Source organism: Typopeltis vanoorti, chromosome 8 (assembly GCF_054136105.1).
Source record: "Typopeltis vanoorti isolate ZY-2024b chromosome 8, IOZ_Tvanoo_1.0, whole genome shotgun sequence".
In the NCBI taxonomy this organism is placed as follows: Eukaryota; Metazoa; Arthropoda; class Arachnida; order Uropygi; family Thelyphonidae; genus Typopeltis; species Typopeltis vanoorti.
In genome coordinates this window covers 49,991,113-50,567,828 of record NC_143556.1, presented here as the reverse complement: position 1 = coordinate 50,567,828, position 576,716 = coordinate 49,991,113, and the positions used below count along the sequence as shown (strand labels likewise).

At 35.6% G+C, this 576,716-nt stretch overlaps 1 protein-coding gene across 4 annotated transcripts; it reads left to right on the top strand.

The window, feature by feature from the left end:
* Window positions 1-256,801: 256,801 nt before the first annotated feature.
* EndoB (SH3 domain containing GRB2 like, endophilin-B) lies at window positions 256,802-534,412 on the top strand. 4 transcript variants are annotated; one of them, XM_090397228.1, is made up of 10 exons: window positions 256,802-256,889; window positions 282,275-282,416; window positions 311,579-311,704; window positions 349,414-349,547; window positions 369,669-369,761; window positions 405,440-405,586; window positions 487,205-487,294; window positions 487,404-487,504; window positions 504,112-504,295; window positions 533,140-534,412. In XM_090397228.1, the coding sequence occupies exons 1-10, from the start codon at window positions 256,818-256,820 to the stop codon at window positions 533,158-533,160; spliced, it is 1,110 nt and encodes a 369-aa protein (XP_090253354.1). In that variant the 5' UTR covers window positions 256,802-256,817; the 3' UTR covers window positions 533,161-534,412. The 4 variants fall into 4 exon arrangements, with proteins under 4 accessions (XP_090253354.1, XP_090253355.1, XP_090253352.1 ...); XM_090397229.1 differs by lacking the exons at window positions 405,440-405,586; window positions 533,140-534,412 and adding exons at window positions 446,765-446,800; window positions 525,978-526,280; XM_090397226.1 differs by lacking the exon at window positions 533,140-534,412 and adding an exon at window positions 525,978-526,280.
* The last annotated feature ends 42,304 nt before the right edge of the window (window positions 534,413-576,716 follow it).

The window sequence follows — 576,716 nt, the reverse complement described above, 5'->3', positions numbered from 1 at the left end:
ACGCGCAAACGATTCCTCACACACAAGTCGACCCCGCAGCTACTGAAATATATGCTCTTTCTATGCTCTCCTCAAAACTAATACGAACATTTTGAAATATTCTATTTTGAACCTCGTTAAAAATTATTCTAATTATGTGAATGTTTTCAAATAACAGTTTTCTTATAATTTGTATTACATTTTTATATATTTTCATGATTACATAATCTACGAAGCACGTAGATTTAGAATATGCTAATTCATATTTGGTAATAATTATTTCCTATGCAATAATTTAGAATTGCAAATCATTGAACACATTTTCTTCTTTGATTATTCTAATTTTTTGATTCGAAGGTGTAGAAGAGATGACTTCACTGGTATATATATATATATATATATATATATATATATATGAAAATTTAACTTCTGTCATTAAGTTAGCTCTCAGCATCTCCAATATTCTAGCTCCCACTGATAAGATTCTTAATACCAAACTCAACCGATCCGAGTAGCATTTTCCCCTATAATTCATTGCCTTAAATACTTCCAAGAAGGAATTGTGTTGTGCATTATGGAACAGCCGGGCAACTTGAGATAGTCAAATGCTTTTGTATACAAGCTGTGTTGTAGTGAAGATATTTTACGTTCAAACTTTGTTCACTAATGCTTGAGCAAAATAAGGAAGAAAAAAAGAATATATAATTCTTCTTTTCTTACTGTTTCTTCACTGTTTGCTTACTTGGGAAATGGAGTAAAACCAGGTTTAAAATAGCTTGGCATCTTTAACTTATATTATACCCAAGGTAAAAAACTTTCTACATATATATATATATATATATATATATATATATATACTGAAATTTTGAAACAGCAAAAAGACTACACATCATCTAGTTTTCGAAGTACAGTGTAAGCACAAAGACTGTTTAGTAAAATATGGGATAATAATAGCCCGACAATAACAGCAGATTTTATAAGTGGTAATACGTATTGCATGATATGCAGAAATCTAAGAAGTTTGAACCCACTTCTTTAATGAAAAATGAGTTTATAAATGTTCTTACAATTGCATACCTAGAATTAAATTCGAAGTTAATTATTTATAAAGCCATGTATCTAACAAGATCTGTTGAAATTGCATTTGAAAAACCTCACAATATACTTAAAAATTGTAATTATATTTATAATTATATATGCAATTAAAATTAATCTAAATTCTTCTTATTTCTATTCATAACTGCATTTACTTAAACATACCTTTAATTTTTTACATACTTGTCGTTATAAATTTTATTACAAGTTGAACAGTTAGCCGGAATGGCAGAAGGAGCTAGAAGTCCTTTTTAGGGTAACAAATGGCAATGCTGTAGCCAATGAAGTTTTAACTGCGGCTCGGCAATTGCCATTACCCAGCCATGACTAGAGCTTTTTAGCTCAATAACACTCCATCCACACGGATGTTCTTCATTTAGATGACGGAATAAAGAGTCAAGGACTCAGTACATCGCCTAGTTCTTTTTTAAGAACATTAGGGTAACAAATGGCAATGCTGTAGCCAATGAAGTTTTAACTGAGGATCGGCAATTGCCATTACCCAGCCATGACTAGAGCTTTTTAGCTCAATAACACTCCATCCACACGGATGTTCTTCATTTAGATGACGGAATAAAGAGTCAAGGACTCAGTACATCGCCTAGTTCTTTTTTAAGAACATTAGGGTAACAAATGGCAATGCTGTAGCCAATGAAGTTTTAACTGAGGATCGGCAATTTCCGTTACCCATCCATGACTAGAGTTTTTTAGCTCAATAACACCACATCCACACAGATGTTCTTCATTCAGATGACGGGATAAAGAGTCAAGGACTCAGTCCATCGCCCAGTTCTTTTAAGAACTTAAGAACAGTTAGCCACACAGATGTAGGCAAAGCAGAAGTTATAGCATACAATTTAGAGGAGCAATGCAAGCCTTCGTATGGAAACCTTGACTTTGACCACATATATAAGATTCACAGCAAGGTCAGACACTCACACAAACTGCTGAGATATATGACATTATTAAAAAATTAAAGAACAAAAATAGCTCCTGGGCCAGACGGCATTACTAATCGGGTGATCAAACTTCTGCCCCGAAAAGCAGTAGTGCACCTAACCAGTATAATAAATGCAATTTTAAGATTCCACTATTTTCCTTCCACCTGAAAACTGGTTGACGTAATTCCTATACATAAGCCAGGCAAAGACCCACACCTACCGCAAAATTATCTTTCAATCAGTCTCATCTCCAATCTGGGTAAGGGTGCAGAGAAGGTCATCCTCTCACGACTCCAAACCTTAGTAAATGACCTAAACATCCTACCTAAAGAACAGTTTGGTTTTAGGTAACACCATAGTACTACCCAGCAAATCCACAAAATTGTCGAATACATCACCACCAGCTATAACTGGCGCCAGTGCACAGGAGCTGTTTTTCTAGACTTATCCAAAGCATTTGACAAAATCTGGCATTTTGGACTCCTGCACAAACTTATCTCAGCCGGTACCTCACTAAAAATGGTTCATTTAATCCATTCATATCTTCAGAATAGATCAATGCAAGTAAAAATCAACGGTTCTACATCCTCCCAGCGCAACATCTTTGCTGGAGTGCCGCAGGGATCTCTACTGGCTCCATTACTGTTCTCTATATACATGTCAGACATCCCGCACAATCCGATGACTTCCATTTTGGCCCTGTATGCGGACGATACGGCAATACTAACTAGATCTCTCAGACCCCTTTTCATTACCAGAAAGCTTCAAGAAAACATTCTAAAGCTGGAGGGTTGGTTCTCTAAGTGGAGATTGGAAGTCAACCCCCAGAAAAGCTCAGCCGTTCTTTTCTCAAAAAGGCCAATGTCTCCTGTAGGAGATGTGTTACTATTCAATACTAAAATTCCCTGGCAGACAGAAACAAATTACCTGAGTGTAATTCTAGACAAAAAGCTATCTTTCAATCAGCACACCAAGTCTACGTGCACAAAAGCATCTAAAGCCATAGCTCAGATCTATCCGTTAATTAATAGAAATATCAAGCAACAGAATCAAATTGCAACTATACCAGATGATGATTCGTCCTATAATCACCTACGCCTCTCCAGCCTGGAGCAACACATCTAATACTAACATTTTCAAAATACAAAGAGTGCAGAACAAGTGGTTGAGAATGATTCTGAACGCTCTGTGGTATGTTAGAAACAATCAACTTCATAGATATATTCCCTATATTTTCTCTTTTCTACAATCCTTAGCATCCAAGTTTTTCGTAAAGACGTCCACACACCCCAACGATTTGATTCAGCAAGCTGGAGCATACGAGGTAATGGACATATTCAAGTATAGAAGACCAAAAGCTATATTAGCATCCCATAGCGATGCATAATCTTCATGCCCATTCAGGGCAGGCAAACTGCTCATAAATTTTACCTTCACTGTAACCACAACAGATAGCGGGGAATATGAAAAGCATCTTGCTTCACCGCTAAAGACATAAATGTCAATTGTTAATTGTCAACAGTTAGCAGGGGAAATGGTAATCGACCGTGAGATGCGGTGATTAATACCCTTGGAGTGTAATGGATGACAATGCTGTAGCCAATGAATTACTAACTGAGACTCGGCTATTGCTGTTACCCTTCTGCCATGATCAGAGCTTTAATAGCTCAATAACACCTTATCCCTACACTGTCCTCTACAGATAACGGGGAAGATGAAAAGCATTCTTGCTTCGCCCCTCTTATAAGGAACAGTTAGCAGGGGTATGAGAAAGAGAAAAGACCTCAAACCCTGGGAGGATAATGGATGGCAATGCTTTAGCCAATGAAGTTCGAACTGAGTCTCGGCTATTGCTGTTACCCTCCTGCCATCATCAGAGCTTTAATAGCCCAATATTACTCACCTGCCATGATCAGAGCTTTAATAGCTCAATAGCACCTTATCCCTACAATGTCCTCTACAGATAACAGGGAAGATGAAAAGCATTCTTGCTTCGCCCCTTTAAGCCAGTCCTTATAAGGACTATAACAGTTAGCAGGTTTAGTAATCCAATTCTGGATTATTAATACCCTTGGAGGGTAATGGATGGCAATGCCGTAGCCAATGAAGTTCTAACGGAGGCTCGGCTATTGCTGTTACCCTCCTGCCATGGTGAGAGCTTTAATAGCTCAATAACACTTTATCCTTACACTGTCCTCTGCAGATAACGGGGAAGATGAAAAGCATTCTTGCTTCGCCCCTTTAAGCCAGTCCTTATAAGGACTATAACAGTTAGTAGGTTTAATAATCCAATTCTTGATTATTAATACCCTTGGAGGGTAATGGATGGCAATGCTGTAGCCAATGAAGTTCTAACTGAGGCTCGGCTATTGCTGTTACCCTCCTGCCATGATCAAAGCTTTAATAGTGTCAATAACACCTTATCCCTACACTGTCCTCTACAAATATCGGCGAAGATGAAAAGCATTCTTGCTTCGCCCTTTTAAGCCAGTCCTTATAAGGACTATAAGAACAGTTAGGAAGTTAGGTAAACTAGTACACAATATATTACTTATATTTTATTTAAATCATCACATCCGTGACATTTTTCCATGAACATCATGTAATAAATTTTAATTCAATATAGCAGTAATTCTCAACCTATGTACGCGTAAGACGGTGGTACGTGAGCCACTGTATTACTGGTACATATAATATCTTGAATTAAATATAGTGGTACGCCACTGGAAAAGGTTGAGAACCCCTGATTTAAAGCATTTTATTTGTCATTTAAAACATAATTTCTACTTTGAATTAAGTTTTTTTTTTCGGGGAGTGGGGGTTGAAATCCTAATTTCCAAACTATCTGTAAATTAAGTGTAAAAATAGCTTATATATAAAAAAAATTCGCCCTAATCGTGGACATGAAAAACTGAACAAAAGTCAAAGACGAGACATTGGAAAAGAGTGACTTCCACTCTCATCAACGAAAGGAACCTTCTCGTATGGACTATTTTTAATTAAAGGTGGATCACGACACTGGAAGCTCGGGTTTTTAGGGAAAAAATGTTTTTCAACACATGGCTAAAGAACAGACTCATTTAACACAAAAATACTGTATAGTTTACGACAGTAGAACAGTGGTAAGTAACCCCATTTCCCACAATAGAGATAAACCAAATCCATCAAATCTATTCATATTAGGATAAATCCTTACAAAACAATCTTTTGTAAGTAAACAAAAAGAAAAGAAATATTCCTTCTAAAACGGAACTTTTTTTTAATATTAACACTCTCTTCTCACATTTTGTTCAGCACACAGATATCAGAACACATTCTTCTTTAAAATTTTGAACTTGTTTATTCAAAATAGATTTTGGAAGTAGTATCATATCATTTAAAATAAATTAGAAATCTATACAGGAATACGCCTGTATGCTAAGATCAAGTAAACAAAAATTGACAATTGACAATTGACATTTAGGTGAAGTAAGATGCTTTTCATATTCCCCGCTATCTGTTGTGGTTACAATGAAGGTAACATTTATGAGCAGAATGCTCGCCCTGATTGGGCATGGAGATTATGCATCACTAAAGGAGGCAAATATAGCTTTTGGTCTTCGATATTTGAATATGTCCGTTGGATCGTATGCTGTAGCTTGTTGAACCAAATCGTTGGGATGTGTGGACGTCTTTAGGAAAAACTTGGTTGCTAAGGATCGTAGAAAAGAGAAAATATAGGGAATATTTGTGTCTCTGTGGAGTAGATTGTTTCTAACATACCACGGGGATTCAGAATCATTCTCAGGCACTTGTTCTGCACTCGCTGTATTTTGATGATGTTAGCATTAGAGGTGTGGCTCCAGGCCGGAGAGGCATAGGTGATTATAGGACGAATCTTCATCTGGTATAGCTGCAATTTGATTCTGTTGCTGAGTTTGCTATTTCTATAAATTAGCGGATAGATCTGTGCTATGGCTTTAGATGCCTTTATGCATGCAGACTTGGTGTGTTGATTGAAAGATAGCTTTTTGTCGAGAATTACACCCAGGTAATTTGTTTCTGACTGCCAGGGAATTTTAGTATTGAATAGTAACAAATCTCCTACAGGAGACATTGGCCTTTTTGAGAAAAGAACGGCTGAGCTTTTCTGGGGGTTGACTTCCAATCTCCACTTAGAGAACCAACCCTCCAGCTTTAGAATGTTTTCTTGAAGCTTTCTGGTAATGAAAAGGGGTCTGAGAGATCTGGTTAGTATTGCCGTATCGTCCGCATATAGGGCCAAAATGGAAGTCATCGGATTGTGCGGGATGTCTGACATGTATATAGAGAACACTAATGGAGCCAGTAGAGATCCCTGCGGCACTCCAGCAAAGATGTTGAGCTGGGAGGATGTAGAACCGTTGATTTTTACTTGCATTAATCTATTTTGAAGATATGAGTGGATTAAATGAACCATTTTAGGTGAGATAAGCTTGTGCAGGAGTCCAAAATGCCAGATTTTGTCAAATGCTTTGTCAGAAGTTTGGATAAGTCTAGGAAAACAGCGCCTGTGCACTGGCGCCAGTTGTAGCTGGTTGTGATGTATTCAACAATTCTGTGGATTTGCTGGGTAGTAGTATGGTGTTGCCTAAAACCAAACTGTTCTTTTGGAAGGATGTTTAGGTCATTTATTGAGGTCTGAAGTCGTGAGAGGATGACCTTCTCTGCAACCTTACCCAGATTTTTGAGATGAGACTGATTGGACGATACTTTTGGGGTAGGTGTGAGTCTTTGCCTGGCTTATGTATGGGAATTACGTCAGCCAGTTTCCAGGTGGAAGGAAAATAGTGAAATCTTAAAATTGCATTTATTATACTGGTCAGGTACACTACTGCCCTCCGGGGCAGAAGTTTAATCACACGATTAGTAATTCCGTCTGGTCCAGGAGCTTTTTTGTTCTTTAAATTTTTAATAATGTCATATATCTCAGCAGGTGATGTTGATGCAATATGGTCAGTGCTGGTGGTAGGAAGTTTCAGTGAGTGTCTGACCTTGCTGTGAATCTTATGTATGTGGTCAAAGTCAAGGTTTCCATACGAAGGCCTGCATTGCTCTTCCAAGCTGTGCGCTATAACCTCTGCTTTGTCCACATCTGTGTGAGCAAGGCCCTGATCAGTTAATATTGGGGGAAGGGATCTGCCGTTGTTTTTGGTATTTTTCAGTAGTCCCCAGATGGAGTGATCACTAGGTGAAATGGAGGATAACTTTTCATCCCATACATAGTCTCTATGAGCTTTCAGTGCATCTCTTACTGCCCCATTTAGTCTGTTTAGATTTGTTTTATCTTGTGGTGCACACGTGTTACGGAATCTTTTTCGAGCTCTGTTTTTGTCTCTGATTAAGTTCATGATGTCTTCAGGCAAACGATCTGGCTTGCGGGCAGATTTGTAGGAGGAAGCTACCTTTATAGCAGAATTAATTTGTTGTGTGAGATTTGTAACTGCAGTTTCTACTTCTTCTTTTGTGCGTATGTGAGGAACAGGTCCAATATAATCCTTGAGTGCTGCTGACAGTCTTTCCCATACAATGTAGGAGTGAGAAGGAGGACACAGGGAATAATGATTTCCCAGCTGTAGTAGAATTGGATTGTGATCGGATGATAGTTCATCCATAGATATGATACTGTACTGAAGTTTAATATCCTGCAGGATAGCTATATCCAGGATGTCAGCAGTGCCGAACGTACTGAGATGAGTTGGTTCGGTGGGGCCTGCCACAACAGCGTTGCGTGATCCTAAGTAATTGAAAAGGATGCAACCATTCTTGTTTGTCGTTGAACAATTCCACGCAGGATGCTTGGAATTCAGATCCCCGGCAATAATGGTGGGCCCTCTGATGCCTAAGATGGCATTTAGATCAGAGTGAAGTAGAGATTTTTGGGGAGGGTTGTAAGCTGAGTAGATTTTCAGTTTGCCAGTGGAGCTGGTGGCTACTTCCACTCCTGTGATCTCAAGGTTAGTGGTTGAAGGAATGCTCACAGAGTGGTGCTTAATGTAGTTTTTAATGAAGATGGCAGTGCCACCGCCTCTGTAGAGTAGTCTGTCATTTCTGTATAGGTGATAGCCCCTTATTGTAGGATTGTCTGAGGGTCTTAGATGAGTTTCACTTATTAGAATAACATCTGGCTGATACCTAGATGTGAAGGCACGGAGTTCCAGGATTTTGTTTTTGAGGCCATTTGCGTTCCAAGCAACTATTTGAAGAGATGCTGGAATGAGTTTGTTACTATTCATTTATGAGAGCTGTGAGGATGACCTGTGTTTCACGAAGAAATCTTTTAGTGGAGGTTTCAGTAGGGTTTGATAGGCTAAAAGTTTGTAGCATGTTTGCTAGTGAGGCCGTGATAATGGCTGTTAGGTTTTTAGGTGCTCTTGGTTGATTTTGTTCTGGAATTGGCGTAATTGTACGGGTCACATCGGCATAACTTCTTGTTTGCTTTTGGTTGGAGGTCTCCGACTGTGGCCGCTGAGTCTCCGGTTTTGATGTCTGGGCCGCTGGTGTTCTTGTACTGTAGGAGGAGGGCTGACTGATTGCCTCCATCCGTCTGTTCTTTGGGTGTTGAGTACATCCTTTGTAGTTCGCCGGATGAGGGCCACTGAAGTTGGCACATTTGGCCGAGGTGGTCCTTGGCTTAGTGCAGGTATTGGTTGGGTGGCTGTCTCCACATTTTAAACATCTATATTTCGCTCTGCATAGATTCTGGGGATGGCCAAACTTTTGGCACCTGTGGCACTGCCCAGAAGATGATCTTTTACGGAGTGGTTCCGGTGTGACGATGAGACCACAGACTGTTTTCAAGTTGTAGATATCCTTATATATTTTTTGAATCTCAACAAGGACTAATGGCATGGGAGTTTTGTCTGTTTTGTACATTCTGCTGACCTTGACTGGTGGCAGATCCTGAGAATTTAGGTCAGCAGCAATTTCTGCTGTGTCAATGTCTTCACAGACACCACGAAGGACTACTTTTAGATTTTTTTCTGTACTGAGCGCAAAGGTATGATACTGGATGCCTCTGTCGTCCAGTTCCTTGGTCAACCTTCTATAGTCTGTCACTGTTGCTGGCTGGATCTTTATGCCTTCATCCATGTTTTTGGCCTTAATGAAGCCAATATGCAGATTGGACATTGTGGATAGTAAAGCTGCCCACTTTTGTTTTTCTCTAAGGATGACCGGAGGCACCTTTTCTTTGGGAGAAGTAGCGGCGTCCGAACCCTGAGAATCCTGTTCCATTACAGTATTGTCATTGTGTGGTTCTTCTGTTGTTCTTCGCTTTTTGCGAGCACGCACCTCTACAAAGTCTGAAGGAGTAGAAGGCATCGACTCTAAATGATCTTCAGCGACAACTTTGCGAGCACGCACTTCTACAAAGTCTGAAGGAGTAGAAGGCATCGACTCTAAATGATCTTCAGCGACAGCGTCTGAGACACATTCAGGGGGAAACGTGTCATACAGTTTAACTTTTCCCGGCCAATTATCACTCAGTAGCTTTCCCAGTCTGAGGAATTCCATGTAAACTTCTTCGAATTTGGTCTCATTCAGAAGCTTAGCCATCTCAAGAATTTAATATGTGTTGAGACACAGATGGAGAAAGAGTAGAGATCCCTCAGGTGCCGCAAGCAGGCAAAGATAATCCTGTGGACTTTTGAGGGTCCACTAGCAAATCCCGTAGACACTCTTAGGTGTCTACCAGCAATAAATGTTACTCTATATATAAATATCCCGTAGATCAAATCGATCTACCAGCATCGGTAGCAAATATTTCACCTTAAAAATCCTCAGAAAATGAAGAGCACTTACCTCTATATATATCATTTATCATTCAAAACTATCGCACTGAACTGATACGCGAGCCGCCATTTGCATTCGATCGAAAATCACCGTAAACAAAAAATTTAACTACTCTGGAGTTAATAAACATAAAAGATGTGCGAAACAAATCGGTGTCTTTTTGTATCTAGAAAAGTCTGATTCATTATTTGAAAGTTTATCGATAAATGAAAACAAGAATACAATTACAAAACTATAATTAATATTGAAATTAATAAAGAATATTAATATTGAGAGTTATGTGAATTTATGAAACTATTCAAAATAATTTTAAACATTTTCAATCAATAGTTTAGTAAGAATGTAATGATACACCATCATGCACTGGTGTTCGAAAGCTAAGAACGAAAACTAAGGATCACAACTATTTCTGAAGATTGCAGTCGCAAATTTAGACGAATCAGCTTGTAACAAGTTATAAAATCTGGCTCGAGTAGAACACACATTCAAAATTTCGAATCACGCGCAAAGTGATCATGTGGTAGCACTCAACAGGATCAAGGGGAAAAGGCTGCGGTAAGCGAATTGTATTTGAAGAAAGTTCTTTTCGTGAAGGAATAAAGTTGCAAACTTGAATTTCTAGTAATGTCTCAAAGACATCATCTAGATGATTTCAGGTGGTGAAGAATTATTGGAAAGCTTGAAGAAGGCTGCAGAATTACTGATATTTCCAGAAAGTTTGAATCTCACATAGTGCTATTCAAGTTCTGGGCAACATTTCCGACTAATGTAATGTAATGTGTTCCAGACGTTTGATAAGAGGTTGCCTTCGCTCTACCACGGAGCATGAAGACAGATTTTGGTTATAATATCAAAACGTCCTCAACGCACCACGGCAGGTCAGTTTGCAAGTCGGCTCCATTCAAGCACTGGTGTGGATATCTCGGCCAACTGTGGCAAGACATCTCCGACAAATGGGCCTATACGCTCGAAGGCCTGCAGACTGCGTCCTTTTATCCACAGCTCATCTTAGAGCATAAAAATTAGAAAAGACACCAATGGACTAATGTAGTCTTTGCAGATGAGAGTCGTTTTAGTCTTTCCTCAGATTTTTGACGAAAGTTGTACTGCTTACTTACCATCGTGAGAATATTCTTGAACGAGATAGATACGGCAGTGCTAGGGTCATGGTGTTGGGAAGCATTATTCTTAATGAACGCACCGAACTACAGGTGTTGGAAAAAGGGACTATGACTGGTGAATGATATTGCAACGAAGTTCTTCTAGGTCATGTTCTAATGCTTATAGATGCTGTAGGCGAAGAATTCATTTTTATGGATGACAATGCCACACCACATCGTACGCGAGCAGTTGAGATACTTCTGGAGATCGAAGATATTAGTCTAAAAGAGTGGCCAGCATGCTTTCCAGATCTCAACCCAATAGAACACGTTTGGGATCCAATAGGGAGACGCATTGCAGCACTAAATTCCTTTCCAGAAAACAAACAAGGCCTTTTGTCTTGCTCTGAAGGGGGAAGCGGACCAGTTTGCCTCAAAAACTCCTGAATCACGTGTTGCTAAGCGTTGTATTACGTTGTGAAAGCTGCATTGCAGTTCGGGGTGGACATATTCCATAGTGAAATGTGTCTCCGCATAATATTCTGTAAGTACTGTAAATTAATTCCTGCACTACGTCCTTAAGAAATTTCTAACATTTACTAAGCATACTGTAATTTAATTTGTAGAAATTTATAACACATTGTTTGTGTAATACAAACTGTTAGCTGGCAATGTGCCGGCAATATATATGACAATTTATTTCCAGTATATATAAATACATGCTGACAATAAATTTAAGTCCACATTTGAATGTGGTCATGAAAATGTTTTCATATAAGGTACAAATGTAGTTCGTCCTTAGCTTTTGGACACCAGTGTGTATATATTTTGTATATAAAAGAGTAGATTATTCTTTTCATATTTAGTATATGCATTTTACAAATTTCATTATGATAAGAGATCGAAGTGATAAAAATATTTCTATATATAAAATATATATGGGAACTGGTAGATTAGTTCTTTTGATTTGAGTATATATATTGTATTTAATGTATATTGTAGGAAAGATCAATTTTTATTTTCATTTTTAATATTAATATATGTCTTTTATACAAGCAGTGAACGACATATTCATTTCATTAGTAATAATATATAATCACCACTGAATAATTGGTTTATATATGTAATTTTTCCCTAGCCATTGATAAAACTTAATACAATCGGATTGTTCTACACTTTCAGATATTGTAAAATCTCTACAAAAAAGAGATAAGTAAAAATAAAATAAAATACAAACTTTTTTATTGGTGTTATAGTAACAATAGATTAACCCGGCTTGCGACTGGTTCTCGCTCTCCAACCTAACAGGCTGTGCATTAAAATCCCACCATAGACAACACGGATGTTTTGCGAATATCATTAGATAGCAGATAAATTTCAGCACCAAGTGTGGAGATTACCATCTTGCTTATTGGAGGCCTGAAATGGCTTGATTAAAAAATCCATGTTTGATCAACAAGGCTTCCGGAGTGCTGATATTTAACTTACCTGTGATACTATTGTACAATAAGTATTCAACTTTTTTGTGGGTTCGATTCACATTAAAAAATACATCGATTTTCGTCAATCAATGGATGTCCATCTAAAAGGTTGGAAGATCTCGTAAAATCACAAGTGTAAAATTACCTTAGCATTATTAAACTTAACGATTTCCATTTCCATTATTCCACATAAAGCAATTATAGTAGGCAAGAAATTGACTCTATAGGTCAGTAATAAATAAAGAGCTCGTGATCAAAGCGGATGTAAAATGACTGTTTACATCTCGTAGGGCTTCCCCTTTTTTCTTCCCCTCGTTTAGAATGATCCGTGTCTGATTAACAAGATTCATAAGCAGTGAATTCATTTGGTTTGCTAGGTGAGTTTATTTTTGATTTTTATAACCATAAATTTAGTTATTTTTTTCTTTTCCAACTTAATTATCTTCTTCCGGATTTTTCTAATTCTTTTCTTCAAAGATTAAAGTTATCTTTGAAAGTTAGCAGTGGCCAATGTCTCAGAGGGCTAATTTTACGCAGATCTGGATTTAGGGAATAAAGATACACGATGCCGTCCTCCTGCGTGATCTGTCAATTCATTTAACGGACAGAATAAAAAAAAAACACGGTAAACGATCGGGTTTTTTTTCCCATTGTACTTTCGTTTAAAGAAAATGTATGTTTGGTTTCATTCAAGCTGTTATCGGTAAACTAGTTTAGAATTATAGAAACAATGAATACCATATTAACCCGTTGGTCGTCACTGCCCAGGCATCGTACCACAGTATACAAAACAGTGTAGATAGAAGTAATGAATGTCTTGTGCAGAGTACTTCCTAAAATTTAAAAATAACTTGAAATAATACATGGAATTTTAAAAATTTACTCGTTCACTGCTTCTAATTAATGCGAACAATCTTAACGCATCCGAGTAGAGTTCGTGCTATCATCTTGGAAAAATAGCACCTAAAATTTGAAAAGAGTTTTATTTGTTTACCTCACTTGGTGTCCTTTCTACATTAAACATTTAAAACGAAAAGGATCTCAGTTATTTTCTACAAGAGGTGAAGCTCTTATCTTTCCGGTTTTAAAATTAAAAACCTAGTCTCACAGTTATTATAAAGCTTCATTGTAAAACTAAGCTACTCCGCTAACTTCAATCGTAATTTAATGGTACTTAGAAAATTTAATAGGATTAAAGTGTCAAAACATTTTTTTTTATTCTTGTTGAAAATATTTCAGAGAATAATCTGCTCTATCTGTTTCTCTAAATGGCTCTGGGATCAAACAATGCCATTTTTCAATTCCTTTCAGGCCTCCAGTAAGCGAGGCGCTGGTCTAATAACAAGCGATGATATTCCTGCGCAATTTAAAGAGAGCCATAAATGCCCAAAGCGGAATTGGAATCCACAGTTTGTTTGGGCACATCTTAATGAGTTCATTTTGTAAAATTTAATTTAGAATAGCAAATGGCGTAGTTTAGAAATATAATATATTTCAAAATTGAAATTGAAATATTGTACTGAAGTTAATGAAAAGTAATATTTCTTTTTATATATATTTATATTTATTTTTTAAATAACATTATTATTTTATTATTAGCAATTATATTGTTTATTATGTATTGTTTATTTCCCATGCATTCTCAATGAAGTTCAGATGGGAGTTTTGTGGTGGTCAGGTGAAGATGGTGGAAGTCGCTGACAGCAACACAAAGTTGCCTTGGTGTTGTACTACCAAGTGGTCATTTACACTTGGATTCGCCGATAGTTTTTCGGTATATATGAAACTGATAGATTCGTAGTTCTCGATCTTAGAGTTTTGCTTACTGGTAGTTGAACAACAAGGGATTTGTATCCCCTTAATTAATTATATTGTTTATTAAGGGTAATTCTTTTGGCTATGAAATATAACGTTAAACTTTCACGTGATCAACAAAATATGAATGTGTGCGGAGGAAAGGGAAATAGTTGTGAACATTTCATTGACATGATAGACTGACAGCAACATAAAAAAATAATGTTTTTAATTTTTTATAAATTTTAAGTTTCTGTGAAATTTAAATTTCTAAATTTTTTTAAAAGAAATTATTTCCTTTGATTAATGTTTTAATGGATTATGAAAATACTTTTGAGTATAATAAAAACGACAAAACCAATTTTATTAAAGATATTTTTGCAGAAAAAAAAACAGAAAGTGTTCCGCGAAACTTGGTGATTCTCCGGAACACAATTGAAGGCCAATGGGTTAAACGATGGAAGGTGTCAGAGTAGGTAGTGTCCCACCATTCCTCCATATTCCTTTACGTTCCCGTAAGCCGAATATCTCGATAGAACTTCAACAACGCAAGAAAAGAATATATTCCATCTTTAACCGAAATCGAAACGATGCCAGCTGTAGAGATATCTGCGGATTAGAATATTAATTATTTTGTTCTCCACTTATTCCTATTTTCAGATATATTTTTTTTAATTATTAGATTTCACTTTGTATCCTGTTGAATAGCTCCGTCGAATACAAGATGTGGACCGATGATATTGTTCTTAGAATTAGCGCGTCGCATTTTGGATTTAATGATTTTTGCAAGGAGCCTGTGTAGCTCAGTGGATGTGGCGTTTGCATACCACGGCGCTTGGCCGCACGAAGGAAGACTTGGTTTCGAGGCTAGTCGGCGACTAGAGGAAATTTTTCTAAGCCTTTTTTCGACCGGTTCCCGAGTTAGTCGATCTCTGGCACGGGCAAGCGGGTTTTTCCTCCCGGAAACTCGGGTTTTTCGTCCTGTAAACTCAAGAAAAATCGACTAGAACCCACATTATTTCAGACATTAAATATATTGTGTTAGGGTTAGGGACCACGAGATGGAGGCACATTTGAGCCGTCTCTCTTCACTGTGTACCGCTTAATTAGTGATAGCCTTGGGTCATCTATCTCTGATTGGTACCAGTGGAGATTGAACTGCCCGCTCAGTCTCCAAAAGTTAGATAGGGCTAAATGGCCTCGCCTACTCCCGTATACGGGAATAAAAAAAAGGCGTTAGCTGATTTTTTTTTATGATTTTTGCAATTCGTTAGTAGAAAGCACTAGTGTGTTACTTATTTTTTAAAATTTTATTACAGGCAGCTGACAACAGATATACGCCGAGTGGCCATTTTATTAGGACCAACACCCATTTAAGAAAAATAACCAACCGTTCTTTTTTTTTTTTTCTTATTGATGTATCAGAATGGATAAAATGCTCAAGTGACTTTGAGCACTGTATGATTGTTTGGTGCAATTATTTCACAAACGTCTACTCTTCTGGAGTTTTCACGCACAACAGTGTTTAAAGTGTACCAAGACTGTTGCAATAACTAGATAACTTCAAGCCAACGGCAGTCCTGTGCAACAGCTCACTGATGCATGAGGTCAAGCATGGTCAAAAATGGAAGGCATTGCAAAACGTGACAGGAAGCTCAAAACTAATGAAACAAATCACAGCTCAGTACACAATAGTAGCTAGAGCATCACGCTGTCACAGATGGGGAAAAGGAGCAGGCGACCATCCCTGGTCCCAGTGCTGTCAGCTAAGAACAGAAAGAAACGGCTTCATTGGGCACGTTATCACCAACACTGGACAGCTGACGATTTTAAAAAATATCCCGGTACCATGAGGCCATGGACCTTTCCTGTCAAGTAGCATCAACTCGGCTGGTGGCGAGAGTGTAATGGTGTGCGGAATGTTTTCTTGGCTCTGTTAGGTCCCCTGATTTTAGTCGAACACTGACTGAATGCTACAGCCTATCTTAACATCTTCATCACAAAAGTGCGTAGCGTATTTAAGTGGTTCGAGTCACATGACAGCGAGTTTACTTTACTTCATTGGCCAGCTCAGTCCCCCAGACCTCAACCCAATCGATCATCTGTGGGGAGATGATGAACGAGCAGTTCACAGCAGCAACGTTCCACCATCGTATCGGCAAAAGTTGAACGATACCATTGTGACAATGTGAACAAACATCTCAGAGGAAAGTTTTAGTGGAATCAGTTCCACAGAAAACACAGGATGTTCTTGGGGAAAAAGAGATCCCATTTATTATTAATTACATTTTTGTGTGTTCAATGTCTGGTTTGTCCCTTTAGGATGGCTAGTAAAAAATTTCTAGAAGAAAGATTCTGCCAACATGGTATATTGTTCTCACATTAGTATTCTTCTTCAACAACCCACCAGTTCCTTAAGTCCTATGAAGAATATGCAGACGAGATCAATGAGGTTGATTAATGATAGCCGTCTTACTGATTCTCTGCACTTCCTGTTTCACAGACATCCATTCTCTGCTGATTTCTTCTTCGTACTGATGTTTACTTCTGTAGCTTTTTAACAGATACGGCAGTGGCAATTCCTTCGCATTTCACTAAACGTACTAACCCACGTACGCCAACCAACTCTCTCCATTTGAACTTCGAATCCAAACTTATAGATCAAACTCGGTTCTCTTTCATTGCATATATTACCGTTTTCATTTTCGAAAAATCCAATTTATATATATTTCGAAAAAAAACGTATTTTAGAAAACCTAAAATATTTATTAAAACAGCATATTCTTTGCTGTTCTTTTGAATAATATTCGTCCTTGAAAATTACATCAAAAAAAAAAAAATCAGCTAACGCCTTTATATTCCCGTATACGGGAGTAGGCGAGGTCAGCAAATTTAGTCCTATCAAACTTTTGGAGACTGAGTGGGCAGCTCAATCTCCACTGGTACCCAATCAGAGATAGATGGCCTAAGGCTATCACTAATTAAGCGGTAGGCAGTGAAGAGAGACGGCTCAAATGTGCCGCCATCTCGTGGTCCCTAACCCTAGCACAATATATTTAATGTCTGAAATAATGTGGGTTCTACGGTCGATTTTCTTGAGTTTACAGGACGAAAAACCCGAGTTTCCAGGAGGAAACCCCCGCTAGCCCGTTCCAGAGATCGACTAACTCGGGAACCGGTCGAAAAAAAAGGCCTAGAAAAATTTCCTATAGTCGCTGACTAGACTCCAAACCAAGTCTTCCTTCGTGCGGCCAAGCGCCGTGGTATGCAAACGCCATATCCACTGAGCTACACAGGCTTGAAAAAAAAAAAAAAAGAAATGAAAATTACATAAACGTTTATTGAAAAAATGGAATATAATTAATGTAAATATTGTAATAGTAAAATATAAATGTATTATATTTCAGTAGATTGGTGAGACTAGGTTGTTGAAGGATGAACAACATTTTGTGCTTCCGACTACTTAAAAGAAAAGCAACAACAAAAAAGCAGGAACTTCAAGAAGTATATGACAGATAACAGGGACTTTGAGAGTCCCTATAGGTTATTGATTTTTTTATTTTCTTTCTCTCTGTCTCGTCCTGTTATTTGGTTACGTGGATCAGTGGGCTTTGGAGTAGTTGTATTCCTAGCTCTACAGTTGATCTCGAGATTTCCATTTAATTTGAATTCAAACCTGCAGTCGTCAATATCACTTACCCTGAAATGTACGCTATTTTAGATAACATCCTTCGTAAGGCACACAAAGAAAGCAAAAACACAGTCGAATATTTCATTGAATAATGCGACTTTCTTCGCTGTATTCAAAGAAACAACTGCATAGAGTTTGTAAAAATGTACATTCCTTTAAGTGACATGTTGAATTTAATTAACAGCATTGCATTATTTTCGTTCCGAAAATTATCCTAATGATCATGACAACAACAACAAAATAACCAATTAAATAAAGACAAAAAATTCTCTGATCCATCGGAGAATGTCATAATTACAGCTGATGTCTGTTAACTATAGATATCGATTGAAAATAAAACTTAGGTTTGAATGCCTTTGAATATCCCTTCTGATTTAAGAGATTTAAATAAAAGGTCAATTAACTATCCCATCAAATGTAGGTTTTAGTGAAGGGAAAGTGGATTTTTTCGTTCCTCATTATACTGGCCTATAATACGTTAGCATCATTTGATTCCGAAGTTATTCTAACCAATCAATCAACCATAAGATAAAGTCACGTTTTTTTTTCTTTTTTTCAAATGTACAGCTGGAGATTTACAATGGAATAAAAGTCAACAAATCATAACATATTCAAATACTAGTTCTTGTTTTGCCTCAGATCCCTAGCGAATGATTAGGAGATTAGTAGAATATTTCGAAATAATAAACGCGAGGCAATACAACACAAAACGTTCCCAAGTAAATATTTTAAAGTTTGAATATTTTATTCTTTGATTATGGTGAAAAGTCCCACTACGTCATTATCACGATGGTACCATTCTATTTGTCCCCCTTCTGATTAAAACCGTTCAGAAATTTCTTCCCTCTTCAAATCGTTTTCCCTGAGTCAGCACACCACTGCTGGTGGCAAAAGGGAAATGCCCACACAAAGTACTGAAGGTGAAAGATTTCCAAACATTCATCGTTGGAATTGTAATTAAAAGTAGGCGCCACTAATACCTACATTTTCCTCCAAAGGAAAACAACATTAATTAGTGTACATTCTGCTATTGATTTATTCTGCAATATAATACAAATGTACGATTCTAGTCGATTTTTTGAAAATAAATCAAATTAAGTTATAAACAGGATTTTTTAATCAATATATAAATATTCAGTTTTATTAATTAAAATCTTATTTTTAAAACTGTGTAAGACTATACAAACATTTATCGGCGGTACATTATAACCATCATTCCACAGTAGTGAACCACACAACTTATGGTTCTTGAGATTATAATCCACTGGTTCTCGGATGGGACGAAGAGCCCCTCCCCCCCCCCAAAAAAAAGTTGGTCACCATACATTTTTAGTCTATGTCTGTTTAATAAGTCAAATGTTTGTAAGACTAAATCTTCTAGGAGGACTAAAAAACTCTATTTTAGTAACAGCGAAACCGGAGAATCCAGTGATAAATTAACGTAGCTTAGCAGCTTTTTTCCTGACATTTTTTATAGTCAACGAATTGTCTGGAAAGCAACTGACCAGATTATTAAAACATAAATACAACATGGTCTCATTTAATGACGCCTGGAACTACTTGCCTTATTTATTTATTTATTTTTAGGTGTTATTCAAACTGTATAATACCTATCAAATTTACTATGTCTCGATATTACGTATTCTTTTCCAATGCATTATCTGGACTGATTTTTATTAAAATCTTGTATTTGGTATTTGAAAATTAGTTTTGATCTCAAACTATTCTTAGGAATACTCTTCAAAATAAAAAAAAAATCAATATGTTACAAATGGCAAAAAATCATCTGTCTACGTTGATTCCAGAACAGTTCTAACAGCAATTTCCGTGATGATGAATGAAGTTGAAGTTCCTTCCCTCAACTCTGTCATCATGAAAAGCACATTTTTATAATTGTCTCCGATCATTTTCACACTTGTGATTTTCTGCTATTTATAATATTTTAATAAAGGATGGACACGAATAAATGTTATCATAGTTTAATATTATTTTTTCATTTTAATGCCTTCTTATTTTAAGTGAACCTTATTTACGTAAAGATGCTCATATATTACTTCAGGTTACTATATAATATATGTTCACTGGGCATCTACAGATGCTGTGTGGTCACTCCGATGCTCGGTGATGTGTCACACCTGGCCTCGCCATATTGTACTGTTGTTTGTTTTTCTGCAGGCCTCAACTCTCTGAAGATCAGTCACTCCACACACACACACACCATTCATCCATCTCAATGATGGTCTATCCCTTCCTCTTTTTCCAGGAACTTTACCTTCTATTACTGTAATGAGAAGTTCCCCTTCCATCCTTTCTATGTGTACGAAATATTTTAACTTTCTTCTGTCAATATCCTTAAGGAGCCTTAAAGTTCTACTGATCGTTTCTAACACCCATTCATTTGTACGCCTTTCAGTATATGATATCCTTAACAGCTTCTGTATCACCACATCTCAAAAGCAGATATCCTTTTTTTATCTGAATTCTTTGGGTTCCAAGTCTCACATCCATAAGTCGCTGTTGGAAAAACAACTGCATCCAAAATCCTCAACATTGTTCTCATGGAGATATAACTATCCTTCTAGATTTTAGACAATCTCTGACTGTTTGTTTCAACCATTTCTAATCTTCTTCTGCCGTCTTCTGAACAGCGATTTTTTAAATTAATAATGGATCCCAGGTACTCAAACTTGCTGACTTCCTCAATTCTTTCTCCATTAATGTACACTTGTTTCTCAAGAGCTTCCCTGTTTGCATGTGCTTTGAGAACGATAATCTTTGTCTTTCTAGGATTGAAGTCCTCTGTTATTACTGATCTTGTAAACTTTGTCAAGAAATAGTCCTTCGATGTCATTACAAAGGAGTACTGTATCATCAGCATACCTCAGATTACTGATCAATCCACCTCCTATCCTAATTCCTCTCCTGAGCTCATCCAATGTTTCACACATGCGGAGGACATATATACTAAACAGAGGAGAAAGTAAACATCCTTGCCTAACTCCTTTTCCAACTTGAAGCCAGTCAGTCAATCCAACACCTGTTCTTACCGTGGCTTCTTGCTCCTTATACAAGTTAGCTATCAACCTAACAGTGTGTTGAGGAAAACCCATTCTCAAAACCAGTACTTCAGGTTGAAAATATTAATTCCAAATATAAACTTAAACGTAAGAAATTGAAATAGTTTTATTACATATGAAGAAAAAAAAAACATTATTCCATTCAAATTACTGTATAGAGAATTTTTATAAAAAAATATTTTTGTATTATGTTCTATTAGTTTTTGTATAATAATTCAATAAATTATATTATTTTACCAGCGTTGCAAATATGTTTCATAAACGTTATATTAATCAAAAATCTCTCAATAAGTTTTTTTCGTAAATGCCGTATTATTAAGAAAATGAGTTCTAAATATCATGATTAAAATGTAGTAATTACTGAAATTATTTAGAATTCAATCCGTCGACACCTACTATACTTGGAAGCGACTCATCTTCCAGGTTATATTGTTGGCAATTTTTCTTCTTTTTAATTTTTTTACCATAAAAATTATTTCGCAAAGCTTGTTATACATTGGTAGATCTTTTGGTCCAACTATAATGCTTATAATTATTATTATAAACTGAAAACAGGACTTTTATATGATTATATAACTACAATAGTAATAAATAAATGTAATAATTAATTGTATTAATCAATTAAAATTTAATATAATTTAAATGCAATTAATAATTATTTTGTTTACATTTAAAATAAAAATGAATAATAATAATAATAATAATAATAATAACAATAATAATACAGCGAATGGTTTCTTTTCATAAAAATGTTATTAGTTTATTTAATTAAATTGGTCTCTAATTTTTGAAAAAATAAAGAGTAAACATCAATTTTAATTAGCGAAATCGTAAAAATAAAATTTAATAAATTTATAATGGCAAATGGAAATAATTACAATTAAGATTAAGTTAATTACACATCACGTGCATGTTGAAGTGCGCGTTATAGTTATTTGAAGTTATCGTAACCTGATATGTTATTTCACTGAACCTCTGGTATATACTATATCTACAGTCCGCCTTACCTATCTTAACTATATTCTGCATGATTACTTACGTAAATGATTCGGTGCATTTGTAAGATCCGGACTTCCATGCCAGAGATGACTAACTTTCGATTCTCCTCTATATTGATCTTCGCCTCTGGCATTTTCTTTCCATATTCTGTTGTCTTTACGGCTCTCCTAATTCGAATGACCATGCTAACCTCTTCAATTTCTTTTTCTTTCTTTTTCCCCATCTCTCAAAGTTTATTCCCTACAGTATAACTATAATAAAGTGAGACCCCCTCCCTTGGAGACAATGCTCAATGCTCATACAATGGAACCAATCAGGCCAGAAGAGAAGCCGAATCATTTTCTGTGAATAACGATCTACCATAAATTGTTTACTTGCCAACTAGAATACCAGATAATCCTCATTGGGCTGTTTCTTAGCCCGGCTCTACCCTCCCCGCGTTCTTTCCAGCTACACTAAACATGTTAGCTCTCCTCATGGTAACTCTGACCATAAACTTCTCCTTGTTTCCTTTTCTACAGATCGACTTTCTCCCAGCCAATCTCAACCTCGTGTCCTATGGCAATACAGTCATGCCAACTGGGATGACTACAGGGATTTCTATGCCTCATTTCGATGGTATGGTTACCTGCTCCTTTCTTCTGATTCAAACACCGGCTCGAAAAATAGCTGACACAACCCACAATCTTTGCTGGAATTAGAGCCTTTACCCACACACTTTACGTAAAACTTCCTACCACTGTCCATGACCTAGTTATCCAACGAGGGTATCAAAGCCTAATCGAGGTTAACTGGCTAAGAAATAGCAACTTCGTACTTAGCCTACATCACAGCTCAAAAATCACCAACAAATTCCAGGCCCAAATACATGCTAAAACCTTGTGCTTCAGAGTTCACATCCATACTTTATCACCTACAGCTAAATGTAGCCTTCATTGGCCTTTATCCCCACAGCTTGCATGTAATCAAATTATTCATCACTATTATCCGTGGCACTTGTCGAAAATACTCTCGAAATAATTGAGCAGGTCATTAACATGCACCACAACTACCTAGAGCTCCATAAGTTAATTAGTGATTCCCAATATAGATTCTACCATTTTCATTCTACATCCGACCACCTTGCTAACCTTATCCACCTTTGCACATTAGTCATAGAAAAAATTGGAGAAATTCATGTAGTCGCTCTTGATATTTCCAAGGAATTTGATCGAGTTTGTCATGAAGTGCTTCTCACCAAGTTACCATCTTATGGTCACCCTTCTACCCTTTGCAACTAGATTGCCAGTTTCTTCGTTTCTTCTCTCTTTTGTTCACTGCATATCATTGCGATGGTTTCTTCACAATCCATTTCATCTGTCAAAGCAGCTGAACTCCAGATTTCTTGTGATTTAAGTCCATCCTCTTCCTTTTGTACATTAATGACCTTCTTTCATTGGCTTCAAATCTTACCTCTGGCTCATTTCTCAAAGACAGGGTTTATTGGGATCATGCTGATAACTTGCCAGCGCTGATAGACAGCATAACAGCGTTGATTCCTGTAGTGTATGTGCTGTATCAAGACACATGGATGCGCCTTACACAACTGTCTGGGAAATGCTACTAAAGATTCTGCATTTCTACCCATTCAAGTTAACCCTGACACAGGAGTTGTGCCCTCAGGACTTTGAAAGTCGAGTGACATTCGCGTTAACATTCCTTGTTCGAGTAGAGTTGGGCGTGCTTGGCCATGGCTGATTTTGTGCTGACAAAAGGTTAACTTTCAGGTGAATGGAGATATGAATAACCCACTTGCCGGGTATGGACTAAGCGATTTTGACCCGCATGCAATCCAAAAACTCCTTTCTATTCATGCAAAGTTACTGTCTAGTGCGAGTTTACAGCTTCGTTTATCATTGGTCCATTCTTCTTTGAGGATATTCGCCAGTCGGTTACTGTAACCTGTTCAGTTACTGCCGAGAGGTATCTCGATATGATAAACAATTTGTTTGCGCAATAGCTAAAGCAGCGCCTGTGCATGGATTCAGTGAGTGATTTTAATGGGAGATGAAGCCCCTCCATACATTGGTCGATCCGTGCAAGAGGTTATTGGAGAACATTTCACGGAAGCCATGTTCCTCACTGCATGCCAGCCACATTTTCCTGATCCCTCCACCCTGGGATTTCTGGCTTTGGGTATTTCTCAAAGACAGGGTATATGTCATTCTGATAATTTACCAGCTCTGAAAGACAGCATAACGCAGCATGTATGTAACATTAGCGCCACCAGCTGCGATCTGCGTTGAACACACTGTGCGCCAAGGATGCAGTTTGTGGCACACTGGGAAGGGCAGCACACTGAGAAGTACAGCCAATGATATATATATATATATATATATATATATATATATATATATATATATATATATATATATATATATATATATATATATATATATATATATATATATATATATATATATATATTAAACAGGAGAACTGTTTCTTTAAGAAATATTAAAGAAGGATTTTAAAAGTCACAGAAGAGTTGGTTTTTTGGCTTTAGGAGTTTAAATCATCACAGAAAATGAATTTCGTCATATTTTCATGCATTTTATGGAAGCTGTTTCCATAGACATGCATAATATAAGGGATTTAAAAAAATAAATTATTCATAATTCACCTGACAGCATTTTAGTCATATCTGCCTTCTCAACTTTCTTCTCCCAAAGTTACCGTTTTATTTGCAAAATTCCAAAATTCTAGACTCTTTTACAGTCACTTGATCGCATCCATAGATAACAACTGTTTTTAATACTGTACTTCCTCGGGTTTTTTTTTATCCCTTAAAAGAGGCAGATGGTCAGAGAATACCTGAAATTAAGCGACACAATACACTGTTCTCACAATCTTAGTTGCAAACCAAATCTCAACCCGAAGCATAGTGATATTTTCAGTACTACTCTTAATACTCATTGTTCTTACATTTTGAGTACTAGCAGATTGTTCCAATAAACAGTAGCGGAGGAGTTAATAATAAAGAAGAAAAATAAATATTTTCTGTGCGCTTTGTGTGCTTGGAATTGGAACTTTGAAGGGGTGGCTTGTTTGGTTACGCCTTACGATATTTAGAGAAAAATGTGAGAGTTATTAATTTTGATAAACAGTCCATGAAAGATATCTGTAAAAATACATGCAAGAAACCAACGGGTATCATGGGAAAGCGCGAATTAGCGAAAGTGGGTTATTAATCAATTTAATTGCTTTTATACACGGAGCCGAGGTTTCATGGATGTTTTCCCAGATGTCAGGACTGTACCTAATGTTTAGTGATGATTTAGGATTAGTAATGAGTTTTTTTTGTTTGCATCAAGCTTTTCTACATATCTGAACAATTCTGAATTAAATATAGAAATACCTGGAACGAAGATGAAGCAATACAGGTGATAGATGACAGGTTGGAAGTTAAAAGTTTTTCACGATGCGACAAACTTTGTGTTATTATAATTTTATTTACAGTGAAGTTAAAAAGAATTATATATTCTCTTTGATGAATTAGTCGGGAAATCAGTATTGAAAGACCTGGCTTTTTTTTTGAGTTACGTACAGTGGATAGTTTACCAAATGAGAACAACAATGTCTTCATTAGTACTGTGGATTGTTTTGCAAGTTAACTGGAGAAGTTTATGGAGATATTTAAGGAAGAAAGAGAGCTTAAGATTAAAGGCGTTAGAAATAACAGTCGGTAAATTTAATTACAAGAGAGACAGCACACAAACTATAATCAGAGAGTACTTATAAAGTATTTTTGTCGAAGTCGATCAAACATCGTACACAGATGCCATGATGACCGCTCTTCTTTTCGGAAACTTTTCCATAACATTTATCTCAAGATGGATAGCGTAAGAGCATGGAGATTTTTTAAGGATGTATGTAAGTAGAATCCATACTGGATTGGCGTTGAATGTGCAAAACTATTACATTACTGATGTTTAAAGTAATGGAACTAAGATCACAATAAAATCGTTCTTCAGGTATATTTCCTCACCGTACAAACGCAGATGAATTGGCAACATAAGAGATGGTGAATGAAATACATTTGGGAAAACTCTTTACCAAGACATACAGTTGAAAACTATTTCTAACGAAGAAGAAGAAGAAATAACTAGAATTAAGATATATAGAAAGTTATCGTTTTGGTCATAACCGCAAAATAACTTCAGTTAGCAAATAAAATGAGGACATGTGTTGCATGTTATGCTCAATAGATTATCACAACGAAGTAATTTGCATCTTTGAAACTTATTTAATGTTCACAGCTTGTTAATCTTATCTACATAATGTATTGTGTCTGCAAACTGTGTGTGTTTTTCTGATATGCCTGTTTTGTCGGAGGATAAATCCTGCTACCTACATATCAGACTACCTAACTCACTTTCGGTTGAAAAGACCACATTCCTAGACGGGATTCGAACCCAGATCTTACAACCAAAGGACATTCCAAACCGACTATGCTATGAAACCTCTGTATTGCTCAGGGTAAATCACTTCATTTTAGTATGTTTCGATTCTGTATAGAAACAGGATATCAGTACAATAACAAAACGAATTCAACTAAACATTCTTCAGCATATTCATTGCAATAATTCAACTGTTGGAAAGAGTATAAATGAACAATTTCTATTTGTAAGTATAAGCACACAAGAGAGAGAGAGAGAGAGAGAGAGAGAGAGAGACGATTCACGATACACAAAACGTATCTTAATCTCCAAATTTAATTCTAGATGATTTCAAATTCTTTCCTATGCTGAACGATACCCTGAACAGCATTCATCACAAATCAAAGAAACTGATGCTGCCTTTGGAACCAGTTACAAAATAGGAGTTCAACAGATGTTTTCAACTATTGCTTTATCTTTAGGTGTCCCTAAAGTGACTAGTTTTAGACAACAGTCAATCAGAATGTATCAATAAATATGTTTTGTGTTTTTATTATCACATATTACTTTATAACCACACCACGTATTCAGTAACGTTACTAAAATGCTACTTTTAAAAGTAGAAAATTACAGGTGGTTGACATCAGAATATGCATTAAAAGTAGAATTATTTAAAGGCACTAAAATGTGTTACAGAATGTCCCGAAAAGAACTCACTATTAGGGAGAAACTAGAGGTAGTGTATTGTTTAATTTGTTGTTATATTTAGCTACGTTGCACTACTTTTATATACTTTGCGTTCATAGTAGCTCATAATTTTAAAAATACATTTCTTATTACTATATAATCAGAGGAAAATGATCCTGCAGATACTGACGCTGATGTCAATATTACATCGTTATATTACATTTTATACGTTCATCTGCTTCTTCACTAATTGATTGAGATTATCATTACATTAGCATAGTTAATTGGACTCTATTGCAAAACTTTGCGTCATCAGTCCATAGAATCTGTGGAATGATGAAGAAAATTTCAATCTCGGAGACCTACCCTAACCCTGATGTTTACAACCCTCCCTTCATTTATTAATAAAGGATTTTTCCGAATGATGATGATATCACCACTGTATTTTTATGCAAAAAATGTCTAAAAATTTAAAGAGGTATTCAGCTTTTACAGAATTTGAAATATTTATTATAATTTCTAAAAGGAATTCTAGATTTAATCCAAGAAACAGAAAATCCTGAGCACGTAAATCTATGTCATTTAAAACAATTCTGAGATCGTTCTCAGAATTGTTTTAAATGACATAGATTTACACACACACACACACACACACCTAAAAGTTATCTTCTCTCTTTATAAACTGAAGTTCTGATATTAAGCACTTGCAAATATTTTGAATTGTAGATAGAATGCTACGTTACACTAGACTGAGAACATCGTTAAGATATCTGGTAATTAAACTGAAGGAACGTAGGTGTGAAAATGGTATAAAAATTATGAAATTATTACCACGACCTTTCCTCCAACTAATAATTGTACATACTTTCACTGTCAGTACAAAACTCTGATACCTGAGTATATTTTCGATAGAATGAATTCTACCGTTCTTCTCACAATCAATCACGGAAGTCAGACATTAACTCTGATCAGCTAGGTTTTTTTTCGCTAACTGATTAATTTTATCAAGATTTATCAAAATTCATTGTGACTTCAAATTAAATTCTTCCAGAAAATTACGTAAATATTTATAAATTACAGTATATATATATATATTATTGTTTTGTAAAATAGTATGTACTTCAAGATAAAAATATATTGAGAAATGTTTGTGAATAACCAAAAACACTATGGCTTACTATGGTTCATTTAGTTATCGAGCTATCTCTTTTTATATATATATATCTCTTTATATATATATATATATATATATATATATATACATACATATATATATATATATATATATATATATATATATATATATATATATATATATATATATATATATATATATATATATATATATATATACTGGTACGACCACAGATGTGAGCTCGCTGGACACTTCTGCGCATGACAGACGAAGGCGAATCTATTCTGGTAATAGGGTAATCAGTGCGTTTAGTGGGATGAGAGTTTATTATTATACGTGAGAAAATTAGGTTTTCTTTAATGAAAATTCTAGTTTTTTCTAGAATTGTACCAGAATTTCCAACTTATATTACAGTTGGAAAATTTTAGATAAAAAAACCACGATTTTGCATGTTGATGACGAATTCGTACATCGCCTTGTTCTTACTTTCTCCCCTTCAACATGAATTGACTCTTCTTGGCAATCTGCCAGCAACGGCTCTCGCCTCTGTGGTTGGACAGTATATATGTTAAAAATGTAGGCAGCATATCACCTCTCTTTATCACTGATAATTGGCTATCCCCCGACAGGTAATGAGAGCACTGCAGTCAACTACAGCTCGTGTTCCTAACTCAAACTGGAATTAATGTGCGAAATAGTGCGAGTTTATAGTTTTTTTTTTTTTTTGTATGGCCAGATTAAACATATGAGTTTTCTTGAGGAAACTCTATTCGCCTGTGCCATAAATTTTCTTCTATATTTCCCACACAAGAAGTTAGAGAACCCATAGTACATTAGTACAATGTGTGGATTCCGGATCCAAAGAGAAGAAATCCCAAACCTATCTTTTAGGCAGCTATTATACATCAAGAATACATTATTTATAAATTTTGTATGTTGTAGTGCTTGGAGAAATCTGGAGGAGGACAAGGACAGAATTCTTACAAAACGGAGGTAGAAAATGGAAGGAGAAAATAGTACAGAGTTTTTGAGTACTGAATAACTTGCACTTCACTCACTCACTCACTCATCTGTTTCTTTATTAATTTGAATGAGAGTAAAAGAAATATAGATACCCGTTCTGTTGGGTGGCATCTATCAACCTACTTGTAGGAAATGCAAAAATGAAAGTCTAGAGAAATAGAAAAACGAGTGGGAACTGATTAAGTCAATTTTTATCTTTTGAGTACTGTCAGGGATGTTTAGAGAGGATCTATTCCCAGAGTGGGAACACTATACTAATGTTAGGTAGATTTATCATGTATATACAGTATGCAGTTGCTTGAGATAGAAATAGTACCGAAAGAGAATGAGGATCCTGAGTTTTTATAGGAACAATGGAAAAGAAGAACGTGAAGAGTTCCAAAAGGAGAGCAATCCGTCCGTGTTATGTATTTAAAAATATACTACAAGAATCTTGCATCTTGCAGGCACAGGTATTCTCAAACAGGATTATTTTTTTCTCACTTTTGGATATTGGGAGCTCTTTCTTATTTAGTTGTCAGCATCACTTCTCATTGAAATCAAAGAGAAAAAAGAAGCGTTAAGAGTTGCTTTATGCCAATATTCAGAAATCCGAAATTGCTGAGCACTGTCAATCATATTTGTCAAAAAAGAATTTTGCAATAAAAAATCCTTGAATCCTAAAAATTAATGACAAGAATACTGAATACAGTCAAAATTGTCAGATGAACAAACAATTTATCACGTTCTTGGCATAGTGACAAGTTTCGCCTGTATTCGACTAATAAAATTTGATCCTTCGCCTGTTCAAGCATCAATAGAACATGAATGTTTTCCATTGGTTCTATTAGTTAAAAATGATTATTTACATTTTGTCAGCAGATTAGTATCTGTTCTTTTTTGAGCTGAAGGAAACGCAACTTCAAACCTATATTTTCAAAGACAGTCATAGGGCTCAGTCAGGCTCTGCTCTACTGTAATCCTCGTATATATTCCAAAGTGGATCATAAAAATGAATAAAAGACAGAGCAGTAACAACACAGCATATCACTATAAACAAGATGATAACAATAATAACAAATTCAAACAGAAGACGATTTCTAGAAGAACATTGAAAAAATAAAACATTACTTGAAGAAACTGGCACAAAAAACTCAACTGCTAAAATTTGCTCTGGATGTGACCTGAAGATACTTATACCCGACAGCTGTTTTCTACTATCGTGGGTCGATCTGCAATGCTGATCGTTGATATTCACCACTGAGAGCAGTTTTATGCACACACACAGAAAAGACAAAATCTACCAGCATCAAACAAATTCCCAGCTTCTTTTCAGTGAGAGAATGAATAGAACAAAGTTTGCTGAAAGCACTTATTGTTCCATGCTCAAACAACTTCAAAATATACGTAAAAAAGAAATATTATTGCCTCTATAAAACAGGATTGTAAACCTGCTGCTAAAATGGAAGTTGTCTACAATAATGTGGAGTTTGAACAGAGGAAGAATCTCTTAAAAATGAAGCTAAAGAACAATGAATGAAATATGTCAAGGTTGTTACAGTTTAGTATTTCGACAAAGAAACTAAGATTATGCACAACGTGTTATTTATGTTCATATGCATGTTTCCTGTGACCAATTTGCCTGTTTTGTTGGTGTAAAAAACCGTAAAGGAAAGCTGCAGTCCATTTTGTACCCGATGTGTTAAAAGAGACCTCTGCATTAACATCCATCTCTTCTTATGGATGGTCATACTAGTTGGTTATATTATGTGAAACTTAGGGGATTAAAGAGTTTTAAGATGTGTTCTTTCTTATGGTTATATCAATTGCTTTAATATCATTTTTGTTCTAGGGGTTTATCTCTCCCACAAAAAAACACATATTGATATCGGTCTGCATTAGTGTACAGAAATGATTTTTAATATTCATCTCAAGTATTAATACACATAAGTAAATTAATGTTATTATTACACGGTGCAGTTTGATGTATGTTATATGATGATGAAACTATTTGTTTCAGAACCTAAAAACAAGAGATCCCTGAAACGAAAACTTCCCTTGTTTCGTGCTAGACTTATGGAAAGAAATTTCTGCTTTCATGTTCATCACATATTAGCCCAATGCAGAAAATGGTATATTGACATCCACTGGGGGAAGGAGATGGACTGAGTCCTTGATTCTTTATTCCTTCACCTGATTGAAGAAAATGTGTGCATGGGGTATTATTGAGCTAAAAGCTCTAGTCATGGCAGGGTAACGGCAATAGCCGAAACTCAGCTGAAACTTCTTTGCAAACAAATGATTCTTGTTACAGCATTGCTATTCGTTACCCGCTCACAATCATTAATTGACAATTGACATTTATATCTTTAGGGGTGAAGCAAGATGCTTTCCATATTCCCCACTATCTGTTACGGTTACAGTGAGGGTAAAATTTATGAGCAGTTTGCTTGCCCTGATTGGGCATGGAGATTATGCATCGCTACAGGAGGTTAAAATAGCTTTCGGCCTTCTATATTTGAATATGTCCGTTGCCTCGTATGCCGCAGCTTGCTGAACCAAATCGTTGGTATGTGTGACGTCTTTAGGAAGACCTTAGATGCTAAAGATTGTAGGAAAGAGAAAATATAGGGAATATTTGTATCTCTATGAAGTTGATTGTTTCTAACATACCACGGAGCGTTCAGAATCATTCTCAAGCCCTTGTTCTGCACTCATTTCATCTTGATAATGCTAGTATTAGAGATATGGTTCCAGGCTGGAGAGGCGTAGGTGATTATAGGACGAATCGTCATCTAGTATAGTTGCAATTTGATTCTGTTACTTAGCTTGCTATTTCTATTAATTAGCTGATAGATCTGAGCGATGGCTTTAGATGCCTTTGCGCACGAAGACTTGATGCGTTGGTTGAAAGTTAGATTTTTGTGGAGAATTACGCCCAGGTATTTTGTTTCTGTCTGCCAGGGAATTTTAGTATTGAATAGTAATACATCTCCTGTAGGAGATATTGGCCTTTTCGAAAAACGAATAGCTGAGCGTTTTTTTTGGGGTTGGGGTTGACTTCCAATCTCCATTTGGAGAACCTTTAGAGGGTTTTCTTGAATCTTTAGAAGGTTTTCTTGAAGCATTCTGGTAATGAAATGGGGTCGGAGAGATCTGGTTAGTATTGCTGTATCGTCTGCATACAGGGCCAAGATGTAAGACATCGGATTAGACCTATCCAAAGTTTGTCAAATGCTTTGGATAGGTCTAGAAAAACAGCTCCTGTGCACTGCCGCCAGTTATAGCTGGTGGTGATGTATTCCACAATTCTGTAGATTTGCTGTGTAGTACTATGGTGTTGCCGAAAACCGAAATGTTCTTTGGGGAGGATGTTTAGGTCATTTAGTGAGGTTTGGAGTCGTGAGAGGATGACCGTCTCCGCAACCTTACCCAGATTGGAGACGAGACCGATTGGGCGATAATTTTGCGGTAGGTGTGGGTCCTTGCCTGGCTTATGTATAGAGATTACATCAGCTAATTTCCAGGTAGAAGGAAAATAGTGAAATCTTAAGATTGCATTTATTATAATGGTCAGGTGCACTACAGCTTTTCTAGGCAACAGTTTGATCACCCTGTTTGAAATGCTGTCTGGTCCAGGAGCTTTTTTGTTCTTAAAGTTTTTAATAATATTATATATTTCACCAGGTGATGTGGATACAATGTGGTCAGTACTGATATCAAGAAGTTTGAGTGAGTGTCTGACCTGTATATGAATTTTGTATATGAGATTGAAGTCAAGATTTCCATATGAGGTTTGCACTGCTCTTCCAAATTTCTTGCCATGACCTCCGTCTTGTCAGCATCAGTGTGTACAAGGCCCTGGTCAGAGAGTATTGGGGGGGGGGAAGAGATTTACCTCTTTTTTTGATATTTCTCACTAATTTCCATACAGAGTGATGAGTAGGTGAGATAGAGGCTAACGTTTCTTCCCATAGATGTTCTCTGTGAGCCTTAAGTGCATCTCTCACAGCCCCAGTAATTCTGTTTAGATTTGTTTTATCTGGTGGCGCACGAGTGTTACGAAATCTTTTCCCGGCTCTGTGTTTTTCTCTGATCAAGTTCACAATGTCTTCAAGCAGACGACCAGGCTTGTGGACAGATTTGTAGAAGGTGGCTACCGTTATGGCGGAGTTAATTAGTCGGGAGAGGCTTGTAACTGCAGATTCTATGTCTTCTTTTGTACGTATGTGAGGAAAAGGGCCAATACTATCCCTGAGCACTTCCGACAATCTTTCCCACGATATATAGGAGTGAGGGGAAGGAGACAGGTATTCTTATCTTCCCATCTGAAGTAGTATTGGGTTGTGATCAGATGAAAACTCATTTAATGATCTTAGGTTATATTGAAGATTAATATCCCGCAGGATAGCTATACCCAGGATGGTCGCAGTTCCAAAGTACTAAGATGAGTTGGTTCGGTGAAGCCTGCCACAACAGCATTGTGTGGTCCTATGAAGTTGGAAAGGATGCAACCGTTCTTGTTGGTGGATCTGCAATTCCATGCAGAGTGCTTGGAGTTCAGATCCCCGGCTATAATAGAAATTCCCTGACGCATAATATGGCATTTAGGTCAGAGTGTAATAGAGGTTTTAGGGGTGGGTTATCAGCAGAGTAGATTTTCAGTCTGCCAGCCGAGCTGGTGAACACCTCCACGCCCGTGATCTCAAGATTAGTGGTTAGAGAGTTGTTCACAGAATTGTGCTCGATGTAGTTTTTAATGAAGATGGCAGATGGGCCTCGTCAGAACTGTAGAGACCAATCTGTCATTTCTGTATAGGCGGCAACCCTTTATTGTAGGGTTATCTGAGGGTCTTAGATATGATTCACTGATTACTATAACATCTGGTTGATATCTGTTAGTGAAGTCTTGAAGCTCCAGAATTTTGTTTCTTAGGCCATTTGCATTCCATGCAATGATCTGCAAAGAGGCTGGAATAAGTTTGTTTCTGCTCATCAGTTAGCGCTGTGAGAATGACCTGTGTTTCACGGAGAAATCTTTTAGTGAAGGTTGCTGAAGGGTTTGACAAGCTGAAGTCTTGTGGCATGTTGGCCAGAGAGGCTGTAATAACAGCTGTTAGGTTTGTAGGTGCTGATTTGTTTGTATGGGCCACGTCAGCATAACTTCTTGTTTGCTTTTGGTGCACTCTATCTTTGAAGGTCTCTGACTGTGGACGCTGAGCCTCTGGCTGTGGTGCAGGGGCCTCTGGTGTTCTTATACTAGAGAAAGAGGGCTGTTTGGCTGATTCTATCCGTCTATTTTTTTGGTGCTGAATGCATCCCTTGTAGTTGGCAGGATGGGGGCCACCGCAGTTGGCACATTTAGCCAGGGTTGTTTTCGGCTTTGTGCAGATATTGGTTGGGTGACTGTCCCCGCATTTCAGACATCTAAATTCAGCTTTACATAATTTCTGGGCATGACCAAACTTTTGACACCTTTGGCACTGCCAAGAAGATGCACTTTTTCGGAGTGGCTCTGGTGTGACAATGAGCCCGCAGATTGTTTTCGAGTTGTAGATATTTTTATATATGTTATGGATCTCTACGAGGATTAACAACATGGGAGATTTGTTGGATCTGAATATTCTGCTGAACTTAACAGGAGGTAGATCCTGTAAATTAAGATCATCAACTATATTTTCTGTATCAATGTCTTCACAGACGCTACGGAGGTCCACTTTTAAATTTTTCTCCGAGCTGAGTGAAAAGGTATGATATTTTATACCTCTATTGTCCATTTCTTTTGTTAGTCGCCTGTAGTCTATAATTTTTGGCCTTTACATAGCCATCCTACACATTGATCTTAAAGCTGCCCATCTCTGCTTCTCTCGTAATATAATCGGAGGCACCTTTTCTTTGGGAGAAGCAGTGGAGTCCGAAACTTGACCGTGTCGTTCCATTATTATTATTATTATTATTATTATTATTATTATTATTATTATTATTATTATTATTATTATTATTATTATTACGGGAAGCTTTAGAATGTTTTCTTGAAGCTTTCTGGTAATGAAATAGGGTTTGAGAGATCTGGTTAGTATTGCCGTATCGTCCGCATACAGGGCCAAAATGGAAGTCATTGGATTGTGTGGGATGTCTGACATGTATACAGAAAACAGCAATGGAGCCAGTAGAGATCCCTGCGGCACTCTAGCAAAGATATAGCGCTGGGACGATGTAGAACCGTTGATTTTAACTTGCAGTGATCTATTCTGAAGATATGAATGGATTAAATTAACCATTTTTAGTGAGGTACCGGCTGAGATAAGTTTGTGCAGGAGTTCAAAATGCCAGATTTTGTCCAATGCTCTGGATAGGTCTAGGAAAATAGCTCCTGTGCACTGGCACCAGTTATAGCTGATGGTGATGTATTCCACAATTCTGTAGATTTGCTGGGTAGTACTGTGGTGTTGCCGAAAACCAAACTGTTCTTTAGGGAGGATGTTTAGGTCATTTAGTGAGGTTTGGAGTCGTGAGAGGATGACCTTCTCTGCAACCTTACCCAGATTGGAGACGAGACTGATTGGACGATAATTTTGCGGTAGGTGTGGGTCCTTGCCTGGCTTATATATAGGGATTACATCAGCCAGTTTCCAGGTGGAAGGAAAATAGTGAAATCTTAAGATTGCATTTATTATAATGGTCAGGTGCACTACAGCTTTTCGAGGCAACAGCTTGATCACCCTGTTTGATATGCAGTCTGGTCCAGGAGCTTTATTGTTCTTTAGTTTTTATAATAATATCATATAATTCAACAGGCGATGTGGGTGCAATATGGTCAGCACTGGTGTCTGGGAGATTTAATACGTGTCTGATCTGTCTGTTGATTTTGTATAAGTGATTGAAACCTAAGTTGTTATAAGAAGGTTTGCACTGCTCCTCTAGATTCTTTACTATGGCTTCTGCCTTATCTACATCTGTGTGAACTAGACCCTGATTAGAGATTATGGGGGTGGGAGAGATCTGTTTTTATTTCTGATGTTTCTCAGTAACGCCCATATAGAGTGATCAATAGGTGAGATAGAGGCTAACTTTTTATCGCAAACTTGGTGTCTATGAGTTTTAAGTGCATCTCTCACTGCCCCGTTCAATCTATTAAGAACTGTTTTGTCCTGAGGAGCGTGAGTGTTACGAAATCTCTTCCTAGCTCTGTTCTTCTCTCTGATCAGGTCCATAATATCCTCAGGCAAACGACCAGGCTTGGGAACATGTTTGTGAAAATCATTAAGTCCTTAAAAGGATTGGCTTAAAGGGGCGAAGCAAGCATGCTTTTCATATTCCCCGTTATCTGTAGAGGACAGTGTAGGGATAAGGTGTTATTGACACTATTAAAGCTCTGATCATGGCAAGAGGGTAATAGCAATACAGGCCTCAGTTAGAAGTTCATTGGCTACAGCATTGTCATCCATTACCCTCCAAGGGTATTAATTTAATCACTGCATCTCACAGTCAATAATTCAGAGGCACGAAAATCATTAATTCTCATCAAGCATTTATATATACATATATTAAGGCTATTATTATATGGTGTGTTTATTACTTTTTGATTATTTAAGAATAGCTTTAAAATATTTATTTACACCATAAATATTGGAAAGTTAATAAAAGGCACAATCAATTTTATATTTAAAAATTCTTTTAATTTCTATTTTTACATTAATACTGAAAAATACTGATTGCATTTTCGGAAATGCGGTCATAATTTCTGAATGCTAATCGCATTCACTATTTGATATCCTCTGATGGTGTCCGTGAATCCTTTGCATCGAATTATACTACATTCTAATGGTTAAATGAGAGTAAGTAAATGACTACTATCCTGTACATAACTAATTATCGATACGAAATATAAATGTTTTTTTCAATTAACAAACAAACAAACAACAGAAAATGAAGAATGGCACTTAAAGAAGCATTGTAAATTCGTTACTTAGCAACCATTGCGATTTCTTTATTTAGCTGTTTTCACTGAATTGGCAATTTACACTAATATTCACGAGCGCATGCGCATGTTTCATATTTTGTTTATATTACAAATTCATTTCTAACTAATAAAGTTAGCAATTCAAGTTTTTAAAGTTTATTAAGTAGAAGTCAGAGATGTTCTTAGAGAAGTTAGGAAAGTAGTGATTCAATTTGAGGAACGTCATAAATCAAATTTATAAAAGTACGAATCCTATTTCAAATACGTTCTCATATAAGCTGTCTCATTTAGGACAGAATTTAAGGAGACTGGTCTAAAAGCATTTTTTCTGAAAGATGGATTTCATCACATTTTCTTTATTTTTAAAATCACTTTCTTACTCACTTCCGCATCAATTATGCTATTTCTTTCCATTTCAAGACACGATTTTGAGTTCAAAATTCTTCCTAGAAACTGCTGTAATAGCACTTGTATTTTTATTTCAAAGAAAATTATTCGGAACAAAAAAAAAAAAAAAAAAAAAAAGAGAGACTTTATATTCACGAAACAGACGCCAAATAATTAAAGGAACACAAATGACTATTTAAATGATTCCAGATTGCTTTCCGGTGTGCATACCGAGGAGAAAAATCCACGCACGTATTCTCTAAGTCAAAAAAAAAAAAAAAAAAAAGCAAAAAAGCAAGATCGTAACTTTTCGAAAGGCTGTAACTTCACAATTACGTCTTTACTGGAATTTTGCCAAGCCAACACAAAATGGCGTGACGTAAGCGACATTTTATTTGCATTAAGTTGAGAGGGAAAAAGAAATAATAAAATAATCTCTTTTTATTTTAACATAAGAATTCTGTAATCAACTTTGCTTTGGATTTCATATTAAAGTAATTTCTTCCTCGGTGGTGTTTATTAATCCCTAACCAAATATGAATGGAGGAAACGTAATAATAATGCAATAAAAGGATTAGTTTATATTTTTATTTCCGCTCCATCTACACAGCGTGATGATTGGACCTACGGAAAGAGAGGTTTCTCATTCTGTTATAGCCCCTTTCAACCCTATTTAGATTCGCCTTAAAACTTGCCGACGTTAATGGCACTGGCGATAACTACGGCGATTGACGTCATCACTATGACTTAAGCACGAGGAGTTTCAATTAAAAAAAAAAAAGGTAAAGGGAAAAAAAAGAGAAATAAAAAAATCTGCGAAATATTCTTTTCGATGTCGAATACACCAAATGCCCTATTTCTTAGCGTATACAAGAAATTCAATTCTTGCTTTTATCGTTGTATATTTTAAAATTATTATTTATATAATATATAAATAGCTACTCAGCATCTTTTTTTATAGTTGAACTACAGACTCACAAAACCTGATACTTCCGGTGGTCTCAAAATACTACTACTACTACTACTACTACTAATAATAATAATAATAAATGAATAAAAATAAAAATAAATAAATAATTAAATCCCTGCATGAGACCACTGTTTTGCTTATTGGAGGCCGGAAGGGATATATATATATATATATATATATATATACGTAGGCTGTTCAATAAGTAATAAGACTATATTTATACAGAAAACAGATTACCTTTAATCATCATCATTTACATGGTCTTGAAGTAACTACTGTGAGACGCGATGCATTTGTCCCAACGTTGCGCCCACTTCTTAAACGCATGTGAAAGTCCGTTTTTTGAGAGTTCTTTCAAAACCGCCTCCGCAGCTTTTACACATGCTTTGTTGCTTTCAAAATGGCGGCCTCTTAATGATTTCTTGAGCTGAGGAAACAGCTAGAAATCGCACGGTGCGAGATCAGGACTGTATGGAAGGTGTGGTAGGATATCTGTGTTGTTCTTCTGCAAAACGTCCACTACACAACCAGCAATATATGGCCTTGCATTATCGTGGTGCAATAAGAAGCCATTCTTCAGCAATGGACGCTTCCTTTTGACGTGCTTGATGATAATCGCTGCTGTGTTGATCATTGTCTCTGTGATGGACGTTGAAGGTGTTCCCTCACGTTCAAGATCTTCCACATTTTGCCTTCCTTCCTTAAAAGTTTTACGCCAGCGAAAAACACTTGCCCTCGACATTGCTTCATCGTGAAAATCTTCGTGTATCATGTTAAAAGTGTCCGATGCTGATTTTTGCAAACGCATACAAAATTTAATCGCATAACGCTGTTCCAAGGACGCTTCCATTTCGAAGACTGGTCACGCCTCTTAGGCGCGCCGAAACAAGCTTCCGTTATTCATGTGACACTCTGGCACATCAGCCCGTATACGCCATCTATCAACCCCTTTTGTTAATACAGATAGCAACATTTCTTTATTCCACAGAAATTAATATTGTGATGAGTGGTTTCGCCACAGTAAAATTAATCTTATTACTTATTGAACAGCCCACGTATATATATATATATATATATATATATATATATATATATATATATATATATATATATATATATATATATATATATATATATATATATATATATATATATCGACCTGGTTGGTGTAAAATGCTTGTTTTCTACCAACAAGATGCGAGTTCTAGTCTTTGCTTGATGGATGTTTGTGAATGTCTTAAGTGGAAAATGAATTTCATCACTCGATATGTCACACTACTTCTTGCTCTTTTGGAGGCTTGAAATGGCTTGAAAAAAAAAATTCTAGATATGGACGATGAAGAAATATTTATTATAAAAATGCTAAGTAGTACACTGTACTAATGTATTAAATTTAGAACAACTCATTCCTGGGAATGATATATATATATATATATATATATATATATATATTATGCATATCCTGTACATACTCTATTTTATTTATGCAATATAACAATATCTTAAATCACTTTATTGAAAAAACGTTTTGCCTGTTCCAGGCTAAAATATAATTAACTTTTCATTATAAACTAAATATAACAAAATTAATACTGTACTTTAAATAAAATATTTCATTTATTAATTGCAAAAATAAGAGAAAATTTTAATATATAATATAATATAAAATTCTTACCATAATGATTTAAAGATAAAGTTCGGTGAAGTGTTTCATACGAATTGGATCCATTCAGTAAAAAGTTCTGCCTGTAATATTCTAATCAATAAAAAAAAAAGAAATAATTAATATTCATAAAATGAAGGAATGGTTAGTTGATTTTATATGAAAAGAAATGAAAGAACATAGTTTTCTTAACCAACTTCCTCACTAATAACTTGGAAATGTTTTTGACGCGTAGAAGGCAGCGAGGCGTGGGACAAAGCGAGATACACGAAATTAATCAAATTAAATTTGATGTTCGCAGATTCACTCCAAAGGCCTTCAAGGCACGCAGACTTAGCCTGGAGTTTGATGAATAGTAGCACTCGGAATTTCTGATATGGCTTTGTGGCTTTAGCAAGTTAACTGAATATGGAAATTAAGTGCAAGTAAGGAGATAATGTGCACGAGCTCTTATCGCGAAAGAATGGATGAGGATACAATTTATTGTAGCAGAATTAATGATAACATAACGCGTAAAGAGAAGTATGCTTATGTACATAATAGAGTGAATAAAGATGATGAAAGACCCAACTGTTGCTACAAGCGTCAAAAAAAAAAAAAAAAAGGAAATTCGAGGCCATATTTTAAATTTAATTTTCTGCATATTGCTTTGACTTATCCCGTTCTAAAATAAGGATTACTGTTTCCGAAAAAAGAAAAAAGAAATATCCAAGTTAAGAATAATTTGAAACAAAGTGAAAATATGAAGGTAAAATACAAAAAAGTGTTTATTATCATTTTTATTTGGCATATATATATGTATTCATGAGCATTGACTGGGTTACTTTGATAGATTTAGAAAGATATTTAATGACTAAAAAACGAGAATAAATTAAAAGCTTTAATGATACAACTAGTTTCGGCTTTTTACAGTCTTCATCAGGTATCTTTTTAGGAAGAGGAAACAATAATAAAAACTGAAGATACTAAGAAACTGAGAAGCACAGATAAATTGCATTTAAAATGAAAAACGTTGTATTAACATTCAAGTTGTTCTATTTTACGTGCCATTGTTTGCTGTATGCGTGGTAGCAGACTCTCGAGAACGCCAGTACTGAACAACAGCAGTATGGCTATCAGGGCTGTTATAGCTTAAATTGTTGTTTAAATGTGTTCAGAATTAAGGACGATCTCCCTGGATTCCACTATCTTTCTTTCAAATTCATCATGGCAGCGGAAATGTTTTCAGATCTATCCCAGGAAACTGAGTGACCTTGAAAATCATCATGAGGATTGTTAGAGAAGAGAACATGGCTGGATAAGGCACTGGCATGTGATCTTTTATAGGAGATATCTCTCTTATGTTCTTCCATACGAAATTCAATAGACTTATTAGTTTGACCGTAATAAGGAACACTACAGTCACACCATGGTTTAGATACGCCAGGGTATTTCAGATTGTGATGCTTAGGCTTAGGATGGCTTATAAGAGATCGGATTTGTGGAAGTGTAGTGAATAACGTCCTGATGTTGTACTTCTTGACTTTAGCCAATATATGTATATATGTTGCGTTTCGCATGATATCAGAAATGTTGAATGGATTCAAATACTGTAAGGAGAATCCCATCGAACATTTCTGATATCACGTGGAACATTGTTACATTAAAGGCAACACATCGTCTGGAACAATCCACTGGTAAGAAGAATTAGCGGTCAATGTATATTTAATGGGGATAAGACCCAGAGCAGTCTCTATATCAAGATACCGCTTCCACTACCTGTTTTCGGCCAACTGTGTAATCTAGTTGCCGGAAAACAGGCTGGATGGTAATAAATTTTGGTTGTGTGTGTGTGTGTACAATGAATTCTTAAGGTGTTTTTCATAATTTTTCCATAGCTGTCGACACTAGCGTTAGAGTATTCTAAGATTGAATTTATGTCCCCTCCAATGGAATAAAGAACTGTTGTGGGAGTTTCAGAGTCTCGGAGTGGCATATCAAATGTTAAGATTTATCTGAAGATGGTTATGGTCTTGGGATGGAAGAATCTTCCATGTGTGTGTGTGTGTGTGTGTCTCCTGGTATTGTCATGAAGCAAAATCACTTCAACACTGAAGTAAATGTGCATGTTTATTTTAATTGCCGAATAAACATATCACGACATGATATGGCATTGACAGCACCGTCACAGGGTGTAGCTGTATGACCTCGGTACTTCAGTATAACGGATAACCTTTGGTCAGAGAAATCTGGATTCGAATTCTGCCTATGACAAGAAGAACCCTTATTATGGATATTCGGTTGTAGCGGAGTGAGCAGGTTTCATAGAGGCAGGGGAGGAGGACTCGTATATGAGGCCTGCTTCTATATCATACATCCGTAATTAAAAACAGCCTAGACCAGAAGACCGCACTGTCATTGCCAAATTTGCCAAAATGATTTCTTTGCTACCAAAAATTTATATCATTAGCAGTATAACGTTTATTTTTTTTTATCCATGCATGAAGTGTTCTTATTATTAACTTATCGTCCGAATTATTCTATGGATGAATTGCAAATAAATGTCATCCGGTGCTACCACAAAAAAGTTCACCATACTTAATATTTCCTACTCAATGGATATAGAGAAGAAACACGTTACTTGTGGAATGCTGCAACAGGAAATACAGTGTTGCCGCCTATCGGGAAAAATTATGTAAAAATATATTAAAGATTCATCTCTCATTTTTATCTATTCGGAAATGTTCATATCGCCACATAAAAATCTTATTAATTGATTTTGATTCACTTTCTTATTTATATATTTAATTATTATATATACATATATTCTTCTTATATATATCTATCTCCAGCTTCTCCCTCACACACATGTACAAGATTAATGAAGCTTGCTTAGCTTTCTATTGGCACTACGAGCTGTAAATGGCCTTTTTCTCACCTTCCCTCGATTATCCATTAGGAGAAGCTCTTGGGTAATACGATCGCCTCCCGAAAAGAAGATAGAGAATCAATAAATCAATCCATGAAGACTGGATTCTATATATTTTTGTTAAAGTAGATAAATGGTGGTGTAAGTAGTCGAGGAGAGGGTGTCTTGCAGTTCTTGACACAGACATGATACAGGAGGAGCAAAGAAGAGAAGAATGGTATTTAGTTCTGATTATTGATCTATTTGGGATTTAAGATATATACGTGAAGTATTTGAGTTCCAGAGACTGACGCTGGAAAAGGCTTTGGTTACAACATTGATATCTCGCGTGTAATTCAGAACACGCAAACTTTAAATGGAGAAAGTAAAGTGGGATTATTAACACAATAAGTAAAATTCACGATGGAAGCGTACTGGCAGATTAGAAAGTGATATACAATTCTGACAGCTTTAATCTCGAAGTTGCTCACCAATTTTCATCATAATAAATACATTTGGAACCTTTGTAGCTTAGTTCATCGAAGTCCTTTGACTGGAAAGATCTCTGGTTCGATTCCCGTGAAAAACACGAAGAACGTTAATAAGGTTTTTTCAACGGTAGGTAAATGCTGGTCTCAGGGAATGGCAGGGTTTTCCATCCGCCCAGACAGACAATCGGCTACTGAATACACACATTCACAAACACACACAAACAGACTATGTAAATAGTCTTCATCGCTGAATTATAACATTAATTAGGTTTCTATGAAATCGAATAATCTGTCCGTGACAGGTTACTGGGAGGAATATTGTTGGGATTTCCTATGCAGATGACCTGTTCATCTATAATAAGCATTTTGCTAAAAAATGAAATACTATTAATTTGAGTAAAATACTATTTAATTGGAGTGAGGGATACGATTCTCTTAAAACTGTTATTGTTGCGTGCAGAAATTTATTCGATGACTGACTGTATATGATAGATGATTTTCCGGTAGAAATAAAAAAAAAAGAATAGAACTGTTTATCAGAAAATTTATGAACCATGGTTTTGTTAAAGTACTTGAAAGAGAAGATAGGTTCCTTCATTGACCTGAATTCTGTTTAATGGAGTATTGAAAACTGCGTCACCATATAATAAAGTAAAAGCTTTGATTGCTTCGGACTGAGCTTCCTTAGTTTAGTCGATTTCGACGCTGTAGTTTAGTTGGAAAGACGGGTTCGTATCCTGTATTTCCAACTTTATCAGAGTTTTTCAATTGACGGTGACTTAGACGGTCTCAAAAGATAAAAAATATGCACTATAACCAACGGATTTATACTGGTTTAATAAGATGGTGCCTTACCTACCCATATAGGCCTCATGATGGTTGTATCATCATACGCTAAATAATCAACTCGCTTCTGGTCTATTGTTAAAAACGCTGATGTGTATGTTAATGATATCGTAATCGTTTGTAAAGGATTTTGGTCCAATATAGAGCGGCTGGACTTCTAAGTTACTGTTCATCAGATACGTAAATACAGAATATACTTTTGGTAACATGATTTCAAATGAGAACTGAAATTGATTTATAGGAACACGTAATAGAAAACGTTTTTTTTTTAATTAGTTTCTAATAGATTGTAGGCTGGAGAAATTTTTAATCAGCGAAGTTCAGAAGTCTGTTATCATTTCCTGTGTAATTTCTTTGTAATAATAAACCAACCAACTATAATTTTTAATTTCGACATTTATCAGAAGAAAAATATTCGTATTTCAAATAAATCCGTAAACACTGATTATTAAAATGATTGTTTTCGTTCCAGTTGTTATTCCTGATTTGAGTGCTGCAGTTTTCATTTTCGCTTTAATTATACCTTTGTTACAAAAGATAACAAAATGTCTTCACAAGAGATTTGCAATAGAAAGTCTTTCGTTTCTTTGTATTTGAAATATTCCAAATTTAATATTCAGGTCGTTGATCTGCTCATGTTTCCGTGCACCATTTAATATGTGCCTACATCGGAATGCTTCATTATTTTCCTATTAATAGAATCCTATTGAATCAATAAAAATGAAGCCTTTATTTCCATCGCACTGATATCCCAATTATTACCACCATCTGTTGCTAAATCAAATATGCTCGTGCTTGCCCGACCTCTAATCTTTTCATTAATGACATCCCTTTGCTAGGATGGATAGTACGTTACTTGCTTCACTACCCTTCCGCTTAAATTATTAATCAATGGCACGCAACTGGCTGCATGGGATTGTTTATGCTTTCAAACTCCAGACGTCAGCGTATTCTACAAGACAGTTAAGTAATTGGGAAGCCTTTCAACAAAGAAACGTAATTTTAAAGATATGGATTTCTGAAATGTCATACGTACTAAGTATGACGTGTTTTGTAATAATAATTAACACGTTATCCTTAGAGAATAGACTTTTGAGAGCAAATCCGGTGAATTTTTGTTGGCGGCAACATTATAATTTTTATATCTCTCACAATCATTATTTTTAGTTTATTATATATATTATATTTATATATATTATATTTATATATATACTGTATATACAGGGTGTTCGGGATAAATTTGACAGTTTCGTAAGGAAAAAGAAAATCTTCTTTGTATCTATTAAATTTAATGAATTGACAAAAAAACATTACAGGCAGAGTTAATTACAATACTATCAACAAGATTTACTCAAAATAACCACCATTAGCATCGATCACAGCTTCAATTCTGCTTCGGAACCTCGAACAAGCTGATGCTACAGTCTCCCTGGGAAGGGCCGCAAAAACTGTTTTAATTTTATCCATTAACTGGGCTTTTGTATTACTGGAAGTGCGATTGGTGTCTTTTTCAACTGCGCCCCATACAAAATAATCCATGGGGTTAAGGTCTGGGGAGTTTGGAGGCCAAACATTTGGACTGGTGAAGTCGTAGAAATTTTCAGACAACCATTTTTGACTTTTCCCAGAGGTGTGGCAAGGGGCCGAATCCTGCTGCCATACATACGGCCTACCATTAGCTACCCTTGTTATCCAGGGCTTGACTACAGTTAGCAACTCCACGAACAAAGCCCGAATTCCAATGCCAGGGTTCTTCAACACCTGTTCCTTCAGATTTGCGAGGAATTCTGCTGTACGAACGCAATCAGATCGTCTGCTAGGGATCTTTCTTCTTGCTACATCCTCGTAGTCACCATTGCAAGTCTCTAGTTCATACCTGATTGTTTTTACTGTATTCAGGGAGCATTGGGCAGCAGTCGTAATATCCTTATTTTGATGGCGGGCACGAATCATCATGATACAAGTTATTCTCTTCCATGATTCAGGTGGGTTCCAGCTATCCATCCTTTCTGACATCTTGTATATGAATGAAGAAGGGTCCAAACTTTTAAATGAAGAGAAGTGTGTGTTAATACATGTAACTTACGGAAAAATATAATTAATTATAAATATGTCAAATTTATCCCGAACACCCTGTACATATACATAGAAATTATATAGTTTTTAAATAAATAAATGAAATATATTTCAAAAAAATAATTTCTTAATGAAATTTGATTGGTTCAGACACCTATTGATTATTTCAATAAAACTAAATTAAAGGAAATAAATAATGTCCAGTAGGAGGGCGGAGAAGGGCCAAGAGGATTGATTCATTCAATCTAATACCCTTGGAGGGTAATGGATGGCAATGCTGTAGCCAATGAAGTTCTAACTGAGGCTCGGCTATTGCTGTTACCCTCCTGCCATGATCAGAGCTTTAATAGCTCAATAACACCTTATCCCTACACTGTCCTCTACAGATAACGGGGAAGATGAAAAGCAGTCTTGCTTCGCCCCTTTAAGCCGGTCCTTATAAGGACAGTAGGAGGGCATTGGTTAATCGACCGTGAGATGCGGTGATTACCCTTGGAGGGTAATGGATGGCAATGCTGTAGCCAATGAAGTTCTAACTGAGGCTTGGCTATTGCCGTTACCCTCTTGCCATGATCAGAGCTTTAATAGTGCAATAACACCGTATCCCTACACTGTCCTCTACAGATAACGGGGAAGATGAAAAGCATTTTTGCTTCGTCCCTTTAAGCCAGTCTTTATAAATAATAAGTAGGCATTATATATTTATTTAAAATTGACAAACTCCGAGATATTTCTCTGACAAATTGAGAGCATCGTCATCAAATTGCAGCGAAACATGTTGAAGTTTGACTAATTTTGCATAAATCTACTAACATTAATTGTTTCTGTATCTGTTGTTAATACATAAAAAATAGATTAAACTGGAAAAGAGATATATCTGAAATTAAAAAATATTAAAATAGGATAAATAACAATTAGAAAAAAATTAAATCAGGAGTAAAATGGGAACGTAAGTGTTGATCTATAGTACTAAACCCTTTTAGTGAAGAAATCTTAGACAAGGATCTGAACCTGGACTTTTTTCCAACTAAGGGCATTGCTGATACTGATTGGGGTGCTAATTGCTACTATTATTTAAATTTAAACAAAAATGTTTCTATATTAGTTATTTAAATAAAAAATAAAATCAGAAGAAATGCGTTTAATAGATGCTTTTATCTATATATGCAACTAACACGATCAAAATTAAAAGATTAAATTAGAACATAAAAGTGTAACGAACGTGATCAATGTTATAAGTGAAATGTTTGTCAGACTAGAATTTTGGTTCTTTTGAAATTGACAAAAAATCTACTACGTTAAATTATGAACAACAGACAGTGCGGTTGTTTTACTTTCTAGAATTATGTGGTACTATACTCACGGAATTATATTCAGTAATTAGGAAATTAAACTATAAATTCTGAAATATAATTCTTATAATTTTCGGTATGAAATATTATGTTATTTCATTTTAAAATGCAGACATCATCCGGAACATCGGAATACATCCATTGTACTCCGTCTTTTTGATTGATTGATATAATTGTCCTAAAAAGGACTGAGTCCTTGATTATTTATCCCTTCATCTGAATGAAGAAAATCTGTGAGGATAGGGTTTATTGAGCTAAACGCTCTAGTCATGGCTGGGTAAACGGCAATAGCCGATCCACAGTTAAAACTTCATTGGCTACAGCATTGCCATCCGTTACCTGGAAGTCCTAAAATGACTCATTATGGCCTCTTCTGCCCTCATCTAAGTAAAGCCGTCTCTAAAAATTCGGACGATCCCTAGACCACTCCATAGTGGCCGAAAGACCGTCCAGCTCAGCGTTGGCTCCACTCAGTGACGGGCTCCCCCACCACCGAGCAGAACCGCTCATATTCCAGGGAAAAGCATCCACCGACACAGCTCCTCACCGGGCCATGCCGGAGAACACCTTCCCCGGAGATTCAAAATGCTCTCTCAGGTCAAACCCCACTCAACTTCGGAAGAAACCTAGCCAATGCCCAATTGCAATAATAATGATACACTTTTAAATCTTGATTGATTGATATCTAACTTCTAACTTCTACGCTGAATGGAAATTAATCCCTTGGATCTTTATCCCGTAATCGTTATTTTTTAATTGTTCAAAGAAAGAAAGTTTTGAGCACTTGGCTCGCCCTAATTAGGGCTGTGTAGAAATATTTCAATCTGTGATCAGGGCCGCCTTTGGGCGTTTATGTTTCCATCTGTCTTTTTCATCGTAGTCTAATGACTCACGAATGAGTAGGTTGGGATGGAGTGATGCCTGAGCAAAGTACTTGGTTGCTATCTGGAGGAGAAACGTAGGTATGTCTGGCAGGTTTCCGTCTTGGTGCAGGATAGTGTTCCCTACAAACCATGGGGCATCGAAGATCATTCGGAGGAATTTGTTTGGATTATTCGTAATCTTTTGACGTTTCTAGAGGAAGTGTGGCTCCACGCTGGTGAACCGTAATTTAGTATGGGTCTGATGATTGTTTTGTATATTCTTAGTTTGTTTTCTGGACTCACTTTGCTTCTACGGTTGAGTAGAGGGTAGAGTTGAGCAATTGCTGAGTTAGCTTTGTTGCAGGCATGAGAGATGTGGGAGTTGAAGTTGAGTCGGTTATCTAGTTTGATTTACAGGTATTTTACTTCTTTTTGCCATGGGATATCAGTATTGAACATCGTGACAGCTCCGTGATGGTTTGCTTTCTTCCTTGTACATAGTATGGCAGTGCTTTTGTCTGCATTGACGTCAATTCTCCATTTCCGAAACCATTTTTCAAGATTCGTTGCTGCGTTTTGTAGTCGTTGTGTGGCTAGGTATGGCCTGAGCGATCTGGTCAGTATCGCCATGTCATCTGCATAGAAAGCCATGGCAGTTGATGCTGTGCTTGGGACGTCTGAGATAAAAATGTTGAAGAGCAGCGGCGATAATAGCGATAATAGCCTTGCGGGACACCTGCTTTGATACTTCTTGTAATGGATCTGAAGCCACGGAGTTTCACTTGAAATTTTCGGTCTTTCAGGTAAGAGTCTATGATTTGGATGAGGTTTAGTAAGTATTCTTTGTGCCACACTTTATCGAAGGCTTTCGCCACATCCAGGAAGATTGCACCTGTATGTTGTGTCCAATTAAATCCGATAATTATGTATTCTACAAGTCTGTGGATTTGTTGAGTTGTGCAGTGACCACTTTGAAAACCAAATTGTTCTTTTGGGATTAAGTCTAGATTGTCCGTTTCGTTTTGTAGGCGTTTTAGTATTACTTTTTTCAGCGATTTTCCCAAGGCCTGACAAGAGGCTGATAGGTCTGTAATTCTGGGGGAACTGAGGTGCTTTCTCCGGTTTGTGGATGAGGATTATATCTGTCTGCTTCCAGCGAGTGGAAAATAGTTGAGTCTTAGCATCGCATTGATGATAGCCACTAGATGCATTATTGTTTTGTGAGGGAATGCTTTTATAATTTTGTTTGAAATCTGATCAGGACCTGGTGCTTTTCTGTTGTTGAGGTTCTTGATAATTTGGTATATTTCCTTTGGCGCAGTATAGCTTGTGTTGTCACGGCTGGTGGTATGATGAAGTGCATAGCGTACTTGCCTGTGGATTTTTTCAATAAAGCGCAAGTCCGCATGAGTGTAGTTTGATTGAAATTGCAGCTCCAGGGTTTCTGCAAAGGCTTCTACTTTTTCATCGTATCGGTAGACTATGCCTCTTTCTCCATGGATTGGTTGTATGTTGGGGTGATCGCTGCGAAGGGCTTTAGTCATTTTCCATAATGAGTTGTCTTCAGTGTTTAAGGAGCCTAGTGTCCTCTCCCATAGTTGATTCTTATGGCCTTTGATCGCATATCGGACTAGGTTTGTTGCCCTGTTTAGCTCTTGTTTATCCTGGGGTGATAGTGTTGCATGGCATCGACGTATGATCCTGTTTTTGTTGCGGATAAGCTTTAGAATCTCTTCTGGGAGCAGATTAGTTTGAGCTGGAGCGGTAACGGTGGAGGCTGTTGCAAGACCAGTTTGGATTGTGCTTTCCAGTTTATTGATCGCTGTGTCTACTTCTTTGGGTGAGGAGATGGTCGGGACAGGGCCTGTGATATTGCAGAGAGTTGCGTTGAGCTTCTTGAGATTTGTGTAGGATTGTCCGGGGATGGTTTCTGCTTCCCCGCCAAGGCTAATCAGAACTGGATTGTGGTCTGAGCTAAGATCATTAATAACCTGTAACTGGAACTGGTGTGGGGTGATCCTGAAGATGGCTATATCCAGCACGTCAGGTATACCCAGTGGTCCGTAGTGTGTTGGTTCAACAGGACCTGCTATGGTGATGTTTCTTGTCATAGCGAATTTGTGTAGGCTCTTCCCATTACTATTGGTGTTTCTACTGTTCCACGCTTGATGTTTTGCGGTTAGGTCTCCCGCCACTATTGTTGCTTCGTTTGTGTCAAGGAGCTGGGAGAGGTCTGAGGCTAGGAGTGGTTTGACTGGAGGGCTGTAGACTGAGTATAGTTTTAGAGTATCTGTGTTGTTGGTATGTATTTCAATTCCAGTTTCTTCCAGGTTTGTAGTTGTTGTTGTCTTGATCTCATTGTATCTTATGCTTTTTTTTAACAAATATAGCCGTTCGGCCTCCTCTGGCATTGAGCGTGTCTGTCCTAAGTAGTGTGTAGTACCTTATTTCGGGGTTGTCGCAAGGCCGAAGGTGCGTCTCGTTGACTAAAAGGATGTTTATCGTATATCTTTCAGCAAATTCTTTTAGTTCTAGGAGGTTGTTGTTTAGTCCGTTAGCATTCCAATATGCAATCTGTATTGAGTTAGCTATGGTAACCGTGTTATCCATTAATCATGGAGAAGATGACTTGTGTGTTTTTGAGGAATTTGTTGGTGTCGGCCTGATTGGGATTTGTTTTGCTAAAGGCCGTTAACATCTCTCCTAGAGTGGCAGCTAGGATTGCTGCGGGGTTTTGGTTGCAAGATGCCGGTTTGTTACTTGTAGAGACCGCAGATGTGTACGATTTCTCGGGAGTAACAGCCCGCGTTCTGATTTCTGGTGTAGTTTGCTTCTGAGTGCGCGGGGGTAGTGCCTCTCTAGCCTTCTGCAGGTTAGATGGGTGGAGTGAACATCCCTTGTAGTTTGCTGGATGTGGACCGCCACAGTTTGCACACTTAGCGGGCGCGGTTTGACGCAAGTGTGCGAGGGATGGTTGTCACTGCACTTGTAATCAACTTTACATAATTTTTGTGCATGCCCATATTTTTGGCACCGATGGCATTGACCAGCGGAAGCCTTTCTTTTGAGAGGTTCGGTCTTGATGACTAAGCTGCAGACTATTTAAAGGTCATAAATTTCTCTATGGTCTTTACTGATCTCGACTAAGACCAGAGGCATGGGGCGCTTGTCTGCTCGGTACATGCGCGATATCTAAATTAGCTCTAGGCCTTGTGATCTGAGGTCAGTAGCTATTTCTTCAGCTGGTATGGTTTCAGCCAGACCTCTGATAACCACTTTTAGATTTTTTTTCACTCTTAAGCTGAAACGTGTGATATGGGACTTTCAGTTCATCCATAAGTCTGGTGAGCTGGTGGTAGTCTGAAGTTCCTTCTAGCTGAATCCGGATTCCTCCATCTGTACTCTTGGCTGATGTAAATTTGATGTTTGTGTTCTTCATCGTCTTTGTAATTAAAGACCATTTTTCTTTTGTTCTTAAAATTACTGATGGAATCCTCTCTTTGGGTTGTGCCCTGGAGTTGGTCTCTATTCTTTCATCAGGTTGTGCTATTAAGTCCATTGGAGCTGTTCTTTCCAAGGATTGAGGTATTATTTCAAGTTTGCAGCTGGCGACTCCTTCTTGCGCGTCTTTCTGCTGACAACCTGACAGTCTGTAGAGTTATCTGAGTCCACTAGGGGCTGGTCGTTAACTGGCGACATAATCTCTCTGGAGTTATCTTGAGAAGTGCTGGGGAGAGGGTCAAAGGATCGATAATCCTCTGTTTCAACCTCTTCTATTTGATGGATTGCTACCTTTCCTGGCCATTTCCTTTGCAGCAGGCCTCCTACATGTTTGAAGATTGCCAATAGCTGTTTGAAGTCGAGCTCATCATATGGAGAGTTCCATAATTTGGCCTAAGAGATAATAGCAGTTGCTCGGGTTTCCTGAGTAGTTTGCGAGTAATCCTGTAGATTTTGAGAGTCTACTAGCTAATCCCGTAGACAGCTTAGAGTAAGCGTCTACCAGCAAAAAGTTAGTTTATTATAGATGACTATCCTAAAAAAGGAAAAAGGAGTTTCGGGAACTTACTTGGACACAGTGCAGAGACCTACCTCCCTAAAATACCATTCATCCATCACTGGTCCTCATTGCGGATGGGGCCTGCCGGCCATTAGACCTCTGCATATTTCATACAGAGGGGGAGATAGTAGCTCTCGAACTGTGTTAGTTCCAGTGCAATGCGAGCTTCCCGAAAAACTTTATATAAAATTCAACTAGGCAGAGTCTAAAGGAATACGTCCGATCACAACAACAGCAAGAACAGAATTTTTTTCGACTAATCAGATCATAAATCCTAATTGAGGTAGCTGGGTGGGTATTATGCCCACTCTTGGTGAGCTTTTCTAGTGATTTTCATTTTAAGATAACTTTTGGTCTTCTGTGTTTGAAGTGGTCTGTTGGGCTGTAGTTTGATGCCTGTCTTAGTAATTGGTTTTTGTGGTTTGTTGTCATTGCGAAGAATTTTTCTGCGACGGTTTTCATGAGTGTCTTGATGCTTGGTAGTTTAGTATCGCGATGAAGTTGAGTGTTTCTGAAAAACCAGGATGCGTTTAGTGCCATCCTGAGACACTTGTTCTGAGTTGTTTGCAATTTTTTAATGTTTCTTTCTGTCGTTTGTCCCCCGGCTGGTGAGGCGTAGATTAATTGGGGGTTTTATTACTGTCTTGTATATGAGGATTTTGTTATTTTGGTTTAGGAAGCTTTTCCTGTTTAGGAGTGGATACAGCTGTGCTATGGTCTGGTTGACCTTTGTGATGATGTAGTCGGCGTGCGTCTTTAAATTTAATTTCCTGTTCAGGTGTACTCCTAGGTATTTTGCTGTCTTCTGCCAGGGGATTAATTTTCCAAACATTTGAATGTTGTCTTCAGGTTCTGTTTTCCTTCTGCTGAATAATACTGCAATACTTTTTGTTGGATTAATTGCTATTCGCCATTTGCTGTACCAGCTTTCTAGGGTGTTGGCTACGATTTGAAGTTTCTTGGTTGCGAGTATTGATATTGATATGATATGTCCTTATAAGGACTGGCTTAAAGGGGCGAAGCAAGAATGCTTTTCATCTTCCCCGTTATCTGTAGATGACAGTGTAGGGATATGGTGTTATTGAGCTATTAAAGCTCTGATCATGGCAGGAGGGTAACAGCAATAGCAGAGCCTCAGTTAGAACTTCATTGGCTACAGCATTGCCATCCGAATCAATCCATTGATATGATAGTTCTTAAAGTTCTTAAAAGAACTGGGCGATGGACTGAGTCCTTGACTTTATCCCGTCATCTGAATGAAGTAAATCTGTATGGATAGAGTGTTATTGAGCTAAAAAGCTCTAGTCATGGCTGGGTAACGGCAATAGCCGAGCCTCAGTTAAAACTTCATTGGCTATAGCATTTAGCATTGCCATTTGTCACCCTGTAAGTCCTAAAAAGGACTTTTCCGGGAATCAGGTGTTCATTTCCCGCACCCCATTGATATGATATAAAAAATAGTTTATTATATATACTATTTATTATATATATGTAAACTGGTGTATTATTAGATTCTAAGAAAATTATATATTTTTTCAATTAATTAAAACTAATATTTTTATAAAATAAATTATTTTTAAGTTTATAATGTATTTATTTGAAAAATTATAAAAATAACTGCACAAACTTAAACAAGAAATGATATTGTTTACTCCCTGGAATGAATGGTCACAATGGTTTGTGATTTTGCTAAGCAACTGTAGTGATACTTGATATATTTTTCTGAAGTTGCAACAGTGGTCATAATTTCGTGTTTATTGCGATGTATGCTGTACAAAGGCATTAATTGTTTTACTCCAGATTAAAAACGTCAAGATGTGACCTTCAAAATGAAGCCTTTAGATGTGAAGTAATTGGCACGAAAGGTACCTTACAAAAGCTAAAGATAGACAGTTTGTCATTACGGTTTTGCTTTCCTGAAACCACGACAAAGTGGACAAAAGGAACGTGGAACCTGACGGACGTGTTCACAGTAGAGTGGTGATTAATTGAAGAGTAGATAAACTGGAAAGGGAAGGTGATTGGTTCTTATCTGTTTTCCCCATCTCGAATTGAGGGGAACCCCTTTAGATCATATGGCTTGCTGTCTTTTCACTTCGATTTGTTCCCTTTATTCTTATAGAGAACTGGAGGGCGTGAAGCAGATTTTAAGGGCATGAAAAAAAAAGGGGGGGGGAGTATTTAAACTGAACTGAAGAAAAATTTTTCATTTTTTTCCCTCTTGAAATTGATTTCGATCGATAGCAAAGTACGTTTATCAAAAAGATAACCGTCTGTCATTTTGTCTCATCCATCACCCAAGTTTCTATGTTATTGTGATGATAAATGAAGATATTCTACACTATATCTATTTCAGAAGACTGCTTTCGAAGGCACAGATCGTTGACTCGTCTACTGAAGCATAGTACGAGAGTTAAGACTAACCAAATCAGTAATTACAGTCTTAAGCCTAACTGCCTATAGTTAGGCCTAAGTGTGTAATCCAATACATGATCGATTTATCGGTCATTTGAACAAGGAAATGTTCCTGTTTCCTTTTCAGTTTCGTCACTCGCTTACTTCACGCGTAGTATTTTAAGTCTTTTTCCTATGGAAAGACGAAAGAACCAGAAAATATCCAATCCGGATACAGAAATTGTAAATCATTTCAATCAAGTCCTAATGCAATTAGCTAACCCTACTGATTGAATGGAATTCAGGAATAATTACGTATTAAAAATTCCTTGCTAATGATAAAGGAAAATATTTTGTTAAAAGACATAAATCTAATTTCTGAACTTTTTTACTAGATTTCCTACCTAAACGTCAATATAAATCAACAGTAATATCACATGAAATCTTAAACCCCATAAAGAAAAATTTCCAATCCACATCGATCATTCTGAAATAATTTTGGAGGTCAGTTTAGTTCAGATTTTTATTATTTTTATGTAATTTCTACACACAAAACATTTCACCCTATAGAACATTAATACCGTGAATGAAATAAATATTTTTAATTTTTATTACTTTTAAATAATTTTAAATATTTCTTAACTTTTATATTTTTTTAAATATGTTATTTATTCTTGATATAAATGTTCCAAAGATGTCCAAAATTTTCTTTTAAACATAAAGGGTTATTAGCACACCTTTTATTGAAATTCATACGATGTATACTTAAAATTGGCGCTGTTTGAATTTATTTACGATGGCTCTCTAGAACGGTTTTGAATGAATGCAAATGGCGGCTCGCGTATTAGTTCAGTGCGATAGTTTTGAATGATAAATGATATATATAGAGGTAAGTGTTCTTCATTTTCTGAGGTTTTTTTTAAGGTGAAATATTTGCTACCGATGCTGGTAGATCGATTTGATCTACGGGATATATATATATAGAGTAACATTTTATTGCTGGTAGACACCTAAGAGTGTCTACGGGATTTGCTAGTGGACCCTCAAAAGTCCACAGGATTGTCTTTGCCTGCTCGGGGCACCTGAGGGATCTCTACTCTTTCTCCATCTGTGTCTCAACACATTTTAAATTCTTGAAATGGCAAAACTTCTGAATGAGACCAAATTCGAAGAAGTTTACAGGGAATTCCTCAGACTGGGAAAGCTACTGAGTGATAATTGGCCGGGAAAAGTTAAACTGTATGACACGTTTCCCCCCGAATGTGTCTCAGACGCTGTCGCTGAAGATCATTTAGAGTCGATGCCTTCTACTCCTTCAGACTTTGTAGAAGTGCTCGCAAAGTTGTCGCTGAAGATCATTTAGAGTCGATGCCTTCTACTCCTTCAGACTTTGTAGAAGTGCGTGCTCGCAAAAAGCGAAGAACAACAGAAGAACCGCACAATGACAATACTGTAATGGAACAGGGTTCGGACGCCGCTACTTCTCCCAAAGAAAAGGTGCCTCCGGTCATCCTTAGAGAAAAACAAAAGTGGGCAGCTTTACGATCCACAATGTCCAATCTGCATATTGGCTTCATTAAGGCCAAAAACATGGATGAAGGCATAAAGATTCAGCCAGCAACAGTGACTGACTATAGAAGGTTGACCAAGGAACTGGACGACAGAGGCATCCAGTATCATACCTTTGCGCTCAGTTCGGAAAAAAATTTAAAAGTAGTCCTTCGTGGTGTCTGTGAAGACATTGACACAGCAGAAATCGCTGCTGACCTAAATTCTCAGGATCTGCCACCAGTCAAGGTCAGCAGAATGTACAAAACAGACAAAACTCCCATGCCATTAGTCCTTGTTGAGATTCACAAAATATATAAGGATATCTACAACTTAAAAACAGTCTGTGGTCTCATCGTCACACCGGAACCACTCCGTAAAAGATCATCTTCTGGGCAGTGCCACAGGTGCCAAAAGTTTGGCCATGCCCAGAATCTATGCAGAGCAGAATATAGATGTTTAAAATGTGGAGACAGCCACCCAACCAATACCTGCACTAAGCCAAGGACCACCTCGGCCAAATGTGCCAACTTCAGTGGCCCTCATCCGGCGAACTACAAAGGATGTACTCAACACCCAAAGAACAGACGGATGGAGGCAATCAGTCAGCCCTCCTCCTACAGTACAAGAACACCAGCGGCCCAGACATCAAAACCGGAGACTCAGCGGCCACAGTCGGAGACCTCCAACCAAAAGCAAACAAGAAGTTATGCCGATGTGACCCGTACAATTAGGCCAATTCCAGAACAAAATCAACCAAGAGCACCTAAAAACCTAACAGCTATTATCACGGCCTCACTAGCAAACATGCTACAAAATTTTAGCCTATCAAACCCTACTGAAACCTCCACTAAAAGATTTCTTCGTGAAACACAGGTCATCCTCACAGCTCTCATAAATGAATAGTAACAAACTCATTCCAGCATCTCTTCAAATAGTTGCTTGGAACGCAAATGGCCTCAAAAACAAAATCCTGGAACTCCGTGCCTTCACATCTAGGTATCAGCCAGATGTTATTCTAATCAGTGAAACTCATCTAAGACCCTCAGACAATCCTACAATAAGGGGCTATCACCTATACAGAAATGACAGACTACTCTACAGAGGCGGTGGCACTGCCATCTTCATTAAAAACTACATTAAGCACCACTCTGTGAGCATTCCTTCAACCACTAACCTTGAGATCACAGGAGTGGAAGTAGTCACCAGCTCCACTGGCAAACTGAAAATCTACTCAGCTTACAACCCTCCCCCAAAATCTCTACTTCAGTCTGATCTAAATGCCATCTTAGGCATCAGAGGGCCTACCATTATTGCCTGGGATCTGAATACCAAGCATCCTGCGTGGAATTGTTCATCCACAAACAAGAATGGTTGCATCCTTTTCAATTACTTAGGATCAAGCAACGCTGTTGTGGCAGGCCCCACCGAACCAACTCATCTCAGTACGTTCGGCACTGCTGACATCCTGGATATAGCTATCCTGCAGGATATTAAACTTTAGTACAGTATCATATCTATGGATGAACTATCATCCGATCACAATCCAATTCTACTACAGCTGGGAAATCAAGAATTCCTGTGTCCTCCTTCTCACTCCTACATTGTATGGGAAAGACTGTCAGCAGCACTCAAGGATTATATAGGACCTGTTCCTCACATACGCACAAAAGAAGAAGTAGAAACTGCAGTTACAAATCTCACACAACAAATTAATTCTGCTATAAAGGTAGCTTCCTCCTACAAATCTGCCCGCAAGCCAGATCGTTTGCCTGAAGACATCATGAACTTAATCAGAGATAAAAACAGAGCTCGAAAAAGATTCCGTAACACGTGTGCACCACAAGATAAAACAAATCTAAACAGACTAAATGGGGCAGTAAGAGATGCACTGAAAGCTCATAGAGACTATGTATGGCACGAAAAGTTATCCTCCATTTCACCTAGTGATCACTCCATCTGGGGACTACTGAAAAATACCAAAAACAAAGGCAGATCCCTTCCCCCAATATTAACTGATCAGGGCCTTGCTCACACAGATGTGGACAAAGCAGAGGTTATAGCGCACAGCTTGGAAGAGCAATGCAGGCCTTCGTATGGAAACCTTGACTTTGACCACATACATAAGATTCACAGCAAGGTCAGACACTCACTCAAACTTCCTATCACCAGCACTGACCATATTGCATCAACATCACCTGCTGAGATATATGACATTATTAAAAATTTAAAGAACAAAAAAGCTCCTGGACCAGACGGCATTACTAATCGTGTGATTAAACTTCTGCCCCGGAGGGCAGTAGTGTACCTGACCAGTATAATAAATGCAATTTTAAGATTTCACTATTTTCCTTCCACCTGGAAACTGGCTGACGTAATTCCCATACATAAGCCAGGCAAAGACTCACACCTACCCCAAAATTATCGTCCAATCAGTCTCATCTCAAATCTGGGTAAGGTTGCAGAGAAGGTCATCCTCTAACGACTTCAGACCTCAATAAATGACCTAAACATCCTTCCAAAAGAACAGTTTGGTTTTAGGCAACACCATAGTACTACCCAGCAAATCCACAGAATTGTTGAATACATCACAACCAGCTACAACTGGCGCCAGTGCACAGGCGCTGTTTTCCTAGACTTATCCAAAGCATTTGACAAAATCTGGCATTTTGGACTCCTGCACAAGCTTATCTCAGCCGGCATCTCACCTAAAATGGTTCATTTAATCCACTCATATCTTCAAAATATATCAATGCAAGTAAAAATCAACGGTTCTACATCCTCCCAGCGCTACATCTTTGCTGGAGTGCCGCAGGGATCTCTACTGGCTCCATTACTGTTCTCTATATACATGTCAGACATCCCGCACAATCCGATGACTTCCATTTTGGCCCTATATGCGGACGATACGGCAATACTAACCAGATCTCTCAGACCCCTTTTCATTACCAGAAAGCTTCAAGAAAACATTCTGAAGCTGGAGGGTTGGTTCACTAAGTGGAGATTGGAAGTCAACCCCCAGAAAAGCTCAGCCGTTCTTTTCTCAAAAAGACCAATGTCTCCTGTAGGAGATTTGTTACTATTCAATACTAAAATTCCCTGGCAGTCAGAAACAAATTACCTGGGTGTAATTCTCGACAAAAAGCTATCTTTCAATCAACACACCAAGTCTGCATGCACAAAGGCATCTAAAGCCATAGCACAGATCTATCCGCTAATTAATAGAAATAGCAAGCTCAGCAACAGAATCAAATTGCAACTATACCAGATGACAATTCGTCCTATAATCACCTATGCCTCTCCGGCCTGGAGCCACACCTCTAATGCTAACATCATCAAAATACAGCGAGTGCAGAACAAGTGCCTGAGAATGATTTTGAACGCCCCGTGGTATGTTAGAAACATTCAACTCCACAGAGACACAAATATTCCCTATATTTTCTCTTTTCTACGATCCTTAGCCACCAAGTTTTTCCTAAAGACGTCCACACATCCCAACGATTTGGTTCAACAAGCTACAGCATACGATCCAACGGACATATTCAAATATAGAAGACCAAAAGCTATATTGGCCTCCATTAGTGATGCATAATCTCCATGCCCAATCAGGGCGAGCATTCTGCTCATAAATTTTACCTTCACTGTAACCACAACAGATAGCGGGGAATATGAAAAGCATCTTGCTTCACCCCTAAAGACTAATTGACATAAATGTCAATTGTCAATTGTCAATTTATTTACGATGGAAACTATTTCAACGTTATATGAAGTACAGTGATTCTATATAATGTATAGGATAGGATATTAGGAAAGTATAATATATCAGTGCAAATTGTGAAGAGCCGCCAGATAAGTCAAATTTCTTAACATTCAGCAATTAAGAAAAGATTTCTCTTCTGATAACATCAACTTGGTCATAAGATAAGATTTTGAGATCGGAAGAGAGCACTACTGAAGCAACCACGTTGCGGAATCTGTCAAGTTTAGAAAGTAATTCACTATTGTAACAGTATCATTACAAGATTTAAACCGTCATGGATTAAAATATACATACGGTCTGCATTTCACATACATGTGACGATAGTATATGAATAACGTATATGGACTTCTAAAAGCCTTAGTACATGTATAAATACTTTGTTAATTTGAAATAAATCTGGAACATTTCACTCCAAGTCACCAATTCTCGTCTGATCACTGAAGTTAAGCAAACTTGATCCCAGTTAATATTTGGGAGGGTGCCCACCTAGGAATCCTTGGTGCTGCTGGAATTAATTATGCCGGCCTGGTTGGCCGATTGGTTAGCGTATCTGCTCTTCAGCCAAAAGGCTGCGTGTTCGAATCCCGCCGTGGGCATGGATGTTTGTGAAAAATACTAGTGGTTGTGGTGGGCAGTAGATGGAGTTGGTATAGATGATAATGGTGTTTGTGGTTGGTAGAGTAAGTTGTAGAGTAGGTGCCCTCCCTTGATGAGTCTTTGGACTCCCTGGAGGTGTCACGTAATAATAATAATAATAATAATAATAAAAGTCAAAAAATACTTGAAGTTATTTAAACTTATAATTGATTCCAATCGAGACTGTTTCTAACGTCGCTTTATTGCAATTTGTACAGAAGGGAAAAATAATAACAGCATTTTCTATAAGAATGGAAAGATTGTTTAAAATATGATATAGAAATCTGCAAGAATGAAATTTATTTTTTTTTATTTTATTTGTGGAAGGAGAGAGCTAAAGTAGCGATTGATTGCTATTGAGTAGAACGCGGTGAAGAGCATTGACAAGTGTAATGAGTGTGTTTTTCTTTATCATACTTATCATTGATATTTCGGGTAAAGTTAACAATCAAGTGAATTAAAACTACTTATTCAAATATAAATACTAACTATACTACATTGTTTAATGATTGAAACAGGAACTTTGATTATCAGTCCATTTCTTCATTAGATGTTCTGAGGAGTTGTGTAAGATTTTATACCAATGCTAGGAATATAATAAATATCGCGACGTTACGCTAATGCTCAAAGAAGTAAAAATCTGATATATGTATTAGCTCTATTAGATCCATAGCGTCTTAGTATTCAAGACTCTGAATTTAAATATGGGAATAGAAGGTTCTGTAGGTGATTAGAATAATATTAGATTCTATATAATATGCTATGGATTCTATAGAATATTCAATGGAAATTGAATTACCACTCAGTAGTAATTCCAATTTCATTGAAATCTGTCCAGTGTGATGTGGCTGGTGAAATCTGTCTGTACTTAGCAATTCAACTTTAAGAATGTGTGTGATATGTTTGTGGGGGGGGGGATTGTTACAGAACAGAGGTGCCAATTCCAAGTACACTTTTATTATTGTTAAATGAGGAAGCGAGAGAGAGTATTCGATATTGATTTGGTAATTTTGGAACAGCTATTAGCTACTCTTTTCGATCTGTTTAAGGAATGTTATTTGCATCAACATGAAAGAAACAGCGAGAGAGAGAGAGAGAGAGAGAGAGAGAGAGAGAGAGAGAGAGAGAATACAGTGCATATAATCTCACTCATTCCCTTACTTTCTGATGTAAAGGACCTCCTCGTTGGCATGTAGAACCACTCACAGACTCACAGGATGGGAATGGTTCTGCAATTAAAAGGACTTCATTTTTCCAGTGAAATGATGAAGATTTAAGGAAACATTTACCTGGGAATTAATTAACATGGAACGATAAACAGTTCAGAAATCACGAGAATATATATAAAAATCTGTACTTACATTCTGTAGATCTGGGAAAAAGCATATGACAAGTTGCAAAGCGAAAAGCTTTTCAAAACACTACACTTATATGTGGTGAATGGCACATTATACAGACCAAACACATAGTGAATATTTGAGTTGTAAGTCAGCTGTTGAAATGACCGAAGTATAGGAATGTAGTTTGATGTAAAATCAAGTTTAAGATAATAAGTGTACTATCTCCATTCTTATTCATCATCTCTATGGATCACATTATGAAAGAAAGTAGCATTAAATCTGATATCAGAATCAGAGATATCCAACTTAGCTCTTCGCTTTATGCAAATTATGCACTCTTGTGTTCGTTAACTAAACTGAATAACAGTTGTAAAAATTGACCATGAAATTCAGTGATAAAGAAGACCAAAGCTATGAACATATGCAAGAAACTCTCGACAGCATTTTCAATGGAGAACCTATGAGCCCAAGTAAAATATTTCTGCTATTAATGGGAATTTTTAGTGACGATGACAAATTACATGGAAATAGACAATAAGGCAAATAAGTAAAGTGGTATAGTGAGAAGAAGCAGAAGTAGTACAGTGGGGAGCTACTTGAATAAATGTATATGGTATAAGAAAGAATTTAGCCAAAAATAAAAAATAAATAAAATAAACTAGTAATACAGAAGATAGCGCTGAAACCAAATTGAACTTATGGATCTGAGATTTGCGTCAGAAATACAATTTATCAGTGACTGAAGACTATGGTATACGACTTCTGAGAAAAATTGGTGAATGAACAGATAGCATCAGTGGCAGAATATATTAATAATGAAGGAAGAAACTTGATGCACTTAGCATTCATGAATGAACAGGGGTAATCTAAGATGGAATGGTCACGTAAGAAGAATGGGATGACGAAGTTTAGCAGGAAGATGTTTCATGTCAAGATGGCTAGAAAAAGAGAAAGATAAGATTTAGATGGAATGAATTAGAAGCTCCCTAGAAGACAAAAATATGAAGACAATATTCGAGGGCTGACAAGTAACAGATTAAATTGGACAAAAATTATCGATAGGAGATTAGTATTAATGTAGACTTAATCGTGTGGTACTGTCATAATAACCTGTATGTCGTCTTGAGGGTACATATCAGGAAATTGATGATGATGATGATGATGATGATTTGATGTAATTATCCCTCTGTAAAAACAATAGTCATAGCACATCTTGAATATTGTTTTCACGTTTGTAGTGTCCATGTAAGAATAAACATATCTACATGCTGAAGAAAGTACACAGGAGAAAGGAAACCAGATTCCCTATCAGTTCGATTGACTGCTCTTATAAAGACAATGATTAATACATTTATTAACCTAAAAGTTGACGGGATTGTAATCGATAAAACTGACGGGAACGAAGTTGAGTTTAGCATTTTTACATTTTTCACAGTAATTTCCAATGGCTGTGGGGCAAGGCATGGTTTTCAAAATAATATAGGTTAAACTTAAGAAGTCTTTCTTTAAGCAAAAGACTTACTCAGCCACTGAAACCCTTCCAGAAACTTAGCAGTAGCAAATAACCACTCAGTAGCGTAGAATAGGATGAAAACAATACTATATTATTAAATGTAGAAGCATAAGCAAACATAAACAGTATTAGGTCAAGTAACAAAATAAGAAACATTCAAATTTTCTTTTTTTAATATTTGGATATTTGGATAGAAAACATGGATGGACCCACAGTATCCTCCATTTTAGTAACTTATTTATTTATTCCAAAATAGTATTAAAAACAAATGGCTTCATAAGCGTTGTAGAAACTACAGCACTTGGAATTTAACGTTATCTGAAGCAATGAAATAAAGAATTTTATATATATATAAAATGAAAAGGTGTAAAACTATTACTTATTGAGAATATGGTATGGAAATAAGTTTATAAAAAAAAGGGATTTATAATAAATAATTATTTTTGGAGTTATGTTCAAAAGTTCAGAAGCTTTAGTCAGGTACTAAAGAATGTTCATTTAAGATAAATGATATTTCTTTAGTTTGTATATAATTTGCCTTTTTTTTACTTAGGTACAACACTTATTATCAATAGTTTTTTATTACGTACACACAATATTATAATTGCGAACACTCCGTTATATTTTATTATTTTGGTATAATATTTTTGTATCGTTAATGGTTGTGTGAGGCTTGAGGATTCTATTTATATATTCTGCGTCCGATGCTGTATGAGTTGCTTCCTTTATCGGATTTCATGCTCTTAGAACGAAATGGAAATGTATTCGGAAATATAAATAGCACTTGAAAAAATAAATGAAAAGTAAAAACTTACATTCAGCGTTATGTAATGCATAGCGCAAAGAAACGAAGAAATCTTAAAAGGCCCATATGACGTGACATATAAAAAGGACATTTATTCTTAACAACATAGTACACACGTTGCCGATTTTATTTAAAGATCGTTAATTTCTTTGTTTATCATCGCACGCAGAATTTATTAGTTTATATCTTAAATTATTATGTTATTTAACTGTATCGAAATTAATAAAAATATTATAGAAAATAAATTTATTAAATTGAATTTAACTCTAAATATTATTAAGCTATTTTAAACACCTTTTATATTTGTTAATATAATTTATATATTAGCTACGTCGAAAAGTTTGTGTTGATGTTGATAGAGATAGATAGATAGATGTGGTCGACCGTGAGATGCGGTGATCAATACCCTTGGAGGGTAATGGATGGCAATGCTGTAGCCGATGAAGTTCTAACTGAGGCTCGGCTATTGCTGTTACCTTCCTGCCATGATCAGAGTTTTAATAGCTCAATAACACTTTATCCCTACACTGTCCTCTACAGATAACGCAGAAGATGAAAGGCATTCTTGCTTTGCCCCTTTAAGCCAGTCCTTATAACGACTTATGTTGATAGGTTGGTTATTATTTGATCGATCGCGAGATGCGGTGATTAATACACTTAGAGAGCAATAATAGATGGCAATCATGTAGCCAATGAAGTTCTAGCTGAGGCTCGGCTATTGCTGTTATCCTCCTGCAATAATCAGAGCTTTAATAGCTCAATAACACCTTATCCCTACACTGTCCTCTACAGATAGAGATACATATATCCCTACACTGTCCTCTACGGATAACGGGGAAGATGAAAAGCATTCTTGCTTCAAGCCAGTCCTTATAAGGACGATATAAGAAGTTTGTGTTGAGAACCTTAAGATCGACCATGAGATGCAGTGATTAATATCCTTGGAGGGTAATGGATGGTAGTGCTGTAGCCAATGAAGTTCTAACTGATGCCCAGCTGCTGCTGTTACCCTCTTGCCATGATCAGATCTTTAATAGCTCAATAACGCCTCATCCCTACACTGTCCTCTACAGATAACGGTGAAGATGAAAAGCATTCTTGCTTCGCCCCTTTAAGCCAGTCCTTATAAGGACTATAAGGAAGTTTGTGTTGGAAGCACGTTAATTGATTTTTGGCTTTTGATGTGGACGGACGTATTATTTTAGGCTGAGCCTGATTAGTTTGTTTACAAGGTTTTTCACGAAACGCTCGTTGCGCTGGCGCAGACACAGTTTGTTTCCTACTGTCTTCCCCTCTGCATGAAACATGCAAGAGATCTAAATGGCCGGCAGGCCCCACCCGTAATGAGGATCAGTGGTGGATTTATGTTTTTATTTAGGGAGGTAGGATTTCAATGTGTGGCCAAGTGATTTCGTGACACTCCTTTTCCCTACTGTAGGATAGCTAGTTGTATTTTATTGCTGGTAGACACCTGAGAGTGTCTACAGGATTTGCTAGTGGACCCTCAAAAGTCCACAGGATTACCTGTAACCTACTAGGGACACCTGAGCAATACCTATTCTTTCTCCATCCGTGTCTTTACACATTTCTAAATTATTGCTGTCATGGCAAAACTTCTGAATGAGGCCAAATTCGAGGAAGTATACAAGGAATTCCTCAGACTAGGAAAGCTTCTGAGTGATAATTGGCCGGGAAAAGTCAAGCTTCTTTGAAACATCCCCCCCCCTCCCCACAGCAGTCACAGAGGACAATATGGATGACAGAAGCGAAGATTCCATAACTCTGACGCAATCAGATTTTGCACACTCCCCAAGTATGGAAGATGCTACATCCCAAGACAGCAGTTATCAGACCTTGGAAACAGATACAGAATTCCAATTGGTCAAAAAGAAGAGGAAAATCTCCACCAATGTTGAAAAACCCAAAACAACAAGGATAGAAGCATCCAATGGTCCTAAAGAAAAGATACCGCCAGTCATCTTAAGGGATAAGGAAAAATCGATACATGTCTCGTCAGCCTTCAGAGAACAAAACATCTTATTCTCATGGGCAAAAATTCAGATGAGGGAGTTAAAATCAAACCCACTACTCTCATCGATTACAGACAGATGACCAGATTTATGAACAAGGCTAATGTTCCATACCACACCTTCACTTTACCCAGTGAAAAGAACCGGAAGGTGGTTCTACGTGGGACAGCTGAAGGTATCACTCCTGAAGATGTAAGCACTGATCTCTCCAGACAGGGCCTGTCCCCAGTAAAAGTGAGCAGGATGCTCATATCAAATAAAAGACCAATGCTTTTGGTGCTGGTGGAAATAAGCAACACCAAAAAAGAGATCTATGAACTGACAGCAGTATGCGGACTCAAGATTTCAACTGAGCCTCTTAGGTAAAGAGCATCTGCAAGACAGTGTCATAGATGCCAAAGGTTTGGACATGCCCAAAATTATGTAAGGCAGCCTTCAAGTGCTTGAAGTGCGGCAAGGGACACCACACCATCACATGCACCAAACGATGCTCAACTCCAGCCTGCCGTGCAAACTGCAGAGGACGTCACCCCGCCAACTACATGGGATGGCTTTCCAATCCAAAAAATCGAGGATCAACAAAAGTCAATCTTGCTCCTCCACATAACAACATTTTACGCAACCCAGAAGATTGTCCCGAGTCCGAAACACCTCACCTTCAGTCTCACAGGAAGGAACAACCATGACCAAAACATATGCTGAGGCTTCAAGAACTAAGCCTCCTACATCTCTCGAGCTAGAAAGCTCCAACATAGCATCCGTTTTAACAGTCTCACTTGATACCATGCTGCAGGAATTCAGCAAGACATGTCCATCACCATCTTCCAGAAAGAGATTCCTACAAGGCACTCAAACCATTATAACAGCCATCTGTCATAAGTAAAAAATTCAAACCAAAAGCTCTTAAGATAATCGCATGGAATGCAAATGGATTGGTGAACAAGGTTTTGGAACTTCAAGAATTTGCAACTCGTCTGAGTGCTGATATCATCTTGATTGGTGAAACACACCTAAGACCAGCTAATAACCCAAAAATACGTGGATACACTATGTACAGAAACGACAGAATTGGAGCAAGAGGTGAAGGCACAGCCATATATATTAAGAGTTATTTGAATTATAATACAATAGACAAGCCCAAAACAGTAAACCTGGAGGTGACCGGTGTGGAGGTACATTCATGCAATGCTGGGAGTCTCAAGATCTATGCTGCTTATAATCCTCCGAGTATTCCTCTGCTGACAACAGATCTGGACTCCATACTTGTTTCAAATGACTCCATAATAATAGCAGGAGACCTCAACTCAAAACACATAGCTTGGTACAGCTCTTCAACTAATACCAAAGGCCACACACTATTCAACTTTGCAATACTCAACTCTGGTGATGTGGCCGGTCCTACCGAGCCCACTCACTTCAGCTCTTCAGGTAGCTCGGATGTACTAGACGTAGTCATCTTTAAAAATAGAAGATACCAATTCAAATGGGAATCAGTTAACGAATTATCTTCTGACTGCAGTCCCATAGTGCTTAATCTAGGTTCATCAGATCAATTCTCTCCTCTGCACACATTCATACCATGGGACAAGTTAGCCAAGGTTCTTCCCGATCATATTGGTCCGGTGCCCAAAATTAGTAAAAAGGAAGAGATAGACTCAGCAGTAAATAACCTAACTCTGCAAATTCAGAAAGCAATAGAATCAGTCAGACAATCCACTGTCTTCCACCCAACCAACTGCATCCCTGAAGAAATAGAGCCAGAAAGAGATACCACAATATCAGAGCCCCACAAAACAAAACATTGAACAATCTAAACAGGCAGTTCCGGGAAGCTCTTGAGAAACACAGAAACCATCAATGGGAAACCAAATTGGGTAACATCAATACTGAAGAACATTCTGTATGGAAACTCCTAACAGCGATCCACACCAAAAAGCAACTCACACCCCTATACAAACCAAGAAAGGGATAGTTCACAAAGATGAAGAGAAAGCTGAAGCACTAGTAGATAACCTCGAATCTCAGTGCAATTCATCTTATACAAATCTAAATAACAACCTTATGTACAAGATTCATCGTCATGTTAGGACAACCTTAAGACAGAACACTGTTAATTCCGAACATATCATTCCTACAAATCCGGCAGAAATGATAAATATCATCTCCCATCTAAACAGTTAAAAAGCTCCAGGACTAGATGGCATCTAACAGAATAGTAAAACTACTCCCAAGAAAGGCCATAGTCCATCTCTTCAACATTGCAAGTGCCATCTTTAGATTCCAGCATTTCCCTACTACATGAAAAACCGCCGCCATCATGCCATTAAAGAAGCCAGGAAAACATCCTCTCCTTCCCGAACGCTACAGACCTATAAGCCTGTTGTCCAGCCTCGGAAAGGTGACAGAGAAAGTGATCCTCTCAAGATTCCAAGCAGAATCAGATAAGTTAGGAATTTTGCTTAATGAACAGTTCGGCTTCCGCATAATACAGCTTAACAAGTGCACCGGCTGGTAGAAATCATTACTGAAGGTTATAACTGGAAACTCAATACAGTTGCCATCTTCATCGTCGCAGAGAAGGCGTTTGACAAAATATGACATCAAGGCCTTCTCTACAAACTGATAAAATTTAACTTGCCAATCAAGTTAATAAAAATAATACACTCTTACCTGACAGACAGATATATGCAGATATAAGAGCCCAATACTGGCAACTAGAAGACTTCAAACAAGCATACACATTTTAGAAAAGTGGATCGCACTGGAGGATCCACGTTAACCCCGAGAAAAGCTCAGCCATACTGTTTACTAGAAAGAAAATCCATACCATGGAGGACATTTATTTATTGGGAGTAAAGATTCCATGGCAGATTGAAGTTAAATATCTTGAAGCGATTCTTGATAGTACTCCTATTCAGCAAACATACAGTATAAGTTACATTACCTCGAAGACAACCAAAGTCTTAGCACAGCTCTACTCTATGATTAACAGACAAAGTAAACTGGACACGCAAACAAAATTAACAATTTTCACGATGGTAATTCGACCGGTTATCACTTACGCATCCCCCGCATGGAGCCACATCGCGAATACAAACATTCTGAAACTTCAGAGATTACAGAATAAGTGCCTGAGGATGATTCTGGATGCCCCTTGGTTTATAAGAAATACTCAGATCCATAGAGAAGTTAATATCCCTTCTACTAACTGAGGCTCGGCTATTGCTGTTACCCTCATGTCATGATCAGAGCTTTATAGCTTAATAACACCTTATCCTTATACTGTCCTCTACAGAGAACGGGGAATATGAAAAGTATTCTCGCTCTGTCCCTTTAAGCTAGTCCTTATAAGGATTAAGGAAGTTTGTGTTGAGTGAAAGTGTCCTACTTAACTTCATTATACTATGGGTGGTTTTATTTTTAATTTAATAATCGCTTTCGTTCACTAGACGTAGTATTAGCACAAGATTGGAAACGAATGTAACATGATTCTGGGCTGGTTGATTATTATTATTTGCCTTCTCTCTCTCATTCATTCATCTCAGTATCACTTCGACGCCCTGTTTATTCTGCATTTATTTTGTACAGATAATTTCATAACAATTTGTCACTAGAATTTTTAATTCCTTCACATTCTCATTAACCTCTCGGAACACGTGCGATACCAACCCTGTGTAACAGCTACTATTTCTCTCGGACACTAATAAAAGCAATTATTCTGAAACATCACAGTTCATTTCAGAAACCATTGGAACAAATCATTTCAATCACAAGCATCATCATCATCATCATCATCATCAAATTCCTGCCATGTACCCTCAAGGGGTGTACAGGATATGACAGTACTACATGAAAAAATTACATCATTACTAACTTCCTATCTACAATTTTCCTCCAAATCAGTCTGTTACTTGTCAAGACTCCAACATTATCAGATCTTATATTTCTATCGTCCAAGGCACTTTGTACCGTATCAATCCACCTATATCTTGGTCTTCCTCTGGGTCGTTTTCCTGCCAACCTGGCAGAGAACACTTGTTTTGCTAATCTTTCCTCTCCCATTCTATTTAAGTGACCATACCATCTGAGATTAGCTCTGCTAACGCATTCCTGGATGCTGACAATGTCAAGTTCTTTCCTAATATCCTCATTTTTAATATGATATTGCCATTGATGCCATCTGTTCACGCCTCTAATCTTTCTCAGAACTCTCATATCTGCGGTCTCTAGTCTTTGGTCAAGTGTTTTACTTCTGACCCAGCTCTCAGATCCATAAGTTAATATTGGTTTGAACACAGTCTTGTATACAGCTAATTTAGTGTTCCGACTAATTTCTTTCTTATGCCATATGAATTTATTCAATTGACTGCCCACGATACCAGCTTTGCTGATTCTGTTGTCTATTTCTATATTTAGTTTACCATCTTCAGTAAAAATTGTGCCTAAGTAGCTGAAATGTTTTACTTGTTCCACAGGTTCTCCATTCACAACACAGTTGACATTTTCAATGATTCTGCCTATTTTCATTGTCTTTGTCTTTTTATTGCTGACCTTCATACCATATCTATTACAACAGCTATTCAATTTAGTCAGAGAATCTTGCAGACTTGTAGCGGATTTATTTAGAAGTATAACATCATCCGCATAAAGCAAAGAGCTGACATTAACATCTCCAATTTTGATATCAGGTTTAATACCACATTCCTTCATAATGTGATCCATATAGATAATGAATAACAGAGGGGATAATGTACATCCTTGTCTCACACCAGATTTAACATTAAACCATCTTCCTGTACTTCCTTCAATTCTAACTGCTGACTCACAACTCAAATAAAGACTAAGTATTGCTTGATATAATGCCCCATTGACACCATATAACTGCAGCGTATTGAATAGCTTCTCTCTTGGCACCTTGTCATATGCCTTTTCCAAATCGACAAAACTTAAATACAGATCTTTGTTATATTCCCATGCTTTCTCGACTATTTGTCGTAAAGTGAAGATCTGATCCTGACAGCCTCTATTTGGCCTGAATCCAGCTTGTTCTTCACCAAGCTTTTCTTCCACAATTCTTCTCAACCGTTTCTCAAGTATACTTGCATAGATCTTGCCAGGAACACTCAGTAGGGAAATACCTCTGTAATTCTCACATTCAGTTTTATTTCCCTTTTTATATATGGGTACTATGAGAGCTCTACTCCAATCATCGGGAATTCGTCCCTCTGTCCAGGCTTTCTGAACTATGCAGTGCAGCCACTGTAAGACTCTTATACCACCATACTTCAGCATTTCTGGTCGAATATCATCTACTCCTGCTGCCTTTCCACATTTCAAGCCTTTGATGGCTTTTTCTACTTCAAGTATGGATATGTATTCCTGACTGCATGCCTGGTCAGTGTTTTTTATCACTGTGCTGTCATCACTGCTTGTTTCATTTAGCAGTTTTTCAAAGTAATTACTCCATACTTCAAGGATATCTTTTTCTCCTGTTTTCATTTCACCTTTATCATCTCTAATTCCTTTTACAGCACTCTTTCCTCCATTCCTAAGCTTCTTCAACAACCTCCAGAATATTTTGCCACCTTCTTGATATTTATTTTCTATATTCTTGCCAAAGTCCTCCCATGACTTTTGTTTAGCTAGTTTTACACACTGTTTAGCTTTCTTACATTTGTCTCTGTATTCTGTAAGAGTAAAAGCTGACTTATTTGCCAGGAACTTTTGATATGCTTTCTTCTTCTCCTTCACTGCCTCTTTAACTTCCTGTGTCCACCAGGGAGTTCTGATTTTTTTATCCTTGCACACAACCTCACCACATGCCTCTCTGGCAGAATCAATCAATGTTTCCTTCAGAGTTTGCCACTGAATCTCCAAGGTTTGATTCCTGTTCTCAAACTCTTTCATTTTCTTTTCAATAATATTTCTGTATTTTAGTCTACAGTTCACATCCGAGAGCTGCTCAACTTTTATTCGCTTTAAAACTTTCTTACATGTTATTCTTTTCAATATGAAATTCAATTTTATCCTGCTCAAGACTAAATAGTGATCACTTCCAATTTCAAATCCTCTGTACACTCTGGTGTCCTGCACCACGGAGAAAACATCACTATCAACAATAACATAGTCAATGAGACTTTTCTTATTCCTAGCCTCTTCTCTCCATGTGAATTTGTGCACATTTTTATGTTGGAACATGGTGTTAGTAATAACCAGTCCATGTCCTGAGCAGAAATCCAACAGATATTTGCCATTATTATTAGCTTTGCTCTTTTCTCCAAATTTTCCCAAAATATTTTTGTATGTCTCACAATCATTTCCTACTCTACTATTTAGATCCCCAACAAGGACCAACTTTTCCTTTTTCATTGTGTCAGTTGCTTTTTCTAAAGCCTCAAAAAATTCCTCCACTTCTACCTTAGTAGAACCTTCTGTGGGACCATAGGCACAAATAAGTCTCATTGTCCAGTTCCCCATTCTCATATTTGCCCACATTACTCTACTTGAGACTGACTGCCATTCAAGAAGATTAGCCTCGTATTTTGTGTTGAATACTATGGCTACTCCTTCTTTTCCTTGATTGTCATTGCCTGAATATAACATTTTGTATTTATTGCTCAGAAAGATCTCACCAGTTTTGGTCTTTTTTGTTTCAGTCACCCCTATTATGTCTATCTGGTACTTATCTAATTCCTCAGCTAGCTCCATTTCTTTGCCATTCAGGCTTCTTACGTTGATAGTACCGATCTTTAACTCTGGTGATGTTGAGTTGGGGTTTATTTTCAGATTTGTTCCAGTAGCTGACTTTTCGCTGTTCGCCCTGGTTCCCTGGCGAAAACAACGGGGGCCTTGTTTAACCGGGCGACGCCCCAGCCGGCATGAAATTTTGTCATGTTGTACCATCATTTTTTATTTTGGTTTAACCAATAAGAATACAATTTGGTCGGCTAAATCCCAAATTGCCAGCCCATCCTCGTTCGTTCAGTATCAAAGTAGATACCCAACAGGGTGCACCACGAGAAGGTGAGGATTGGACATTAGGTCAGAAGCCCTGGTCGCTTCTACGCATTCCTTTAAAGGCTATGTGGAGGTCTCCTCTCAGTTATACAGCTTTGACCCTTAAGCACCCCTTACACAAGCATTACATTTTTATTGCTCAAGACGAAAACTGTTGTAATATAACGAAAAGTCAATTCAAACTCATTAATCGCCCTCTCACCTCATCCTATTTGATTACTTATTTATTCTTTGGCTCATTCTTCTTTAGAGTAAGTCACAAAAACCTATGAAAACGTCAATATTAGGCTTGCAATTTTCGTATCAGACACGCTTGTGATTGTAACAACTGCAGTGTTTTGGTGAACACGGAATAGTTTAGAGTAGTTGTGGTCTAGAACATGTTCATTAAACTTAAACATGGGTTAAGTGTTAAAAAAGTTCGGCATTGTCGTATTTCTGCAGAATCGAAGTATTTGCATAATGGAACTGTTTCTCTTGGAAGACCTTTTAAAGGGAGATGATAACAGTGTGCCTGATTCTTCTAGTTGCGATTGCCATTAAGGAATTGAACGTAACTCCTTACTTATCAACTATATACTAATAGTTAGTGGAAGGATTAAGCAGTTGAGATACTGCAGATGACAATGGTCAATGAAAGAACAGTTTAGCGAAAGGTTTTAAGCTTAGATAGAACATCTGACCTGCCATCACCGATCCTTTATTGATATTCAGATGATGGAACTTCCATTCGTGTTAGATAATGTAAGTTCTAAATGATATACAAGTTGTGAGGGATTAAGCTGAAATATCAGCTTTCTTTATTTTTTCGATTCTCATATCATCCAAATTGCTTTCATCAACTAGTGATAAGTTCGTCAGTTTGTTAGACTAATATAAACAGAGATATAGTGGAAATTGACTTTTTTGGCCAAAATTATTTTGATAATTCCTAGATTTACTGTCTCTCACTATCGGCAGGAAAAGTTTGGAATTATATAGATCCTTATCATGCTCCCGAATATCTAATAAATCTTTCATTTGTTGTTGGATAACACTTACATCAAAGAAAACCCTACAGCCAAATATCTTTCTTCATACTGAATATTCACATAAAATTGTACTGATGCAGCCAGAAATATAAAGTGAAAACAATATTATTACTGTTATTGTTATTATGTGATACCTCCAGGGAGTCCAGAGACTCATCCAGGGAGGGTACCTCCTCTACAACTCTCCGTCTCCACCGTATTATCTACACCAACGCAATCTACCGCTCATCATCACTAATATTTTCACAGAAAATTACAAACATCCATGCCACGGCGGGATTTGAATCCACAGCCTTTGGGATGGAGAGCGGATACGCTAACCGCTCGGCTAACAAGATGGTAGTAGTATATGTTGGGAAGCTCTTCCCCAGCGTTCCCCAGCAAATATATTGGAACAACTGGCATACCCTCACTTTTCAAACAAAATTTATTCGCATACTAAATAAAAAAAAAATACTAAAGAATTATTGTCCCTTTTCAAATTTTTATATATTCTAATTGTCATCTTATAGGCAAGCAAATGACAGGAAAAGCAATTATTAGTTTAAAATCCAAAATAACTTTAAACCGTTACTTTTTTATTTATGAGTTTATTAAGAATATAAAATACACTTTTCTAAAATACTAGAAAAGTGTATTTTAGCAAGAGAAATTTATTGATTTTTTTAAAGTCAAATATTAAGTGTAGTTAAAGAGACATAATTAATTTTAGGATCTTCGAATATGACGACTGGGACAGCGAATCGGTGTAAAAATATCACAGATTTCGGTAGCAGCTCTTTCCTTGGGAATACTGAGATCAACCTCCCTAGAATATTTTTACATACGCTGAAATGATGTTCCTAAGCAACTCTTAATTCTTCACATATAAAACGTTTCTGTATACTAACACGTAAACGTCAATGACAAGCTAGAAGAGTTCTTGTGGAGCGATTCTAGCAGAATTCATATTGAGCATCGCCGATAAGGCGTTGGGCTATTGCGAGAATTGACTTTTAATAGAGACCTCTATTAATTTGGAGACGACTGAGATGACAGCAGTAGATCAATAGTATAGATTTACCATTCTTTATTTTTATTGTTTAACATAAACTAATTTCTTTCCACGCTGCAGAATATATGCTTATAGATCCAAAAATGTAAAACGATGACTAAAGACAGAATTAAACTCTAGAGCATAAAATATGAGACGATTGAAGCGATACCACTGGAATCAAAAGCTTTTTTGTTTAGTATTGTTAGGTTGTTCAAGATTTATTGATCTTATTAAAGAAAGATTATGAGAATCATTGAGCAAAGTATTGACGATAATAGAAGGAAAACTTTATGGCTGTCGATATAGAAATCGAAAGAGAAGTATTATACCAGGAGACGAGCTTTGTCTTTTGGCGATGTTGTAGAGAACCATCCGGGATATGGAGGAAGATGGAGGAAGAAGGAACTTTTAAACCACAAGATTGGACACAAAAGACTAGTACATTTTGGACTTTTCGAACTTAAGCAGAAGTTATTTAGAGCGAATTAAACTGATATTATTCAGCGACCGAAAACCAGTATTTCGGCGTTGAGAAGCAACTTTAAAATTTTATAGAAAGCATATTATTAGCTTTTCTTGATGGTTCAGTTAAATCCATTTGTTTGTTTATTTCACAGGCTGCTGATTGGAATCCTTCGTAAGGGATGGATTATTGTAAGTCTTTTCTGACAAGCTTTTATAGTTCTTTAAGTTTATAAGGTCTTTAAATTTTAAAAATATTGATATTCGTTAAATTATGTGACTGTAATTACCCTAAAAGTTTGTTTAGTTTTCTGCCTATAAAAAAGTAAAACACCGTTGTTTGGTTTAGACGTTCCCATATTTTTATATCTTGCTTCCGTATTTATAATCTTATATCAATACAATTTTATATAAATACGTTTCTTGAGAAAACTGTTCGCTTTTCCTCCTCAAAAAAGGAAGACCAAGTTTAAGCACCTTTAGTGTAGTTTGATACGACATTATTGTGTCAAGTCGTGTCTGAAGGTTTTGTTAGTTCGTATATTCACGTGACTGCTCTTTCAAGAGACTTCAGCATGCATTACGTTTGTCAGAATTAAAGGTCTGAAACATCTGCGAGGTTCATGTTGACAAGACAACCATGAGCAACAAATGTAGATGTTCACAAACTGAGTGAAAAATTTATCTCGTTGTAGCAGGGAGACTTCATTAAGTCTTTGCTACACCAGAGAGAGCAACCGATTTTTTTACTATTTTTCCCAGGAGTAACATTCATCAGTCCTGCTACGATTAAAGGAAATTGAACTGAAAAATTATATCTCAAGGAATTTCACAGAAATGGGGGGAATATCCGGGTAAATCTTACAGCATACAAGAGTTTCGTCGTTGAGAAAAACATCATACGAAATCCAGCAGTAAACACGAATCTCTCCAACACCGCTGCAAGTGTGTACAAATGTCTCCGGAGATTTATTCCTAGGGGCCAGGACTGACGGCAATAAAACGCTCAAAGAAGTACGGTATTTACATTAATGCGTGACTCGGCGACAGAGCGGGAGGATTGAATAGCGAAAGGGTATTCAATTTTGTCGTATTCCGCCAGGCGCGATGGAGAGAGCAGTTAGCGTCAAAGGAGAAATATTAAAAGGCAGTAAGAAGATACACAATACCTGGTTCGGCACAGATCTTTTACTGGTGATAGTAGTGCGTCTCAAAAGATGTCGCTCCTGTCACAAAAAAAAAAACCGTTTTGTGAACATCTAACTACAACAAGCTGGGTCTCAGAGCACCCTGAGAACACCGTTCGGATAGACGCTTTTTTTTCATTATTATTAATTCCTAGTACAGAGTATAAGTATTGAAAGGAGAAACAACATGTTAAAATGGTCATTAGTTCAGCGATAGAAAAGACTTAAACAACAAAGGACTTAAAATTCCAACCAAATGTGAAGTATTATTCATATTTCATTAGTTGGAATGATTTAAAATACTTAATGTAAAAAATATTCTCTTCAAATGACATAAAAAACGATCTATAAGAGAGCGCATTTTAAGTCATTTGTAGATCATGATATCAATAGAATAAATTTTAGATTAAACTTTTTTACCTTGGGTATACTATACGTTAAAGATACCAAATAATTTTTATAAACTTAGTTTTAATCCTTTTTCCCAAGTGAGCAAACAGACAGGTAAGTCACGTTTGCGCCTGAAGTATTTTCAGGTCTGAGACAACTCGTGGTAAAGGTGGAGTAAGATCTGATCACTTTTCCTTATTCCCCTATATCACTTTTCCTTAGTATCTCCCATAATGCAAAGCACATCTCCTTGCGGACATGTATGATGCTATGCATTAAGGCAGTGCTTCCCAAACTTCTGGATGTCAGGGCCCCCTTTGCAAAAATTAAAATATTTCACGGCCCCCCCCTCGAAAAAAAATCGTAATAGAGAGATATATTATAATAATATTTATTGTATTTATATTCAATACAAAACATACACAGCGAATATTGCAAAAATCAAATGCATATATTACATTTTTTGCTTCTTACCGTTTGGTTCTGAAGACGATGTGGGCTGTTCTGGTAAAATATGAAATACTGTCCTTTATTTTTTTTGAGTCTGTTTCTGCTTCTTCTGGTTGTTCGCGGGAATTTTTTTTATTTTATTTTTTATCAGCCACTTATCCATCTCAGGGTTAAATTTTTTAACGTAGAAAAGATCAAATAATATCACCACTTACCGATACTGACACACCACAGACTAACAACATGAAATTAGTGAATATTACCTGAATAAGGGAATCCCCGGACCAAGAACATGCTTCTCTTTTGTGACTTTTCTCCCTGTACGGTAATTAAGCCTAACGCGAAACAGACAGCAAAGGCAGATTATTAAAACGTGCATATGATTGGTGCGATATTAACAAAAGATCGCGCGACCGAAAGATAAAAGCATAGCTGACAATTGAGTTGAAATGCTAACTCTCTTTAACCGAATTCCATATGTGAAACTGCCATAACATTCATTATATATATATATATATTACTTAGTTTTAACACTTTTACGAATTTTAACACGTTCGGTTGAATTTTATTGCTGCCTTGCGACATCGAACTCACACACATCTAATTAATAACAATAGTTTTTAGTTAGATGCTGTGTTTGCCCATGCAACATATGGTTTTGTTTCAGTCTATACAGCATAGTTTCTGTATGAGGGGACATGTGACTCATTAATTAGTGTGTTTTTATCCCAGTTATCTCTAATTGCACTATTTGTTGAGAAATATATTACACAGACTCCTCATACCTTATTCACTGGCATAATAAAAGTACTTGTTTTTATTGCCTCTGCAGTATAGTGTCTATTAGGGAGGGATGTTGTTTACCACTGCAAGAGAGTTACTATCTCCCTACATGAACTTGTTTAAGCTTTTTTTCATGTGTGAAGTATATGCGAAACTTTTATTGGTAACAGAAAACTAGCTCGGATGATAGTGATAATATAAAACGAGTTTTGATATGTATATATAAAGTCAATATCAACAGTCCCTGATTACAAACGCGTGATGAAACAGACAGGAAGATTTGGAGCTTCCCTGGAGAGCATTCGAAGTAAATACAATTAACCACTGCTTTGAAATGAAACATATGAATAAGCAATATTTACTAATATTCATTAAGCGCCGAAATACGCAGGAAGCAAAGTTTGTGAATTTTCCATTAAAATATAAAAAATAACAAATAATAAATAATAAAAGTTAAAAACGTTATTTTTAAAATAAAAAAAATCATCTTAGTCTTAAAACATTTTAAATTTGTTTTCATTATTTCACGGCCCCCCTCAACAAAACCTACGGCCCCCAAGGGGGCCGCGTCCCACAGTTTGGGAAGCTCTGCATTAAGGGAAGGCCACATAAGAGAAGGATGAGAGAAAAATGTAGATCTCTACATCTTTCTCTCTTCCGGAGATTTTTATTTAATAAGGTCAAAGCACCTTGTGGCAACTTGTTTAGGTAAAATTTATAAGTTCTGAATTACTTCAACCTTGGCATCTTAGGATCTGGGTCCCACTGACGATGCCTCAATAAAGGTCGAAACCGGTCTGGGTAGTGTCCCTTCCCTTAATGCATAGCATCATACATGTCCGCAAGGAGATGTGCTTTGCATTATGAGAGATACTAAGGAATAGTGATCGGATCTTATTCCACCTTTTCCACGGGTTGTCTCAGACCTGAAAATATTTCAGGCGCAATCTTGACTTACCTGTCTGTTTGTTCACTTGGGAAAAAGGATTAAAACCAAGTTTATAAAATTACTTGGTATCTTTAACGTATAGCATAAATTTTATTTAAATTTAAAAATAAAATGCAAATTTGTTGCTTCAGTATATTGTAATATCTTATTTGATAACCAGAAGAAAAGAGAGTTTCTTTAATTGTTACGTAGAGAAAGCCACCCGTCTGCAATTGATTGGGAATTGATGACGATGTTCCTGGTTTAATTGGGTTAGAATTAAGGATAAAACAACTAAGTTATGATGTTTTTATGTTTGCTGTTTCTGGTGGCTTTGCATGTTCTACAATAATAAAAATCAGTTTCTTTTTGTAAGATATTATTGTTGGATTCAAAATCTATTTCACTTAACTGAAGGGCAGATGTTGGGGGGGTCCTACTAACTGTTTCCAAAGGCGTTGATCTTTTTCAGCTTCAGAATTTAATAAGAATGAGGTTGTGATATACTAGTATGTTTCTATATAAAATATAAAAGTAGATAATTCATTTTTTTACATAAAAAAGACAAAAATGGGTATTAACTGTTTAAACTCGAGATAAGCTATCTATGATAGATTTCATCTCTACTTTCGTGGGGATGATTACACAAAAAGTTTCATTTTTAAAATACCTTTCCACATGGAATATATATTGTATCATGTTAGATAACTTGGTAATTAACTGAAATAAACGCACACATGCATAATTATCAACTTTATTACAATGGACTACCTGAAAATAAAGGAAAAAGTATGAGCTGCAACTTCGTACTGTGCAACTATTTAAATGGCCTAAGTATTTCAAGTATTAGCAATAGTTATTATTACCACAATAATATATAACAATATGTCACACACTGTTCATTCTAGGTTGTTGACTACTAAGCAATGGACGTGATCTCAGGAACTTGAAAAAGCATGCTTGTAGGGTACCACTTGAAGGGGGGGGGGGATGTCGGCATTCCAGGAAACTACTGATATTGTACTCTTCGATGAAGTTCTGTAATTAAGGTGTTTGGAGAGTGGAAGAAAACGCGGCAAAACAGTGATCGCCTGGTGGGACTCATTTCTCTTTGATATTTTTGGTGAACGTAGGTTGTTCCAGTTTGTGCAAGCGTGAAGACAAAAACCTGTGGAATAGCTCTCCATAGAATTTAACCAGGAGATGAGTAGGGGGGGGTCCAGCCAATCCAACGTTTAACTGGTAGCAAAGTGTCGGTCAAAAATGGACAAAGATTATATCTCAGAGATAGAAATGGAGTTCTCGTAAGACAATCAAAGAATTTGCGGGAAGATATTAAAGATATGGCTAGAGTGGGATGAATGAATTTAGAACAGGCTTCAGCAGTGGGCAGGAAAGAGAAAAAACGTTTTTAAAAGTTGAGAAAAATATCTTTGATAGGATCACGTACAACGTAATCTTAACACTCCACATCAGTCCAATAATAAGGTGCTTAAGATGTTCTTTCAATGGAAGATAACATCTAGCATTTCCCTTTTTTTATTTTGTTTAATATGTAATTAGAATATCAAAATTTGCGATAAAGAAATAGAAAATGGATAACGTCTTGGTGAATAAATTAAATAATATTTCAATTATTCATCCTAACGTCTAGTTATAAGTTTACAATGAATAACTAGGATGCATATTTATAAAAACCTGGTAACTTTCCGATTATCAGGCTTTTATAAATATTCCTCTTAAAAATTGAATCATTTTTATTTTTATTCTTCATCTTTTCAGCGAATTGTTTTCTTTAAACACACTCATGAGAGAGAGAGAGAGAGAGAACATCGAAATCGGTTTCATTCAAGATATAATAATCCATTACCTACACACACACACACACACACACACACAAAGTATCATTCTTATAATAAATGATTACAGCATTTTATATCGATGTAATTTGAGCCTAACACTTGACTGAGAAAATGAAAGGTTAAGTGTAAAGCGGCAGCTTCAAATAGCAAACTTCGAACTGTCACTCAGGAACTGTTACTCTAGTGAATTGAAACAAGTAACGACTATCGAAATTTGAATATTACAACAGCGGCGAAGGCCCCAAGAGAATTGCGGCTTTAAAGTAACTCCACGCTGAAAGCAGCACAAGTGGGATGAATTATTAACAAGTAGTTATGAAATTTACACCAACTCGCTAATTGCATCCGTCTCTACTACCTAATTACCTGTATGCTAATGACGTTTGTAATTGTCCTGCGTGCCTAATTAGGCGTAAAATGAACCATTAATTTGTTCTAAGTCAATAGTTGAACACGATACTGGAAGGCCTAAATAATAAGCTGGCTCACCTCATCAATTGGCAGCTAAACAATGTTCAGGACTGAGTCACTAATTACAGTCACAAAAGTCGTTGTTTTTTTAATCGAATCAGCTGCTTGATGGAGAATAATTTCAAGTTCATTTCATCCACCTACAAGTTCTCCGAAGTTAGAACTAATGTTCGTGTATGTGAAGAAGGAGTTTCTTGTCGTGTTTGGAGATCATCAACCACATCATTATCTCACTGTTGCTTTTGTTTTGTTTTTTTCCCCCTTTATGAGTATGTTTCAGAACCTTATGTTAACATTGTGCGTGTGCAATCTCGCGATTCGTCTCTCTTCTTTTCGCCTACTTTAACCTCATAACTCTCTTCTTTGCTCGTTTCTTCTACTGCTCCACCTGCTTAATGGGGTCATTTATCTATGTCGGTGTCATGCGATGCTTTTTGTGTCCTATCTGCTACTAAACCGATACATACATACATACATACAGAGAGAGAGAGAGAGAGAGAGAGAGAGAGAGAGAGAGAGAGGCTAAAGCAAAACAACATGTTGTGGTTCCGTATTTCTACAAGACGACTTAATTTACGAATTTCATTTTTATGAAAATTCTTATATATAAAATAAAAATAATTAATTATGTCTAAAATGTAAAACATAATTCCATAATTAACTTGTCTTATAACTTCCCTAGGAATAACTAATTACAATAAATAACTTTCTGAAGAATATAAATTGTGTTGATTAGTCGTAAAGTGTGTAGTTATTCACGACAAATAAATACAAGGAATGCAGAACATCATGAAAAAACAAAAAGTATAATTCTATGGGGAATAATTGAAATTTACAATTTAAATGAGAATAACTAATTGTCATGAAGAATAACTAAATATATATAAATTCATAAAGAATAACTAAATATATATAAATTCATAAAGAATAACTAAATATATATAAATTCATAAAGAATAACTAAATATATATAAATTCATAAAGAATAACTAAAACATTTAACACGAGGAATAACTATCTATATAATTTTATAAGGAATAACTATCTATATAATTTTATAAGGAATAACTATATAAATGACATAACTATAGAAATAATTATATAAATGACAACTATAGAAATAACTATATAAGGAATAATATATAAAAATTCATGAAGAATAACAAAATATATATAAATTAATGAAGAATAATTAAAACATTTAATTTCATGAAGAATAACAAAATATATATAAATTAATGAAGAATAATTAAAACATTTAATTTCATGAAGAATAAATATACATCTAACTTTATGAAGAATAACTAAAACATTTAACACGAGGAATAACTATCTATATAATTTTATAAGGAATAACTATATAAATGACATAACTATAGAAATAACTATATAAATGACATAACTATAGAAATAAATATATAAATGACATAACTATAGAAATAATTATATAAATGACATAACTATTGAAATAACTATATAAGGAATAATATATAAAAATTCATGAAGAATAACAAAATATATATAAATTCATGAAGAATAATTAAAACATTTAATTTCATGAAGAATAAATATACATCTAACTTTATGAAGAATAACTAAAACATAGAACTTCCTTATGAATAATTAAGTTGTAAAACTTTTAGAACTATAGCTGTAGTTACACACCTTACCAGGAATGTAACTAAGATAGAAAATTTCGCAAGAAATTTGCTTCAAGTACATAATTTCTCAAAGAATATAAATAAAGTACATGATAAATAAAACGTAAAGTATAATGCATAATTTGAGATTGAATAACTTAAACATAAATGAGTAATTCGCGACGACAATAGTTAAAATACAGACCTTCATAATAAATATGCATATCACGTAACTTAATAATGAATAGTTTGAGTAGGATTGTTGAATAAATTGATAGGGTGTAACTTCCTAATCAATTGGCAGTAGGCAACTTGAATAAATTGGGATGCAAACTTTCAAATTTTAGTAATGAATTGACAGAATTAGATAGTTACGTATTTTTACCATTTTCTAATTAGAAAAGCAATTTGTAATATTGCTTTAATAACTTATTCTCGAAAACTGCTTTCTTATTACAGTTATCTTCTTCAAAACACAATCCAGAAAGTATCTCGAACAAATTCTGTTACGCATTATCCGATTGGGTCTGATTACAGCCGTAAGCTGCATTTAAAACCCTCACGTACTTAAAGCAATTGGCTTTTTAACGCAAGTCTTGCTATACCAGAACCCTAGACAAGAAACCCCACACTACGGCATCACCTTACGTGTTCGGAAACTTGCGGAAACTCTCATCAACATCAAGCGATCGATACTTCGGGGCAGAATTGAGCAAAGTGTTCCGCCGTGTTCCTGTGCAAGTTTTTGTGTCGGTCTCTCGACAATACCTGACACATTCGGTCTTTGGTAAGCAAAGCCAGCGATACCGCAAAGTATTTGCGTGCAAGTGTAGGTGTGCGTGCTAGTTTTTATTACTTGAAATGCTAATTATGTGGCGCGCCTTATTTTATTTTATTTTTTTATCTTAAGTAGGTAGAGAGGTAAAAATCCATTTCAGTGTTTGGCAGAAAGCACTTTCTTTTAGATAATATTTTTATTTGCTTGTATTCAATGAGATGATAAATCTTGAAAAAAAAAAACTAATGGTGGGAATCATCTTTAGAAAAAATCGTTTTATATTTCTTACATTTGTCTTTGTAACATGCTTAGAATGATGTAGTAGGCTTCTTGGTATACTTAGAATGAGAGAGAGAGAGAGAGAGAGAGAGACTAAAGTAGCATAATCGACATTTCTACAGAGGTTGACCTAATTTACTAATTTCATTTTTATAGAAATTTGCAAAATAAAAAATAATTATGTACAACTGTAATACAAAATTTAATTCTGCTATATATAACTAGCATGTATAATTAAGATGTAAAACAATTACACTACGAATAACTAATCCGAAGAATAAATATTTCAAGAATATAAAATTGTGTTATTGTGTGATCATTTGAAGTCTCTAGTTCACAAAAACAAATGAAAAATCAGACTTATAATTCCAGGTGGAATAACTGAAATACTGTATATAACTTCATGAACAATACCTAAACCTAAACCTCAGGGACCACATATAACTTTCTATTGAATTATTAGGCTAATAGCTTCACAAGAAAATTAAGATACAAAACTTAGAAAATCATTTACATCATTATGACAAAATTTTCAGCTTAAAGATATAAAATGCAGCAAGTATTATCCGTTGATATACAGAAAGAAATCATTTGACAACCAAGCGATACATTCTGCCAATCCCCATATAATAAATAGAAGGAATGTACTCAGATGCATTCAAAGAAGGGAAAAACTGCCAACTTCCAGGGGAAAATGTATCTTGAAATTTCTGTACTATTTACTGAAGGAACTATTTCCCGGGCGTGCATAAATACACCATGAAGCAGCCTATGCAAATAATTGCAGCATTGTGCGCAATCATCTGCGCACAGTGATGCAATTATTTTTATATCACGCATTGATATAAAATATCAATGCGTGATATTTTGTCGAATGCGAATGAGAATATCATTATCATTATTCCTGACACTTCCAAGGAGTCCGAAGACTCACCGCGGGAGGATACCTACAACTGTCTCAACCAGTACACCGAATCTCTACTACGAATCATCTCCATCAACGCCATCTACCGCCCACCACAACTAGTATTTTTTGTCCGTAAATTGCGTGTTCTGAAGGGCTGATTTGCCTGTATGCGGGATGAAAAATCCGAGTTTCCGGGAGAAAAAACCCTGCTACCTCCGTATGAGATCGGCTAACTCACCTTCGATTGAAATCGTCCAGATAAAGATTCCTCCCGTTTTATAATATTGAAATTTATAATTTATAATATTGAAAGGACGACATGCCAGACTAACATTACATTCCTGTTACTCTCCTAAAAAAAAGGAAGAGAATGCACGCAAATTAATCACCAGTAAATTATGAAATCACGTGTCATACCGATGTTTCGTCATGTGGATGACTTGTGAAAAACAGAACTTGGCAGTAAAACTTCAAGTGCTGAAGAATGTATGTTGTGACGCACTCTGGAGTCGTCAAAAGCATGTTAGTTAAATTCTATATTTCTATTCTATTTGTATTTCTATTATACTAGCAGAGTAACTCAAACTGACAATTTTCCAAGACAATTCTCAGGGATATAAAAAATTGTGATACAAACTGTGTATCACAATTTGATACACACTTAGATGAGTTTGATCCTTATTTGGATCTCATGTTATAATAAAAGCAAAAATATAATTTCCTGTACACATTTGTAAACTATTTATAATTTTAAAATATTTCCAAAGACTTAGACGATTTATCAAGATATACATCTGGAATATAACGCGCTGTTATTACTTTTAACTAGGGGTACAATTCGAAGAGGTTTGGAGCCTTATTTGGATCTCCTATTACAATATACATATAATTAAAATATAAAGCTTTTTGTATGCATTTTTAAATTATTGAAAATTTGAAAATATTTCTAAAATTTTAAGAAATTCAGCAATTAATTAGAATATTTCAATATACCATTTTTATTTTAGGATAGTTTACAATGAAATTTTATTATAAATAGTGTATCTTTGCTTGATCCAATACTCTTGGAGGGTAATGGATAGCATTGCTGTAGCCAATGAAGTTCTAACTGAGGCTCGGCTATTGCTGTTACCCTCCTGCCATGATCAGAGCTTTAATAGCTCAATAACACCTTATCCCTACGCTGCTCTCTACAGATAATGGGGAAGATGAAAAGCATTATTGCTTCGCCCCTTTAAGCCAGTCCTTATAATGACTAAGGTATCTTTGCTTGTTGGATTAGAGTTGGTCAGAACCGATCGTGAGATGCGGTGATTGATTAATACCCTTGGAGGGTAATGGATGGCAATGCTGAACCAATGAAGTTTAACTGAGGTTCGGCTGTTGCTGTTACCCCCTTGGGCGATGAGATTCGAGAGTTTTTGAGTTCGCTCTCTTAAGGTGTTTGCCTTATGGGAGCAATTTGAGTCTCCGGGGAAAGTATTCTCCGGCACGGCCCGCTGAGGGGCTTTGTCGGTGAATTATTTTCTTCGGAATTTGAGCGGTTCTGCTCGGTGGTGGGGGAGCCCGTCAATGAGTGGAACCAACGCTGAGATATGGACGGTCTTTCGCCCACTATGGAGTGGCCTAGAGATCGTCCGATTTTTTGAGATTTCACCTTTATTTACATAGGCAGTGATTAATAATATCCTGAGAGGCAGTGTGACCACATCTAGTACTTTCGTACTAGATCTAGTACTTTTTATAAATTTTTAGTGTTCTAGTACGTTCACCAACAGATCTAGTACTTCCTTCCTTCCGAATAATAATAATAACAACATGAGAGTTAGACATATAAGTTTAATATTTTTCTCTTCTCCCACCTCCCCCATATGTCACATTCGGTGACACAAGCATGATTTCTCTCTATTTTTTTCTCCCCTTCTCACTGTTCGCTAACCTTCTCTTCCCCACCCCCAAACCCATACTCACACAATCCGATTGGTATTAGCTAATGAAAATATATTCTTTGCTATTCAAACACCTCTCGCGCGCGTCATAAGATCACTACAGCAATTAAAACAAGTGGAAAAATTAAATATTTTAATATGAGTAACCACCTTTTATTTATGCACAGCGTCATTTGGACCCCATTGAAAAGATAAATCCAACCGACAATGGGCAGTTTTTAGACATAGAAATGTATATCTAGGGGCGTCACGAAGAGCTTGGTAGAGAATGATAACTATTGAAGACTGTAGAAGCATTTCAAAAAAGGTTTTTCTGGAAGAAAGTTTTTGAAATGAAAAATGTTGTAGGAGAACAAATATTCCCTAATTTAACAACATCAGTTAAAGCTGTACTGTGCCTCCCTCATTCATCAGCAGCAAATGAAAGAATATTTTCAGCAGGGAAAATAAATAGGAATAAAATAAGAAATCAACTACAAACTCACTTGATGAATGGACTCCTTTTGACAAAAGAAAAATTGAAACTTTCATCAGCTACAGATTTTACTATTTCTGAAGAGTTAATTAATTTAGCAAAATCTGCTAAAAATAATGAATAAATACTTCCAGTGTTTTTCTTGTGAATGGGCACCCCTGTATGTATATATATATATATATATATATATATATATATATATATATATATATATATATATATATATATATATATATATGTATGTATGTATATATACATATATATATATATATATACACATAATACACATAATATATATATATATATATATATATACATATATATATTTACATATATATATATATATATATATATATATATATATATATGTGTGTGTGTGTGTGTGTGTAAAAAGCATATTAAATAACTGAAAATTTAATGTTACGTTATTATAAACACTAAACAATATGCATTATATTATTATAAACACTAAAAATTACTAAAAATTATATATTAAATTAATATACATATTAAGTGCTAGAGTTACAACTGGGACTTCTGTTATGATGAATGACAACTGCAGCTCTTGGACTCATAGTGAGATGAGTTTTGACTTTTTTCTTTTCATTTTTGTCGTAAGTGTGTTAATTTAGAGGTTTTACATCGAGTTCATCTATGATAATAAGGTAGTGATATAGTAAAATGCCCAAAACAGAGTGAAACGAAAGCAAATAAAAATCTAGTACTTTTTTTTTTCAGATTTAGTACCTTTTTCTTGCATAAGTTGGTACGAAATATTTTTGATGAGTGGTCACCCTGCTGAGAGGGTAATGGATGGCAATGCTGTAGTCAATGAAGTTCTAACTGAGGCTCGGCTATTGCAGTTACCCTCTTGCCATGATCAGAGCTTTAATAGCTCAATAACCTTATCCCTACACATAACGGGGAAGATGAAAAGTATTCTTGCTTCTCTCCTTTAAGCCAGTCTTTATAAGGACTATCTTTGCTTGTTTATATCAAGAAATTAATAATTTGAATATTAAACCGATGCAAGTATTTAAAGAACATGCAGTGATTCTTTTTATAAACTGCTGGTTTCTTTTAATACAGGAAAAGAGATGAGCTATTGAAATAACTTTTATTTTTTAAGACTTGTCTTTTAGAAGTAACTGCAACCAAAGAGGACACGTGGACTTTTTTTTTATCTTTAACGGCTATTCATCTCATCTTGCGGTCTGTCTGATGTTGTGCGCTAAATGATTGTTATTTCACTTCCGTTCATGTAAGGAGAAACTTATCTCATGATGTGATTGTTTGATGGCTGGTTGATTGGTTAGTTCGTTGGTAGTTGGAATTACATCCGAAGCAAAGTTTGCGAAATGTGAGTAGATTTTTCGGGAAGAAAACCCGCTATTCCCGAGACTGGCTAACTAACCTTCATTTGAAAAAAAAATCGTTATAAATGCTTTTCTCGCACTGACACGAGAAATCCTCCATAGCTAAGTCAGTGTCGATGATGCCGTTTTCTAGGAAACAAAAAAGATGGGTCGAATCCCATTTCGAACGAAAAGAACCCTTTATAAGGTTTTAATTTGAAAGTGAGTTACCTTATCTCATACTGAAGTAGAAAGCTTCTTTTTTCCTTAGGGAAAATCGGATGTTTTGTTCGCAAAACAGGCCAACCGGCTAGAAGAACACACGCCAACAGCCAATGCCACGGAAGTCATCCGTGATTTCCATGTTCCTTTTAGATGTGCTGTAAAGCAGAGACAAAAATGAAAGGAATAAAACGTTTAAAAATTGTTGCATAACCAATGATAATGGTATGAAAATGGAAAGAAAAACAGAGAGAAAATACGGATGTACAGTTTGAAAAATGTTCTTCATTATATCATAATTCAAGCCATATTATAATGCAGTGGATTGCAGTAATGGATGATAGTTTTTTTCTTCTTTCTCTTGATTCTTACCCCGATCTCTACAATATCTTCTTTTCTGAAGATGAGCATCTGCATTTCTCACTCCTTTTTTGGGTTGTTGTTGCTGTTGTTGTTGTTGTTGTTCTGTTAATTTACACATTTACAACCATTCTACATCATTTCAGCATTCTTTCGTTTCTTCATTTGCACATCATTGTCTCCTTGCTATACTTTTCGCCCTAATATTAGTGATATCAAATTGATAATTTTTTTAAATGACTACTTCACACTTGTCTATTAAAAAAAGTAACGACAGTCATTCGAGATGTTTGCAATTTAAACGATAAAAAAACAGTTTTGTTGTTTACGCGTCATGCAATGCATTATTCATTCATCAAAAACCAATTTTAGAGAAGTGTGAAAAGGAAAAATTCGACACATACGAAAAAAAAAAGTGAACGAGAACGGAACAAAAGATAGTATAAATGAAAGAAAGAAAGAAACGAATTTCGATAGGAACAGAACGTAAAAGAGAACAATTGTTATTCATGAGGCTGCTAAATGCACTCCTGTCACAGCTCCATACATTGTGAAGTTTGCTTCTGCCCTCTCCATAGAGAGAGTGTGCATTGGTCCTTATGTAACCAGCTCCCAATCCCTTCAACATTAGCCTCGATACCAGGAAACGAAAATTACCGTAGAAAGTAATACAGGAGGTAGAACACTGAATCATAAATCCTTCATAAGACACTATCGATCAGAAACGTTATTATAACAGTTTTCTAGGATCAGCCAACCGTGAATTTACGACGGTACTTATGATCAAGATGACGGGGGAATAGGCATGATGAACTCACCCTAGGTATCTTTACCGTCTGCTCTTGATAAGAAGAAATCACTTTTGATAAGCTATAAAATGACTAATTTCGTGACGAAATTAGTCATCGACTGTCTCCTTTGCGGAAGCAATTGAAATGTGGTTATAATGTAAACAATATGGCTTCCTCTATTGATGACGTCACTCGGTTGTCATAAATATCGCTAAAGCGTAAAATTATATTACATTTTCGTGCAATAGATTTTTAATAGCATATAAATTGCGACATCGTTTAGATTTAAGTTGTATCGTTCTTCTGGATTTAACGCATTAGTAGCTACTAATTATATTGTCTGTTTCCAAAATGAAAGACAATTAATCTTGTTTCAAATTATTGTAGACTATTATTAATGGTTGAGGTAGAATTCAGTGTAAGATTTTTATTATTTAAAAGTTATTTTCGTGAGAAAATTGATGCGAAAATAACTCTTATTCCCATGTTCTCGACGAGTGACAGAGATGTATGAGATAGAAATGAGGGATGATCTTTTTCATTTTTGACAGCTTTATTAAGGGATCGAACGTCAATCTAGAGAACTACATAATGAATTTTGAGTCGTCGCTAATCACTTAGAAATACATGCGATAATTATATAAAGTGTTCTAAAATGTCATTTTCTGGTTTTCAATATGAGATTTTCATCTGGTCAGTGTAATGATGACTAATCATTATATTTCTGGTCTGATTGGCCCAATTGGTGACATTTCCGCTTTCTAAAACGTGGGCTGTGTAGGTTCGAATGCCACTGCAGCGTGGGCATGTTCGCGAATGTCTTTAAGTGGGCAATGAAGTTGATTGTCTCATATTAGACCACCATTTTGTTTATTGGAGACCTGAAGTGGTCTCTCTGAAGTTATGTGTTAGAGTAGGGTTGCTAGATAACTTAATCATTGGACCACTGATGGTACTTATATACTGTTAGTTTACATCGTTTGTCGTTGATATTGATATTAAAATGTATCAAGTGACCATTGACTTGAACAATGTAATATAGCTAAAGGGCGTAATAGTTCCCAGGATAGTTCATTGCTCTCTCTCTCTCTCTCTCTCTCTCTCTCTCTCTCTCTCTCTCTCTGTATGTGTGTGTGTGCGTGCGTGTGCGCACGCGCAGTCCTATCGACAACCCCGTGGAGGTATCCTTTTCAAAGACAAGCAGCTACTTGTGCATATAATTGACCCGGTTGATTTCTTACTCTAACGGGTACATAGACAGAATTGATAACACAGTCCAACACAATTTTTGCTGACTTTTATATGAGACTTGTTTTTTACTAATTTGGGTGAGCTGATTTCAAATGTCAAACCTATTTTTCTCTATCACGTCAGGTTTTTCCTCTATGGCATTTTCTTTTTGCTAATTTGTAAGTTTTTGATAGTTTTAAGGAGGCAGTACTATTTAGAGGATAAAAAAAAAATCGATTTTTTAATATTATTTTCTGAAAGTATGTACTTTTAAAAATCTGTTCCTAACTTTTTATCAAGAAATTCGAAAAATTCCCTAAGATATAGCCTATTTTTTTTCAAAACGGTGCGCAGATCAGAATCGGAGCGCTCACCGCTCTCGCTTGTTAGTAAACGAATAAATGCGTAAGAACCTGCAACGGTACGTACTGGCGCTTTGAATGCGAAAGAGGCCGATACTTAGATACTTAATTACTTAACAATATTCATTAAAATTACAAGAATATTTATAAAAAAATAACAATTTTACTCACACATGAGTTTCAGGGAATAAATTTTTGTTTGTAGCAATTTCTGCTGTGTGTTCTGTTTTGGCAATCCCTTTGAATACTCCAACAGTAGTCGGCCATCATGTGAGAATCCCATCTTCCTTGGTACCGATCTTCCATAGTTTTTAAGTCTTGATGAAATCTTTCGCCTTGTTCATCGCTTACAACACCTAAATTCTCGGGAAATCTATCAAGATGACTGTATAGGAAATGAAGCTTTATGCTCATGTTGCAACCTAGGCGCTGGAAAATTTCAAGCATTGTTTCCACTAGATCTTTTTAATTGCACGCTTTTTTTGTTTCCAAGAAAATTATTCGCAACCATCGTAAATGAGTAAATGAAAAAAAGATTGACTGATTTCGATCGTTCTTTGTCCGCTATGCTGCCTAAAACAAATGAATGCTATATGCGTCATAGCGGACAAAGAAATCGAAATCAGTCAATCTTTTTTTCATTTACTCATTTACGATGGTTGCGAATAATTTTCTTGGAAACAAAACCTCTCTCGCATTCAAAGCGCCAGTACGTACCATTGCAGGTTCTTACGCATTTATTCGTTTACTAACAAGCGAGAGCGGTGAGCGCTCCGATTCTGATCTGCGCACCGTTTTGAATAATAGGCTATATCTTCGGGAATTTTTCGAATTTCTTGATAAAAAGTTAGGAACAAATTTTTAAAAGTACATACTTTCAGAGAATAATATTAAAAAATCGATTTTTTTGATTCTCTAAATAGTACTGCCTCCTTAAAACTATCAAAAACTTACAAATTAGCAAAAAGAAAATGCTATAGAGGAAAAACCTGACGTGATAGAGAAAAATGGGTTTGATATTTGAAATCAGCGCACCTAAATTAGTAAAAAACAAGTGTCAGATCATAATCAGCAGAAAATGTTTTTTTTTTGTTGGCCAGTGTAATATATTAATTCTAATGGGAGCAGTTATGATTTTTACTCAGGATGGATATGCAATCTTCAGCGTTCAATTTGTTTTAGAGATGCATTTTTATATTTTCATACTTTGAATTGAATTGACTGAACCATAATCACGCCTGCTTAATGATTTTAACTTTAGTAAGTCCATTGTAAGTAAATATATGAAAACATAGATACTTAGGTCATATTATAAATATCACAAATTTTATCTTAAGTTTGTATACTTATGTTATATACTTATGTCGTGAATATTAGAGTCGGTTAGAGTAAAAGAATCTTATATGTGCGTTGTCTCTTTTTATTGTCTTTGTTTGCCAACTTTGTTTTCTACTACTTCTTCTTTTACTCTGGATGCCGTCTTGCCTAATTGAACAATAAATAATGAGATTAGTTCCATGACGGTGCTGTATTGATTGAGGAATGTGAATGAGTCAGACGTAATCGGTAGGCCTTAATGAAGGTAGAAGAATCCTGCTGTGATTAAAGTGGCCACACCCGTCATTACATTTTACTGGTTTTCTAGAGTACAGTCTTTGTTTCCCTTAGGGTTTTAATACATGTTGAAGGATGGTTTGTTGAGATTGCGTTCTTTAAACCGCAGTGCTTTGGAAAAACGGAGCTATTTTTGATTTAAAAGAGAAAATTCGTTCTGAAAAGAATTCTTCTTTAACTGAAGCGAAATCTTAGAAAGGAACACGTACATCTTATCCATCCATACACGTCTTCATTAAAATTTCAGAGCCTCTGGATATTTTAGCACATTTTTCGCTGAGTGGATGTAAATAATATCCTTCTATACGAAACGACTACCATTCATAGCATCACTGATCATTCTTTCCTATCAAATATTCATTTTTCTGTTTATTTCCCTTACTCTAAGAAGGACCGTGTCTGTATATAAAATATATTTCTAGCTTTTAGCTTTTTTCTGGGAAAATGTCTTTTGAACACTTTACAGAATTCTCTTTTCATACATGTCTGAGCTCACGATATGGAAAAAAAAACTCGAAAAGATGTTCTTTGTTATATAACTACTAACAGAGCCTATTCATCTCTGACAGTGAACGGTGCATTCATCTCGCGCGCGCGTGTCGAAATCTGTTGCTAAATTTTTTTTTTTTTTCTTTTATGCGACTCTCCGACGTACAATGAGAACATTTTATTACAAGTATTTATGAACTATAACATCGGCAACATTGATTTAGGAAATCTCGTGGCTTTTGATAAAGGAAGCACGTGCAACCATTGTTGCTCCAGTCACGTGGAGTGGAAAGCTATAAAAAGGAAAGCTCTTGTGGAACTATTCTTTGTTGGTAGTCTGCAAGCAGAAAAAAAAATGTCCATGGCTTCTTGGAAAGCGATTCTGTAGCGTGTAAAGTGTTCAACGAAGGATAAGCATGCACTCTCCTTATAACGGTCATCGGATAAGATGTATCAGCTATAACGACATCCCTAGTATTACAAGATTATTGTGCATTTCATACAATGTCCCAAGTTCAGTCATAAAATTATTTATATTTCTATCTTCACTGAAATATATTGCGAAATATATTTCAGTAAAATTCCTTGGGTTTCTTGGAATTAACCGCTTTTTTTTTTTTTCTTGTGTCAGTATGTTTGGCCCATGTAGATGAGAACTAATCTATATTGCTAAGATGATGAGTCCATTGTTTCGTATGATTTTTCAATTTATTCTTAGCCTTATGTCAGTACGAAATAACTCCCACCGATATTGATTAATTTATATGACCTTTCCAATCCTCTAGTATGCAATTCTCGTCATCTCATCCCACCTCACCCCATAAGTTCCTTGAGGTGGGATTAGAAAGACGAATCGAATCTTGAATGGGAATCCTTAATACTCTATTCAATGTCCTAGTCATGTCACGTGTTCAAATAACCAATAACAGAATGTCTATTGAACTACTTTAGGATCCTATCGTTGCTTACATCTTTCAATGGTCAGCTGCGTTTATCCATATAACCATACGAGACGTGATTTTTCTGTTTATCGAACCATTCTCAGTAAATCCTGGTCCTGGTTTTCCTTTTTGTGTCGTTTCAAACTGTAGGTGACTTTGTAGGCATTGCCCACAAAGTATTCCTGGTGGGAGTTTTACAGGGTAATTCACCGCGCCTCCCCTCCCTGGGGAGGGGAAGCGCCGATTTCCTTTAATTTTATCCAGCTCGGGACCGGCATATGGCTGGGACGTATCCATGACTGTAATCCATGTGTGTTCACGGGGCCGGTTTGCCTGTTCTAGGGGACGAAAAACCCTAGTTTCCGGGTGAAAAAAAATCCCCTACCACCGTATGAGACCGGCTAACTCACCTTTAGTCTAAAGAGACCAGATAAACGTTCCTCACACTGACGGGAATCGAACCCAGGTTTTTCCGACCAAAGGGCTTCGTCTATACTGACTGAGCTACGGAGGCTCAGTCAGTAAACACCAGGGGTGTAAACTGATCCATTGTCATACCAACATGTGATACGTTATCATCATAGCTTCCTGTAGCACTCTCCTCATCTATTTATAAACAGCACCTTCCACGTATCATTACCTGCGTGTACTTGATCTCTGTTTTGGAGATGGATCTGCTATTTCGGCGAACGTAAGTTCAGGGCAATCGAATGATCGATGGCAATGATTAAAAAGATTGCAATTAATTACGAAAGAACGATCACATTATTTGAAGAGTGGGCACGTGCTATGTGGCATAAAAGTGGATTAAAACGCATCTTTGTAGCACCTGAAGCTCCTGCACTTGCACAAAAGCTATTCAAATAACCAACAGAGAACCGCCCCCCCACACACGAAGCATTTCTTAAATTTTAAATCCCTAATGATTTCCCTTAAGAGACACGTTTCTGTAAGATGTTTAAACAAGATGCTAATTGTTTTACCGACAGAGAACAGCACGACACGTGCGGCAATCGAATTCAGGTTAAAAATAAACCCTCAGCTGTTCATCTACCTGTCTGCCTACTCAGGTAGAAAGCGAAGTGCGCGCGTGCAACTTAAGGACACTTTACTGCCACAATAATCTAATTTATTTTATCCACTTCTAGGTGCTTCGTGAGAAAAAACTTTTCCAGACAGCAAGGAATTTAATATAAAATTCTTACAAGTGTGTTGTCGCTAGCAATGTCCAGGCCCATTAAAGCTGTGACATAACGAACTTCCCACTGCACACTACTTGGATAATGAAAGAAATTTGATAAGAAAAAAGACGGTTGGAAATTGCATTTCTTAAGTGCACAAATCCTTTCTTAATGGGACAATCCAGAAAGGAACATAAAATAAAGAACTTTTCACAAGAATATAAACTTCTCTCTCTCTCTCTCTTTCTCTCTCTCCACTACTTGTATTATTTGTGTCATTGAATTCGTCTAAAAATCGAGACGTAAATGAAAGAATTCACCATAAAATATTAATACCAGAATCACTTACGTTTAATATTTTTATTTGTAAAATTTTCGGCTAAGTTTCATAGCCATTGCCAATACAGTTATAGCAAAACTCTATAACTGTATTGGCACGTGATATTGTGTGCACTATCGCCTGCAGGAGAATAGCTCCATCTCCAGTAATAGATATTCACAATAAATAACAATAAATTAATTTAGTTAATTATTTTTAAATATAAGCCAAATTTAATTACGATTAAGGATTACATGAATGGTTCATAAAACTTCCAAAATTGAGAAAATTTCCAAAATCGAGAAAATTTAAGGCAATTGCTTTTTTTCCGGGTTCGGGATGTGAATGTGAACTTTCAGAAAAAACAAAGCAAGATTACTTCGACAGATTAATTTATTGTCATTTATTTTGAATATCTATTAAGGCAGATGGAGCTATTCTCCTGCAACCTAGAATGCATATAATATCACGTGCTTTCATTTAAACTATTGTTATTTTCCTTATTGTCAATACAGTTATAGAGTTTTCCTATAATTGTATTGACAATGGCTATGAAACTAAAGTGATTTAGGTATATTTTATGATGAATTTTTCTTATTGGTTAAAAGAGGAATTTACGTCCTATTAACATCCGAAGAGATGACGCTTTATCCGATTCGAATATGACAAAAAGTCCATTAATAATGAATTTAAATATCCGTCATAAAGTAATTTGGTTGTTTCTGATACATGCTTTTAGTTGTGTATATATATAACGCTTTTCTCAAAGAGTATATCACACTTATCTCCTTTCTTTTATCTTTCTGTATTGAAATGATATCGGTGTTGACTCAAATGTTTCAATTAAGTTTTAGATCTACCCATGTGGATGAACATAGTGACCTACTAGTGAAACAAATCAAATCGAGAAATAATTACCGTGGTTCTCCGTATGACATCTCCACTGAGAGAGCATTAGTGATCTATATACATAATCGTAAAGCGCTGCACTCTTACAGAGACATCTAAGGAGATAACATCATCTAAGGAGTATTAAGAGATATCTTATTGATCTAAGTTGAATGCACTTCTTTAGATTATTAAGATATAACATTCAGTGAGGTAATTGTAACTATGGCAACTGGTCACTATTAATTTATTAGCGCGACATCATATCAATCATCATCAATGGATAAGTTTTTGTCCTTTTTAAATTCGTCCGATGGTTTGTATAATCTGATGTAAACATGTTTACAGTTAACTCAACAATTTATTGGCGCAATATAGGTAACGCATCCGGCATTTCAGTGAATGAAGATTTTCTAAAGGTCATTTGTAAAGATCTTTGAATTCAAATGAATGCCTTTCCGGCTGCATATCTCTCCTTTATTACAATAGTACGTGAAGTTTGAATTTGATGAGCTTCAATTCTGTTTCTTAATTTTAATCATTTTAATAATTGGTCATTAATAGGCCAGTAATGATGCAACTTCTTGTCCAATACTATTTAAATCGAATACACGAAGTTCAACCGTATAATCCACTTATTGAAGATTTTGAGTAAAATTACTTTCAAAACAAGGATTATTTTCTTTTAATTCTGCTCATTTCCTTATCAATGACTCTACTAATTGATAATTTATTTTTAACACAAAGAAAATAAAGGCTGTAATAAAGTATATCAATTAAATTACGAGTAATTAAAAACCACAATCGAGCATCAATTTGTTAAAAGCTCATCAATGACACTACATACATTGCACATGACACAAATATACAAAAAAACAAAAACGGCTCACGCAAAAAATAAAACACAAACCTGTAACATAATTGACATTGTCACTTCAAACGAAAAGGCAGCTCATATGGGTGAGAGATTACATTCATCGGGCGAATCTGATCAATATTATATGGTTGCACGTTAGCATACATTGGCTATTATACATAATAAATTTTCTATCCCGCTTTGTTATAAAATTTCTTAATTACATTTTTCATTTCTCTTTTAAAGGACATAAGGATATAGTGGATAAGGAACTGATGGAAGTATTCCCAATGTTCCTGGTAGAACTTCTCAAAGAAGCAGAAGCAGAGGAATTCTTGCGAACTCTGAAATTTTTGGCCTTCTTTTAGTGTGTTACTTAAAAGATGTAACAATTCTGATTATTTTTTCAGTTAAGGCATTACGTTTTATATATATAACGAAAGGCATTTCTATTTCCTGGACTATTTTCGTAGTTGTTAGTAGAGTGCAAATGATTATTTAATGTGACTTGTATTCAACACACCTCTTTTCTGCTTCCTTTGCAGAACATGTAAATAGATTGTGCAATTTCAATTTTATTATTCTTAGATACTAATCTGGATACACTTGTAATTTTCTATTCACCGTTTTGACATAAATAAACATATTAGCCCAAAACAAAAGACTGTATGATTCAAAAAAGATGACGGGGGCATAGGAAGAAGAAAATTTAGTGTCATTTTGATGGTTCTGCTGTTTTATGGAAGATTTAATTTAGAAAGAAACTCTTTCAATTACTTCTTTTCAGTTGAATAGTGTTTCAAGTGAATAGGAAAGATAGAATATTCCACAGAAAAAAATGTTATAAAAATTTTTAAATAAAAATGTTTTATAACATACAAGTCATTTTTAGTCATGTTATGAACATTAATGCAGCACAAGGAAACCATTAGTGTTTTTGATAGTGAAAAACATTAGTTTTCCAATTCGGTACCAGGATGTTGACATTTTCCATAAGAAAGAAAACACTCAACACGAGTTGAGTGTTTTTTTATTTTATTTTATTTTTTTGAGAAGAGGTAACCGTCTACTATTTCCGTATTTTTAATATCTTGTTTACATATATCCTCTAAGCCAATTTCAAGCTACGATATAGTAGACCGAAAAAGAGTGGCGGAGACGTGGCTTGACTTTATTGTCACTTAATATTCTTTCTTTTGCTACGGATACTTACAGAATGACAGATATTTTGATCGATGCAACCGACTCCTTCAGTCGGATACCTCTTTCCGTCTCCTGCCACAATATTGTGTGGCCACCACACACACACACACACACACACATACACGCACGTGAAAAGTGACAGCCGCCCATGCAACGATAAATATAGGTACGGTCAATAAAAAAAAGTTTGAATGTAGAGCAGTTTGTATATTCGGTGTACGACTGTGTTAGAGTTCGTGTACGATCCCCAGGGGCAATGCACACAGATAATGACCCTCCTTAGTAGTGGCAGGAACTCGGCTAGGCTTACCAAGAGAGAAGCACTGTTGATATCAAGTTGTAGTGCGCATGCCCAGTGATGTAATATACACCACTCCCTGTCGGAATCGTATTTTGCGTGCGGTTTTTCGATAAATCTCTCAGACTAATGCCTTTTCTTCTAAGTCCTATGTAGAATCGATTTGGTTTAGTTATTCTGGGCATCTGGAGTCTTACTTTAGAAGATGCAGTATGGAGAATGCTTTCTTTGAAGATAATTCCATTTTAGCAGTGGTCATGGTGCGATCAATGTATTAGACTGACATCTTTGTGAGACATCTTATTGCATACATTTCCCCTCTTTTCCATTTGTTTTTCGCTGGGATCATTGGGCCAAATGATATTTCAAAGTGTTCACTTGTAAATTGTCATCATGCACGATAGTTCAACAGCAACATATATTTACCTTCGCCATCATTAATCTACGACTACAATATGTAAATCAATAAATACAAATACTTAGTTGCAGAATCATTTTACATACATTGGTGATTTAAGTCAAGTATTTGATAGACTATAGTTAAAAGACATAACCATGTTATAAATGAAAATACGAGTATACCCAAACAAATTTCTGAGCCAATTAAGAATATATACAACACAAATAATAGTTCCATAATAAATACAGAGAAATAAAAAAAAAGAAAATATTTAGGAATATAATTAAGTAACTATGGCATTACACAAAATGAATTTTGGTAGTAGAATATATTCATGACTCAACAGCCTCATCTGGAAAAGAAGAATAGGGGATCTAAGTGAAGAAAGAAAGAAAAGTGAGAATCTACGAAGTAGTCAAACCAATAATAATAATATCCTCGTATGCATCAGAAACACGTGGAGAAACTACAGATAGTAAGCGAATTAGTGAAACGATTAGGATGAAAATATTAAGAAAAATTTAAGGTATAAAAACAAAATCGGCAACTCACAAATCAGAGTAAAATTGGTCTAACTGTTGACAATAAATGATTGCATCCGAAAATGGAAAGAAGAAGAATGAGAAAATAATATAGAAATAATTCGGGATAACGTATAGGCAAAGAAATTAAAGAACTGGATACCCAAGGGAAAGAGAAACCGAGGAAGACTGAGAGGATGACGTGATGATCTTCAAAACAGCAGCACTACAACCAATTATGTTTAATAGTAAAAGAAGAAGTTGATGCGCTAAGCAAAGGAAATAAAAGTATTATTAAAGCATAGATCGAAGTTAGTTTTTTTTTATTGTTTTACAGATTGGTGTAGCTCATAAAATCAGTAATGCCTCAGGAATGAATGATCATAATGCTTTGACGTATCAATCAATTTGGATAACGTCTAGCACACTAATGAACGAATGCATTTCAGCAATAAACGGATATGCATGAACGAAAGAAGAAAATACCAGAAGAGCTAACACATTACATATTTATCGAAGCGATTGCCTAATAAAGAAGAGATTGGTTTGGGAAACAGTTTATCCAACTCCTTTTCAATGTTATCAAAGACGTCATATGTATTTTTATTTCTACTTTATCCTAACTGTTGATAATATCCTTCTATTTTGGAACGCTATAGTGGCCAAATTACCTTCGCTTCGCCAATATTTTCCCCTCTGTCCATATTCATTACAGAACGGAGTGAGCTATCACAGATAAACTGGCAGTTTTTCTACCAAAAAATCCTTTTGAATATAGCACGAGAATTCCGTTATAACTTAATGATGATGCACATCTAAAGAAAGATTTCAGAGAAGATAGGGAGCTATTGGACACAATTTATGCGGCCCAAATAACGGTTTATATTCTACTGGAGGACCATATGGTGTGCTTACAAATTTCTCTATCATCAAATGCATATTTCCTAAGCATTGGCTGGAATGCTTAGGAAAGGAAAAGTCAATTTTAAAGGCAGTCCTCTCTTTCTTATTCTTTTTTATCTTTCTTTCCACTTTTTATCTTAATTCCTTTGCTACTCCTTACTTTATTTTTTCCTCTTTCTTTCATTCTTCTTAATTATTTCTTAATGTTTTTTCTTCATTCAGGTACTTCTTCAGCTGAAATTTCTTAACTCAATTTTTAACTATCTCTCTCTCTCTCTCTCTCCTTTGTTATCCACTTTTATTTATCTTGATTTTTAATTCATTACTAATTCATTCTCTTTCTCTTTTTGTCCTTCTTTCCTATATTAATTTTTTATTATACACTTCTTTTACTTTCGTTCTTTTTTTTATCTTTTTTTTTCAGAATCTCTCTCTCTTGCTGTCGTTTTATAAAAAATGAAATCATTTCTATATTCTATTGCACAAAGACTTTTAATTTCAATGACGAATTACGCTTCTTTTTTACTTCTCTAGTTGGCCTTTTTATAATTATTTCTCCTTAGTACAGTCATGTTTGTCGATTCACACGGGGGATTAGACTGAAATTATTGTATTTAAGTTTGCACTTCATGTTCTCTTTACAAAGGAACTTTACAAAGTACTGAAAAAACTTTTAAAAGTTTTTTTCAGTAGTTTGTTAAAAGTAATATTGAATATTAGTCTGAATTGTATAACGAACTTTAAAGCTACAGACGTAATAAAACTACTGAAAAAACTTTCCTGTTATGTATTGTGATCACATCGCAATTGTAGCTCCGAATGTACTTGATATTTTTCATTTCTACCATGCTGAACTTCAATTTGCATATTACCATGGTTACTAATATGCATCTGAACTTCAGAGAAATGATGTACAGGTTTTTAGTGCGGTAGTGCAGGATAATCGTAGTAACAAATTCCTCTCGGTTTTTAAGATGCTCAGAGTAAGAGTTAAATACGTAATTGGATACAAAAATGTATTAAATTATGAATAGGTCTTGAGTTATGCAATCTAGTTTAAAGTACAGCTAAGAATCAACAATGGATTTTCAAGTCTGCATCTTTCTTCTCCCCCCCCCCCTCTCAAATCCATTCTCTTCACACTTAAAATTGATGCGCTACCAACTCCCATTTTCGGTTCACTTGCACCAGAAGATTGTATGTGGATGTGTGACAGCGATTCCGTACAAGGAATTCTGTTTTTCCCTTTTCAGTCATTCGTCATGGCGAACGACGGAGAACATACCGCGAATGCCGGGTGGAGACACGTGCGGCGAAAATTGGGCGAGGAGCGCAGGAATGCTGATAAAGAACACGACGGAGAGAGAGAGAGAGAGAGAGTGATTCCACGTGTGCATTTCCGCAGACTTAGATGCATTCGCGAGGGTGGGTGACCTGTGTTCGAATGAGAACGCAGAATGTTATCATGAATATTTCTAATGACCTCCAATTAAACAGAAAATGGAGGAATTCAACGAACGAAAGTCAAGTAAAAGAAAAAGTAAAGAATGTAATGAGCTCAGTTAAAAAAGAACTCCTCTCTCTCTCTCTCTCTCTCTCTCTCTCTCTCTCTATATATATATATATATATATATATATATATATATATATATATATATATATATATATATATATATATATATATATATATATATATATATATATATATATATATATATATATATATTTCAATTTATTCGCTTCCTTTCTCTTCTTTTTTATTTCATTGTTTCGTTCGTTTAATTTCTATTCTTCTAGTTTCTCTGAAAGATTAAAATACTCCTTTGGACAAATATTTTATAATTTTCAAAATCTGTTTTTTCCAGAGATGATTTTGTCACTTTAAATTTATCCGATTGTTTCTTTTATTTACGTGTAGAGAGACTGTGGCCTTTCTGTTTTCATATTTTATTTTTACAACATTGTATTTGCATGCAGCATTCATTCAAGAGACTCAAGTTCTTCCTGATAATCTTAAACTGATTTACCAGAATTCATACTTGGATGACTGAAAAAATTATAATTTAATATAAACAATATAGCAAATATATTAACAAATAAGATATTTATTAACAATAAATATCGCATTATAATAAAAATATTAAAAAATAAGCTGTATCTATTAAACACCATTTGATTTTTATTACATAAATTTTACAATAAAAGTAACAAGAAAATTTTAACTTTTTTTAATGCTACTATTCCGATTGTAGTGATCAGTCGGAATGGTAGTATTTTGTAATATGCAATGCGAAAAGTTGAATTATTTTTAAACTATCGGCAAAAATAGAGCAGTAAACGGCTTAAATGTGTGCTAAATCTGAAGGTTCAGTGACAATAGGCAAGCTCTATTCGGCTGTCGCATAATAGGACGTCTTACCTGCTATGCAGAGGTGTTCTGCAAAGAAGCACGATTTACAGGGGTAAATGAGAGGACATCATTTAAAATCCACATTACTGCATGCGTTATTATCTGATCTCTTTTTACTGCTTTCACCTTATCTAAACTTTTTTTTCATCATTTTTTTAACGTACAAATAATTCCCCGCTAATTTTACTAAAAGTTTCCTCACATTGTATTTAGATTTTAGCAGAGAAGCGCATGCTTTTCTTCAACCCTTACTATCGACTTACTCAAAATGACAGTTCTAGCCTAGGCGATTTATATTTTCGGTCCAATGAACAAAGAAGAAAGACGAGAGATAATAACAAACGAAAAAAAAAACAAAAAAAAAAACTGACATTCTGTGCGTCGTATATCGTGGTCGGTTATGGAAAATATAACAAAAGTCTACATTACCAATATGTATCATAAGAACAGACTTTATTGATTTAGACATTACAGAAAATTGCGATGACTTTAAAGATTATGCACAAATTACCACAATAAGTCTTTCTTGCTAGATTATCGTACGGCATTCTGGTTTCTATCGCTGATAACGTGAAATCCGATTTAATGTGCCTTAGAGACAAGCTTCTTGCTAAATGACATGCGTGGCACTCCCCCAAGAGACAAAAGAAATAATAAAAATAATTGCACGCTCTGAACCGCGCGAGCAGATTGTTGATGATTTCATGTTGGAATATCGAACAAAGAAATTCTTCGTAATTAGCACACAAATTGGATTGAACTAAATAAGCCAATAAAGAAATTTAAAACAAGGTAGTGAAGAAAAAAAAATAAAAAAATTTTTAGTACGAACTTAAAAAAATTATCTCGCTTAGGTAGATTTTAACACTCAACTTTAAAAAAATTCTTTTTGAAGCACAAGATGAATCAATTTACTTCTTGGCGGTTAACACGGCGTGCCTGTGATAAACGGGAAAAGCTGTCTAGGTAATAATTTAAAATTCAAGACCTTAGGCTTGTAACGTATTGTGAAGATGCGAGAAATAAGGTCACCCTTTCATCCTAACATGAATTACAGAGAATGGCTTAATCTTAATACTTACAAGAAGAACTTGCAGAAATTTCAATATTTTTCAATAATAAACTATCTTTGGCGGTATTTCTTACGCATACAAAAGAAAGAAATGTTGAACGTGGTGATGTATCGCAAGTATGGATATTTAAACACACTTTTTTTTCCCTTTTTTTGAATTTATAATCTAACATTCCGCATTTTCTTTTCTTAACAAGACATCTATGTACTACGCGAGTTCGTCTGTTATTTCCTTCATTCCATTTTGACTTTTATAATATTCTTTCATGCGTCATATTTTTTTCATTTTTCCATTTTTCTGCATGATCTGCTAGACTTCCATTTATTCTAATATAATTCAATTTCTTTATAGGTTTCTGCTATTGACCAGTGCTTCGGAAATGCAGTTTTCTGTATATTTTAATATATATCTAACATTTCATTGTTAAATTTAATACAAGACTATGTATGTGTGTGCTATATATATATATATATATATATATATAAGAATTGCTCACCTGGAGCGCTGGAAAACAGCGCCACCTATCACTTTCGGGTGATTTTTCCGGTCATGCTTTCCTATGTGAATATGGTTGATTTTGATGTTCTCTACCTCCCTCGAAGTTTGTACGCTGAATTTTGAATCACCCTGTATATATTCTCCTATTGTCAATACTCAAAAGAAAGAAAGAAAGATATTGCCATTTTCGTATTAGTTCAGGTCTCTCTCTCTCTCTCTCTCTCTCTCTCTCTCTCTCTTTCTCTTTCTCTCATTTTTTTTGTCTATTTGTCTATATCCTGTTTCTTGAACATTTATATTTATTTACATGTTTCATTCTTTTCTATTGATTATTTAAGAGTTTAATCGTTTAAGCTTGCATCTACTATGGCTTTTCCAGCAACGATATATCCTAATTTAAAGGGGGGGGGGGCAATCGTCTTCATTCGCGAACTTTTAACTTCTAACGGATGGTTGATTAATTTTCATCTTCAGCGAAGATTATAACGATTTGAAGGAGACTGTCGTCTACTCCAAAACAAGTTATAAAGCTAAAAGTAATCCAGAATACCTGAGTTCTATTTTATTTCTTGCCAAGTATTTAACAAAAAAAAAAAAAAAACTAAAATAGAACTGGGATATTCCGACGGAACAGTCAGTCACAGCATTTACAGATTTGCCTCAGATGCTTGTGATTTAGGCTTAACAGAATCCGATTCATTATAATACAAGCATAGTATAGCTAACAGCACAGCTATGTTGGTAGACAGCAGTTTATGAAATGTTAATAACAGTCAACAGTTATAAAACATTTTTAAAGATAGTATGAAGCTTTAATTATAAGAACACATTTTGCTTGCGTTTTATTGTATAGTATTTGTTATATAGTAATGTGCTAGGATTAGGCGAAGGCGTGTGAAATATTTGAAGTTAACATACTATTTTGCGACAATCCTGTGTTCTACTATCAAATATTTATCAGAAACTAGAAAAAAGCTAATTTCTCAATATTTATCTATTACACCATTTACGACAAAATTCCAAATAATTTCGATAGTCTGGTTGAGATATATGCTGAATATTGACATTTTGTAATATAAGTCGGTTTTGGTTGCCTCCTAATACCAAAACAACAGCATAATCAAAAATACAACTGCACTTCATGCTTATTAATAATTTTTATGCTCTATTTTGCTTTTTTTTCTGACAAATTACTATTTTTTTTTCTTTTAATTCAGCAACCTCGATGCATCCTGCCTCCAGGAGGTGTTTGTATAATGATACAAACATGTAATGATACAAATATAATGGTGTTTGTATAATAATAATGGAAAAAAAAACATATTTCCTGCATTACCCAAATTTTGTGCTAATGTTTGCAAATACCATTGTTTACATTGTACGATAGCTCACTCCATGAATTTAGTGGTGCGTAATGGGATAGTATGGTGCACCAACGGCATACTTGATTATAGCAAGAATAGTACATTCTCAAAATTTGTTAGCTAACAGAGTTACTTTCAACACGTAGTTCGTAGATTTTTCAAATTAGAATTCCATCTGGGAATAGATTTTAATGACTATAAAATTACATTAAGGTCTTATCAACTAGAGATGCATGCCCTCCCTTCCCACACACACGTAGAATGCTCACAGGTACAAATAAATTAGTTCACTAGTGCAGAGGATTTATTTGCTCAACAAAAGTCTAACCACCATAGATCCGTTACATGAGTAGAGTCAACAATCTATTATTTTAACAAGAATCTCGTATCTTTATTGCATCTTTAGGAAATCTTAATAATCCTTAGTTTAAATTACAAGTATTTTCCTTTTATTTTAATAAGTGCTATCAAATAGAACGAACTGCAAAAATATTTAATAGTTTTGCTGATATAAAAATCATCCTCCAAAATGGATTGTTTATTTCGGTACTTCAAACAATATGGAGAAGTATTGAATTGTAACTATGGCAACTAAACTTATGATGATGATGATCGTACCGAATGGCTAATCACATCAGTAAGAGACAACGTTTTTAATAACCTGTGTCCATGTGATAGTAGAACATCACAGCCCCTCGGGGGGACTGACTATGACGGCGTTCTACTTTCATTTTTGACATTAACCAACGTTCTCTTTTGATAGTACACGTGTTTTAAACTGAAAGAGAAGCTTAACGCTATTCTAGATATAATACTTATTGATTCATGTGTCATGCCCACATTCCACTTTGTATGGGATCCTCTTAGAAATATAATGGGAAAGGAGAAGTGTCCGAAAAGTGAGATGTGCAATAAGCTGTGGCTTGACGTATCTAATATACTTGCAAAACACGGCCGTTTGTCATGCCCAGTCTGCCATTAAATAAGAATTGTCATCCAGATATGTCACATATGTATGACGTAACAACATGTTTGGTCTGGCGAATACGATAATTAGTTTTTTTTTTTCCAACGTATCAACAACAGGAATTGTCATGTTTGTGTATTGTTCATCTTGTCAGTTTCGAAAATTTATGTTTCTGAAATCCCATTTAGAATACTGAGAAGGTGCATCGGAAATCGATTGTAAAAATATAGATTAGTATTCACTCAAAGGAAAATAGTTACATTTGAAAGGTAACATGATTATGCTTCTGTTAAAAAGGATTAGTAAAGGGGAGTTATTGTAATTCTTTAAATCTCTCTAATACTCTGCCGTTCAGATAATAATCACCAATAAAGTACAGTTGATGCAAATAAAATAAATGTGGAAAAACAACAAGTGGTCCTTACAGAATAAATTCAAGTAAGTTCTAGGGGATGTTGTATATATATATATATATATATATATATATATATATATATATATATATATATATATATATATATATATATTTCCCCTTAAGTTATATAGAAAGCAAACCTAACCAGTGTACAATAATAAATAAAATATGTTCGAGACAGTTTTATATTTTTAGTTAAAAAACTGTATAAAATTTAAAAGATTCATTAAAAGATTTTTATTAATAATAATACATGAAATAAAAAAGAATAATAAAAACTATAATAACGAAAAATCCAGAATAAGAAGAAAAGAAGTGCATGTACTTTGGAAAACTTTAAATATCAGGAAACAAGTAATTTGATATTTAAATTTCTAGGTTCATTTGAACCCTATTTTCTTTTCCATAAAATGTTTGGTTTCTTTTTATTTCATTTAGAACACACAAATTATTAGGCTTTATGTTGTGCCATATGAAGCTTTATTTATGGAAACCGCATAGTTTGAAATGAACTGACTGATGTCGCGAGTTCCGATTGTTTATTTTTCTTGTGATATCAAATTTTGTTTCCTTTTATTTGTATCGTTTGTAATCTATTAAAAAAGTTTTGTTTTCTCAGAAAGGAGAATTCAGCATCTTAATAAGATTTTTTCTTAACAGATCGAATTTGATATTTTTAAACAAGAGAAAAGTTGGAGTATAAAGGATGCTGTAAACATAAATTCTGTTGAGAGTACGGTACTACAACTACATTATGAAATTATATATTGTTATATATTTTGACCTAAAGTGGAAGAATTTCTTGTAGAAGATTAGTTTGGTTTCAGGAAAGGTAGGGGAACAAGCGATGCGATTGGACTGTTAAGAATAGTAAGTGAAAGAAGTCTAGAAGTGAATAAAGAAGTTAACATCTGTTATATAGATTTTGAAAAAGCTATTGACTATGTAAAATGGGAAATGGGATAAGATAGTGGAATTAATGGAAAAGATTGGTATAGATTGGAAAGACAGAAGGCTAATTATTTCACTATATATGAGACAAACCGCCATGGTGAGAGACATATATGGCACAACAGAACCAGGTATCATTCGATGAGAGGTAAGACAAGGCTGTTCTCTGTCACCAATTTTGTCCAACATGTATTTAGAAGAAATGCTAGAAGAAGCACTGGAGAATTCGGAAGAAGGAATAAAGATTGAAGGTAGACAGATATTTGCAATAAGATACGCAAATGACAAGGCATTACTATCAAACACTGAAACAGGACTACAACATCTGTTGAACAGATTACCGGAATCCTGTATCAATTATGGAATGACAATTAACATCAGAAAAACAAAGGTGATGAAAATAATAAGCGAAGAGGAAAATATGGATATCAGAATAAATGGAGAAAACTTGAATTAAGTAAAGACATTTAAATATCTAGGAAGTGTTATTAGCAGTGATGGAAGATGTAAAAATGATATAAAGGCAAGAATAGCGATGGGAAGAGATGCCTTTAATAGAAAATGGAATTTATTCAGAAGTAAAATGGACAGAAACCTAAAGAAAAGACTAATAAAATGTTATGTGTGGAGTGTTGCCCTCTATGCATCTGAAACTTGGACATTGAAAAAAGAAGAAGAAATTAAGATTTTGGAAAGTTTTGAGATGTGGATTTGGAGAAGGATGAAAAAAATCAAATGGACAGATAAAATAACTAATGAAGAGGTCTTAAACAGAGTAGAATAAGAAAGAAGTCTGTTAAGGAGGATAAAAAGAAGCAAAGGAAACTGGATCGGACATATTCTGAGAGGGAATGGAATTACCAGAGATGCCATCGAAGGAAAAATAGAAAACGATCCAAAGGAAGAGTAAGGAAAACAATGCTAGATGATATTCTCAATGGGGACAGGTACACAACCTTGAAAGAGAAGGCTCAGAACAGAAGATAGTGGAAGGAAAGCTTCTGCTACTAAAAGAAGAACCTGCTCAATTGCAGAATACTAAAGAAGAAGATGTATTTTGAAATTCAGTTATAATATTGTGATCTGGAATGTTCAAAGAATATGCAGAATGTTTGGAATTTTATAATATATTTTATTTATCGTAGTTAAGACTGTTGTTTTTATTTAATAACATTCATTTATTTATGTGTATATATTTTACACATGTATACAAGTACAAGCTCTTCAGATTTATATGTAATATTATTATAGAAAATATTTAAAGGTGTATGAAAAAATATTTTTATAGTTTATTAAATTTTTAAGATTTTTTAAAATTAAATTATAATTTTAAATAAAATAAGTTAGATTGTTATTTTAGAGAAACGTAATGAGGGTCAAGAATTTTAATAGACAAAAATCTTTATTTTGTCTATTAAAAAATCTTTTTAATAGACAAAATAACCACTAAAATATGTAGTAGTGTTTTGAATAGCATTTAAATTATGTACAATTTTAAAACTTTAAATGAATAAAATAAAACAATGCCAAAATATGGACAAAAACAAAATTCAGTTCTGATCCTAACATCAGCATCAATATGCTCTCCCCCTTTAAAACGTTTACACAACGGAAAAATCGTACTGATTTCCAAATTTCTTAGAATTACAAAACATTTACTTTCTCATGCAATTCAACATCTTTATTTTTCAATTATTCTACAAGAAAAGCAAAGAAAAACGTGTATTTCAATTACAATAAGACTTGTCTTAATCACATATAGCTTATGTTATTTTCTGTTGCCTTAATCGATATAGTTTATCTTATTTTTGTTTGTTTGCAAACGTTTATTTGAAAATGTTTGGAAACAATTATATACAAAGTCGAATTTCAAATTGGATTTGAAAAAAAAAATCCTAAATCATCACTATTTTATTATTTAACCAGACTGCCTGATAATATGTATTTAAGATAAAAAATACCAATTCATTTCTACAAAATAAGGTTTAATATTTTAAGATATTAATAATTTTTTCCATCGTTTTTCTCTTATATTGCCGCAACTTATAAAATCAGAAGCTTTTGAATTTTCTGCCCTTAAAACGAAGTGGGTACTCTTTCAACTACTAACATCTCAAACATTTAAGAAAATCCAAATAACTGACGAAACAAGCTCGACTTTAAAAATAGATGTCTTTTTATGATTTAACAATTATGACATTCTCCCTGCCAATTCAATTAGATCCTTTTTAAACCTTTTCAGCTGTTTACCCCGGCGAATGTAACAACCATGGTAATTAGTAAAACAGTAAATACAGAGGCAACCTCTTTTCGCATCACCATCTTAAGCTAATTCTTAATCCTTTCAAAAATTCTTTCGCTACACAACTAACGACGCACAGGATTAATGTTTAAAAGTGCTCTCTTGGTACAGCAAATAAAAAATATTTAGAAAGGTGTTGGCTAGGAAACCACCTGAATGTAAGAGAAATAAGCAACTGTTCTTCTGTTTTCTGAGACGTGAGAATTAAAGTTTTCAGAGTAGAGAAAAAGAAAGAGAAAGACTAATCCTTTCCTCATCATCGCCGACATGTCGTCTGATGTAATTATACGACACCTCGGGCGCGGCCTTAATCCAGATGCCCCTCTAGATTGCTGCCATAAGTCTCACGGAGAAGAGGTAATTACTGTTACGGACGAGAGAATTCGTTCTGGCGACATTATGCCGAACGCAGGTGTGTGTGTGTGTGTGTGTGTGTGTGTGTGTGTGTGTGTGTGTGTGTGTGTGTGTGTGTGTGTGTGTGTGTGTGTGTGTGTGTGTGTGTGTGTGTGTGTGTGTGTGTGTGTGTGTGTGTGTGTGTGTGTGTGTGTGTGTGTGTGTGTGTGTGTGTGAAAAGATGAAAGAGCTTCACTCGTTAAGCCTTGAATTGTGTCACCTCATAAAAAAAAAGTGGTTGCTAGCATTTCAACAGATTTCTTTTGCCATTAATACTCAGTTTACTCACCCGTAAAGCGTATCTTTAAGCTAATCCTTTCTTGAATGCGATGAAAATATGTTCCGATGGAAACAGTACAAAATGAAACCAAAAAGATGAGTCTGGTCGAATGTTTATGTGATTGAGAGACTTACTCTATTTGTGCATTCAAGATCTCTTTAGTACCTGATTTTGAACAGGTTATTTTATTTCTGTTTTAAATAAAACACAAATAAAATAAAATAACTTAAATAAATAATTAAGTCAATCAAGCTATTGATTATTTAATAAGTAAATATCAAAAGTTTTATAGATATTTGCTTCTATGGATGAATGATAATTTACAATGTACACACCCTGTAAATGTTGTTTTCCTGCATAATAAGTAAGATATACAAAACATTGATATATGCATAGGATTTATTTATTTATTTATTACTAGGGATCTCCGCCCCTTGATGCCTACGGCGCCCCCCCCCCTCGAGTTACGGATAGGCCGGTTCTCCTTGAATTCTGATGACTCGAATTTTGAAAACTCGAAAGGGGGTCCCCCCGGCGCCCATCCCCCCGAGTTCCGGACTGGTAGGCCGGTTCTCCTTGAATTCTGATGACTCGAATTTTGAAAACTCGACACTCAGGGTAGCCCATGAGTTTCAAAACGTTTCAAATAACTTGACAAAAAACGTGACACAAAAACGTTACAAAAAAGTTTATCATTTTATATTATAGAGTAGATTATTGTCAGTGCGGTTATCCTAGTGGCTATGCGCTTCGCAACCATGTGCCTGCGAAAGGAGTGTCCTGGGTTCGATTCCCGTTGCCGACGTGAGGAGCTTAAGGATCTTTCTCAGACATACCCAAGTTAGGTCTTGGGAATGGACAGCAGGGTCTTTCTTTGCACAAGCAGGCAAACCGGCCGCGTGAACATACGAGCTACAGCCACAGGATATACCGGGACGCATAGGGTAGTCATCTTACCCTCGGGACAGGTATGACTGAAGGGCTCAACTTAGCCTTGTAAGGCCAGTAGGCCTAATACGTAAAAGGGTGAAGAAGAAGATTATTATTATCATTATTTGAGCCTCCGTAGCTCAGTTAATATACACGAAGCCTTTTGATCTGAAAGACCTGAGTTTTATTCCCGTTCGTGGTGGCATGAGGAATCTTTATCTAGTCTCTTTCGACTAAAGATGAGTTAGCCGGTCTCGTACGGATGTAGGTTTTTTTTTTACCCGGAAACTCGGGTTTTTAGTTCCCCAGAATAGGCAAACTTTCCTCGTAAACACACGCATCTACAGACATAGGACACTCCTGGAATAAGGATTGATCGACCTACTCCGTGGGATTTCCGGTTTCGAATCGTAACGGGCCACTAGAGACTAATTTGTTTGTTATTATTATTATTATTATTATTATTATTATTATTATTATTATTATTATTATTATTATTACGTGTATTTAGCCTGAATATAAACTGGGGCGCTAAAATAAAAGATACAGATATTATTCATAACCTTATATTAAAATATTCAAGGGCCAACTTATTTCGATAAATAGGAGTATAATCTTGTTAATGATATTTCCGCCTTTACTTCGATCATGGAATTTAGAATTAAAAAGAAGTCTTTTGGATAATATGGATAATATTCACATTTTTTAAAAATTATTTCATTAGTTTAATTTATTATTTTAATTATCCCTGAAACAACATAGCCTTTTTCCTGTCTCAAACTTCCTCTGCTCAAAATATTTACCAAAGATTTTTAATAGGTAATAAATTAAGAATTTAGTCGCAGTGGTGAATTATGTAACATCTTTGGCTTTGTTTATAGTATTCTTGAGGACAAATATATTTAGTATCTATTTTATCAAGAGAGAGACTAATGATACAGGAATATATCTCCGATTCTTGATTCACCAAACAATAAATGAGGTTGTTATATATTGCGCAAATAACGGATAGAGAGAGAGAGAAGTTCATATTTACTGGGAAAATAAAAGAGAAACAGGTCTTAATGCACGTGAAAGATAATAGAAAGAGTACAAATAGTCGGTGTTTTCATAAGGAAGACAAGCAATCTAATAACTTTAAGAAGCTCAGAGGAAAATATGGCAAGATAAAGGAAACAAAACAAATATACTTATCTATCTCTATACAGAGAGAGAGAGAGAGAGAGAGAGTGAGTGAGAGAGAGAGAGAGAGAGAGAGAGAGAGAGAATATCTGTAGAAAAATAAAAAGAACAAGCTGAAAGCTTGTGCAATAGGAAATAACGTGAATCAGTAATCATTGATTTGATTGTGTCCTCTTAAAATCGGAAGACAATTTTAGAGGGATTTTAATCCACGTTTACAAATTTGAAGAGAGAGAGAGAGAGAGAGAGAGAGTGGCGATTTTTTGGATGTGATACATTTTGGCGGGAAGGAGAATATTCCAAATGATACCTTCTTGAAGAATACTTTAACGAGAAGGGTCTGAATTATAAGTCAGATTAGGAGAATAAATTATTTTACGAGACAACTGACAGAGCTTTCTTGTCCATAGTCAAAAATAGTCTTGCAATCTACAAAATAAAATTTTAATAAGAATGTCTACATTAAATCCTGAAATTCCAGTCTTCATACCATTCTGAAATAAAGTGAGAGAATACTTTCATCAGCACAGCCATCGATGGGATGAAACAACAGAATCATAAATTATATTGATATAATTTATGATTCCATTCGATGAAAACAATTTTCACAGTTAACTTTGAAGATTTTTTACGAATAACTACCTCGAAATTTGTTGTATTAATGTGTGATTCCTTAACTCATTTAGTTAATCAGAGACTTTGTACACTTCAATATATAATCGAATAAACATTTCAATTATGAGACACATTACCACCATAAAACCATATTATTTATTCCTGATGTGTGTATTGTTATTATTACAGTAAATGTTTAAGCAATGTATGCATTAAAGTTTTGCTGATCTATGTCGTTTAACTGGCTTTGTAAACGAAATTTCGTTAAGTTTTTCCATACAAAATTTATTTAACGTCAAACAAAATATGAAAGAGATGAAAGACACAACACGTAGATAACAGCCAAGAAAATTATTATGAATAATATATTAACGATCGTTTTCCTGAAAAAATAAATTGCCTAAATATCTGAATATTTGAAGACTATTTATTTTTAACTTTAAATTAAGATTTTTATAGAAATATCTGTTCCTATAGCTGGTAGTTTTATTACAATTCAGCTGATACAAATTCTGTCAGTGGAGAGAACAATCAGTGACTAAATTGCTTCAACAATCAACAACTACATCGAATGGAAATCTGCACCTAGTATGAATACAACGATATCAAGTTAAACAATTCCAAGAACTCAAACTCTTATAAAATTCCATTATTTTAAATGAATCTGCTGATCAAAAATCCAAAGGACACATAGTAAGAAAGTAAAAGCAATTATCTGTAATGATTTCATTTTTAACTGAAATTCAAATCATGGAAAGTAGATATAATTTTAACAGATGTCTGTTGTAGTACATAAGATTAGAAGCAATGAATCTTAACAAATTACACGGAAGTGAGGAGATGTATTCAGTGGTAAAGGCTTGCACGAGAATGTTCACTCTCGAATTAGCGCCACTGATAGTGTTAAGAGTGATGATAACGGTAAAAGGCTGTATGCAGGAAGTGAAATAACATTATCTAAGGAGTGTTGACATTGCCCAAGGCAAAGCCAAAGTTAGATTCAATTTTCGGATGAAGTCAAAACGAATTACTTCGAGGAACCACTCAACAGTTAAGCCAATAATGAGAGAAAACATACTCCATAGCGAAAAGTGATAAAAGTAACGAAATATCAATTGAAAGGATGTATCCTTAGGGTAAAATGCCTTAGGAACAATCTGTACCATGAGAGAGCCAACAGCGACACTTGCGTTCGAGTGGTACACACTTAGATATATACACGCATGCCATCAACCAATAGAAATCGAACGTGTTATAACAATTTTAAAGTGCCCTGTTGAATTTATGATCAGACTTCGAAAATCAGGAAACAGTAGGTTAGACGAACGAACAAAACCAGTCAGGTGTGTGTGTGTGTGTGTGTGTGTGTGTGTGTGTGTGAGAGAGAGAGAGAGAGAGAGAGAGAGAGAGAGAGAGAGAGAGAGAGAGAGAGAGAGAGAGAGAGAGAGAGAAACGATGTGCTCACCTATCCATAACTTCATTGAGTAAAACCATAATGAGAATAACAGAACACACACAAAAGAGCGACACCCCCCACGTTGCTAGAGACTTGGAAAATATGCGAATATTTAAGCACTTCTCTTCAGGATCTGGAGTTTAAGGAGGAACAGAAAATAATTCGGTCATTCATAGAGCCGCGCATTAACTTATCTGAAAGGAAACTGTAACTATAGCAACGGAAAAGAAAAATCTTTACTAAAGCGTCAAGGAAAAAAAAAATCGAAGTGTACAACATGGAATAATCAGAAACCGTAGAGAGACTAAAAAGAGGCTTAAAATCCCCCCCCTCCGGAAACAAAGCACCTGAATGCCTTATTATAATATCTAAGCGAAAACCATAACGGCGATAGCTGCGTCGTCCGAATCTATGGGCCAGCAGGCAAGGAAGAAGATAAAAATATATCGAACACGTATTACCATACACACCGTGCCAAATGTATGCCGCACATTAAATAGGAAACCAGCCGCCGACGATGCCATCCGAACTACTTGAATTTCAGGAAATAGGGGATTGCTTGTTTCAGAAAAGGTAGCGCATCTGAGGGCGACTATCAGCGGAAACAGGTCCAAAACCAAGTAGGACAAATCAGATTCTTTTTTTTCTGAATTGAGAGTAAACGTGGTTATTCAAAATTCAAATTCAGAAATATTTTCGTCATTTATTTATTTGTAATTAATTTCGAAGTATTCAAATTCATTTCGAGAACGATTTGATTCGTTTGTAATTAATTCCAATGTTTTACTGAATTTTTTGTATAAAATTCCAAATTGAATTTTAGCATCATATTTTTATAATAATATTATTATAATAATTAGAAGGTGTAAATACTAAAAATTTAATTATTACTTAAAAGTATAATATATATTTAACAATTATTTTTAAACAAAGCTACTTAATTTAACTTACAAAATCTTGTAAAAGTAGGCGTTATTTTCTTATTAAAATTATATATAGATAGAAGAAATAAGATTAGGCGATTAAGCAGCAACTTTCGTTGTTTACTTAGCTTTCTAAATATCAAGAAGAAACTTTCTTTATCTTTCTAAATAAATTCTAAGAAAAAAGTTACTTTTATAATTTTTCTATCACCACTAAGTGAATTATAAGTTCTGTTCATTCCAGTTGTCCCTCCATTCTTTCCCAGTATCTTAATCTCGTGCCCAGAGCTGCCTCAATCAGCTGCATCAAAAAGAGAAGAAAATAAACTTCCCTTCTTTCGAACAAGGGGAGTGTTTTTCTCCTCTTTTCTACACCCCATTTATCTTCCCATTTTATCCGCAAGAAAGGCATCAATAATTCACAGTTTCTTCCTCGTTGGCCTCAGGCGTGTATTGCTGCCATTGGTTGAATATCGATAAAACGCTCACCATAATGGAGGGAAATTGATTTAAAACAGACAAGATGTTCGCTACCCAGAAAAGATGTTTGGATACGTGTTAGTGTCTAAAGGAGCTACTTAAAACGGCAACAGACATGCAGCGAATTATTTAAAAGATATTGGGAACTTTCCATAAAGAGAGTTTACTTGTAAAGTACACAAAAAAGTATTAGTATAAAAAAAAGATTATTTTATAATTTGTATAGTATTCCATGTTTTTATTTAAATATATCAATACAAACTAAATATCAATGGAAAAAAAAGAAATTTAAAAGAATATATGAATTTTATTTTAATGAACCTATTCATTTTTATTATAATAATATATAATAATAATATTATAATAATATACTCTTAAGGCTTTTGCCTTAAGGGAGCAATTTGAGTCTCCGGGGGAATTGTTTTCCGGCACGGCCCGCTGAGGGACTTTGTCGGTGAATGAATGCTTTTCTTCGGAATATGAGCGGTTCTGCTCGGTGGTGGTGGTGTGTGGGTGGAAGGCTATCACTGAGTGGAGCCAACGCTGAGATGGACGGTGTTTCGCTCACGATTGAGTGGCCTAGGGATCGTCCGAATTTTTAGAGATGGCTTTACCTTTAAACATGGCAATGCTGTAGCCAATGAAGTTCTAACTGAGGCTCGGCTATTGCTGTTACCCACCTGCCTGCCATGATCAGAGCTTTAATTGTTCAATAACACCTTATCCCTACACTGTCTTCTACAGATAACGGGGAAGATGAAAAGCATTCTTGCTTCGCCCCTTTAAGCCAGTCCTTATAAGGACTATGTATATATATATATAAAATATATCCAATTAGGTTTAGGACTCCAAGGTAACGGATGGCAATGCTGTAGCCAATTAAGTTCTAACTGAGGCTCGGCTGTTGCTGTTATCCTCTGAGACGCTGAGTTTCGAGAGTTTGAGTTTCGCTCTCTTAAGGTGTTTGCCTTGAGGGAGGAAATTTGAGTCTACGGGGAGGGTGTTCTTCGGCACGGCCCGGTGAGGGGCTTTGTCGGTGGATGCGTTTCCCTGGAATATGAGCGGTTCTGCTCGATGGTGGGGGAGCCTGTCACTGAGTGGAGCCAATGCTGAGTTGGACGGTCTTTCGGCCACTATGGAGTAGTCTAGGGATCGTCCGAATTTTTAGAGTTGCCTTTACTTAAATATCGGCAATGCTGTAGCCAATGAAGTTTTAACTGAGGCTCTGCTATTGCCGTTACCCAGCCATGACTAGAGATTTTAGCTCAATAACACCCCATCCACACATTTTCTTCAATCAGATGAAGGGATAAAGAGTCAAGGACTCAGTCCATCACCCCCCCCCCCAAAAAAAAAATTACCCAATTATTTGTATCAGATGCTTTTCGTCTTAGGTGGCATCATCAGGAAGGTTCGCAATTAATGATCTCTCCATAATACAGCACTGAATCTTCACAGGGATTCCAAGTACCAAGTGCAGGGGAAAAATTCTCTATGTATTGTTCAAGTTTTCCTGTTCTGCGGAACGAAAACCCGAGTTTCCGGGTGAAAAATCCCTCTACCACTGTATGAGACCGGATAAGGGTTCCTCACGTCATGGAACTAAAATCAAATCTTTCCGACCAAAGGGCTTCGTCTATACCAACTGAGCTACCGCGGCTCTCAGATGCTTTCACAAAAATTAAAACTGCTAGCAGATATTTATATTATATCGTCACTGTTAATAGGCCAGGAAAAAAATTATTCCTATTTCAAAATTTGAAACTTTTGTTCTGGTTGCTAATAATGCAAGATATTGCACTAAGGCAAGAATATTTTTCTTTTTCAATACTCTACTCTACTCACTTATAAAGATAATGCTCTTTATATTCTGGCTACATAGACTTCAAAAGCAATTTTATTGTAGTTTGTGTAGTTTCCAGACAAAAATTCGAACAATTATAATTTCAATATTTAAATAGTTCTTATAAGAACTATTTAAATAGTTCTACACACTTCCAAGGATATAGTTTCATTAGTTTTCACTGGATATTTATAAAATGGATATTTCTGTAGTATTTATTTAAGTGATATTATACACTATATTACAAAAAACATATGCTTCAAATATTACGCACCCCTGATAGAATTTACGGTACTGTAAAAACGCATAAAAGGCATGTTAATACCCTCAGGAATGCAGAAGTGTAGAATACTGGAAGTGAAGTGGATTTGAATTGAGCCAATTTGGCGAGGTGTTGACATACTAGTTATCAAAGGTTTGATTCGATTGCAGACATTTAGAGCATCTAAAAATAACTACGAATAACGCATTTAAAAGATGGAAAAAGTATTATTGTGTTTGAATTGCTTTCCTAATCAAACGTTGTGATGTAAAGAACAATAGGGTACTTTTTTTCAAGCCGCTTCAGGCCTCCACTAAGCAATGTGCCATGCAATAGATAGGATAGGATTCAAACCAAAGCCTATTGCTTTCAAAGTGCATATGTGTTATCTACTTAGACGACAAGATCAGTACCTGGTTCAATCACTGAGACTGCTCTGGGAACATAGCTCTGAGGAAATGTTCACATTAATATTAACAAATCAATTAATATTAATATTATCACAAAATCCCGAAACGAACCAAACACCAACAATTAAAAATATGTTAATCTAATATTATTACTTTATTATTTACAAGACAATGGTAAATTATCAAACCGCTAAATAGATTAAGAATATTTAGTGTGGTAGACACGAGATATATTATAACACCTGGTGTTATAATGCGTATCATATCAAAGATCTGATTATCAGATTTTTGAAGAAATTTGAGCATAGTTGATGTGAGATAACTGCTTACTTTATTGTTGCAATGAATGAGATTTCTTAGCATTTCCAGAAAAGGTTTGAATACTCTGACGAAGCTGTTATATTCCACTACAAAACCTGATAAGTTTTTTGCTGTTGTAGTATGGGAGTTATGCCGCCTAAGCAAAGGATTTTTTATACCTGCGTCGTTTTTTTTTTTTTTTTTTTTTGAGTGTTGGAAATTCGTCTTGCATGTAACGAACGCCGTTACTCTAATAACAAGTAGTTTTTTTTTTGTTTTTGTGACGTTCTCTTGAGAAAGTGTACTACAAAATATAAGAAACTAGTCAAGTAATAATTAGTACATTTCTTAACAACTAACACTGTCCGTGTGGTAACTAAATTACATATTAGATTCACGTGTATCTAAGTCATTTTCAGATGTATGAAAACGAATCTAAAATCCTTTTGAATTTAGAAAGAATTATAAAGTCAGTTAAGGCTGAGACTAATCTACTACAAAAACTAGCCATTTGGACGAAATAATGCACTCAATATACCCGTGTGTCCATTTAGTTATGATTACAATGTCTGCTCAGGACAGTGATGCTCTTAATCAAGGTTAAAGATAGGAAAATAGCATATTGAGGTGTAAATAGTCGTGTAATATTTGGGACACATTGTGTATATCAAAGTGTATCTGGTTCTTCAATAGTTAACTGCCTTTTTCAATTGTTAAAAAGTTGTTCTTCTCATTTGGATATTCACATTCTTTAAAAGGAAACAGTGCTAGTGATTTTATTTAAATAATCGTGCGTGTGTTGTTTTTCATCATGTAGCCTTCAAAAAGTGGAGTTCCATTAACAAGTAATTTTTTTGTCTTCTCACACACATTCTCTTGAGAATTAAATATTCCAGCATTCATTTCTTCCTCGAAACATAATCCCTGAACAATTTACTGTTTTTAACGAGTTATCCCTCTTAACATTATGCAAATAATGCGTCGATCAGAGCAGGAAATAAACTCGCATTTCACAAAGCAATGAGATCTTAAACCGATAACAGCTTTCTCATACTGCTGAATTGCATGCTAAAGGTTGAAGTGCGAACACGTGGGTGCGGCGTTTGCGTGCTTCAAGTTGATGTTTCCTGTTCCTTGGAGAATAGAACTTATCCATAAATCTCCTAATGGCCAACATATCAGTGTCGGGCTATGTACTGTCTAACTTACGACCACCTTGACGAACACGCCCGGCGAACAGGATATTAAAAAAAGTGTAAAAAAGAAAACAATGTCTTTGAAGAGTACGTTTTAGGGGTTTATACGAGTTTATTACATGGTAAAGGAGAACGGAGAGAGAGAGAGAGAGAGAGAGAGAGAGAGAGAGAGAGAGAGAGATACTTGAGAGTGAATTGAATTTGGTTTTGTTATCCTTATGCCATTCACGCATGCGTATTTTATGGAACCAGTATAGCTAACTACGCATGCGTAAAGTACCAAGATAGATGCCTATCTAAATAATATATTCAAAATATATTTCCTAAGTTTCAAATCACTGAAGGCTGCTCTGAAATTTTAAGTCTTACCCAACTCTTTCCATTTATTATTTCTCCTAATCTTCACAAACTCCAGACTTTCCTTCCACAAACGACTTCTTCTCTAATAATAATTTCCAGAATAAATTGAATGTCTTTAATGGGTTTTCCCCTACATATAGAATATACGGCGAATTGTCTGCACAGTAAAGGAAGAAAGTTCGTGGGAATCTTGTGAAGTTATTAAGGACTAATTAATGAGGGTGGAGGATCAGGAAGTAGGCGTCACATTTTGATTAATGATTAAAGGTGTGTGTGTGTGTGTGTGTGTGTGTGTGTGTGTGTGTGTGTGTGTGTGTGTGTGTGTGTGTGTGTGTGTGTGTGTGTGTGTGTGTGTGTGTGTGTGACAACGCGAAGGAATTCTTCCCACATCACGAACTTCAATTTCATAGCAACCACTTCCTAAATTAGCTTAAATTAAAAAAAAATAAACTATTGTCTACAAGGGACGGAAATGAAAATGAGAGAAACTATTGACTGCTTTTCATGTGCTGCATATGTTCCATTGACTAATGAATCCGAATCAGATATATATTTTCCATTGTTTAAAGCGTTACCGTGTAAAATCGAGACAGTTTGCATTTTTGCCGAGATCTTGGTATCATAGAAGTTTAACTTTGAGATAGAAATTACACTGTACGTTTTTAACGTACAGTATAATATCCCAATAAAACTGATTACTCCGATCCTATACAAATGAGTAGAAATGTGAGAAGTGCGTAGGCATATCGATAACTTGTCATCCATGAAGTAGTCCTTAATAACATTTAGAGTGGTGATAATTTTACTTGTGATGAGGAACAATCGATCTTATGGTTGTTAAATAATACCAACTGAGGAAACGAGTCGAATGTATTATTCTTGTTAATTGGGTGTACTCAAACTCATTTTACATCTTTTTTGAAGGGTAAAAACCCTTTTGACCTTCGTAAGAATCCGATGAACACGCCTTCAGTTGTGCAAAGCTTTCTGTATTGTATTAATACGGGAAAAACACTTTGCTCGCGGATCTGACCATTCGTTTGAAGGAGTAGTAGAGTAGAGTTGTTATTAAGACAAAAGGCTAACATGTCATCAATTCTAAAGGAATGTCACCAGCGCCATCGATTTCTGATATGTATCCTTAAGGAGTATACAGGATACTAGAAGGCACTAGATAATTCAACTTCCATTATCAATAAAACTTCAAATAAACAATTTTCCTCCAAATCAATCTATTATTTTCCAGAGCTCCAGTATTGCTAGAATCTCATATTTTGGTATTTTAAGGTTCTTCTGAATGTATTCAGTCTACCTAAATCGTAGTCTAGGTTTAATAATGTTAAGTTCCTTTCTAATGTCTTTATTATTAATTTTATCATCATCATTATTATCGAAGTTATCTGTTCCTCTCCCATATTTTTTTTTTTTATCAGAACTCTCATATTTGAGGTCTCTAGCCTTTCATAAATCGTTTCGTTTCTAATCCCTATGATATCTATAAGTTAAAAATTGGTTTTGAATACTTTTAATGGTTTGGATAATTTCATGTTTGTTCCATATATAATTTGTTTCTCCCGTTATCTATTTTCATATTTAATTTGCAATGAAATGCAATTCACCACCAGAAATATTAATTAACAACGAACATTGTTAATTGATATTTCTGGCGGTGAATATTTCTGGTAATATTTTTAGCAAACAAGATACAGTTTCCCGGATTTGAATAATTAGAAAACGTAACAGGATGGAATTTACACCATCCATTACATTTCACCTTTTCCACCAACACTATAGCATTGAAATAAATCTTTATTATCCTTAGCCTCTCATATACCTAATTCTAGTGACTCACGATGGCACGATTAATATCATTCTGTCTATCATTCTTTCTCGTGTTTTTCATTTTGTGGGATATTTCACCTCCATACATGACTGGTAATTTAGATTAGAAGGTCTCACGTAGGTCACTCGCATTCTGGAAAGGATTAAAACCCAGGTTAATCCACCCATCCATTCAAAGAATATTACTGATATCAACTAGCCTATGGTGGCTACTGCCTTGTTATTAACAATAATATTTCTAACGCCTCTTATAATTAAAAACATAATCCGTAGGCCTAATGAAAATTGCTTTGGTAACCATACGTTTAGGGTAAGGTGGTTAATAGTATGCCTATTTTCTGCGAGTTTTCGGGAGGAAAACTCTTCTGCTTCCATCTGAGACCAGTTAACTCGTCATCAGTTTAATGCACCCCCTGAAAAAAAAAGATTCTTTCAGTCCTAGAAGGTATTTAAACCCAGGTTCCTCCAACCAAAGGACATCGCGAAACCAATTGAGTTTCTCTCCCTTTATATTTCAGCATTGTACGATTCAAAGTTTGTTTACTTGTCTCTTACATATCAACTTGAAGCTCTGAGGCTTAAAAAAATTCGGTTCATCCCTTTCTACTAGAAAATGTCGTTTTTTTTTCACTAGAACATATAGACCGCTTATTTGTATATGAAAAATACTTCCAAACAACCATTATGTTAAATATATTTCTACTTGTTTGAACCATATTTATTCTTTCTTTATCTATATATCTGCTTATAGTAGATCTCTCTCTTTCTCTCTACGCATATCGGAGTAATGATTATGTTTTGGAGTTTTCCTTCTATACTCTGTTGTTTATGCATGTAATTCTGTCAAAAACATAATTTATTTTGCAGCCATAATCAATATCATTTTTTCCTGATATCAGCAAATCTATCGTGCTATAAGACCATTGCAAGAGAAGAGTGGAGAACCACTTTAAAGCACAAAGACACATCAGTAGTTTTATTTTATTTTATTTTTTTTATAAAGAGCATCTACCTCGTTTTCCAGAAGAATGTTCTATTTGCTGAAAAAAGATGAGTACAGTTACGATGGAAACCCACATAATCCATGTTTTCTCCTTTATCTGGAAGCTTTACAAAGTTCGATAATAAGAAATTTCAATTCAGAAATGTAGCTAGAAGCTTAGGTCTGGAAACGAAAAATCTCCTTGGAGATTCTATTGCTTTTGTCAAAGTTTAATCTCTGGCCACGACGTATCGGATTCTGTGGTGTTGTTTTTCAGTAGTTTAACGAGACCAATATTTATGAATCGATTTTATAACCCTTAAGACGCTCTGACAAATATATTCGATCCCTTACTGCCCACCAAAAGTTTCATCGTTTAGAGAATGAATAAACATACGTATATATTAAAGAACTACACAGAAATGATTAACATTATAATCCCTATTCTAACACGTTTTTGAGTACATGGCGTAATGCATGCTTATGGTTAAATTTAAATGGTTTTCTAATATAATTTATATTTTTATTACAAACTATATTGTAACTTTTATTATACTTAAGAAAACACTTTTAAATTTTTTAAAATTTAATTTTTAATTCAAAATTATTTACACACATTTAAATTTTTCATATTATAATGTTACAATAAATTTGTATGAGAAAGCGTTATTCAGAATCCGGTGGGAGAATCGACCGTGAAATGCTGTGATTAATGATTAATACCATTGGAGGGTAATGGATGGCAATGCTGTAGCTAATTAAGTTCTACCTGAGGCTCGGCTATTGCTGTTACCCTCCTGCCATGATCAGAGCTTTAATAGCTCAATAACACCTTATCTCTACACTGCCTTCTACAGATAAGGGGGAAGATGAAAAGCATCCTACTTCGCCCATATAAAGATAAGGACTATAAAATATATTTTAATATTATCATTTTTTTTATTAAAAATTTGAAATCTACCTTCTAATCAACGTCATCAAGAATACTGAGCGCAAAACATAATGTAAAACTTCTATTTTTACTTATTGATATCACAAAAACGAAAGAACTTAACTCATATAGTACAAGTCACTGATACAAGAGTCTGAACAATAAGCTGTTGTAAAAAGAAATAGCAAAGCAGTTGGTCACGATCTCAAGTGTCGCGAATAGATTTACCTATAAAATATTTGCATCTTTTTTTCTTGACGAAACGATATGAAAAATGTATTCGTTCACATAAACCCTACGTACACATGAAAGATATTCAATCTCAGAAATTCGGTGCCATAGTAATTCTCACCCCATTATCCTGTGCAGTTTTTCTGTGTAGAATCGCTCTACGTTCAATTTACGCGTCACTATCTTTTTTTTTTTTTTTTTTGGCCAGATGGGTGAAGCAAGAATGCTTTTCATATTCCCCGTTATCTGCAGAAGAAAATGTGTGGATGGGCTATAAGCTCTGATTGTGGCAGGAGGGTAACAGCAATAGCCGAGCCTCAGTAAAACTTCATTGGTTAATGATCAGCATTGCCATCCATTAGCCTCCTGGGCATCCATTTTAGTCGCTTCGTACGACATGCATGGGCTGCCGTGGGATTAATAAGTAAAACCAACTCTAAAAATTAGGACGATCCCTAGACCACTCCATAGTGGCCGAAAGACAGTCCTACTCAGCGTTGGCTCCAATCAGTGACGGGCTCCCCCACCACCGAGCAGAACCGCTCATATTCCAGGGAAAAGCATCCACCGACAAAGCCACTAACCGGGCCGTGCCAGAGGACACCCTCCCGGGAGACTCAAATTGCTCCCTCAAGGCAAAAATCTTAAGAGAGAGAAACTCAAACTCTCGAAACTCAGCGTTCCATTTGGTCGCCTCTTACGGCATGCTTGGATTTGCATCCGCGCTATTCTTTCCCGGCCACCACACGGGGTTCGTCACTATCCTTATAAGGACTGGCTTAAAGGGGAGAAACAAGAATGCTTTTCATCTTCCCCGTTATCTGTAGAGGACAGTGTAGGGATAAGGTGTTATTGAGCTAATAAAGCTCTGATCATGGCAGGAGGGTAACAGCAATAGCCGAGCGTCAGTTAGAACTTGATTGGCTTCAGCATTGCCATCCGTTACCTTCCAAGGGAGACGTTATCTGATCCTTATAAGGACTGGCTTAAAGGGGCGAAGCAAGAATGCTTTTCATTTCCCCCGTTATCTGTAGAGGACAGTGTAGGGATAAAGTGTTATTGAGCAATTAAAGCTCTGATCATGGCAGGAGGGTAACAGCAATAGCCGAGCCTCAGTTAGAACTTCATTGGCTACAGTTTTGCCATCCATTACCCTCCAAAGGTATTGGATTGAATGTTGAATGAATCAATCACCGCATCTCACGGTCGAGATTCCATACCTTATGTGATCCTTATCCTTATAAGGACTGGCTTAAAGGGGCGAAGCAAGAATGCTTTTCATATTCCCCGTTATCTGTAGAGGACAGTGTAGGGTAAGGTGTTATTGAGCAATTAAAGCTCTGATCATGGAAGGAGGGTAACAGCAATAGCCGAGCCTCAGTTAGAACTTCATTGGCTACAGCATTGCCATCCATTACCCTCCAAGGGTATTGGATTGAATGAATCAATCACCGTATGTGTAAGTAAAGGTGATATCTCAAAAATATCGGACGATCTCTAGGCCACTCATTCGTGGGCGAAAGACCGTCCAAATCTCAGCGTTGGTTCTACTCAGTGAAACTCGAGTACCGAGCAGAACCACTCATATTCCGAGGAAAATAATTCACCGGCAAGTACCCCTCAGCGGGCCGTGCCTGAGAACACTTTCCCCGGAGACTCAAAGTGCTCCCTTAGGGCAAAACCTAAGAGAGCGAACTCATTTACCCAGGATAACAGCAACAGCCGAACCTCAGTTAAACTTCATTGGTTCAGCATTGCCATCCGTTACCCTATATGGGCATCTCATATAAAATCAATCACCGACTATGTAAGTAAAGGTGAAATCTCAAAAATACGGACGATCTCTGGGCCACTCCATAGTGGGCGAAAGACCGTCCTAATCTCAGCGTTGGTTCCACTCAGTGACGGGCTCCCCGACCATTGAGCAGAACCGCTCAAATTCCGAAGAAAATAATTCGCCGACAAGTACCCCTCAGCGGGCCGTGCCGGAGAACACTTTCCCCAGAGACTCAAAGTGCTCCCTTAGGGCAAACCCTAAGAGAGCGAACTCATTTACCCAGGATAACAGCAACAGCCGAACCTCAGTTAAACTTCATCGGTTCAGCATTGCCATCCGTTACCCTATACGGGCATCTCATATAAAATCAATCACCGCATCTCACGGTCGATTGTTCATCCCTCTCCCCTTATGTGATTCGTTTTGCCTTACAATTATTTTAAGATATTTATGAATAAAAGAAAATACTGTGTTGTACAATATTATAATTAAGAATTAGTTTTTGAAAAAAAGAAATAATAAAAATTAAAGGAAATTCATTATAACTATATTTAATAAAGAGTTTTATATAAATTATCGATAACAATTGAGCTAACGTTTCGCCATATCCGAAATTAACACATTCTAGATGATCCTATCTACAGATAGTACTTATCTGAAAATGGAATATCATTGAATTCTGTTAAATAAAAAGTTGGTTTATTTTTTACCATGTGATGTCTGAATGTTATAGCGCCATATTTTATTCAAACGCATTCTTAATATAGAAAAATACTTTCATTAGCCTTGAAACGTTTTGCGCTATCTAAAATTGCAGCACGGACATATTTGCATTCCTTCTCGCAGTTATAGTTACTAAAAAAAAAGAGAAAAATAATTTAGAAAATGTTTCATTTCTACCATTTTTTTTTTATTTCTTAAAAACAGTTTGCAACACAGACGTACAGAAGTTATAAGAAATCAACCACGGACCTCCTCACGAAATTAAGTAAACAGCATTGTGTGACATGATACAAGAAGGGAAGTACAAAAAGAAAAATGAGTATCACGTAACTTATTTTACTTCTGTTTAATATATTCATTCTCTGGATTTATGCCAAATAAGAGTTGCCAAGATTAGACTTTTACCTTATGACAAACAGTCAAGAAACCATGGGAATATAATAAGGATTTTTAATTAAGTTTTGTTGATCTAAAAAAGTAAATGGTGCAGAAAGATCATAGATTATGTTTGAATTACATTTCGGAAGTTAGAAATGAAGCATATCCAGGAAGATAGATCGATGCATTAGTCTGTTTCGGTATAATACCGCCTGTGTTATTTATGATGTATATGGACCACATTATTAGAGAAAGTGATGTTCGAATAAAAGTATTAAACTTTACTTGATGCGGGTAATAACAGCCTACTGTAAATCTGCTGCAAGTCTTCAAGTATCGCTAGCCAAATAGGCAGAAACCTTGAAAACGTCAATTGCATTCTCAGTAGTGAGTGAGATAAAACAGGTTACGTATTTCAGATATTTGAACACGATATTTTTTTAGTAAGCATGAATATATAATAGAATTAGTAAAGCTGGTATTCTGAAGCCACCCCAATGACTTTATATGAAATAAGACCGAAATCAATCAAAGCACTAAATTAGCTGTATATAAGACGGTATTCAAATCAATTTTAGCTTATGGATCTGAGAATATCCATTTAGAAACAGGACATTTAAGCAGCTATTAGACCTCTGGAAAAAGATCCAGAAGAAGACCGAGATATAAGTGAGTCAATGCAGTTAGAAGTGTCTCAGAAAATCGACATGTGGGAGTTGATAAAAGACCAAATAACAGAATAGTTTGGAAGAAAGTTGTAGATCGCAAACTAATCATGAAATCTTGTATTAGAGTGTCATAATAGCCTGTACACCTCTGAAGTGTATACAACAGAAGGTGATAAGAATTATGTCCATTAATAACATGCATGCATAAATAGGAAATATCCACAGCCCGAAATCCATTATCTTTATATTAGATCCAATAAAATATCTAATATTTTTTACTTAATTAGAATCGCTTCATTTAGTTCAGCAAACTATATGCATGCATTATGTATAAATGAAGAGCGACAAAAATATACAGAAAAAAGCCTGTCTTAGTTATGTAAATTTTCGTAAATGCTGGTGTATGGTACTTCAGACTTCCAATTAGCATGCTGATGGTATCGCACTAGCATTGAAAATCATCTGATGTTAATGCAAATGATTGTTTTGTATCACAGGTTCATTATTAATGCCTAAATGGGAATCTCTCTCATCTGTGCCGAAAACAGACAAGTCCTAGAATTTATCTGTATATGCATTCTAGTTTTTAAGGGAAATTAGTTTTAAATGAAACTCATGGCTAATTACGAATTAAAACATCCACTTCAACCCACATTAAAATGACATTTCGCCCACCCCTCCAAGGAAAATGCAATTTTTCATTTAAAAAAAATAATAGCCCATTTTCACTTATCTTCCATACCTGAAATTTCTAGTCAAGACATTACCTCCCTCAGAAGCCATTAAAATAAAGATAGAGTAAGCAAAAAGTTGAATAATAAATCTGGAAACAAATAAAGAGAGAACTCCTCTAACAAGATTGATGAAAGTTTGTCAGAGATCAAGGAGTGACATTGATTGACCGATCGCTAATAACCTCTCCGTATGGGAGATGACTTTGTAGCATACAGTAAGAGCGTTCAGTTTATTGGAGAAAGAGCTATGCTTGTTATTTTCTTTATCCACCGCTAACATCATCTGACAGGTTGTTTCATATCTTTGAGCACAAGATTTATCGCAATAAGGAACGAATTTACAACTTTATCTACTGACGAAAAGTTTAAAAAATGACCGGTTAGTAATGTAAACCCGTTCATTATGAGCGAATTTAAATCAAGACTGAATGAATGAAGTAGTTAAGTGAATTGTTTAGAACTTCTAATGATAAATATTTTTATTCAGCCATTTTTATCTGTTTGTAAGAGAGAAATGTAGTCTACATTAAAAATCACGTTTTTGTTTGTGCGGTTATGCAACAATCGAAACCATAGTAGTTTTATTCTAATAATGCAGCCATAAAAATCAAAATACACAGTTTTATATAACTTGAAATTGACATAACACCTGATGAAAAAGAAGTAAAGTAATGTGGGATGTATTATTGCCATAACACATTGTTGTAATGCAACTTCAAACTGACATAACAAGTGATAAATGCATGTTTCAGAATTTAATGTATAATCCATTGTGACTATTCACAGTTTCTACTAAATACTAAAAAAGCTAGCGTATCGTCTGATGCCTACAGGAAACGTATTAAAAATGGAATATTTCTGAACTACATTCCTATAATAAAATTGCCTTTACAGCATTTTTTACGATAAAGTATTCAGTTTTCAGGAACGGGTCTGTCATTTTTTCCCCCTTATTCCGGCTGCATTTGATGGTCTGGTCACTGAACAAAAGACGAATTAAACCATAGTTGGAGCTACTTAGAGAATGTTTACTTGAAATCTGTCAAGTAGCCTCACTCCAAACATCTGATCCTCCCACCCATCACCAGGAGTTGACAGATTTCATAACATTCTTCATCGCGTTCACACAACTTTCAAGACATAAATAATTGAAAATATGGATTCGGTGAGGGAGATATCGTGCTGTAATCCAATTTAATCATTTGTTGGGGAATGAAATCGCTGTCAATGCGAATCCTCAATTTTTTTTTTCGGTATCCAGTGGCGGTATTGTGAGTTGGGGAGGAAGCGAAAAAGCAGAAAAACGGATTGATATAAATATTAAAGGAACTTCGTCACTTTTTTCCGGCACTTGTATTGGTGAATTTTCTGTATTCCATAGTTGTTGGTTTTTTTAAATTTTGTTTTCATCGCTAGTTCTTATTTTTCTCAACAGAGGACGCTTTTTTTCGGTTCTTTCATCCTCTCCGTGAATGAGGTCAACCGTTCTTCTCGTGTAAATAACTTTATTTGACCAAGGCTAAAGCCAGCTCTACTTTTGTACTCTTAACCTCTCCCAGGAGCTGACAATGCTTCGCCCATAGGTACAAAATAGATCAAGGAAGTGCTTAAGATGGATTTAAAGTGACGATCTATCAACCCCTCCCGGTACCAACGTTCTATTTTTAAAGATGACGGATCACCCACCCCTAAAAGAGATTAGTGGTGGAAGAGGACAGTGAAATGAAAGAAAGAATCGACCCTGTTACCTTTGGTGTTTACCTCAGATTCTGACGGATATAAAGTACTTTATTTTCATTTGTTTGGAAACTTTAACACACAATTGACAGAGGAGAATACAAATTGAGACAATTGCTTCTAAGTACCTTTTACATCATTTGCTTTCTCGTTTTATACAATTCAGTGTTATACTAGTCAAAAGAGTTATTGCTTTTATTTTGCTCCAGTTCGTTAACACCAAAACTGGGTTTTCCTACTTTGTCTAACTCTAACTGGGCGGAGAATTAGTTTCTAAATACTAGTATAACACTTTTATCCTTAGGAGTATACAGCTGGAGAATGAAAAAACATATTTCTTTATTTTTAAGAAGACTACAGAACAACTTTCTGATCGTTATTCTCCTCATTTTCCCCCTTTGAAACCCATGATGATACCCAGATTTTTCTACCCTAATTTCTGATTAGATTCTCAGCAGTGGCGGTTCGTGGCTTGAAATCGTGGGGGCGCTGCAACTTTCGAAATATACATACACACTGTAAGTACAGTGTATATGCGTTTGGATAAAATATCAAAATTATGGTAAAAATTAAAAAAAAAAATTAAACACGAAAAAATATTGTTTATTATCGATAAAATTATACAGTTTGGTATAATTCAAAATTCGAAATTAAAAATAAAATCCATTATCATAACCCCAATAATGTTCTAAAATAAAAACTATAACAAATGTTATGTCTTTAATTGTAATGTCCAAATATTTAAAGAGACGAAGTAAACACGATAAGCACTACGAACACTCAACTACTGGCGCAAACTGCATATAAACAACAGTGGAACTGCACGACGGACAGTGCCGCATTACGCTAATAGCTCGCATCTCACTATGACGTGCATATGCTTGCACGCGTAGCAATATGACACTGTGGTAAACACAATGCTGCTAGCGTCCTTCGCCCTCCTAAGTGCTACAAGATGGATTTTTATTATTTTTTATACAAAATAAGAGAATTGTATAGAAGTGTTGATGATAAAATTAAATATTACAAGCAAATATAAATAAGTTAATAAATATATATATATATATATCCAGAAAAATTGGGGGTGCTGCATTTCCGCATGTCTATGCACGAGCTGCCCCTGAATCTAAGTAACAATTGGATGATAAGTGTTTCTAATAATATCAAAGGAGTGAATTTCGGATCCTTAATACTTCTTTGATCATATGATCCTCCCTTTTCCATAGTTGATCATAGAGTCCTCAGTTTTCCATTTGATACTATGATCTCACTTTTAATATGTTTGATCTCATGATTCTTAGTTTTCCATATTTCATCCCATGGCTCTTCATTTTACATCTTTGAATATTTGATCGTCATTATACGCACTTGCGTTTTTCATTCTATTATGATATTACTCAAGTTTTTCATCTTTGTTATCATTATTTCATTTAGTGTTTATAATCCTAAACCTTCTTCATTTAATACTTTTAATCCTTTGATTTCATTATGCTATCTTGATCCTTGTGATCATTGGCTGTTTCTCATTTCATTTTTATTCGGAATTTGAATAAAATATTGTTTTAGCACCTTCCTCATTTGATTCTTATGATCTGTAACACCTTTTTCTTTCGATTCTTATGATTCTTAAAACACCTTCTTCATATTTTCCAAGTAATAGTTACAATTCTTAATTGTTTTATGTAAATATTTTTATTTCGTGTACCATCTTTAATTTTTATTGAATGCTTATGATCTTCCGTTGTCATTCATAAAACCGTATGATTTGTCAACATTTTTAATTATTCCCGTTTGATTCTTCCAACCTCATCATCATCATCATCAAATTCCTGACATGTACCCTCAAGGGGAGTGGGTGTGCAGGATATGATGATACCCAATAAAAGTTTACATCATTACTAACTTCCTATCTACAATTTTCCTCCAAATCTGTTACCTGTCAAGACTCCAACATTATCAGATCTTATATTTCTATCTTCTAAGGCACATTTTACCGTATCAATCCACCTATATCTTGGTCTTCCTCTGGGTCTTCTTCCTGCCAACCTGGCAGAGAACACATGTTTTGCCAATCTTTCCTCACCCATTCTGTTTAAGGGACCATACCACCTGAGATTAGCTCTGCTAACGCATTCCTGTATGCTGACACTGTCACGTTCTTTCCTAATATCCTCTTTTTAATATGATATTGCCATTTATGCCATCTGTTCACGCCTCTAATCTTTCTCAGGACTCTCATATCTGTGGTCTCTAGTCTTTGGTTAAGTGTTTTACTTCTAACCCAGCTCTCAGATCCATAAGTGAAATTGGTTTAAACACTGTCTTGTATATTTAGTGTTTTGGCTAATTTCTCTCTTATTCCATATAAATTTATTCAGTTGACTTCCTACCATACCAGTTTTTGTTGTCTATTTCCATATTTAATTTGCCATCTTCACTAAAAATCGTGTCTAAGTAGCTGAAATGTTTTTCTTGTTCTCTTCCAAACGCTTTAAAACATGAAATAATAATATCTAATAAATCCCACATTGCAAATAGAATGGGAATCTTCACTACTCAGTCGTTTTGTGGTTTAATGATTTCGTACTGTATTTGTCATCCAGACTGGATGTTGCTCGTTAGCAAGCAAGGCATTCTCCTTACCACAAAAGATTATGTTCACACGTTAGCCATAGTAAATAAATGATTGGGATTTTATTGAGCCTGTTGTAATCTTGCTACAAATTACCGCTTGCGAGTGATGGTAATTAATTTACTTAAAAGCTCTTTGTGCTTGATAACAGACTTTGGGTTGGTTAAGACGACATCAGCCACATTTAAACCAATTCAAATAATAAATATTAATGAGAACAGCTGAAGCGCAAAATAAAGTTATTTGACAGCAGTAATCTCGTTACCAGGCACTCATTCTTATTAGAGATCGCGGTGTTTATGTAATAATAATGAGAAGTTATGTAAAATGTGCCAAAACGAAGTACTCTTACTCATCTATTTCGTAATTCCCCTTGTCCGTTCGATGCTAACTAATGCTATTCTTGTCGTGGTTAATTATACTGTCTGGTCGCACAATATGTTAATCTCTAACACAATAGATCTCGCTTCTAAAATGGAAATCCTTTACAATTACACCTCTGAGTGGATTTATTTGATCCATGAACATTCTTTGCAAAATATGGTTGGAATTACGATGATGTGAATTCAGCGAGAAAGTTTTATCTTCAGGTTGGATTACAGTGCGTATATTTTAGGTAATTAAAAAAAAAAGGAAATTATGTGTAAAAGAAATGGAACGTATGAGAACAGTTCTGAGGCTCGTGTAATAGATTTTAAGATTGTTAAAAAACAGTAATTAATTAAATTTTAATTGTTAAATTATAAGTCTTCCTGATAGATGGCGCTAAGAAATTTATGACAGTTCTGTCTACTCCTGTCTGTATTTAAATAAAATTGCTCAGAATTATATTAATCTTTAATAAAAAAATACAGATAAAACTAATATTATCCGAGAAAGTTTTATTATTCCCATGTTCTTATACTATATATATATATATATAGACTAAAATTCCAAGTTTTCTTACGCTATTAGTCAATTAACAAAATAAACATGGGAGTTGACAATTATTTTACCCACAGTACATCGAATTTAGTGACACTTCAGAAGTTACGTATATTTGCTAGTTGCAAAAGTTTTTATACGTATAGCAACTTAGAACTATGTTCTATTATTTGACATAGGATATGCTAAAATACACACACATAAAACAAGAGTTGTTAATTAGCAAATTTTGGAATTTAAAAGTACCACTTCAAACACATGCAATTTTTTTATGATCGTGTATGCTTATCCTTATAAGGACTGGCTTAAAGGGGCGAAACAAGAATGCTTTTTATCTTCCCCGTTATTTATAGAGGACAGTGTATGGATAAGGAGTTATTGAGCTATTAAAGCTCTGATCATGGCAGGAGGGGTAATCCATCGTGTATGCATTATGCACTAACAAAACAAAATTTTATAACAACTTTATATAAAAAATAAAAGGGTGTTATTAATTTAATTAAAATTATAGATTTTTGATATATTAGAGATTTTTAATTAAATAGATAATAATTATACAATAGTTTAACATATTATCATTTAGAAGAAAACGTATTCTATTATTCCAATTAAGGACATACATAGCCATATATAAAAATAAGAAGAAAGAAGTGTTAAATAAAATCAAAATCATTGCTCATTCAACATAGCGAATTATCATTAATTCAATGTGAAGAATGGAAATATTGCTATACATTTGTGATGAATGTTAAAAAAGAAACGACATTTAAATTTATGAATTTTAAATCTTATTCAATTGCTTAAAGTGTTCAAGTGGCTCAAATATCTATGCTTATGCTAGCTGAAGCAAAAAAAAAAAAAATTAAATTACGAAAATCCAAAATCGGCTTTTATTAATAAATTTATATAAAAAGTAAAAAGGTGTTTTAGAAATTGTAAATAAAATTGTAGAATTTTGAAAGTTTAAATTTTTTATTTAAAATGTAACTATTATATAACTTGTTAATATATATTATAATTAGAAAAATTATATTTTCGCTTTTAATCAGTTAAGGATGAATATACCCAAGTGAAAAAAAATATAAGAAAGAGGTTAATTTATGCGTGATTAGGAAAAATTGGCAAACGGGTTTAGACTAATGTAATATATATGTTTAAAACATTCATGAGCCGGAATGATATAAAAATCTTAAAACATGACGAGTAATGGATTTATGATTTACTTGGTAAGCTTATGAAGTAAATGGATATTGTGGTCATTGTCCAGTAGACAATCCTCACTAATATGAAGAAATAAGTAAGACAATTATTTGATGTTGTACTTATAGCAACTTCAATATCGAAACTATAAATTAACGTATTGGTTCTCAGTTTAAAAATAGACATTACTGAAACCAGGTCATGCAGGATGTTTGAAATATAGACAATAACGCGAAGTTAGAAAAGAAAGAATGGACGGAAACAAAACGAGTATTTCAGATTAAAATAATTTATTATCTTTTAAAATCAAAATAAATGCAGCAATCCACGGATAGAATAAAAAGATATTTTAAAAAAATCTGCTTTTTCTTCTCCCTCTTTTTTTTTAAAAAAAAAATCTCTGTTTTTGTCTTTCACTCAGTTCTTTAATTTCTATACCACTTCATCTATCTATTCTTGTCTTTATTTTTATACATATCTTTACTTAGAAACAATTTTTAATGAAAGAAATCGATTTTTTTTGTGATAACTTACATGGCATCGATGTTATCATGTTATTCTTCTAGAGTTATGTTCACCTGTTTGAAAGCCTTGACCTGAATCTGTCACAACTTCATCATGACAGTCGCGTTGTAAAGATCAAAAAATATCTTAGCTGAACAAAAAAACAAGAATTGTCCTTTTCCAATATCAATATTAAAACCTAAGCAATGCAGTACGCGATCTTTTACATGTGTTTACAACTGTATTCGCGTACTAAAAGGCTAAAGCTACGATAAACATACCATTAATGATCCTTCTGCTGTTAGCTACATACATTAAGGTAGTCCTAAGAACATTAGCGAAGGCGAAATACACACACACACACACACACACACAACACGTGAGTAAGAATGCTGAAGAGAACTCATAACAACCGCATGGCAACAACGCTAAGTGTCGATTCCTTAAGAGAACAAGACGACAGTTAATTAGTCATCTCCCGCCAAGAGTGTTTCGGCGACAGGAAATGAATCTTAAAAAAAAAAAAAAAATTGCACTTACCGTCCGAAAAAGCTCGGCACTCCGTCAATAGAATGAGACAGGTAGTAACCGTTGCGAAAAAATCCATCCTTGTAGCTGGAGCTCTACCAGCACCTTCGTTCACACTACCACAACACGTTTACCTTCGCTCCGGCTGTCTGTGTCCATGCAACAAGGCATACGTGCGTGCGCGCTCAAATACGATAGGCCTACAATGACATGACGTTCATCGCTAAATGCTCCCCAAAAGCGCCTTCTGCTTGCTTCGACGTCTGCTGAACTTCTGAGTGCTGCTCACAGGTGGCTCGCTTGTTATTAGCCGCAACTGAAACCACACTTGACCGCTGGGGGAGGGAAGACTTAACGATGAAAAGTCTGTAAATCTCTAGTTGTCGAAAACTTGACGCCAAAAATTACTCATTTTAGGTATTGATTTCGCTTAATAAATCTTCCATCCTCACGATTATGAGTGATTTCTTTTTTTTTTTTTTTTCAATGTTCTAAATTTCATATTGATTTTTATGTTCAGTCTTCGGCGTGAATCTCCACATTTTTTTATTATTATTGTAGTTATTTGCTATATGAATAATAAAAAAAAAAACCCGTAAGCCCTATTACGTTAATTCCTTCGTTTCTTACAGCGACAGATTGAAGTAAAGTTGTTTTAATTCCCATCATGTAAAACGCAATCACCCAATTAATAAAATTAAAGATAAAATTACAACCAATTAATGATTTACATTTATATATAACCAGCGATTTAGCACTCTGAAATATCTCATATATAATTCCCTGAAAGTGAATCGTATTTTTAGCATAATAAAACTCGAATGCAGGATATCTGGAAGTAGTGATGGCATATTTAGTTCTGAGACGAAGTAAGCATAGCTTGTTGTTGCTATGGGAACACCTTATGTCTATCTAATGACGCCAGTAATTCAAAGAAACTATTTTATTCGAGAGAGAGAGAGAGAGAGAGAGAGAGAGAGAGAGAGAGAGAGAGAGAGGACTTAAATGCGTAATGATTAATACTTATTAAATCCATTAAATAAAAATCAAGATGATCTTGCCGTTGGTTAAAATTTATTATTATTATTCAGTATTACTACTATTATTAGTAGAAGTTTAATAGCACTTGTCTCTGGGAAAGGGAGTTAATTATATTTCACATGATCTTTTTATTTTCATCTTTATTTTATCCAAGCTTGAGCAAACAAAGTTTGCAAGTGAAATATCTTCAGGAGGAGACCACTTATGTTGTCAACTGGGGCAATTGAAAACATATTAAATTGCATTAATTGACGTGCAATTTTTGTTTGCTTACGCTTGCTAAAATAAAGATGAAAAAAAAAAGAATATAATTTATTATTATTATTATTATTGCCACAATTGGGAAGAATTATATGACTCTTGATGCGGTTTATCTTTCACCACGGCATGCTATCAAAATATACAAAAAAGATCAAATGTGTATCATCTTACGCCATGTAATCAACGTCTGAAAAAAGAATATACGAAATACAGAATGTATCCATCTTCAATCAGAAATATGCCAAAAATAACTTTAAGTATAATAAAATAAAAAATAAAGAAAAAAAGTAAATACACCTGAATAACACTAAATTTCATACTCAGTAAAACGCCATCTTGAGCCTCCGTAGCTCAGTCAGTACAGACGAAGTCCTTTGGTCGGAAAGACCTGGGTTTGATTCCCGTCAATGACATGAGGAACCTTTATCTGGTCTATTTCGAGGTAAATTAGCCGGTCTCATACGGAGGTGGGGTTTGTTCACCCGGACAGGCAAACCGGTCACTAGAACATACGCGATTTACAGAGAAGAATACTTGGAGACACACACAGGGGATAATCGCCTTATCCTCGTATTACGGTTTGGAAATCCAAGGATACTTGGAAGGCTGTGGGCGCTTAAGTGCTTGTTAAAAGCCACTAATGATGATGATGAAAACATCATCTTCTGCATCAATAATTATCAGAACCTTGCCAAACATTATTTAAGCGACAACAACTACTGGAAATATTTAATTACACATAAAAGGAGAAATTGCAAATTCAAATGATCTACACTTGATCGTGAAAGCCACACACATTCAGGTACAAAACGAGACGTTTCTCTCTTCCCTTCCCCAGATATCATAGAAAGGTCTGAATAGATACACGTCAAAAATTAGTTTTTAGATGTTCCCTGAATTTGATCATATATGATGTAGGTTTTCCCCCGGAATTACTACCAAAGCCCTTGAGGAAATGAGGCCATTGTGATATGTCTGTAAATTGACTGTATTATATGACTGTAAACAAGCGAACCAATTTGCGAGAAAAAACTCTTATACATTCCATAAGAGTAACTCACCTTCATTTTAAAAAGGCCTTATAAATGGCTAAGCGAGGACAAAACAGGTCAGACCATAAGCTATGGATACGATGATGATGATGATCATAGTGGTCATGTTTACCATCATCCATGCACGGGGTAATCTGGAGGGGACATTGAAAGAGAAAGATCATTATTTTTAATAAATCAAACACTTATATAATTCCCATCAATTCCTGATTTCATATTAGAATTTTTATAATAATAACTGATTAATGGTATTTCTTGTCAATCGTTTCTTAATTCACAGATCAGTAATAATAATGCATAAATATAGCAGTAGTAATAGAACCTCAAAATAAAAATATCCAGATCGTTGGTACTTGTACAACTTTTTCATATACCTTTGTAATAAAATAAGGAAAAAATGCTGGCCTAATTGGTCGAGTAGTATTGTTGTGTTTGTGTTTAAATAGAAGATGATTTTCATCACCCAGTGTGAGACGTCTCCTCGCTTATTGGAGACCTGAAGTGGATTGAAAAAAGTTCTTCCATGTTTAGTCTATAGAGCGCGGGTTTTGGATTTCGTAAAATACAAACTATATGTCAAATTAATTTAAAAAATAGAAGAAATCTTTAGCCCAACCTTTGTATGAATCTACTATAGGTTTAACGGTCTGTAAAATGTCAGCAGATATAAAATATTTTAGAATGCAGAACCTTTAAGTTTATCATCTCTGTAAACACGTGATTCATTAATTTTTTACTGCACATTCAAGCACTCTCTAAGAAAGATCAACGGTCAGCACTTAATAATCACCATCGCACTACAAAACAACTTAAGCCTAAATTCACACGATCTCGTGCAAATACGTTCTGCCTCAAGCAAGTGAAATGCAGTTTTTAAGCCACCAACCCATAGGACTTTTGCAAAATAGACAAGAAGTGGTCTTTTTTTTATCTGTTAAAACTTTCTTTTTAATAGAAAAGCAAAGAAAGATAATGATGCCGTCCTCTGAGGAGAAAAATTGCTGATTATTAGTGTACAGAACTTTCAGAAGAATAAAAACTCAGAAGGAACTAACAAGATGTTTAATGCCCAAGAATACGATGCAGTTGACCTTCTTGTGATGTAATGTGAATCTTAAAAATATGCAATAAGTAAAGATTAGTTGAAAATATACGGGTAACATGATGAAGAATTCCTCTGTAAGGTTTCATAATTAGAACTCCCAGGAAAGTGGTAATTATTACTTACTTCAGAAGAAACAGAAAAGATTGTTAGAAACTAGAATTAACTTGGATTTAAAACGTAATATTTTATGTAACTTATTATGCAGAATTGATGTTAATCCTAAAAGGGAGCCGAAAATCCCTGATGAAAAAAAGAAGTGCGTTTTCAGATACGAAGCCTAAATGAACTTTTTTTAATATAAATTAAACTTATCGTTATCATCAAAATTTATTCATCTTTACTAATTATCCTAAGAATTAATGATTACATACATTTATTATTAAAGGTTGATCGGTTCAATGCTTTTTTCAGATTATAGTGTTTTGGTACATTCGCTAAAACTAAAAGCCAATGACATTAGTGACATTTAACTTATAGCAGTCTGTGTTCTTAATTCTTTAAGAAGCCATTTTGGCGTTGTGGATAAAGAATAAATCAGAATTTGTTTTATTAAAAAGTGCGGCTCCTTTTATTCTTTTTGAGTGTGAGCAGGGGTGCGTTTTTTTAACTAAAGGCCGACACTTCTTTTCATAATCACTTATGTTTTCCTTCTCGGTCATTATTTACATGGTTTTGTGCTCTTATATATAGATATAAGTGGCAAAATTTATTATATTTCTCCGCTGAACAACAGATGGCGCTTCAGGATAGAATTCATTTTTTTGCATGATGGAAGAGATACTCGTAGTAAATTGAAGCCTGTATCTCTGTAACACACACACACACACACACACGCGCGCGCGCGCGATATTTATTTTCAATACTAATTATACAGAAGCTATGAGTTATCTATGTCAAAAGACTAAAAAACTAAGCACCATATTAGTATCTGTTGTATAATGAGTAAGTAAATTGGTATTGCATTCGTTTTTAATTAATATTTTTCGTAGTTAACTGTGTGAGCAGAAGACACTAATATTGTTTTTTTTTTATTGCTTGCGAGAAGCTGTATTTGAGAACTACTCAAGTTCTTTGCTGTTTTAACTTTATCAAATTTAAGTTTATAATATCAAACTTTATCAGTAATATTTTCTTGTTTCTTATAACATTTCCAACAGGCTAAGAAAATTCTAGCATTACTGGCATTTACCCTGGAAAGCAAATACAAATACTTGCATATTACCAAATGGATTTGGTAATATACAAGTATAATTTTTTTAAAAAATTAATACATGTATTGAATTTTAATTTAATTTCTTAATATATATATATATATATATATATATATATATATGTTAAAGATACCAAGCTATTTTAAACCTGGTTTTACTCCATTTCCCAAGTAAGCACACAGACAAACAAGTCAAGCCTTAATGCAAAGGGTCAATATTAAGATTAGTGATCAGAGCTTATTCTACTTTTACCATGAGTTGCCTTGGTCTTGCACTACCTGCAGGGTCAGCTAGACTTGCAACACTTGCAGGCGCAAACTTGACTTGTTTGTCTGTTTGCTTACTTGGGAAATGGAGTAAAACCAGGTTTAAAATAGCTTGGTATCTTTAACATTTATTATTCCCAAGGTATATATATATATATATAATTGATATATAGATATACAAGTTTTAATATGTCCTAATTAATGCGCCGATAGAGAGGTTAATACTATCTACATGTCTATTGGATCATCTCAGATGGTAAACTCGAGTTTCCCTGAATGAAAATCCTGCCATCTTCGTATAAGACCGGCAAACTCACCTTCAGTGGAAAATTTCTAGGACTTTGTGTCCTAGACAGCGGGATCTATATGAATAAATACAGCATATCAACTATACTGTACTCATTCTTTCGCACATAAATCAGCGTGCTAATTTATAAGAAATATCTTCGACAAAATGGTTATTAGATGTATTTTCAGTGATATTTTCATATATTTATGTTCATATTTATATATTTATATTTATGTTTGTGTTTATTTTCAGTCCACACAAAGCATTGACACTACCCATCCTTATTTCATATAATACTGGAGATATGTGACGTTCCTCCCACTCGGAGTTGCGGGTCTATAGAACTACAACTCCGAGTTGCGGTTCTATAGATCCTCAAATATATAAGTAAGTTGAAGAGTGACAGCATCCAGAAAACTGCCAATATTTTAGTCTGTTCGTAGCAGTGTTGTAGTTAAGGTGTTCCAAGGCTGGAAGAATATACGAGGTGTGGCTATTAAATAACAAGAGTGTTTCCAAAATTGTGATTTATCATTACAATAGTACAACTTAATTGTTATCCCCTTCAACATACTCCCCTCCTCTATCTATACACCGTTTCATAAGATTTGTCCATTGTTGTAAGCAGTGATGCAAGTCATCAGGTGTTATCTGCTTCAGTAGCGCTGCCGTTTTCTCCTTTACCTCATCCACTGACTGAAAATGATTTATGCGGATTTCAACTTTGGAAAAAGGAAAAAGTCGCATGGAGCTAAAGTCCGGAGAGTAAGGTGGATGGTCCAACGCTGGGATCTTGGATGTCAGATCGGGTCTCTTCTTCTTCTTCACTCGTTTTTTTCAGCTTGACCAGCACCTCAATGTAATAATGGTGGTTCATTGTCTGACCCTCTGGTACCCATTCAACCATTACCACGCCATTGATGTCAGTGGATAAGGTAAAGGATAAAACGGCAGTGCTACTAAAGAAGATAACACCTGATGACTTGTAGCACTGCTTCCAACAATGGAAAATACGTATGTATGCAAAGGTGAATAGATAGAGGGGAGTATGTTGAAAGGAATAACAATTAAGTTGTACAATTGTAATAATAAACCATATTTTTGTAACCACTCTCTTTATTTAATAGCCACACCTCGTACTTCCTAGAACCGCAACCGTGAATGAATGGTAGATGTCCCAAATGATGCTGGGACATCTACCATTCTACCTCAAAAAATGCTTGCACTAAATGTAGGTTGTCCCATCTTATACAAACCCATTGACGAAAACTGGGGGACGAATTATGGTTTTTCCACTGACCGCAGTCGAATTTACTCTCCTTTAAATGGACCTCCAATTTAGACACCAAGTGTCTATTCTTACGTCTATGTTTGAATCCGAGAGATATCATTGGACCATTGAAGATTAACAAAGAAAGTTGCCTTTAAGGATGAATCTCGTTTCCACGGATGTCATGGGAAGTAGCTGGAGAGTTAGGATAAAAACTGGGAGAGGAATCATCCCAATTTCTTAGTCCATTAGAAACAGGCAGGAGGCTGCAAAGGGTAGAGAGGACGTTTTCCTGGGAATATCTTGGAACCCTGACGTCTACAGTCACCATTAAGGGAATTTGCACTGTCTTCCTAGATGGCACAGGTCTGTTCCAGTAGTATAATGCTCCGTGTCACGTTGTTGGTTGTTCGACAACGTGTTACGTTGTCGAACGACCTAACGCAACAGCGACTCCTTTCCATGTGTTATAAGGGCTCTGAATTTGCCGATTTAAGTACAACAGTTCTGGGATTAAGATGATCCCAAGATCCGGCATTTGAATTTCCCACTCCGAACACTCGTAGATTTACGAGAAACAAACTTACGTGATGATGCTTCATATCTTGTAACTTTCTAAGGTTTCATAGAGTCCATGCCACTATGCGCTGTGGCAGTCTTGGCAGAAGAAGAGGGCCTATGAACTATTAGGAGAGGTGGTTATAATACATTGGTGTCCAAAAGCAAAGGACGAACTACATTGTTTCTGCATATGAAAAAATTTTCATGACTCCAGCCAAATGCGAACCTAAATTCATCGCAACAATATTAAGAAATTATATTATACAAAAATGTGTTATAAATTTCGTATGGATTGTAATAAAGTTTTGACAAAAGTTACTAATTTCCTAAGGACGTAGTTAAGGTATTAATGTAGAGTTTTTGCAGAAACTATGCGGAAAGACATTTCGGTATGGAAGATGTCCGCCAAGAACTGCGATGCGGCTCTCACAAAGTCGTACTAAGTTTAGCACCAAGTGATTCAGGAGTTCTAGAGGCAAAACTGGCCCACCCTTCTCCTTCAGAGTAAGGATAAGGTCGTGTTTGTCTTCTGGAGGGGAATTTCGAGCAGCAATGTTTCTCCCTATTTAGTCCCAAACGTGTTCTATGGGGCGGATATCTGGGGATCGTGCTGGCCACTCGATTCAATTAATATCCTCAGTCTCCAGAAGTATCTTCAGTGCTCGTGTACAATGTGATGTGGCACTGTCATTCACAAATTGAATTCTTCGCCTACAGCACCACGGAAAAATCGAACAGACGTTTAAGAACTTCGTTGAAATCTTGGTCACCAGTCATAGTCCCCTTTTTCCAGTACTTATAGCTTGGTGCGTCCATTAAGCATAATTCCTCCCTACATTATGACTCTAACACTGCCGTATATCTACCCCTTTCAAGAACATTGTCGTAATGGTGAAGAGTACCACTTTCATGTCAGATCAAGTGTGGATCGGAGGAAAGATTAAAACGACTCTTATCTGTAAAGACTATATTAGCCCATCGGCGCCTTATCAATATTTATGGATACAACACCACTGAAAACGTGTTTAACGAGCAGCTGTGGATAACGCCTTGCCACAGTTTGGCGAGATGTCCGTGTACCAGTGCTTGAATGAAGCTGACTTGCCGCGATTATGTTTTGCTGTTATAACCAGAAATCGCTCTTCCTGCTAAGTGATAGAGAGAGGATGACTTCTTAGCAAATATCTAAAACACCTTCCATTGGTTTGAAATACTGCCCAGAGCCTGGATACAATGCGATGTGAGATTGCAATCTTTCTCTGTCAATATCAGCAATTCTGTGGTCTTCTTCAAGTATCATCTTGAGGTTGTATTTGAGACCTTCCAAGCCATCCAAGTTTGCAACTTTATCCATTCCTGAAAAGAACTTTCTTCAAGCATAATTCTCTTAGCTCAACCTTTTGCCTTTTATATCTCTATTTATGTTGAGTGCTACCACGCAACCTCCCCTTCTCGCGCGATTCCAAAATTTAAATACCCGCTTTCTACTCGAAATCGTCGGTTATACATGTTACCACAAACTGATTCGTTTGAATTTGCAGAAGTAATATTCAGAAATGGTGGTCTTCTTTAAATTTTGGACAACAGTGTATTTTGTTTGACTGGACATTATAAAATACTGGGATGCAATACGTTATATCAGTATTATATGAAGCTAGTCTAAATAATTATTTTATCTGACAAGGCAATAGTATTCGTTTACTTGTTTGCAGCATAAATTTAGTGTTCATATAAGAAAATAATTAATTTATATATTTTGATACATTCTTGTAATGTTTTCGAAGGAAACACACACACACTCGTTGTTTCGTATATACCGTCGAAGATTTTCTAAAGGCTTTTTGATCAGAACTGAGTTAGTCATCCTAAGATAAGAGATATGGTTCGTTTTTCCTACGAGAAAATTTTTTCTGATATTTTTTACTCAGAAAAACAAACTGGTCAACCAATCCATGCAAGTAACAAAAATATATTATCCTTTAATTATAAACAACATTAACAAAACACTTCGAGAATTTTAAGTAGCATTTTGATTACCATGAGTATTCATTCTAAACGTTGTAATTTCATGAATATTCCAAACTTTCGTTAAATTTATAATTTGACCCTGAACTTTATAATTTCATGAGTATCTTTAAATTTTATAGAATTTTAGATTGTTAAGAAAATATTATCAAAATTAGAAATTTCTTTTAGAATTCATAAAATACGTAATTCCATTTCTTCTTTAAGTTGCTGCACATATTCTCCTTTTGGGAAAAATTACTTTGTTGTCAGTCATACTTTCTTCCTGTAAATATTCTCCACCAATGGGTGCCCATATCTGTTATACTGAACTTCCGTATATATTGTAACTTATAGTGTATATAAATTATACTGTAATGTAAAATTTATATACATTATATACCTCCTCCCCCCTTACAACTACAGTTGTTACTGCAATAACTCAATATGTGTGAATTAAAATCCAGTACGCATCCTTATAACAAACGTTATAAGGATGCGTACTGGATTTTGCTAATGAAGGGGCTGAAAGATAAATTTCATGGTGTAAAAGTAACGCACGTAGTCTAAGGGAAAGCGCAATTATCTGTTTTGTGCGAGGACTATTTGCAAGGAATAAGGAAACTAAGAACACAGGAGATTCTTTCTTGGATATTTTTAGCTTTGATTTAGGAGAGCTTGGGTAAAATCAGACGTTAGAAGAACAGAAGGTCTGGTGTTCGTTATCAAAAAAAGTTATCAGATATCAGAAGCAGTTGGAAAGGGAGAGAGAGAGAGAGAGAGGATAAATCAGATGTGCAGAGGTCAACCGAGGAGGACGAAATAACCAGCGATAAAAAGAACTCTCTTTCTCTCTCTCTCTCTCTCCTACGTTCGTTTTCTCAGTAGTTCGGAGACGTAATCAGGCGACGAATTCGCTTAGATTTATGTACTTTCTTAAAGCATGCTGTAATTTAATAATACCAAAAAATAAAGCAAGAGAACAATATTTCAAAAAGGTACCTATGTGTAGCAAAACCGACAAAATCACAAGACACGCTTGTTTAAGTTCCTGTCTGCACGCACACACACACACACACACACACACACACACACACACACACACACACACACACACACACACATACACACACACACACACACACACACACTCTTTATCACCTCGATACTCTTTTTAAGCCCTAATTAACTTTTGGAAATCGGAGTGCAGCTGGCCTCTACCTTTAAATGTCAATGATAACTGTTCCCATGTCTATCGGTAGGTGTAGAATTTAGGCAGGATGAAAGCGCGGTAGACGACTTCCCCATTTTGTGATCCTAAATCCCAATATTCACATTTTGTCTGAAAGTCACTTCTGCAGTCGAGTTTAGAAGTTAAAACCTGAAGTTTATATCTCAGAAATGGGATGAAAAAATTGCTCTAGTCAGCTACTAGAATTGAACTATTAAGGTCCAAAATGACTGTAGACAATGTCATTTGTCTTCCCGGAAACTCAGTGTCGTCTCCTAAAACAATAGGAAAATCGAAAGAAACTCTCTTCTAACAGAGTGATTAATCTTATTTTTATTAGCTAGGAAATATAATTAATGCATCTATTACTTCACAATAACACTCATTGAGCCTAATACCTCAAGGCAAGATAAGATGATGCATATATTAATATATTCCTGTCAAAAGGCCTTAAGTTATACTGTTAGATGTTGAATGAATAGAAAATTGCGTGCATGCTTTTATCAGGAAATGTATAAAACAATGTAAATATCATTGTTTATTTGTTAATTATTATCTATTGACTAAAACACTTACATAAAAGAGAATGTGATATAAAGTGGAATTACATTAAACATAGCAGAAAATATTCATTTGTTCTTATTTATATATTATCTATTCTTCATTAACTATTAATAAAAGCATTTACTACATACCGAAAGTTCAGCAATAAATAAATAATTGATGAGAAAGACATTATTTCTTCAAATAAACAGTATTTTTATTTATTTCCACAAATAACATTTCTTTTAATGTATCTAATTTATTTATAGCATTATTTTCCTTTGTGCCTTATTACCCAATTTCTTACTTTAATCAATTAATAAAATAATTCAGCAGAAAAAACTAATTCTGTTTATCATAGAAGCTTTATTTATGATAGAAAAGTCACGCCTATTGACTACGCTATTCAGTTTTTCAACTAACAACCGATTCATTGAAACCAATTTTTTTTCACCCACTAGCACATTCATGGTTGCCATAGTTACGAAATCTTAGCAATTATATGCTGAAAGTAATTTTTTTTAAAAATCTACATCTGATCTTCCTGCTTTCCTGACGATGTTTGTCTCAAGTATCTTATGTACGCGAAATAGTTGTGTCGATGGTTAAGAATTAATAATTAAAAAGTAATTATTAATTAAATTAATAATTAATTTTGCACTATACGAGATTTTATAGAAACCTAAGTATCGTGTTATACTTAGGATTACTTATACTGTGTCTTCATGAATTTAAAGGTGTTTTGTTTCATACTCTCAATGCTTACAGAGAAGATACATTTACAGGGATTTGGACAAGGTTATTCGTATTCAATTAACTTTTATCCTGACTTTGGAAGTAACAATGAGAACAAGATGAAAAGAAAAATTTCCAGACAATACAAAAGATCGGGTGCTCGTAGCAAAATTGAAAGGATGGCGCTACATGTGCACCATCTCGTTTAAAATTATTTCGAATCTAGGGTTTCCCGTGTACAATAGACAAATCCGGCCGAGAACATACACGCCACAGTGATAAACAATGCCTGGCATTGTTAGACTCCCAATGAGTGAATCGAATTTAATTTTATATATACCAGTTTACAAAAAATAAGCAATTTATTTTCATAGATCATAACAAATTCAGTATCCATAGAAACTTGACTAGAGAGAGAGTCAAAATCTCAATAATGCATTTCCTCCAAGATATTCAATCAAAAGAAGGAACCATAAATTTACAAGTTAAATTAATAATACGTTCTACAAGGATCAGCATAAGCTGCCATACTTCCCTTCAGATATGTGACTTCATCAAATTCGAAGCAAGTTTTGTTTATTCCTCACCATCAGTTAATCAACTCAAGAATCAAATAAATCTGCAATATTTTAAAATAGTATTTTGGAGAAAAACATTTTTCGATTATTTTTCGTCAATTAGTTGAAAATTTATTTGAATGCATAAATAGTTCTGAACGAGCGTTGTTACTATTCAGTATAAGGCTTTATTTGATGCTAAGAAAAGATGAAGTGGGTGTATAAATTTACAAGGAGCATCCGTGATCCAGTGTTTCCATGGCAACGCATCACTACTTCCAAAGCATACAAAAAAGCGAGAAATATTCTTCATCAAATAAGATATCTTGTTATTTATTTATCAAGCTTTAGGGATGTCTCATTTTATATCATCAAGGTAGGCTATGAAGAGACAAAAAAAATTCCAACACCTAATCCAAAGCTTTAGAAAAGGAGTGTTCTCTCTTTAAATTACACTTTTCTAATCTACTTATTCGAGAAAGTAAGAAATAAGAAGATAACTAATGAACACTAGATGGATGTGTGGCATTTATTCAAAATAATCCACTCCTCTAAGAATATTATCAACTGCCCAGCTATACCTTCTTAACGATTTCCATTTTTCTTCCAGAAATTAATATCATCAGGAAACATTTTGAAGTCTTTGATAGTTTTTCATGAATTGAAAAGTAAAAAAAAAATCAGTTACCTGCATTTAATAGCATTCTTTAACAGCTAAATGCTATATTTCTGTAATTTATATGCTAGCATGACGTTGATATACAAGAGAGTAACCTACTGCCATCTAGCGGAATACGAATGCACTATAAGCAACTAAACCAATATTTGTGCACATCATGCACAGTTCCTAAGAGATTTCGCTAAGAAATTATAAACCCTTAACTCTCATTTAAGAGATGAGAAAGATGAAAGGGGGAAAGAAGAGGAGGAGAAATACAGCTATCAAGAGTTAATAAGCAGTAGAATTACAGCTTAAACAACGTAGCACTCTTCAAAGATGATTTAATTCCCAGTGATGGGAAAAGTTCCTATAAAGCAGTTACGGAGCCTGAATGTCGTTTCACATTGCGGGGCTCTCAATGTCGGCTTCTTTGATGTCCATGTCCCCTGCCACGTACTGTATCTAGTGAAAACGTAAGGCAGCAACCATTAGATTTTGCTCAGACAGTAATTTGATGCCTGGAAGTAGCTTTGTTCTTGCATTCTGATGTAGTTTCCTCTTTGAAGAGACTTCATCTTTTTCTTTATTCTGCATCTTATTCCAGCAAGAAACCTTTTTTGCTTTCGTTTTTTTTTTCGTCCCTTGCATATGCTTTTGAGAAGAACTTAACATTTATTATTTATTATGTTTTTCTTTCTTGTAAGTTTATAATTTGCTTTTCCTAGGAATATTTAGAAACTGTCACAATATACCATTATGAACTACAAAATAAATGTAGACTTAAATTAGTGTAAAATGCAAAATAGTGTAAGGTTATAGAATGAGGGAAACTACGACTAACGTAATTTTAGAAGTTTTTTTAAACCAAATTATTCCGAACGATTTATAATGGGTTGGTGTAGCCTTCCTAAGTCACTATGGTTTACTTAATAGGTATAAAAACGCAAAGACTTACATTTTTATTTGTACGATATCGGATCTATTTTAACATCGTTATTTTCTGAAAAATATTTCGTTCTTGGGGGAATTTTGGAGATAAAAAAGATTTGTTAATCCGCAAGATGAGGCATTGTTTTGAGACTGTAAGCTAAGAAGAAGAGATATAGAAGAAGAAGCTATCTTGTGATTAAAAAGGACCAGCAATTTATTTTGAATGATCCCCTTATCGGATCAAAGAAGATGCTAAAAGAGTGGGAAGTGGACAGAACGTGCAATGAGTATTAATATAAGAGTAACCAAGGGAATAGGAGTTGATTTTAGATCGCTTTTATTAGATAACATTTGCAATATTTTTATTTATGTAAAAACGGTTACAGTTTTCATATTTATTACCTTCATAATTTATAAGATGATTATATGCTTTATATAAGTACACACGTATTTTAGATGGTTATGCTCATAAATTCCCCTACACTATAAACCTTGTAAGATAATCCTTATCTTCCAAACAACAACAAAACACCTTCTGATAATCCCTTATCTTTTTATGTCTATCCAAAAAAAGCAACCATAGCGACAAGCGGAATTCTCCGACTAGACAGGACTTCGCTATAAACTTTATTCGGTGTGGTAGAGGGTTTACGTTAAAAAATGAACTTAAACATCGTTGCTTGTGAGATAACTCTATATACAATCATTTCATGTCTTTATAAAATTACTTGATGTTTTGTAAGATAATGTACATTTAGGATAAAAGATGTAAGCGCTGTCTCTCATTTCTGCGAATATAAAACTTTTCCCAAGGTACTTGATATGCGTTACAACAGAAAAAGAGCACATTTATCCTACATTCACCACACTTATCGTTTCGAAAAGGCAATGTGCATCTTTTACATCACTCTTTTGACAGCAGACCGGATATGCAAAGTGAATTTAGAGTTCACTTCATGACAGTATAAATTGAGAGAGAGAGAGAGAGAGAGAGAGAGAGAGAGAGAGAGAGAGAGAGAGAGAGAGAGAGAGAGAGAGAGAGAGAGGGAAGCTTGCAAGAAAGTCTTTTTGCAAGCCTGAATCATCCAACTGTCTTTTCACGAGGAATAAAATATGGAAATTCTTAGCAGCAACTTCACGGGACAGAAAAGCCTTAACAAAATCTATGAAAGTATAGTTGAAACACCCCTGAATATATTTTTTTACCCAACGAAAGAAAAAGTCAGGCTATCGACTTCAATACTTTTGAAATATCTACGAATGCGGATGGAATAGTAACTAAATAGCCTGTGATGAGATTGGAAAGTCAAATAAAATTCCATCCAGTATTGGTATCTAGATCAAGAAATTATTTGATAGTTAATGAATAAAGAACAGCATTAAAGCAATGTCTCCATTCTTTCATTCTTTTTACTTTTTTAATACATTCATTCGAACCAGCACTAAAATGACATAGCAAAGTCGTTTTCAAGCCATCACGAAACAAGATGTTTATGAAGTGGGTTGTTCTATAGACCTGACCAGCAAGGCAACTGAAAATGTGTGGAGAGAGCACGTTGTAAGTTGAGTGGGCTCGTAGGATTATCTGATCTGATTATCCCTTTCAGTCGTTTCCGACAGTAGGTGACTTTGTTTCACAAAGTATTCCTGGCGAGAATTTTTACAGGGTAGTTCGCCATTGCTTTTCCCAACCCCCCAATTTTATCCGGGCTTGGAACCGACATACGGGTGGGACGTAATCATGACTGTAATCCATGTGTGTGTGTTCACGGGACCCGTTTGTCTGTTCTGGGGGACGAAAAACCCCGAGTTTCACGGTGATAAAACCCCCTACCTCCGTATGAGACCAGCTAAACTCACCTTTAATCGAAAGAAACCAGATAAAGATTCCTCACGTCACAGACAGGAATCGAACCCAGTTCTTTCCGACCAAAGAGATTCGTCTGAACTGACTGAACTGAGGCTCCGTAGGCTTATTTGCACATATTATGAAGAATCGAAAACCTTCAGTTCTCGGTTCGTTACTAACTGAGCTACGCAGTTCGATTGATGGCATGATTGGGTCTTTCCTAAATGCGACGGGATTCGAACCCGGGTCGTTCCAACCAAATGAATCCGTCGAAAGTGAGCTAAGGAGGCTAGATTATATTACAGCTCATTAAATTGCAGAAAAGAAAATATAACTCGCGACATATATTGTAAATGATTGGCCGAGGATCAGTCCTTGAGCACTAGTGTTTGGGAATTTAAGATGACAGGTGAATGTCATCGCCTGGTATGTGAGACCATTATTCTGCTTTTTGAAGAATGAAGCGGCTTGGAAAATTCCATGTTTAGTCTGTAGAGAAGGATTTACGATTCATCTAACTGTTTTCTCTTCAAAGGTATTGTATGTTCTGTAGATTTTTAATCTTCATAGGTGAGATTGATATAATTAGAAACAGATCGGTCTGTTGATGTTATTCAAACATCTCTTTGCTATACCTTCAGTTTATGTATTTTAATGATACAAAAGTGTTATAAAGGCCAGCAAACAATTGTCATTCTATCTAATGTACAATCTACGAACAATCCTACTATCTCTAAATTCTTAATTATATCATTCAAATTCCTGGTATGCACCATCTTGGGGGTGAGGGTCTACAGGATATTATGATAGTAATACATGAAAAAGTTAGATCATTATTAACTTCCTATCAACAATTTTCCTCCAAATTATTATGTTTTCCTTCAAGATTACAATACTATCAGATCTTTTTTAATTACATATGAATATAAAAACGTAAATTGGCATTTACTAGTCTCAGCCATTGCTCATTTTCAAAAGTGAAGATGAAAAGGAAAATATGTAAGCAACAAAACTAAAGTTCGCATATGAGCAATGACGTATGTCAGAGCCTACAGGTAAAAAGGGAATAGTCACTTTTATTTTGTAGTTACTTTTTGGCATTGTAAACTGTCTATAATAGCGAAGTATTTTTACTTTTATGAAAGTAGATGTAACGGCCACTTAACGCACATATTTCCCAAGTGATCTTTTTTCTATAAATTATTTTATTCAGTGAATTCACAGAACCGAATATCCTACGAAAGTACAGACCAGTTTTCGTTTACTGAATACGTAATTATTTTGTCAAACACAGATTTGCTTTTATAAAATAAATATGACGAAATATTTTCCCCAACATTCCACCACTGAGTTTTTAACAAGATTGCGCATTTGCACATCTACTTCATTATTTAAACGCGATAAAATTTTCAAAGACCCTTAGTGCAATCGCCAGTGACCCCGAAACGACGGAGACTTCTTCCACCACTTAATTAACAGCAGCTCTTTGCCCCGAAGAGATGAATCCAATTAATTGAAATATATTTCTGAACTATGTCGTGCACTTAGCGACTCCCCACCAGTTTTCATGACATACAACTACGAATTAATATAAGATATGCACATAATAATCGCTCCTTTCTCATTTGCAAGCCTGGTATCATCGTTGCAAGCATCTCCGAACACCATCTGGCGCTGACAGGCAGCCGAGATCTCCCTCGAATGCATGACCATATGGAACAGTTCACCTCAATTCATTAAAGTTTTAGTTGGGCCATGGCATACACGTATATTTAGAGAAGCCACCTTTGAACGGATCACACTTTACCATTAGGATATTCAAGGCTCGCCTACAGCATCAATCTTGAGTGCATCTACTGTAATTGAATATCCAAGTATCCTTTCTTGTGTGTTTTGTAAAAAAAATAAGGTTAAAAAATTATTTTCATACAAAATTATTTTGCGCGCGAGCCACACACACACACACACACACACACACACACAATGTAATAACGAATGTTAAATGGATGCAAATTTTCTCAATGTAAATAATTTAAATGCTCTCAGTACGTAAGATTGCTGATCATTCCAGTGACATAATTGGTTTCGCTCAGGTAATTGGATTTGTTTTCCACTGTTAGTTCTCTTCATAAGGAAAAATGAAAGGGGGAAATAATCAGGACATTTCGATTAAAAATAAAACAACGAAAAAAATGAATGCTACACATCTTTACATGGTGTGCAATTATATTTCAATATTCCACTCGAACTGTAATTCGAAATGAACTAATTTATGTGAAAACGATTAAGCAGCAGCTCATAATAAAAGTAAAACAAGACTCATAGAAAAAATGTCCACAGATCCTTATAAAGAATTCCGAAGAAGATCAAAAAATGATTAACCCATAGAAAGAAAAAAAACGAATATTCTCTCTCTCTCATTTAGTTCAGAGAATCGCTACTAGAGGGCGCACGAAACACTAGTGTACAACAAAGGAAGCAAAATGCAGACTTCCTAAATTTCAACCTGATCAGCTGACTCTTTCTGTATTCTTTCACTGTATTCTTTATCTATTCTTTTCCCCTTTTTATTCTCTCTCTCTCTCTCTCTCTCTCTCTCTTGCTTTCTATTATGTTTAAATAGACTAAACATAAACTAATTATAGGATTATGGAAGATTATTCTCACTATTCAATGTAGGTGGAATCAATTGCAATAAGATCAACGGAATATTGCAATGTTCTGGAAGACGATACCACATCGTCTCACAAAAGCTTTATGGTATACACTAAGTGTATACGATAAAGCGTATACACTTAGGTATAAACAAGTGAATATAGTACAACGGTGTTCATGAAAGCATGGGATTTTATCAACTCCGTAAATTCAAAATCTTTGTCCATTTGTTGGCTGTTGTACACACACACACACGCGCAATTGGCGAAAATACGCACAATGACTCCAATCAGGAATCCAAGGATGTGGTTTATGGTGTCTCGTCTTTCATTTGCTATAGTAGTTCTTCTCTTATATACGTTATTATATATGTGCACTCATTGTAAACATTCCTTTCCATTTAATTAATGAAGAATTAAGTAAATAATCAAAAAAAATCAGAGCGAGAACGCATCTGATGTGTTACTCACCGAAGAATTAATTAAAGGAAATTTTATTATAAAAGTGATATCCCCCGCTCAGCTTTTCGACCCCTAAATTCGGTAAAGAATTTGAAATGAAGCTGCTTTGCGCTTGATTCCGACTTTCACTTTCTCCAATTCAAATACTTTTTTTTTCCATTCAAAACATTAAAGAATTTAATTGAAATTCGAAGAATTTTCTAAGTCGAATAATGTTACAACTTGGATTTTTAATTATGAAACCAGTTGATGCCGAGCATCCGTTTAGAAGAGTCAATGGTAGTTAATATTTTGATAACATTACTGTAAAACTCAGTTTCTCCCGCAAGCCTTAGTGTTAGATTCTCACCATTAAATGAAATCATCAGTTACGATAGGTAATGAATTAATATGTGGATATTATTTTCTTTATTAAACCTAGAAAGTCATTAATAAGGATGTTAAGAAAAAAATGGCATAGCGTATAATCAGGACCGCATAAGATTTCGAGAAGTCTGCTTCCATCAACATCTCTTCATTTATGAACATAATTAGCAATGCTTTTTTATAATATGGTCACTACAAATAAAATCCAATCTATATAAAACGGTAGAACTCATTGCAATGTGATACCAAAAGAAATACAGGATTTACTAAGGGAACTACTACATAGAACTCATCAACATCCGTAAAACTAAGAAAGAAAAATCGAAAAATTACAACGCATTTGATGTGAACCGACATTGTCTTACTGTTACTATCTCTTTGCTAGTAAAACAATATCTGAAAATCATTCGCCTTGCTTGTAAGATAATTTCAAGGAACCATTATGACGTCATCAGCGAAAAACCTTAAATTATGCAAACTACTTCAGAATGTAAAATAGCCCATTTCATATATTAGATAAACACTGAGTTTGGTCTTTATTTAATTCGAACCTATCCTAATCAATAAAATAACAAAATTATTACAACAAATTAAGCGAATTTCCAGTTTAGCGCTAAAGGAATTTAGCGCTAAACTGGAAATCGATGGGTAGCTGGTCTTCATCTTTTTAGCTGTCAACAATAGCTGAGCTCATGGCTACCCATGATTTGAAAGCCATTGGAAGTAAATTGGTTTCTCTCTTTCAAGAAGAGAGAAACCTTCCTGCGTGTTCCAAAGATTCACTAGCTGGAAACCAGCCGAAAAAATTTCTCTAGGCGGAGAACAAAATCCAAAAGAATAATTCCTCTTACTTCAGTTTCACATTATGGAACTAAAAACGTTGCCAAAAGAGTACACAGGCATCCTCAACCTCCTACATAGTATTAGTCATTTCAAAACTTCTGCACATCGTATTCCTATTGTTAAACCAAACATTTATTTAACAAGATTTAATTACAAACCATTCACTATAACTTCCATTTTGCCTTATTACTGTTGTCCAATCTTTGAATCAATCTTATACTCCTGTCAGCAAACTTTTGTTAATGTGTGTGATCAGTTGGGTCACTTTAGCAAAAACATGGAAAAAGGTTAATAAATACTTCCCGTTGGGCTAGAAGTCGGAATTGTTCGTAGGATAAAGAAGCTTTGCCATAAGATCAGATACTTTACTTAAAGCATACGTACTGCCCTGCAAAATGGGAGCGATGTCTTATGAAGCATATAATCATATTCTTTATATTCTTGAAATCCCATTTCGTGGAAGAAGAACACCAGAAACAGAAAACCGGCACATGAGCTGTTTTTAGTCTGGTTCGCAGCCAATGTGAAAATATAAACTATTCCATCATCCGATTGGATGATGCAATAGTTGCTACTGTACACTTTGAAATGACCCTCAAATTAAGTGACTCTAAATGAGAAAAAAAGTCACTTTATCTAATCCGTTTTATTATATTTATAAACATTATAAAACACGTTACTTCAATTAAATGAGTATTCACAACTCAGTTGATTTTCAAAATAGTTTTCATTATTCTGTATTGCATAATTGTTCGATCATAACAAGAAGAGTCTTAATATTAATAATAAACTCGAGTTTTATCTGCCGCATAGACTAGGTAGTGTACAGCGCCCTCTTACGATGAGTCCTGGGATTCCATGGTAGTGTCATTTAATAATAACAATAATTTTACGAGTTTGGGGAAATATTATATACAGATAAGAACGTACATTCATTTTTATTAGGCACTCATCGTAACATCCAGAAACAATCAATCCTCATATCGCTGTTCCACTTTCCTTGAGATTTCTCAAGGAAAGTGTCAGTTTCTTGGTTACCAAAACGAACGAAACCTTTCTCCACATTCTTTGGTAATAGTCGAGAGAGTTGTAGGGAAACTGTTAAAATGTACATGAAATGAATTTTCATATTTACAACCTGTTTAACTTGTTCAGCGTGTTACTGGCAATGTTTTGATCATTTTGATCCATGTTATCCTAAAGTACATCCTCTGTCCAAAAAGAAACCGAACATTTCGAAAATAGAAGAAACTAGTGGCGCCACCTGTTGTATCTTTTTGTTGTCGAAATTTTCAACCTTTATTAGCGTTGTGTGAACTGTGTATGACATTTGTTTCATTAAAAGCCGAGTTACAGTGCCAAGAGTGACAGCGTGTTTTGACGAACGGTCAGAAAATGAGTTTCAAACAGAGCTGCGATTGACTTGTGTGTTAAACGTGGTAAACGTTTTACCGAAACGCATCAAATGCTTCAGAAAGCATACGGTCATGAATGCTTATCCCGTACTCAAGTTTACGAGTGGTTTAAGCGATTTCAAAGTCGTCGTGAGATGATTGAGGATGACGAAATGCTGGGCCGTCCAAAAAATAGACTGAGCGAAGTTAACATCCAAAACGTGGATGTTAACTTCGCTAAGATTTAATCCACAAAAACCCGAAATCGTCCGTACGATTGATTGAAGGTGAATTGGGGATTCCAAAATCAACTGAATTTACTAAGACCCAAACCGAGTTTGGATCTTAGTAAATTCACGCTTCTAATTAAAAAATTAAATAAAAAAGCCAAGCTTCTTTATTTCAATATCGCTCATTATTTCTTCGAATTCTTCATCTGATCTCAATGTTCTATTTCATAAAGCTCAGAGTTCTGTAAATCAGAAGGATTTTTTTTTAAAAAATCAACTTTCTTCACTTTGAATGTAAAATGTTATTGGAATCTTTCTTCAACAGAGACTTATCTTCGTTCCCTCTTTTGTATCCACTATTGATGACGTGGTTCCCTCTTCGCATACAAAAAAGAAAACTTTATGTTTACTGAAATAGCAAACATAATAAAGGATTTCATATTTCCAAAAAACAGGAACACTGTTCTTCATATTTGATCATATTAAGCCGACGTTCAATATTTTTGCATCTTTCTTCAAATGAACTAAATAGTGAGAACTGTAAAAGACCACTTTTGGATTTTTATCTCAATTCATATTACTTATTAAAGGGACCTCAATTATGTTGCTGAAAAGTCGATACTTGACACCGAACAAACACATTCAGGTCTTGGAATCAGCAAGCAGGAATTGCAATAAAACAGGTTGAATTAGGTTTTTTGGTTTGAATTACGGCCAATGAAACAAAGCAGTTGTCTATTAATTGTGTTTGTTTTTCTGGTCCGTTTACCTGCTAAGGTCAGAAACTCATGACGAAAACCTTAGTGCCTCCGTATCAGAGCAGCTACCTTACCTACAGTTAAAAAACTCTTATACAAGTTTTTTCACTTCCCAGACGGGATTTGAACCCAGATATTTTCCCACCACAACTACATTGCCAGTATGGAGAACATATAAAATATTTAATATAACAAAACCACTGCAGGAAGCTTAATTATTTTATTTTAAAGGTTTAAATTATTTTAAATGGAAGTCTTTCTTCAACTGGTTTCGCAATTAGCAGAATGCTTTTCAACACAATAGAGGTCTCTATTGCCAAACATACTTCCTCACTGCTTCTTTTCGTAATCACTGGAATGGAAAGAAGAGAAAATTTTGATTTAACTCCACCAGGACGCCATAATTATCACGATAGTACTGGCATGCATTCAAAACCATCTCTTTACCACTTCAACTTCCCATTACGTAGTGTCTTAATATAGCTCTAATGACGAAGTTTTTTTCCCAAGAAAAGTTCTTTAAGAATACACTTGGCTGATTCTGATTTAATTTTTCTTTCAGTAAAGTAATCCTCATAACCGTGAGGAAGCTTGAATTTAATTTACCGTGCAGTATGTACAATATGAGAAAAAAATATTTTTATGAGTAGTTGAAACACACTTGAACTTTCATAAATAAGTCCGAGAAATTAAAAGCGAATATTGTTCGTCAGTGTCATCTCTTTTTAAACGCACATCCAATATTCTAGGATATTAGAATTTGTTTATACAGAAATATCGAGAGCCCCTTCACTGTAACATTTCGTTACAGTGAAGGATCCCAAATCTCAAAGGAATGAACATAACAGTATTGTAGTTACCTCTGCGACCACAGTCCAGCACTTCTATGTTGGTATAAATGAATTAATCTCGCTGCGAGCTCTTCTATAACATCAGCCGTTTGTCCTATTTCCATGAATTTTTCTTAGACAATCCCACTATACTGAACTTGTGTACATTCAACTCTTATGATGTTTTCGTCTACTTAACATCCCAAACATATCAAACGTCTTCAACAGCCTATGTTGAAATGAGGAAGTCGTTACAATACAGATTTTCATAATTGAAACTATCGATGATCTTGGTTCTTTCATATTTATAGTATACTCTTAACATTTCGTATGACCTTGACCACTGTATGAGACCTTTGATTAAAAAGCTATGATAAAGGTTCTTGGCGTCATAGACGGGATTCAACCGTCTATTAACCTACGGAGGCCCAAATTCATCTATCGAATTATGGGAATTCGAATCCATCCCTTATTAGTTGAAGCTGTCCGTTGAAGGCCGATATCTAAGAAGTAACTTACGTGCTGACTGACCGCCCCTTTAAGCTATTTTCCCGATATTTTTTTTATTAACCCTGTGATAATGAATTTTTTTCCTTTAATCAAATTAAAGGAAAAATTAAACGAGCCATTGAATTAGAAAAAATTCTAATTCAATGGCTCGATATACCTTTAGATGACAGCTTGTTTATCTGAATACAAAACATTCAATGACTTTACCAATAATGGAAAAGAAAGACTACAATACGTCAGTGAACTCTTGGCATCTACATTTTAAATTTCTATTAACATAATGGCCATGATAGCTGCTCTTACAGTTTCCTACATTCCCATAAAAGACTTTTATAAGCCAAAAATTGCAATTAAAATGGGTCTTCTTTGATACATATTTTTTCCCTCTTCTGTCAAAATGAAAGTAGCGCCACCTGTTACTAACTTTGATTCTGAACTCATATGCCTCATCGCGCTTCCCATCTTCAGAACAGAAGGGTGGTAACAGCTGATACTACCTTTGAAAGATCGTAAAGGACAGAATCACCTCTGAATACACCCAACAACAAAGACGCTTCACAATAAGAAGCGAACACCTTTATCGCTGCAAGTGCCTACTGGCATTGCTACTGAGATAAAGTTGGAGACGTATGAAGAAAGAAAAAGAATACATAAAAAAGAGCTGAAGGCAAACAAAGAGAGGGGGAGAAGTATGAAGAAGAAGAGGAAGAAAAAAAAAGAGAGAAGAATAAAAAAAGAAAGAAAGATTGGCGTGTTGAATATGAAAAAATTACAATTATAAGTATGGACTAATAAAAAAAAAAGTTTACGATAATATCGTATGGAAAGAGATGCTATAGTAATAGTTGTAACCATGGTGACAAAATACGCTACCACCAACTGTAATTGTAACCATGACAACCACACCAGTACAAAGCCGTGAAAAGTCGTGTAATGGTCTCATTTTTTTCCGTTTGCTTTAGAGAGGAAATTGTTACATTGCAATATATTAATTTTCTAAAAAAAACAGTGTCACGGAAATATCAGAGATGCTTGTCGGTTTTTTTTAACAGTAAAATACATAAAAAGTCACATGTGATGCATAAATATTTTTTTTTTATTTTCATTGACCAATGTTTAATTTTTAGGGAAAAAATATTTAAACTAGATATGAACATTTTATTAAAAATAATTTATATCTAAATTGCTTTGGAAGAATCCGTCCATAGCGATAGAAAAATTCATTAAATAGTGGTTACAAGGAAATAATCACTGATTCTACCAGGTGTGATCCTCCCTCACATAATACTTGAATGTAATAAGTATAGAAAAATCCCAAATGATCATAAACGAGAGGCATAACGTGCCTAACTGTAATATTATTTCTGGTCATCTTTCATTCCTACATGTGACCTTAGTAGTAAGATTTAGTGCTACATAAGAATAGCACTGGTACCGCTAATATATCTGAGTATGGGATATTAATAAATATAGCGAGAGATTGCGTCTTCTAGTTTACTCACGTGAGGTTGAAAATTATCGCCAAATAAAACACGGAAAATAATTAATCTACGAACCTTTTGAGAGGTCGTTAATAATGTTGCATCCAATTCTTCTTAAAAGTTCAAGATTTATTAAATTCTTTTCTATTAAATCAACCATGTCGATCTTATAGTACTACCAAGGGAGTGTAACGTAGATTGCCTCCTCGCGGTGCACCCGGCGTAACGCTAATTAGTCTCCAGCGACAGATGGCTCCGTACTCTCCTAGTAGGACTCACGGACACAGGCTCTCAAATAACTGACATACACCTACCGAAGGCCTGAGAACCAAGAATATGGGCTCACTCTTAAAAATATGTCAATTAAATATAGAAAGCATAAGTGGGGCTAAATGAAGATCCTGAATTACCATCAAATAGATGTAGTTGCAATACAGGAGACGATCTAGACCTACTAACGAGAGGGAAAATACATGGATATAATATGATTAATTGTATAAACCATTTCAAATATGTTGTGGTAACATATATAAAAAAAGACATTTCAAATTATAAGATCTGTGAACCAAGAATTAGCAAGGACATATATAGTGTATCTATTATAATATCTGGTTATACTATAACCAAGAGGCCTCCCTTAGTTAAATGGTCTGATCAGGTACTATCCCAACAACAACATCCAAGAATAATCCTGGAAGATTTTAATAGTCATCACTCCCTTTGGGGCTATAAAGAGAGGATGACCCAAACGGCACTTTACTAGCTAATTGGATGGAAAATAAGAACCTCTATCTGATCTTTGATGCCAGATATAAACTGAGTTTTCACTCCTCTAAGTGAAAAAGAGGATATAACCCGGGTTTGTGTTTTTGTACTGCGGACGATAATGGCGGCTACATCCCAATCTCTAGGAAAGTATTAGATAATTTTCCAAATAGCCAACATCGACCTATAAAAAACAATTGAAAACAATATCGGTATTCGTGAACCTCTCTGCTGCCTATGACACAGTGTGGAGAGAGAGGGACTCATTTTAAATTTCTCAGAAACTATCCCATCACCAAAACTAGCTAACCTACTTAATCAAATACTAGCAGACAGATGGATACAGTATCTCTCAATGAATCCAAAAGTAAATTCTTTACATTGAAAATGGCCTACCTTAGGGGTCAATTCTCCTTCCATTGACTTTTCTTTTGTTTTTTAACTTATATATTAGTGATATCCCAGTAAAAACATCAAGGACATTGATGTATGCTGACGATATTGCTATTGTAACTCAACATTCTACATTTCAAAAAGCTGAAAACATCTTAACTGAAGATCTGGTTGTGCTTGATAAATATTTTAGACGATGGCGATTACAACCCAACCTGAACAAAACTGAAACCGCATCCTTTGATTTAAGTAATATCCGCTAACTATATCCCAAGAGTTTACTTCAGAAATAAACTGTTGAAATTTTACAATCATCCAAATTACTTAGGAGTTAACCTAGACAGACGTTTGACATTTAAATATCATCTAGAAAATATCGCTGAAAAATTAAAAACCCGCAATAATATAATGCATAAACTTGCTAGTACTTCTTGGGAAGTACACTGCAACTACCGCACTGTCTTTGATCTTCTGTTCAGCCACACTCCTGGGTGGCTGAACAACGCACATGCGTCTATTAGTCGATGTGCAGCTGAATCAAACTATGAGGATAATCTCTGGTGCTTTAAAATCTATTCCCGGATCCTGACTCCCAACCCTTAGCAATATAGCCCCTCCGTCGTTTCGTAGGACCCAAGCCTTAAGCAAATTATGGACAAAAATAGTTGGAAACAATTCTTTGCCTATCTACCAAGACATTTCCTTTCATACCTCACAAAGAATGAAATCCAGGCGCCTTGATTGGAAGTGTGCAATGCAAATGAACGACCAGAACTTCGACTTGTACGAGTCATGGGGAGAATATTGGCTTCAACATACCTTCAATCTTCAAATTCCCACTTTAAATCCAGCATCTCGTCTGGAGGGCTTCGATCTCGCTAGATATATATGGACCACTTTAAATAGCATCAGAACAGGATATGGGAGATGTAAATATCACGTGCATAAATGGAACTGGTCCGACACTACAAACTGTGAATGCGGAAGCAGGATTCCGACTATCAATCCTATGGTGCTTGAGTATCCTATCTACTCATTCTCAGGCACTGAAGAGGACTTTTTTAAATTGATCCCAGAATCCTTGGAGTGGATCCGGGATTTAAAGATTAAGCTTTGATTTTTAGTCATTTTAATCTATTGTAACCTTTTTAATATGATTTTTGCAATTGTTTTTATGTAATATGTATGTAATATCTTGAGACCTGTACACATACGCTAAATAAATAAAATACGTACTGCCAAGAAATACTTTCCCATCACAAGCAATGAAAACTAACTTAGAAATGTCTTCGGATCTTTCCCAGAGCCTCTACTTATCATCCAACAAGAATTTAGTAGACAACAGAGCGAGTTGTTCCAGTTTCAGCTTTATGCGTGCTCCAAAAACAATTGTAAGACAATTCTTAACAATTTATTAAGAAAAAAGTCATAGATTGTTGTGAAAGGTGTTTATTTTCTCTTTCAAGAAAACTAAATATCTTCATGATATGTCAATTACAAAATGTTTATCAAAACATCACCCTGAAGCCTTAGGAACGATGCAAAGGCGATTGACTTTCTCTGGAAACCTAGAATCACAGCTAGAGCTATTTTTATCAAGGTACTGTTAATGAATCCTCCTAAAATGGCACGCTTACGTCAGTTACTATGGCAACTACTAGACACACGTGCCGGTGTGCAGCAAAGAATTGCTAAAAGGAGACGTTCAAGATGTTAGTAGGATATCGAAACATACATGTTTAAGTGACGGTGGACTGTGAAAAACGTTTCTCTTGTTAAATGCATGATGATGAACGATTTATGTCGCCAAAAAGAGAAATGCGTTTGATCGTATATTTTATGCTATCATATAAAATGTGTTTTTTTGCTATCATATTTTATGCTATCATATAAAATATATATACGAATAGCTATCCTTATAAGGACTGGCTTAAAGGGGCGAAGCAAGAATGCTTTTCATCTTCCCCGTTATCTGTAGAGGACAGTGTAGGGATAAGGTGTTATTGAGCAATTAAAGCTCTGATCATGGCAGGAGGGTAACAGCAATAGCCGAGCCTCAGTTAGAACTTCATTAGCTATAGCATTGCCATCCATTACCCTCCAAGGGTATTGGATTGAATGAATCAATCACCGCATCTCACAGTCGACTGATTCACGAATAGCTATATAATAATACGGAGCCTTATCAACTTTATCTATAGAAGTTACAAAAAGGTGTTTTTATTTTTAATAAAAATCTCTAGAGAAAATATAGATATAATAAACTTTTTAACTTAAAGATATTGTATATTAGAATAACCAAGTAATTTTATAAACTAAGTTATTTTAACTCCTAATCTTAAGTATGCAAACATTTAAGTTTGCGCCTGAAACAGAGTTCAAGTCTAAAGATAGTACAACACCAGGGCAACTCATTTTAAAGGTGGGTAAAAAAATGTATTACATCTATATCTCCTCCAGAGATTTTTATTAAAAATAAAAATACCTTGTTGCAACTTCTATAAGTAAAGTTGATAAGGCTCCGTATTACTAAAACTTTGGTATTTAGGGTCTAGCTACTCACTGAGGAGACCTCAAAAAAGGTTGAAACCAGTCTGGGTAGCGACCCCACCCATAATGCATTGCAGTATACATCTTCTAGTGAGATGTACTTTATGGGAAAATACTAAGAATAGTGATCAGAGCTTTACCCACCTTTACAGTGAGTTGCTGTGGTGTTGCACCATCTTTAGACTTGAACTTTGTTTCAGGCGCAAACTTAATTGTTTGCATACTTGGGATTAGGAGTTAAAATAACCAAGTTTATAAAATAAGTTGGTTATCCTAATATACAATATACCCAAGTTAAAAAATTTATTATATATATATATATATAACAGAAGTCGCTGTAGATGGCGCTCTAGAGTTGACACGTATTATATAACCTTCAGGTGAAGAATTAGAATCATTAAATGACATTAAATCCCTGCCATTCATTTTAATACTGTCCACTATTTTAATTAGAAAATGGTGGACTCCACACTGTTAGAACATCTTGTTTTCAGAAATCAACTTAGTGATACTTGGTGATTGATGAATGGATGCAACCTCTGAACATAGTCGGGTCGCTCCTCATCCATTGGACGGAAACTGCAAGGATGTTAATGAAATGTTCCATAGAATCATTCTATCTTATCAGTTTTCTACGTTTTGCTAGGATACTCTAAACTGCTTAGTCATTCTATTCTAGTTTCAACCTTTATCCTTTTGGTGAAGAAGGCAATTCATTTGTCCATTTTGGAAATTTGATCCTTCATATGGATTTTCAAGAAATGATATAACGAAATCGTTTCTAGAAAGAGTCCGGATCTTTCTCATCAACATCCAGACATGGACAGAGGAATGATCAGTGCCTTGTGTATCTAATAACCACGAGAGAGCATCAGCCACCGTTTTCCAATTTTATCAGGTCAAGCAAATCTGACTGCTAAGTAGCATGACTTGTTTTCGCGAAGCAGCGTCCAACCATTTTGATTTATACGTCGTGCAAAGCTGATTCTTCTAAAGCGCTCGTATATTTGTAAGCATGCGTTTACATGCTTTTTATTTTTTTAAAACTCCGCATACAAAAAATATACCTTTCTCCTCAATTAATTCATTATTTTGTATGCGTTTCTCAAAATGCTTTAGCGTATAAACGATTCGTTTTTTTTGGTCTAACCTTCTCCGTTTTTTTTCCTTCATCTGAATGGCATTTTCGATCTTTAATAAAAATTTGTCCGCCATCTTATTTTCAGAAAATGATTCAAAACGAATGACTACAATGACGTATTTTATAATCATACTGATTTCAAGTGAATCAACAACTAAAGTTTGATTGATGAGCATTTAGCTCTCCGTCTTGTAGCATTTATTTTGCCAACTTTTGCTCATCAACCCATGTGACTTTGATGAGAATCAACTCAGCTGCAGAAAAGATAATCAGAAGAGTACGAAAAAAGGCGATTAATATACCCATGGAATTGTTCATTAGATGAAGGAGTCAATCTGGCTTCTCTAGGAAGACGTCCATTATCTCAACTAGGAAGCATAACATTGGACAAAATAAGTTAATAACACTTTACTAAGTCAAATATTTCGATGTGAATTACACAGTTCAAACAAGGTAGAATATTTTCAAATGACACGAGCCGCGAGCTAGTTTATTACAGTAAAATACATTGCGAGATCTAATTAAAAAACTACTATGTATTTTTTTAGCTTGCGATTTAATTATTCATATTTTGAAAGTAACTATTCATCGCGCGCATAATATTATTTAATATCCATAAAATTCTGTACAAATTAGATGTGCAAGCCAGTTTTGGTTTGCACATCTAATAAATACACATAGTTACAAATAAACATTTGTAATTTATTTATTATTAATCAAATCTCTTTCACACGTTAGCGATTATAAGACTTTGGAATAACCACTTTTCATCATGGGCTCCTATTCCTTGTTATTCATGTCAAAAGTAGACACGAGATGACATAAATGGCGGAGGCGGTTGATAAGGTGTCATACGCACATTCTTTATTATAAGAGCCTCCCAACAACTTCAGTTAAATTCTACCATATTACCACGACAGATTTGCCAATATACGAGAAAGTAATTACTAAGAGACACGTCTGTCACTCAATGTTATTGACTGCTAAGTAATTTCAAATAACCTTTGACGTTAGAGACGAACGACTCTGCCATTTAATGTCGAAGTGTTGATAAGTTAAGATGAAAAAATTGGTTTTCAGTGGTCTGGCTACAATGAGTACATAATTCTCTTTTTTTTTTTTTCAATCCGCATATTTAAACTTAACTGAATATTTCGCTGAAACTTTGGAGTTAGTGAATGATAATATAAGAGTAGACGAGGACTTTCTTAATATTACATCACGCATCACGGAGATTTATGGTGGGTTTCTGGATGATTAAGATGATATCAAGGGAAAAGAATGTCATTTATTAAGGTGGAGTCAAGTATGAGTGATTTTGCGTGCGTATCACCTTGTTCGTACCAGCAATAAGTTCTTATTTAAGATTCACGTGATGCTTGTAGAGAGGCAAGGAAGCAGACAACATCTCTTTAGCGATCTCCCACTAACATGATACACTTGGAAGTTAGGAAGCAAACTTGACGCCAAAATACTTCAGGAAGTTCTTAAGGCTCTTCGAGAAGGCCTTAAATCCAGACATTTTTCATTATCCCATCATGAAACGTGAAAACTCATTCATACTCGAAGTAAACATCAATATTATGGTTATAGAAGTGTTTTAATTTCTATTTTAGCAATAGACTAGCTCTGAATATCGTTATAACAATATTTCTGTTATCAACATAAGATTATTTCTAATATAAACAAATTTTTATATTTATTTATATTTTTGGTCTTCAGGATTTTCATTTAATTTGTTTTCTGTTTACTATTTAGTTACGTTAATTCTTTTATTAGCTCGTTATAACCTTTTTTTTTTCAATTTATTTTTGATTCTTCCTTTCTTCCGTTTCTTTGTTTTTTTTTAGAAAAGAGATAAATAGAGAGAGATTTCATACATTCCAACTAGTGAAAAATTATTTCAAAAAAGTCTTAAAATATTTGATTTATTCTTTTAAAATTATTTTTAACAGTTAAAAAGTTAACCCTAGGAATATGCAAAACAAAATTTTAAAAACTAATCATTACGAAATATTTACATTAAATATTAAATATTTTAAGATTTACGTCTTTAAAATATTATTTTATTTTATTTTTTAAATACTTTGATATTTTTAATTTACTTTTAAAATAATTGTTAAATTGATTTCTTAAAATTTACTTTTATAATTTAAAAAAATATTTTCTTGTTTTGTAAATACGGTTTTTTAAAACTTTCAAATATTAAGTACTTTTTTTATTAAAATCGCCTAGCGTCGTATCACTGCATATACCACAAAATGCTTTTTCCAGTTACTCAATTTTTAACTATGTTTTTTTCTTAGCTCTCTCTAAAAAGATTTGTACATTTCATTTTTCTGTCTCTTTTTTTTTAGAATTGTTAGTCTGTTGTGAAATATTATAGAATATGAATCATGATTGAAAAAAAAGCAATAGTGTATCATACAGTTTCTCGTTTAACGCGAGATTCGTTTAGCGTTATTTTCGTTCAGGAATATGCGCAGTCCAGCACTGTACCGTACCGCATTCAAAACAAATCGACAGGATGGCTGTTAACTGTGTTCCTCTGAATGACTAAACCAGATGAAAAACTAGCTATTCCTGAGGGAGAACCTTTCCTTTTCCGTACGAGACCGGTTAATTTACCTTGCCCTGAAAATTCCTTACAAAGATTTCTCAAATCATCAAGGGGAGGATTAGAACTACTCAATTCTTTCAAACTAAAAGACAGTTGTCGCGAATGATCTACGGAGAATAGTTTAGTTTATATACGAGAAAAATCTTCTACATAATTTTAAGGAAAAATGCATCTCTCTGATTTATGTCTGTCTGTGCCATCACCACATTTCGGCTTCCATTCCCGATTTTTTGTTTTGTTTTCACAAAAGAAGCTTTGGTTATTTACACTTCTTGTTAGTCGGATCTAAAATATTTTGCAAGTTGAACAATCAATTCTAGAGAACTGAACTAACCATATCATTAGTACTGCTCCTTCTTTATCCTCTTTCCATCCACTGCTGGATATAGGGCTCCCCATACGTTTCCATTTCTTTCTGTGTTTAGCTCTCTAGAATCTCATGCCGAACTGTTGTAGATTCCCTCCATGTTGTTCTTGGAGACCTTTCATTCTCTTTGCTTCTCTTGTTATCCACACAGTGCTTAATTCTGTCTATCTGTCGTCTATTAATATGATAAAATGGCCATCCCATCTTAGATTTACATGCTTTACAATACTTCATGATATCAACTGCCTTGATCATCTCTCATCTTTTATTTTTAATTCTATCCCATTGGCACTATTGTATCATAAATACTTTTGACGCGTCAAAATGATGCTGTACACATAATGATACAAACTGTTAATGAAGATTGATCCCTTTATGCGAATAAAGGGATCAAGACTATCAAAGGTGCATTATTCGTGGTGATGGGTAAACATCATTTTGTTGGATTTATTACACGTTGATCATGCAATAGACTTTATATGTCTTCGTGTGGTAAAGTGCATGATTTCAAGCTGAAAAATATTCAATTAAACAATTTCGAAGTTAGAATGACTAGAAACATATTCCTGAACGAAAATAACGCTAAACAAATCTCGCGTTAAACGAGAAACTTTATGATACACTATTGCTTTTTTTTTTCCAATCATGATTCATATTCTATAATATTTCATAACAGACTAACAATTCTAAAAAAAAGAGACAGAAAAATGAAATGTACAAATCGTTTTCATTAATTTTCAATCTCTCTTCATTCAACTGTTTGGAAGTGACGAGTCAAATCATTTGACAAAAGTAATCCATAATTCATTGTTCACTTGTGAGCTGTCACGAGCCCGAATAGTAATCACAGTTTAAAGCTTCAATGAATGAAATAAGATAATGTAGCATTAATCCATCTAATCAACTAGTTTGAGATGCTAGTGATATTTCCGAATCTCCAACTTACACCATCCATTCGCTTTTCTTTGCTTTTTATTCGAAATAGTTTATGACTACTTTAAAAACTTTTCATCATGTTTGTTTGTTTTTTTCTCAAACCATTCTCGTTTTTTGTCCCAAATTAATGAATACACTGCATCGTCTGACACATACACCTCCCAGTGACATTAACAATTCGTTATAATGACAAAAGATAGCTATCCTCTTGGCTGCAGTATTTTAAAACGGCTACACTATCCAAATTTGTAATTAATTGGCTTTTGTAAATCTTTCTTCTGTGTCGTGCAAGCTATTCAAACGAACTCTGTGAAACCTTAATAGAAAATGCTTTCTTTAGTGTTAATATTAAATTTATTCCCTCCCCGTCTTCATTATACGTTACATTCTTTAGCCAAGGGGGATTAAATATTTTATAATCAGCTTATATCATGGAAGAGACAGTTGCCCTTGTAATTAGCAACTTAAATGAGAAATTCCATGGATACAAGAACATACAAAAAAGAGTAAATCATTACCGAAATGGTCTGTTCTTGAGACTTAAAGGTGGATGTGAGCTGTGAAGTCTTTAAAAAGGCAAATTAAAATTATCAAGGTTAGAATGAGGCTTGGGAGAATGTCACCTGGAAAACGTCTTAGGTTGATTACAAAGGAATGACTGCAGATAGCTATTTTTTTTTTCATCGTTTAATATATTTGGATTTAAAGGATTGAGAAACACACCGCATATTTTGATACTGTGGATTAATGTGCAAAAACGTTGATTAAATAAGTTTCATATGATTTAATAAAAGCGAGATATGAAAAACAATTCATGGGAAACTTAACTGATAGCTAAGTTTCCCATGACACTTGGTTTAACTAAATTATTTATCATATAATTTAACAAAATAAAAGTTTAATAAAATTATGTAATTATTTTTGAAAGATTTCCTATATTTAAATTTTATAATTATATTATTAGTCAAAATTTTATCTTTTATTTTAAGAAAATTTTAAAAATTTTAAAATAAAACAAAAGAGAACTAAGACACCAATAATAATATTTTATATCAAATATTAATTTTAAAAATAATAAAAATATACATTTATTCAAAAGTGGTGTGAGACAGTGAGATGCGGTGATTAATTAATACCCTTGGAGGGTAATGGATGGCAATGCTGTAGTCAATGAAGTTGTAACTGAGGCTCGGCTTTTGCTGTTACCCTCTTGCCATGATCAGAGCTTTAATAGCTCAATAACACCTTATTCGTACACTGTCCTCTACAGATTAATATATTTGTTTTTGTTTTATTTTATACATTATATAAATATATATTAATATTAGAAGTAACCGTTTCCAGTTGCTTCAGGCAATAAAATTTTAATGAATTTCATAAATCTTGTATAATGATTTATATTTATATAATTTTTTTAAATGTTTAATATGCAGTTATTTGTTATTTTCGGATTTTGATCATTTTCAATTATTGTGGAAACAAAATGTATTTGCATGTACACTAAGGTATTTACGTTTACACTGTGAGCCTTCAGAATAGTCTCGACATACGCCGGTCCCTTTAGTAGGGTTTCCAGATTATGTAAAATAAAATGAGAACAACAAAAATTAAATAAAATTAAAAACATTAAGCCTGCATACCCACGGCATAATGTTAGTATCAAGATGGAGCGGACTGAGGTCAATTTCTGTTGATTCCACTATTCATCTCTACAGCTCATCGTAGCATCTAAAAATGTTTTCCGATTTGTTCCAGATCACTGGATGAATGACAGGATCTTGCTCATTAGGGAGGGAACAGAATCAAGAACGTGATTAGTCCTGCTATATACGTTGTTTCTCATATGCTCTTTCATATGCAACTCAATGGATTTCTCCGTCTCACTAAAATAGGACATATTGCAGTTACATCCACGACAATCAACTTCTATACTTTAGGCTGTCATGTTTCGGTTTAGGTGTACCGAATAAGGAACGTAGTTTAAAAAGAGGAGCAAGGAAGTGCGTATTTTAAATTTCTCGAGAATTCTTTCAAAGCAGTGTAGAGATATAATGCTTTTCACATCAGTACTATCTCCAGTACGATGAGCAGGTGGATTAAACACTAACAGCCTACTTAGGATAGCCGTTTTTTTTTAAAGTTTGTAAGAAGAAACTGTAGTTCTTTGGTGATCTCTTCTTCTTCTTCACTAAGGAGGGAGCGAGCAGGTTTACGCAAAGTACCTAGAAATTATGCCAAACTTTTGGGGCGGGTAACGATGTAATGGTGCATGAAGGTATCTGTGGGTTTTCTATAAACAGAGATCTTCAATTTTTCTGACACACGAGTGAGGGTTGAGTTCAGGAACGAAGGAATCGTTAACTTCCAATTCAGAGGTAAATTGTATTCTTGGCTTTGATTGTTGAAATGGTTGGGTAGTCAGAAAGTAGTCAGAATTTATACAATCGGTCAGGAGTGACATAATTTTTTTGTCACAATTTCATTTTTGTTTTGAAGATGAATGTCTTTACCCATTGAAACAAAGTCTTCCGAATTCTTGAGAAAGGAGATAGTTGAGCCTGTTTAATTTTTTTAAACCTTGGCCAAATGTTTTGAATGCTTGTATGTGGGAGATTCATCCCCTCTACGATGGATCTTAGTGGAGTGTTTTCCTTATGTATTTTAGAAAAACCATATAATTGGGGGGGGGGGGTGAGAGGATGAAGTAAACGAAGAGATAATCTTAAGTCTCCAGGAAATTCCGTAGTGGTTCTTCAGGAGATTGTTAGTACGATTATGAAATTGATGAGTTAGATCCCTTTCAAGAATTTAGTGTCTCCCAGTAGTAGTGTGTAACATTTTGTTGTAATCCTCAGTATCCAGGATGACAATCGAGTTACCTTTGTCTGCAGGTAGAATTATAATATCCTTATAATTTAGATTCACAACTACAACAGGGTGTCCGTTCAGTTCTTTTCAAGAAGTGTATATCATCATTATACACACATATATTATATTATTTTGTATTATATTACAGATGTATATATGGTAGAGTTAACTAAATTTTTTAGTATTTTCAGACCTCTATATCATGTTCACTTTCAGGCTCACTACACCACTGAAAACTAACCATGTCATATTAATGTGCAATACACTTTTTTTGGCTAGATGGGTGAAGCAAGAATGCTTTTCATATTCGCCGTTATCTGTAGAGGACAACGTAAGGATAGGGTGTTATTGAGCTATAAGCTCTGGTCTGGTCATAGGAGTAACAGCAATATCCGAGTCTCGGTTAAAACTTCATTGGCTACAGCACTGCCATCTGTTACCTTACGAATTCTCTCTAACCTACCAATACATTTTTGGAGAAACATGCAGCATTATATTACAATAACATTGAAGTAATAAACTGGTATTTTAAATTTATCAAACTTATTTTTTAATAACATAAAGATTATTAGCGAACTTTGATCATAATTTCATTAATATTATTTATTATTAATTTTTTTAATTAATTTTGCTCCTTACCTTTTTTATTAAATTGATTCTTATTTCTAATTGAACGCATTTATATATGGTTCAGTATATATTCAACAGATGGCACTGCTTATGTTCTGTCATATATGACAATGAATATATACAATTATAACAGCATTTGCAGGAACTAAAATTGAAAGCTATTTAATGAGAATGAAATGCATTAGAACTGTTGTGTTGTCTTTCGTTTACATATAGTTTCATATCATGCATTAAAGAGCATAAATATATATTTCGATTAAACCAGAACACGCTGAGTGATTATTTTAATATCATTCACATCTTAATTGAAAGCAAAATGTGAATATTGTAAAGTAGACTTATAGTGCCATCTAGTGTTCTTATTTCAAACTATTATCTTACAATGATTCAGCTCAGGAATAATATACATTTATTACATTGTCGGAGATTTGGCTGAAATCTTTGTGAATTGTAAATGCAATAAAAACCAAATATGGGGTAATTATGAATTAAGGTGTATTTATGAATTTCATTGTAAAAATGAGTGCAAAACCATTAGTGAGGCAAGGATAGTGTTAATAATAGATTTATTTAACTGGAAACCATCTATCATAATATCTCTCTTATCTGCTTTTGTATTATCCATTTCAACTGACTTAGAAATTCTTGCAAATATTATTTTTACCTTTTCATATTTTCTTCGTATTTAAATGAATCTATTTTCAGTATTTTCGTCTATATTTGCAAGCAATTTATTTTTTTCATTATTTTTCCGGACATGTTCTTGTATAAATCTTACGCTTTGACCTTTCTTTACTTTGGTTTAGTTTAGCATTCAATTTTTCTATTTCTTATTTATTATATACTTTTTTTATTTATTCTTCTATAATCGAGGCTTACCTTTATCCTTAAATTTAATGTATTTTCATTAATTTCTGAAAATACAGATTTCACTATATTCATGACTTCTCATTTGTATCTTCTTATTTTTCCATTGCCTAATCAAGTACGTTTTTATTTCGTACTATTGAGTACGAAATGAAATTTCGTACTATAGGGTTTAATTTTAAAATCTTCGTCCATTCTTTGTTCGATAGTGCATTCTACGAATGATTAGGAATAATTTTACAGAATTCTAATTATTATAACAGATATACATTTTCATTCGACTGAAGTACTCTTTACTGAGTAAGCGTTTGTCTCCTTCTTCATCGTCTTAATTACATTTTCTTGGGAATACAGTGGCACTTAAAGAATATATTGTGTATGATGTTCTGCAAAGTCTATTCAACTTACTTCGCCAACGCTTATCAATCCCGAATTACATATTTGTTCGTTTTTAATTTATATTCATTCTTATCCATTCTTCTTCATGTTTAATTTATCTTGGTGTATGCAACATAGGACTCACTGCTATCCCTACACTGAAGGAAAAAACTCAGGTGAATCAGGAGGAGATACTACGGCTGTTTCATACACTAAAAATGAATTCGACAATAAGAACTGATGGGATATCAGCATGGATGCGAAAAGTGTGTTCAAGTGAGCTGGATGCTCCTTTAACCTGACTGTATAATTTGAGTCTCAGCACAGAGAAGATTTCATAGGGGAAGAGAGAATGTGTGGTAATCTCATTGCAAGAGGGCGGTGCAAAAAAGTGTGTATAACTATCGACCCATTAGTATTCCTAGAGTGGTGGTGTAAATTTTGGTAAGAGGCTACATACAGAAATGGGTTGACAGAGAATCAATACTTTTGCAATGAACAACATTAGTTTATCAAGGGAAAGCCATTCTTGAGTAGCTTGTTCATATTTTATGATAATGTTATGGTTGAGTTGTTGAGTTAGAGAAGGGAATGGATACTCCATGATACTTCTTGACTTTGATAATGCTTTTGACGGGATACAGCATGGAAGACTATTGCATAAATTGGAGAATATGGGACTGGATTACAAATGATTAGTTTGAATAAAAGAATGGCTGACTAATAGTTATCAAAAATTGGTGCATGGAGGATGTTGGCCTACAAGATTTAAGGTGGCTACTACAGGGATCACTCTCTTGGTTCATTGTTATTCAGTCTTGATTTTAATGACTTAGGCAAGGATTTGACATGAGACATCGATTTATTTGCTGATGTAAACATAGCCAGGGTAATCTGGAAGGTAATTAACACATGTAGTAGTTGCGGAATGATGTGAATAAGTTGGAAATGTGGGCATGTGAAAACGGCTATCAGTTCAATGTAGGTAAATGAAGATATGCACTTTGGTGTAATGAGATACTGTATATTATTATTATTATCATTATTATTATTATTACGTGATCCCTCCAAAGACTCATCGAGGGAGGGCACCTACTCCACAGCTCTTTGTCTCCACCACTCAATCAACTACAACGAACCGCAACTACCATCATCATCTACACCAACGCCATCTACTGTCTACCTCCACCACTAGTATTTTCACAGACAATCACAAACATTCATGCCCACAGCGGGATTCGAACCCGCAGCCTTTTGGCTGCAGACCGTATAATCTAACCTCTCGGCCAACCATGCCGGCAATATCCAATGGTATATGATATTGGCAGGATTATGCTAGAAGAATTTGACCAAACTATGTATCTTGAAGTTTTAATAGATAGGAAGTTGAAGCTCGGGGGGGGGGGGCTTATAGCTCGAATATAGCTCCGAGGATGATTGTATTGCTGAAATGAGCATTAAAATGGATGGATGGAGAAGCCATTTTTGTCTTTTTAAATTAATACGACCTCATATGGATTATAAGGTCGTATTCGAGATACTACCTCGTAGTCCATAAAGAGCAGATTTGTCTGCTCTCTATGGTAAATATGTTGAGATATTATTATGATAAATCTTTATCACTTATTTCCTGTTTGACGGGAAAATTTACTTGTGTTTATTAATAAAATAAATGACAGCATTATTTATTGACAACGAATATTTTCTGTAATTCACAACAAAAGAATATTCCTGTAACTATCAAAGTAGTTGCTATTTTCATAACGATGACATAAAATATTATAAAGGCTCGCGTGAGATTCTGTTGTTAGAATAGAGTACGTGAAATGTATATTTTTGCACGTAGATTGCCCCAAACCAATCAGACGAATCAGTGACGTCATAGACAAATGACATCACATCCACTTCAGCCTATGAAATACTTATAGCACTTAGAGTTGATTTTTTTGCAACTTTCGTTAATATAATATATAAAATCACTTATCAGATATTTATTAAATAAATGTTTATTTGCAAAGAAAGATTCAGACAAATGCAATCTTTAGCTAAATATTTAAATTATAAAAATATCAGAAAGAAACAAGGAAATATATATATAAAAATAACAGTTGCTGCGTGTGTTTGATTAGATGCAGATTATTCTTTCTATTTTCTGTACTCGGGTATAAGTTAATGCCATTTTCAGAAACTTTCACTGGAACAACAGACCGTATAGTGATGCTTTACTTCATTTGATATACAACAACGACATCATCTGTGTCAGCACAAAATTCCGACGATCCCCAAGTCTGTGGAATAGAATCAAACTAACTGACATTCTCCCTTCCCATAATACCAAAACAAAGCTTTGTCTTTGCTTAAGCAACCACTACAAGAACAGAAGGTTTTGAAGGGAAATATCAATAACAAAAGAACATCACGCTTCGATGCAATTCAAATATGCTGTCTTGGGATTTGAATTTCACACTAAATTTCTTTCACACATTTTTCTTGACAACAAGGAAAAAGAGAGAGAGAAAAAAAAAAGAATTTTTACGGCATCTAGAAAATATCATGCTGAAGCCCAGAATAATATATATATTTTGCATTAATAAAAAAACTATGACAGTTCGTTGTCAACCTGCGAATACATAGCTGTCGAGATAAAAGAAATTTAATTTAAAAATAATGAAAAAAATGAATACTGGAAAAAAAAAGTGCCTAACTAAATAAAGCAGAATAACTTATCAATATTCCTGTTATTCTTGTCACAATACATAAGAATAAATGAGTGTATATAATAATAATAATAATAATAATAATAATAATAATAATAATAATAATAATAATAATAATAAGCAACTCACTTCAGGTTCAGAACTAGGTTCAGAACTTATAGGTTCAGGTTCAGAACTAGGTGACTTAGAGAAGACTAATCACCGGATAGTATGTACGGAATGTGGAAGACGGACTGGGATTTCCGATCCCAAATCCCTTTTTTCGCCTTTCTATGATTCATCCTTTTACTAGTTCTCCAATTCGACGCTCAATGAATAAAGGGGTGAGAGAGTTGAAAATTTGGATCTGACCAAATTCTATCGAAACTGTAACTTTGTATCATCGTATATTATGCTGGTGTATATATGAAACATAGATTTGAAACATTTTTTGAGACCGAACATGGAACGTTCAAGCAAAAAGAAAATCACAAATATTCATGTTTGCTGCTGGATTCGAACCCGCACGCTCGAGTTAGTATTGTAACTTCAGTATATGGAATATACTAAACTTACAATAAATACAAAAGGTTTAAATTTTTAATTTAACTTGATAACTGCACTTAATTAGTTGTAAATAGTTGTAAACACTTGTAAATAGATGTGTTAGGAATATGTCATATACGTACATAAACAGCATTACCATTGGAGAGAAATGGGAGCAGCACATAAGAACCCATTTCATGCTTCTTCTCCTATTTATAGATCTTGAAAAGATGATATATTTTTGCATCATTATGACAACTTCCATGAAGCTACGTCTGTAGAAGAAAGATTCCATTATTCACCGGATAGATGAATATTTTTTACACTTTTTTGAACTCTAGTTTAATTATTGATGATGATGCATATAAGCCGGATTTGCTTCTGATGACAAACAAATCCCACTACTCAACAAAAATTTCCCGTAGAATACGTGAGTATATACAGTACTACTTAGGACTAGCTGCCTCTAGTTTAACACCCACAGTAGTGTATTGAACTCTATTGAACAGAAATATATTGAACAGCAATATAAAAGACGTAGACTCGCTAATTATCGATTCCCAAAAACGTTCAGAACTAAGGGAGTGCAGCCTTTTCCCTTTGCAAATGAAAAGCACTAGAGGACATTTTATTTAGGAAAAAATGTAAAATCTTTTCCTTTTCAAGTTTTTTTTTCCCATATTTTCTCTGTTATCGACTATCTTGCTGGAAATAAGTCAACGGACACCACTGTGGGCAGAGTGCATCATGCCATGTAACGAGTCAGGTGTTTGTAGCCGGTATAATTGGAGGAATATAATACTTTCAAGTCAGTGCAACTGTATCCGAGTGAAATGGCTGCGAGAAGGGAATTGAAGAAGTTTTAAAGAGGCATTGTGATAGGATGCCATGGTGCACGCCTATCTGTTCGGCAAATTGTTGACGAATTGGACCATCTTAGGTCAATAATAAAGGATACCATACTGAGATGGAAACACAGGGAGTCAACTGCAAGCGCTTCCCGCAGTAGACGAGTCACCACAACCACGTAACGTGACCTTAGGGTGATACAAAGAATAATATATAAAAACCGCCATTCGCCAGTAGATATGTCGAGTGCGGAGTTCCGGGCATTGACCGGAACACGAATCTGCACAAACTCATTCAGAACCCAGGCTCGCAACATGGGTTTCCATGATAGGACAACAATATGCAAGGTCTACATTATCCAAACTGACATGTAGTGTCGTCTTCATCGGTGCACAGAGCGTGTACAGTGGACTTTGAAGCTTGGAAAGCTGTGTAACGGAACGACCACTCTCTTTCAACCAGATGGACTGGTGGGAGTGTGGCGGATGGCCGGAGAACGTCTCTTACCAGAATGTGTGACCTCAACTATAAAATCCGGAGTGGGCGATGTGATGTCCTGGTTTTCCTGGTTTGGTCTTGGACCTCTGTTTGTGGTGCCACGAACATTGAACTCCGAGAGGTATCTGAACATTCTGAAGAATGCAGTGCTTTCTACTTTGTGGCGTTTCTACGATCTGTCTATTTTTCTCTGTCAGCAAGACAATGCTCCATGCCATAGGGCTGCTGCTATAACTACGCGGTTTGGGGACATGAACGTTACCACACTTGACTGGCCTCCATAGTAGAGCCCTGATCTCAACCCTACTGAATATCTCTGGGATGAACTGGAGGGTCGCGTGAAGTCAAGGGACGTGCTCCCCACAATACATGCCTACACGAAGAATGGTCAAAAATTCCCATTAATCGCTATTGTACGCTTGTGGAAAGGATGCCCGTACGATTGCTGCAGTCATAGCACCTAAAGGAGGTCCTACATCTGTGGGCGCCATGGCTGTTTGTTCCTTACACTATGGTGTCCGTAAACTTCTTTCCATGCAGTGTATCTCATCTGTAAATTATGCTATGAATGAAATTAATATTAAACCTGATATTAAAACAAGTTTACTACGAATCTTTAGGGACTCTTTTCAGCTTAAATGAATGAATTTGCTAAGAAATTTGGTATGAAGATGAGTAATAAATAAAGAAACATATGAATATAGGCAGGAATATAAAAATCACCTTCATTCTCTTTGATTAACCGCTAGAATAAGTACATAAAAAGTTTCCGCTATTTACGTACACATTTCAGTGAATGCGGTACATTAAACAAGGAAATATAAAATATAATTAAGTTTGGTATGATGAGGAGACCAAACAGAAAATGCAGCTGTTTAACTGTGACTTCTGAAGTGAAAATAAAAAGAGGAATTAGACAAGGTTGTATCCTTTCACGAAATCTATTTAATATCCATAGCGAGACAGTGATGAAAAAGATTGAAAAACAAAAAATAGGAATTAGTATCAATGGTGTAAAATACAACAATCTTAGATATGCTGATGATACCATTCTAATAGCAAAAAACAGAAACAAATTAATCAAATTACTACAGCTACTAATTGAAGAAGGTAAAGAATTTGGATTAGATATAAATGCAAAAAAAGACCAAATTTATGAAAATCTCAAAAGTAAGCAGATCCGAGCCAGAAATATTCATAAACAATATGAAAATTGAACATACAACAGAATACAAATATTTAGGCACCTACTTTACTGCAGATGGAAAGCAAGATAAAGAAATAAAAATAAGAACAGAACAGCCAGAGCTAAAGATGCATTCTGGAAAAATAAAGATCTGCTCAGAAGTTCTGTGTCGAGACAAAGAAAAGAATGATAAGAACATTAGTGTGGCCAATTTTCACATATGGAAGTGAGACCTGGATATTCAAGAAGAGAGTAAAGCAACAGATAATGGCGTTTGAAATGTGGTGCTATAGGAGAGCTCTGAAGATCCCATGGACAGAACATGGGATAAATACTGATGTCCTACAGAGAATGAGAACACGGAGATTTTTATTACAGGAAATGATCCAGAGAAAGATGAGATTGGCAGGACATGTACTGAGAGATTCAGCAGGACAGAGGATACTGACAGTTTTAGAAGTAAAAATTATGGGAAAAAAAGGATCAAGAGGCAAAAAACGAAGGACATGGCTTGAAGATATAAGACCATGGACAGGATCACAAGGCTATGCAGAAACAAAAAGGAAAGCCACCAACAGAGAGAACTGGAAGGACATGGTGCTGCACCCTCTCACTGAGGAAGCTACATGAAAAAGAAGATGAGGAGGAGGAAGTCAAATAAAAGTATATGGAAAAACGGAGAAATTAGCGTACATTCCGAGATTACTAGATTGCCATATCTCACAATATATTCATGTAAAATTATCCTATATACAGTCATTTGATTAATAGCATATGTATATCGTCTACACCTATATTTTTCTAGTAACCAGTATGGCTATGGTCCTTGGTTATTCACATTGTACAATTCGTCCTAATCTATCTCCATTTTCTGTTCTGTATTCTTAATTTGTTTCCTTAAATCTATTATATTATCGCTCTTGCAGTCTCTATATTATGACTTGCATTCTAATTGTATTATATTTATATCATTACGTGTATTGCTATAATACATTACGAAATTGCTATTGTGCTATATTTATATCATCACTTATGCTACTGTTCAGGTTGAATAAATTTCAAATTATCCCAAACAAGAAACTAGCATTATATACGACAGGGATTAAACTGACTTTAATACACGTCTGCGGCAATTAGATCCCGCATAAATAAAGATGCCCCTTTAAGATCAAAGTCTAAGGTTAAGGAACTGAAGAGATGGTATCAATGGAAGAATCATATTCAAAAACCATAATAACAATAAGAATATTGGAAATAAATCTTAGATTATTAGTATTTTTGAATGTGTAAATAGAGCTAGTATATTTTGAGATAGTATAGTCACATGGGAAATAATAACGAAGCGATATTTCAACAAATCAGATAAAAATAAGAGATAGAGGTATTTGGAATAATTGGTGTAAGACCAGGAATCTTAAAAACAATAGATCAAATTAGAACAAAAATATGACCATGAAACTAATACTGTGTTGGACTTTCACAATATCCAGTATATCCTTTGAGGATATACCAAAATTAATATTTAATAAAAGGTGGTTAGTCTTGTGCCTAAAATTTGTGCCTTAACTCTGTTACTAGTATGTCTTTGTGTTTATCAGAACTTTCCAGACCCCCCCCCTCGTATCCTGTTTCTCTATTTGAACTCCTCTATTATTTACAGCTGCACTAGAGGAAGTATTTAGAAGCGTTGACTGGGAAACAAAAGGAATAAACATAAATGGAGAAAGGCTGCATCATCTGAAATTTGCAGATGATATTGTTCTAATAGCAGATCATCTTGAAGATCTGGAAGAAAGGATAAATCAGCTAAATGAAGCCTCCAGAGTAATTGGATTAAAAATAAATAGAGGAAAAACAAAAATAATGATGAATAAATATATTAACCATAGAACTGTCAAAGTTGAAAACCATGAAATAGAACAAGTTACTTCATATGTATATTTTCTTTGGCACTCCTTTGAGGAGTGCCAAAGAAAATAGATTGAACGAAGAATTCACCTTGGGTGGATGGCTTATTGTAAAATGAGAGACATATTCAGAAGTGATATCCCTATGAGTCTAAAAAGGAAATCTTTCCACCAGTGCATACTTCCTGTCCTAACATATGGAGGAGAAACATGGACTTTAACAGAAGCTCTAAACAAAAAAGCTGAGAACAACACAACATCGCATGGAAAGAAGTATGCTAAAAATAACATTAAAAGATAGGAAGATAAATACCTGGATAAGATCTCAAACAGGTGTCATGGATATTGTAAAATACATTAAACAGGCTAAGTGGAGATGAGCTGGCCATATTGCCAGATGCAGTGACGGGAAATGGACTAGAAAAACAACAGAGTGGAGACCAATGGATGGGGCAAGACAAAGAGGAAGACCGAGAAGAAGGTGGAGAGATGAACTGGAACAAATTGCAGGAGTGAGATGGATGGGAGAAGCAGAAAACCGAGTGGTCTGGAAAACCATGGGGTTTCGTATAAGACCTTCGTATAGTAGTGGACAGAACCAAAATGTTGAAGAAGAAGAAGAAGAATAAAAGAGTCAATTGTTGATTGCATTTATAAATTTCATTAGCTTTTGTCTAAACGGCAGATTATTTTAATATGCTTGATAAAGTATATATAGATTCAAAAAATACCTAGACACTTCTATTTTCAAAGAAAGATATTTTACGGGACGAAATATAAATAATATATTCAGTTATAAAAGTTTTGGAATTATGATTTTGTTTTCGATATAAAAATTTCATAAGAAATTGAAACTATATTAACCACTTGCATACTTAAAATGGGTTTCTTCCATGTGCTGAAAATGATCTCCAAAGAAACTTAAAAAGAATACTTTCTCGATATTCCAAAAACATCTTAGGTTGGATGATAAATCAGGAAAGGAAAAAAACAACACAGTTTCAGATTTTCTTTCACAACTTAATCTCCTATCACCAATTTCACATTCTACTTCTTTAAAAAAAATTGTATACCAAAAGCACTAGTACGAACTTTCCAGTGTGTAGAAAATTCAGGAAATGAACTTAAAAATAAATTTATCCTAGTTGATTGTCTCAGAGAATACCGCATAACATATGAATGTAATTTCCGAATGAAACAACAGAGGGAGCTACGAAAACAAATTTCATCAATTTCGATGACGTGAAAAGAGATTGGAAAGGCCGTTCGTAAGGCAAATTAGATTTTTGAAATACGAATAGAGAAAAATATGTTGGCTGAGGGAAGAGACAAGAGAGAGAGAGAGAGAGAGAGAGAGAGAAACGGAAATTTGAAACTCCTGAACTCTGACAATATTATCAATAAGCAAAGATGTTTAATTACAGAATAAAATGAAGTCGATACAACAAATGAATATAATATGGAAGAAGATTGTATCCTCTGCTTAGCATATAAATAATTAATTTCTTTTTTTAACTTTTTGCTCCATCACATTACTATTTTATAGTTTCTGCAACCTCGAGAATGTGGAACTGCTATAATTAAAAAATATTCTATAAAGATTAAGCGTATTCAACATATTTTAAGAACATATATAGCTTATGCTTTTAAACACCAAAGAGTGAAATGAAAAGGCGATAGTAACTATGCAACAGTGATCACGTATTCTCCTTTTGTATATCCTCTTACATTTGGAAGGTTCCGTTACTATGGCAACTGGAAGTAATAAAAGGCAGTTATATGGAGTTACATGGAGACATTCAAAGATCGTATCTTTTAATTTGGTAACACGACTTTGCATTTCTAAGGTTGCAAGTGTTGCAAGTCGGTAAATACAGCAATCTATGTACGAATTGGAAGGTCTAATCTGTCATTTTTTAAATAATTGATACTTTACACTTTCATTAAAATTATTTAATAATTTTAAATTATTATAAATACATGATAGATGCTGAAAATGATAAACATGTTATTCAATATTATGTCTAAATAACGTATAAACTTAAATTCATAAATAAAAACAATGTACAATGAAACACGATGTCTATGGAGAGCTGTAGACTCATTGTAAATTTAGACTGACCTAGTTTTCGATCATTTATCCTTTTAAAGAAACATTAGCATGGTTATCAAAGTGCAAGAGAAACTGGCTGATAACAAATACCGTCGCTTATGTCCACCATAACTATGGTTAGCTTTAATGTAAGCCACAAAGATGAGGGGGGGGGAATTATATTCTTTATTACATTTAAGAGAGAAATTCCAATATAAGTTACCATAACTATATATATATATAATTTTCAGCAATTGCTTTTAAAAAAAAAACTACATTTAAATGGAGAAGAAAATTAAACATGAAAACATTGTTGCTATGGTATTTCTAGGCATAGAAATTGATTAGATAAGAATACGTAGTCACATCACGTTTGTTTTCAAATTACTACGTCATCACATGGTGTTTAGTACGTGAATTCCCAACAAGGCAGTAATATGATACGAATAATATTTTCGTTGCTTCAATATTATGAGGTAAAAAAAAATATCGACAAACAGTAGTATTAGCCACTGTAGATCTAGTTGGAACTTATTCAGGTCACTATGTTTATATATATATATATATATATATATATATATATATATATATATATATATATATATATATATATATATATATATATATATATATATATATATATATATATATATGCACTTTTTGGTAACTTAACATATCAATAGGTAAATTCTGAACATTTTGATTTTTTTAACATAATATAAATATTAAAATCTTCTTCACACCATATTGGTGATGCAACATATTAGAGGAAAAAAGCAAATTAAAATAAAAATGTAGGCATTAAAATGGAGAATTTTATAGATTCAGTGATATTTTATAGCTAAATATTGAAAGAAACTGAAGTAAAATTGCGGAAATTTTCCCCAGAGCATATTGAGAATTTAACTTTGGAGTTGCCTCTGATCTATTAACCTCTCCGGTAGATTTCGAGATTTAAGCCCCCCCCCCATCTCTATTTCGCTATAAAATATCTCTGGATCCATAAAATTCGCCATTGTAATATCGTATCTATGCTAATCTGAAACTTTTCGGCTGTATATTTTAGTAAAATGTTATATAATTCTTTATAACTAATTATTTTAATCTGAATTTATAAAAATGATAAAAAAAATTAAAATCTTAGTGCAAAAAACGAATTGATGTTTAAATAAATAAATAACAGTAGTAAAAGTAAATTTAAAGAGAGTAACATACTCTTTTTATGAAATCGCAGAAGTATATTTCTTCAAATAGGAGTGTGTGTGTGGGGGGGGGGGGGGTTCTAAGTACTTTTGACTTCTAACGTTTTAATAACGATTTGTGAATTTCTGCTTATAGCTCAATCACGAAAATGAAGACTTATCGTATTACCTTAAAGCAACTCACATGTTCCTTATTAAGAAAATCGAAGCACATGACCATTATGGGTAAAAATTATTTCAATTTTTATGCAGCAATGCTAAACCGTGAGTGATACAACATTTTGCTGTTTTTTTAACATTGTAATCAAACTATCGGTTTTATGTTGTAATAAAAAAATAAATAAAAACAATATACTGCTCTATCATCATTTCAATCAACCTTCTGCTTTGCTGAGTTTATAAAAACTGTGATAAAATTATCAAACTATAACGCATCTGATTATTTTTAGCTTAAAAAAAAAAAAAAAAAAAACGAAATTCTCCTGTTTCTAATCGCTATCTCCTGTTCACATAATCGGTAATGGTATACGTTATTTCATGGCCATGGAGGAACCCAAACCCTCATTTCTATAGGCTTAGAATTATTCATCCCATTGTAGGATATTCATGTAATAATAAACGTCGGAAGAACAGTAATTCCAAGTGAATAGTTGTCAAGGTTTCAACATTCACATTCAACAATATGAATCTTGATAAAATGCTGGGGATTATGAAAAATTTGAATACTGCGGTAAAATTAAAGATAAGACATTTGATTAATAGTAAAATAATGACAATATTTATCTTATCTTACAATATTTAATGTATCTCTTTTAATAAAAAGAATTAAATTAAGGGAGTTTAAAAGGAGTGAAGACTGATAATTTGAATCCCGTTTACCTTGGCAAGCTCACTAGACACAGAAGATATTAACAGAAATATTTTATTCCCAACAGAGTTTTCAAATATATAATGTGCAGATATCAAAGTCATGAATTTCGCGCCCTTTTAATTACTATGGAATTAAAATTTACGGAATTAAATTTATGGATTTAAAATTAAAATTACGAAATTATGGATTATTATTATTATTAATTTGATTTGAACATGTCTTTAATTTGCAAGTACTACTATTTAATTCTACTCGTAACCTGAAATTGTTTGTGCTGAAAGTCATAAATAGAGTGAACTGTCGTCACCAACGAGCGAAGAACAAAGGACGTCGCCATTTTAAGAGTCGCAATGTAGCTACTACAGGGAACAAAGTCTAAAGGTCACCAAAATATCGAAGATAACCAAGCACAACGAGCTGTAACAAGTGCAATAAGCCATTAAGCGATGAAGGGAACGGGCCCCATTGTCCTGGTTGTAGTCGAAGACAACACCATCAGTGCTCTGGGATCTCAGAAAGCAAATTGAAAGTAAAAGGGGGCTGCAAATCGAACCGAATGGCGCTGTCTACAGTGGCGTCAAAAATGCAGAACAAAAAACAGACACCGAACAGAAGCAATGACACACAGCAAGGTAAGTCCCTTCCTGATCCTGAAACTATCGACAACTTAAATTCGTTCAGACTTATGGTTAAAGATTTGCTAAATATTCACATGGAACAAATCAAAAAAAAAATTCGAACAAAGTCTAAAGGTCACCAAAATATCGAAGATAACCAAGCACAATGAGCTGTAACAAGTGCAATAAGCCATTAAGCGATGAAGGGAACGGGCCCCATTGAGTACGAACATTATATACAGTTTAATAATGACAGTAGGGAAGAGTAACTTGGAACTGCGAGAGACATAAAAACGACACGACGATAGTGGTAGAAGCGCAAGAAACCCTAAAGCGCGAAAATGAAGAATTGCGGAAAGAGGCAGACACTCTCAAGTTCCAAATCGAGCATATGCGACAAAAAGAAGGAAAAAAAGAGCTACAAATAGAGGGAATACCAAAGACAGAAAACACAGAAGATTTATGCTCCATAGTGCAAGTGAGTGGCACCAGTATCGGCATTCCAGTCACAACAACGGACATCACCTCTGGTAATCGAGGACCACAAAAAAGTAAAGAGAGACCGCCACCAATCATAGCTCGATTTACCAGCAAAAGTCTGAGAGACCGCATTCTAGCAGCAAGCAAGAAAATAAAGCCAACAACATCAATCCTAACTGACAAGCAACTCTCAACACCAATCTATATATATGAACACTGTACCCTATACTTTAAGCTAACCCATTCCGGAATAGAAGGAACTCTACTCCTGTGGTTGAAAGCATGCATGGAAAACAGAAAGCAGATCACATCAGCACACAACTACCGGTAACCTGTCGAGCACCACAAGGAACTTCCTTTTCTCCCATTCTGCTTAACATACACACACATGATATTAGCCAACTTTCTCTAAAAAGTAATATCTTCCAACACAAAGACGACACTGCCATAGTATCTATTCAAAATTTCGCAAACACAGCTTACACAATTATGCATCACGACATCAATCTGGTCACTAACTGGCTAACTGAAAACGGCATCTATATAAATCCTGAAAAAAAAACAAAGGAAATTATATTCATACTCCGCTCCCCCACCAGGCCGAACTCATAGAAACTAAATACCTCACTGTCCGACATGCATTCTCCTTTACACAAAGCACTGATCCTAAAACAACATCCATCAGCCAGGTGAGAGCAGATTAAGAACCTAAGAGAACATTTTAAGATACTCTGTTACATCATACGCATTCTGAGCATACTACAAAGTTAACAGATTACAATGGCTGCAAATTACGCTACTACCCATATACGGTACTAATCGGTACTAATGTGCTACAGGTTGATCAACTAACTTCTCGTGTATGGGTTCAACATTTAAAAAAAAACATTAAAATAAAATAAAATGGTAAAACTGATATTCTGAGAACAAGGAAAAGAGCTCACATTCATACGACCCACAATGACAGGCACAAAATATTCAAAGTGAAACACTTATGCCAGTACACACTCATCCGAAAACACTCATTTAGTCCAACTTACAGAGTAACCAGAACAACATATCGGATAACAAAACCACAGTACAAAACTACATAAGTTTGAAGTATAATAATCAGTATGGAAAAGTCACCCAAAGCTTCTACATACCTGAGATGATCACTACCGTTCGTCGAGAGAAACCTAAAGACCCACGGAGAGCTGAAACGGGCACTACATAGATGTTATAGCGAGACGGAAAATTAGAGGGAAATTACTCAAAAAAAAACTATAAATAATTCCCCTGAAACACCAATATAAGGATACAAAGAAAGCATTTATCAAAAACGAATGTACTCAGTAATTTTTATACTACATTTTTTACTGATAAACATGTAACAATAATGTTATTAATATATTATATATTGTAAAATATGTACATAATATATATTATTATTATTTATACATATTTATATTTACTTAACATTCTGTAATGAATATTTGTTGTGAACAGAAAATGGGATAGTAATACTTCAGTTGTATATACTCTGTGTATGCGATGAGGAAAATAAACTTTGTCATCATTATTATTATTATTACTATTATTTCAAGTTAAATACATCGATGTCCAGATGAAAACCAACTCAACCTGAGCATTAGAGCAGCGAACAACTTATTATTATTAGAAAAATCCCTTACGCGAAGAATGCAAACCCAAGTTTCGAAATATAGAACAGGTGTTCTTCGGACTTGGGGGAGAAGCACTTATTTAACGCAATTTTACGTTTATCAGGTTAAATTCGCCACTTTTAGCTTTCGAAACGTACACAGCTAATCCTGTAAAATACACGATTAACAGAAAAAATGCATTTAATTGGTAGAGAAGACAAATTCATTGTGACATGGCCTAACATGATGAACATCCTTTTGGGAACAGCCTCGACAACAACACGTTTTTTTTTTTTTTTTTGCATACGTTTTAGTGCCCACCTGGCATATGTGACTGAAAATAACGTAGTCCATTGATCTGTACAGAAATAATAATAAAGTAAGATCTAGAATGGTGTGTGATCTCATTTTAACAACACAACCTACGTCTGCTTATGGGAATAGCAAATTTCGTGATTTAAAAAAAAATCAGAAAATATTCAGAACTCTTTCCTTATACAATAAATACTATAAAAGCATGTGATTCAGAGGAATGTATGTTTCTTTAGCTTCTTTCTGGTCATGCCCTTGGTCTTGCAAGTTGGTTCATTATAAATCCATCTTCACTGACCGTGAGTAATGATGGAAGATGAACCTAAGTGTGTGATGTATTTTTTCTACTCATCACTATCACTCTAACTGAATGCTAATTCTTGACTCTGAAGACAGCATAACACAAGAGAAATATTAAAACTAGTAAAACAAACTTAATAAAATGCACTGATGTTTTTTTTTTCTTCCCCAACTACAATTTAATTCAAGGCTTTTGACAAGAGAAGGCAGAAGATGAATGTCTCCCCGCCACACACACACACACACACACACACACACACACACACACACACACACACACACACACACACACACACACACACACACACACACACACACACACACACACACACACTCGATAGTCTACATCCTGCAGACTGACTTATAATTTGATCGGCCGATCGGTCGTTATCAATATAAATTAATCTCCCACGGATGTAGAATTTGATTTAGTTTCTTTCAATGATAAAGATGTTAAGCAAGAAAACCTGATTTCTCCAATGGCTATAGTTTTAGGAGTTTTGTTACTTTTGATTAGCTTACAGTTAAGGCCACAGGTTCTTGGCAAGTTATCATTCAACAACCACAATAATACGATTAATACATTTTTCAAAAAAAAAACCAGCTAAAGCCTTTTATTTCCATATAGGACTAAACTGGCGAGGTTGTTTTAGCCCAATTTAGCTTTCGGAGAATGAGTGGGCTATTCAATCTGTCAATCAGAGATAGCTGGCGCAAGGTTATCACAAATTTAAGCGGCCGCAATGAAGAGACGGCTAACAAGTGCCAATATCTCATGGTCTCTAATCCCCATTATATAATTTTTAATGTCTGAAATAGTATAGGTTCTAAGGTCAATTTTCTTGCGTTTATGGGACCAAAAACTCAAGTTTACAGAAGAAAAATCCCTCTTGCCCGTGCCACACATTGACTAATTGGTGAAGCTGTCGATGAAAGGCTTAGATAAATGTTAGTCTGTGACTAGACTCGAACTCGCGATGCTCTTTCTTCAGGCGGTTTAGCGCAAACACCACTTCTACTGGGCTTCGTTAATGCAATGTTATATGATTTAGTACTTACTCAAACTCCTTAAAAAAAAAAAAACAATTTAATTAAAATTTTATATTTGAAGAGATTTCTATTTTGTTCTTTATTTTTCAAAATTAAGTGACATATAAAAAAAATATAGGAATGAAAATTTGAGAAACACATTCGTAGTATTTTACAGAATACCGCTGATAAGTTCACCGCTTATGCTATTTTAATGTGGTATTATTACTGTTACGTTTACTATTATTATCTGAGATCACCAAGAAGTCAAGGAACTCATTGAGGGAGGCTAAGCATCACCTAAACCAGCTGTTATGCTTCCCTTAAACTCATTCCCACTAGATGCCCTCATTACTCCAACAGACAAACTATTCAACCCACTCACTGCTGTGTGAGAGAAAATTGTAGTTCTTAACCCCTTTCTTAACAGCGAACTTCGCTTAGCTTCTTAGCTTCATGGATGCCCCTGTGTTCTCTCCCTGCCTTCCACATAACGAAAAATTCCATCAGACGATATTCTATAGCACCAATTAGTAAGTTTATTTACCTAGGTCATATCACCTTGCTTTCTTCTGCTAACCAGTCTGAAGTCCACATAATCTAAATTCCATAATCACAATATAATTTTTGTCATTTTTCTTTGCGCCTTCTCCACAGCTTCTTCATCCCCTTGGAACACAGGGGAAAAAATCTGCGCACATTACTAAAGCTGCGGCATTAACAAGGTCTTCAAAAGAGGTATAATGACTTATTTATATATATACTTATTATAATGGTGGATAGGCCATAATACATCAGCAATGTTTTGTTTTGTTTTCAGTTATATCCTAAATAGCAAAACCGATATTTATTTTACAATCTATTGCAATATTTATATGGAAATAATTTCTTAATTTATAATAATCATAATTTTACTTTTATTACGGAAAACGAAAGTTTTTGATGTAGTAAATAACTACATCAAAAACTTTCGTTTTTGCCCGTGTCACACATCGACTAACAGGTGAAGCGATCGAGAACAAGCTTAGAAAAATGTTTTTTTTTTTTTTTAGGTAAAATTGTAAAACTCATTTTTAGCGTAAAATTGCAGTAAAAGTAAAACTACTTCAAAAATGCCATCTATGTAAATTAGCGGTAAATGTGGTCTCCGAATATGTGGTGATTTCTTGTTTCTACCACAAGAAAAGACCACATAATGGCGATAATAAGAAGAATAACTATAAGAAAATATTTCATATTTATCGTATGTTTTTTTTTTTTTTTGGAAAAAGTGCACGTGATTATTTTCTTGCTATTTTTGTCAACTGAACACTGGAAATAATGCGAACGACCATCAGCAGTGTAGTTCTAACGTTTATGACAAGTTGACTTAGAAGATTGTACCCAGTGTTACCTGGAATTTCCGCCATTTTCTATTACAAATCTCCACGTGGGCTGTTTTCAAGATACGAGAATATATACACTTCATATTTTATATATGATTAAAGATTTTCATATGATTATCTATAAAGCAAATTCATTCAAAGAGTGTCATTCAAGTAATTTGCGAAGTATTCTAAGAAATAACATTTTGAAGAAAAATAAAAATGATGGGATATGGAAAATCAGCAGATGGATTTTGGTTTCGGTTTTATTCAAGTTATTTCAAATAATTATCTTGAATTACGCTATTCGAGAACAAACGAGATGTAGGCTAAGCGATTAGACAAAAATAACACAAAAAATTAAAAATGACATTGATTTTCCAAGGTAATGCAATATTTAAGTGAAGAATGCATAAAGGATCTCTTATTTTGTCCTGGCATTAATATTGTACAATAAAATAAGACAATAAAAATAAAAAAATTTTTTATATTTTTAGTAAATCCAATATAATTAAGAATCCCATTACTTGCGTTTCTTGTAATAGGAAACTGAGAAGCAGCTATGAACAGAAGAGGTTTATATAGAAGAAGTGATGTAAATTTGATAAAGTGATATTTTACCGTAGTGTATACAGTATTTTACCGTATTTTCAGAACTGAAAACAGGTGACATTATAAAGTTTCATTGTTCACAAGATTACAATGGAGATGCATATAACTTGTGAAAGTATTTGATGCTAATATGTACACAAGTATATAATGTAAATTAGTAGGAATGAATAAGATTGTTTTTAAAAAAAAAAACAGCATAATACTTCTAGTCCAAGAATCTTTTATACGCAGAACGACAAATTAAGAAAAAAAACATTAACGAGTGTGAGGAGTTGGTTAAAATCATAATTTTGCAGAGGAAGAAGTCTTGCAAACGGTATAAGATATCAAAATTAGTGTTAATGTGTTAACTGACAGACAACATAATCTGATCAAAGAGACATCCAAACTCCCTGAAGATTTTCAAAATTATAATTTTGAAAATCTGATTTTCAAAAAAATAAGGGAACAACATCTCTCTTGGAAGATTTTTACGGAAGTAATTAATACCACCTTATATAAAAACAAAATTGTAATGGTAGACGTTTTCGATTTATATAGAGCATTTGACACTTTCACATATAAAACCTTATTAAAAAAGCTAAAATATGTTGAAATAGATGGGCTTTGCCACGTGGTTTAGAAACCACCTTCATAATAGAAAATAAAACAATTGCATCGGACCAAACCGGTAGAGAGCCACCAGTAACCTTTGGTAGCTCTACATAGGGAGTTGTTCTCTCCCAATGTCTATTCAACATCTACATGCATGGTATCTACCAGCTACATCTCAGAGCCAAGATGTTGCACTAAGCAGATGATAGAGATATACAATCTTCCTCCATTTTTCTCGGATATAAGTATACAAAAGGAATTAGAGATCGTCCCATATCGTAACTGACTTTCGCAAACATTTTCTTCAGATGGGTATATCCATCACTTTTATTTCTCACATCCCTGATTGAGATACAGTATTTTAAAATCACTTCTTTCATGAGCTCATATCTTCTGCTGCAGTTCGAATTTTTTCAAAAAGGAATTCATATAATCAAAGAGCCAGCAGTACTCGAAGTATTAACCAAACACAATGGAAATTTCCGTTTTTATCCAAAATCTATAAGAGATAAACTGCATACCAAACAAAAACCTAAATAAATCTAATTTCCTCACTACATGCAGAGCACACCAAAAATGGGCATCTTTATCCATTCATGAAAACTGCGTCTTCTGTAACATATTCAAATGCATAAAATTCATTCAAAATTGTGGATAACAACTACCATGTTCGAGCAACTACTTTATGTAACTTAGCTAGAATACTACTCAACGATCAGACCTCTCCAGTACGTCGCGACAAAAAAGTACTGAATAACTACTACGATATCTCTTGAGGAATAAACGGCTATCGAAGGTTAGTATTATTTTCTTTGCGCGACCGCGAATATCAGGGCCTCCAGAATACACACATACATATATACCGGACAGATGTAACGTCCCAAGACACTTCAGCAAGCTATAACCAAACTGCTGTTTTAAACTAAGGCAATAGTCTGACTTCTGAAGGAAAGAAAATTACGAAAGACAAAATTTTTAAATTAACAATATATAATAAAATAAAAATAATGAATAATATTTAAAAATAATAATATGTGAACATTAAATCAATTACTACTAATTCAGGGCAGAACAGTGTTGTTATTTTCCTCTACTCTTTACTGTTTATTGACTAAACTTTTGTTGTGTGTGTGTGTGTGTGTGTGTGTGTGTGTGTGTGTGTGTGTGTGTGTGTGTGTGTGTGTGTGTGTGTGTGTGTGTGTGTGTGTGTGTGTGTGTGTGTGTGTGTGTGTGTGTGTGTGTGTGTGTGGAATTTTCGATTTCTGTCACAGTGTTCTATTCGTATATAGTATACGTCTTGCAGATGTTTTCCAGACTCTTGTAACTGTAACTCGATTCTCTTTAAGAATTTCATGATGAATTAGCATCTGAAAAATTTAAACTTTCTTTCATCTCATGGATTCTTATAAAAGAATATTAAAGTGCATGCCTGGAAACATTCGACAACCATAATGAAGTAATATACATTGATTGAAGAGTGATCAACGCACACCGTCTTTTCCAAAGTGAATCGTGTCCTATATTGAGTAGTGTTTCTAGCCGGACAAAATTGAAGGAATATGATGCTCCCAATTTAGCGCAAATCTGGACGGGTGAAATGGCTATGAATACTTGGCCAACGCACGTCAACAATCAGTGATACCATATTGATATAGAAGCGCAGTAAGTCAACTGCAAGTGGTACACGCAATAGACGATTCCCCGCAGTCATCAAACTTAACTGTAGAGTCACGTTTGATGAGTGTGGACAACACACTGAATGCGGAGTTTCAGGCATCAAGTGGGACAGGAATCCGCACAAAAACGAACGTCGAAACATGGGTTCTATGGAAAGACAGCAATACGCAAGCCTGGCATTACCCAAACGAACATGCAGCATCAACTGGAGTTTTCAAAGAGCGTGTACAGTGGTAAATTGAAACTTGGAAAGTTGTGTTATGGAGACAGAAATCATGCTACACCCTCTATGTGTGGGGCGGATGCCTGGCGAACATTTTTTAATAGATTGCATAACTCCAACTATGAAATTTGGAGGTCACGGTGTAAGGATATGATTCAGTTTTTCCTGATCTGGTGTCGAACATATGTTTGTGGTAAAACAAAGTTTGAACTCCGAGAAGTATCTGAACATTCTTGCAAATACAATGCTCCCTACTTTGTGGCATTTCTATTAATCATAAGGCTACTGTTGTAAGTGTGGGGTTTATGGACACGAACAGAATCGCATTTAACGAGACTCTCCACACTTCCCAGATTTCACTCATATTGAACATATGTAGATGAACTGGATGGTGAAATTTTCGGGTGAGATTAAGGGACGTCTACCCCCCCCCCCAGCACAATGCAGAACCTCATTAGATACCTACAGGAAGAATGGTCCAAAATTCCCATTGATCATCGTACGCTTCCCGGTAGGACTGCTGCAGTGATAGCAACGAAAGGAGGTCTTACACCTTATTAAGGAGAGTACCATGGGTGTTTGTTCCTCACACTTCTTTCCAAGCAGTGTATAATAATCAGGGAAATATGTGTGAAATGATAGGAATTAACGTGAACTCATCAATGAAATGTTGCACAACATCGTACATAAAACTACCGTGAGAGATCTAAAAATGGAGTACTTTAAGAACAATAATGGTACTTGAAATAATTTTGGAATAGTTTTGGACGATATTATTATTTTTGTAATACGTACCTGCAGTTCTATATTCCAATCAAATAAGGAGAAAGCCTGTTTCCTAGTTATTTACTCATCTATTTCTTCAACACATTCTTCCAAGGTCATCTGGTGTATTTCATCACAAAATCTATGATTGTCGAATTCCATTTCAACAATCAGCTAATTGTTGACTCATTGTTTTCTCTCTCAGATATCCAGAAATACTAACTCCATTGTGACGTAGGCAAAATCTACCTTCACAAAGTATAAAATAGAGCAGCAGTATTTGGAAAATATCAATTTCTATTTTAGTTCGCCATGTTCTGTTGAATTCATTTCCATTGACTGGAAATTAGCAAAACAATTTCAGGGTATCAGTCCTCGTAAACTGTACATCGTTAACGAGGACTGGGTAGGGAGGAACTTGTAGACATGCAAGAAGATGTATGAAATTTGTGACAGCCATTATGTAGTTGTGGTAGTGGTGGAGGATCGTACGATAACAGCGTGCTGATGGAGCGGAAGAGGGTGGAGCATGAGCATGTAACTCCTAGGTCAGTGTAGTCTCATTCCCCTCATGAAACTGCGCTGAATCATAGTGATAAGAAACAGGCGAAAAGCTGCAGAAATTTCATACCAGTGTAAGTGGATCTTACATTAGATCACACTTTTGAAGTACGAAGTTCTAATATCGGGAGTATAAGATAACAATTCACGGAACATTTTACTTAATTTCTTAGTTGAATTACTCTGCTACTTCAAGAGACAGAAGCCGATGGCATAATTCGTTACAATTATCGAGAGAATGGTGGTTTCGTAGCCTCCATTGCTTAGGATATGATATTAACCAACGTAAAAATTAAAAAAATCCCATTTCCAAACGGTTTATTTTTATGCGCACAGGACTTTTTCTGACTTATTTTGGTGACATACGGGATTGAAAAGTCAAGCGTTATCTTATGGAAATCTGTTATTAATTATTAATAGCTGGACTCAATCGGTAGCGGTTTTTGATACAACTGGCGCTTGACGCCTGTTGCGATAAAACGTAATTGCAAAATGGCAGACGACTTTGGCTTGAGAAAGAGAGTTTTCTGGCCTTTTGTCTAAGAATTTTTGATTATGCACGTTTGAATTTTTACAAAAAAAAAGTCCAGGAGGTGCGCAATATATGCTTCAACTGTATTAAGAAATGAAATGGCAATATTTAGCTATCGGTTGATGTTTTGTTGGTCAGCTATCGCTGTGCGATTACCTTTGTAAATTAGTAGTAGTCAACAAGAGGAGTATATATTTCATGGCAAGTAGTTAACAGAAAAACCAGAAAAGGTAATACCTAATTTAGTTTCCAAAAAGTCCTCGTAACAGATGAGAATGCATAAAATAAACTTACCTTGATTAGAATTATTTCCTTCGATAGTAAACCTTTATTTCAAAAAAAAAAAAAAAAAAAAACATGACAGACTATAGACTAAACTTTCTTACCTGAGAAATTGACAGGCACGAAAAAAAATTAAGAGGTACTCTTTAAAATAATTTCTGATGATTTATCTCTAGCACAGCCCATTTATTTTGAACAAGATAGTATTGGGTTCCTTCGAGAAGCCAAAGACTTTGTGTGTTTTCCCACTTAATTTGAACAACCCTTTAGTTTTACCTTACACGAAGTGGCTTTACTATCTAAATATCCTTAATTTAATTCCTTACCATTTCCTTTAAATCTTCTGTACATATATATTACTACTATAACCACTTAGAACATGGCAATAGTGTGCGCTCATTGTAATTCATTAATTTATTTTAAAGCTAAACAATATTAATCTAGTTTTAAAATCTAGCTCTACTTTAAAATCGGTCAATATACAACTCTGTATTTTTAACGTAATTAAATTATTACCTTAAAAATACTGATTTTCTGTTTAGACTTTAATCACAAAAATGATGAATTATCGTTGACATTTGGCGAATTTCTTCATTGCATTATATTTAATTGCTATTTAAGCAATTAAATATAATTACTAAGATAGTAAATACTAGTTTTCAAACTAGTATTTACTAATTTGTATTTACTAAAAATTAGTATTTATTCATTTTCGAAAACTCGATGCACATGACCATTATGAGTAAAAATTATTTCAATTTTTATGCAGCAATGCTAAACCGTGAGTCGTACAAACTTTTGCTGTTTTTTTAATATTGTAATCAAACTATCGGTTTTATGTTGTAATAAAAAATAAATAAAAACAATATACTGCTCTATCATAATTTCAATCAACCTTCTGCTTTGCTGAGTTTATAAAAACTGTGATAAAATTACCAAACGATAACGCATCTGATTATTTTTGGTTTAAAAAAACAAAACAAAAACGAAATTCTCCTGTTTCTAACCGCTATCTCCTGTTCACATAATCGGCAATGGTATACGTTATTTCATAGCCATGGAGGAACCCAAACCCTCATTTCTATAGGCTTAGAGTTATTCATCCCATTGTAGGATATTCATGTAATAATATACGTCGGAAGAACAGTAATTCCAAGTGAATAGTTGTTATGGTTTCAACATTCACATTCAACAATATGAATCTTGATAAAACGCTGGGGATTATGAAGAATTCGAATACTGCGAATAATAAACGAGGAACAAAGGACGTCGCCATTCGGTCCGTTTTGCAGTCCCCTTTTACTTTCAATTTGCTTTCTGAGATCCCAGAGCACTGGTAATGTTGTCTTCCACTGCAACCAGAGCAATGGGGCCCGTTCCCTTCACCGCTTAATGGCTTATTGCACTTGTTACAGCTCGTTGTGCTTGGTTATCTTCGATTCCTCGGTGACTTTTAGACTTTGTTCCCTTTAGTAGCTACATTGCGACTCTTAAAATGGCGACGTCCTTTGTTCTTCGCTCGTTGGTGACGACAGTTCACTCTATTTATGACTTTCAGCACAAACAATTTCAAGTTACAAGTAGAATTAAATAGCAGTACTTGCAAATTAAAGACATGTTAAAATCAAATTTATAATAATAATAATATTATTATTAACGTATTCCATATTTCACAATTACAAAAAATATTCATCTTCTTTTTATTTTTATCCTTATATCTGTTGCGACAATGTTCATTGCAGTCCTCTTTCCACTACTTCCTCGATTCTCCAATTGGTACTGATTTGCATTATTGTAGCATCTTAGAATTGCTCGTTTTTTGCATTGTGTTAACATTTCGTGTTTGCTAAATTCACTAGTTGTAAAACTAAAATGTTTACAACTTTAGTCACAATATTTAGTCTTCTTTCTGATACTTCTGTTTAAACATCCAGTATTCTTGTTTGCAGCAAGTAAATTTTGCTTCGTTTTCTGTTATCTCCGTTTGAATTAAAAGGCTACGAAATTCATGACTTTACTATTTGATTAATAATAAAATAATCACAATATTTATCTTATCTTAATGACAATATTTAATTTATCTCTTTTAATAAAAAGAGATAAATTAAGGGAGTTTAAAAGGAGTTTTAATACCAGTGCTTTGGGGTCTCAGAAAGCAAATTGAAAGATAAGCTCACGAGACACAGAAGATATTAACAGAAATATTTTATTTTCAACAGATTTGTCAAATATATAATGTGCAAATATCAAACCTCACCTCTGGTAATCGAGGACTACAAAAAAGTAAAGAGAGACCGGCACCAATCATAGCTCGATTTACCAGCAAAAGTCTTAGAGACCGCATTCTAGCAGCAAGCAAGAAAATAAAGCCAACATCACTCCTAACTGACAAGCAACTCCCAACACCAATCTATATATATGAACACTGTACCCTATACTTTAAGCTCAATCATTCCGGAATCGCATTAAGTCTACTCCTGTGGTTGAAAGCATGCATGGAAAACAGAAAGCATATCATATACTTGGGATCAGCGCATAGCAAAGAGCTACTGGTAACCTGTCGAGCACCACAAGGAAAATTTCTTTCTCCCATTCTGCTTAACATACACACGCACATGATAATAGCCAACTTTCCCTAAAAAGTAATATCTTCCAATACGCAGACGAGGTGGCCATAATGTCCATTCACAACTTCGCAAACACATCTTACAATTATGCATCACGACATCAATCTGATTACCAACTGACTAACTGAAAACGGCATCTATATAAATCCAGAAAAAACAAAGCAACATAGAAACTAAATATCTCAGTATCCGATATGCATCCTCTTTTACACAAAGCACTGATCCTAAAACCACATCCATCACACAAGTGAGAACAGCACTTTATCTTGGACTTCACTTCGATGCTGCTAAAAGTGGGAATAGCCAAGCATATTATCTACACAACAAACTGGGGATAATAGCGAGCAAACTATATCGATTAAAAGATATTGCACCGACATATACAAAACATATTAACGTATAAGGCATTATGTAAAAACATTTTAAGATACGCTGTTACATCATACGCATTCTGAGCATACCACAAAGTTAACAGATTACAATCGTTGAAAATTACGGTACTATAGTACGCCCACAGATACGAGACCCTTCGAGACTTCTGCACATGTCAAAAGAAGGAGAATCCATTCTGATAATAGGGTAATCAATCCGTATTATGGGATGAGTGTTTATTATTACACGTAGGAAAATTAACTTCTCTTTTATGATCATTGTAGTTTTTAAGTGGCAACTATTTTGCTTGTATGACAGTTGGAAAATTTTACGTATAAAGCACGTGATTTCGCGTGTTGGTGATCAATTCGTACATTACCTTATTTCTTTCTCTCCTTCACCATGAACTGACTCTTCTTGGCAGTCTGCCAACGACAGCGCTCGCTTCTGCAGTACTAATATGCTATAGGTTGATCAACTAACCTCTCGTGTATGGGCTCAACATTAAAAAAAATTAAGATAAAATAAAATGGTGAAACTGCTATTCTGAGAACAAGGAGAAGAGCTCACACTCATAAGACCCGCAATGACAGGCACAAAATATTCAAGGTAAAACACTTATGCCAGTACACACTCATCCGAAAAAACGCTACTGTTGTTCAACTTACAGAGTAATGGGCACAAGATACCGGATAAAACCACAGCCGAAAACCTACATAAGCCTAAGTAAGTTTGAAGTATAATAATCAGTACGGAAAATCCACCCAAAGCTTCTACATACCTGAGATGATCACAGCCATTCGTCGAGAGAAATCTAGAGACCCAAAGAGCTCTGAAACATGCACTACATAGATATTATAGCGAACCGAAAATTAGAAGGAAATTACTCAAAAAAAAAAAAACTATAAGAAATTCCTCTGAAACACCAATAGAAGGATACAAAGAAACAAATTTATCAAAAACGAATGTACTCAGTAATTTGTATACTAAATTTTCCAGTGATAAAAATGTAACAATAATGTTTTAATAGTATACAGGGTGGTTCAAAATTCCACGTACAAACTTTGAGGGGAGGTAGAGAACATCAAATGCGACCATATTCACATAGGAAAGCATGATTGGAAACGCCTCCGGAAGGTGGCGTTTCCGGTCATGCTTTCGGAAGATACAGAAATAGCACAAGGCAGTAAGAAGTGTAAAAAACGTTCTTAGGCGTAACTGAACAGTTCAGTAGTACTTGGATACATAATATGGTAAACGAGGTGCATGACTGCCATCTCAGCGTTCGTAAAACGACGCATGTTCTTCGTACGACGTCGAAAGCTTGAATGAGAAAGCCCCAATTGCTCACCTGGAGTGCTGGCGAACAGCGCCACCTGTCACTTTCGGGTGGCGTTTCCGGTCATGCTTTCCTATAGTAAATATGGTTGATTTTGATGTGCTTTACCTCCCCTCAAAGTTTCTACGTGGAATTTTGAACCACCCTGTATACAATATGTAAATACGCTATATAATAACAAACTTTTATATTGATATTAATTTACTATTATCCTTGTTAATATATTATATATTGTAAAATATCTGTAGTAAGTTCATAATATATATAAATTATTATTATTTATGCATATTTTGTATTTATTTAGAATTCTGCAATGAATATTTTTTTGTGAACAGAAAATGTGATAGTAATACTTCAGTTGTATATACTCTGTATATGTGATGAGGATAATAAACTTTATCATCATTATTATTATTACTAATATTTCAGGCTTAACACATCGATGTCGAGATGACTTTCATCTCAACCTAAGCATAAGAGCAGGGAACAATATATTATAAGAAAATGCCTTCACACAAAAAAAAAAATGCAAACCCAAGTTTCGAAATGAAGACCAGATCTCTTCAGACTAGGGGAGAAGCACTTAACGCAATTTTATGAGGTTAAATTCTCCACTTAAAAAACTTCACAGAAAATATGCAGAACTCTTTCCTACAAAACAAATACAAACAAAATATGCAGAACTCTTTCTTTATACAATAAATACTATAAAAGCATGTGATTCAGAGAAATGTATGTTTCTTTAGCTTCTTTCCGGTCATGCCCTTGGTCCTGCAAGTTGGTTAATTATAAATCTATCTTCACTGACCCTGAGTAATATGATGTACTCTTTCAACTCATCATTATCTCTCAAACTGAGGGATAATTCCTGAATCTGAAGACAGCATAACAAAAGAGAAATTGGAATCTAGTAAAATAAATTTAATAAAATGCACTGATGTTTTTTTCCCCAACTGCAGAATTCTATTAGTTCTATCTTTTGGGAAACTGGTCGGTAGCTGGTCTCCATCCGTTGTCATCAACGACAATTTAGTTCAGGGCTTTCGACAAGAGAAGGCAGAAGACGAAAACCCCAACTCGATAGTCTAAATCCAACAGATTGACTTACAATTCGATCGGCCAATCGGTCGTTATCAATATAAATTAATCTCCTACGGATGTAGAATTTGATTTAGTTTCTTTCAATGATAAAGATGTTAAGCAAGAAAACGTGATTTATCCAATGGGTATAGTTTTAGGAGTTTTGCTACTTTTGATTAGCTTACAGTTAAGGCCACAGGTTCTTGACAAGTTCAACAACCACAATAATACGATTAATACATTTTTTCAAAAAAAATTAGCTAAAGCCTTTTATTTCCATATAGGACTAAAATGGCGAGGTTGTTTTAGCCCTATTTAACTTTTGGAGACTGAGTGGGCAGTTCGATCTGCCAATCAGAGATAGTGGCCCAAGGCTCTCACTAATTTAAGCGGCTCGTAGTGACGAGACTGCTAACAAGTTCCAATATCTCGAGGTTCTTAACCTTAACACAATATATTTAATGTCTGAAATAGTGTGGCTTCTACGGTCGACTTTCTTGAGATTATGAGACAAAAAACTCGAGTTTACGGGAGAAAAATCCCTCTTACCCGTGCCACCCATCGTGTTCTTCTTCCTGCTTTGTCTCTTAAGATCATTTATCATTTCCTCAGCTTGTTCTTTATTTTTTTTTAAAGAAACACGTCATCTAAAAAACGTAAATGATTGAGATTTTTTCACTTTGATACTAATAACATAGTTTTACCCTGAGATATTCTTAAAGATTTCTAATATAGCAGAAAACAATTTGGGTGATATGGGATATTCTTATCTTATTTCTCTCCCTATACCAAATTCCTATCACTGATGTTCTAGTTTTATATTAGTTGTTGATGTTAATAAAGGAACAGCAACACTCCTGGAAGATTTCACACACCTAATGAACACCACATAAGATAAAATCAGAATAATATTAGTCGTTTTCATTTCATATTTCAGGTTTAAAAACTAAAAACGAACCTAGAAAAGGCGTTTGCCACACCAACACACAAAATGTTGTTTAACAAACTAACACATATCGGAATCGGTCTTCTACTCTAGTGGTTAAGCATACATGAAAAACAAAAAGCACATCACAGTATAGGATCAGTGCAAACAAAAAAGTACCGGAAACCTGTGAATTACCAAAATGACCAGTTCTATCTCCAATTCTGTTCAACATATATACACACACGATATTAGCCATCTTCCCCTAAAAAGAAAAATCTTCCAGTACGCAGACGACACGGTCATAGTATCCATTCACAACACACAAATATCGCTTACACAAATATGCAACACGATATCAATCAAATCACTAATTGACTAACTGAAAACGGCATATATATATATATATATATATATATATGCCGTTGTAATATATGTAATATATATATATATTACAACGATTGTAATATATATATATATTACAATCGTTGCAAAATAACAGATATTCGGGGAACAAAGAATTAAATTAAAGAGAACAGCCCACACTTATGCTGGCAGCATGGACAGAACACAAAATATTTAAGGTGAAACACTTAAGCCACTACACAGTCATGCTAAAACATTACTTCAGTCCTACCTGCAGAATAACCAGATTGTGGTCTTGTTATATCAGATAACAAGACCACAGTCAACCAACTACATGACATGTAACTACAATAATCACTACGGAAAAGCCACCCGAAACTTTTACATACCTTTGCCAGCAAAGGTTGGTCGATTGGTAGAGACTCTGCTACTAATGGCTCACGAAAAAAGTTAAACAAGTTTGAGCTCGGTAAGCAGTTGGGAGAGGATCAATCGTTCGATGCTGTCGGCACGCTTTCCCTTGATGAGTCTTCAGACTCCCTGGAGGTGTCACATAATAATAATAATAATAATAATAATAATAATAATAATAATAATAATAATAATAATAATAATAATACCTGACATGACGACAGAAACTTGGAGACGTACAGAGAGCTGAAACAGGAGCTATATAAATATTACAACGAGAATGAAAATTAGAGGGAAATTACTCTCCATTACTCTCTCTCTCACACACACTGTTCTTCCACTGCTCCCGGAACTGAATTATAAATAACTACTCCATCTAGATTTCTACTGGTTTGAAAGTTTTCACAGACAGTATTCAATATCTATTACTTCATATCACGGTTTTGACAAAAGGTGGAAGCCAATAATATTCTTGTATCTGCCGAAGGAAGTACTTCTAATTCGGGACTATTTCTTTGCAATCCACAATTGTTTGTTCCGCTGCCAATTGACATTAGTCTGAGTTATAGAATTTCTATTCTACATTTTAAACACATAAAAGCCATTTGTTTTCATAAAAAAAGTCCAAATATCAGACTTTTTCTGCTAATTTTGTTTTCTTTATAATATAAATATAACTGAATATAACGTTTCTCTTAGAAATACTAGCAAATAATCTTTTCACCTGGAAGTAAAGGCTAAAAGCTTTTATTTTTTTTTCTTTATTTACTTTTCTTTTTTAACTTTATTTTTCCAAACATTGACTGGGTAGAAGAGAAATCTCATGATAAGAAAGAACAGGCATTTATTGAATCGTTGAAAGACAACTTTCTCAAGCAGCATGTGAAAGAAGGAACTCGAAGTCAAAGTGTGTTGGATTTGCTCATAGCGTCAGAAGGGATCTCTGCCAAGAATATGGATATTTTACCACCAATTAGTGACAATGATCATGCTGTACCCTCTTGGGTGGTATCTACTTCTATTGAAGCTCCGATTAAAACAGGCTACATGCTGAACTACAAAGCTGGAAATTATGATCAACTTAGGGGAATACTATCTTTGGTCCCATGGTATCAGTTACTGAATGGAAAAAATGTCAGTAATGCATTGGGATCTTTCAAAAAGTGCTTGAATGAGGCGGTATCTCAATGTATCCCTAGTATTCAAAGAATAAATAGGTTGGGAGTGAAATGGATGTGCAAACATATTAAGCAACAGAATCCACCAGAAGAAGATGATGTGGAAAGAATATCGAGAGAATAAGAGTGATAGGAATTATGAAGTATATAAAGCTCAGTCCAGAAAAGTAACGAGTATTCTGAGAAAAGCTAAAACGGAGTATGAAAAGAAATTGACCATGCAAGCTAAATGCAATCCAAAAGAATTTTATCGTTATACCGCAAGCAAAAGAAATAATGAATGCGGAACAATAACTTTATTGAATGCAGATGGTACACAAATGTCGGAAGCTAAGGAGGTTGTTCAGTTAATGAGTGCTCACTTTGCTAAGATATATCAACCAGGTATATGTAGCATGGTGCATAGTGCTACGTTGGATGAAGAGTTAGAAGTTCATGAAAGTGAGCTGAAGAGCTGTGGCATATTCCATCTGTCCCCTATTGAATTTATTCAATAGGGGACAGATGGAATATCAGCTCGTTTGTTAAAGAAATGTGTGGCATTTCACACATTTCTATAACTTGAGACTCGGCTCAGGAATGATACCACAGGAATGGAAGGAATGTATGACATTTCTATTGCACAAGGGTGGTGCAAAAACTGATGTATTTAACTACCGACCTATTAGTATCTCTGGTGTGGTAGTGAAGATTTTAGAGACGTTGGTAAGAATTCGCATACAGAAATGGGTAGACAAGCATTCGATACTCTGCAGGGAACAGCATGGGTTTACTAAAGGAAGGTCATGTTTTAGCAATTTGCTCATATTTTATAACAACGTTACGGCCGAGTTGGATAAAGGGAATGGATACACTATGATAATGTTGGATATTTCTAAGGCACTTGATAGGATACCACACGAAAGGCTGTTGCGTAAACTAGAAAATATGAGATTGGAATATAATCTCTTGACTTGGATCAGGGGATGATTGACAGACAGATATCAAAAAGTGGTATACAGTGGGTGTGAATTTGTCAGATTTAAGGTAACCATTTAAGATGAGTTACAGTGGTGTACCTCAGAGTTCAGTCCTTGTTCAATCCATACATTAATGACATCAAGCATTCAGCAATTACAAAATGATTTGAATAGACTGGAAATCTGGACTAACGAAAATGGCTACCAGTTTAATGTTAGTAAGTGTAAAGTTATGTACTTTGGCTTGATTAGAGTTCCAGCGGCATATTATATTAGCGAGGTTATGCTTCAAGAAACTGAAGAGGCAAGGGATCTTGGTGTATTGGTGGATAAGAATTTAAAGTTCAAAGGTCACATAGCAAAAGTTTCAAATAAAATTCCCAGGATAATTGCTATGTTGAAGCGAACCTTGACATGTAAGGATAAGGAAGTTATTTTGCCTCTTCATAAGGCTTTGATAAGACCACACCTGGATTACTATGCGCAGATTTGGTCTCCCTGTTCCAAGGGGATAAAGAAGTTGTGGAAAAGCTGTGCAAAGAAGAGTTACAGATTATATCCTGATTATGGGATTTAGATTATGAGGACAGATTGCGAGTATGTCGATTGTAGACTCTGGTTAACAGGAGAAAGAGGGGTGATGTGATAGAGGTCTATAAACTTTTGAATGGGTGTTATAGCATTTCAAATGATGAAATGTTTCGTTGTATGGAAGGTGGGGAGAGAACACGGGGCATCCATGGAAGTTAAATTTGTTCACAGTCAAGAAAGAAGTAAGAGCTAGATTTTTCTCACAGAGAGCAGTGAGTGAGTGGAATAATTTGCCTTTAGGGATGGTGGGTGGATCTAGTGTGAATGAATTTAAGGGAAGGTATGACAGCTGGTTTGGATGATTTATAGCCTCCCTCGATGAGCCCTTCACTTCCTGGAAGTCTCAGATAATAATAGTAATAATAACAATAATAATAATAAAATCTTGTCATAAACGGTCTCCCTGAAACTGCACCTACAGAAACGTAGTTTTAATGTTAGGCCATGCTATTGACATTCCCCTACAGTCTAACGCCATTCAGATCATAAACCTCATTCCCAGGAAGAGCAATAGACAATGCTTGCCACGACCCGCTTCAGTCATAGTTCGTCTTACAAGAAGGTCGGTCCACAACATATAATCTCATAAAAGTCAGCAGATTGCAAAATGAGCGAAATATTCTTGAGGAAGTCACAAACTTTAAAGTATCAAAAAAAAAAACCAAATGATCCGAAGACATGCATAGTCTGAAACTGTGAAAAAGGAGACCCCTAAATAGGTCAAAAAGAAGATAGAATAATACCAGAATATATACTATTGATTACCAGGAACGGTACTATTGATTCGCTCGATGCATGGAAGCAACACAAAAATCAAACTAGAGTACTCTCCTTCTTGAATATTACCATCAGAAGAATTCGAAAACATAGGTTAATGTTAAAGGCTTATCTGAAGAATTACATTGGTGTTATTGATATATTGGTCCTAACGGAAGTATCCGGTACTATAAATATGAAGCAGATGTCTTCCAAATTCCAGGCTTTAATCAACATCAGATCCTGCCGACAAAGAAAACGACGGAGCGGAAATTAATATTTAACGAATATAAATTAATAGGAAAAGAAACTATTTAGAAGTTTAAGCATTCTGAAATCCTTGTAAAAACCTAAATGGTTTTTAAAGGCTACCAAAATTAAACATAATAAAATTCCTGAAAGAACTCAGTTGCAGGCTTTCACGTGAAGAATTATTCGCAACAGAATACCTAACGATAATTGGTAATATAAATGTAAATATTATAAACGAAAACCACCACCACAACACAGCACTGTACAATACCTAGATATGCTATGCATGTGCAATTTAACAATAACCATAACATCATGTACCAGAGAACAAATAGTCGTAAATCCTATCACCACGATCTTATTCCTTAGATCGTATGAACATTCAAGAACCACCAACTGGTTACACTGCAGCAGTCATAAAGTGCAACTTTGCAGACCTGCACACTAAGACCAAATCCATGCAATGATCCATATCTGAAAAGCAACACAATAAAATAATAAGAAAACATAATCAACCATGAAATAAGAAAAATCTACTGGAAACATATGGCGTCACCAGTTCTAATATATACTTTTTACAACAACATTAAACACACACTGGAGAAAATCTATAAGAAAGCTACAAAAACAGTCCGAATTCCTTCAAAATAACCCAAAATCCTCAAGGAATAACACAAAACGTAATCCTAGGAATAATGAGATGTGATGGATATTCGATGGAAATCATTACAGCGATATCCAAATAACGCAGCTTTAAAAACGGAATATAAGATATCGAGGAATCCTCTTACAACGCTGACAAGAAATGCTAAAAGAAACTGCTACAGAGACAAATTAACCTCTGCACAAAATAGCATGAAACAAACCTTGAAATTGATCAACAAGATGAATATATTGTGCTCCCTGTACCACTGCCTCTGAAACCATAAAACACAGCTTCATGAAAGAGGCTAAATCTATCCAACATCTAGAAAACGACCTTAACCAGTACTTTGTAGAATTCTCCAAGAATTACAAAGAAAAATCCCTCCAATCACAAAATGCAATACTCCTCGGGCCAAAAGCAAAACAGACAGTATGGTTCCAAACCATAAAAGAAGCAGACCTTTTCTCTGTAATAAATCAAATCAAATCGAACAAAAGCCCAGGAATAGACGGCATCAGACCTCAAGATATAAAGCAACACCACGTAGCGTTGGTCAGAACTTACGAAAGTTAATAAATAAAATATTTAAAACAGGAAAAATACCAAGTGTGTTAATGACTGCTATAAATACCCCCATAACAAACATAAAAAAAGAAATTTCATGAGATCATATCTTCTGTTCCACTTGGAACTTTTTCAAAAGGAATTCATATTATCAAAGACCCAGCAGTACTCGAATGATATTACCAAGCACAGTTGAAGTTTTTATCCGAAATCTATTAGAAGAGATAAACAGGATTTCAAGAAAAGCTAAATAAATATAATTTCCATACTACATGCAGAGCGCATCAAAAATGGAAATCCATATCCATATATGAAAGCATAACTGCGTCTTCTGTAACTTATTCTAATGCATAAAATTCATTCATAATTATGGAAAAAAATCTACTCTGTTCGAGCAACTACTTTATGTATCTTCACTTAAATAGTACTCAAAGATCGGGCCTCTCCAGTACGTCACGATAAGAAAAAGTACTATTTATTGACTAAACTGTGTGTGTGTGTGTGTGTGTGTGTGTGTGTGTGTGTGTGTGTGTGTGTGTGTGTGTGTGTGTGTGTGTGTGTGTGTGTGTGTGTGTGTGTGTGTGTGTGTGTGTGTGTGTGTGTGTGTGTGTGTGTGTGTGTGTGTGTGTGTGTGTGTGTGTGTAATTTTCGATTTCTGTCACAGTGCTCTGCGTTGTGCTATACGTATGTAATATACGTCTTGCAGATGTCTTCCAGATTTTTGTAACTTTAACTCGGTTTTCATTGAGAATTGATTGATGGATTAGCATCCGAGAACATTCTTTCGTCTCATGGATTCGAATAAAAGAATATTAAAGTGCATGTCTGGAAGCGTTCTACTTATCCTTAATGAAGGAATATACGTTGATTGAAGAAAAGTCAACGCACACCGTCTTAGCCAATTGCATCGTGTCATATATCGAGTAGAGTGTTTCTAGCAGAAAAAAATTGGAGAAATATGATGCTCACAATTTAGCGCAAAAATTGTATGGGCGAAAAAGCTGCGAATATAGAACTGACGGAAATTGAAAGGGGCATTGCGATAGGAGGCCATAATGCTGGACTATCTTTTCGGCAAATTATTGACCTACTTGGCCATCCCACGTCAACAATCAGTCATATCGTATTGATATTGAAGCGCAGAGAGTCAACTGCATGTAATACACGCAATATACGATACCCTGCACTCATCAAACGTGACTGGAAAGTCACGTTTGATGAGTGTGGACGAAACATTGAATGCTGAGTTCAGGCATTAAGGCGTCAACTGGAGTTTGGCAGAGAGCGTGTACAGTGGGAAGTTGAAACGTGAAAAGTTGTGTTATGGAGACAAGAATCATTCTACTCTATCTATGGGAAAATGGAGGAGTGTAGTTGGGGCGGATGCCCGGCTAACATCTTTTGATAGATTGCATAACTCCAGCTATGAAATTTGGAGGTGACGGTGTAAGGGTGTGATCCAATTTTTCCTGATTTAGCGTCTAACTTCTGTTTGTGGTGCAACAAAGTTTGAACTCCGAGAAGAATCTGAACATTCTTGCAAATACAATGCTCCCTTCTTGTGGCATTTCTATAGATCTTGGCCTTGTTTCTTTAACAATAGCAATGCACCCTCTCATAAGGCTACTGCCTTAACTTGCGGCTAATGGACACGAACAGAATCACATTTAACGAGTCTCCACACCGCTCTGATTTCAACCATAGACATATGTAGATGAACTGGATCGTACGGTGAGATTAAGGAAATTCCCAGCACAGTGCAGGACCTTACTAGTGATGCCTACAAGACGAATTGTCCAAATTTCCCATTGATCATCCTACACTTGTCGAAAGTGTTACCCGTAGGTCTGCTGCTTTAATGACAACGAAAGAAGATCCTACATCTTATTAAAGAAGGTGCATGGGTGTTAGTTCCTCACAATATTCTGACCATTTTCTTGCCCCGTCGTACAAACAACTACCTTGGGAACGCTAAAAATGGAATACTTCAAATACAACAACCGTACCTGAAGTAGTTTTGGAATAGTTTTCGTTTTGGATTATATTATTATTTTGCACAATACGTAACTGCAGTTGTCTATTGGAACCAAATAAGGAGTAAGCCTGTTCCTAGTTGTTTACCCATCGATTTCTTCAATAAATCTTGTAAGGTCATCTGGTGTATTTCATCACAAAATCTACTATTGTCGAATGCCATTTCAACAGTGAGCGAAAAGCTTCAGCGTATTTAAAATTAAAATGTAATTTTTGAATCATCAGCTATATTGTTTTCTCTCTCCAATATCCAGAAATATTAACTCCATTGTGACGTAGGCAACATCTACATTCACAGAGTATAAACAGAACAACAGTATTTAAAAAATATGGATTGTTATTTTAGTTCGCCATTTTCTTCTGAATTTATTTCTAGTCTGAAAAACATTGGAAATTAGAAAAACAATTTCAGGGTAACAGTCTTCGTAATCTGCAAATTGTTTAAGGACTGGGTCGGGAGGAACTTGTGGAAATGCATGAACATTATGATATTTGCGACAGACTATGTAGTTATGGTGGTGGTGGTAGGAAATTCGATCACTGAATGGTTGCGGATGAGGTTGGAACATAAGGCATGTGACTTCTATGGTCAGTGTAGTGTCATTCCCTCATGAAACTATGATGAATATAGCGATAAGAAACAGTTGAAAGCTGCACAAATTCATATCACTGTTCGTTGCGTCGGAATGAGTTCCGCAGGGATTAATTTCTGCAAAGTGGATCTTACATTAAATCACACTTTTGAAGAACGAAGTTGTAAGATCTCGATGTAACATAAGATAAAAATATAAGATAACAATTCACGGAATATTTTACATAATTTTACAGTTGGGTTATTATACTACTAGACAGACGCTGATGGCATAATTCCTTACCGTTACCGAAGAAAGGTGGTCTCGTAGCCTCAGTTGCTTAGGATATGATATCAACCAACGTAAAAAAATCAAGCGTTGTCTTATGGAAATCTTTACAAATAATTAGAGACGTCGGAGAGGATCGTCCAAAGATCATCATTTAGCGTAGTGGTAAGCTCTTCTTCTAGCGTACGAATAGCCTCGTTATTGTGGGCCAAGAGAAAGCGAGTAGCGGTAATTTGCTCACGTAATAAAGCGAAGCTAGTACGTCTATATATGTGGAGAGCTTTAGGAGAAGTGAATCGGTGCTTCAATTTTACACAACTTCCAAAAATCCATAAACAGAATGTACCATTACGTCCCATTGTGGAGGGCATCAATTACCCCACATACAAACTAGCCAAACATTTAGCCAAAGTGCTCACACAATATACTGGCAACACACCTTCACACATTAAAAATTCAGTCCACTTTAAAGCCAGTATAGAAAACCTCTCACTCCAACATACTGACATAATGGTCAGTTTTGATGTCTCCTCCTTATTCAAATGTCCCACTCAAAGATACTTTGGACCTCATCCAAGGCAAATTTCCTCCCGATATTTGCCCTATTTCAGTTCACGATGAACTCAGGATATTTCGTTTGTCAAGGAAAATTCTACAAACAAATAGAGGGGACTGCCATGGGTTCACCACTGTCCCCACCTCTGTCCCCACCAACTTCTTTATGGAGACCTTCGAAGAAAAAGCCTTAAACTCGGCCCGACTTAAACCTATTGTTTGGCTACGCTATGTAGCCAAACTATAGGTTTAAGACGGGTTTAAGTCGCTATTTGGCCGCATGGCCTAGGCACACTCGAAAACTTCCTTTCACACACCTAAACAATCAACACCCTAGGATCCAGTTTACCTTACAAAAAAAAAACAATAACAATCTCCCTTTCCTATATACGCTGATTACACGCCAGCCTAATGGATCCTGGTTTTCTCAGTTTACAGAAAACCTACACATACAGGTAGATACATTCACCAGCATTCACACCATCCCCGCTCCCAACAATATGGGATTATATAAACCCTATATAACAAGGCAAAATTAATCAGTTCAGATAACAATGTCCTTACTACTGAACTTATTCATATTCTTAACACCTTCTTTGTAGCCAATGGATAAAACCCCCATAAAATCCAAAAAATATTAAAACTAGTTAACCCCAACCCTCCCCCCCTCGACAACAAGACTACTCTAAATCTGTCACTATTCCTTATATTCGTGGTACTTCTCAAAAGTTAACAAAAATCTTAAAAAAATATGACTTGACAACTTGTTACAAGCCATATCAAAAATTGGCATCTCTTATCCGCTCTCCCAAGGACCAGCCACTTCCTCTAGACCTACCTGGAGTTTACCAGGTCCCTTGTAGTTGTAAACTGTCTTACTATGGCCAAACAGATAGGACTGCTTAGGGTCACAGTTACGATGGTACGGGCACCTGATCAGAATGCCACAAGAGAGGCTCCCACAGCATGCCCTCTTTGCTAGCCTGCGAGTCCGTGGAAGGCCAAGGACTGGCTGGCTAGATTATATCCAGAACTTTGGGTGGTCACGTCTGGGAGTCCCACCAGAACACTTGAGCATGGTGGCGAAGGATCATGACCATTGTAAGTTCCTTTTGCAGCTGCTGCCTCCACAATCCAATTAGGAAAGGTGGGCTTTGAAGATGAATCGATAGGATGGATTGTTTCTAGTGTTCGGTATTTTCTCGGGAGGAAAAAAAATTATCCACCTAACGTTTGGATATGCTGCTTATATCCAAACTGGTTTGCATCACCCCGTCTTCTAAACAATTAAGAATGCTGCTGGATAGTAATCGTCAATACGGTTGACTACAATGGAAAAAAGAAAAAACGAAGATGTTTCTAAGTTCGATAAAGGGCTTATTGTGAGTGTCCGTCTGGCTGTAGCCACAGTTGTGAAAACAGCAGCGCTGACTGATTTCTCAAACGGTGAGATATCTCGAGTGTTAAACAAAAGGAGAAATAGCCATTATTTCTTGCCTAAGAGGCTACTCTGTGGTCAGAATTCAGTCGGTCAAGAAGAGTTCGTGGGCGTATGAAAAGGCATATACGGACAAACAGAATTCCTGTGCACTGCAAAGTACGAAGCATTTAATGATGGCTGTTCTCCATGTCTATCTTACAGAACTATGCGCAAGGAATTGAAGCAGATCGCTGTTGCATGACTAAATGGAAACGGTTGAACTCTGAGAACATCTGGAAAGTTCGTCTACAGTGGTATCTACACCATACCAGGCGTTCACTAGACAGTCTTTTAATTGTCTCAGATTTGAAGGACGAGGACTTTGCTAACCAGAATCTGTGTTTCTAACGTTTTATACATTCTCATTAGGGTTCTCATTCGAGCTGTGTGGCAGCCGGGAAGATCGTGGAAGTCGCTCTCATGCTCGCTGAACAATTCTTGTGCGATCGACAGCAGCATTGTCGTCCATAAAACAACCGTCAGGTGCTGGATAAATATCATCATTGCAAGATGAACTTGATCGACAACGATGTTCAGATATTTCTTGGAAGGTACCAGAGCTTCCATCAAATATCGGGGAATCTGTACCGTACCAAGAGAGCATACCCCCCACCATGGCACTGCCTCCAGATCCTTTATTTTGCTTACAAGGCAACCTGTTCGTTGCCCCTTGATGTTTCCTGAGAACGTCTCTGCACTGTACAGCTCGGTACAGATCGATGCATACCGTGACTCGACGCACCACATGACGTTTTCTTTCCAGTATTATTCCAGTGTCCAGTCACGGTGTTCCTGTCATTGTAGACGAAGTTTCAGTTTCTTCGCAGAAACCAGTGATTTTTTTATAGGCATACGATTGCCAATACCTATTCTCTTCAATTCCCCTGCTCATAATTCGGAGAGAATGACAGAGAGATCTGTTGGGAACAGCCTTCATTAAATACTTCGGTCAACTGCTACACTCAGGAGTTCTGTTTGTCCGCACTAGCATCCCACTGGTCACACAAAAGCTTATAACACTAGTGTTTAATTTTCATTAAAATATCTAAATACTTTACGGCATTAATAACAATATCATCTCCTCTTCAAGAACACTAATTATTTATTAGTGATATTTAACTAATATTTCAACCATAGACTAGTAAAAACTAGTAATGTGTTCGTTACTAAATAGTTTGTAATACTTCATTAAACGTTTAACTTTTACAACAGTTAAACATTAAGTATATTATTTCTGTTAATTATCTTTAGTAGCTCCATTAATAATTCTGAATGGAATCTGTTAAGTTTAGAAAATTTTATTATTCTATAAACTAATCATGTGTGCACTATTAAATTCCACATACTTAATTCTTTCTTCATGTTGCAAGCGTGACCCTTTGTTCGCATGCCATTCCATACATTAATATATTTGAACCGAAAACAAATAATTGTAATTCTCATATTAGTTTTTTTTCTTCTTCTAATTTTTATGCCTGTTTTGGGCTTGACTAATCTGAATGCAGTCCTTCTAATTCATAGCTGACCCATAATACTAAAATCAAATTATCCGTTTCTATTTCTCCTAAATTAAAACCGCTTGTTTATACAATATTACAGTATTTGAAATTTATATATATAATATATATTATGCATATTTAGTGATTGCAAGTTTCAAACTTAGGATATTCGATTATCCGATTTGAATTCTTACAAGAAATGTGCGACAGTAGAAGTTTAAAATGCATGAAGAAAATATGGAAATATTTCCACTGGATTAAACTTAGTTTTTCTCATGTACTGGTATGCATTTTATGTAAATCAGTAGAACATTATTTATGAAGGTTAAAACGAATTAAGATGAATGAGCTTGTCGCGATTTGTATAACTTACGATTTCGAGTAAATAGCAGATTTTCTACATCTTCGGCTTATGCCACTCAAGTAGGGTCACTGGACTGCAACCACATCCAAGTTCTTAATTCCTCAAGTCCTCCAGGACAAGCTGCCTCCATCACTTCTTTGGCCGCCAGCACTTCCTCCCTCTTCGTCACATGACCAAACAATATCACCCTTGCATCCTGTATGATCACTCATAAGTTCGTAACTTTCACTGTTCCCCATAGATAGTCATTTCTCAGACGATCCTTTCTGTTCACACAGCACATCCATCTGACCATTCTCATCTACACCACCCGTATCCTGCTGATGTTATTTTCCCTCACCGCCACAGTTTCCACAACATACGTCATAGCTGATCTCACCACTGTCCTCTAGTTTTTTTACCTTTCAGATTGACCGTCGCCCTCTTATCGCACAGCATCCCAGTCTCTCTCCAGTTCCTACATACCACTTGTATCCTGTATCCCACTTCCTTCTCAGCCTCTCCATCCTCTTCCACTGTTGATCCAAGGTATCTAAAGTCCTTAACTTTCCTGATGACATTTCCTTCCAGCAAAATCTGGAAGGAAATTGGCTGCCATCTGCTCCATTGCACTGGCACCATTCTGCTGAAAACAGCAATCGCGTTCTTCATTCTCAACGAGAGCCATGAAATGAGTGATGATGTCTTGGTACAGTGCACTGTTCAATGCATTCTGAAAGAAATGGGTCCGATAATGCGATGGCATAATACCGCAACCCACATTCCAATTTGCAGAAAATGCGAGAGAATTTCACGGAAATCACCAGAATTTTCCAATGACTAAATTCTGTTCTTTCAACTATTGGCGTGTCCACTTAGTTGGAACCATTCTTCATCACTGAAGAAAACATTGTGAATTCCAGCTCTGAACTTCATTTTCTTCAACAAATGATTGACCATCTACAGTTCACAACAACATGTTTTTTTCCTTATCCAATGGCTTCAATTCCTGAGCTGACTGAAAATGGTATGGACCTAGCTTTAATTGTGTGGTCTCTCCAAGTCTCTGCCATATCGCACACCCGTCTGTGCAGAGAGTTTCTAAGACTGTTTAAAGGTGAACGTCGGCTACCGTAGTCACTTTAGCTTCAATAAATGGCAGGTCTTCATTGCCGCTGTTTATTCTGCAACTAATCTTTCCAAAAAACGTTTGATTAATCTTATAATTTGTGGAATTACGCATAGACACAGAACCTCCGTAGATCCTTCACTATAGACGAAGCCGTTGGGTCAGAAAGTGCTGGGTTCAATTCCCGTTAGTGACGTGAGGAACCTATATCTGGTTTCTTTCGAATAAAGCTGAGTCAGATGGCCTCATATGGTGGTTGGGGGATTTTTTCACCCAGAGCCAGGATAAAATTGGAGGTTGGGGAGAGCAATGGTGAACTTCCCTGTAAAAATCTCACCAGCAATGAATTGTGGACAATGCCTACAAATTCACCTGCGGTCGGAAACGACTGAAAGGGAAAACCAGAACTAACATACTCGCATTTTAACTGATGGAGTAAAAGTATAGCTACTTCAAAAATTACTATCTAAACTACCGGTAAATGTGTTTTCCGAATATGCGGTGATTTCTTCTTACTACCATAAGAAAATGCCAGATAATGAAGATAATAATAAGAATAAGGATATGAAAATATTTAGTATTTCTTTTTCATTGAGCAGAGATTTCAGAATGAAGTCTGATTAATAATGCACTTTCTTTGTGTGCCTTTTTGAAAAAAAAAATGCACTTGAGTATTTTCTTGCTATTTTTGTCAACTAAATGCTGCAAGTCATGAGAATGAGTATCGTTAGCATAGATATAATGTTTGTGACCTGGTGACTTAGAAGAGTTAACCAGTGTTACCTGGCATTTCCTATTCCAAATCAACATGTCGGCTGGTTCCAATATATGTGCGAGAATGTGTGATCATCTTATTTGATATGATTAAAGATTTTCATTATTATCTATAAAGCAATGTCGTCAAAGAGTGTCGTCAAGCAATCTGTGAAGTATTCTAAGAAATAAGATTTTGAACAAAAATTAAACATAATATAATCTCCAACGTCGGAAGATGGATCATTTTTGTGTTTTGTTTGCCTTCAAAATATTTTAAATAATTATCTTCAATTACGATCTTTGAAAACAAAGGAAATGTGTTGTCGACTGAGCGATTAGACAAAATTACACCAGTACAAAGTCTGACTTCTGACGGAAAGAAATTTAGGAAGGACAAAATTTTAAAATGAACACGATAACATAAAATAAAGTAAAAATTAAATAATAACATCTAAACATAAATACAGTAAATATATCTACAGCAATTTTTACTATTTCAGGGCAGTACAGTGGTGTTTCTCCATTAACTGAATGTTTTGTGTGTTTGGGGTGTTCTATTTCTGTCATCATATCCTTCGTTATTTTATTCGTATATAGCATATGTCTTGCAGATGTCTTCAGGACTCTTCTAACCATAACTCAGTTCTTATTGAGATATCCCAAATGGATTTGAATGTGAGAAGTTTAAACTTTCTTTTATCCCTTGCATTGGTATAAAAGAATATTAAAGCGCATGACTGGAATCATTCCACTTATCCCTAATGAAGGTATACACACCGATCATGTGCATATTCCTTCCATGGATTCATGTGCACAACAAAACTTCCATGGAAAGACAGCAATATACAAGCATTACGAAAACGAACATGCAGCGTCATGTGGAGAGGGGCAAAGAGCGTGCAGAGTGCGAAGTTGAAACATGGAAAGCTGTTTTAGAGACCAGAATGATTCTACACCCTCTATGAGAAGATGGACATGTATCCGTGGGGGTGGATGCCTGGAAAACGTCTTCAAATAGAGTGCCTAACTCCAACTATGAAATTTGGATGTGGCTGTGTGATGGTGTCGTAAGATTTTTCATTAGTTGAAATTAGACTTCTGCTCGTGGTGCCAAGAAGTTTGAACTCCGACAAGTACCTGAACATTCTGGGCAATAGAATGCTCCCTTCTTTATGGCATATCTGTAGATCTAAACATTGTCTCTTTCACCGAAACTATGCACTCTGTAATCGGGTTACTGCTGTAAATGCGTTTTGTTGACACGAATACCATCATATTTAATCATCTCCACACCGCCCCGATTTCAACCATAGTGAACATGTGTAGTTGAACCGGAACGTCAGGTGAGATTAAGGCCGTCCATCCTTAATCTCAGGATGGACGGCCTGTGCGCACCTTCCTGTGCGCACCATCCAATAAGAAATGTCCAAAATTCCCATTGATCATTGTACGCTTGTCGAAAGTGTTCCAGTAGGACTGTTGCAGTGATCGCAACGAAAGGAAGTCCTACATCTTATTAAGGAGAGTACCATGGGTGTTTGTTCCTCACACTTCTTTCCAAGCAGGGTATAATAATCAGGGAAATATGTAAGAAATGACAGAAATTTACGTGAACTCATCAATGAAATGTTGCACACCATCGTGCATACAACTAAAGTGGGAGAGCAAAAAAAAAAGAATGCTTCAAGTACAACGACAGTACTTGACGTAGTTTTGGAATAGTTTTCGTTTTGGACGAGATTATTATTTTGCACAATACGTAACTAACTGCAGTTGTCTATTCTAACAAAATGAGGAGTAAGCCGGTTTCCTAGTTATTCATTCATGTATTTGTTCAGCACACCTTCCCAGGTTATCTGAGGTATTTCGTCACAAAATCAACGATTGTCGAATGCCATTTCAACAATTAGCTAAAAGCTTCAGAGGTTTTTAAATCCAAATGTAATTGGTGACTCATCAGCTATATTGTTTTCTCTCTTAAATATCCAGAAATGCTGATTTCATTGTGACGTAGGCAAAATCCACATCCACAGAGTATAAAAAGAGCAGCAGTATTTGGGATGCATATTTTGCATCCGTATCAGCAACTTCAAATGAAGGTCATCTTCAGTTGTTGTTTTTTAACATATAGATTGCTATTTTAGTTCGCCATGTTCTTCTGAATTTACTTCCATTCTAAAAAACATTGGAAATTAGCAAAATAATTTCAGGGTATCAGTCCTCGTAAACTGCACATCGTTAACGAGGAGTGGGTCGGGAGGAACTTGTAGACATGCAAGAAGATGTATGAAATTTGCGACAGCCAAATGTAGTTGTGATAGATGGTGGAGGTGTGCATGCACAGATGGCGCGGAAGAGGGTGGAGCATGAGCATGTGACTCCTATGGTCTGTGTAGTGTCACCCCCTCATGAAACTACGCTGATTCATAGCGATAAGAAACAGGCGAAAAGCTGCACAAATTTCATACCGCTGTTCGTTGCGTCGATATAAGTTCCGCAGGGATTAACTTCTGTAAAGTGGATCTTACATTAGATCACACTCTTGAAGAACGCAGTTGTAAGATACGGAATATAAGATAACAATTCACGGAACATTTTACGTAATTTCTCGGTTGAATTACCCTATTACCTCAAGAGACAGAGGCCGATTGCATACTTCATTACAGTTGCATGTATATCGTCGAGAGAAAGGTGCTCTCGTTGCTTAGGATATATCAACCAACGTAATAAATAACAAATCTCATTTCCAAACAATTTATTTTTATGGGAACAGAAATTTTTCAGACCGATTTTGATGATATACGGGATTGAAAAATCATACGTTATCTTATTGAAATCTGTTAACAGCTAGGTAGCGAATATTATTGCAACAGGTCAAGCGCCAGTTGCAATAAAACGTAACTGTAAAATGGCAGACGATTTCGTCGTGAGAGAGAGAGAGAGAGAGAGAGAGAGAGAGAGAGAGAGGAGTACTCTGGTTCTTCGACTAAGAATCTTCGAATATGCACGTTTTTACAAGAAAACGTCCAAGATATGCGACAGTGTATGCTTAATCTGTATTAAGTTAAGAAGCGAAATGGTAATGTTCATATCTTGATTATTCTTTAGTTTATCATCCATCGCTGTGCAATTACCGTGAAAATTAGTAGTGATCAAGAGGAATATATTTCATGGCAAATATACTATAAAAAGGAATATCCCATCTTGATTGGAATCACATCGCCTGCAAATTATTACTTCTTCCAAAAATATGTGAGACTACAGAACTAAAGAATTGCTTAACTGAAGAAACTGACAGGCACAATCAGTCAATTTCTTCAGTTAAGAAGTTTTGTTTACCATAATGTCTGACTTATCTCTGGCACAGCGAAAGTGAACAAGATTATGGAAATCAAAATAGTATTTAGTTCCTTCGAGAAGCCAAAGATTTTGTGAATTTTTCCGACTTACTTTGAAAAAACCGTTTCGTTTTACCTTGTAATAATTGTGACGTGGCTTTACTCTCTAAATATCCGTACTTCTTACCACTTCCTTTAAAGCTTCTGTAAATATATTACTACCATTATTTAGGTTAAAACTAAATAATGTTAATTTAGTTTTAAAATCTAGCTTTAACTCTGTATTTTAAGGTAATTAAATTATTCTCTTATTCTGGTACGTTTTGTTTGAGTATTTTGTGAAACAAGCCTTACAACACAAATGAACATGGTCTGACTACGACAAGAGTTTTCCATATATCTGGTAAGATTAGGCCTTGATTCTTATTTAAGTTACCTGTTGAACGGGCGATTGTAGCAGCTTCTTTAAATTTCTATAACAATTCCATTTGTTAGTGCCATATCCAGAAAATTAGCTCTTCTTCTAAACCCATATAATATCAGAGTAACTTTCAAACCTATTGAGACCATTCAAAAGTTTATAAGATCACCGAAAGATAGCCATCCTTTCTACAAATACTGTGGAGTTTATAGCATACCTTGTTCTTGCGGTATTAATTACATCGGAGAGACATCTGGAAGTTTTGATACAAGAAAGAAAGAACACATAGGCTATGTAAGGAATAACAGACGGGATATATTAGGCCTTTCTTCCCACTTTACCTCTACCAACCATAATACTGAATGGGATATGAGCTATATGCCCTACATAGAAGACAACTACTATTCCAGAACATTTAAAGAAGCTGCTACAGTCGCCCGTTCAACAGGTAACTTAAATAAGGATCTAGGCCTAATCTTACCAGATATATATGGAAAACTGTAATCAGATCTTCTAACCAAAAAGAAATGAACTTTCATGAAAATTACATTAAATATCTCAACAAATAAAATTGCGCTTGCGACACGCGTATTATATCATTGTATCACGCACAGTGAGAACTTTATATAATTTTTAGAATTGTCGGTCAGTTTCCTAGTTTTTGTTACTTTCTATTGCTTATCAGTGTATTCCTTTGAAAATGCTGACAGATAAACGTTGTCAGTGAAACGTTGGATATTAAACTAATATTTACTTGACTAACATACAGAATTAAGTCTTTAATTTATTAATACTAGTAGTCAAGAAAAAGGTCATAAAAAGGAAGTAAATTATTTTAGGAAAAGTAACGACTTAACAATGGCGCAGAGTAAATACATAACAATGGCGCAGACGACAATATTTAACAGCATATTGTGCATGTGATGTATTCTTTCAACTTATCATTATCACTCAAACTGTAATTAAATTCATAATACTGAGGAAAGAATAACTCAAGAGAAACATGGAAGTTAATTAAATACGTAGAATAAAATGCGATAACTTTTTCCCCAAAAGTTAGATTTTTTCTACTTAATTGCACTAATTTTCTTCGTTTATTGAAATAAGTTTGAAAAGGGTTTGTGATTGAGCAATTTATATAATTGATGAAATTTTGATTAAGCTACTTATTTTAAAAATTACGTTTCGTGAAATAAATATGTAAATGAAATTATGTCAAATACGTTCTTAGTATTTTACAGAATGCTGTTGTTAAGTTCACTGGTTATGCTTCGAAGTGATGTTATTTTTAATGTGGATTGATTTCTGAATAATGGACTTCGGTTATCAGGAACAGACTAGATCTCTATATGAAGTAAGTTTTCGAGCTCTTATTTACACAATGAAGAGAAAGACAAAGTGTCCTGGGGAATCGGGAGAAAGTTAAAGAAATATGTAAACAGAAGGAAGACACAGGTGTCATCCACTGGACGACATTGTCTATAAGGACACACTTGGCTGCTTTTATGCTGCATCAGGCAATAAGATGTATCGAGTTATTTCTGGTATGAGGTGACTTGTGCAGATTCCATAATTAAAGATTCACCCGCGTATCAAACTAAAAAAAATATTTATTTTATAAATATTTCGTCTAAAGCATCGTAAGAAATCATCCTTAAGAGTGAAGAACAAAAGTAAGTAATTTGAACAATAAAACAGTAGATCGCATGTGCCATATTTAAATCTCTGCACAAGTAGCAGCACAATTTGTTCTTCCGAAGGGGGTTCAAAAATGATTTTTGAATTTTTCACCAGGGATATCTTACCTTTTCAGAAACGAGTTCACTTTGCTGTTTTCAAAATCGTGGCTCCGATATCCGAGATTTCAGGGTTCGATAAACCTTTATCGAACCCTGAAAGAGTGTTTGTTTTTCCCATCTGACTAGCAACATTCTTAAATAGTCGCCTACAACATGTTTTACCGAATATGACAGATCATTTTGTATATACGTGGTATAACTGATGTTTACTTGTATTTGCATGAAGGTTTTTAGCAAGGATATCCTGTATCACTGCATAAAGCAAGGTTGGCAGATAATAAAAAATCCAACACGTTAATGTATGCTTTATCCATAGATTATTATTATTATTATTATTATTATTATTATTATTATTATTATTATTAGTAGTAGTAGTAGTAGTAGTAGTAGTAGTAGTAGCAGTAGTAGTAGTAGTAGTAATATTTTAAGATAATCCAAAGTGCATCATTATTCTTATCACGTACACATAATTATACAATCCAAGTTGTACAATTCAATGTACAATTATTACATAATACAATTCAAGAATTACTATTATTTTTTTTCTGTTGGTTAACATTTTTGGCAATTTATTTTATTATAGTTACCAAAAATATTTTTTCTTATACATACCCATCGAATAAAGTACATTTCTGATAGTTTTTGTAGTTTATAAAATGCTTAAAGTAAGTTAGTGATTTTAGTTATAAAGTAAGTTTGTTTATGTATTAATGTGTAACCAAGGGCCGTAGCCATACTGCTTATTAGAGTTAAATTACCTGGATATAGTCACTGCAAAGTCCACTGCCTGTATCTATGAGGGCTCATAGTACATGGGATATACTTGTTAATATACTGTATTAGTGTCATAATTGGATATACATCATCATCATCATCATAAAATTCCTGCTATGTACCCTCAAGGGGTGTACAGGATATGATAGTACTACATGAAAAAAAATTACATCATTATTAATTTCCTATCTACAATTTTCCTGCAAATCAGTCTGTTACTTGTCAAGACTCCAACATTATCAGATCTTATATTTCTGTCTTCTAAGGCACTTTGTACCGTATCAATCCATCTATATCTTGGTCTTCCTCTGGGTCGTTTTCCTGCCAACCTGGCAGAGAACACTTGTTTTGCTAATCTTTCCTCTCCCATTCTGTTTAAGTGACCATACCACCTGAGATTAGCTCTGCTAACGCATTCCTGGATGCTGACAATGTCAAGTTCTTTCCTAATATCCTCGTTTTTAATATGATATTGCCATTGATGCCATCTGTTCACGCCTATAATCTTTCTCAGGACTCTCATATCTGTGGTCTCTAGTCTTTGGTCAAGTGTTTTACTTCTGACCCAGCTCTCAGATCCATAAGATAAAACTGGTTTGAACACTGTCTTGTATACAGCTAATTTAGTGTTCGGACTAATTTCTCTCTTATTCCATATGAATTTATTCAATTGACTTCCCACCATACCAGCTTTGCTGATTCTGTTGTCTATTTCTATATTTAATTTACCATCTTCACTAAAAACGTGCCTAAATAGCTGAAATGTTTTACTTGTTCCACAGGTTCTCCATTCACAACACAGTTGACATTTTCAATGATTCTGCCTATTTTCATTGTCTTTGTCTTTTTATTGCTGACCTTCATACCATATCTATTACAACAGCTATTCAATTTAGTCAGAGACTCTTGCAGACTTGCAGCGGATTTATTTAGAAGTATAACATCATCCGCATAAAGCAAAGAGCTGACATTAACATCTCCAAATTTGATATCATGTTTAATACCACTTTCCTTCATAATGTGATCCATATAAATAATGAATAACAGAGGGGATAATGTACATCCTTGTCTCACACCAGATTTAACATTAAACCATCTTCCTGTACTTCCTTCAATTCTAACTGCTGACTTACAACTCAAATAAAGACTAAGTATTGCTTGATATAATGCCCCATTGACACCATATAACTGTAGCGTATTGAATAGCTTCTCTCTTGGCACCTTGTCATATGCCTTTTCCAAATCGACAAAACTTAAATACAGATCTCTGTTATATTCCCATGCATTCTCGACTATTTGTCGTAAAGTGAAGATCTGATCCTGACAGCCTCTATTTGGTCTGAATCCAGCTTGTTCTTTACCAAGCTTTTCTTCCACAATTCTTCTCAACCGTTTCTCAAGTATACTTGCATAGATCTTGCCAGGAACACTCAGTAGGGAAATACCTCTGTAATTCTCACATGCAGTTTTATTTCCCTTTTTATATATGGGTACTATGAGAGCTCTACTCCAATCATCGGGAATTCGTCCCTCTGTCCAGGCCTTTTGAACTCTGTAGTGCAGCCACTGTAAGACTCTCACACCACCATACTTCAGCATTTCTGGTCGAATATCATCTACTCCTGCTGCCTTTCCACATTTCAAGCCTTTGATGGCTTTTTCTACTTCAAGTATGGATATGTATTCCTGACTGCATGCCTGGTCAGTGTTTTTTACCACTGTGCTCTCATCACTGCTTGTTTCATTTAGCAGTTTTTCAAAGTAATTACTCCATACTTCAAGGATATCTTTTTCTGCCGTTTTCATGTCACCTGTATCATCTCTAACTCCTTTTACAGCACACTTTCCTCCATTCCTAAGCTTCTTCAACAACCTCCAGAATATTTTGCCACCTTCTCGATATTTATTTTCTATATTCTTGCCAAAGTCCTCCCATGACTTTTGTTTAGCAAGTTTTACACAGTGTTTAGCATTCTTGCATTTGTCTCTGTATTCTCTAAGAGCACAAGCTGACTTTGACTTATTTGACAGGAACTTTTGATATGCTTTCTTCTTTTCCTTCACTGCCTCTTTAACTTCCTGTGTCCACCAGGGAGTTATGATTTTTTTATCCTTACAGACAACCTCACCACATGCCTCTCTGGCAGAATCAATCAATGTTTTCTTCAGAGTTTGCCATTGAATCTCCAAGATGTGATTCCTGTTCTCAAACTCTTTCATTTTTTCTTCAATAATCTTCGTGTATTTTAGTCTACAGTTCACATCTGAGAGCTGCTCAACTTTTATTCGCTTCAAAACTTTCTTACATGTTATTCTTTTCAATATGAAATTCAATTTTATCCTACTCAAGACTAAATAGTAATCACTTCCAATTTCAAATTCTCTGTACACTCTGCTGTCCTGCACCAGGGAGAAAACATCACTATCAACAATAACATAGTCAATGAGACATTTCTTATTCCTAGCCTCTTCTCTCCATGTGAATTTGTGCACATTTTTATGTTGGAACATGGTGTTAGTAATAACCAGTCCATGTCCTGAGCAGAAATCCAACAGATATTTGCCATTATTATTAGCTTTGCTCTTTTCTCCAAATTTTCCCAAAATATTTTTGTATGTCTCACAATCATTTCCTACTTTGCTATTTAGATCCCCAACAAGGACCCACTTTTCCTTTTTCATTGTGTCGGTTGCTTTTTCTAAAGCCTCAAAAATTTCTCCACTTCTACCTTAGTAGAACCTTCTGTGGGACCATAGGCACAAATAAGTCTCATTTTTCAGTTCCCCATTCTCATATTTGCCCACATTACTCTACTTGAGACTGACTGCCATTCAAGAAGATTAGCCTCGTATTTTGTGTTGAATACTATGACTACTCCTTCTTTTCCTTGATTATCATTGCCTGAGTATAACATTTTGTATTTATTGCTCAGAAAGATCTCACCAGTTTTGGTCTGTTAATATATTAGTATCATATTGGACATGTATGTAAGTTATAGTGATCTCTTATTCTACACATTTAAAATAAATGTCAATATTATTTAATCCCATGAGATAGTCTATGAATCTTTTTTCTGAATGCATATTCTGTGGTTATAGATTTGATTTCATTTGGAAGTTTATTGTAGCTGTTTGTTGCTAGGTGTTCAAATCATTTATGAAAAATTTCTTTGTTTGGCTTGGGTACTACCAGCATGTCCAGGCCGCAGCGAATCCATAGTCTACATAATATACCGAAAAACTTGCAAAGTTCTTTCTTACATATAATAAGCAACCACAGAGATAGAGTTTATTAAGTGGCAAAATATTAATAATGGCAAACAGATCGTTGGTTGAATGTCCGAAGTCAGTAGTGGTTATAGCTCTAATTATTCTTCGTTGTATTCATATCAATTGAGGTAGATTGTTGTAATAATCTCCACCCAAACAGGTGATACGATATTGCATTGAGGAATCTACCCAGGAATAGTTTAAGCATCTTAAGAGTGCTGCATTTTCAAATTTTTAACATGATATATTCTGTTAATTATGAACCTCAACTCACTTATTAAAAAAGTAATGTGAGAGTTCCACTTCAGATTACTATCGAGGTGGAGGCGAAAATACTTGATTGATTTTTTTTTTTTTGACTAAGCTACAGTTACAATATAGGATGTCACTACATTTCCTTTCATGCTATTTATGGTTATATTGTGGTCTAGCTTATCTGTCAACGTGAAGTACATATATCTCGTTTTATCTGTATTAATTTTAAGGCTATTATTGCTAAACCACTTATTTAGTTTCAACATATCACGATTAATCCGATTTTCAAGATCCTCAAGGGTCGTTTCGGTGTACACTAATGCCGTATCGTCAGTGAAGGATATCATTTTGCCAAAAAGTTTGTATTTACATTGATTATTAACAAATATTAAAAATAGGATGGATCCTCATACCGATCCTTGCGGGACGTCGTAGTTTATTATTTTTGTCGCACTTTTAAATGTGCCTTAGTTGGTATATTGTTTTCTATTATTCAGATAGGATCTGAACCAGTCATTAGTAATTCCTCTGATGCCGTATCTGGCCATTTTCACTAGTATTAGGTCATGATGAACACAGCCAAACGCCTTAGATATATCAAGAAAACCGGCTGCTGTGTGCATTGACAAGGTTTATATCATCCAGAGTATACATATATATACAATGAGACATATTTTCTTTACAGTACAAAGACTGAATCTTTGTACTGTACAGAAGCAGTACAAAGACTGCTTCTGTACAGTACAGAAATGCAGAGTACTCAATTTTTTATAAATATAAATATCCACTTATTTAAAGTAATTAAACATTATCCAGCAGATTGGTACGAATGTGCATACAATTCACTATATAATGCAGTAATGCAACACACACACAATTCATTTGTAATAATAATAGTAGAATAATTTTATATAAACATACATAATTTTTCCATTTTTATTTCCTTTCAGTATTTTTATACATTCTGTATTTAGTGCGGATTTTTAACAATAAAAATTTTTATTATTATTTTACTTCTCTAAAAAAATTCAGTATACAAGTTACTGAGTACATTCTTTTTGATATACTTATTTGTTGGGTGGCATTCCTACTTTCTTCCTCTAAGCTTCTGCAGAGCTTATCTTAGGAAGATAAGAGATGGCGGTGGTTTAATAATAACCATCATCATTTCAGGTTTAGAATTAGATGATTGGGAGGAGACCAACCACCCAATATGGGTGGTTAGTATTTAGTTTCCACATGTAATAATGTGAGTTGGAAATTGTGGATTTGACCAAATTCTATTGAAATTGTGACTTTGTACCAACGTACATTATGTTGATGAATATATATTAAACATAAATTCGAAAAAAAAAAATTGAGACCGAACATGGAAATTTTTCAAGCCAAAAGACGTTCACGAATATTCATGTCCACTGCGAGATTCGAACCCGCACGTTCGAGTTAGTATTGTAACTTTAGCATATAAAAATTTACTTAAGTTATGATACATACGAAAGGTTTAAATTTTAAATTTAATTAAATTTTTAATTTAATTTAATTTAATTAAGATGATAACAGCAATAGTTAGTAAATACAGTCACACATCTATTTACACGTCTTATGAATATGCTATTTACTCACATAAACACCATTACCTTAGAGAGAAACTGCAATGGAATATAAGAACCCAACCCATTTCATGCCTCTTCCCCTATTTATAGCTATTGAAAAGACGATATATTTGTGCATCATTGGGAAAACTTCCACGAAGCTACGTCTGCAGAAGAAAGATCCGATTATTCACCGGATAGATGAATATTTTCTACACTTTTTTTTCACGCTAGTTCCATATTAGTGATGGCACATATAAGCTGGATTTGCTCCTGATGACAAACAAACTTGAGTTTTAATCCCACTACTCTACAAAAAGTTGCCATAGAATACCCGTGAGTACAAACAGTTCTACTGAGGACCAGCTGCCTCTAGTTTAGCATCCACAGTAGTGTATTGAACTCTATTGAACAGCAATATGAAAGACGTAGACCTGCTGCTTATCGATTTCCAAAAAGGTCAAAACTAAAGGAGTGCAGCCTTTTGGAAATTTCCCTTCATTTCATTTCATTTTCCTTTGGAAATCAAAAGCACTAGAGAACACTTTATTTAAAAAAAGTCTTTTGCTTTCAAGTTTCTATAGAAACTTTTTAAAATAGGTTCCCAGTGATAATTTTTGTAGAAATCTGTTAAGAATATTTTTCTTTAATCAGAGGAACCAAAATTTGTTGCCTATTTGTGCCATAATTAAAATTTTTGGATAAAAAAATCTGTCGAACAGTCGCTTAACAACAACTGCTGTTCCCGTACCGAAACAAAAAAGTTCAATGTGCGAGACGCTTCAGAAATGTGGTGGCAGAATCTAAGATAAGTATTTCATACCAATGAAAGTGGTCTGTAACAAGTGTGAAGGGATAGTGAGTTGCAAAATATAACGAATAACGAAGAAAGAAAAGCAATAATCAAGATGCAAAAGAGAACACAGAAGATTAAGAATCAGCAAAACGAAAAGAACAACCAATGAAGACAGTTGATCATCATCATCATCATCTACTCTAATATCAGGTCAAAGCTCTCCATTTTCTTCTAACACTGTTCTAATTAATGTTTCTTTCACCTCCCCACCCGTTTTTTTTTCAGATCTTCTCTTATCTGGTCCGTCTTTTCCATAGTCTTGCTGTTGACCTTTTCCGATCAATTTTTATTTCATCCTCAAAACTGCATTTCCGTTGCGTGTATGCGAATTATATTTCTATATGTTAGCCTCCATGTTTGTATTGCATAAGACAGAAAAGTGGGGGGGGGGAGTTACTTCTGTTAGTAATGGGACTACATATAAGTGGAGCTTCACTGTCCCAATGTAGAATACGAGTATTTACACTATTATCTTCTGATCCAAATTTCCATCAATAAAAAAAAAAAGCATTATTCTCGGGTACTTGAAATTTTTCGTATTCATAACTTGGCCGTCACGATTTAAAGTTATCTGATTTAAAGCCATGCTTTCTCTTTTTAATATTGATATGTAACCAATAGGTTTGTGTCACACTGTTACATTTGCTCAAATATTATGTCACTTTATTATTTTGAATGTGCCCATATTATCACATCATCTGCAAACACAGTTGTTTGTCTGGCCGTTAATTAATAGCGTTTCCATGGTTTGTTGTTTCATATTTTCTTGTTTAACTTTCCTTTTCTCCGTCTGTTCATTTTTCGTCGCAAAGGTTGGTCGATTGGTAGAGCCACTGCTACTAATGGCTCGCAAAAAGTTAAGTAAGTTTGAGTGTGGTTAGTAGTTGGAAGGGAAATAATCGTTCGATGCTGTGGCACACCCTCCCTCGATGAGTCTTTGGACTACCTGGAGGTATTACATAATAATTTAAACGCCTCTGGACTTTTTGCAATTCCCACGGCGTCTCTCTGGTGATCTGCTTCAATTTTGATATTTTGGAGGAGAATTCATTTTCATTAACCTCCTCCATATCCTTAATAACCTCGTTAGTGGGACTAACTTCTTGTTCTGCGTGCGGTACTTTTATTAGCATTACAGTTTTAAATACTTTAAATAAATTAGCATTACAATTTTGGCATATATTTCTTTATAACTAATTATTTTAATCGAAATTTATAAAAATGATAAAAAAATTAAAATCTTAGTGTAAAGAAAGAATTAATATTTAAATAAATAAATAACAGTAATAAAAGTAAATTTAAAGAGAGTGACATACTCTTTCTTACGAAATCGCCGAAGTATATTTCATTAAATAGGAGGGGGGGGGGTTCTAAGTAGATTTTGACTTCTAACTTTTTAATAAGGATTTGTGAATTTCTGCTTATAGTTGAATCACGAAAATGATGAATTATCATTGACATTTGGCTGACTTCTTCATTGCATTTTATTTTTTTGCTATTTAAGGGCAAATTATAGGAAAAAAGTTAAGCAACTTACATGTTTCTCATTAAGAAAATCGGAGTACATGACCATCATTGGGTAAAAGTTATTTCAATTTTTATATAGTAATACCAAACTGAGTACTACAAAATTTTGGCTGTTTTTTTTTTTTAACATTGTAATCAAACTATCGGTTTTGTATTGTAATAAAAATAAATAAATAAAATATACTGCTCTCGTGGCTTGTAGTTGCCTCTGTCGTAATTTCAATCAACTTTCTACTTTACTGAGTTTATAAAAACTGTGATAAAATTATCAAACGATAACGCATCTGATTATTTTTGCTTTAAAAACAAAACAATAATATCTCTTGTTCACATAATCGGTAAGTGTATGTGTTATTTGATAGCCATGGAGGGACCCAAATCCTCAATTCCATAGGCTTGGAGTTATTCATCCTATTGTAGGATATTCATGTAATAATATACGTCGGAAGAATGGAAAGAGTGGTAGTTCCAAGGGTAAGAGTAGTTGTCAGGGTTTCGACATTCATATTCAACAATACGAATTTTGATTAGACGCATGACTGTGAAGAATTTGAATGCGGCTTGAAAACTAGAGATAAGACATCTGATTAATAGATAAAATGATAACAAATTAATGAAAGGAGATAAGTTAAAAGGAGAAGACTGATCATTTGAATTCATTTTACCTTGGTATGCTCACTAGACACTGAAGATATTATGCAAAAAGAAATATTTTATTTCCAACAGGTTTGTCAAAAATATAATATGAAAATATCCAAGTCATGAATTTTTGCTCCCTTTTAATTCAAACAGGGATAACAGAAAATTAAGCAAAATTTACTTGGGGAAAATAACATTACTAGATTTTTAAACAGAAGTACGGGAAATAAAACTGAATAGTGTAACTAAGATAGGTAGATTTAAAGTATAATATGACAAGTTTTAACTTTGAAACGAGGTAAATAGATTAAGAGAAATGAAGAGATATACAAAACAAATAAAAAAACAAACAAACAAAAAAGTGAATATTATTTATTCATTCAATAGTTGTAAAAATCATTGGATGAATGAATAACAGCAAACACGAAATGTTTACTGTCATTCAGCAATCATTTCGTGCTTGCTGAATAACACGAAATGAACGACCCACTGGAAATTTAGTCATAGTTTCATTTATTATTATGAAAGAAGGAGGAAGGAGGAAGGGAAAAGAAATGTAAAGGTAAAAAAAATATATAAATTAATAACTAAATTCAAAATTTCATACATAAGTGAAATGGAAATTTAAAAAACAAAAATAAATGTATTACCATATAAATTAATAATGAATAAAAATTATAAAGTAAATTAAAAGCGAATGTGTATGTGTGTGTAGCATCACGATAACTTCAGTGATTCTACATCAGCAGAGAAAGATTGTTACAGGTCCGATTCCAGTAGCCGACTAGTGGAACATTTTCGGCTTTTTATTTTATTAGCCGGTTCCTGACTTAGTCAATATTTTGAGTAGGCAAGCAAAGTAGATTTTTGCAAGTGGGTATTTATCCTAGCAACACACAAAAAAAAACGTCGACAATGAAACGCAGTACTTGATAAAATAATGCCAACATGAGTTAGGAACAAGAAATGGCAGCAATTGTCTATCGTATTCCAGTTACCCATAAGTGCATAAAACGCTAGAGATTAATTAAATTATCAAGAACGATGCAAGTTGGAGACTAGCTGCTTACCGATTTCCAAAACTTAGGGCTAGGCTACAAAAGTTATGCCTACACTTTTTCAGGAATGAAAATTACCTTTAGATAATTCTTTATAAACTCTGTAAAGATCATTTATAAGATTTATAAAATCAAAATTTGTAAGATTTTAAACAAAAAAAAAGTCGAAAATAAACCGCGAAACATTCATTTCTTTGTTTTCTGAATGCGTTGAATGGAATATTTTTCTTGACTTTTTTTTTTAAATAAATAATTTTTGTGTTTTTTCCCCCACTGATTCGAATAAATCGTCCGTAAAACTAATTCTGTTTCACACATCATGTATACCTTTTAGAATGTGGGACCATGAGATAGCAGCAGTTAACTAAAGCCTGGATTCATTGAAAAGCGTTGAGTTCAGCCGTCACTAAAGTGTTAGGGGGGTAGGCTTCTCCTCCTCCTGAGAGGAGGGGGGGGGGGGGTAAGCTGCCTAATCTCTCTTCAAAGAGTCAAGGCTAAAGGATGATTTGTTTTTTTATAGGATATGAATAAGAATATATCAAAAAATCTGTCGCTAACCAGTTGTAAAGAATCACATGAAGGTCGTACTTTGAGTTCTAGTTACTTTAATTCTTGGAATTTCATATCCTTAATTTATTATGCTAATAGTTCAACTTGGCATATGTACTTGTTTATTATTAGCTATCTAAAAACTCGCGTCTTATGTTCTCCGGATACTTTTGGAATCTTTTTGAAATCTAACACTATAGTCTGCTTCTTTAACCCAAGATCAAATTCGTTTTCATTCTCTTGAAGAAATCAAAGAACTGGAAATGGATCTTCGCAGCACGTTGTGAATTTTAAGGTTGTTATGGGTTTAATTATTTTATTGTTAATTATTTTTGTAGTATAGTTATTGTTTATTTTTATGTCACTTATTTTATTTCATTTTCTCCATACATATTAGGATCGATGGCCTAATAGAAATATAATAGAAAACAATTCACGATCGGTGGTAATAACCGAACCTTTATTATCCTCCCCCCCCCCCGCTGTGTATGGGATTGCGTTTGTTAAACTTTTATCACAGGAAACAGGAAATTGTAAACAGGAATAGAGCTAGACTATGTGTGTGTGTGTGATTCTTACGTATTTATTTGATTTGCTTATAGTTTAAGTTTGTTAATATACGTATGAAGTGAAAAAATCAGTATAGGTAGAAATTTGTAACCACCAGCAGCACTAACAAGATAAAATTTGTATTTCAGTTTATGTTAAAAAATAAAAGATATTTTATTCAATATATGAATAAAATAGACTGAATTTCGAAGTTTCATTAATCGTATATCCAATATTATCAAGGGAAATTTACCATTTACCAGTCATCAAAGATTGTGTGTGGATATAAGCGATCATGATTAATGACCATGAGAAACAACTACCTCTATGTTGATTCTGCTCATTACGATGGAATAGAAATATATTTTACCCAAAAGCAAAACTCAGTGCATTATAAATTTACAAACGAATGCATTCCTAATTTACTTTGAGAATTTATTGTACAATAATGACTCGCAGATCACTTTATAATGCTAAGCAGAGATGCTTAGACTAGCTAAATAATTTATAATATTTAGTAATGGAAGATAAATAAAACATTTTAGGGGGAAAAAGTACGGATTGGACTGTTCCTAACGAACATGAATAACTAATAGAAAACCAAGCGAAAATATGTGAAAAGGCAAAAGAGAGACTTGCACAGGAATCTAATGTTCAGAGGTCAAGCATCTTGTAACAGTATGCCGTGATTCTGATGACTAATGCTGTCATCTTAGGAATCTGTTTTGTATAAATGGAAAATCGCCACATAAATTACTCATTTATAAAAAGATATACGGTTTTGATTTTGCTTTGATAACGATATTCTTAGAAACATTGAGGATATTAGATCTACAGAAAAGATAACCTCCTATTTGATATTTGGTAGTGTAGTTTATAACAGAACAATTAACAATATTAGAAGAAAATATTTCGAGTTACTTTCCTTCCTTAAATACACACAATTATGACTGAATACGAAATCCACTTGGCACAGTTAATACATCGAGTTGTGAATTTTCGTTACAAAAAGAAGAACAATTAGTTTTCTTGTCCACGGATCGTACTCTGAAAATGAAATTCTCTGAAATAACTGTTGAGGAATTTTGGATTTTTGTCCAAGCCGAATACCCAGCTCTCTCCACAAGGCCACCGAAAATTTTGTTACAGTTTTCAACATCGTATTTGTGTGAGCTCGGTTTCTCAATATTAACGAATATAAAAACTAAAAAAGCGTGAAAGACTTATTAATATAGACAAAGAGATAGGGTAGGTATATCACATATTAGACCTGATATTGTTGCTGAAACCTGCAAAAGACGACAAGCTCAGGTATCTCATTAAAATCAGTTCCATTTTTATAAAAGGCAAGTTCATGCATATGTTTATTGTTAGTTTTAATGACCCTAATGCTTTTGGTGTTCCCAAAATTTTTATTATAATCAAAAGTGTTCAGCGACTTTGAAAAGGTTAAGAACCACTGATATAGAGGGTTCACAGAAACTAAAATTAAGTGTTGTCATGTTGGGACTGCTTTCCAAGCAGTCCCAATGATTTTTTATGATAAAAAGCTACGTATCATTTTGGCTTTCGTTAACTGTTTCTTCTCAGGTAAATTTTTAATGGAAAAAAATAGATGATACATTTTTTTTTTCAACTCGAAACGGAAGATGTCTGCCTATATTCATCAACTTGTGTCAAACTAATGTATGTCAAAAAAAAAAAAAAAAACATGCTTAAGAATACTGCAGTACTTTGGAAAGATTATAAAGGCATACATAAATTAATTATATCTTATTTTTATGTTGGAGTAATATATGTAAAAGATGCAAAAGAATTTGCCTAATTTATATTTATATTTAAATATTTATCACATTTACAAAGCTCTCTTAATTAATCGGTGCGATGTTATCCTCTTCGAAGCCATCAATCATAGTTATAATTTACGTTATCTGCCTCCCCTAAACTCATAAGGAAAGTTGACTCTAGAATCTGGTTCCAGAATAGACAGCTGCACTTGGCATTTCCTTCTGCGGTAGATAAGATATATTCGAAGCGAGAGAAAGTTGACGGCGAAGATAGGGAAAGCTGGACACAGCTTAATCATAAATAATGAGGTGTGGTAAATACAACTTAATCACAAGTAATACTTGATCCTGATGGAGAACTGACAAACATAGACAGAAATGAAGTAATATGAATGTCATGGCGTTAATTCAAACATGATACGAAATAGTGTGTTGATTATAAAAATGAATAAATAAAAAATTCTGTTTTTCAAAAATGGAAAACGTGCCAACTTTTTAAGTACATTTGAGAGGAATTAGGTTTGACAAAGGAGGTACCAGAAGCTAGTTGTTAGCTGAAAAAGTAGTTCTTAAAAACAACACTAGGGAGTTTTGTAATTTACGAGTATGAAAATATGGGGTAAGAACCCTGTGCAATAGACATTTTGTTAAGAAGAAATTAACATCTATCCATTCTGTGCTTGTAGTATCAAGGATAACTGAGACCTTTAGTAAAGCAAATAATAATTATTATTCTCTGAGACATCTAACAATTACCATGCCTCTAGTATTTTATACATCTCTTTAACGATAGCCTCTGTAGTGCAGGCTGAAGCTGAGCAACTAATCATTTTTACAAAGTTCCACATTCGAATCCCATCTACAAAGCGAAGAACATTAATAATGGCTTTTAAACCAAAAGTGAATTGACTAACCTCATACAGGGACTAGAGGATATTTTCTGATAGAAACCATGGTTCCTTTATGCAAAGCAGACATGCTTAAAGCAGAATATTTAACGAGCATAATGCATGTCCTAATGCAGTGGTTCCAAAATTATATATCGCCTAGAAATATTCCAATATTTTCATTGAAATGACACAGCCCACTTAGTTTTAGAATCGGACCATCGATTTGTTGATGTACCGTGAGAAAATCAATGTGGAATAGAAAATGAGGGTGGCTGTGTCCAGTTTGATTCCAAGATTTGAGAAGATGTGCGTGAACAACAATTTAAATGCCGTGAACGATTATTATTATTACGTGACATCTCTAAGGAGTCCAAAGACTCGTCGAGGGAGGGCACCTACTCTACAGCTCTCCGTCTCCACCAACTACAGCGAACCGCATCATCTACACCAACGCCATCTACTGCCCACCACCACAGCTATTTCCATAGACAATCACAAACATCTATGCCCACGGCAAGATTCGAACCCGCAGCCTTTTGACTGGAGAGCGGATACGCTAACCACTCGGCCAACCAGGCCTGCTTTTACCTGGATTTATTTATTCAATGATCTGATTGTTCAAAATATGTACTTATTACGAGTTTCATTTATTTTTATTTTTTTATTTTTAACCAACCTAACTGCACCAACTGGGCACTGCAATTATTAGGTAGGCCTATGTTCTGACTTTGGGCGCTATGGAAAAATCCTGACACGCTAAGGGCGCTGTGAACCGAAAAAGTTTGGGAACCACTGTCCTAATGACTTGGTTATCTCACGCGTAATTCTAAACCAATCAACCAACGGACTGTGCTTTTAACTGATTCAATCTCGTACATTCAACATTAAAAAAAAAATCAGCCAATGCCTCTTTATTCCCGTATACAAGGAGTAGGCGAGGCCATTTAGCCCTATCTAACTTTTGGAGACTGAGTGGGCAGTTCAATCTCCACTGGTACCAATCAGAGATAGATGGCCCAAGGCTATCACTAATTAATTCAACATTGAATCAGTTTTTTATTGGATCTTAAAGAATATTAGTCTTTTTATCGAAACTGAATTATTTATATTCATGAAGCTTCTTTGGATGTCCTAAAGTGGCATGAAAAAGACTTGGGTCTTTTGAGTACAGTTACCGGATTATCTTATCCTTGTCCTACTAACGATGTAAATAAGCTGTAACTTTCCATCCTTCGCTCCTAGAATTTTTTAAATAAAGAAAACACCATCAACTCTAGCTACACAACTGAATAGATTCAGTATCATCAAGGATGGGCATTACTAATTAATTAACAATGAACTAATGAGCTTCTCACAGGCAACAGTTGTTTTCTTTTATATTTTTGATATTTTGAATTATAAATTAATTGTCCAATAATAATACGTTCGACAAACAAATAAAATTTATCAATATTTAATAATGACAACATTATTAATAATGTGTGTGTGTGTGTGTGTGTGTGTGTGTGTGTGTGTGTGTGTGTGTGTGTGTGTGTGTGTGTGTGTGTGTGTGTGTGTGTTTCTTTCTTTCCATTTAACATTATTCCCAAGTACGGAAATTGTCCATACTCGCATTCAGTTCTAATATAATAATAAGAGAACCTGAGATCCATCTATTTTAACAACTATGAGATAATAAGAACAAAATCTTAACCGCTGATACGGAGAACTCAATCACTAAGCCTGAAATATTTTTTGTTGTGTCTGTTATTGTAATAACACACACCACCAAAAATATTTCAAATATATTTCAAAAAACTTCACCAAAAATATTTCAAATCAAAGACGCATCGAGGGAGGGCGTTACTCTATAGCTCTCCGCCTCCACCAACTACAGCGAATCGCATCATCTACACCAACGCCATCTACTACCCACCACCACCACCACCACCCACTTGTATTTTCACAAACATCGCATGAAGAAAAAAGTTTCGAAACTGAAATGCCTTGATATTGCAATACATGCACTAAGCCTGAAATATTTTTGGTGGTGTGAACACAGTGAACTCTGCACAGAAGCGCGTATATTCATTTTTCATTAATGCGTTTGTTTAAGATTTCACTGGCCTGACAGTAATCTCGAATTGTGGATTCTCATCGGCGATAAAACAAAAACTTTATGAGGGCAAAAAACATTCTTCTCATAATACTTTAACAAAGACTTTGTCTGAAAGTTATTTTTCATAAGTGGACTCTCAGTCTAGAGTCCAAGGTCTTGTTGATAGATGTGTAAGATTAAAATGCAGGTACTTCCATTTATTCTTATTATATCGTCTCCCTGTCTCTTGGACAATGTTTTCTGGGAGGCAGGATGAGATAAGTCCTAGCGAAAAATTCAGCCATCCAGGATTCTTGGGATTGAACGCGGTAAATGGAGATCCTACCTTGAAGAAAAAAAAAAAAAGTCTTTTCACTAAATCTGAGGTTACGGTGACCGGACGGACTAACTTACGATGAAATGGCAAATGTTTAAATGAGTTGAAAACTGGATCACGGACGTAGTCTCTCTCTCTCTCTCTCTCTTCTAATCTGGAACCTTATGAATGCTGGAGCAGTCAGTTTTAGATAACACATCACTGCTATAAAGGAAATTAGATAAAAATGGCATGGATTGTAGAGAAGAATCATATTTTATTTTATAGAAAGGTCGTATGTTTTGAACAAGCTTTATTGTAAAGAAGAGGATAAAGCATATCATGGACTTGAAAACAAAATAATCTACAATGTGTATATTTCGAATTAGATGACGAAGTATACACATTGTAGATTATTTTTTTAACAATAACATTATCTGCCTCATTCTTCACTGGAGAAAAGAAACATTAAAATATTTTTTATGATGATTTAGAAAAGACCTATGAGAGTGGCCAAGGGGTAATATTAAAATCATTATAGTGACCTGAATGCAAATTAGTCAAAGAGAATAATCACAGGAAAACCATAGGAAAATACAACCTGTTATACTCACTTCAATGACAGTGGGATCAAAATGCTCAACTCTACCTCTTCACAAAATATGGTAGCTGGTAGTTCACTGTTTAATAAAGACATTCATAAAATGACGTGGAAATCTTCTCACAAAAGCAACTTAAATAGCCTTGTAATAGATTCAAGACATTTGTCCGATTTTATGGCCTTTGGATCCTATAAAGAGTGAATTTGATTCTGCCCATCATCAACTAATATGAAAAATCAGAAACCGAATCGCGAATGCACGAAAGTGTATGGGTTCCATTCCGAGTCAGAATTTTTTAATATTGAAACGCTGAGGGAATTAGAAGAAAGGGTAGATATAATGAAGGAATTAATCAAAGTCTGTTAAGTCCAACTGACTATGAGAATATCAAAGAAGCTTGGGAAATCCTCAAGAAGTCTAACAACCATGGCAGATATAGTCCTAAGAAAAATAGGAAGACTTCAGTATAATCATTGGATTAATGCAGAATGTGAATGAACGATGGCAGAAATGAGGCATATAAAAGAATAGAGAAAAGGAGTCACATTTATGAAGCTTGAAAAAGATATCGTATGGATGGATGAAGGAAAGGAAGGAAAAAGAGTTCACAAAAAAGAAAGAAGATGATAGTAGGATAGATTTTTAGCCCAAGACAAGACAATATTAGGTAGAAAAAGGGAAGGCATAATCATAAGTAGAAATGAAATGATAGTAGAAAGATAGGTAGAGCATTCTGATGAACTCTTGAATACTAATGTAGCTGACCATTTGGAAAATATAGATGACATAGAAAGAGCCAAGGAGATTTAGAAACAGTTGAACCATCATCGAAAATTGTAGAAGTGGAAGCATCCAAGGAAGCTCAAGAATATTAAGGTTCTTGAAATAGGTCTGATATAAACAGAACTAATAAAAAATGCAGGTACAGAATATTTCAAACAGCTTTGCCAAATGATTTCCATGATCTGGAATAATCCCAGAAGAATAGATTTGAGCATCATGTACCCTAGTCACACGAAGGTTGATCTGTTCCAATTATTGGGAAATCAGTCTATTAGATGCCACTTACGAAATGCTTTTCAACATTTTATTTGAGAGACTTCTCTCCAAGTAGAGATTGGAACTGACTATAAAATCGATTTCGTCATGTGACCAGATTTTCCATGTATTCCAAATACTCGAAAAATGCATTATCTGAAATACTCCACTTATTCATATACTTTATAGAGAACTTACAGATCCCATGGAAGCGTATTGCCCTAGCCAAAGTTATAATTAGAAACACTAGGTATCAAATTAAAATTCATAGCATGTTATCTAGTCCAAAACTTATACAAATGGTGTTTGACCAAGGGTTGTTTATCATGCCTACCGTTCAATATAGCACTTGTAAAGGTAACCAAAGATGGTGATATTAACATATGGAAAAACTAAGTTCAACATGCCAGTACAAATTCTGAAGGTATTCAGAATGGATATCTTCAGAATTCATATTATAGGAAAAACTCAAATAGCGATTAAAGAAACTTTTATCACTCTGGAAAACTTAGGAAAGAAGACGCATGTGTGGATTAACTAAAAATAAACAAATTATATGCCAGTAACTAGGAAAGTTTGTGCTGATGGTCTTTTTCAGATAAAAATTGATTCCTATAAATTTAAAATGTTATATAGTTTTACATACAGGGTGGCCATAAAATAACTTTTCCTCTTTGGAGGCATCTGAAGCTAAAACCAATAAACGGAATGAGACCAAATTTTATATTGAGACTTTTGAAGGCATGGGGAGATGATTTCCGCGAAAAAAAGATTTATTACCAAAAGTCGCCGATAGGGGAAATTTTGGCGCTGGCGGAGCCGAAAACATTACGTTAATTACGTTAAAGGCATCAAATATGGTCATATTATAAAATCGGCTGTGAAGCCACACCACACGGTTACTTTTGAAGAATGCAGCGGTGCTTGCTGGATCGCTTGTGGATGTTCAGACTGAAATTCTGCAGTTGTGAGTGTTGACCGACCCATTCAGATAAAAAATGAGCCTCATCACTCCACAATATTCTCCAAGGACAGTCATTGTCAACCTCCATTCGGGCAAAAAATGTTAGCGCGAAGGTCATGCGCTAATCATAATCTACGGTATTTAGTGCTTGAACACGACTGAACTTATACGGATAGAAGTGAAGCATTTTCCGTTAAGATTTTCAAGACTGTACCATAAGCCATATCAAGTTGCCGAACTATGGCACGAGCGCTTGGAGCAGTATTGGTCCCTGTGTCGTCGAACACCGCAGCAGCAACATCTGTTACTGTCTCTTCTTGCACTGCTTTCCGTCCTCTGCCAGGTCTAACCCCTAGTGATCCAGTTTCTTCAAACTTCTTAATCATAGCTCTCAGTGCCACAGCTAACATAGGACTTGTACGCAGGTTATGAAGCCTTCTAAATTCCCGAAGGGCAGCTACGGCATTGCATTGTTTAAGGTAAAACAACTTAATAAGTAAAGCACATAGAGGCAACGTAGGATGCATATTGAGCACAATTCGTCAGTCATTCGAATAACTGCCTGAACGTTCCCAATCCCTTTATAGGTGGAATTGGTAGCGCTACTGTCACGTACGCACAGTAAAATTTGCATAATCCTTTTTACCTGCGTTTATTGCAAATATTTGGCAGCTTTCGGCTCCGGCAGTGCCAAAATTTCCCCTATCGACGATTTTTGGTACTAAATCTTTTTTCCGCAGAAATCATATGCCCATGGCTTCAAAAGTCTCATTATAAAATTTGGTCTCATTCCGTTTATTGGTTTTAGCTACAGATGCCTCCAAAGAGGGAAAGTTATTTTATGGCCACCCTATAATTGAGATCAGGGGTTAACTGTGAAAATGATATCAGTGTTGAATATTCACGTTCAAAATGTTCCATGGACTTGGGAAGCACTTAAAGTATATAATCTCAAGGGGTAAAAACATAATGATATACAAAATACTTATAAGACGAATATTAATATATGGGTCTGAAACCTGGGTATTATCAAACACAGATGGAAGATCATTAGGTCTATTTAAAAGAATGGCTCATACAATGGTAAGAAGGTTTTTCACTCCATGCTTGTGTGCAGTTGAAAACCCCGAGTTTTTGATCTCGCATACAGGAGTCGGCCAGAGTACACACACACAGTTTACAGATAAATATACTGTTATTGGACAGGAGGTGGCATTGTGTGTGTGTGTGTGTGTGTGTGTGTGTGTGTGTGTGTGTGTGTGTGTGTGTGTGTGTGTGTGTGTGTGTGTGTGTGTGTGTGTGTGTGTGTGTGTGTGTGTGTGTGTGTGTGTGCGTGCGTGTGTGTGTGTGCGTGCGTGTGTGTTTGTGCGTGCGCGCGTACGTACATACGTACGTGTGCGTGTATGCAAAAAAAATGAAAGTCGCATAGTATAGATAGTGATATTGTGTGTTGAAGGATTAAGTACTGTAGACAGTGAGTTGTGTGAAGTTCCCTCCCACAATTAGTCCTTATAGACATGGAAGTTGCCCAAGAGATGTATTAATAATGTTAACATCCAATTTTTTAGTCATCTCTCCTCAACTAACTGGTTGGTGGGGTAGCAATGCTACTTTACTGAGGAATATTAATAGAACAAGGTGAAACATTGCATTATTTGTCCAATAAGTATTTTCTGGTTTGTAGATGTGGATTCCCGGTGCTGGGAAACCACATCTACAAATCATCCCTGTTTTCGTGATGAAAAACTTGAGTTCCGGAAGCAGAAAATCCTTCGACTCCGTATGATACCAGCTAACTCACCTTCAGCTGAAAAGTTCTGTTAAAGGTTATTAGCATCCTACACCAGATTCAAATCAGATCTTTCTAATCAAAGGGTTTAGTCTATACTGACTGAACTACGGGTAATCAATTTTTAGAAATAGCACTATTTCCGAGGCTCCAGTGGAGTCATCACAAGACATCACGGACTATTAGGATTAATCTGCCTGTAAAGATTGTCGCAGATAAAAAATAAAAGAAAAGAAAGTGGAGTAAACAAATAACTCAATCCTTTAACTTCTTTTTTTTTATTTCCACTTACTCCCAAAAGGAGTAGGCCGAATTCTTTCCTAACCATCTTTTGGAAATCTGCCAGTCTGTGTCTACCGCTAGTTGTCGAATGTAGTTGAATTCAGCATTACTGACGATTTAATTTCAAGACTTCGAAGGTGGAATATGGCCGGCAACTGCAAATATCTTACATTCCTGAATTCGAAAGCTATTATTATACTTGCCTACACAGCGCTGTGCATGCGTGGTAATACAAGCGCTTCATTTCACTCGGAGTATCTGATCTTACGAAAAAGTAAGAATGGCAACTGCTTCTTCCTCCGACCCTACAATCCTGTCATATGCATAAGCCCTCCAGACTTTGATCTGTTCCATAAATTAAAAGAAATATTCCACGGAAACGTTTTACTATCATTGATGAGGTTTCTGCTGAATGTATCCGACTTATTAAACAGAATAAAAAAACAATGGTTTGTTGTGTAAATTATACGAAGTTGAACAGCAGTGATAATGCGTTATGAAGTTGATATTGCAGATATAAATTTCTTTTTTAAATAAATGTAAATAAATGCTAGTTTAACAAAGACAGGATTCACATCTTTATATTCCACAACAGAAACTTTTATAAATTACAAAACAAGGAATAAACAGAAAGTTTATAGGCTTTCATGTACACATGTACTTCTTTTATGTATTTATATTCAAGATTACTCAAATAAAATTTTTTCAAACTCCAAAAACTAATCTATGGCTATGTCTGTTCTTGATTCAAAGTTAAGAATATCAGAATAAATAACATAGGTTTTAAGGGTATGTTCTACTTATAAGTCATTTATAATTTACGAATTATCTGGATAATTATATGAAAACAATGAAAAATTTGGAAATTTAATAAATAAATGTATAACAAATAAATGAAGTCTGTGTGGTACAAAATACATAAACTTCCATACCATGAAAAAGCGCACATAAAATTCATAGGCTCTTTGCGACATGTATATATGGGGTTCACAATATGAACCAATGCGCTACAACACTCTTCCACGAAATAGAAGCTGGATCTCGGTCTCGTTAATATACACCTAAAAGCATTGATAATCAGAGCCATAACTGCAGTAAAAGCACATGATAAATCATGCCACGGATACGCAATTGCTTTTTCTACAGAAGTGCCTTCCTGACAGTCATCAGCTTTCTTCCTTTGATCAAAAAAAGACCACCAACAATCTTCACTGAAATGGTTCAAGGATACCGATTTATAGAAGAAAATTACGACATTGAGAAGTTACTACATACCAAATGAAGAGAAATTTATGCAAAGTTATCTGGAAGCATTTTCCCAATACCTCAGTATCGAGAACAAAAAAAGAAGAGAGATAAAACTAAGTTCCATTTTAAACAATGGGTTTCGTCTTCATGTAAGCCCTTTCTATAAAATATTTTTCTTTAAAGTTCATCATGCATATTTACCAACCAAAATGTAGGTTGTGGCAAAGGGAATACCGTTGAATGGTCTTCCAACCTCTCAATTCTGCAAATAGTTAGGAACACTTTGCCACATGTGATTTATTGTAAAAAAAAACAGAAGAAATCTGGAGTCTTGTAAAACAATGCATGCCACAGAATCAAATAATAAATGAAAATCTAATATTTGGGATAGACAAGAGTACAAACACTCATAATTATTATAACTATTTTTGCTATTTGGACACACAGGTGTGATCATGTATGACAGAACAGGTGGTGAACATAACCAAACAAGGTTCCATAGATATACCTCCAAGATGTCATTAGGAACTCTATCAAACAATGTTCCATAGATATACCTCCAAGATGTCATTAGGAACTCTATCCTTTGGAAAGAAATGAACGCAGAGGAATGGGACTTCTTAGGAATTCACTTCGCATCAAATTAACAAAGACTACCTTTCAGATAGCTGAACAGAAATAAACTTTATATATAATTTTGTGTGTGTGTGTGTGTGTGTGTGTGTGTGTGTGTGTGTGAGAGAGAGAGAGAGAGAGAGAGAGAGAGAGAGAGAGAGAGAGAGAGAGAGAGAGAGAGAGAAAGCATCAGTTAATAAGACAATTTCTGGAATGCTAAGTGAACTTTAAGAAATCAAAATGTGTAATCAAAAATAATGGTGTGTTAAAATAGCTAACAATTAAATAGTGAATAACAGTAAAACAAAGGTATTAAGAGTTAAAACCTGAATATTACTAATAATGTAATTAGTATCATTACCAGTCTTTTACCTGGTAATGACTAAGAGAGGTAAATTCACAAAATGAATTACTTCTAACCCTTAAGGAGGTTAAAGCATATGTAAATATATGATGCATCTATTTATGACGTATTTATTTTTACTACTATGTATTTATTTGTTATTAGTTTCAAAAATTTACTCAGTAGAAGTGGTGTTTACCCTACTCAGCGCTAAACCTCCCGAAGAAAGAGAGAGGGAGTCACGAGTTCGATTCTAGTCCTTGTAGACTCCTCAGTACCAAAACTCACACCCTCCATCACTATTCGGCTTGACATCGCCACTTTGGGCAACTTATTTTAACTAATATTATATGAACTGCTTAGAAAGAAGTCAACGGGCATTCCTCCCATGGGCAAGGTGCATCGTGTCACATGTTCGCAGAAGATACGAATAGAAAGAATGTGATGCTCCCAAGTAGTGCCACTTCGTCCAGAGGAAATGACTGCAGGAAGAGAACTGACAGAGTTTGAAGGAGGTATTGTGAGAGGATGTCATACTGAAGGCTTATCTGTTTGGCGATTTGTTGACGAATTCGGCTATCCTAGGTCAATAATCAGGGATTCCATACTGAGATAGAAGCACAGAGAGTCAACTGCAAGTGCTACTTGCATTGCACGACCCACCTGAACGTAACCGTAATGTGATACGAAGGATAATATATAAATCACGCCATTTGTGGGCCGAAACGTTTAATGCGGAGTTCGGAGCATCAACTGAAACGAATCTGCACATAAACGTTGAGAACCGAAGCTCACAACATGGGTTTCCATGATAAGACTGCAATCTGCAAGCCCCGCATTACCCGAATTAACATGCCGCGTTGTCTTCAGTGGTGCAAAGAGCATGTGCAGCGGGATGTGTAAGCTTGAACAGCTGTGTTAATGAGTTACAAATCATGCTATGTCCTCTACGGAGCAAACAGACGTGTGTGGGAGGGAGGACGGATCTGGTGAATGCGTAATCCCAACTGTTTCGTCCCATAAACTCAAAAAAATCGACCTAGAATCATCATTTTCAGATTTTTGTGACAGGCTTAGGCACCAAAAGATGGTGGCACTTGTTGAACAGTCTCTTCACTGTGGGCCGCTGAAATTAGTAATGGCCTTAGGCCAGCTATCTCTAATTGGCTACCAGTGGTGACTGAACTGCCCACTCCATCTACAAGAAACGTTGAACAGGGCTAAACAGCCTCACCTACTCCCTATAAGGGAATATAATAATAGGTTATAACTTAGCTGATTTTTTTCAGCTAAGTTAAATCAGTAAAATCAGCTTGCCTGAATCAGAAAGAATCGGATTTAGGAATATACAATTATTATTACTATCTAATACATAAATAAATCTGATAATGACTATAATTCCCCAAAGGGAATTGACAAGGATTGTTTATTGCTATCTAACTTTTCTGGGCTGAGCAGCAATCACCTTTGCCTTTAGCTAATCAGAGATTGCAGGCCCAAACTATCAATGATTTTTAACGGCATTCAATCAGGAGCAAAGTATGATAGAAAACTACATCTCGTTCCCAAACTCTAACGAAATACTCGTATGTTAATTTATGATGCTCTTTCTTTCTTCAGGCAGCTTAGCGCTGCGGATACAAACGCCATTTCCAGAGAGCTATAAAATCTCCTCCTCCTTTCTCTATTATTATGAATAAATATCATTAGAAGTTCGATTATGGTCACCCACTAAAATAACCTTTTTAATATTTCTTTGACCACTTCCCAAGAGACGGCCGGTTTAATCCTCCAACTCAATAAAAAGCAACCACAGAACTTATAGTATTTCAGAAAATAATATACAGCATTTCTGTATATAAGATTATAATTTTTATTATTATTCCTGTGTATCCCGCTGGAAATAACGCTAGTCTTTAAGAAGGAAGGCTGTTATTAAGTTCGATTCTACTAGTCAACTTGAACTTTTTCTCTGCCTTTCAATCTGCCCAAGTTATTCGATCTCTGGGAATGGCATATAGAATTTCAGCCTGGAAACATAGGTTTTGAATCCTGCAACACAATAACGTACACTAACACTATATACAGTATATATATGAAAAATAAATTAGTTTGAATGACTATAATACCGAGAATAAAAAAAGAATAAAGATTAATGCTGAGATACTATTAATTTCGTTGAAAAAATCAACTTCTTCAGGTATCAAAAACAAAGAATTGTATAAAAAATAACAGAGACATAAAATTACATCAACAGATCTAATATAAAAGACCGTAGTACAGTTTAAACAGGAATGCGTGCTGGAGTTCCAAATGAAGTTGATTACATGCATAAATTATCACGAGAGCGCCAATACGGGACAGTGGCAATGTGTGCGTCAGAAAGATTGTTCCTAAGGCTGTTGTTTATATGGGATGAATCAAGGGATAGTTCTTTAGATTCGATTATCTTTCTTTCGAGCTCATCATTGGACTTCATCCGAGTTGATAGCGAAGAGAACGTGGCTTGAGAGAGCGCTAAATCTGGTCATATTATAGGATATGTCTGTTCTGTGTTCCACGATACGTAAAAGGATAGATTTAGCCGTCTGACCGTAATATGGGTTGCCACATTCACACATGATCTTGTAGACTCCTGGATACTGAAGAGGGAAATGTTTTACTTTAGGTCTACTTAGTATGGAGCGAAGTTTTGGAAACGTAGTGAAACAAGTTTTGATGTTGAATTTCTTAAGAATGTTTGCCAGTTTTGGGGAGAGAGAGCTGATTTATGGCAAAGTTATAAATGTCCTTGGGGAAGAAGAATCTTCAATAGTAGGTGAACGACGGTTTCTCTCTTAAGAAGATATATATATATATTAGGGTTACCAAGTAATTTTATAAACTTGTTTATTTTACTCCTAATCCCAAGTAAGCAAACAATTAAGTTTGCGCCTGAACGTGGTGAAGTCTAAAGGTGGTGCAACACCAGGGCAACTCATTGTAAAGATGGGTAAAGCTCTGATCACTATTCTTAGTATTTTCTATAATGTAAAGCACATCTCACTAAGAGATGTATACTGCAATACCTTATGGGTAGGGTCACTACCCAGATCGGTTTCAACCTTATTTGAGGTTTCCTCAGTGAGTAGCTAGACCCTAAATACCAAGGTTTTAGTAATACAGAGCCTTATCAACTTTACATATACAAGTTGCTACAAGGTGCTTTTATTTTGAATAAAAATCTCTGGAGGAGATATAGATGTAAATAAGTTTTTTCACCTTGGGTAATTTATATTAGGGTTACCAAGTAATTTTATAAGCTTGTTTATTTTACTCGAAATCCCAAGTAAGCAAACAATTAAGTTTGCGCCTGAACGTAGTTCAAGTCTAAAGGTGGTGCAACACTAGGACAACTCATTGTAAAGGTGGATAACGACGATTAGGAGTAAAATAAACAGGTGTAAAATAAAAATAAAATAAAATAAAATAAAACAGTTAGAGCCTGTGTAGCTCAGTAGAAGTGGCGTTTGCACTCTCCGGCGCTTGACCGCACAAAGAATGGATTTGGTGATTCAAATCTAGTCGCCGATTAGAGGAAATTTTCCTAAGCCTTTTTTCGGCCGGTTCCCGAGTTAGTCGATCTCTGGCACGGGCTAGCGGGTTTTTTCTCCCGGAAACGCAGGTTTTTCTTCCCGTAAACTCAATAAAATCGACCGTCAAACCCACACTATTTTCAGACATTAAATATATTGTGTTAAGGTTAGAGACCACGAGATGGCGGCACTAGCTTGCCACCTTCTTTACTGCGTACCGATGAATCAGTGATAACCCTGCCAGCTGTCTCTCTGATTGGCTACCGGTGGAGATTGAACTACCCACTCAGTCTCCAAAAGTTGGATAGAGTAAACGGCCCCGCCTGCTCCCTATATACGGGAACAACACAGGCGTTAGCTGATATTATATATATAATTGCTCTTCTCCCTTTGCAGAATAAAAGGCATCAGTATTCACTTATGTGACACTTTCAAGGAGTCCCAGGACTCATCAAACAATGCTACATGGATGATATTTATTTGTTAATTTTGTATTCTCTGTCTTCTATAAATAATTTACCTGTTTTGTTTATCGACTTTCACTAATTTTATTTCTCTAAAAGGAATATCCACATTGGGTTGGGTTTTGAAGTGATTGGAGAGAGAGAGAGAGAGAGAGAGAGAGAGAGAGAGAGAGAGAGAGAGAGAGAGAGAGAGAGACAGAGGGTTATCTCGCTACCTTCTGGAGGATATGTGGACTTCGCAGAGGGCCAAGTGGTATTTAAAATTATTTTTTAAATGTTATTTGTATATTTGCATTGGTTTGTTATTTTAGCATACCTCTGCACCTTTGTGGTTAAAAGTACTCTTGATTGTTTCCCTGTTTCTTCTCATATCTTGAATAAATGAAGAATGTATAAAAGATATCTATGGAATTATAACTACTCTTAAAGTCAATTTTAACTTTCTTGTATGAACGACATATTTTCGATGCTGTATTCTTTGTCCTGTGAGGCTAAAGCAAAGCCTAGTCGGCAATTAGAATCGAACTCAGTATGTCATTTGTTCTCGAAGTTCACCATTATGGAATGTGGCTACAAAACTACACAAGTGCCCTATCATCTCCGCTAGTAGTAGTAGTACTACTACAACACAAATCAAAAATAAAAATGAGCTAACGCCCTTTTGTTCCCGTATATGGAGTAGACGAGGCCATTTAAGCCCTTTGTGTAGCTCACTGGATGTGGCGTCTGCATACCACAGCGCTTGGCCGCACGAAGGAAGACTTCTTGGTTTCGAATCTAGTCGGACTAGAAGAAATTTTTCTAAACTTTTTTCGACCGGTTCTCGAGTTAGTCGATCTCTGGCACGGGCAAGCGGTTTTTTCTCCTGGAAACTTGGGTTTTTTGTCCCGTAAACTCAAGAAAATCGATATTATTTCAGACATTAAATACGAGTATTAGGGTTAGGGACCACGAGATGGCGGCACTTCTTGAGCCGTCTCTCTTCACTGCGTGCCACTTAATTAGTGATAGCCTTGGCCCAGCTATCTCTGATTGGGTACCAGTGGAGATTAAACTGCTCACTCAGTCTCCAAAAGTTAGATAGGGCTAAACGACCTCGCATACTCCCTATATACGGGAATAAAAAGGCTTTAGCTGATTTTTTTTATTAGCTTTTGGAGACTGAGTGGGTAGTTCAATCGTTATTGGTAGCCAATCAGAGATAGCTGGCCAAAGGCTGTCACTAATTAATCGGCACCCAGTAAGGAAGGCGACTAGCAAGTGCCACCATCTCGTGATCCCTAACCCTAACACAATATTTTTAATGTCTGGAAATGGTGCGGGTTCGACTGCATAATTTCTTGAGTTTACTGGAAAAAAACCCGAGTTTCCGGGTGAAAAAAAACCGCTTGCCCGTGTCAGAGATTCACTAACTAGGGAACCCGTAGAACAGTGCTTCTCAAACTTCAGATATCTGTGTACCCCTTCTTAAATTTTCACTATTACCAAGTATCCCCCTCCTATCAAATAAATAAATAAATAAAGTATATTTCATTGTAAATGTTTATTTTATTTGAATTTATATGTTCATGGAAACAAAAAATATGATCTATTTTTAATAGAACAAAATTTAGAATGAGTTCCTCTTCATTTCCCATCCCTGAAAATCCACATTTCAAGGAATTCATATCATACTTACGAAGATTTTTCATCTTCCTAGTTGGTTCTCTAGAGATGTCAGATGACATAACCTTATCAATTTCATTTGATCCAGATGCAATATCAATTTTCTTGTTGCTTACAGCTACTTGTATTTGCTCTATTGTTCTCTTTTGTGGGTTTTATAAATCCAATCTTTAACCAATGATCCATACTTAAGAATTTGAAAGCTAAAAAATTACTGTATTTACTCGAATATAACTCGCACTTTTTTCCCAAAATTAAAGCTAAAAAATCGTGTTGTGAGATATATGCGGGGACTTTCGGAAATAAAGTTTTCAGAAAAAAACTGCAAATGGTGTGACTTACCAAGAAATTCCTACTCGCTATCGCTACTTTTGGCACCGAGAACAGTTTCCTTATGTGCATCTTCAAAGTCATCAACCCAAATAACTTCTTTTTCTTTCCCATTATTTCATGCAAAAATTACCAGTAATTTACAAGACTTGAGATACAGAGAGTAGCTATGAAGAAGTGCATATGATTGGTGAGTATTAACAAAAGATCGCGCGAACCAAAGACAATTTAGCATTTTAACAGTTGAGTTGAAATGCTAATTCTCTTCAACCGAATTCCATAATATCTGAAACACATTGACTATATATTTCTTAGTTTTAACATGTTCACGACGGTGTGGTGTCAAGCAAAACCATATGTTGCACCGGCAACATATGGTTTTGCTTGAGTCTATATCGCAGTTTCTGTTGGAGAGGAGATGTGATTCAATAGTTAGTGCCGTTTTTATCCCAGTTGTCTCTATTGCACTATTTGTTGAGAAATATAATGATTCCATGCATTAATGAGGCATAGCCAAAAATTTCCACGTACCCCCTCCCTGAAGACCTTTCGCGTATCCCCGGGAGTACGCGTACCACACTTTGAGAAACACTGCCATGGAGATAAGGCTTAGAAAATGTTCCTCTAATCGGCGACTAGATTTGAACCCCGAGTCTTTTTTCGTGCGGTCAAGCCTCGTGGAGTGCAAACGACACTTCTACTGAGCTACACAGGCTCTATCACTACTAGTACTACTCCCGGGTGGTACGCTAAAGGTCTTCAGGGAGTACGTGGCAATTTTCGGCTAGCGTCACTACTGCTGCTACTACTACTACTACTACTACTACTAATAATAATAATAATAATAATAATAATAACAATAATAATAATATATGTTGTGTAAAGAATGAATGACTTCCCCTTCATCATATGAGGAATAAAATATGTTAGTTTGTTTTTTGAAAGAATGTATCTTCACTTCCATTTATTAAGGTTAAATGTTTGTTAATCAAATACAGCTCTTTCATCAAAAACAGCTATAAAAACTGATGGAATCCTGGTTTGCTTGGAACTTGCTTAAAAAAATTCATTCAGCCAAATAGCGTTTACTTTCTAATTTGTAATGTTTTTCTGTTTTTCTATTTTAATAAAAATGTCAAAAATATTAATAATTATAATTATTATTCAAGTACAGAATTCATCTTATACAGAGGGTGTTATGTTCGTTGTTTGACATTGCACTAGCATAGCAGAGTTAGTCATAGAGGTCGTTGTGTGTCGTCATGGAGTTCAGTGTGAAGACAATTAAAGGATTAGCAGCTGAAGCTGCTACGGTATTTTCTAGAGCTGTCCAAGTAAGCCCAAATTCCGTTGAATTTAAACATCATAAATAAAAGCGTGGAAGTAGCATGGATGCATATGATTTCAGACCATAATTTTTAAGATAACATCAATGATTACTGTTGCTTGGCCCTCGTAGATGGTTGTCGTGGGCTTTAGCAGTGATAAATTTTATCGGAGGCGTAACTTATATAAATGTGGAGCGTTTAACTGTCAGGTGATACACATGTGTTTATATCGCATCAGTCGATCGTGTGGATAAATGTATCGGAACATGAAAACTGTTTTCTTTAATGAGATTCGGCTTCTCCTGTAATTGAATACAGTTGGTGCTGCTTTCTAGTCCTGATTCTACTTGCGAGTTACGCGTACTTGATTACAAACAGTAGATTAACAAATTCACATATTTTTTAAATAGTGGAAGACTGTATTCTGTGCGAATCTACTAGTTTTCTTACTGTTTAATTTACAAGATTTATTTATATTAGACATTTATAATACGAATATTTTGTTTAAAAAGATTTTGCGCACTCTAAATTATGGAATCCACTCTCACAGTGTATCGTACACCATCGTGGTTGGTACGAAGAATTTTCAGAGGCATATGAATGGCATATAGCTCTGCGGTGTAAATATCTGACCTCGATACCCTAAACCTACACATTACAGCTAAATTATACTACCAATGAAGAAAAAAAAAAACAAATGAATAATTGCAGACAGTTTAAGTGGCATGATCTGTTTAAATGCACGATCAGATTCAATGTTAACCAGCCCAAGTATTCCTTTTAATGGTTTTCAAAAGAAAGGATTGATTCTCAAATGTGGGAAGAGTAGTATGTAGGATGGATCTGTAATTAGTAGAGCTAAACAATTGTAATGTAAAGAGTTGGACTGGATTATTTGAAATTATAGCTGAAGATGGGTGTATATGTGTAACTGAATGTATTGTTATGATACAGGTATCTCCATGGCATCAGGAGCTTATCATAGGAGACCCACTATTTACATGCTAACCATTATTTACACAATATCTATTATATCTCACCTTAAACTCATTTACTGATGAAGCACTCACAATCACCTATGCCAAACCATTTACCACCCTCAAAGAAAAAAAAAATTAGTATTAGTCTTAACATTCTTGCTAACCACTCACACTTTTCATGAATGACCCTTTATTTTCTCCATTCCTACCATGCACTAAAAAAAAATCCTATAAAATGCCATTTATTTATTTTATTTATTCTTATGGCAAAAGGAATACAGAACAACTACAGGTCAATGTCCAGTCTGGAAAGCCAATCCAAGGCCTCATCTGTCACCTTGTGGATCTCCTGTAGGCCACCACTGTGAAATTGACGCTTTGGGCAGTCGTTCACAATATGAGTAATTGTCTGAACCATAGGAGAACAATCATAATAAGGGTGGTCTAACAACCCCATTTATGCAGTAGGTAGCCACATTTACCCTGGTTAGTTCTGATCCTGTTGATTAATGACCAAATCTTCTTAGGAAAAGCAAAACCAGGCTGCAGAGCACAGGGATCTTCTACCAGGAAGCCATTGTTGGGAGATTGTTGGACCAGTAGTCTGTTTTTGAATGTCATTTGCCTTACTTTTGAGAGATGATATCAGACTTTTTTCAAAAGTTGAGGGACTTAAGTTAGCTAGGTTACCTTTCCACATTTTACAGATATTCCTGAACTCTTGTTTGCTCATGCAGTAATCCAGAAAATTTTGTACAATAATTTGCACATACTGTGTTAGCAAAGTATACAATTAATAAACACCATGTCAAATAATTATTAGAACACAACTATAGTTCTTCGGTGAAACCAAAGCTTGTGCAACTTCAGTGAAACCAAAGTTGCACAAGCTTTAATAATGCATTGGCCTTCTTCTGGATTTGATCAATATTTCCACATTTCTAGGCATGCTGTATGATAATTATGCAAATATTTTGAACCCTTATTATTCCTTCAATTTGACTGTAAGCTCATGTCTTGTCGGAATCATTGGTCTGATCTACTACCAGTGTTCTTCTTCTTCCCATAAGTATTCTGTTGGGTTGCGATTAGCACTTTAATTTCTTGGTGTTACTTTACTGTTATTGTTGCACTCACACATTTCCATTGACTGATAATATTGCCTCTAGTTTGCTTTTGGGTGATGCAGGTCTTGTCACCTACATGAATAGATATGCTACTGAACACTTCTTTCAGAGTCACAAATTGAAAGGAAAAGTATGTAGCTTTATAGCAGACTCCAATTATACATTTCTTTCCTTTATAACAGCAGAGGCCACATTTTTCAACAGAAATATACATAAGTATTTTTTATTCTAAAACAAGGGTATCTCAATACTTTTAAAAATTTTATGCGATTCCCAGGAACCTTCACAGTTGCCTGTCAACCAATTTCTGTGACCACAAATCTTCAACCTGGCCTCATAAGGGCTGAGCTGGTTGGCTGAGTGGTTAGTGTACTTGCTCTCCAACCAACAGATACTGGTTCGTATCCATGGGATATGAAACATCCATGGGCATGGATATTTGTGATTGTTTTACTTGTGTACTGCTTTGATGATTTTACTTGTGTACTGCTATAACCTTTGATATGGCACAGTATGACCTCTACTGTCCTTGTACCATTAAAACCATAAATCATCATCTTCCTAATAAGGTTCATTCCATAGATATGCTACCATCTTGGTCATTTGCCTCTGGATCCTCTTCACTTCCTCATCCCCAAGAAACCCAAGTGACCAGATCTGTGCATAGTAGTCAAAATGAGATCCTACCAAGGGTCTATAAAGTGGTATAATAACTCTTTATCTCTCTTCATCAGAGTAATCTGATTCTTTGGTAATCAAGTAATCTGATGAGCTTCTTCAGCCACTTTTGCAATAAAATAAACTTTAATTCCCTATTCACTCACACCCTCAAATTCCTGGCTTCATCAATTTCCTGGAGTACAGTTTCATCAATGTGGCATACAGTTAATCTTTTCACCCCCAAAATGCATTACCTTACACTTGCCATATTAAACTGGCATCCATTCTTCTTTGCCCAGATTGCCAGTCTATCCAAATCATCCTTCAAAATTTTAACATCTTTATTAACTATTGCTCTACCCATTTGCATCATTGGCAAACAACTGAATAGAAAATATTTTAATGTCAAATATGATTTTGCATGAAGTCTGGTCTTCATTAATCCATCACGACATACTCATATCTATTAGTAGTATACAGCAACCCATGAACTAGCAGCCAGTGTAATAATTACGCAAATGCACACTTTCCATTGTTTAAACAAGTTCAGATATTTCACTAGAGATGTTTTTAGTTTATTCATGTTATTTCCTAATGAAGTGAAACAAAGCATTTCACAAAACTAGTCGAAATATAGTTTCTATTTGGTATGTTTGTTTGTGGTTAAATACCAGATAAAATATTTCTAGAAAAATTTATATAATCTTTGTTTTCATTTATCTCATCTGTGACAAATGCAGTGAACTCAATATTAGTGTTTGTCAGTTGGATAAACATTTCAAAGATGTTGCAGCTTGTTGACATGTAGCTATAAGCATTTATGTAAAATTTAGACTTTATCAGGTTCCAAATAAATGCTTTTTTTTTTTTTTATTCAGTTGACATTGTCTTCTGATGTTGTTAGTTGTACTGTTTTTGTAAATTGTGCTGCTTATATCTGTGAATGGCTTTAGCCATTTTCTGATTATCATCATATCCAAAAAAGCAACTTTCTTAGTACCATATCCAGAAGGGTAGGAGTTTAGTGGAATGTAGGCTCTTCCTTGCACTACTGCCATCACACTGGATAAGTATGAGAAAGAGTGTTTCAAAGAACAGAAGTAGCTGGAATGTAAGGAAGATGGGACATTGGTTAATATGCATGGAGTAGGATTGTTCATGAATGTTGACCACTGACTACTCTAGTTCTTGCACAATTCGAGAAAAGTGCAGGGATGGCTGTGGCCATTTCAACTGAGCAGTGCCCATGACAATATTTATAAAAAAAGGCATAATACAGAAATAGCACCTGTAAAACAGTGACTGGACGAGTCTGAGAAGGATGACCTATTAGGCAGGTTGCCCTCTTTATATAATCAGGAATTCATAAGAATGTTTTGAGTGCAACATACTGAATGTGAGAATACCATTCTAATGTTGATCACATATGAAATTTATAAGGTGTTAAGTGTTCACACGAGAGAATAATGTTTTGAATGAACAAGAGCACCAAATTCTTTAAGTTTTAAAAGAGGTATACCGTGAGTAGACATATCGATACGAAATAAATAACGGAAAAAACTCACATAGAAAGATTATTTAATAGTATAATTTTCGCATGTGTGTCACAGGCATCTTCAGTACATTAAGCTCAAAATTAAACACTAACTGACAATTCCAAAAAGCCCCTCCTAAGTAGCTGGTGTAAGATAACTAAAAAGGTCAATAACTTTCCTTAAAAAAAAAAAAAAAAAAAATTAATACAATAAAAAATTAGGAAAGATTAGCTGATTTGTAAAGTACTATCTCCCATAAAGGGGATAGACGTAAGCCGTCGGATCTGTTTAAGTTAGGAGAATGAAGTAGAGTTTCACATGTTTCTTTATAAAGGCATTCCATGAGAAACTGACTTTTGTGAAGAACTCGTCTTTCTCCAATGAACTCTGTGTCTAGTGAAGATGGCATGTTCAGAAAGTCCAGACTTTTCAGGTTTAAAGTATTCAATATAAGATTGGTGTTCTTCTAGCCGAATAGAGGCAGAGCTTCCCGTTTGTCTGAAATAAGATAATCCACAAGAGCACGGAATCTGGTAGACACCTGGATGATTAAGATGTGGAAGCTTGTCCTTAGGAGAAGTGAGAAAGGTGGAGATTTTTCTAAACGGTCAAAAGGCAACAAAAATATTCAGTGGTTTTAAAACTTTTGCTATATGTTCACTGATGCCTTGTACATAAGGGACAGTGATGCACGTTATTTCCTCTGTGTTTGAAGAGGAAGACATATTAAAACTACTCAAAGTTCTTTTAATGAAGCAATTCTTATAACCATTAGATAGAAAGGAAGAAGTTATATATTGTAGTTCTTTCTGTAAAAGATTGTCTGAAGAACAAAAGGAGTGTGCCCGATGAACCAGTGTTTTAATAGTTCCTGCCTTTTGACTGGGATGGTGATGAGATTCCACATGGATATAATGGCCTGTATGAGTCTTCTTTCTATAAACTGAGAAATGTAGGTTACCATCTGGTCGGTGAAGAATTAGAACGAAGAATCATGGAACGCCTTTATAAAGAAACATGCGAAACCCTACTTCATTCTCCTAACTTAAACAGATCCGACAGGACAATCGGAAGGAGACCATAAGAGTAGCTTGTTGAGAAAGCTTTGGTTCTAGACATGATCAGATGCCTTGGAAATATGAAGAATGACCATATAGGTTTCTCCAAATCTTTCCATGACCTGACCTGATGTGATATGATATGATATGATATTCAGCCTGTACCTTCCCCATTACTGGATGAAGGCCTCTCCCATTGTGGGCAGATTGGTTCTACTTCTCCCAAGGTGACCTAGTCCATCTTGGAAGAGAGAGAGAGTGTGTGTGTGTGTGTGTGTGTGTGTGTGTGTGTGTGTGTGTGTGTGTGTGTGTGTGTGTGTGTGTGTGTGTGTGTATTTGTATGAATGATGTGTGATGAAAAAATTCATGCCCTAGGAAAGATTTGAACTCATAGTCTTTTAGCCTAGGAGTGGATACACTAACCACTTGGCCAACCAGGCTGGTGAGCTGATATGACCAAATGATAGACATCACAGACCTATATCACCATTTTTTCTAGTCCTTTCATTTGGAAATGAGTTCACAAACAGAATTAAGAAATTGGAATAAATGCATCTCTTTTGTGTGTGTTCTGATGTCTTAGTAGAACGTTTCAGACAACTAACTTTAAGCTCTGTTCTCAAAAACAAATAGTTTTTTTTATGACCGACACACAATACATCACGGGACCTATAACACTACATTGCCTTGTGTGTGTGTGTGTGTGTGTGTGTGTGTAAGTGATTAAGGATAAAATAACTAACCTACTGATCTTTCTTAAAGAGTTGGAAGTTGCATTCAGTGGGGAAAACAGTATGAGAGAGATTATTCCAAAGAATAGAGATGGCTGGAATGATGAAAGATAAGTTTGCTCAGCATGTTTGGAGTTGGACAGTGTACGGGTGTTTGCCAGTATAGCTACACTAGTTCGTATATGGCTAAAGAAAGTGAAGGAATAGTAGTGGCCAATTCAGAGGAGTAGTGTCCATGAAAGTACAAAAAAAAAAAAGGCCATTGCAGGAATAGAATTTCTGCAATGGGGAAAGTGATTGAAGGGAATCTTTATGGGAAGTGTCATGTTTTAAGTGGATTTCCCTCTTCTGCATGTCATCAAGAATTCTTAGAGAGCTCTTGAGCAGGAGTGTTGAGAGGAAGAGAAATGTTGTTTGAATGTAAAAGAACACCAAGGGTTTTAGAGGCTGAGAAGGCTATCTATGTAATATGTTTGTGCCAGGATAAACTGGATGTGTCAGTCAACCTAAGAAAAGAAAGCAGATCTTGAAAAGAAATTAGAACATTATCAAAAATATGAGGGAGCAAGGTAGGATCTTTCTTATAGGTAATAAGCCATGCTTGAGTTTTTTTTGGAATTGAAATTTCCTAAGCTGTCTTCACCCCATTTGAGGATGTTGAGGAGATCATTGGTTATGGAAGATCTTGAGACTTCTGTCATTAGAGTGCTGTGAAGAAGATGAATGAAGGGTATACTGTCATCAGCAAAGCTGTGGAAGGATACGAAGTCAGAGAGAGAGAGAAGGTCATTCATATAAAGGTGGATGAGAATTGGTGAGAAAACGAACCCTGGAGTACTCCAGCATTGGCAAAATCTGATGAGAGGAAGCCATCCACCATGACACACACACTGAACAACCAGTGATGAAGCTGGTAGTCCAATCACAGAGTGCAGGAGGGAGGCTATAAGATGGTAGTTCAGGAGCCCTCAATGCCAGAAACAGTTGAATGCCTTTGAATTATCGAGAGCAGTAACATGGATTTCTTTTAATCTTTCCATGGCCTGTGTCCAAAGGTGGGCGAGATTAGCTAGGAGGTCAGCAGTAGAATGAGAATGGCAGAATCCATATTGAGGATTGCTAATTAACTGTTGAGTCTCCAGATCCAGATCCAAAGGTCAGTTGATGGCTGACTTTTATCTCCCCTTCTTGGATACAGGCTAGATGTAGGCTTATCTGCATACTGTTTGGTAGACACCAGTAGTATATAATAACTTATATAGGTGATACAGGATGGATCAAGATTAATCAGGGTTTTCATGCTGTGCTTCAGATGAAAGTTTAGAGGAGGCATTCAGTGGATAGTTTGTGGTAGTGTGGGTATACTGATTTGCCTTGGTTGTCCAGACAAAAGTTGAAGGAAAAAATATGCCAAGAGGTCTGCCTTTTCCTTGGGTGAGGTTACCATGGTACCATCAGAATGCAAGATAGGTAGGAACAGGGAAGTAAAGAAATTATGCCCAACAGCCTTAGCAAGGGACCAGAAGTCTCAACTGCTGGTTAAGCAGGAGACAAGTTTATTGCATTTCATTATGCAGTTGGCTTTGGAGATGTTGGTTACTTTTTTACATTTGTTTTGGGCTGTTGTGTAAGCTGAATGAAAAGTTGCAGTTTTTAATTTATGCCATTGAACATAAGCTTCATTTTTATCATGGATGGCACAGGTTAATTGTTTTGAAAACCAGGGCTTGAATATTATTGTTATTATTATGGGCAACTTCAAAGAGTCCTTAGACTCATCGAGGGAGGCCCTAAACATCATATCAAGAACAACTATTCGGAATTCACACAGTATCTATCATACTTTGCTTTGAACTCATTTACGGTCATGGCACCCACAGAAAACTGGCAGCTTATTCCACTCATTCACCACTCTTCAAGTAAAAAAACTAGTTCTAACACCCTTGCTAACTACATTCTTGCTCAGTTTCCATTGCTAACTCCTAGTTCTCCCTTCATCAGACCTGTTCTGAAAAATTTCCTCTGAATTAATCTTGTAAAAACCCTTCAGTAATTTGAATGTCTCAATCATATCACCCCTTTTCCACCTATCAACCAGTTTCTGTAACCCACAGATCTTCAACCTGTTCTCGTGACTTCAACCTGTTCTGTGTTCATTCTATAGACCAGCTATCATCTTGGTCACTTGCTTCTGGATCCTCTCTATCTCCTCCCCATCAAGAAGAAACCTACGGGGGGGCCAGTTCTCGGCACAGTAGTCAAGATGGGGTCTTATCAAGGCTCGATAAAGAGGAATAATAACTTGCTTATCTCTGCTCGTCAAAGTATTCTGCAGTAACTAAGTGATCTGATGAGCTGATTTAGCCACTTTTCCTATGTGTCCCCTAAACTTCAACTCTCTCTCTCTCCACCAACACACTCAAATCTCTGGCTTTGTCAGCCTCCTGGAGTACAGTTCCACCAATGTGATATACTGCTGTTAATTTTTTCATCCCAAAATGCATAACCTCACACTTTGCTACATTAAACTGACATCCATTCTCATTTGCCCAGACTGCCAATCTATCCAAATCATCCTGCAAAATTTTGACATCATGTGCATTCACTATTGTTCTACCCAACTTTGCATCATCAGTAAATAAATGAGCAGTTTCTCTCAGATCCTTTCCCATATCATTAACGAACAAATTAAATAGCAGTGGTCCAAGAACAGAACCCTGAGACACACCACTGGTCACAGGCCATCTTTTGGACCCCACTCCTGAATAAACTACTCTCTGATATCTCTCCATCAACCACCAATCCTATATCCATCCGCATGTGCTGCAGTTTACCGATTAGAATTCCATGTGGTATCCAGTCAAAGGCCTTAGCAAAGTCCAGCAGTATCACTGTATTACCCTTATCCAGTTCATTACCCTTATCCAGTTCAGCTGTCACTGTATTATAAAACGTGAGCAGGTTACTGGAGCATGATCTACCCTTCACAAAACCATGCTGTCCTCCATACAGCATCCCATTTTCATCTATCCATTCCTGTATTTTGCTCTTGATTAATATCTCCAAAACCTTGACAACAATTCGTGATATGCTGATCAGTCGGTAATTTACAACAGCAGTCTTGGAACCTCCTTTATTCAATGGAATTATTTTCCCCTCTTTTCACCCCTCGGGAATAACCCACAGGTAACTGATTCAGTTACCTCCCTGCCATCTGCATTCCTTAGAATCATTTTGCCATATACATTTTTTCTTTTACTTGCAGCATATCGAAAGAACTGTTTGGAATTCACTTTAGCTTGCATTGCTAATTTACTTTTATAATCTGCTTTAGTTTTTCTTACCACACTAGTTACCCTTCTGGCCTGAGCTTTGTCTGTTTGTGTGCCTGCAAGTCACCTTTCCTCCTTAAATTTCATCCACAATTGTTTCTTTTTTTGCAGCTCAAGCTTAATGGTGTTATTCATTCATTTAACTCCTACTTGATTTACTCTCCGGACTCTAAGTATGCAGTCAGCCGTTATCTCCCTCAAAACTCCTTAACCACTTCCCATACACTATCAACATCCATCCCTTGCAGGTTAACGTGCCATGGCACTGATCAAAGCAATCTTCTAAGCTCGTCATACTTACCAGCCCGGTAATTCCACATGTACCCTGTCTTAATTGAAAATTCCACACATTTAGCCACTTCCCAGGTCAAGACCATATGATCACTCTCACCAATTGGTAGCAATATGGTCATATTCATTATTATTATTATTACAGGCAACACCAAGGAGTCCTTAGACTCATCGAGGGAGGCCTAATATAATGTCAAGAATAACTATTCAACATTAGCACAGTATCTGTCATACTTCACCTTGAACGCATTCACAGTCATGGCACCCACAACAGACTCTGGCAGCTTATTCCACTCGTTCACCACTCTCCAAGTAAAAAACCTAGCTCTAATACCCTTGCTAAACACACTCTTGCCCAGTTTCCATCGATGGCCCCTAGTTCTCCCACCACCAGTCATATTCCCAAAAATATCCTCTAAGTTAATCTTATAGAAACCCTTCAGTAATTTGAATGTCTCAATCATATCACCCCTTTTCCACCTATCAATCAATTTCTGCAACCTACAAATCTTCAACCTGTTTTCATACGGTTCATTCCATAGACCTGCCACCATCTTGGTCACTCGTCTCTGGATCCCCTCCACCTCCTCCCCATCAAGAAGAAACCCTGCCGCCCAAATCTGGGCACAGTAGTCAAGATGGGGTCTTATCAAGGCTCGATACAGAGGAACAATAACTTGCTTGTCTCTGCTCGTCAGAGTATTCTTCAGTAACCAAGTGATTTGATGGGCTGATTTAGCCACTTTTGCAATGTTCCCCCTAAACTTCAACTCCCTATCCACCAACACTCCCAAATCACTGGCCTCATCAGTCTCCTGGAATATAGTTCCACCAATGTGGTATACTGCTGCTAATCTTTTCAACCCCAAAATGCATAACCTTACATTTTGCCACATTAAATTGACATCCGTTTTCCTTGGCCGAGGCCTCCAAACTATCCAAATAATCCTTCAAAATTTTGACATCTTGTGCATTCACTATTGCTTTACCCAACTTTGCATCATCAGCAAACAAATGAACAGTTCCTCTCAGATCCTTTCCTATATCGTAAATGAACAAAGTAAATAGCAGTGGTCCAAGAACAGAACCCTGTGGCACACCACTTGTCACAGGCCGTCTTTTGGACTCTACTCCTGAGTAAACTACTCTCTGATATCTCTCTATCAACCACCCTCCTATCCATCTCACCAACCTTATATCCATCCCCACATACTGCAGTTTACTGATTAGAATTCATTTGGTATACTGTCAAAGGCCTTAGTCAGGTCCAGCAGAATCACTGTAAACCCATTACCCTTATCCAGTTCAGCCGTCACTGTGTTATAAAATGTGAGCAAGTTACTGAGGCATGATCTACCCTTCATGCCTTTTCATCTATCCATTCCTGTATTTTCCTCTTGACTACTTTCTCCAAGACCTTGACAACAACTCTTGATATGCTGATCGGTCAGTAATTTGCAACAGCAGTCTTGGAACCTCCTTTATGCAGTGATACTATTTTCACCTCTTTCCACCTCCTTGGGACTAACTCAGACCCGAGACTCAAATTAAACAAAATGGTCAAGGGCACTGACAATTCTTTAGCCGCTTCACGTACGACATGAGCTGGTATACCATCCAATCCCACAGATGTATTCACATTAAGGTTTTGTAATAGAGTATTCACCTCCACTTCATTCACCACAATTCTTATATAAGTTGCTGGTTCCTTGATTCCTGCAATATCACCCTGGATGATATATTCTTGCGAAGTGCTCATTCAGTAATTCCACTATATCAGCTGATTCGGTCACCTTCCCTACCATCGGCATTGCTTAAAATCATTCTGCCATAGACATGTTTTCTTTTACTTGCAACATATCGAAAAAACTGTTTGGAATTCTCTTTAGCTTGTGTGGCTAATTCCCTTTCATAATCCACTTTTGCTTTTCTTACCACACTCGTTACCCTTCTGGCCTGCACTTTATACCGTTCTTGTGCCTGCAGGTCACCTTTCTTCTTAAATTCCCTCCACAGTTGTTTCTTTTTTTGAAGCTCAAGCTTAATGGTGTTATTCATCCATTTAGCCCCTACTTGATTTACTATTCGGACTCCAGGTATACAGTCAGTTATTATCTTCTGACAAAAACGCTCCTTAACCACCTCCCATGCACTATCAACATCCAGCCCTTGCAGTTTTACATGCCATAGCACTGAACCAAGCAATCTCCAAAGCTTGTCATACTTACCAGCATGGTAATTCCACATGTAACCTGTCTTAATTGACAATTCCACACATTTAGCCACCTCTCAGGTCAAGACCCTGTGATCATTCTCACCAATTGGTGGCAACATGGTCATGTTCATGGTCAAATTCTCAGATGCAATTACTAGGTCGAGCATTCTCAAAACCCTAGTGTTTTCCATTACATGCTGTCGCAGATAGTTATCCCTTAATAACTGCATAAAATCCAATTTCTTCCTCCCGTGTGTCTTCTCCTCCTTCCAGTCAATGTTACCATAGTTGAAATCTCCCATAATAATTACCCTCCTTCCACTCATTGTGTTTATTTGCTTATGCATACTATCTCCACCATCTATTCCATCTCCTGGTCTATAGCAGCACCCAACTGTATAATTTGTTCTGCTAGTCTCAATCTCACACCAAATAACCTCAAATGTGCTCTTTTCTCTATCCTACAGTTCATCACCTATCATCAATAACACTTTACCCCAATTTATTCTCTCTCTCTCCCCCCTGAACACACTATACCCATCACATTCTATCCCACTAACTATATCATCTTCTGTCAGCCATGTTTAACTGATGCCAATAACCTATGGCCAGGAAGAGCCTACCAAGGCCAAGAATTCTTCCTTCTTGTTCCTAATACTCCTGGCATTAGTATACACGAAATGCAGAAGCTTGTTAGTCCCACCTCTATCTTGATGTCTTATACTTACTATCCCAATCTGATTTGTTGTCCTTTGTACTAGCTTGGGCATATTGCACACATTCTTACACTCAACTGCCTCCCTGAAGTCTGCATATCCACTCCCCTCCCACCTTAATAACTCTAGTTTCTCTGATTCTGCACTTTTACTTCATTCATCTACACTTTTTTCGGTCTCTGCAAACCATCCATCATCCATAATAGTCAATTTCTCAGATGCAATTACTAGGTCAAGCCCTTTCGAACCCCTAGTATATTCCATTACATGCTGTCTCAGGTAGTTATCCCTTAGTAACTGCATAAAATTCATTTCTTTCCTCCCATTTGTCGTCTCCTCCCTCCAATCAATGTTACCATAGTTGAAATTCCCCCATAATAATTACCTGTCCTCCACTCATTGAGTCTATTTACCTATGCATATTGTCTCCATCATCTATTCCATCATCTGGTCTATAGCAGCACCCAACTATATTGAACTTCTGTTCTCTTTGGCTGCAGTTCATCAGCTATTATCAATAACACTCCCCCCCATTCTTTTCTCTCTGTCTTTCCTGATTACACTATACACCTCACATTCTATCCCACTAACTATATCATCTTCTGTTAACCATGTCTCACTAATACCAATAACCTCTGGCCAGGAAGAACTAACCAAGGCCAAAAATTCCTCCTTATTCTGAATACTCCTGACGTTAGTGTATATAAAGTGCACAAGAATAGCCCCAATCCCATTTTGATGCCTTATACTACTCCCATTTTGATTTGTTATCCTTCGTCCTAAATCGGGCATATTATACACATTCTTACACTCAATTGCCTCACTAATGTCTGCATGTCCACTTAACAGTATATATGAGTTAGGAGTTTGCACTGGAATGGGGAATGAAGGCTCTCATTCCAGAGAGGATTATTTTGGTTATTAATTCAGTGCAGGTGTTGGATTGGGAGAGTAAGAGCAGTAGTCTGACCATGGAAAGAGGCATAAAAGTTCTGCTGGACATTTCAGTTGGCGCAGTCGTAATGCCATAGGGTATGAGGCTGAGATTATCTTTGGGGGGGGGGATGAACTATAGAGGAGACTTGAATAAGATTGTTGTCAAAATTGCCAAGGGAAGAACAGAATACGCTGCTATAGATAAATAGCAGTGTATTTGGAGGGAGGGCTAGTTAAGAAAATGTCCAGTGTTGGAAGAACGATGAGGATTGTTTGGTATTCTGGTCAGTAGATTAATTATAATTAATCTACCGACCAGAATTTTTTATAATTAATAAATAATTATTTGTGTTACGTTATGACTGATGGCAAATGATTCAGTTTTCCTTCCAGCTTGATCTGTTAAGTTGGAGTAGGAGAGCCAGTTTGTGTTATGGACATTAAAGTCCCTAAGAAGATGAGCTCACAATTTGGGTAATTGGTTTGTGATAGATGGTCAGAAAGGCAGCATGGTTGTTAGGGTCAGAGTTAAGGGAGCAGATAAGGGCTGTAAAGTGAAGTAAGAAAATCTTGAGCCAGAGCAGATCGAAAAGTGGAATTCCAAGTTGAATAACTAATAATTAAGGAATTGACAGTGTACACTAGAAATATAAATTAAATCAACTTTAATATATACTTTCCGATATTTCGGCAACGTCACGTTACCATCTTCTTGGGAACTTAAAATAAAGACAAGTGCATGCAAGTACTACATAACAGCAAATGAGAAAAGAAGCGAAGTTACCATTTTCCTAAAGTCTTGATGGTGCCCCTGGCAGGCTATATTGGTAGTTCTTGGCCTTTGGGCTGAAGTTCTTCTGATGAATGTTTCCCAAATTTGGGGCAGTCTCATACATCCAAATTTGTTGAGGTTTGGCATATTCCTGAGGGCTGAGGCTGATTCCATGAACAGTCTTTCATATTTGAACTTGCTGCGGTGTATTACTGTGGCTTTCTTCCACCTTATTCTGTGACGAGTATCCAGAGCATGGTCTGCAAGCCCAGAGTGGCTGTACTGGTGAAATCGGATGTAGTCCTTGTGTTCTGAGATTCTGATATTTGCTGTCCTGCCTGTTTTGCCAAAGTAGGACAATTTACAGCTGCAAGGGACCTGGTATACACCAGGTAGGTCTAGGGGAAGTGGTTGGTCTTTAGTGGAGCGGATAAGGGATGCCAAGTTTCTGTGTGTTCTGTAACAAGTGGTCAAGTCATGTTTTTTAGGATTTTGCTGAATTTTTCCAAGGTACCTCGGATGTAGGGAATGGCAATGGATATAAAGTAATCTAAATCCATCACAAATGGTGACGTATTTAGAGTAATCTAAGTAGAGTATTAAAATAGCTCTGTTTATGCTGGCTAGGGAACCATGTGTAGCGGTAATTTGCTCCCGAAGTAAAGCCTGGCTCGCCCGGTTGTAGATACGGAGAGCTTTCTGTGAACTGAAATGGTGCTTAAATTTTACACAATTTGGGATGACTTGATTACCCCGGCAGAGTTTTAGGAAGGTCAGACAATTCAGTTGTCTGGATAACTTCAGCTTCAGTTTGCCGTAATGGCGGGCCTTGCGTGCGAAGGAATCTCCGTGGATGATCGTAATTCTTGTAGAAAGGCTTATACGCTGGTTAAACATAACTAATAATTAAGGAAATTTAGCATTTTTTTTAGTTAATTTTTTAATTTTTTTTAACACGTTCGCTGCCAACTACGAGTATACTCATAGTTCGTATATGAGCTACACAAGCCCGCTACGAGTATACTTGTGTGACGCTTACCGCCGACAACGAGATTACCGTACTGACCTTGAAGAAGTGAAAAATACTTGGCTTGTGGAGCTAGCAGCAAAACTGTGTTTACTCATAGATGGTAGGTGCTCTGCACAAGCCAACTACGAGTATACTCATATGACACTTACCGCCGGCAATGAGATTACTGTACTGACCTTGAAGAAGTGAAATTGCTTGGTGTATGGGAACAGACTATGCCGAAGTAGCGTGGCAGTGAATGTGTTAATTAATAAGGAAATTTTAGTTAATTTAGCAATAGAGAATGAGCTTTCGAATACGCTTAATCGCGAGCTTTGGTCAGTTCTACATGACGTCTCATGTACGGCGGCAAATAAAGAAGTAGAACAAATACGGAGTTGACATATCAACAAGTTTGATAAATTGAAAAAGAACTCGTCCAAACCTAAACTACAAACCAACACTGTAGTTAACCTTTCTTCAGTTATCTTGAAGCCTGAAGCACTCAACACTCTGTCACGTGGTCACAACTTCGCCATTGCGCCTAGGAAATTATCGGCGAGGAATTAACGATCCAGATTGAATGCGGGATTCACCACCTTCCAAACCACATTGCCAATGATATTAGATTGGATGTAGCCTGTGTTCTCACAAAAGCAAAACCACCAAAAACCAACATATCCATTAGTGAATACAAGTCACTACAAGAATTGAAGAAAAACAAAGAAATAGTTATCACCAAAACGGATAAGGGGAACGCCACTGTGGTACTCTATCATGATGACTACACAGGTAACCTTAAGGCTTTACTATTAGATCGAGCTACTTACCTCCCCATTGAATACAATCCCACCAACTCACAAGTTAGAAAACTCCATAGGCTCCTTAAGAAGGCCAATTCTTGGCCTGTGGAGATTACCAACAGACTCAAACCATATAACTCTAGAACCCCCCCCCCCCCCGTATATATGGGCTCCCAAAAATACATAAAGAAAATGTGCCATTACGTCCCATAGTGGATGGCATTGATTCCCCCATATATAAATTAGCCAAACATTTAGTCAAAGCGCTCACACACTATACTGGCAACACCATCACACATAAAAAACTCAGCCCACTTCAAAGCCAGTATAGAAAACCTTACACTCCAACATAATGACATAATGGTCAGTTTTGACGTTTCCTCCTTATTCACAAATGTCCCCCTCAAAGAAACCTTAGAGGGGTTTCTAAGGTTTCTTTGAGGGGGACATCCAAGCTAAATTTCCTCCCGATATCTCAGCCCTATTTGAATTCACAATGAACTCGGGCTATTTCGTTTGGCAGGAAAAATTCTACAAACAGATAGAGGGGACAACCATGGGTTCACCACTTTCCCCACCCTTAGCCAACTTCTTTATGGAGACTTTTGAAGAGAAAGCCTTAAACTCAGCCCTACAAAAACCTACCATATGGCTTCGCTACGTTGATGATGTTCACTATTTGGCCACATGGCCCGGATTCACTCCTCTCCTTCCTAACACATTTAAATAACCAACACCCTAGAATCAAGTTCACCCTGGAAAAAGAGAAAAACAATAACCTCCCCTTCCTAGACACACTAGTCACCTGCCAACCTGATGGAACCTTGGTTTTCTCAGTTTATAGAAAACCCACCCATACAGGCAGATACATTCACCAACAATCCCATCACCCCCCCCCCTCACAACAATATGGAGTTATTAAGACACTATTCAACAGGGCAAAACTAATCAAATGATCAAGCCCTAACCACTGAACTAAATCACATCCTTGAAACTTTCTCAGCCAATGGCTACCTCCCCCCCAAAAAAATCCAAAAAATACTTAAACCAGTTATCCACAACCCACCTCCCCCCACTTCACAAAAAAAGATTACTCTGAATCCATCACCATTCCCTACATCCGAGGCACCTCGGAAAACAAAAAGTTAAGCAAGTTTGAGCGCGGTTAATAGTTGGAAGGGATCAATCGTTCGATGCTGTTGGCACACACACTCCCTCGATGAGTCTTTGGACTCCCTGGAGGTGTCACATAATAATAATAATAATAATAATTAAAAAAGATAACTGGCAAACATTTAAACCCACTGATAGAATGGAAAAAAGAAATTGTCATCCCTATCTTTAAAAAAAAGGTAGTAGAGATGACCTTAACAGTTATAGAGGTATAAGTATTCTATATTCCTGTTACAAAATATATAGCAGAATCTCAAATAACAAAGTAATAAAATATTCTTAAAACTTTATTTTAGAAGTACAAAATGGATTTAGAAAAGGACAGTCATGTATAAACCCAGCCTTTTGCCTAAAATTAATAATAGAGAAAAGAAGAGAATACAATTTAGAAACACATATTACATTTATTGACTTTGAAAAAGCACATGACAAAGTTAAAAAAAAGCATTTAACATATTAAAAGAAAAACAAATACCAAATAATATTCTAAAAGCTATCATAAGTGTGTGTGTATATATATATATATATATATATATATATATATGAAAATAATCAAATACAAATGAGATTAAATATGAACCATCATCATGTATGAGAAAGATAAACCAAGGAGTCCGATAAGGATGTCATGTTCCCCTTTCAGCAACTCTTTTTAATATTTATCTAAAGGAATAAAAATTTCCATCACGGTATTAAACTTTCTCTTACTGTGATCGTAAACACACTCCTTTTTGCTGATGACCAAATAATAATTACAAATTCTGAAGATAACTTACAGAAAGATATTTTAAATTTAAATGAGATAGCTGAAGATTATGGAATGATAATATCAACAGAAAAATCAAAAATGATGGCCTTTAGAGGGCATGATCCAGTAAGAACTAAAATAGTAATAGATAACAAGATTTTAGAACAGTTGAATTCGTTGCACTACCTAGGATGTATGATTACATATGAAAATGAAAAAGATATAAACCTTCAGAACACACACAATTTACAGACATAGAACACCAGTTGTGGTGGTGGTGGTGGAGGTGGGCGGTAGATGGCGTTGATGGAGATGATTCGTAGTAGAGGTTCGGTGTAGTGGTTGAGGACACAGTTGTAGGTGTCCTCTTGCGATGAGTCTTTGGACTCCTTGGAGGTGTCACGAATAATAATAATAAACCTAAAAATTGTGAAATATTTAAAAATAACAGGTGTAATTAACTATATTTAAACCTAACCTAGTTCAAAAACAAACCAGACTAAAAGCATACAATACATTAGCTCAACCATAGAATAGGAAGTGAAATCTGCAGAATAAAACAAAAAGATAAAGAATAATAACAGCTGAAATGAAGTTTATGAGAAAAACTGCAAAGTATATATACTCTATTTGATCACAAAAGAAATGAAGAAATTATGAAAGAATTAAACCAGGAATCAGTAATAGAAAAAATTAAAAAATATAAACATAAATGGATGGATAACGTTGAAAGAATGCAAACAGAAACATTACCAAAACAAGCCTTAAATTACAAACTAGGAAAAAGAAAACCAGTACATCCTCTTAAGAGATTTAATGATGACTTCTAAGGCCAGAACAGTCCACTCTAGGCCTAAATCCTTGACAAGCATGATGATGCTCTCCAGCCAAAAGGCTGCAGGTCCGAATCCTGCTATGGGCATGGATTTTTTGTGATTGGCTGTGAAAATACTAGTGGTAGTGGTGGACATTAGATGGCATTGGAGGAGATGATGTTCGCTGTAGTTGGTGGATTGAGTGGTGTAGATGGAGAGTTGTAGAGTAGGTGCCCTCCCTAGATGAGGCTGGACTCCTTGAAGGTGTCACATAATAATAATAAAAACTGGTGCAAAAGAGGAGACCTCCACATAGCCTTTAAAGGAATGTGGAGAACCAACTTCTGACCCAATGTCCAATGCTCACCTTCTCGTAGTGCACCGTGTTAAGTATCTTCTTTGATACTGAACGAAGATGGGCTGTCAATTTGGGATTTGTTGTTGTTGTTATGTTCCATCGAGTCATTTTCGACTCCTGGTGATTAGATGAACATACATTCTCCATTCAGATCTGTCCCTGGCCATATCTTTCAGAATTTCCAAGCGCATTCCAGTTGCTTCTTTAACTTCATCCACCTATCTAATTCTTGGTCTTTCTCTTCTCCTGCTTCCATCAACTTTAGTAAGCATCATCTTCTCCAGACTGTCATTTGCTTGCACAATATGTCAAGTATGACAATTTTTGCTTGATGATCATTGCTTCTAGGGAGCAATCTGGTTTTATTCTGTCTATCACTGATTTATTGGTTTGCTTTGCAGTCCATTGGATTTAGCCAACCAAATTGTATTCTTATTAGCTTAAACAAAAATTTAAAATGATGGTACAACATGACAGAATTTCATGCTGGCCTTTAATTTGCCATTATTTTTTCATTCTGAGAGATGTCTAAAAGTCCTCAGGGGAAGTAAGGAATACTTGGAACTTTTTAAGCTATGATTAAGTGAAAGTTAACTTTCATGTCACTGAGAATTAGAGTTGATGTTTTAGTTTTGCTGTTTCATTAATTTCATTTCACATTGCTTTAGTATTGGTTCTATTTTGCATTATGCAGTTTTGTATATTCTGAGGATATCAGTGAATACCAGTGAAATTACAATAGTTATTATATGGGCTCCTCAAAAAAGTAATTAAGGGAGGAGCTACTGTTTGTCATCCATCACTGTCATTCAGTAAATGAACCATATAACCGGTGTATTGGATACTGTTAATATTATTTATGTTGTTTATTGTTAGCCTATCTCATAGTATCTTTTTTCTATAGGATTACCTTTATACAGTGTCTTTAAAAAAAAATTATATCCCATGGAAGAAATTGTTGTTAACAGTATACAGGTACTGGACAAAAAAAAAAATGGAAACACTGGGCTATTGAGTTGCATTGTCAGTAATTGATATGCAGATATACTCCCGACATTCCTAGGGATGTGTTTTTTTTTACTAAATAATTTAAGGAAATTACAACATCAACTAGGATATACATTAAAATAAATTTTAATATACTTCAATATTTCGGCAACATCATGTTGCCATTTTCAAGAAACTTAAGAACAAAACACGTGCACGCAGGCACAACAAACAGTAAATGAGGAGGAAGCAGGAAGCTATTATTTCTCCTAAAGTCCTGATGGTGCTCGCTAGCGGGCAATGTTGGTATTCTTGGGCGATTGGGCTGAAGGTCTTCTGATGTAGGTTTCCTAAATTTGAGGCAGTCTCATGCAGCCAAATTTGTTGAGGTTTGGATTGTTTGGCTGCATGAGACTGCCTCAAATTTGGGAAACTTACATCAGAAGACCTTCAGCCCAATCGCCCAAGAATACCAACATTGCCCACTAGGGGGCATCATCAGGACTTTAGGAGAAATAATAGCTTCCTGCTTCTTCCTCATTTACTGTTTGTTGTGCCTGCATGCATGTGTCTTGTTGTTAAGTTTCTTGAAAATGGCAACGTGACATTGCTGAAATATTGAATTATATTAAAATTTATTTTAATGTGTATCCTAGTTGACGTTTTAATTTCCTTAAATTATTTAATAAAAAATGCATAACCAATGTCTAAGCCTTTCCATGAGAATAGGGAATTGTGTATAAAGGTAAATGAAGGCCTGCCACCATTTATTGCATGTTAGAATGGAATCCAGAGAGGACCTCAGTGACTTTGAAAGGGACATGATTGTTGGAGCCAGATTGGCAGGCACGTCTGTGACCATCACAGCTGAAATTGCACATGTTAGTCGAGGAACAGTCTCTAAGGTTATGTCAGTATGGCAGTCAACAGGACAAACATCATCAGTGAAATGCAATAGTGGTCGAAAGCACTTACTGCAAGAGAGAGAGAGAGGGAGGGATGTTTGAGCATTAGTGCACTGTACCACAAAAAATAGGCAGGCTACTGCTGAGCAGTTGTGTGAAAAATTCAACACCAGAGTTGTGAGAAACCCATTTCAACAAAAACTCTGTGCAGGGAACTACACAGAGTTGGATATCATGGCCAGGTTGCCTTACGCAAGCCTTTGATCACTCCTGTCACTGGACGTCATTGCATTCAATTATGCAGGGATCACAAGCAGTGGACTACACAACAGTGGTGGGATGTAATATGGTCCGATGAATCCATGTTCTCACACTTTTTTGCTGCAAACAGATGAATACTTGTGTGTGTGTGTGTGGCATCAGCTGAAGGAGGCTTACCACCCAGAGTGCTGTTTCCAACTGTAAAAGTTTTGGTGGTTCTGTAGTGGTCTGGAGTGCATTGCATGGTTTGGGTCCACTTGTGGTACTGGAAGGCTAAGTGGAAGCTGCACTTTCATCCTATGTTGACACACTTTTCTCCTACACAGCCAGCCACATTTCAACAAGATAATGCTCCCATTAATCAAGAAAAATGTGGTCACCCAGTGGTTTGTGGAACATGACTGCTTGTTGTCCTATCTGCCATGACCATTGCAGTCACCTGACTTGAATCTCCTGTAGAACATTTATGGGACATTTTTGAGTGAGCTCTCACGCAACTTTTCCCACCTCCAAAGAACAAAGGTGAATCGATCCAGTTTCTGTTGAACGAACAGTGTAAAATTCCTCCTGTTGAGTTCCAGGCACTGAAAGAGTCGCTCACTCAAAGAATATTGGCTGTACTAGATGCCCACAGCAGACAATGCCATATTAATCGAAACATGTCACTGTTCCCATTTTTTCATTACCTGTACATATACAGGTAATGGAAACAGAGGCCCATTATGCATTCACAAAATGGTTGTTAACAAATCTTGTTGTGCATGTTTGAAACTTGTGTGGGTTGATAACTTATTAACAGCACAGTAACTTTAAAGAAATCAATTTTAATCCAGTACTTAAATTGCATTAATTGAGACATTTTCAAGGATAAATATAACCAAGATAAATCATTGAATAAGAATTGATTTTCAAGTATTCAGTAGTTTGACTGTGCCTTAGTACAGTCACAAGGAATTGACTTTACTAAGTCATAGGCATGTGAAAACTGGCAAATATCTGGGAGACATCCTCCATTTACATCATCATAAAAACTGCCTACTTTTGATTGTATCCAGAGAGAGAGAGAATGTAGTCAAAATATTTGAATACTTGTTTAAAAATTCTTGTTTCATTTTGCTTTATCATTGAAAATGTCTGTTACTGTAAGCAAAATATTGGATAATTTTTTTGCTAATAAGCCATCAAACTAACAAATTATGTGATTGGAACATTTACAGTATGGCATGTATTTCATGTCAGATTTCAACCTTCAGTGCACCTGATGTACAGAGGTGATTTAAATAAATAATATGCTCTATAAAAGAAATTCATAGTGTGGTGCTGAAAATCGTGATGTCCACAATCCTTTTAAAATGAGCTGCTCGTGAAATACAGACCTCAAGTCTGGCAAGGAAATGGCATTGGTGTGAACAGTTTCACCTACTTTGTTGTTGAAATCATGTTTTAGCAAGCTTATTTGGTGGTAAGATTTCCAGATCTTTGGATAATCTGAATGCATATTCACTCTTTTTGATTTTCTCATTAAAATAAGCCAACAGAACTTTATTGTGAAAATACCATTTTTTGTGATATTTGTATATACACACTTTAAGATTTTGTGAGCATAGTGATTTTACAATATTAGCAATTTTGGGAACTAATATACCCATCAAAATAGTGCCGTGCATCATCATTGCACAATAAACTGTCCTATTCCTTTTCAACATAAGGTAATGTTCTGTGAACTATTGACACTGCTTAAGATTTTTAATCGGAATATTATGTAGAAATCTGTGAAATAACTTGACAGAATTAAAAAAAAAGTTTAATGTATATTCATATGTAATTCAGCATTTCTGTTTGACACTAATCTTTTATAATGGCTGGAGTTCACATATGCCTTTTGTTATTAGTTAATTTTACCTTCTTTTCATTCCTTTCGGAGATTAGTTCTGCAAAGTGTGCATTAACCCATAGTTAAATACATTTGGGATACTGTGTACTTTGTTAGCAAATTTTCTTCAAGCATAAAATAATGAACCCCATCCTCGTGCTTCCTGTGGGATGCTAAGAAAGTTTAATTATATTTTTACAAATAAATAATAAATTAAATATCTGCATTGAATGCTTCATACATTCCTTTTGTGAAATTCGACCTGGTATTCTTTACTGTTATGATTTATGGTCTTTGGCTGCTTTCTTGTTTTAATCCCTTACCCAAGCATAAGAAAACAAGTGTTATGTATCTTCATGACTAGTTGCTTATATTAGAGGTTATTGACTTCACATCAATTGCCTCATTATCCTATAATGCAAAAAACACTGTGGGGAGGGCCACTATCCAGACTTGTTTCAACTTTTATTGATGTCTCATCAATGGGAGCCAAACCCATGAAAATACCAAGGTTAAATCAATGCAGAAATCAAGTTTTACACACACACACACACGCATACAAAGGACGTCCAGAAAGTAAGTTCCGAGGCTGTCAGAGAAACAAAAATATACTTACAAAAAAAAACTTTATTGGAAATTAAATTGACGTCTTTCACTACTTTTCTACATAATATCTGCCGTTATTCAGACACTTATCATAACGGAGCACCAAGAGTTGTATACCTTCGTCATAGAAGGTTGCTGCCTGTGTATTGACTGCTTCTTTGACCTTGTCGTATTGAAACTGCCAGCCACCAAGGAAAGATTTCAGATGTTTGAACAGGTAAAAGTCGCTTGGCACGAGATCAGGACTATATGGTGGATGATGGAATTGTGGAAGGTGGTGAGAAGTTGTGTTATGCCAGCCGTGTGTGGGCGGGCATTATCATGAATCAAAACAATGCCTCTAGTAAGCATGCCACGTTGTTTATTCTGGATTGCGTGACCCAGTTTTTCTTAAGGATTTGGCAGTACATACTTGTGTTGATTGTGGAACCTTGATCCAAGAAGTCTACCAGCAAAATTCCTTGTCTGTCCCAAAACACAGTGCACATGATTTTCCGAGTGGAAACCATTGTCTTCAATTTCTTCTTGACTGGTGATGAGGTGTGCCTTCCCTGAATCCTATTGTTTGGATTCAGGGGTTGCATGTGACACCTAAGTCTTGTCCCTGGTGACAAGTCTGCTCAGGAAAGCATCGCCATCCTCATGGTAGCATGTCAAGAATTCCAATGCACTGCCCAGCCGATTCATTTTGTGTTGTTTTGTAAGCAACTTCGGCACCCAGCATGCACACAATTTCCGATAATTCAGTTCTCTACGACACATACACGTTCCAGATGTTTCACATTCGTGAAGACATGAACGTGAAACTTCTGGAAATTGCAGTAAGAGTGATGTCATACTGAATCCCCTATTCTGTGGAATCTTCTCTTCAACTGAATGCACCAAATCGTCAATCACTAAAGATGGTCGCCTGCTCTGTTCATCATCGTGCACACCTGTCCTTCTTTCATTAAAAAGTCTTACCCATCTTCGTACCATTGAATCACTCATTGCGTGTTCTCCATAAACTTCAATAATTTGCCAATGAATTTCAGCTGCTTTAACGTTTCCTGCATTCAAGAAACAGATAACTGACCTAATTTCACATGCGGCAGGCGATTTGACATGCATCAAACGATTCGATTTTCTTAGACATTATAAACACATACCAAGAAGCGTACGCACTGCAAGAATGTCTGAAAATAGCACCAACATCTTGCTAATGAATCTACAAACTCAGCACGCATGTACACCATTGAGATCGCAGTGCTGAAGTGAAAATATTTAAAAATGGCACTTACTTTTTGGATGTCCCTTGTAGTGTGTGTGTGTGTGTGTGTGTGTGTGTGTGTGTATATATATATATATACATACACACACACACACACACAAGTAATAGTTCTTGTTAAAATATATTTTTTTTGTTCTAGGTCATTTGAATCTGTAAGTAGCTATTTGCATTAGCAAATAGCAATTACAGATTCAATGAGCAGTAAATCTTTATCTTATTTTTTCTAATAGTATACAGAAGAGAAACTTGGTACTTCAGAAAAAACAGAACTTGATGCACACTTTGAGGGCCTATCACAGAGATCAGACAAAACAAAAAACTGGACAGAAAAGTTCGTCTACAGGACAGATTCTGTCCTTCAACCAAATCCAAGTAAGTTCATTTAAAAACGATTTTAATTTGAGATTTTGCATGCACTAGAAATACCATGAATGCAAAACTTCACACCATAAATCATTCCATATTATCTAGTATTGAAACGCACAAATTTAATTAAATCCTTCTCTCCGTGCAAAAATTGTACTTGCCTGAGTCCCTTTTTTTTAAATGTCTCAAAATAGCCAATAAAGAGTTCCATAAACTGATCAGTTGTACTGTATCTGTTTTTTAACATCAAAAGGTTTTGTTTTAGAAAGTTCTTTTTATTAAATAAAAAAAATTCTGTTTTGTTCAGTGTGCAGCAACTCACCAACTGGAAAAATCTACTTGCTACTAGCGAATGTGTGACTGTATTTATTGAACCCTGTGCATAACTTTACTACATTACTGGCATCTGTTCTCCTTTTCCCCATATTGCAGTCTATTTAAGTCATCCTGCAAAATTTTAACATCTGTATCAATCAATTTCCATCACATCATCATCATCAGCACACAATTGAATATTTCCTCTCCAGTAATTAATGCATAAATTGAATGGTAGTAGCCCAAGTACAGAGTCCTGCAGCAGGCCTTCTGCTGTAAAAACCTTGCAATAAACTAATCTAGTATTACTCCATCAAACACCTTTTATCCACATCACCAGCTTCATATTTATTCCCATTTGCTGCAGTTTATCGAAATTCCATGTAGTATCTTGTCATATCCTATGCCTTTTGTGAAGTCCCGCTCAGCTGTCACCGTGTTATAAGAGGTATGTTTGTGAAGCATGACATACCCTTCACAAAACCCATGTTGTGCCCACCCCCCAATATAATATAGTTCGCCCACAGATTAGAGACCCTTTGACACTTCTGCGCATGTCCCAAAAAGGAGAATCCATTCCGATAATAGGGTAATCAATCTTTCTTCTGGGATGAGTTCGTTTATTATTACAGGTTGGAAAATTTAGCTTTTCTTTTACGAACATTGTAGTTTTTAAAGTGTAACTTTTTGATGCTATTACTATATTAATGCTCAATAGCATTAAAACAAAATCTGATTTCATGAAGTATTTTCCTTAAAGTTTCTCTTTTCCAAGGAAAATTTATTTTTTCTTTAAGCACAAGAATCAATTTCAGAACAGTTGGCACTCTTTTGTTGACCACATAAAATTCGTGAATAGTTCTTCTTATAACATCTACATCAAAATCATTCAAAGCTACGGTTTCGATGGTTTTCTTTCTCTGGTACTTTTTTTTATGAGATTTAAATTTTGACTTACCTTCACCTTTTGATTCCCTACGAATTCTTTTAACAGTTGGCCCGATACGCCCACAATTGCACTTGCACGTTTTATGACTTGAGAAAGGGGAACAAGGAGACTGCCTTTTAACAATTCTTTTTCGCAGAATGTCAGCACATTATTCAATATTCTTTTGCAAGAGCTACTGAAACGTTTAACAACAGAACTTGTTGACTGTACTGATTCCATCATACAAATTAATTATAAAAAAAATGCAAAAAAGTGACAACAAAAATCAAGCTAGTACAGCGACAGGCAAGAAAGCACGTGATTTCACATGTTGGTTGGCGACCAATTCGTACATTTCTTTCTCCCCTTCAGCATGAATCGACTATTCTTGGCAAAACGATAAGCAGAGATCTACAAACGGTGGGCGTACTATATCCCATTCATATATCCATTCATGGATTTGGAACATAACCAACTTCTCCAATAACTTGACCACCACTCCTGAGATGCTGATCAGTCAATAATTTGTTACATCAGTCTTGGTGCCTCCTTTATGCAATGTAAATATTTTCCCCCTCTTTCCATCCCCTTGGGACCGCATAACTAAAACTTAAACAATGTGATCAAAGCCACTATTAATTACCCAGCACCTTTTCATAATACTTGAGCTGATATGCCATCTAATCCCATAGCAGTTTTCACACCATGGTTCCATAATATGTTATGCATGCACCTCCACTTCATCTATCTCTATTCCACATCAGACCTTACCTCTCTTGTTACAACAATATTATTATGTGTTCAGATCATATAAATATATATCTGGCCTTACATATTTTACATAGTCACTAAATTAAAACTGTTTGCTTATATTCATTCATTGTGTGTAAGGTATTTGTTATTGATTATAAAATCAAATTGGATGATTCCGAGGCTTTTGTTCAGGGATTTTAATGTAATTTTGTGAAAGTGTAAATCTTTCATTACAAAAATACAATCAGATGTATTTTTAACGAACAAGGAATAGTCACCTGTAATTGCTGCCAATAATTTTAAGGGTGTTTTACTATTTGTTCATAATGATAAATGGGTGTAATGAATTAGCTAGCCTTATATATCTTAAGAAGAATATAATCTTGAAGAACAACCACAAAACATATGAATCTTGTCATTCAACAAAGGTAGGTTCTCAAAAAATGATATCTAGAATTATTTTAACTTTAGATAGCTTAGTGGCTCTAAAAAAGCAATACCAAATTTGACTTTGTTTTGGGGGGGGGGGTATTCTATCAGTTTTTCAGTTGAATTTTGTGGCATCTTGTCTTAAAAAGGCCTTATAAACTCAAGGAGTTATACCAACTTATCCAGAGCAAGCCTTATAAAATTTCACCCAGAAAGCAGAATATTTTTAGATATCGATTAACCCTCTGAAACAAAAATATACCATATGTCTTTCAGTAGAACAGAAAAAGAATAAGAGCATCAACATAGAGCTTCCTATTAAGTTTTCTTCCAAATTTTATTGTCAGATATGTAATATTTTCAGATCTTATATATTGGTCTTCTCTAACATTCTTAACTGCTTCAGTCCATCTAGATTTAGTCTTACTTTGGATATCTTGCAATGCTTTCTGAAACTTCCAAGTTTTGCTGTGTTTTACTAAGCTTTCACTCCTATTTTGTTAAAGTGACCTTTAGGTTAGTTCTGCACAAGCTCCAACTCAATATGCACTGCATAGTTCTTAACAAGCTCCAAGTCAACAACTAGAAGAGGATAAAGAATAAACCCAACATCAGAAGAACCGAAGACAGGAACCATCAATATAAGGAATATTAAAGAAAAGGAAATCGAACTTGGGTATTATTATTTTGTATAATAATATTGTATTATTAGGATATTATTTTCAGGCAGTAATGATCACAGAAAAGGTAGTAGCGGTAGCATTCAACACCAAACATGAAGATAGACTTCTTGATTGGAAAGTAGTTTCTAGTAGAGTTATGTGGGCAAAATTGGAAAATGGATAATGAAACTTGTTTGTGTCTATGGTCCCACAGAAGGCTCTTCTAAAGAAGTAGAGGAATTTTTTGAGTCATTAGACAGGCAGCTGACATAAAGAAAATGGGAAAAAGTGGTTCTTGTTGGAGATCTGAACAGCCGAGTAGGAAATGAATCCCACCAGGCATATAGGAACATTTTGAAAAAATTTAGAGTAAATGGCAAAGCCAATAATAATGGTAAATATTTACTGGACTTCTGCTCAGGACATGGACTAGTTATTACCATGTTTCAACATAAAGATGTACACAAGTTCACATGGAGAAAAGACACAAGAAATAAGAAAAGCCTCATTGACCCTACTATTGTTGATAGTGATGTAAAATTTGTAAAGTTTTACTTTGATTGTAATAGTATTTTATATATTAGTTATTGTATGTCTATAAAGAGCTAAAGTCTTTCCTTTATGTTTCTATTTCACTTACGTTTCTATTTCACCCCCTTTTTTGCCTTGCCTTAATCTTTATCGTGCGTATGACTGTCTTAAATTCTAATTTCCGCCAGGCCATATGTTTGTGACTTATTCAGTCCATGACGCTCTTCAGTCTGACAAATTTTTTTTTTTTTTCGACTGCACCATCCAGACTGAGTTTCCAACAGTGAGAGATTGAAATGTGAAATAATGGCAATGCAGGGGGTTCGTAACTTCAACGGAGTTTTCTTATTTATCTGATTCAATACTCAGATTAGTCGTGGCAATTCCCTACTAGCACACAGGTTCATGATTTTTTTTGAGATAGTGCATTAGCAAGATCAGATCAGCATGTTGTTTACAAGTCATTTATTCTAACTAAGAAATGCATGTACATTTGAGACAAATAATTCGCTTTGGCTACTTTTCCTAGCCTACCAAACTTGATTATACATTATTACACAATACAATACCATATGCTATTATACAACACAGTATTATACACAATCAAGATAACTTATTTCATACCTTCTCACAGTTGCATATATCCATAGCAAGAGTATCAACTTATTACAGCTCCTCACTTTTCTTCCTTCACAAACAGTCTGTTGAATTCAGCGAAAGTTCTGTTAGGATATCTCATTCTGCTGTCTTGATTACAACATTTCTTGTTCTCACTTGGACATCGTGGCAGTGCATTTTATCCTTAATGGCAGCTCTATGTGAATTCTGAGTGATGTCCTTTCTTTTTTTCTCTCTGTAGTCGACAACTGGAAGCTTTTCTATCGGGAAAATTCTTGGGTGGGACCTGGACTTCATCTGCACAACCATTCCATTGGTTCCCGGCCACAGGTGCCTGTAGTCGTTGAGAGCCCAATAACTTCTGTACTTCGGAACTTCTTGACTCTCAGAACACTCGGGAACTCTGTTTGCTACGCACCAGGTCGTTTAAATATCCTTTACCATTCTTTGTCTTTACTTCCCATTTTTCGTGCTTATCTGACGTCACTTTCGTACCTTTACCGAAGTCTTTGTTCTTGATGATTTTTTTTAACCTTCACAAGTTTCCCTTCAGGGCTTTCCTTTTGTTCTTTACTAATCTAGCCAATTTTTCTGCTGACTCATTACTTTAACAAAGAATAATTCTTTTCCTTTGTGTTAAGCACAATTGTTTTTCAGGTAATATCAATATCACACATATATTAAACATTATAACTAATTTCTCATATATACTTTACATCAATTTTGCTTTATATCTTATGTATTATTTCTTGATTTAAGACCCTTATAAAACCGAGCATGAGAAGTTGCAGAATAACTTATCGCACGAGATTTTACAGTTATATCATGCTGGGTCAGGATACAAGAGCGTACAGAGGATTTGAAATTTCAAGTGATAATTACTTAGTACTAAGCAGGAAAAGAACAGTAAGAAAGTTAAACAGTTTTTACAGGTAAATTGTAGACTTGACTATACAAACATTATTGAAGAAAAAATGAAACAAATTGAAAACAAGAACCAAACCTTGGAGTCTCAGTAACAAACTCTGAAGAAGACATTGACTGATTTAGTTAGGGCAGTATGTGGCGAAGTTATCTGCAAGGATAGAAAAACAAGAACACCATGGTGGACACAAGAAGTTAAAGAAGCAGTGCTGGAAAAGAAGAAAGCAAACTAAAAATTCTTAGCAAATAAGTTGGCAGATGTTCTAAAAGAATATGAAAAACATGTAAGAGAATTAAGCTATGTGTTATTTCCCATATGCTTACCAAAGTCAAGGGAAGACTTTGGTAAGAATATGGAAAATAAATATCAGGAAGGTGGAAAAATGTTCTGGAGGCTATTCAAGAAGCTTAGAAATGGAGGTAAGAGTACTGTAAAAGAAATCAAAGATGATAAAGGTAACATGAAAACTGAATATAAGGGTGTCCTAGATATCGTGGAGTAATTATTTTGAACTTTGAAGTTAAATGAACCAATCAGTGACAGAACCATACTAGAAAAAATTTTAGTATGGTTCTGTCACAAAAACCATGAAAAACTTGAAATGTGGAAAGGCAGCTAGAGTAGATGATATTTGAACAGAAATGCTTGAGTATTGAAGTATAAGAGTTCTGCAGTGGCTACATTGCATAATTCAGAGGACCAGGTCAGAAGGTTGAATTTCCAATGATTGGAGTAGAGCTTTCATAGTGCTCATCTATTTATAAAAAAAAAAAAAGAAATATAGCTAAATGTGAGAATTAGAGGAATTTCTTTACTAAGTGTTCCAGGTAAGATTTATGCAATCATACTTGAAAAGAGGTTGAAAAAGATTATGGAAGAGAAACTTGAAGAAGAATAAGCTGGGTTCTTATCAAATAGAGGTTGTCAAGATCATTTTCACTTTAAGACAAATAGTTGAGAAATCTTGGGAATATAAAACGAATTTGTATTTAAGTTTTTTTGATCTGGAAAAGGCATCCAACAAGGCCAAGAAAAGAACTTTTCAAGACATTACAATTATATTGGGTGAATAGAACATTATACCAAGCAATACTTAGTCTATATTTAAGTTGTCGGTCAGCAGTTCAAATTGAAGAAAAAATACAGATAGATTATGATGTAAAATCAGGGGTAAGGCAAGGATGTAAATTATCTCAAATCCTATTCGTCATCTATATGGATGACATTATGAAAGAAAGTGGCATTAGGCCTGATATTAGAATTGGAGATGTCAAACTTAGTTCTTTGCTTTATGCAGATGATGTTGTACTACTCCTAAACACATCTAGTGCATAAACGTGTAGAAAGGCTTATGTGTTTGTCGTACATGTTGATTAATTTTGATTGTATATTAGAACACAGACTGATAAGTAAATAATTATTTATTGACTTATTGCTGATATTTCGCTGGTATTCTAACCAGCATCTTCAGAGCACAAAAAACAGTTTGTCACAGTGCACGAGAAAACAACAAAACAATGGTGTAACAATGGTGTCTTGCACACTGTGACAATCTGTTTTTTTGTGTTCTGAAGATGCTGGTTAGAATACGAGCAAAAAGTCAATAAATTATTATTTACTTATCAGTCTGTGTTCTAATATATACCGTCAAAATTAATTAACATGTAGTGCATGTCTCCAGGATTCTAAATTGAATGATAGCTGCAACAAATTTGCAGCTGTCATTCAATTGCATGAAAATTAACAATAAAAAGACCAAAACTATGAAAACAGGCAGAAATTGAACACATTAACTGCATTCTGAATGGAAAGCCTATAGAATAAGTAAAATATTTCAGCTATTTAGGCATAGATTATAGTGAAGATGGCAAGTTAAATCTGGAAATAGACAACAGAATAAGCAAACCTGATATGGTGGATAGCCAACTGAATAAATTTATATGGAATAAGAGAGAAATTAGCCAAAACACCAAATGATCAATATACAAGACAGTGTTCAAACCTGTTTTAAGTTATGGATATGAGAGTTGGATTAAAAATAAAACTCTTGGTCAAAGAATAGAAACCACAGATATGAGGGTTCTGAGAAAAATTAGGGGAGTGAACAGATGGCATCAATTGCAGAATCATATTAACCACCTTACCGGCCATTATGGATCAAATACGCATCCTCATACACTTCATATGCATCATATATTTCAATGTAATATCAATGGTATTACAATTTTAATATGTGCTTCATATGATAGCTTGACGTCTATAGATGTCTTGGCCAGTAGCGTGGTTTAAAATGAAGATAATAGAAAGGAACTTGACATTGTTAGCATTCAAGAATGTGTAAGCAGAGTTAATCTAAGGCTACTTAAATAGAATGGATGAACAAAACAGGTGTTTGATGCCAAGATGGCAGGAAAGAGACCCAGAGGAAGACCAAGGTTTAGGTGGATTGATTTAGTCAGAATTGCCTTAGAAACACAAACTGTTAGATATGACAATATTGGAATTCTCACAAGTAATAGATTGAATGGGAGGAAAATTGTTGATAGGAGATTCAATATAATGTTAAATCAATAATGTTAAATGATGTAGTGCTGTGATAGTAACCTAAACATCTCTTGGGTGTAGTACGTATCGGAAATTTGATGATGTGATCTTTCCAGATCTTATATATTGGTCTTCTCAAACAAGCCTAACTGCTTCAGTCCACCTAGATACTTACTTTGGATATCTTGCATAGCTTTCCAAAACTTCAAAGTTATGCGGTATTTTTCTAAGCTTTCACTCCTATTTCATTAAAGTGACCTTTAGGTTAGTTCTGCTTACACTTTTTTTGAATGCTGATGATGTCAGATTGCTTTTGCATCTTCATTTTCAGTGATTTTGCAGTTGATGATACCTTCACTTCTGATTTTTCTGAGAATTCTCATATCCATAGTCTTTGATCCTTAAACTATTTTATTTCTGATCCAACTGTCAAATCTATAAATTATCATTATTATTAAGAGAGCCTTCCAGGGAGTGAGGGACTCTTCAAGGGAGGCCAAATATCATCTGCACCAGCTGTCATTACTTTTCTTGAATTCATTTATACTGCATGCACTTGCAACCTCAAAAAACCAATCAGTTAGAATCATGCAGCGCTCTATGACAGAAATATCTAACTCTCATCCCCTTCTTCACTGCATTCATTCTTTTCTTCCATGGATACCCTCTTGTCCTCTCCCCCATACCCATAAAATGAAAATTCCATACTGGTATCCTCTGCGATCCTTTCAGATGCTTGTAAGTCTCAATCATATCATCCTTCTTTCTCCTGTTTGCCTAGTCTCTGCAGTCCAAAAGTTCTCAATCGGTCTTATTAATATGTATTCCATATCCCCGATATCATCTTTAACACACTACTTTACACTCTCTTTCTCCCCACTATCAGCATCACCATGGAAACCGGGAGACCAGACACACACAGTTGTCCAAGTGATGTCATATCACAGCCTTCTAAAGAGGCAAAATGACTTCTTTATCCTTATGTTAAGGTTCATTTGAACATTACAGTTATCCTCTGAGTTGTATTTGCAATCTTTGCTATATGATCCTTGAACTTCAACTTCCTATTTACTACAACTAAAATCCCTGGCCTGATCAGTTTCTTCTAGTATAATCCCATCAATATAATATGACATTGGCTATCTCGTTACACCAAAGTGCGTGACTTTACTGACATTGAACTAACAACTATTTTTGCATGCCTACAATTCCAGCCTATAAAATCTTTCTGCAAGGACTGCATATCAGCCACATTCCTGATAACTGCCTATCTTTGCATCATCACAAACAGCCGTACATCACTTGGCAAAACCTTCCCAATGACGTTAATGTAAAGATCAGCAATCCTCTTATCAACACTAATATTTTATAATCCAATACTGTATTCTCATTTCAGCAACAGTCTTCCATGTTATAACTTGTCAAAGTCTATTAGCAAAGTCTATTAGTATCACGGTGTATTCATTACCCCTGTCCAACTCAACAGTAACATTATTATAAAATGTGAGCAAGTTATTCAACCATGACCTTCCCTCAGTAAACCCATGCTGTTCCTTGTAAAGTATAGATTTTATGTTAATCCATTTTTATATACAAGCTTTTGCAACTTTTCTGAAATCTTCACCACCACCCACTCAAGAGATATTGATAGCTCACTGGAGACTACATTAGTCTTTGTATCACCCTTATGCAATGGGATTATCATACATTCTTTCCACTCCTGCGGAATCTTACCTGTTCTAAGATTCAAATTATATAGCCTGGTCAAAGGAACAGCCAATTCAGCTGAATACTCTTTTAGCAACTATGTTGATTTCTCAACAGCCCTTATTGTTAAATTCTTATTCAGTTTTATTATTAAAGCAATTTGATATTAAAGCAATATAACCACAAGAAAGAACATATGAAAATATAAGAATATAAGAACATAAATTACCTCCATAAATCTGCTACTAGTATGTTCTTCCTTGGTTATATCAATTGCTTTAATATAATTTTTGTTCTAGGTGTTTATCAGAACTTTCCAGCTCTCCCCCCCCACCTGTGCATACACTCGAGTTTCTTCATCTAGTGAAGAGGTAACAGAATGGCACTCATTAGTTAAACAGTTTCTCCTGCATCTGTCACATGCATGTTATCTACAATCAGCAGAGTTATTCTTCCATACTCCTTCTTTCTTTTACATGCAGCATAACAATAGAATTTGTCTTTAACTTGCAGAGCCAGTTTTTTTCATAATCAGCTTTCTGTACAATAGATGTAGAGAAAGATGTATTCCTTATAATTTTCATAACCAACATCAGCCATATGCACTTTGTATTCCTTCTACATGTTTTTTTTATGAATCTCTTGTTTAAGGTTACATATTCATTTCACTCCCATCCTATTTATTCTTTGAAACTCTAAGAGCGCATTCCAATATTGCATCATTGAAGTATTTTTTAAATGTTTCCCAAACACTGCTAATATCCTATATCCTATCTCATTCACTGCCAAAGCAACTATAATTGTTAACTATCTTGTTGACATACAATTCAGTAAAGCCATTAATAAGGAAGGTGGACTTGACGCGATTTATTTCTTAGAGTTACCTTATCTGTCTCTTATCGAAATAGTAAAAAGGTGGTCCATCATGTCACCATTCCCAGTGTTAAAAGCATCTCAGAAAGTATAGCTAAACTACTAAGATCCGGTGGCATACAAGTGTCCTTTCATCTTATCAATGAGATATCTACTTTTCTAGGCTCTACTAAAGGTAAACTTCTGCCTTTAGCCTACCCTGGAGTCAGAGCCGGCACTAGGGTCTTTGAAGCCCGCATGCAATTTCTTTCTAAGCACCCCTGTAACGATCCGGAAGTGTGTGGTTTTTTTACGATAATAAAAATTTAAATTATTTGAAATTTCTTAAATAAATTTTGACAGAACAGCCACACGTTGGTTCGCTAAATATAACGAGCCGGGAGTGTTGACTAGGCAGGATAATCGTTAAAAACCTGAATATTCAAAAAATTCTCAAAAGTTAAAGCAAATTTTGATAAAGCCACTTCACTTTAATCATTGAATATAATGATACAGGGATTATAGCCTTCTCACCGACCCGAATCGCTAACAAAATTAAAATGAATTTTAATTAAAGTTAAAATTTATTTGAACTAAAGTTTAAAAAATTCTTGCATTTTACAAGTTACTAAATTCTTAATAACTTGTAATAATTTTTATAAGTGGAACTATCTTTTAGGAAATTAAAAGAAATTCAAGATTTATGAGAAAATAATAAAATAATTCAGAAATAATTAGAACATTTAATATAAGTATTCAAAAAATAATATCTTTACAGAATAACAGAAAATAAATTACATAAATATACTTGAAATTTTTTTTATTAAAATTTTAAGGTTTTTGATTTCATATTCACAAAATTAGAAATAATGGTCTTAACGTTTAATTCCGCACATATATCAGTTTCAATAGCTATTAACGCCAAACTAACAAGCCTTTTTTTGTGACATACTTGTTCTTAAGTAGGTTTTAATCAATTTCAACTTGGAAAAGGAATGTTCACCGCTCGCTACACTAACAGTTAAGGTTAATAGTATTCTTAAAGCAATTGAAAAGTTAGGGAAAGATAAATTATTGGACACAATAAAATTAAGAATATTGAAAGAGCTTTTGAATATTTAAATTATCCATCCGAAAAATTTCCCGGAAAGCACATGACTTGTTATATAGTTCTATTGCATTTACGTCTTTATTGTCGGCGTCCTTCAAGAGAATCTCTAAATTTTCACAATTTTTTCGTAAATCTTCGTTATTAATTTGTAGTAATCTATACAAGAAATTGAAATTATCTTAATGTGTTTTTAGTTATTCAAAATATTCTGTTAACGAACATATTGCAATGTTTAGAAGTGTATAAAACACATTCAGTCCAAATTTATCTTCTGGCGATTGTGGCGTTTTGTCATGATGCTCGTAGTCAAATTGTCGTGTCTTCTTTCGTCGTCGAACTTCCGTACCAGTTTTAAATTCTTGTTCTCCATCCACTTCTTCACTCAGCTAGTTTGCCGTTTTTGGAACTTCTTTAAAATTTGTATCTGATTGATACTCTTGTAAGAATATTTTTAAGTTTTCGATAGATTCTAAAGCAAGTGTAATGTTCATATTCTTGTCTTGAAGCATTTTACTCACAGAGTTTATTCTGTTAAGTAAATCATACCAAGTTATAAGAGAGCAAATAAATTTGTAGTCCTTTAATTTAGCACATAATGTTTGTGCTTCATGTTGAGTTTCTTTATTAAAATTTTCATTATTTAAAATTTCAAGAAGTGCATCATAAATTTCTCCTAACTGATATTGCAGAGGGTGGATTGCATTAATTTTACTATCCCATCGCGTTTCTGAAGGCTGTTTCAATGTTAATTTTTTTTATGAACTTTAAAAGGATTGTCCAACGTTTGTAAGAGAATGAAAAGAATTGTATATTTCTTGAATAATTGCAAAGAAACTAATTGCATCTGCATTCACTTTGGCTGGATCATTAATGATTAAATTTAGAGTATGAGCAGCACATGGCATGTAAAAAGCTAGAGGATTTTTGTTCAAAAGCAAATTTTATAACCCATATTTGTCCCAATGTCATACCTTTGACCTCGCATGTCTTCAATGGGAATGTTCCATTTTTCCAGTTGTTCCATTATTGTTGCACATAAACCATGTCCTGTGGAATCTGATATATCTGCAAAACCTAAAACGTTTTCCCCGATCTTGACAATTCCATTGTCACAGGAAACAAAGCAAATAATAATGGTCATTTGTTCTGTTTTACTTGCATCAGGTGTGCAGTCTAAAATTATGGAATAATATTTAGATTTTAGAATTGATAATAAAATTGTATCCCTGATTGCGTTACTTAAAGTTTCCAATATTTCATTTTGATTGTCTTTACTCAAACAGTGTACTCTATTGTTTCGTTGTAGGGCCCTTTCAACATGATTTTCCATAATGGGATCAAACTTCCCAAACAGTTTGACTAATTTTAAAAAATTGCCGTTATTTCTTTCTTATAATTTATCAGATAATCTACGAAAAGCTAAATTTCGGCTACCAAGGAATTTTATAATTTCAATCAAGCATTCTAAAACACTTGTCCAATGTTTCTTTTCCATTTCATACATGCTGTAAGTCTGGAAATCAATAGTAATTTTGTTTTTTTTTAAATTTTTATCAAGTTCCTTCCATTTTAAGAAATTTTTCATGTGAGTTAAACTACTCTCATGTCTATGTAAAGTTGTACTTACGTTTCTCCAATCGTTATAACCTTCTACAAGACTCAGTGGGTGATTCAGTTGATTTATTTAGTAGGTGCGACAAGTTTGCAACAAAAGCAAAAAACAGAATTTAAAGTTTCGGAATAAATGAGCCATGTTCTTGACACGAGCTCCCGTTTTCCATTTTTCTATTATAATACGTGTCGCCAAATTTACGACCATATATATCTCTGGGATATATTATACTTTTATTTTGAACAGGCCCCATTTCAATTAAAACAACACGTAATTTTTCATCAATATTTCCCTGTTCACCTGGATATTCTAAATTCACAGAGACTAACAATGTGTTAGTTTCGTGGTCAACTACTACTAAATCTTGTTGACTAAATCCTATTTTTCACTTAAATCATGTTCAGTTATCTTGTTCACTAGTTGCAATAGTACCTTTCTGCAAACTGGATGATGTGCATGGTTCTTCAACTCTGATTTCTGATGTATCGAGTTGGTTACATTCTGCATCAGAATATTTTAATATTTTAACAAATTTATTAAGAGCCCCAGTTTGTTTCTTAATATCTGCTTCTTTTGCAGCGTGACACTTATGATTTTGTGCACCGGATGACTTTTTTTTTAAATTTTTGATTCCATTTCTATTTTATACCCACAAGAAATTATTACACAACACGACACAGAGACGAAATAATAGTCTGCACTGCGCTACTGTCAGTAGCCTACTGAGATGTGTAACATATGACTGGTTAACTAGCAACAAATGTTTTGTACAAAAATTCGTTTCTGCGCATAAAAACTGTTCACCATTTCACTTTAGATAGACTGAAGTAGACACAACATTCTGCAGGCAAGCATTTAGCCTGCTCTAGCTGCAAAATTGTAAACAGTCAGCTGATCAAAGAGGCGGCAATATACATTTTTTTTTTAATTTTTATTCAGTGTATACGGCCTCATTTATTTTAATATTGATTTTTCTAAGAATTATTTTGTTTTTATGATAAAAATTTTGTTTCTTAAAAATTAACTTATGAACCTTTCCCTGGCGGCGGTGCCCCCATCGTAGCGGCGCCTGCATGCCCGCTTCCGCTGGCCCTGTCTGGAGTGTATCAAATTCCTTGCCAGTGTGGATTATTATATTTTGGCTAAATAGGTAGATCTGCAGCCGTGCATTGTGATGAACATTTGGACTATGTTAAGTTCTATCAGCCATTGCAATTGGGATTTGTTGAACATTCTATCACCACCAGACTCGATTTTCTTTGGAAGAAAATCGAGGTTCTACGTAAAAGTAATAATCTCTTGGAATGTTTACGAGACCTTAACTCTTGAACGTTTATGAGAGTTGTGAGACCTTGATACATTGACCAAATCTGAATAGAAATCATGGACTTAAATCATCCCTCTTATAGGAAATAGTTCTTTTCACAAATGCTAGAATTAACTTAAATTTAATTATATATATATTTTTATATATATTATTAATCTTGTTAAAGTTATTTTTAATAGAACCTTAATTATATAAATTAAGTGGATATTAAATTCAGCATCATTTCAAAGCTGAATAGAAGAAACTATAAAAGTTTTGTGTGAAAATTGACCGGAGAGCTTGCGGAAATACACCGCCGCCACCATACTACAAGTTGCCCTAGCTAAACCTAATAGGAAAAGCAGCCATATGTTGCCTTCTATTGGTCCATTTTGATAGGTTTCACTAGTCTGACATCTGTTTCAAACTCATTGGTTTTCATCAGAGACCAGGTAGAAACCTAAGAGAGCAAAAACTCTCAGTACTAGGGAACTTGAAGCGTCAGAGAGGTGTATTTTCCTTAAGCGAACTCTCGGTCGGTGCGTAAAGTATTTACTAAAATAAATATCTGGCCAATTTTCACACGAAACTTTTATAGTTTCTGTATTCAGCTTTGAAATGATGTTGGATTTAATATCCACTTAATTTATATAATTTTGCATTGCCAAAATGAAGCCTTCGGCCCTTTATTTTAGTAAATACTTTACTCACCGACCGAGAGTTCGCTTACGGAAAATACACCCTCTCCAATGCTTCAAATTCCATACTACTGAGAGTTTTTGCTCTCTTAGGTTTCTGCCTAGTCTCTGACGAAAACCAATGAGTTTGAAACAGCTGTCAGACTAGTGAAACCTATCAAAATGGACCAATAGAAGGCAATACATGGGCGCTTTTAGCGTTCATGCTTTTTCTATTAGGTTTGGCTAAGGCAACTTGTAGTATGGTGGCGGTGTATTCCCGCAAGCTCTCTGGTCAATTTTCGCACGAAACTTTTATAGTTTCTGTATTCAGCTTTGAAATGATGTTGGATTTAATATCCACTTAATTTATATAATTTTGTATAGCCGAAATGAAGCCTTTGGCTCTTTATTTTAGTAGAACCTTAATATAATCAGACCACGATGCTCTACATCATGCACATGCAGTTTGTGCTTGTCATTGTTAAATATACCAGTTCTTGTTGTTTAATTTGAAAGTCATACTGAAAATGATGTCCTTAATACTAGGGCAAAAATTTTATACTAATAAAAATATAAACAGAACTTAAAAATCTGTTTTGTTATTTATTAATTTCTTTGTATAATATCTCATTTGTATCTTACAGATTATAGTGTTTTTTAAGACATTTTCTTTTTGCACATTTAGCATATGCCTATTTTAGATCCATAAAACTTAAATATAGATTCTCTTACATTTCCAGGATTTCTTGACTATTTGTCTTAAAATAAAAATTACTCTTGATAACCTCTGTTTAATCTGCCATCTTGTTCTTTTTGTAAATTTCTCCTTGCTCTAATTTTTTTTTCCAATATTTATCTTAGTTCTTAAAACTTGCATACAATTACCTAGAATGTTCAGTAGGAAATTCCTCTGTAATTCTTATGATCACTTTTATTTTCTTTTTTTAGAAATGCATATTATGATAGTTCATCTCATAATCTGTTGTCCATTTCCATATCTAATTTGCAATTTTTTTTAAATAAAAAATTGTGTTTTAGCAGCCAAAATATTTTACTTAGTCTGTGGGGGTTCTTTATTGAAAATGCAGTTGAAGTTTTCTGTGTTCCTGCCTGTTTTCATCATTTTGGTTTTTTTTCTTGTTGATCTTCATACTACATTTGTTACAGCTGTTATTCAGTATAGTTAAAGAATCCTGGAGAATTGCTCTGGATTTATTAAGGTATAAATCACCATCTGTATAAAGCAAAGAATCAAGATTAATGTCAGGTCATCCCAAAAGTAATGTCATTTTTTGTACTGTACTTGTTCAAACATGTCTCAGCTTGTCTAAACATATATTTTTCAAGCTTTATAAGTACAGGTAACCCTCGTATGAAGTCTAAAATTGTAGTAACTCTTGTTGAACGTGGTACTTATACGACACGGTTCCGATGAAAACACGGTCTACAAATTGTAGTATATTTCATATGTTTTTTACCGCACCACTTAAAAATCAAATTTTATCTTTGTTAAATTTGTGTCTGCCTGTATCCCACATGTAATTATGGGTAGCGAATTTATATTCGGGGAAATACCCTTTAGCATGCATGTACCTCAATTGTTTTGAAGTAGATGGAGACAAAATGGAAGCAGTTAACAATTTTGTGTTCCTAGAATTCCGAATTGATAAAGATGGTTATTGTACTGAAGAAGTTAGAAGAAGATTATTACTCGGGAAAAAAAGCAATGACAAATTTAAGCAAGATCTTTAAAGAAAAAGATATTAGCCTCACAACAAAAATCAGAATCGTGAAAGCAATGGTAGTCCCTGTGGTGCTATATGGATGTGAAAGTTGGACCTTTAGAAAGAGTGAAAGAAGGAAGATGGATGCATTTGAATTATGTGTTTGGAAATGCTTACTAAGAATACCATGGACTACAAAGCAAACCAATAAATCAGTGATAGACAGAATAAAGCCAGATAACCCACTTTTTCTATGTGATCTGAGACTCGCATAACACGATTTATATAACGTGGCATTTCTGCGGAACCTAACACCTGCGTTATACGAGGGGTACCTGTACTGCTAAGGTGAGGTAGCCTCATTCTAAGGAATTCCACCTTGCAAGAACATCATACATAAGTCATTGTTTAAATAATCCTTTATTGCTATGGAGATCACTGAAGAGTTATAAATTATAGAGTTATAAATGTATTATAAATTCAAAAAGGCAACAATGCTGCTAACACTGTAAAAAATGTGCAAGAAGTGTATGGCGATAATATTTTGAATATGCGAAAGTGCCAACGATGGTTCCAAAAATTTTGACAAGGGGACTTTAGCTTGAAAGCAATGGTAGTCCATTGCTTTCAAGCTAAAGTAGTCCAAAGACTCCCCTCACTCTGAGCATCCTATCTCTCTCGATGATGAGATGCTGGAAGCTGCTATTGCAAGAAATACCAATGTAGCTGTTGAAGATTTAGCAAAAGATCTTAATTCATTGTCATTGACCATCCATCGCCATTTTGCAAGAACTTGGAATAGTGTCATCTGCACTGCTCTTCATTCATTCTCAAGAGGTTTAATCTTCGTTTTTAAGTTGTGTAGTCACGGTGATGAAAAGTGGATACCTTACAAGAATATTAAATGCCAAAGGCAGTGGGTTCATTCAGGGGAACAGGCTAAACCTCAGCTAAAACAAGACCTTTGCCCTCAAAAGATTTTTTAAGCATTTGATGGGATGTGACTTGTATTATACACTTTGAACTCTTGCCACAAAACCAGACAATCACAGATGAAGTATACTGTGAACAACAGTGTGAAGTATACAATGAAAAACTGAAAGAAAAGAGGTGTTCTCGTCAGCCGAAAGGATTTTCACCATGATAATGCATGCCCTCATTGTGCAAGAATCACCTGTACCAAGATTGAGCAACTTGGCTGGGAAAAGCTTCCACATCCTCCGTGTTCTCGTGATCTTGCACCTTCAGATTATCACTCATTTCGAAGTTTGCACCATTTCATTAATGAAAAGCAATATGATACATGAAAGGCACTGAAATTGATCCTATGCGACTTCTTTGCCTTCAAACCTCCCGAATTCTATAGACATTATGTAGACATTATGAAGCTTTCACAACATTGGAAGAGCATTATCGATTCAAATGGAGAATATATACTTGATTAAATTAGCAAGTGATTTATCTTTTATATCCTTTCAAAACTTAATGCTAAAAAGAACATTACTTTTGGGGTGATTGATATTTCCAATTTTGATATCAGAAGAATTAATGCCATTTTCCTTCATAATGTGATCTGCAAAGATGACAGATACAAGCAAAGAAGTGTTGCACCCTTGTACTGTATTTGATTTTACACCAAACCATCTTCCTGTACTTCATTCAATTCTAACTACTGACTTAAGACTTAAATATAGACTACTTATAGTGTTCCATTTGCCCCATATAACTAGCATTTTGAAAAGCTTTTCTCTTGGTACTGTCATAAGCTTTTTTCAGCTTTATAAAACTTATGTACAGATCCTTGTTATGTTACCATGATTTCTCTACTATTTGTAAGAAGGTAAAAATCTGATCCCCATGACATGTTTGGTCTAAATCTGGTTTGTTCTCTTCCACAATTTTTTTAGTCTTTTCAATAGGGAAATTCCTTTATAATATTGTTTTTCTCTTTTTATAGATGGGTATTAAGAGAGCTCTACTCCAATCATCCAGAACCTTATGGCTAGGCCTTCTGAGTTATGCAATTGTTACTGTAAAACTTTTATACTTCCATATTTGAATATTTCTGGTCAAATATATCTACTCAAGCTTTCTTTCCACGTTCAGGTTTCTGATGGCCTTTTCTATCTCGGATATTAATATGTTCTCTGATTGCATTCCACTTGAATATTTTTCGCTACTGTTCTGTCTTGTTTCATTTAGTATTCTTTCAAAGTAGACATCAAGAATATATTTATATTCAATTGTAATTTCTGTTGAATGACTTTAAAAGTCATGAGAAATTACTAATTTCTCATGACTTTCTTTTAGCTACTTTTACACAGTTAATGCTTTTACAGCCCTCCCCACCCCACCCCGTATTCTCTCAGAACATCCACCAACTTGCTAGGAACATTTGATATGCTTTCTTCTTTTCTATAACTGCCTCTTTAACTTCCTGCATCCACCACAAAGTTCTGATTTTCTACCCTTTTAACCACGCTACTGGCCAAGACGTCTATAGACGTCGAGGTTATCATGGATGCGAAGTGCATATTAAACTTGTAATACCATTGATATTACACTGAAATATATGATGGATACAAATGTGTATGAGGATGTGTATTTGATCCATATTGGCCGGTTATGTGGTTAAACAATTTCACCATTTGCCTTTCTCACTGAATAAGTCAATATTTTCTTCAGAGTTTACACTGAAACTGCAAGGTTTAGTTCTTGTTTACAAACTTTCATTTTTTTCCCTCAAATAATATTTGTATAGTTGAGCCTAGAATTAACCTCTAAAAGCTGCTTATATTTAATTTTCTTGAATATAGTGCCAAGATAAGTTGTTAAAAATGCTACAATTACATGGCATAAATCAATTATGCAGAACAATACTTACACTTAAGTTGTAAATCAGCAGTTGAAGAATGCAGCCAGCAAGGATGCATGCTATGTACACTGTTATTATTATTATTATTGTATGGGGACCTCCATGGAGTTCAAAGACTCATTGCAGGAGACCTAAACTATCCACATAATCATGTTGATTGAATTTTAACGGTATAGATGGATATAGATGCAAACACAGATTGATAAGAAAATAACTATTTATTGGCTTAATTGCTAATATTTCACTGGTATTCTATCCAGCATCTTCAGTTTGTTATATTAGCGAGACAACCGCAATCCAGTGTAACAATGGGACTAGTATGAGTAATTGTAATGTGCAAACAAAGACTAAGTCCTAATTAGGCGCCATCTAAGTTGGGAAAAAAAAATGAGAGAGAAAAAGCAGGTATTAATTTGGTCTTAGGATGACTGTCTCCCAAATCTTTGGTAGATTTATACAGCCATACTTGTTGAAGTTTGGAGTATGTTTCAAGGCTTCTGTTGATTCCAGAAACAACCTCTTGGACTTGTAAAAGCTTGTGTGCAGCACTTTTGATACCACCTCACTATTCACGAATGTACCATTAACTGAAACCCTTAATTTGCTAAATTCACAATTTTCCCCTGATATATTTCAGCTATTTAAATTCACAGTACAGGCAGGTTATTTTACATGGAAAGGGAAATATACAAACAATTAGAGGACAGCTATGGGATCTCCCCCTCCCTTAGCCAACTTCTACATAGAACTGAATTGAAAGTTTATTTTTCACTTGGTTAGACTATAATAAATTTAGTTTAATCCTTTATCCAAGTGTGAGCAACAAAGTTTGCACCTGTAAGTATCTTCAGGACTGGGGTAAGGTAGTACAACACCAGGAAACTCGTTGCAAAGGTGGAGCAAGATAACATCACTCCTATCTCAGTGTCTCCCATAATGCAAAACACATCTCCTTGCGGATATGTATAATATTATGCATTAAGGGAAGGGCCACTACCCAGACTTGTCCTATTTTTAGCATTACAATTGTTATTTTTGATTTAGGATCCTGGATTATCTACAGTCCTGTTTATATTTACTCTTAGAGAGGAAGGTTCTGTGGGTCGAATATGTGCCTTTCATATGTTTGGGATTTTTAGACCATCATTATTGTTCAGATTGGGGTGGTTGATAATAATCTCACGTGCTTCCTTAAATTCGTGTTGATACCATGTTTTGATGTGATGTAACTGGTGCTTTTCCAGTCAATTCTATGTTAAGGTGTTCTGGGCATGATCAGAAAGGCCAGCTTCACCATAGTTATTATATTTAATGTGTCCTTTATGTTCTTTTTGTCTGATAGGAATTGTGCATCTTGTTTCCCCTATATATGGTATATTACATGTGCAATAAGTACGATATACTCCAGGGATGGGCCAGCAGAGGGAGTGGGGTCTTTGGATGAGTTGAGTAAGCATTTTAATTATGCAGGAGGTTTAAAGATGGCTTTGAGGTTGTATTTTTGTAGTATTCTGTTTATTTTACCTGATGTCCCTTTAATGTAAGGAATGGTTATAATTTTATTGTAGTCTGGTTTATCTTTGTTTTTTATTGAGGTCCCAGTGCAATCCAATATATGGTTTGCATTGGGACCTCATAGAGAATTTTGTTAATAGTGTTTTGGCTGTAACCATTTTTTAGAAAACTATTGCTGATAACTTTAAATTTATCTTTCAGTGCATGTTCATTGGAGCAGATCTTCAAAGCCCTGTTTTTTAGAGTATTAATGACACCTAGTTTTTGTGTTGGATGGTGGTAGTAGTTTATATGTGTATATTGGCCAATATGTGTCGGTTTCCAGTAAACAGGGAAGGAAAGATTGCCAGAAGGAAGACATGTGACAAGTGTATCTAGAAACAGAAGTGTGTTCTGTTTTTCAATCTCAATTGTGAACTGTTTGTGTTGTTTGTTTAGGTGGCTAAGGAAAGTGTCTAGCAAAACAACAACACAAACACTGTTAACAACAAAGATGTTTTATTATTTCAACAAAGATCTTTTTCTATTTACAGAAAGCCTACACACACAGGAGGATACCTACATAAACAGTCACATCATCATCCAGTCCAATAGTACGGCATTTTAAAAACACTTACACACAGAGCCAGAGCCATTTGTTCTAACAATACAGCTCTGACCACTGAACTCCAATACCTGTGCCATACGTTCTTAGCCAACGGCTACTATTACATAGGCCCATTACTCTGCCCTCCCCTAATACACAAGAATACAACATGACTATTTCTATTCCCTATATCAGAGGTACATCGGAAAAGATAGCCAAAGTATTGTTGAAACATGGCCTTCGCACCACTTTCAAACCTCATGTCAAGCTGGCAACTCTGATCCGCTCGCCTAAGGATAAACTTCACCCTTTAGCACACCCAGGAGTGTATGAAGTTCCGTGTGACTGTGATTTGGCCTATTATGGGCAAACAGGAAGATCAGTGAACATCCGCCTGGAAGAACATGAAAGATACATTCGCTACTATTACTATGGCAAGTCAGGACTGGCAGACCACGCTTTGGACACTCTTTCACACAGGACTAGATGGAGGAAAATGAATGTGCTATTTAGGAGTCGTTATAGATCTGAAAGATTATTTTTTGAGTCAGCAATGGCTTTGAAGAATTCTCCCAACCTTAACAAATATGGTTGCATTAATTTGCCAAAAATTTGGGAGACGGTTATCCTAAGAAAAACTCCTGGATAACTGCTTTTTTTTTTTTTTCTCGTTAGAGGGCGCCAAAAATAGGACTTTAGATCTTTTGTCTTTTGCAATTATATTGTTTCCCTCACTCACTGTCGCATTTACATGTATGTTGTGCTCTGATGATGCTGAGTTGAAAATCACTGAAATATAAGCGTTAATAAAACATCTTTGTTGTTAAAAGTGTTTGTGGTGTTGTTAATACCATGAAAAATAAGTCATGAAGGAAGGGTGTTTTATTTATTTCGTATCCAAACACAAGTAGTACAGTAGTAAATAAGTGGTACAACATGATTTACAACAAATTAGGATACATTACAATGAGATCAGTTTAGATTTGGTAGGTGAATTATACAGGGAATAATAATTAAATATGAAAAAAAGGAAACTATACATTTATATCCAATAAACATGGTCAGATGTTCCTCCAGTATCTTGCACAATCAACTGTTCTTTCTGTGCAGGATACAAGGTCCTCTTTTGCACAAGGCGATGGAAGAAAGGGACAAGAAAGAAGGTGTTCCATGGACTGGGTTGTCCCACACTCATGATTGTCTGGGCCAGTGAGGTAGCCCCATTTGATGAGGTTTTGTTTGCAGCATCCTGTTGTCCGGAGTTTGTTGAGGCTTTTCCAGGTATTCCAGTCCAAGTGGGCACCACGTGGAAGATGTTCGGCTATTGGAATACCAGTATTATTTTCAGGATATAATGCAAGCCATTGTTGAAATCTTGTCTCTGGGAGGTTTTTAGGTGGTTCAACAGTTGTCAGGAAGCTGTGTCGGGATCTTAGTCATTGGAGCACTGTGGTCTGGTTGAATAGTGGGTGGCGTTCATCATTCATTTGTCTGCTTCTTTAATCAGCTGAGAATGCAGATCTTCGAATTGAAGGGGGTGGAATACCAGCCAAAGCATACAGGTCTTTTAGTGGTATTGGTTTCAGGCATCCTGTAATTAAGCGGCAGCTTTCATTCAATACTGGATCAAGTTTTTCAGCATGTTAGGATCTGGACCATACTGGGTGGTCATATTCAGCAGAAGAATAGCAAAGGGCCAAGGCAGAAGATAGTGTGCTAGGGTCTGTACCCCATTTGGAGGAGGTAAGCTTTCTTAGTATGTTGTTTCTTGCATTCGCTTTTGCCTTCGTTTTTTCTATGTGGGTTTTATATGAGAGGATGCGATTGAGAGTCACACCGAGGTAGATTGGGTTCCAGGAATGTTCTATATTAGAGCCTTCCCAAGAAATCTGTAGCTTCCTGTTGGCTTCCTTATTGTTAAGGTGGAAAGGGGCAGTCTGGGTTTTCAAGGGGTTTGGTTTTAGTTGATTGCTGGTATAGTATGTGGTTGGACTATTTAAGGCAAGTGATAGAGTAGTTTCAATGGACTTGAAATTTTTTGACTGAGTGGTTATGGCAAGGTCATCAGCATAGATAAAATTTCTAGTTCCTGGAAAGATGGGGAGATCATTGACGTAGCTGTTGAAAAGTAATGGTGATAACACACTTCCCTGGGGAAGGCCATTTTTTTGGTGGTGCCAGCAGCTCTTCCTACCTACAAGGTCCATGTAAAAGCGTCTGTTTTCCAAGGGTGATTGGATCAGGAGGACAAGGCGATAGTCTCTAGTTATTCTGTTTATTTTATTTCTGAGTGTGAGATGGTTTATGGTATCATATGCTACAGTTAAGTCTACAAAGCTACTCTTGTGGCTAGTTTTTGCTCATAACCATTTTCTATATATTGAGTGAGGTTGAGAATTTGTGATGTGCAGGATTTGCCTGGTCTAAAGCCAGCCTACTCAGCAATAAGATGGGGTTCGATTAGGGGTTGTAGTCTATTCAAAATTAATCATTCATAGAGTTTAAAGAGGTTGCTGAGTAGCGATATAGGTCTGTAATTTTTTGCTTTGGTTGGAATTTTCCCTGGTTTCAGAAAGGCCACCACTTTGACATGCCTCCAGATAGTTGGTATCCTTAGGGTTCTGAGGCAAGTATTGTATAGGTTTAATAACCACTCTTTAATCCTGGTTCCAAAATGTTTAATCTGTTCATTACAGACATCATCAAGGCCTGCAGATTTTCTAGGTTTTAATAGGTTTATGGTAGCATTAAGTTCAGTGATGGTGAAATCTGAGTTAATCATATTTTGTTCCTCACTTATTGTTCTAAGTATCTTATTTTTTGTGTGTTTTTTAGTGAATTTTCCATTCAGCAGCAGCTGGTGAGCAATTTGATTAGCTGTTTACCTGTGGATGCTCATGTGGCTTAGTGAAATCCTTCCTAATTCTGTTGATAAGTTCCATGCCTTTCTGCTACTATGGATCATATCAAGAGCCCCTATTTCTTTTTTTCCATGAGGAATGCCTTTCCTCTGCCATCTTGGAGCATAATTTTTCTCCTGCTTGGATAGTCTCTTCTGAGGAGAGGTTGGTGTAATAAAGTTGTAAGTAATCAGCATACTGGGCTTGTATGTCACTGAAAAGGCCTGGAATGTAGTTTGTGCGGCATCCTCGGGGGATGTGTTTGGTGGAGATTTTCCTCAGTATTTTTATGAATTCTGGATACTCTTGAGGGTTTGGAGGGACTTCTTCTATGGAGCAGTCAAGATCTTCCATGAAACCCTTCCAATTAACTTTTTAGAAATTAAATCATCATCTGTAAGGGATGATGTTAGGCATAATTGCTGGGTTGAATTGAATCATTATAGGTCTATGTTGAGTATGTGGAATCGGATTTAAAACCTTTTTAACACAGATGTTGGATATTTTTGAGCTAACAAATATGAGGTTAGGGTTATAGCCTCGCTTCCATCTGCCACTGTTGAAAGATGCAGGGAGTTTTGGATTATGTACCAGGTTTAAAGAAAGGTTTTCAGCCCATTTTTCAACAAGTTCTCCGTCTTTGTTGGACTTTGTGTAACCCCGGTTAACACTATGGCTGTTAAAGTCACCTAATACAACATTAGTCATGTATGCATTATTATTGAGGAGGATGTCAGGGAAGGAGAAAGCTTCTTCTGGTGGTTTATAGACTGAGGTGATTGAAATATTTTTAAATGTGATCGTAATAATCTCAATGTTTCTGTTGGTCATTGAGTCAATGGACGATGGGATCAAGTTCTCTTTTGTAAATGTTGCACTGCCATATTTATCGTGGGATATTTCTTTGATGAGTTTCATGCTATGGATGTAAGGTCTTGCAGCACCTTCTCCTCTGTGAGTTTCTTGCAGGCAGAGCACATCACAGTCATTATCTCTGCAAATATTTGTAATGAGATCTTGCTTGAAACTGGAGAAACCGTCAATATTAAATGATATTATTTTTAGGCTTGCCCTAGGTAGGATCCTTTAGTGCAGAAATTTGGGAGCATTTTAGTTCGATCACTTGTGTTTAGTGTGGATGTCAAAGATAATGGGCGTCAAATTAATACCCATTTTCTTTTGTCCATGCTGACAGTCTATTTAAATCATCCTGCAAGTTCTCCACATCGCCTTGGTTAGCTATTACTCTACCTAATTTCACATAATCAGCAAACCACTGGATATTCTCTTTCCTATGTCATATATGTACAAATTAAACAGTAGTGGTCCTAGCACTGAACCTTGTGGCACACCACCATATACCATTTTTTGATATCTGTCCAGCAGCCGCCATCATATTCACATAACCAGTGTCGTATCCATTCCCATTTGTTCTAATTTGCATAACAGTTCCATATGATATTCTGTCAAATTCCATTACAAAATCCATCAGAATCAGCTCTGGAAGAATTCCAAAGGAGTAGAAAGAGGGCAACATAATTCCCTTGCATAAGAGATGTGTTCTAAGACTACAGTACCAAATTATAGACCAATAAGTATTTCAAGTGTGGTGGAAAAATTGGTCATAAAGAGAATTCAAGAATGGGTGGATAAAAATATGATACTATATGAGGGGTCAACATGGGTTTTGTGAAGGGTAGGTCATTCCTTAGTAATTGGCTAACTTTTTATAATAGAGTAACAGCTGAGTTGGATACCATGTGATCTTTCTTCCTTCCAGTCTATACTTCCATAGTTGAAGTCTCTCATAATAATCACTTGACTTGTACTTGTAGTAATTTGCCAATACATATCTTCCAGATCATCTGTGGAACTCCCTGGCCTATAGCAACAACCAACTGTATTTTATTAGGACACCTTCTTGGCAATTCTCATAGAAGGGATGTAAGTTCTGTTCGCTACAAACTTGTATTAACTAGGTCTGCCTACTCACTGATGTTTAAATCCCCTCTATCTACTACAGAAGACTACAACAAAACCATCACCATCCAATACATTAAAGGCACATCTGAAAAGATATCTAGGGCGCTTAACAAACACCAACTACGCACAGTATTTAAACTTTATATAAAATTAGCAATTCTCATCTGTTCACCTAAGGACAAATGCACTCCTTTATCACATCCAGGTGTCTATGAAGTGCCCTGTTCTTGCCATCAAGCCTACTATGGACAGACAGGAAAAATGTGCACATCCGCCTCAGTGAACACAAAAAATATATCTGACACTTTCGCTATGGTAAGTCAGGTCTGGCAGACCATGCTTTGGATACCCCTGCAAATAAGATCAATTGGAAAGAAACAAAAGTAATGCACAGAAGCTCCTACAAGTCAGAGAAGTTGTTCCTGGAATCAACAGAAGCCTTAAAACATACTCCAAACCTTAACAAGTATGGCTGTATAAATCTACCAAAGATTTGGGAGACAGTCATCCTAAGACCAAATTAATATTTATTACTATTATTTTTTAATTTATATTTTTTCAAACTTTCTAAGACTATCATTTGGACTACTATTTCAAAACTTGAATTTTTTATTTTTTTTTATTTTATTTTAAACCTAGATGGCGCCATATTAGGACTTTAGTCTTGTGTTGCACGCTGCAATCACTTATACTAGCCCCACTGTTACACCGGATTGTGGTTGTCTTGCATTTGTAACAAATTTTGTATTGTGTGCTCTGAAGATGCTGGATATAATACCAGCGAAATATTAGCTTTTAAGTTAATAAATAGTTATTTTCTTAACCATCTGTGTTCTTATCATACCGTGAAACCTATTACAACATAAAATAAATTAACCTAATATCAACTAAAATATGAAAAAGTTACTTATCCTTCAGGAGCGCTGCCACCTAACTGTCTCTCTATTCATAATCTATATGGATGTTATTATGAAGGAATGTCTTGTGCCTGCTCTGACACCTAATGCAAAATCAGGTGTTGGATAAGAATGTGTATATTTGTTTGCTCATGAGCAAACAAAAATTTGCACCTGAAGTGATTTTATGAATAGATCACTTATACATAGAGAAGATAACTTCATATAAAATTGCCCTGCTATCCCAAAATCCAGAGCACACTTCATTTCAGACATATATATATATATTCTTATAAGGGGATGGATTGTTCATTATCTAGAATGTTTTCAACCTTTATTGAAGTCTCATTAGTGACAGTTCAACTTACGTGGATACTGAGAGCTGAATCAGTGATAAAAAACATATTTCCATATGCAAGTAAAAATGATGTATCATAATATTAGCAAAATATTCTGGATGAGAGATACTTGCAGGAATTTTTTGCTACAACATTCATGCAATTTTTTTATAATAAATAATAATAATCACACTGGGATAAAGGGGTTAGCCTAGTGGCTTTGCGCTTCACAACCATATGCCTGGGGAAGGAGTGTCCTAGGTTCGATTTCCGTCGGTGACGTTAGGAGTTCAAGGATTTTCCTCAGCCATAGCCAAGTTAGCCGGTATTGGGCATGGACTGCAGGGTTTTTCTCCCCAGTTTATCTGGGGTTTTTCATCCTGCAAGCAGGCAAACTGGCCTTGAGAGCTCAACACAACGGACATAGGATACACCGGGGCATAGGACTGACCACCTTATGCTGTGAACGGTTTGAGGTCTGATGATTAATAAACCCTCGACACCGCAAGGTAAAAGAGGGCAAAAAAAAAAGGAAGACAAGATGAGAAGTATAATTTACTCTAACGAAGCGGCGGGGGGGGTTGCTACAGTAATCTTGTGAAGTTTTTTTTTTTATATTGACCAAATCTTAATAAGAAGGATTCTATACTTATCTCAGTCATTGTGGAAAGTAGTTATCCAGAAGAGAAACGTGTTTTTTCTTATGTTATATTTTAATGAATTATATATCTTTGGAATAGGTTATTAAAATTGCTTATTGCCATTGTTCATCACATTGTATCATCTTCATGATAACAGTGAATTGGTTTTTGGACAAAACATTTATTTTGAACAGTTTTAATTTACTCAGAAAATGACTTTTGTGGTCTTATTTACAACATGTAGTTGACAACAAATTTTCCACTTGTCTGGCAGCTTGGCATTGATAATTTGGATTATTCTTTTTAGGGTCCTGCATTTTTATTACTTAAATACATTCTTTCATAGTATTCAAATAAGTATAAGAGTATATGTACATGATTAATTAGCAACAACTAGTTAATCATGTACATGCGATACGTGTATCACTCACGTTCAATGCTATTTCAATATTTGACAACTATAATTGTTAGAATTTTACAGTTATTCATATTTGTATAATGTTTTTTAACCTAAGTGCTTATATCCTGAAGATGCCAACAGCTAAAGTTTGGTGAAACTAGTAGGTTTAATAAATATTTATTAGTTAACACTTGATCCATTGTCCAAATAATTACTCTAGTTAGATGATCAGGAAAATAAACATTCATTATAAAGTATAAGAGTATTTTGGAATTGGCATAAGCTATAAGATAATTAGATTTGTGTTTCATTTCTTAATTTTTTCTTATATTTTAAGATAACAGAGTAGAAGATTATTTATTTGAAAAACTTGATAAGAAGCGGGAGAGACCAACCAATTCTGAACTGTTGGGACAAGACATGATTGATGCAGGAATAGATCTAGGATCTGGAACAGCTTATGGTAAGAATATGTATATAAAACTTTCTGTAATTAGAAATATCAACATATAAACTAATACAGACTGACATCTAATTGCATAATACTTATTCAGATATAATGGTTTTAAGCATACTCAAGCTGAATTGGATTTTGAATTTCCTAAAATAGTAAAATATAATGCTGGTATATGCAGAAGTTTAAACTTTTATTATTTGTAAAAGTTTAATTTATTGTTAAATCCTGATCATTGATTGCCAAAAATAGGCTGCCAATGATATCAGATTTCTATACTGAAATCTAAGCGCATAAGTAAGATACTAGATATATAGGATTTTGCTCTGATAATTCTCTATCTTTTCTCAAAATTAATTTCAACGATAAATAAATTGAGTCTTCACACTAATTTCTAATTTGAAACTAATTTTTATTAGTCTCAACATAATATAAGAGGTCATATATTATGATGTCAACTAAAATACATTAAATAAGATGAAAAATAGGAAAACACCAGGTGAAGACACTATAAACATGGAAAATAGGTGAAAATTTTAATGAAAGACTTCTGAAATTCTTTAACATGGTTTGGATTTCTGGAAAAGCTCTTGGAAAAATGCACTTGTTATTCCAGTTTATAAAAAAGGAAATAAAGATGACTGCAATAACTATAGGGGAATTAGTTGCTAAACAGGGTACAAAATATATGCAGGAATATTAAAAGAGAAACTTAACAGTATTGTAGAGGACAATTTGCTAGAAGAACAAACTGGATTCTGAAAAGGCTGATCTGGGAGAGGCTCAGTTTTCACTCTAAAAATATTATTGAAAAGCAAAGAGAATTTCAAAAAGGAACATACATGGCCTTCACTGAGTATGAAAAAATTAACTGATCTAAATGTACCAAACCTACAGCCGATTTTAGAAATATACACAGGAAATAAAATATTAGTCAAATTAGATCAAATATCAGAATGGAAAGACACATCAAGAAGAGTACAGAAATGATGTACCCTATCATATCTGCTTTTTAATATATATATATATATATATATATATATATATATATATATATATAAAATTATAACAATCTGAAAACAGCATAATTCATTTAGTATACAAATAAACCCACAAATAAAGATGGAAACACTGTTATTTGTTACATCAGAAGATGATTTACAAAGATCAGGAAAATCATTAAATGAAATTTCAGAACAATATAATATGAGAATATCAAAAGGCAAAGACAAAAATAATGGCTTTCAAAGGAGAAAACCCAATAAGAAGTAAAATAGTGATCATCATCAAATTCCTGCCATGTACCCTCAAGGGGTGTACAGGATATGATAGTACATGAAAAATTTACATCATTACTAACTTCCTATCTACAATTTTCCTCCAAATCAGTCTGTTACTTGTCAAGACTCCAACATTATAAGATCTGATATTTCTATCGTCTAAGGCACTTTGTACTGTGTCAATCCACCTATGTCTTGGTCTTCCTCTGGGTCGTTTTGCTGCCAACCTGGCAGAGAACACTTGTTTTGCTAATCTTTCCTCGCCCATTCTGTTTAAGTGACCATACCACCTGAGATTAGCTCTGCTGACGCATTCCTGAATGCTGACAATGTCAAGTTCTTTCCTAATATCCTCGTTTTTAATATGATATTGTAAAATTTAATGTAAAATAGTGATATATATAATGGAATATTGGAACAAGTAAATACGTTAAAATACCTGGGATGTGATTTATCATATCATAATGTCTATATCCTTTTCATATGAAGATGAAAAAGATGTAGCGATTAAAATATCAAATTTTGTTCTCATAAACAGAATAATAAATCCTTGGTACAAAAACACACCAGAATGAGACTATATAATGTTCTGTCTAAACAAGCTTTATTATACATAAGTGAAACATGATGACCATAAAAAATGAAAAATGAATTCAAACAGCAGAAATGAAATTTATTATTATTATTATTACGGGTATCTCCATGGAATCAGTAGACTCATCGCGGGTGACCCAAACTAGCAAAATAATATCTGTCATCTCTCTTCTTGAATTCATTTACAGATGAAGAGCTCACAACTAAGTCAGGCAATGAATTCCACTCATTCACCACCCTCCAGCCAAAAAAACCTTGTTCTGACACCCTTGTTAACCACACTCTTCTTTAATTTCCAGGGATGACCTCTTGTTCTTCCATCACTGTCACACAGCTGAAACATTTTCCCTGCATCAATCCTATAAAAACCTTTCAGTAATTTAAACGTTTCTATCATATCCCCCTCTTCTCCGCCTATCAACCAATCACTGCAATCCACAAGCTCTCAATCTATCAATGTAGGGAGCATTTTTTACATCACTCACCAACTTAGTCACTCTTCTCTGAACCCTCTCCACAGCCTCCTCATCTCCAAGGAATCCAGGTGACCAGACCTGAGCACAGTAATCCAAATGTGGAAGTATTAATGCTTTATAAAGGGGAATAATAACCTCTTTATTATTCCCCTTTATAAAGGGGAATAATAAAGGATGTAAGTGTGTTCCTCAACAACCAAGTAATCCTATGTGCAATCTTGGACACCTTAGCAATGCGTCCTCTGAACTTCATCTCCCTGTCTACCAACACCCCTAAGTTCCTAGCCTTATCAATCTCTTGGAGTACTGTTCCATCAATGTAGTACACATCTGGTAATCTTTTAATCCCAAAATGCATGACTTTACACTTTTCCACATTGAACTGACATCCATTACCTTTGCCCATTCTACCAGCTTATTTAAATCATCCTGCAAACTTTCAACATCAGCTTGATTTTTTATTGCGCTACCCAACTTTGCATCATCAGCAAACAACTGAATATCTCCCTGTAAGCCATTTCCTATATCATTTATATACAAATCAAACAACAATGGCACAGAGCCCTGAGGCACACCACTGGTCACCTGCCTCATCCTGGACTCGGCTCCTCCATACACTACCTTCTGGTATCTCTCCCTGAGCCATTCTCCTATCCATATCACCAATTTAGTATCCATTCCCATCTGCTCCAATTTGCATAACAGTGTTCCATGGGGTATCCTGTCAAAAGCCTTAGCAAAATCCAGAAGTACCACTGTCTAGCCAGTTCCTTTGTCCAACTCAGATGTCATTCTATTATGAAAAGTTAATAGATTGCTAAGGCAGGATCTACCTTTAACAAAACCATGCTGGCCTCTATAGAGTTTCATATCCTGATCCACCCAAATTCAGACCAATCACCATCTCAGGAGTAGTGGTAAAAGTATTGGAAAAGTTGGTTAAAGACAAAATTCAAGAATGGGTGGATCAGGATATGATACTCTATAGAGGCCAACATTGTTTAACTACCGCAGTTTTAGAGCTACCCTTATGCAAAGGAATCACTTTACCTAACTTCCACTCCCTAGGGACCATACCAGAGTACAAACTTAAATTGAATATCGAAGTAAGAGGGGTTGACAATTCATTTGCACATTCACGCAACACCCAAGCTGATATTCCATATAAGCCTGCAGCAGTGTTTGCATTTAAATTTTGCAATATATTAAATACCTCCGATTTCTTAGCTTCAATTCTCCCATTAGTTATTGCTACAGGTACAGAGATATCCTCACTTGGGTGATAGACTTTTGAAAAGTGATCACTCAGTAACTTGACTATTACATCTGATTTTGTCACCTCAATACCATCAGCACCCACTAAGGTTATCCTTCACAAATTTCTCAGAGAAACAACTGGATATGCTGAGTGGGACCATAACACAAAGGAAGAAATTTTACAATCCCTGCATATAAAACCAAATCAGAGCAAATATACATAAAAATGGTTCATCATCATGAAATTCCTGATATGTACCCTCAAGGGGCATACAGGATATGATAGTACTACATGAAAAATTTACATCATTACTAACTTCCTATCTACGATTTTCCTCCAAATCAGTCTATTACATGTCAAGACTCCAACATTATCAGATCTTATATTTCTATTGTCTAAGACACTTCTGTACCGTATCAGTCCGTCTATATCTTTGTCTTCCTTTGGGTCGTTTTCCTGCCAACCTGGTGGAGAACATTTATTTTTCTAATCTTTCCTCACCCATTCTGTTTAAGTAACCATACCACCTGAGATTAGCTCTGCTAATGCATTCCTGGATGCTGACAATGTCAAGTTCTTTCCTAGTATCCTCGTTTTTAATATGATATTGCCATTGATGCCATCTGTTCACGCCTCTAATCTTTCTCAGGACTCTCATATCTGCGGTCTCTAGTCTTTGGTCAAGGTTTTACTTCTCACCCAGCTCTCAGATCCATAAGTTAAAACTGGTTTGAACACTGTCTTGTATATAGCTAATTTAGTGTTCCGACTAATTTCTCTCTTATTCCATATGAATTTATTCAATTGACTGCCTACCATACCGGCTTTGTTGATTCTGTTGTCTGTTTCCATATTTAATTTACCATCTTCATTAAAAATCGTGCCTAAGTAGCTGAAATGTTTTACTTGTTCCACAGGTTCTCCATTCACAACACAGTTGACATTTTCAATGATTCTGCCTATTTTCATTGTCTTTGTCTTTTTATTGCTGACCTTCATACCATATCTATTACAACAGTTGTTCAATTTAGTCAGGGAATCTTGCAAACTTGTAGCGGATTTATTTAGAAGTATAACATCGTCTGCATAAAGCAAAGAGCTGACATTAACATCTCTAATTCTGATATCATGTTTAATACCACTTTCCTTCATAATGTGATCCATAAAGATAATCAATAACAGAGGGATTAACACTTTCATTGCCAAGCTGAAAATTGGAATTTCGTGTGGTGGCCAAATTTTTTTTATTTTTTATTTAGTTAGCGACGTCAACGCGATAATGAGTGATCGGCCGTTTGGTGAGAACTCGCATCGCGCGATATCGCGTGATTGGCAATGAACATGTTAATGTACATCCTTATCTCACACCAGATTTAACATTAAATCACCTTCCCGTACTTCCTTCAATACTGACTGCTGACTTACAATTCAAATAAAGACTAAGTATTGCTTGATATAATGCCCCATTGACACCATATAACTGTAGCGTATTGAATACCTTCTCTCTTGGCACCTTGTCATATGCCTTTATCAGATCGACAAAACTTAAATACAGATCTTTGTTATATTCCCATGCTTTCTCTACTATTTGTCATAAAGTGAAGATCTGATCCTGACAGCCTCTATTTGGCCTGAATCCAGCTTGTTCTTCACTAAGCTTTTCTTCCACAATTCTTCTCAACCGTTTCTCAAGTATACTTGCATAGATCTTGCCAGGAACACTCAGTAGGGAAATACCTCTGTAATTCTCACATTCAGTTTTATTTCCCTTTTTATATATGGGTACTATTAGAGCTCTACTCCAATCATCGGGAATTCGTCCCTCTGTCTAGGCTTTCTGAACTATGCAGTGCAGCAACTGTAAGACTTTTATACCACCATATTTCAGCATTTCTGGTCGAATATCATCTACGCCTGCTGCCTTTCTACATTTCAAGCCTTTGATTGCTTTTTCTACTTCAAGTGTAGATATGTATTCCTGACTGTGTGCCTGTTGAGTGTTTACTGCTTGTTTCATTTATCAATTTTTTAAGTAATTACTCCATACTTCAAGGATATCTTTTTCTCCCGTTTTCATGTCACCTTTATCATCTCTAACTCCTTTTACAGTACTCTTTCCTCCATTTCTAAGCTTCATCAATAACCTCCAAAATATTTTGCCACCTTGATATTTATTTTCTATGTTCTTGCCAAAGTCCTCCCATGACTTTTGTTTAGCTAGTTTTACACAGTGTTTAGCTTTCTTACATTTGTCTCTGTATTCTCTCTCTCTCTATGAGTACAAGCTGACTTATTTGCCAGGAACTTTTGATATGCTTTCTTCTTTTCCTTCACTGCCTCTTTAACTTCCTGTGTCCACATGGAGTTCTGATTTTTCTATCCTTGCAGACAACCTCTTGCCACTGAATCTCCAAGGTTTGGTTCCTGTTCTCAAACTCTTTCATTTTTTCTTCAATAATCTTTATGCATTTTAATCTACAGTTCACATTTGAGAGCTGCTCAACTTTTATTTGCTTTAAAACTTTCTTATATGTTATTCTTTTCAATGTGAAATTCAATTTTATCGTGCTCAAGACTAAATAGTGAGCACTTCCAATTTCAAATCCTCTGTACACTCTGGTGTCCCTGCACAAGGGAGAAAACATCACTATCAACAATAACATATTCAATGAGACATTTCTTATTTCTTGCCTCTTCTCTGCATGTGAATTTGTGGACGTTTTTATGTTGGAACATGGTGTTAGTAATAACCAGTCCATGTCCTGAGCTGAAATCCAACAGGTATTTGCCATTATTATTAGCTGTGCTCTTTTCTCCAAATTTTCCCAATATATTTTTGTATGTCTGACAATCATTTCCTATTCTGCTATTTAGATCTCCAACAAGGACCAACTTTTCCTTTTTCATTGTGTCAGTTGCTTTTTCTAAATTCTCAAAAAATTCCTCCACGTTTATTTTAGTAGAACCTTCTGTGGGACCATAGGCACAAATAAGTCTCATTGTCCAGTTCTCCATTCTGATATTTGCCCACATCACTCTACTTGAGAAGACTGCCTGCCATTCAGGAAGATTAGTCTTGTATTTAGTGTTGAATACAATGGCTACTTCTTCTTTTCCTTGATTGTCATTGCCTGAATATAACATTTTGTATTTATTGCTCAGAAAGATCTCACCAGTTTTTGTCTTTTTTTGTTTCAGTCACCCCTATTATGTCGATCTGGCTTGTCTAATTCCTTTTGCATTATTATTTGTTGATTGATAACTATATTATTAGTTAATAATACAGTTAAAAAAAAAGTAAACAGTTAAAAGTAAAAGGTGATATGCTAACTAGCATATCACCTTTTACTTCATTAAGATTTTTATCTTTGTAACAACTACTACAGTTTAGCCTACTGCCTATCATAGTATTCATTATTATTATATGGGCCTCCATGGAGTCTGAAAACTCCTTGCAGGAGACCCAATCTATCATACCTCTCCTTCGACCCATTAACAGACAAAGCACTCACAACTCTCCCAGCAAAAAATCGAGTCCTTACTCCCCTACTAACCACACCTTTATTCAACTTCCTGGGATGATCCCTTGTTCTGGTCCCTCTAGCCAAGTACTGAAACATTTTCCCTACATCTCTCCTATAAAACCCTTTAATCAACTTAAATGTTTCTAACATATCTCCTCTTTTTCACCTATCAACCAACTTCTGCCATCTATGCACCTTCAATCTATCCTCATAGGGAACATTCCACAGGCCACTCACCATCTTGGTCACTTGCCTCTGAATCCTTTCCACTGCTCCCCCTCCACCCACCAAGAAACCTAGGGGACCAGACTTGAGCACAGTAATCTAGATGTGGGCATATCAAGGTCTTATAAAGAGGAATAACAATTTCCTTACCTCTATTTGTTAATGTGTTCTTCAGTAGCCAAGTAATCTTATGAGCTACCTTAGCAGTACATCTTCTAAACCTTAACTCTCTGTCTACCACCACCATTCCTAAATCTCTAGCTTCACCTATTTCTTGGAGTACAGTGCTATCAATGTGATACCCAGCTTGTAATCTATTTGTAAAAATAATCATAATTAAAATTCTGAATATTTTTACGTATTGTTTATGTTACTATGTTTATTAGTTTTGTTTTCATAACACGCATTGTCGGCACTTGCGATGTGCCCGTTATGGAAATTGTTTTGTTAAAAGTGATATGTAAAGTAGTTAAAAAATTTATTTATGTACAGCCATTATACAGACAACTGACAAGAAAACGTTCGGTATCTGAGTAATGCCTGTAAACAAGGGAGCGTTCGAAAGGAATTGAGAACACAGGCCGGCAGACGTTTATGTTCGGAAGAAACTTAAGTTTTTTAAGTGACAGTCAGAAGAAAATGAATAATATATTCCGAAAAAGGAATCGTGGAACTATTAAGTTTCAAAGTGGAATAAGTATTGATGAATAAAAGGAAAATATTGCTATCTGCATTTTAAACGGAATATTGGAGAAAACACTAACTGAAAGATTTATAGTAGATTCCGAAAAGGGAATCGTAGAACTGTAAGTTTTTTATTTTTATTGGAAGAGTTAAGACTGTCAATAAGCATTTAGTGAATAAAAGAAGAATTTGCTATTTACGTTCTAAAGGAATGTTCGAAAAAACTCTGATTAGGAAGTTTCATCTGTATTAAGGAAGCCGGATCTGACTGTTATTTCTACTGAAGATAAGAGATAGAATTAAACTCGGAAGAATTAATGTGTGCTACATAAGTGATAAGAAAGGATCCTGTAAAAATGAAGAATAGAGTCATATATCTTCGGAAAAGGGCCTTGACAGAGAAAGAAACTGGCTATGAACATTTTGTGATTGTGCAAACAAAGTGTTTAGTCTAGTCTTAAGTGTAAGTTTATTTTTAAAAGGCCTTGGATCCAATTAATTTGTAGTTAGTTATGTAAAGTTGTTTGAAGTGTATATATATATTGTTTTTGTTTTATTAAATGTGTTTATTTTGTATTTTGGTCTTGAGTCAGTGTTTATTTGAATTCTGAAAGAAAGAGTTAAGATCATTGCACCAATTGGAGTGAACCCTTGTGCATATAATAACATATAGGTACACTCGGAATAAAAAAAAATAATTGTTAGAAACAGAGATCATCTCTATGGTAGGATTAAAAATATTAAGATAAATATGAATATGCTCAATATAAAAATCCACCAATTATTAACATATTTATCCCAAAATGCATAACTTTGTATTTCTCAACATTAAACTGACACCAATTAACTTTTGCCTGTACTGACAGCCTATTTAAATTCTCCTGCAATCTCTCTACACATTGCCTTGATTGACTATTATTATACTTAATTTCACATCACCAGCAAACAACTGATTATTTCCCTTCAGATTATTTCCCATATCATTTATGTACAAATTAAACAAATGGTCCCAGCACTGAACCCTGCAGCACACCACTAGCCACTTGTTTTCACCTCGATTCTGTCCCCTCCGTGTACCACTTTTTGATATCTGTCCATCAGCAACCCTTTTATCCACTTAAACCAGTGTCATATCCATTCCCATTTGTTCTAATTTTCGTAACAGAGTTCCATGTGGCATTCTATCAAATGCCTTTGCAAAATTCACTAAATTTAATCATTTTAACCTGAGGATGTAATGTAATAGGGTTTATACATTGTTCTTTTCATTGGAAGCCTCAGTATCCTTATTTTGAATTTTACTGCCATTATTGACAATAAAATAAAATAATAGTTATAAACAATATAATTCACAGCGAAACACCAAAACACACAGATACAGCGAACACAAGCATTGTAAACAAGTTTTTGGTCCACAAAACATCGGTTTATTCACTGGAGTATTGTAAAATCTCATGTGATGAAAAATAGAAATATTTTTCACCTATCTCGATTTTACATGGGCCATAAAATACATATATTTAGAAATGTATGTAGCCTACTGTAATGTAATAAATTTTGTAATATAATGTTAGAATAACTGAATGTAGAACCACAAGCAATTGTAACTAAAAAGATCAGAAAGATTAGGCTAGTAAACTGAAGGTCAACAACAGTCTCAAGGGTCACCGGATTATATGAGTTTTACCACCAAAACCTAACGTAAGCATGGGTGATGTAAGGGAGCCTCCAGAAAATCTGGGAAGTTTTGAAAGGAGGGCTAAGGAATGGCAAATGATATAAAAGGTGGAGATTGAGGGGTGAAAGGGCTCTCTTTTTTTGTTCCTGTATCAAGCCTTTCGAGGAGAAGAAAAGTCTGGGTCCCACAAGCAGTAGTTCTGGAGATCATGGGGAATTCGCTGGTAGACGAGGCTGTATTTCAAAATATCCTTCCATAAAATTCTTCGATGAATGTACCGATCCACGTGCGTGCTGATTTGTCACAGCCGAACCAGTTCCTGACATTGCCAAAGAAATGCAGTACTGTTACAAGGGAGGAAATCGCCAGATGACGACCATCAGATAGTGCCCAATCACAGCTGTTGTGCAAGTTTAAGAAAGGAACCAGTGGAACCCTTAACCTTTTTGGATTCAGGACTGCACAATGATATAGTGAGCTTGTAAGTAGATTGCTTTATGTTAATAGCCTAGATTGTGTGTACAGACGATAGATGTTGATTCTATTTAATTAATGGCATAATATGTTGAAGAGGTCAGAAAGTCAGTTTGAATCTGTATAAGAGAATATTGTAATCTTGAATAGTGCTTGTGTTTTATATAATGCTTCGAACGTGTATAGTATAATTTTGCCTTTTATTATTTATGAGAGTAAGATTATGTGTGCAAAAATCCATCCACGTATCTAATAAGTTGAGTGTAAATAATCTGTTTGTGTAATGTTTTAAGTGAGTTGTTTTAATGAATGTGTGGAGAATCAGGCACGTGATATGTCTCATAACTTTTGTATATAAATTGCCTAAGTTAAAATAAACATGATTGGTTTTGTTAATAGCTTGCCTGATCTTTGTTAGCCAATGTACTGCCTCAAAAAACAAATCGAACCTGTATGACCTAAGTAAAGTAACAGCCACGACTGAGTAATTCAGAGTTGCTTGAGATAAAATTGACTTAAGGGTTATTATACGTGCTAAGCTAAAATATTCTCTTGTATGTAATGGAAAGATAGAAAATTCTTTTACATGATCCTTAATGGCATAGTAGTCGTTAACAAAAATAAATTTTTAAGGATTACTCTATATTTTCGCGTATAATGCGATCCATGTATAATGCGAACAAGAAATTTCATTTGAAAACTAGTCCTAAAATGCCATGTCCACGTATAATGCAATCTGTTAATCTTCTTCCATAACATTATAAATAATACAATACGAATTAACGAAAGAAATATTTATTTTAAAACAAAATGTCAAAATCCTTTAAATTCTTCATCTTTTGAGTCATCAAATATTTCATTTATAAATTCATCTGTAGGCATTGCGTCATCAGTGTAGCAGTTGTCGTCATTGTCATCATGCTCTCCATTTTGTTGTGCGTCATCCTCGCTTTCCTATATGACGTCATCTTCGGATCCATCCATTGAATTACTTATTCCACGTTTAAGAAATGAGTGTTGAATCATTTCAGATGGTGTCGAATCCCATGCTTCTTTAACCCAGTTGGTGACTAGGGTGATCTCAGGCTTCTGAAAATTCCCACTCTTTGTCATCTTCACCAAACCAGATGACATCCATTCTCTCCATTTATCATGTAAGTAACCTATAAACAGCTTATTCAAGCTGACATCAAGTGGCTGCAAAACAGAAGTTAGACCACCCAGTATGACTGCTAGGTCTGTACGTAGCTCATGTGCTTTCTCTTTGCTTGTCTCCGTTAAATGTGCCCGGAACATATCCCAGACTAGCATGCTTTGTTGATGTAACAAGCTACCTGGACGTATATGTTCCATACTTGATCCAGCCACAATTGTACACCTTCATCCATCCAACCTTTCTGATTGGTGCGAACAATGAAACCTGGTGGAAATTTCATATGCTTTGGAATTTTCTTCATTTTAAATATCACTGTCGGCTTTAATTTGGTTCTGTCTGCCATGCATGCTAGAACAACGGTAAAATACGATTTTTCATGTCCCATTGTTTTTATGAGGACACCTTTTTCACCACCTGAGTTTACTGTTTGATTCCCAGGCATATCAAAGTACATGGGCATCTCATCCACATTGCCAATTTGGGAAAGTTCATATCCATGACACTTCCATAATTTTATGATACATTTATGGAAGGACTCCACTTTTTCTTCAAGCTGCTCTGGTAACTTCTGCGCAATTTTTGTTCGGTATCGTAATGTTAATGCTTTGCGTTCCATAAATAAATGCACCACCCAGACGAAGCAAGAAAAGATGAAATACCTGGTGTGTCCTTGAATTTACCATTCTTGAGTTGTAGAGCTCGAAAACAAATTGCATTTCTTGTTACTATAATGCCATCTTGTCGTTGCGTCAAAATCCATTCATTTAGCTCTTCTTCGAGTTCTGGAACGAATGCTACATCTCCATGACGGGCATGTTTCGTTTTGTGGAATTTTTCAAGAATGTCTTTTTGTTTATGCCAAAGTTCGGTGGATCACCTATTAAAATACAATGTTACCACATGCTAGGAAATAATAGAAATAACAAATTTAAACTATTAAGATAATATTACTCTCTGCTACACCAAATTCTCTCATAGCAACACTGTTATTATGTTCTTCTGCAAACTGCACGACATGCAATTTAAATCCTGCTTCAAAAGATGAATGTTTACGTTTCTGTTGGCTCATTTTCAGGCTAGGTTTGTTTAACGAATAATATTTAAAATGAACTGTGGTTAAACCAATATACCTAACTGTGCTAATATCCTGCCAAGGGGGCAGGATATTAGCACTACTTACATTACTGGCTTTATGTGCAGATATGATGCGTGCTCGGTCGCTGAATGCGAGTGGTTCAAGTAGATTTGGTTGCATAGGCATTAGGTAGTATATATTGTGTGTGCAAGTCTAATAAGATCTTATATTTTTTAAGATCCGCATATAATGTGAACCCCTAACTTTAAGTAGTATTTTTTACCATAAATTTTTTGCATTATATGCGATAATATACGGTAATACAGTTAAATTGAATTATAGCAACGTAGATTAAGGATTTGGCCCCACCCAGAGGCTTTTCCTCAGTCTATAGTACTAGTACGAGTGACAGTATACTTAACAGCATTGAAAGGGGGTGGGGATAAAGTTAAGTAGATTACTAACGGATTAAAGTTGAATAATAGTAATATACATGAGTTCGAAATCAAAGCATATAGGCATTTTGTACAAACTTAAGCAACCAAGAAAATAACGAAGTAAGAGCGGAAATACATTGAGTAAAAAGGTGACTCATAAACAATATAATAAACAATAAATTACAAAATACTAAACATTATAGTATTAAAAGCATCATATGATTGAATGCAGTGTTGTATAAATGGGCACTGATCAAAACTGAAGAGCAGCATATGATTGAAAAGCAAAATGTATGCTTGATATTATATTGTGTTAGGAAATGCAGAGGCCTTCAAAATGAAATTTTCTAACACATTTGGTGACATTTAATTTTTTTTTTGTCCTTTTCTTTTCACTTACACAGCAGTTACATTCAACATGATATTCATACTACATTTTCCAGGTAAATACATAAGCTACATTAACCAATAGTTTTCAGGTTGCTAGTTCTTGATGTTTCCCTGTGTAGCATGAATACTGTACATGGAACTTAATACAATATATATGTTGTTGTTTTTTGTTTTTCCTTCAATAAAAAGATATGAGAATTTTTTATACTAAAGAATTTTTTATACTAAATAATAAAATAACATGTAAAAACCACAGTGATATCTTTAATTAGTAAAAGGACAGATATTTTGTACTAAAATTAATAGTACATCTTCAGTGTCAGTAATAGGAATGGAATACAGGCAAAACGTTAGGTGAATCACCTATTAAAATACAATTGTTACCATGTGCTAGGAAATAATAGAAATAACAAATTTAAACTATTAAGATAAATGGTTTTTTACATAAGATAAAAGTCTCCCAGATCTTTGAGAGAGACATACAGTCATTTCTATTTAAATTCGATCGGTGTAAGATAGTTTCACAACTTTCTTTGAATAAGCGTTCATATTTGAATCTGCATCTATGGAGGAGAACTGCTTTATCCCACTGGACGCTATGCGTAGAGTCAATACTGTGCTGTGCCAGTATTGACTCTCTGAAGACCAAACCTCTGAAGACCAGACTTCACAGGTTTGTTATAATCAATATAATATTGATGTTCGTTTATTCTTTTTTCCAAAGAACGGCCAGTTTGTCCAAAATAAGGGACATCGCATTTGCAAGGTATTTGGTAAATGCCAGCCAAAGATAGAGAAGACAGTTTATCCTTTGTAGAAGGTAATAAAGAAGAAAGATGTTTTAATGACATAAAGACTGAATAATATAAGCAATATAATATAATATAGTCTGCTATTTCCAGACTGAAATATTTGGTTAATTAAATATCATTCTTGTGTTTACGTGCTTATATTATTCATTAAAGAAGAAATTTTGTTGATAGGAATATATGTTGGAATCAATTGATACATTTTTAGAATTCTACCTATAGGTTCTGAGATTCCTGGAATGTACGGAATAGGAACTCTGTGGACTGTTGAAGAAACTGTAGGTGTTGGAACATAAGACTCAAGTATTTGCTGGATTTGATTGGAGTTGTAATCATTTGATTCCATTAACTTTTTAATGATGGAAAGTTCTTGTTGTAAGATTATTGGGGAAGAGCAAACTTTATGTGCTCTATGAATTAGATTTAAGAATGCCAAATTTTTGAGACATGTGGTGCGCAGACTTTTTGTGAATGTATCTGCCAGTAAATGTGGGTTTTCGAAAGACACTTGTAGATAAGGTACCAGAAGACATTCTAGTAAGGAGAATGTCCAAAAATGGTAAAGTACCAGAGTTTTCTTTTTCCATAGTGAATTGGATGCATGGGTGAAGGTTATTTATGCATTGTAGAAAGTTCATCTTCAGTGTATGGCCAAACAGCAAAAACATCATCAACGTAACGGTACCAAAGAGATGGTTGAGGATGAATGGATGAGAACATAATATCTTTGAATTGTTTCAAATAGTAGTTTGCCAGAAGTGGAGAGGGAGGACTACCCATGGCAGTACCTTCAATTTCTTTGTAGATTTTGTTTTTCCAACTGAAATAACCTGAGTGGATGACATATTCGAATATTTTTGCAATATCTGGAGGGTAATCTTCATATAAAGAATTGACTGTGTCGGTTAATGGAATATTGGTGAACAGAGAAATTATGTCAAAACTGACTAATATTTCAGAATCTGTAGTTTTTATATCCTTGATTTTTTCAAGAAAATCTGTTGAGTTTTTTATATAGGATCTGGAATGACCAGTGAGAGCACTTAAGGAACGTGATAATACTTCTGCAATATGATAAGTTGGAGAGTCAATGCAATTTACGATAGGTCGTACAGGACAGCCTTCTTTATGGATTTTTGGGAGTCCATAAAGACGAAAAGTTCTTCCAAAATAGGTGCGTATTTTATTCATGAAGTTAGGATCCCATCTTATAACCTCATCAAGTAATTTATTTAGCTGTTTAATTTTTGTGAATTAGTAGGATTACGTGTGATCTTTTGGTAGGTCGTGGTGTCTTCTAATAGGCTGGATACTTTTGTCTCATAGTCAGTCTTATTCATAATTACAATAACTTTTCCTTTATCAGCCTTAGAAATGGATATTGTATTATCTTTTCTTAAAGAAGTTAGACCTTTAATTTCAGCATTTGATAAATTGCATGGAGGTAATTTGCTTTTGAATAACGAAGTCGCAAATGAATCAAATGATTACAATCAATATTATATTGATTATAACAAACCTCTGAAATCTGGTCTGGTGCAGCACAGTATTGACTCTACTCATAGTGTCCAGTGGGATAAAGCAGTTCTCCTCCATAGATGCAGATTCAAATATGAACGCTTATCCAAAGAAAGTTGTGAAACTATCTTACACCGACCGAATTTAAATAGAAATGACTGTATGTCTCTCTCAAAGATCCGGGAGACTTTTATCTTATGTAAAAAACCATTTATCTTAATAGATTAAATTTGTTATTTCTATTATTTCCTAGCACGCGGTAATAATTGTATTTTAATAGGTGATCCACCGAACGTTTTGCCTGTATTCCATTCCTATTACTGTTACAGACACTGAAGATGTACTATTAATTTTAGTACGAAATATCTGTCCTTTTACTAATTAAAAATGTCACTGTGGTTTTTACGTTACTTTATTTAATTACTATGCCACAGGTTCCACTAAAAATTGGAATTTTTTTATAGTATAAATTTATTAACCTCCCTACCAACCAGATCATATATATACATCCAGCAAAACCTGAATACAATTCACTCCTGTTAAAAGAACATGGATAAGAAGTGCAATTTGGTCATCATGTCCATTAGAAGGTGTGATAATCCTTCACGCTGAGAACGCTTAACTAGATTACCTTGTGTAGATAGTTAGGTTCATTTACCTATGGCAAGAAATGCAGTGCTTGCCGTTTGCTCGGTAACTGGAATCTTAATTATATTAGACTAAATACCTACAAGTTATGTTTATTTTTGCTACCTGTTTTATTGTATAATTATAGTTTTTTAATGGTAGTGGAAAATAAGAGATCCTTTCATACTTTCTTCACTTAATATTGTATCACTTTGGAAGATCAATGTTACTGTAAATTTTGATTAAGACAATTATTTTTATAAATTAATGAAAATCCACATCTTAAAAAAATATAGCTCCTATCTGTTCTAAATTAAGTTTTCTTTATTTTTATTCATAATCTTAGTTCAAAGATTGCGTGAAGGTTTGCAATTTTATGATTTTGCTTTATAGAGAATTATACATAAATCTTGAATCATATCACATAATGTATAATCTTTATGATGCAATCTGCCACTTCAACCATCTTGGTTTACCTGAATCGCTCGTTACTAATCGAAATAAAAGGCTGTTATGTATGTACATATTTTCTGCTAATTTAGATAATATATGGAAGTTTTGAAGTAGTGACACTTTCCTTATAGTTTATCATTCAAAATATGTATAGATGCATGCATCAAAAGTGAAATTTCATTTCCAAAATTTTTACAATAGAATCAAAATTGTATTTTGCCTTTCATGGCTAACCCACCCCCAAACTATCTTACACACACACAAATACTCCAAATACTGTTAGGTAGAATGTGCACTTTCTTTTTTGTTTGAATTCGTTATTTTTCCAAAGTAGTTGTACCAGATAACTTTAATATTCCGATTACCTAGATGGACCTGTGTTTCCCTCAGGATTTCTCCATGAGTGCAGTGCACAAAGATCTCAATCTTGAGCCTCTCTCTTCTATGTTATACCCATAGATTTCACTGTTGGATCTTCCCATCTTGTAAGTGGTCTTCCTGGTTTTCTCCTTATTCTTGGTTGCCAGTTGAGTATTCTCTATGTCCATCTGTTATCCCTCAGTCTGGCTATGTGACCCACCCATCTCATCTTGCTTTCATATACTACAGTTACCACATCTTTTATGCCTGATCTCTTTCTTAGTTCTGTGTTTCTAACATGTTCCATTTTGCTGATGTTACAAATCCTGTGTTCTATTGCATGCTGAGTTATTCTGAGTCTCTTCTTCTTTTCTTGTCGTGTTCCATGTTTCTGATCCATATTCCGATATTGCCAATATTGATATCCTGATATAATATATATAAAATTCCGATACCAAAATGAAATTGTAATTATTATAAATTAGCAAATTTTGTATATTTTCTCATTTACATTATTTTCTGGTTATTATAAATCATTAAGTTATGTGATATTGGGGAAATTAATGTTTTAAAAAAAAAAACGTCATCCTACAAAAGCAGAGCCTCCATAGCTCAGTCAGTATAGATGAAGCCTTTTGTTCGGAAAAACCTGGGTTTGATTCCCACCAGTGACACGATGAACCTTTATCTGGTCTCTTTCAACTAAAGGTGAGTTAGCTGGTCTCATATGGTGGTAGGGTGTTTTTTCACCTGGAAACTTAGGTTTTTTGTCCCCCAGAACAGGCAAACCAGCTCCTTGAACACACGTGGATTACTGTCATGAATACATCCCAGCCATATGCTAGTCCCAAGCCTGGATAAAATTGGAGGGGTTGGGGAATGCAATGGTGAACTACCCTGTAAAAATCTCACCAGAAATACTTTGTGGGCAATGGCTACAAAGTCACTAGTGTTGGAAACGACTGAAAGGGACAAACCACCACCTACAAAAGCAATATTAGAATCAAATGTTTTGAATATCTGTAAATCAATTAACAAGATGAAAAACAAAACAAATTTCTGTGTGTATTCGGCTCTTGCTTGGCACTTTTTAGTGTGTCTACTGGACATGTTCTTTCCTCTCTTTCTCAGTAATCTTTGTTAGCTTACAGCCTGTTGTCGAATAGAAAGGAATATTAGGAAATAAGATGCAGTTCATTACTTTTTCTGATAGTGATACTTTCCATATAGTTTATTGTTCAAAACATGTATAAGTGTTTTGAACCTTATGCCATTCAATGGTAGATTGAAATGTAAGCAGTATATTTCCCAAAAGAAAGGAAGGTATGGAGTAAAAAAAAAGATGAAGTTCGGAAGAAAAGTTGGAGCCTTCACCTTTCAAGTAGCCTTTACTCTACTGATGATGCTGAGGGAAATTTTTCTACCTCTGAAGATAACAATTTTGTGTGTAGTTTAGACATGTCTTCGTGCAGAAGTTGGGTGATCATCACTAAACACATACCAGTTGTCCATAGTTACCATTCATAGGTAAGCCAGGAACTATGGAAGACTTTGACACAGCAACATTTTAGGTTTCTTCCATCTATTTCTAGATGATGATATACTTTCCTTCATAGTGGAACAGACTTATCTTTATGCATGTCAACAACATCAAGTTGAGTCTGCATTCCCGCAGTTCACTTTGGAGTGCAATAGATATAAACATGCTACTTACATTTATAGCGATCTTGATTGTGTGCACAAAATGCATGGAGAACACAAAACTAGAGAGGTCTACAAACTTATAAGAAATGTCAATAGGAAGTGGCAAACAAGATCAGTAGCAGTCAAAGATGAAAATGGTAAAGTATTGATGGACAAGACAGAAACCATACACAGGTGGATAAGATATTGCAGCAAACTATATAAAAATCAACTAAATGATACTGCAACAGAAGTGATCAAATAACTAAAAGCAGTCTCTTCACCAGCAGAGATCTTTGAAAATGACATCTTGGAAGAGGAGGTGAATAAGGCTATAAAACATCTCAAGAACAACAAGAGTCCTGGAAATGACAACATAATAGGCGGGATGCTAAAATATGGGGGGGAATCAGTTGCAAAAGAAATACATAAGCTATGTAATGAAATATGGAGATCAGGGTATGCTCCCGAAGAGTGGAAAAAATCGGTCTTGGTTGTTCTTCATAGGAAAGGCAGTGCTTTAGAATGCATCAATTACAGAACTATTGCATTAATGAGTCATCTTGGCAAAGTGCTGATGAAAATACTAACAGAGCACCTGAAGGGGCATATAGAGGCACATCTTCCGGATGAGCAAACCGGATTTCGACAAGATCAAAGTACAGTGCAACAAATACTCGCACTAAGACTAATAGCAGAGAAAGCTCAAAGAAAGAACAAAAAGATATATCGCTGTTTTGTGGACTTCCAAAAAGCATTTGATAATATTGACCAAAATATAACATGGGCTGTCTTGGAATCCTATGGTGTGGACAATAAATTGATCTGCCTGCTAAAAGATATAAACAGCCAAGCACAAGCAAAAATCAGAATAGCAGGTGAGACTGGAGATTGGTTTGCCACTAGTCAAAGCACAAGACAAGGGGGACCCAATATCACCAATCATCTTCATCACACATCTGGGAAGAACACTAGATAAGATTGAAGAAGGTGGAGGCATTTCAATAAATGGCATAAGAATAAACTACCTCTGCTTTGCAGATGACGTCGTCGTGATTGAAGAAGATGCAGCAAGGCTGTAACAGACATTGCAAACACTATACACAGAAGGAAAAAGATATGGACTAAATGTCAACTTTGAAAAAACTAAAACAATGGTATTCGGACAACAGGAGTTACGATATACTCAGATTTCAACTGGAAAATGTGGAACACTTCACATATCTTGGATGCCACATGACACATGATTTGGACCCCAAAAAAGAGATAAAAATTAAAATAGCCAGAGCAACAACTATTTTAAAAGCCATGGACAAAATATGGAAGAGCTGAGCTATAAAGATGCAAACTAAACTGCACATTGTAGAAACCTGTATCTTCAGCAGCATTCTCTGGATGCGAGGCCTGGGTACTCCTGGGAGAATCTGAAAGGAGGATATTGACATTTGAGAGGAAGTGCTATAGAAAGATCTTGAGAATAAGCTGGATACAGAAAGTGAACAATGAGGAAATCTACAGACGAAGACAACCAAAAGAAAACCTGATCCAGAAAATAATCAAAAAGGAAACTACGTCTATTTGGCCATATATCTAGAATGAATGATGAGAGAAAATTAAAAACTTTGCTGTTTGGAATGACTCAAGGAAAGAACAAAAAAAGGAAGACCAAACCGAGAATTGGGCGATGACGTCGTCAAATGGTGTGGAAACTCTATACACAAATTGAGTCATCTTGCACAAAACAGAATGCAATGGAAGAATCATATCAAGATGGCAGCAGACACCTACGGGCATTGGACCCATGGTGGTTGATGATGATTGTGTGCAAGGTATTGTGAAAAAGTCCACTCTCAAAATGTATTGGTCTACAGAATGGATTCTAATTAGAAATGTTTTTTCTATTTAATAGAAAACATCGCAAAACAAAATTGTTTCGTGGTGTTATGACTGAAAAACAATTCAATCTAATCCTGAAGTATTTGCATTTTCAGAATAATGAGGAATATGATCAGGCAACACCTCACCTAGTCCTCAACAAAATTTATGATTTTCTGATGAAAATTCGTCAAAAATTTAGATCACTATACATTCCTGAGAGAGACGTGAGTATTGATGAAAGCCTTATGCCATTCAAGGGTAGATTGAAATATAAGCAGTTTATTCTCCAAAAGAGAGCAAGGTATTGGGTAAATTTATGCCTTGCAAAGTGCAAAAGTGGATATCTTTAGGATTTCAAACCTTATATAAGAAAGCAGACTACTTGAACATGATAAATATTCGGATCTTCCCTTGTCAATGCGTGTAGTAATGAAATTACTAAACCGCTTACTGGGGAAAGGTTATTATGTGCCCTGAACTTGTTGATTTGCTTTTACAGAATTGTACAGATAGTTATTATACTGTAAATGCAAAAAAGGCAAGACATGCCTCCAGATTCCTCTTCAAGAAAACTGTCAAAGAGTGAAATTGGGAGGAGTCTTAAGGTGCAATCAGAAGCTATAATTTTACTCTGTAATGAGGAAACAACATAAAAATATTACATAAAATGTGTTTGGACATATATTGGATTTTATTATTTGGAACAGTTTCCTCCTGTACAAGAAAAGGTAAGTCTACCATAATATATCTAGACTAGGGGGCTTTGCCTACGGCGCCCAACCCTCCCGTGTTCCGGACTGGTAGGCCGGTTGTCCTTGAATTCTGATGACTGAAATTTTGAAGACTCGACACTCAGGGTAGCCCCCTGAGTTTCAAAACATTTCAAATAACTTGACAAAAATGTTACATAAAAACGTTACAAAAAATGTTACATAAAAACGTTACATCCTACATCCGTTTCAAGCCGACGTCATATCCGTTGCCAATTTCAGCTTATTTTATAATATAGAGTAGATTACAGAGTGGAAATCGTAAAAGCATTGCTACAAGTTTATGGTCCTTCTTCAGCAAGCAGGAAAACAGGCAATCCTTCCAGACTTCTGTAGTTGAGCAGTGCTAACTCTAACCATTTCTTGGAACTTTATCATCCACAAAAAAAAAAAAAAAAAAAATGCTGCATGTAAATGTTATGTCTGCTTTAAATAAATCAGAAAAGAGACATTCTGGTGTCCTGAATGTAAAACTGTATTGTGCATTCATCCTTATTTTAGGGTGTTCCATACTGTTCAAGATATATAAATTTGGAACAGTATAAAAACAAAAATGTTCCTTCTCAAGGTCATCAAAACAGTCCTTTTCTGCATTACAAATATTGATAGATTCCTGACTGAACTGATTCCAGTTCCTCTTGAAGAGGAATTTGTTTAAGTTGTTTTTATAACACACAGAATAATATATTGTTCGTCTCAAAGGGGCTAATAGTACCTTTCTTGTGGGAATAAAATAAAAATAGGGAGCACCATCAGGACACATGCCTTCTATGTCCACAACCACAAAGGTTTGGAAGGAGTCTACAACATAATATAATCTAATATAAGTCTACAATATTATCTATAACACATTTATGCCATATGTAATTAACATCAGAGATAAGACTAAACATGTTTTTTTTCACGCCTCCAATAAACTGGGTAATAGCCTTGCACTATGCTATTTACAGAATCAAATTCATCTACCTACGTAAATATTTTCATAAGCATTCATGCCAATATTGAGGATTCTAATCCAAGGCACTTAGTAAAAAAGCAGCCACCCTCTCCAGTTGGCTACCCAAGCTTAATTGTCTCAATCAGGAAAATGATTGAGTCGACTAAGACCATGATTTTGTTTTGATTGGAATTATTGCAGAAGCAACTATTAGGCAGGTATGTTGTGTGTTTGATATTTTCCAGTGCTTTGCCTGTTTGCTGAAAAATGAGACTAACTTGTTTTTAGTTTAAAAAGCCATGATGAAGGTTCTCATAGTACTGCATAGGTTTTGTACCCAGGTTTTCTAACACTGTTGCACTCTCCTCACATCTGCTTTAGAGGCATATAGTATGGACCACATATCTCATATCTGTGAAACACATGCTTGCCGGCAAATATGTTTGTTTTGCATAGGAAAGAGCTCTAATTTCTAAAAAGGATTGAAATTGTTATAATTTTTCTACTGTTTTAGAAACAATGTTTATAAAAAAAAAAACAAATTTCATGGTCAGTTCTTACAGAGCAAAGTTTTCTGGATGAGCTATGAAATGCTCAGTTTTCCACAACTAGCAAATGCAAGTAACACTTGGAAGAGTTCCCACTATTTGTCCTAGCACATACCAAGTTTTAAGTTTTACATTATGAAAAACGAGAAATATGGCTACTTTCAGAACATGGAAAATAGCTTTATTATTATTATTGTTGTTGTTAGTAGTAATATTTTAGTAAATGTGGGATAAAGAGACTCCTTTCATGTACATATCAATTTATATCAGAAAACTTATTGTGTTATCATAATGAACTGCATGAAAAATTATTTCATGCAGTTCAGCTTCCTTCCTTCCTTTTTATAATATTATTATTATTATTATTATTGTTGTTCCAGGAAACTTCAAGGAGTCGACAGACTCATCGAGGGAGGCCCTAACATCATGTCAAGAACAACTATTCAACATTCACACAGTATCTATCATACCTTGCCTTGAACTCATTCACGGTCGTAGCACCCACAACAGACTCTGGAAGCTTATTCCACTCATTTACCACTCTCCAAGTAAAGAACCTAGCTCTAACACCGTTGTCAACCACGCTCTTGCCCAGCTTCCATGCATGGCCCCTAGTCCTCCCACCACCAGTCATATTTTCAAAAATATCTTCTGGATCAATCTTATAAAAACCCTTCAGTAATTTGAATGTCTCAATCATATCACCCCTCCTTCGCCTATCGTCCAATTTCTGCAACCCACAAATCTTCAACCTATTCTCATAAGGTTCATTCCACAGTTCATATCATCTTGGTCATTCGTCTCTGGACCCTCTCCACTTCCACCCCATCACGAAGAAACCCTGGTGCCCATAGCTGGGCACAGAAGTCCAGATGGGGTCTTATCAAGGCTCGATACAGAGGAACAACAACTTGTTAGTCTCTGCATGTTAAAGTATTTTTCAGAAGCCAAGTGATTTGGTGAGCTGTGTTAGTTACTTTTGCAATGTGCCCCCTAAACTTCAACTCCCTATCCACCAACACTCCCAAATCCCTGGCCTCATCAATCTCCTGGAGTATGGTTCCACCAATGCGATATACTGCTGCTATTCTTTTCACTCCAAAGTGCATAACCTGACACTTTGCCACATTAAATTGACATCCATTTTTCCTAGCCCAGTCCTCCAAACTATCCAAATCATCCTGTAAAATTTTGACATCCTGTGCACTCACAATTGCTCTACCCAACTTTGCATCATCAGCAAACAAGTGAACACTTCCTCTCAGATCCTTTCCAATATCATTGATGAACAAATTGAAAAGCAGTGGTCCAAGAACAGAGCCCTGTGGCACTCCACTAGTCACAAGACGTCTTTTAGACTCCACTCCTGAATAAACCACTCTCTGGTATCTCTCCTTCAACCACCCTCCTATCCATCTCACCAACCCTATATCTATACCCATCTGCTCCAGTTTACTGATTAGGGTTCCATGTGGTATCCTATCAAAGGCCTTGGCAAGGTCCAGTAGTATCACTGTAAACCCATTACCCCTATCCAGTTCAGCCGTCACTGTGTTATAAAACGTGAGCAAGTTACTGAGGCATGATCTATCCTTCACAAAACCATGTTGTCCCCCATACAATATCCTATTTTCATCTATCCAATCCTGTATTCTTTTCTTGACTAATTTCTCTAAGACCTTGACAATGATTCCTGATATGCTAATCGGTCGGTGATTTACAACAGCAGTCTTGGAACCACCTTTATGCAGTGGAACTATTTTCCCCTCTTTCCACCCGCTCGGGACTAACCCAAACCCGAGACTCAAATTAAACAAAATGTTCAAGGGTACTGACAATTCTTTAGCTGCTTCTCGTACAACACGAGCTGGTATACCATCCAATCCCACAGATGTATTGACATTGAGGTTATGCAATAGACTACTCACCTCCACTTCATTAACCACAATTCCCATATAATCTACTGGTTTATTCGTTTCTGCAATGTCACCACCTGGATGATATACTTTTGTAAAGTGCCCACTCAGTAACTCAACTATCTCAACTGATTCAGTTACCTCCCTACCATCGGCATTCTTCAAAATCAATCTGCCATGTACATTTTTCCTTTTACTTGCTACATATCTAAAAAACTGTTTAGGATTCTCTTTAGCGTGCATGGCCAATGTTCTTTCGTAATCCTTTTTTGCTTTTCTTACCACACTCGTCACCCTTCTGGCCTGCGCTTTATGCCGTTCATGTGCCTGCCGGTCACCCTTCTCCTTAAATTCCCTCCATAGTTGTTTCTTTTTTTGCAACTCAAGCTTAATGGTGTTATTCATCCATTTAACCCCTACTTGATTTATTATTCGGACTCTAGGTATACAGTCAGCCATTGCTTCATGCAAGCACTTCTTAACTACCTCCCATGCACTATCAACTTCTAGTCCTTGCAGTTGTACATGCGATGGCACTGAACCAATCAAACTCCTAAGCTTGTCATACTTTCCAGCCCGATAATTCCACATGTACCCTGTCTTAATTGAAAATTCTACACCTTTAGCCACCTCCCAAGTTAAGACCCTATGATCACTCTCACCGATTGGTGGCAATGTGGTCATATTTGTTACAGCCAAATCCTCAGATGTAATTACTAGGTCAAGCACTCTCTGACCCCTAGTATTTTCCATTACATGCTGTCGCAGATAGTTATCCCTTAATAACCGCATAAAATCCAGTTCCTTCCTCCCGTGTGTCCTCTCCTCACTCCAATCAATGCGACCATAGTTGAAATCTCCCATAATAATCACCCTCCTTCCACCCATTTCTTCTATTTTCTTGTGCATACTGTCACCACCATCTTTTCCATCACCTGGTCTATAGCAGTACCCAGTTGTATATTTAGTTCTGCTAGCCACAATCTCACACCAAATGGCCTCAAATGTGCTCTTTTCTCTATCCTGCAATTCAACTTCTATTCTCCTTGGCTGGAGCTCATCAGCTGTCATCAACAACACTCCTCCCCCCATTTTATTCTCTCTGTCATTCCTGAACACACTATACCCATCACATTCAATCCCACTAGTTATATCATCTACAGTCAGCCATGTTTCACTAATACCTATAACCTGTGGTCTGGAAGTGCCAACCATGGCCAAAAACTCTTCCTTCTTGTTCCTAATACTCCTAGTATTAGTGTACATGAATTTAAGACCCCCATTAGCCCCAACCCTACCTTGATGCCTTATATTAACTATCCCACTCAGATTTGTTGTCCTTATTTGCTCTGGCATATTATATTCATTCTTACATTCAACTGCCTCCATAAGGACTGTATCTCTACTCCCCCCCCCCCTTAACAAATCTAGTTTCCCTGAATTTGCACATCCACTACATTCAGCAACACTTTCTCAAGTCTTCTTACACCGTAACCATTCAAATGCAAGCCATCCATCTTATATAGATCCTTTCGCCCATCAAACTCACTCCACACATCCACAAATTCCACACCACTCGTCATACATAACCCACGCATAAAGTCATTCGCAATTATAGCCCTCCTTTTAAACATTTCACTGTCATACCGTGGCAAAAGACTAATCATTCTAACTCTCTCACTCTTTTCTTTTGCTACCTCAAACAATTCATTCAGGTCTTCTATCATTTCCATTTTATCTCCTTTCAAATCATTCGTACCTGCCACAACAATCATTTCTTTCACCCTTTCCTTTTCCTCTCTAATAGACTCAGTTACGTCCTTTATGGTCGCACCAGGTTGGTACGATTTTGTCAAATCCTCTACTAACACACCTCGTACTAACGAGTCTCCATACAGCACTCTATCCTTCATTTTGTTCATGTTCACATTCATACGTCTATTTTTCCTGTCATACCTTTTATTATTGGTTGGTTCATTCAGTTTACTTTTGTTCATGCACTCTAGCTGCTGTTTTGCTCTTTCTATCGCACTATTCAACAACGCGATCTCACTCAATGCATCTATCTCATCTTTTTTGTTCTCTGAGAAACCATTTATACTATCATTCACACTTTCTACATTCATACTCTCACAATTTTCATGTACAACCTTGCCGTTTCTTGTCATATCCCTATTTCCTTCATTCTGAAGGTTGACAAAAATATCACACTCACGATCCGAAATACACTTCAATTCCTCATTCTCCCTACATTTTCTACACACATTCAATCCTTTATTATCATCTAACCACACTCCGACCGCACTCTGCAAAGCGTACATTTCACAGCTAGTACACTGACTCATTTCTTTTATGCTACCGTTCTTTGATAACGATGGCAAACCTTCATTACTGGCCGCCATTTTCCTTCGCACAGGTGCCATACTTATTTGCAACGTGTTTTGTCAAATTATACGTTATAACACACCAAAAATAGACGCACTAAAATACGCAAGGCAAACAAAACAAAACTACACAATATTAAGTAATTTGTATCGATAACTGAAAATGATACTTATCTTATCTGGAGCTTGCACGAACACTACACATTACGAATTCATCTAGCGGCGACTTCCCGAAATAGATTATGTTATAAAACACTTCAGTACACTAACCACGCTAATAAAGCTCCAATAATATACCAAAATTACACACTTAAGTCCATTAAATTGAATCCAAAACATCAATAAATCAACAAAAAACACAAATCTCTCAGGAGCTCTCCGATAGCACGTCCGTTCACCAGCTAGCCTCGACACCAAACTTCCATTGTGATAATAAAATAATTAGTCAAAATAATATTGTGATAATAAAATTATTAGTCAAAATAATATTGTGATAATAAAATAATTAGTCATAGTCAGAAAATAATATTAGCCTTCATATCTAAATTTCATGACATAAAGTAAGACTTGTATGAAAATAACAGGTAATGTATTAGTAAAAATTACAACAATTTTAGATTATCACTATTCCTTAAACAACCTGAATACTGGTCTAGAAAGTTGGAATAATCAAATAGCAAAGAAATAGTATGAATAAGAGAAGAATTATTTCATTTCATTTTTCAATGGTTAAAATGAATTTATAGACTTTGGATACAGAAGTGTGAAGTACACACTGTGAAAAGTATGAAATATGAAAGAATAAAAAAGTTGATATTTACTGTGAACAGTCATGGAAACAGGGGTAGGGTGATTGGAATACTTCAAAAGGAACACAAAATTTAAATCAATTCTGTCTAGGGCATGTCTCAGATAATTTCATCATATTTACAGTGGTTAAGAAATAGAATTGTTATTATTGAAATGCACACTACAAATAACAACAACAATAATAATACTCTGTTTCATTTTTCATTTTCAATGTTTTTCCAGTCAGGAGGTCATAAAGGTTGCAACTCTGCTAGAGTCGCAACCTTTATGACCAATAGATTCAACGACGTTATTGCCTAATTTCTCTTTCTCGTGTGGGAGAAAAATGGTAAAATGTCACATCTTATAATTATATCAGATGTTCTGTTGGCAAAAATAGCAAGAAAATAATCATGTGCACTTCTTTTCAAAACACAAAGAAAGAACATTTTAAATTCACCCAATGAAAAAGAAAATACTACATATTTTTCTTCTTACTGTTATCTGTTTTTTTTTTTCTTGTAGTACAAAGAAGAAGAAGAAATCATTGCACATTTTAAAAAGACATTTTCTTCTAGTTTAGATACAATGCCACATATCTAAACTAGAAGCAGATTGAATAGGTCGATAATCCCCTCCCCCCCAAAAAGTAAACAATTATGTAACACATATGTACCTTTTTTTAAAGAATTCAAATCCTTTTTTTTTAGGTAATTGTATCAATCTGCTAATGGCTCTGAAATTGCCATTAACCTCCCAACCGGCCGGTGTGGATGATATATTCAACACTCCCTAGCTTTTTTCATGGATCAAAACTTCGTCGGCATTCTACCTTTCATCATGCCATTACCTTCCTCTGCCGTTAATCTCGTTACGGCTATTCTATAGCATTAGTGGATTAACTGTTGCTGAGTGACCTTTGTGTCCCCTCCCCCTGTCTTTATGTCTATTGTGTTGCTTAGAATTTCATTTACTGTCCTAAGTTATTTGACCTTTCTTGCCTCTAAAATGATTTATTGTGTCTCTTCCCAAAAATTGAAACCAATTTCACATATGCGAAAAAAAAATCAATCCTGAAATGCACACTGATCAGCTTTTGCAATGAATCTATTTAGTGATAGTGAATTTGGTGTATTTTATTCGACAAATCAGTGCACTGGAAGAGATGCACTGATTGTTCTTTCACTTTACGTATAATAATTGAATAATTTTTTTTCGAATTTTAAAATTTTCAAATGTTTGCTTTGAAAATATTATGTCAAATATTTATATTTTTAAACAATATTTATTGAAATATTTGTCCTTTTTCTTTCGTTTCTAGCGAAATAGCATTATATGGATCATCACATTTCAGATTTAGAAACGATTTTTTGTTATTCATAAAGACAAAATAAAAAAAAATGTTAAAATGCTAAATTGCCTTACTCGGTTTCCGATTGTGTCTTTTTGGTATCAAAAATTTATATCCAATGATATTTTAGCAGTGATTCTTCCCCTTCGTCATTTATTTATTTGTATTATGCATATTACGATAATCTCTAGTGCATAACCTCGTAGATATGTTGAAAATATAATGTGAAAAATATCATATACGGAATGATTCAACATTTTTGCTGATTTTGAAGATTTTCTAATGCTTACCCCCCCCCCCCCCTCCTTATTCTCTCCTGGAACTGAATTGCATAACTACTCTAAATTTCTGTACAGGTTTGAAAGCTTTTCTAGACAGCATTCAAAATCAATTACTTCATTTTACCATTTTGACAAAAGATATACGGCAATCAGATTGTATCGTGAAGCTTCTAAATCTGTTCTATTTCTTTGCAATCTAAAACCAGCTGTTCTACTGCCCGCTGAAATTATGTGAAATTTTAGAAATAACATGCTATATTTTCACCATGCAAAATTGCTTATATGCATACCACACAAAAGAAAGTTCAGTAGTATTATTTGTGTTTGTTTTTCTTTTAAAAAAATCTAAATATTACTTCTTCTGCTGCTGGAAGCTATTTCTGAAATAATCTACGTCTTATAAATACTTGGTAATTCTACAAATCAGTGCACCGGAAGAGTTGCACTGATTGATCTTTCACTTTACGTATAATAATTGAATAATTTTTTTTCGAATTTCAGAACTTTCAAATGTTTGCTTTGAAAATATTATGTCAAATATTTATATTTTTAAACAATATTTATTGAAATAAATATGTCCTTTTTCTTTCGTTTCTAGCGAAATAGCATTATATGGATCATCACATTTCAGATTTAGAAACAATTTTTTGTTATTCATAAAGACAAAATAAAAAAAAATGTTAAAATGCTACATTGCATTACTCGGTTTCCGATTGTGTGTCTTTTTGGTATCAAAAATTTATATCCAATGATATTTTAGCAGTGATTCTTCGCCTTCGTCATTTATTTATTTATTTATTTGTATTATGCATATTACGATAATATCTAGTGCACATCCTCGTAGATATGTTGAAAATATAATGGGGAAAATATCATATACGGAATGATTCAAAATTCTTTTTCATTTTGAAGATTTTCTAATGCTTTCCCCCCCTCCTTATCCTCTCCTAGAACTCACAGGTTTGAAAGCTTTTCTAGACAGCATTCAAAATCAATTACTTCATTTTACCATTTTGACAAAAGATATACGGCAATCAGATTGTATTGTGAAACTTCTAATTCTGTTCTATTTATTTGCAATCTAAAACCAGCTGTTCTACTGCCCGGTGAAATTATGTGAAATTTTAGAAATAATATGCTATATTTTCACCATGCAAAATTGTTTATATGCATACCACACAAAAGAAAGTTCAGTAGTATTATTTTTGTTTGTTTTTCTTTAAAAAAATCTAAATATTACTTCTCCTGCTGGAAGCTATTTCTGAAATAATCTACGTCTTCTAAATACTTGGTAATATCCTCTTAGCTGGAGGAAAAGTTGAAGGCTTAGTACTCTCAGTGCTATTGAGAAGAAAGGGGGAGAACACTAAAGTGCCCCAGGCTGTAGTGCAGAATATGTCAAGAATGTCTTGTTTCCTTTTCGATTGTTGATTACCTATATTCTAACAGAAATACTGATATTTCGTTTACATGCTTATATATTATTTATGCTAAAATAATTGCTTAATTTATAATGATCAGTTTCACTTTTATTATCAAAAATTAGAAATTAAATCATACAATTAACTTGAAAAAGAGAATTTGAATTATTTTCAAAGAAAAGGTGCATATGCGTTTCATAATCTTCTTTTTTTTGGGGGGGGGGGATATAGACCTAAGCAATCTGCGGATATTTCAGATAATTTATCTCATAAATCGTTCGCAAGACAGCTGTTACAAACGTAAATCACTTGGGGAACATACCCATTCATTTTAGTGTAAAATAGTAGCAAAGGTTCAGTTACTTTAGATATCTAATCTAGAAGAAAATATTATGTCTGCTGAGATTAGAATCATACGTGAATAATTTTTCTGACATGATTTCTCTATTCATTATAATGTAACCAATTTCCAGATTTTTTTCCCTCCTGCAGACTTCATGTTATATGCAGTGATTTCTTCTTTGAACTATAAGAAAAAAAAATCAGATAACAGGAGAAAAATATGTAGTATTTTCTTTTCCACTGGCTGAATTTACAATGTTCTTTCTTTGTGTTTTGAAGAGAAAGTGCAAATGACTTTTTTCTTACTATTTTTGCCATTATAACATCTCATATAATTATAAGAGTGACATTTTACCGTTTTTCTCCCACACGAGAAACAGAAATAAGGTGGTAATAATATTGTTGATTCTGCCAAACTTCATTGTAGCAGAAATTTTTATTACAAAACTTTGTAATATATATATATATCTCCGAAACAAGAAATTTGGAACCCATATCACATCAATGTTGAGTGTTGGCAAGGTGAAAATGTTCCCGTTATTATTTATATATTTCATTTATTAACTAGGGGGGGTATACCCAACCCCCTGTGTTCCAGTATGGTAGACCAGTTCTCCTTCAATTGTGATAACTCGAAAGGGGGTTTAGCCCCTGAATTCTGATGACTCGAATTTTGAAGACTCGACACTCAGGGTAGCCCCTGAGTTTCAAAACGTTTCGATAAACATGACATAAAAAAGCTTATCATTTTATATATATATAGGGTAGATTTTATTTCATTATTTTTTATTGTTTTGATGAAATACTTTACCTGGAATACTCTTTCCAGTTTCTGTGTCATAAAAAGAACTTAAAAATTAGCCTTCAAGATGAAAAAGAAACAGTGCATTCGGGTATCCCTCTATCAATATTTGTGGTCCTGAAAAGGACTGTTTTGATGGCCTTGAAAACAAACATTTTTTATTTCATACTGTTCAGAATTTGAAATTCTTGAACAGCGTGGAACACCTTGAAGCAAGGGTAAACACACAAAGCAGTTTTACACTCAGGGCACCAGATTTTTGTTTCCTTTCTGATATTTTTTTTATTACATACATAATATTTGCGTGGAGGTTTTTTTTTTATTAGCCGTTGGTGGTAGATTTTTGGGATAATGGTTGGAGTTAGCAGCGTTCAACCTGAGATGTCTGACAGGATTTCCTGTTTTTCTGCTTGCTGAAGAAGGTGCATGTGCATGTAGCAATGCTTTTGCAATTTCTATTCTGTATTCTAGATATGTTATGGTAGACAAACATTTTTTCTTGTACAGGAGGAAACTGTTACAAATAACAAAATCCAAACACTTCAAAATTCAAATAACATGTCCAAACACTTTTTTGTAATATTTTTTATGCTGTTATCTCATTACAGAGTAGAATGATAGCTGCTGATCGCACCTGTCAACTCAACCCATAGTGTCGTTGTATGCACAGCAATGGGTTTTTCTTTCTTCAAACCATGCTTCTCCACAGATTCTGCTGATGGATTGTGCAGGGAAGATAGCAGAAAAACACCTTTTTTGTCTTTCCAATGTAGTGCAAAGACTTTCCCTCGCTGATAAGTTCCCCCTTCGATAGCTTTCCTGAAGCCAGATCTGGAGGCATATCTCGCCTTTTTGCATTTACAGTACCATAACTATCTGTAAGATGCTGTAAAAGCAAATCATTGAGTTCAGGACACATATATAGTAATTATCCATTATAATGCAGTAACCTTTCCCCAGTAAAGGGTCTAGTAACTGTATTACTGCACTCATCGACAAGGGGAGATCCGAATATTTATCGTGCTCGATTACAGTTTGCTTTCCCGTATAAGGTTTGAAATCTCAAAGATATCCACTTTCCGATTCGCAAAGCATGAAAAATTTTACTCCATACTTCGCTTTCTTTTTGGGAATATACTGCTTACATTTCAGTCCACCTTTGAATGGCATAAGGCTTTCATCGATACTCAAGTCTCTCTCAGGAATGTAGAGTGATCTACATTTTTGACGGATTTTCATCAGAAAATCATTTTTGTTGAGGACTGGGCAAGGATGTGTTGCCTGATCGTATTCTTCATTATTCTGAAAATGCAAATACTTCATGATGAGACTGAATTGTTTTTCAGTCTTAACATCACGAAACATTGGCGTGTTCAGAATCCAGTCTGTAGACCAATACATTTCGAAAGCCCGCTCTCGAAATGTATTTCGAAACTTCGGGTTTTTCACTTTCTTTATTCTGATATTGCATTTGAAGGATGACAGTGATTTTAAATATTAATTTCACCTGTATCCGAATATCACATAATTTCCTGATTTATAATAATCAGGAAATATGTATATTGTCTGATTTATAATTTGCTAATTTCTAATAATCACCACATAGTTTCAGTATCGAAAAATTAAAGTTATGTGGAACAATTACTAGAGAAAAATAACGAATTAAATAAAAACTGTACCTATGTTTCATAACAGTTTTCGGGTGTGTGATAGTAATGCAACGGGGGGGGGGGGGTAAACTATCAGAGGCGAAATAAAGTTCAATTCTATTGTAAAAATATGGAAATGAAATTTCACATTTGATATACATATTTTGAATGATAAAAATAAGCAAATGTATTGCTTACTTTAAAAATTGGAGAATAAAATATATGAATTATGCAGCAAATATAAATTTAAATCATAACTGTTAATTTCATTTTGTAATGACCAATTATACAAGGAAACCAAGAAAGTGAAAGTACAGATTACTATACAACATGAAGAAAAAATTTAGTAATATGATTAAAGAATTTCATGTTATTCTCTATAAAGCAAAGTTGCTCAAGCGTGTCCTAAAGGAAATCTGTTAAGTATTATTCGATTTCCATGGTTTTGTACAAAAATAAAATTAATATAACCTGGAACGTCGGCAGCCGGTTTTCTTTTCTTTTTTTAAAAGAATATTCCAAATAATTATCGTGAATTAATTTCTTCGAGAACAAAGAAAAATCTTTTGTCTAGTAGTGATTAGAAAAAAATTAGCGCAAAAAAATAAAAAATTAAATTGGTTAAGTGAAGAAATTATGCAAGACCTTTATTTTGTCCAGAAATTAAAATTGTATTGTACAATAAAAAGAGAAAACAAAAATATAAATAATTTCTCTATTTTTAGTCTATCATATATAACTAAAATCCAGTTCACCAGCATGGAACAAGAAAGTCCGTTTCTTGTTATAGGCAACTGAGAGGCAGCTACGAACGGGAGATAATCCGTTTAACCTTTCTCTTCAGCGTGAGGGTTTATCACACCTTCTAATGGACATGACAGTCAAATTGCACTTCTTATCCAGGTTCTTTAAACAGGTGGGCTGAATCTTATCCAGATTTAGTTGGACGTCTATAGACGTCCTAGCCGGTAGGAAGGTTAAGGGATTAACAGCAGAGGAGGGTAATTACATGATAAAAGGTAGAGTGCCAATGAAGTTTTGAGCCATATATTTAGTTATAGTTAATATATTAATATATCAATACATAGACAAAAATTGAAAATCACTATGTGTACATACATGCATATGAAAGTATTCACACTGACAACATATCTTTGGAGCTGTAACGATTCTCAGCACATAATCCTATAAGGTATTTCCAAATAATTGCATATAATAGATTATCACATTTTGAAAAAAATCACTATAAGCATTATCATCTACGTATTTAATTACAATTTGTCTCACTTTATTTTAAAATTTTTAATTTGAGGACAAGCAACAATTCATTATGAAATTCATCAAATTCCTGATATGCATCTTCAGATAGTTACAGGATTGATAGTACTGAAAAAGTAACATCATTACTAACTTTCTATTGACAGTTTTTCTCCAAATTAATCTATTATCTGTCAAGACTCCAATATTATCAGATATATTATATTTCTCTTCTTTGCTTTGCTTTAAGAACAAGCAAAAAATAACCATGAAGTTTTTTTGTTTTTTTTTTAATTATGAAATTTCAAAGCAATATTACTTGAAAATATTCAAATAAAATATGACATTCGTGGGGCAAGGGGATAAAAGTAATGTCACAGTAGTTAACATAAAAAGTAGCTAACACATAACGTGTTAGCTACTTTTCACAGTAGTTAAAAGTAATTACTTTTAAATTTTTTAAAAGTAGTCAGTTATCTACTATGTGTACTCTCTCACATAAGGATAAAAAATGTTAGCTTTGTTTTTTTGGTGCATCCTAGTATAAAAATATAGAATCAGATTATATAATTACATAAGCAAAGTGGATATTAGATCCAGTGTTATTTCAAAACCAGATGTACACAGTATGAAAATTTCATAAGTTGACCAGAGAACTTGCGGGAATACATTCCTCGGCATTCACGAGTTTCCTTAGTGTGGACTACTTAGAAGACATAGGTGCTGCTCAGGTGTCTATATATATTCACCTTTTATTAGTATTTTGATAGTTTCACTGGCCTCAAAATGGACAAATAAAAGGTGAATATATAGACACTTGGGTGGCACTTATGTCTTTTAAGTAGTCCACACTAAGGCAACTTGTGAATGCTGAGGAATGTGTTCCCGCAAGCTCTCTGGTCAACTTCTGACACAGAATTTAATAGCTCATAGTCTTTCTGTGAGCTATTAAATGAAAAACATCAGGTTATGGGACCATAAACAGATTATGAAATTTCACATTTCTGTAATATAAAAAAAGCCTATATAAATAGATTGAACATTTGAACTGAATGGATAAGTCAATTGCATTATAATTAGCATTATAAATCTGTTTTGAGGCTGTCTCAAGTGTAGGTGTACTATAGATCTCCTGTAAAATTGGTGATTATTATTATTTTTTTCATTTATCACTTATTTTCTTATTAATTAGTGTGTCTTTAGTATGTTACCATAGTTTGTAATGGATTTAGTAATATAACTGTAGAAATATTGTTAGTTTAAGGCAGTCTCAAAAATGGCACCAAACCTCTCAGAACAAAATATTATCAAAAGTGTAAGTTAATGTTTGTGCCATTAAAGTGGACCTTTAACATTGCAGCATCAATTTTGATAATATAATTGAGGATAACTTGACAATTGACTAGACAATTAGAAGTCAAGAAATGTTTGAAGAAAGTGACAGGATAAGAAAAATAACCTAAGTGAGAAGAGGCAGGAAATCACTGAATTTGATAATAATAATAACAACAACAATAACAAGGTAAGTCAATTAGAACATAAGAAAGAATTAATAATACACAGCATTTTGATCATGAAATTTGCGCTTACTTCAAGCTTCTTGGGGACAAAAGTTAAATATCTAAGAAATGTTATAGAGAAACAGAAAAGTAAAAGATGTTAATGCTTATTGAAACTAATGATTTAAGTAGCAACAATTACAGTGAGAGAGGATGTGAAAGGACTGTTGGAAGAAGTGAGAGAATGAGATTTGTTGGTTGATTACCAAGTTAAGGAGGATGACTGTGATAGCAAATGGTTCCATGTGCAGGCTATGTAGAAGAAATGGGTATGAGTTTTTGAATGTGTGAAATGAGTTTGATGGTAGAAAAGACTTGTATAAGAGGGATGACCTGTATTTGAATGGATTTGGCATCAGCTGACATTCACAGTTGAACTTGCACTGTGTGTGTGTGTGTAAGTTCAACTGTGAATGTCATAGTTATACATCTGGTGAAGGGATAAAATGTACACTTGGGGTTTGAACTTTTTTGAGTGTATCTGGGAAGGTAAGAGAGAAAGTTGTCCAACAGGTAACTTTCTCTCTTACCTTCCCAGATACAATGGGTAACTGTGAAGCCTACATTTATTTTATGGTGTTGAAGGAATGGATACAGGTAAGGTGCAGGGGAGAGTTGATTATGAATATGTTTAGAGAGAAATATGGTAAGTGTTTCTTTTTTGGGTAAGTATGAGTACTTCTCCTTGGAGGTGCTCATATAATTTTGCAATATTTGCATGTAACTCTCACTGTCATTTCTGGTGCTTGTGAAGACCTGATGAACACAAATGCTTTCTGACGGTAGATATTGTCAGAAAACATTTATTGTCATAAATGCTTTCTGACAATATCGACTTGAGAAAGGCTTCTCTTTAGTGTATGTTTTCAGATGTATTAAGAGAATTATATTTTATCTAAATGTTTTCTTACAGGTGGCATAGGTAAATGATTTCTCAGTGGTATGAATTGTGTCTTGAAAGATCTGATGATTTGACAAATTAATTTTGATAGATGCACATAAAATGCCTTTACTTGTGTGATAATTACATAACATTTCTCAGACATATAGTTTTGCAATCCATAAAACTTATAAATTATACTATCAATTATTACTTATTTTAAAAGTTCGATCGATTTTTGTTTTATGCATAGGTAGTGCCTTGATCAAAGTAGGCCAGACACAGCAAAGATTAGGACAGTCAGAAAGGGAATATACAAGAGCAGCCATTACCAATTTTGTCCAACCTCTTAGAAGATTCTTGGATGGTGACATGAAAACAATTATGGTAATAAATATTTCATATTGAGTTAAAGAAATGGGAAAAGTTAAAGAATAAAAAATATAAAGGTAAACAATGGAGATACAACCCTGAATGCATTATTAATATATAAACTTGAACATATCATTATAAAATCAAATCCTCATAATAACTTTTCAAAACATTTAGTTAAGTGATCTTGAGTCTGATTTTAATGAGATAAGGTGGTTCTGCCCTATTTTTTCCTTTGTTATATCAGTCAGATATATTTTTATTGACCAATTTGTCTTTTGCAAAAGGAGGGGATGCAAAAAAACAAAGGCTATGGTTACAGAAGGAATTTGAAACTCATCTCTTTATTTCAAGTGAATGAAAACATTGTTAGCCTATCGAGTCTGTTTTTTTTTTTTATTAAAAAAAAACGAAATCTGTGTGTACTAAGAATTGCTTTATCAGGTAATTACTTAATGTAATATTGTAAGTAATATAATGATGATTATAAAAATTGCTGTTCAGAGCATTACATACATGTTGATGAGAAGGAAGCCAAGGAATAGCTAAGCTGCAAATATAAAGTTATAAGTTTTTGAATTGGGACCATAATGTTCTGAAAGTAGGCTGTTGATTATTGAAGAAATATCTGATAAATACAGAATAGGATGACAGTAGTAAAAGTTTGAAAAAGTTGACATGAAGAGAGAAATGGCAGATACACATGAAGTTACTGGCTTTTGAAGCATGTTAATTAGTTGTGTTGCCAACTTGGTTGGCATATGTAGTTGTTAGTCCCACTGCAGGCAAAAATGTATTATAAATATTTTTTGGTGGTAGATGAATTTCATGGCCTAGTATGTGACTACCATCATGCTTATCGGGAAGCTTGAAGCAGTTTGGAAAAAAAAAATTCCACTTTTGGTCTCTAGAGTGGGTTCCCAGACTTGTTTCTTATATCATACAAAAACCTGGTTGTTGGAAGTTTTTCCACTTGGTTATGCTATAAATTAAAGATACCAAGAAATTATACACTTGGTTTGATCCTTTATCCAAGCGTGAGCAAACAAAGTTTGTGCCTGAAGTATACTCCAGATATGATGACCTTAATGTGAAGGTCGAAACGTCGAATGATTATTTTGGTTTATATTAAACTGAAGTTCTACTGTAGCGTGGTAGTTGTTTCCATAATTTTTGAAGATATATTCTGATCACCGGGTAAGTATGAAGGAAAGGAAATATACAATGAGTTTATAATGCTTTGTGGATGGGATTGACATTAACCAAAAATAAATAAATAAAAATAAAATAAAGAAGGTTTGGGTAGAAGAGATCTGGATCAGCTGTTTGTTTAATCATTTGGTGTTCTTTTATGGCATATGCCTGAACAGAACAATAAATAATTTCTTACCATCATTTACAGCTGTAACAAATATGGCACAAAAATCAGCAATAAAAAGACCAAAACTATGAAAATAGGTAGAAACATGGAACACATCAGCTGCATTCTGAATGGAGAGCTTATAAAACAAGTAAAATATATTAGCTATTTAGGCACAGATTTTAGTGAAGTTGGCAAGTTAAATCTGTAAATAGAGAACAGAATAAGCAAAGCTGGTCTGGTGGGTAGCCAGCTGAATAAATTTATATGGAATAAGAGAAAAATTAGCCCAAATACCAAATTAGCAGTATACAAGACAGTGTTCAAACCCAGTTTTAAGTTTGGATCTGAGAGTTGGGTTAGAAATAAAGCTCAGCGAAACATTAGAATTTTGATTCTGACACTGATTTTGATTCTGATTTAATTTTGACTACAGAAATTAAATGTTTTGGGAAAATTTGGAGAAAAGAGCAAAGCTAATAATAATGGTAAATGCCTGCTGGATTTCTGTTTGGGATATGAATTAGTTATTACTAACATCATGTTCCAACATAAAAATCTGCACAACCTCATATGGAGAGAAGATGCAAGAAATAAGAAAAGTGTTATTGACTGACTGTGTTATAGTTGATTTTCCCACTGGTTCTGTACACAAGAGTATACAGAGGATTAGACATAGGAAGTGATAATTATTTAATTTTGACCAGGATAATATTTAATTTCATATTGAAAAGAAGAATGTGTAAGAAAGTTTTAAAATGAATCAGTGTTGAGCAGCTTTCAGAAGTGAACTGTAGACTTAAACACACAAACGTTGAAGAAAAAATGAAAGAATTTGAAAACAAGAATCAAATCTTGGAGATTTAATAGCAAACTCTGAAGAAAACATTCATTCAGCCAAAGAGGCATTTGGTGAGGTTATCTGTAAGGATAGAAAAATCAGAAATTCATGGTGGACTCAGGAAGTTAAAGAGGCAGTGAATGAAAAGAAGAAAGCATATCAAAAGTTCCTGGTAAGTAAGTCAGCTTGTGCTCTTAGATAATAAAGAGAAAAATGTAGGAAAACAAAGCACTGTGTTTTTGATCCCCTCTAATCCAAAAATTAAAACTGGTTTTAACTTTGGATCTGATTTACAAGACCAAATTAGCAGTATACTGTCTTGTATACTGCTAATTTGGTATTTTGACTGATTTCTCTCTTATTCAATATAAATTTATTCAGCTGGCTACCCACCAGAACAGCTTTGCTTATTCTGTTCGCTATTTCCAGATTTAACTTGCCAACTTCACTAAAATCTGTGCCTAAATAGCTGATATATTCCACTTGTTCTATAGATTCTCCATTCAGAATGTCATGGGAAGACTTTGGTAAGAACATAGAAAATAAATATCAGGAAGGTGACAAAATATTCTGGAGGCTACTGAAACAAGACTATTGACACTGCTTGTTTCATTTAGCATGTCATGCAGACACTGCTAAATGAAACAAGCAATTTCAGCATGATGGTTGAAAACTCCAAACAGGAATGTAGTCAGGAATACATATCCATATTTGAAGTAGAAAAAGTCATCAAAAATCTAACCTGTGGAAAAGCAGCTGGAGTAGATGAAATTCAGCCAGAAATGCTCTAATAGTTTTACAGTGGCTTGCATTGCATAATTTACAAGGCCTGGTCAGAGGGTCGAATTCCAGATGATTAAAGCAGAGCTCTCGTACCCATCTGTGAAAAGAGAAATAAAACTGCATATAAGAATTACAGAGGTATTTCCCTTCTGAGTGTTCCTAAGGTAAGATTTATGCAAGTATACTTAAGAAACAGCTAAGAAAAATTGTGGACTGGAAGCTTGGTGAAGAACAAGCTGGATTTAGACCAAATAGAGGTTGTCATGATCAGATTTTCACTTTAAGACAGTTGAGAAATCTTGGGAATATAACAGAGATTTGTATTTAACTTTTGTTGATCTGGAAAAGGTATATGACAAGGTGCCAAGAGGAAATCTCTTCAAAATGCTACAGTTGTATGTTGCAAATGGTTATGGAAATGTGTTAGTAGAGCTAATCTCAGGTGTTATGATCACATAAACAGAATGAGAGAATAAAGATTAGTGAAATAAGTGTTCTTTGCCAGGTTAGCAAGGAAAAAACCTATAAGAAGACCAAGATGTAGATGGATTGTTACACTAAAAAGTGCCTTAAAGGACAGAAATATAAAATCTGATAATATTGGAATCTTGACAGATAACCGATTAATTTGGAGGAAAATTGTTGATTGGAAGTTAGTAATGGTGTAACTTTTTCATGTAGTACTATCATAATTTTCTTGTACACTTTCCTGAGCGTATATCAGGAATTTGATTTTTTGTATGTTGCAAGCAAGATGTTTTGAGGTGTTATTTTTTATTTTTGACCACTAAAGTCTTGCTTAGATGTGAAATCAATTTCTTTAAATTAGATTAGCATTTTTTTAAATTATTTAAATTATCATTTAGTTATAAGTTTGGATGATCTGTCAAAAATTTTGTAATGTTGGTACCATTTGTATGTAGACAAACATTGTTTATGAAATGTCATTATGAGGGAAGTGAAAGTTAACGCTGTAATTCACGTTGTGTGAATTAAATGAATAGTGCATAAAAGATTATGGAGTGAAGAAGAATTATAAAGTTGGCTGTTTCATAACGAAGTTATAATTAAATAAACTTTTCTCAACTATGAAGAAAGAATTTTTTTTTTTTTTTGTTTCAAGCTCAGTGCTAGAAACAGGTAATGACTGATCGTGATGGTGGACTTGAGCAGAAGTTTCTCAGTTGCATTTTCAACCATGCATAGAAGTGAAAAGAACATTATTGGATGCTGCTAGCCATTCCTGCAAAGGAACACAGCAGGAGAAAACTGGAGTTTCTATGTCTTCAATATATGAAGACTGGACAGAAATTGGAAAAGTTAGAAGACTGAGAGAAGATATCCTTGTTATAAAGAGATAAGTGAAGTTTTTGTATGCATGGATAGGCTTATGTGTTCGTCAGACATGTTGTAATAGATTTCACAGTATGATATGAACACAGATGGATAAGAAAATAACTATTTATTAACTTAGAAGCTAATATTTCGCTGGTATTATATCCAGCATCTTCAGAGCACACAACACAAAGTTTTTGTAGTTATAATCCATATAGGATTTATTTCAGTTGAAGTTGAAAGGAGCTTGATTGATTTCGAGTTCATATAGAATGGGCCCAGTAAAGTTTGTTTAATTTAGGCTTCTCAGTCTAATTAAGTGATTTCTAACTGTTGACATGCTTTAGTTATTTCTTCAGAAGTTTTCATATAGAAGGCAGAGTTGTTCTGAAATGACAAAACTGTTAAGGTTTTAAGAAGAATGTTGTGACTTTCACAAATCATTTTAAAGTTCTAGTTTTTAGTAGTTTATTCTGTGGAGCTTGTTGCAACTTTCATATAAAAAGTGAAGTTGTAGAAGTGGATAAAGACAAGATATGTTTTCGTCAGTGTTCTGCAAACTCAAGAAGGAATAAAAGTTCTGTAGGAGGCAAGAGTAACTTTTTAGGACTGTGTCCATACAGGACATTATCTGTTACTTTATGTGGATATCCTTAGAAAGAGGAATTTTATGTGATAGAAAGGAAATTGTGCACATTTAAGTGTTGTGATTTGAAGAATGCATTGGTGCTTGCATAGATATTGATATTAATTATTTACACATTAGCACAAGAAAAGTATATTTAATATACTGCCAGATATTTCAGTTTGAAAATACCAAACTATCATCAGTGGCTAGACAGAATACAAAGGTAGAATACAAGGTATTCTACTTTTACAAGGTAGAATACAAGGTAGAATTCAAACAGTTGATCATTCAAATTATAATGAGCCGCATGATGTTACATTATTAATCACAATATCATTTCGCTGAAGACAAATAAACATAAGAGTGCAGAAAATAACACATTAATTATTATATTATTTTATTTATTATTTTTTTTTTAAATGAAGACCTTGTATAAATTTACAATGTCATACAAAAAACTTAATTTATAAAATCATACTTTAGATATCAATTAGACAGATGTAGTATCTAGAAGAGCTTCATTTAAAAAAAATAAAATAAAATAATGTGTTATTTGGATCAAACTTTCCCATATTTTTGACATAGATAGGCAGTCATCATGATTCAGGTTAGGGTGGTGAAGTAGGGTCTCAGCACTCTCTTTGAATAGACTTTAAATATTGCATAATGTGGGTGGTCTACACAATCAATGGGAGTCACAGGAATATATTGAGGTTGAATTAATGCAGAAGTCATGTGTTTCTCATATATAACTAGCAAAAAAAAAAAAGTTTATACACTTATTATTAAAATACTCTGTATTCAGAAATAATTGAGAAAGTTTTTCCACTTGGTTAGAAAGTAAATTGTACTTGCTAAGAAATTATATTCTTGTTTATTCCTTTATCCAAGCATAAGCAAACAAAGTTACAATGTGAAATATCTTCATGATAAGACTGTTTGCATACAGAGGCTAACATTATGGGATACTAAGGCAGTTGATGTGAAGTTATTAGCCTCCATATACAAGTAGCCTTGCCATAAAGATACTTCGTGCATAAACGTTGTTTACTTATATTTGGATAAATAATTAAACAAGAATATAATTTCAGATGTTCATGTTAGTTTTTGTGGTTAAGCAGTTCTGTAGGAAGTTTTTGGTATTGAGACCACATTGTAATATAAGGAGTTTATTAAAAATAAACAATTAAAACCCAACAAGTTGCGTGCATCATAAGACTTACATCATCAGGGGTAATGGTACATAAAAGTTTTACACAACAAAAGCCTATTAATGATTAATTGCACAGATGTTTTTATAACTTCGCAACTGTTAAATAATTGATAAACCAGAATACAAATGATAAATTTGTTATTGTATGCGTGTTGGAACATTGCTCGTTGAGCAATATTCCAATATGCATACAGTAACGGCTATTGACTTCACATCAGTTGCCTTAGTATCCCACAACACATGCCATACTCCCTTTCAGACATATATTGCTGTGCATTATGGATTATTATCCCATAATACATTAGTGCATTAATGATATTGGAAAGGATTTGAGAGGTAAATTACAGCTATTTGCTGATGCAAAGTTAGGTAGGGTAATCAGGAATGCTGCTAATATGCAATACTTGGAGAATGATTTCAATAGGCCTGGAATTGTGGGCATTGGAAAATGGATGTCAATTCAATGTCAGTAAATGCAAAGTCATGTACTTTGGCATGATTAGATATCCAGTGTCATATTATATTGGTGGGATTATGCTAGAAGAAACTGATCAGGCTAGGGATCTTAGAATGTTAGGTGATAGCAAGTTAAAGTTCAGGGGCCATGCAACAAAGATTGCAAATACAACTCGAAAGATAATTGCAATGATGAAAGAACTTTCATGTAAAGATAAGGATGTCATTTTGCCTCTTTACAAAGCCTTGATAAAACCTCATGTGGAATATTGGTTGCAGTCTGGTCTCCTGGTTTCTGTTGTGATTCTGATATAGTAGAGAGTGCAAAGAAGAGTGTTAAAAATGATATAAATGAGAATTTGTAAACTGTAGACACTAGCAAACAGGAGAAAGAAGAGTGATATGATTGAGACATAAACTTCTGAAAGGGTCATACAGGATTTCAGTTGATAGAATTTTTCATTTTATGGAGGGTGGGGAAAGAACAAGAAGGCATCCTTGGAAGCTGAGAATGAATGCCACTAAGAAGGGGGGTGAGGAGTAGGTAAGGGAAATCCACTTTATCTGTGGATTTCCTATTCCTTGTCAGAGATACAATAAGTTCAGACTTGACAATGATCTTCAAATTCAAACACTCTTTAGTGTTCCTCCTTTAGTGGTGTCTAAAAAAAAATCACACATGAGTATTGCTTCCACTTTATTCGTCAAGATTTACACTCTTCTAGTACAAAGGACTCCCAAGAAAAAACGATTGAACATTTAAAAAATCCACTTGTTGTTTCCTCCGAAACATTACTGCACTAATGGGATCTTTAATAATCCAATAAACATTTCTTTTCCTATATGAGAAACTTCATTTATCAAGTTTCAAAGTTCCTATAACTATCTTCAACAACTGTTATTCCAGTTACTTTTGTAACGTAACAGCTAAATAGCTTTTAAAACACTTTTCTTTCCAAAAGAACGCTACTCATGGAACCTTTTCTCACTAGTTCCAAAAACTCTTCCATTTCACCCATATCTGTATCTCTCGCTTACACAGCTCTATCCACCTGTTTACTAGTTACCATGTTCTGTTCACTCGCACATGCTCCATTGCACAAGATACTTCTGGTTCCAATTCAGTCATCAAGTAAGGGAAACTGCTGTCATTATACATTATCTTCATGACACTTTGCTTGAAAAGTGTCATGAAGTGTCATTTGCTTAGCAGTAAACATGCTCACATTTTTAGTCAATTTAGTAAAAATTAGCACTACACGTAAACACAATATATGAACTATACATGACGTTTTGCTTTTTTTACACAATAGAAATTCACTAACAATGGAAACTGATAATTTGAAACAGAAAATTTAAGTTGACACAAAATTCTATATATCATCTGTATGGATTTTATATTGCGAAACTTTCTTTTCATTGCATTTTTTCAAAGATATTTCTTTTCTGTTACCCTGTGTAATACTTTCACAAAGGCTTTTTTTTTAATAGTAATCCTGAAATTATGGTAAAGTTAATTTTATGGTAATCACGAAAAGTTGTAAATCTGTTACTGCTGTAAGTGGGATAGAAGTCAGTCAGTCAGGAAACCCTCCTCTAGAGATCAAATATGGTAACTGTTCAAGGCACTTCATGCCTCTGCCAAAACTGGTGGTTGTTTCTTGTTAGGGAATAAAAATACTTCATCTAATGACTTGCCAAATATTCACATTGCTGTGAAATTTGACACCACAGCCTGTTGGTCAGAAAGCAGAGATATTTTCCACTTAGCCCCCCCCCCCCTACACACACATACGCATACGCACACACTAGCACCGACTTCAGGTGTCAATAATATCAATATCTTCAGCTTTTTTATATTACTTTTATATTTATTGGTTGGCGGTAGATGGCGTTGGTGTAGATCAAGATTTCCCAAACTGTGTTCCGTAGAAGGTGAATAAGTGTTTCGCAAGAAGTTCTCCTGGAATTTGTCATTTTAGTTTTCTAAGCATTTTTCATGAATAAATATTTTATATTGGAAATATTCCGAGGAGAATAAGATTTGTGAATATGTCGAAAAAGCTCAGACCCGTAATAATATCTGTGCAGCAAATGTTTGTGACCAAGCCCTGTATTTTTAAACATGGAAGTATTCATGAATTATCGTTAATTTTCACACATCGAAACCTTTCAACATTTGGGAAAGGGAATACCGCTGTTTATGACCGGTAATAAAAATTGCCTGCAAGTGGATTATAACGATGGGAGGTGTATCCTTTGTTCTCAGAACTAAAGGAAATGACATCTGTGTAGAAAATGTCAGTGACCGATCAGCAAGGAAGTATAAAGAAAATTTTTGCACTAAAATTGAAGATCAAGGTAGTCTGTATCCGGTTCTGAAATCTAATAATACTGAATACTTTCTTCGCAAGTTCATATTGTAGGGTGAAAGTTTCAAAACCATAGTGCCGTGAGTTTTTAAAAGTAATAGGCCTGCAGATTTAAATTTTAATTTGAATAAGAGACAAGGGACTGTTTAATTTTGGTATTAAGAAATCTCTTATTGAAGGTGTTTGTGATGCAACAGATAGTGAGTCATCCACCACAAGCCTACAGGCTGGTGGTGGCAATCTCCAGGATGTACAAAAGGAGGGGGAAAACTACCAGTACACAGGAGAAAAAGTGCATTCACTCGTAAGTACTTATAATATTATACATTTTTGGTGATCAGAATGGGATGTCAATGAAAATCAGCACAAATTAATTTAATGATGTTTATGTTTAATTTATTAATTAATAATTAATAATCAATTATTAATTAATAATAAAAAATCAGCTAAATTAACAATTATTAATTAATACATTACAAAATAACCAAGGTGTTCCATGAAAATTTCAGGATTTCTGAGGTGTTCTGTCGTAGGAAAAGTTTGGGAAAAGCTGGTGTAGATGATGAAGGTAGGTGCGGCTAGTGGAGTGGTGGAGACAGAGAGTTGTAGAATAGGTTGCCTGCCCTGCCTCGATGAGTCTTTGAACTCCCTGGAGGTGTTATGTAATAATAATAATGATGAACAGCCTATTTTTCTACCCACTGCAGGGTGAAGGCCTCTCCCATTGAGGAAGGTTTTGGGTCTGCTACTCGCATGGTGACCCAGTCCATATTGGGAGAGTGTATCTATACCTGGGTGAATAAATGTATGAAGGCGGAAAACAATCGCAAACATCCATGCCTATGCGGGATTCGAACCTGCAGCCTCTTGGCTGGAGAGCGAATATGCTAACCACTCGGCCAACCAGGCTGGCAATAATAATAATAATATTACCTTTCTCATCTCTGATTTCTTTTTTGGTAATCTTTTCTCTATTTCTGAACTTCTTATTAGATCTCCAGAATTGCTGTGTTCGTGATCTTGAAACATGTACCAAATGTGAAAAACCCGGTTTGGATTTATGCAAGGAAGTAATTTTTGCTGCATGCATTGATGGAGAAGTATAGCAAAATTAGGAAAGATTTGCTTTTGGTTTTTTAATTTTATAGAGCTTGAAAAACGTATATGATGGATAGCTAATACAGATGCTGTGGTAGACTGGGAAGAGTGTCTAGGGGTCATATGTCAGTTATGCTAGATGTGTGTGTGTGGGGGGGGGGCAGATTACTTGTGAAAAAAAGACTAATTTAACTGAGTCCATTACAGAATTCATTTCTGTCATTGCAGATAGCTTTACTACTTACTTGGCCACGTCTAACAATATGTTATCATTAGGTATATGTTATTTAGGTACATCAGATTTTAAAATTTTGTCATTGTTCTCAAGTTTGGTCCATCTTTTTCAAACTTTCATTTTTTTTCTATAACACTAGTAGTACCAGGAGACTTTTATCTTTGGCATTACCAGAGAATGCCAAATCTGGAATACACATTTTGATTTATACAGTTCATGGCACGTAGTCATTTTCAGAAACATTCATTTGATGAGAGTCATGTAAAAAAAAATTGATTTTTTATGTGACTCGTTAAGATTTTTTATATATATATATATTACAGTCTGGAAAGCCTACTCTAGAGACCAAATATGAAACTTCTTCAACCATTTCGGACCTCTGATAAGCAGGGTGGTAATCTTACACTAGATGATAACATTCATCTTCCACCTAATGACCATTACAAACATCCATGTCCATAGCAAGATTTTAATCTGCAGCCTGTTGGTTGGAGAGCAGATATGCTAACCACTTAGCCAACCAGGCCAGCATTGTTTTTCATATTCTAAAAATCAATCTGATTTCCTCAATTTTTTGTAATTGAATCTTGATATTCTGTTGTCAGCTACCCCAACATTGATCCTCTTCCTTGGAATGGAATGGAATGGAAGAGATGCTGAATATTTGCTGTAAACAGTGATATAATGCAAATCATCCATTTACCTATCACAATACCAGATAACTTTTTCTGCTCTCAGAACTCTTGATCATTTCTTAACAAGTTCTTTTTCTAACTATACAGTAGGGGTCACTTCTTTGCAAGTGTCTTCTCATATTAAATGCCTTCCCTCAGTCCATTCTCAATTATGTTTCTTTGGTACTACAACTATACCAAGTGGGATGAACCTCAGATTTCCATTCTTTCCATTGTAGGGCTATCTACTATTTTTATCAGAATACTTGCTCAGATAAGGTTACAGAAATAATTATTGCTAGAAATGAAGATTCCTTTATCCCTCTACCCTTTCAGAATTCTTGTCTATTATCCAAGTATATATACGTGAAATAAAAACAAATCATGATTTTACCAAGTGGTTTTGAGACAAATATTGGCTTTATCTCAGCCTGCACTGAAGCTTGCAATAGACTAAAAAAAAAAAAAAAAATATATATATATATATATATATATATATATAAAGCTGATCTTCAATGGACAAACTGCAGAAAACTTGCCTTTGTACAAATGGCAGTTGTGCCTCTCATTCCTTTGCAAAGACTTATTATTATTATGTAATACCTCCAGGGAGTCCAAAGACTCATCGAGGGAGGACACCTACTCTACAACTCTCCACCACTCCACCAACTGCTACCATCATCATCTACACCAACACCATCTACCACTGACCACCACCACCCCTAGTATTTTCACAGACAGTCACAGACATCCATGCCCACAGTGGGATTTGAACCCACAGCCTTTCGGCTGGAGAGCACATACGCTAGCCACTTGGCAAACATGGCCAGCAACTCACCTCTTTCATTTCATTGCGTAGCTACTCTAGCACTGAACAAGACATCAGAAAAATTATGAATAATCTAGACACCAGTAAGTATACTGGTCCTGATGGTTATTATTTGAGACCTCCAGGGAGTCAAGGACTCATTGAGGGAAGCTATAAATCACCCAAACCAACTGTCATACCTTATTTAAATTCATTCACTACCCCTTGACTGCAAACAAACTTAACTTCCATGGATGCCCCCCCCACCCCATCCACTTCCCGTTTTCCTTATAATGAAAAATTTCAATTTCTTTATAACAAAAAATTCCTATAGTACCCCTTCAAAAGTTTATATACACCCTCTATCCAAAAATAAACCGAATTTTTGATAGAAAATAAAACATAGGCCAATTATAATTATTCGAATCATTTATTATTTCAATCAATGTACTCTCCCTCAGCTTCGGTACAGTGTTTGGCACGGTCAATTAATTCGTTAAATGAGGTTTTTATATCAGTTTTTGAGATACTGGTGAGGGTCATGGTTACTGCTGCTTGAACATTTTCAGTGGTGTCATGTTGCTTTCCTTTCATTGGCAAATGAAGTTGGAGGGAAGAGAAAGAAGTCACACGGTGCTAAATCAGGTGAATACGGCAAGTGATCCAACACACGAACTTGGTTTTTGCATCTGTCTCACAATGTTCGAACGATGAGATGGTGCATTATTGTGCAAAAGTGACCAGCTGACTGCATCACGATATGCATGCCATATGTGGCAAATTTTCGCTATCAATCACTTCAAAAGTTTGAGATAAAACTCACCATTGACTGTTTGGCCAGGCTGAACAAATTCTTTGTGGATAATGCCCTTGGAATTGTAGAAACAAATCAGCATTTTTTTCAGATGCCCCTCTTCTGGTGGTCTCCACTCAGCACTCTGGCACTTTGTTTCAGACTCATACTCAAAACACCATGTTTTGTCACCAGTAATGATCGTTTAAAGGAAGTTTGAATCCTTACGAGCAGTTTTAATGAGGTCCTTGCAGTGTTGAATTCGATACTTTTTTAGTCATCGGTCAATTTGTGGGGAACAAATTGCGAATTCAATTTACGAAGGCCCAAACTCTCGGTCAAAATGTTGTGCACAGTTGATTTTTGGAATCCCCAATTCTTCTTCAATCAATCTCACGGACAATTTCGGGTTTTCTTTGATGAAATCACAAACTTTTTGGATGTTAGCTTCTCTGAGTCCAGTTTTTGGACAACCTGGCTTTTCGTCGTCCTCAAGCGTCTCACAACCACTTTGAAATCTCTTAAACCACTTGTAAACTTGAGTACGGGATAAGCATTTATCACTGTATGCTCTTTGAAGCATTTGATGCGTTTCGGTAAAACTTTTACCAAGTTTAACACAATCGCAGCTCTTTGTTTGAAACTCATTTTCCGACCGTTCATCAAAATACACTGTCACTCTTGGCACTATAACTCGGCTTTTAATGAAACAAATGTCAACAGTTGATACAACACTAATGAAGGTTGTCGCTTTTGACAACAAAAAGATACAACAGGTGGTGCCATTGTTTTCGAAAAGTTCGGTTTCTTTTTGGACAGAGGGTGTATCTCTATCATGTCGCCTCTTTTTCCTGTTAACCAGAGTCTGTAATCTATGTACCCACAATCTGTCCTCATAACTAAACCCCATAATCTGAATATAATATTTGTAGCTCTTCTTTGTACCCTTTCCACAGCTTCTTTATCCCCTTGGAACTCAGGATGCCAAATCTGCACAGAATAATCCAGGTGTGTCTTATCAAGTTCTTATAAAGAGACAAAATGACTTCCTTATCCTTACATGTCGAAGTTCGCTTCAACATTGCAATTATCTTGTAAGTTATATTTGCAATCTGTCTTTTGCTATCTGTTCACCAATATGCCAAGATCCCTTGCTTCTTAGTTTCTTGTAGCATAACCCTACTAATATAATATGCCGCTGAAACTCAAATCACACCAAAGTGCATAACTTTACATTTACTAACATTAAACTGATAGCCATTTTCGTTTGCCCAAATTTCTAGCCTATTCAAAACATTTTGTTGTTGTCTTGTCCTTTGAAGAGTCTTAGATGTTTCCATGTCTCCTTGAACTGCTTTGGCTATGTCGATGATTTTGTTTGTATAGAGCCTTTTATCCAAAACAAAATGTTTCTTACAAAAACATTTTGTAATTGCTGAATATCAGTAACATCCCTGATTGCCCTGCCTATCTTTGCATCATCAGCAAACAATTGCACATCTCCTGTTAGATCCTCCCTAATGTCATTAATGTATAGATTGAACAACATTGGCCCAAGGACTGAACCCTAATACACCACTGGTAACCTTAAATCTGGAAGATTCACATCTGCCGTATATCAGTTTTTGATGTCTGTCAACCATCCACTGATCAAACCCAAGAGTTTATATTCCAATCCCATATTCTCCAGTTTTTGCAATAGCCTTTCATGTGGTAGGAACTATTATACATTCCTTCCAATCCTGTGGTATCGTTCCTGAGCTGAGACTCAAGTTATACAAATATGTGAAAGGCCTAGCCAATTCGGCTGAACATTCCTTTAGCAAACATGCTGATATTCCATCTGTTCCTATTGACAAATTCTTATCCAGGTTATTCAGCAGCTTTTCAACCTCATTTTCCTGCATCTCTAATTCTTCGTCCAACGTAACAGTAACATTGTGCACCACGTTACATATACCTGGTTGATATATCTTAGCAAAGTGAGCACTCATTAATTGAACAATCTCAGTAGCTTCTGACACTAGAATACCATCTGCATTCAATAAAATTATTCTTCCACATTCATTCTTTCTTTTACTTGCAGCATAATGATAAAATTCTTTTGGAATTTTATTTTTTTAGAAAATAAAATTCTTTTCATCAACTTTAGCTTTTTGAACAATACTCGTTACTTTTCTGGCCTGAGCTTTATATATTTCATAACTTCTCTCACTCTTATTCTCATGATATTCTTTCCACATCTTCTTCTTGTGAAGCTCTTGATTAAAAAGGTTGCACATCCATTTCACTCCCATCTTTTTTATTCTTCAAACACTATTGATACCTTCAGATACTGCTTCATTTAAGCACTTTTTCAAAGATTCCCCATGCATTGCTGACATTTTTCCCATTCAGTAACTAATACCATGGGATCAAAGATAGTTATTCCACCAGTTGAACTGTATCTAGTCTGTGTTATTCTATAACATGGAAGCAAATCTATATTCAGCCTATTCCAAATGAGTGGGATGGACCTGCTGCCCTCATTTCATTGCTGTAATATAATGGAGGTTATCAACACAACAGTGAACATTTTCATTTGACTTCATCTTCTCCAGCCCCACCAATTGAGCATTGTCTATCAATATGGATACTACCTCTTTAGATACACAGCAGATCTCTTAGCATACTGGGAAACACCTTGGGTTCAAATCTTGTCTGGAATGTGAAGTACCTTCATAAGAGCTTTTCAACTGAAGGTAAGTTAACTAGTCACATACTATTCCAGTATTTCATGCTGCAAAAAACAGGAAGACCAGTGAGAATAACACTTGTATTTAACACACATAATATGCTGGCTTCATAACCCTAGTTTGCTCCCATCATAATTCAGAATAGGCTATTCCATTCCTGGTATACCTTATGCACTGTGGTGATGTGTACTAGGAGATCTGCATGTGTCATGGAAAAGTTTGAAGAAATTTGTGCATTTGCTTTTGACATTTCCAAAGTACTTGATCAAGTGTAGTATAGAATCTTGCTTAACAAAATACTGTCATGTACATGCCATCTACCCCTTTTGAGTAGCTTGTTTCCTTATTATATAGATCACATGGTATATTCACAATAAACATTTATATCAATTAGTTTTGCAGGCTCTGTGGTTTGCTTTCTCAGTATAAAGATGATATACATAAACTTAAGATGTTAAATATACAGCGCTTTAGCTACGTCAGTCATTCAAAAGATAAACCATTGCATATAGTTTCCGGTTTTATCGATATTTTTTTTGTGATTTTATCAAGACAATCACAGCTATCTGCAGATTCTACAGTAGAACCATAGCTCATTGCATCGCATCACAAAATAGCTTGAAGTTCTGTGGAGCACAACTGCAGAACATTAGTATAAGCACCAGTTATAAATTATCTGTTAATCACACTGTGCACATTCTGGTGTGATGATAGTTGATTTTGGTATGGAGACTACTGCTACTCCAGAATAGTATTATGATGATTAGAGAAAAATTCATGCAAAGATCTCTTCCTTGCATATTGAAGTAAAACTGATTTCACAGTGGCACAGATTATGTATTCATATATTGACATTTTCTGAACCACTTTGATGGTGTCTACACTCTAGCATAGAAGCACCTGCAAAGTTTCACAATTGGCATATCCTTCTACTGGGCCTACTTCTGCACAAGATGGAATTTCAGATTAAATTCAGTAAATTCTACTTTGACGATGTCAAAGTGAGATGTATCGACTCGTAATGTCACCTGTATTACAATAGTAACAAATTTCTGCTATCATGAAATGGTTAGAAATGTTCACTGAGAAATTACTCTTATCATTCAAATTACTGTTTTGTTATAGCAAACTGTCCAGTATAACAATGTCTTTTAGCATAGCATTGCATTTATAAGCTTTGATCAGGACGTTTCGTTAGTTTCAGTGAGTTCTTGCTATACTTATTTCTATAATAAATATTATTTTTCGACTTATATCTTAATACTTTAGGCAATGCAGTATAGTGTGTGTGTGTGTATTGTTGTAATTAGGATTGACTCTTGATGTATACATTTATAAGATTAAAATTTAACTGACTAGAACCCGAGAAAGTATAACACAAACCTTTAATAAATCATGACTAGTTTCATCGGTATTCCGACTTCTTCGGGTGAGTAAGAAATAACATAAGACTTATAAAAATAACAAGGTAAAAAACATGGACTTTCTAGCTTAATAAAAAGAAACAGAATAGTAACCGTCATATTTGAATAGGTGACCACATGCTACTGTTGGCATGAGTAGAATGTGTGTGACAGCTAATTTTAGAGTGCCAGTATTGGATTACTGCGCTATGTGAATCAGGCAAATTGTAGCTTAGATTGTTGTTCAAGTGTGAAGGGTCAGGAACTATTTCTTTTGATTCTATAATACATCTTTCACATTCATTCTTACATATATATAAATTGGTTGTGCGGTCCCAATCAATTTGGTGTTGCCGTTCTTCGAGGTTAGAGTTTGTGGAGAAGAACACATGACTGGAAAGGGCGCTCGCTCATGTTCTACTGTAGGAGGTGTCACATCTATGTTCCTCAAGACGAAGTGAAACAGATTTATCTGTCTGGCCAAAATAAGGTCGATGACAGTTGCACATAACTTTATAAACACCAGGAAAATGCAGTTGGTTGTGTTTGGTTGACTCAGAAAAGAACGAAGTTTTGGCAGAGTAGTATAGTCGGTCTTTATGTTGAATTTCTTCATAATCCTAGATAGTTTTGGGGTAAGAGAGCTGATAAATGGTAACTGTATATGAGTGACAGGGTTGAATTCATCTTCTTGTCGAGGTTGTTGGTGTGGTCTCAAACATTCAGTGATATTACGAGATGAATATCCATTATTTAAGAAGGTTTTTTTTTTTTTTTTTTTTTTTGGAAGTTAAGCTCTGTTTGTAGGTCTTCTTCTGAGGAAGTGAGACATCTTGCTCGATGGGCAAGGGTGGAGATGATGCCCAGTTCCTGAGGAGGGAAGTGATGAGAAGAGCCATGCAAATATCTATCAGTGTGGGTGGATTTCCGAAAAATTGAAAATTTAAGACAGTCAGGTGATCTACTGATCTTTAGATCTAAGAAGGGGAGAATGCCATTAACCTCTAGTTCTGAAGTGAATTTAATGTTCTGATGTTGATTATTTAAAGATTTAGGAAGTTTTGAAGTTCCTCCAAACTATGTTCCCAGATAAGGAAGACATTATCAATGTAGCGTAACCACAGTTTAGGTTTTAAAGTAGCTATAGAAATAGCTCTCTCTTCAAAATCTTCTAAGAAATCCTCTATCCCCAGTCTTAGCTAACATTTTCTTAGAAGATTTTGAAGAGAGGGCTATTTCTATAGCCACTTTAAAACCTAAACTGTGGTTTTTATTAAGCTAGAAAGTCCATGTTTTTACCTTCTTATTTTTATAAGTCTTATGTTATTTCTTACTCACCTAAAGAAGTCGGAATACTGATGAAACTAGTAGTGATTTATTAAAGGTTTTTGTTATACTTTCTCGGGTTCTTGTCAGTTAAATTTTAATCTTATAAATGTATACATCCCGAGTCAATCCTATTTACAACAATATATATCTACCTTTTGTTGAGGTTAATGTACGTCATATCAAGGATTATGAAAAAACTCTGGTAAAAAATGGACTTTTTATTATTAGGTTAGTTTTTCTCAAAAGATGTGAATTTCACTCTGTCATCCCAAAGTTTTTAGAGTTCAAAGAATCGATTCGCATTAAATGTGCTTATAATATCTTATTATAATATATTATATTATAATAATATCTTATTATAATATAATATTAAAGTCGCAAAGATCGCAACTCTCCAACAAATTAATTCTTATCAGAAAATTCAACTAACTTAAACAGGAGTGAATGCGCCAACCCCATATCAATTCACAAAATCTAAAAAATGTTGTGATTAACAAATCCTCACACACTCTTTCTCCTGCAGAACTTAGCGTACTCTCTAAGGGTCTTAACTTCGTTCCTTCTCCAACCTCCATTCCTAAGGAACTCTTTCTTACAAAAGTTGAAAAGGCAGCTGCGCAGTTACCAAAACAAACTGCGAATCTACTTAGGATCGATACCATCTTTACGATAAACAACAGTCGTTGTCCTACAGATAATCTATCTCCGACAGAAAGAAAAGTAATCCACCAACTTCGTAACAACAATGACATTATTATCTTACCTGCTGATAAAGGGAATGCAACTCTAATCTTAGACAAATCTGACTATCGTTCAAAGATTAACAACTTATTATGTTCTGATACCTATTCTATTCTAGAAAGTAATTCCACAAGAGAACTTCATAGCCATACAAACAATCTTCTAAAATCTACTTCTGAATTTCCTAGACACACAAGACTATCTCTCCGCTCTCTCCATAACCTTATTCCTCGTTTGTAAGGCCTGCCTAAGATCCACAAGGCTGACACTCCTCTAAGACCTATTGTGGAAGGTATTGACTCACCGATGTACAATCTGTCTAAATATCTTGCAGCTTCTTTAAAACATTTAGTTGGCAATTCCTTCTCTTTCATCAAAAACTCTGAAGATTTTATTCCAAAAATTAAAAATTTAAATCTCATAGACTCTGACAGAATGGTGAGTTTTGACATTGTGTCTCTTTTCACACTTGAACAACAATCTAAGCTACAATTTGCCTGATTCACATAGTGCAGTAATCCAATACTGGCACTCTAAAATTAGCTGTCACACACATTCTACTCATGCCAACAGTAGCATGTGGTCACCTATTCAAATATGATGGTTACTATTCTGTTTCTTTTTATTAAGCTAGAAAGTCCATGTTTTTTACCTTGTTATTTTTATAAGTCTTATGTTATTTCTTACTCACCCGAAGAAGTCGGAATACCGATGAAACTAGTCATGATTTATTAAAGGTTTGTGTTATACTTTCTCGGGTTCTAGTCAGTTAAATTTTAATCTTATATATATATATATATATATACACACACACAGAGTGGTTCAAAATTTACTACAAATGCTGTGGGGAGATAGAGAACATCAAAATCAACCATATTCACATAGGAAAGCATGACCGGAAACACCACTGGAAGGTACTAACAGGGACACAAAGATACAGAAATAACACAAGGCAGTAAGTAGTGTAAAAAACTTTATTAGGCGTAACTGAACAGTTCAGTGGTAGTTGGATGCATAATATGGTTTCACACGAGGTGTGTCAAACGAAGAACATGCATAAAACGACGCATGTTCATCGTAAGACGTTGAAAGCTTGAAAGAGGAAGCCCCAATTGCTCACCTGGAGTGCTGCCGAACAGCGCCACCTATTACTTTCAGGTGGCATTTCCGGTCATTCTTTCCTATGTGAATATGGTTGACTTTGATGTTCTCTACCTCCCCTCGAAGTTTGTACATGGAATTTTGAACCACCCTGTATATATTATCCACAATTACATACTTCAAGTTTTGCTACATATATATATTTGAAAGAAATATATTTTCTATGTTTAGAAAGAAAGGAAAATACTTGAAAATAAAAGACTTGATTTAGATGCTTGTAAAAGTAGACTCAGGAAAGCTCGCTCAGCAGAAGGACAAGCTAATGTGAGTAATTTTATTATAATTATTTTCATTTGTTTATTTCAGCTTTCTTTCACCTATGTTTCTTTCATATTAAATTTTCTGTATAGTGCAATTTGTTTGATATAATATAAAGAGGAGGGAAAATATATAGTCAGCTACCTATTAGTTTATTGAATAATAAATTTATGGCTACATGAAAATGGTAAGTGAAAAGTACACTCACAATTTCCAGCAACAAATGATGAAAATCTTAACATATAAAAGTTCATTACATAAAAGGCACAACCAGCTTTCTGAGTCTTTCCTTTTTTTTTATTTTTTTTTAAATAAAGCAAAAGTAGATTGTCATAATCAAGCCGGGGACAATTATCGTCCTACTGTAACAAGTATGACAAGGCTGCATGTTCTCACAACACTTCACAACATAAATGTAGCTGTATCCTAGATTTAATTAGAGAGCAGTTGTGTCTTGTGTGAGAAATCTTGAACCATTAGAGGGGGCTCATTTCACATTACATCATCATCTTCTAACATGAGGAGTTCTGTTGATACCATGACGAGGACTATGAGAGTGACTACGAGAATAATGTCTTCATGGTGAGATGGGAAAATAACTTGAAAATAAAAGATCTGTCACTTTGTGGATGTCCTGTAGGCCACCACTGTGAAATTGGCGCCTTGGGAAGTCATACACCATATGAGTAATCGTCTGAGCCACGGGAGAACAATCACAATAAGGATGATCTGACAGCCCCCTATTTATGTAGAATGTAGCCACATCTGCCCTGACTAGTTCTGATCCTGTTTATTGATGACCAAATCTTCCTAGGAAGATCAAAACCAGGCTGTGGAGCACAGGAATCTTCTACCAGGAAGCCGTTTGTTGGTAGATTATTGGACCAGTGTTCTCTCCATATGTCAGATATTGATGGCAGTGCAGCTGAAGAGAGTTCGTCCATGGACCAGAGGCTTTCTAGATTTGAGGCATAGACTAGGTGGATTTATGAGAGTCTGGTGCATGGGCAGGAGTGGGTTGCTCATTGCTTTATTAAATTCTTTAATCAAGGCTTGTCTTCTCCATATGTTTGGTGGAGCAATGTTTGATAGAACAGGCAGCCAGGAGAGAGGGGTGGTTCTCACTGTCCCACTAATTGTACATATGGTAGAGTTTAGCTGGGTGCCTATAATGTTAGTGTGGGTGTACTTCTTTCCCAGACAGGGGCACAATATTCTGCTGCAGAGAATGTGAGGGCTAGTGCAGACGACCTTAGGACTTCTGCACCACAACCCAAGGTTGTTCCAGCAAGCCTTGAAATTATATTATTTCTGGTTTTAATTTTATTGGAGAGGTTGATGATGTGCGTTTTTTAAGTTAGGCTTCTGTCCAGGCTCACCTCAAGGTATTTTGGGTGAGGCTCGTGTTCTACCATTTTTCCACAGAAAGAAAGGTTGAATTGTCAATTCGCCTCTGCATCATTGTACAGGTGGAATACTGAGGACGCTGTTTTCGTTGGATTTGGCTTCAAGTACCACTGCTTAAAGTACTCTTCCAGGGTGTTCAGGTCTATATTCAAAGTTGATTCTAGGTTGGTAAAGGAGGTGGATTGATGTAAGATCGCTAGGTCATCAGCATACATATACTTGCTTGATCTGGTATGAGGTAGATCATACACAAATAAATACAAAATTAATGACCAAAAATCTCACGTAAAAAGATTTTTTTAATAGTATAATTTTTGCCTAGATCATATACATAGATGTTAAAAAGTATAGGGGATAACACAGAACCCTTAGGAAGACCATTGTGAAGGAATCTGGACCTGCTCTTTTTTCCGCCAATATGGACCCGGATCTTTCTGTTGGAGAGAATAGAATCAAAAAGTTGGAAAGTTTTTTTACACTTTATAATATTTCCTAGTTTTAGGAGGAGGCTCCTGATCCAGACAGTGTCATAAGCAGATGTTAGGTCAATGAAAGTGGCTCCAGATTTAAGTTTCTTCTGGAAGCCTGCTTCAATTTGAGTTGTCAGGGCCAGGACCTGGTCACAGCAACTTCTTCCTGGCCTGAAGCCAGCTTGTTCAGTCGGGAGTGCTCGTTTGATGAGTGGTGAAATTCTTTTAAGGAGAATTCTTTCAAAGAGCTTAAAGGTGGTGCAAAGCAAGGAGATAGGTCGCAGATTTTTCACATCATTTGGATCTTTCCCTGGTTTGGGCATGGCAATTATTTTGGCTTCCCACCACAGCTTTGATAGTTTACCAGTCATGATGATTTCTGAGAAAAAAGGCAGCGAGCCATGTTGACCAAGATGTTTTAGGAACTCAGCGAGTATACCATCCACTCCTGCAGCTTTGCCATTCTTGGTAAGTTTTGATCAGGAGTTATCTCTGTTGTTTTGCGTGTTGTTGGCTCTGCTCCACCTAATTTTCTGAGAAGTGACCAGCTTCTCTGACTAGAAGTGATGAAATCAAGTTCATAATAAATAAATAAACATTAACAAGGAAATATGAGAGTTAATTTTTCCAAGTCTGTAAAATACCTTAACTTTTCTCTTCAACAGTGGTTTTTTTTTTTTTTTTAGTTGAAATAACAAAGCCTGATTAATGCCATGTTGCATTTCACTGTTTTATAGAGCTCTAACAGCTTTGGAAAGTCTTCCATGCTAATTCAGTATTATTTAAGATGTCACTGAAAGGACTGACCTTTATAAGTGTTATACAAAATTGTGGAGCACTAAAAATGTCTTCTTTAATTTTTGAATTATCTGTTATTGGGCACTTGTCCTTTAAATACCAGAAACAACCACCTGTGTTATTTTCCTTAAGGAAATTTTTCAACAGACTGGGTTTAATGCAGATCAATGTTAATAAGATGGTTAGCCATCTTATTAACATTGATATCTTCCCCTTGTGAAGCCCACTTTAGGTCCATTATCTTCACAAGGGGAAGATAAGATTTCGTTTCTCTTCAGAAACAAAACTATCAAACTGGTCATTTTTTTTAACCACTCACAAAATGGCAATCCTAGCATTTTGTGAAGCCTAGCTTTATATCCATTAAAAGTGCTGTCACTTTGAGGCCACTACACATGTTACACCTGTATTCATCATTGTTCTTGGGGGGGGGGGGGGAGCCATGTTTTCATATGTATGTTACTGGAATAGTGATATTTATTTCAGTGTAGAAGCACAGCCTTCGAGTAAACTTTGCATCCATAAACAGACACTTATCATTGGAATCATGTTATGTTCTCAGCATTATTTCCATTAATCTCTTAACATTGCTTCAAAACTCAAGGTCACCACTCATTTAAAAAAAATCTAAATTTTTTTTCACACACATTTACAAAATGAGGTGATCTGCATTTTTTTGAGGAGGTTTCAATCTTATAATTTAGATCTTCACATGATCATTTATTTGGACTTGTATTAACAGATAGGCTTCTTACATAACTGACAACTGAAATTCTAGATCAATTCAGAAGCATAAGATACTGCACCTTTAGGTCCATTGATTGCTACATCTGCAGTACATTTACCAGGTGTCAAGATATATTTATGAAGTACTTGGGGTCCTGGTCTTCTGATTGGTGGCAAGTTCAGGTAGCTCTGACTGCAAAAAAATAAGAGCATGTAATAAAAGTTGTGAAGTTACTTCAGAGGCAAACTTTGTTTGCTTACACTTAGGTAAGGGAATAAACAAGAATATAATTTCTTGGCAATTTTAATTTAATTTGTAACCAGGTGTGAAAAACTTTATGCAACTATCTCTGATTCATAATATTTCAATAAGGGGATATGCTTTTTCACTACTTCTATATGGGAAATATATGACTTTTGCATTAATTCAACCTTAGTATCTCTTCTGAGTTTGGCTCCTTGGCTCCTACTGATGAGGAACCACTCTGAGTAGTGGCCCTTCCCAATTATGCATATCCTAAAGGAAGCAGGCTTTGCATTGTGGGATACTAAGACAATTGATGTGAAGGAATGATTATGGTAAGATGATGCTAATAGATGAATATGGTAGAATAGTAACTGCGGCAGAAGACATCAGTATTCAGTGAACAATTTATAAGTGTTTCAACTTCATCAGGATGAAAACATGACAAACTCCAGTGTATGAGACATATGAGAGGATGACTTACTTATGAGTGAAAAGGAGGTAGAGGTTGAGTTATCGGTATCATGTTATTGGTAGTTGCCATGCAACTTCTATAATGCACCAAACACAATTCACGTTTTTATATGCAAATATGCTCTGGACATTCCTAAGTACATGTGTATAAAGGCCAACAGAAGCCTGTCACCATTTAGTGCATGTTAGAATGGAATCCAGAGAGGACCTCAGCAACTTTGAAAGGGGGCGTGATTGTTGGAGCCAGGTTGGCAGGTGTATCTGTGACCAGAACAGCTGAAATCGCACATGTTAGTTGAGGAACAGTCTCTAAGGTTATGGCAGTTGACAGAACAAACATCATCCGCAAAATGCAACAGTGATCGAAAGTGCTTGTTGCAAGAGAGAGAGAGAGGAATGTTTGAGCATTAGTGCACTGTACAATGAAAAATAGACAGCTACTGCTGAGCTGTTATGTGAAAAATTCAACACTAGTCGTGAGAAACCCATTTCAACAAAAGCTCTGCAGGGAACTACACAGAATTGGATATCACAGTCAGGTTGCTTTACACAAGCCTTTGATCATTCCTTCACCAGATGTCATTGCATCCAGTGGTGCAAAGATTATAAGCAGTGGACTACACAACAGCGGAGAGATGTGATATGGTCCGATGAATCCATGTTCTCACACTTTTTGCTGCAAACAGACGAATATATGTGTGGTGTCAGCTGAAGGAGATTTACCAGCCGGAGTACTTGTTTCCAACTGTGAAAGGTTTGATGGTTATGTAATGGTCTGGGGTGCATTTTCTTGGCATGGTTGGGTCCACTTGTTGTACTGGAATACAAAATGGATGCTGCACGTTTCAACAGAGTAATGCTCCCATTCATTTAGAAATGTGGTCACCGAGTGGTTTTCAGAACACGTGATGGTCAGGTGTTCAGTCTGTCATGGTCATCCCATTCGCCAGGCTTAAATCCTATAGAACAGCGTTTCTCAACCTTTCTAAGCCCAAGGACCAGTAAAATGCCTTAAAATGCCTAAAACAATTCTACGGACCACTAAGGTTGGTAATTTTTTTTTAAATGTATGTAGGGATACATTGGGAACTCTGTATGAAACAATATACCCGATTCATATCCGGAGCCACTTCCTTGACCATAGAAACATCCTCCAACTATGCCTGCCTGTAAGGGTGCGAGCTCCATCCGAACAGAAGCTCATACATTTTCCCCACTGGATCCCTTTGTGTATTGTGCAGTTATCAAGAGTGTGAAATATTTCTTCTCCGCTTGTTCGGGATGACAAAGTTTTACAAAACAGAATATCGTCATAAATGTTGCTACCATGCGCATATTTTACGTAGCATATTAACTGCCCATCAGTAGTCTCATCTATTTGTAATGCATAATAAGGGCTCTTCTTAATTCTTTCGATTAACTGAGATTCTAACTTCTACGTCACCTGCCATATCATTAATTCTGCGACCGACAGTGTCATTTGAAAGAGGAGTCAAATCAACATCTTTTAGTAAATTGTTGCCAAACATAGTTTTTACCACATCTTTTATAGCTGGAAGTAGTAAATTTTCCCCGATAGAATGAGGTTTCCCTGTTTTTGGTATGCGCAAACTTAAAAGATAGATGCTTCCAGTGCCTTGCTATTAATCGCGCCCATGGCCGAAACTATATCTTTCCCATGATTTAATGTCACTAACCTTTGCTGAAATTGGCTTTTTTTTTATTTCAATTTGCTTATTTTTCACATCACATTGTTTAGTTTCTAAATGTCGGAGTTTCGCAGGTTTCATGCACTTGTTCAACAACACTTCAATAACACAAAACACATTGAGGTTTCTGTTCACTTTCATCTCCACACCAAGTAAACCCAAATTCCAAATATGAACTGTTATATTTCCTACTGTACGTTTTCTTTGAACTGCTTGTTTTTTCTACTTTAATAGTATCAGATTTACTTGCAGTTACAAAACGTGTATCACAATTAGGGTTAGCAACACCTGTTTCATTTGCTCTTCTTTTTCAAAGTCCTAGTTCTAAGTGACTTATTATTAAAAAACGAAATTTATATACGAAAAATATAAATTCAGTCATCCCTTGACTTATGTCGGGGTTCCATTCCATCAGGCAGGACATAAGTTGATACATTAAATCGACAGAGTTATAGGGGTTAGGGACTTAACAGTAATAAGTATACCATCATTTTAATTTTTAAACCTTATTATAAAACTGTACTGTGTGCCTGCCACTATAAAACAGGAGAATAATCACCCAAATCTTCCTCCACGATCATGTCTTCATTACCTTCCCTATGTGAAGGACCAGGCTTCAGCTCTTTTGATGTAACCTTTTTTTTTTGATGAAAATGTCCAATGTGCCTTGCTTATTCTTTTCATCATAAATTTGTTTATAGCAAGCAAATGCATCATGTACTTTCCTTTCTACTAATAAGTAGCGTTCAACATTGGGGTCCATGTCTTCAGCCATTTTGAGAACATCGCTAATTGCTAACTGCTATGGAACTGCTAACTGGAGGAACATTGCTAACGTTGTTCCTCCAGTTCAACCATTTCTTCGTTGGTCATCTCTTCAGGGGCACTTCCTATGAGTTGAACTATGTCGTCATCATTCACTTCTAGATTCAGGTTGTTTGCTAGGCCTACTATTTCTTCACTCAATTTGTAAAGGTCTTCATTTTTTTCAAAATTTCTAAAATCACGAACAAACCTTTTTAATGTCTTTATCCATATGCCACTCATACATTGAGAGATCACTTCATCCCAAATTACAGCAATATTTTTAATAGCATGATAAATATTGAATGCTTTCCAGAATTGCATGAGAGTCTGGTCGTTTCCTTCATTAGCAGAAATGACTTGTGAAAAAGTTCTCCGTAGATAATAAACCTTAAAGCACTACTAGAACTCCCTGATCCATCAGTCAATGAAGTAGTGTTTGGAGGGAGAAACATGACCTTAATCTTGGGGTGAAGATCACCAATGTGAGGTGGATGATGTGGAGCATTATATAAAATTAATAAAATTTTAAATTCTACATTTTCTTTCACACAATAGCTTTCCATTTCACTTGCATAACAGTTGACTAAGGCATCCTCAAAGAATTTTTGAGTCATCCACGACTTCTTATTGCTCCGATAATGAACTGGAAGAGTATGCTTCCTAATGTTTTTTGAATGCTCATGGATTCTCACTGTGCCATACCACATATGATTTCAGTTTATATCCAGTCGCATTACCCCCCCCCCCCCCCCAACAGAATCGTAACACGATTTTAGCTTTTTGTGGATGAATGTCCGCTCAGGCATTTTTTTTTGAAACAAGGTCTCGCCCATATTAAATATTTGCTGTAGCAAATAATTTTCCTCTGTAACAATTTTATCCAATTTCTCCACAAACTCCTTGACAGCCTTCTCGCGGCACTTACAGATTCACTATACGTTTTCACATTATGCAGCGCAAAATGCTGCTTGAATCTCATGAACCAACCAGAAGAAGTGTTGAATTCTTAGTCGTAATCAGGCCCTGCTTTCTCCTTCAACATGTCGAAGAGACTTAATGCATTAGCGGTTATGGTCATAGTGCTAAGAGATATGTGCGTTTGTTCCAGGTCAATTGCTTGCATCTTTTTCTGTGATTCTTCACTAGATTTTTTAATTGAGCAAGTAGGGGCCATGTTGCACAAAATATGGCGAAATATTTAACGATAAGTACACAACATATTTTTCAAACACAAATTCAACAGAGGAACGAAGCCAAGTGCTGACTGCTGAGGGAGGTTGCTGCTGAATACGCTGTTGCCACTGCATTCTTGCATGATGCATTGTTGCTAAATAAAAACCTTTTTACTTTATGCTCACTTGCGTCTTCTTCGAAAGTATAGTCGAAAATGTTATTTATTCTATTATGGGATCACGTACGTATCTTAGAAAGGACTTAACTCGAACGGACGTAAGTCAAGGGATGACCGTATATAAATACTGGGGTTAACTCACGACACACTTTGTCCAAGTATCATTTAGCATTTCTGAAGGTATACTAAGCCTTGGTTGAAGGAGGAAAACCTTCAGTAATAAAAATCAGTGAACAACAAGCAATTGGTTGAAATGTGGATAATACATGTTCACTTCAAATCTGACCAAACAGCAATAAGTTTAGTTTAATCCTTTATCCAAGTGTGAGCAAACAAAGTTTGTGCCTGAAAGTATCTTCAGGACTGGGGTAAGGTAGTGCAACACCAGGCAACTTGTTGCAAAGGTGGAGAAAGCTCTCATTACCCCTATCTCAGTATCTCCCATAATGCAAAGCACATCTCCTTGCAGATATGTGTAATGCTATGCATTAAGGCAAGGGCCACTACCCATACCGGTTTCGACCTTTATTAAGGTCTCGTCAGTGGGAACCTGGCCCAGTAGTGGAGATACAAAGGCAGAAGCAATGAGAGGTCATCCTAACCTATAGGAGATGCCAAAGGGTGTGCAACCTTATTATTAAATTACTCCGGATTCAGAGAAAGATGTTGAGAGTTTATTTTTCGCTTGGTTAGACTATAATAAGTTTAGTTATCCTTTATCCAAGTGTGAGCAAACAAAGTTTGCGCCTGAAAGTATCTTCAGGACTGGGGTAAGGTAGTGCAACACCAGGCAACTCGTTGCAAAGGTAGAGAAAGCTCTCATTACTCCTATCTCAGTATCTCCCATAATGCAAAGCACATCTCCTTGCGGATATGTGTAATGCTATGCATTATGCAAGGGCCACTACCCATATTCCTATAGGTTAGGATGACCTCTCATTGCTTCTGCCTTTGTATCTCCACTACTGGGCCTGGCTCCCACTGACGAGACCTCAATAAAGGTCAAAACCGGTATGGGTAGTGGCCCTTGCCTTAATGCATAGCATTACACATATCCGCAAGGAGATGTGCTTTGCATTATGGGAGATACTGAGATAGGTGTAATGAGAGCTTTCTCGACCTTTGCAATGAGTTGCCTAGTGTTGCACTACCTTACCCCAGTCCTGAAGATACTTTCAGGTGCAAACTTTGTTTGCTCACACTTGGATAAAGGATTAAACTGAACTTATTATAGTCTAACCAAGTGAAAAATAAACACTCAACATGAGGAAATGAATAAGCTTGATTCAATAGGATTTGATGGCATATCACCACATGTCTTAAAGCAATGTTCCAGGGAATTGGCAGTAGCATTTGCATTCCTGTTTCATGAGAGTCTTACAACAGCACAGGTTCCAAGGGAGTGGGAAGAAGGTAAAATTGTTCCAGTGCATAAAGGTGGTGATAGGGCTGTGGCTACAAATTATAGACCAATCTATATATCTGGAGTTGTGGTGAGGGTATTATAGAGCTTGGTGAGAAGTAAGATACAGAAATGGGTTGATAACAGCAGTATTCTCTGTGGTTATCAGCATGGGTTTGTTAAAGGGAGATCATGTTTTACTAACTTATGTTCTATAACAATATGATAAATACCTTGGACAAGGAAGATGCATATACAGTGGTGTGTATTTAGATTTTGCAAAAGCTTTTGATAGACTGACACATGACAAGCTGTTAGATAATAATAAACTGAACTGGATGGGATCAAAAGCGTTTTGATTAAAGATTAGTGAATTGGATCCATGACTGGCTCTCAGATAGTTATCAGAAAGTTGGATATGAGAGAGCAGTATTCCATAAGAGAAAAGTCACTAGTGGTATGCCAGGGGATCTGTATTGGTGCCATTGTTGTTCAATTTGCATATTAATGATAAATAAATTAAAAATACCAAGAAATTATATACTTGGTTTAATCCTTTATTATTATTATTACCTGACACCTCCAGGGAATTGCTTACACTTATCCAAGTGTAAGCAAACAAAGTTTTCACCTGAAGTATTTTCAGGACTGGGGCATGTCGTATATTGAAGATAATGACTTCACTTATCTCAGTATCCCACAATGCAAAGCACATATCCTTATGGGTATGTATAATTCTATGCATTATGGGAAGGGTCACTACCCTGACCAGTTTCGACCTTTATTGAGGTCTCATCAGTGGGAGCCAGACCCAGAGATGATACAAGGTTGACCTTATTATTAAAATACACTGGATTAGAGAAAGTTGTTGGAAGTTTTTCCACTTAGTTGTACTATAAATTAAAGATACCCTTGAGGGTACATGGCAGGAATTTGATGATGATGATGAGAAATTATATATTGGGCTTAATCCTTTATCCAAGTGTAAGCAAACAAAGTTTACGCCTGAAGTATTTTCAGGACTGGGGCAACTCGTATATTGTACTGACTTCACATCACTTGCCCTAGTATCCCATAATGCAAAGCACACATCCTTACAGGTATATATAATGCTGTGTATTATGGGAAGGGTCACCACCCAGACCGGTTTTGACCTTTATTGAAGTCTCATCAGTGGGAGCCAGACCCAATGGTAATACTAAAGTTGAAGTAATGCAGAAGTCATATACAAATAGCCAAAAGGTGTGACACCTTTTGGCTATATTAATGATATTGGGATGAATTTAATTGTTGATATACAACTGTTTACAGATGATGCAAAACTGATCAAGCAGATTTTTTGGCCTTACAGGAGGACTTGAATAAATTGTATGAGTGAACAATAGTATGGAACTGTCAGTTCACTGTTGCAAATGTAAAGTTTGAAATTTGATAAGCAATGATGGGATGCAAAATATACACTTGGTGGGAAAACTTTAAAGGAGATGAAAGATCTGGAAGTGGTAGGGGACAAGGACCTGAAATTCAGGGGGACACATTGTACAAGTTACAAAGTTGTCGCATCAGATAATGGCAATGATGCAGAACACCTTTATCTGTAGAAATAGAGGTTATGATTCCATTGTATGAAGCCATGATCTGGCCTCGTGGATTATTTTGCACAGATTTGGTCGCCAGGTTTTCATGGTGTTTAAATAAGTTTGTGTTGTGTTGCAGTGTAAAATGTATTCATTGGTTGTGAGTAGTTTGAAAGATGATAAAAACATGATGTTGCTGAAATGTCAGCAACATTTCAGCATTGGGGGTTGTTAGTTTTGTTGAGAGGGCCGTGAAATAATGAAAACAAATTTAAAATGTTTTAACACTAAGTGATTGACTAACTCGGGAACCTGTCGAAAAAAGGCTTAGAAAAATTTCTTCTAGTCGCTGACGATTCGAAACCAAGAAGTCTTCCTTCATGCAGTCAAGCGCCGTGGCGTGCAAACGCCACATCTACTGAGCTACACAGGCTCCTGTGGTGATGTTAAAAATCTTAAATCTACTCCTCTGATATTACAAAACAATAATGTTTGGGAGTTGATGAAGCTGAAAAAGTGCTAAGTAGTAATTAAAGGTATAGAAAAGATCAATGATAAATGAACAAGCAAACGAAATTTTCCAAGGTGGCAAAAATTTGGGACCAATATTATATGCAAACAAGTAGAACTAGCAGAAGATGCAATTATATTGGTCAGTGAATGACTTGAAACAAACAGATAAGCATATATGGGAGAAGATAGGAAAATTTAGATTGAGTGAAGCAAAGAGAAAGTCAAGATTATGAGTTTATTGACAAGTATAACACAAGTGAGCTGAAATGAAGAATTTGTAAATAATTCATTGCACAGACTGCATGAAAGAAATTATGTGAAGTAAAATGTTGATATATATCAGGTGATTTTGAGAAGAATTTGCACTTGAAAGATGTATTACACTTGAATGGATTGGTATTTGGAGAAATTGCTTGGTTGAAGAATGAATAGTCAGGGTTGGTTGATTGAGAGCTTGGATATACCCATTAAGATAAAAAGTTGAAATTGTGATTGCACTGACACAGAGAATGCTAGAGATAACCCAAGAATGAGTGGATTTGTTTTGTCATAGAAAAGTGGTTACTATGAGAGGTAGAAAATTTAATTGAAGAATAACTCTGTTTATTTGAACCACTCAGTTTTAAGTTATTTGAATACCCAACAGCCTGATGGATGGCTATCATGCAAGTTTAGTAATAGCAAAGCATCATAAGGTCTAAGCATTGGTAATGCAAAGAGGACAAAAATAATTGGCATTAATGAAACCTAGCTAACAGAAGAGGATATTTTTACATGAATAAAAAATTATTCATGTATGACTGTAATTCTAGAGATAGAAAAATAAATCATGTGGGAGTTAAATGGATAAATAACATGTTTTTTTAATTGAGATTTGAAAGTAAAAACGTCATATTCTCGTTGACAGGCTTATACGTTGGTTATGCATTACTAAATCACTTAAGGAATTGACAACGTAGATACGAATAAAAATTAAATTACACTTTAATATATATTTCTGATATTTCGGCAACGTCATGTACGCACTACAACGCAGTAATTGAGAATGAAGTGATGAAGCTATTGTTCTCCTAAAAGTCCTGATGGTGCCCTCTAGCGGGATAAGTAGGTGTTCTTGGCTGATGGTCTGCTGATGTAAGCCTCCCAAATTTGGGGCAGTATCATACAACCAAATTTGTTGAGGTTTGGAGAGTTTCTTAGGGCTGAAGCTGATTCCATAAATAGTCTTTCGAATTTGTATTTGCTACGGTGTATTATTGTAGCTTTCTTCCACCGTATTCTGTGGCATGTATCCAGAGCATGGTCTGCAAGACCAGAATGGCTGTACTTGTGAAAATGGATGTAGTCCTTGTGTGATCCGAAATTCTGATATTCGCTGTCCTGCCTGTTTGGCCAAAGTAAGACAGTTTACAGCTGCAAGGGACCTGGTATACACCAGGTAGGTCTAGGGGAAGTGGTTGGTCTTTAGTGGAGTGAATAAGGGATGCTAATTTTTTTGTATAGTCTGTAACAGGAGGACAAGTTATGTTTTTTTTAAGATTTTGGTAATTTTTTCCACGGTGCGTCTGATGTAAGGAATGGTGATGGATTTAGAGTAATCCTTGTTGTGGGGGGGGAGTTGTGGTTTGTAGGTTTCAATATTTTTTGGATTTTTTTTTGGGGGGGGGGGGGGATAGCCATTGGGTGAGAAAGTGTTGAGGATGTGATTTAGTTCAGTGTTTAGGGCCAGTCTTCAAATGCACGAATAGCTTTGTTAATGTTTGCTAAGAGAAACCGTGTGGCAGCGATTTGTTCCCGAAGCAAAGCATAGCTAGCGTGGTTATAGATACGTGATACAGGTTATAGATACTCTTGCTTCATGAACAAATCGCCACCACGCGGTTTCTCTTAGCGGACATTAACAAAGCTATTCTTGCTTTTGAAGACAAGCTTTCGTGCACTTTAAATCATGAGCTTTGGTCAATTTTACATGACGTCTCATGTACCGCAGCAGACAAAAAATTTGAAAAAATATGAGGTCAACAGATGAAAAAATTCAAAAAATTGAAAAAGAACTCTACCGTCAATCCAAAACTTCCTACCAACACAGTAACCCTTCTTCAGTCTCTCTGAAGCCTGAAGCACTCAAGGCGCTTTCACGTGGCCACAACTTAGCCATTACTCCCAGAAAAATACCTAGTGAGAATATTATGATCCAGATCGAATACGGAATCTGCCATCTTCCAAATCAAATTGCCAACAGTGTAAGACTGGATGTAGCTTGTGTCCTCTCCAAAGCAAGACCACCAAAAACCAACATATCCAACAAGGAATATAAAGCGCTGCAGGAAATGAAAAATAATAAAGGAATAGTTATCACCAAAGCAGATAAGGGAAATGCAACTGTAGTACTTAGCCAGAAGGACTACACAGGTAAGCTTAATGCTCTTTTATTAGATCAGACTACTTACCTCCCTATAATACAATCCCACCAACTCACAAATCAGAAAACTTCACAGGCTCCTTAAGAAAGTCACTTCTTGGCCTGTACAAGTTACCAACAGATTAAAGCCATTTAACTCTATACCCCACCCCCCACGTATTTATGGACTCCCAAAAATACATAAAGAAAATGTGCCATTACGTCCCATAGTGGATGGCATTAATTCCCTCACATACAAATTAGCTAAACATTTGTCCAAAGCACTCACACACTATACTGGCAACACACCATCACATATAAAAAAACTCAGCCCACTTCAAAGCCAGCATAGAAAACCTTACACTCCAACATACTGACATAATGGTCAGCTTTGATGTCTCCTCCTTATTCATAAATGTCCCACTCAAAGAAACTTTAGAGCTAATCCAAGCTAAATTTTCTCCCGATATCTCAGCCCTATTTCAGTTAACGATGAACTCAGGCTATTTCGTTTGGCAGGGAAAATTCTACAAACAAATAGAGGGGACAGCAATGGGTTCACCACTCTCCCCGCCCTTGGCCAATTTCTTTATGGAGACCTTTGAAGAAAAAGCTTTAGCCTCTGCCCCACAAAAACCAACCATATGACTTTGCTACATTGATGATGTGTTCGCTATTTGGCTACATGGCTCTGATACACTCCTCTCCTTAACACACTTAAACAATCAACACCCCAGAATCAAGTTCACTCTGGAAAAAGAGGAAAACAACAGCCTCCCTTTCCTAGACACACTAGTCACCCGCCAGCCTGATGGAACCTTGGATTTCTCAGTTTATGGAAAACCCACCCATACAGGCAGGTACATTCACCAACAATCTCACCACCACCCCCTCACAACAATATGGAGTGGTGAAAACACTATACAACACAGCTAAACTTAATCTGTTCAAATGACAATGCCCTAATCACTGAACTAAATCATATCCTCAACACTTTCGCAGCCAATGGCTGCCCCCCCCCCAAAAAAAAAAAATCCAAAAAATATTGAAACCTACAAACCACAGCCCTCCCCTCCGCAACAAGGATTACTTTAAAACCATCACCATTCCTTACATCTGAGGCACCGTGGAAAAAATTACCAAAATCTTTAAAAAAACATCACTTGATTTCCTGTTACAGACCATTAAAAAAATAGCATCCCTTATCCACTCCACTCAAGACCAACCACTTGCCCTAGACCTACCTGGTGTATACGGGTCCCTTGCAGCTGTAAACTGTCTTTACTTTGGCCAAACAGGCAGGACAGCGAATATCAGAATTTTGGAACACACTACATCCGTTTTCACAACACAAGTACAGCCATTCTGTACTTGCAGACCATGCCCTGGATACTTGCCACAGAATATGGTGGAAGAATGCTACAATAATACACCGTAGCAAATACAAATTCGAAAGACTATTTATGGAATCAGCCTCAGCCCTAAGAAACATGCCAGACCTCAACAAATCTGGTTGTATGGGACTGTCCCAAATTTGGGAGGCTTACATCAGCAGACTTTGAGCCCAACTGCCAAGAACACCTACTTAGCCCACTAGGGGGCACCATCAGGACTTTTAGTAGAACAATAGCTTCATCACTTCATTCTCAGTTACTGTGTTGTTTGTAGTGCCTATGTGCACGTGGCTTTTTTGTGAGTCCTTTTGAAGATGGCAACGTGATGTTGCCGAAATATTGGAAATATTTATTAAAGTGTAATTTAATTTATATTTGTATCTACGTTGTCGAATCCTTAAGTGATTTAGTAATAGTAAAAACTTCATAAAAAGAAAATGTGGATAACAGTACTAATAGAAGAGTGATGGGCAGTAGACAGTAGACTCAAGGAGAGTGATAGTCATGGTGAAGAACAGGTGAAGAAGTTGAAATCAAACTAGGAAAAGAAGTCAGCTGAACAAGCCAAGGAAATTCAAGAGATTTTTACAATTTATCAAGTAAAAGGAGAATAACATTAGTTGAATACTTATGGTGAGAAAGTGTCCCAATTACTATTAATAGCTTAGTGATCACTTTAGTAAGGCATACATTTTTAACAGACCTTTTAGCTCTCTCTAGATGATAAGGAAGAACTGAATGCAAGAATAGATGAGTTGAAGGAGGTTTAGTTAAAAGTATTAGTTATTGCAAGATCTTGAGTTGAACACAGCGGTAGGATTGGGTAGACTATCAGTATGGGTGCTGAGGAATGTGCAAGAGGTATTGAAAATTTGGGACCTATATCTAGAAATTGGTAGAAAGCACTTTGATCCTGTATAGAGGATGAGGAAATGTCATTTTAGTGCTGCCAAAGTATAAGGATATACATTTTGGACTTGAAGAAATTGCAGGATGTTCTGACATAAATACAAGAGTTCGAGGTGGAATGGATTATACCTTTATTTTATGGATTTTAACAGGATTCCACATAGGTGTTATATAAGTGGCATATGTAAATATTTCTCTTCGATGGAAGGTGACCAGTGGGATGTGATACCACATGACTTTGTACTTCTGCCATTGTGCTATTTGTGAGGATCTAGAGGGCAATGTCCAGTTATTTGCTTATGATGCACATTAAGCTGATATAAAATCTCTTTGAGCAAGTGATGAGTGTCAGTTCAGAGCTGCCACAGTGTAAAGTATGTACTCTGAACTGAGGATATTGCAGGCAGAATATTATTTCAGTGGAAATTTAAAAGTGTTAGTGAAGCCAGAGATGACTTTAAAAAAAAATGGTGTTGAAGGGAATACTAACTTAAAGGAATAAAGAGATTATTTCCATACTTTATAAAGCCATCAGTAAGGCCACATAAGACTATTTTGTGTTTGATATGGTCATCTGGGTTCACAACTGTTAAATATGTGTAATTAATTGTTAATAGACTTTTGTTGTGTAAAACTTTCATGTACCACTACCCCTGATGATGTTAATCTTACAACGTATGAAACTTGTCGGGTTTTAATTGCTTATTTTCAATAAACTCCTTATTTATATTATGCGAGCTCAATACCAAAAACTTCCCACAGAACTGCTTAATCACAGAAACCTATGTGTATCACTAGTATTATTAATATTACTAACTAGTATTAATAACTTGTTGGAAGTGCATCCATCTATGATTGTTTGATTAACCATATAAATTTGCATTTAGTTTTATTATTTTTAGTGAAGTGTAATTTAAATAGTAATTTAAATTTTAGTAATTTAAATAATTTTTTTTCACTGAATAAAATATTCTTATTCCCATCAAAATCAGTTAACTTTAAATTTTAATTTATACTTTTTACTTCTTATACTTAAAAAGTATCAAATCTTTACTGGTTTTAAAAGTTAAACTTAATGTCATTTGAAGTTGAAGGTTTTTTTTTTAAATCAATCTCCCCTCCCACCCGCTCGCTCGCTCACTCACACACACACACACACAAAGAAGTTAACACAGCAGTGCAATGCATGGAAAAGAAGCAGTCTTTTAATGTTATGAAGAGCTGGGAGTCATTTTGAGGAGAAACGATAAGCAAAGGTTTTCAAAAAGAACAGATATAAATGGAATGAATGGATGAAAGAAGTAATGAATGAAAGAAGTAATGAATGAATGAAGTTGGATTGGTGAGTGTGGAGTTCAGTTGTGCTGAATGTTGACTAGTAGCTGCTTGTGTTCTTACATGATCAGAGGAAAATGGAGGGAATGCTGGTGGTCAGTTTGTCACAGTGCCCATGAAAATATCTATAAGAAAGACTGCAGAAACCGAGCATCTATGGAAAAGTGATTAGAAGAGCCAGTGGGAGAGGGGTTATTCTCTTAAGCAGATTACCCTCTTCTGGATACAATTAAGCATTCTTATGAAGGTTTGGCATACAATCCCACATGTGCGAATGATATTTCTAAGTTTGGATATATTTGAGATTTATAAAGTGTTAGGAGTTGCAGATAAGTTGTGCTTTGAACGGGGGGGGGGGGGGAGTTTTTTTGAGCCTGAGGAAGCTATTGGCATGGTCTGCTTGCATCATGATTGGCTAGGTGTGAAGGTGAGACCCAAGAGAAAACTGATCTAGACTAACAGTTGGAATATTATCAAGTGAAAGACCTGATTGGTTGACTGGATAGTGTACTCACTCTCCAGCCAACATGTTATGGGTTTGAATCCCTCTGTGGGCATGGGAAAATAAGACAGTATGATTCTGTTCTAACAGCATTGAAATTCACTAGAATATCTTCACCTCCACTCACTGAAGAATAGTGAGATAAGTTTTTAAGGCATTAGTTATAGAAGATCATCTATACCTAAGGTTTTATGAAAAGAAGTGGAATGGAGCGTACTGTCATCAGCAAAACTGTGGGTAGGAATTGAGGTTAGTGAAAGAAAGTCTTTGAGGTATAGGAGGTGTGGATGAAGAACAGGTGAACCATCATTAATAGTGAAATCTGTTCAGAGGAATCCGTCAAATTACAAAAGACAAGAGGGAGACTATCAGATTATAGCTTGGTAAGAAGCAATCCTGTATCACCTACACAAGTTCTAATAGCATCTGACATCTAAGTAAGCAGGTTTATTATAATCAATCTTATCTTAATGAAACCATGCTGTTTCCTATGATCCCAAGATAATTAATAAATACATCGTCATCAGTTTCCTGATAGGTACCCTGAAGGGATGTTCAGGTTACTATGACACGTTACATGATTAACACATTACATGCTACTCACTGATGAAGCCTTAAAAAAGGCTGAAACCGGTCTGGGTAGTGACCTCCCTACCATAATGTAATAACAGCATACATTTCCTAGAAAATGTGTTTTTACATTATGGAAAATACCAAGATTAGTGATCAGAACTTTCCCCACCTTTGCAACGAGTTGCCCGTCTTTGTACTACGTTCTAGGAATACTTGCATTCAGCTCACGCTAGTATTTCGCCGATACTTTTATAGTTTTTTATACAATATTCGGCATGAAACTCTCTGATTCCAATCCTTGAGTTTCTTATTCGGTTTTAAAACAATGTGGGATCTAATATCCCCTTAATTTAATTAATGATATATCGCCGAAATGAAGCCTGTTGGCTCTTTATATTTAAGTAACTTAATGGGTGCACTTTTTTGGACAACTCGTATAGCAGAGTATATAAGTTCTTTTCGCTATACCCTTTGGTATTAATTTGGTCTAGCTACTCACTGATGAAGCCTCAAAAAAGGCTGAAACCGGTCTGGGTAGTGACCTCCCTACCATAATGTAATAACAGTATACATTTCCTAGGAAATGTGTTTTTACATTATGGAAAATACCAAGATGCCATCAGAACTTTCCCCACCTTTGCAACAAGTTGCCCGTGTTTGTACTACGTTCTAGGACTACTTGCATTCAGCTCATGCTAGTATTTTGCCGATACTTTTATAGTTTTTTTATACTATATTCGGCATGAAACTCTCTGATTCCAATCCTTGAGTTTCTTATTCGGTTTTAAAACAATGTGGGATCTAATATCCCCTTAATTTAATTAATGATATATCGCCGAAATGAAGCCTGTTGGCTCTTTATATTTAAGTAACTTAATGGGTGCACTTTTTTGGACAACTCGTATAGCAGAGTATATAAGTTCTTTTCGCTATACCCTTTGGTATTAATTTGGTCTAGCTACTCACTGATGAAGCCTCAAAAAAGGTTGAAACCGGTCTGGGTAGTGACCTCCCTACCATAATGTAATAACAGTATACATTTCCTAGGAAATGTGTTTTTACATTATGGAAAATACCAAAATGCGATCAGAACTTTCCCCACCTTTGCAACAAGTTGCCCGTGTTTGTACTACGTTCTAGGACTACTTGCATTCAGCTCATGCTAGTATTTTGCCGATACTTTTATAGTTTTTTTATACTATATTCGGCATGAAACTCTCTGATTCCAATCCTTGAGTTTCTTATTCGGTTTTAAAACAATGTGGGATCTAATATCCCCTTAATTTAATTAAGTTTACATTATTATTAATTGCCTGCCCACAATTTTCCTCCAAATTAGTCTTATTACTTGTGAGCACGCCAATATTGCCATATCTGCATTTCGTTCTTCCTGTTTTTCTAACCTTTCCTCATGCATTCTATTTAAGTGGTCAGTACCACCTCAGATTAGCAGTGCTCATGCATTCTTGAATGTTAATAGTTACAAATTTATTATATTATTAATAAATTAATTAATAGTAAATTATTTCTTATTAGATTATTAAATACCCCAGCTGTAATATAAGTTATTGAAGAACAGATCCAAAACATAAAATTAATGAATATCCTAAAATTATTGGTGTACTTTATTTCTGAGCCAAATTTAGTACAGAGAAATACAAGATTAAGAATATTGTATGTTTTAGCAAACCTATACTATTATTATTATTGTTCTGGGCAACTCCAAGGAGTCGACAGACTCATCGAGGGAGGCCCTAACATCATGTCAAGAACAACTATTCAACATTGACACTATCTATCATACCTTGCCTTGAACTCATTCACAGTCGTAGCACCCACAACAGACTCTGGAAGCTTATTCCACTCATTCACCACTCTCCAAGTAAAAAACCTAGCTCTAACTCCCTTGTCAACCATGCTCTTGCCCAGCTTCCATGCATGGCCCCTAGTCCTCCCACCACCAGTCATATTTTCAAAAATATCTTCTGGATCAATCTTGTAGAAACCCTTCAGTAATTTGAATGTCTCAATCATATCATCCCTCCTTTGCCTATCGTCCAATCTCTGCAACCCAGAAATCTTCAACCTATTCTCATAAGGTTCATTCCACAGACCTTCTATCATCTTGGTCACTCGTCTCTGGATTCTCTCCACTTCCTCCCCATCACGAAGAAACCCTGGTGCCCATAACTGGGCACAGTAGTCCAGATGGGGTCTTATCAAGGCTCGATACAGAGGAACAACAACTTGTTAGTCTCTGCATGTTAAAGTATTTTTCAGAAGCCAAGTGATTTGATGAGCTGATTTAGTCACTTTTGCAATGTGCCCCCTAAACTTCAATTCCCTATCCACCAACACTCCCAAATCCCTGGCCTCATCAATCTCCTGGAGTACGGTTCCACCAATGCGATATACTGCTGCTATTCTTCTTTTCACCCCAAAGTGCATAACCTTACACTTTGCCACATTAAATTGACATCCATTTTTCCTAGCCCAGTCCTCCAAACTATCCAAATCATCCTGAAAAATTTTGACATCCTGTGCACTCACAATTGCTCTACCCAACTTTGCATCATCAGTAAACAAGTGAACACTTCTTCTCAAATCCTTTCCTATATCATTGATGAATAAATTGAAAAGCAGTGGTCCAAGAACAGAGCCCTGCGGCACACCTCTAGTCACAAGCCGTCTTTTAGACTCCACTCCTGCATAAACCACTCTCTGGTATCTCTCCTTCAACCACCCTCCTATCCATCTCACCAACCCTATATCTATCCCCATCTGCTCCAGTTTACTGATTAGGGTTCCATGTGGTATCCTGTCAAAGGCCTTGGCAAGGTCCAGTAGTATCACTGTAAACATACAGAAGTTGAAACATGGTTAGTGAGAAAATAGACCAACAAAGAAAAACATCAACAGAAATTATATTTTTGATGACAGTAGTGTATAGATTGTTTATTTTATTTCATCGCTATAAAGAGACTTTTTTTTTACTCTGAGTGTTTAGTATTTACACAAGGGTTCAATTCCAATTGGTGCAATGACTTTTAACTATTTCTTTTAGAATCCACAAAATTATTGACTCTAGACTAAATAAAAAATTATATACATTTAATGAAACTGAAACCTGATGAAAACCAACCAGTTTAAAACAGCTGTCAGGCCAGTGAAACTTTATCAAAATGGACCAATAGGAAGTGAATATATGAATGCTGTCATAGCGTGCATATCTCCTATAAGGTCTGGCTAGGGCAACTCATAAATACCAGCGAGTGTATTCCCATAAGCTCTCTGATCAGATTTCATACGAAATTTTTATGGTTTCTATATTCGGCTTTGAAATAATGCTGGATTTAATATACACTTGATTTTTATAATTTTGCATCGCCGAAGTGAAGCCTTTTGGCTCTTTATTTTAGTAGAAACTAAAACATTATATATATTTAAATAAAATTACATAAATAACTACAAAATTAACAGGATCCTAGGCCTTCTAAATAAATCTACCTTTAGAGATTTTCTTATCCAAAATATTAAAATCATTCATTCTCTGACTCATTCTATTATTAGATTGTTTGACATATACTTAATCGTGTCTACTGGACTAAAGACCTTGTTTTCACAACAAAATTGTTCAGAGTCAGTTTCTTTGTTAGACCCTTTCCAAAAATATAAAAATTTTCTTTCTTTTTTTTTTATCTTATGTAGCATACAGTGTTATTCCTCCTGTCTCACTGAAGTATAAATATTCTTTCCTCCTGCAGTTCAGTTTGATGCAGAATTTACTAATTTTTGTACCAGAGAAAGGAGTTTCTTCTACTACTTCATAAACAACAGATCTAAGTAGAGCTCTTCATAACACTATACAGTTTCAAATTTCACCAATTGCTCTTTCCATAATAACCAGTGTCCTTAAGACAGAAGATGAAACTTTTCATTCAGCGTTTCCTTGAACATTCAATTAGAACGTTGACTGCAATAACTTATTTTATTTACTAAATACTTTTCACAGTCTCAACCCCTCCAATTTACACCCTCTGTCCAAAAAGAAACCAAACTTTACAGCATTTTGCATAAAGATGCAACTACCTGTTGTATCTTTTTGTTGTTGAAAGCAGCAACCTTCATTGGTGTTGTGTCAACTGTTTATGACATTTGTTTCATTAGTAGCTGAGTTATAGTGCCAAGAGTGACAGTGTGTTTTGACGAATGGTCGGAAAATGAATTACGAACAGAGACCTTCGATTGACTTTTGTGTTAAACTTGGTAAAAGTTTTACCAAAACGCATCAAATGCTTCAAAAAAGCAAACGGTGATGAATGCTTATACTGTACTCAAGTTTACGATGATTTAAGCGATTTCAAAGCGATCGTGAGACGCTTGAGGACGACGAAAAGTCGAGCCATCCAAAAACTGGACTGAGCGATGCTAACATCCAAAAAGTTTGTGATTTCATCAAAGAAAACCTGAAATTGTCCGTGAGATTGATTGAAGATGAATTGGAGATTCCAAAATCAACTGTGTACAACATTTTGACCAAGAATTTGGGCCTTCGTAAATTGAATTCGTGATTTGTTCCCCACAAGTTGACCGACAACTAAAAAATGTATTGAATTGAACACTGCAAGGACCTCATTTTGAGTATAAGCCCTAAACAAAGCACCAGAGTGCTGAGTGGAGGCCACCAGAAGAGGAGCATCCGAAAAAAAAAAAGTCGCTTGGAGAAGTCAAAAGTAAAGACAATGCTGATTTGTTTCTATGATTCCAAGGGCATTATCCACAAAGAATTTGTTCCACCTGGTAAAACTGTCAATGGTTAGTTTTATCTCGAAGTTTTAAGCGATTGATAGCGAGAATTCATCACATACGGCATGATTATCATGACGACCGACCGTTTGTCAAAACACACTGTCACTCTTGGGACTATAACCTGGCTTCTAATGAAACAAATGTCATAAACAGTTGATACAACACTAATGAAGGTTGCCGCTTTCGACAACAAAAAGATATAGCAGGTGGCCGCACTAGTTTCTGATATTTTCGAAAAGTTCGGTTTCTTTTTGGACAGAGGGTGTAAAGACTCACAGTTCTAGATTCCTTTTTGGAATCCTCTATTAATATTCTCCTGACTGTCACGTAAAACTTAAAAACTCCATTCTCTCTCTCTTAATCTTTAAAGGTACCTGTGGCATGATTATAAATAATAAATTACACAATAACCACAGTAATTAACTTTAATGAAATGAAAGTACAGATATTTTGTACTGAAAATAATAGTACATCATTGGTGTGTAGAAACAAGCAACTTAAAGGAACCAGATTACAAATTACATACAGCAGTCGGTGGTTTACCGATTATAACTGCTGCCATGTGCTAGAAACTAGTATTAATAAATAACATGGGTAGTGACCTCCAACCATAATGTATAACATCATACATCTCCTAGGAGATGAGTTTTACATTATAGAAAATACTAAGAATAGTGATCAGAACTTCCTCCACCTTTGAAGTTTGTACTACGTGCTTTAGCTTACGCTAGTAGTCGCCGATACGTTTATAGTTACTATATTCGGCATGAAACTCTTTGATTCCGATCTTTGAGTTTCTTATTCAGTTTTAAAACAATGTTGGATTTAATATCCCCTTAATTTAAATAATAAATAATAATATTGAAAATATTATTGAACAACTATTTTTGATGGTTACATAAGATAAGAATCTCCCAAACATTTGGGGAAGAGAGACAATTGTTCCGATTCAGATTTGGCCAATGTAAAGGGGCTTCACAACTTTCTTTGAAAAGGCATTCATATTTAAACCTACATCCACAGAGAAGAATTATCCCACTGGATATTGTGTTTAGTATCAATACTGTGTTGTTCCAGACCAGACTTTTGAGGTTTCATTCGTTCAATATAATATTATCTGATGCTGAAACTAGTGTATTAGCTAAAGGCCATGACTTTGCTGTGGTACCAAAATGCATCCCGTATCTTGTATTTTTGCGTAACATCGAATGCAATCTGTCCGAACTTTCCAGCAAAGATGCTAATAAACTACGCTTTGAAGTTGCTGCCTCACTTTTTAAAAGCAAATTACCTCTGTGCAATTTATTGAGTGCTGAAATCTGGGCACTAGTTTTATTAAGAAAAAATAGCAATATATTTCAAAAGCAGATAAAGGAAAAGCAGTAGTGGTAATGGATAAGGCTGACTATGAGAGAAAAATACTACCTTTTACACGATACTGCCACTATCAAGAAATTAATTATAACCCTATAAAAATGCAAATCAAACAATTAAACTGCTTGATGACGTTGTTAACTGGGATCAAAATACTGCGAACAAGTTGCATACTCATTTTGGAAGAACTCCTCATTTATATGGCCTCCCAAAAATTCATAAAGAAGGTTATTCAGTAAGACCCATCATGAACTATTGACTCTCCCACTTACTAACTTTAAATTACAATAAAAAATCATTAGTAACACAACTATCAAAATCTAGTAAGTACATCAATTTTCAAATGCTTCATATTTTATTTTCACAATAATAATATCAATAACGTGCACATGACAAGTGCCGATATATACATTACAAAACCAAAAAAATAATATATTAACATAGAGAAACAATTGTGAAAAGATTAATAATTTAAATTATGAATATTTTTACAGCAGTATACCCTAAACTGGATAAGAAAAGAAACACAAATTTGACTGATTCTATAAGAACCAATTTTACAAACAATAGATGATTATAGAAATGGTTTCAACATGTGAATAGAATATCACTGAATGTACCACACACAATCTCTTTCTCTGAACTGTAAACCAAAAGGGAGGGAAAAGTCAGAGTCCCTAAATCAATGACATAATTACTCTTTTATATACTGGATCTATAAGAGCTTGTGATTAATCTTAATAATCCTGACTGGCTTATAATTCAAATTTGGCTTTACAGTCTGTAATTAACAATTTAGTTAATGCTGACTGTCAACTTAAACGCTAATTTATTAGATGTATGCTCTTTCTGCAGTTTTTTCTTGGAATAGATTTCTTGAAAACTTAAATACTTATGTAACTCCTGATTGTTTAGGAGATATAAGCTGTTCTTCATTATTATCTATTTTGCACTAATGTCATTTCAGTAAACCATCTTTCAGTTAATACGTCTTTCCCATACTTAACAGTTAACTTTCATAAAATTCCAACTCTGATGCTTTCTAATTTTCATACGTCTACTATTGCTAAATAACTTAAGGAATTGACAACATATATAAGAAGATAAATTAAATTAAACTTTAATAGATATTTCGGCAATGTTGTGTTGCCATCGTCAAAGGAACTTACAAAAAAGCACGTGCACGTAGGCACTACAACACAGTAACTGAGAATGAAGTGAGGAAGCTATTGTTCTCCTAAAGGTCCTGATGGTGCCCACTAGCAGGCTAAGTAGGTGTTCTTTGCCGTTGGGCTGAAGGTCTGCTGATGTAAGCCTCCCAAATTTGGGGTAGTCTTATGCAGCCAAATTTGTTGAGGTTTGGAGAGTTTCTTAGGCTGAGGCTGATTCCATGAATAGTCTTTCGAATTTGAACTTGCTATGGTGTATTATTGTAGCTTTCTTCCACCGTATTTTGTGTCATATATCTAGAGCATGTTCTGCAAGACCAGAGTGGCTGTACTTGTGAAACCGTGTGTAGTCCTTGTGTTCCAAAATTCTGATATTCGCTGACCTACCTGTTTGGCTCAAAGTAAAACAGTTTACAGCTGTAAGGGACCTGGTATACATGAGGTAGGTCTAGGGGAAGTGGTTGGTCTTTAGTGGAGCGGATAAGGGATGCCAATTTTCTGTATGCTCTGTAACAAGAGGTCAAGTCATGTTTTTTTTAAGATTTTGATAATTTTTGCTGAGGTGCCTGGGATGTAGGGAATGGTGATGGATTTAGAGTAATCCTTGTTGTGAAGGGAGAGGGGGGGGTGTGTGTGGTTTACCGATTTCAATATTTTTTTTGGGGGGGGGGATAGCCATTGGCTAAGAAAGTGTTGAGGATGTGATTTAGTTCAGTGTTTAGGGTCTTGTTGATTGAACAGATTAGTTTTGCCCTGTCGTATAGTGTCTTCACCAGTCCATATTGTTGTGAGGGGGTGGTGGTGGGATTGTTGGTGAATGTACCTGTATGGGTGGATTTTCTATAAACTGAGAAAACCAAGGTTCCATCAGGCTGGCGAGTGACTAGTGTGTCTGGGAAAGGGAGGCTGTTGTTTTCCTCCTTTTCCAGAGTGAATTTGATTCTGGGGTGTTGATTGTTTAAATGTGTTAAGAAGGAGAGGAGTGTATCAGAGCCATGTGGTCAAATAGCGAACACATCATCGACGTAGCAAAGCCATATGGTTGGTTTTTGTGGGACAATGGCTAAGGCCTTTTGTTAGAAGGTTTGCATAAAGAAATTATTATTCCAAGGGTGGGGAGAGTGGTGAACCCATGGCTGTCCCCTCTATTTGTTTGTAGAATTTTCCCTGCCAAATGAAATAGCCTGAGTTCATTGCGAACTTGAATAGGGCTGAGATATCGGGAGGAAATTTAGCTTGGATTAGCTCTAAAGTTTCCTTGAGTGGGTCATTTGTGAATAAGGATGAGACGTCAAAGCTGACCATTATGTCAGTATGTTGGAGTGTAAGGTTTTCTATGCTAGCTTTGAAGTGGGCTGAGTTTTTTATGTGCGATGGTGTGTTGCCAGTATAGTGTGCGAGTGCTTTGGCCAAATGTTTAGCCAATATGTATGTGGGTGGTATCAATGCCATCCACTATGGGGCGTAATGGCACATTTTCTTTATGTATTTTTGGGAGTCCATAAATACGGGGGGCGGGGGGGGTATAGAGTTAAACTGTTTTAATCTATTAGTAACTTCTACGAGTCAAGAAGTGACCTTCTTAAGGAGCCTGTGAACTTTTCTGATTTGTGAGTTGGTGGGATTGTATTCGATAGGGAAGTAAGTGGCCCGATCTAATAATAGAGTATTAAGCTTACCTGTGTAGTCCATTTGGTTGAGTACTACTGGCGTTTCCCCTATCCGCTTTGGTGATAACTATTTCTTTATTATTCCTCATTTCCTGCAGAAATTTATATTCCTTATTGGATAAGTTGGCTTTTGGTGGTCTTGCTTTGGAGAGTACACAAGCTACATCCACTCTTACACTGTTGGCGATTTCATGCGGAAGGTGGTTGATTCCCAGTTTGATTTGGATCATTATATCCTCACCAGGTATTTTTCTGGGAGCAATGGCAAAGTTGTGGCCATGTGAAAGCGCATTTGTTCAGGGTGACTGAACAAAGATTGATTACAATGTTGGTAGAACGTTTTGGATTGAAGGTTGAGTTGTTTTTTAATTTTTCAAATTTCCTGATATGTCGACCCCAGATTTTTTCAAATTCTTTGTCTGCTGCGGTACACGAGACTTCGCATAAAATTGACCAAAGCGAGTGATTTAAAGTGCATGAAAATCACATGGCCAAACAGGCAGGACAGTGAATATCTGAATTTCTGATCACAAGGACTACACCCGGTTTCACGAGTACAGCAACTCTGGTCTTGCAGACCATGCTCTTGATACATGCCACAGAATACGGTGGATGAAAGCTACAATAATACACCATAGCAAATACAAATTCAAAAGACTATTTATGGAATCAGCCTCAGCCCTAATAAACTCTCCAAACCTCAACAAATTTGGTTGTATGGGACTGTCCCAAATTTGGGAGGCTTACATCAGCAGACCTTTAGCCCAACGGCCAGAATACCTACTTGTCCCACTAGGGGACACCATCAGGACTTTTACGAGAACAATAGCTTCCTCACTTCATTCTCAGTTACTGTGTTGTAGTGCCTACATGCACGTGCCTTTTTTGTAAGTTCCTTTGAAGATGGCAACGTGATGTTGACAAAATATTGGAAATATTTATTCAAGTTTAATGTATATTCTTATATACATTCAATTCCGTAAGTTATTTAGTAATGCATAACCAACGTACAAGCTTGTCTACGAGAATCACCATCATCCACAGAGATTCCATCGCATGGAAGGCCTGTCAATACGGTAAAATGAAGTTGAATTTATCAAGACAACTAAATCGTCTGACTTTCCTAAAATGCTGCTGGGAAAATCAGGTAATCAGAAATTGTGTAAAATTCAAGCACGGTTTCGTTTCACAAAAATCTCTTCGTATTTATAACCGCGTGAGCTCTGCTTTGCTATGGGAACAAATTAAAGCCGAGTGGTTTCTCTTAGCTGACGCTAACAAAGCTATTCGTACACTTGAAGAAGAGCTTTCATGCACTTTAAATCACGAGCTTTGGGCAATTTCACAAGATGTCTCATGTACCGCAGCAGACATCTTGTGAATTTGAGAAAATATGGGTCGACATATCAGGAAATTTCCTGGCAAATAAGTCAGGTCAAATAAGCTCTTAGAGAATACAGAGACAAATGTAAGAAAGCTAAACACTGTGTAAAACTAGCTAAACAAAAGTCATGGGAGGACTTTGGCAAGAACATAGAAAATAAATATCAAGAAGGTGGCAAGATAATTCTGGAGATTGTTGAAGAAGCTTAGAAATGGAGGAAAGAATGCTCTAAAAGGAGTTAAGAGATAATAAAGGTGACATGAAAACGGGAGAAAAAGATATTCTTGAAGTATGGAGTAATTACTTCGAAAAATTGCTAAATGAACAAGCAGTGATAGCACAGTGGTAAAAAACACTCAACAGGCATACAGTCAGGAATACATATCCATACTTGAAGTAGAAAAAGCCATCAAAGGCTTGAAATGTGGAAAGGCAGCAGGAGTAGATGATATTCGACCAGAAATGCTGAAATATGGTGGTATAAAAGTCTTACAGTTGCTGCACTGCATAGTTCAGAAAGCCTGGACAGAGGGATGAATTCCCGATGATTGGAGCAGAGCTCTAATAGTACCCATATATAAAAAGGGAAATAAAACCGAATGAGAATTACAGAAGGTATTTCCCTACTGGGTGTTCCTGGCAAGATCTATGCAAGTATACTTGAGAAACGGTTCAGAAGAATTGTGGAAGAAAAGCTTGGTGAAGAACAAGCTGGATTCAGGCCAAATAGAGGCTGTCAGGATCAGATCTTCACTTTACAACAAATAGTAGAGAAAGCATGGGAATGTAACAAAGATCTATATTTAAGTTTTATAGATCTGGAAAAGGCATACGACAAGGTGCCAAGAGAGAAGCTATTCAATATGCTACAGTTATATGGTGTCAATGGAGCATTATATCAAGCAATACTTAGTCTTTATTTGAATGTAAGTCAGCAGTTAGAATTGAAGGAAGTACAGGAAGATGGTTTAATATTAAGTCTGGTGTGAGACAAGGATGTACATTATCCCCTCTGTTATTCATTATCTACATGGATCACGTTATGAAAGAAAGTGATATTAAACATGATATCAAAATTGGAGATGTTAATATCAGTTCTTTGCCTTATGCGGAAGATCTTATACTTCTAAATAAATGCGCTACAAGTCTGCAAGAGTCCCTTACTAAATTGAATAACTGTTGTAATAGATATGGTATGACGGGCAGCAATAAAAAGACAAAGACAATGGAAATAGGCAGAATCGTTGAAAATGTCAACTGCGTTGCGAACGGAGAACCTGTGGAACAAGTAAAACATTTCAGCTACTTAGGCATGATTTTTAGTGAAGATGGTAAATTAAATATGGAAATAGACATCAGAGTCAACAATGCTAGTATGGTAGGAAGTCAATTGAAGAAATTCATATGGAATAAAAGAGAAATTAGTCTGAACACAAAATTAGCTGTATACAAGACAGTGTTCAAACCAATTTTGATCTGAGACCTGGGTTAGAAGTAAAACACTTGACCAAAGACTAGAGACCGCAGATAATATGATAGTCCTGGGAAAGATTAGGGGAATGAACAGATGGCATCAATGGCAATATCATATTAAAAAGAGGATATTAGGTAAGAACTTGGCATTGTCAGCATCCAGGAGTACGTTAGCAAAGCTAATCTCAGGTGGGTATGATCACTTAAATAGAATGGGTGAGGAAGGATTAGCAAAACAAGTGTTCTCTGCCAAGTTGGCAGGAAAACGACCCAGAGGAAGACCAAGATATAGGTAGATTGATACAGTAAAAAGTGCCTTAGAAGATAGAAATATAAGATCTGATAATGTTGGAGTCTTGACAAGTAACAGACTGATTTGGAGGAAAATTGTAGATAGGAAGTTAGTAATGATGTAAATTTTTCATGTAATACTATCATATCCTGTACACCTCTTGAGGGTACATGGCAGGAAATTGATGATGAATTCATTACTAATTCCTGATATTATTAAATCATAAAGCTGTTTCATTCTTCCAATTGCTATCTCTTATATTAAATTCCCCATTAATAATACTACTACTTCAGTTTTTTTTTTTTCTATCTCCCTAAGTAACTGGCTCATGTTGGCACAGTGGAGGAAGTAGTGATGAAGCAGCCTCCATCAATGTATCGTAAGATCTCCTTTGAATAAGCATGCATTAGGATTAATCTTAATGCATGCTTATTCAAAGGAGAAAATGGACTGAAGCATGCAAAACTTGAACTGCATTCTCAATGGAGAACATTACCATTTATCAATCACCCTTCTTGCCTGCACTTTGTACTGCTCATAAGTATGCTGATCAAAATTTTCTTCATATTCCTTCCACAGTGTTTTTTTTAGCTTCTGTCTTACATCTCTACTCATTCACTTAACCCCCCCCCCCCCACTCACACACATACACCTAGTATATATGATGAACCTAATTGTGCTGTAAAGTAACAATGCCTTTGTCACTTATTTCGTATCAGAGATACCATTTGATGGGAAAGACCTGGGTGTGAATCCCATCTAGGATGTGAACACCCTTTATAGCAGGGGTGGCCAAGACGTCAACCGCGGTCGACTGCAAGGTACCTGAATGTTGCAAATTATTCGTTTCTTAATGAATGTAGCAAATTAAACGAATAAATAGATTGAAAATTAATAGATAAATGGTAATCAAAATTATTAATTGATAAAAAAATTGTCAAACATGTCAAACTAATTTATTTCTAATCTGATATAAAGTTTATAATTTAGCAGTTAACAATGAAGCCATCGCTTTACAGCAGTCACATGATTTGTTTCGTCCAGAAACGTTCGCTTGATGGTTCTGAATGCACCCAATGTTAACACGTTTGATGACGTGTACACTGGCAGTTGACAGTCCATCTGTGTATTGTTCTTGATCAAGACTCTTGCAACCAAAGTGTCTCGATTATCCAGTATTTTAGTACCAAGTAATCCCATGAAATCGTTTTCCATTTATCGATCTTTAGTGTGTATTATTTTAAATTAAGCAAGTGAATGCAATTAGTATTGTTAAAAAATGAAATTAAAAAAAACAATTAAGGATAACAATGAGTGAGCCAAGAACAAGTGTGAAAAAAATAAAAATTATCACTATCATAAAGAATGGGAAGATTTTTTCTTTATTATGATGAAAGACAAATGCGTATGTATAATTTGCAATGCAAATGTAGCTTTACCGAAAAAAGCAAACGTTGAAAGACACTATCGAACTGTTCATAAAAACTACAAAGAAGATTATCCACAGGGCATTGCCTTAAGAAAAGCAAAGGCACATCAAATTAAGACACTACTGACAGCACAACAAAATATTTTCGTCAAGTACAATACAGGCGCAAAGGCTGCTACAATTGCGTCATTCAAAGTTGCTGAAACTTTAATTAAACATAATAAGCCGTTTCAAGATGGAGAATTATGGAAGGAAGCCTTCATCAAAGCTGGTGAAATATTATTTCAAAATTTTAAGAATAAATCAGAAATAATAACTGCTGTTAACAATATGTCATTATCACGAAACACAATCATGCATAGAGAAGAAGAAACTAGCCGGAACTTTAAAGAGATTCTGCATGAAAACATAAAGAAGTGCAATTTTTTTGTCACTACAGTTTGACGAATCTACTGATTATGCTGGTACTGCACAATTATGTATTTTTATTCGAATGGTTTTTGAGGCTATGTCGGCCACAGAAGAATTATTAACCATTATTCCAATTCAAGGACTAACAAGAGGTCAAAGATATATATGATTTATTTAAGAATTACATTGTACTTACAAGTTTTCCAATTCATAAGTAGTGTCAATAACTATGGATGGAGCGCCTGCAATGGTAAGTAATAAATTTGGTTTTGTAACTCTTTGTAAAAACGATGAAGATATACCAAGTTTTTTGGACTATCATTGCATCATCCATCAGCAGGCCCTGTGTTCAAAAGTACTGAAATTCAATCATGTTATGAATATTGCTTTCAAAATTGTTAATTCAGTAAGATCAAATAGCTTGCTGCGTCGTCAATTTCAGGCTTTGCTAAAAGAATGCGAGATTTAGTATAGTGAATTATTGTTACGTACTGACACAAGATAGTTAAGCCGCGCCACATTTTTAGCAAGATTCGGAGAACTTCTTCCAGAAATAAATTCGTTTTTGAAAAACAGAGATGATTCATATCTAGAATTAAATGATAAAGAATGGCTACTTGACCTTGCCTTTTTCTGTGACATTACAGAAAAACTAAATAACCTAAACTTAGAATTACAAGGAAAAAATAAAACAATCATTGATATGATAAGCTTCTTAAAATCATTCAAGGAAAAATTAAACATGCTTTAAATACAATTAAAGCGGTGCGAATTGAAACATTTTAAAAATTTGTCCGACCAGTCAAGGGATATACAAAACGTCACCTTTAATAAACACGCTGAAAGGCATAAGACTTTTAATGAGCGAATTTGAGGTAAGGTTTGTACGAATCAGTAAGCTCGATATTTTTTTATCATATCCCTTCAACGAAAATATCAATGCTGAGAATACAACTTCAAAATTGAATGAATTTCTCGACACAAATAGAGTAGATTTGGAAGAAGAAATTATAAAAATGAAATGTGATATCCACTCCAAATCAATTGCTTCAAATAATAGTTTTTGGAAGTTGATCCACAAATGCAAATATCCAAATATTTGGAGAATCACTGCGTATTTTAGCGCATTTTTTGGATCAACTTATTTGTGTGAATGCTTTCTCATGTATGAATACTATTAAGACAAAGCATAGATCACAGCTAAGTGATCAACATCTGGAATTGTGTTTACAAATTTCTTTAAGTTCGTACGATCCAGATTATGATTGCTTAGCTGCATCTATGCAATGTCAGGTATCGTCCAATTAAATTAAAATATTCAATTTTGTTTGGCCACCCTTGCTTTATAGGGCTTTTCAACTGAAGGTGCCAGTCTTGGATGGAGATGATATGATTTTTGTCCTCCTAAAGACAGACATGCAATTAACAGACATAATACACTGCATCCTAGCCTTAGTTGCTTTGACCAAATAGCAGTTGTAAAGTAGCTTAGTGATTATATATTCATTTAGTATTTTGTGAAATATTCAGTTAATCATTGGCACACATTTAAGCATCAGTCAATATAGTTTGCAGTTCGGTGATCTATTATATCTTTATCCATCTTATTAACATTTTATATTTTGGGAAGATATTCTTGTAAAGAAAAAAATAAAAGGGTTTTTAAGTTGAACATTATTAAGTTATTACCACATAAGTGGTCTTAGGTTGTTACAATAAATAGTTCTTCCCCTTGATACATATGCAAAGCTCTTCTCATTCATTGTTTTCATTCCATCTTAAACTATAAAAATCATTTATTTAGGAAGTACTGCACTTGTCCAATCACTTTTTGCTTAAAAGCAGCCTTTATTGTGTGGTCTGAAGCATTCTAGTAAACGGCAAGCCAAGAAACTTATCAACCTGACCTGATCATGTGACCAGCACCGTGTTATTAATTGAAGAACTGTAAAGAATAGTGCAAACATAGATGCTTTACAAGATCATGAAAGCATCTATGCCATAAATTTTTTAATATATCTGATTCACACACAAAAGCCCACCAGACCTATAGCACATTAGTGCCATGTGTGGGGGCAAATGAAGTAAATAAATGAAATATGCTTCCCAATTTGCATTAGTCATAAAAGTTTATCTGACAAACTTTTAAGACTAATGCCAACTGTGAAGGCATGCACATTTTTTGTAACATTTATTTAAAATACATGTAATACAAAGAGTTAAAAAGAACACTGTATTTTCTGTTATTAAATAATACAAGGTATTATGTAGAAATTAAATTTTATTCCTTGATTGTTATATTGTTTATGGTCTAGAAATGTTACAAAGGTTTCAATGTTTCCTAACATTTTTATTTATCAATCTAAATATATGCCTCCATTTGTCAGTATTCCAGAAAACATGACTTATGATCTTTGGCTTAACTATAATAATTTTTTTAATATACATATGCATATACATATCTAGAATTTTTTTATGTATTCATCTATTGCACTTGCACGCTTTGCCGTAGTGTCTTGACTTCACATGGTGTCCTGACCTTGCACTAGTTATTTTTTCCTCATATTGTTTATTCTGTTCTGCATCTCTTATGTATAAAATATTTTTTTCAGCATTTATTTTGATTATTGGCATGTGAAATGCCTTATTTGCTCGAAGAATTCTGTTTTCTTATTGCATGTTTTTTTTTTAAAGAAGAAAAAAAAAAGATGATATATTATTTAGTTAGTTCTGTACTTTCTAAAAATCATTGAAGAAATTATTTTTAAAAACAATCAGATTTGGAAACTTAATTAAAATAATTATGGCATTATTAAGATATTTAGTTATTCTCTGGTTTTTATTTGTTTCATTTAACCATTGATGTAATAGTTTTCGTCTCAAAATTGCAAAAAAAAAAAAAAAAGAAGAAGAAGAAGAAGAAGAAATGAATAAATTTATATTGTTTTATCAAGATTTAGTCAATTAAATTAATAACTAAACAGTTACAATAGTTTCAAATAGCATTAATCATAATTTAAGTATATTGAAAACCAGAGAGTAATTAAATATATTGTTAACTTGGGTTCTTCTGAACTGCAGTCTCTGTTGCCTCCACTTCGGTTCCTATCACGTGGTTTACGTTCTTCTCAGACTGTTTCTGTTGATCGTAATGTTCCGTGCATGAGGTTAGCCTTACATCGGCCTTCTTTTCTTCCTTTATTGACTCGAATCTGGAATTCTTTTGCGGTAAGTCTTCATTGTGTTATTCACCTTTGTAAACTTTTAACCATTGGGTAATTGTGAACTTCCCAGGTAGAATTTTTCCTGGGAAAGCAGTTATCTTCTTACTTATTACTTTATGCATAGTCATGTTTCATAACCAACCAATTTCATAAATAAATAAAAAATATCACTCTTTGTTCCCTAATTTTTAGTGTCTTTTTTTTCATTTCATTTTAATTGAAATTCATTTTAAAGAATTGTATATGTACACACACACACACACACTTTAATATTTTTTTCTTCCAAATAATTATTGGTTCAGAAAGTGTATGAGAAAGTTTTTTTCAACTGATGGTGAAAGTAAACTAAGAAACATGAGTATAACACCCAAAGATTTGTATTAATTATCAAAAAAAATGTTGTATTATTAATGAAACTGTATTGCACAGTATGACAATATAAACTGAAAAATTCCAGTAATTTATGTTTTGATTATTATTACATTTTATTATTATTATTACATTTGGACTCCAGGGAGTCCAAAAACTCATCGATGGAGGGCTTACTGTACAACTTGTCTTCACCACTCAATTCACTAACTACAACAAACTGCATCTACCAATGCCATCTACTGTCCACTGCCACCACTAGTATTTTCACAGGCAATCACAAACATCCAAGCCCACAGCGGGATTCGAACCCGCAGCCTTTTGGCTGGAGAGCGGATACGCTAACCACTCAGCCAACCAGGCCAGCGTTTATTTATTATTATTATAGCAAATTATATTTGCTATAATAATATTAAATAAATAAATTTACATTGTTTTATCAAGATTTAATCAATAATAACTAAACAGTTACAATAGTTTCAAATAGTATTAATCATAATTTAAGTATATTGTTAACTTGGAAAGATTACCCTGGCTATAGGTACCCTGAATGCCTGCACTCTGGCAAAAGATTCCCGAATTGAATTCCTACTTAAAGAATTAAGCATCACAAAAATGGACATTCTGGCAATAAACAAAACAAAAAGATCAAAAGAACTAAAAGCACGGTGGAATGACAGCACACTAATTTTCCTTGGTCCAGCAATCAACAATGCAAAACAAGGTGGAGTCGGGTTCATTATAAGGAAAAGACTAACAAAGAAAATCATTTCAGGTAACATTCTCTCCAGAAGAGTTGGCACTCTGATGGTAGATCTTGGAAGAAAGGCCACCCTTAAAATTATTACATTATGCTCCTACATCGGCCTGAAGTGATAATGAGATAAATGAATTCTATAAGAATCTTGAGGAGCCACTACAGCAAAAATCCACGTACACTTTCATCTGTGACGACTTTAATGATAAAATTGGGAAGGACAGGAATCAAGAAACCTTCACCGGTCCTTTTGGACTAAGTAATAAAAATGAAAGAGGGGAGAAAATTCTAGAATTTGCAGAAACAGAAAAACTTTTCATTGAATACCTTCTTCCAAAAAAGGAAAAAGGTGGACTTGGGAATTCCCAATGGCAATATAAGAAATGAAATAGACTACATTCTAACAAACTGCAAAAGAATAGTTCAAGATGTAGGAACAATTGACAGAAAGTATATTGACATCCATTTAGATCACTGACCACTGAGAGTCATCCTACAAATTGACCAAAGAAGGAAGAAAAAATATGGGCAATCTCAAACCATTGAAAGTGACTCAAACATTTAGATCCTGATTTGTTCAAACAATCTGTTGATCAGATAGAATGGAATATTACCAAATATGCCATTGACAAAGATTATAACATGCCCCCTGGAAAATCTATATAGGTGCATGGAAAGTTCTGAAGTTGATCAAGAATCCCCCCCCCCAAAAAAAAAAAAATAAAGACTCCATACAAACCTTGAATTTGCTTTAAAAAAAAAAAAAGGAAGAAAACTGAAAGATAAACCAAACTCACAACTTGAATATAAAATTATTTTTGCAAAGTATTAAGAAAGAAGATCCCAGAGGACTATCAAGAAATGCTGCTGAATGTAGAAAGAGTTGAAAGAGAATTAATTATGAAAAGGCCAATCCCATCAGCACTACTAGATCAAGATGGAAGAAGACCACAAATAGACCAGAACCAAAACTAGATAACATATACGATGTACCAGATGAAATAGAATATGCACTCAGAAACATGAAACCCAATATAGCTCCTAGCATTTAATCATACGAAAATTGATGATATTCAAGAAGGAGGACCATAACTTGATAAAGCTATGGCTAAAAAATTTACTTGATACTTAAAAGAAGAAAAAATATTATCAAAATGGAAGATATCAGAAACAATTCTTCTCAAAAAGGTAACATAGAAGACATTAAAAATTGCCATTCTACATGTCTGCTATCACGTATATACAAATTAATGACAAATTATATCAAAACAGAATCAAAACCACCCTTCAAGAAAATAATAGTAAAGAACAAGCAAGAAAGCAAGATTCAAAAAAGGTTATTCTACATTAGATCACCCAATTCAGTGAACGATGCTAAAGAAATCAGATCCCTTTTTGCTTTCTATTTATCGACTTTAAAAAGCCTTTTGACACCATCGAACATAACAGAGTTTTACAGGCACTACTAAAATAAGCATCAGTCCAGTCTACATCAATCTAATTAAAGAAATTAACACTGATAGCTCTACACAAATAACCTTATTAGATGACCCTATAACTAACCACGGGGCCATAAACCAGAGTGTATGACAAGGAGATGTCATATCACCAAGCCTTTTTAGGTGTGCTCTGGAAAGCTTTAAGGAAAATTACTTAAAAGGTGGCATAAACATCAATGAAGAGCTGCTTCAAATACTGTTGTTTGCAGATGATATATCACAAGACCCACAAGAACAATGCTTCACCAGGTGAATGATTCCTGTAATAAAATTGGATTAAAAATTAATCCTGACAAAACCAAATAGATGAGAAATAAATACTGCCAAACCACACCTTTCAACTAAATAATTTCATCATTCAAAGTGTAAAATCCTACACATACCTTGGTCAAACGATAAACATGGACAACAATATTTCTGAAGAAATATAAGAAAAAGAGCTGCATGGACCTCCTTTAACCATATCCAATTCATAATTACAGATCCCAAGCTAGATATCAAAATAAGAACCAGCATGTTCAACAGCTGTGTCCTCCCATTGTTAATCTATTCGAAACTTGGAACAGCATCAGTGGTGGCTCATAAGAATTTGTAGTGGTGGTGGTGGGGGGGCCGCAATGCTACCAGCATTGCACGTAAATTATGCATTACCCACTACATTATTCCCACTAGGTAGCAGTTTGGTGTTGTCTGATTGAATACAGCTCCAGCGTTGAGTATACTAGCCAGTACTGATACTAGCCTTAGCCTGCACAGCACACTGAGTATTGCAAAATACAACTTTTGCTACAAAATGAATTATATAAAATACTATCAAGCGGCATTGTATTACAAACAAGAAAATAGCAGTTTTTAGATAAATATATAAAAATTTAAGAACGGCAATAATAAAACGGGAACTTTCATTTTATACTGGAGGGACTGGAGCCCTTATGGATGAGCCACCACTGAGCAGCATACAAAAAAGAGGAACTTAGTCTTCAAACCACCCAGCATGCTGTGGAAAGAAGAATCTTAGGGATAAGTTAAAAAGACCACATCATAAATAGAACTATCAGAAAATTAACTGGAGTAAAGGAAGTAGTGAAAACCATATATGACAACAAGGCATAGCATTCAGGTCATATTGCAAGACTTAATGATAACAGGTGGACCTACTGTGTCACAAACTGGTATCCAAGATCAACCAATAGAAAACCCATAGATCTCCAACTAGATGGGAAGACTGACCCCTCTAACCAGAGTGATAGGAAACAAGTGGAGAAGAACAGCTCAAGATCACAATAGCTGGAAACTTTGCAACCTGCATTCATAGAGAAATCCTGAAATGAAAGCAACAGGTTCATCCAGGTGATTTGCTATAAAAGTTTTGCATATTTTGGAGTTAAAATCTGAATAGGCACACAGTAGTTGTATAAACTCTACATCAAGTAACTATAAAACAATCAGCGCTATAGCATGTTGGAAAAGAGACCACTAGGGTACTTAAAAAGGCTTTTTCAACTGAAAGTGAGTTGGTTAGTTTTATACAGATGTGGCAGGTTTTTTAACTCCTGTGTAATTCAGGTTTTCATCCTGCAAACAGCAAAACCTCCTTGGAGGTTGGGGTGTATAATTGACCTACGGATTGCTTGAATGCATAGTGTTGGTTAAAAGTAGTCTTAGGGATAAATGACTTAGATATGTTCTTGGAGAGTGAGGGACATATTGCTTAAGTTGAACCTGAAATGAGCACGACAACAGGTGTAGGGTCGGGGACATGCTGGACTAGAATATTGAAATTCTGAACTGAGGGGAGAGAAGAAAAATCAACAATCTGAATTAGGACTGCTGAATCCTGCAAACAGCAAAACTTCCTTGGAGGTTGGGGTGTATAATTGACCTACGGATTGCTTGAATGCATAGTGTTGGTTAAAAGTAGTCTTAGGGATAAATGACTTAGATATGTTCTTGGAGAGTGAGGGACATATTGCTTAAGTTGAACCTGAAATGAGCATGACAACAGGTGTAGGGTCGGGGACATGCTGGACTAGAATATTGAAATTCTGAACTGGGAGGAGAGAAGAAAAATCAACAATCTGAATTAGGACTGTGTGTGGGAACCTGAAATAGAAAGGTGTCTAGGTAATCAGTTAGGGAGCAGATTCCATGGATCTAACAACCTGTACTTATTTATAAGTAAGTATCAAACCTGTTTTGTCTTTCTCTCAGTAACACCAGTTATGTCAACATGATACTTCTTAAAGATCTCTGCTAGTTTTTCTTTTCTATTGATGCTCCTTACAGTGTAGTTAGTTCAGAAATGACACCTACTCTAAAACATTATAAGCAAGTGATTATCAATCATCCCAGTAGTGACTCTTAGCTAAGTATTGTAGATTATTTGTTTTATAATATATATATATATATATATATATATATTGATCCCATACATGAGAGGTAGAACCTATAAGCACATCACTGCCATATGTGGTTGGTGAGAACTGAGAAAGAAGTTTTATTTATATTTTTCTTGAAGAGTTGCAGATTGTAATTGTTTGGGAATACTTCATGAGAAAGGCTGTTCCAGAGGATGGGGGTAGATGGAATAAAAGAGAAAGAAGAAAAGTGTGTTTGGTGTGTTGGCATTTGCACTCAAAAAGGATGCTGAGCAGCCACTGCTCTTGTCAACAGACAGCGAAAGGATGGTTGCTAATTTAGTGAAGCAGTAACCATGGAAGTGCTAGAACAGACTGTGCATCTATGATAAATATTTTTAATGGAACATGTGCACTAGACATATTTAAATAACTTTCACAGGTTACACATGCAACAAAAATTATTTAGAGTATTACTCAAAAGTTCCAATAGATTTCATCCAATGTTACATGGATATCATCAGGGAGATAGACCTGATGTTATCCATCAGGTCTGTCTCCCTGACAGACACAATAACAGTCTGTCAGGGAGACAGACTGTTATTGTGTGTGTCAGGTGTATATTATGTATTATATTATCATGTGTATATTAGCCCATGTCGCACTCGTAGCCGAATACAATATTACACTGTTAGAATTCAAAGGAACAATTGTTTAAATTTGTGAAGATAAAAAATAATTTAAAATAATTATTAATTAAAAAAATCAATTCAAAGAACAATTAATAGTGATCACTTCCAAAAACTTAGATATTGGCATATAGTTTGATCAGTTCAGGTGATTTCATAGCAATTCACGTGTTTCAAGAAAAAGATGATCACCAGCATACCATCACCACGAGAGACTCTTCAGTTTTTACAATCTGATTTATGGAGCATCTAGAAAAAAAAAAATCTGGCACTATATTTCCTCAGCCTCATAATGGGTTTTTGTTTTGTTGATGATATACTTGCAGTTTGGTCCCAATCTGAGTCAGAATTACTTCAGTTCCTAGAAAAAATAAACTCATTATATACTCCTGTATCAAGTTCACTATGGAACATGAATCCAATAACCAATTACCCTTTTTGGATACCTTAATAACCCACAGGTCATGTTAAATTTGCAGTTTATCGGAAGCCAACCTTTACTGGCAGATACATTCACTCGTCCTCTCACCATCATTCATCACAGAAAATGAGTATTATTAAGAGTCTTGTATGAGAGCTCATATGATCTGCTCTTCTAATTCCAGATGTTAGATGAACTGAATAAAATTAAAAGCAATCTGATATGTAATGGATACAACAAAACCATCATCCTTCTACCAGACTACAATCTGGTGTGAAAAGAATTTCAATACCCTACCCTATGTTAAAACTCAGAACAAATAGCAAGGATTCTTTGTAAATTCAATCTAAACAGTTGGAAACTGCCTTTCTTCCTACCATCTACAAAGGATACATTACTACCTCTTTCCTTACCAGATGGCTATCAGATAGTCTGCTCATGTCATCTTTGCTATTTTGGAGAGACTGGCCATTCTGCCTTGAGTAGAATTCAAGAACATCAAGACAATATTACATTTCTGGAATCTGACACGTCTGGCCTTACTTCTCACACTATTGACACTAGGCACAGAGTTCTTTAGAACCACACAAAACTTATCCATTCCAGCAAGTTCAAATACAATTGTCTTTTCCTTGAAATGTGAAATGCTACAAAATCGTCTGAACCTGAACTGATCAGACCGTATGCCAATATCCAAGTTTTGGGAAGTGATCACTATTAATTTTTCATAATTTTTTTTAAATTAATAATTATTTTAAATAATTTTTATCTATGGAACTTACTATAATTGTTCCTTTCAACTCTGATAGTGCAATAGCATATACTTCTTCTATGACCGAGATATGAGCTAATGTACACAACTCATTATTTCGATTCATGTTTTGAATGTAGTTAACGTTCTATCTCCCTGATTATGTCCACATAATGTTCGATGAACTATATTGATTTTTTTTGAATAAATTCTATGTAATTTTTGTTACATGTGTAAGCCATGAAAGTTATTTGAATAAGTGCATCTCTAAGATAAGGGTTGACATTAGTCTAAGGTAGGGATTGTCTGTGAGCTGAATTGTTCTCCTTTAAACATCATTGAGAATTTTTATGGAGGTTTTAGGTGCACCACCTGAAACATTTGAGATCTGAAATTTTAGCATTAGCATTACTTTCAAGTAACTGTGGAGTCTGAAGACATTCAGTGTTAGAGCACTCAGCACTCACTTCCTCGCTCACGTTAATTTTGTAGTTTCCAGAGATGATCTCTTCTTCTCCCATTATTGTATGCAATAATTCCCCTGTATCTATCTGATAGCTCCTATCACCAACTTATACATCTTGATTATATCACCTCTACTTCTATTTGTGAAGCTCTGCAGACTACATTCCTTTAATCCAGTGGTTGCCAAAGGGGTCGATATCGACCCAGGACAAATAATATGGCATTGTTAGGGGTCAACAGAAAAATATAAGACATCATTGTATGGGTAATATTTAATTCAGTTAACTTGGATTACCTCCATGACAAAAGACATGGAGGTAATGACAACGCAATTAAGAGTGAATCGTGGGATCAGTACCTCCATCTTACAGATCCATGAATAGGACCTGTAACATGGAGTAAGGTCATGAAAATAGTTACTGAGGCCAATCAAGTAGGCCAAAATTACGTATTTACCAATAAACGGATGTTGGTGGTTACTGCCGGCCGGCGCATTAGGAGCGAGATTGCAACACGTGTATGTGGTTCTTATTTACTGATACTTACAAGTATTCGATCCCAGTCTCATTTTTGCGCATTGAAATGCAAGTGAGCGTTAATGTTCTAAAATTCATCAACATACGTATTATAATTCAATCATTATTCATTCACGAACTAAACCTCTCTGTGTTGAAGAGTTGAGCAGTGCTGGTAGTAATACCAGTGATATTAATACCAGTAGTTTATTAATATCACTAGTAAACCAGTGATATTATTAGTGATAGTAATAGTAGTAGTAATAGTAATATAATAATATATACTATATTATACATACAATAAACACTGTAACTATAAAATAAACAATCTAAAAACTCACATAAACATCTTTTTTTTGCTTGTCCTATTATAATTACGTAATAGGAAAATATAGGGGGTCGATAACAAGTCAAGATACTCTTGAAGGGGTCGACGGGCAAATAACTTTGGTGACCCCTGCCTTAATCTGTAGCATTACAGTCCTGAGACATTCTTAATTAATTATCAGTATAGTTAGGTGACAAGATCTGTGCACATTTGTATACAGTTAGCTGGATAGGTGAAAAATAACATCTTAAGCAGAAGAAAATACCTTGTTTTTAGATGCCGAGAAAGCTGTTGATATGTTTATATCAGAAGTGGGAGGTAAATATCAGTCCAAGCAGAGATCTGATCTGATTTGGTAAAAGGGAGCTCAGCGTATTGCTGAGCTCCCTTTTGTTAGAGAAAAGATGAACTTGGCAATAGATTAAAAAAATCTTGAGAAATTGAGTGAATTGTTATGGATCTAATTTTTTTTTTTTTTTTTTTTTTTTAAATCTGTTTTTCAGTTATGGTAATAACCTGAGTTTGCCACTATTAATTAGGAAATAATAGTATCTTGATTAATAGCTCCAATTTAAGACAATGTTCAAGTCTTAAAAGATATTACAAAGAGGATTAAAAATCTCTGTCTTAGAAAGAGGAACAGGGAAACGGGGAGGCTCAGGGTGGACAGGGATACACAGCGTGAGAAAGGTGGATGCTCCAAGAGGAGGTGAGAGAATGTGTAGGCAGGAAAGTAATGGGATGATCAGGGATCAAAAGGAAACAGATGGAATTGCAAAGGGTTCTAAAATGAAGAAGCAGAAAGGGAAATGGCCCCAGTCCAGCATGGAGAGATCACATCGAGTGAGTGGTATCAGTGGAACTAGCTGTAGATCCAGAAATGAGTTGTTGTGTTTGTATACCAATGCTAGAAGTATAAGAAACAAGGCGGATGAAATGGTTGCACTAATTGCGTCTGTGCACCCAGAGATTGTCGGAATAAGTGAGACATGGTTAGATGAGGATGACATCCTGACAGGAATAGAGATGGAAAGGTATGATGTGTTTCGTGAGGATAGAAGGGGTAAAAAGGGAGGGGGAGTGCTATTGATGATAGAGAAAGAGTTATGTCCATACAAGGTAGAGATGCAAGGGGGAAATGGGGCCAGTGGTTTTGAGGCAGTATGGTGTGAGATAGAGGTGAATAGATTCAAATACTTGGTGGGATGTTGTTATAGACCTGGTAATGTGGATGGTGGTGATAGTGAAATGTATAGTCAAATAAGCCAAGCAAATAAGAAAAGGATGATCATTATGGGTGATTTTAATTATGGCAATATAGATTGGAATGAAGAGATAGCAACTGGAAGTAAAGAAAATGAGTTTCTTGAGTTTTTGAGGGATAACTACCTCAGACAGTATGTAACAGAGGGCACAAGAGGATTAAGGGTCTTGGATTTGGTCATCTCATCGGAGGATGTAATTATCAATGAGGTATCAAATCATCCACCAATTGGCGAAAGTGACCATGAGGTGATTACTTGGGTGGTTGCCAGCAGTGCAAGGACCCCTGTGAAAAAAGGGTATATGTGGAACTACAAGGGGGGTGATTATGAAGAGCTCAGGAGACAGCTTGCAGGTGTAGCATGGAATGAGGAGTTAGCTGGAAAAGAGATCAATGCAGCTTGGGGGATTTTCAAAAAATATTTAGTGGATGCAATGTCTAAATGTATACCACGGGTGAGAAGGTTAAATAAGTTAGGTGTGAGATGGATGAATAAAGAGATTAAGCATGCAATACAGAGAAAAAGGGCATTGTGGAGGCAGCATAAGAGAAGTGGAAGTAACCAATTTCATGAGTTCTACAAAGACCAGGCAAGGAGAGTGACTTGGTTGGTGAGAGTAGCTAAAGAGAGGTATGAACAGCAGTTAGCTAATGAAGCTAAAAAGAATCCTAGGGAGTTCTTTCTATATGTAGCCAGCAAAAGAAAGAATGATTATGGAAGGATGACATTGATTGGAGGAAATGGTATAAAGACAGCTGTTGCAGAATGTGTGGTGGAGATACTTAATGAGCAGTTCATAAAGATCTTTCAATCTTGTGAATGTGACTTCATGGAGAGATTAAGAGCAGTTGATGATGGGGAGGAGAGACTGACTGTAAGTGAGCAAGAGGTGTTTGGGGAGTTGAGTAAACTAGATGTAAATAAGGCTGTGGGACTTGATAATATATCACCGCGTATTCTGAAGGAATGTGCCAGAGAGTTGACACCTGCCTTGACATATTTTTTTAATACGAGTCTTGCACTTGGTCAAGTCCCTAAAGAGTGGAAGGAGGGCAAGATTGTGCCACTTCATAAAGGAGGTGATCGAACTCAAGCATCAAACTATAGGCCTATCTGTGTGTCAGGTGTTGTGGTTAAGTTGTTGGAGAAGCTTGTGAGAACTAGGATCCAGAGTTGGGTTGACAACAATGGTATAATCTTTGATGGACAGCATGGATTTGCTAAAGGGAGGTCGTGTTTTAGTAATCTACTTACTTATTACAATAAAGTGACTGCTTCCTTGGACAGAGGAGAAGGATACACAGTAATATACTTGGATTTCGCAAAAGCTTTTGATAGAGTGCCTCATGATAAGTTGACAGTCAAACTAGAGCAGATGGGGTTGGATATTAGATTAGTGCATTGGATTGGAGACTGGCTATCTGATAGGTATCAACAAGTTGTGTATGGGGGTGCAATATCCAGGAAAAGGAAAGTCACTAGTGGAGTGCCTCAGGGATCTGTTTTAGGGCCATTACTATTTAACTTGTATATTAATGATATTGGCGAAGATTTGGATGGAGATATTCAGTTGTTTGCAGATGATGCAAAGTTGGGACGAACCATAAAGAGTAGTGAAGATGTTGTGGCCTTGCAAGAAGACTTGAATAAATTGAGTGATTGGACAAGCAAATGGGGATGTGAGTTCAATGTTGCAAAATGTAAGGTTTTAAAATTTGGAAAACGAAGATGGGATGCAGAATTTATGCTTGGTGAAAATATATTGTTGGAAGTAGAGGAAATAAGAGATCTGGGAGTGATAGTGGATAAGGATCTAAAATTTAGGGGTCACATCGCCAAAATTGTGAAGACAACACAAAGACTTCTGGGAATGATGAAGAGGACACTGACATGTAGAAGTAGGGAGATTCTTGTTCCATTGTATAAGGCTTTGATTAGGCCACACGTGGACTATTGTGCCCAGATTTGGTCACCTGGTTTTCAGAAGGATGAAGAGATGTTGGAAAGGGTCCAAAGGCGACTGACTAAGGTAGTTTCTGACCTCTGGAATGTCGAGTATGAGGAAAGATTGAAAAGATGTAATTTGCAGAGACTAGTGGAGAGAAGGAAGAGGGGAGATATGATAGAGACCTACAAGTTGGTAAGGGGTTGCTATAGGATCAATGGTGGAGAAGTTCTACAGCGAATAGTGGGAGATCAGGGGAGAACCAGAGGTCATCCCTGGAAACTGTATAAAGAGGGTGTGAGTAGGGGAGTGAGAGGCAGGTTTTTTTCGTGCAGAGTTGTGAATGATTGGAATGCCTTGCCTGAGAGTGTGGTGTCTGCAGGGAGTTTGAATGTGTTTAAGACCCGGTATGATGAGATGTGTGTGAGATAAAAGGACCTCCTAGATGAGTCTTTGACTCCATGAGGTCTTGTTTAATAATAATAATAATAATAATATACTGTACTACAAACATTTAGATAGATGCACTGCTATTAATGCAACAAACTTATAGATTTATGCTCCAACATCGGACCACAGAGTAGGAGATAATGCAGTTTTTGAAATATTAGACTGAATACAAAACATTGCCAGTATATTTTTCAATCTGATGAGAAATTTTAATATTCCAGTACAAAAGTAACTCGCATCTAAGAACTATTGGAAAATATGGACATGGCCAAAAGAATGAAATGAAGAAAGATTTGGTAGAATTTCCTGAAAGCCAGGAACTCTGCATAATGAATACTTGCTTCAAAAAAAGAGAAATAGAAGTTGATATGAAGAAGTAACAAAATGAGAAGTGTTTAATGGAATTGACTATGTTATAAACAGACAGTGTATATTGTTTGAGACACAGATATAATAAATAAATGGGTAGTGACTGTAGACTTAAGGTGATGAATTCTTTACCGACAAAAGACGAAAAATGGTACTGTACATAAAACCACTCTGTTATCCATCCCACCCATCTTCTTTGGCTTGTGCACTAGTGTCATGTGTATAAACTGGTTGATGACGCCTTACTACTATTGTTCCTTTTTTTCCCACTCTTGGGAAACTTCCATAGTGCAAATTCAAACACTATGTCAAGAACCAACTCTTTTACACATTCTCTAAATGTATTTCCTTTAGTGTTACACAGTGATCAACATTCATTTCAGCAAATTATGGAGACTACAACCATGTTAGAAATAATTACTTTCATTTCCGATGTTTTGACCTTCATATTAAGGTCATCTGGAGTACACACACATATATACATTATATTATGTATATTATATATAACATACACATTATATATATACACACAGACAAGCTATATTACATTTCAAACAGTATGCCAAAGAGACAATGATTTGATTCAACAGTTATTCTACTGGCCTGACCTCTAGTGAAAAAAAAAAAACTACATCAAAGCTATATTCTATTTATAACATCATCAGAGAACAAATTCGTATAGATAGTTTTATTACAGCAAAAGTGGTATCCTAATTTAACATGAGAGTTGTTATGTATATTAGAGTTAAGATCCTGGATTACTTAGTCCAATTTATAATTAACATTTAGACGGAAAGGTTATGTGGGTAGAATATGTGCCTTCCATATTCTTGGGATTTTTAGACCATCATTATTGTTAAGATTAGGGTGGTTAATAAGAATTATTTCACAGGCCTCCTTAAATTTACGTTCATAAATTTACATTTTGGTGTGATGTAAACAACAGGTGCCTTTCCAGTCAATCCTATGTACAATACCATGATCAGAAAGGCCAGATTTACCATAGTTATTAAATTTAATGTGCCATTTATGTTCCTTTTTTGGATAAGAATCATTCAACCTGTTTTACCTATATAGGGCAAATTGCAGGTGTAATGAATACAGTATACTCCAGGGTGAGCCAGTAGAGGAAGTGGATCACAGGATGAGTTGAAGTTCTTTATTTTATCTGATATTTCTTTAATGTATGGAATGGTTACAGTTTTATTGTGATATAGTTTATTTTTGTTTTTAAGTGAGGTCTAGGAAAGAATTTTATTGATAGTATTTTGGCTGTAGCTATTTTTCAGGAAGGTATTGCTGATAACTTTTAATTCATCTTTAAGTTTTTGTTCACTGGAGCAAATCTTCAAAGCCCTGTTTTTTAGTGTCTTAATGACACCAGTTTTTGTTGGGTGGTGGTAGGAGTTTGTGTATATATTGGGCAGTATGTGTAGGCTTCTGGTAAACAGTGAAGGAAAGACTGCCATAAGGATGGCTTATGACAAAGTGTACCTTGAAAAGGAAGTGTATTTTGACTTTCAGTTTCAATTGTGAATTGTATGAATTTGTGTTGTTCGTTTAGGTGATTGAGGAAAGTGTCTAATGTCTGGCAAAAACATCATCAACATATCTAAGCCAGAGTTTGAGTTTTAAAGTAAAGGAATCTAGAGCACGTTGCTCAAAGGCTTCCATATAAAAGTTAGCAATTGTGTGTGTGGGGTGGGGGGAGAGATAATGGTGATCCCATGGCTCTGTCTTCTTTTTGTAGGTAGATAGAAAGTGTTTTGACCCACAAAATAGGCAGAACATAATACATGTGCAAAGAGTGCTGTGATATCATGCAGGAATATATCCTGTAAAAGAAGAACTGTATTATTGTTTGGGGCATTTGTGAAAAGGGCAAAGTCATCAAAGCTGACTAATAAATCACTTTTTTTCCAGTGTGATGTCTTTAATTTTGTTTACAAAATGTGTGTTTTTAATATAGGAGGGGGAATGACTTACAACTTCTTTACTGTTGATGCTAGTTTCTTGGCTAGATGATAATTGGGGTTGTCTATACCTTTAAATATTGTCTGGAGTGGTATTGTTAAAATCTTGTTTTTTTTTTGTTAAATCTAATTCTTATTAATTAATTCTTGTTCGGCTAATCTACGTTTTCTCGTTTGAAACTTATCTTCTTAACCTTCATTATACTTCCGACTTATCGTCAGTTACGTCACCTGTATCTCGTGGCCCCAATTAGTAAGGATCGCATGTGCAAGATGTCAAGAACAAAGAAAGTGCCTCGGGCTGGAGCCAATTTCTTTATCTGATTTGCTGGTGTTCATTCTAAATTAAATTTTGGAAAATTTGTTGGTCAGCTGCGCCACGAAAATTCTACGATAAGACTAATATCTTCCTCTGAAGAATAGAACACCCAGTATGACACACAGCTCCTTCCTTTCCTACTTATATCTATACCAAATTACAAATATTACTCTGCAGTCATGGCAATATCTACTTTAAGACACATAGGTTTGATTTTATAAGTAGTGCATTGGACTTAGAAATCAGGCAAGTTATTTTGATAAGAAAACAATTTATTCATCAATAAGAAACAATTACACAAATAACACAAATTAATCTGACTTAAATCTAGATTATATAATTGTAATTTAATTTTCATTTAATTTAATTCAATTTAATTTAAGTTCAGGTCGCAACGTGCCACTGCACGCAATTTGGATTCCATTGTACTTATGCGCCCTATCCTCCGTGTCATTCCTAGTATTGTTCTACCATACTGATGTTGTTCTAAGATACCTAGGACAAAATATTTACGTAATAAAAAACCTACTACTGTGGTTCACGCATGTTAAATTTAGTCATGACTTAAATCTAATATCTACGTTATATCTAAAACTCAATATGTTACACGATCAGTTCTCACAAATCATCTGAATCTCAGCAGAACTACTTGTCTAGAATCTTATCCCCCTTTCTTAACCTTACATATAATGTGATCATCAACATATATAACTTCAGCCTTAAGTAATGACTACAACTATAAAATACAATTAGATTCACAATACAATTCAGCTAGGCTTTCTCTTGCATAGAGTAAATTAAGTCAATTGTTAGCACAAGGCCTAAAGTCCTGTAACTCTAATTTTAAAACAATTCCATCAATACAAACCACCGTCACAATCTAAGTTTCTTTCTGAACAAAAATAATGCATGAAGTCTGGTCCTCTAAAAAAGCCAAAGAAAAACGGTTAGAAGAAAAAGCTAAGAAATGCCAAGAAGCATACCAACAAAACTACCTAAAAGTCTTCCATGATACTGTAAGAGAAATTACAAAGGAATTCTCAGCAAAAGCAGTAACAATGATAAACAACAAGATGACTGAAACCAGGAATATTGAAGATATAAGAAAACTCTGGTCAAGCCATTTTAAGACTATCTTCCACCAAGGAAACAAAACTACAATGCCAACAATAGAAGAAAATAATGACCACCCAAAAATTTTACAAGAAGTTAGATATGCAATAAAACAGATGAAAAACAATAAACCACCAGGCATTAATACTAACCCTACTGAACTGTGGTCATATGGAGGCAGCATACCAATAGAATATTTAACAACCCTATTCATTAAAATACTACAAACAGGAGAGATTCCAGATGACTGGAGAACTGGAAAGATCATCCCAATATACAAGAAAGGAGACAAAAGAGACTGCAGAAATTACAGACCAATTAATTTACTCCCTCGCACCTATAAAATACTCATAAGAATTATACAAAATAGATTAAAAAACACCTACGAAGAAATGACAGGCATAGAACAAGCTGGTTTCCGAGGAAACTATTCAACAATAGACCAAATTTTCACATTGCCAACTAGCAGAGCTCAGCTGGGAAGATCATAAAGAACTATATTGTTGTTTTGTGGACTTTAAACAAGCTTTCGATAGCATCAACAGAGAAATCCTTCTTAAAATTCTACTAGAAAAAGCAATAGACAAATATATAATGCAGTTTCTCATAAAATATTACTCTAAGACAAATGCAATAATTAAAAAGGACACACAACAGAACCCATAGAGATCCAAAAAGGAGTAATGCAAGGATGCCCATTATCCCCATGCCTATTCAACATATATCTAGAAGAAGTTGTAAAGAAGGCAATAGATAATGAGCCTGGAATCAATGTCAATGGTTTAAACATAAATAATATCAGATATGCGGATGATCTCATCCTTCTTGCAAGAACCCCAAATGAACTACAAAAGTTGATAAACAAGCTAAACGAAACCTGTAAGACATATGACAAGACAATAAATATACAAAAGACAAAAGTGATGAAAATAGGGAGGCACGGAACTACCATCTCAGCCACCCTAAACTGAGAACAAATAGAACAAGTAGACAACTTCAGATACTTGGATCAAAACTAACAGAAACAATAGGTGAACTCAAACAATCAAACACAGAATAGCAATAGGATGGACCACCATGGGAAAATTACAGAAAATCTGGAAAACAAACAAGATATCTAAGTAAGCCAAAATCAAATTATATGAAGCAATAATTATACCAACAGTCATCTATGGAGCAGAAGCAAAAAAGATCACAGTCAGACAAGAACTATTGTATAAAAAGACAATAATAGAAAAAATTATAAAACAACAACTGAGATGGTTTGGCCACACTGTATGCATGAATGCAGACAGACTTCCTAATGTCCTAATCAATACTTTTCCAACTGAAAAAAGAAGACCCGGAAGACCAAGAATTACCTGGCTGAAATTAATAAAGAACATCTCGGGATGCAGAATATATAAGAAACTTTTTCGAACAGCAAGGAATAAAGAAGACTGGAAGATCCTGCTCAAGAGAAGATTCGACCCGTCTTAGATGGAAGAGAAGAAGAAGGTCCTCTATAGCTGCTTATCCCTTCTTGTTTCCGTTAGACTTCGTCACTGCACCTGAACATCCTTTATGTAATTTTCAAGACTTCTTTCCTACTATCGGCAGACAATTTAATTCCTACGGCTTGGAAGTTCGGCATCTGGTTCCTCCTAATACTACGTGTCTTAGTTGCATCGTTCTTCTGGCCTTTGCTTCGTGAATATCGGTCTCCAAGTAGGATAATGTTTCATCACCCACAATTCTATTCAAGCTCAGCTGCCATTAACGATCATTGTACTTTCTTCCAAACTCCTCGGCTTACGTTGACCTTGATACCATCATGAGTTTGAACTCTCTCGTCGGAACTCCACGTGACCTCGTAACCTCACACTGACCCACGAATGGGAACTGCACATCGACTCGAACTCCAAGAAAAAGGCCAAAAGCTCCATCTCGACATAGCACACTGCTATTTATTTGGTTCAGATGACCTTCGTCTTTTCTTATGTAGTAATCCCCTGGGACCCTTGATGTTCTACACCTGTCATCCTCATCGATCAGTGCACTCAGACGGGAAACCCCTGTGTAATGTCGACCTTCATGTTTGCAGTAGCCTCAGGTCATGACTTATTCCCTTAATCTGTCTGGAATTTTTTGTTGACTAGAGGTTTACTTAGATACAATTTACCTTATATATAATTTCCTTTGTTCTTACACAAAACTTTTGATATTACAATATTCAATAATTCAAAGAAAAAACATTATTTCCATTTCAATTACACCAGATTTTTCTATTAATACCCAAGTATTTTAGTGGGACTTAGCATGCTTGTAAAATCTGCATGAAAGGTATTTTATTTCAAAAACTCCTTTTATTCAAGATTTTACAGTATGTTCTGCTTCTGAATCTTGGGTAAACCATAAAACTAACTTCTTTATCTCTACTTGTTAATGTATTCTTCAATAGCCAAGTAATTTTATAGGCTACCTTAGCAAATGTCCTCTAAACTTTAACTCTCTGGTCTACTAGCACCACCAGTAAATCTCTTTCATCTATTTCCTGGAGTACAGTGCCATTAATGTGATACACAGCTTGTAATCTATTTCTGTCCAGTAGTCACCCTCTCATCCACTTAACCAGTGTCATATCTGTCCCATTTGTTCTAATTTGCATAAGAGGGTTCCATGTGGTATTCTGTCAAATGCCTTTGCAGAATCATCGTTTAGCCATTTCCTTTATCCAACTCTGCTTATTCTATTATAAAAAGACTGTAAATTACTAAGGTGAAGGATCAGTCACAAAGCCATGTTTCCCCTCATATGTATCATATTTTTTCCACCCATTCTTGAATCCTCTTTTTGACCAATTTTTCTAGTACTTTAAAACACCACACCTGAGATACTTATTGGTCTATAATTTGCTATTGCAGTCTTAGAACCTCCCTTATGCAAGGGAATTATTTTGCCCTCTTTCCAATCTCTTGGAACTCTACCAAAGCTGAGACTTAAATTGCCTAGTTAGAGCCATTGCCAGTTCCCTTGCATGTTCTCACAAAACCCAGGCTGATATCCCATCTAATCCCATAGCTGTATGTATATTGAGGTTCTGCAATATCCTAAGCATCTCCAATTCATCCACCTATTCCCACAATATTTCCATATATATTTAGAGAATGTTGGTCAATTTATAACACGGTTGTAGAGTCCATACATATAATGTGATAATTTGTGTAAAATGAATGCTGATCACTGTGTAACGCTAAAGGAAAGGTAAGGAATGTTGGTGAAGAGCCAGAAGAGTTAGCTCTTGACCTAGTTGTTTGAATCTGCAGTGTGGGGGTAAGGGGTGGAAAGAAGAAAAAATACTACTACTTCTGCACAAAATAGAGCTAAGACAGAGCTTTCAGTTACAGACCGATCTATACATCTGCATTTGTAGTTAAAGGACATGTGTTCATTTGGTGTTCATTGGATAAAAAAACCTACCCTAGTATCAACAGGGACCCTAACCTTATATGTCAATCCTGCCCTCTCACGATACAGCATACCTGATTGCTAGGACTTACTCACTGTCTCCTTAGAGCATATCAAAGAGAAAAATTGATACTAACTCACTCCTAAAGACATACCAGAAATGGTCCCACTACACGATAATCAACTTATTAAAAAATTAATGGAACATGCTCCGTAGTGGATTAAAGACATACCTCCTGACTCGTTAATAGATGGCATGGACACATTCATTTCCTCCACAGAAGATAAAACAATTAATATACCTAGTGTGCCCTAGAGGAAGTCCAGTTTGATATCTTGGATATTTTCCGATGAAGAAATGATAGACACTGGCTGTTCACAATTCTTCAAGAGAAAAATTCAAAGCTAATGAAAACATTTCTACAATGGAATTGTCATGGATTCTGTCAAAACATGTACAACATCAAAGCTTTCTTGCAGAAGCATAAACCAATATGCCACTTACAGAAAACATAACCTGAAGCCCGATGATAATCTAGAATTATGCACCGTAACTATCATTCGTAATGACAGGATGGGGGATGGGTCTACTCACAGAGGAGTTGCTATCCTATTTGGCAACCATTCATGCACAAACCATTCCTAAGACGGTGATAAATCAATACTATCAAACTACCCTGTACGGAAAAAGTGTCCAGACACCCCAATCTGTAACAAAAATGGAATATTGCAATAGATCACATGTGCCAAAATTTCTTTAAAACTGCAGGTGAGCTCCTCAGACATTGTACAGTACTGTATATCACTGACTTCTGATGAAATGTTATTATAGGGTGCTATGCATGCAATTGAAGAAAATATTGCAACACCTACCATCAACTGTTCAAGATGTTATAGTAAATGAAAATGTGAGGGGCTTATAACTACCAAGAAATGTTCAGGGAGGCCACGTAAATTGATGGAAAGGGACAAGAGAGCTCTGAAATGTGTTATCCATGAGTGCCGTCATTCCTCTGCACAAATCATCACCAAGGAATTGCAGTAGTCAACAGGAGTGAGTGTGTGCACGAAGACCATTCGTAAGGAACTGCACAAGTTAAATTTACATGGCCTAGCTGCTGCATACAAGCCATTAATAACTCATACGAATGCTAGTAAGTGACTTGCTTGATACAAAGAACATTATCGATGGACCATAGACCAGTGGAAATAAGTGGTATGGAGTGACAAATCACAATGCACTCTTTTTAATTTTGATGGTCATTGCTGGGTATGGCATATGCCAGGTGAACAATATCTGCCAGCATCTGTCATCCCAACTGTTAAATTTGGTGGTGGCAGTGTCATGCTCTGGGGATGTTTTTTTGTGGTATGGATTTGGACTGTTGGTGGTTGTGGATGAAAACATGAATGCCGCAAAGTACCATGACATTCTAGATAATGTCGCACTGCCTAAACTTTACCATTTTTATGGAGATGGGCCATTCTTGTTTCAGCACCACAATACGCTGTGCTATAAAGCATGCTCCATTTTGACATGGTTTGAGGATATTGGTATACAGAATTTGGAGTGGCCAGCTCAAAGACCCAATTAATCCTATAGAGTTTTTGATTGTCTTACCTTGTGTACTGCTATAACCTTTGATATGGTGCAGTATGACCTTTGCTGTCCTTGTGCCATTAAAATCATAAATCATCATCATTCTATTATACAACAGAATACTTACTGAAGAACTTTATCCAGATTCATGGCATAACACATTTATTACTGCTTTCCCAAAGCCCAATAAAAGAACCAGAATTAGCAAATAGTGTCCTATCACTCTGACAAACTGTCTTTGTAATATCTTGGAGAAAATAGTTAATATCTGATTTCTGTGGTATTTAGAAAGCAGTGATCTCTTTTCCAACACACAATATAGTTTCATAGACATTCATGATGTTGAACCATTTGTTCCATTTAGAAACATTATCAGAGATGCATTCTTGAAATATGAACATCTGTTTTCAGTTTTTTTCCTTTGACATATGTCATATTAAATTTTTATTAAAAACTTTCTCTCCAGCTGAATCTTCTAAGTTCATGTGGAAATCATATTTCCTAGCTATACTGCTCAGAAGAACATGTTCTCCAATGCTCTGTCTTTACTGTCAAAGTAAACTCAGTCTACTTCCTGTAGTAGACAGTGCTTGCTCTATGTGTTGATGACTACATTTTCTGTCATTCTTATAACAAAAAGGTCATTGAAAAGCAACTTCAACAAGCAATTGATCATATGTATGTTCATAGGCTGTTGGTAATGGGTTCAGATTTTCCAGTAGAAAAAATGTCTATGTACACTTTTGCAAAAAACTCAAATCCTTACCCAAAGTTAAGAATCTGAGACAAACTATTCTCAGTAGTAACAGAAACAAAGTTCTTAGAACTTATTTGTGACAGAAAGCATGCATTCCTTAAACATATTCATCAAATAAGAGAAAAGTGCGAGAAAGCATTGAATATTCTTTGCGCTTGATCTCCGACAGAATGGAGTACTGATGGATGTTCTTTGCTTTGCCTATGTTATGCTTATTCACTCAAGCTTGATTATGGGTCATAAGTCTGTGTTTGATTGTTCGATCCTATCCATCATCAAGATATATGAATAGCTGTTGCATTTTGTATATTGCCCATTCAAAGCCTTTGTTTTTAAAACTCTCTTACTTTGATGGAAGCAGTTGTCTTAATTACCTAAAATTAATCTTTTCCTGAGTATTCTACATGGAGTAGTATTTTTTCTTCTTAGAAAGTTCAATATTACAGACATCTGACTGTCATTCATCAGTTTGGTGTGATATGGGTATTCAGAATTTGGAATGGCCAGCTCAAAACCCCAACTTCTGTCCTATAAAGTTTACGATTGTCTTACCTTGTATGCTACTATAACCTTTGAAAGAGATGTACACAAGTTGTTGGCATGAATATTGATAACATTATCAGCAATAAAGATGATAGTATTCTTCCATGGTAAGTTTGCACTCCATCATGCAGCTTCTTGCTGCACCAGCTAAGGAAGTTGCATACTTCATCATTCTACCTGCAACTGTTTAAAGCACACCGAGAAAAGTATCTGTTTCTTTCTTACTGCTTCTTAATGTCTGTATTGATAGGTAGAAATCTGAGACCTCTCCTGCTCTTTTTCTTGATTTCATCATCTCTAGTCAGCTTCCACTTTTTTTATGGAGAATCCATCGATAGGGATTATTCACCCTGTCAATATGCTAGCACCACGGATGGGCAATCCACAGTACTATAGGTTACAGTCTCTTGATTGCAGTAACTATACTTCTGAGTTGTATGCCATCCACTTTGTGCTTGTATGCATAAACAAAACTGCTATGAGAAATGTATGATGTATACAGTCTTGTTGAGTCCTTCATGATGGTCTTCTCTCCTATGTAAAATCCACATCTGATGTGCTACAAGTATTGTATCAAAACTGGGGCTCCTAATTTTGATGTTTGATTGTGCTGGATTCCCAGCCACTTTAAAATCAAGGGAAATGAGACAGAAGGTGCAGCTGCTAGGCCAACTCATACTTTCTCCACTGTTTGTCGGTTCCCTATACAGATTATGGACAATAAGAGCAGAGTTAATTAATCGATAGCAGTCATCCTGTCCTGGTAGGAAAAAATAAATTGCATGAGATTATGCCTGAAATTAAGCATTGGCAGCCTGGGCGACATAAAAAGGGATGAGAGAAAGTTGTTATTGTACACATTCTTATCTACTGGAGGATGATGGCCCACTTATGTATGAGCAGTGCAACACTTGTCTACTTCCACGGATGTCATCTCCGGACCCTCCATAAAATTAAAATCCTATCTACTGATATACTATATGTGTCTTTCAGAAGTTTGTTTTTTCATCCTATATCACTCCTCTTTCTCCTGTTTGCTAGTGTCTACAATTTACAAATCCAATCTTTCCTCATAACCCACATTTCACAATCCCAATATCATGTTTAACACATTCCTTTTAAAGATTATATTAAAGTCTTGTAAAGAGAGTCTGTTTCAGCATTGCAATTATCCTCTGAGTTTTATTCACAATTACACCAAAGTATATAACTTTTGGTTTACTAACATTGAACTGATATCCATTTTCACCTGCCCACAATTACAGCTTATTCAGATCATTCTGCAAGTATTACCCTACCTTTCTTTACATTATTATTATTATTACGGGTATCTCCATGGAGTCAGTAGACTCATCGCGGGAGACCCAAGCTAGCAAAACAATATCTGTCATATCTCTTCTTGAATTCATTTACAGATGAAGAGCTCACAACAAAGTCAGGCAATGAATTCCACTCATTCACCACCCTCCAGGCAAAAAACCTTGTTCTGACACCTTTGTTAACCACACTCTTCTTTAATTTCCAGAGATGACCTCTTGTTCTTCCATCACTATCACACAGCTGAAACATTTCCCCTGCATCAATCCTATAAAAACCTTTTAGTAATTTGAATGTTTCTATCATATCCCCTCTTCTTCGCCTATCAACCAATCTCTGCAATCCACAAGCTCTCAATCTATCAATGTAGGGAGCATTTTTTATATCACTCACCAACTTGGTCACTCTTCTCTGAACCCTCTCCACAGCCTCCTCATCTCCAAGGAATCCAGGTGACCAGACCTGAGCACAGTAATCCAAATGTGGAAGTATCAATGCTTTATAAAGGGGAATAATAACTTCTTTATCTCTGGATGTCAGTGTGTTCCTCAACAACCAAGTAATCCTATGTGCAATCTTGGACACCTTAGCAATGTGTCCTCTGAACTTCATCTCCTTATCTACCAATACCCCTAAGTCCCTAGCCTCATCAATCTCTTGGAGTACCTTTCCATCGATGTAGTACACAGCTGGTAATCTTTTAATCCCAAAATGCAAGACTTTACACTTTTCCACATTGAACTGACATCCATTTTCTTTTGCCCATTTTACCAGCTTGATTTTTTATTGCACTACACAACTTTGCATCATCAGCAAACAACTGAATATCTCCCTTTAAGCCGTTTCCTATATCATTTATATACAAATTAAACAACATTGGCCCAAGCACAGAGCCCTGAGGCACACCACTGGTCACCTGCCTCATTCTGGACTCGGCTCCTCCATACACCACCTTATGGTATCTCTCCCTGAGCCATTCTCCTATCCATATCACCAATTTAATATCCATTCCCATCTGCTCCAATTTGCGTAACAGTGTTCTATGGGGTATCCTGTCAAAAGCCTTAGCAAAATCCAGAAGTACCACTGTGTAGCCAGTTCCTTTGTCCAACTCTGATGTTATTCTATTATGGATAGTTAATAGATTGCTAAGGCAGGATCTACCTTTAACAAAACCATGTTGGCCTCTATAGAGTATCATATCCTGATCCACCCATTCTTGAATTTTGTCTTTAACCAACTTTTCCAATACTTTTACCACTACTCCTGAGATGGTGATTGGTCTGTAATTCAATACTGCAGTTTTAGAGCCACCCTTATGCAAAGGAACCACTTTGCCTAACTTCCACTCCCTAGGGACCATACCAGAGTTCAAACTTAAATTAAATATCCAGGTAAGAGGGGTTGACAATTCATTTGCACATTCACGCAACACCCGAGCTGATATTCCATCTAAGCCTACCGCAGTGTTTGCATTTAAGTTTCGCAATATATTTAATACCTCTGATTCTTTAGCTTCAATTCTCACATTAGGTATTGCTATAGGTATAGAGATATCCTCACTTGGGTGATAGACTTTTGAGAAGTGATCACTCAGTAACTCGACTATTACATCTGATTTTGTCACCTCAATACCATCAGCACCCACTAAGGTTATCCTTCCGAAGTCATTCTTCCTCTTACTTGCCACATAGCGGAAGAACTCTTTGGGATTACCCTTGATCTCTTTGGCTAAGGTCTTCTCATAATCTGATTTAGCTTTTCTTACTATGCTGGTAACCTTCCTAGCTTGAGCCTTGTACTGCTCATGGGTGTCCTGATCGCCCTTCTCCTTGTAAATTCTCCATAACATTTTCTTTTTTTGTAGTTCAAGCTTGATACTACTGCTCATCCATCTAATGCCTGCCTTGTTTGACCTCCTGACCATGGGGACACAATCTGATATAGCTTTCCTCAGATACCCGCTGATTTTATCCCAAGCACTGCTAACATCTTTCCCTTGCAATATGTTCTGCCATGGGATGGCTGCAAGCTCGCTCCGAAGCTTGTTATAATTGCCTAACCTGTAGTTTCGTACATACCCCTTCTTAATAGAAAAATCCACAGATTTTGCAACCTCCCAAGTCAATACCACATGATCGCTTTCACCAACTGGAGGTAACGAGGTCACCTTACTTAAGCATATAACCTCTGAACCAATAACCAGGTCCAACACTCTCACACCACGTGTCCCTTCAGTTACGTGCTGTTTCAAGTAATTATCTCGTAGCAGATGTATGAACTCCATTTCCTTTTTGCTACGTGATATTTCCTCCTTCCAATTGATATCACCATAATTAAAATCCCCCATAATAATCACTAAGCCATCACTCATTGCACTAAGTTGCTGATGCATGAATTCAATATCTCCCCCTGTACTCCCTGGCCTATAGCAGCATCCAACTGTATATTTGGTTGCGTTGGTCACTATTTCGCACCAGACTGCCTCAAATGAACTCTCATTCACATGTCTATCATCATGATATACTACTTTCTTTGGCTGCAACACATCAGCTATCATCAACAGTACTCCTCCTCCTGTTCTATCTTCTCTATCCTCCCTGAAAATACTGTACCCATCACATTCAATTCCAGTGACCACATCTTCTGCTGACAGCCAAGTTTCACTAATGCCTACAACTTTTGGTGAGATTTCACTGACTAATGCCAAAAATTCTTCTCTCTTATTTCTAATGCTTCTAGCATTGGTATACAAAAATTGCAGATTCCCTCTAGATCTTGTACCGGCTTTAGAACTGATATATAAGTCACTAACTACCGTAGTCCTATGCCGATTTTTTCCCCTCTCTTCTGCAATTTATTCTGCCTATAAGGATCAATAAATACACAATCAGTGCTAAAGTTTCTCTCTCTTACACTCAACCTTTTCAATATTAGTTTCCCTGCCCAATAACTTCAACCTGTTCAGAAAACAATAACTTCTTCAATATCTTATGTCCTTCCATGTTAAGATGCAGTCCATCTCTAGCATACAACTGCCTTTTTCCTTCAAACACACTCCAAACATCAACAAACTCCAGACCTCTTTTTCTGCACATTCTTGCAATCATATCATTCATTATCATTGCTCGTCTACTTAACTCGTAATTGTCAAAACGAGGCAGCACACACACTATTCTCCCATTGACACTTTTCCTCTTCACAATATCTAATAATGTTCTTAAATCTTTTCCTACCCGATTTATACTACCTCTCAGGTCATTCGTACCCACCATAACTATCATCTTGTCTGTTTCATGCCCTCTCTTTATTGCTAAAGCCACTCTTTCTATTGTACCATCAGCCAAGCACTCCTCATGCATACCACTCTCCATACCCTTAATCATCAGTAAATAGTTGTATATCTCCTGTCAGAAACTTCCCAGTGTCATTAAAGTCACATATGGAAGTTGGTGTTTTTTCAATACACTTAGCCACTTACCCAGTTAATATAGCATGATCACTGCTGCTATCAAAATCGCTCTCTGACACCATAATGTGTACTATCCTTGCCCTCCAGTCTTCTGTCACATGCTACCCAAGGAAGTTACCTCCAACAGCTCAAATTTGGCTTCATTTTTCTTTTAAGATTTCACAGTTGCCCAATCAATGTTCGGATAATTAAAATCACTCAAAATTAATTGCTTAGTATCCATTAAGTTTATTATGCAATGCATTTCATGGTCTCCAGTAACTGATCCATTAGGTCTATAGTAACACTCACCATATATTTGGTTTTGTTAAACTCCACTATTCACAGAATAGAGTAAATGGAATAATATTGTGAAGCAAGCCAAAACCTATAAAGGGTTGTAGAACTAAAAGAAGAAGAAAGAAGATTCCTCTTCACACCATATAGCTTCAAACTTGCCATATTTATATGTAATGGCATTGTGCATTTTTACCCTGTTTTTTTGACTTATATCCATAAGATGACATTTACTTATTCAGCTGTTTCTTTTTTTATTACCTCATGTACTGCTGCAGCTTTGGCTTCCTTGCACAGTCAACCATGAATCACCTTAACAACCAACCTGTCTTTCCACAATTCTCTGCACTTTATTCTTCCCCTATATATATATTCTCCCTCTCTATCTGATATTGTCTTTTCCAACATTTGTTCCAAATGTCTGACATTTGCCCTTCAGTGGAAGAGACCTGTGTTTGCATTTTGTTAAAGAAGTGAGGTACCTTTATAAGAGCTGAAGACAAGTTAGTCAGTCTCACATACACATGGTAGATTTTTTCCTCTCTGGTAACTATTTTCATAGACAAATCTACTGGGAATACATGCAGTTTAGGCATAAATATGCTAGCTTTATGCATTTTGTTTAAGATGTGAGGTACCTTTATAAGAGCTGAAGACAAGTTAGTCAGTCTCACATACACATGGTAGATTTTTTCCTCTCTGGTAACTATTTTCATAGACAAATCTACTGGGAATACATGCAGTTTAGGCGTAAATATGCTAGCCTTATAGTCATAGTTGTTTTGGCTGTAATTCAAATCATTGTCCAGTAAATCCATTCAAATGCATTCCATCTCTTAAAATTCTGCTTTCCAGCTTCCTTTTTTGAGATTACATTTTGCTTCATGCAGCTCAGCCATCATTTCTGTTATTAATCATGTTAATTATTTTTGCATTACTCAACCTATTGTTATACTCAGCAATACCTTAATCTACCTTTATCTACCTTTGCTACGAGTTGCCCTAGTTTGTACTACATGCTTTAGCTTATGCTAGTAGTTGCCGATACTTTTATAGTTGACTATATTCGGCATGAAACTCTTTGATTCCGATCTTTGAGTTTATTTGTTTTTGAAACAATGTGGGATTTAATATCCCCTTGATTTAAAAAATGTTACATCGCCGAAGTGAAGCCTATTGGCTCTTTATATTTAAGTAATTTAATGGGTGCACCTTTTTGACAACTCGTATAGCAAAGTATATAAGTTCTTTTCGCTATACCCTTGGTATTAATTTGGTCTACCTACTCACTGATGAGACCTCAATAAAGGTCGAAACCGGTCTGGGTAGTGACCTCCCACCATAATGTATAACATCATCCATCTCCTAGGAGATGGGTTTTACTTTATGGGAAATACTAAGAATAGTGATCAGAGCTTTATCTACCTTTGCTACGAGTTGCCCTAGTTTGTACTATGTACTTTGTACTGCATGCTTTAGCTTATGCTAGTAGTCGCCGATACTTTTATAGTTTAATATATTCGGCATGAAACTTTGATTCTGATCTTTGAGTTTCTTATTCGGCTTTGAAACAATGTGGGATTTAATATCCCCTTAATTTAAATAATGTTACATCGCCGAAGTGAGGCCTATTGGCTCTTTATATTTAAGTAAATACCTTAATCAATTTTCAAAGTACTGTATTATTCTCACCTGTTGCAGTTAGCATTGGTTGTTTCCACAACTGACACTAACTCTTATGCCCTTTCATTCCTTCCACAATGAGTTGCACTTCTCTGTGCACACTTATGCCAAACAAATAATGTCTGCTGTCTTCCTTGAAATAATATTGTAATGTCATTTTGAAACCTTTCTTTAGCTTTTCTTCACTTGACAAGAAAGTATATACTTATTCATCCATATTTTTTACAAGTGTAAGCAAACGATGATTTAGGGCACCTTATGAAGTCAGTTGCTCAGTGCAGCATAATTTTTGTTTATAATTGTATTGTACAGCTGCAATAGGTAATAAAGATGATCCTGAACCTTTTAAAAAAAATCTGATTTTATTTTTATATGGACTCCTTCATGAAGTACAAAGACTCATCAAGGAAGATCCCTATGTTATTCAGAGCCTAAATATCTATTATATCTCTCCTTGAAGTTCAAAGTGAAATATCTATTATATTTCACTTGGAACATCTATCTGCAGTCTATTCCACACACTTCACAATGAGATGAATCTGGACCTTGCATGCTTCCTAATTGCATCCTTACTCAGTTTCTGAATGTAAACCCTAATTTTTCCCTCCACGTGCAGTGATCTATAAAATGTCATTTATCTATATTAAGATTTGCTTACCAACTTGCATGACATAACTGGTAATTAGTTTACGGAATTAACAACGCAAATGAAGTATATTAATTAAAGATAACTTTAATGAATCACTTCTATATTTCGGCAACGTCACATTGCCATCTTCAGGAACATAAAGATATGTTATGTGCACGCAGGAACTAACACAAAGCAAATGAGGAAGAAAGCAAGAAACTAATATTGTTCCTAAAGTCCTAATGGTGCCCTCTTGCGGGCTAATTTGATAGTCTTGGCAGTTGGGCTGAAGTTCTCATAATGAAAGTCTCCCAAATTTGGGGCAGTTTCATGCACCCAAATTTGTTGAGGTTAGGAACGTTTTTTAGAGCTGCTGAAGATTCTTTGAATAATCTTTCGTATTTAAACTTGCTGCGATGAATTATTTTTGTTTTCTTCCAACGAATTTTATGGTGGGTATCTAAGGCATGGTCTGCCAGCTCAGAGCGGCTGTACTGGTGAAACTGGATGTAGTCTTGGTGTTCTGAAATCCTGATATTTGTTGTTCTGCCTGTTTGGCCAAAGTAGGACAATTTGCAGCTGCAAGGGACCTGGTATACACCAGGTAGGTCTAGGGGAAGTGGTTGGTCTTTGGTAGAGCGGATAAGGGATGCCAACTTTTTGTATGGTCTGTAACAGGAAGTAAGGTCATATTTTTTGAGGATATTGGTTATTTCCTCAGAGGTGCCCTGGATGTAGGGGATGGTGATAGACTTGGTGTAATCTTTATTGTGGAGGGGGTGAGGGGGTTGTGGTTTACAGGTTTTAGTATTTTTTGGATTTTTTGGGGGTTATAGCCATTGGCTAAGAAAGTGTTGAGAATGTGGTTTAGTTCATAAGTCAGGGCCTTGTCATCTGAGCAGATTAAATTTGCCCTGTTATATAGTGTTTTTATCACCCCATATTGTTATGAGGGGGAGGGGGGGATTGCTGGTGAATGTATCGGCCAGTATGGGTGGGTTTTCTGTAAACAGAGAAAACCAAAGATCCATTAAGCTGGCGGCTGATTAAAGTGTCTAGGAAGGGGAGGGTGTTGTTTTCCCCTTTTTCTAAGGTGAACTGGACTCTGTGGTGTTGGTTGTTTAAGTGTGTTAGGAAGGAGTGGAGTGTGTCTGAGCCATGTGGCCAAATAGCAAACACATCATCCACATAATGAAGCCAAATAGTGGGTTTTTGTGGGGTGGAGTTTAAGGCTTTCTCTTCAAATGTCTCCATAAAGAAATTGGCCAAGGGTGGGGAAAGTGGTGAACCCATGGCTGTCCCCTCTATCTGTTTGTAGAACTTTCCTTGCTAAACGAAATAGCCTGAGTTCATTGTGAACTGAAATAGGGCTGAGATATCGGGAGGAAACTTGGCTTGGATGAGCTCAAGGGTTTCTTTGAGTGGGACATTAGTGAATAGGGAGGAGACATCAAAACTGACCATTATGTCAGTGTGTTGGAGTGTGAGGTTTTCTATACTGGCTTTAAAGTGGGCTGAGTTTTTTATGTGTGATGGTGTGTTGTCAGTATAGTGTGTGAGCGTTTTGGCTAAATGTTTGGCTAATTTATATGTCGGGGAATCAATGCCATCCACTATGGGACGCAATGGCACATTTTGTTTATGTATTTTTGGGAGTCCATATAATCGGGGGGGTCTAGAATTATAAGGTTTAAGTTTGTTGGTGACTTCCACAGGCCAAGAAGTGACTTTCTTAAGGAGTCTGTGGAGAGTTCTAATCTGAGAGCTGGTCAAATTGTATTCAATGGGGAGGTAAGTAGTACGGTCTAGTACTAAAGCATTAGCTTACCTTTATAGTCTTTTTGATTGAGTACCACAGTGGCGCTTCCCTTATCAGCTTTGGTGATTACTATTTTTTTGTTGTTTTTCAATTCTTGTAGGGCTGCATATTCGTTTTTGGATAAGTTGGTTTTTGGAGGTTTGGCTTTAGTCAGAACACCGACTACATCCAGTCTTTAGGAACAATATTAGTTTCTTGCTTTCTTCCTCATTTGCTTTGTGTTAGTTCCTGCGTGCACATAACATATCTTTATGTTCCTGAAGATGGCAATGTGACGTTGCCGAAATATAGAAGTGATTCATTAAAGTTACCTTTAATTAATATACTTCATTTGCGTTGTTAATTCCGTAAACTAATTACCAGTTATGTCTAACCAACGTATAAGCCTTGCTACTAGAAACAACTTGCATGACATCTCCTCCCATTCATCTCTTCTTCAAACTGAAGACCACACTCTTTCATTCTCTCCTGCTATGCACAGTTGGATAGGCTATTATTATTATTAAGAGAGACCTCCAGGGAGTTAGGGGCTCATCAAGGGAGGCCACATACTACATGCACCAGCTATCATACTTATTCTTGAATTCATTCACACTGCCTACATGAACAACATCCAATAGCAATCCATTCCAATCACGCACCACCCTATGAGAGAGAAATCTCGCCTCATCCCCTTCTTAGTGGCATTCATTCTTAGCTTCCAAGGATACCCTCTTGTCCTTTCCCCACCCTCCATCAATTGAAATCCTGTATGACCCTTTCAGAAGTTTATAAGTCTCATTCATATCACCCCTCTTTCTCCAGTTTGCTAGTGTCTGCAGTCTACAAATTCTCAATCCTGATATCATTTTTAACACTCTCCTTTGTACTCTGTCCAATATATCGAATCACCACGGAAACCAGGAGACCAGACCTGTGCACAGTAGTCCAAGTGAGGTCTTATCAAGGTCTTGTAAAGAGGCAAAATGGCATCCTTATCTTTACATATGAATATTCATTTCAGTATTGCAATTATCTTTTGAGTTGTATTTGCAATCTTTGCTATATGACCCCTGAACTTCAACTTCCTATCTGCTAACATTCCAAGATCCCAATCCTCATCAATTTCTTCTAGCATAATCCCACCAATATAATATGACATTGGATATCTAATCACGCTTAAGTGAATGAACTTAACATTTACTGACATTGAACTAACATCCATTTTCTCATGCCCACAATTTCAGCCTACTCAAATCATTCTGCAAGTACTGGATATCAGCAGAATTCCTGATTACTCTACATATCTTTGCATCATTAGCAAATAGCTGTATGTCGCTTGTCAAATCCTTCCCAGTATCCTTAATGTAGATTGAATAACAGTGGACCAAGCACTGATCCTTGTGGTACACCACTGGTTATTTTATTTTATTTATTTATTTTTTTTTATTAATCTTTGTACTGGTTATGGGCAGTACTACCCTTACATCTCGTCCAGACTTGATATAGGCCTAAGCCTTTACAAGTGTTTTACCCTATGCCTGTTCTAGTTATTATTGTAGTCATTCTTTGGTGGCAACGCCATGCCACCAGTGTGTCCTGTAGGGCCCTCAAGGAAAGAACTTTTATATCCTTCTGCATAAGTCCAAGCTGTTTTAAGTCCTTATAACTATCTGCACTCCATATGCCATGTAAGGAGATGATGGTTCTGGTAAACCTCGGAGTTGCTCCATGCTCTTCCCTTATCTTACTAACTAGATCTTGGTTATTTTTATAATAGTTTACTTTATTATTATAGCTATAGGCTAGTGGGCGCCCTGTTCCCACCACCTGGGCATCAACTACCAAAACGTCACCATCTCTTTTAATCACTAAATCTGGCTTACGCAGACCCGCAGAGGTCCTATAATGTGGTTCCACCGCAGTCTCCCAACCGTTGTTCTTAAAGTGGTTGTTCAGAATGGAGACCACGGCATCATCGGTGCGGAAGCAACACTGGGCTATATTAGACAATGTCTCACTGTAGTGGCAGCCAGCCCTACAGTTTGAGTCGTCACTACTCCATCGAGCTGTGCAGGCTTGAGCAGGCAGGGCATTGATCCTCGTCCTGTTAAGGTCAATATACTCTAACCCAGGGACGAGTCTCTTGTCATCCCTTGCCCAATCATGCGGGGAGGCACCAGATATGACTCTTTTAAAGGAGCACCATCTACAGAACAGTACAACAGAGATGCCCACCTCTTGTGTTCTGCGGGTGCTGACTTTATTAAAGTACCTTGATAATTGGACCAGCATTTAGCCTGCCTAAAGTCTTCTTGTATTAATAGACTATAGAAAGCTTCTCTACAGATAGGGGAAGAAGATAGTTCTAACTGCACAATTCTTGACAGCCGTGGGATCATCCATCCAAGTGATGGAACCCCGAGCCCACCAACCTTCACCCTCGCATGGAAATATGCAGTAGGAGTGTCAGGCAGCAGTCAGAGCCATGATCTGACGGCTGAACGGATAGCCCTGTCTATTCGGGACAGTACCGAGATATATGTCCTACCAAGCACCAACTTGTGGTAAAAGCCAGGTAGGAGATAGTGGGAAAGGAGGAACAGTCTTTGCTGGGGTTGAGAGGAACTTTCCTCAAAGAAGCGATCCCAGCTTCTAAGATAGAATAAGCTGGGATCGCTTGGACTCACATCCCGGTATACCACTTTTTGATATGTCAGTCAGCCATCCTCTTATCCACACTAATGTTCCATAACACAAACCTATATTTTACAATTTATGCAGCAGTCTACTTTGCTGTATTCTGTCAAAAGCCTTAGAAAAATCCAAAAGTATCATGGTGTATCTATTCCCCTTGTCTAGTTCAATGGTAATATTGTTATAGAATGTGAGCAAGTTGCTAAAACATGACCTTCCCTTAGTACATCCATGTTGCTGAATGTTCATTGCAAAGTAGAGAATCACTGTCAACTCATTTCTGAATGCAAACCCTAACCAATTTTTCCAAAATCTTAACCACCACCACTCCTGAGATACTAATTGGTCGATAGTTGGATACATCAGTCTTTGCAGCATCCTTGTGCAATGGAATTAAAATATTGAAAAATTAAAAATGGAATTCTGATAGTGCATCATACATTCTTTCCAGTCCTGCAGAATAGCCAGTTCAGCTGAACACTCTTTTAGCACAGGTGCTGATATCCCACCAGTCCCTATTGCTGAATTCTTATTCAGTTTGTGTAACAGTTCTAATACTTCATCCTCATACACCTGAGTTTCTTCACCTAGTGAAGAGGTAGCAGTGAGCTCAATGTCACGTACACCAGGTTTGATAGCTTTTGACAAAATGGGTGCTCATTAGTTGAACAACCTCTTCCGCATCTATAACTTTCACGCCATCTGATTTAGAAGAGTTATTCTTTCATATTCATTCTTATTTTTACTTGCAGCATATTGATAGAATTCTTGTGGATTATCTTTAACACACAGAGCCAATTTCTTTTCATATTCTGACTGCTTTCTGTACAACAGTTGACTATTCTAGCCTGCTGCTTATAACTTTCATAACGGACATCATCCTTATGCACATGGTATTCCTTCCATATCATCCTTTTCTTACGAATCTCTTGCTTAATAAGATTACACATCCATTTGACTCCTACCCTATTTATTCTTTAAACTCTCGGGACACATTCTGATAGTGCATCATTTAAATATTGTTTAAATGCTTCCCATGCACTGTCGATATTCTTCCCATTCAGCAACCGATCCTATTCCACTGAACTCAGTATACTCCTCAGTTGGTCATAATTTCCTGCTTTGTAGTTCAGCATGTAACATTTTCTGAATGGAACATTCATAAACTTAGCCACTTCCTAAGCGAGTACCGCATGAACAGTGTCATCAACTGCAGGTAGAATAGCGTGGTCTTTAACTGAAGTACCATCTGACCCTATTATCAAATCTAACACTCTTTCATCTCGAATTCCTTGTGTCACATGCTGCTTGTGGAAGTTATCGAGCAACAGCTCAATATATTCAGTTTCATTCTTCTCATGAGATATTACTGCTACCCAATCAATGTTTGGATAGTTAAAGTCCTCCCATCATGATTGCTCTGTTCACACTAATTGTCTTTATTAGGTGATGCATTTCTTCATCACTAGCAACGAAACCACCAGACCTTTAACAACATCCCACTATGTATTTGATCTTGTTAGACTACACTTCATATCAGATGACTTCAAATTTACTGCCACATGAAAAACTGATACTAGTATTACAGTCACAGGTGTAAACTGTAACTGGATTCAAGTCATCCAATATCATTAGCAGCACACCCCTCCTCTATCCTTCCTAAAGATATTGTATCCTTTACACTCAGTACCAGTTAGTATGTCTGATTCTGATAGCCAGGTCTTACTAATGCCTACAATCTGATGCCCCAACATATTGACTAAGGCAACAAACTCTACCCCTTTGTTTCTGATACTCCCAGCATTTGTGTACAGATATAATAATCTACCTGCATGTTCTTTAGTATACTCTTGTCTGCAGTTTGCATGACACAGAGATCTCTTGCAGATCTTGCAGATCTCTATTCTTCTCTAGTGCTTTATACATGTATAAATCTTTGTGTAAGTTTGATAGGTCCAAACTGGAAGAACACAACGTCGAAATCATTCTCTCCTCGTCAACATTTCCATGACAAAGCCTATTCCTGTCATTAACACAGTTATATAACATTGTCACTCTTACACTCACATTCTCACCATTCCTCCCTTTATAATTTAGTTTCCCTGACTCTCTGTGTTAGGTCTCATACCAGTTATTAGTTTTTCTAGACTTCTGATACCAAATGCATTCAGGTGTAGGCCATCCTTCTTATACAAATCCAGTCTTCCCTCAAACTCGCTCCACACATCCAAAAACTCGCATCCAATCCCTCTACACAGCCTATGCATCGAATCGTTTGCCATCATGTCACTTCTTAATTCATTTTTATCATATCATATCTTTGTCACTCTTTAATCTTTTGGATTTTTTTTTTATCTCTATCTATCTATCTATCTATCTAATGAGATCTAGGATTCTATATCCCTTTTTATTATACAATTACAGTAGTTTTCAAAGAAAAAAAAAATTCATGTGTGGATCCAGTTGTTTCTTTAAAACTAAGAATAGAAAGGAGGGAGGGAGTACCATTTGGAAATACATTCATATGGTTCGAAAAAGTATATAAAGTGAAAACTTTTTTTTTTTAATGTTACAAAAAGGATAAATACCAAGTAACTCTAAGAGCTTTCGTACATATAGATGAGAATGAAATAGATAATATTATCTTCCCAAAATAATTCAGAATTTAATAAACCAAGGGATCAGCAGCGCATCTCTTATTTCTCCCGGAAACTCTGGTTTTTCATCATATAAACTCGAGAAAATCGCTTAGAACCCACACCATTTCAGATATCAAAATATTGTGTTAGGGACCACGAAATGGTGGTACTTGATCTCTGTCTTCACTGTGGGCTGCTTAATTAGCGATAGCCTTGGGCCAGCTATCTCTAATTGGCTACCAGTGGAGATTGAACTGCCCACTCAGTCTCCAAACAAATGTTGGATAGGGCTAAAACAGCCTCACCTACTCCCTATATGTGAATAAAAATAAAAAAAAAAAAGGGGGGGGGGCTTTGTATATTGCGCTGTTTCATTTATATAAGAAACATGCCAAAAATATCTTAATTACTTTAATAGAATTTGGTAGAAATAAAATAAAGAATTAATTTTAAAGTTGTAGTAGTGTGGGAGGAAATTGTATGCATTTTGATGATAAAGTTTCATGTGTGTGTGAATCATGTTATCAAAACTGTTCAGTGGAAATACGATGCAGCTCAACTGTTTTGACAGTATTTATCTACTTGTCATCTTCAGAAGTATAAATATGAGGGAGGGGGGGGGGGCTGAAAAGTTCTGATAAATAGCTAGAACAAAAATGATATTAAAGCAACTGATATAACTACAAGAAAGAACATATCTTAAAACCCTTTAACTCTCATGCTTCATCAAATTGTAATAATTTGTTCTTTTTCTTTTAGGATATATAAGAAAAAATGTCAGAGGTTTTGAAGAGACAGAGGTGCTGGCCACCAAGTTTTTCATGCTGCAAGAAAAGTCTGCAACTAACATTCACCAAACTTTGTGTGAGACTTCAGGGGACTGTGCCCCAGCATATCCAACAGTTGCCAGATAGGTGGGCAAGTTTAAAACTGGGCATTCTGAGACAACAGGTGTCCCTAGGTCAGGAAGACCTTCCACAATGATCACACTTGAAAACATCGATGCAGTGCATGCCATAGTCCTTGATGATCAATGAATACCAGTTGAAAACATTGCAAAGACTGAGGATATCCAGGGAACAAGTGGGGGTCATTATCAACCAACATCTCAACATGCAGAAGCTCTCAGCAAAGTGGGTCCCAAATGTTTGAATGCCGACCAAAAGAGAGAACGTGTGCTGTCATCTCAATAGATTTTGGGTCATTTTGAGAAATCAGGTGCAAATTTTTTTGGCTTGTATTGTGACTGTTCATGAAACAATGCATCATCACTATGAGAAACCAAAGAACAGTCAATAGAGTGGGGATACAAAGGTTCTCCATGGCCAAAGTAATCCTTATCAAGCATCTCAAAAAAAAGGTGAAACTGTTACAGCAGCAGCAGTTTAGTCAACAGCTCTGAAGGAAATACTGAAGGAAAAATGCATGTGGGAAACTGAGCAGAGGCATGTTGCTTTTGCAGGACAACACACCTTCTCTTACTGCTCATGAAACCCAACAGACAAGTAGACAACTTGGGCTTTCAATGCCTGCCTCACTCACCCTATTCGCCAGACCTAATCCCATCTGACTAATTCCTATTCCCAAATTTAAAGAAACACTTGAAAGGAACAAAATTTACCACATATTATTATTGTTATTACGTAACACCTCCAGGGAGTCCAAAGACTCGTCGAGCGAGGGTATCTACTCTACAACCCTGTCTCCACCACTCAATCCACCAACTACAACAAACCGCAACTACACCAATGCCATCTATTACCTACCACCACTAATATTTTCACAGACAATCACAAACATCCATGCCCTCAGAGGGGATTTGAACCCACAGCTTTTTTTGGCTGGAGAGCAGATATGCTAACCACTCAGCCAACCAGGCTGACCAGATGATGAAGTCATATCTGCAGCTGTAACAAGCGAGGGAATGTGTAGAATAATGTGCAAGTTACATGCTTCTACCTCAATTCCTTCACGGTGATTATCACAACTTTTCAGCACACCCTTGTATATATAAATTTCAGAAACATCAATGTAGAGTTCTTTGTAATATTTACATTCATGTTGGAAAGCAGTTCCTAGATCCATTGGGCAGACATTGTGAGAGTTTTGGTACAAGTTATGTGCTGCTGCTATTTTTATCAGTTTATCTTATGCACATACTGCATGGTGAAACTATTCTTTTTCTTCTTTTCCACATGGCCATAGTTGCTTCATTCAGCTACAATTCTAACTAAATCACACTGTAATAGGCTCGAGATAGATAACCAGATCACTCCTCATATTGTAAGACTTTTTTTTTTTTCTCACCAGAATAGCTTCCATGAATAGGCATTTGTTCTTTGATTCTCAAAGAAAGACATAACTACTCTATTCAGAAGAAAAGCATTAGACTTGTCAAAGGTACGAGCTGAAAGACTTTTTTTTCCATCTCCCATCTCTGATTAGCAATGGTGCAGCAGCATTCCTTTTCATATATTTTAGAAGACTAGCTAATCTGATTATAGTAACATTTTCTTTCACATCTAATTTTGTGGATATGGGGTGTTTCTACCATATATATGGAGGGATCCTCTGGTGAATGAAGTAGTATATAATGAGGAAGTTTTTGTCCATTTGGTTAGACTATAATAAATTTAGTTTAATCCTTTATCCAAGTGTAAGCAAACAGAGTTTGCGCCTGAAGTATCTTCAGGACTGAGGCAACTCGTGGTTAAGGTGGACCAAGCTCTCATTGCTCCTTGTCTTAGTATCCCCCATAATGCAAAGCACATCTCCTTGCAGACATGTATAATGCTGTGCATTAAGGGAAGGGCCACTATCCAGACCTGTTTCGACCCTCATTGAGGTCTCATCAGTGGGAGCCAGAACCAGAGGTGGTGATTCTAAGGTGGAAGCAATGGAGAAGTCTTTACTTATGTGAATCGCCAAAAGGTGTCTCACCTTATTATTAAATTACTCTGGATTTAGAGAAAGATGTTGGAAGTTTTTTCTCCACTTGGTTAGACTATAATAAATTTAGTTTAATCCTTTATCCAAGTGTAAGCAAACAAAGTTTGTGCCTGAAGTATCTTCAGGACTGAGGCAACTCGTGGTAAAGGTGGATGAGACCTCAAAGGTCGAAACTGGTCTGGGTAGTGGCCTTTCCCTTAATGCATAGCATTATATATGTCCGCAAGTAGATGTGCTTTTTCATTATGGGAGATATTAAGACAAGGAGTGATGAGAGCTTGGGACACCTTTACGACGAATTGCCTCAGTCCTGAAGATACTTCAGGCACAAACTTTGTTTGCTTACACTTGGATAAAGAATTAAACTAAATTTTTTGTAGTCTAACCAAGTGAAAAAACTTCCAACATCTTTCTCTAAATCCAGAGTTATTTAATAATAAGGTGAGACACCTTTTGGCAACTTGTATAGGTAAATATGACTTCTCCATTGCTTCCACCTTAGTATCACCACCTCTGGGTCTGGCTCCCACTGACGAGACCTCAATAAAGGTTGAAACCGGTTGGAAGCTTAAGTGATGAATGGCAATGCTGTAGCTCATGAAGTTAACTGAAGCACGGCTGTTGGTTACCCCTCAGATGACATATGAGCAAATGAGCGGCTTTGCTCGGTGGTGGGGTGAGCCTGTTACTGAGGGTAACAACACTGAATTTTTGGAGTTTGACCTGTACTTGAACGTTCAATAAAGGTCGAAACCAGTCTGGGTAGTGGCCCTTCCCTTAATGCATAGTATTATACATGCCTGCAAGGAGATGTGCTTTGCATTATGGGAGATGCTAAGACAAGGAGTGATGAGAGCTTGGTCCACTTTTACCACAAGTTGCCTCAGTCCTGAAGATACTTCAGGTGCAAACTTTGTTTGCTTACACTTGGATAAAGGATTAAACTAAATTTATTATAGTATATAATGAGACACATGTATTTATATGGCACTTTGAAGTTATTTCCAAAATATTGCTGCATTTGCTTTGAGAAGGATTTCATTTCCTCCAAAAGGGCAGGTAAACTGCACACCTATGTCAAATTTTTGAGTTGCATTGTTTGATATTAAATGATTTGATTATTAAAGCACTTTGCTTATATTACTCGTTTTTTAAATCATTACATCTATAGAATCCCTGTGGTTATATTTTCACTGGTCTATCATGCTTTCCAAATCTTTTTGTATATTAAACTATAATAAGTATTACTGTACATATATTCTAATTGCAAATCATTTTGTTCTTATCAGAAGTCAAAATTTGAATGTGTTGTAATTTACAGTTTTAAACTGAAACAGAGAATGTGTCCTAGGTACCTTCTCTGATTCACTGCCATCAGGTCTCTTTCTGTTATGAAAATTATATCCTTTCTGAAATAATTGAACTCACTTTTAATGAATTCATTTTTTAGATTGCACATAAAGGAAATCTATTTTCAGTGAATACAAGAAATCAGATTATGCATGTGGTATTTATTTTTGTATGAAATGAAGGTAGTACAATATTACAAAATGAGAAATTTATGAGAATTTCTGTGATTGCTTAGGTAATCACTCAAATGTGTGATCACATTTACTGTTCTTGTAATAAAAGCAAAAAAAAAAAAAAAATCAAAATTACTGTGTTTTGATATTGAACTAAGCAGAATTTATTACTAATATCAGAATCAGTTTACATTTTCAAACTACTGTTTATGTTTTTGTTTACTTAAAAAAAAAAGTTAAACTAATATTTCAATTCCTATAATGCAAGATGAAACCTGACATGATACAAAAGGAAATTCAACAGGTAACCCCTTTTCTTTTTCTGCTTTTTTTTTTCTTTTCTTAAATCAGAATCCTCAGTTTTACAGCTGTATGCAGAATTATGAAATCATGCATGTTGCATTTCTTAATTATACATAACTGCCTTTAATTTGATTTTAAATACAGTGTAATAAAATGTATCTTGTAAAAAAAAAAAAAAAAAAAAAAGACTGGTATAATGTATTCTGCTCTGATTAGCCAGAGTATTTGAAGTTGTTTGCCTCTTCTACTAATTCTTTTTAAAGTCAAATTTGTTTCATTTTTATAATACATTCTGATTTGCCATGTGCCAAGTTTGAAAATTTATGTGAGATACTAACATAAGCAGTCACACCATCACTGTCTCAATAGCAAAACTATTACCAGTATATATCTGAGAAGTTAGCTGAAGTTTTTATCAAATATATATCTTATGCCACTTTCAAATCGCACATCCAACTAGTAACCCTCATCCATTCTCCAAAAGATCAGCTTCATCCTCTTTCATATCCTGGAGTGTATAAAGTTCTCTGTGCCTGCAGCTTAGTCTGCTTTGGATAAATTGCTTAACATCTGCCTTCAGCATAAAAACTATTCCCAATGATATCTATGGCAAATCAGGACTAGCAGATGATACTCTGGATGTTTCTTAACACAGGATTAAATGAAAGCAATCAACTGTGCCATATGGAAGATACTAAAAGTCTGAGAAACTATTTTTAAAATATCAACATCAGTTACGAAGCACTCCCTTAACCACAACAATTATGACTACATTAATTTACTAAAGATCTGGGATACAGTCAGAGCCGGTGCTAGGGTCTTTGCCGCCCGCATGCAATGTCTATCTAAGCGCCCCTGTAACGATGTGGGCTTGTGTGGTTCTTTTACAATAATAAAAATTTAAATTATTTGAAATTCCTTAAATAAATTTTGAGAGAACAGCCACATGTTGGTTCGCTAAATGTAACGAACCGCAGGTGTTGACTAAGCAGGATAATCGGTAAAAACCTGAATATTCAAAAATTCTCAAAAGTTAAAGCAAATTTTGATAAAGCCACTTCACTTTAATCATTGAATATGATGATCCAGGGATTATAGCCTTCTCACCGACCCAAATTGCTAACAAAATTAAAATGAATTTTAATTAAAGTTAAAATTTATTTGAACTAAAGTTTAAAAAATTCTTTCATTTTACAAGTTACTAAATTCTTAGTAACTTGTAAACATTTTTTAATAATTTTTATAAGTGGAACTATCTTTTAGGAAAATAAAAGAAACTCAAGATAGATGAGAAAATAAGAAAAGAATTCTGAAATAATTAGAACATTTAATATAAGTATTCAAAAAATAAAATCTTTACAGAATAACAGAAAATAAATTAAATTACATAAATATACTTGACATTTTTTTAATTAAAATTTTAGGGTTTTTGTTTGCATATTCATAAAATTAGAAATAATGGTCTTAACGTCTAATTCCGCACATATATCATTTTCAGTAGCTATTAACGCCAAACTAAGAAGCTTTTTTGTGACATACTTGTTCTTAAGTAGGTTTTAAATTAATACCTACTTTTAATCAATTTCAACTTGGAAAAGGAACGTACACTGCTCGCTACACTAACAGGTAAGGTTAATTCTATTAACCTTACCTGTTCGTTCTATTAACGAACATATTGCAACATCTAGAAGTGTATAAAACATATTCACTGTAAATTTATCTTCTGGCGATTGTGGCGTTTCGTCATGATGCTTGTAGTCAAATTGTTGCGTCTTCTTTCGTCATCGGACTTCCATACCAGTTTTAAATTCTTGTTCTTCGTTCACCTCTTCACTCGGTTCTTTTGCCATTTTAGAACTTCTTTAAAATTTGTATCTGATCGATACTCTTGTAAGAATATTTTAAGTTTTCGATAGATTCTAAAGCAAGTGTAATATTCATATTTTTGTCTTGAAGCATTTTACTCACAGGGTTTATTCTGTTAAGTAAATCATGCCCAGTTATAAGAAAGCAAATAAATTTTTAGTCCTTTATTTTAGCACATAATGTTTGTGCTTCATGCTGAGTTTCTTTATTAAAATCTTCATTATTTAAAATTTCAAAAAGTGCATCGTAAATTTCTCGTAACTAATATCATAGAGGCAGATTGCATTAATTTTACTTTCCCATCGCGTATCTGATGGCTGTTTCAATGTTAATTTTTTTACGAACTTTAAAAGGATTGCCCAACGTTTGTAAGAGAATGAAAAGAAATTATATAGATCTTGAATAATTGCAAAGAAACTAATTGTATTACTTTTACATTCACTTTGCTGCATCGTTAATGATTACATTTAGAGTATGAGCAGCACATTGCACGTAAAAAGCTCGAGGATTTTTGTTTAAAAGCAAATTTTGGAGCCCATATTTTTTCCCTTTCATATTTGCCCCATTGTCATACCCTTGACCTTGCATGTCTTCAATGGGAATGTTCCATTTTTCCAGTTGTTCCATTATTGTTGCGCATAAATCACGTCCTGTGGAATCTGATATATCTGCAAAACCTAAAACGTTTTCCCTGATCTTAACAATTCCATTGTCACAGGAAACAAAACGAATAATAATGGTCATTTGTTCTGTTTTACTTACATCAGGTGTGCAGTCTAAAATTATGCAATAATATTTAGATTTTCGAATTGTTAATAAAATTGTATCCCTGATTGCGTTACTTAAAGTTTCCAATATTTCATTTTGACTGTCTTTACTCAAATAGTGTACTCTATTGTTTTGTTGTAGGGTCCTTTCAACATGATTTTCCATAACGGGATCAAACTTCGCAAACAGTTTGACTAATTTTAAAAAATTGCCGTTATTCCTTTCATGTAATTTATCAGATGATCCACGAAAAGTTAAATTTTGGCTACCAAGGAATTTTATAATTTCAATCAAGCGTTCTAGAACACTCGTCCAATGTTTCTTTTCCTCTCAATCAATAGTAGTTTTGTTTTTTAAATTTTTATCAAGTTCCTTCCATTTTAAGAAATTTTTCATGTGAGTTAAACTAGTCTTATGTATATGCAAAGTTGTACTTACATTTTTTCAATCGTTATAGCGTTCTACAAGACTACTTGATTCAGTAGGTGTGAAAGGTTTGCAACAAAAGCAAAAAACAGAATTTAAAGTTTCGGAATAAATGAGCCATGTTCTTGGCACGAGGTCACCGTTTTCCATTTTTCAATTATAATACGTGTTGCCAAATTTATGACCATATGTATCTCTGGGATATATTATATTTTTCTTTTGAACAGGCCCCATTTCAATTAAAACAACTCGTAATTTTTCATCAATATTTTCCCCATTCACCTGGATCTTCTAAATTTACAGAGCCTAACAATGTGTTAGTTTCATGGTCAACTACAACTAAATCTTCTCCTAACTATTTTTCACTTAAATCATGCATCTTGTTATCTTGTTCAATAGTTGCAATAGTACTTTCATGATGTACACGGTTCTTCAACTCTGATTTCTGATGTATCGAGTTGGTTATAATCTGCATCAGAATATTTTAACAAATTTATTAAGAGCCCCAGTTTGTTTCTTAACATCTGCTTCTTTCGCAGCATGACGCTTATGATTTTGTGCACTGGATAACTTTTTTTTAATTTTTGATTCCATTTCTATTTTATACCCACAAGAAATTATTACACAACACGACACAGAGACGAAATAATAGTCTGCACTATGCTACTGTCAGTAGCCTACTGAGATGCTTACCGTAGGACTGGTTAACTAGCAACAAATGTTTTGTACGAAAATTCGTTTCTGTTCACCATTTCACTTTAGATAGACTGCAGTAGACACAACATTCTTTAGGCAAGCATTTAGCCTGCTCTCGTTGCAGAATTGTAAACAGCCGGCTGATCAAAGAGGTGGCAATATACAATTTTTTAAAATTTTTATTCGGTGTATCCGGCTAATATTTATTTTGATATTGATCATTCTAAGATTTTTTTGTTTTCATGATAAAAATTTTGTTTCTTAAAAATGAACTTATGAATGGTTTCCCGGCGGCAGTGCCCGCATGCACTGCATGCCTGCTTCCGCTGGCCCTAGATACAGTCATTCTAAGACCACATTGAGCCTTATTTCTCTGAACTAACTTCATTTTTATTCAGTCACTAGAGGGCACTTTGTTACTTAGACACTAGTTACTTTTCAGCTATAATTTGAATTTTCTGTGACAATTTAATTGAGTGCTCTGTGTTTACCACAGTGAAAAATTTAGTAACTTATTTCCTTCTGCTGTTGTTTATATCATGAAGCACTAGCACTGTTAAGAATAACCTCCAATACCTAAGCCTATCTATATGTATTTGGAGGGTTAGCTTCAGGAATATGAAGATCAAATCCATTTCTTGAACAGATAAGTCTTGTCTGGCTGACCATATTATTATCATCTTACACAAATTTAAATAGATAGAAAATAAAATTTACAAAATAAATTTAAGTAGGAAAAATGATTTTATGTATGAGAAATACTCCATACATAAAGGTATGAGAGATAATCTAACCTCCTTTTGAACTTGAATGAAAAAAATCTTCTCATCTATAAGCTTAAAAAAAATAAAAAATTGTTTTCTGAAATCATGCTCACTATTCATAATAATTTTTGAAAGTTGAACTGAAGTTGGCCAAAATTTATTGACCCCCACCCCCCACTTCTCCTTCCCAGTAATACCTTTGATATCCAAAGCTATTTGGAAATCAGAAAGAGCAAGATGAAAGTTGTTAGCTTATTCTATTGAAGAGGGCAAGGGACTTTCAACTGATTCTGGATCCTGTCCATCTTAGCATCTTTCTTGCTTCCTCTCTGCCATTTCTACTGGTCGCAGTTAGCAGATATTTAAGTAGATAGGGAAGGCAGACTTACCCAACCGTTTGGAATGTGTAACATTTTCTGGCAACATTTGTGTTAGCAGAAACTCTTGCTGTATAAGTTTGCTTTATACTGAGGGGGGGGGGGTAAAAAAAACACTTACATTGAACTATTAATTTCTCTAATTTGAGAGCATTCTTAAACAGTTAATACCACATTGTTGGTAATGACTAGAAATAGTTAATTTCAAATTGATTTTCAACAAAGATGAAATGTAGCTTGGGATCAGTCCTCAAAATAATCCAACCAAAGTCAATGGCAGCTCATGGCTTGAAATCATGGGGGTGCTGCAACTTTTGAAATATACGTACACACTGTAAGTACGTGTTTGGATAAAATATCAAAATTATGGTAAAAATTTAAAAAAAAATTAAACATGAAAAAATATTGTTTCAGACATTAAATATATATTGTATTAGGGTTAGTGACCACGAGATGGCAGCACTTGTTGAGCTGTCTCTCTTCACTGCATGCCGCTTAATTAGTGATAGCCATGGGCCAGCTATCTCTGATTAGCTGCTAGTGAAGATTGAACTTCCCACTCAGTCTCCAAAAGTTAGATAGGGCTAAACGGCCTCACCTACTCCCTATATATACGGGAATATAAAGGTGTTAGCTGATTTTTTTTTTTATGTTTATTATCAATAAAATTATACAGTTTGGTATAATTCAAAATTACTTAAAAATAAAATATATTCTTTTTGTTTTGATTCATGAAAAAATATTGTTTATTATTGATAAAATTATACAGTTTAGTATAATTCAAAATTACTTAAAAATAAAATCCATTCCTTTAATTGTAATTAAAGGAATGGATTTACAATTTTTGGACATTATGATTAAATCCTTTAATTGTAACGTCCAAATATTTAAAGAGACAGAGTAAACACGATAAGCACTACAAACACTCTACCACTGGTGCAAACTGCATATAAACAACAGTGGAACTGAGCAAGGGACAGTGCCGCATTTCGCTAATAGCTCGCATCTCACTATGATGTACATATGCTTGTGCGCGTAGCAATATGACACTGTGGTAAACACAGCTTCTAGCGTCCTTCGCCCTCCTAAGTGCTACAAGATGGATTTTTATTATTTTTTATACAAAATAAGAGAATTGTATAGGATTGTTGATGATAAAATTAAATATTACAAGCAAATATGAATAAATATATTTATATATCGAGAAAAATTGGGGGTGCTGCAGTTTCGCAGTGTCTGTGCATGCCTGGTTAAAGTGTTATTTTGTTAGGAATGTCAAAACTTATCCTCTGAACTGTTCAACAGCTACTGTGTAGTCAGAAGAGTAAAAAATTTATTTTAATGAAACCAGTTGGTATAATTCAGCATTTCTCAAAACTCTCCTGCAGAACATTTGCAATAAGGCTTTAGACTCCAAGGAGGTTTGGAAGTAACACTTTGTAATACACAGGAGTGGCTCATGCATAGGCACTGCGGAACTGCAGCACCCTCAATTTTTCTTGATATATAAATATATTTATTAATTTATTTATATTTGCTTCTAATATTTAACTTTATCATCAACCCTATACAATTCTCTTATTTTGTATAAAAAATAATAAAACTCCGTCTTGTAGCACTTAGGAGGGCGAATACACTAGCAGCACTATATTTACCAGTGTCATATTGCTACACGCTCAAGCATATGCATGTCATAGTGAGATGCGAGCTATTAGCGTAATGCAGCACTGTCCGTCGCGCAGTTCCACTGTTGTTTATGTGCAGTTTGCACCAGTAGTAGAGTGTTTGTAGTGCTTATCGTGTTTACTCCGTCTCTTTAAATATTTGGACATTACAGTTAAAGACGTAACATTTTTTATAGTTTTTATTTTAGAACATTATTGGGGTTATGATAATGGATTTTATTTTTAAGTAATTTTGAATTATACTAAACTGTATAATTTTATCGATAATAAACAATATTTTTTCATGAAACAAAACAAGAAGAATATATTTTATTTTTAAGTCATTTTGAATTATACTAAACTGTATAATGTTATCGATAATAATAATATTGTTTCATGTTTAATTTTTTTTTTTTAATTTTTACCATAATTTTGATATTTTATCCAAACACGTATACACCGTACTTACAGTATGTATGCATATTTTGAAAGTTGCAGCACCCCCACGATTTCAAGCCACAAGCTGCCACTGGTAATACATAATTGCATAGGGGATCCTAAGAGACAATTTCAATGCTAGAGAAAGTATATATCAAACCTACTTTTTTGAATATTTTTTAGATTGTATAACAGCAGTTATCATATTCATTATTGTTGTTATGTGTAAAAGTCTTGGACTCGGATTATTTCAACATGAGTCACAATCAGGAAACTGATCCAGCACTACTTGCCAAAGCACCTCTATAGAGGTGCTTTGGCAAGTTGTGCTGGATCAGTAATTGATCTGCAAAAGAACAATGCAGCATGCCCTAAGTTGGAATGACCTGAGTTTTATTCTTATATGAGTGCCATTTATGTAAAGAAAAATAGCTTTTCGATTGAAACTGAATTAACAGTTCTCCTACATATATGACTAGAATTTCCTCTCAAACTTGAACATTTTTTTAATCTGCAGACAAATGATAAAGATTGGATTGTACGTTCAGTGAACCTATCCAGAATGGTCTGAGTGATGGACTAATTGCGTTGTCTGGGGAGGTTGGGCCTAGTTCTTGGAGATAAAAGATGTTAAAGATGCTGGATTGGGAGGTAGTTTAAGGATGGCTTAAGAATTGGGATTCCTCCCCTCCCCCTTTCCAAAATACCAACCAACCAGTGAGGGTATCTCATGCATGGATTCCTTCAGTAAATCAAACTCAAATGTCTTGTGGTCAGATTAGCTCAGGAATAACCTGCAAATATGATTCAAATTAAAGAGAATTAAGTTTACTTTTTGATTTTTACTAAGCAAGCATTATGAAACATTTAGTCTGTGAAATTACTTAAAACTTAATTTGAAAGTTACTAAATTTTCAAATTAAAAAGAAATTTAATTCTGTGTAAGCTAACTTATACTGTATATTAAGTAAACCAGTGCTATAAATTAAACATTCGATGTTAGTACTCTCATACATGTCTCATTACATGTGATCTTACTGTTAAATTTCGTGGATGGTACACAGCCATATTATAAAATATCATTAGGTGTGAGATTTAAAGAAAAGTTTCTCAAAGTTTAAGTTTCAAGCTTCCTAGAAGAGCAAATTATCGGGTTTTCATAAAAAAAAAATATATCGTAGACACACTTTGTCGACAAAAGCATGCAACATTATATGCTTTTGTATAGACAGAAAAATGATTTGGTTACAAAATTCAAATCATCTGAAATCTCCTTTGGTAGGAGATGTCAAAACTGTGATGGTCAACACTTTGATTTTTATCTGATATTTGAAATTTTATAATTGTGCTAAATCTATTTTATACGAATATTTATATATACAGCAAATTACATACCTAGTCATCCATCAGCAACCTACTATTTGGCCCATGTTCCAAACTAGTTGTCTCTAATGGATCACACTAGACAAACTGGCAGTTGCTAATTCATCGACATGATCAATTGCTGATACTGTCTAGTGTAGGATGCTGATTGTCTGGATTAGATTTGCTGTTTCAAATTCAGACACATCTGGAAAGGAACAATACTTGTTCCTTAATAATTTATATGATTATGTGTTATGACAATAAGACTAAAGTCTAGAATGGCTTTGGATATTACTGTGTTTTTGTATCCTTACTCTTGTTTCATGCACCATACCACATGTTTATTCACTATACCACACCTATTTATTTTTATGCATAATTGGTCATCTTTACTAAAAATTTCATCTCAGTGACTAAAATATATTAGGTTCAGGTCGAGAATGCGATTTTCAATGTTCCTACACACTTTCATAATTTTTTATTGATATTCAAACCAAGTTTTGTCACATCAGTTATTTCATCTTATTGAAGGTACTTGAAGACCTAGCAAGTTTTTTTAAATCTGGTTTGCCCCGCTTTGGAGACCAAAAACAAATATATATTTTTATCCACTTCATGCTTCTGCTTAGTGGGTTGCTAGTTTTTCACAAACATGCATACATAGTATGATTTGAACCTAAAGCCTATTTATCTACTTAGCTAACCAGGCTTGCAATTTAAGAGCATAACATCTGCATAAAGAACTGAAGTGAATATCTGTAACTGATTGGATTTAATATCACTTAATGATGTGTAGTTGCCTCATATGGAGGTGTTTTCCTTCTCAGAAACTCAAGATTTTCACCTACAAAACAGCGAAACTGGTCAGGAGTGTATATCCAGTAATTAGATTTATAAGCTACATATCACATAATTATGCTAAATCTATTTTTATACAAATATACAAATACATAAGGTTCCATTTAGATCACAGAGATTCTTAATATATTTAATCGGTTTCAGTAGAAAAAACTGATTTTTACATAAAAGAAATAGTTTTACCATAGGAATATCTTCGATTCTCAAGAACTTTCTTCTTCTTCTCTTAAAGATTAGGCATCTGCTTGTTCCATCTTGACACTGGTCTTCCCCTCTTTCTCTTTCCCTTTGGTCTATATCTATTCACTTCTTTTGGTAGCCAATATCTTTCCATCCTAAATAGATGTTCTTGCCATTTCTCTCTATATTCCTCAATATTCTCAAGAACTTGAACTTATTCACATCCTTCTGTTCACTTTGGAGGACTTTGCATCGTTTCTCTTTTTTTAAAGGACACTTTTCATTATTGTCTACTAATCTGGGTATACTATATACCATTGTAGTTCAGACTGACAATAAAATTAATAAAATAAATAAATTTAAATAAAGTTGCATGCTAAACACAGTTAAATATTTAATTGACTAAGGTTAATTACAAATATGTTGATGCACTTATTGTGAACCATCTTCAGTGTACGAGGGTGGTCTGAAAAGTTCTCAGCCTAACAATGAAAAAACTAATTTATAATTTAAAAATGATCTTATTTTTCAACATAATCTCCCTTAAGACATTTATTCCGGCGATGCTCCAGTGCCATTATTTTGTCCCTGTAGTGGTTCTCAGTAAGATCTGAAAAATACCCCTCTACGGCTGTAATCACACTGACCAGCGAGGAGGAGTTTTAGTTTTGGGAAGAGATAGAAGTCAGAGGGAGCCAAATCTGGGGAATAGGATTGATGTTCCAACAATTCATAGTGCAGATCCCTTAATTTTCCCATTGCCAAAACACCTTTGTGGGCAGGTACATTGTTCTGATGAAAGATGATTTTTTTTCTTCTGCAAACCAGGTCGTTTCTCATTAATTTTTTTCATCTAGTCTGGTGAAAAGATTGGAATAATATTCCCCAGTTATTGTTTTACCCTTTTCAAGATAATTAATAAACAAAATGATTTTAGCATCCTAAAACACCAATGCCATGACCTTTCCTGCTGATGAAACCGACTTTGTCTTCTTTGGCACTGAAGAACTGGCTTCTGTCTACTGTTTTGAATGCTGTTTGGATTCTGGTGTGTAATGGTGAATCCAAGTCTCATCCATAATAATTAATCGACGTACAAAACCAGTTTTATTCTTGTTAAAATGCTGTAAGCACTGTTCAGAGATTTTTACGTGAGTGCATTTTTGATCTGCTGTGAGCAAGCGTGGCACCCATCTTGTGCAAAGCTTTTTCATTTGCAATTCTTCATGTAAAATATATCCTTGGTGTTCTTTTGAAATGCCTATAGTCTTGTCAATTTCATGCACTTTGACTCGCCGGTCATCCAATACCATATCGTGCACTTGATCAATGATTTCTGGAAGTGTTACACTTTTTGAATGTCCTTCATGTAGATCATCTTCAAGGCTGGTACGGTCACGTTTAAACTTGGCAGCCCATTTCTTAACTGTAGAAAATGAAGGAGAAGAGTGCCAATAAACTTTTATGAACTTCGAATGAATTTCTTTTGGCGTTAAACCTTCTTTTACAAAGAATTTTATAACTGCACGATACTCAATTTTATCCATTTCAAGGGATACAGACAACACTTTTGCTTCAGACAGCTGTATAAAGCAAACTATTTGTTGAAATGACTTACAATTTCACATGGATGCTTATGACAGATGTACCAACTTTTCAGACCATCCTCATAGTATATTACAGTGAGAAATTCAAAACTAAAACAACAGTTGAAGGTATATAGTAATTGGAATTTTTTCATGTGTGCAATCATGAAATAGGATGCAAAAAGTAAGTTATCCACCGCCACACCTGTCCTGAGACCCTCTTATGATGAGAAGGTCACAGTTTAGAAAATGTGAACAGCAGCTTAAACTTATGCCTGTTCCACCATCTGTAATTTCACCATACCTGAACTTTGTTATCGTGAACATTTCTCCATTTAAAGCATCAGTAACATGATCTGTGGTTCACATTGCTGAAACAAAACAAAATGGCCCCATTCAATGAAAAGAACTCACTTGTCAAAAAAAAATTATGATGAGAATATCACTGAGAGATAAACCACCAGACAACCCTGAGACACACACACACATGCACAAGAAAAAGTGGATACTTCAGTATTCACTCCAACATGAAGAGGGGAAAAAATACATTTATTAAACTCTTAATATTTTGCAGGTTTTCTACCCAGCATCATCAGAGCACAATGCTGTTTGATATGTTTGGTGGAATGTTATTCTTGGGAAGTTTGGGTTTACTTAGATTATTAGCCACATCCAACCAAATGTTATTAGCCGTTTGATATGATATTTATGTGCAAGCTCATAAATATCATATTTTACACTTGTTTAGAATATGGTATTATGTCCATGACTAAGTGTGTTGACTATGTCCTCTGAGCGTTTGTGATGATTGATTTACTACCATGCACTCTTGTTATAGTTGCAGTCAGGAACAGCTCCGCTGTTGAAGCGCTTCAGATTTTTTCAGATGTCGATTCTTAACCTCTTCAAATTCTTTGCTAGCCACATTTTCAGAGATAAAGATTAGAATAGACCACAGTTCTGGATTGAGTACTTCCCAGAGTTCTGTGTGTAATGTGGTGATCGCAGCGTTTGATTTTTGCCAACTGGACACAAGTGCCACCAATTTGTTCACGGATTAATGCTACAATCACCCACTTATAAATACGTTTAGCTTTTGTGGAATTAACCTGATGTCAGATTATTAGGCAGTTTGTTTCAGTAAAATTATGGAGAATACAACTGTGTTAGGAATAATTACTTTAATTTTGTGATGTTTCAACTTTCGTATTAAGGTTATCCAGATGATAACCTTAATACTTTCGTATTAAGGTTATCATCTGAAGTATACACACACACACACACACACACACACACACACACACACACACACACACACACACACACACACACACACACATAAAATCTAGTTATGTATTCAGAGCATGATCAGAAAGGTATGGTAAATCTGGTCTTTCTGATTATGCCTGAGTACTTTAAATAGAATTGACTGGAAAAGGTACTTATTTGCATCACACCAGAACATGGTATGAGCATAAATTTAAGGAAGCCAGTGAAATTCTTATCAACCACCTTAATCTTAACAATAATGGTGGTCTAAAAATCCCAAAAATGGTACATATTCTACCCACATAATCTTGTGGTCTAAGAGTTAATTATAATTAGGACTATAAGTAATCTAGGATCTTAACTTTAATATAGGCTGATCATATTTTCTTGAGACAAAAATGGGACATTGGGATAGCAAAAACATGATGGGGGTTATATAATATTCTGTATTCATGAAAAAGTAAGATGATAAAAAAGTTTTATTACATAAACATGTTGAGCTTACCATTATTCTTCAGTGGCAGAGCCCATACAAAAATTCAGGTAGACGTAGAAGGGGACTGTATTTCACCACGATCGTGCCATGAATATTTCTCCAATAAAGTGATCTTATGCAACAAATTTCGGTCTTTCAACACCTTATCATAAAATTTCTCACACTCCATGACACAATTTTGTCTTCCAACTAACACAGTCCTCATTATCTCATCACTTAATCTAGATTTTTCCTTTGAGCACATACTGTTCATAGCAGAAAATATTCTCTCAACACTTGCTGTATTTCCTGGAACACAAAAAATAAACTCTGCAATATTACAAAAGTGTTGAAAATCTAGGCGTTTTTTGCTCATTTCAGAAAAAATCAGTACCCACCTATCAGATACAGGAATGTTTTCTTTATTCCATGTATCATACTGCCTCACAATTATAGATTTTATGAGGGTCCACTCATCGAATACATGTGTTTCTTCTGTTTCTGTGCATGTGATGAGTTCCTCGTTCAGGCTGTCCTGTATTTTTTTCCATTCAGGTGTCTTCCTTAGTAGCACCCACTTGAACTTCTCATTGTTTCCTAAACTGCACTTCCACTTGTTGACATATTCTAAGCTGGTTTCATAGAAATTCTCAACTACTTCAAAAAACTTAGCATCATTAATTTCTCCAGAATCTACTAACATTTTCAGTTGTTTTTTTTGACATCATCAGTAGTTATAAACACTTCACTTTTTCTGGACTCTAAATTGTTTATAAGATTTTCAATGTTCATGGCTACTTCTGTAGCTGAAATATTATCTTTTTCAATTAAGCCAATGTATGTTTGGAACGTAGACACTTGATCTCTTGCAAATAACAACCACAATTTCAAACAGGGATCTTCAAACAGTGTTTGCAACATAAGAGGGCATTTTTCTTGAGAAAGAAAATAAAAATGAAGCCCATCAAACATGCTTAAAATTCTTTCAATTGATGGACCCAAGGACAAAAGTCTTGTATTTCCATTCTCTAAAAATTTAGCATAATTGTTTCCTGCAAAGTCGCAAAAGTTTATCAGTTCTTCAACTCTGTGTATATATTGAAGAACTGAAAAACTTTTGTGACATTCAATATCAATTGGTAAACAGTTGACAGCACACTGGAGACAATTGTGTATAATGTGTGCCCCACAATCAATACTGATAATCTGCCTCTGCAGTTCAGTTTCAAGTTTTTGCCAAGTATTTTGCAGCCACGAAAATTGATGTTCCTATTATCTGCACACAAAGCAACAATTTTGTTTTTCAAGGCAAATTTATCGCTTACTTTCTTCAACATAGCACACTGTAGGTCAGATGTTTCACTGGGTAAGGAAATAAAGTCTATAATTTTCTCTTTAACACCACAATTTGACAAAAAATACTGCACAATGATTGGAAAAAAGTTTGATGTCTTTTTTGTTTGACGGATCTAAACTGAATGTAATGCTTTTTTGTTTTATTCAAATCCTCTATTACTTCTCTCTAGTCTGTGCGGTTAGTCTAGTGGCTTTGCACTTCGCAACCATATTTAACTGGGGTTTTTCATCCCGCAAGAAGGCAAACTGGCCCCATAAACACATATGAAAAGTCAGGATTACCTAAGACAATCCCTCTAGCCATAGGTCTGAATTGTCAGCTATGCAGGTCCCAAGCCCAGATAAAAAAATGGGGGGGGGGAATTGAGGTGGTGCCGTACTTCCCTGTAATAGGGACTCATGGCCGTTGAATCACTATACAAAATAAATATAAATAAAATACTTTGCCCTATATGTATGATGATAAAACATTGGTAATTGTTGCTTCTGATTTGGTACGTGCTGAAGAAAATTGTGGTTCATAAATTTTATTTATCAATGTTGACAAGCAGTCATTTGTGCGAAAAATTTGGCCGTGATGCACAGTATAATAAGCAACAAAAGTTTCACTTGCTGCAATTTTATCGCTTTCACTATCACCATCACGTCTCACCATAAACGAGCTGATGTTTTTAACTGAAGCCAGAGTCTTTTCAGCAACCTTACGTTTCTGGCTGCATAGATGTTGGTTGATGTTGCTGCAGCCTCCATGAGCAACAGAAAAATGAACCTTACAATATTGGCATACCACTTTTGTTCCATCATTACACAGCTTGTTCAGTTTAATAAATTTGACTTCTTTCTGGAGATCATCATTAAAACTGCAGTTTTGCCTCTTTGACGTTACAAGGATAGACTTTCACTGGCACTGAATAATAAAGCCACTGGTTAGCATTCGGGCAAAACAAAAACTAATGCTACAGCGGAACAGACGGCGCATCTGAGACGTGCAAGTGTTGCCAATATGTATATTTTATTTTCTCTGAATAAATTACTGCTGATATCGATATTTAGTATCGAACAATGCAAATTACTGGTATCCATGATATCGATATATGATTATAGGTTATGAATAATAATTTATGATTGACCAATATTAAAGTATATTTATATTTTTTTAGTAAAAATGGGACAAAATTGACTTTTTTTATTAAAACGATAGAACGGTTGGGAAATATGAAAAACAAAAAAAAACGGTACTGTCCCATTCAAAACGGTATGTATGGTCAGCCTGCTCTAATACTGTATAACAAAACTCGTTAAATTACGGATTAGGCCACCACTTTAGCTGTATTAAAACTATCTATTGGGTTGGCAAATAAGTTCATTCGGTTTATGCGTTGGTACAAGTTTATGACTCTTCGCCTGTCGCTATTGTCATGCAACGCTATTGCGCAGTTGAAAGGCGACATTTCACATAACTTTCAGTGAATTTTCGTTCGGCCTACTTCAGTTGCGTGTGTGTAACATATTTTTAGAAATGGAAGGAAATAACGTACATCACCGGCATATTTTGCTTTTTTATTTAAAAAAATAACTAGCTGCGGAGGCCCATAAAAAATGCAGTGTATATGGGGATGGTGCCTTAGCAGAACACGTATGCCAAAAGTGGTTTGCCAAATTCCGTTCTGGAGATTTCGACGTCAGTGATGTGCCTTGTGCGTCGCCCTACCGAGGTTGATTTGAGTGTTGTGAAGGATATCGTCAACAAAAATCCATCACAAACAGTGCAGGAGATTGCTGCAGTACTGAACATATCCCATACAAGCATTGAAAACCATTTTCACAAGCTGAGATGTTTCAAAACGCAATGTTTGGGTGCCGCATGAATTGACTGAGGCCAATATCACTGCTCGCATATCCATCTGTGATTCGCTGTGATGTTTCGAAGAAAACGATCCATTTTTGAAGTGGATGATTATGGGAGATGAAAAATTGGTCGTGTACGATAACGTGGTACGTAAAAGATGATGAGGGCACAAGAACGAACCACCGCAAACAACCTCGAAAGCAGGATTACACCCGAAGAAGATCATGTGTGTGGTGGGATTATAAAGGTGTTGTCCACTATAAGGTGTTACTGTCAGGCAGAACGATTGATTAAACTGTCTATTGCTCACAGTTAACGTGACTGGCTTGTGCAATTAGCACAAAACATCCTGAATTGGCAAATCGGAAAGGAGTTGTGTTTCGCCACGATAAAGCCAGACCCCACACATTGTTAACAACCTGGAGTAAATTGTTATGTTTTGGTTGGGATGTTTTGCTGCATCCTCCGTATTCACCAGACCTGGCACCTTCCGATTACCACTTATTCCGATCGTTGCAGAATTCTCTGAATGGAAAAACCTTCGCTAATGAGGAGGCTGTCAAAAGACACCTGGATCAGTTTTTCGCCAGTAAACCTCAGGAGTTTTATGAATACAGCATAATGGAGTTGGTGGACAGATGGCAAAAGGTCATTGATAAAGAGGGTCAATATATAACTGACTAGTATGTATTATATACAGGGTGGAAAATGACTAGTGTGTATTATATAAATGGAATAATAACATTTCGACGGTGTAAGCGACAGCCGCATCACTCATTCCAGCTGGATATGTGGAGCGTTACAATGATAATAAGAATAATAATAATTAAACTAAAACAACAACTTGTGAGAGAGACAGAAATTAATGTAGTGATTGAACTCACAGGAAATAATGTTTTTAATGTTTCGTCGAACACTGCAGTAGCAACGTCTGCTACTCTCTCTTCTTGCACTCTGCCAGGTCTAACTCCTAGTGATCCAGTTTCTTCAAACTTCTTAATCATAGCTCTCAGTGCTACAGCTGACATAGGACCTGTACGCAGGTTGTGAAGCCTTCTAAATTCCTGAAGGGATGCTACAGCATTGCACTGTTTAAGGTAAAACAACTTAACAAGTAAAGCACGCTGAGGCAAGGTAGGATGCATATTGAGCGCAATTCGTCAGTCATTCGAATAACCTCCTGAACGTTCCTAGTCCCTTTTTAAGTGGAATTGGTGGTGCTGTTGTCACTTATGCACAGTAAAATTTGCATAATCCTGCTTATCTGCGTTTACTGCAAATATTTGACTGCTTTCGGCTCTGCCAGCCAAAATTTCCCCTATTGGCGACTTTTGGTACTAAATCTTTTTTTTATGGAATTCATCGCCCCATGTCTTCGAAAGTCTCAATATAAAATGTGGTCTCATTCTGTGTATTAGTTTTAGCTACAGATACCTCCAAAGAGGGAAAGTTAATTTATGGCCACCCTTTATATTAAATAAAACCGAACAAACTTATTTGCCAACCCAATACATGAATTTGTTCTCTGATGATGATAAAAATATAATATAACTTTGGTGTGTTTTTTTTTTTTTCACTAGAGGTCAGGCCAGTAGAATAATGGTTGATCAAATCATTGTCACTTTGGCATACTGTTTGAAACGTAATAAAGCTTGTCTTTGTGTGTGTATAATATGAAGGTTGAAATGTTGGGAAATTAAAGTAATTATTCCTAACACAGTTGTAGTTTCCATAATTTTATTGAAATGAATGCTGATCACTGTGTAATACTAAAGGAAAGGATTCGACAGTTCAGAATGATATTTGTGTCCCAACACCTCTTCAGAAAGGCCAGCAGATTGAGTTGTCTTGACAGTTTCAGTTTCCACTTACTGAGTTAATGTGCTTTATGTGCAGTTTCTTCTCACAAAGAATTTGAATACATAACTAAAGTCTTAGGTGTTGTTCATTATTCATAATAATTCTTAGCAGTATAACCAACACCATGAAGAAAAAATATATACTTATTGAACTCAATCATATTTCACTGGTTTTTTACCCAGTATCATCAGAGCATTGTGATAACTGTGACAGGCACACAGCACTAAATAATCGTAGAAACAATTTAAATTCTAACTGACATTTAATGTCCCAACATGGCATTTTCTATGGGGTCAGATAACCACAAAATTAATTTAGAGAAGTTCAGCTATTAGGTCTTAAAATGATAGTCACCCAGATCTTTGGTAAATGAATGCAGCCATACTTGTTGAGATTTAGAGAGTACTTCATAGCTGATATTGATTCTAAGAATAGCCTCTCAGACCTGTAAGAACTCTTGTGTAATATAGATGCTTTTCTCCATCTGATCCTATGTGAAGGAGTATCCGAAGCATGGTCTGCCATTCCCCAACTTACCAAGCAAATGATCTAGGATGTAATTTTTATGTTCTTCAAGGCAGATGTTAACTGATCTACCAGTTTGTCCAAAGTAGGCTAAAGGCACAAGGAACTTTATATACTCCCAGATGTTCAAGAGGATGTAGTTGATCTTTAGAACATATGAAAGTAGCTAGCTGAATGAAAGTTTAAAAGTAATATGGAGATCACATTTGCAGAGAACTTTGACTGTTTTTTCTGATGCATCCTTCACATATGGGATGGAATGGTTTTGCTGTGATCTTGTGTGTTGGGTGTAGGCAGGATGGGGGGGGGTGCATGTAACATTTTATCTATTTCATATAAGAGGGCACTAGTGAGTCAAGCGTGGCAGACGTGTGTAAGAAAGAAGAGCTCCTGATTGAGATAAGTTATTCTTGGAATAATTAAGTACATATGAGTATTTGTTTGAGTAAGAGCTGCTGTAAAAGTTGTGTGCTACCGGTATTATTAATGTGGGGGATTTTTTTTTTTGCCTGAACTTAATTACGAATTCGTTAGTAAATGGCAGAGGAAACATGGCGGCGGCTTTGTCATTCCATGACTTTAATTTAGATTTCAGTCGTTTTGTTAAGTGTGAGGTGTGTTATATGTATTCTTTCGATTACATAAATGATTTGTGGATGTTTAGGGCAGATGGAAGGAGAATGGGTGCAAAGTGTGACCTGAACGAGGAATTGCTGAATGCATATATGAAATTGATGATATAAAGTGTTAGTAGCGAGAATGTTGCAGGGAAAATGAGTGCACGTTTGAAAGAGAAGGATGGTGAGAAATCGAGGCGAAAAAAATTTTAAAAAATCAGTAAAAAAGAAAAAGAGTGATTTGAAAACCGTAACGGATGTTAAAAAGGACAAAAGTGAGGCGAGAGTGGCAGAAGGAAACAAAATTGAGAGAACAAATGAAACCGGAAATGGCATGATGCAGTAATCGAAAGAATGAATGAATGAATGAATGATAATGAAAGTTGGATGCATGTTGGACCAAAAGTATGGAAACAAAGAAGGATGAATGAGAGTGAAAGTGAGAAGAGGGAGTTGAGAGTTAGAAAGATTGAATGATAGAGAGAATGTGATGCGAGATTCGGAAGTTGAATTGAATTGGATAAGGCAAAAGATGAAGTGGATGCGGAATGAAATTAAGAAAATTTGGGTAAAAACTATTAAAACTAATCATGATGGCATGAAAGAGTTAACGAAAGATGAGCGAGTGGCGTTGTATGGCGACTCCATTATTAAAGGTGTGCTGGATGATAGGTTAGGTTATGTTTTCCAGGTGGTAAAATGAGTAGAGTGATTGAGGCATTGGATATGAGGCGGGAGCGAGCAAAAGAGTTAATAGTTTTAATAGGTACTAATGATTTGACAGAGGACAAAGAGCATGTCAGAATGGATATCTGGAAGCTGCTTAGAAGGATAAAAGAGAATAGTGTGACAGGAAGGGTAGTCAGCGTGTTGCCTAGGTATAACTGTGGTGAAATGAGGCAGAGAGCAAGGATTATGAATGATATGCTGGCTGGAATGTGTGAGGAGTTGGGAGTACAGTTTGTTAATGTGTGGAACGAGTTTGAGGGATGAAGTGAGCTATATGGGAGCAATGGACTGCATTTGAGTGGTTACGGTGTGAGTCGCTTGGAGAACTGCTGCTGGAAGGTAGAGAAATGAGTAGAGAGAATGAATCAGATCAAGCCGGAAGTGATGTGGAAGAGCAGGAGAGATTGAAGAGGTGGTTATGAATGGAGTGGTTACTCCATATGAATGGAGTGGTTATGAATTAACGTTTTAGTATACGTTATTTCCTTAAAAATTAATGGTTAGGCCTATACATTAGTTACTTATATCTACCAGAATTACTATCATCCTTGGAACATAATCGATGTTTTGTTGTTGATCCAGAAATAAGCTGTTGTGTTTGTATACAAATGCTAGAAGTATAAGAAACAAGGCAGATGAAATGGTTGCACTAATTGCATCTGTTCATCCAAAGATTGTCCAATAAGTGAGACATGGTTGGAAGAGGATGATATTCTGACAGGAATAGAGATGGAAGGGTATGATGTGTTTCGTGTAGATAGAAGTGGTATAAAGGGAGGGGGAGTGCTATTGATGATAGAGAAAGAGTTACGTCCATACAGGGTAGAGATGCAGGAGGGAAATAGTGCCAGTGGTTTGAGGCAGTGTGGTGTGAGATAGAGGTGAATGGAATCAGATACTTGGTGGGATGTTGTTATAGACCAGGTAATGTGGATGGTGGTGATAATGAAATGTATAATCAAATTTGCCAAGCAAATAAGAAAAGGGTGATCATTATGTGTGATTTTAATTATGACAATATAGACTGGAACGATGAGTAGCAACTGGAAGTGAAGAAATTGAGTTTCTTGAGTTTTTGAGCGATAACTACCTCAGACAGTATGTAACGGAGGGCACACGAGGATTGAGGGTCTTGATTTGGTCATCTCATCAGAGGATGTAATTATAAATGAGGTGTCAAATCATCCACCAATTGGTGAGAGTGACCATGAGGTGATTACCTGGGTGGTTGCCAGCAGTGTGAAGACCTCTGTGAGAAAAGGGTATATGTGGAACTACAAGGGGAGTGATTATGAAGAGCTCAGGAGACAGCTTGCGGGTGTAGCATGGAATGAGGAGTTAGCTGGAAAAGAGATCAATGCAGCTTGGGGGATTTTCAAAAACTGTCTGGTAGATGCAATGTCTAAATGTATTCCAAGGGTGAGAAAGTTAAATAAGGTAGGTGTGAGATGGATGAATAAAGAGATTAAGCATGCGATATAGAGAAAAAAGAGCATTGTGGAGGCAGCATAAGAGAAGTGGAAATAACAATTCCATGAGGTCTACAAAGACCAGGCAAGGAGGGTGACTTAGTTGGTGAGGTATGAACAGCAGTTAGCTAATGAAGCCAAAAAGAATCCTAAGGAGTTCTTTCGATATGTAGCCAGCAAAAGAAAGAATGATTATGGAAGGATGACACTGATTGGAGAAAATGGTATAAAGACAGTTGTTGTGGAATGTGTGGTGGAGAACTTAATCAGCAGTTCATAATGGTCTTTCAATCTTGTGATTGTGACTTCATGGAGATATTGAGAGCAGTTGATGATGGAGAGGAGAGACTGACTGTAAGTGAGCAAGAGGTGTATGGGGAGTTTAGTGATATATATGAATACGTGGCAGTATATTATCTAGTCCCACAGACTTATTAACATCTGTGGGACTAGATAATATATCACCACATATTCTGAAGGAATATGCCAGGCAGTTGACACCTGCCTTGACATATTTCTTTTAATACGAGTCTTGCACTCGGTCAAGTTCCTAAGGAATGGAAGGAGGGCAAGATTGCACCACTTCATAAAGGAGGTGATCGAACTCAAGCATCAAACTATAGGCCTATCTGTGTGTCAGGTGTTGTGGTTAAGTTGTTGGAGAAGCTTGTGAGAACTAGGATCCAGAGTTGAGTTGACAACAATGGTATTATATTTGATGGACAGCATGGATTTGCTAAAGGGAGGTAATGTTTTAGTAATCTACTTGCTTATTACAATACAGTGACTGCTTCCTTGGACAGAGGAGTAGGATACACAGTAATATACTTGGATTTCACGAAGGCTTTGGATAGAGTACCTCATGATAAGTTGAGTCAAACTAGAGCAGATGGGGTTGAATGTTAGATTAGTGCATTAGATTGGAGACTGGCTATCTGATAAGTATCAACAAGTTGTGTATGGGAAGCGATATCCAGGAAAAGGAAAGCCACTAGCGGAGTGCCTCAGGGGCATGTTTTAGAGCCATTACTATTTAACTTGTATATTAATGATACTGATGAAGATTTGGATGGAGATATTCAGTTGTTTGCAGATGATGCAAAGTTGGGATGAACCATGAAGAGTAGTGAAGATGTTGTGGCCTTACAAGAAGACTTGAATAAATTGAGTGATTGAGCACGGAAATGGGGATGTGAGTTCAATGTTGCAAAATGTAAGGTTTTAAAATTTGAAAAACAAAGATGGGATGCAGAATTTATGCTTGGTGAGGATATATTGTTGGAGTGCAGGAAATAAGAGATCTTGGGGTGATAGTGGATAAGGATCTAAAATTTAGGGGGGACATAGCCAAAATTGTGAAGACAACACAAAGGCTTCTGGGAATGATGCGGAGGACACTGACGTGTAGAAGTAGGGAGATTCTTGTTCCGTTGTATAAGGCTTTGATTAGGCCACACATGGACTATTGTGCCCAGATTTGGTCACCGGGTTTTCAAAAGGATGAAGAGATGTTGGAAAGGTTCCAAAGGAGACTGACTAAGGTAGTTTCTGACCCTCTGTAATGTCGAGTATGAGGAAAGATTGAGAAGATGTAATTTGCAGAGTCTGGTGGACAGGAGGAAGAGGGGAGATATGATAGAGACCTACAAGGTTGGTAAGGGGTTGTTATAGGATCAGTGCTGGAGAAGTTTTACAGAGAATAGTGGGAGATCAGCGGAGAACCAGAGGTCATCCCTGGAAACTGTATAAAGAGGGAGTGAGAGGCAGGTTTTTTTGTGTAGAGTCGTAAATGATTGGAATGCCTTGTCTGAGAGTGTGGTGTCTGCAAGGAGTTTGAGTGTGTTTAAGACATGGTGTGATAAAAGGACCTCCCAGAGGAGTCTTTGACTCCATGAGGTCTTGGGGTAATAATAATTATAATAATTTCTTCCATATGCCTACCCACTCATATTCTGCAATAGATTTTACAGTCTGCTCCCCTGCATTTTTCTGCTGCTCCAGTAAGATGACAAAGAGAACATCTATGCAAGCAATAATTTTTCTGTTATGTGCAGCATGTCTTTACAGGAATCATGTTCATGTTCTTCCAATGGAGAACCCAGATGTCCTCTTGGAAAATGGACCATACTGACAGGAATGCTTTTTTCCATATTGCAAAATTTAATGCTGAATCAGTCACTCAGTCTACTTATGAATGAAGCAGTGAAGTATGTAACAGATTGTATTGTCCAGGTAGAAACAGCCACAATTCCAAAAACATCAACTCGATTTCCACATTATCCATAGCTTTGGAACCCAGAATACCAAGCAGCCAAAAAAAATTCAAGACAGAGCATGGAATGTAATTTGTAGATACCCTACCACATCAAGCTTAAAAGCTTTTAAACATACTCAGGCTTAAGCATGTTATGTGAAATGTCATGCACCCAGATTTGTTGAGGGTTTGGAGTGTTTTTTAGGGGCTAAGGCAGATTTGAGGGTGCATGAGACCATCTCACATTTGGGAATCATCGGTCCTCAGATCTTCAGCCTAATGACCAAGACTATGCAATTTAGCCCACCAGGGGACACCATTTAAGACTCTAGGTCTGACTTTGGTTGCCTTTCTTCAACCTAATTTGCCTAGTGTTAATGCCTGCATGCACATATCATTACTTTTTGTGATCCCCTGATGATGGCAATGTAACATTCTGAAATATAAGAAAGTATTGAAGTTTTTATAATTAACGTTTTAGTATACGTTATTTCCTTAAAAATTAATGGTTAGGCCTATACATTAGTTACTTATATCTACCAGAATTACTATCATCCTTGGAACATAATCGATGTTTTGTTGTTGATCCCAAAGTTCTTGCAGACACTTCGGGAGAAAATTTCCAGAGCAACAAGAAAAACAGTTGCTAAGCTCTTCTATTAATTGGCTAGAGCTGTACATTCCACCATTTATTAAAGAGGAACTAAAATGAACTCTTACTGCCTCATCTCCAGTGCAGTAGTTTCTTGATGACATCCATTATGAGATGGTAAAACATCTTCCATATTCTATGGATCTCCTTCTCTTGCTATATAACATACAGAGAAAGAGTTTCCAGATTCTTGACATAAGTCAGTTGTCATTGCCATCCCATAACCATGAAAAGATCCAACACAAGCAAACAATTATCAACCTATTGCTCTGACCAGCTGTCTTTATAAGATATTGGAGAAAATGGTTAATAGCAAACTTCTCTGGTATTTAGAAAGCAATGATCTTCTCTCAGATACACACTGTGGCTCTTATAGACATCATTCAACATTGAACCAAGAACATCTTGTTTCAGTGTGTTCTTTGACATGGAAGAAGCTTATGACAACCTGGAGATATGGCATATTAAAAGATTTCTGTGACCCAGGTCTCAGAGGGGCACCATCCTGTATTTATGAAAAACTGTCCAGCTGAGTGGGAAGTCTCTACCATATCAAGAATAGGATGTTCCCAAGGTTCCGTGTTAACCCATTTATGCCTAAAGTCAGAATTTTTTATCAATTTTACAATTATGTGAGAAATAAGGACAGTTAAGACCTGTGACATAAGAAATGCAGTTTTATTCATCAAAATATGATTTATAGTGAAAATACACGACGTCCTGTATATAGGACACTAGGAAAATACCTTACAAAAACAAATTTAAGTATTACTGAATATGATAAGCCATGAAGCATTTTACATGCAACCCTCTATTACATCTCTCACATCCTGTTATTTTCATGTGACAATGCACACATTGTTTGATTTTCTTGGAACAGTCCAATGTGCATGCATGTCAAATCGACTTTCAAGTTTTACTGTGGCCTTCTTTGCTGGCCTTGTTGTGAAGTGTATTGCAATATCACTGTAAATAAAATCTAACTTTAGTTCTATTAAATTTTCTTACAAACTATGCCTATTTGTTTTTGTGGCAGTCAGGCTTATTATATCATCATTAAAGAACAATTTGAAATTATGTGCTGGTTAGAGATTTGGGTTTTTGAGTTGCTCCATGTGAATGTCTTCTTCTGACCAAGCTACATATCATATTCTATGCAGTTTTAAGCTCAATGTTTCCATTTGTGCTATGCAGATATTTCTTTTTTTTTTTGAGGGGATTTATATTCCTCATGTTCAATTGAAGAATCATCTAAAGCAGCTGGAGCATCAAGCATGCTTCCAGGCAAATTATTTATAATTATCTGGATCATCTTCACTAGAATCTTAATCAGTAATATTCCTGGTTACATTCTTGGGTGGTAATATAGTAATAAATTATTTTTCTTTACCTTTCACTGGTAGAGAAATCTTCAGCTAAATCCAAAATGTTGTTTAGTTTTGAAAGAATTTTGGATTTGCTATAGAACTGTTCAGGGTCCATTCTGCTTGGGAGGTGGGGGGGGGGTATGTATGCATGGGTATGTATATGTATATAGGTAAGAATGAACTGAACAAAAGAATCATACTTTTGTGTGATGTTATATGCATCTGATTGCCATCAGATGCATATAACACATTTCAGTTGGTAAACTTATTCAGGTTGGAGGTTTAATGGAATATTATCAGCACTGAGAAAGGATTAAAAATAATTTTAATACTTCCAATATTTCGTCTCCATCACAGAGACATCTTCAGGGATTATAAAAAAACTTTTTGTAACAACACACGTACACAAATACAATAGTGAGTGAAACTAAAGTCCTATCTAGGTGGTGTGCCCTCTATGGTCATTTGCAGGTGGCCTAGGATGTAAAGAGGGATCTCTGATAATTAATGTTTCATAAATTTTGGGAAGTTTAATGCAACCATATTTGTTTAAATTAGGTTGATTCCTGAGTGCAGATGCAGATTCAAAGAATAGTCTTTCTTTTTTGAATTTACCATGGTGGAGCATAGTGCTTTTTTTCCAGGAGATCCTGTGGGTTTTATCCAAAACATGGTCTGCAAGGCCAGATCGACCATAATCATGATTGCAGATGTATAAATAAATTCCCTGTGATGATAGAGCGTTCCCCCTTTATCCTGGAGTTCATGGTACCATCTAGTTCCCCCCAAATTTTATCTGGGCTCCAGAACCGGCATAGGCTGATGAATCAGACCCATGGCTGGGTCAGTATTCCTGACTGTAATCCGTGTGTGTCCTCGGACCAGTTTGCCTGCTTGTGGGATGAAAAACACCAGATAAACTGGCAGAAAAAACTCTGCAGAAAAAACGCCCAAGACCAGCTAACTTGGCTATGGCTGAGGAAGATCCTTGAGCTCCTCACGTCGTTGACGGGAATCAAACCTAGGACACTCCTTCCCCAGTCACATGGTTACGAAGCGCAAAGCCACTAGGCTAACCACGCGGACATTGCAGATGTATGACTTGTGTTCTTCTAACCGGATAGTTGCTGATCTGCCTGTCTGTCTGAAGTAAGTCAGTTTACAGGCACAAGGTACTCTATATACTCCAGGCACTGAGAGAGAAGGGAGCTGATCTTTGGTGAAATGGATAAGGATAGCAAGTTTATGGTGGGGCTTAAAAGCTGTACTTTTTAATGATCTGGCTGTTTTTTCTGATGTACTACGGATGGAAGGTATTGTGATGACATTTCTGAAATCCTTCTGAAAAGATGGTCAGGGAAATGGGAAAGGGCTTGATTATTTTTTTAATTCTGTAGTCGCTGTAGCCATTGGAAAGGAAGGTGTTGTGATGTGTTTGAAAGGACAGTTTCACTGGAATAAAGATTGTGGGCTCTATTGATTAGAGTTTTAATAATGCCATATTGCTGAGAGGGGTGGTGGTGGGAGAGTTTGCGAATGTGTCTGCCTGTATGATTAGGTTTTCTATGTACAGAGAAAGGAGGGTTACCATTAGGAAGGTGTGTTACTAAGACGTCTAGGAAGGGTAAGCTATTGTTATTTTCCTTTTCCATCGTAAACTGGATTCTTGGATGTAAACTATTGAGGTGACTGAGGAAGGAATCTAATGTGTCTTGGCCATGAGGCCAAATAGAGAACACATCATCTACATATCTTAGCCAGATAGAAGGTTTTAGAGGGGAAGAGTCTATGGCTTGTTTTTCAAAATTTTCCATGTAAAAATTGACAAGAGGTGGTGAGATGGTGGAACCCATGGCAGTTCCCTCTATCTGTTTGTAGATTTTGTTCTTCCAAGAAAAATAATCAGAGTTGATTGCAAAGAAAAAGAGCTCTATGATATTAGAAGGAAAAACTTTTTTAAGAGTATTAAGGTGTCAATTAGGGGAATATTGACACCATCTCATTGGTAAACAATGAGATGATGTCAAAGCTGACCAATATGTCTGTATTATTTAAAGTAAGATTTTTAATTAAGTTTTTAAAGTGGGTAGAGTTTTTTACATAAGATGTGGTAAGACCAGTGGGGGGGGGGAGGTCAAAGAGTTAGCTAGCTGCTTTGACAATATGTAGCAAGGTGCATTGGTGGCATCTACTATAGATCTTAGGGGAGAATTAGGTTTGTGGATTTTAGGTAAACCGTATATATGGGGGGGATTTCAAAGCTTCGTTCCATATCAGGATCAGCATTGAACAAAATTTCCTTCACATGCTCAGTATAATTGAAAAATAGCTCAAGTTATTTTGGCAGTTAGCTTCTTAGTCATAACATTCTCTTCTTATTTGCACTACTTATCTTCTTCATATGCACACTATGCTTCTAGTTGAAGGAGATCATTCTTAACTGCTCTGAATAGGAATCGAGCAAGTTTTTCAGCTTTTCCTCTAATGTAATTATAAAGCCTTATAGGTATCTAAATTAAAGCAAAGTGAAGGAAAAGTGATTGAACATGAGAATAGAGTTTGCACATACACTTGTGATGATAGCTTTGAGTCAACTGGCAAGTGTCGGATTGGCAAAAAAAGTTTGCATAACGTAAAAAAATCGCAACAACTGATTATCATGCATATTGAATTCGCATTAAAAGAGGTTTTCCCATACTAAAACAATTAGTCTGTTTGAATAGGGTATGCATGAAAATCAAAACTCAAAAAATTTGTTTAAATTAAAAAATACTTAAGTCACAAACAACATTAAGTATGTTGTTTTTTCTAAAGACTTCTGGAACATATCGGCATAGTGATTTTTCATTGTCTGTGTAAACATTTCCTATAAATATTTTTTCAAGCAGACTATATGAAGGACACTAAGCATAAATGGGTCAAGTAGATACTCTTTCCTGTCAAAGTTAACTCAATCATTGAACAGCTTCCTCTCATTGTATGCTCTATATGTTGCTGTCTTCACAATTTACTATCACTCTTGTAACATGAGGGTAATTGAAAGACAACTTCAGCAAGCAGTTGATTGTGTTGCTCCATGGGCTCTTAGTAATGGGTTCAGGTTTTCTGCAGAAAAAAAAGTGTCTGTACAATTCTGCCAGAAATGCATTATCCTGAGTTAAGAATGGGACAAAGTGATGAATATGTAGACTTTTGACCAGTAAAATCAATCATAGGAAGAAATACATTGGGTTTATTTGGCTATAATAATGTGAAAAAATTAAAAACTGCTGCAGATACTTATAGCTTCTTCTGGGCAAAGATAAAATACAATAAAATTTTATTTTATTGTATTTATCATTATCATGAATTATAGCATTACTAAAATACAATGTATGTAGGAACTGTTACAATATAAGTTGAAAGCAGAAACCATGTGGAGCATGGGAGCTGACCCTCAATAGGAACCAAGGAATGATCCTGTGTGATATTTGGAAATCACTAATTAGATCTTTCTGCACATCAGATTTTAACTTTTCAGTGAACTATCTTGCACACATCACTGAACAATAGCTAACCCATGTCAGCTCCCACATTCCACGTGATTTCCGTTTTCAACTTATATTGTAATGGTTTCTACATGTTCTGTATTTTAGTAATGTTATATTTTAGGTTAGCTTTTTATTGTATTTTTTTTTATCTTTGCCCAGAAGAAGCTGCAAGTATCTGCAGCAAAACTAGCTAGGTTTAATTTTTTTCATATTATTATGGCCAAATAAATCCAATGTACTTTATATAATGGGACAAAATGTTATTCCAGTAGCAACAGAGGCTAAGTTCTTGGGACTCATCTTTGACTAGAAAGTTTACACTCTAAGCACACTTGTCAACTAAGAGAAAAGTGCAAGAGAGCATTGAATCTCCTTCTCACACTGTCTTGTATTGAATGGGTGTGGATTGATCTTCATTGCTTCATCTTTATCATGTGCTTATATGTTCAAAGCTAAATTATGGGTCTTAAGTGTATGGTTCTTCAAGACAGAATATCCTGTGTAGTTTGGATCTCATTCATCAGTGATAGATAGCTACTGGTGCCTTTTGTACATATCCTACGCAGTCTTTATGTTGAAGCAAATGAAGCTCTATCCCTTGGATGGAAACAGTTGCCTCTTAATTATGCCCTAAACACAATAAAAACCTCTTCTAGAGCATCCTACATCGACTAGTATATTTTCTCTACATTGGGAGGCTCAGTTCACTTTTTTTTTTTTGTTTTTTTTGTGATTTTCATGCCTTATTTGTTATAGCTCTTATTCAGTTAAATAATTCTGAAGGTATTGGATTCTTTTAAGAATGTATCATATGCAGGAAATAAAGATCCAAGTTTAATATCTCAAATTTTGATATCAAGTTTAATGTCAGTTGATCATGTGATAATATAGAGATGAATGACAGTGGTCTTGATTTATATCTGATTTGACATCAAGCCATCTTCCTGCATCTCTTAACTCCAACTGCTGATTTACAATTCTTTGTAAGGATCTGGATTTCAATCCCATCTAGGACATAAAGAACCTCTATATAGGATTTTTTCATCCAAAGCTAAGTTAGCTGGCCTCATGTGGAAGTGGTAGGATTTTTTCCTCCTGAAAGTTGGGTTTTTAGTCCTGTAAAGCAGGAATGTTGGCCAGAACACACAGTTAATAGATGCAATATCCTAGCCTCAGTCAATTTACTTCAGCCGTAATTCCAAACAACCAACCATTTCTTTAATTCACACAAAAACACAAGGAAATAAATAAATAAATAAATATAAATAAAGTCATATGTTTCAGCCTGAATATTACTAGCTTCATCAGTGACAACATTAGTTAATTACAAGGTAGAATGCAAACAATGGATTGATTTGAAACAGTGAGAGCCACATCCTATTATATATAAAACAATGCAAAGGTATAAATGCAGAACTCTATTCCATGTCCATATCTATTCCATGTTGTGCCAAGCCAGATTTCTCTGATTTCCTGTTGTTGATGTGAGATTGGTGCTCTTGTATCCTCTTTTCCACTGGGTGTTCAGTTTGTCTGAAATAGAAAATAGCAAATAGAAAAAGGCAAATTATCCTTCTTAGATATTCTATTCCTCCGCTCACCATCAGGTGAATTATTACTTCTGTTTATCAAAAGCCTACTTTCATTGGATGCTACATTCACCATCAATCTACTCGTCTCTCACAGAAGACTGGAATTAAAAATTTTAGTGCAACATACTCACACTATATGTTCTATACCTCAACAATTATAGCAGGAACTCTAAAACACCAAACATATATGAAACTCAATGGCTTCTCAGAAAGGACGACACAGTGTCTTTTTAATTCCTATGCTCCTAGCTCAAAGAACAAGGAAATAATACACCGTGTTCCTGTCCCATATATTTCTGGCATCTCAGAAATTTCCAGAATTCTTCAGAAATACAATTTAGTGGATAATTTTTTTCCTATCACCAAATTATCATCATGGTTTTCATCTTCCAAAGGTAAACACCGCCTCTGGCTCTTCCTGGCATCTACCAAGTTTCTTGTGACTGTCATTGTTCTTACTACTTATATTCTCTTTTCGGTAGAAAAGAGAATACAAGAACACCAATCTTACATCAGCAACACGAAATCTGGCTTGGCACAGCACAGAATAGATCATCATAGTTTATTCACAATATGATACAATGTGAAAAAGTAAAAGAGATTTATATTAAATATTGCAAATTATGGTCTTCCAAGTCTCTCTCTCTATCTCGAGCTAACTGGTAGATGTCAGATGGAGTTTTACAGTTCAGCCTACTGATGGTTTCACATATGTATTGCCAAAATTGTTTGCATGGTCTTCCTCTACTGTGATTGCCATCTTCTGGTTTGTACAGGATGAGGGATTCCAAAAAGGGTGAGACTTCAGGATGTCTGAGTTGATGTCCAAGCCATCTGAGTTGTAGTTTTTTTGACTATATTGACAAGTGGTTCTTGCTTAGCCAGATTTAGCACATAGAATAGATACGAACCATAATATCCTATAGTCTGAAAATTGCTTACTTCGCTGTCGTAACTTAAATCATAATAGAATCGTTTAGAATGACTGCCTCTCACTATCTAAGATATTAATTAGTTTTTAAATTAGACTCCCACCTCTAATCTTGATTCATCATGTTCTATCCTTTTCCTTTCTCCTAAAATATTCTATCTTTCTTCTTTTTTTTCCCAAAGAATTTATAGTCTATCCTTGGAAACTCGGTTTTAATTCACATATCTTTGTTTTGTCTGCAACTCTAGCTCCCACATTTTTCTATCTCTACATCCCCTCCACTTCGTTTTGGTCATACTTTTGCAGTGTTATATAAACGTTTATCATTATACGCCTGATTCTGCTCCAAAAGAAGACAATCTTGAACATCCTACAAAGGTATGTCCAAAATTATTCCTTCCATATATTTTTCATTTATCTATGTCTCTAAAATATCAATAATGCCTTAAATAAATTGAGTAGAAGCTAATGACATTATATTGCCTGAAGAAAATAGGCAAAATATCCATAAAAATTAATAATAATTTAGAGGAGTAGCATGGAAAATTTTCCAGAAGTAATATTTATATTAATTAGTATTTTAAAAGTTAATAACTAGTAATATAATGTTTCCTCAGTTATACCTTTGCCTTGTTGTACGTATAACATACAACATTGGGTTCATGTGGCTCTCACTATTTCAAATCAATCCATTATTCATGTTTTACTTTGTAATTTACTAACATTGCTACCAGTGATACCCTATAACATTCAGGCTGAAATATGACTTTAAATAAATATTTACTTATTTACATGTGTCTTTGTGTGAATTGAAGAAACCTCATGGCACAAGTATCTCTTAAAGAACAACCAAACCACCAATTTAAGCATAATTGTAATGTTTTAAATGACTCTTAAGTTTTAAGAGGTATACCGTGAGTAGACATATCGATACAAAATTAATAACGGAAAAAACTCACGTACAAAGATTATTTAATAGTATAATTTTCGTCTATGTGTCACAGGCATCTTCAGTACATATTAAGCTCAAATTAAACAATTACTGACAATTACAAAAAGCACCACCTATAAATTCCAAAAAAGCACCACCAATAAAAAGTTAGGAAAGATTAGCTAATCTTTCCTAACTTTTTTTTTTTTTTTTTTTTTAAGGAAATTTATTGACCTTTTTGGTTATCTTACACCAGCTACTTAGGCTGTGCTTTTTGGAATTGTCAGTTATTGTTTAATTTGAGCTTAATATGTACTGAAGATGCCTGTGACACATAGGCGAAAATTATACTATTAAATAATCTTTGTATGCGAGTTTTTTCTGTTATTAATTTTGTATTTAAATGACTTTTCCTTAATACAGGCAGTCCCCGGGTTATGAATGAGATACATTCCTGTGAACGTCTTTAAGTTGAATTTTTATGTAACTCGGATCCCTGATGAACAGCGCATTTGCAGTAATAATAATAATAATACTATAATGGCTCATATATAGCCATAATAATACAGTGTAATACTGTAATAATAAGTTACAGAAACTATTGTACTCTTTCTTTTAATTCAAACAGAACATAAAAACAAACTCATACAAAAAGTTTTATAGGAAATAGGAGAAATTTCAAAAAGGAATATTAAAGGTTGCATCAGTGTCTTGCTTACTGGAAGGGGCATTTCTGAGGCAAGAAGGTGGACTAACATTAATTGGAAGATGATGGAGATAGTGCTGAAGAGGATGGACCTGGTGGTGGAAAATCAGGATTTGATTCTGTTTCACAAACAGAATTTTAAAGGGAATTTTCTTTTACGAACAATAATGTTCCACAGCAGAAATAAAACATTTCAAGAACCAGTCTTCAAACATGGCAAGTGTGGCACAGGCCCTTAAATATGACTTCCAAATAACAGGAAGAGCTGCTTTAATAATGCAGTGATGCACAGGCTTGTTTACATGCACGAAAGAAACTAGTTCCAAATTATTAATTTAAATATTTAATTATTAATTATCCTTATGGGGGGGCTGTAAGTATGGAATGCTGTAGGTCAGGTCGTCTGTAACCCGAGGACTGTCCATACTTTCTTTGTCTTTACTGGATTTATAAATATATATCTCTGTTATATTCTTGTGATTTTTTTGACTTTTTTTTTTTTAAGTAAAATCTTACAACCTCTATTTGGTCTGAACTCAACTTGCTCTTTCCAAGTTTATTTAATTATTTTTCTTATTCTCAGGTATGCTTAAATTAAATAAATCTTTCTGAAAGACTAAGGAAATTTTTCTGTAATTCTCACATTGAATGTTTTTTTTTTAAATGTATAGGTACTATGAAAGTTATATTCCATACATCTGGAATTTGACTTCCTGTGACTGGGCTATATGAATAATGCAATGTAATCACTGTAAAAATTATCTCCCTATTTTGAGCATCACTGATCAGATATTATCTACTTCAGCCTTTCCACATTTCAGGTTTCCAAAGTACTCCAGACATTCAGAATATCCTTATCTTTACTTTTTGCCACCTGTATCATCTCTAATTCTTTTAAAGTATTTTCTTCAATTTCTAAGCATTTTCATTAGTCTCCAGAACATTATGCTACCCTCTTTATCTATGTTCTGTATTCTTCCCAAAGTTTTCCCATGAATTTTGTTTAATACTTTTATGCATAACTTAGCTTTCTTACATTTTTTTCTCTCTGTTCTCTCAGAGCATATGATCAATTACCTGCCAGGAACTTTCGATATTGATGTCTTCATTCCAGAACCACCTATTTAACTTCAGTCCATCATGGACTTCCAATTTTTCTATCCTTGCAGCCACCTTCGTTACATATCCCCATTGTTAATTTCTTTACCAATGATTTCTTCAGATTTTGTTATTAGATCTGTTAGGTTTTTGTTTTCCGGATTCTGATTTTCTCTCTCTAGTAATATTTGCATATTTTGCATGATTCTTTTTGAGTTTCATAGATATTTTTTCTTTTTAAGTTTGGTATTCATTGTTATCCTACTCAAAACTGTATGGTTCATCTTACATTGGAATATAGTGTTAGTCAGTGGCGGCTGGTGACAATAGAAGCAGGTGGGGCCAGGGGCCAAAAGCAACTTAATTTTTTTATATTTATATAGTGGGTTCTATTATTGATTTATAGTTATTATTTCTATTACAATAATGCTTAGTCAGAATCTACTGATGCATTGAGCTATTAATTTTTTTAAATTGTTAGGACGTAACATATACGGGCTCAACGTATTAATAACATGAAAACTCGAAAGATTTGCAGTTACGGGCATAGCTCAACGGACTAGAGCCAAAAAAAAAAAAAAAGAAGAAGAAGAAGCTCGACGGACTAGAGCAATGAACTGGAAATCCAAAGATACCGGTTCAACTCCAGCTGGCCGCCCTGCAAAATGTTTTAATTTTTCAAGTGTTAAAACAAAAAAGTTTATTATTTCTATTATTTATTTTATAAATCAATGACAGTTTATTTTTCACTTGGTTAGAGTATAATAAAATTAGTTTAATCCTTTATCCAAGTGTGAGCAAACAAAGTTTGCGCCTGAAGTATCTTCAGGACTAGAGTAAGGTGATACCACACCAGGGCAACTCGTTGCCCTGGTGTGGTATCACCTTACTCTATATAGGTAGAGATGACCTGCGAATGCTTCTGCCTGGTATTTCCACTAGGGCCTGGCTCCCACTGAAGAGACCTCAATAAAGGTCGAAACTAGTCTGGGTAGTGGCCCTTCCCTTAATGCATAACATTAGACATATCCGCAAGGAGATGTGTTTTGCATTATAGGAGATACTGAGATAGGAGTGTTGGTAGCTTTCTCCACCTTTGCAACGAGTTGCCCTGGTGTGGTATCACCTTACTCTAGTCCTGAAGATACTTCAGGCGCAAACTTTGTTTGCTCACACTTGGATAAAGGATTAAACTAATTTTATTATATTTATAAATCAATGTTAAAACTTCTGAGATTTCGAGAAATAAAGAGAAACATTTTTTCAATAAACTATCGATTTTGTTCATAGTTAAAATGTATTGTTTATGGACGTAATAAAAATTTAAACTTTAAAATAAATTATAACAAAAAACGACAACAATAATTAAACACACTTGGTTGGTCGATTGATAGAGCCTCTGCTACTAATGGCTCAGTTAAGTAAGTTTGAGCGCGGTTAGTAGTTGGAAGGGGACCAATCGTTCGATGCTGTTGGCACACTCTCCCTCGATGAGTCTTTGGACTCCCTGGAGGTGTCAAATAATAATAATAATAATAATAATAACACTTCTTCTTCTTCTTCTTTTGCAGCTTCTCTCACTTTAGTGGGGTCACTGTTGATGATGAGTCTCCTCCACATCCTCCTGTCTTAGGCTGTCACCACATCCAAGTTCTTCATCCTCAAGTCCTCTTCTACCAGCTCCCTCCATCTCTTCTTTGGCCGCCCACACTTCCTCCTTCCTTGCACATCCATCTGCATGACCCTTCTTCCCACACATTCGTCCTCCCTCCTCATCACATGACCAAACCATCTCAACCTTGCCTCCTGTATCTTTGCTCCTAAGTTTGTAACTTTCACTGTTCTCCTCACATAGTCATTTCTCAGATGATCCTTTCTGGTCACACTGCACATCCACCTAAGCATTCTCCTCTCTGCTACTTCCATCCTGCTGATGTTATTTTTCCACAGTTTCTATAGCATATGTCATAGCTGGCCTCACTAATGTCCTATAGATTTTGCTTTTCAGATTGATCGACACCCTCTTATCGCATAACACTCCAGCCATCTCCCACTTGTATCCTGCATCCCACTTCCTTCCCAGCTCCTCCATCTTCTTCCACTGTTGAACCTAAGTATCTAAAGTCCCTCACCTTCCTGATAACATTTCGTTCAAACTCCAGATTTGTCTCCTGGCCGTTGCCCACTGTGCAACACATATACTCTGTCTTACTTCTGCTCAGTCTCATATCTCTCTCTTCCAGTACTTTTCTCCATCTTTCCAGTTTAGTTCCTGCTTCTTCTCTTGAATCTGCACACAGCAAGATGTCATCTACATACAACATTGTCCAAGACGCATCTTCTCTCTCCTTCTCCGTCACCACCTCCATCACAATGTTAAACAGAAACGGACTTAATGCTGACCCCTTGATGCAAGCCAACTGTTACTTGAAAACTTTCTGTCTGTCCCAGACAGGTCCGAACACTTGTCTTCACATTTCTGTACATCTCCTGCACCAACCTGACATATTTCTCCAGAACCTTCTTCTCCCTCGGACACCTCCAGACTTCTTGCCTTGGCACTCTATCGTATGCTTTCTCCAGATCAATAAATGCCAGATGTAGCTCTCGTTGTTTCTCTCGAAACTTTTCCATCATCTGCCGCAACCCAGAGATAGCATCTGTTGTTGATCTACCAGGCATAAAGCCAAATTGTTCCTTTGCAGTCCCCACCTCCTTCCTCAATCTTCCATCAAGAAACCTTTCTAGGATTGTCATTGTGCGGGACATCAACTTTATTCCTCTGTAATTTTTGCAGTCTTGTGCATCCCCTTTACCGTTGTAGATGGGGACAAGAGTACTCTCCATCCATTCCTCGGGTATATTTTCCTGTTGGCAAACTTTCATGAACAGGTCCCACAGCAGATCAATTCCCTCTTTCCCCCAGTGCCTTCCATGCCTCCACTGGAATCCTGTCGGGGCCCACCGATTTTCCATTCCTCAACCTTCATGGCCTCCATCACTTCCACTCTACTGATGTTCTGCACCATCCCCTCAGAAGGCTGCTCATCTTCTCTGTGAGTCCTTGCATTTTCCTCATTCAAAAGTCCCCTCAAAATATATTCTCCATCTGTTTCTTATGTCCACATCCCTCCATAATACTCTTCCTTCAACGTCTTTGATCTGCCTCACATGCAAGATGTCCTTTGCTGCTTTATTTCTACATTTCGCTAGTTGGTAAATTTTTCTCTGTCCTTCCTTTGTTTCTAATTGATCATATAGAGCTGCTTGATATGCCATGGCCTTCGCATGTGCCACAACTCTCTTGGCTTCTTGCTTTCTCTCTCTCTCTGTACACCTCTCTGTCCTCTTCCACTCTTGACTCATCTTACTTCTGCTTTGCCTTCCTCTTAGCTGTCACTGCCACTTGCACATTATTATTCCACCACCAACCCTCCTTCTGCTCTCTAATCTTTCCAGATGTCTCACCAAGCACATCAATTGCACAGCATAGGATTACTTTTGAATTATGTTTCCTCCAATCTTGTACACTTTCCAGTCCATCCGAAATCCTCTCTAACACCCTCTCCCTAAAACGATTCCTCACCCTCTCTTCTTTTAAGTGAAACCACTTAATTGTCTTCATCCCATGGCTTCCAGAGGTTCTTATCTTCGATCTTATTTTAAAGTCTGCGCACAGCAGTCAGTGTTGCTGTGCCACTTGATCTGTTGGAATTACTTCACAATTTGTCACAACCTTAAGATGTTTTCTTCTAGTCAAAATGTAGTAAATTTGTGAACTGTTGTTACCACTCTTAAATGTTATCAAATGTTCTTCCCTCTTGTAGAAAAACGAGTTCACAATTGCCAGATCAAACGCTACTGCAAAGTCCACAACCCTCTCTCCATCCTGGTTCGTCATTCCCACTCTGTGGCCACCATGCACCCTTTCACAGTTTCTATTCTGTCTCCCTGTGTGTCCGTTCAAGTCTCCTCCTACAATCACCATCTCGTTTTCATCACCATTTCCAGTTCCCTCATTTCTTCATCTAACACGTTCCAGAACTCATCTTTCTCCTCTGCTGTACAGCCAACTTGTGGGGCATATATACATAATACGACCATAATATACACATAATAATTAAACACACTAAAAACAAAAGATCAACAATGAGAATAAATAATAAGACAAAGAAAGAATCACCCGCTATTTGCATACACTAGTGCATGCCTGAGCACAGCAGGTAATTATTAACTTCATCATTTTCTCCACATTTTCATATTTGCAAAACATTCTGTATGTCTGGTATTCATTTTCCTACTTTGCTGTTCAGATGTTGAATTAAAAAATCAGCTTTTCCTTTTTGTTTTTTGCCCTCTCTCATGACTCAAATTCTATTTCTTTCCTGTTATTGGCATAAGTAAGTCATTGTCCAGTTTCCCAATTTGAAATTTGCTCACATCACTCCACTTGAAATTCAAGAAGCTTATTTTTATGTTTAATGTTGGATGTTATATCTACTCCTTCCTTTTCTTGATTGCTGTTGTCTGAACTTATATGTCTTCTCAGTAACATCAGTTATGTGGATACATTGATATATAACTGGTGTTAATGATAGTACCTATTTACCTAAGTTCAAAGTGTTTTATTAGCTGACTTTTCACTGTATTCCCTAATTCCTTGATGAAAATAGGTACTTTGGAAGTTTTTGTTTTATCAGAAAGTAAAAATTACTTCTTTTAGTCCTTTTCCACTTGTGAAACAAACAAAACTTACACATGAGACATCTTCATGGCCATCCTACTTAGGTTGACTTCACATCAGATTTCTTCAGTATCTTGTCATCACAGCACTCCCATTTTTGAGTATATGTATTGCAATGTACTATGGAGAGTCACTATTCAGACAGATTTTAATCTTTATTGAAGTCTCATTAGTGGGAACTAGACCTGTGGAGATTTTTTTTATGATGCTGATCCCACACATGAAATGTCACAGGACCTATAACACCACGGTTCCATGCATGGGTAAGTGATTAAGGAGAAAAAGGTAGCCTATTATGTTTCTTAAAGAGTTTAGAGGTTGTGCTCAGTGAGGAAAAAAAAACAGTATGGGGGAGATTATTGCAAAAAATGACTGCTAAATCAATGCAAAATCATGTTTAGCCCTAATTATGAATATACTTCATGTATAGACTTTGTTTGCTCACGCTTGAGTAAAGGATAAAAATGAGAATATAATTTCTTGTTAAGTATACTTTAATTTCAAGCTTAGTTCTTTGTTGAGGGTGGCAATGAGTATCATGACATCATTTTGACCATCTTTATCCATTTTTGTCTGTACAGAAGATAATGTGGTTGACTGTCCCATGTTGTCACGCCATCCTCATTCCTTTAGTCAGTTAGATACTTAATAACAAATGCACCATAAGAAAAGTGGATATTGGACATTGGGTTTATAAGCCCAGGTCAATTCACATACCTTGCAGTTGATGTAGAGGTTTCCTCTTAGTTATCTAGCTTTTACTCTTTGCTGATCTAAAGTAATTGTTGTGTGCATAGCGATTAATCACTGTGGAGTGCAAAATTTTATGAAATATTTGTAATTTTCATATAGTTTACTGAGATGTTTTGATTTAAATTAAATAAATTAAACCATACTTAATCAAAAAGTATTCTTATTGTTGGATCATTTTTATACTTGTCAAGTTTCCTTACTGAATCTATAACAAAAATGATTTTTTCTGGTTATTTTAGCATTTTTGTCCATTGATTTTTAATATTCAGAACTGAGGTCTTTTTAATAATGTGGAGCTTTGTTTCTTGCTTATATGTGATTTATTTATTTCTTTTTGGTTTCTTGTCCGAGGCTTCTCCATTAGATGCTCCATCTATAGCTATGCATCTGCTGGCACAGCTCTTGGAGTCATGGAAACATGCAAACCTTATTATTAAATACAAGGTGCGGTGGCTGCTTATTGCATATTCTGTATTGTACAATCCACAATTATCACATTCATCTTGAATAATGAACATTCCAAATATATTTAATCTGTTAAAATGGATTAAGAAGAAATGACCTGGGAAGTTAATGCTCAGTCATTAGTTTTAACTTTCTTTTGAGATAGGCATATTTTTTAAAGCTTATATATATATATATATATATATATATTATTATCATCATCATCATCAGTGGCTTATTTCTAATTCTAATAACTGTTCTGATAGGCTGAACAAGAGTTGAGAATATCTCAGGCAGAATTTGATAGGCAAGCAGAAATTACCAGGTTGTTGCTTGAAGGCATAAGCAGTGCTCAAGTAAGTTTCTTCAAAAAAAAAAACATTTTTTTTTTTTTTAAATCTTTGTAATTCATTATAAAGTATCTTTTGGCATCAGATTTTAATGTATTTTCTTTTTTCCATTTAGGCAAACCATTTGCGGTGCCTCAATGATTTTGTTGAAGCCCAGATAGCTTACTATGCACAGTGTCAGCAATACATGACAGATTTACAAAAAGAATTGGCAAGGTATTCGTTTTTTCCCCCTTAATTGGCACACAGTACAGAATAATACAAATTATCATGGCTTATAAGATAATTAAAATGATCAATTCTCTGATAATTTTGAAGAATTCCAGCGCTGTTGTGGACTGTGTTGGAAACTATATAGTAATACAAGATTCTGGAGTTGATTCACATGAAAGTTGGAAAGGAGAAGAAAGATTGCAGAATGGTGTTTGAAAATTCCACTAAAATAATTTTGTTTATAAATGTTTTGTATAGTAGAAATGAAAGGATGTTTAAGAGTAAAAATAGATAAGAAGAAATCTTAAGCGACAGTGTCACTCAGTTGGTTTGCACTGCTTTGGCAGAACTAGTTGTTTCAATTAGGTTAACCTGTTGCTGAAAATTACCTTACCCTTGCAAAATATTTTATTGTAAAATACCTCATGCATATGTGTTGCATCAGATCAGTTAAAATTTTTGATGCCACATGTTTAATTATCATCACTGTGGTGCTAACTGATTATAAGATTTAAACCTAGCTGTCACTACTTATTTGTAATATTAATGCAGATCCTTTGATTAAATTGGTTCAAATTTTTATACATGTATATAATATTACTATTTGACTGTTTCATAAAATCCTTAAGAATTTATTGGAATTGTTTTCTACCTGCATCCATATGCAAATTATTCCAGAACTCTTTTCATTCCAAAACTCTGACTTGATGAGATTTTATTAAAATTTTTAATAGCATAGGTGAACTAAGAGTCAAATAATTTTGGAATCCTGCTCTATGAGACCAAACTACTGGTTTCTTTTTTTCAGGCCACTTCAGACTTCCAGTAAGCAGTGTGGAAGTGGTGGCCCACACTGGACAATGAAAATAATCTACTATCTATTGACTTTCATAAACATCCATGCCATAGTGGGATTTGAATTCTCAGCTCATTGGTTGAATAGCAGATACCTAGGCCAGTTATTTGGAACCCCCCCCCCCCCCCAAAAAAAAAACTGTTGAGCCATCTCAATTTATATTTTAGTTGTTCTAATTTGCTGGAGTGCAAAGGGACAAAATGTGTTAAATTACATGTTTCAATAACCATGCTGTAGATGGATAAAACAATAAAATTTAGGAATTGGGATGTACACAAAACGTCTATATAGTTTCAATCGAACCTTTTTTTTTTTTTTGCAATATTGTTATTATTGCATGGGTATCTCCATGGAGTCCTAAGACACAGTGTGGGAAACCCAACTGTCAACACAATATCTATCATACCTCTTCTTTAAATGATTAACAGACAAAACACTAACAACTGACTTGGGCAACCCATTTCATTCATTCACCACTCCTCAAGCAAAAAATCTAGTTTTTGTCCCCTTGCTGATCACACTCGTACCCAACTTCCAGAGATGACCTCTTGTTTGGACCCCCCCCCCTCTAGCTAAGTGCTGAAGCATTTCCCCTGCATCAATCCTATAAAAGTCTTTAAGTAACTTAAATGTTTCTATTATATCCCCTCTTTTTTGCCTACCTACCTACCAACCAACTTCTGCAACCTATAAAACCCTCAATCTATCCTCATAGAGAGCAATCCACAAAAGAACTGCCATCTTACTATTTTGGTCACTTGCCTCTGGACCCTCTCCATCATTTAATCATCCTCAAGAAACCCGAGTGACTAGACCTGAGCACAGTAATCCAGATGTGGTCATATCAAGGCTTTATAAAGTTCAATGATAACTCCCTCATCTCTGCTTATTAGTGTGTTCTTCAATAACCAAGTAATCCTTTGAGCTAGCCCCTGGCAACTTTAGCTATATGCCCTGTTAACTTCAACTCTATCTACTACTACTACCACCCCCAAATCCCTTCATCAATTTCCTGGAGTACATTTCCCTCTATGTGATACACAGTTTGTAATCTTTGTATTCTGAAATACATAACTTTACACTTTTCCACATTAAATTGACATCTGTTATCTTTTGCCTATACTATCAGCCTATTGAAATCATCCTGCAAACTCTCTACATTATGTTGATTAACTATTACCAGCAAACAACTGAATATCTCCTTTCAAATTATTTCTGTTAAACAGCAGTGGTTCAAGCAAAAGCCTTGTGGCACATTACTCCATCCAGGCAAAAGTGGTTCTCAGTGGTTCATTATAACCACAACCTTCCAACTATTCTTGGACTTCTCAACTGTAACTCAAGGATAAAGTGGTTAGCCCTATGCCTCTTGATGTGTCCTATGTCTGTAGATGCATGTGTTCATGGGGCCAGTTTGCCTGTTCTGGGAGATGAACAACCCAAGTTTCCAGATGGGGAAAAAACCCTATTTCTGTATGAGACCGGCTAACTCACCTTCCAGATAAAGGTTCCTCACATCACTGATGGGAATCGAACCCAGGTCTTTCTGACCAAAGGGCTTCATCTATACTGACTGAGCTATGGAGGTTCTCGGCATACCACTAGTCACCTGCCTTCTCCTGGGTTCTGCTCTTGCATATACTACTTTTTGGTATCTGTCCATCATCCACCCTTTTATTCATATCGCCAGTTTCATATGCATCATTTGTTGGAGTTTGCATAACAAACTTTCATGTGGTATCCTCTCAAATGTCTTTGCAGAATCCAGCAGTATCATCATGTAGCTATTCCCTTTATCCAACTCAGTTGTCACTCTATTATAAAAAGTCAGTAGATTACTGAAATATGACCGACCCTTCACAAAGCCATGCTGCCCCTCATAGTGTATCTTATTCTTATCCACCTATTCCTGAATTTTCTTTTTGATCCACTCTCTTGGGACTTTATCAGAGCTGAGACTTAAATTAAACAGCCTAGGCAAAGGCATTGCCAGTTCTCTTGCACATTCTTGTAGAATTCACCTGATATCCTATGCAATCCTACAGCTGTATTTGTATTCAGATTCTGCAATATGCTAAGTACCTTCAATTCTTCACCCTCTGTTCTCATATCAGTCCACGTCAGATCTACTATAACACTATCTTCACTTGGATGATATATCCTTGCAAAATGGTCACTCAGTAGCTCAACATCAAATTCTTCTAGCTCTGTTACCTCTCTACCATCTGCACTCATTAAAGTTACCTTCCACGGTCATTCTTCTTCCTACTTTCCACATAAAGGGAATTTCCTTGGGATTTCCTTTCACCTCGTCAGCTGATCTCTTCTCATAATCTGATTTTTCCTTCCTTGCAATGTTGGTCACCTTTCTTGTATGATCCTTGTACTGTTCATTAGTTAACTTATATACCCTCCACAACATTTTCTTTGTTTGCAGCTCATGCTAAACGATAGTACTCATCCATCCAACTCCTACCTGATTTACCCTCTTGAACTTGGGTATACAGTGTGATATTGCTTCCCTTTGACTATCTCCATGCACTGTGAACATCCTTCCCTTGCAGATCTTATGCCATGATACTGCTTCAAGCTGCCTCTTAAGTGTATTATAATCACCTGACTTGTACTTCCACATATACTCTTTCTTAACTGGAACTTTCAAATTAATAATTTTCAGATGCTTTGATATCCCCCCCCCCACAGTTAAGACCACATGATCACTTTTCCCAATCAGAGGCAATGTAACCATCTTAGTTGTTATGGACAGGTCTTTTAATCCTATAATGAGATCCAACACTCTCATACCCTGAGTCTCCTCCATCACATTCTGCTTCAAGTAATTACCTCTCAGCAAATGTATAAATTCCATTTATACATTTGTTTCTTTTCTTTTCTGTAAAAATGTTATTTCTGCAGATGTTCTTTCTTGGTCTGGTTTTCATTGTCCATTTTGCTTCAGTGTTTTAACTAAATCTATTATATTATATTGAATTATATTATAAATATATAAATCTATTATTGTTGTTGTCAGATGTCTTTTCCTTCCAGGAGGTTCTCTACCATGAGATTCCACCATGTACGGTTTTGTGCTTCTCTTTTACATTCTTCATGGGACAAAAAGGTCCAGTCCTTAATATTTCCCATCCAATCTGTTCTTTGTCTTCCTCTTCTTCTTTTTCATCATTCCTTCTAGAAGTGTTTTTTGTAGGGATTCATGCCTTGTCAGTTAATATTTATTATAATTATTGTCAGTCAATATTTGTGTGCATACAAATGTATTTAATTCTACTGTATTCCTGTGGTATTTACACTTTACCATTCTTTTAATTTTTCATTGATATATGTTAAAAAGAACTGGGTGGGGGACATGCTATGTTACATCCTTACACTTCTAATTTTATGTATTCTACAGTTATATTACTGATTTTTTACTGTTATAGTATTCTATTTTAATTGTGGAGTTTACTGTTAACTGTTTTAACAAATATTTAAAATTTTTGTTTCTTTTGACTAGACCACTGCTTTTTTTCATACTTTATGAACAAGGTTGAGAGTTTAAGCTAGATTGTGTTTATTTTTCAGTTAAATTTGAAAATGAAGAATGAATCATTATGTGAGCAACTTAATAGAGCTGTATATATATTTTTTGTAATAAACATATCCCACTATAATTTGAACATTTTGATTTTATTATTTTATCAATTAATTATCCTACTTTATTAAAGGTAGGTAATATAGATCTTTCATTTGTTCTTGATTTCCAAATTTTATTTAATAGATTTAATAACCTTATTTAATTTTAAACTCGCATATTTTACCTCTCATTCCTAATGGAACCTCAACTATTATCCAGACTACACCTTATACGATTCCTTCCATCAAAAGCAGAATGCATATACATATTAAATTTGACAAACTTGTATCAAAGAAAGAATGCCAAACTTTATTATCTTCCCTGTCCCATTCAGTTTTCCCTTGCCTAAAATTGCCTTCATTGCATCCATATGTCTCTATTGCTCTACAAATTCTGATAACCACTCTGTTGACCTCTTTGATTACCTAGCCCTAAACATTAATATTAATATTTAGGGCTAGGTAATCAAAGAGGTCAACAGAGTGGTAATCAAACTCTAAATACTGAAACTGTAAGAACATCTGCAATTCAGACTATCTTCCATTCTCCATTTCTACTGATAAAGCTCATCAAGATGCCATGGTATTTGCTGTTATCAGTGATCTAACACAAATAGTCCATCTACTTACCAGAATACCAGATAATCTTCACCATCCTCCCAATGCTCTTCAGTGTTGGTGTTAGTTCTTTTATTGGTAACTCAGATCTAACCTCCGCTAAATTTCTTCCTTTATATAATATGGAACACCTTTCATCCAACCATTCTTGTCCTTGTGACTTCTCTTTTCCATGACTTGATTGTTTCCCATTGTCCTGATACAGCCAGCACCTACTCCAACTGAATAACAGAAATTATTTGATTGGAATGAGCTTTCATCTTATTCAATCTAAAATCACCAATCATTTACTGAACCTCTTCCAAGTGTGACAAAGGTAGCAAAAAAAAAAAAAAAAAATTAAGTTGATCATAAGTGGCTCAGAACTAAAACTCCAGGCTACACTGCAGTGTACAACAGCTGGGGGGGGATTGACAAATCTAAATCTGGTTTTGGATGGGCTAAATATAGAAAACTTGCATCTTGTTCAAATGACAGTCTTCTAGTCTCTTGCCAAACCCAGTGAGTACAACTAGTCACAGTATCACCCAAAGATAAAGCAGAACCCTTTGTATCATTCTTCTCCAGCCCTTGCATAAAAAAACTGACAAATTACCTTTCATTTTGACCAAGAACAGCTGACTCCATGCTGCCTCTAGTCTTTCATCAGAAAGAAATAGAAGAATTCTGCTTGGATACAAGAAAGTCATCTTGTTCTGATGGTATCCCACTTATTATGCTAAACATTTCTATCCCAAAAGTAATACCTGTCACCTTGTCAATCTTTCTTAAGTGGCACATCTATCCTATAGCATGAAAACAAGCCTACAGTCAGATGAAAAACCAAACAGCTATTTTTCTGGCGAGGTTGATAAGTTAAGGGGATAAAAATCCCTTCTTGTTTTTCAGCCAGTAAGCGAAACTAAGATCGAAAACTATGATCTGAACATTTCATGCCAACGAACTGTCGGCGGATCGATCTTAGTTTTACTTACTGGCTGAAAAACAATAAGGGATTTTTATCCCCTTAACTTATCAACCTCACAGAAAAATAGCCGTTTGGCTTTTCATCTTAGTTATAACACGTTATAATATAATATAGTGACACACCTTTCTGGCATTCGTATAGCAAAAGTATGTAAGTTCTTTTCACTTAAACTCTGATATTCTGGGTCTAGCTACTCACTTGATGAGACCTCAAAAAAGGTTGAAACCGGTCTGGGTAGTGACCTCTCTTCATAATGTAAAGCAGTACTACATCTCCCAGGATCTGTGTGTTTTTACATTATGAGAAAATATCAAGAATAGTGAGGGAGCTTGCTCCACCTTTGCAACGAGTGGCCTTGGTGTGGCACTACCAAGTGGTCACTTACGCTTGGATCCGCTGACAGTTCGTCGGCATAAAACGTTCAGATCGTAGTTTTCGATCTTAGTTTCGCTTACTGGCTGAAAAACAATAAGGGATTTTTATCCCCTTAACTTAGCCTACAGTCAATTTCAAAAAAAAAAAAAAAAGTCAGCTAACATACCCTGTCTAATCATCCTTACTTCAGTTTTTTTTTTTTTTTTTTTTAAATTGCAGAAAAGGTTTTGCACACACATGCCATGATGTTATATGCTTGCAACTTTCATTTTTGGGTCAGAGATTTAAAAAAAAAAAAAAAAAGACAAAAAACAAAATCAACACTTTCTTCACCATCTGATCCACTACCTTATTAATGACCAGTAATATGGATTTTGCCACTCTGTCCACAGCTAATTACCTGTCCATACCACTCACTTTTGGATACAAGTCATGGAAAAGGTTAGAGGAACTTAAGTGTTTGCTTGGCATTTCTCTTTGAACATTTGATTGAATCTGGCACAGAAGTCTGCTCAGTAAATTGCCATCTTATGGTCAACTTTCTATCCCTTGCAATTGCATCACCAGCCTTGCTGGTAATTCACTATGTATCCTGGCAGTGGGTTTGTATTTTCATCTGCTCATGTCCTCCAGCAAACAAATGACCTTGTGTTACAGAGCTCAGTTGCTAAATCCCGCCCTTAAATATGGTGATGGTACATTCCATTCCTCTTCATTTGATAAACCTTGCAATGTACGATCATTAGAAGCTTCAAGATCTTCTATGATTCATGTCTTAAACTCTGATCTCTTGATGTTCTTCAGATTGGTGAGAATAACCTTGTGTACTTCAATTCTACCAAAAACATGTCTGTATTATTTTTTTCACAAGAAATCTCACTTCTTTCCCTATTCTTAATAGTTCCATAATTCTATCTCCTATTTTTAATAATATATCAGACATCTCCCCCCTCTCCCATTGGCTTCAACCTACCAGATCAACTTCTTGCTTCTTTTATTTGATCTACCTCTGTTCTTTGGAACAGTTTCTCCCTCTCACTTTTGTATTCTCCAAGGTCCTCAGCAGATCAAGAAACATATCAACAGATTATTTCTTTCTCCTTGTTCTATTGTCCACACATGGCTCTAACATTTTATAGATTGTGTAACTTTTTGCATGTGGGTTATTAAAATAATTCCATATTAATATCATCACTTCCAAGTTTTTTGTCTTAGAATTTTAATTCATCTGGTGCTATAAGTTCTGCTTAGTCACTATTATTTATGTTGTTAGTTTTAAAATTTTTTGATAATTTTCATTATCCCATTTCTTTTTTACTTACATCTGTATGATTTTATTCTTTCTTATTTTGTGTACGCTGATATATGTTGATTTGTGTTCTAACTCTGTTCCTAGTTCTTTTTCATCATTATTCCAATTTTTCTCTCTAACAGTCATTTCTCATTTCTGTTTTAGCTATTGCCCTCTTTCTTTTATAATTTATTTTATCGTGTATAAGAAGATAATCATTTTATATATACTTCATTGTTCTCTTATTTATTTTTTCTTGTGTCTTCATTAAAATTTCTGTTATCCCCTTTTCTGTGCTCTTATTTTCCCCTTCAGCTCTTATCTTGACTGCTTCCTTTATTCTGTTGCCTATTTCTTCTTTTCTGTTTCAGTATTTTCACATACCTTTATTTCTAATAAATTTTTATCTCATTTTCTTTGGTACAGTTTTCTCATGTTTGTCTCTATAATAATTATTTTAAATACACTTTCTGTTGGGTTTATTATTTGTTTATCTTCTGACATGTTTACAATAACTGCACAATGAACTGTGTCTATACATACATCTGTAAACTCTGTCTGTTTTTAGGGTTATTTTTTATTTCTTGTTATAAAAACAAGTTCAGAGACCATCTTTCAAAACTGACTAAAATACATAGGATTATCATGCTATTGAAGAATACACGAGCAGAAATTAGGTCATCATACATCATGATAAGGTCCCATCTGGCCTGTCATGTACAGATCCAATCACTTGGGTTTCTTGGAGATATAGAAGTGGTTGATAGGGTCTAGAATGGTGGCCTATGGAATGCTTTTTGGATATATTGAAGATTTGAAGAAGGGTTACAATAGGTGGAAAAGAGGAGTTATGACAGACATATAAGTTACATAAAAGTTATAGGATTTATACAGATGAATTTTTTCAGTTCTGACTAGTGTAAGGAGAACTTGGAGTATACTTGGAAATTAAGAAAGAGTTTTAGTTAGCAAGGACTTAGGAGATGATTAATGTCGTTAACTCTGATCTCTTTGCTGTTCTTCAAATGGGTGAGAATAACTTTGTGAACTTCAGTTCTTTGCTTGGGAAGTGGTGAATGAGTGGAATGGATTGCCAGAGTCACTTGTAAGTGCTGTATCTGCTGCTGAAATTATAGCTCTGCATTTGAATGCATTGATAACAACTGATTTTTGTGTCAGGTGGTAGTATGAATTTATGTGTATGTATTTGAAGATATGTGTAAACTTATGGTAGATAGACTGCCCAAAAGAAGATATGTGATAAGTGTTTCCAGAAATTTATGTGGTGCATTGTATGTGTTTAATGACCTAAACATGCATTTGAATGATGAAATATACTTTGCATCCATGGCAACCTTGACATGTATATATGTCAAGGCCAGTTGTTAAATGCTGCTAATTCAGGTGGCTGGGGAATATGTCCAAAGTTGATTTCTGTGTGACCAGATAACAAAAGCATCACTGGGCCTGATTCAAACTTCAGATTCAAGGCCAGTTGTTAAATGCTGCTAATTCAGGTGGCTGGGGAATATGTCCAAAGTTGATTTCTGTGTGACCAGATAACAAAAGCATCACTGGGCCTGATTCAAACTTTGGGTTTTAAAGTAAAGGCAGCTAGAGCTCTTGCTCAAGACTTCCACATAAAAGTGAGCAATAGGAGGAGATAATAGTGAGTCCATGACCATATCTTCTTTTTTTTAGGTAAAAGGCATTTGCCACACAATATAACCAGAATATAGTATTAGCAAAGTGGGCTGTGATATTGGGCTAAAATTTGTTTTGACAAAAGCCTGAATAACATTTTACCATGTTCATGATATTTATCTTTTATCGATTTTAGCAGTCTTGGCATGACTTTCATTTATATACAGCTTAGCTTTTAAAATTTTTTCTTGCACTTTAATACCTTGTGTACTGCTGTAACCTGTCATGTTGCAGTATGACATTTGCTTGCACCATAAAATCACAAATCGATCAATCTTGCATTCTCTTAGGAAACTTGCTGATTTTTCTATTTTTGCAGACAACTTCACTTGAGTCTACAGTTCACCAGAATACTATCCTGATGAAAACTTCCCAACTTTTTTTTACAAAAGAAAAAAAAAACTTGCATTTTATTTAATTTTTAATTCAGTATGATACTTATTTTTGTCCTTTACAAATCTAATGGGTGATCACTTCCCATTTCAAATATGCTGTTATGTTCTTGTATTGTGAACATCCCATCTCACTGTCAATGATAACATAGTGAGACCTTTGTTATTTCTTGTGTTCTCACCATGTGAATTTATGCACATCTTGTATGTTGTGGAACTTTATTGTAATGACTAGTCTATGTCCTGAACAGAAATTCAGAAGGTAGACACTGTTATTATTAGTTTTGCTCTTTTATTCTAATCCTCAACATTTCTATGTTTGTTGTTCATTTTCTACTCCACTGTTTAGATTTTCAATGCAAACCAATTTTTTCTTTGTCATATATGTCTTCCCTAATAACTTGAAAAATTCCTCTACTTCTTCCACAAAGAACCTTCTGTAGGATGATAAACATAAAATAAGTCTCATTGTCTAGTTCTCTCCCCTCCATTTTGAAATTTGTCATCATCACTGTAATTACTTAAAATTGGTTGCCATTCAAGAAGTTTATGGCTGAATACTCTAGCTACTCCTTTCTTTCTGATCACTCTTGTCCAAATATAACATCTTATAGTTACCATTTAACAGTATCTCACTTACGTTGACTTCTCTAATTCTTTGAATAGTTTACATTTACTTCAGTTGCATTTATATTTCTGTTGATGGTGTCTATTTCAATATTCTACTTCAATTGAGTCTGTTCCATTATCTGACTTCTCACTGTTTGTCTTGGTTCTCTGGTGAAAGACATGTAATCCTTGTCTAACCTAATCAGCATGAGATTTCATTATATTTTACAATTATTTTTGCTTGTAGTTTAAGCCAATGCAGAAAACAGTTTAGTTTGCTATGTCCCAAATTGCAAGACGGTCCTCATTTGTTCAGTATCCAAGCAGTTACCTAAATAATAGGATGCACCACAAGGTGATGAGGATTGGATTTAGTTTCAGAAGCCCTCGTTGGTTATCCATATTCCTTACAAGCTGTAGTATGGAGGTTTTTTCCAGTTATCTAGCTCTAACTTTTAAGACCTAATATATTACATATAATTCATTTCTTACATGCATTACAAATTAATTTATCCTTTGTAATCTATGTAAAATTTTCTGAACGTGTTCTTATTTTTTTTTACTAAATAGCTTAAGTAAATTACAACGTATACTAGGATATACATTAAAATAAATTTTAATACACCTCTGATATTTCGGCAACGTCACGTTGCCATTTTCACAGCAACTTAAAAACAAGACGCGTGCACGCAAGCACAACAAACAGTAAATGAGGACGAAGCAGGAAGCTATTCTTTCTCCTAAAAGTCCTGATGGTGCCCCCTAGCGGACAATGTTGGTATTCTTGGACGATTGAGCTGAAGGTCTTCTGATGTAGGTTTCCCAAATTTGGGGCAGTCTCATGCAACCAAATTTATTGAGATTTGGATTGTTTCTTAGGGCTGAGGTTGATTCCATGAAAAGCCTTACATATTTGAATTTACCAAGGTGTATTATCGTGGCTTTCTTCCACCGTATTCTATGGCGGGTACCCAGTGCATGGTCTGCAAGACCAGAGTGGCTGTATTGGTGAAACCGGATGTAGTCCTTGTCTTCTGAAATTCTGATATTAGTTGTCCTACCTGTTTGGCCAAAGTAGGACAGCTTACAGCTGCAAGGGACCTGGTATACACTAGGTAGGTCTGGAGGGGGGGGAGGTTGGTCTTTAGTAGAGTGGATAAGGGATGCCAATTTTTTATATGATCTGTAACAGAAGTTAAGTCATGTTTTTTTAGGATTTTTGCAATTTTTCCCGAGGTGCCTCAGATATAGGGTATGGTGATGGATTTAGAGTAATCCATGTTGTGAGGGGGTGGGGTATTGGTTTCAATATTTTTTTGGATTTTTTTTTTGGGAGGGGGGGGGGGTAGCCATTGGCTGAGAAAGTGTTGAGAATGTGGTTTAGTTCTGTGGTTAGGGCATTGTCATTTGAACAGATAGGTTTAGCCCTGTTGTGTAATGTCTTAATGACTCCATATTGTTGTGAGGGCTGGGGGGGGGGGGGATTGTTGGTAAATGTATCTGCCTGTATGGGTGGGTTTTCTATAGACTGAGAAAACCAAGAAAAACTTCCTAACACACTTAAACAACCAATACCCCAGAATCAAATTCACCCTGGAAGAAGAAAAAAACAACTGCCTTCCTTTCTTAGACACACTGGTCACCCACCAGCCTGATGGAACCTTGGTTTTCTCAGTCTATAGAAAACCCACCCATACAGGCAGATACATTCACCAACAATCCCACCACCCTCCCTCACAACAATATGGAGTCATTAAGACACTACTACACAACAGGGCTAAACTTATCTGTTCAAATGACAATGCCCTAACCACAGAACTAAACCACATTCTCAACACTTTCTCAGCCAATGGCTACCCCCCCCCTCAAAAAAATCCAAGAAATATTGAAACCAATAAACCACAACCCCCCTCACAACAAGGATTACTCTAAATCCATCACCATACCTTATATCCGAGGCACCTCGGAAAAAATTACAAAAATCCTAAAAAAACATGACTTAACTTTTTGTTACAGGTCATATAAAAAATTGGCATCCCTTATCCGCTCTACTAAAGACCAACGTCCCCCCCCCCCAGACCTATCTGATGTATACCAGTTCCCTTGGGGCTGTAAGCTGTCCTACTTTGGCCAAACAGGCAGGACAGCTAATATCAGAATTTCAGAACACAAGGACTACATCCGGTTTTGCCAATACAGCCACTCTGGTCTTGCAGACCATGCACTGGATACCCGCCGTAGAATACGGTGGAAGAAAGCCACAATAATACACCTTAGTAAATTCAAATACGAAAGGCTTTTCATGGAATCAACCTCAGCCCTAAGAAACAATCCAACCTCAACAAATTTGGTTTCATGAGAACTGCCCCAAATTTGGGAAACCTACATCAGAAGACCTTCAGCCAAATCGCCCAAGAATACTAACATTGCCTGCTGGGGGGGCACCATCAGGACTTTTAGGAGAAAGAATAGCATCCTGCTTCGTCCTCATTTACTGTTTGTTGTGCTTGCGTGCACGTGTCTTGTTTTTAAGTTGCTGTGAAAATGGCAACGTGACGTTGCCGAAATATCGGAAGTGTATTAAAATTTATTATAATGTATATCCTAGTATACGTTGTAATTTCCTTATGCTATTTAGTAAAAATGCATAACCAACGTCTAAGCCTTTTCACGAGAAAAACATGTTCTTATATATGCAAAATTAATCTAAATTTTAATTTAAATTAAGGGGATATTAAATCCCACATTGTTTTAAAACCGAATAAGAAACTCAAAGATTGGAATCAGAGAGTTTCATGCCGATATAGAAAACTATAAAGTATCGGTGACACTAGCGTTAGCCAATGCAAGTGACCCTAGTTCGTAGTACAATACCGGACAACTCGTAGCAAAGGTGGTGAAGTTCTGATCGCTATTCTTAGGTATTTTCCATAATGTAAAAACACATTTCCTAGGAAATGTATGCTGTTATTACATTATAGTGGGAGGTCACAACCCAGACCAGTTTCAGCCTTTTTTGAGGCTTCATCATGAGTAGCTAGACCAAATTGATACCAAAGTGTTTAGCGAAAAGAACTTATATACTCTGCTGTACGAGTTTCCAAACAGGTGCAACCATTAAGTTACTTAAATATAAAGAGCTAATAAGCTCTTTATATTTAAGAATTTGCCGAAATGAAGCTTATTAGCTCTTTATATTTAAGTAACTAAATTTTAATGAATTTAAATGCAAAACCTTATTATCGAACAGTGAATGTTGTTGTTGATTATTTCAAAAGCATGGATGTTAAAATTAAAGATTGTCACTTAGACTGAGAAGTTATCAAAAATTTTCTGTATTGTGTTTCTAAGTTAATGTCACCCATTCTTCACAATTATGATTGTTATCTCTAATTTTTGCAGCAATTGTTCATCATCATCAATCTGCTGATATGTATTCTAAAGTTGTGGTACACCTTACATTAGCTCTGTTTACACATTCTTTAATGCTAATAATGTCAAGTTCCTTTCTAAACAGGTTATTGTTCCTCTGTATCGAGCCTTGATAAGACCCCATATAGACTACTGTGCCCAAATATGGGTGCTAGGGTTTCTTCTCGATTGGGAGGAGGTGGAGAGGATCCAGAGACAAGTGACCAAGATAATAGCAGAACTATGGAATGAACCTTATGAGAACAGGTTGAAGATTTGTGGGCTGCAGAAATTGGTTGATAGGCAGAAAAGGGGTGATATGATTCAGACATTCAAATTACTGAAGGGTTTCTATAAGAGGTTTTTTTACTTGGAGAGTGGTAAATGAGTGGAATAAGCTACCAGAGCCTGTTGTAGGTGCAATGACTGTAAATGAGTTCAAGATGAAGTATGATAGATACTGTGTGAATGTTGAATAGTTGTTCTTGACATGATGTTGGGCCTCCCTCGATGAGTCTAAGGACTCCTTGGAGCTGCCCGTAATTATAATATCTTCATTTTTAATATGATTCTGCCATTGATGAGTTAAGTTTGGCATCTCCAATTCTTATATCAGGGCTAATGCCACTTTCTTTCATAATGTGATCTATATAGCTGATGAATTCTTGTGCATTCTTGTATTACCCCTGATTTTACATTAAACCATCTTCCTGTATTTCCTTCAATTCTAACTGCTGACTGACAACTTAAATATAGACTGTGTATTGCTCTGTATAAAGTTTCATTCATCTGATATAATTGAAGTATTTAGAAAAGCTTTTCTCTGGGCACCTTGTCGCATGCCTTTTCCAGATTTACAAAGCTCAAGTACAGATCCTTATCATATTTCCACGATTTCTCAACTATTTGTCTTAAAGTGAAATCTTGACAACCTCTATTTGGCCTGAACCCAACTTGTTCTTCTCCAAGTTTCTCTTCCACAATTTCTCAACCTCTTTTCAAGTATGCTTACATAAATCTTACCTGGAACACTTAGTAGAGAAACTCCTCTGTAATTCTCATATTCAGCTTTATTCCCTTTTTATGAGAGCTCTGCTCCAATCATCATCAATTTGACCTTCTGACCAGGCACTCTGAATTCTGCAATGCAGCCACTGCAAAAACCTTATACCTTCATATTTAGGCATTTCTGGTCGAATATCATCTACTCCAGCTGCCCTTCCACATTTCAAGTTTTTGACAGCTTTTTCTACCTCAAGTATTGATAAGTACTCCTCTTTGCATTCCTGTTGAAAATTTTCTAGTATGGTTCTATCGCTGCTTGGTATGCTTAACAGTCTTTCAAAGTAATTACTCCAGACATCTAGAATATCCTTATCTTCAGTTTTCATGTCACCTTTATCATCTTTGATTATAAAGGGAATGAACTGATAATTTTGTAGTAATAATTGTTTTAATATGTTAAATAATTTCTCATTGATTGGCATTAGGTACTTATTATTATTACATGATGCCTCCAAGGACTTATCATGGGAGGGCATTCTACTCTACTCTGCTACCTACATCTCACAATGTCACCTACTACTTAATTCTCCAGTTACAACACTGCCACACGAGTATTTTTTGTCTGTAAATTATGTTTGTTCTCACAGCTGATGTGTCTGTATGTGAAATCAAAAACCCTGCTACCTCTGGATGAGATCAGCTTATTCAAAATTATAATTTATAATTGGTTCCCACTTTCGGTTCTGTAGAGATAGTTTTACGAAATGAAAACAGCATATGATGTTGTTTGGATTGAGGTGTGATCAAAAATTTTCTGTATTGTGTTTATAAGTTAATGGCCCTTTCTGTGCTGTTTCTTATGATTGAAAACTAATTAGAGTAGTCCTTAGCATTGAACTTGTAAAGTATAACTTATTTTTTAAAATTGTGTCATCTGATCTTCATTTCACTGACAACTTGCATTTTCAAAAATAAAAAAGTTGCTGCTTATACCAAATCTAGAGAGTGCATCAAACAATTGTTCATTTTTGGCCAATAATTCAAGCTGATTGTAGTGTGATTAGAAACATTGTCATAATAGAAAAACATATCTCTAGTGCATGACTACTCAAGTGATTTTTCAGCTCCTCAAGACTATTTAAGTGTTGTCATCACAAAATATGCAGGCATTTTGTGATGACGATATGGAATATTTGAATAGAAATATTGGTTCAAAATTTGCTCGTTAATAGATGTTCCAGTGTTCATTATCACCAACAGGTGCCATTACTTTAGAACTGTGGACTATTTGAGTTCTGTCTTTCCCTTTTATAAACAATTTTTAACATTTTGAAAGTTTCTGTGGCATTTACCAGTTCAAAACTGCTTGATTCACACACACACTGCTGTTCTTTGAAATTTTCATTTTGTGATGAAATGTAAATCATTATGTGCACAGTGCACAAGGTCACACTTCACAATGTATTACTTCTCAATAATACAAGCTATGACCTTGAAATAAATAGTAAATGATCCAATGGACTCTATTCTAAGAACTTTGTACTAGATGTAGCAGTTCATCTAGTTAGTAAGTCCAGAAATATTTTAATCACATCTTATATCTAATTGCTTTTAGAAGTTTTTTACTTGTCAACTAGTTTTTTCGTTTTTTTTTTTAATTAAAAAATGTGTTTTATGAGTTTCATAAAATAAAAGATGTTTAGTAAATGTGTATTTTTTGTCATGGATTTCTTTCTTTCTTTCCTGCAGTACATCAGTAGCACTTGCTAGTGGTGGCCGGGCCAACTCTTTTCAGAATTTATATCCCACATCCCCTGGAAGTCCATCAGCTCCACCCATAGAATCTACTCTACCCAATGACAAGAAAAAAGCAAGGGTTCTCTATGATTATGAAGCATATGATAGCAATGAACTTTCACTAATGGCTGATGAAGTAATAATAATAATAATATTTTAATAATATTTCAATTCTAAGGAAATATATAATAGTGGAACCTTAATATTGTGAACATTTATGAAATTAAAAAAAAAAAAACATTAATAACAGTGTTATCCAAAAATATGCATGGTACTGAAAAATTGACACCAAATATCCGAATAAGTGTATTCATAATATCTTAGTGTCACTATGCTGAGTTTACCTTAAAATGTTACATATTGGCTCATGACATAATAACACACAATGTATTGAACATTATTCCAAATTGAAATTAAATAGTAGTACACCTTCACATAAGTAAAGAATCATTGCTTCTCAAATGAGATACTTATCCTAAGTAGTCATACTGACGTCTAATGCTGGTTCATACCCCACTCTGCTTTTGGTCACATGCTAAACACTGTACATAGTTATGTCACTTAAACAACCATAGTAGTCATTGTTCACATTAACTAACCCATCTGTTAAGATGGGGGTTAGTTGATGGGAACTAGCAGACAGCAGAACTTTGTGAGAACTCAGAACATCATGTTGGATGTTTAATGGAATATTTTCAGCACTGGAAAAAGGATTAAAACTAATTTTAATGCTTCAATATTTCGTCTCAATCACTGAGACATTTAGGGATTACAGATAACTTTTGTAACAACACATTCAATATTTTCAGCACTAGAAAAAGGATTAAAACTAATTTTAATGCTTTCAATATTTCATCTCAGTCACTGAGACATTTAGGGATTACAAATAACTTTTGTAACAATACATTCCGATACAATACAAAGTGAAAGTCCTCTCTAGGTGTTGCGCCCTCTATGGACATTTGTAGGTGGCCGAGTGTTACACCCTGATAACTTGGGAATGTGAAAATTTCAGTTATCATGATGTAACAAGAGAAGAAATAAAAACCCTGTATAGATAACTAAGTAAGCAAACTTGTTCCTAAGCAGATATTGTTAAGAGCTTTTGAAAGAGCCAATACAAAAAATTAAAAGAAAGAAAAATATGCTTGCATCCAAGTGAAAAATATAGCTGAAATTGTTTGTTGAACTAAATAAAAAAAAGAAGGGAATTTTATTACAGTTATGATATGATAAAATAAGGTTAAGTAAAGCAAAGAAGATTAGTCATAGGATTTTGTATGTGAGAGGCTAGTTTTTACACTCGAAATAAGAGATTAAAGATTCGAGTTAATTCTTAGAAAATTTTGGAAAGGGGATTAATTTAGTATAGATGACATAGAGGTTAGCTTAAACAAAAACTAAAGCTCAAGGTCATAATTCCCGAATTGAGACTTCGTCATGTGTCAGTCGCGCCCATGGACTGCATGATGTTTTGCCAGAAAAACACCACTCTAATTGGTCAGTGAAATCGACTCCAGTAAAGGGGGGGGGAGAAATTGAAGAAGGTGCCGGTAGGGGTCATCATATAAAAAAGGTTAGGAACCCTCCCCCATGGGGCTTTTTTTTTCCCCTCAGAGTTTTCTTCACGAGTCTTCGTATAGGTCTCACACGGTTTTCCTGAGTGACAGGTTAGGAGTTTTCACCGTCCGACACAATAAGGAAACAAAGTATGTGGGATTCCGATTCCATGTTCCTATTGTGTGTTTCATCATCCAGTGATCGTAACGAGAGAAGGAAAAATCTATAAAGAAGTCAGTGCCCATGTGGTGAGTTTCACAGCCATAGAATTGATGATCCTATGTATGTCCTTAATTGAAGCATGTGAGGTAAAGATTATGAAAGCCCATCTTAGTGCCAAAAGAACTTAGGAGTGATAAGTTATAGAAGCGTTTGTCCTAGGAAGGTACAATCGGAAAAGGGTAAAGACCAGTGTAGAAGACCCAAGTCAAAAGGTACTGTAAAAACTCGTGTCAATTCAAATCATATGTAACTGTAATCATTGCTCAATTACTGAACAGTTGAAGGGATTAATGAGAATTATACTAGGACTTTAGTACATGTCAGACTAAAATGAAAATGAGCTTGTTACTATACATTAATAAGTATTCATGTGCCTAGAGATTTAGGCATGTACATTGTATTTTATTTAAGAGAGTTTTAAAGGTCAAAAGTGTGTATTAGCTCGGCACTCAGAAATCAACTGAATTTAAATAAATATGGTTGCATAAAACTTCCCAAAATTTAGGAAACATTAATTATCAGAGATCCCACATTACATCCTAGGCCACCTACAAATGACCATAGAAGGCACGCCACCTAGAGAGGAGTCACCCACATGTTTCACTTAGTATTGTATTGTATTAGAGTATGCTATTACAAAAATTATTTGTAATCTCTGAAAATGTCTCAGTGACTGAGACAAAATATTGGAAGCATTAAAATTTGTTTTAATCTTTTTCCAGTGCTGAAAATATTCCCCTAAACCTCCAACATTGAGATCCTCACAGCATTTAAGCCTCAACACACAAGAACTCAAAACTAAAACACAATATAGTTTAATGGAGAAAAAATACATTTGAGGATAATAATTAGGCTTGATTTAATCATGAAGCAAGTATTTTGCCTTGTTCACCAAGTCATATTCAGGTATGAAGTTAAGAATATATACTCAAAAGAAGAAAAAAAAGGTCAACAAGCAAAGTAAGAAATAGCATAATACAACAATCTTAACTTGCATCCCTATGGACACAGTAAGAAAATATTGATTATTGGACTGATAGACTCAATAATAGTCTTCCAGGCTTTTGGTAGAATGAGACAGCAGTGTTTACAGGATGATTATAATTAAAGTTCACATTTCGAAAGGCTGTAAATGAGTAACTTACATGATGTGTGCAGCAATGGAATTTTATTTTGCACAAAAACCAACTTTAGTTCTAAAAGTTGCCACTAGGGCAATACGTGTCCATTACATGTGATACTCCTGGTATGTAATGGAATGTTGCGACCATGCCATTTATGCAAATGAATTCAAAAGAAGCTTCTATAAAAGCAGGTATCTGTGGAATGCATCACTTCATTGCCTGTGAGCAGACAATGTGTTAAAGCACAATGCCACCATTACCAAAAGATTTCACACCTCTCATGAAGTTGTTTTACCAAAATAACAGCTGTGCCTTGACAGCATTACGAAAGTTCAGAACATTAAAGGGATTAAAAATGGGTCCTATGACTGTTTACACAAAATGATCTAGAAATTTGAAGAGACGGGTTCCTTAGATGTCAAACCTGGAAGAAGACGAAAGCCCATTGAATGGTAGACAGAGGAAGTATCCACAGCATTAGAGGAAGAAAGTATGGCAACTTTTGACTTTTCAACCCTGCACTGCACAGCGTATTGCATGGTGTTTAGACAAACCCATAAGCATAGTTCACAAAATCATAAGGCAAATTCTGTGCTGTTATCCTTACAAGATTTCCCACTTTTAGCATTTGATTAATTCTGACCAGGGTGCACGAGAAACATTTGCCCTGCATTTTCTTGCTCAGACTGAAATGGACAGCGTCAGTCCAGAACATTTTCTGGCCTGACGAAGCTCACTTTCACCTAGAAAGTGGCCACTGTTTGGTGTGGTTTTACAGTGGAATTCATTATCAGACCGTTCTTTTTTTTCAAGAAGCTCGGGGCCTGCTGGTCTCATTACCTGCATTGTTAATTGCCAGCTATATACATCTCTCTCTCTCTCTCTCTCTTAGCCAATCAGGTGATTTCAACAGTGTCAGTGCCTAGATTCAACAGTTTTTAATGCAGGATGGTGCTCCTCTTCACATTGTCACTGCCGTCAAGCTGTTGCTTCAGACACATTTTACCAAGGACAGAATTATCAGCCACCATTTTTGTACGTGGTACGCTTGCCGGATCTGAACCCATGCGATTTTTGGCTGTGGGACATCTCAAAGATGTCTATCTATCATGAACATATAGACAACTTAGTGGACCTCAAGACCAGCATTACATGCATAGCCACAATATTTCAAGTGAAACTCTACGTTCTGTGGTTGAGCATGCGATTTTGCAATTTCGGCATGTTGCTGACAATGGAGTACAGTACACTCATACCTCGCTATACGGCCAAGATATGTTCTTAGAAAGTTGGCCGTAAAGCAAAATGCTGTATAACGAAACATTTATTTCCATATAAAGCTGTATAAATTCGGTAAGATCCGTTCGAATTTTATAAAAAAATAGAAAATCATTGGGTTTCTGGTTGAAAATGCATTTTTTATTTCATTTAAAATATCGTTTACATTAGTTATTAATAAAAACAAAAATATAATTCTATAATACTGATAAAATGAAATAAAACACAAATAACAAATGAATGTTTTTTTTTTAATTTTCAAATCAGTCTGATGACGAATTGCATGACATCACTTCGTTCGTGTCACCATCTGTTATTGTCTGAGTACCCGGTTTAAAAAATTTGTCCAACGTTTGTTGTATTGAGTCCCTTTTCTTTTCTTTTTGCAATTCTTTGTAGCAGTTAATAACTGTGTTAATGCCGCGAGAAACTTTAGTGCTGCGTTCTTCATTAGGATCATTTTGAAGTAGGATGTTTATTCCTTGTTCGAAATGAGTAAGTGCTTAAATATAAAGAGCTAATAAGCTTCATTTCGGCAATGAAAACATTACTTAAATTAAGGGGATATTAAATCCCACATAGTTTTAAAACCGAATAAGAAACTCAAAGATAGGAATCAGAGAGTTTCTTGCCGAATATAGTAAACTATAAAGTATCGGCGACACTAGCGTTAGCAAATGCAAGTGATCCTAGTACGTAGTACAATACCGGACGACTCGTTGCAAAGGTGGGGGAAGTTCAGATCGCTATTCTTAGGTATTTTCCATAATGTAAAAACACATTTCCTAGGAAATGTATGCTGTTATTACATTATGGAGGGAGGTCACTACCCAGACCGGTTTGGGTAGTGACCTCCCTAGTGGCATTTTTATCACTAGAGGTCAGGCTAGAAAAAAGATTTATTAACTACGTAGATTTAGTTTACTGGTATAGAAAGCATGAGCATGTAGCTTGATTCTGTATACAGTTGTATTCTTCCGATGATGACCTCGATATAGAGGTCGAAACGTCAAGTTTTATTTTATTTGTAATTAATAAAATAATCTGTTCAACACGTGTGTTTTTGGGTCCCTAAATCTACAAATATGAGTGCTGATCACCATGTAACCCTAAAAGAAAAAATTTTTTCAGAAGCTTCAATACGATGCAAAACATCTAGTTTAGTCTCTAGTGAGACAGATTTTCGGCTTCTTTTTTTAATTCCATCACTCTCCAAATTTAAAGAACGTTTCGGGCTCATGTTTCCCCCAAATACATGCTGGATTCTATTTAAAAAACAAAAAATAATAACAGTTATAATGTACACACTTTATAGCAACACGAATACATATATATTTATTGAACACTTTAATATGCATTTACATACAAATGCATATTATGTACTTATCAACAATGTTTATAGTTGAAACACAATGCAAGAAGAAACAAACACTTCTACTTTTGATACTGAGGATTTACTTAATTTACTAAACTAATCACTAAATGCATCTACTCATGAGCACGTTTACAGAAGATGGGGATAAATTATGTGCTATGCGAAGATTGCGCGACTACAAGACGACGCAAGTAGCGTTCCTGCGCAAGCGGTGCAGCTGGCCTAGAACACATGACAAAAGGCGTACACAGGGGATTTCCCGACTTTTTGGCTGTATATATTGAAAAATTGTAGGCCGTAAATCGAAACTTAGCCATAATTACACAAGGCTGTTATAGTGAAAAGCCATATAAAGAGGGGCCGTATAGAGAAGTATATCAGTGTATATCATTGTGTGGTTGTTGTACAACCACACAATGTGCCATGTGTACCCTACGTTTTGTGACATTTAAAATTACCCACTATGGTATTGCAGCACCATGTATCACCTTAGTGGCAGCTTTTAGAACTAAAGTTGGTTTTTGTGCAAAATAAAATTCCATTGCTGCACACATCATTGTATTAAATATTAAATTGTACTGCTGTGTAGTTACCCACTTACAGCCTTTCAAAATGCGAACTTTAATTATAATCACCCTGTAAACACTGCTGTCTCACTCTACCACCTAAAGAACTATTATTATTATTATCTTTCTAACAATCAATATTTTCTTACTGTGTCCATAAGGATGCAAGTTAAGATTGTGGTATATGGGCAGTCCCCGGGTTATGAACAAAATACGTTCTTGAGAACGTCTTTAAGTTGGATTTGTGTATAACTCAGATCACTGATGAACAACACATATGTGATAATAATAATAACAGTACTATAATGGCTCATATGTGGCAATAATAATATAGTGTAATACCGTTGTAGTAATAATAACAATACCCCTGTACTGTAATAATAAGTTACAGCAACTATTATGCTCTTTCTTTTAATTCAACAAACAGAGAACATAAAAACAAATGTGTACAAAAAAGTTTAGATAGAAGAAATTTCCAAAAAGAATATTAAAGGTTGCATCAATGTCTTGCTTACTGGAAGGGGCATTTCTGAGGCAAGAAGGTAGACTAACATTAATCGGAATATGATGGAGATAGTGTTAGATAGGATGGACCTGGTGCTGGAGAATCAGGATTTGATTCTGTTTCACAAGCAGAATTTTAAAGGGAATTTTCTTTTACGAACAATAATGTTCCACAACAGGAATAAAATAGTTCAAGAACCAGTCTTCAAACAATTCAAGTGTTACCCAGGCCCTTAAATTTGACTTCCAAATAACAGGAAGAGCTGCTTTAATAATGCAGTGATGCACAGGTTTGTTTACATGCATAAAAGAAACTAGTTCCCAAATTATTAATTGAAATATTTAATTATTAATTCTCCTTATGGGGAGCCTTGGGGGGGGGGGGCTCATCTGTAAGTACAGAAAAGTGTAAGTCAGGTTGTCCGTAACCTTGTGACCACTTGTATACTATTTCTTACTTTACTTGTTGACCTTCTTTTGAGTGTATTCTTAACTTCATACCTGTGAATATGACTTGGTGAACAAGGCAAAATACTTGCTTAATAATTAAACAAAACTCAATTATTATATTAAAATGTATTTTTTTCTTCTATTAATCTGTACTGTGTTTTAGTTCTGAGTTCTCGCGAAGATCTGCTGTCCGTTTATTCTACCATTTTCTATCTATATTTACAACCACTTTCTTCCCTATCCTAAAAAGATAAGATGGGTTAGTTGCTGTGAACAATAACTACTATAGTTGTTTAAATGAAGTAACAATGTGCAGTGTTTAGCATGTGATCAAAAGTGTTTATTTTGCTGAATAGTTATCCAGCTACAGCCTTTTGAAATATGAATTTAATTATAATCATCCTGTATTTAACTTAGCAGAATGTTTTAGAGCTGTGACAGATTCCAAAAACAATAAGCACTTTATTTCTAACCCAGTTCTCAGATCCATAACTTAAAATTGGTTTTAACACTGCCTTGTATATTGCTACTTTGGTAGTTTTTTTGGCTACTTTCTCTCTTATTCCATGTAAATTTATTCATTGGGTTGTGTAGCACACTAGCTTAGATTATTCTATTTTCTATTTTTCATATTTAATTTGCCATCTTCACTAAAATTTGTGCCTAAAGAGCTGAATTTTACTTGTTCTGTAGATTCTCCATTGACAATGCAAGTGAAGGTTTCTATGCTCTTACCTATTTTCATAGTTTGGTCTTTTTTCTTTTTTTTTTTGCTGATTGTTCGAAATTTGTTACAGCTATAATTCAATTTAATTAGAGAATCATGGAGACTTGCTCTGGATATGTTTGAGTTCAACATCATCTGTTTTAATATTCCTGCTACCTTTCCTGAAAATATAATATCCTTTCCATTCTGTGTCTACAACTATATCATTTTCTGCCAACCAAGTCTTGCTGATGCCTATAATTTTGGGCCAAGTCAAGCTGACCAATGCCAAAAAAACTCCTCCTTTATTTCTGATACCTCTGGCATTTGTGTGCATGCATTTCAACATCACTTTTGAACCACGGTTACCATTGTATCATGTCATTACCAACCCATTCAAATTTGAAACATGTGAAACTGCCATTGCATAATAGTTTCTATACATACATTCATTTATCTCAGTTGTGGCTGAACCCACAGTTGACTTCATTCTCTGCCCCATGATCTGATGACGCCGAACAACAGCTTTCCAGACATCTAACTTTAATCATTCAGATGATTCAAATGCAGTCCATTGGGCATATTACAGTTCCTTTCATCCATCAAATTCACTCCATACATTTATCAACTGCACATCATTTCTCCTGCACAATCTACTCATTGACTCATTAGCAATCATAGTCCTTCTTCTCAATTCAGTCCTGTCATACTGAGGCAGTAGACTCACAAACTTTACTTTCTCACTCTTCTTTTTTCACTTCTGTTAGCAACTCTTTTATATCTTCTTTCATTGCATGTTTCTCACCTTTCACATTCATGCTGGCCTAAACGATCCTCTTTTTTTTTTTTTTTTACTTCTCCCCTCTGCAAACTAACAGCTTTACTAACATCCTTGAACTTGGCACTTAGGAAACCTGCTTTTGTCACTTTCTCATTATGTATTCCTCTTGTCATTAAATATCCATACAATACCTTCTTACTCACAGTTTCTTGCACTTTCATCACTATACTTTTTCCATTCACTTTTAAATTCTCCCTTCCTATTGTATCTTGCAGTAATTGTTCTCTAGATTTCTAACTCCGATCACAAATTAAGCTGTGGTAAACACACACACACACACACACACACACACACACACACACACACACACACACACACACACACACACACACACACACACACAGCACCTAATTAGATTGTTATAGAAACAAATCAAATCAGATTCTGAAAAGGTACTGATGTCCTAACAAAGTATCCTCTACTTGATGGATGAAAGTAATCGATTTGGATAAGTTACGATAAATGTGATTTTAGAAAGACTCTCCCAGAGCTCTGGCATATTAATGCATCCATACATGTTGAGGTTAGGGGAGTTGTTATTTTGAGATCAATGCCAAAGCAACTAAAATTGAGAGTTGAGTGTATTATTGTCAGTAAATAGGGTATAGTCTTCTGGCTATTTTTCTGGTTTGCAGGATGAAGAACCACAGTTTATTTCTGAGAGAAAAATCCTACCACCTCTATATCAAATTGTTAGGGGAGTGCGTCATAGCTGATAGTCTCTTTGACCTATAGCAACTTCTATGCAGTATAGTTGTCTTCTTCCACTTATTCTTGTGTGAAGAAATATACATAACATTATCTGCCAGCCCTGACCTGCCATACAGATGAATGCGAATGTAGCTTTTATGTTCCAGATAAATATTAACAGGTCTAACAGTCTGTCTAAAGTAAGCTAAGTTGCAAGCACAAGGTGCTTTATGCACTCCAGGATGTGCAAGACTATAAAACTGATCCTTAGGAGAATGATGGTTACTAGCAGAATGTGTGTTTGAAAGTGACATGGAGGTTATATTTATGAAAAAACTTTAGCTGTTTTTTCTTATGTATCCTGAAGATAAATGATGGGAATAGTTTTGCTGTGATCTTGTGTTTTGCAGACAGAGTTGGTAACCTTTCCTTTAGTGTTACCTTGTGATCAGCATTCATTTTAGACAAATTACAGATTCTACAACCATGTTAGAAATAATTATTTTAATTTCTCGACATTTCGATCTTCATATTAAAATCATCATCTGGAGTACACACACACACACATATATACACACACAGTGACAAGCTATATTACATTTAACACAGTACGCTAAAGAGACAATGATGTGATCAACGGTTGTTCTACTGGCCTGACCTTTAGTGAAAATAAAATTAAATTAAAATAAATAAATGAAATAAAATAAAATAACTACATCAAAGCTATATTTTATCTAAGGCACACATTAAAAACACATTAGGTAGAAAGGTACATGTGCAAAGAGCACTGTGATATCGGGAGGGAATTTGTCCTGTAATAGATGGATTGTGTCATTGATTGGGACGTTTGTGAAGAGGTCAGTTTTGATGTCTCTGACCTCTTCACAAATGTCCCAATCAATGACACAATCCTTCTATTACAGAACAAATTCCCTCCCCAATATCACAGCACTCTTTGCACATGTACCTTTCTACCTACAAAAAGAAGGGACAGCCATGGGTTCACCATTATTCCCCCCCCCAACCCCAATTGCTAACTTTTACATGGAATATTTTGAGCAACGTACTCTAGATTCCTCTCCTTTAAAACTCAAAGTCTGGCTTAGATACATTGATGATTCATTTTCGAAATTATGGATTTTACAACTGTGTTTATAAACTAACTCTTTTTATTATCCCGGCGTTTCCATCTTCATATCAAGATCATCATCTGGAGCATACACAAATATACAAGATAAGCTGAGTTATATTACAAACCGTAAGCTAGAGAAACAATGATTTGATCACATGTTATTCTACTGGCATGACCTCTAGTGAAAAAAAAAATTATTTATAAATTACATCAAGCTAGATTTAATGTAAGATAACATGAATAAACATTTTTTCTTTTAGATAGTTTTCTTTCAGTAACAGTGATATCCTATTTTTATTACAATTATTATTTTTGATTTAGGATCCTGGATTTACTACACTCCTGTTTATAGTTGTTCTTAGAGAGGAAGGTTCCGTGGGTCGAATATATTCCTTCCAATCAATGACACAATCTATTACAGGATAAATTCCCTCCTGATATCACAGCGCTCTTTGCACATGTACCTTTCTACCTACAAAAAGAAGGTGCAACGAATATACCTCCGCATGGAGAAAGCACTAAGAGAACAGATTCGAGCTACCAGAAAGAACTTGGCCGCTACACAAAACCAGCTACAAAAGAAAAAAAACAGAACTTTCAAACTACATAAAAGCAGATATCTGGATGATCCTGTAAAAGATTACGAAAAACACAGCAAACCACATCCTCCAAACGAATGAAGAAAACCTAATTTCCAAATTCCAAAGACTAAAAGATCGAAAAAACCAGCCACCATGTTCAAATTTCTCCACAGTGAACAATAACAACCAACCAGAAGCAAGAAACAACAGGAGCCACCAATCGCCTACAGGTAACAGTAACATCATTAACCTATCCAACCACACTTTAAACAAAGATGAAATCTCGATACTAAACAAAGTTTTAAATTATGCTATAGCACCCAAATTGATAAACAAACTTGAATTTATTTGTAATATTGAAAAAGGCCTAAGATTCCTCCCAAATAATAGCAGAAAAAATATATTTAGAAACCACCAACATTTTAAATCATAACAAAACAATAACAAGCAACTTAAACAAACACAAAGTAACAGTGATGAAATCACTACAGTCTAATCCAAACATCGTAATAACTAGAGCAGATAAAGGAAGTGCCACCGTTATTTTAAACTGAACCACTTACGTAGAAAAAAAAATGAATCTGCTGTTCTTGGACAATAACACATACCAATTAGTTAACTACAACCCAACCAACAGAGAAACTACTTAAGTCAATTACCACGTGGCCCAAAGATACGGTCAAAAAACTATTTCCGCACTACGCTCATTCCCCAAGAATTTATGGACTACCGAAAATTCACAAAGAAAACACACCGCTAAGGCCTATTGTTGAAGGGATAGATAGCCCGACTTATCACTTAGCCAAAAAATTAGCGGCAACACCCGAGTTCATAGGTCATTCCTCCTCCCGTATGAAAAATACACAACACTTCATAAACATCATCAAAGACATTACACTAGAATATTTATTAGTCAGTTTTGATGTCTCTGCCCTCTTTACGAATGTCCCAATCAATGACACAATCCTTCTTTTACAGAACAAATTCCCTCCAGATATCACGGCGCTCTTTGCGCATGTATTACATTCTGGTTATTTTGTATGGCAAAATGCTTTCTACTTACAAAAAGAAGGCACAGCCATGGGCTTGCCATTATCCCCCCCCCCTCCCTGTTGCTAGCTTTTACGTGGAACAATTTGAGCAACTTGCTTTAGGTTCTTCCCCTTTAAAACCCGAGGTCTGGCTTAGATACATTAACGATGTTTTCGCGATCTGGTCTCATGGTCGTCAGACACTAGACACATTCCTTAGCCACCTAAACAAACAGCACAAATGCATACAGTTCACAATTGAGATTGAAAAAACAGAACACACTTCCGTTTCTAGATACACTTGTCACACGTCTTCCTTCTGGCAATCTTTCTTTCACGGTTTACCGAAAACCGACACATACTGGCCAATATATACACATAAACTTCTACCACCACCACCCAACACAAAAACTAGGTGTCATCAATACACTAAAAAACAGGGCTCTGAAAATCTGCTCAAGTGAACAGGCACTGAAAGACGAATTTAAAGTAATCAGCAATACTTTCCAAAAAAATAGTGTTTTGGTTTTTTTTTTTTAATTAAAAAAATTAAAAAGCTTATTCAACTCATCCAAAGACCCACTCTGGCCCACCCTAGAGTATACCTTATTCATTGCACCTGTAACATACCCATATATAGGAGAAACAGGATGCACAATTCCTATCAGACAAAAAGAACATAAACGACATTAAATATAATAATTATGGTGAAGCTGGCCTTTCTGATCATGCCCTGGAACACCTTACATAGAATTGACTGGAAAAGCATTACATCACACCAAAACATGGTATGAATGCAAATTTAAGGAAGCCTGTGAGATCATTATCAACCACCCCAATCTGAACAATAATGAAGGTCTAAAAATCCCATGCATATGGAAGGCATATATTCGACCCACGGAACCTTCCTCTCTAAGAACAACTATAAACAGGACTGTAGTAAATCCAGGATCCTAAATCAAAAATAACAATTGTAATACTAAAAATAGGATATCACTGTTACTGAAAGAAAACTATCTAAAAGAAAAAATGTTTATTCATGTTATCTTAAATTAAATCTAGCTTGATGTAATTTATTAATTTTTTTAAAATTTTTTATTTTTATTTTTCGTTTTTTCACTAGAGGTCATGCCAATAGAATAACATGTGATCAAATCATTGTTTCTCTAGCTTACGGTTTGTAATGTAACTCAGCTTGTCTTGTATATTTGTGTATGCTCCAGATGATCTTGATATGAATATCGAAACGTCGGGATAATAAAAAGAGTTAGTTATAACACGGTTGTAAAATCCATAATTTTGAAAATGAATGCTGATCACCGTGTGACACTAAAAGAAAGGATACGTTGACGATGTTTTTGCTATCTGGCCCATGGCTGCCAGACATTAGACACTTTCCTCAGCCACATAAATAACACAAACACGTACAAGTCACAATTAAGATTGAAAGGCAGAACACACTTTTGTGTCTAGATACGCTTGTCACATGTCTTCCTTCTGGCAGGCTTTCCTTCACTGTTACCAGAAACCTACACATACTGGCCAATATATACACATAAACTCCTACTACCACCAACACCACCCAACACAAAAACTAGGTGTCATTGACACACCAAAAAACGAGACTTTGAAGATTTGCTCTAATGAACAAACACTTAAAGATGAATTAAAAGTTATCAGCAATGCCTTCCTAAAAAATGGCTACAGCCAAAATAGTCTCAACAAAATTCTTCACAAGACCTCACTTAAAAACAAAAATAAACCAGACTACAATAAAACTGTAACCATTCCATACATATCTGATAAAATAAACAGAATATTACAGAAACAAAACCTTAAAGCCACCTTTAAACCTCCTGCAAAATTAAAGAACTTACTCAACTCATCCAAGGATCCACTGGCCCACTCTGGAGTATATTGTATTCATTGCACCTATAATTTGCCCTATATATAGAAAAAACAGGACTCACAATCCCTATCAGAAAAAAGGAACATAAACAACACATTAAATATAATAACTATGGTAAAGCTAGTCTCTTTGATCATGTCCTGAACACTTTACATAGAATATACTGTATAAGCACCGGTTGTTTTCATCCAAAACATGGTATGAATGTAAATTTAAGGAGGCCTGTGAAATTCTTATCAGCCACCCTAATCTTAACAATAATGATAGTCTAAAAATCCCAAGAATATGGAAGGCAAATATTCTACCCACATAACCTTTCTCCCTAAGAGTTAATTATAAATAGGAACACCATCCAGGAACTTAAATCTGATATAACAATGGTCATGTTAAATTAGGACATCACTTTTGCTGTAATAAAACTATCTATATGAAAGAATGTTTCTCTGATGTTGTCTTAAATAGAATATATCTTTGATGTAGTTATTTTATTTTATTTTATTTCATTTATTTATTTTAATTAAATTTTATTTTATTTTCACTAGAGGTCAGGCTAGTAGAATAACCGTTGATCAAATCATTGTCTCTTTAGCATACTGGATAAATGTAATATAGCTTGTCTCTGTATATGTGTATATATATATATATATATGTGTGTGTGTGCGCGTGTACTCCAGATGATGACCTTAATATGATGGTTGAAACATCAGGAAATTAAAATAGTTATTTCTAACACAGTTGTAGAGTCCATAATTTGTCTGAAATGAAGGCAGAGTTGGTGGTGATGGTGTGGGAAACATGTTGTCTGTATGTTTTATAAGGGTTGTAGCACTTGGCTAAATGAGTGTAATTGTGTGTGTTTTGAGGATATTATACTATTGGGATAGGTAATACTGTGATTGCTTCTGTTAGTACCTGCAAGTGGGAGGGTGTGGTGGAGGAGAGGGTTCTGTAACAGCAAACCATAATGAACCATTTTGTAGTCATATGTAATTATTGTGCCTGGGAAGGAGAAACAGTTTTTAGTTTATTTTCATGTAGTGAAGTGTGTGTGTGTGTGTGTTTGAATGTTTGCTGTTTAAATGCATCAAAAATGCATATATTATGTCTAGAGATAAGTGTTATTTCTGAGAAAATTCTCATGTTACTCCTCTAAAATACACTATAATTTTATGGTTAATATAGCCTACTTTCATTTAGGAGTGCCCCTTTTTTACAATGTCATTGACTCTTTACTCAAATCTTAGGGCATTACTGATATGTTATAAAACTAATATAGGAGGAAAATTCGGACATACTTTTTTGGATGTTGTTTGCTGTCTCCTTATCCTATAGATGAATGCGATATGCATTCATCTGCTGTTAAGCCATTAAAGGAAGGGGGTGTAAAGTAATGTGGGAGAATTATTTGAGGAAAAAACCGATTTTTTTTATTTTTATTTTTTTTTAATATGTATAATATTATTTTTGTTAAGGGTTGGGTAGAGAGCGTTTGGGGGGGGGGGGTGAGAGAAGGATCTGAAGATAAAAATTATTCTTTGGGAAAGAGGAGGGATTGATGGGAAAAGGTCACAGGCTAGAGTAAAGGGTGTGAACCGTTTCGACAGAGTGTTGTCTTCGGAACTTTTGGGGGAAGGGGAGGCTATGTCATGTCGGCTAGGTGTTTCTGTCTTTGGTGTACTTGTATTGTCTCCTATTGGTCAGAGTCATGACTTAATTTTTATGTTAAATCTAACATAGATGTAACATAAACAACATGAAGAAATTAGTGAAGTCTGTGAAGAAATTAGCAAAAAAACTGAAACCTTACCATTGAAAACCATCACAGATAACATGGACTCCAAAAATTCACAAATCAGTACCCCAAACTATAAACTTGTCAGACAATTAACAAAGTCACTCCTCCCACACATATAGGCAACATTCTCTTGATTAAAAATTCTATTCACCTTAAACCTTAATTTAAAAAAAATCTTAACCTGAAAAATTCAGACTACATCATCTATGTACAGAGTTGAAAAATTTATTTAATTGTACTTAAATAAGTTGACACCATTTCTCATCTCAATAGTATGGTGTTGTCCTCAAAACTCTTACACTCTTTTTAGTTAATGGCTATAATCTGTATAATATAGACCAAATGCTACAGCTCCCCCTCTCCCATCCCTATGGTAGCCATTTTAATACACAAGATCAGTCTAACTGTTCTCCATGCTATTTGAAGTTACACATCCTCCTAGCAACCTTCATCTGTTCTCTTAGGGATCAGCTATATCCTCTTGCATCTGTAATGTAGGAAGGTTCTTTGTGTGTGCGAGTTATCCTACTTTGTACAGATCTATTAACATCTGCCTTCAGAACATAAAATAAAATGTAGCATAATGGAAGAATGGTCATTCTAAGACCACACTTGTCTGATTTCTCTGAATTAACTTTGATATTATCCAGTCATTAGATACCTTGTTAGGATGTTAGTTCCTTTTCAGTTTGATTGAATTGTTTCTACACTAGTCTAATTGAGTGCTGCATATTTATTCTCTGAAAATGCTGGTTAGAAATCCAATGAAATATTAAGTTCATTAAATTTGTTTTCTTCTGGTATTTATACTGTGAGGCACTGTTATGAATGGTCATCAATACCTAAGCCTGCCTGTACCTATAAGTTTTGTGCAGTTAACATCTGAAAAAACTTGGAAATTAAATGAAAAGCTCAGTTTACTTTGACAGCATTGAGAAATTATTCAACAGAAAGATTTTAGTATACTAAAGTTTTTCAAAGATTGTAAAGATATATTTTTGTGCAGTCGTTTTTGAAATGTTCAAATTATACTGCTTTTTATACTGGGATTGCATAAACCCCAGTATGCAATTTTTTGGGTCAAATAAGGGTCAACGGTAGATGACTAACTGGAACTTTTGACCTAATGTCTGGTCTTCAGATTAACACGATGCATTCCATTAGTAGGTATACTGAACTAAAATTGAGTACTGAAAAAATAATGGATTTGCAATTTGGAAGTTAATCGACTAAGTTGTATTCTGTATTGGCTGAAACCAAAAACAGATATGATGCTACAACATGTTGAAATGTTATGATGGCTGGGACATCACCTGGCTCACCAAGGTTCTCACTGCATGCATTAGGAAACCACTATCAATAGTGAAAAGTCAGCTACTGGAACAAACTCATTAGAATTGAAGATAGGCACCATCAACTTAAGAGGTATCAATGAAAAGAAGTCAAACTGTCTGAAGTAGAGAAGTGCCACATGAACATAATTGGTGTTACTGAGATAGAGCCTAAAAACAGATAAGTCTGTTAAATAATAAATATAGAATGTTATATTTCTTTTTTGTCAGACAATTTCAAGTATAGTTATGTGGACAAATTTCAAAATGGGGAAATTGGACAGTGAAACTTATTTGTATCTATGGTCCCACAGAAACTTCTCCTAAGGAAGAAGTTTTTCATCACACAAAACATTAGAACCAGCCATTAGAACACATGCAATTAGCAGACATTATACATGACCTCGTAGCCTGAGTTGCTTCAGCCATAAATGCAGAATCAATCAACCAACTCATTACAGAAGACATCTGACATTAAGAAATAGAAAAAGCTCCTCCTTATTGGTGATCTAAATGGCAGGGTTAGGAAGTTAATCCCAGGTATATAGAAATGTTTTTTGGAAAATTTGTAGAAAACGACAAAGCCAATAATAATTGTACAGGTAGGTATTCAAAAATCCAGCTACCTCCAGACCTGAAGGGTACCGGATTTTTGAAAATGCCGGATGTTATATATGCTGTATATTTTTAACAGAAAATGAAAAGCTTATGAAATTTTAATGTTCACCAACTAAATATAACGGTTCTACAGAATTTTAGTTCAACTGAATAAAATAGTTCCTCAGAATTTTAATTAATACGCCACCTCTTTTCTTTGCTGAATCCATAATGGGACTGCACAGCAGCAAATAAATGATAAAATGAGAAGGAATAAGCATGTTATCGCAATGCTTATTGACTACAGCGCCTTCAAAACATAAACAGAAAACAGTGGCGTGCCAACGCGGTAAATTTGAAAATGCGCGCTCCGAAATCCATGCCGGAGATCTGAAGGAACCGGATTATCGATGGCCGGATTTTTGAATGCCTACCTGTACTTGCCTGTTCAGACATGGACTGGTCATCACTACATGTTTTAGTATAAAGATGTGCATAACCTTGACTATATCATTTATAGTGATATCTTCACTCTGGTTTATGATATAAGAGTATATAGGGTATTTGAAATGGAAATGAACGTCACCATCAGTTTTAAGAAAGATATAAATGAATATCATAAATGAATAAGAGTATTAAAGTAAGTTTTAAGAAGAATTAAAGTTAGCAGCTTTTACAGGTAAACTGTAGACTCAGCTATGTGAATGTTATTAAGGGAAAAATAAGAGTTCAAAAACAAAAATCAAACCTTGGAATTTCATTGGCAAACTCTGAAGAAAGCACTGATTGATTCAGCTAAGGAAGGATGTGGTGAGGTTGTCTGCAAGGATAGAAAAATCAAAACACCAAGGTGAATACAAGAAGCAATTTTGGAAAAGATGAAAGCAAATCAAAACTTTCTAGCAAATAAGTCTTCACGATGCCCCAAAGGAATATAGAGAAAAATGTAAGGATGCTAAGCTATGTGTAAAAGTAGCTAAGCAAAAATCATGGAAAGACTGCTAAAAATATAGAAGATAAATATCAGGAAAGTAGCATAATGTTCTGGAAGCTAGTGAAAAAGCTTAAAAATGGAGGAAAGAGCACAGTATTTATTTATTTATTTATCGTATGGCTTGTACACATGGTTAAAAGACAATAAGATATAATACACATGAGTATAGATAAGATACACATATATGATTAAAAAAAAAAAAAGTCTACATTCAGGCAAATACAAATATGAAATTTGTGACAAGCATCAGACAGAAGATTAGTCATATTTTAACATTTAGGTTTTTGATCCAGTTGATCGCCTCTGGGGATAGGTCAACGATATCCTTAAAGTCACCTGGATATGCTGTCAGCTCGCATTCCTGTACTATATGGTAAATGGTTTGGGTCTCGTCTCCACAGGGACAGTGGGGATTTGGTATCTTACCCCACTTTGAAAGTAAGTCTCCACATACACCATGGCCTGTACGAATCCTGTTAGCTGTCGTCCATATATTCCTGGGCAGGTCAAATCCAGATTGTTTTTGGAAGATGTTTATGTGATTGCCAACTTCAGGTGATACTGCTTGGGACTACAGTACATCCCACCTACTCACCATTCTGGCTAAGAAGATTATGGATGGTTTTTATGGCAGGTCTTCTGGATTTTTGTCTATTGGATAAAGCATCTGGAATAAATTAATGTATTGGGAGATTTTGGTTATTTAAAATTCTTTTATATTCACGAAGCAAGGCTTCCTGTTGTCGCAGTTCCGGAGGAGCAATATGGCCCAAAGTGGGGAACCATTGTAAGGGTGTACTCCTAATGCAACCTGTTATTAAATGCAGAGTAGAGTTAAGTTGAGTATGGGTGCAATTCTAGCTCGCCTCCTCGTGGTGCACCCTGGGTCATGCTAAAGAGCTAGAGCGACTGGTGCAATTGACCATTGTGCAATTGTGCAATCTCCTGACCATACTTACATGGAAGAGCACAGTAAAAGGAGATGATAAAGGTAACATGAAAATTGAAACTAAAGATATTCTATTGAAAGTTTATTTTTCACTAGGTTAGACTATAATAAATTTAGTTTAATCCTTTATCCCAGTGAGAGCAAACAAAGTTTGCGCCTGAAAATATCTTCAGGACTGAATATAGTGTTGTACTATCTTACCTGGGTAAGTAGTACAACACCAGGCAACTCGTAGCAAAGGTGGAGCAAGATCCCAAGAGAACCTCAATAAGGTCGAAACAAGAGTAATCTGAAGAGACCTCAATAAAGGTCGAAACTATTCTGGGTAGTGGCCAATCCCTTAATGCATAACAGTATACATATCCACAAGGAGATGTGTTTTGCATCATGGGAGATACTGGGATAGGAGTGTTGGTAGCTTGCTACAAGTTGCCTGGTGTTGTACTACTTACCCAGGTAAGATAGTACAACACTATATTCAGTCCTGAAGATATTTTCAGGCACAAACTTTGTTTGCTCTCACTGGGATAAAGGATTAAACTAAATTTATTAAAGATATTCTGGATATCTGGAGTAATTACTTGGAAAGAGTGTTAAATGAAATAGGTATTGAAAGAACGGTATTAGAAAAGATTCTAGAAGAATGCAAGCAAGAGTACATACTGGTATTTGAAGTAGGGAAAAAAGATATCAAAAGCCTGAAATGTTCTGTTATGAAAGTATACAAATTTTACAGTGACTGTGCTGCATGATTCAGAAAGCTTGATCAGAGGATTGAATTCCAGGTGGTTGTAGCAGAGTTCATAGTTCCGTTCTATAAAAAAGGGAAATAGAGCCGAATGTGAGAATTACAGAAAAATTTCTCTGCTAAGCATTCCAAGTTGATTTATGTAAACATACTTGAGAAGAGGCTAAGGAAAATAATGGAAGTGAAATTTGAAGAACAAGCTGGGTTCAGTCCAAATAGAAGTTGTTGAGAATTTTAACTTTATGACAAATAACTGAGAAATTGTGGGAATATAACAAGAATCTGTATTTAAGTTTTATAGATCTGGAAAATACATATGACAAGATGCAGGAGAAAATCTGGTCAAAACACTGGAGATATATGGGATAAATTAAACATTATGTCTGTGTGGTTAGCCTAGTGGCTATGTGCTTCGCAATATTCCTGGGGAAGGAGTGTCCTAGGTTCGATTCCCGTTGACGATGTGAGGAGCTTAAGGATCTTTCTCAGCCATAGCCAAGTTAGCCAGTCTTGGGCATGGACAGTAGGATTTCCCCCCCCCCCCCCAGTTTATCTGTGGTTTTTCATCCTGCAAGCAGGCAGACCAGCCCTTTGAACACACAGGGTACAGTCATAGGATATAGTACTTAATCCCTCATTGGGAGAGCTCAACCAGTCCTAAGGGGTAGTTGAGGAATGGGGGGGGGACACACGAATAAAATAAAAAATTAAACATTATACACAAAATATATACTCTATATTTACGTTGGAAGTAAACAGTTCAGCATATTCACTAATACGTGTGCCTGAATAGTTGAAATGTTTTACTCATTCTAAAAGTTTTCCATTCAGGATGCAGCTGGTGTTTTCAGTCTGTGTATGTGTGTTCCTGTTTATTTTCATCATCTATAAAAAATATTTCTGATTACTTTATTTAAGAGTATAACATCATCAGCATAAAGTAAAGAACAGATTAACATCTCCAGTTTTGGTATCAGGCTTAGTGTCATTTTTCTTCGTAATGTGATTCATGTAGATAATGAATAATAGCTGAGATAGTGTGCTTGCCCTTGTCTAACACCTAATTGTACATAAAACTGTCTTCCTCTTTTTCTCTTTCAATGCTGAACTCTAGATCGGCAAACGGTATTTGCAGATTAAGATTGTTTTCCTCTTCTATTCACCGTTGAACTGCCAAGGTCCACAATTTAAGATGCCCAGTATAATAGCTAAACCAGTTTATTAGTAGTGAATAATTTAAAAGATGGCATCTGCACATAGTTCTTAAATTATAAAATATAAAACTGCATTGCAGTTTTATATTTGCAATGAAATTATGCATTAAATAGGTAACCCTGTTTTAAAAAGTATATTCTTTATAATTTTCGGTTATTTTTTTTATTCTTTAATTTTAAGTACTTTTCAAATTATATCTTCACATATTTGCTCTGTATAGGTGATTATAGTAAGTTCAGCACCAGGCTTGGATCCTGATTGGTTAATGGGGGAAAGAGGCACACAGAAGGGAAAAGTTCCTGTTGCTTACTTGGAGACACTAAACTAGAAGCTGCCAGTGATAGAAGTTCAACCTAGTGATATTTTTTGTCTTTTTTTTTTATCAAGAAAGAGAGAAAGAAAGAATGTGTGTGAGTGAGTGAACAGTGAGGCAAATGAAGTCTCTTTCTGTTACACTTAGCCTTAATATAAAGGTGATATTTGTGTCATCAATTTGCATTAAAAACCAATCTTTGTCATGACAGTTTTGTCACAGAGTAATGTTTATAAATCAAATATTCGGTTCCATTATAGTGTAGTCCATGTGAAAAAATATTCTTTCACTAGGCAGCATTTTGACATGTGATTTGACACATTTCCACATTTGAGTTATTGTACATATACTTAAATATATTCCATTTTGATTGATATTTTTATTCTTCATAGTAAATATTACTAAATATATAAATGAGTTATGACTGCCACATATTTGATATTTTATGAAGATGGAAGTTGTTATTAATGTAAAATATGGTAACTAAATATTGATTTCATTCTTCAGAAATGCATTTTTGAACATATTTATCTCTGTGTGTATTATGCTCTGAAATATAAATGCTGTCTTATCATTCTGTCTTCACTTTGCAAAACTCCACATTTATTGTATGCTAAATTTTCAGTGATGGGTGGGGTGTTATATATATATATATATATATATATATTATTGTTAATTTAGGCTAATCTAAATAATTAGTACTGTAAAAGATCTTTAAAATATTGTGATCTGGATAATACTTTTTTTTTGTACAATTTCTGGAAGCTATTCCATATGTATATACTAATTCAGAATCATTCATTTTTCCATATTGAATATGGTATTTTCTGTACTTAAATAATTTACTTTCACATATGAGTCTCAGTATATTTTTAAACTTAAAAATGTATATAAAAGAAAGATATACTTGTACAGGTTAAAGATATTATAATTCTATATGAAAAAAAATACAAATAATATATAAAATACTGTTCAGTATAACAGTTGAAGAACGAATGAGAGGATACAGTTATATCAATGATATAACAATGTCACATACATGACACAATTTTCACCTGTAGTGTGCTTATGTGTTCCTAGAGTTATATGAAATCTGCTTGTGCTCTTTTATTAGAACATTTTGATGGTAATGAAAATCATTTGACTCTGCATAGCATGTATAATCAATATAGGTTGATATGTTACACTGTTTTTGACACCTTTTTCCTTTCCATGAATGAGTTCAAGGCGAGGTATAATAGATACTATGTGAATGTCGAATAGTTGCTCTTGACATGATGTTAGGGCCTCCCTCGATGAGTCTGTCGACTCCTTGGAGTTGCCCGAGATGATGATAATAATAATAATAGAAGTGCAGACAGTGACACTTTTGGAATTCCCTATAAAATAATAAAAATAAAAAATATTCTTAAGTATTGCTAATTATTCAGTCTTCCTAAAAGATGGCATTCTATCTATGGAAGATATTTTGACAATATTTAGATTAAAGTTGGAGAAATGTTTACCACTTTTAAACCACTTATTTGGAGCAAAAGAGCAAAATTCTGCAGCAAAAGATGGATGGATGGATGAAACGTTCAGTGTTCATATCAAAATTCATTACCTTTATACATAATATAAAGGTATCCCACATGTATTAAAGGTTGCAGAGCCTATAATACATCAGCACTGTATGAAAGTGAGACATGGAGAAGGATTCTCTCGATCTTTTTGAACAGCTGCTACTGTTCCTGAAATCAGAAGGGAGGAAAGAAGGGAGCTGGATCATTAACACACATATCATACTTAGATGAAAGTGAACAAACGTGTATGTCTGTTCAGTTGAAATTGTAAAGGCATTCATTATTTCTTTATATATATTTACTATCCTTCTGAATTTCAAAGGTGCGCATAATCTAGAATAATTTCTTTCATAATATGCATCAATGTTTGAATGCCTCTCCAATGAAGCATTGAAAAATTATCCTCTTCTGAAGATAGGCCATTGATAAAATACTAATGGAAATTTTGTGTTTGTTGCTTATATTAATAACTGATAGGGCTAATGAAAGTCTCATGGCATGTTATAATCCAAGTTATAATAAAATTGGACAGCATTCTTTAATTTTTAAATCCATTAATTTCATCACATATCAAAAGATAAATATACAAATGCAACAAACCATAAGACTGATGCATAATATACTGTATACATTTAGCCATCATTCTTGAAACCTAAAACTAAGTTTTGCCTCAAGATTTCTGCATTCATCATTTATACAATGAAATGAGCTGATTTAAAATTCAGAACTTTTTTCACTTTATTATAGTTTGGGTGATGAACCATCATGGAGCTTTCAATATGCCTCTTCTTTATTAACTTATAAAGGTTTCATTTATACACACATCACACACACACACACTTTAAACAGCATTTCCTATCAGCTGAGATTATCGTTCAGTAGAATAGTCTAGTCCTGAAGATAGTTGGAAGCAAACTTTTTTTGCTTACGCCTGGGTTTTAAAGGATTAAACAAGAATATAATTTCTTGGAAAGATACAGTTAAACATCATAAAACAGCTGTATGATACATAAAGTAGAATAATTCCAAAATAAAAATCATTTTTGTGTTATCAAATATTTTAAATTTAAATATTTTAATATTACATAGTTTCTTAAATCAGAATTCTGGTGATGGGGTTGGTGATAGTGGTGGGAGAATAAGTATATATTTTTGCTGATTTTAATTTGTGGTGAATTTATAGATTGCAGCCATCCCTCTGTATTAAAAATTCTATATGTATTCACTAGGAGTTTCCTTCATCCATTCACTTTTCTCTTAAAGAGAATTAAACTTCAGTAACATGATCAGTTATTGAAAGTATATGGTGTCAGATGCAAATGTTGTGGATTTTTATTATATGGAAATCAGCAAATGAACAAATCTTTACCATCCATTAAAGAAAAAAAAAAGTAGAGAGCCTATGCTTATTTTCAGGGCATGACTGCACAAGAAAGAGATCTAAGGAATTACAATGCTATTTTTTATTTATTTTCAGAGGAAATTATTATTCTTAGTAAGCATATATAACATTTTTAAACTTAGAGATCCTTTTAATAAAACTTGATAATATTCAGTTTTATAAGTACAGCTGAGGCAATTATCTGATCTTCAATTAACTGATCCTTGAATTAGTAAATGTATCAAATGATTTATAGCACCCATCTGTTATCCAATCCTTCAATTATCCATCAAGTGAATTTCCCTTCCATTATGATTAGATGATTGGGTTATTATATTTACAGAATTAAAATTCTAATTTAGATCCTATTTCTTGTAATTTGCTGCACTTATTTCAATAATGAACATAAATTTACTTTTTTTTTTCAGAAGCAGTGACATTTTTTACATAATGTAAAATATGATAAAAAACAAAATAGTTTTTCATTAAATAATGTGTCAAGTATTATTCATTTATTGTGCATCTTGTAAATTCCACTGTATTCTTGTGGGAGTGGGAAATAATATTCATCATTAATATAAGCCTTTAAATTCCTTTTTCAGATAAGAAGTATTCGATCTTCATCAGCTTTTTGTTTTATTATTTTATAAATACTTTTGGTTATTCAAAATGTGTTCAAAAAAAGGATATGCATCTCTTCAACTAAAAGATGCAACCTTGCAGTTATAAGCTGAAACATTTATAACAATATATTATTAACATTATTTCTAGACCTCTATGCAGTCAGGTGACTTGCTACACAAAGCTAAACTCTCACCATCTACAATATATCTCGTCGTAGTCTTGTAAACATTTAACATGAAAATATATGAGTGGACTTTAAGAAACTAGTAAATGATATTTAATTTCAAAATTAAATATATTTTGAAATAGTCAACCAAGAGATGGGTCTGTATTCATAACTTCATGAAAAACACTCTTCTAAAGAAGTTTATTACAACAGATGTGTTACTTTTGTTCAAGCCACTATCTACTCTGTCGGATAACTAACAAAGAGTAGATAGTGGCTTGTAAATTTATAGTGTTGTTCTTTGCAGGTCTTGGAGAAAGGCAGTGTTTGTCCTCGTCTATCTTATTGCCTCCTGCATCTAGTTATTACTGAGATAATTGTTTGAAATTTAGAAAGTTTTGTGTGAGTGTTATAGAAACAGTGCATATCTATTCTACAAATATATTTTATTTTTGACATCTCTGTAAATGTTTTATGAAATTTAATACAAACTGTTTTTTAAACATTTGTTTTTCTAAATGTAATTTAAAAAATTAAATCACCTAATTGGCATTTTTATGTGATCACTTGCATAAAGTTTACATTTTCCCAGTAAATCAGTTTTAACTCTTGATTACTGGATTTCTGCATATACCTTATGAAATGTTTTTCTTTTTTCATACATTTCTATAACCATTCCAGTGTGTGGTGGTGATAGGGGAGTTATTTCTGTATGAAAAATTGAATGAATGAGTGTATGAAGAATTAAAATTTAAAAAATTACTTCTATCTTTATTAGCTTAGTATTTATATGTTCTAATATTAGTCATACATTTAGATGTCATTAAATGTTATGCAGATATTATCAGAAACAATTTTTTTTCATTTGTGAAATGAAATCCTTAATTTTTTGAATGATTGAAATTACATTTTCAAGGATACAACAATTTATCACATGTACATATATCAAGCTGGAACGCACTGGTTCTCTCAGTGAGTAATATATATGTTTGCCACTTAGCAGGCTGTGTGTTCAAATCCCTTTGTTGGCATTGAATATTTGTGAATAACTTAAGCTGGTTTCATCACTTAATGTAAGACCACTGCTCTTGCTTACTGTAATTCGGAAGTGGTTTGGCTTGAAAAACTTCTGTTTGGTTTCAAGAGCAGGATTCACAAATTATCTGACCCTTAGATCAAAAGTACTGATGTATCATAAATTTGTCAACTTTTTGTGAGGATTCACAAAATTACCTCTTTATGCTTTGCACCTTAATTCCAAGTTATCTATGGTAATATGTATTTTACCATATTCAACCCATTTCAGCTTCTTACAGTTTAGATAAACCTTGCTATATGGGACAGGATGCCCTATTAAGTTCTCTTCCCAGATCTTTAGACAAGAGATTTCAGATTTCTTTCCTAAGAACACCATATCCATTGGTGGACTCATTAGCAGCAATGCACTTTGGTCTGATTTCTGCTGTAGTACAAGTTGGATGTGCTTAATAAGGGTTTAAATCGAGTTACCCAAACTCATACAGATGTGGCTGTTATTTTTGCAAAATTTGCAAAGTAGCCAAATAACTATTTGCTTTGGCATTATCTAAACAGTCGACTAGCAACATGTGTAGCTATCCTGCTTCCCTAAATAATTACTTTCCTGCTATCAAATCAAAAATCTTCGTTATCTTAAAATACTGTTCCCATGTAAATCTCTAAAAGTCCCTGATTGTGTTCAGAGATAGAAAACTGAGTTGGCTAATTTCCCTCAAATCTCATTGTAACTCACTCAGTTTGATTATACAGATGATCAATTGCAGAAGGTACTTCCATGGGCATTATTCTATTGAATTGGCAACTATAACATGCTCACTTTCTTCCAGATAATAAAATACAATCAAACTATTTATACACATAAAATCTTATTCCATATTCACTCAATTGGCTTTTCCTTCCTTCCTTTCATCTGTTTTCTCTCTGCTGTTTGAAATGCTTATCTACTTCAACTTTGTATTCTTTTCTCTCTCTCCCTCCGAATTTCTACCCTTCTTAGGAATATAAAATGTTTGTTTTTTTATTCAAAAAGAAAAAAATTCCCTACCTCCTTTTCTCCAAAAACTTTTTCTCGATATCACTTGAGCATTGTATTATTATTATTATTGATATTATTATTATTATTATGTGACACCTCCAGGGAGTCCAAAGACTCATCAAGGGAGAGTGTGTGCCAACAGCATCAAACGGTTGTTCCCTTCCAACCACTAACCGTGCTCAAACTTGCTTAAGTTTTTTTTGCTTGAGCCATTAGTAGCAGAGGCTCTACCAATCAACCATATAAAGATTTCAGTATATAAAATGTTAAAGCAGTAGTGTTATCTTTATATTCTTATGAATCTAACAAAATTAGAGATCTGTTTTATGATGTAGTTGGAGTTATTTTTTGCAAATTTTGTTTGCAATTTCCTCTGAAATTTGCATTTGGTCCTTTAGTTCCTCTTTATTCCCCCTCCATCCCCCATTCCCATACACACACATCACACACACTAGTTCATGTAATATAACACAAATGAGAAGAGAGAAATAAACGTTGATTCTAAATTTATATAATTAATGTTCTGTCTAGAATTAATGTTTCATTAATGGTGGTGTTAATTAGCTAAAAAAAGTTTATTTTGGTGCATTTTTCTTGCAACTAGTACACATTTACAGGGATACAATAAATGTGGAAAAAAGTACATATAAACATGTCTAAGTTTATATCATATTTGGATTGTTTTTTTAAGTATTCATTATGTAGTGGTGACTGCAATATATCGATGTTCATTTTAAATATCTGTAAAGAAATATTTTTATAGGAGAGAGTTAAAAATATGTTTTTTGTTTGTTTAAGTGTGGTCTCTTAGCAAATGTTTAATTATATTATGTATTTTATTTTAAAATGTATACATTCCCTTCAATATTGATGAATTTCAACCTAAATATATTTGAATTTTTCAAATATATTTAGGTGTGTTTATGGGAGGAAATATTTCATACTCAGATTCTGAATGTCGACAAATAAACAGTTTAGTGTTTTCGTAATGTTACTTATTCCTGAATGTGCATTTACATGGAAATCCCATAGAGGGAGGGCTTTACAAATTCAAAAGTGGCACATAACAGGGGGGGATCAGAAGTTTTGGACAGTGGATTTGGATGATCATTTTCTTTTAGTTTTTGGTGCTAATAATATTAAAATTATGGAAACTGGTATACTGAATCATTAGCCTCTCAAATTGAAAATAGAGAAGAATATATGTAGCAAAATACATTTAAATAAATAAATCAGCTAATTCCTTGTATTCCCCCTTATAGGGGCAGGCGAGGCCATTTTAGCCCTATCTAACTTTTGGAGACTGAGGGGACAGTTCAGTCTCCACTGGTAGCCAGTAGGAAATAGCTGGCCAAGACTCTCAACAATTATAAATAGCATCCAGTGAAAAGATGATCGACATACATTTATACATAATTATAATTAGTTACTCTACGAAGTTTTTTTCCCACTTGGTTAGGCTATAATAAATTTAGTTTAATCCTTTATCCAAGTGTAAGCAAACAGTTTATACCTGAAGTATCTTCAGGACTGAGGCAACTCGTGGTAAAGGTGGACCAAGCTCTCGTCACTCAGACCAAGCTCTCATCTCACCTCACATTGCATTATGGGAGATACTAAGACAAGTAGTGATGAGAGCTTGGTCCACCTTTACCACGAGTTGCTTCAGTCCTGAAGATACTTCAGGCTTGCAAACTTTGTTTGCCTACACGTGGATAAAGGATTAAACTAAATTTATTACTGTAATGACTTCTCTCACTTGGGCCAATTCATGACTGAGTGGGGCTGCAGTTTGTAAGATGCCATATATATAATAATACGAACTTGTTTATAATAACAATTCATCGGAATATCACTGTCATGAAAATCAATTAGTTTGTCTGATTTCTTCAAAAGGCTATTATTAATGTGATAAGTTGAATTATTTATTATATACTCTGGTGAATTGTAAATATGGTGAGCTTTATTTATGTGGTTATCTATGTTTAAGAGTTTCTGCACAAAAATTACTTTGTGTTTAATGCTGCTAACTTCAAAAATTGGAGTATACTGTATTTAGTTAAGTAAAAATTAAAACTGTTCATCTGTGGTGAAGTTATTGGAGCTGCTTATGATTTCTGGTATTGTATATTTTAATTGTGTTTTTATTTAAAATCTACTTAGATCTGATTTTTTTTTTTTTTTAACACATTGCATATTTTGTATAAAGTTTTCAGTGTACAGTATATGTTTTAGATGTTTAAAATGTGTACAGTATTCATTCATTAAGGATTAAATCAGACTAACTTTTGCTAATTTTTTAGATATAAATAACTGTAAAATAGGTAAATAAAATTTGTTATTTTAGAAAAGGCTAAAAATTCATTTTGAAAAAAGAAGGAAAAAAATATTAGAAGGAAGTAGTAGCAACGTGTGTTTTTTTGTTTGATTTTTGTAGGAGTGGTGTAGTTATTATTGCAAATATCAGTGGTATCTGTTATATTTAATTGTATGATCATTTCGGTGTATCTAAGATTTCATTTTGGAATTATAAGTTGAGCATATATATATATATATATATATATATATATTTTTTTTTTTTTTTTTTTTTTTTTTTTTTTTTCAGCAAAACATGTACTGACCTGTTTAAGATAACATATATGTAACCTTAAATTTAATTTTTTTTTGTTTAAAAAAGTAATTCTCAAAAATAATTTGGTTGTGTACTTAATTATTCCATCTCTTATAAAAATATTTCAGTAATATTTCATTTATACAGTTGGTATTTGTAAATTGACTTGCTGGTCAGTTATATAGCTAGTGTTATTTTGTTTCAGCATTTTTAACTGAGGTTACTTTACAACAATTACAAATAACTGAAGAAAATTTCTAAAGCAGTGTGCAACTCATTGTTATGTAATGCTGCAGTTGATAATTGATAATGAAAAATCTGTTATTAACTGTATTATTTAAGAAATAATGATTCTCATGTTCATTCACTTCAGTTTAATATTGGCTGATGACACATTTCAGTTATTATATGGAATAAATATACAGGCAGAACCAGTCCTGATTATTCCATATTACTTGATAGTAGTAGTAGTAATAGTACTGCTTCTTATGATCCTTTTTTTTTTTATGTGCATTAAAATGTGTCTGCAATGGCCATTGAATATGTTTTGCTCTTCAATAAACTGATAAATATGAAATTTTTCTCATTTTTGTGTAGAAGTTTTACATTTTGAGAAAAGTTATCTGGGCACTTATGAAGAAGCTGCTGGTCTTAGTACATGCTGAATTGTATAATGGTGTTAATACTGTTCCCATCATTTTGCCATTCTGATAATCCATTATCAATCTTGGAAGATTGTGTATTAAATTACTCTTTATGCAGAATAGTTGTATTTATAGTTGTATCTTGTACTACACTCCTAATTATATATCATTTTGATGTCAGAACTGTCTCAAACATTGCCAATTATATAAAAATAATCATTTTTATCATCTTTGCAAACTTAGTTGATCATTTGACATATGGCTGTCTCAAACATTTACAGTGCATTAGTAATATTGTACTCCTTGAATTTCTGCAAATCTACAAAAACCTGTTAGCAAACAATTTTCATTAGCATACTTGTTTCATTAATTAATTTTCCATGAACTTATGCTACCTGTGGCTTATGTAGTAGATAGTGGAAATATTTTTAAATGGTATGTTAAATGCTGTATCTTGTGCCTTTCACGACACAAGATCTCTTCAAAGAGAGAAATATGGAATGGGATCACCTCAACCATTTATACATGTCATATTCTAATCACTCTACCAACTAAGCTGACATGGTTGGCCAAGTGGTTAGTGTATATGCTCTCCATGCAATATGCTGTGGGTTCAACTTCTGCCATGGGTATGAATGTTTGCCTTTAGATGGAAGATGAATTTCATTTCCCTCTTTATGACCACTGCTCTTGGAGGCCTGAAGTGACTTGAAACAGTAGAGTGGTATTTCCAGATTATGGGGAGGAATACAACAAAATTATGTGAAGTTAATAAAAGGAAATATTTGTATTTTCAAAAAATGCATATATTTTTAAAAAAATATGCATATGGTACTCGTAGAACTACAAAGGCCTGCCTGGTAATCAAAAGGAAACAAAAAAAATGCAAACACACCTCTAATATATTGTATATATAGATTTTATTTCTAGGAAAATTTTCCATGTCACTCTAAATTAATAATTTTTATTGCTATTTTTCTTTAGGAGTACCCCTTTTGGCTTTTTTTACTCAATCTTTTACGGTCTAATCTTGATTCATCATATTCTATTCTGCTCCTTTCCCCTAAAAATATTCTGTCTTTCACCTTCTTCCCAAGAATTCACAGCCCACCCTTGAGACTTGAGTTTTAAATTCACATACCTTTGTTTTATGTGCAATTCTCCCACATCTATCTCTGCATTTCTACCCCCCCTTTTCTATCACACTTCATCCGTGGTATATATGGTATATAAATGTTTATCACTTTATTCCTTCCTTATATTCTTCATGTATCTATGTCTTTAAAATATCAATGATGTCCTAAAAATTGAGTAAAATGCCAATGACGTCATAAAAGGGATACTCCTAAAGGAAAATAGGCAAAATAGCCATAAAAATGAATATTGTATATGTATTAGGTTTTCACATGGTCATATATTAAAAAAGAAAATTGGGTATGTTAAGAGAATGCTCAGTCTGTTGAGATTGAAGATATCTATGTGGAGAGAGATGAGAGTGTAGGTGCAAGATGTATAATATGCTTATGGATTATGAGGTGTCTTTAAATGTGAGCAGTAGGGGGCAGAACATGAGATCATGAATATGGCCTACAGAAGTGAGCAGGAAAGTATTTTTAACTTGGGTATAGTTATGTTAAAGATACCAAGTAATTTTAAACCTGGTTTTACTCCATTTTTTCCAAGTAAGCAAACAGACAGAATGTCAAGTTTGCGCCTGCAATTTATGCAAGACTAGCTGATCCCACAGGTAGTGCAAGACTAAGGCAACTCATGGTAGAAGCGGAGCAAGCTCTGATCACTAATCTTAATATTTACCCTTAATGCCAAAACACATCTCCAAGAAGGGGATGTATGATGTTCTGTATTAAAGGCAAGGGGCCACTACCCAGACCGGTTTCGACTTTTATTGAGGTCGAATGGGAGTTCATGCCTTTCATCACTGGCCTCTTTAGATTTAAAAAAAAAGTTGTGCTGAGAGTCAGCTTGATAGCGAGAGAGGAGGAGAAAAGATAGAGTGGATAGTAGTAGATAGTTAAAAGAGGCCTCAGTTGATCTACTTGGCCCGACTTAAATGTCAGCACCAAGCAGATCTCCGACATTATCAACCTCCATCCGTTCTTTTCAGCTTTCCCCGGTCAGTCACCTCTTCAGGTGTCTGCCCGAGGAAAGTGGGGAAAAACAAATGAAAGAAGCACCACATGAAAAAGAGGAACTAGTAAATAACATTAAAAATTACATATAACAATTTGTAAGAAACTAGGTAAATTCTGAAATTTCAACCTGAATGACCAGTTTCATACTGAGAAGAGCGGGGGCAGAGCCTGGCCTGGGTGATGCAGAGCACAAGGAGCTGCACTGCCTCGGTGTAAGCCTTCGCAGCCCAGGTTCTCAGGATACCCCCTCCTGTGTGGAATAGACATAGGCCTTTTTTACAACAAAAATTCTAATCTGAAAGAGCACAGAAAGAAGAAAAAACAAACCAGAATTTTTTTTTTTTTTTTTTCTTGCTCTGGCAGATCGATACTAGGAGTCGACTGACTTGTTAGGCGAGGTTTAAATCCTCCTGCTGTCTATTCTTGTGGGTTTTAATGATGAGATCTGCTAATTTGTCTCCACGGACGTAGTTTAGCATGTAGAGGCCCCTGTGCAGTGCTAGTCCCACGTCGTCCTCTGCATCGATAAGACCAATGATCTTTTCAGGAGTGATTTCATCTATATTGACAAACACGTCGTTCCATTCTGCACTGATGACTCTTGGCCCGTTTTGTCCTGTGAGTATCAGTTGAATGTCTCCGAATGTTTCTATTGCTTTTCGTAGTCTCGATGCCTCCTCGGGGAAATCTTTTAAGAGATGCAATGCAATAAGAGGTGCATTGGCCTTTGCATGAGGGAACTTTGTGGGTTCTGAAGTTGACTTTATATTTCCAACTTGTGCTGGACTTCCTTGTTTCGATTTTTTAATATTTACTTCTTCAGGGCTGGCTGGCCTCTTTTGTGTGGTTTCTGCATTGTTGATTTCCATATCTACTGCCTCCGTGACCTCGTCTATTGTGACTGCAGTGATAGTTCCGTTTTGTTGGTGCTGCTGGTTATTTTCGGTTGCTACGTCTGTAGTGGCAATTTGATCGGTGGCCAGTTCCTCCTGCCCTTCATCTCTCCTGGTTGCAGGCTTCTCCACTGGTGTACTTGGGAGTGTTTCAGAGGTGGCGGCATGATTCTTTGTTGTTCCCTCATGCACGGCCTTCAGGGTGGGGAAATCATTCGGTTCTGCGCCAATAACATTTTGGGCTGTTGTTTCCGTGTTGGGCGTAATAGTGCCTCCCAATTTTTCGGCCAGATTTCTGTCCGGACAGGTGTCTATTTTATGGCTCTTAATGCTGCATTTTAGGCATGCCGATTGGCACTGTGCTAGTGTATGACCCGCTGTTAGGCAGTTCTTACACTTTAACTTCGGGCACTGGGCCCCGAGATGAGTCAGGGCTCCACATTTAAAACATTGCCTCTTTACTCCCGGGTAACTCACTATTACCCTGGCCGATCCGATCATTACAAAATTCGGAACTTCTGTTTTCATCGTTAACGAGAACGTGACTTCCCCCGACATCCATTCAGGGTAGTCAGTGTCTTTGCCTACTTGGACATCTCGTACGGTTCCCCATTTCGAAAAGACTTGATTAATTATGTCATTCCCTCCGTCTAGGTATTCCAGAGGGAATCGCTCTACTCTCATCTTTTTAGAGATGCTACCAACGATAAAAGGATGGCAAAGTTTCCCTTCACACTCAACCCCTTTGAGTAGTTTCTCCCTTGTTAACTGTTAACTTAAATGGCGAGATGGACGTCAGTCCCTTGGACTTTTATCCCTTCATCGCTAGATTGTGATTATCGATATGAGAAATTTTTTTTTGAGCGCATGGCTCGCCCGAATTAGGGCTGTGTAGAATCGTGTGAAGCGATGATCAGAGCTGCCTTCGGACGTTTGTGTCTCCATCTGTCGTTTTCATCATAATTTGATGCATCACGAATGAGTTGGTTGGGGTGGAGTGATGCCTGGGCGAAGTACTTGGTTGCAGTCTGGTTGAGATATGAAGGTATGTCTGGCATGTTTCCGTCTTGGTGGAGGAGAGCATTCCTAACAAACCACGGGGCGTCGAAGATCATTCGGAGGCATTTATTTTGTAGTACCTGTAATCTTTTGATGTTGCTGGGGGAGGTGTGGCTCCATGCCGGCGATCCGTACGTTAATATGGGTCTGATGATTGTCTTGTATATTGTTAGTTTGTTTTCTGTACTGACTTTACTTCTTCGGTTGAGTAGCGGATAGAGTTGAGCTATTGCTGAGTTGGCTTTGTTGCAAGCATGTGAGATGTGGGAGTTGAATAGTATGGCAGTACTTTTGTCGGCGTTGACATCTATCCTCCATTTCTGAAACCATTCAAGATTTGTTGCTGCGTCTTGTAGTCGTTGTGTGGCTAAGTGTGGCCTGAGTGATCTGGTCAGTATTGCCATGTCGTCTGCATAGAAGGCCATGGTAGTTGATACTGTGTTTGGTAGGTCTGAGATGAAAATGTTGAAGAGTAGCGGCGATAGGAGGGAGCCTTGTGGGACACCTGCTGTGATGCTTCTCATGGAGGATCTGAGGCCACATAGCTTAACTTGAAATTTTCGGTCTTTCAGATAGGATTCTATGATTTTTGCTAGATTTAATGGGTATTTTGCAGCTAATAGTTCGTGGATGAGGCCTTTGTGCCATACTTTGTCAAAGGCTTTCGCCACATCCAGAAAGATTGCACCTGTGTGTTGTATCCAGTAGTTATGAATTCTATAATTCTGTGGACCTGTTGGGTTGTGCAGTGGCCTTTGCGAAATCCGAATTATTCTTTTGGGATTAGGTCGATCTTGTCCGTTTCATTTTGTAGGCGGTTCAGAATTATCTTTTCCGCGATTTTTCCCAGATTTGATAGGTCTGTAGTTCTGGGGGAATTGAGGTGCTTTTGTGGATTGTGGATGAGGATTTCATCTGCCTGTTTCCAGCGAGTGGGGAAGTAGTTAGTCTGAGCATTGCGTTGATGATCGCCACTAGATGCATAACTGTTTTATGGGGGAGTGCTTTTATGGTTTGGTTTGAAATCTCGTCAGGACCTGGGGCCTTTCTGTTGTTGAGGCTCTTGATGATTTGATGTACCTCCTTTGGTGTAGCATAGCTTGTATTGTCTTGGCTGCTGGTTTGATGGAGTGCACAGTGAACATGCCTGTGTATTTTTTCAATGAAGTGCAAGTCGGCATGCGCATAGTTGGGGCTGAATTGCAGTTCCAGGGCATCCGAGAAGGCTGCTTTCTCGTCGCCTCGGTAGGCCATGCCCCTTTCTCCCTGGATTGGCTGAATGTTGGGGCAGTCGCTGCGAAGGGCTTTCGTCATTTTCCACAATGAGTTGTCTTTGGTGTTTAAGGAGCTTAGCTTCTCCCACAGCTGGTTTTTGTGATCTTTGATCGCATATCGAACAAGGTTTGTTGCCCTGTTTAGCTCTTGTCTATCCTGGGGGGGATAGAGTTGTATGGTAACGGCGTCTGATCCTGTTTTTGCTGCGGATGAGCTTTAGAATCTCTTCTGGAAGCAGGTTGGCTTGAGCTGGAGTGGTAACGGTGGAAGCTGCTGCTAGGCCAGCTTGGATTGTGCTTTCCAGTTTTCTGATCGTTGTATCTATTTCTTTAGGTGAGGAGATGGTTGGAACGGGTCCTGTGAGGTTGCAGAGGATAGCGTTCAGCTTTTTGAAATTTGTGCAGGACTGCCTGGGGATGATTTCTGTTTCCCCGCCTAGGCTTAGTAGTACCGGATTGTGGTCGGAGCTTAGATCATTGATTACCTGTAACTGGAATTGGTGCGAGGTGTTCCTAAAAATGGCTGTATCCAGCACATCAGGTCTTCCCAGCGGTCCGTAGTGTGTTGGTTCGGCGGGACCTGCTATGATGATGTTTCTTTTCATAGCGAACGTGTGTAGGCTCTTCCCATTGTTGTTGGAGTTCCTACTGTTCCATGCAGGATGTTTGGCATTTAGGTCTCCCGCTACAATTGTTGCTTCATTTGTGTCGAGGAGCTGGGAGAGATCCGAGGCTAGTAGTGGTTTGCCTGGAGGGTTGTAGACTGAATATAGCTTTAGGTTACCTGCATTGTTGGTGTTTATCTCAATTCCAGTTTCTTCCAGGTGTGTAGTCGTCTTCTTGATCTCATTGTATCTTATGTCTCTTTTGACAAAGATAGCCGTTCCACCTCTGGCATTGAGTCTGTCATTCCTTAGTAGTGCGTGGTTCCTTAGTTTGGGGTTGTCGCAGGGCCGAAGGTGCGTCTCGTTGATTAAGAGGATGTCTATTCTATGTCTTGCTGTAAATTCTTGTAGCTCCAGGAGTTTGTTGTTTAGGCCGTTGGCATTCCAAAATGCGATCTGTATGAAGTTGTTCGAACCAGGTGTATTATTCATTGCTTATCATTGTGAAGATGACTTGAGTGTTTTTAAGAAATTGTTCGTATCACTCTGATTGGGGTTGGTCTTGCTAAAAGCCGTTAGCATCTCCCCTAGGGTGGCAGCAAGGATAGCAGCTGTGTTCTGACTGTTGGGCATAGATTCTGCTGATTTAGCCTTTGAGGTGACTGCTGCAGCATATGAGCTGTGTGATGTTCGCTGATTGATATCTTCAAGGGGTGTTGCACGTTTTTGAGCTGGTGGAGTGCCTGATTTTCTGTTGCTTGCCAGGTTATCTGGGTGGAGAGTGCAGCCTCTATAGTTGGCTGGGTGTGGGCTGCCGCAGTTTGCACATGTGGCTGGAGTTGTGCATGGTTTGGAGCATGTGTGAGTAGGGTGACTGTCCCCGCACTTCACACATTTGTACTCTGCTCTGCACAGTTTCTGTGCATGCCCATATCTCTGGCAGCGATGGCATTGTCCTGCTGTTGCTTTCTTTCTGAGTGGTTCTGTTTTAATCCTGAGATTGCAAACTGTTTTGAGATCGTAAATTCTTCTTTGTTCCTTATTAATTTCCACGAGAACCAGCGGCATAGGACGTTTGTCTGCCCGGTACATTCTTGATATTTTTATGGGCTCCAGTCCTTGAGATCTAAGGTCGATGGCTATTTCTTCAGCCGTGATTTCTTCTACTAGTCCTCTAATGACAACTTTTAGGTTCTTTTCGCTTTTCAGTTCGAAAGTGTGGTATGGGGTCTTTAGCTCGTCCATCAACTTTATTAGCCGACGGTAGTCTGATGTCCCTTCCGGCTGGATACGGACTCCTTCGTCGGAGTTTTTGGCTGTTTTGAATTTAATCTCGGAGTTTCTCATGGCCTCCGAAATTCTCGACCATTGTTTTTTGTCTCGTAAGATTACCGGCGGGACTCGTTCTTTGATCTGTGCCACTGTGTCCATTGGCTGGTGTTCCAGTTCTTTGGGTGGTGTCTCTTTTCGTCGCTTTTTTCTGCTCACCGTTTGGTAGTCGTCTGGTTCTTCCGGAGTCTGAGTATCTGTGGCTGGGTTGTTGTCTCTTGTTTCATCCTGAGATGTGGTGGGGAGAGGTTCTGAAGGTTGATAGTCCTCAGATTCGACTTCCGCGATTTGATGGATCTCTACTTTACCTGGCCATTTTGTATGTAGGAGGTTTCCTACATGTCGGAAAATTGCAAGTAGCTGCTTAAAGTCTAGTTCATAAGGAGTGCTCATGATGATTAAGACTAGTCTTTTACCTTTACCTTACCTTACCTACTTACCTAAAATTTCTGATCACCTGTCTCAATCTTTATCTTTACCTTACCTTACCTTCACTCTAGCTTTCACTAATGACTAAAGATCCCCTCCCTTGTTGTATTTTTACAAACTACTTGATATCTGCCACCCCCATAGGGGGTAAAGCCAGAAATATCTGCCCCTACACAGTCAATTAGCGCTTTCGCAAACGTCCTCTTGTGTACACTTGCGTCGATTTCGAACCCGAAGGTTCTTACTCTCGGTAGAGCCGAAGACATACTTCAAAAAAAAAAAAAAAAAAAGGGAAGAGTAGACCCTTGTACGATCCAAGTCCACAAAAAGACATACCTGTAGAAAGGCCAAGATTTCCCTGTTTTCAGATAAGAAAAACCTGTTAAACTTAGGTACAGGGGGAACACAAAGAAGAAAAAAAAAAAAAAAGACAGGGTTCTTACCAAGGCAGCAGGACTGTAATAGGAGCTCTCTCTCGGGGTTTGGAAACTGGTATCCAAGGCTGGGATACTTTCACTGCAGAGCTGGAACATGGAGCTTTCTCTCGGTGTCTCATCAGTGGGAGCTAGGCTAGAAATACCAAGATTTGATAACTTCTGTGGCTTGATGGATATCAATCCCGTGGATTCTGATCCCTTCAGCGGTATGAAAATGACTTATGTTAGAGGTTAGCGAGCACTTGGCTCACCCTGATTAGGGCAATACGGAAGCGCCTGAGCCGAAAGGTAGTGCATCTTTCGGGCGCTTAGAAAACTCCTGAATGAGTTGCTTGGAATGAAAAGCTGCTTAGGTGAAAAAGGAGCGGTAGTGTTACGAAGCAATGTGGAAATATCTGGGATATCAGCATCGAGATGCAGGAGGGCATGTCATTGGGTGATCCCGGAAAAGATGACTTGAGTGTTCCTGAGGAATTTCATAGTGTCGGCTTGGCTGGGGTTCATGTTGCTAAAGGCTATTAGCATCTCCCCTAGTGAGGCAGCAAGAATCAGTGCAGAATTTTCACTGTAAGCTGTCGAGGCTACGGGTAAAATCCGCGGAGAGACCGCAGAAGCGTATGTTTTATCGGCGGGAACACTCCGCACTGTGACTTCTGGCGAAGGTTTCGTGGCTTGAATCTGAGTGGGCGGAGCCAACGCCGCTCTTGTCTTCCGTAGGTTAGAAGGGTGAATTGAGCAGCCTTTATAATTTGCTGGATGGGGGCGGCCACAATTTGCACATTTAGCAGGTGTAGACGATGATTTTGTGCGAGGGATGGTTGTCGCCACACTTTACACACTTGTAATCTGCTTTACATAACTTTTGTGCATGCCCAAATTTTTGGCAGCGGTGGCATTGACCGGCGGATGCCTTTCTTCTGAATGGTTCGGTCTTGATGACTAAGTTGCAGACTATAGTAAGGTCGTAAATTGCTCTGTGGTATTTACTGATCTCCATTAAGACCAGAGGCATGGGCGCGCTTGTCTGCGCGGTACATGCGCGAGATCTTATTTGGTTCAAGACTTTGTGATCTGAGGTCAGTAGCTATTTCATCAGTTGTTATGGTTTCTGCCAGACCTCTGAGGACTACCTTAAGGTTTTTTTCACTTTTCAGTTGGTATGTGTGATATGGGACTTTCTGTTCATCCATAAGTCTGGTGAGCTGGCGGTAGTCCGTTGCTCCTTCGGGCTGTATGCGGACTCCATCATCGGTGTTTTTAGCTGATGAGAACTTGATGTTATTGTTCTTCATCGTCTCTGCAAGTGACGACCAGTTTTCTTTAGCTCTCAAGATTACTGGTGGAATCCTCTCTTTGGGCTGTGTCAATGTCCCTATTCTTTCATCAGCTAGTGCTGATGTATCCATTGGAGCTGTAGTTTCCAACGTCTGAGGTATTATTTCAGGATCTGTTGCAGGGGATTTTTTCCTTCTTTTCTTCCGTTTAACTTCCTGAAAGCCACTGGAGTTTGAAAGAGAGTTGTCTTCAGTTGTTATTGCTGGCTCGCAGGCGTTGTCATGTGAAGGGTGAGGAAGTTCAGAGGGATGGGTATCCTCTGTCTCCACTTTAAGGATCTGGTGTGCTCCGATTTTATCTGGCCATTTTTTATGTAGCAAGTTGCCTACATCCCTGAATAGCGTCAAAAGTTCCTGAAAATTGAGATCGTCGAAGGACTTGTCCATGGCTAGGCTTATGAAAACGAAATAGAAACTAAAAAGTCTTACCTGCTCTGCTTATCGAGCACGAACCTACGGTACAGTAGTAAACTCCGAATTTTAACTCATTTTAAAATAAACTACACTGAAAAACTTTACGACCTGAAAAACTTTACGACTGAAACTTTACCTCATTACCCCTCCCTCCTAAATACCAAGATTTAGTAATGCAGAGCTTGTAAGTATTTTACCAAAACGAGTTACCATAAGGTGTTATAACCTTATTAAATAAAAATCTCAGGAGGAGATATAGATGTAGAAAGTATTTTTAACTTGGGTATAGTTATGTTAAAGATACCAAGTAATTTTAAACCTGGTTTTACTCCATTTTTTCCAAGTAAGCAAACAGACAAAATGTCAAGTTTGCGCCTGCAATTTATGCAAGACTAGCTGATCCCACAGGTAGTGCAAGACCAAGGCAACTCGTGGTAGAAGTGGAGCAAGCTCTGATCACTAATCTTAATATTTACCCTTAATGCCAAAACACATCTCCAAGAAGGGGATGTGTTTTGGCATTAAGGGTAAATATTAAGAACACCACAAACACTTTTATCCACAAGGATGTTTTATTAACGCTAATATTTCGCTGATTTTCAACTCAGCATCATCAGAGCACAACACACATGTAAACGCGACAGTGAGTGAGTGAAACAATATAATTGCCAAAGACAAAAGATCTAAAGTCCTATTTTTGGCGCCCTCTAACGAAAAAAAAAAGGCAGCAGTTATCCAGGAGTTTTTCTTAGGATAACCGTCTCCCAAATTTTTGGCAAATTAATGCAACCATATTTGTTAAGGTTGGGAGAATTCTTCAAAGCCATTGCTGACTCAAAAAATAATCTTTCAGATCTATAACGACTCCTAAATAGCACATTCGTTTTCCTCCATCTAATCCTGTGTGAAGGAGTGTCCAAAGCGTGGTCTGCCAGTCCCGACTTGCCATAGTAATAGTAGCGAATGTATCTTTCATGTTCTTCCAGGCAAATGTTCACTGATCTTCCTGTTTGCCCATAATAGGCCAAGTCACAGTCACATGGAACTTCATACACTCCTGGGTGTGCTAAAGGGTGAAGTTTATCCTTTAGCGAGCGGATCAGAGTTGCCAGCTTGACATGAGGCTTGAAGATGGTGCGAAGGCCATGTTTCAACAATACTTTGGCTATCTTTTCCGATGTACCTCTGATATAGGAAATGGAAATGGTCATGTTGTATTCTTGTGTATTAGGGGGGGGCAGAGTAATGGGCCTATGTAGTATTTTTTCTATTTTGTAGGGATTGTAGCCGTTGGCTATGAACGTATGGCGCAGGTACTGGAGTTCAGTGGTCAGAGCTGTATCGTTAGAACAAATGGCTCCGGCTCTGTGTGTGAGTGTTTTTAAAATGCCATACTGTTGGACTGGATGATGATGTGATTGTTTATGTAGGTATCTTCCTGTGTGTGTAGGCTTCCTGTAAATAGAAAAAGATAGTAATCCATCTGAAAGGTGGGTGACTAATGTGTCAAGAAATGGTAGACAGTTATTTGATTCTTTTTCTACTATGAAGTGAATTTTTGGGTGTTGGCTGTTTAGGTATGTGACAAAAGCGTCCAAAGTGTCTTGTCCATGGGGCCAGATGGCAAACACATCATCTACATAGCGCAACCAAACTTGTGGCTTGTATGTAGCTGTGGTAAGTACTTTGTTTTCAAAGTGTTCCATGTAAAAATTTGCTAACGGGTCAGAGAGGGGGGGAACCCATGGCAGTACCATTAATCTGTTTGTAGAATTCCCCACCCCCATGTAAAGTAACCTGCATTCATGGTAAATTGAAATAATTCAAAAATATCTGGGGGAAATTTAGACTTGATTAAATCAAGAGTGTCTATAAGTGGTACATTGGTAAATAGGGAGGTGATATCGAAACTAACCATTATGTCTGAATTTTTTAGGATTAGATTTTTAACCAGTGTTTTGAAAACCAGTGTTAGTTTCGATTTTTAACCAGTGTTAGTTTCGATGTCACCTCCCTCTCTTTTATCACCTTAATAGTGATAAAAGAGAGGTTGGTGGGGGTAGTAGTATGGAGAAGTCATCTGAGAAGCATGGACAATGACAATTGTTACAGAACCAAACCAGAAATGAGCTAGCATGTGTATTTATTAATTCCAGAAGTCTTCAAAATAAGGAAGGCCTGTGTAGCTCAGTGGAAATGGCGCTTGCATCCTCTGCGCTTGGCTGCTTGAAGTTAGACCTAGGCTCTAGTCTAGTCGCTGACTGGAGGAACTTTTTCTAAGCCTATCTTTGCCGGTTCTCGAGTTAGTCGATCTCTGGCACAGGCAAGTGGGTTTTTCGTCCTGTAAACTCAAGAAAATCGACCGTAGTACCCACATTATTTCAGACAGTGACATATCTTGTCAGATTTAGGTACCAAGAGATGGCAGCACTTGTTTACCAGCCTCTTCATTGGTGGCTGCTATAATTAGTGATAGACATGGGCCAGCTATCTCTGATTGGCTACCGGTGGAGATTGAACTGCCCATTCAGTCTCTAAAAGCTAGATGGGGTATAAAGGCCTCGCCTACTCCCTATTAGGGAATAAAAGGCATTAGTTGGTTTTTTTTTTTCAAAATAAGGGGAATGAAATTATAGCACTGATAGTTCATTTCCCTCAAAATTGTTGGAATAAGTGAGACATGGTTCGATGAGGATGGCATTCTGGCAGGAATAGAGAAGAGAGATTTTTATTTATTTGAAGGTAGAAAGGAAGGAGGAGTATTTGTTTTGATAGCAAATGAGTTATGCTTGTTCAAAGCATAAATGCAAGGAGCAAATGGCGACAGTGGTTTGAAGCAGTATGGCGTGAGGTGGACAACGAAATGTTGGTCCAGTGTTGCAATATACCTGATAATATGGAGGATGGTGAGATGGAAATGCATAGGCAAATTGATCTGGCTAACAAAGTAATGATTTCAATTATAGATTATAATGAGGAAGATAACGCAACATCTGGAACCAAAAAAGAATGAATTTTTTTTTGTTTTGGAGGGACAACTATCTTAGGTGGTACTTAACAGAGTGTCTTGAGGTAATCAAATCCATCAGGGGAAGTTATTCTAAATGAGGTGTCAAATTTTTCTCCATTTGTGAGAGTGACCATGAAGTGATCACTTGGATGGTGACCAGCCATAATCAAGATTTCTGTGAGAAAGGGATGCATGTGGAACTATATGGCAGGTGATTTTGATGAACTCAGGAGACAGCTTGTAGCTGTATCATGGAATGAGGAAATTAGCACTGCTTGGTCCCTGCCAGATAGGTCCCTTGGAACTATCTGGCAATGACTCAGTGAAGAGGTGAAGCATGAAACCTGCAAAAGAACATTTTGGAGGTAGCACAAGATGAATAGTAATAACCAGTTACATGAAGAGTACAAAGAGCAAGCAAGGAAGATGACTCGCTTGGTAAGGGTAATGAAATTGTATGAGCAGCAGTTAGCAAATGAAGCCAAAAGAAATCCTGGGGAATTTTTTCAATATGTAGCCAGTGGAAGGAAGAATGATTATGGAAGGTTGACAACCACTGAGGAGAATGTAGTAGAAATGTTAAATGAGTAATTCATTAAGATATCCTGAAATATCTCAACATGGCAGTGCAGTTTTGAGGAAAATTATATGGAAGTTTAGGTTGATCAAAACTAAAGTATTTTTGGTTACGGTCTTGTGGAGCACCACTCAGTGCTCCAAATACTGTGAAACTTTGCAGAATACGTTGTGCATCATGCGAAGCAATATCTGAGGGAAAAAAGTAGTTCTGAAATTCACCACTGGAGGCACTGTATGATGTTGCGAATGTAGATGTAATTTTTTTGTTTAAGAAGAAGAAAAGCAACATAAGCATAACACATTTTCATTCGCTTCCATTATGCATTTGCAGGTTGTACTGTACTGTTGAATTTGCTGCCCTTCCCAGTGTGCCACAAACTGCATCCCTCACGGTGTATTCAATGAAAGAATGCAGCTGGTCTGGACTGATGTTATGCACATGCTATGTTGTCTTTTGGTGCTGGCAAGTTATCTGGGTGATCCCAATGAACCCTGTCTGAGAAATTCCCATAACTATAAGTCATGGGGAGGGGGTTCGGATCAGTTGAATTAGATTGTCGTGCATTGGGAAACAGCTGATGATCATTCTGGCTTCCATGAAATGTTCTTGAAGAACCTCCTATGTGGATCGACTGATGTGTGGAGAGGCCCTATCCTTCATGAAATTGAGTCCATGCTGCTGTACCTAGGCATGGCACAACAAAATTGTTTATCATATCATGATACCTTGGCAATAATTGAGCAGGTCACAGGACCTAACTGGTGAATGTCCTCAAAGAAGAATGGTCCAATGATAAAGCTGTAAACCCATATCAGACAGTAACTTTGGGTGAATGCAAAGGAATTTGTTGGATTGCACGCAGGGTTTGTGCAGCCCATACCTAGCAACTTATTCATAGCCTCATTTCCCCATGAAATCATCCACAACCACACAGTTTCCAACTCTACTTGAGCAAGAAATGTTAAAGCAAATGTCAGTCAATTTTCAAAGGCCTGGGGGTGCAACTCCTGTGTCTGAGTTATCTTGAATGGGCAGAAATGTAGAATCTTCTATAGAATTCCCAGATATTTGTATAAGGCACATCCATATGTCTTGATCAGTACATGTGCTGCAAGAACCAACACTTATGCATGGCCTGCTCCACAATGGCAGTAGCAACTTCATTCACTTGTGAAATTATTCATTTGTGACCTATCCCTGGTCTAACTCCCAATGATCCTGTTTCTTCAAAACAACTAATCATTTGTTGCAGAGCATATATATGGAGATAGTGGACATTGACAAAATTTATGGACTGCAGCAACACCATGCAATTGTTTAGGTAGTACAGCTAGATGAGCAAAGCTCAACGTGGCAAAGTTAGTGCCATCACTGTGGACTTTATTAACAACCAAATTGAAGGAAAAATTCCCGTGGCTATCCTTTTCAACACTCTTGGGACCTGCTGAGTTGCATGATACACATGTTCCATGCATTTGGTATTTACAATGTCCTTTGTGGTGAATTGTGAATTTTAAAACTATCTTTTTCTCAAATACAGCTTTCGCATGATGTACAATGTAGTCCTGCAAAGTTTTCCAGCATTTGGATCGCTGGGTGGCGACCCTCGACGCCTTAACCACCCACCCAACCGACCAACACGTATATATACGTTCAGGTTACCATGGATGCGAAGTGCATATTAAAATTGTAATACCATTGATATTACATTGAAATATATAATGGATACGAAGTGTAGAGGAGTGATGTATTTTATCCATATTGACGGCGAGGTGGTTAAAGCAGGGGGTCTTTGCATGGCCCGTCGGCCATTTTGAAAAAATGACTACTTAACATTAAAACGCAATTAAATAAAAAAATAATTTCAATGAAGTCTGCAGGCCACTAAGCTATACTGTAGTATTTAGAATTGTAAGATACTGTCCAGATTCACAAGGAACGCTTGACATTTGATCAGTGGTGATGCTAGAGCATTTTCTTCCCCCTCTCAATACACACCAAAAATGCTACAAAAAGTCAAACCACTTATAGTGAAATAAATTAAAACACTGTTTATTTTTTAAGTGAAACCGTAATTTCAACAATCTAAAATGTTCTTTTTCTTGCTTTTCTGTTAGCAAAATTGTCGGTGACATTTTCGAAGTCTATTTCATAGTAATGTAGGTAATTCATAATCAATCTTAATTTCAAAAAACTCCTCTCACAACTAGCAACACTTACAGCAATTGTGAGGAAAATTCGCAGTAGTATTTCAATATTTGGAAATGAGTTCTCGAGACTGTATTTTAGAATTAACTGCAAAAGTTAAAAAAAGGTTCAAAGTGCCGCCCCTCCATAGCTAGGCCTCTGCATTTGATACATCCTATAAAAATAAATATTAAATAGACATGCTTCTTCAGCCATCTACCAGCGCCAAGCGGTACTTGAGTACTAGTGCTAACGTCTCAAGTAGATGGCTGAAGCAGTACTTCGTTCGAGTGCGTTGTCCAGTGCCTTCCAGATACATCTCGAAGGTTCTCGATACTTCGTTATTTTCATATAAATACAATAGGATCTCATCCACAGTCAGTGAACAGTGTGATATCGTGTGTAAGCGCACGTAGATTCGCCGTGTCAGCCATAGCCTATTGTGGTTTTGTATTGCCAGACTTTTTTCATTAGTGTGAGACATATTAGTGGATAATAACGGTTACACGGCCATTTTGGATCATTTTTTGGGTTCATCTTCCATTAGTATGGAGTCTACAAATAAAAAGCGTAAATCAAGTGATTATTGTCGGGTTTTTAATGAAAAGTGGGCCAATTTGTACTTTTTTATGCCGATCCACGATAAGCCAGTGTGTTAAATTTGTCGTGAGTCAGTATCAAAAGAATACGATATAAAATGACACTATGAGACAAAGCATGCGTCCAATTTCGATCACCTTCAAGGGCGGCTTCGTGTGGGCAAAGTGAACTGTCTCCAAATTGTTTAAAAATGCCAGAAGGGTACGTTTAAAAGGCAGAGGGAAGAGAGTGAAGCGCGCGTCGAAGTAAGTTATGTAATAGCTGAAAAAATTGCTAAAAAAATCACAAACCTTTGACGGCGAGTTTGTGAAAGAGTGTCTCGTCGCTGCTGGGGATATTCTGTGCCCAAATAATAAGGAAGTGTATAGGGCTATAACCGGCCTCGCCTACTCCTTATATGGGAATAAAAAGATGCTAGCGGTTTTTTTTTTTTTTTAATTTAAAAACCGAGTTTGTCTGTGGTAACTGTAGCACGACGTGTCAAAGAACTTACCAATGACATTGAAGGAACTTTAAAAAAAACGGTCTTCCGAATTTACATCATATTCACTTGCTTTAGATGAGAGTACAGATGTGAAGGATACAGCGCAACTGCCTATCTTTGTGCGTGGCATTGATCAACAATTCAATGTGACAGAAGAACTGCTAGCGCTCGTACCTATGAAGGGAATGACGAAAGGCACTGACATTCTTAAAGCCGCCAAGAAAACGCTCCAGCGTTTCGACCTCAGCTAACCAACCTCGAGGGTGTGGTAACTGATGGTGCCCCTGTTATTGTGGGAAAGAACGAAGAGTTTGTTGCGCTGCTACTGAAAGAACCGGAATTAGAAGGAAAAGATTTCGTCCATTACCACTGTTTAATCCACCAGGAGAATTTGTGCGCGAAAACTATTGGATTTGAGAATGTCATGAAAGTTATTGTGACTGTCGTCAACATTATTAGGGCAAGAGGATTGAATGATCGTCAATTTCAAGAGTTTTGGACCCAAGAGTGCGAAGCGGATCATCGCAATGTAGTTTATTATAGTGATGTGCATTGGTTGAGCAGAGGGAAGGTTCTTAAACGAGTCTTTGACTTAAGGAGCAAAATACAGCAGTTCATGCAAACTAGGGGGAATCCGATTGCGGAATTTAACGATCGGAAGTGGATGACAGAATTTGACTTTGTGATCGACATCTCGTTGCATATGAATGACCTAAATACGTGGCTACAATCCAAAGATCAACTGGTGCACACTGTTTAATCACATCAAAGCTTTTGTGGCCAAGCTCAAACTTTGGGAGTCACAACTCTCAAAGAAAGAAAACTCATTTTCAGCTTATTGCTGAATTCAACTGTTCGTCTCTTGATGAATACATTACAAAATTGGTCCTGTTGCAAAGTGAGTTTGAAGAGAGATTTAGTGATTTTCGTAACCAGCAGTCTTTAGATTTACTTTCAATGTCATTCGTTGTCGATGCTGCCGAAATGCCAGGCTTAGTACAAATGGAGCTGCTTGAACTTCAAAACAACTCTTCTTTCGGAGAAAAATTATTCTTTTTATATATCCTTGCTTACATTTTACAAAGACTACATTTCTGAGATGCATTCCCTAATCTTCGCCGGCATGCTTTGAAGATGTGCACTTTGTTAGGAAACACATACTTATCTGAGCAGTTCTTCTCCAGAATGAAACATGTGAAGTCCAAGACAAGAACTCAGATTACGGAACAACATCTCGAGAATACTCTGCGCATAGCGACTTCCAACATTGATGCCAACATCGACAAGCTGGTCAATCAAAAACATTGCCAAGTTGCCCATTGACATTGTAAAAAATGAATATTTCTTCATTAAATTATCTTTTTTCAAGTATTGATTGTCTTTACTTATCATGAACTTATCATCACTCTTAAAACTCAGTTTTTTTATTTTTATGTAAAGTATCAAACGCACAGCGTTCCTTGTGAATCTGGAAAGCATTTTACAATTCTAAATACCGCAGTATAGCTTAGTGGCTCTCGGGCTTCATTGAAATTTTTAATGCGGCCCACACTGTCTGAAAGGTTAAAGACCCCCCCCCCTGCCTTAGAGGGACACTTTAATTTTGATCACCTTGTACTTAGTGACTTGCATAGAGTTCCAATCCAAACCAAGAAAAGCACCTATGGGGAAAAACAGGAACATCAGATGCAGACCACTGCATCCATCAATGAAATATATGTATTATTCTTGGCAGACTGCTCATTGGCTAGTAAGGAGTTCGGTATTTCACACAATTTATTTCATTGCTGGATGCAGGGATCTGCATGTGATGTTACAGTTTGTCCCACAGTTTTTTTTTTTTTTTTTGAAGGGATAAGGCTCTTGGTTTGGGACCCCATGCAAGTCAGGTTCTTCCATATCATATTCCTCAAAACTGTTGGAGTATGATGATGCACTGCTGGTTTTTTTTTTTTTTTTTTTTTTTTTTTTTTTTTTTTTGGAGAGGGGAGAATTCTATCCAATAGCATGAGTGAGCAATTTCCTCACATGATTTGGAAATAGTTGTCCAGACATTTTGCTCTCACTTTTACATGACACTTTCCTTCAGTTAGTACTCATAAAGTACAAACAGATATGGATCATGGTAAAGTGGGGAAGACTCGTTAGTAAGAACTAATAAAACATGCACAAGCTACATAATAGTTGTTAAACCAAGTGGAAATTTTTATTACTTTTCGAAAAAATAACTGTTGCTGTAGTTAGCTGACGGATGTGAAAGAAGATAAAATGTAAGAAAATATTTGTAGAAAGAGAATACAACATTCTTTGAAACCATGGCACTCTAATAGTATAAATACAAATAGGTGTGTGTTTGAGGATTTCACAGTTGTTATTCTTAAAAGCAAGCTTTAGTGGTTCAACCATTTCTTTTGAAGTAATGAACTGCAATGTTTTCCCTACAAAACGACCGGGTTCGAACTTTAGAATCTATTTTTAAAAAATAGTGAATTGAAAAAAAAAAGTTAACATTTGAATACTTAACTTCAGTTATAATCATTTAACAAGCTAAAGTGTGTGGCTAAAATATTCTATGCTGATATAATGTCATTTAATTAACTACAATGAAATTTCAAAGCACAAAGCTTCATAAAAGCGATTAGGCAAAGCACACGTAGCTCAGAAGAAGTGATTTTTGTATCCTCTGCACTAGACTGCCCGAAGATACACTTTAATTTCAGTCGTCTCCGACTACAGGAACTTTTTCAAAGCCTTTCTTTGCAGGTTCCCGAGTTAGTCGATCTCTGGCACAGGCAAGCGGATTTTTTTCTTCCTAAAATTGCAATTTTCTTCTGTAAACTCAAGAAAATCGACTAGAATCCACACTATTTCAGGAAATAAATAGACACTGTGTTACGATTAAGGACCACGAAATGGCTGCACTTCATAGCTGCCTCTCTCTCTCTCTCTTCACGGATACCGTGTATAATGACTGATAGTCTTGGACTGGCTATCTCTGATTGATTACTCTTAGAGACTGAACGGTCCCTCAGTCTCCAAAAGTTACAAAGTGCTAAAAATCCCTCCCATACAGGGTAATAAAAAAAGGAGTTAGCACATTTTTAGTGGAATAAAGAGTGTTTCTCACTACACCTATTGTACTTCCCTCCCATTGACACTATACATTATCATTAAGACTAATTTTACAATTAAAATTATATCGAACACATTCGAGGCCTATGTAGCTGAGTGGAAGTCGCGAGTGCTGTCCATGGCACTGGATTCACCCCCCCACACACACCCCAAAGAAAGAGCATCATACGATCAATTCTAGTCGCCGACTAGAGGAACTTTTATTAAGACTTTTTTCGTCCAGTTCCCGAATTAGTCGATCTCAGGCACAGGCAAGCGAGTTAATAATCCAGGAAATTCTGGTTTTTCGTCCCATAAATTCAAGAAAATCGACAATACAACTCTCACTATTTTCGGACATTAAACAAAGTGATAGGATTAGGGACCACAAGTTGGAGGCACTTGTCAGACGACTATCTTCACCGGATATGCCGTGTATTATTGGTGATAGTCTTAAGCCAACTATCTCTGGTTGGTTACTGGTGGAGGTAGTTATATATATATATATATATATATATATATATATATATATATATATATATATATATATATATAATTAGTTTAAATAACTGATACCGAGAGATAAAGAGGTGACATGGTTTATTTAAAAAGATACTACTAGCTTATTAGTTTCGTTGAATGGATCAACTTCTTCAGGTATCACAATCAAAGAAATATACAAAAAATAACAGAGACTTAATAAATAAATAAAGAAATATATATATATATATATACATACACACACACATATTAAAACAAATTAAAATAAAAATCCATAAAAACAATGTGCCATTATAATAACAGACTTATAAACTGAAATTAAGTTTGAATTGTCGTTATGGTCCGTTCTGTAGTTCTGTTTGTGCAAACGCGAGCGTATGTGTTCACGTGTGCGCCAGTATCTAATGGCAGAACTATGCGAGTCAGGTGGGCTATAACTGAGGTTGCTGTTGATGTGAGAAGTGTCTAGGACAATTTCTTTGGATTCAACTATAAACGTTTGATGTTGCGTTCCAATCTACTCCGTGTTGGCAGCCTTCATCATTTCTGTTCACACTGAAAATAGGACGTGACTTGAGAGTGAGCTTGATCTGATTCTATGGTATGAGATGTCTCTCTGATGTTCCTCTAGCCATAGGAGGGACCTCTCAGTCTGGCCATAGTATGGCTTCCCACAATCACATATTATTTTATATACATTAAGGAACTGAAGTTGGTTATGAGCTTGTTTTGTGTGGCTTAGAACTGACCTTAATTTTGGAAGAGTTGAAAAACACGTTTTTATATTAAATATTTTCAAAATTCTTCCTAGTTTCCAGGAGAGCGAGCTGATGTACGGTAAAGAAATATAACCATCGAGGTTGATAGGATCTCTATGTTGATTCGAAGGTGCTGGTATAGTTGCCTCTTAATGTTTTTTTGGAAGAGTATCCATTATTTAAGAAAGTTCTTTCTAGATATCTAAGTTCATTTTTCAGTTCTTCATCGGATAATACCGAGCGAGCACGGTGAGCCAATGTGGAAATGATAGCTAACTTTGGTGCTGGGTACTGATGTGAGGATGCATGTAGGTATCTATCCGTGTGTGTTGATTTCCCGAAGATTGAGATTTTAAAGAATCAGCCATCTTAGTAAGCTTCACGTCTAGAAATGAAAGGGACCATTTTCTTCAATCTCGACGGTAAATTTTATGTCTTGGTTGAAGTTGTTTAAATGATTTAGGAAGATGTGAAGATTCTCTACACCATGCTCCCAAATAAGGAAATATATCGTCCACGTAGCGAAGTCATGTTCTAGGTTTTAATATTACTATAGAGATGGCTTTTTGCTCGAAATCCTCGAAGAAAATGTTGGCCAGTATTGGAGACAGGAGTCCATAGTTAGTCCTTTGTTCTGTTTATAAATTTTCTCTTTGAACTCATTTTAGTTCGGGGTATTTTAAGTTCGAAGAGAAAATTTATAAACAGAACAAAGGACTAGCTATGGTTAGCCCCAATCGAGGATTTCGAGGGAAAAAGCCATCTCTAAAGCAGATTAAAACCTAGAAATGGCTCTGCTATGTGGACGATATAGCTTGCCTGACCTTTCCGCGAGTTGCCCCTTCTTGCACTACTTCCGCGTCTCCCCAATGTTGTACTACTTGCTAAAACTTGAAAACAGCCATTTTTGTTCAATATTAGCTTTGTCTTATATATCTGTATAAATAGTGCAACGTTTAATATTTTTCTATTTAAAAAAAAAAGTATAATTTTCCTCAAATTTTTATATAAAAATAATTACACTACCCACACCAAATTATTATTATTATTAATTACTAATAATGAAATAATAATAATAAATATAAATATTAGCTAACGCCTTTTTATTCCCGTATACGGGAGTAAGTGAGGCCATTTAGCCCTATATTATATTAAGAAGCCGGACAAAAAACGTGACACAAAAACGTTCATAAAAATGCTTATCATTTTATATCTATTGGGTAGATATATATGAAAAATAAATTAGTTTGAATGACTATGAGCCTGTCTAGCTCAGTAGAAGTGGCGTTTGCACTCTACAGCGCTTGTCCGCACGACAAAAGGCGTTCGAATGTAGTCGAACAGACTAGATTCGAACTAGATTCCTCTAGTCGGCGAATCTAGTCGCCGACTAGAGGAACATTTTCTAAGCCTTTTCTCGACCGGTTCCAGAGTTAGTCGATCTCTGGCAGGGGCTAGCGGGTTTTTCATCCGGGAAACTCAGGTTTATCGTCAAGTAAATTCAAGAAAATCGTCCGTCGAATCCACACTATTAAATATATTGTGTTAGGGTTAGGGACCACCAGATGGCGTCACTTACTAACCGCCTTCTCCACTGCATGCCGATTAATTAGTGATTGCCTTGGGCCAGCTATCTCTGATTGGCTACCAGTGAAGTTTGAACTGCCCACTAAGTCTCCATGTGTTAGATAGGGCTTAAAAACAGCCTCACCTACTCTCTATACAGGAACAAAAAAGGCGTTAGCTAGCTGACTATAATACCGATAATAAAAAATAAAGTTTAAAATTACATGACATTATAAAATTACATAAACAGATGTAATATAAAAGACAATAATCAAAGATCTGTTGATGTAATTTTAAATGTAATTATAAATGTAATTATAAAATTACATCAACAGATGTAATATAAAAGACAATAATCAAAGATCTGTTGATGTAATTTTATAATGTCTTTGTTATGTTTTATATAATTTTTTGTCGTTGATACCTGAAGAAGTTGATTTTTTCAACGAAACTAGTAGTATCTCAGCATTAAACTTTTATTCTCAGTATTATTGTCATTCAAACTAATTTATTTTTCATAACATTATCTACCGTATGAACGCCGATATATATATATGTAGAAAGTATTTTACCTTGGGTATAATAAATGTTAAAGATACCAAGCTATTTTAAACCTGGTTTTACTCCATTTCCCAAGTAAGCAAACAGACAAACAAGTCAAGTTTGCGCCTGCAAGTATTGCAAGTCTAGGTGATCCCACACGTTTTGCAGCAAGGCAACTCATGGTAAAAGGTGGATAAGCTCTGATCACTATTATTAATATTTACCCTTAATGCAAAGCACATCTCCTGGAGGAGATGTATGATGCCATGTATTAAAGACAAGGGGTCACTACCCAAACCGGTTTCGACCTTTATTGAGGTCTCATCAGTGGGAGCCTGGCTAGAAATACCAAAATTTTAGTAATACAGAGCTTATAAGTATTTTACCAGAACAAGTTACCATAAGGTGTTTTAACCTTATTAAATAAAAATCTCAGAAGGAGATATAAATATTATACTTTTACCATGAGTAGCCTTGGTCTTGCAATATGTGCAGGGTCAGCGAGACTTGCGGGCGCAAACTTGACTTGTTTGTCTATTTGCTTACTTGGGAAATGGAGTAAAACCGAGTTTAAAATAGCTTGGTATCTTTAACATTTATTATACCCAATGTAAAATACTTTCTACATTTATATCTCCTCCTGAGATTTTTATTTAATAAGGTTAACACACCTTATGGTAACTTGTTCTGGTAAAATACTTATAAGCTCTGTATTACAAAAATCTTGGTGTTTCTAGCCTGGCTCCCACTGATGAGACCTCAATAAAGGTCGAAACCGGTCTGGGTAGTGGCTCCCTTGTCTTTAATACGAAACATCATACATCCCCTTCTTAGAGATGTGTTTTGGCATTAAGGGTAAATATTAAGATTAGTGATCAGAGCTTATTCTAATTTTACCATGAGTTGCCTTGGTCTTGCACTACGTGCAGGGTCAGCTAGACTTGCAACACTTGCAGGCGCAAACCTTGACTTGTTTATCTGTTTGCTTACTTGGGAAATGGAGTAAAACCAGGTTTAAAATAGCTTGGTATTTTTAACATTTATTATACCCAAGGTAAAATACTTTCTACATATATATATTAAGGATACCAAGTAATTTTATAAACTAGTTTTTTTTTAATTTATTTATTTTCTATTTTATTTTATTATTATTTTTTACTCCTTCTCCCAAGTAAGCGAAACAGTTAAGTTTACGCCTGAACGTAGTTCAAGTCTAAAGGTAGTACAACACCAGGCTTTACGCACCTTTACAACGAGTTTCCCTGGTTGCACTACCTTTAGACTTGAACTACGTTCAGTCGCAAACTTAACTGTTTTGCTTACTTGGAAGGAGTAGAAAATAACAATAAAATAAAAAAATAAAATAATAAAAAACAAGTTTATAAAATTACTTGGTATCCTTAATATATATATATGTAGAAAGTATTTTACCTTGGGTATAATAAATGTTAAAAATACCAAGCAATTTTAAACCTGGTTTTACTCCATTTCCCACGTAAGCAAACAGACAAACAAGTCAAGTTTGCGCCTGCAAGTGATGCAAGTCTAGCTGATCCTACAGGTAGTGCAAGACCAAGGCAACTCGTTGTAAAGGTGGCATAAGCTCTGATCACTAATCTTAATATTTATCCTTAATGCCAAAACACATCTCTAAGAAGGGGATGTATGATGTTTTGTATTAAAGACAAGGGAGCCACTAACCAGACCGGTTTCGACCTTTATTGAAGTCTCATCAGTGGGAGCCAGGCTAGAAATACCAAGATTTTAGTAATACAGAGCTTATAAGTATTTTAACAGAACAAGTTACCATAAGGTGTTTTAACCGTATTAAATAAAAATCTCTGGAGGAGATATAAATGTAGAAAGTATTTTACCTTGGGTATAATAAATTTTACCACGAGTTTCCGTGGTCTTGCACTACCTCTAGGATCAGTTAGACTTGCATCACTTGCAGGCGCAAACTTGCTTTGTTTGTCTGTTTGCTTACTTGGGAAATGGAGTAAAACCAGGTTTAAAATTGCTTGGTATTTTAAACATATATATATATATATATATATATATATATACTGTATGTATATATATATATATATATATATATATATATATATATATATATATATACCTTAGTAAAAATATCCCTCTCAACGCAGATGGGACGAAATATAAGTGTGTTTCCTCTTCAACTGGAAATGCAAGATAAAACACCGCTCACGCTGCATGTGTTAAAGCAGTGACATCTATTAGATGCAGTCTGATATTTCTATTATATTTTATTTAAAAGAAAAAAATGTTGGTCGCGACCAGCACGGGTTGCAACCCACAGTTTAGCTAATTCGGAAATTTACCTACATGCGTTTGGGTGTCACAGACACCGAATTTTACATTCGGCTCATGCATGGCTACGACCTGGTATTCATATTAAAACGGACGCTGCATCCGTTGTTACTAAGGCTCTATTTAGAACCTTAGTTGTTACTAGTACTACCGTGCTCTGTGAAGATGAGAAAACAAACACGAAGAATTTCACTCGACAATTCAGGTGTCTTCTTTAAAAATCTTTGATTTTGTGACAATTCTGGAGACAAAGTGGCATTACAATATTACAAATATTACTGGTGAATCAAGTAAAGTCTACAGATTCATATTAAAAACCGATTTTTTTTTTGCGGTGAGGGAGAAAATCCTTTCTTCCGATATATCTTATCTACAGATAATGAGATTCACTACCGAACTGTCCGCGAGGTTAGCCTAGTGGCTTTGCTCTTCGCAACCATATTCCTGGGGAAGGAGTATCCTGAGTTCGATTCCCGTCGCCGACGTCAGGAGCTTAAGTATCTTCCTCAGCCACAGCCAAGTTAGCCGGTCTTGGGCGTGGACAGCAGGGTTTTTTCTCCCAGTTTATCTGGGTTTTTCATCCCACAAGCAGACAAACCGGCCACGTGAACACACGGATTTACAGCCATAAATACTTAACTCCCAAGAGGGGACTCAACTCTCCTCAATAGTGACGGGTAAGAAAAAGGAGGTAACTCCATATGAATAAATAAACAAACTACCGAACTGTAAATATAGAGACAGTAAAGTGAAATTTGACTATATAGCCCAAAGTTTTTTTTTTTAATTACACCAGTCCTTTAGAGGCAAACTCTTTAATTCATGGAACTCAGTACTGACTGGGATCCTTTATGAGAAACGTGTTATCCCAAGTTATATAAAACATGTAAAGAATGACAGCATAATGACAATTAAGGAAGTCAAGAACTGAAACACTTGAAGTTTGACTTAAGTTCAGGTCTAGTCGCCGAATAGAACTAACTTTTTCTAAGCCTTTCTTCGACCGGTTCCCGAGTTAGTCGATCTCTGGCACGGGCAAGCTGGTTTTTCCTCTCTGAAACTCGTGCTTTTCATTCCGTACTCAAGAAAATCCACTGTAGTATGCACATTATCTCAGACAGTGACATATCTTGTTAAGGTTAGGTACCAAGAGATGGCAGCACTTGTTTTCCAGCCTCTTCATTGGTGGCTGCTATAATTAGTGATAGACATGACCCAGCTTTCTCTGATTGGCTACCGGTGAAGACTGAACTGCCTACTCAGTCTCCAAAAGCTAGATAGGGTATAAAGGCCTCGCCTACTCCCTATAAGGGAATAAAAGGCGTTAGATGATTTATTATTATTATTATTATTATTATTATTATTATTATTATTATATGAGCAACTCCCTGGAATCCATAGACTTATCAAGAGTTCTACTAAACATTACGCCAACGTGATCTTGCAATATGGGAAGAAGTGTAATGATGAAATGCTTTCATGGTGAAGTATTTTTTGTAGGAAATTTCTCAAAAGGCATTGGTTCTTCCTTTCATACATGAATCTTGGACTCTGTATGGTCGATTTCATTCATATTTGGTATTTGGAACAGATTAAAAACATTTTGAGCTATCTTGGCAAAATTTATATCGATTTGTGTTCCCTGAAAATTATGTAATGAGCAAACATTTAAAAAGACAGAGTCAGAAGGAGTGAAAATATATTCGTGACAATATTTCTGTTCTGGCATGGTAGAATTCAACACAATATTCGGAATTAAAATGTGTGCAAGAATATGCCTAGGGGAATTTAATCCTGATCTGGATAAAAGAATTGTTATTATCACAATGATTAGAACAGATATCAATGCTTTTGTCCTGATTTTTTTGGTTGTATGAAATTTCATGATATTTGGAATTTACGAATTCATCAAAAGTTGTTTTTTTTTTAATCTGTACAAAATAATTTTAACTGGAAAATTAGGCTATGATATCACTTACCTGAAGTAAGGAATGAGTAGAAACCATAATATGTTGCGTTTCCTAATCATATTTTGGTATAGTATTTATTTAGCATATGATGATGCAACGTCCGTGAGTCCCCTTTTCAGGGCAATGTACGACACCATCTCAACTCCCCATTTTATCCGGGCTCGGTACCAGCATGAATCAGGCATTTTTCTGGGTCTTAAGTATTCCTGATTGTAATCCGTGAAACACACACGGATTACTGTCAATTCAAGACCGGTTTGGCTGTTCTGGGGGGGGGGGTAACTCACATTTCGTCGAAAGAGACCAGATAAGGGTTGCTCACATCACGGATGGGAATAGACTCCATGTCTTCCTAACCATAAGGCTTCGTCTATATCGGCTGAGATATGAAGGTTCTTCTGATATAGGAACACGATTTGTTCCTGATAAAATTGTAATGTAAACATTTTTTCTTACTTTTTTGCCATTGAAGTAGTCCTACTGGCACCAAAATGACAAATACATCTTGACAGAGATCATGATAAAATATTACATTAAATTCCATTACAGGAATTGTCATTGTCATCTGAAGTCGTTTTGGAATGAAAAAAAAAAAAAAGCCAAATTATAGGACAGAAAAACAGAATCGCTCATCAACCGTCTTCAATACATTCCACCTAAATTGGGTTGTTTCCAAATAGTGATACATTTATGAGCAACCAATCACCGTTCAAAGTTGACACAGCGCAGTTTATGAAACTTCTTTTTTTGCTGTTGTTGTTATTACAAACTCAAGGAAACCAAAAAACTTTTCCATAGCAGGCTTTTTTTACGAACATTGATACTTACTAGGGATTCCAACCCGTGGCCTTTGCGATAAAGAAACAGTGATTTTACCAAACAAAGTGTCAACGCAGTTATTTAAGTAATAATAATAATAATAATAATAAGAAGAAGAATCTAACACCTGTTATTCCCTTAGAGTGAGGGGGGAGAGGTTTTTTAACCCTATCTAGCTTTTGGAGACTGAGTGGGCAGATGCATTTTGAAAATAAGCCTGTTAGGAGCTGTTAGAAGCATTTCTTTCCTTCCTATCTTTAGGGACATTGTTCTATAACTATCGCTCAGCAAATTTTATTTTAATTTGGGATGCGTAATAAAAGTAAAAATTTGTTTAATTTATTTAACCATCCTAGTCTTAATTTTAATCGGATCATTTGCATGAGTAAAGTAGGCAAGTGAAATTCTGTTGTACAATAACTCCACCTATCCTTGTTCTTGGATTGAACAAAATTTGGAATGAAAGCTATATGAAAAGATTACATTTGTATGATTCGAATTTAGTTTCAGTTGAATCAGTATTATTGGAATTATTGAACAAAATGAAACTCACTGTGAAATTTGTAATTTAAGATCTCGATTAAAATTTATTGATTCTTTTCAATCATAGCTTTCTCAGAACACTTACAGTGGAAAGCTTTGGCAAAACTTTTGGCAAAGTAAATTAGTCCCTCCGCAATCCGGTTGATATAGATGAATCCCTTTGGTAGGAAACAGCAGGATTTGAATTACATCTAGAACAGGAAGAATTTTTTATGTACTTTTCAGTTGAAGTGAATTAGCCAAACTCATTCTGTGATGGCAGGGGTTTTCCCTCCTGGCAACTCGAAATAACGTCATTCTTGCCTGAAACTCATAATCAGGGCACCCATCCCGTTCAGATGGATTAGAGGAATGGGATGGATGTAGAATACAATTTCCCAAAATGTAATTAAAATGACATTCAGGTACTATGACACAGATTCTTCAAATTTCTACACAAACATCAAGATCGATAGTCTCTTTGGATAAAGAAAATCCATCGCATATATCGTGACATTTCATCAAATATAATGGAAACATCACCAGTCGAAAATAAGATTAACTACTGAGCAATTTCAAATCAATAGCAAGAGTATGCTATGCTAAACCTAAAATTTGATTATATGGCTAGATGCAATACATTAATTTTCTTTCTTTTTTTCCTCAACCAGTCTAAGCTTTAACCAGTCGACCAGTTGTGAATATTGATATTGTGAATCACAATCAATAGAATGGGGGAGCAATTAATCAGTCAATCAATCAATCAGTTGTGAATAATTGTGTGTTTATATGTAAGATTTGTGGTAGGAGTTGTGCGCTTGCAGTGATTGTATGTGTGGGCCTGTTTGTGGAAGTAAGATGGCAGCGGCTTTGTAATTCTTTTATTTTAATCTTTCGTGAAATGTGAAGTGTGCCGAATATATTCGTTAGATTATATCAATAAATTATGGATTTTTAAGGCTGGTGAAAGCAGAATCCGTGCGAAGTGCTATTTGACTGCGGATTTGATGGGCTGTGACGTATCTGTACGTGAAGGTGTTGGTGGTGGTGGTGAGAATGAAACTAGTAGGATGAGGAAAGAAGGAAAGTAACAGATTGTTTACAAATCAATAATTGCAGTGGAACGGTGGAAAGTATAGTGCTATAAGAGGATTCTAGGAGGTGGCTGAAAAGTTTTGATAAACACATAGAACAAAAATTATATTAAAGCAACTCATCTTATACATCCTAAAAGAAAAAGAACAAATTATTACAATTTGATGAAACGTGGGAGTTAAATTCTAAGATACGTTATTTTTTCTGGTTATATCAGTTGCTTTAATATAATTTTTGGTGTAGTTGTTTATCAGAACCTTTCAGTCCCTAGTGAAAGATGTGAAAATGAAGCAGGTGTAAAAAGTATATCTGAGGGAAACGTGACTGAGACTGTGGAGTGAGGAGGAAATACAAAGGAGCTGGCTGGGCTGGTTGAAAGAAATGACTCGTGAGGAAGTGTGAATGGGGTAGCACGTGATTTGAGGGACTAGGACTCCTATAGCCGACTATAGGAGTCCTAGCAGCCCCATGAAAATTTAAGTTGAGCGCCCATATTTTAATATTATTTGATATGAGCGCTGATATTTAGTGTGAAATCCAGCAGTATCATCATGTTGTCATCCTTTCATCCAAGATAGTTGTTACTCAATTATAAAAAGTTACTAGATTACTAAAGCATGAACGATCCTACACAAAGTCATGCTGTCCCTTGTAGAATATCGCATTCTTATTCACGTATTCCAGAATTCTCATTTTAGCCAATCCAATCCCAAAGCTGTATTTGCATTCATAATCTGCAATATACAAAGTACCTCCAGTTCATTAATCCGTGTTTTCACATCAGCCCATGTTACTTCTGCCATAACAATATCTTCACTTAGATGATATACCCTTGCAAAATGTATACACTCAATACTTCAACAATTTCGTCTACGTCCGTTACTTCTCGACCATTTGTACACATTAAAGTTATCCTTCCATAATCATTGTTCCTTATGTTCCACATAAAAACATTCTTTGGAATTTCATTTCACCTGTTCAGCTAATTTCTTATAGTAATTCGATTTTGCCTTTCTTATCAAACTGATAACCTCTCTTGCCTGTTCCTTGCACTGGGTGCCTTTTCCTTATATTCCCTCCACAAAATCTCCTTTGTTTGCAACTCATGCTTAATGATAGTACTCATCGATCTAACTCCTACCCGATTTAACCTTCTGAACTTAGGCATACAGTGTGATATTGCTTCCTCCAGACACTCTTTGACTATTCCTCATGCACTGTGAACATTCTTCTCTTGCAGATCTTATGCCATGGTACTGTTATCAATAAAGTGGCTACATTACCTCCAATCGGAGGTAATGTAGCCACTTAGTTATGGACAGGTCTTCCGATCCTATAACGAGATCCAAGACTCGTAAGTCTTTTGCGTTGTTTCCATATATCATCATGTGGTAAAGTGTTACTAGCTCTCTACAAAAGTGTGAAGTCGTAGAGTCTTCCAACGGTATGCCTTTTGCCACAATTTGCATTTTTGTTAGCACAGATATATTTTACAAATTGGCCTTACTGGAAGTCAGAATGCAGTCATATAAAACTGTGTTTAGTACGATCTCTCCTGTGCTTTGTTCTCAATGTCGAGGCAGGGCAAAGAAGTATGTTATAAATTTTACGCATCGTTAGGCTGATCATATTTCCTTGAGACAAAAACGAGACAATGGAATGGCAAAAACGAGACAGTGGTTATTTAATATTCTGTATTCATGAAAAATTAAGACGATAAAAAAGTTTTATTGCATAAACAGATTAAGCTTACTTTATACTTCAGTGAAAGAACCCATACAAAAATTTAGATAGACGCAGAGTGTGGGCTGTATTTCATCACGATTGTAGCAGGAATATTTCTCCGATGAAGCAAATTTCGGTCTTTCAACACCTTATCATAAAACTTCTCACACTCTGTGACACAATTTTGTCTTATAATTAACATTGCCCTCGTTAGCTCAACACGTAATCTAGATCTCTCCTTTAACCACATACTGTTTATAATAGAAAATATTCTCTCAACAGATACTTTACTTTCTGGAATACAAAGAATAAACTCCACAATATTACAAAAGTTTTGAAAGTCTAACGTATTTTGCTCATTTCAGAAAAAAACTGTATCCATCTATCAGAGGTACAGGAATGTTTTCTTTATTCCATGTATCCAACTGCCTCACAATTATAGATTTATTGAGGGTCCACTGACCACAATTTCAAACAGGGATCTTCAAACAATTTCGGAAATATAACAGGAAATTTTTCTCAAGACAGAAAATAAAAACGAAGCACATCAAACATGCTTAAAATTCTATCAATTGATGGACCCAAGGACAAAATTCTTGTATTTCCATGCTCTAATAATTTAGTGTAATTGTTTCCTGTAAAGTCACAAATGTTTTTCAGTTCTTTAACTCTGTGTATGCTGGTATTTTTTTTTTTTAATTTTCTCTGAATAAATCACTGCAGACATCGACATTTAGTATCGAGAATTCGACTCCATGGTTATTACGCAAGTTACTGTATCCATGATATTGATATACGATTATAGGTTATGAATAATTATTTATGATTGACCAATATTAAAGTATATTTATAGTTTTTTTTTTATTAAAAATAGGACAAAACTGACATTTTTATTAAAACGACGGGACGGCCAGTAAATATAAAAAAAATGGTACTGTCCCGTTCAAAACGGTACGTATGGTCAGCCTACATATCGTCCACCTTATGGCAAAACAATTAATGTGCATTTTACTGCTTTCGTTTTTAGGCATTCCAAAATAGGAAACACTACTTTGGAATGCCTAATGTGAAAATCGTGAAATTTAACCCTGCACTGTTTCCCACGAACATTCCAGGAAACCACATAAGAGAATTTACATTATGGGTATATAAATTCTCTGTGCAATAATTTTCTGCTACAAAGCGATATTCCTCAGCCATTTTAGTAAACATTCGAGGTGGGTTTTGTTTATGAAGGCAATTTGGTAGAACGACAATAACATATCCATGATATGACTTACTGTGTATGTCATGATATGACTTACTAAGTACGTTACTAACTTTTTATAACGGAGTAACGGCTGATTTGGATAAAAGAAATGGCTACACGATGATGGCTTTTGACAGACTATCACATGGAACTCTTTTACGTAAATAAGAACAAATGGGAATGGACATGACACTGTTTAAGCGGATAACAGTGTCGTTTCTGGACAGATACCACATAGTGGTATATGGATAGGGGCAGAATCGAGGGCAAAATACGTGACTGGTGGTGTGCCGCAAGGTTTAGTACTGGGACTATAGCTATTTATTTTGTACATAAATGATATAAGAAATAACCTAAAAGGAAATATTCAGTTGTTTGCTGATGATGCGAAATTAGTTAGAGTAGTAGTTAATCAAGGCGATGTGGAGAGCTTGGAGGATGATTTAAATACGCTGTCAGTATGGATAAAAGATAACGGGTATCAGTTTAATGTTGAGAAATGTAAAGTTATGCATTTTGGTATAAATAGATTACAAGCCATGTATCACATCCATGGCACTCTACTCCAGGAAATAGTTTAGACTAAGATTACTTGGCTGTAGACCACATTAACAAGTTGGGATAAGGATGTTGTTATTACTCTTTATAAGGCTTTGATTACATTCACATCTGAATTAATGTGCCCAAGTCTGGTCCCGAGGTTTCTAGGCGATGAGAATGCCATGGAGAGGATTCAGAGGCAAATGGCGAATATGGTGAGTGGCCTGTGGAATGTTCCCTATGAGGATAAACTGAAGGTGTATGGATTGCAGAAGTTGGTTGCTAGGAGAAAAAGAGGGGGGGGGGTGATAGAAACATTTAAGTGGCTGAAAATGTTTTATAGGATTGATCCAGGGGGAAGTATTTCAGCACTTGGCTAGAGAGACCAGAACAAGAGATCATCCCTGGAAGTTGAATAAAAGTCTGGGTAGTAGGAGTGTGAGGACTAGATTTTTTTGCTTGGAGAGTTGCTAGAATCAGTTGTGAGTGCTTTGTCTGTTAATAGGTTCAAAGAGAGGTATGATAGATTGTGTAGATATATCGGGTCTCTGGAAATCAGTCTTTGGACTCATGGAGTTTCCTGTATAATATTTTTTAATAATAATAATAAATTAAAATAATAATAATAATAATAATAATAATAACAATGTTTTAATATTATTATTGTTGTTGTTCTGCAGTTACATTTCTGTTTATGAACGTTTTCAGTTATATATTTAGTTACCTAGACCTGTAGCTTCTATTTCATAGAATAGTGTTATTCGATACACTGGTTCACTCTGTAAGCTCATAGTCGGTTCTCAAAGATTCCATGAATTTAAGCTGCCCATTGCCCATATTTTGTATGGTTTGAGATGGTATTTGTGTATTTTGAATTGCAGCTGAGAGGCTAAATTCATGAAATTTTGTCTTTGATTTCAGAGAAACTTGTCTTCTATACAGCTTCTTTCTCATCCTATTCCCTCAGCCATACAGCTGGTGGGGATAGCTATATGCTACCATACTGTGGAAATGATTATGAGCAAGGTAGTTTTACCATTGCCTTCATTTCTGTAGTATGTTTTTTTATGTCCAGTGAACATAAAAAAACAAAACAGGCAAACCGGTCCAGTAAACACACACGACTATAGCCGTGTGTGTTCACTGGGCCGGTTTGTCTGTTTTGTGGGATGAAACCCCAAAAAGCCTGGTTGAAAAAGCCCTTCATATGATACCGGTTAACTCAGACCAGATAAAGGTTCCTCACCTCACTGACGGGAATCGAACCCTGGTCTTTCCGACCAAACGGCTTCGTCTATACTGACTGAGCTATGGAGGCTCTAGAGATTATTTATTTCTCTAGAAATTGCTTTATACAACTGCTTCCACTGTTATCATGTGCGTGGTACACAAATTTTAATTCTTAAGACTAGTAATAAGTTTTTATCGATATTTTTGTATTTTACGCAAATTGTGCGAAGCCTGTGTAGCACAGTGGAATTGGGGCTTACATCTTCTGCGTTAATCCGCCCGAAGAGAGTTAAGTTCAAGGCTGGTCGCAGACTGGAGGATCTTTTTCTAAGCTTTTGTTCGACCGGTACCCGAGTTAGTCGATCTCTGGCATGAGTAAGCTGGTTTTTCCTCCCATAAACTCAAGAAAATCGACCGTACAACCTGCACTATTTCAAATAGTTACATATCCTATTAGGTTTAGGTACCAAAAGATAGCAGTACTAGTTTTCCTGTCTCTTCATAGGTGACTGCTTATAATTAGCAATATCTGGAATTGGCTACTGGTGGAGATTGGACTGCCCACTCAGTCTCGAAAAGCTAGATAGGGTTAAAAATGCCTTGCCGACTGCCCTATACGGGAATAAAAGACGTTAGTTGATTATTATTATTATTTTCTATATTTCCAATCACCATACAGAAATGATAGTATCATCTCTACAATGTTTCCTAAGAGGAGAGATTGAAGGTGTGTGGACTGCAGAAGAGGGTATATGATGATCATCATCATACACGCTCAAGGATTTAGGGCCTAGCATGGCCTGTTCCAGCCTTAGAAATCATTGTTGAATAGTTCAAGAGGACGTCCTGGTTTTCTTTTTCCTAATGGGTTGAACTTTAAGGCTTGTTTTGGTAATTTTTCCGTTTTCATTCTTTGAACGTGTTCTATCCATTTATGTTTATATTTTTTAATTTTTTCTATTATTGGAAGATGGTTCGTAAAAGATCCCTTTTTCCTATTTCTCAGAGGAAGATGGAAACGACATCACTAGTTACGTAACAGGAACACAAGATTAGCGAAATCCCCTTTTAGAGTACAGCTTAGTTTACATTCCGAAGGAATGATGTCATCGATTGCCATAAAGGGCACGATAAGAACGTCAATTTAAACAGTCGCTGTTTGACATTAAGACTCAGCTGCACTGTAATCAACCAGACTAAAAGTATACAATACATTAGCCCTACTAGTCTTAATGTATGGAAGCGAAATCTGGATGATAAAACAAAAAGACAAACAAAGATTAATAACCGCAGAAATGAAGTTTATCAGAAAAACTGCAAAGTATGCCCTATTTGATCACAAAAGAAACTAAGAAATTATGAAAGAATTAAACCAAGAACCAAGGAATATGATAAAAGCATTTAAGTTATTCCTTAAACGGTTTTATAGAATTGATGCAGGGGGGGGGGGATGTTTCAGTAATTGGCGGGGACAGAACATCTCTGAAAGTTGAGTAAAAATGTGGTTAGTGGTGGCGTGAGGACTAGATATTTCGCTTGGAGAGTGGTGAATGAATGGAATGGGTTGCAAGAATCAATTGTTAGCAGTTTGTCTGTTAATAGGTTCAATGAGAGTTATGGTAGATTATGTAGATAGTTTGTGTCTCCTGCGATGAGTCTTTGGATTCCATGGAAGTGCCTGTACAACAGCAGCAGCAGCAACAACAACAACAAAAATGTTTTCAAGCTTAACTGCGTCCCAAGATCTTTCCAAAAGAATTTCTTACGTACATTGTTTCCACCGTGGACGTTTTACTCTCTAGGTCAGTGGTTCCCAACCTTTTCCTACTTGCATACCCCTTTTAAACCCCTTGTATAAATTGTTACCCCTTGTTTTTAAAATAGCTGTTTTTAGATACTGAAACTTGTTAAGTTCCTATCTTAATGTAAAATAGTTTACTCTACTTATTTTTTTGCCATTAATAGGCTGACCACAGGAACAGTTTTGAATGGGAAAGTACCGTTTTTTTCACATTTCCGGCCGTCCCTTAGTTTTAGTAAAAATGTATATTTTGCCCCGTTTTTTAGTAAAAATGTATATTTTGTCGCGTTTTTAATAAAACCTATAAATATACTTTAATATTGGTAAATCATAAAATATTATTCATAACCTATAATTGTATATCGATATCATGTATACCAGTAATTTGTATAAACATGGAGGCGCATTGTTCGCCACTAAATATCGATATCTGCAGTGATTTATTCAGAGAAAATAATAAATACATGTTGACGCATATTTGTGCGTCTCTGACGCAGCGTCTGTTCTGCTGTAGCGATAGTTTTTGTTTTGTCTGTATGTTAACTGATGGCTTTGTTATTCAATTTCGTATTTTTTAAAGTTTTAAGATTTATTTTTCAAAGCTTTTAATCTATCCTTGCAATGTCAAGAAGGCGATACTGCAGTTTTAATTACGATCTGCAGAAAGAATTCAAATTATATTAAACTGGACAAGCTGTGTAGTGATGGAACAAAAGTGGTGTGCCAACATTGCAATGTACATTTAATAAAACCTATAAATATACTTTGTAGGTTTATAGGTTATTCATAACCATCCCATCCTTGTCGAACTGCTTTTTGCCAGCAAAGGTTGGTCGATTGGTAGAGCCTCTGCTAAAAGTTAAGCAAGTTTGAGCGCAGTTAGTAGTTGTAAGGTGATCAATCTTTCGATGCTGTTGGCAGACTCTCACTTCATCAGTCTTTGGACTCCCTAAAGGTGTCAAATGATAATAATAATAATAATAATAATAATAATAATAATTTTCCGTTGCTCATGGAGACAGAAGCGACATCAACATTTACATAGCCAGAAACACAAGGATGCTGGAAACACTCGGCTACAGTTAAAAAAAAAAAAAAAAAAAACATAAGCTCGTTTGTGATGAGACGTGATGGTGATAGCGAAAGTGATAAAATTGCAGCAAGTGAAGCTCTTGATGCTTATCATTCTGTGGGTATCGTCCAAAGTTTTCACGCAAATGACAGCTTGTCGACATTGATCAATAAAATTTATGAACCAAAAATTTCTTCAGCACGTACCAAATCAGAAGAAATAATTACCAATGTTTTATCACGAAACATATTGGACAAAGTAAAACTTTTTTTTTTTTAATCGTCTTACTTTTTCATGAATATAGAATATTACATAACCCCCATCCGGTTTTTGCCATTCCAATGTCCCGTTGTTGTCTCAAGGAAATATGGTCAGCCTAGCCATTACTGATTATTTTTCGTGTATCCCTGAATGGCTCCAACGCGTACCCCCGGTGGTACGCGTATCACTGGTTGGGAACCGATGCTCTAGGTCAGGGATTGCAAACTGGCGACCCGCGGGCGTATCCGGCCAGTGACCTTAATGATTTCTTTTCTAAAAATCAATGTTTCTAACATCCATTTCCAACTAAAAAATAAATATAACGAATTTTGCATACCACATTTTTATTAATACCTTGGCAGTAAATATCACAAATATAAAATATATTGGGCAAACTTGTTGTCAATTTTTGAAGCACCTATGCATGTGAGCAATTATTTTCAATTATGAAACTTAATAAGTCAAAGTTCCACTCACAGATAAAATATTCTAGATTAAATGCAATACTTCATATTGCAACACGAAACGAAAAAGCAGATATTGATGCATTAGTGCAAAGGAAAAAATGTTAGGTTTCAGGATCAAAATCAAATTTAAAAAAAAAAAAAGGACTCGTTGATAAAAATCTTTATTTTTGCAAGTCAAAATTATGTATTTAAATAATTTTCTTAAGGTATGAATAAAATGTAATTGAACTTATATATTCTAAACTTATTATATTTTTAAAATTTAAAAATAAAAATGGTTATAAATTAAATATTTAAATAGCGGTGTAACTGTTTACGTAAATAGTAAAGTTCGGGCAACAAAAGGGCCTTTGTAGAGCCTTTATTTTTTTAGTTTATGTTTTGGTTCACAGAATAATATTGAATACAGCTCGCATCTGATATACATCTAATCAGGAGCACGCCAAGGGTATTTGCCACCCGGGTGCAAATTTCTATCGCCGCCCGTTTGACATATAAAAGTAAAAAAAAAAAAAAATCAACTAACGCCTTTTATTCCCTAATAGGGAATAGGCGAGGCCTTTATACCCTATCTAGCTTTTTGGAGACTGAGTGGGCAGTTCAATCTCCACCGGTAGCCAGTCAGAGATAGCTGGCCCATGTCTATCACTAATTATAGCAGCCGCCAATGAAGAGGCTGGCAAACAAGTGCTGCCATCTCTTGGTACCTAACCCTAACAAGATATGTCACTGTCTGAAATAATGTGGGTACTACGATCGATTTTCTTGAGTTTATGGGACGAAAAACCCAAGTTTCCGGGAGGAAAAACCCGCTTGCCTGTGCCAGAGATCGACTAACTCGGGAACCGGTCGAAGATAGGCTTAGAAAAAGTTCCTCCAGTCAGCGACTAGACTAGAACCTAGGTCTAACTTCAAGCGGCCAAGCGCAGAGGATGCAAGCGTCACTTCCACTGAGCTACACAGGCCTCAGGGTTATTTATATTATATTAGTTAATGTCTTGTTAAAGTCAATGTTGCTGCCCAGGTGCGGTGCACCCTTTGTAGCCTAGGGTTGGCGCTGCCCTGAATCTAATTATCTCGCCCTTTGCTGCGTTTGAGTTTGAGACCCACTGCTCTAGGTGAATGATGTCATCAGCATTTGCTCTACTTTCTCCGTGAATATTGGTTCCTTTACTGAACTTGAGAGCCAAAAGGCTTTACTTTGGAGATGCACAGACCTTAACCCACCTTTACTAGAAGTTGCCCCTGTCATGAAAGGTTTGCTTACGCTTGGATCTGCCGAAACGTTTATAGTTTCTATCTATATTCGGCATGAAACTCTTGCAGTTCCTCCATTCTGCTTTGAAATAATGTTCGACTCAATATCCACTTAATTTGAATAATTTTGCATCACCGAAGTGAAGCCTTTTGGCTCTCTATTTCAGTAATTCTTGGTGCCTTTTGTGATGTGACACCTCTTGGCAATTCGTATGGTAAAGTGTAACCTCTGCATCACTACAACCTGAGTATTTGTAATTTGGGTCTGCCTACTCACTGATGAGACTTCAACAAAGGTCGAAACCGGTTTGAAGCTTGGGTGATGAATGGCCATGCTGTAACCCCTGAAGTTTTAACTGGGGCTCGGCTGTTGCTGTCACTCAGGTGGAGGGGTAATGAATTTCAATGCTGTAGCCCATGAAGTTAATTGAGGCACGACTGTTGCTGTTAACCCTCAGATGAGCAAATGACCTCACTCCACCACGGAGCACAGCCACTCATTTGCTCGGCGAGCCTGCCACGGTGTAGAGCCAACCAGTCCTGAGAGTTCTTCTCAGTGGCAGGGTGAGCCTGTTACTGAGGGGAACAATGCTGAATTTTTGGAGTTTGACCTGTACTTGAACAGTCAACAAATGTCGAAACCGGTTCGAGTCTGGCTCCAAGAGGCTTTGCTTGGGGGTGGGTTTTTGCCTGTCTCTGAGTGGAGCCACCGCTGAGATTATAGCTCTTCTTGGTGGTGGGGTGAGCCTGCCACTAGGTAGAGCCAATGCTCTACCAGTGATGGGGGTCAGCCTGTCACTGAGTGGAACAATGCTGAGTTGGGCGATCATTTGGGATCGTCTTATTTTTAGAGCCCGCTTCATCTATACATCCATAAGGGTTGAAACCGATCTCGGTAGTGATCCCCCATAATGTATAACATCATACATCTCATAGGAGATGTGTTTTACATTATGGGAAAATACTAAGGATAGTGATCAGAGCTTAACCCACCTTTAGGCCCCTGTTATGAAAGGTTTGCTTATGCTTGGATCCACCAAAACTTTTATAGTTTCTATCTATATTCGGCATGAATTTCTTGCAGTTTCTCTATTCGTCTTTGAAATAATGTTGAATTCAATATCCACTTAATTTGAATTGGTTCCTTTAATTATCGTCATCTGTACAAGGCAAAACTGGCACCTGAAAAGAAATATGTGTTGTCTGTCCTGTTCCCATTCGCCATTCAGGCTTCACTATTTTGTAATATATGACCAATTTACAAGTTTGCCGCATGGAAGAAAGCTGGTCCTCAAATATTGTGCTGTTGGTCGATTGGTAGAGCCTCTGCTACTAATTGAATTCTACCAGGAGATTGATCAGGCCAGGGATTTGGGAGTGTTGGTGGATAGGGAGTTAAAGTTTATGGGGCACAGTGCAAAAGTGGCCAAAACAGCTCATCAAATCACTTGGTTGCTGAAAAATATTTTAACATGCAGAGACAAACAAGTTATTGTTCCTCAATATCGAGCCTTGATAAGACCCCATCTAGACTACTGTGCCCAGATATGGGCGCCAGGGTTTCTTCTTGATGGGGAGGTGGAGGTGGAGAGGATCCAGGGACGAGTTACCAAGATGATAGCAGGTCTGTGGAATGAACCTTATGAGAACAGGTTGAAGATTTGTGGGTTGCAAAAATTGGTTGATAGGCAGAAAAGGGGGTGATATGATTAAGACATTCAAATTACTGAAGGGTTTCTATAGGATTAATCCAGAAGATATTTTTGAGAATAGGATTGGTGGTGGGAGGACTAGGGGCCATACATGGAAGCTGGGCAAGAGTTTGGTTAGCAGGAGTGTTAGAACAAGGTTTTTTACTTAGAGAGTGGTGAATGAGTGGAATAAGCTGCCAGAGTCTGTTGTGGGTGCTATGACCATGAATGAGTTCAAGGTGAGGTATGATAGATACTGTGTGAATGTCGAATAGTTGCTCTTG

Bases quoted from the DNA above. Each gene is read 5' to 3' on its own strand.
- EndoB (XM_090397226.1), top strand. From the start codon at position 256,818: ATGGAGTTCAGTGTGAAGACAATTAAAGGATTAGCAGCTGAAGCTGCT. The intron at 311,705-349,413 runs GTAAGAATATGT...TTTTATGCATAG, and splicing joins AGGATCTGGAACAGCTTATG to GTAGTGCCTTGATCAAAGTA. The intron at 487,505-504,111 runs GTATTCGTTTTT...TCTTTCCTGCAG, and splicing joins TTACAAAAAGAATTGGCAAG to TACATCAGTAGCACTTGCTA.